At 40.7% G+C, this 576,716-nt stretch overlaps 2 protein-coding genes and 1 pseudogene across 3 annotated transcripts; 2 read left to right on the top strand and 1 right to left on the bottom strand.

The window, feature by feature from the left end:
• Positions 1 to 5,475: 5,475 nt before the first annotated feature.
• Positions 5,476 to 6,789, top strand: TSPYL5 (TSPY like 5; the record flags this gene model as incomplete). Its single annotated transcript, XM_079722194.1, has 1 exon — positions 5,476 to 6,789. Exon 1 carries the CDS (start codon positions 5,542 to 5,544, stop codon positions 6,787 to 6,789), a length of 1,248 nt encoding a protein of 415 aa, XP_079578320.1. The 5' UTR covers positions 5,476 to 5,541.
• A 127,571-nt stretch (positions 6,790 to 134,360) lies between these two features.
• On the bottom strand, positions 134,361 to 507,441 carry CPQ (carboxypeptidase Q; the record flags this gene model as incomplete). Its single annotated transcript, XM_079722376.1, has 7 exons — positions 506,984 to 507,441; positions 460,167 to 460,374; positions 406,889 to 407,096; positions 297,224 to 297,335; positions 247,198 to 247,289; positions 211,462 to 211,663; positions 134,361 to 134,524 (listed from the first exon to the last, which is right to left on the bottom strand). Exons 1-7 carry the CDS (start codon positions 507,414 to 507,416, stop codon positions 134,361 to 134,363), a joined length of 1,419 nt encoding a protein of 472 aa, XP_079578502.1. The 5' UTR covers positions 507,417 to 507,441.
• On the top strand, positions 194,931 to 197,497 carry LOC307065629 (large ribosomal subunit protein uL30-like; annotated as a pseudogene). Its single transcript has 2 exons — positions 194,931 to 195,043; positions 196,794 to 197,497. The product of its transcript is annotated as a large ribosomal subunit protein uL30-like (transcript).
• Positions 507,442 to 576,716: the final 69,275 nt, after the last annotated feature.

Here is a 576,716-nt window from a genome sequence, read left to right as displayed (position 1 = left end):
TTACATAGAAGGTAAGATCAGCCTTTGTAAATCATAAAGCTTCTGATCTGGTTGGAGACAGAGACTTGCATATGTAACCCAACTGGAAGTGGAATTCAAGTGTATGATAAATTACTAAGTTACATATTAAAAGTAATAATGGCAATAAATGGGGTGTACCCATGGTTCTAAGTTCAACACATGACCACTCAATGGAAGACTTTCTTGGACAGCACTTACTTTTGCTTTAGGGTCCCCCCTAAATTGTAGTGAAAGTGTTCATATTTGGTGCTTGGAGTTTCATAAATTTTTTGATTTTTGCAATCATAACCGTGTTTTATGAGGCTTCTTTTTAATACCCTCTGTTATTTTCTAAAATTATCAATGCCATTTATCTTCTAAAGAGTTTTGAAGTCACCCGTCCCTTAAGTTTCTTTGCCTTTGGTATTGCATGGCTTAAACCCATTAGATATTGGGTCTGGTCTAGGTAATGTTATTGTAATGAGTATGAATTTTCATAGTTGCAGCAATTTATAAAATTCAGATGAACTTAAACATGGCAATTCAAGTAACTAGGTAACTTAACACTTAAAACACTTAAAATTCAAAGAACTTCCTTTGGCAATACTTATCCTTGTGATGGAATGAAGCCCTCTAAGAGGATTTCTTGTCTGAGTCCCAGTTTTCAAGTTGGGAACTAGTCCTCCCTACTCTCAGATCTCTATCTTTCCAGGGAGGATGGTCTCTACTAGCTCTCTAAGAGTTCTGACCCCTGGAGGGGTAACTGAGAATTCCTTTCTATAGATCCTGCACCAACAATGTACTCTAAATTTTCCGCAAGCTCTTCAACCCCAGCTCAGGAAAGGTTTTAGTCTCCTCTTTGTGTGGTGGAGATTTGGCTTGTATATCATCACATGTTTTTCTTCCTTTATGGTTTATATGATAAACTCTATGCTCTTAATGCTCCCAGGTTTGCTCTTGCAGAGCTAAAATTTTTTTTTTCTCTTTCAATGCTATCGTATCTTCCCCTCTCAAGAACCTATTTTGAAATTCAAAGTGAAGAATCTGAGTTGCTAAATTCTGCTCTTGTTGGGTTCTTCGGTATTTTCCCTTCTCTAGAACAAAAGCCTTAGCCTAAAGATCTAATTTTTACGGTGAAAATGTTGTAGGGTAAAAAGAAAACGCCAGGAAGGAAGAATACACCTGTCAATATTTAAAAATATTTTACAGCTACTTATATGACATGAACTGAGTAACTTAGGCGGTGCTGTAAACTTTTGGTCTTTGGCGGTGAGTGGGAACTGGGAAGAAGCTAGGCACATTATTCGAGATGTTAAATTCAAATAGTTTTTGAAATTTACCATTAAGAGGCAGATTTTTCTCTCCCTCCTTGGCTTTGAAAAATATTCCCTATGTCACTCCTTTTCTATGATCCTCCAAATCTGGGAGGGTTAGTTGGCAAAATGTCTTAGAGTAAGCAATACTCACTGTTTGATCTAACAGACTCAAACTATCTCCTTGGGGGAAGAGAAAACCTTTGTGGCTAAAAAATGTCATCTGGGATCCTAAAGCCCTTTGGCAGGGAGATGGTGGGGAACATTGTTCTCTTGGCTGCGCAACAGGTTGGATGACTGGAATGTCTTTTCCCAGCCTGTTAATTTCTATGATTGGAGGAAATCAGACCTTAAAAGGAATGGAGGAAGTACAATTTTCAGGGAACAAAAGTGACTAGTTATTCTAATATTTTGAAAAGTGTTTTTATGAGTCTTTAATAAATATTTGCTAATGATCAACTATTTAAAAGAATCAATTAAATGCTTACATTGCCGTGGATTTAATGTCTCATTTTTGGGAAAAGGTCAAAATGCTTCCAGATTTCTGAGTTCATGAGAGTAAATTTGTATTTCCTTCATAATAGTCATAGAATGCTTATGACAAATGCAATGCAAATGAAGATGCTTTATTCTCAACCTGGACTGTTGAAATGAAACTCACTTCTGTTTAGTATCATCATGCCACATATACACCCCATAGAAAATGATTCATGACTAATTGATATATATAGGTATTAGTTTATCTATATATGAATGTGTATGTACATGTATGTGTATGTATAATTATATTAAATATATATATATATAATTTTTGAAAATTGAAAGGTATTTTTACCCACTAGAGAGAGTTTGATATTTCAATCTATCAAACCATAATTTTACATCATGGGGTAGTGGTTAAGAGCGTGGGTGCAGGAGTTCGATTGCCTGGCTAAAACCATTTATTAGCTGTGTGACCTTGGGCAAGGTACAGAACCTTTTTGTACAGCAGTAACCTCATCTCTAAGATGGGAGAAATAACTGCACCTGTCCCATGGCATGGTTGTAGGGATTCAGTGAATTAGAACATGGTACTGTATAAAGTACAAAATAAATGTGAACTTTTGTTATAATTACTAGTATGTACAAGGGCCACGCTAGGTGCTTTGAGGGATAAAAGAAAGAGACAGAGTCTCTACCCTTACACAGTTTACTATCTAACTGGGAACCCAAGATATAGTCTCATATAAATTAACTATCAATACCTTGGAAGAAAACCAACAGTTCAGTTCAGTAGCACAGGCCAGCTTCTCAAGAAGAGGAGTATCTTTATATAAGGTGTTAGTCCCACATTTGTTTCCCTTTACCTGATGCTTATCTCTTTGACATGATGAAAACAGGCTCAAGCAGATTGTACAATAAACACTGTTTGCAGCGGCCAGCCTACGTTAATCCTGCAGTGGTTTAGTCATGGGTGAGCATTACATGACGCAGATGCTGATGCTGGATTAAGGCTCTTGACAACAGAGGTTGGTCCAACTTGTTAGTGCTCTGAGAAGTGGGCCAGTCTATCAATTTCTGCAGTTTACAGAGGGATGGTGGCTGCTTCAGCTAATTTTTTTCCCCCTGAGATTACAGAGAATTCCAGACTGTGGTTATCTGGTTTAAGAGGTAATTCTGTACAAGGACTGGCACAAAAACCGCATGTCTGATTGCTAAATGAATATATTACAGTTAACAACTTCTCTGTAAGATCAAGGACAGGGCTGCTTACTGTGGTCTGGAGTGATCATGGAAGGCCTTGGGAAGAAGTGATTATGAAAGGGCCCTCAACAAGAGTTTAAGGTAACCCTTGGCTTAATCCCTTTTAAGTCAAATATGAATTCCCCTTATTTAATTTTTAAATGTGTCACTCTAGATTTTTTACCTAAGATTGTCCCTGAATGGTGCCCATATCAAAAGATGCTTTTTTAGCTAAATTATGAGTTTGATAGGTTTCCATGCATTGATTTGAGTATACAACCTTCGTCTATAAAATTGCTTCTGTGGGGAAAAGAGGGGTATTCTGATTTCAGACAATCAATTTACAAACTCATTTTTAAAAAATTCTCCTTTGATTGGTTCTTTCTCTTATTGAGTGCTTTTCATGTATCAGACACTGTTGTAGTCACAAGTGAACAAAACAAAGATCCCTGCCCTCATGGAGCTGACATTCTAGCGAGGAGCGACAGTTAAATAATAAACATAATAAATAATTGGTAGCGTGTTAGAAGGTGACAAGTGCTAAGGAATAAAAAAAGTTAGTGCAGAGTTAGAAGGATGGAGCTGGGTGGCAATTTTAAATAGGATGGTCATTGAGAAGGGTACATTTGAGCAAAGTGTGAAGGGAGCCAGCCAAGGTGGTAAACCATATCTGGGGGAAGAGCATTTAGGGCAGAAGGAAGAGCCAGTGCAAAGACACTGAGGCAGGAGCCTACCTAGAATTTGGAAGAACAGTTAAGTAGGCCAGTGTAGTTGGAAGGGGGTGGGAGAGACAAGAGGATGAGGTCAGAGAGGTAAGTTGGGTAGTGGCAGGGAGGGAACTTGGCAGATCACGGAGAGCCTTGCAAGCTATTGCAGAGTCTTTGGGAAAGTTAGCAGAGTCGTTTGTATCGGGCTGGTTTAAAGTAAGGCCCAACTGTATCAAACAATTCCTCTTTTTCCTTGTCTCCTATACTTCAATTTTAATGTGCATACAAACCAACTGAGATCTTGTTAAAAGTCAAATTCTGATTTAGCTGGTCTGGGGTAGGGCCTGAAATTCTGCATTTTTAACAAGCTTCCAGGTGATGCCAGGCTGCCAGGCCACAACCACAAGAGAGTACAAGAGAGTAATGAGTGTAAGAGGTATTGAGAACCCAGAGACGCTGGGGCTTACCTCTCCATTAGCTGGTTGCAAGGGCCTCCTTGTTCCCTTTGAACTTAAAGGGACAACCTGAAAACTTTCCTACTGGTCATAACCTCGTCACTGGCTTCACTATTTCATGGTCCTTTCACCTGGCTAGTAAAAGCATGGTCCAGGGCTCTCTTGTGAACACGAAATAGGTTGTCTGGCTGTTTCTTTGCAGTCTCTAAGAAGTTTCTAGGGCCTCCTCACTGCCACTATGGAGGGTCTGCTTCTGAACTTTAACCTGGGAAGCCCCGCTCCACTCCTTGAATGATAATTAAATAATTCTCTGACCACATTCCCATCTTACTCCAGTTATAGGAATTCTGACTTGTATCCTTCACTCCTGGCCCTATACCTTGAGTGACAGCCCAGCTCTGTAAATTAGGCCTGAGGCAGCTAGAGGACTCAGGTCATGGTCCCAGGATGAAGAGGTGCTCGGCTGATGCTGGTTTAACAGGCAAGGCTGGCCTTCCTAAGCACTAACGCAGTAATTTACAGCTGAGCAGGTCTGGAAGGATTAGACACTTGTGAATATAAAATAAAGGTTATGAGTCAGAACTGGGTTAGAATTGTGCTTCCATGCCTTATTGCGTTATCTCAGGAATGTTCCTCGGCATCCCTGAGCCACAGTTTTCTCATCTGGAAAATGAGAATGATAACAATACCTCCTTAACATATTGAGAAAATGCATATAAAGCACACAGTAAAGTGCCTGACACATAATGATACTCATAAAATAGTAGTTGCTTTTTTTTTTTTTTAAGTAGTTACTACTAACATCCCACCACGTATCACATCGCTTTGTGGCCTGGCATTACGGTACCTACCTTTAAAGTCCCTGGAGTTAAGGTACCCGGGCAAATCCCTCAGCAAAGGCTTTCAAAGATGAGACATAGAGACCAGGAGCAGTTTCATCATGATAGATGCCACAGAAGATAACTGAAGGAACTTTAGATATTTAGCTTAGAAAGTATATGATAGGGGAACTGACATGATGGCTGTCTTGAGGGTGTCCTGTATAAGAGGACCCCGAGGGCATAACTGAGACCAACGGTAAAAAACTAAACGAAAGCACAGCGCTCTCGAACAGTGAAAGCGAGTTAAGGTGCGATGGGGGTGGGGGCGTCTGTGAGGGTCGGCTGGTGCGCAGCTGCGGCAGTGGAGCCAATCACCGGGCGCATCCAGTCCTCGCGCTACGGTACAGTCGTGCAGTCGTGACGTCGGCGGTTGCCATGGAGAGGCCCTCTCGGTAGGGACAGAGAGCTGGCGCCAGGGGCCGCAGGGCCGGAGCGTGCCTTTGAAGTTGAGTCCGCTACCGTCATGAGCGGCCGAAGTAGGGGTAGAAAGTCCTCCCGCGCCAAAAACCATGGCAAAGGCCGCGCCAAAGGCCGAGTCCGCGCTACTCCTGACGACGCCCCTCGCGACCCGGACCCTCCACAGTACCAGAGGCTCGGGGAGGAGACCAAGGCGGCACAGGTGCAGGCTGGCGCGGGTTGGGGTAGACTGGAAACCGCTGCGCCCGCGCCGCCCCGCCAGCCCGGGGAAGAGGGTGCCTGCCGGCTCCCCCTGGACTGTGGCCTCGCGCTCCGGGCCCGGGCTGCGGGGGATCGCGGGCAGGCCGCAACCAGGCCCGGCCCGGGGAAGGCCAGAATCCTCTCGGAGCGCCTGGCGACAGACACTGTCTTCGTGGGAACCGTGGGGACCATGGGAAAGCCGAAAAATGTCCCCCGCGTTGGAATTCGGCGCTGCCCCACTGGGAAGAAGGCCCCAGCTACCTGTAGCGCAGTGGGGAGGGGGCCTTCGGCCGTAGCTGTTGGGAAACCGAAGAAAGGGGCCACTGGGGAGTCTGCCTCCGTTCCAGTGGTAGAGGAAAAGAAGGTGGAGAAGGATGCAGGGTCAGGGCCCCCGGCAACAGATGGCAGCATGGATACACTGGAGAACGTCCAGCTGAAGCTGGAGACCATGAACGCCCAGGCGGACAGGGCCTACCTGCGGCTCTCCCGCAAGTTTGGGCAGTTGCGACTGCACCACTTAGAGCGCAGGAACCTCCTCATCCAGAATATCCCGGGCTTCTGGGGGCAGGCTTTTCAGAACCACCCCCAGCTCTCATCCTTTCTAAACAACCAAGATAAAGAGGTGCTCAGCTACTTGAACAGCTTGGAGGTGGAAGAGCTTGGTCTCGCCAGATTGGGCTACAAGATCAAGTTCTACTTTGGCCGCAACCCCTATTTCCAAAATAAGGTGCTCATCAAGGAATATGGGTGTGGTCCTTCCGGTCAGGTGGTGTCTCGTTCTACTCCAATCCAGTGGCTCCCAGGGCACGATCTTCAGTCCCTAAGCCAGGGGAACCCAGACAACACCCGGAGCTTCTTTGGGTGGTTTTCAAACCACAGCTCCATTGAGTCTGACAAGATTGTGGAGATAATCAACGAGGAGTTGTGGCCCAATCCCCTGCAGTACTACCTTATGAGTGAAGGGGCCCGAGCAGAGAAAGGAAAGGAGGGCAGGCCGTGTCCAGCAAGGCAGCCAGTGGAGACCCCAGAGCCTGGGGTAAACAAGTCCAACTGATTCTGCACAGGTCTCCCTACTACCTCCTGCTGGACCTGTGTCTGGCTGACCACATGTGTTTGGCTGTCTGCCTTCTCTTCATGTTGACCTCTGTGCACTATATTCCCTTTGGACTTCAGTTACAAGAATATGGTGTTTATGATCGTGTTCTTTTGCCTCCCCATGGCATTCTTGCTTTTTTACGTTAGTGTCACATGTTACGTGATCTCACCCCTACTGTTTATATGTTACACACACATGATTCAGATGTGTGCACCCTTTATCTCCATTGCCTGGACCCTGTTCTTGGCTCTGGCCTTTCCCACCTGTCTTTAACGTGGACACTCACAAGTCATCCAACAAGAGGACCAGTGCATCCTTCAGCTTTGCTCCTTCAGGGCCCATGACTTGCTGGGCTGGTTCATGTGACCATGCATGCCATCTATGGCAAGCTTTTCTGTTGCCACTGCAAAATGAAGCTTGTGCACATGGTATTGGCCATCGGCCAAAACTGATTGTTCCGTGGCTCTGGGGTCACCAGCCAAGGTGCCATCTACAAGATCTCTGGCTTTGGCCAGGGGCCCACGCTGCCCTCCTGGACACAGGTTAAGGGTGAGAAGCAGTATGCCGTGCGTTCTGTACCATCATGCATCTCTTCCTGCCTCTGGGCCTTTCTCCTGGTGAACCTTCATCAGGGTCAGCACCATGCCCCATCATTATTAAGCCATTGAGTTTTGTCTAGGTTGCTATCGGCCCCAATTGGCTTCCTGGTCAACAAGGACCTCAAGAACTGCTTGTGGACCCAGGCCCCCTGCCGGTGCATGAGACACACACCTACCCTCCCCAGCCTTCCGGGAACCCTCTTGGCTGCCAGACTGATGGGCGGGCTGGTATGTATGGACATGTGCTCACTGTCATCAAGCTGTGGCTCCAGGTGAGGATGGGGACTGAGCTCACCTATAATCTAGGTATCTTGATGATCAACTCCCCTCATCCCTTCCTCACACATGACCAGAGTGCTCCAGTGGAGTTGCTGGGGAAGAGGTATTTCTGATCTGTGGGCCTGTGGCTACTTCATCTCACACCTCCACTTCATCTCACATCTCACACCTTCCTCTTCCTTCCCTCCCTCTCTTCCTCCTTTCCCTCTCTCCCTTCCCTCTCTCCCTGTCCTGTCTACCACTCCTCCTTCCCTTCCTTTTTTTTTTGTTTCAGTAGTACCACATCTCAGAAAGAGAAAACAAAACAATCGTAAAACCAGGGTTTTCTACATACAGGTAGCGAGATAGCTGGGGACTTGCTCTACACACGCACACACTGGGCTGGAAGAGGGTAGAGGAAGCCAGAAGGCCAACTGCAGGCCAACTGCTCCCAACTCCTGCGTTCATGCTATAATTCTGATGTTGAAAATTCTTTTCATGGCTGTGCATCTGCTAGAATGATAACCCCCCAGGCAGCAGTGTTGTGAACCAGGGTTGCTCCTGTTCTGACCTTTTCCTCTGTCCCTGAAGACCCAGTTGCCTCCCGCTGTTTCCTCCTCTGTGGTAGCCTCTCGCCCTCTGGAACCTCATTCCCCAGCTTCCCCACCCTTAGCAGTCCTTTGCTCTCTTGGCTTCTACCCTCAAATACCCGTAGAAGTAGGCTTTAGTTTCCAGTGTGGGGGATCCCAAGGCTCTCTCCTGGGGCATGGGGATGGGGGTGGGCAGAACCCGTTCTGAATCTCCAAGGCTCATTTCCTGTGGGTGTAAAAGCTGATCTGGGCCCTCCCTGCCCAGGGGCCCTCCCTGCCCAGGCTTACCTGTGCCCTCTTTCCCCCTTATCCCCAAGGGTGGGAAAGTAGGACTGTGTCTACACTTGCCCTCCACCCACTAACTTCCCTTTCCTTATGGAAGACCTTGTTCTGAGCTCCCCAAGGTCTAGGGAGGTCTTGACTCAGAGCTGTCGAGAGGGTGTTTTGGGCAGGGGAGTTGGGGCAAAAACACAGAGTGGGAATGAGTCTGGTGTGGAGCGGGCCTGGAAGAGCAGATAGAAATGGCTTGAGGAGCCTCAGGGAGAACACGCCTGCCTCTCAGTGTTGGAGCGGATGGGGAGGGACCTTCCCCAGGGTGCGGATGGGAGAATTAAAGGGCTGTGGGCAAATGCGATGCCTAGGTGAGGGTATGCCCAAAGTTTTGTCCAGTCTCTCCTCATCATTAGTGGATTTTATAAATCATAGAAACAAACAAAAACAGAATAATGTTACTTTGGATGCTTTCTCTTTTGTTCTAGGTGTGGCCTTGTGTATGTGGAAGATTAACGTATATGCTGCTTATTTTGTCTCTAAGTAAATCTAAACCACTTTCCTCATTTTTTGCTTAATGGGAAAATAGAGCTGTACAGGTCTGCTTTTTTTTTTTCCAGCTTTTTCTTCTTTTATTGTGGACATTTTCAGATATGCACAGAAGTGGAGAGGATGGTCTCTGGACCCCATGTGCCCATCACCTAGCTACATCAGTTATCAATTACGATCAACCTGGTTTCATCTGTGTCTCCCTCTCCCTGCCTGTGTTGTTTATCAAAAGTCCAAGATCCTGTGCCTGTTCAACCAGGACTGCTTTGGGAGATTGGGACTCTGTGTTGGTGGTGATAGTGGTGGGGTGCACTATCATGATCACATCAGGTCTGTTTTTTGCTTTTCGTGTTAACTAATGAAGTTCCAGAGGTGGGCCTTAGAATGAAAGTCTTCGGAATTAACAAGAAGTCTCAAAAAGAGATGAAGGGGATGCTGCCTTTTCCCTGCATCCACAAAAGGAAAGAGAGACTGTTTGTTGATAAAGACTTGTCAGTCTTTGATAAGGTGCTTACTTGAGATCTTTCACCAGAACATCAGTCTTTTTTCCTGTGTAAGATGGAGACTTGCGTGACTATTAGAATTATCAGCTTGTCCTGGTCTCATAATAACTCTGGGCTTGAAAGTATAATTTGGAAATTGTTGCTGTGTTCTGTGCTAATAACCTCCCAAAAGTAATCAGTAACTGGTTGTCTTACTGGGTAATTGACACCCTGGTAATAATGCATTATTTCTTTGTTCTGAAACAGTATAAATAGTTGTAAGCTTGCATGCATGATGGAAAAAATAAAAGCCTGTATCTCTGTTATATTTTTTTATCTTTAAAAAAGAATTGGAAGGTTAAGCAGAGGCCGGGTAGTTGAGGGGATGTATACTATGGCATACGTGAGTGATTCCTAAACCTCAGGCCCGCGTGTGACTAGCTACATAACAATATATAAAATTCTGATTCCCAAGCCCATACCAGAGATTGCGATTCTGTGGTTCTGGGAAGAAGCCAGGCAGTCTTGTTTTTAACAAGCTTTCCAGGTAGTTCTAGTGGAAATCCAGTGCTTCTCAAGTTTTAGAGTACCTCTGAATTTTGTGGGGAATCCTGTTAAAATATGAATTTTGATGCAGTAGTCCAGGGCGGAACCTGAGGTTCTGCAATTCTAACACACTTCCAGGTGATGCCGGTGCTGGCAGTTTGCGAACTGTACTTTGAGTAGCAAAGGAGGTGACCTTCAAGGACCTTTCAAACTAGAATAACAATGCTCAGTCTTGGTTGCATATCAGAATTATCTGGGAAGCTTAAAGAAATATACACGTACTGGCAGAGCTCCTCACAAACACCAACTAAATCAGAATGGAGGAAGGGATTGATCCAGGTGTAGGTATTTTAAAAACATCCCGGATGATTCTGATGTCTAGCCGGAGTTGAGAACTAGGATTTCTGATACTGTTCATAACAGATTCGTGACAAAGACCATTTTCCATTAATCAGGAGAATCAGCAGCAGACAACCAAATGCCACATAAAGCTTCCCAGCAGAAAATGGTTGGAAAAAATCAGAAGTGGGTTGTTAAATGACAAGAAAATAAAATTGGTCTATAAGATATTGAGCTTGAATCAATAAATGTGCAGTGTTCAGGGCTTAGTAGGTGCTCAAATGTTGAATGAAAGAATGAATTTAACACATAGTGTATTTTCAAATGCGTTAGGGCTAGGCTGGTAATTAAATTTGTGAAGTGGCCCATATTTGTTTCATAAGGATGTATGTATTAATTCATTAGGGCTTCCATAACAAGATACCACAGACTGGATGACTTAACAGAAATGTATTTCTGGTTCTGGAGGCTAGAAGTCTGAGATCAAGGTGTCGGCAGGGTTTGTTTCTTCTGAAGGCCTCTCTCCTGGGCTTATAGGTGCTTGTCTTCTCTGTGTTTTCACCGCCTTACCTGTGTGTGTGTCTGGGAGCAGTGGGAAGAGGTGGGTGCTGTGTGTACATCGGGGCAGCTGTTCTGCAGCGCCAGATCGTTTACCTGGGGGCCCGCAGGCGTAGTGTCACTCCATCTTCAAAAAGGAATGGGGGGAATCAGAATATGTAGAATCTCCCAATTTTGAATGTTTTCAACTAAAAAATTAAACACCCAGAGCCTCGCTATTAGTGATAGGTGGAGTGCAAAAGGGTATGGAGGGCAGCCTGTCCTTCAGGCGTGAGCGTCCCCTTGAGACCCGTGCAGAGTCCTCTGGGGCTACAAACTGGAGGGGCCTCTGTCCAGTTCCTCTCACACACTTGCTTCTTCACAGGTGTGGAGCCTCCACTTCCCAGGCCCCTTTCACACCCCTCCCTTCACTACCTTGCAGAGCCCATCCGATCTGGGGCTCCTTACCGCCCCAGGGGCCCATTCATTCATCATCTCTGTTGTAGACATTAGAGATAAAGTGATGGACGAATACAGCTTTGAACTCTGCCCCCCTTCTGGGTTTCAGCTTCCTCTCAGCTTTTGCTTGGAATTGTCAGTCCACCTTTTTTTTTTTTTTTCCCTTTTCCTGTGTGGGGCTGGCGGGTGTTTTAGATCCATATGGGGGATCATTCTCTGGCCTCTAGGTCAGACTTCACAAGGCAATTTAGACTTTTAATAACCTGGAGAGTAAGGGCTTCTTGGAGTAATTCTTGTTGAGAGTCCCTTACCCCTTTCTCACCTAGTTTTATTGCAAAAGGCCTTCTGATTTCTTAACTTGTTACTTGCTGGACTTTTTCGGAATGTCGTGAGTTTGTGCTATGCCATAGGGGAGTGGGGAGAGAAAAATAAGTGGTCTGGCTACCTGTAGCTTACCGAAAGTCTATCTACTTCTGACTGTCTCCTTACACTTTGGGCTTCCCCTTCTGGTCTTACTGCACTGATTTTCTACCAGGGAAGGAGGCACGCTGCCCTGGGGTGGCTTCACCTAGGGAGGGGACTTCACCCCCCTTTGCCCCTCTGAAGATTTTGGAAACTCCTTCTACCCTCTTACCCCTTGAGGTCCTCAGCCTTGGGGAGCCACTGTTAACCGCTGGGTGGGGACATATCCCTCCGGGGCAGAAGAAGTTAAAAAAAAATTAAAGCAGAGACCCCATCTCCAGTCTGTGGTTTCTATCTCTTTGTCCTTAGCATCTTCACTTCTGCTTTTGGCATCTTCTCCAACTATATTTCACCATTTAGGCTCACAACTCACTTCTGCTGATTCACCTTCACCTGAAACTCTGACCTTGTGTTAGTCCTGCTTCTTTACCCTGGATCAGCACCCTCTGGTGAGGTGTCCGAGGCTGGAAACTTGAATTCCTTCCTCCTCTCCCTACTTCCTATCAACCTGGTCCTCAGTTGAGGTTTGACAAATATGAGACGAAATAACTCCCACACATGGCACTTCATGGTTTACAAAGCACATTCACTTTCATTATCTCAGTGATAACAATTATCCCATAAGATGGCTCGAGGAGGTTAAGTGACTTGACCAAAATCACAAAGCCAGTAAGCAATAGAGCCAGGGCTCAAACTCGTCTTCTGCTTCCAAACTCCTTCCATACATGCGATGATAAAAATGAGGCCAGGGCAGGTATCTGGCACAGGAATCTAGGCACTTCTTTGCACAGAACCTGTATTTCACCCTTCACACGGCGCATCAGAACCCTCCGCATAGCACATCAGTCACTGCCAATCAATCAGAGTTGACATGTGAATGTGAACCTTCCTGACCATCCCACACTGCAGCTGCTGTTGGAGCTCAACTAGGGGCAGTGACTTGATGGCCTGGGTGACCTAGACTGTGGCTGAGGCTTCCTTTAACTGCTCTGTCCCAGGGTCAGGATTGGCTCTAGACACACATGGCTGCAGATGGAGGCTGAGTGAGGTTTGGGGCTATAAGTATCTATACTTAAATATGAGTGATTTGAAAAAAAGATAACAAGAAGTTCTCCCATAACAAGAAGTCAGGTGATAGGAAGTTGCAGGCTTGCTTCAGTAGCACAGGGATATTAGGGCTATGGGTCCCCCTCTCTGCTTCTCTTCTCTTGGGTTTCCCCTCATGGTTCCCTAGCTCCAACCACCACATCTTCATCCAGCTGCACTTAAAGGCAGGAAGGAGGGGAAGGGGGTCCTCTCTGCCTTTATCAGGGAAGAAAATCTTTGCTGGTAGTCCCTGGTGGATTTCAGGGGACCTGAGTCAGGTCCCTTGGGTCAGAAATGGGTCACACTCCCACACTCTGCTTCAAGGAAATCTAGCACTTTTCAGCATCTCTCATGGGAGTGGGGTTCTGCCATCAAAGAATAAGAGATCGGAAGTCTAGAATTGCTGGGAGATCTTAGTCACTTGTAGGTTCATCCTTTTTGGGGTGGTGTGGCTGTGCTGGTGACCTGGAACACCACTTAATACCTGGAGGCACAAGCATCTGCGCTTTCCCCAGCTCTCCCCATCACCTCTTCTGACAAGGAAGCTCTACCCGTGCTCCGTGTTTTGTGTCTCACCTCTGTTTATGGTAAATGCTTTTCTGGCCAGCAATGCCTTTTTAGTGCTCCTATCTCCCACAGCACCTAGCTCAGGGTTCACTCAACGCTTGGTGTAGGGGGTCAGTAAATGCTAGTGGAGTGAATGCATTAAGCCAATAATCTTTCTAAGGTGTAAATTTGATCCTGTCAATCACCTGTTCAAAGCCTTCAGGAGTAAGGTCCAGAACCCTAAGAAGCTCATGACTGGCCCTTCATTATCTACCCTACATTTTTTTTCTTTCAAACCTCTTTATTATGAAAATTCACATAAAAGTTGATAGAAAAGTACAGTGATCACGTATATACCTACCATTTAAGTTCAGTAATTTTTAACTTTTTTTTTACAACTTCATTGGAGTATAATTGCTTCACAATGGTGTATTAGTTTCTGATTTATAACAGAGTGAATCAGTTATACATATACATCTGTTCCCACATCCCTTCGCTCTTGCGTCTCCCTCTCTTCCACCCTCCCTACCCCACCCCTCTAGGTGGTCACAGAGCACCGAGCTGATCTCCCTGTGTTATGTGGCTGCTTCCCACTAGCTATCTACCTTACGTTTGGTAGTGCATATGGACATATATACAATTTTTAACTTTTTGCCATATTTGTTTACTCATGTGTCTGTATGTTTATATTTTGCTGAACCACTTGAAAATAATTTGATGTTTCACCACTTTTGAGCATGTATCTCAAAAAAAAAATAAGAATACTCTCCTACACAATCACAAAACCACGATCAGACTGCAGAAAGTTACAGTTCCCGAATAACGTCTAGTATCCAGTCTGTATTTAGAATTTTCCGTTGCTCCCAGGATTATCTTATAGTATTAGTTTTAAAAGCAAGATCTAATAATATTCAGGCATTTTGCTGTTTTTCATTCTTTTTAAAACAAGAATAATCCACTCAGTTTTTTTCCCCCATGACATTGAACTTCTGAACAAGTTAGGCCAGTTGTCTTATAGGCTGTTCCACATTCTGGATTTGTCTGATTGCTTCTTCTTGGTGTAATTTAATTTTTTTCTCTGTCTTCTGTACTTCTTGAAAACTGAGGATTTGGATGAAACACCTTTGGCAAGAATACTGTGTAAATGAGGTGTGTACTTAATAAGGCGTCACTTCAGAAGGTACATGACAGGTTGTCCTGCTATCATGCTGTTAGTTTGATCTCTTAGTTAAGATGGTGATCACTAGATCTTTCCTTTGTAAAGACAGGTTTTCCCCTTGCAATCAGCAGGTAATCTCTGAGATGGTACTTGATCACTGTGAGAATATCCTGTTCTCTTAAATTTTCATCCCAAGGTTTTAGCAGCCATTGATGATATTTGCCCATATCAGATATTCCTCTGTGGGTTACAAAATAGTGATTTTCTAAGTTTGGCATTTCCTTTACATATCTTAGCTGGCATTCTATAAGGAAGACCTTACCCTCATCATCTGGTGATGAACTATACTTCCTTCTGAAAAGGCAGTATAAATGCTTAACTTGCTCCCTTTAGTTATCAGTTTTCAGAATCAGAAGTTGGCATATAATAATCACCTCTAATGCTTTCAAATAAGGACATGTTTTTCTTTATTTTCTCTTTACTGTCACTGTGGACTTGTGGAATTTTACTTATTTAATGTCTTACAATTACAGTTATCTTTCATTTGGCTACATAATTGACCCGCATTTTGCTCCAAACTCAATTTCAGCACACTCCTCTCATCTTTGTCCCTGATTTTCTCCCATTGCCCCGTGTGCTGTGCACCAGCCAGCATGAACCACTGTGGGTTCTGTGGATGCCATGGTGCTGCTTCACGCCCTGCACATTTGCACACACCATTTGCTAGGGGGAACACCCTTGTGAACCCTCTCTGGTGCTTAGATACAGCTCAGATATTTTTGTCTGGGCTGTAGTTTTTAATCTTTCAAGGCTGAATTAGTCCCTCCCTTCTCTTTATTTCCACAATATTTTGGTCATACTTTGATTCATAGTACCTAATGGAGTGACTTGTTCTTGTCTGTTTCCCTGTCTGCTCCCACCAGAGACTATGAGATCCTTGAGACCACAGAATAGTAATTAACAGTGTGTCTTAATCATTTTTGCATTCCCATAGCTCAAGGGCTCACACATAGTAGGTGCTCATGAAGTACTGAACAAGTGAGCAAATGAACGTTCCTTAATGATTCACGAAGGCATTGGTGACAAATTACAGAGAGGTTGGAAGTGCCCAGGAGCAGAGACTGGGAATAATTTCAAGTGAAGGAGAAGCATGAACCTAATACAAATGGATTAAAGGATAATGGGGGAAGGAAGCTATTACCTGCACAAAGCCTCAGGCAAAAAGTGCACTAAATTACTCTCACAGCATACTGGAAATAAAGTAGGAAAATGGAAGTGAGCTGGAAAGCAAGTGAAGAGTGTTGGAAATGTACTAGGTATGCTCTGCTTTAGTGATATTCCACAGCACACAGGTCTATAATAGAAAACAAAAAGCCAAGCCAATGTTATTCTGGTAATGACTTTCCTGGGATCTTTCTCTCTCTTTATACATGAATGTGTATAATAGTCTGAGATCTGCTAAGAGGTCCCTTGAATTCAAATGACTTCAAAAAGTTGGGTTAGAACAAAGTCAGTCTCTAAAAGAATGATGTCACTGAAAAGAAGCTGGACAAGAGAGTGACCTGTAGAATGGAATCCAAGGAGCGGATCTAGGGGAGAGGTGCCTTGAGCTTCAGTATTAAGTAGCCTAAATTCTAAGATTCTAGGACACATATGATCATCAAAGCTCGGTGCTGCATCGCCTAGTGCTATGGCACCAGATACCTTATGAGAACATTCAGAAAACTTAGGGGGAGAGAGGTGCGAGACCGGGCTGACTGTCTCTCAGAAAGTGAGGTTGTAGGGCCTGAGTGTATCATCATGAGAGCTCTTCATCTTCTGCCCTGAGAACTCATCTTACTATCAGAGCCACCTCTGGGGTAGGGGGCATTTACTCATCCAACCAACATTGGAGGGTCACTGAGCTCCTCCATGGTCACGTGTCCTTCTCTCAGCAGGAGGTCTTATCTGACTTCCTGATAAAATGGTACTCCCACCCCCACTGCCCACTGTATTCCTTCTTTTCCCTCATAGCACTTATCACAATTCAAGGCTATGATTTTGTCGTTGAGTTTGTTTCTTCCTTTGGACTGTAAGCTTTCAAGGATCTTTGTTCACTGTTGAATCCCAAGTGCATACACATAGGAGGTGTTTGACAAGTAGTTTGGGCTGGTGGACGTGTTAGTCTTGTGAGCTCTGGCCTGTTAAGGTGGCAGGTTGGATGGGCTGTACCTTAGAGTGGTCCTCTGGTGGGAGGAGCTGTCTCTTCCTAAGTATGTTTGGGACTTAGTCTATTTTGCTGAGCACATACCATACGCCAGACACAGTGCTAGAACATGTAAACACATCATCACAATTCTATTATTATCTGCATTTTCCAGATGAGATAAAAGAGCCCAAGAAAGTTTGGATAACTGGTTCAACGTCATGTAAGTTGTCATTCCTGGAGCTGGGGGTAGAGCCCCTTAACCACTATTCTGCCCTGCCCCTCAGGCTGGGGTTTGCAGGTGAGTTGGTGAGTTAGACTAACATTGTCTCCTGACTTCAGGAGGGAGGGAAGAGGGTGTGTGGTCCCAGATAGGCTTCCAGCTCTCCAGAGGGTGGCTGTCACTGTCCCTACTCACCAGGGTTGGGAAGTGTGTGTGTGCTTGTGTGTACGTGTGTGGGGGGCCATATCTGGGTGTGTGTCCAGGGAGGGCATGTATCCTGGGTGTGTCCATGTGTGTGTCCAAAGTCAGGTTTGGAACATGGCCTGCAGACTGCCTGCTGCTTTTCTGCAGGCCCATGGCACCCCGAGGCTGCCAGGCACGCACGCTCACTCAGGATCACTGCCAACCGAGCACTGGAGTCCACACTTCAGAGGCTCCCAGCTGTGGGCAGTTTGGGGAACAGACTCTCCTGGCCTGAAGCAGCTCAGAAGAGGGGGCCTCTATTGAGGCCTTGAGCAGATGTTTTACAGGGAAGCTGAGTCGCAGAAGGCACCAGACTCAACAAAAGGGTGTTGAAGCTACGAAATTGGGGATTTGTTTGTGTGCAGGCAGCATAGATTAGCCTGCCCGTCATAAGCTGTTCTTCGCGCTGCAGCCTCTCTCCCACACAGACAGCCGTCCCTATCCCTGCTCTTCTCTTCAAATGAGAAAGACAGTGAGAAATCATTCCTTCTTGACATTTCCATAGGGGTGTGCTTCCCTATGTACAAAAAATTCACTGAATCTTCTCCTCCACATAGGGATCACATGGAGGGAAAGGAAGCAAGGCAGTTAGCGTTTATTGAGCACCTACTGTGTGCCAGACTGAGTAACATGTGCAAATTATTTTTTACTTTCTATAATAGTAAGCTTACGAAATCTGCATTGCTATCTACATTTTACAGTTAATGATGCAACTGAACCTCTGAAAGTTAAAAACTTGCTCAGGGTTACTCAGCTGGAATTCTGACTGATGAGAGTGTCTTTGGCTCCAAAACAGAGGTTCTCTCCATTATATCATACGGCCCTTCTTGGAAGAAGAGAGGAGACATAATTACTTTTAATTTTCGTGAGAGTAATATGAATCAGATAGAATGCTTTCAGGTGCAAGTAACAGCAACTCTGACCAAAGAGGTCCAAGAGTAAGGGCAGTTTCTGTTTTTATAATAAGGAATGTGGAGGCAAGTGATCCCACGCTTGGCTTAGCTGCTCAGTTATCAAGTTTATCAAGTCCCCAGACTCTTTCCATCCTCCTAACATCCTTGGCATAGACTCAGCAAGGACTTTTTGTCTTCAAACTTGTCTCATGGTCTCAAGATGGCTGCTTCAGTTCTAAACATCATATTCTTAAAGAGAGTGTCTAAATTAGAAAAGTAGCCAAGGGGGCAAACAGGGGCTTCTCCTGTAGAACTGTCTTACAGGGGAGGAAAATCTATCCTGAAATCTCTAGTGCACATTCCTTTAACACCTCATTCATCTCATTGGCCAGATGTAAGTCTCATGTACATATATATCCCCTCTTAGACCAATTCCTAGGCAAGAGGAATGCTACTGCCATGACTGGCTTAGACCAGCCAGGATTAGTTCCCAGGGACTAGGCACACAGCCTGCAGGGAGGAAGGGAGCATGGCTGTTGGGTGTGCACTTGCCACGTGATACCAAAGCCAAGGGCTCATCAGCCTCTGTGATTGGCATAGCCAGAATGGAATAACTGAGAGGACTGAGAACATTCACTATTTATTCATAGATTTGGACAGCGTGCTTGTTTAGTACCCTCTCTGATCTCAGGCATGAGCTAGGCACCCTGGTGTGTTGAAAGAACTGTAGGATATAGACCTGCAACATGCTTTATAATCTAAATGAGGGAGGAGTTAAGTATCAGTGAACAGTTAAATAAAAGCATGAAACAAATATTTAGCAAAAGCCAACATAGGATCAAACGGTCTCTGGGTCAGAGGGCAATTCAGCATATTCTTGAAAGTATTTTGTGATTTCTTTGCCTTACTCATTACTGGACGGAAGCACTTTATTTTAATTTAATTTTATTTTTAACATCTTTATTGGAGTATAATTGCTTTACAATGTTGTGTTAGTTTCTGCTGTATAATAAAGTGAATCAGCTATACGTATACATATATCCCCATATCCCCTCCCTCTTGCGTCTCCACCCACCCTCCCTATCCCACCCCTCTAGGTGGTCAAAAAGCACCAAGCTGGTCTCCCTGTGCTATGCGGCTACTTCCCACTAACTATCTATTTTACATTCGGTAAGGTATATATGTCAATGCCACACTAACACTTTGTCCCAGCTTACCCTTTCCCCTCCCCGTGTCCTCAAGTCCATTCTCTATGTCTGTGTCTTTATTCGTGTCCTGCCCATAGGTTCTTCAGAACCATGTTTTTTTTAGATTCCATATACATGTATTAGCATACAGTATTTGTTTTTTTTTTCTAGTTGTTTGTTTTTTTGGATTTTTTTACAACTTTATTGGAGTATAATTGCTTTACAATGGTGTATTAGTTTCTGATTTATAACAAAGTGAATCAGTTATGCATATACATATGTTCCCATATCCCTTCCCTCTTGCATCTCCCTCCCTCCCACCCTCCCTATCCCACCCCTCCAGGAGGTCACAAAGCACCGAGCCGATCTTCCTGTGCTATGCGGCTGCTTCCCACTAGCTATCTACCTTACGTTTGGTAGTGTATATATGTCCATGCCTCTCTCTCGCTTTGTCACAGCTTACCCTTCCCCCTCCCCATATCCTCAAGTCCATTCTCAAGTAGGTCTGTGTCTTTATTCCTGTTTTACCCCCAAGTTCTTCATGACATTTTTTTTCTTAAATTCCATATATATGTGTTAGCATACGGTATTTGTCTTTCTCTTTCTGACTTACTTCACTCTGTATGACAGTCTCTAGGTCTATCCACCTCATTACAAATAGCTCAATTTCTTTTCTTTTTATGGTTGAGTAATATTCCATTTTATTCCATTGTGGCACATTGTATATATGTGCCACATCTTCTTTATCCATTCATCTGTCGATGGACACTTAGGTTGCTTCCATGTCCTGGCTATTGTAAATGGAGCTGCAATGAACATTATGGTACATGACTCTTTTTGAATTATGGTTTTCTCAGGGTATATGCCCAGTAGTGGGATTGCTGGGTTGTATGGTAGTTCTATTTGTAGTTTTTTAAGGAACCTCCATACTGTTCTCCATAGTGGCTGTATCAACTTACATTCCCACCAACAGTGCAAGAGGGTTCCCTTTTCTCCACACCCTCTCCAGTATTTATTGTTTGTAGATTTTTGATGATGGCCATTCTGACCGGTGTGAGTTGATATCTCATTGTAGTTTTGATTTGCAGTTCTCTAATGATTAGTGATGTTGAGCATCCTTTCATGTGTTTGTTGGCAATCTGTATATCTTCTTTGCAGAAATGTCTATTTAGGTCTTCTGCCCATTTTTGGATTGGGTTGTTTGTTTTTCTGATATTGAGCTGCATGAGCTGCTTGTAAATTTTGGAGATTAATCCTTTGTCAGTTGCTTCATTTGCAAATATTTTCTCCCATCTGGGAGTTGTCTTTTCATCTTGTTTATGGTTTCCTTTGCTGTGCAAAAGCTTTTAAGTTTCATTAGGTACCATTTGTTTATTTTTGTTTTTATTTCCATTTCTCTAGGTGGTGGGTCAAAACGGATCTTGCTGTGATTTATGTCATAGAATGTTCTGCCTATGTTTTCCTCTGCGAGTTTGATAGTGTCTGGCCTTACATTTAGGTCTTTAATCCATTTTGAGTTATTTTTGTGTATGGTGTTACGGGGTGTTCTAATTTCATTCTTTTACATGTAGCTGTCCAGTTTTCCCAGCACCACTTATTGAAGAGGATGACTTGTCTCCATTGTATATTCTTACCTCTTTTATCAAAGATAAGGTGACCATATGTACGTGGGTTTATCTCTGGGCTTTCTATCCTGTTCCATTGATCTATATTTCTGCTATTGTGTTAGTACCATACCATCTTGATTACTGTAGCTTTGTCGTATAGTCTGAAGTCAGGGAGCCTGATTCCTCCAGCTCTGTTTTTCTTTCTCAAGATTGCTTTGGCTATTTGGGGTCTTTTGTGTTTCCATACAAATTGTGAAATTTTTTGTTCTAGTTCTGTGAAAAATACCATTGGTAGTTTGATAGGGATTGCATTGAATCTGTAGATTGCTTTGGGTAGTATAGTCATTTTCACAATGTTGATTCTTCTAATCCAAGAACATGGTATATCTCTCCATCTGTTTATATCATCTTTAATTTCTTTCATCAGTGTCTTATAGTTTTCTGCATACAGGTCTTTTGTCTCCTTAGGCAGGTTTATCCCTAGGTATTTTGTTGTTTTTGTTGCAGTGGTAAATGGGAGTGTTTCCTTAATTTCTCTTTCAGGTTTTTCATCATTAGTGTATAGAATGCCAGAGACTTCTGTGCATTAATTTTGTATCCTGCTACTTTACCAAGTCCATTGATTAACTCTAGTAGTTTTCTGGTAGTATCTTTAGGATTCTCTATGGATAGTATCATGTCATCTGCAAACAGTGACAGCTTTACTCCTTCTTTTCCGATTTGGATTCCTTTTATTTCCTTTTCTTCTCTGATTGCTGTAGCTAAAACTTCCAAAACTATGTTGAATAATAGTGGTGAGAGTAGACAACCTAGTCTTGTTCCTGATCTTAGCGGAAATGGTTTCAGTTTTTCACCATTGAGAATGATGTTGGCTGTGGGTTTGTCATATATGGCCTTTATTATAGGGTGTTAAAAACCCTCTATGCCTACTTTCTAGAGGGTTTTTTCATAAATGGGTGTTGAATTTTGTAGAAAGCTCTTTCTGCATCTACTGAGATTATCATATGGTTTTTATCCTTCAATTTGTTAATTTGCTGTATCACTGATTGATTTGCATATATTGAAGAATCCTTGCATTTCTGGGATAAACCCAACTTGATCATGGTGTATGATACTTTTAATGTGCTATTGGATTCTGTTTGCTAGTATTTTGTTGAGGATTTTTGCATCTATGTTCATCAGTGATATTGGTCTATAATTTTCTTTTTTTGTGATATCTTTTTCTGGTTTTGGTATCAGGGTGATGGTGGCTTTGTAGAATGAGTTTTTGAATGTTTCTCCTCTGCAAATTTTTGGAAGAGTTTGAGAAGGATAGGTGTTAGCTCTTCTCTAAATAGAGATAGATAGAATTTGATATCTGTCAAATATCTCCAAGCAAATACCGTTTGATAGAATTCACCTGTGAAGTCATCTTGTCCTGGACTTTTGTTTGTTCAAAGATTTTTATTTACAGTTTTAATTTCATTACTTGTGATAGGTCTGTTTATATTTTCTAATTCTTCCTGGTTAAGCCTTGGAAGGTTGTGCTTTTCTAAGAATTTGTCCATTTCTTCCAGGTTGTCCACTTTATTGGCTTATAGTTGCTTGCAGTAATCTCTCATGATTCTTTGTATTTCTGCAGTGTCCGCTGTTACTTCTCCTTTTTCATTACTAATTCTGTTGATTTGAGTCTTTTCCCTTTTTTTCTTGATGAGTCTGCCTAATGGTTTATCAATTTTGTTTATCCTCTCAAAGAACCAGTTTTTAGTTTTATTGATCTTTGCTATTGTTTCCTTCATTTATTTTTCATTTATTTCTGATCTGATCTTTATGATTTCTTGCCTTCTGCTAACTTTGGGGTTTTTTTGTTCTTCTTTCTCTAATTGCTTCAGGTGTAAGGTTAGGTTATTTATTTGAAGTATTTCTTGTTTCTTGAGGTAGGATTATACTGCTATAAACTTCCCTCTTAGAACTGCTTTTGCTGCATCCCATAGGTTTTGGGTCATCATGTTTTCATTGTCCTTTGTTTTAGGTATTTTTTGATTTTCTCTTTGATTTCTTCAGTGATCTCTTGGTTATTTAGTAGTGTATTGTTTAGCCTCCATGCATTTGTATTTTTTACAGTTTTTTTCCTGTAATTGATATGTAGTCTCGTTGCATTGTGGTCGGAAAAGATACTTGGTACGATTTCAATTTTCTTAAATTTACCAAGGCTTGATTTGTGACCCAAGATATGATCTGTCCTAGGGAATGTTCCATGAGGACTTGAGAAGAAAGTGTATTCTGTTGTTTTGGGGTGGAATGTTGTATAAATATCAATTAAGTCCATCTTGTTTAATGCGTCATTTAAAGCTTGTGTTTCCTTATTTATTTTCATGTTGGATGATCTGTCCATTGGTGAAAGTGGGGTGTTAAAATCCCTTACTATGATTGTGTTACTGTCAGTTTCCCCTTTTATGGCTGTTAGCATTTGCCTTATGTATTGAGGTGCTCCTATGTTGGGTGCATAAATATTTACAATTGTTATATCTTCCTCTTGGATTGATCCCTTGATCATTATGTAGTGTCCTTCTTTGTCTCTTGTAATAGTCTTCATTTTAGGGTCTATTTTTTCTGATATGAGAATTGCTACTTCAGCTTTCTTTTGATTTCCATTTTCATGGAATATCTTTTTCCATCCCCTCACTTTCAGTCTGTATGTGTCCCTGAAGTGGGTCTCTTGTAGACGGCATATATATGGGTCTTGTTTATGTATCCATTCAGCCAGTCTATGTCTTTTGGTTGGAGCATAATCCATTTACATTTAAGGTAATTATCGATATGTATATTCCTATTAACATTTTCTTAATTATTTTGGGTTTGTTTTTGTAGGTCTTTTCCTTCTCTTGTGTTTCCTGCCTAGAGAAGTTCCTTTAGCATTTGTTGTAAAGCTGGTTTGGTGGTGCTGAATTCTCTTAGCTTTTGCTTGCCTCTAAAGGTTTTAGTTTCTATGTCAAATCTGAATGAGATCCTCCTCTGCCATCTTGAAGGTCCTCCTGGAACCACTTTAAAAACTATTTTCAATCAGCAGGATTCATTTATATATCCTCTGCTGGGTTTTTGTTATTTCCTTCCAAAGAAAATGCATAAATTTTTCAATGATTTAATGATATTTGGGCCAAGGAAATTATTTTTAGGTGTTAAACACAATATTGCTGGCTTCCTAGAAAAAAATATTTGGTGCTTCAGCAGGAGGTCTGAACCAATCTTAAACTTAAGCATCAGCCCTGGTAGCTTTACTGCGTAAGGCTGACATTTTATGATTCTTTTTTCTTTTTGGGGGTTCCCTGTGTGTCTAAGCAGTATTCAAATTAAGCATGAACATTCACTTCAACAGTTACGTTAGAGGCATTTGAATAATGCTTTAAAAAATGCCATAGCAGCAGCCAAAATTTTAATTTGGCCTCCGATTAAAGGCAGTCTTCTCAATCTGGCCTCAGTTCCTAGAGTAATCCTTTGAACAGATAAACACAAACACATACTTTGCTGATAATTGTGTTGACCTATAATAAATTGGTTTAGGAGTTGTTATAATTTGAAACCCAAAAGGGTGATCCAGAATATGGGCTCTTATTTCTCTAGAGCTCCAGTCAGAGAACATTCCCTGTAGACCAGTCACTTTGGTAAGATCACCATCTGGGAGACCTCCCCGCCTTTTTATTTTAGGGCTTTTGTTATGTCACCCCCCCACACCCCTGCCCCCAGAGATGCTAACCTTATTTTTTCCAGCCTCTTCTTTCTTGGGGGTTGGAGAGAGCAGGCAGGGGCATACCAGCATGGCATTTCTCATCCCTCTTTTCAGGGACTGTTCTAATTAGAGTGGGGAGTAAGTGCTTTGCTACTTCACCCCACCCTGTTGGCTATTTTAACTGTTCCTCAGCCCTAGTTGAGCTAGAGCAATGGTGACCCATGCCAATCTAACAAGAAACGGTTCTGCCAAACAGTCACGGTAGTTCTGTGCCCTTGAGCACTCCAGTAGCAACTGGGGCCAATGAGTAATTGGAGAAAATGTGGTGGATCTTGTGCTAAAGACAAAGGGTAAGATGCAGGTTGCAGAACGTGCTCACCTTAGAGCTGGCTTCAGGTCTGCGTTTGAAAGCCACGACCTTCAAACCAGAGCTAGAATGCCAGTTGGAACCAGCAAAGAGCAGCGGGCATGGACTGTGGTCTAAGTAAAGCTGGCTGGAGCCACTACTCTGGGTATTTGGTAGTTCCAGAATGTTCCAGATTCTGGAACAACCAAATGTTCCAGAATGGTTGACTGCTAAATGTTTACTAGAGTTAGGTCAGGGACCTAGAGAGTCAGGGAAGGAATATAATGGGAGGCTGTAGAGTATGACAGCTAAGGCTTGGAATCAGGCATATCTGGGTTCATATCCAAACTCTGATAGTTACTAGTCAGTGTGTGCCACCTTAGTAGGTTATTTAGCATCTCTAAGCCCCAGTTTTCTTCTCCATAGAGACAAAATTCTGAGTTAGGTGAAAGTCATTAAAAACCAGGCTCAAATTAATGGAATAAAAAAAATTATTAGTATGTAGAACTGGAAAGTTCAGGGGCAGTCTGGGCTTCAGATAGGGCTTGATCCAGGGGATCAAACCATATCAGCTTTTCTTTGCTCTATATTAACTTCATTCTCAGGCAGGTTCCTCTCTTCTGGTGGCAAACTGGCTGCTTGATGTTTTAGACCCACAAATATTACTCTTTCAGCAACCCTAATGAAGACAAAAAATATTTCTTCCCTTGCAGTCCCCCCGAAAAAAAGCCCTGAGATTGACTCTCTTGGTTCATGAAGTCATTACATACACTCGAACCAGTTACTAAGAACTGGGTCACTGCCCAGTCCTGGAGCCCAGAATGGAGTCAGCCCCACCCAAGCTACAAGACTGACAATAGGGAAGGGATAATTTTTTCCAAATGAAAATAAATGATGGTGTCTGTACCAGAGCAAGCAGGGATGGATGCTGGGCCTGAAAAACAATAGATGCCCACTGAGCAGAAGTCCATGCCCGGGTCATCCTTGTTAATATGGAAGTGGGAAGGCAGGAACAAAAATACTGTTGTTATTTGTAAGGACCAGGGGCCAGCAACTCCCTACCTTTCTTCACAGCATGACAGCCTTTCTACTATGGAAATCTGGTTGCAGCTTGAATGTGGCGTACAACCCATGTTGCTTTAAGCTCTCAGGGCATCAAGCCTTGCTGTTGCTGCTGCAGCTCCGCCTCCCCACCTCCTTTCTTCTGCACTATTATTATTCTCTTCAGGTTTGGGTGCTTTTCCTCTGTGTTTTCTGGTGTAACTCTTGGCTACGGATAATCCAGACAGTGACTGCTGACTGTAGCCATGTGAGTCTGGGAAGGCGGTCGGCAGCTACTACTGGTAGGTGAGGAGGGCTCCTTCAGAGGGCAGGGGCACGGGGCTTGTCACCTGCGGCAGTTTGGAGCCAGTTGATACAGGCTGGGGCCTCAGAGAACCTGGCGAGGGGTTATGGGACTTCCTGGGAGCCATGGGACTTTCCACATACCTCAGAGAGGTTTAGGAGTGTTTCACTCCCCCTTTCCCAGGCCAGCGGCTTGCGCTTCATCCTTCCTCAAGGCTCCCACTCTTGTCTTCTCTACACGATGAGGGGTAAGCCGTCACAGGTCACCCCTCAGGAATGTGGGTGGTTCAGGGGACACACAGGCAGGTCAGCCTCTTCCACCACTGAGCGGGGCCAGTGAAGGGATGGACGGAAGACTAGCCACACGGGTGGAGTCCCTGAGGCCAGAGACGTGGCAGGATTCACCTTCGGCCCTAGGGCAGGCCAGAATTAGAATGAATGTATAATAACGTGAAAAAAAACTGCTCACAAGAAATGTTCCACACAAACTGATAACCAGAACCTCAGCTGGGGAGAGATGAACTCTCCCTGGTGGCAGTGGGCTCTGTGCACTTCCCTCCAGGCCGGGCTGCGAGGAGGGGGGAGGCGGGGGAGAGAACTGAGAGAGTTGCAGATGAGTTGCACAAAATGCGGGCCTAAGAGAAGAGAAGGCGGGACGTAGAAGGGGCGTGGCTAATTCGGTTCCGGTGGGTGAGTGGCTAGATAAATTCACCCTGGGAGCCAAGCAGGGAAGACATTTCCTCCTTCAGAGATAAAACAGTGCCCAGAGGAGATGCCCAGCCTTGGGCCAGAGTGAGAAATGGGAAGGAGGGAAGCTTTGCTCTGAGGAAGAGGGTTTAGAGTGAAGGGAGCAGGGGCCACCCAGAAGGGGGTCCTATGAGGAAGCAGGGAACCGGTCATTTCCTGCGTTTGAGGTTTGTCTCGAGTGCCCTCCTCCACCTTCTCTTCCTGAGCTCTTGCCCCCACCTGCACACATTGTGATGCTGGGCAGGCACCTCCCCCCACCCCCATAGTAGGCCCTGCTCCCCACATGTTCATTTCCTCCTGCCCCTCTCAAAACCCGCTCTCAAGGAAGGCTCTCCAGACCCGTTATTTTCATGGTGGTCAGAACTTCTGAGCAACATCGCGCTTCTGTGGGATATGGAGGTGGTCTGGGGTGACCGTCCTGCTGTGTGTAAACCATTCCCTATACAGCTGGTCACCCATACTCTCTGCAGTGAAATGGGCCTGCCTCTTGCCCAGAGGCACAATGATGACAGGGCAGTGAGACCTGGTGAAAGGAGCTCAGGCTTTGGCACCAGCAGTTCTGACTTCCAGGTTTTGGATGTTGGGTGTTGAGAGCCTTGAGTTCTTTGTAGCGGGTGGGATTTCTGGAAGCAGACGCGGAGATGGAATTTGGCCTCCAGGTTGTTCATAATGGATCAGCGTGTGTGCGAGGAGTAGAATTGCGCAGGGGGAGGAGTCCATCTGCAGCCCCCATGGGGAGCTCTGGAGCATACACACTGTGTCAGAGTGGTCCTATCGTGGGCTGGGATGCTGGGGCCTTTATGTCCCCACACTGTCAGTTGTGCGTGGGCTGCCCGGAAAGTAAAGGCCTGCCCCCGGATGAAGCAGCTCTCCACAGCTAGTCATGCCCAGAAGGAGCTGGCAGCTGCAAGCAACCAGTCCTTCCCCGGAGCAGGGTCTGGGCCTCCATCACGTTCTCCACCTGCAAAATGGGGATGGTAACAGTACCAGCCGCGTAGGGTTTAAGTTAGATAATGTGTGTGCATGTCCTTTGTAAACTCACATCAGTCACCTCTATGGGCACTAAGGGCACTCTCCCTGCCAGGCAGCCCTGGACGTGGGAGCCCTTCCTGGCAGAGCTGCTCTGGGAGAAAGGCCTGGGTAAGTCACCCAGCTGACCAGCCCTTCCTGATAGGATTAACCCCCTGAGAATGTCAGGAGTGGTAAATCCAGAGCCTGAAGAGTTGGACGCTGTGAAGATGAGCATTTTACTGAGTCTCTGCTGCTCCTTCATTCAGATGTTTCACACTGAATGGCAGTCCAGGTTCGGAGCAAGATGGTTTCTTATCAAAACCAGTGAAATTAAAATGTGGAGGAAGTCCAGAAAAGAGGAATGCTGAAGGAAGCTGAGTTTCATTCCATTCTGAGATCTCTGAATATATGTAAGGCTTGCATCTCCCTGTTCTAAAAGCATAAAGCATAAAGCTTTCTATTCTGCATCAGTCAGGTTCTAAGAGTCATTTCAGACCCAAGTCTGATTTCGAGTAGATGATTAGAAGGATGCCTGTAGAAGATGGTCACAGTGATGGCCCCCAGTGAATCATGCCTCCTGGTATTCACCCCCGTGTGGTTCTCTCCCACATTGGCTCTGGGCTTGGCCATGTGACTTGTTTTGGCCAATGGGACATGTTACCTAGCTGAGACTTGGTAGGTGCTGGGGCATTGGGATTTGCTGAGGTTGGGACTCGACTCCTTGAGGATGAAAGACCAGGTGGAAAGAGAGGCCCTGCCCTCCCAGGCAACCCTCCTGCTGAACGGAGCCTAGGTGAAGCCAGCAGAGTGCCCCAGCTGTCCCACAGAATCACAAGAAAGAATAAATTGCTGTTATTACATTATTTTTTAATTGAAGTGTAATTCACGTAGCCTACAGTTAACCATTTTAAAGTGTACAATCCAGTAGCATTTAGCACATTCACAATGTTGTGCAAGCACCGCCTCCTTCTAGTTCCAAAACATTTTCATCACCCCAGAAGCAAGCCCTGTGCCCTTTAAGTAGGCACTCCCCTGTCCCCTTCCCTCTAGCCCCTGGCAGCACCAATCTGCTTTCTGTCTCTATGGAGACAGACCTTTTGTGACTGGCTTCTTTTCATTTAGCATAATGTTTTCCATATTCATCCATGTTTTAGCAGGTGTCAGTACTTCATTCTTTTTTTTTTTTTTTTTTTTTTGCGGTACACGGGCCTCTCACTGTTGTGGCCTCTCCCGTTGCGGAGCACAGGCTCTGGACGTGCAGGCTCAGCAGCCATGGCTCACGATCCCAGCCCCTCCGCGGCATGTGGGATCTTCCCAGACCGGGGCCAGCAGGCCGGCCTCTGTGGAGAGGACAGTTAACTACTGCAACTTCACTTTTGGAGAGAACTTGAACGTTCTCCTGATTCACAGCCTCAGAGATGATTTCCCCGAAACAGGAACCTCTCCCCTTGATGCTTTAGAAGCCACAGAGATAATGGAAACACTTCCCTGGTGGATGCTGAAAACAGATCCTTCACAAACGCTACCCTTCCCAAGTTCAAGGAGAGCTTGGATGGAATGCACTTGGCCGGTGTGTTCTTACGGATATTCTTGCAGTGACTCGTAGGACATTGGTGGGAATTTGAATAAAAGGTCTTCATCCTCTTTATTCTTTTTTTTTTTTTTTAAGATGTTGGGGGTAGGGGTTTATTAATTAATTTATTTATTTTTACTGTGTTGGGTCTTCGTTTCTGTGCGAGGGCTTTCTCCAGTTGTGGTGAGCGGGGGCCACTCTTCATCATGGGGCGCGGGCCTCTCACTATCACGGCCTCTCTTGTTGCGGAGCACAGGCTCCAGACACGCAGGCTCAGTAGTTGTGGCTCACGGGCCTAGTTGCTCCGTGGCATGTGGGATCCTCCCAGACCAGGGCTCGAACCCGTGTCCCCTGCATTAGCAGGCAGATTCTCAACCACTGTGCCACCAGGGAAGCCCCATCCTCTTTATTCTTGAACCAGGTGACTGTTCCTGCCCATTCTAACCCAGCCCACCCCTCTGCCTCTGCTCCCCCAGATTTAGAATCCTAGAATCTCAGGTCTGGCAAAGCATGAGACTGCCGTATCTAACCCCTTATTTATTTCCCCTGAGGAAACAAAGCCCAGAAATATGAACAAAATAGCCAATAGTTATTCAGCTTAGTATCCCAGCTGTGGCTAAGTAGGGCCCATTGAAGGCAGGGCCATTCCCACCGGGGCTCAGGACTTGTGTCCCTTGTTTTTCACCCAAGGAATGGGGCTGAAGACCCTTTGATGACACCCGGTTAACCCCAGGTTCCTATTTAGAAATGTGTGGGAATAATCTGCATCCTAGCCTCATGGATACAGATTGACTAGGACAGAGCTCCATTGGACGCACAACTTTGCTTTGTGGACCAAACGTGGTGCTGAAAGTTGTATATACTTTTTTTTGTTAACAACTGCATATTACAAACACAAAGACAACTGGCATGCTTAAGGAAAAGTAAAGTTATCCTTTTGTGAAGCAAGTTAGCATTTTTTTTTTTTTTCTTTTTTTTGTGGTACGTGGGCCTCTCACTGTTGTGGCCTCTCCCGTTGCGGAGCACAGGCTCCGGACGCACAGGCTCAATGGCCATGGCTCACGGGCCCAGCAGCTCCATGGCATGTGGGATCTTCCCGGACCGGGGCACGAACCCGTGTCCCCTGCATCGGCAGGTGGACTCTCAACCACTGCACCACCAGGGAAGCCCAAGTTAGCATTTCTTAACTTGCCTTTTATGATAAATCTAGATCTTCACAATCCATGAGCCTCTCTATATTTGGACATCATATGAAACCTTGGATTAAGTAACTGCTCCATGTCTTTGTTTTCTCACCCATAACATAATACTGATACTCCTCGGCACCCCCTGACAGGACAATTGTGAGGTGTTAACTTGCTAGGCTGAACAGGAGCTGTTAGCCCCCCTGCCTACTACCGATATTGTCAGCAGTTTCCATTCTGTCTGTGGCCTTTCGCTGAGGCTGGCTGGAAGGCTCCTGTCCTGGAACAGTGGGGGTAGATTACAGTGCGTGTGAGAGCGCCCAGCAAGCAGTTCTCACGTAAGAGGAACTATTCACAGTGAAGAGAAGCCCAAACTGAGGGTGTGACAATCCAGTCCAGTTTAACTTGTGTACTGAGCACCTACTGTGTACCACGTGCTGTAATGTGCCCAGGGAATGGAGAACTCAGTGACCTGGCCCTGCCCTCACTCGGTCACTAAGGGAGGGCCCCTGTCAGAGCCCTGCTTGGATTCGATAAAGAGTGATTCTCCACCTTCTGACCTGGGCGTGGCCCATCAAGGACAGAGCCATCTTCCACCGATGTATTTTTGTTGTATTGAGGGGGTCCTAGCAGCTACTCAAACATATCCTGAGGAGCAGCAGAGGCAGGAGACCCACAGAAGAAAGTGTAAGAATTCGTAGTGACTTCAAGCTGGTATTTTGTCACGCTGAGGTCAAGACGCTTCTTTGGAATAGTTCTGATCAAGCTCTCGCTTTGCGAGGAAACTTCTCCCCAGCTGTCCTCCGGCACTTGAAGCTGCAAGCTCTGAAGGTGAGCTCAGGCTGTCGTATCCCTCCCCTTGGCTCCCTCAACTCCAGTAACCATGACGAGCTGCATCTGGCCATGGTGACGTCTAATTTTTTAGAAAAGCCTATCTGGAACACTCACCATACTTAAAAGGAGCACTGACAGATAAGCAGCCTGCACGATGCCATTTCCAAAAACCTATCTCTAATGAGGCATAGCTAACAAAGTGTGTACGGTGATTATTTATTCCACCAGCAAGTCCCAAGGTGATAGAATCAGCTGCATGTGAAATGTGCTTTGACAAACCATCGCCGATTATGTAAGGCTCCCTCTGTGCTCTGGACCACGGAGCTTCCACTATTGACTGGAGCTTCTGATCAACTCTTCCTGCAAATGGCAGAATATAGATGGACATCACGGTCAGGTCTTGAGTCAGGCACCATCTCCTCGAGCCTCACTCAGAGAAACAGGCTGCTGAATAGTGGGCAGGTTAGGGGGTTGCAAGATACAGGGCAAAATGCTGTTGCTTCCCTGGGGACATTCCAGTTGCTGCTTTTATGGGAGACCAAGAAAGGGTGATGTGGTCATTGTAGTGAGGCCAGGGTTTCAGGGACCCCTGTCAGATCCGGGCTTTATCTCTCAGCAGGTGCCCAGTTTCCACAGTTTCAAAAGGTAAGAACTTATACCTGCCCTGGAAATTCTGAAACCTCAGGCTGCTGGCAGTTTATCTGACATTTTCTGTTATGTTTAGACTTGATGGGTTCAATTTTATAGCATAGAGATGCGTCAGTATTTTTCAGGACAGAGGGCCTGGGACAAGTGGGTAGTTTACTTTGATTCAAGATAGTAAAGTCGTTCGTAAAAGAACTCATAAATATCATACAGTCTCTATCTGTTAGGATTAGGACCAGCTGCTAGAAACAGACAAAGGAAATAAAAGCAGCTTCAGTAACATAGACGTTTATTTTCTCTCGTATAAACTAAGTCCAAATACCTAGAATAAGTTCAAACCTTTAGCTTCCATGGCCCGTGATGGCTTCTGGAGCACCAGCCATCACATCTGTATTCTAAGCAGGAGAAGGAAGAGGGAAGGGCAAAAAGAATGCCTTCTGATGGAATCCATTTTTTAAAGGAGCTCCACTTTTATTGGCCATCCTTAGTTGCAGGGGAAGCTGAGCTATATATTATTTTAGCTGGGTACATGGCTGCTCAGAATAGATTGGGCAGGCAACAGGCAGGCTCTGTCATATCACCTTCCAAGGGCAGCCTCTGAAGTTTAGGTAAAAAGAATACTGCTTTAGAACCTAGACATAACTGTGTGATAAGGGGTAATTTATTCTGATTTTCTGGATCAGTTTTTTTTGGGTTTTTTTTGTTTGTTTGTTTTTTGTTTTTTTGCAGTACGCGGGCCTCTCACTGTTGTGGCCTCTCCCGCTGTGGAGCACAGGCTCCGGACGTGCAGGCTCAGCGGCCATGGCTCACGGGCCTAGCTGCTCCGCGGCATGTGGGATCCTCCCGGATCGGGGCATGAACCCGTGTCCCCTGCATCCGCAGGCGGATTCTCAACCACTTCACCACCAGGGAAGCCCTCTGGATCAGTTTCTTTAGCCATAAAAATGAAGATATTAATCCTACCTGGTGGGACTGCTGTAATGAGTAGATGAGATGGCATATGACAGCGCTCAGTACAGTGCCTGACACTTGAGTAGCAGGTGTTCAATAAATGTTGCTCCCCTTTTCTTTCCTGTGCATTAGAATGTACTATCTACCTGCGTGGAGGCTTTGACCACCTGCTCCTTGGCTGAGGCCCACGACACATTCCCTGGCGGAATGCCTAAGAGGATGACAATCACAATTTCATAATTACAACCACAGAGGCACCGGCAGCAATAAGAGGGGGCATGGATCCTGCGTCTCTTCTGCACAGGCACTGTGCGAGGTGTTTTTCACAAGTCCTCTCATTCAGCCCTAACGGTGTTAGGTGCCATTCATTCTTTGCCAGATCCTGGGGTCTCTTTTACCATGATGATGCTTCCAGGGCTTGCACCTGTGAATCTCATCAGAGGTCTGACTAAGGGCTCGTGAGGCCGGTTTGCCCACAGGGCAGAGTGCCCAAGCACCTGGAATATATCTCCTGCATGCTCTCAGCCCCTGAATGACCAGTGCAGGTACATGGAGCCCACACTTCCTTGTGAGTGGGACAGTCTGTCGTATAGCATCCTCCCAAGTGCCTGGGAGGATCAGGCTAGGAAACCATACCTTGCTTTGACTTTTCTCCATCCCTGCCTGCTTCCTCAAGTCCTGTGATGGGAGCATGTTCTAAACAAACCACTGCACGTGCATCCTCCTCTCGGGGTCTGCTTCTGGGGAGTCTGACCTAAGATATATCTCAAACCCCATGAGGCAGACCTATTTTTCAATGCTTTACTATTTTATAGAGGGAAAATCGAAGTTTAGACTGGTCAAGTAATTTGCCTGAGGTCATACAGCTAGTAAGGTGGTAGAATTGTGATGTGGACACAGGTCCGCCTAGCAGCACCTGAGATCTTACTTTCTGGCTGCACATCTCTGAATGCTGGCCCAGAACTGTAGGGGTCATGTACCAAGGACTCTGGCATGTTGAACTGCTCAATCAGCCTGCTTGTAAGGTGGAGGCTTACTGTTTCCAAGGGTACTGATGAGCGCATCTAAGTTAAGTCCTCAGTGAGGGGTCATCAGGGGTGTCCTGGAAACCTGACTCTTTTGACCGAGGTTTGAGGAGGGAGCAGTGGAGCCAGTGGAGAAGATGTAGGAGCACCTGCTTGGCCAGCTGGAGTAGCCAAGTCCAGTCTGGTGGTCCAAGGGGTACAGAGGCCATAGGCGTTCATGCCTCACAGCCGGTCCTGGCACATCCTCTCCCAGTGCACTCTGCACCCAGCCTGGCATGCCAGCGTCAATTCTGCCCAGAAAATCAGGCTCACTTCTCACTGTATTGGTTCCAAGACATTTTGGCTTTATGTCTGAAAGAGGGACACGCTGGGCCTTTCCACTTCCAAAGGGCTGGAAGCGTGTTCCTTTCCCTCCCTTGGGCTTCAGGAAACTGTCAACATCATTTCCATTGAGGGAGACTGGGAAATAATGAAATTAGCAAATTTCATTTCAATAATTATAAAATGTCCTCATTATCTGAGAATGATTGATATCAGTAAAAAAAAAAAAAGCTACTTGAAAGTGAATCCAAAAGATCATAGTAAAATAATAAAAAAAAAAATCAAAAACCAAAATCCTTGAATGTGATTTTTGCCTAGAAAATGAAACATTTTATAAAAACTTTTATAAAAATTCGTTTATTTTCTATCAAACAAACTTAGGGTCATAATACCAACTCTTAATTAATTCTTAAAGAATGAATAAAATAAACATTTTTTACATGTGAAAACTTTCCAGTAAAATTACATGCTTGTTTGATACTAAATTCTTCACATTTAAGTTTTGTAGCACAATCCAAAAAAGAGTAATTTTTACAAAATACTTGAGTTTTTATCATTTCCCCAAGAGCCCCTTAAAAACCTTTGCTACTCAAATGGTTTTCTCTGATGCATCACTAACCTTGCGCTTTTTCTCTCTTTGCTGGTAACTGCCTATACTCCTTGGTCAGTGGCTTAGCTAACTGAACTGAGCAGTCTCCAACATCACTTTCATTGACTTCATGAAATCCCTCCTCTATTGCAAGATCTGCAATTTCATTTTGCTATCTATTTGCATTGAATTTGCAAATCTGGTCAGCCTGTTGTGGGCATCAGACCCTCAGGCAGGGGCAGACCTTCCCCTTCTGGCAGGAAGGAGTGCTTATATTAATTGTAAGGTGGTTTGGAGTGGGGATGGATTTTTTAAGTCCTGTACCTCAGCAGTGGATAGTTTGGGGGTATGAAACATTTCACTTTCGGGTGCCACTCCCTGTTTCAGGCACTTGCATGATGAATATCATGCAAGGCCTCCTCTGTGTATGTGTAGAGCATTTCAAAGTTTATGAAGCACTTTGACATTTCATTTGAGCCTCACCACTGCCCAGAGAGGAACCATTATTTTCTGGATGACCTTTCTGAGAGCCATAAAAGTTACGTGACTTGCCCAAGGTCCCACAGGTGCTAGAGAAGCAGAGCCAGGGCTGGAACTCAGGGCTGTTGGTTGTCAGTCCTGGCTCTTTCTCTCACTCATTCACAGTGCTGGTTTACCCAAGAGGGGAACTTTAATATTTCTAAAAGAAGCATCGAAGTTATAGTAGAAAACAAATCAGAACATCTTTAAAATTCCTTGAATTAATTTTAAGGTTTATAATACATATATTTAAAATTACGTATTGTGGAGGGCTATATTTTTTTGGTGCTGACATTCTCTGGAAGTTCTTCATCTGGCCCTGCTCACTTGGGCACCCAGCAGAGCAACAGCAGATCCTGAAAGGCGGCCGAGAATGCACAGACCCCTGATTCTGTCCTGGTCCCTTCTGCTTAGCCAGGAGGCCTGTACAAGGCAGAATCTGACACCTAGCACTCTTCAGATCTAGCTCCATACCCAGGTTAAAAAGCCCCATTAACAAAGCTCATTTCTAAACTTTGCCAAAATCAAAGTTAGGTCCTCTGCTTGCAGAAGAGTCTACTGTGAGCAAGAAACTCTCTCTGGTTCAGAATTGCTATTTTGTTCACCTTGGCAACATCATTTAAATTAGGGTCAACAACCCTCTTAATGATGCAACAAGGTAATGCTTCATTCATCAGAATTTTATCTCCTAGTTATGACGCTAAGACACCCTTTGGTCTACTCCACTCAAATTATCAACAAGAATAAATCCGAGAGTTCAACATGACTGCAGAGCTGGCCATTCACTAGGGCTCATTTTATTAGCCTCCTGCAGTTTGGAGCTGCCAGGAAGTGGGCAGTGCACTGCCAGCCAAGGCTGAACTGTTACAACTAGCCACAGAGGCACAGTGGCCAGGTCGGCTTCAAGGCAGGCCAGGGATTGGGGGGTGGCCCTTGGGAGGGTCCTGGGGGAGTCAGAGGGGGAAGGAACCAGTCTCTCGTCCTCAAATCACTTCCAGAGGGTGAAGTATTCTTTTTCCCATTTCTTTCCAAGGATGTGACCAGAGAGGTCAAGGACTCCCGAGAATCATCTGGCTTATTCTTCTTCCTCTGAAACACTGGCTCCCGTGTGCTGGCCCTGGACTTAGGAGAACTGAGGGATCATTGTAGTAGGTCTGGGCAGCCATAAGTGCATCCAGCACTGTATCGCACTGTAATTTTTCCAATGTTTTCAGATGCCTCTGGGATGAATACAATAAATTATATCAGCAGCTTTATGAGAGGCATCTTTTCAGCCTCCAAAGACTCTTTTTCTCTGAGAACTAATTTCCTTCTCCCAACAGAAAATGGCCCCTGGCCCATGTTTGCATCACCCTTGCCCCCTTCCCAGTCACAGCTAACTGGACCGGGGCTGGTGCCTCGTCTATGTGTAGCTTGACCACAGTCTCCCTTCTAGAACTTGAACTTGAGATTTAATTAATTTTAGGTGCAGGTGTCTGGCACAGAGGTAACCCATAACTGGCAACTGTGGGACAGCATCATCTTCTTGTTTTAAGCATGGAAAAAGGGGGTGTTGGGCGAGAAGTGCTGCAAACACACAGAGAGAAGCAGAAATCGAGGCAGCCACAGCTGAATACCAAACACTCTCCAGATACTGCCTTTCTCTTCCCAGAGGCTTGGATGCTACTGGCTATCCCAGGAATCTTTCCAATACATTAAAAATTGATCAAGGTAACCTCAACCAAAGAAACACTGACAAAATAGTGATTTCTTGATATTATATATTTCCTCATACAGTAGATAATAAAACTGTTATTATGTGGTGATCCTGATTTTTATATATTATAAAGGTGCCTGAATTCTTTTTTCCAGTATATATATATATATTTAATTGAAGTATAGTTGATTTACAATGTTGTGTTAATTTCTGCTGTAAGGCAAAGTGATTCAGTTATACATATATATACATCCTTTTTTTTCATATTCTCTTCCATAGTGGTTTATCATAGGATACTGAATATAGTTCTTTGTGCTCTACAGTGGGACCTTGTTTATACATTTTATATATAAAATGTTACACCTGCTCACCCCAACCTCCCACTCCATCCCTCTCCCAATCCCCTCCCCCTTGGTAACCACCAGTCTGCTCTCTATGTCCATGATTCTGTTTCTCTTTCATAGATAGGTTCATGTGTGTCATTTCAGATTCCACATATAAGTGATAGCATACGTTATTTGTCTTTCTCTTTCTGACTTACTTCACTTAGTATGATAATCTCTAGTTGCATCGATGTTCCTCTGACTTCTTAATAAGAATGTTTTAGAAGAATGGTGGTCTCTGCTTTGCCTGAAAATTCTCTACAAAGGAGATGCATCACTTACAGAAAATTTATGTGAAGCACTCAGCATCCTTCACAGATTTCATGTTCAGCAAGGGTTATCAGTTATCTTCATAGACCCCTGACCAGTACTCACAATGACCAGGTTCAGAAATACCCTTCTGAAATCTGTTGTGCATCCGTGATTTGAGTATGTCTCCCTCACCTTGAAGACCTTTGCAGACACGATATACTCCCTCGCTTTCAGGAGTGGGAAGAACAGAAGCTGGGATTGGTTGTGGGCTGAGCTGGGCTCACAAGCATCACCTGGAGAATGTGTTGGATTAAAAATTCTCAGGCTCCATCCCAGACCCATTGAATAGAAGCTTCAGGGGAGGAACCTGAGGACTGCATCTTTAACAAGTGCCCAAGGTGATCCTCATCACCAGGGAGCATGAACCTGTCTGTAAGTGGACAAGCCACAGGTCTGAGCAGATGTCTTAAATGCAGAAAGTCATATCCTGCTTTTGAATCTTGGGAGGGGGAAGGTTGTTTTCACAATGACCCAACATCCAATTGCCCACCCTAACAGTACTCAGATTTTCAGTCCATTTTCTTCTTCTTCCCCACAAATCACAAGTGCTTCTAGGAAGCTGACACCACACCCACCCCACCCTTGCCACCCCCAGGTCCAGAAGTGGGCCCTGATTAAATCAAGCCAATCACTACATTCAACTTCCCGGTTTAAGTGTGGACTCATGATCCAGGCTGATATCATCTAAGGGCATTTCAGGCCTGTGGCTTTGAAGGGATGGTGTGCTGTAAGAATGTGAGGGCTGGAGCTGCTGCAGCTATTCTGCCACAATGAGGGAGAAAGTCTTTCAAATGACTGACCCTGTGGAAATCAGAGTAGAAAAGAGAAAAGAAAACAAACCCTCACTGACATTATTAAGGTGCCAAAGCTCAACTTACCTCTGTACTTACCATTTGTGGGGATCAAGAGCCTCAGCTCCATCTCCTTCACTCTCCCAGTGCTTTGCTCATGATTCTCATGTCCTAGTTAGCTGCTTATGGGACCCAATTTCTAGACAGTGCATCCTCAGCTTAAAGGACCTCTATTTAGCCACTGAGTTGGGTATTTGGAACTTGCTAATAGATATACTTCATGTCCTAAAAAAACATTAATTTTATTTCATGTATTGACACAAATTGATCAAGGCATTAAATTCTTGGCTGATCCCTAAGCAAAAGGGAATGAATTTGAATTTCAGCAAGAGGGATTTAGGTTAGAAAGAAGGAGAACTTTCTTCCCATGAAGGTTGTGAGGTATTTAAAGGGGTTTTCCAGAGAGGTTTCAAGAGTTTCCTGTTCTGCAGATTAAAGAAAAAACATAGAGAATTTGGTAGGATAATTTCGGTGTTGTCCTGCAGAGCAGTGGAGAGATAGATTAATTATTCTCACTTAGGATCTCTTCTGCTCCATGATTTCATAAAACCATCCAAACTTTATTCTGGACAAGATTTCTGATTTCAGTTATGAAATTCGTCATCCAAGCTCTCCTGGAGTTACTGGAGTGATACTTCGCAAACATTCTCAAAGTAGACCTGCCCAGATGCCTTCTCCCAGGCTGCCAAGGAATAAAAGAGCTTGTTCTCTCCCTCGTCACGACTGATCAGATGTGTCACTTGGCTGGACAGGAATATTTTTATAGAGAATGATGCTGTTTCCACTGACCACAGTTCCAAAGCCGTTAAGACAAAAACAGAATAAAAGATCATATTCTGGTTTGTTTGATTTTCTGATGTGGACTTGATAAGGCAGACTTTACTCCAGGGTCTTAAATCTTTCTCACCAAAACGTCCCATAGCGGCCAACACCTGCTCATTTATACATGAATATTGCAGTGGAGGTAACTTTGCCAGGAAAAAGATTTGGGTTTTTTTTCTGTACTGGGTGCAACACGGACCAGGGTGCTCTTAGTGTGTTGGGTGAGACAGCACCGAGGGCCATCCCCAAGTTCATTGGTTTGTTTATTAGTTATTATTCACTTATGACGTTAGGCAGAGGGTAGTCAGAGTTGAACCAGACACTGTCCCTGCCATTGACACTCTCACAGGCCAGGGACAGAGGACCCCAACCTGCTTATGAGGATGTGAGAAGTGTGAGCAAAGCATGGGGGAGGGAGGGATGGAGGGAGGTGAGGATCTGCCGAGTGAGGCTCCCGAGAGGTAGGAGGCCAGCCTGGCCAGCCTGCTCGGCTCCCAGAGGACAGTTAGCTAAAGAGAACTGAAAATAACTCTTATCTGGGAGTTAAGGCTCTGGCTGTTTAGTCCCAACTCTGTCGTTTTTTTACCTAAGCCAGTCACTAAATTTTCCTGAGCTGGTTTCCTCAACAGTCCAGCAGAGCTTATAAAACTATATACTTGCACTTGGCGTGCAAGTGCTTTAAAAACCACCACGTGTCACTGCGGGTGAGGTACCCTGTGAGGCTGGGAGGGGCTGGATCAGGATCCACCTTCTGTGAAGAGGGCAGTGAGCTCAGGGGAGGCCGTAGGAATATGGGCCATTGCTGGTTTCTCCTTTCAGCCTAAAATAGCAGAAAATACAGACTCTCCCAGATGATGGTGTCAACCCAGGGATGGGTGTCAAGACTCAAAATTCCAATCCCATTTCCCTGGCCTAGCACAAACCCAATTTGTCCACTTGGTGGGTTTTTGTTTTTTGTTTTTCTCCCGACTCTCTGAAAGCTCAGGAATATTTGACAAGCCAGGCTTCGTCACCATGGAGATGTGAACCTGCTGGTGCTTCCTGGAGCAGGACAACCCAGGCATCGAGGATGCCCGACTCCGTGGGCCGATTTCAGACACCAGGAAGGCCCCCATTTCTTACTTTCTTCAAGCCTTTTGGGGCTTGCTTTTCCCATTTTGGGGGTCTGTTCACTGGTGTGTACATTTCCTTTAATGAAGATAAAGGCTTCTGTCCCCTAATTTGCTGTAAGGGCTAAGATTCCATTGTCCCCAGGAAAAGAGGAGGGTGACTTTCCCGCAGAGACATAAACAATGCGTGAGCATCCTTTGAGAAGAACGTTGGGAGCTGGAGAAGGGTGAGAAGAAGGCCCAACTGTACTTACTATTTGGAAACCCAGGGAAGGGCCCCCTGGCAGAAGAGAAAGGGAGCAGAAAGGCTGCTGTTAAAATGCTACTCTTCCTATTTCCTCTAGGGCTGGTCCTATTAACGTTGCCTGAGATTCATGGGTGTCTTCTGTCAGAAGATTGGCTTGATGGGGAAAATATCTCCATTTTCCAAAACAGGAAGAAAAAAGTGACTTTGAGGAAATACTGGGTTTACTGTTGATCCTCACCTGAATTCTGGAATAGATAATTTCGTAGAGGTTTGTGAGCTCCTTTCAAAAGAAAGTAGTGCTCACGAGTTACAAGCAAAGGCTCAGCTAGGAATTTATAGCCTGTAGCATCTCCTTCTGTCAAGTGCTATGTGCAAGGGAATCAATAAAAACATTTGTTAAATAACTGAAGGCAGACTTGAGGTGACCCTATAATAACAAAAATGTATCCTAAAATGGGTAATTGGAGATATGAAAGAAAAAATTGTAGAGAAACAGAAAATATAGATTAAAAAATAGAAAGACAAAACAGAAATAAATATTTTAGTATCTGGGCTAATTGAAACACTACAAATAACCATAAGATTTAGCTCCAAGATTCCTGGAAACCAAAGCAAAAGAGTAACTGTTAGGTTCTCTTATTCTTTCGATGTTTGGCAAAAAAAAAAAAAAAAAAAGAAAGGAAACAGGATCGCACCTGAATAGATGTTTTTCAGTTTTTTTTTCTGGCACTAGATTGTATGTGAAATTTATTGCATGAAAATTGTATTTAACAAGGAACAGAAAGCAATACAATAATGCTTCTAAAGATCCAGAAACGTTCCTCAAATAGACATTTTAATACTGATTCTCTGTAAGTGCTGAGGACTTCATATTGAATCATAACTTAGTTAAGACATATCTGCAGGAAAATATTCAAATACAGGACAGATGAATTTCTTTAGATAAATAAATAAATAAATAAATAACATGTCCTTTGTTTCAGTCCTTTGTTTCAATATTAGATCTATGGCTGGACCTCTAGATCATAGAACACTAACAAATGCCAGAAATGTCCATACTCTGTACTTGTGATGAGGGAGAGAGCTAAATGCTTTAGATACCAGACATGCAGAAGCAAATTTGATACAATGTTATAAAAACCTTAAGAATTTGATAAAGATTCTCACCCAGACAAGCAGTGTAGTATACAAAAATAAGAGCCTGGATACTCTTCAGATGGACTGGGTCTCAAAACTTGACTCAATAATTGCTATATGACCATGTTGGCTAAGCTACTTAATGTCTCTCAGCCTTGGGATTCTCTTTGCCAAAATGTGGATAATATGCCTTACTTTAAAGGTTGAGTGAAAATTAGCTGACATAGTGTATTTGTTACCATTAGTTTTGTCTACAAGCAGCAAAAACAAACAAACAAACAAACAAAAACCCTAAATAACAGTGGCTCAAATAAGATAGAAATGAATTTCTTGTTTTTGTTCTAGACCAAGGACCTTCTTCTTGTTGCAGACAGGTCTCTTAGCTTTTTCTTCTACCATGAGTGGCTTCCGGTCCTCGGATTACCTCATAGTCCAAAATGGCTGCTGGAGCTCCAGCATTACCTTTACATTCCAGCAGGTGGGCAGGAAGGAGAAAGAGGGAGCACACCATTTCTTTCTGTTTTCTTTTTTATTGAGCATTTATTATGTGCTTAGCTATTGTTTTAAAATGCAGGAAAGAATTTTTAAAATCTAGGGTTCTTAGGAGACAAAAAATGAATATATAAAACATGAAACTCATAAAGTTTGTAGTACTAACCATAAATGAAATAGAATCCCTAGAAAAGAAATCTTCATGAAGTAAGATCTTGGCTAAATTTCCAAGGAGTGGTAGGATGACCAGAAGTGAAGACAATTATTCTTGATTCAGAACTGTCACAGTATGTGAGTGTATGCAAGGAAGAGAGCTTCTCGAAAGCAGACAACTTGGTCAAATTCCAGACCCTGCATCTGTTATCTGTGTGAATGGTGAGCTAGATGATGTACTAGGACTCTTACATACCTTCTTTCAATTGACCCTTACAAGAGCTTTAAAAGGCTGACGTTATTAGCCTCATTTTAAAGAAGGAGAAAATAAATGAAAGAAACCAAGATCAAATCCCTAATTATATGGTAGAGCTCTGATTTGAACCCTGATCCCTCTGGTTCTAAAATTATGTTTTTCCAACTGTATCGAGCTCTCTTCTTTGCACACTCATAGATTGTGACATTTATTTCTGCATATATAGCTGTAATCTTATTTGTAACCCTTTGGCCAGAATTTTGTCACATAATCTCACCTAACTTCAGAGAAATTGAGAAATGTCATCTTTATTCAGGGTAGCCTAGTGCCAGATTTAACAACAGCAACAAAAATACAGGACATCCAGTTAAATTAGAATTTTGGATAAATAATGAACTTTTTTTTTTTTAGCTAAGTATCTCCAATGCAGTATTTGAGACATACTTTTAATAAGAAAATTTCCATTGTTTATCTGGAATTCAAATTTAACTGAGAGTCCTGTATTTTATCTGGCAACTCTAGGCCAGTTAAAAATCAAGGGTCCCCGGACTTCCCTGGTGGCTCAGTGGTTAAGAATCCGCCTGCCAATGCGGGGGACACGGGTTCGAGCCCTGGTCCGGGAAGATCCCACATGCCATGGAGCAACAAAGCCCATGTGCCACAACTACTGAGCCTGCATGCCACAGCTACTGAGGCCCACGTGCCTCGAGCCTGTGCTCTGCAGCAAGAGAAGCCACTGCAGTGAGAAGCCCGCGCACCGTAACGAAGAGTTGCCCCTGCTTGCTGCAACTAGAGAAAGCCCGCGTGCAGCAACGAAGACCCAAAGCAGCCAAAATTAAATAAATAAATGAATAAATAAATAAATTTATTTAAAAAAATCAAGGGTCCCATTACTGAGGTGGGGGGGAAACAATGAATTTCGGTGGTCTCAGGCCACAGGAGCAAGTGTGAAAGTGTGTTTCACAGAGTGGGTCTCCAAAAAATGCTGGTCCTCCCTCCCTTTTCCCTATGAGGCAAAGCAAGGCCAGACGGCAGTCGCAAGGCCAGACGGCATTCACAAGGGTAGCTGCTAGTAGAGCCAAAATGTATTTCTGAAATAGAACTTTGAGGCCAGTTTAAAAACATGCAAGCATGCGGACCTGGTTAAGACCTGAGAGATCTGTGCATTATGCATGAAAGAGACAATTTTGGCCTGGAAGTTAACAAAGTTCTACCCTTTTTTATAAAAAACAAAACCAAGAATGCTCTCTCATCTTTGCATAAAGCCCATTTCTGAGCATGTCTGTAAGTTAGTGGACTCACCAACTGCGTTGGCTGCAAGGGATGAGGGAGAGGCCTGCGGGGAAGGGTGGTGGCAGGAGAGGAATTCCGTCTGTGGATTACCTTCTTGCCCTCCACGGCGAATATTTTCCCTTCTGCATAGCTGATGTGAGATTGTTCTTTCTGACCGTAGTTAACCAAATGTTTCTGCTTCTTCTCAAGGCCACTCTGAGTTCCAGGCCATAAAACCATGTCATCAGTATAATGGAGAAAGTCCCCAAATGCTGTGGCAGAGAGAGTATGGGTTCATTTCAGCTAATAGTGAAAGTCAATTATTTGGGTTTCAGGTAAAATAAGGTGGAGCTCGGACACAGTCTTATTTTGCAGCATTTAGAATTAGAATTTGCTTTGTCAAAAGACTGTTCTTACTAGCAATACTGTATTCCAGGCTTTGACAAAGAATCATTTGCCTATAATCCTTAGATTAGAGAGAATGACAGATTTGCCCCATACTTAAGTTCTCAGGTTGACAAGAGCCTCTGAACTGGTCTCCCTACCACCACTCTCCTGCCCTCCCCACAAATCCATTCTTCACAGAGCAGCAAGACTGATCACTATAAAGCGTATCTCGGTACACACCTTGGCACAACCTCGGAGGCCCGAGACCTCCTATGACTTCTTACTAAACCCCTTACCAGGCTGAAAAGGCCCTACCCAGTCTTTCTCTTTATTCTTTGACCACACTGTAGTGGTTTGAATGGTGGCCCCCAAAAGATACATCCGTATACTAATCTCTGGAATCTGTGATTTTTACCTTATATGGAAAAAAATTAAATGTTGCCGTGTATGGCAAAATAAGTGGTTAAGGATCTTGACAGGAGAAGCTTATCCTGGATTATCCAGGTGGGCCCTAAATGCAATCATTTGCATCCTTATAGGACGGACACACAGAGGAGAAGACACACAGAGAATAGGAGGAGGCGATGTGACCACGGAAGTAGAGATGGGAGTGATGCAGCCACAAGCCAAAGAATGCTTGGAGCCACCGGAAGCTGGAAGAGGCAAATGGAAGGATTCTCCCCTAAAGCCTTGGGAGGGAATATGGTCCTGCCACCTTGATTTTAGACTTCTGCTTCCAGAACTGTGAGAGATTCCATTTCTGTAGTTTCAAGCCACCTCGTTTATGGGAATTTGTTACAGAAGCCACAGGAAACGAATGCAACTGTCATGATTATTACAAGTCTGATGGTTCTTCCTGTCATTCAAGGCTCAGCTTAAATGCTACCTCCTCCAATGTGCCTCCCCTGATCGCCCAGTCTTCAGTTGGCTCCCCTTGATCCCTTAGTCATTCTTCAGGTGTTTACACGCTACTACTAGGAGAAGTAAGATAAATATTGAGAACTAAGGAAAGGAGGCACAAAAGGGTGAATAACCTGTCCGTTGTGGCATGTTTAGTGGAGGGGCCAGGCTGCCTGACTCCAGAGCTTGTGGCCTTTCTCACCCACCTGTACCACCTCTCAGCAGGGGGAGAGGATGCTGCCACATGGCTGTTTAGGCAGCATAGGATATCTACTTTTGTCCCCCAACATTTTTATAAAATTGCAGAGACCCAGGCTGCATTTTATCCCTCTCACCTTCCTCTCCTACAATCTCAACCCTCCTGCCATGCTTGTACCTGGAGGCAGAGGGAATCTAAGTGGGAAATGGTCACTCACTTTCAGCCACATAAAACAGCCATGCCGAGGGATGAAGATAGCAAAACGGGGCCGATGACTATTAACCATCGAACTGATGGTCCATAAGGTGTGTAATTGGGCATAGACTTATACCTCAGTCTGCCACTTAGCAGTGATTAAAGGAGGGTTATAAATGTGTTTGATCTGAGTCTTTCCCTCTTTGCTTCAGGCAGCTAAGCCTAATCATTCCTGGAGAAGAAACTGTCTGGAGAGAAGCAATATTCCTGATCCAGTTTTCCCATGGATGACTGTTTGACAGAGCCATTGCCAATTTTAGCATTCACGTGTCAGATTCAGCAGATGTTTTGCAGATGTCAGACCCAGAAGAACGGCGAATTGGGTCCACATATTTCTAGGATGTGTATATATTTTTGTAAGATAAGAGACAACAAGATGGCCTTGGAGCAGAATCAACATCAACATTTAGGGGAATGTGTTACCAGGTATGCAGGGCTGAAATGTAATTTTCATAGACCATTACTTTTGTGTGTGTGTGTGTGTGTGTGGTACATGGGCCTCTCACTGTTGTGGCCTCTCACGTTGAGGAGCACAGGCTCCGGACACGCAGGCTCAGCAGTCATGGCTCACGGTCCCAGCCGCTCGGCGGCATGTGGGATCCTCCCGGACCGGGGCATGAACCCATGTCCCCTGCATCGGCAGGCGGACTCTCAACCACTGCACCACCAGGGAAGCCCCCATAGACCATTACTTTTAATGAGAGGACACAGATCTTAGTGATTAGGAGCTTTGTAGAAAATTAAATATGACTAAACATTAAATAAAATCCTTTTACCCTCCTCCCATTGAGAGATGAGATCTAATTCCTCTCTCTCTTTGAATCTGGCCATAGTGTCTTACTTAACTAATAAAATACAATGAAAATGATGTTCTGGGATTTCTGAGGTTAGGGCATAAGAAGTGTTGCAGCTTCTGCCTGGGGCTCCTGGAACACTCACTCTCAGAATGGTCCGTCTTGGAGCCAGGTGCCAGGCTGTCAGAAGCCCAGGCCAGCATCAGCTGCCAGCTGCTTGAGTGAGCCCTCCTGAACATCTTCCACAGCCAAGCTTTTGGATAACCGCAGCCCCAGCCAACATCTGGCAGCAAGTGTATGAGAAAGCCCAAGTGAGAACACCCAGCTGAGCTCAGTCCACCCATAAAGCCATGAGAAACAATGCATTGTTGTTGTAAGCCATTAAGGTTTGGGTGGCTTGCTATGCAGTCACAGATAATTAGAATAGAATATAATTTGGTACCCGGAAGTGGAGTGCTACTATGATAAAAACTTAAATTGTGCAACATTGGCTTTGGGACCAAGCAGCAAGAAGCCAGGAAGTGCTTGAGGAAACTATGCCTGAAAATGGGAAGGAAAAGGAGGAAACTGTTACTGGAGGCTGGATAAAGGCATCCCTTATTTCGTAATGATGGATAATTTGGTACTCTGTTGTTTATGATAATGCAAACCACAGAAAATATACCTGTGACATAGCAGATTTGGCTAAGGAGACATCCAGATAGAATGTCAAAAGTGTCTACTGTTTTCTTTTAGGCAGGTATGGGCATAGAGAGATGAGCTGAAAACTGAACTATTCGGTTTCAAGTAAACTTAGATGAAATATAAAGAAGCAGACTAGCTGGGTTTAGAAATAAAGCTGATTCTTATTCCCAGCCTCTCCAGTTGGAAAAATGTTCTCAAAGTAAGACAGGATATGAGGGTATTGATCATCTCAAAGGCATGGCTCTAAGACACTTGTTAAGCTTTTAGAAAGTTTTAGGAGTATGTCTCATAGACCTTCTCAACTAGACAGAAAAGTTTCAAAGGAATCTGATGGGCATTGTTCCACCCATCTGACTCTCACCCCAAGGCAGAAAGGGGGCCTGTCTCAAAGAGATTTGCTGGTGTGTATTTTGACTAATGGTGTGAACTCAAAAGAGTCCTTAGGAAGCTCACAACAATTTAAGGGCATTATGAATGAGGAAGCACCATCAGCTGGGACGGAAAAAGACAGAGGTAGTTCAAAATGCAAAGAACTTTCTATGAGTGGGAAACAGGAGAAGAAGGCTACTAAGCTGCAAACATGGCCACCTCTTATGGAAAAGGAAGGATGATTCAGAGCCCAGAATCAATACCCCAGTGAATGGAGCCAAGAGTCTCAGAAAATCATTAGTGCTCAATTGGTAGTCCCAGAAGAGCTCCCGGCCCATAGCCAACAGTGACAGTCAGCTTATATGAGTTGTCATCTTGAACGTGCAGCCCAGTCGAGGCTTCAGATGACCGCAGCCATAGGAGAGAGCATCAGTGAAGACTTCCCACCTAAGCCCAGTCAGCCCACAGACCCATGAGAGGTAATGGTAAATTGTTTAAAGCCATTACATTTTAGAGGTGGTTTGCTATACAGCAATGGATAAACAGATAAGATTTCAACTCTCAAGTTCCTCGTTTATTAGATATGGGAATGTGGACAAATCACCTGAAATCTCTGAACTTCATTTCCATCTCTGTAAAGTGAGAATCACAACAGGACTTACCTAATGAATTTGTTGGGGATTAAGAGAGATGAAGTATGAAAAGCAACAAGCACAGTGAGAGGGTCTTAGTGAATGGGTCAGTGGGTAGCTACTGTAGTTAGTAAATCAGTGTAAATCATGTGCTCTTGTGCAAAAGGTAGATAAGAGCTTGGGGCATGTGGGAGGAATTCCTTTAAGAGTCTGGTCTCTTGCTAATGCCCTGAGAGTAAGATTAGGTCATTAACACCTTTGCATTGCTTTCTGTTTTTTCCCACAAGCCAAGAGGGCATTTTGAGTCACTGGAGAAATGTTCCAAAGAAAATCTGAGGTCAGAAGAAATAGTACCACTTGGCCTTTGAAAATGTGGCGGCTATGATCCCATAGATGGGTCTCACTACCAACATATGAGCTGAGCCGACCTGGGTCACAAAGGGCATAACGGGGGAGCTGAGCAGACCTGATCCTTGTCATAGTGAGATCTGTGGGCTTCCCGGCAGAGGAGGCCTCTAAAGTCCCCTGGGGCCTAGGATGGTGCTGTCGTCCAGTGTGTGTGCATGTATGTTGAGGGAAGGGTGGGAGTAGGGTGTGGCTGTTGGAATTCAGAGCGGGTGAGGGCAAGCGTAAAGAAGCTGGGCTCCAGCAGAGGGAGCTAAAGGAACATCGTACTGAGGTTCAGTGCATCACCATACTGATGTGCTCAGTCACATTTTGGTCATTCATTCATTCATATAGTCATTTATGCATTCAACACCTATTCATGGCATATCTCTATGCACCAGACTGGGCGGTATGCTCTGGAGACCCATGATGCATAAGAGACGGTCCTTCCCCAAGAGGTCATAATCTAGTGGGGGAGACAGATGAGTAAACAGGAAGTATAACCAGAGGGTCAGTACCACAGGAGAGGTGATGTGAGAGCACAGAAGAGGGGCCCCCCGGTCTTGGAATCAAATCTGTTGCACCAGTGACAAAGCTCTGAGAGGACCATCAAGTAGGGCATGAGCTGTGTCTGGAAAAAAGGACAGGCTCAGCACAGACAAAGAATGAATTTCAGGCAGAGGCTAAAGACAGGCCAGAGGCGCCAAAGGACAAGCCACCCCTGACCTCCTGGGGGTCGTAGCCTGGCCCCTCTGAGGCTCAGCTCCTGGAATCTGGTGGGTTTGTTCCAAGCCTCCTAGGGGACCAGCAGAGAGGGAACATCTCTCTCAGGCACAGACGGAAAGCAAAGCATCTCAAGTATGTCTTCGTTTTGGCTCCAAAGTCAACTTCTGTGTGGGCAAATCTTTTTCTTCGTGTGTTCTCTTACTATTTACTGTCCATGCTTTAAAACATTAAAAAAAACAAAAAGCTAAAATAAACTTCCACAGAGTTCAAAATGGCAGACTGTGGTTAGAGCCAACGTCCTTTCCCTTCCAACGTTGGCTTGTCCGCCAAGTGATGTCATACATACTTGGTGAGGCTGGGCTGCCCCACCCCCCTCTTCTCCTTCCTGTCGCCTCCCCCAGTTCCCACCCACGTGAGGTTCTCACGAGCATCAGCTGTGGTCAAAGACTACGACCTGGGGCGAAGTCTACCCTGAACTCTCTTCGGGGCTTGGCTGAGGGACTTTACTTGTATCTGTATTTGGAAGTTGAATTGCCCACATGGGATCGGGACCCAAGATGACATTTTTGTCAGTGACAGTGTAGAACTCTCTCCTTCTATATCCGATTGATTGTCAAGAATCGATTCCTCCCTGGAGTAATAACACAATGTGGGCAGCAGCCATGGCCAAGCACAATCCGAGTGTAATGTTCATGAGCCTCAGTTGGTAAGGGTCCCAGTCCTGGTCTCGGAGCTCCTGGAGGGCAGGAACCAGACCTTCCTTCCCCATTTTCCAGCACCCAACAGGCTCTCTGGCATCTGGAAGGGGTCAGGAGTGTTTGTGGAATTCAACCCGGATATCACCCAGGCAGACAATAGCTCTAAGATTCACCATATTATCAGGACTTTCCTACAATCAAAGAATAATAATGATAATGGTAATAATCATTTAAAAATGAATACCATTTAATGAGCCCTAACACCCTGTCAGCTACGAGGACAAGTACTTTTCATGCGTGACCTCATCTGAGACTCAGAAGCTCTAGTGTGTAAGTGTCATCACCCTCACTTGCTAGATGAAGAAATGGAATCTCAGAGTTGAAGCAACTTGCAATAGCCTGGTTGATGGGGCTTGAACTGGAATGTAGGAAGGTCAGTTTTGAAGACTGATTCTTATCCATGACATTTTGTTGTGGATCCTGGGCTAAGACTACTAGAGAGTGTGTCCAGTACCAGAGGACAAATCAATACTCCGGGGTGGGGGGTGGTTCCTGTCAGGTGTCACCTTTGTCTAGGGTATACCTCCAACTCTCTCCCTAGGGAAGCAGGAGCCAGGCATATGCAGTGGGAGGATGCGTTTTGGTGCCCAAGCAGCGAAGAGATAAACACCATCCTAATTCCCACTTAAAATAAGCAAACCAGCCCCGGAGCTCACATGGACAGAGCAGGGGACTGAGGGATTTGGTAGGTCTGTTTATTTCAGTTTGTATTAGACCTTGCGCTACATTTGCCAAGCAACTCCCAGTGAATGCAGAAACCTTTCCCCTGCCTCGGGAACATTTCCATACAAACAGAAACACCACACAGATGACAAAAAGTAAGATGTACTCTCTAACTCGCCTTGCTGTGTTATTTAAAACAATTACTGTATGATTTTGCTTTCACATAGCCATGGAAACCTTGCTGAAAGGATCTAATACAATTTATTGTGTGAAGCTTAAAAAGAAATCTGTTTCCCTAGTGCTGGAAAACAAAGCAAGCCAATTCCTCCCGCTTCCGTACAAGGTGTGATGGATGCAAGATTGTGGACCTGTGACCTCACACAGCAGGTAACCGAGCTTTCTGGGAAAGTGTTCTGGAGATAAGTGGACCTGCTTCCCTTAGATGTATGGGAAAACAAAGCCAGTGCCAAAGGAATGATAATCCCCTTTGATGTACCTGGAGCTGATTTACTTTTTCAGAAAGGGAGGCACAGCTCTGTGTGGCAGGAACACAAAGCTTTGTATTAAGCACAACAGAGAAAGTTTCCCTGCCAGGTCACCTGAGGATCCTCTCATTCACAGGCTCTTCTTACAGGCATCTCAGGCCACAGTGATGGGACCCATGAAGGAGGGTAGCTTGACACCTGGGTCTGACGAAAGGGTGGGTTCACTTCAGAGCCTCTTGATACCTATGGCGTAGTTTGACAGCTGTGGTTCTCAATACCGGCTGCTTAGACCCCCCCTGAGGGGCTTGCAGAAATACCGACTCTTAAGCCCCAGACTTTACTGATTAGATTAGAACCTGTTAGGCTGGGATAGGCACAGGTTTTTTTTTTTTTTTAAGATGTTGGGGGTAGGAGTTTATTAATTAATTAATTTATTTTTGGCTGTGTTGGGTCTTCGTTTCTGTGCGAGGGCTTTCTCTAGTTGCGGCAAGCGGGGGCCACTCTTCATCGCGGTGCGCGGGCCTCTCACTATCGCGGCCTCTCTTGTTGCGGAGCACAGGCTCCAGACGCGCAGGCTCAGTAGTTGTGGCTCACGGGCCTAGTTGCTCCGTGGCATGTGGGATCCTCCCAGACCAGGGCTCGAACCCGTGTTCCCTGCATTAGCAGGCAGATTCTCAACCACTGCGCCACCAGGGAAGCCCAAGCACAGCTACTTTTAAAAAGCCCACCAGGTGATTTGAATGTGCATCCAGGGTTGCAAACCACTGCCCCAGGCCTTGATCTTTTTTTAGGCTGAACTCTTTTATGCTTACTTTCCGGTTTCCAGAAAGAGATGCTGTGCCTGATGATCTGTAAACCTAAAAATCCTGTTTTCGCACAAATCTGCAGTCTCTGCAGTTCAGTTCTTTATCCCTAGTTTCAGTGGATGGTGGGAAGAACATAGACTGTGGCAGAAGTTGGGGAAGCTGGGCTTCTCTGAACTGTTTTGCAACTTCCTGGACATTTCAAAATAAAACATTAAGCAAAATTGCAGCTGAAGGCTTGGGTTCAAACTCTGGATTTATTACTTAGTAGGTATGGGACTCAGGGAAATGACTTATCCCCTCTGGCCTTTTCCTTTGGGAGATGAGGGTGATTATATCTGTTTATTGTGTGACCAAGGGAGATAATAAAAGTGTAAAACCTAGATGTTAGCTGGAGTCCCTTAAGGGCTAGATGAGATTGTTCAAACCCTCAACCTGCAGGTAGTGGAACATCTAATTATTTTCTCAAGAGTCATGGAGGGCTTCCCTGGTAGTGCAGTGGTTGAGAGTCTATCTGTCGATGCAGGGGACATGGGTTCGTGCCCCAGTCCCGGAAGATCCCACATGCCGCGGAGCAGCTGGGCCCGTGAGCCATGGCTGCTGAGCCTGCGCGTCCAGAGCCTGTGCTCCGCAACGGGAGAGGCCACAACAGTGAGAGGCCCGTGTACCAAAAAAAAAAAAAAAAAAAAAGAGTCGTGGAAATTTCTGAGCAGCTCACAGCCTTGTGGTCACCTTAAGCTGTGAGCTCCTGCTGCCACTAAACTAGTCATTTCAGCCACTGTCTCACCGCCCACTTGGTTTGTTCAACCCAAATGTACAACTCAGTCATTTCCCTTTCCTTCCCCCAAACAAATCTCTCACACAGAGTGCAGGTGACTTTACTGGAGGTTGGGGAGGATTAAGGGAATTCCACTGTGGCATCAGAAATGACGTGCAACACAGTGTCATGTAATCCTGTTTCTCAAGTTTCTGGCCACCTCCACACTGCTTAGTCCTCACCTCTTCTGCTCCCATCTTCCCTCCTGTCTTTCCCCTTTATTCCTAAGTTTCTGCACATTTTTAACGTGGAACATTTAGCCATCTCGTTTGTTTCCTTGGACATTCATCTTTCCTCCAGACGTCTTATTACCGGCCCCTCCAAAGTTCCACGGAGCTTCAGTAGGTCAACAGAGCCAGCCCCTGACTGTCCAGGCGTGATAATATCAGCAGGACCATGCTTTCAGCTCAGGGTCAAGATCATGGTCCGCAGCTCCCTCCCACCCTCCACAGTCTCACCACCAGCCCTGTGAAAGCCCAGGTGTCAGAAGTGGGAAGGGGTTTAACTCAAACTTTCTCTTCTTTTTAGGTTTAGATTTGAAGACCACACTCTGGGCATTGGGGATCCAAAAATCCAGCCTTTGGGGGGAATTTAAAAAAGGGTTTATAGAGGTTTCTTGTATCATGAATAAAGAATGACTTTTTTTTTTCTTTTTTTTTTTTTTGCGGTACGTGGGCCTCTCTCTGTTGTGGCCTCTCTGTTGCGGAGCACAGGCTCCGGACACGCGGGTTCAGCAGCCATGGCTCACGGGCCCAGCCGCTCCACGGCATGTGGGATCTTCCTGGACTGGGGCACGAATCCATGTCCCCTGCATCGGCAGGGGGACTCTCAACCACTGAGCCACCAGGGAAGCCCCAAGAATGACATTTTGAGGGATGTAAATGAGTCAGAAACCCAAGACTGATATTTCCTCTGAAATATACAAGTTTATAAAAACTGAAGTAAAATGCACCAGACAAAGCACCTCCTACCAAACCCCACATATTCAATGGGAATTTGGAGCTGGTTTGCTGCCCACAGACCTCCTACCAACAAGCCCACCTGGGAGGTCCTGGGCCCCGGAGACCAGGAGGGGCCGGTGCTCTGCAAACATTCCCCCATTTGTCTTCTTTCCGGGGCTGATGACAGGAAATTTAGAGTTTTTAAGCAGATAACTGAAAGACAGAAGGGATCCAGTTGGTTCCCACTGCCTAGGAATAGTTCCAGAAGCCTCCTGTTCCTCCCCTCCCTTGCGGATGTTTCTCTGCGACCTGCCAAACCCAGGGTGGCCTTACAAGAAGGCATCCCTGAGAATCATTTCCTCACCCAGGCAGGGTTGATCAGCCTCCTTGCGTGCTGCCCTGGGATGCTGTTGGTACCTCCATCAGAATAGACTTACCTCTAGTTGAACATTGGGTCTCCCACTTACCCCACCCCTTGTCCTATCTGGTGAGTTCCTCCAAGACGGGAAACACACGCTTTCTAACACATAACGCAGCCCTGGTGCACAGAAGGCATTTATAAATGCTTGCTCCAAGAATCAGTGAATGAGCAAGGGCTCACCACACAATAGTGCTGAGTTTGCTAGTGTTATTTATGTTAATATCATGCAAAATACAGAGCGGGCATTACCTTCTGCTCCTAATGCTCTTGTGATTGGCTAATCAACAAGTTATAGCTAAAGGTAGTTGCATCCTAAGGAGCAAGTGAGGGGGAAGCAATGGTGACCGCATTCTTGAAGAGGTTTATAATCAACTGCAAATAATAATGCTACATCACATCGTTAGAACCATTCTTTAGAGCTCAGCCATTCTTTTTTTTTTTTTTTTTTTTTTTTTTAATTAGTTTCTGCTTTATAACAAAGTGAATCAGTCATACATATACATCTGTTCCCACATCCCCTCCCTCATGCATCTCCCTCCCTCCCACCCTCCCCATCCCACCCCTCCAGGCGGTCACAAAGCACCGAGCTGATCTCCCTGTGCTCTGCGGCTGCTTCCCACTATCTATCTACCTTACGTTTGGTAGTGTATATATGTCCATGCCTCTCTTTCCCTTTGTCACAGCTTACCCTTCCCCTTCCCCATATCCTCAAGTCCATTCTCAAGTAGGTCTGTGTCTTTATTCCCGTTTTACCCCTAGGTTCTTCATGACATTTTTTTTTTTTTTTAAATTCCATATATATGTGTTAGCATACGGTATTTGTCTTTCTCTTTCTGACTTACTTCACTCTGTATGACAGACTCTAGGTCTATCCACCTCATTACAAATAGCTCAGTTTCGTTTCTTTTTATGGCTGAGTAATATTCCATTGTATATATGTGCCACATCTTCTTTATCCATTCATCCGATGATGGACACTTAGGTTGTTTCCAGCTCCGGGCTATTGTGAATAGAGCTGCAATGAACATTTTGGTACATGTCTCTTTTTGAATTATGGTTTTCTCAGGGTATATGCCTAGTAGTGGGATTGCTGGGTCATATGGTAGTTCTATTTTTAGTTTTTTAAGGAACCTCCATACTGTTCTCCATAGTGGCTGTACCAATTCACATTCCCACCAGCAGTGCAAGAGTGTTCCCTTTTCTCCACACCCTCTCCAGCATTTATTGTTTCTAGATTTCTTGATGATGGCCATTCTGACTGGTGTGAGATGATATCTCATTGTAGTTTTGATTTGCATTTCTCTAATGATTAATGATGTTGAGCATTCTTTCATGTGTTTGTTGGCAGTCTGTATATCTTCTTTGGAGAAATGCCTATTTAAGTCTTCTGCCCATTTTTGGATTGGGTTGTTTGTTTTTTTGCTATTGAGCTGCATGAGCTGTTTATAAATTTTGGAGATTAATCCTTTGTCAGTTGCTTCATTTGCAAATATTTTCTCCCATTCTGAGGGTTGTCTTTTGGTCTTGTTTATGGTTTCCTTTGCTGTGCAAAAGCTTTGAAGTTTCATTAGGTCCCATTTGTTTATCTTTGTTTTTAGTTCCATTTCTCTAGGAGGTGGGTCCAAAAGGATCTTGCTGTGATTTATGTCATAGAGTGTTCTGCCTATGTTTTCCTCTAAGAGTTTGATAGTTTCTGGCCTTACATTTAGGTCTTTAATCCATTTTGAGCTTATTTTTGTGTATGGTGTTAGGGAATGATCTAATCTCATACTTTTACATGTCCCTGTCCAGTTTTCCCAGCACCACTTATTGAAGAGGCTGTCCTTTCTCCACTGTACATTCCTGCCTCCTTTATCAAAGATAAGTTGGCCATATGTGCGTGGGTTTATCTCTGGGCTTTCTATCCTGATCCACTGATCTATCTTTCTGTTTTTATGCCAGTACCACACTGTCTTAATTACTGTAGCTTTGTAGTATAGTCTGAAGTCAGGCAGCCTGATTCCTCCAGCTCCGTTTTTCGTTCTCAAGATTGCTTTGGCTATTCGGGGTCTTTTGTTTTTCCAAACAAATTTTGAAATTTTTTGTTCTAGTTCTGTGAAAAATGCCAGTGGTAGTTTGATAGGGATTGCATTGAATCTGTAGATTGCTTTGGGTAGTAGAGTCATTTTCACAATATTGATTCTTCCAATCCAGGAGCATGGTATATCTCTCCATCTATTTATATCATCTTTAATTTCTTTCATCAGTGTCTTATAATTTTCTGCATACAGGTCTTTTGTCTCCTTAGGTAGGTTTATTCCTAGATATTTTATTCTTTTTGTTGCAATGGTAAATGGGAGTGTTTTCTTGATTTCATTTTCAGATTTTTCATCATTAGTGTACAGGAATGCCAGAGATTTCTGTGCATTAATTTTGTATCCTGCTACTTTACCAAATTCATTGATTAGCTCTAGTAGTTTTTCGGTAGCATCTTTAGGATTCTCTATGTATAGTATCATGTCATCTGCAAACAGTGACAGCTTTACTTCTTCTTTTCCAATTTGGATTCCTTTTATTTCCTTTTCTTCTCTGATTGCTGTGGCTAAAACTTCCAAAACTAAGTTGAATAAGAGTGGTGAGAGTGGGCAGCCTTGTCTTGTTCCTGATCTTAGTGGAAATGGTTTCAGTTTTTCACCATTGAGGACAATGTTGGCTGTGGGTTTGTCATATACGGCCTTTATTATGTTGAGGAAAGTTCCCTCTATGCCTACTTTCTGCAGGGTTTTTATCATAAATGGGTGTTGAATTTTGTCGAAAGCTTTCTCTGCATCTATTGAGATGATCATATGGTTTTTCTCCTTCAACTTGTTAATATGGTGTATCACATTGATTGATTTGCGTATATTGAAGAATCCTTGCATTCCTGGAATAAACCCCACTTGATCATGGTGTATGATCCTTTTAATGTGCTGTTGGATTCTGTTTGCTAGTATTTTGTTGAGGATTTTTGCATCTATGTTCATCAGTGATATTGGCCTGTAGTTTTCTTTCTTTGTGACATCCTTGCCTGGTTTTGGTATCAAGGTGATGGTGGCCTCGTAGAATGAGTTTGGGAGTGTTCCTTCCTCTGATATTGTTTGGAAGAGTTTGAGAAGGATGGGTGTTAGCTCTTCTCTAAATGTTTGATAGAATTCGCCTGTGAAGCCATCTGGTCCTGGGCTTTTGTTTGATGGAAGATTTTTAATCACAGTTTCAATTTCAGTGCTTGTGATTGGTCTATTCATATTTTCTATTTCTTCCTGAGTCAGTCTTGGTAGGTTGTGCATTTCTAAGAATTTGTCCATTTCTTCCAGGTTGTCCATTTTATTGGCATAGAGTTGCTTATAGTAATCTCTCATGATCTTTTGTATTTCTGCAGTGTCAGTTGTTACTTCTCCTTTTTCATTTCTAATTCTACTGATTTGAGTCTTCTCCCTTCTTTTCTTGATGAGTCTGGCTAATGGTTTGTCAATTTTGTTTATCTTCTCAAAGAACCAGCTTTTAGTTTGGTTGATCTTTGCTATTGTTTCCTTCATTTCTTTTTCATTTATTTCTGATCTGATCTTTATGATTTCTTTCCTTCTGCTAACTTTGGGGTTTTTTTGTTCTTCTTTCTCTAATTGCTTTAGGTGCAGGGTCAGGTTGTTTACTCGAAATGTTTCCTGTTTCTTAAGGTGGGATTGTATTGCTATAAACTTCCCCCTTAGAACTGCTTTTGCTGCGTCCCATAGGTTTTGGGTCGTCGTGTCTCCATTGTCATTTGTTTCTAGGTATTTCTTAATTTCCTCTTTGATTTCTTCAGTGATCACTTCGTTATTGAGTAGTGTATTGTTTAGCCTCCATGTGTTTGTATTTTTTACAGCTCTTTTCCTGTAATTGATGTCTAGTGTCATAGCGTTGTGGTCAGAAAAGATACTTGATACAATTTCAATTTTCTTAAATTTACCAAGGCTTGATTTGTGACCCAAGATATGATCTATCCTGGAGAATGTTCCATGAGCACTTGAGAAAAATGTGTATTCTGTTGTTTTTGGGTGGAATGTCCTATAAATATCAATTAAGTCCATCTTGTTTAATGTATCATTTAAAGCTTGTGTTTCCTTATTTATTTTCATTTTGGATGATCTGTCCATTGGTGAAAGTGGGGTGTTAAAGTCCCCTACTATGATTGTGTTACTGTCGATTTCCCCTTTTATGGCTGTTAGTATTTGCCTTATGTATTGAGGTGCTCCTATGTTGGGTGCATAAATATTTACAATTGTTATATCTTCTTCTTGGATCGATCCCTTTATCGTTATGTAGTGTCCTTCTTTGTCTCTTCTAATAGTCTTTATTTTAAAGTCTATTTTGTCTGATATAAGAATTGCTACTCCAGCTTTCTTTTGATTTCCATTTGCATGGAATATCTTTTTCCATCCCCTTACTTTCAATCTGTATGTGTCTCTAGGTCTGAAGTGGGTCTCTTGTAGACAGCATATATATGGGTCTTGTTTTTGTATCCATTCAGCCACTCTGTGTCTTTTGGTGGGAGCATTTAGTCCATTTACATTTAAGGTAATTATTGATATGTATGTTCCTATTCCCATTTCCTTAATGGCTTTGGGTTCGTTATTGTAGGTATAGTCCTTCTGTTGTGTTTCTTGCCTAGAGAAGTTCCTTTAGCATTTGTTGTAAAGCTGGTTTGGTGGTGCTGAACTCTCTCAACTTTTGCTTGTCTGTAAAGGTTTTAATTTCTCCATCAAATCTGAATGAGATCCTTGCTGGGTAGAGTAATCTTGGTTGCAGGTTTCTCTCCTTCATCACTTTAATTATGTCCTGCCACTCCCTTCTGGCTTGTAGAGTTTCTGCTGAGAGATCAGCTGTTAACCTGATGGGGATTCCCTTGTGTGTTATTTGTTGTTTTTCCCTTGCTGCTTTTAATATGATTTCTTTGTGTTTAATTTTTGACAGTTTGATTAATATGTGTCTTGGCGTATTTCTTCTTGGATTTATTCTGTATGGGACTCTCTGTGCCTCCTGGACTTGATTAACTATTTCCTTTCCCATATTAGGGAAGTTTTCAACTATAATCTCTTCAAATATTTTCTCAGTCCCTTTCTTTTTCTCTTCTTCTTCTGGAACCCCTATAATTCGAATGTTGGTGCGTTTAATGTTGTCCCAGAGGTCTCTGAGACTGTCCTCTGTTCTTTTCATTCTTTTTTCTTTATTTTTCTCTGCATCAGTTATTTCCACTATTTTATCTTCCACCTCACTTATCCGTTCTTCTGCCTCAGTTATTCTGCTATTGATCCCATCTAGAGTATTTTTCATTTCATTTATTGTGTTTTTAATCGATGCTTGATTCATCTTTAGTTCTTCTAGGTCCTTGTTAACTGTTTCTTGCATATTGTCTATTCTATTTCCAAGATTTTGGATCTGGGAAATAGAATCTTGGATCAGCTTTACTATCATTATTCTGAATTCTTTTTCAGGTAGACTGCCTATTACCTCTTCATTTGTTAGGTCTGGTAGGTTTTTATCTTGCTCCTTCACCTGCTGTGTGTTTTTCTGCTTTCTCATTTTGCTTATGTTACTGTGTTTGGGGTCTCCTTTTTGCAGGCTGCAGATTCGTAGTTCCCGTTGTTTTTGGTGTCTGTCCCCCGTGGCTAAGGTTGTTTCAGTAGGTTGTGTAGGCTTCCTGGTGGGGGGGACTAATGCCTGTGTTCTGGTGGTTGAAGCTCGATCTTGTCTTTCTGGTGGACAGGTCCACGTCTGGTGGTGTGTTTTGGGGTGCCTGTGGCCTTATTATGTTTTTAGGTATCCTCTCTGCTAATGGGTGGGGTTGTGTTCCTGCCTTGCTAGTTGCTTGGCATAGGGTGACCAGCACTGTAGCTTGCTGGTCGTTGACTGAAGCTGGGTGCTGGTGTTGAGATGGAGATCCCTGGGAGATTTTCGCTGCTTGATATTATGTGGAGCTGGGAGGTCTCTTGTGGACCCGTGTCCTGAAGTTGGCTCTCCCACTTCAGAGGCACAGCACTAACTCCTGGCTGCAGCACCAAGAGCCTTTCATCCACCCGGCTCAGAATAACAGTGAGAAAAAGTAGAAAGAAATAATTAGTAGAAGAAAGAAAGAGAGATTGAAAGAAAGGAAGAAGGGAAGTAAGGAAGGAAGGAAGGAAGGAAGAAAGAAAGGAGGGAGGGAGGGAGGAAGGATGGAAAGAAAGGAAAGAAAGGAGGGAGGGAGGAATGAAAGCAAAAGGAAGAGTGAATGGAAGAAGAGAGGGAGGGAGGGAGGAAGGAAAGAAAGAAAGAAAGACAGGAGGGAGGGAGGGAGGGAGGAAGGAAAGAAAAAGAAAGTGGAAAGAAGAAGGGTGGGAGGGAGGGAGGGATGGAGGAAAGAAAAAGAAAGAAGGAAAGGAGGAGCGGAGGGAGGGAGGGAGGAAGGGAAGGGAGGAAAAAAAGAAAGAGCAGGTAAAGTAAAATAGAATAAAGTATGAAATATAGTAGCGTTATTAAAATTAAAAAGTAATTATTGAAAAAAAAACACGGACCGAAAGAACCCTGGGACATATGGTGGAAGCAAAGCTATACAGAGAGAATCTTACACAGAAGATTACACATACACATTCACAAAAAGAGAGCAGGGGGAAAAATCAAAAATCTTGCTCTCCAAGTCCACCTCCTCGATTTGGGATAATTCGTTGTAAAAAGAGGAAAAGGGCGAAAAGTCTGAAATCTTGCTAAGTCCACCTCCTTAATTTGAGATAATTCGTTGTAAAAAGAGGGAAAAAAAGGGGGGGAAAGTCTTAAATCTTGTCCTCAAGGTCCACTTCCTCAATTTGGGATGATTCGCTGTCCATTCATGCACTCCACAGACGCAGGGCACATCAAATGGACCGTGGAGCTTTAATCCACTGCCTCGGAGGCTGCACAGAGAGATTTCCCTGTCTCTGCTCTCACAGCTCCCGGGTCTCAGCCTTGGACCTGGCCCCGCCTCTGCGCGTAGGTCGCCGGAGGGCGTCCGTTCTTCGCTCAGACAGGACGGGTTTAAAGGAGCCGCTGATTCGGGGTCTCTGGCTCACTCAGGCAGAGGGGAGGGAGGGGAATGCCCTCTCCTCGCGCACCAGGCAACAAAAGGGAAAAAAGTCTCTTGCCTCTCCGGTAGCTCCAGACCCTTTCCCCGGACTCCCTCCGGGCTAGCACTAACCCCTTCAGGGTCTCTTCCTGCCGCCAGCCCCAGACCTCTCCCTGCGCTCCGACTGAAAGCCGATACCCGAGCCTCAGCTCCCAGCCCCGCCCGCCCTGGCGGCCGAGCAGACAAGTCTCTCGGGCTGGTGTGTGCCTGAGGGCACCGATCCTCTGTGCCAAAATCTCTCTGCTTTGCCCTCCGCACCCCTGTTGCTGTGCTCTCCTCCGCTACTCCGAAGCTTTCCCCCTCCGCCACCTGCAGTCTCCGCCCGCGAAGGGGCTTGTAGTGTGTAGAAACCTTCCCTCCTTCACGGCTCCCTCCCACTGGTGCAGGTCCCGTCCATATCCTATTGTCTCTGTTTATTCTTTTTTTCTTTTGACCTACCCAGGTATGTGGGGAGTTTCTTGCCTTTTGGGGGGTCTGAGGTCTTCTGTCAGCGTTCAGTAGGTGTTCTGTTGGAGTTGTTCCACGTGTAGATGAATTTCTGATGTATCTGTGGGGAGGAAGGTGATCTCCGCGTCTTACTCTTCCGCCATCTTCCTCCGGCTCCTCAGCCATTCTTTAGAGCTTATAAAGTGCTTTGCTTAACTTAAAAATATTCTAGCAAGGATAAAGAACAGCACATTGTATAATCACTTGTGAGTAATTACCAGCTAGCCTGTGATAGGGAAGGATTAAAATTCAGATCTTTAGGACTTCAGGCTCTGCTGTCATATACTTTCCTTGCAATAATTCATTTATGGAGAAAGAAGCTAAATCCTTCTAGCAGGCAGAAATGCGTCTCTTAGCAGCAGAAGGTAGGGCTCGGTTCTCAGCTGCCCTGATGTCCTTCTTCCTCTGGGGTCCTCTGAACCTGGCTTGTGGCTTATCTGGACCTCTTAGCTTCCAGGTCCGTGCCAGCACTGGGGATGGAGGTGGACAACGGGCTGCTGTGGAGACACTTGTTGAGCCTCAATGCTCATGCTTACTCAGTGCCATTGGATTGAGACACAATGGTTTCATCATACTTCATAGAAAGTCAGTCCATACACCTTTATTGAGTACCTTCTGTGTGCCGGCAGTGTTCTAGGTGCTGAGGATTCTGAGGTGAACAGGCGAGTCATGGTCCCTATCTTGATGGTCTAGTGGAGAAGACGGTCATTTAACAAATAAATGTTTATAAATGTGCAAATTGTTGTGAAGGAGAAGCACAGTGCAAATCAAAGGTATCATGGAACTAGTGGAGGAGGTTGAGAACAAGGTCACCATGTGCTTTGTTGCTGTGCAAACTGTACTCTATGTGAATGGCGCCTGCTGGAGTTGTGTATTCTATAACCTGTCTGGTCAAAACAGTAGTCTTGGCTGATAGGGAAGCAATAACATGTCAACTGAAAGGGATGTAAAAGATTGACTTGGTGAAAAAAGGAGGAAGAGCCTCCCAGAAAGAGGGCTTGACATATGCAAAAGCCTTGAGACAGAAAGGAGCTGAGCATGACCAAAGGATGGAGGGAGACCCACGTGATTACAGCCAAGAGCACGAGGGACAGAGTGGTGGGCACTGTGCCTGGAGGAGGAGGATCAGGCCTGAGAGGCCATTGCAGGGAGTTTGCAGGCTATTCTCTTTTTTAAATTGAAGTGTAGTGGATTTACAACCCTGTGTTAATTTCAGGTGTACAGCAAAGTGATTCACTCATACATGTATATGTATATCTCTCTATTCTTTTTTTTGATTCTTTTCCATTATAGGTTATTACAAGATATTAAATATAGTTCCCTGGGCTACATAGTAAACCCTTGTTGTTTATCTGCATGCTCATTCTAATGGCAATGGGAAAACATTTAAAACTGAGAACGACATGATCTATGTCATTGTGGCTGCCACTGGGGGAAGGATAAGGGAGGGGGCAGCAAGATTGGAGGTGTAGCGTGCTCAGTGTCAGAGTCGATTTGCAAAGTGCCTGGTGCACATTGGGTGCACAATAAACCTTGGCTTCCTTTTCCTTCTCTCTTACAATTGTGACATGCTTTGCAATTCCCAAAGCACTTGCAATTCATTATCTGCTTTGATCTGCATAACAGCCCTAGGAGGTGATGTGGGTATTTTCACGCCACTTCACACCTGCAGTAACTGAGAATTAGAAGGGCAAAACGACTTTCCTAAGATCCAACAGCCAGTACCTCCTGGAGCTGGTTCTGACATCAAATCAGGGAACGTAACTAATGCTCAATTCTACCACATCATGCAAAGCCCAAACTAAATCATGTAATTACCTAATTTTCCAAACACGAGAAGTAATTTAAAATTTTCAGGAGTCATGATTTGCAAATAGAAAAAAAAAGAAAGAAAGAAGAATACCATTGAAAGAGACAGTATTTTTCCCTAAGAACAGTGTGGGCCATCCAAACTTCAGATTAACTAAGAAGAATGTATTTCATTGGAGTCACAATGGCTCTCTCTTCTTTTCATCTTTATTTACCCTAGAGTGGCCCACTAAAAACGATCCAGTGTGCTCTGAGTCTCAGAAGATATATTTTTCTCATTAATCACCAAACAGGGGTTAAGACATAAACAAACCAACATTATTTATACTGAATAAGGCAAACATTCCTTGCAAAGACTTTTGTTTCCTCTGGGAACACAGGCTACCTGAGCCATGGCCACCAAAATATGTATTTTCTTTCCCTTTTAAGGAAATGCCACCTCATTGCCAAGCCTCAAACACAACATCCCAAGTGGAAGGAGATGTTTCAAATAGAGCAAGAGGGGAACTCAGATTCAAAAGCCTTTCAGCCCTCTGGCACTAGGGACTCCATCTGAAACTGTCTGTGGATAGGGTTTAATGTTCTGAAAATCTCCTACTGAAAAGAGATTTTCGTCACAATTACATTATAATGTTTTCCCCCAAGATCCTTCCTTGTCTGGGAGCCAACAGCTGAAACCTTGAACCAGTGGTTCCCAGACCTCATTTCCAATGGCCTCATTAAAAAGGCGGCAGGCACGCAGGAGGATCAGGCTTATCTTTCCTTTGTTCCTGACTCTGGGGAACACCAGATAAGTGGGGAGTTTGGGGCTTGAAGACTATACTATGCGACTGGCCCTCTTCCTTTTTTTTGGCGAGAGTTTTTTCAGAATTAATTCACTTGGATTTGTTGTTTTGCTAGCATCTCTATGGAAATTACTGATCCAAAATATTATAAGCACAGTCCCCATGAAAGCAATAAAACTTAGACGTGGACCAATATGGCCCTGTGGGAAACAGAGAATGGTAAACATGAAGAACGGGGTTTTTCAGTGAGCTAGGGTTGAGGCGGAGGGATGGAAGGTGCCAGAACTCAAAGGGACCATGGCCCCAAGTCATGGTCAGTGGAAGGTTTGGGCTTGGGCACTCAGGAGAGACTGCCTGGGGAGATGCAAGGCTGCCAGTGTGCCCTCCTTGACCTGGCTCCGCTGCTACCACTAGGGACCCTGCTCCCTCTCCCAGGGGCCCCTGCCCAGACATGGAAGGAGGGGTGCTGCATCCGCTGGGTCAGACTTCAGTTCTGGGAGGAAACTCAGAGGGGCCACCTGGCTGTGGTTGTCACACAGAAGCAGCAGCAGAGGTGGCACCTGGGGCAGTTGCAGGGCCTGTTGCAGGCGTCCTGAGTCTCTCCCCATATGATCCCCATCTCCTCCTGTGTACTTTTCCCTCTCCTGGTGGCACTTGGTGATGCCGTTAGAATTTACCACACCTGCTGAGGATTATCTGTGCCTCTTTTTTTTTTTTTTTTTTAATCCTTTATGGTTCCTTGATTGCAAGCAACAGAAAATGACTCTGATTAATGGGGGCTGGGGGTGGGGATTACTGGGAGGTAGATCAGGCACTCAGAATGAACAGGACTGTTGGAGCACCAGGCTAGCAAAGACACGGGAGGCCAGGCGACCTTGAGAGGGGCGGGAGAGGGAAGCCAGGGAGTCACGTTTTATCAGGACTGTGTACTTGGGATGCCACTACAAGGGCAGAGGGACCATATCATGGATTCTTGGGACACTCACTCAAGACTCAGAAATGGGGGAAAGCATCCGTTTCCTGAGCTTAGTCCTGCCTGGCCCCTGTGGCATTGGGCACTGAGGAAGGAGCATCTGATTTCTCTATTTTCTCTATTCGGAGGGGAAGCAAGTGGATTTACCCTCCCACCTTTCCCCAAACCAGAAGGAAATCAGGGTGCTGTTAGGAAAGGTGCATGGATGCTGAGTGGGGGCGGAGGGTGGGAGAACAAGCTTCACTACACTTTCTCAGCCTCTCCCATGGGACGGCAAGCCATTCCAGGCAGAGGACAAGGTGTTGTTTTTCTTCTCCTTGCATCCCCAGGGCAGAGTTCCCTGTTTAATGCCAACGTTCCCAAGCAGGGGCCAGACCTCTGACAGGGGGCTCGGGTGGGCTTGCAGTTGCAGGGTCAATGTTGGGAAGGGCGAGGCTCTCAGAGAGGAGGGAGAGGTGTCCACGGCTTCCCCTCCAGAGTAACTGCTGGCTGTGAACCCTCTTCTCTGCAGGAGCTTCGGAAACTGGGGTCAGAAGCCTCTGGGAAGGGAGGATTCTCTCCCAAGTCCCGGGGTTGCCCATCCCAACTACGCAGCGAACCTCCAGGAGCCTGTGAAAGGCGGGAGTGTGGGCCGTTGAGAACTTGGGAAGAGAAAGCACACGTTCTCTGCTTCTCCCTGGGGACACCTTGCTGTCTCAGTGGCAGTGATGGCTGCCTTCGCCCCTTCCCCTCTTCCCCTCCCCGGAGCTAACACCCTGGACAGCATCTATGTATTTCTGAAGCAATTAGAAAAAAATGTAGCACCTTATAATGGTTGGTGATTGAGTTACAATTTTAACGCAGGAGGAGAATGATGAGAAAAGCATTGGCTAACTGGGAAGCAGTAAATGGGAGGGAAGGGGCTGCTGTTTAAGTAACAAACTTCTGAAATTATTAGACTCTTGACACTATGTTTATGTATATTTTATTTTAGAAAATAAATGTTAAAAAAAAAAGCTCATCAGCTCTGTTGCTGGGAAATCCACAGCATCTCCCTGGGCCCTGTTTCCTCTTCTCTAAAATGGCAGGGGCAGGGGGTGAGCTCCAAGTGTGTCCATGCTCCCCAGGCCATCATGCCAGGTGAGCGGTTCCACTGCTCGGCTAGGATGCACAGGCACCTCATTTATTTGGGGCTGCACTCAGAATGGAAAGGCACAGCTGGTCTCCTAGGTGACTGCCATGCACCACCATGATAATCTACTTCTTGTGCCTGTTCTCCCCTGTAAAGGGCTCTAGCCAGAGGTCCCAGAGGCGCTGCGGAGCAGAGAGAAGCCGGGAATTTTAATATGCATGTGGTGACATTTAAGGCCATGTCAGCATCTCCAAGCAGAGCTGGCACAGACTTATAGGTGACAAGAGGATGCCTTTGGCTCACGTTCTGCTTAAAAACAAAATGGAAATCCACTAGGAATCCAAAATATCCTTCAGCGGAGAAGGAGGGATACCTGGTACAAGTGAGGTGTTGGGTGGGTCTGAAGGAAGAGCAGTTTCTACTGGTACTCATCTTGGGGAGTCGAGTATTAGCCTATTAAAGACCCCTGGCAGTTCTGACAGAAAGAAAAAAGTTTATCTTTTTATAACCTAGCACCCTCGAAACTTATTTGATCATGAAATATTTTCTTTTCACAGAATACTCATTAATTGCTGGCAACTTTGCAATATCTATTTCCACATATACTTTTTTTTTTTTTTTGGCAGTACGTGGGCCTCTCACTATCGTGGCCTCTCCCGTTGCGGGGCACAGGCTCCGGACGCGCAGGCTCAGCGGCCGTGGCTCACGGGCCCAGCTGCTCTGCGGCATGTGGGATCTTCCCAGACCAGGGCACGAACCCGTGTCCCCTGCATCGGCAGGCAGACTCTCAATCACTGCGCCACCAGGGAAGCCCCATATATACTTTTGTATAGGATGGGAACTGACCATAGGCTTGAGATAGTTGGGCAGCTTGCAAAGAAATGACTCAATCAGGTCAGTGAATATTCTTTAAGTGCATACCCTGGACCAGGTATTACATTGGGTATAAAAAAGATAAATTAGTAAAAATCCATGGTTTCTTTCTTTAAGGAGCTTGTAGTCTTTTTATTTTTAAATTTTATTGAAGTATAGTTGATTTACATTGTTGTGTGTAATTTCTGCTGTACAGCAAAGTGACTCAGTTATACATATATATATATTCTTTTTCATATTCTTTTCCATTATGGTTTATCACAGGATATTGAATATAGTTCCCTGTGCTACACAGTAGGATCTTGTTGTTTATCCATCCTGTATATAATAGTTTGTATCTGCTAACCCCAATCTCCCAGTCCTTCCCTCTCTCAGCCTGCCCTCCCCCTTGGCAACTCCAAGTGTGTTCTCTATATTTATGTGTTTGTTTTCATTTTGTAGATATGTTCATTTATGTCGTGTTTTAGATTCCACATATAAGTGATATCATATGGCATTTTTCTTTCCCTTTCTGACTTATTTCACTTAGTATGATAATTCTAGGTCCATCCATGTCACTGAAAATGACATTATTTTGTTCTTTTTAATGTCTGAGTTATATACATATATATATATATATATATATATATATATATATATATATATATATACACATTGGCTATTGTAAATAGTGCTGCTGTGAATATGGGGTGCATGTATCTCTTCGAATTATAGTTTTCTCTGGGTATATGCATAGGAGTGGGATTGCTGGATCATACGGTAGCTCTATTTTTAGTTTTTTGAGGAACCTTCCTACTGTTCTCCACAGTGGCTGTATCAATTTACATTCCACCAACAGTGTAAGAGGGTTTCCTTTTAGGAGCTTGTGGTCTAATAGCAGGAAAGAGACACTTGAAGAATGACATAAACCTGCCTTAAGTTATGGAGAGAAGTGTGTCCCCATGTTATGGACAAAATATTTGTGTCCCCACCAATGCATACGTTGAAACCCTATCTCCCAATGTGATGGAATTAGGAGGTGGGGCTTTTGGAGATGAGGTCAGGAGAGAGGAGTCCTCCTGAAGGAGACTGGTGCCTTTGTAAGGGTCCCCAGACAGCCTGCTTTTCTCTGCTCTCTGCCATGTGAGGATACCATGAGAAGTTGGCAGTCTACCACCTGGAAGATGGCTCTCACCAGAACTCAACCTTGTTGGCACACCCATCTCAGGCTCCCAGCCTCCAGAACTGTGAGAAAATAAACGTCTGTTGTTTATAATCTACCCAGTCTACAGTACTTTGTTATAGCAGCTTGAAGTGACTGAGGCACCCCCAAAATTCATGTTGAAGCCCTAAATCCCAGTGTGACTGTATTTGGAGGAAATTAAAGATAAATGAGGAGGGGGCCCTAATCTGATAGGACTATGGTCTTATAAGAGGAGGAAGAGAGAGAGAGATCTCCCTCTCTGCACACACTGAGGAAAGGCCAGGTGAGGACAAAGTGAGAAGGCGGCCATCTACAAACCCAGAAGAGAGGCCTCACCAACAAACCCAACTCTGCTGGAACCCTGATCTCAGACTTTCCACCTCCAGAATTGTGAGATAGATAGTAAAATTTTATTTTTTAAGCCACCCAGTCTATGGCATTTTTGTTATAGTAGCCCCAGCTGACTAGTACAAGTATGGTATGAGTGTGGGCACGAGTAGAGGGGCTGAAGTCAAAAGTGGGCACAGCCAGGGTGGACTGTGCTGGCTCCTTCCAGTACACCGTCCTTGCCATGGACTCTCTGTGGACAGCCACAGAAGTGTCAGAAATGACAGCCAGGGTGGACTGTGCTGGCTCCTTCCAGTACACCGTCCTTGCCATGGACTCTCTGTGGACAGCCACAGAAGTGTCAGACATGACAGCCAGGGTGGACTGTGCTGGCTCCTTCCAGTACACCGTCCTTGCCATGGACCCTCTGTGGACAGCCACAGAAGTGTCAGAAATGACAGCCAGGGTGGACTGTGCTGGCTCCTTCCAGTACACCGTCCTTGCCATGGACTCTCTGTGGACAGCCACAGAAGTGTCAGAAATGACAGCCAGGGTGGACTGTGCTGGCTCCTTCCAGTACACCGTCCTTGCCATGGATTCTCTGTGGACAGCCACAGAAGTGTCAGAAATGACAGCCAGGGTGGACTGTGCTGGCTCCTTCCAGTACACCGTCCTTGCCATGGACTCTCTGTGGACAGCCACAGAAGTGTCAGACATGACAGCCAGGGTGGACTGTGCTGGCTCCTTCCAGTACACCGTCCTTGCCATGGACTCTCTGTGGACAGCCACAGAAGTGTCAGACATGACAGCCAGGGTGGACTGTGCTGGCTCCTTCCAGTGCACCGTCCTTGCCATGGACTCTCTGTGGACAGCCACAGAAGTGTCAGACATGACAGCCAGGGTGGACTGTGCTGGCTCCTTCCAGTACACCGTCCTTGCCATGGACTCTCTGTGGACAGCCACAGAAGTGTCAGAAATGACAGCCAGGGTGGACTGTGCTGGCTCCTTCCAGTACACCGTCCTTGCCATGGACTCTCTGTGGACAGCCACAGAAGTGTCAGAAATGACAGCCAGGGTGGACTGTGCTGGCTCCTTCCAGTACACTGTCCTTGCCATGGATTCTCTGTGGACAGTCACAGAAGTGTCAGAAATGACAACCTGGGTGGACTGTGCGGGCTCCTTCCAGTACACCGTCCTTGCCATGGACTCTGTGTGGACATTTGGAAGGCAAGTCAGGTCTCTGGACCTCAGCTTCCTCCTCTGATAGGTCTAGATGGCTTTCATGTTTTGTAATTATTTGGCCCTTGTATTTGTTTCCTAGGGATGCCACAAATGTGGTGGCTTAAAGCAATGGAAATTTATTTACTCGTAGTTCTAGAAATCAAGGTGTCGCCAGGGCCATGCTGTCTCTGAGACTGTGGGTAGAATCCTTCCTGGCCTTTCCTAGTGCCTAGTGGCTATCAATAGTCTTTGAAGTTCCTTGCCTTGTACCTCATCACTCCAATCCTGCCTCTGACTTCACATGGCCTTCTTTTCTGTGTGTGTATCTGTGTCTTCAATTCTCCTTGTCCTTATAAGGTCACCAGTCGTTAACTTTATTTAGGGCTCACCCTAATCTTAATGACATTGACTTGATCACATCTGCAAAGACCTTATCTCCAAATAAGGCCACATTCACAGGTACTGGCAGTTAGGATTCAACATATCTTTCTGGGGGACACATTCAGTCCACTACAGCCATCCATAGGTAGACGAGATCAATTTGCCCAAAGCTTGTTGAACAAGTTTTAGACCATGTCATAAAGCAAAAAAGATTGATCCAGATTGGCCATGCTTGGAAACAATTTTAAGCTGGAAAGCATGGCATTGGCTCCTTCCTAGTGTCCCTGCTGTTGGTCTCACACTCCTGTCCATTCTCTACTGTGCTCTGAGAATGACTATAATGAAATACAAATCTAATCATGCCATCTCCCCGCCCAGAATTCTCAGGGGCTCTCCCTTTCTTAAACCACAAACACTACTCCATTGTAGACCATGCTAGACCTCATGATGTGGCCACTGCCCAGCCCAGTGTGGGTTAGTGTCCTTGCTCCTCCAACTCAGTAGAGAACTGGGATGTCAGAAGACACAGTCAGGTGGAGAGGGGGTAGCAGTCACCCCCAAAACTCCGCAGTTGAGGCTGCAGAGGAGAGATGAGATGGGGGCTTCGGTTCAGTGGAGGCTTCCCCAGGAAGGGGCAAAGAGGAATGCAGTGGGGCTTCTGCCAGAAGAATCTCAAAAGTGACCAGTGGATGTCTAAGGAGTTGTGTGGGATGAGAGGTTTGTCAGCAGGGTTTGTATGGCACTCCATCCCTGCCAAGTCTAGAGGGAGCTGGATTGGAGCTGTGGCCATTAAAATAGACAACCGCCTTACCACGGGTGTCAGCTAAGAGGTGCCCTCCCCCTTCCTCCTCCCTGCCTGACACCAGGTGAGTGCCTGGAAGACACATCAAAGAGAGGGTGATGAGAAAGCAGATTCGGACCCACCCCTGCCCATGGCCCCAAACTATAGGAGCCACACATCAAGTCAGCCCTGGAGGGCCAGCTGGAGAAGAACTTGGAAATAGACATGAGCTGCCACTTTAAAAATAGATAGCCTCAATGAACATTTTGGTACATGACTCTTTTTGAATTATGGCTTTCTCAGGGTATATGCCCAGTAGTGGGATTGCTGGGTCATATGGTAGTTCTATTTGTAGTTTTTTAAGGAACCTCCATACTGTTCTCCATAGTGGCTGTACCAATTCACATTCCCACCATTATACTCCAATAAAGTTGTAAAAAAAAAAAAAAAAAAAAAAGAGGCAAGGAATAGAATCTCCCCTAAAGCATCTGTAGGGAGAGCAGCCTTGCTGACACCTTGATATCAGACTTCTGGCCTCTACAACTGTGAGATAGTAAATTTCTATTGTGTTAAGCCTCCAAAAAAAAAAAAAAACAAGATAGCCTCAAGTCCTGCTGGAGGGAATAAACAACGGAATGCCTAAAAGTAGCAGAGTGTAGTTGCCTGCAGTTACTGAAGAAAGAATATCATGTGATGTTTATGCCTGCTTAGCAAGTTAAGAACTCTTCAATAATCTTTTTTGATGAGGAAACTGAGGCAAAAAGATGTTAAGCAGCTATCACATTCAGTTCTGAGGAAAATTAAAGTGTGCACGGCTCTTGGCATATTACTAAGTGCCCTGCAGAGCTCAGCTTTTGTTATGTCAAACAGAGAGAAACATGGCATGGAACAGCAGATGCTCAGCTTGGTAATGCCTCCACGCTGGCAGTTGTCATCAGCATCGCAATTCTTGCTTCCCATGTCTGCCTGCCTGCTTGACCGTTTGTACTGTGCCTGGCACATAAATGATGAATGAGTGAATAAATAATCAATAAATGGAGTTAATATATTGAATGGTATTCCTTTTTCAAATTTCAGGAGTTAAGAGAAGGCACGGTGGGTAGGTAGGTTTAGCTAAAATTGTTGGAACACTGAATAAAGATGGTGATAGACTTGGGATTTGGAATACTGTCTTTGAGATGTGGGTGGTAATAAACTCGGGTTTGTGAGAGAATAGGTGAGAATGGGCTGACACCTTTAACCCATGCTTGACCAGTAATGTAGGGTTGGGGGGAGAGGGTTGTCTCTCTGATTTCTAGGGAGTCCTGGGCAGCCTGGATTCTATAGTGGCCAGTGACAATGTGAAGGAAAAGCTTGTCATTATGTTCATTATATCAAGTGGCTGTACATTAGACTCAGTCTTTAAGAGATCAATCTTACACGGAAGAAAGCATTCCCTGTGAGCCAGTTCTGCTGCAATAACTAAAAAATACAAAACAAAACAAAACTAGCGGGAACCCAGCTTAGGAAGGTAAAATCCTGACTAACAAAGCAGTGCTGGCCCCATTTACAGAAATTCAGCAAAGTGCTGTGCTTACTTAGAGTTTTAGAGAGACGTTCTCTCTAAATTCCAGAACAAGAAGTTATTCCCAGGCAATTACTCTTGGAAGAGAAGCAAGATCCTTCTGCTGGAAACTGAGTTTCCCAGGCTCCATGAGATGAAGGGTGAGGGATGTGAGCTGGTCTGTCCCCAGCACTTCAGAGTCTGGCACATGGTAGCTGCTAGATAAAGATGTGTGGATTCGAAAGGAATTGGATCTGGCATTCTAGGAAGAAAATAGCTGACCCATGTAGGGTGGAGCTCACTGGCTTATCTTCTTAAATGGCTAAATAAGCGGCAGTTCGAGACCGGGACCACACAGAGTTGAGAGGACCTAGCTCACACTGCAGGCGATGTGGCCACCAGCCTCAAGACTTGGTTTCAGAAGATTTTAATAATCAGCTCTTTCATAAGGTGAAGGGCTTACATCTGCTGATCTCCTCTCTGCCCCTTTGATTTAAAAAAGAAGCAACTACGTTTATGTAGCACCTCCAGTATACCAAGGTCTGCGGTAGGCTCTGGATTTGCTTTCTAGTCTGGGAGGCAGACATATAAACAAAAAAGCAGAGATAAAGGATGCTCAAAGAACTGTGGCGATTTTCCTCTTCAACATCCGGGGAAGCAATCCTTGGTCCCTCAGGACACAGTCTCACTGCCGAGATGCTTCCCTGCATCCCACCTCAATGACTTGCTCCCCTGGCCATACTGTTTGTATGGCGCCATAGAAAACAAGTGCACAATAGCTGAAATCTTGTTTTCAAGTATCTTATTCAGACCACTACCTCGTTTACTGCCTCAACAACCTTGACTCCACGGGGACTGCCAGCCCGTGGGCCCAGCCAACTTCTCAGTTACCACCAATCACTGTGTCCTCAGTTCCTTCCTATTCTAGCTTGGAGGCTGTGGGGATGCCCTGTCCTCCTGGCCTCCCTCTATGATACTTTTGTGGCAAAACCTCCGCCTTGATTAAGTCTAATTCTCCCCCTCCTCTGTGCCTGCACCGAACAGCTCAACCTCCCTGGACAGGATTCAAGGTTTTTTGTTGTTTTTTTTAAAATTAATGAATTAATTAATTTTGGCTGCGTTGGGTCTTCGTTGCTGTGCGTGGGTTTTCTCTAGTTGCGGCGAGTGGGGCCTACTCTTAGTTGCTGCTCGCGGGCTTCTCATTGCGGTGGCTTCTCTTGTCGTGGAGCACGGGCTCTAGGTGCGTGGGCTCAGTAGTTGAGGCTCGCGGGCTCTAGAGCACGGGCTCAGTAGTCGTGCTCCGCGGCATGTGACATCTTCCCAGACGAGGGCTCGAACCTGTGTCCCCTCCATTGGTAGGTGGATTCTTAACCACTGCGCCACCAGGGAAGTCCAGGATTCGAAGTTAATCCAAGGCTTTCGGTCTGAGAGCTGAAAGGATGGAGTTGCCATTTATGGAGATGGGAGAGAGACTTTGGAAGGAATAGGTTTTGGGGCGTGGGAGGAGAGGGTTATTTCTGAATACTGTGAGGTTTGAGACGGCTATTAATAGCCAAAGTTTGGATTTATGAGTCTGTAGTTAAGGGAAGAGAGGTCCAGGCAGGAGATATAAATCTGGAAATCAGCGGCAGATAGATGGTATTTAAAGCATTGAGACTGAAGATTTGACGACTGAATGTAGGGACTCTAACAGAATTGGGGGAGGTGAGGAGGAACCAGCAAAGGAGACTAAGAACCGGGAGCTCCTGAGGGAAGGAAGCCGGGGAGGGTGGTGTTCTGAAAGACAGGTAAAGAAAGTGTTTGGAAGAGGACCATGTGAGCTTCTGGGTGAAAAGCATTGAAAGGGGCAGGCAAGGTGAGGATGGATCAGGGACCGATTTAGGGACTCGGGCATCATCAGGACACTGTTTCAGGGGGAGGGCGGGAGCCATGTTATGACTGGAGTGAGTTCAGGAATGAATGAGAAGGGAAGAACTGGAGACCGGGAGGAGAGAAAACACTTTTGAAGAATTTTGCTGTAAAAGAGAGAGCAGAGAAATAGGGCAGTAGAAGGGGGGAGGATGATGTGAGGTAAAAGGAGTTTTTTAATGGGAGAAATAATATTTGTATGCTAACGGGAAAGTTCCAGTACAGAGAGAAAATGAACGAAGCACGAGAGAGGAAGACTGCTGCCGGGAGCAGGCGGTCTTGATGGGGCAGGAAGGGGGTCTCCAGGAAGTGGGGCTCGGGATGGGCGTGGCTCGAGAGCGGGGGGCGGGGCGCATCTCCAGTGCCAGGGGCGGTGGGAACAGAAAGTCCCGGCATCTGAGCGCCCACGTGGTGGGGCTGCGCGGGGTGACAGGGAAATGTGCAACTTCTTTTTGGATTGTTTCGATTTTCTCAGTGCATTAGGAAGCTGTGAGTGAGGATACGGAAGAGTCGTTTGAGGAGGAAAGAGTGTGAAAAATTCATCTATGAGAAGAATGGTGTGAGTGTCCAGGGATCCTGGACTGGTTCTGGGAAGCTTTCAACAAAATATCAATGCCTGAGCAGGAAGGAGGGGGCGGGGTTGGAGGAGGCGAAGCTGGCACCAACTCCAGGTCTGCTTGTACCACAAGGGGTGTGGGAGGGACAAGTGGCATCATGGGAGAGGGAGTCATGAGTCATGGTGCCCTTGGGGACAGTGGCATTTAGTGAGAGCAAGAGAAGAGGGTAAGTTTGCTGCCTGCACACGGATCAGCTGCTACCTCACCACCTGCCACCCTCCATTCATTACCGGCTCTATGTCCCCCAAACAGTCGTGGTTTCCTGAAATGTGTCAGTTTGTTGACCCATTTATCTCACTTGAGTAGGACAGCAGCCTTCTGAGGGCAGGGATGAAGACCTGTGCATTGCTTTCTTCCTAGAGCCCTGAACACTACCTCGTGTTTTATATGGGCTGGGTGTGTCAATATTTACCATATTGAAAATTAAAGCAGAAAATTTTAAAAAAAGGTAATTAAAAAATATTTATTAGTTCATTAAAAAAATAATAAACCCACTACATATTAACATAAATAAGTTGTTTTATGAAAAATGATTGTTTTCCCAAAGCGAGAAATTTAATAATGTCCTTGTTTTATTAAGTCAAATACAAATCTCTTTATGTCTGACTTAATTAAAAGGCCAAGAGATTCTCATACCTGCTCGTGCCTTGAATCTGTTGTGTTTTCCCTGGTCATGTAGCCTCTGGAAATCTCCATGGGACATTCGTAAGAGAATGAGGGTGATAAAGGTAAATAATGTTTTAGCAGTATTATGAAAATACATTTGACCACTCCCTGGGGTCCCCAGATCATACTTTGAGAACTACTCTATGGACAGTCTTTAAATATTTGCTGATTGACTGGCTGACTGACTGACTGAATGAACAAATGAATGTATGACCCTCTCACTGTGCTGTGTCCACGGTGTTCTAACTGGGCCTCCTGCTGCTGCTTAGGTCTCCCCCAGATCTACCTAGTGTATCATTGCCAAGTGACCTTTCTATTGCACTCTCCATCATCTTCAGGGTCAAGTGTGGCAAGTGGCAAGACATACATTGTCCCCAGATCTGGCCTCTGCCCACCTTTTGGGTCTCTTCTTTTTATTTTCCCCAACCCAGCCCTGGGCTCACCTCCAGCTGTCCGTAACTGCTTCCATCTTTACTCACGTTGTTCCCATGCTGCCTAGAATATCTGTGTCCTTCTCCCCTCTGTCCCCATAACACAGAGTCTGGCAAACTTGTCTAGCTCCTTCAAGATACTAGTAAAGGTCACCTCTCTGAAACCTTGCCTGACTGATTGTCACCTGACCCAAAGGTAGACAAAGAGGCACTTAGTCCAGACCCCATTATGTAGAGGCAAAGACCTTCACATTCAGGGCTGATGACTAAAGTGGGTGTAAACACCCCAGAGGCCTTAAATCTTTAATCCTCAGCAACCCTGTGAGTCAGAGGTTGCTCTATGGCTGCTTCTGGCCATGTCAGACTGGAACCCAGGCCCCTTTAGGTCACGGGTCTGGATCAAATCCTGAGAAGCTTGGTCTGAAATGCCTTGGTTGTATGATACAGGCAAGTGACTTCATATTGCTAAGATTCAATACCCTCATCCTTAAAATGGTATGCTAATTGGACCTAAGGGATTTATAAAGTTTAAACAGGGTAATACATGCCAGTGGTTTAGTCCAGACAGCGTCGGGCACACAGATGTGCTCAGCAACTGTGAGCTCATATTATATATTGCCATGTGTCCATTAGTTCTTATTTTCTGCACTCTTAAGTGGAGACAGATATTTTTGTCACTTTTCTCTACTTGACTTTGAAAAGCAGGAACTACATCCTGTATATCTATGTATGCACAGCATCCACTACAGCACATGGCACCTAGTAGGTGCTCAATAAATATCCCATGAACCAAAGAATGAGCAGCCAAGCTGCAGCCTGAGTCAAGGGACGCGTATTCCCTGTTCACTGTACTCCATTTTAGTTAACATTCAGTTTTCTCATCCTCTGCTGAGCTACACATTCAAGTCAGCATCTTGAGAAGGCCCTTTATGGTGCCTCCCTTTTCAGGGTGATGAGAGGCATTTCCCCACATTGTTTTGTCAGAGAGAACCTGCAAGGAAGTATAATTTGAGGAAGAGTGTCTGGTGAAGGCAGGCACCAAAACTTCTTTTGAGAAGTGCCCTTTGAAAGCACACACATTTTCAGAACAAGAGCAAACCCAGGGTGCCCAGTGGGTGCAGAGCCTTCTGGACGGCTGTATCTCTGCGTGTGGCTCCCCACAGCACCATCTGAGAGGAGGCCGCCTGGCCTGCTGTGAGGCCTTGGCTCTCATGTGGGCTGTCCCCTCCAGACTTTCTCTCTGCAGAACAGCTGGTGGGGCCTGACTTGAGGAAGGACCACTGGGCTCTGGTCCTTCCACACACTCACTGCCTGGCCTCACACACACCATTGTTTGTTGTTGCTGTCATTATTGTCATTTTTGTGAGAGTGTCTTTCCCAGTCCATCCTCCATCAGGAAGAAAACAGTCTCTAGTCCAGGACTGTGCTGCTCAGGCCTGAAGGTTATGATTCATGATGGCCAAGGGCACCAGTTTGGGCATCAGACAAAACTAAACACAAATCCCACCTCCGTGTCTTTCTGGCTGTGTGAGATTTCGTGTCATCTCTCCAAGCCTCAGCTTCCTCATCTGCAGAATGTGGATTGTGATAGTCCTTCAGAGAGCGATCATGAGATTTAAGTGATTTAGGTAAAGCTCTAGTCCTTGACACTTACTAAATGATCCAGAAATTCTAGCAGTTGTTAGGACAGAAAGCCACAGGGTAAACAAATTGGGTACTTTCCTTTTTCTGGAAAATCAGTTTTATTCAGAGAGTTGGGAAGAGGTTTTGAATTTTGATTATCTTAACAGAGCAAGCACACAATGTAAATATTTTATAAATTTAAAGATAAAACAGACCCTTTGGAGAAAATAAATTGTGTTTTCAATGTCTGTTTTGCCCTTTCTGAACTTGATTCCTGAGCTCCCAGGCACGGGACTGGAAGCTCACCCTCCTTTGGTGGGGTGGGGAGTAGGTGACTTCAGGCCTGAATATCTGTCCTCTCTCTGCATGGCTCTAACAATACAGAGTCCTGGACCCCTTATCTCACTCAGAGGAACTATACCCTTAGGACATGGCGGGCGGGGCAGGGTTTGCCCTCTCATTCATTTATTTATTTATTAAATTAATTTTTAAAAAATTTATTCTATTCAAGTATAGTTGATTTACAATGTTGTGTTAATTTCTGCTGTACAACAAAGTGATTCCGTTATATATATACATGTTCATTTTCATATTCTTTTCCATTATAGTTTATCACAGGATATTGAATATAGTTCCCTGTACTATATGGTAGGGCCTTATTTATCCATCCTATATAAGATAGTTTGCATCTGCTAATCCCAAACTCCCAATCCTTCCCTCCCTTACCTCCCCTCCCCCTTGGCAACCACAAGTCTGTTCTCTATGCCTGTGAGTCTGTTTCTGTTTTGTAAGTAAGTTCATTTGTGTCGTATTTTAGTTTCCACATATAAGTGACATCATATGGTATTTGTCTTTCTCTGTCTGACTTACTTCACTTAGTATGATAATCTCTAGTTCTATCCATGTTGCAGCAAATGACATTATTTCATTCTTTTTTATGGCTGAGTAATATTCTATTGTGTGTATATACCACATCTTCTTTATCCATTCCTCTGTCAATGGACATTTAGGCTACTTCCATGTCTTGGCTATGGTAAATAGTGCTGCTATGTACATGTGCACTTATCTTTTCAAATTATGGTTTTCTCTGGATATATGCCCAGGAGTGGGATTGCTGGATCATATGGTAGTTCTAGTTTTAGATTTTGAGGAACATCCATACTGTTCTCTATAATGGCTGCACCAATTTCCATTCCCACCAACAGTGTAGGATGTCCTCTCTTTTAGACTCCTAAACTATCACAAATGAAGCAGCAGTTAGTCTGCTGCTTGAGGCCTGACCAGAGCTGATCCAACGGGGAAGGGTAGGGGCAGTTTTATTCATTTTTCTACTCTGAAGTCCTTCAATACACTGAAATTTCTGTCTCCCCAGAATACATGCTCTTATTTCCCCTGCATTTGAACTCACTTCAGGGCTGCACTCTGGCCTCTGGAAAGGTGGACAGGACTGTTAAGAAATATGGCAGGGCAGAGTCAAGGTGGCGGTGTGGGAAGATGTGGAATTAACATCTCCCCACAACTAGGGCACCTGCCAGCCACTGGTGGGGGACTCTGATGCCCAAGGAGATGGGAGGAACACCAAAGTGAACTGGCAGCTTGTGGGATCTTGGTTCATGAGCCCGGGGTCGGGCCGAAGCTCCTGTGGTGGGAGCTTCCAGTCTGAACCACTGGACTAACAGAGAACCTCAGACCCCGGGGAATATTCATCGGAGTGAAGTCTCATGGAGTTCCTCATCTCAGCACCAAGACCCAGCTCTACCCAATAGCCTACAAACTCCAGTGTTGGAAGCCTCAGGTCAAACAACTAGTAAGACAGGAACACAATCCCACTCATTAAAAAAAAAAGAGAGACAGCAAAAAATATGTCACAGACGAAGGAGCAAGGTAAAAGCCTACAAGACCAAATAAATGAAGAGGAAATAGTCAATATATCTGAAAAAGAATTCAGAGTAATGATAGTAAAGATATTCCACAATCTCGGAAATAGAATGGAGGCACGGACTGAGAAAATACAAGAAATGTTTAACAAAGATCTAGAAGAACTAAAGAACAAACAAATAGAGGTGAACAACACAATAATTGAAATGAAAAATACACTAGAAGGAATCAATTACAGAATGACTGAGGCAGAAGAACGAATAAGTGAGCTGGAAGACAAAATGGTGGAAATAACTGCCAAGGAGTAGAATAATGAAAAAAGAATGAAAAGAATTGAAGAAAATCTCAGAGATCTCTGGGACAACACTAAACACACCAACATTTGAATTATAGGGGTCCCAGAAGAAGAAGAGAAAAAGAAAAGTTCTGAGAAAATACTTGAAGAGATTATAGTTTAAAACTTCCTTAACGTGGGAAAAGAAATAGTCACCTAAGTCTAGGAAACACAGAGAGTCCCACAGAGGATAAACCCTAGGAAAAACACACGAAGATGCATATTAATCAACCTAACAAAAATAAAATTCAAAGAAAAAATATTAAAAGAACAAGGGAAAAACAAAAAGTAACATACAAAGAATCCCCATAAGGTTATCAGCTGAATTTTCAGTGGAAACTCTGCAGGCCAGAAGGGAGTGGCAAGATATACTTAAAGTGATGAAAGAGAAAAACTTACAACCAAGATTACCCAGCAAGGGTCTCATTCAGATTTGATGGAAAAGTCAAAAGCTTTTCAGACAAGCAAAAGCTAAGAGAATTCAGCACCACCAAACCAGCTTTACAACAAATGCTAAAGGAATTCTCTAAGTGGGAAGCACAAGAGAAGAAAAAACCCACAAAGCAAATGCAAAACAATTAAGAAAATGGTAATAGGAACATACATATCAATAATAACCTTGAATGTAAATGGATAAAATGCCCCAACCAAAAGACACAGACTGGCTGAATGGATACAAAACAAGACCCATATATATGCTGTCTACAAGAGACCCACTTCAGACCTAGGAACACATACAGGCTGAAAGTGAAGGGATGGAAAAAAATATTCATAAGAAAGCTGGAGTAGCAATACTCATATCAGGCAAAATAGACTTTAAAATAAAGACTGTTGCAAGAGATAAGGAGGGACACTACACAGTGATCAAAGGATCAGTTCAAGAAGAAGATATAACAATTATAAATGTTTATGCACCCAACATAGGAGCACCTCAATACATAAGACAAATGCTAACAGCTATAAAAGGGGAAATCGGCAGTAACACAATAATAGTAGGGGACTTTAACACCCCCTATCACTAATGGACAGATAATCCAAACAGAAAATAAATTCAGAAACACAAGCTTTAAATGACACAATAGACCAGATAGATCTCATTGATATTTATAGAACATTCCACCCAAAAGTGGCAGAATATGCTTTCTTCTCAAGTGCACATGGAACATTCTCCAAGATAGATCACATCTTGGATCACAAATCAAGCCTTGTAAAATTTAAGAAAATTGAAATTCTATCAAGCATCCTTTCTGACCACAGTGCTATGAGACTGGAAATCAATTACAAGAAAAAAACTGTAAAAAACACAAATACATGGAGGCTAAACAGTGCACTACTAAATAACCAAGAGATAACTGAAGAAATCAAAGAAGAAATGAAAAAATACTTAGAAACAAATGACAATGAAAACACGATGACCCAAAACCTATGGGATGCAGCAAAAGCAGTTCTAAGAGGGAAGTTTATAGCAACAAAATCTCACCTCAAGAAAAAAGAAAAATCTCAAATAAACAATCTAACCTTACACTTAAAACAACTAGGGAAAGAAGAACAAAGAAAACCCAAAGTCAGTAGAAGGAAAGAAATCATAAAGATCAGAGCAGAGATAAATGAAATAGAAACAAAGAAAAGAATAGCAAAGATCAATAAAACTAAAAGTTGGTTCTTTGAGAAGATAAACAAAATTGATAAACACTTAGCTAGACTCATCAAGAAAAAAAGGGTGAGGACACAGATCAATAAAATTAGAAATGAAAAAGGAGAAATCACAACTGACACTGCAGAAATACAAAGGATTATAAGACTACTACAAACAACTATATGCCAATAAAGTGGACAACCACGAAGAAATGGACAAATTCTTGGACAGGTACAATTTTCCAAGACTGAACCAGGAAGAATTAGGAAGTATAAACAGGCCTATCACAAGTAATGAAATTTAAACTGTAATTAAAAATTTTCCAACAAACAAAAGTCCAGGACCAGATGGCTTCACAGCCTCTTCAGTAAGTGGTGCTGGGAAAACTGGACAGCCACATGTAAAAGAATGAAATTAGAACACTGCCTAACACAATACAAAAAAATAAACTCCAACTGGATTAAACACTTAAATGTAAGACCAGACACAATAAAACTCTTAGAGGAAAACATAGGAAATACACTCATAAACCACAGCAAGATCTTTTTTGACCCGCCTCCTAGAGTAATGGATATAAATCAGATATTTAGAGAAGAGCTAAAACTGATCCTTCTCAAACCCTTCCAAAAAATTACAGAGGGAGAAACACTCCCAAATTCACTCTACGAAGCCACCATCACCCTCATACCAAAACCAGAAAAAGATATCACAAAAAAAGAAAAGCATAGACCAATATCACTGATGAACATAGATGCAAAAATCCTCAACAAAATACTAGCAAACAGAATCCAACAGGACATTAAAAGGATCATACACCATGATCAAGTGAGATTTATCCCAGGGATGCAGGGATTCTTTAATATATACAAATCAATCAATGTGATACACCATATTAACAAATTAAGGAATAAAAACCATATGATCATCTCAATAGATGCAGAAAAAGGTTTTGACAAATTTCAACATCCATTTATGATGAAAACTCTCCAGAAAATTGGCATAGAGGGAACCTACCTCAACATAGTAAAGGCCATATATGAAAAACCCACAACAAGTATCATACTCAATGGTGAAAAACTGAAAGCATTTCCACTAAGATCAGGAACAAGACAATGATGTCCACTCTCATCACTCTTTTTTTTTATTTCCTTTTTTTTTTTGGTGGTTCGTGGGCCTCTCACTGTTGGGGCCTCTCCCGTTGTGGAGCACAGGCTCCAGACATACAGGCTCAGTGGCCATGGCTCACGGGCCCAGCTGCTCTGCAGCATGTGGGATCTTCCCGGACCGGGGCACAAACCCGTGTCCCCTGAATCAGCAGGCGGACTCTCAATCACTGCGCCACTAGGGAAGCCCCTCATCACTCTTATTCAACATAGTTTTGGAAGTCCTAGCCACAGCAATCAGAGAAGAAAAAGAAATAAATGGAGTACAAATTGGAAAAGAAGTAAAACTGTCAGTGTTTGCAGATGACATGATACTATACATAGAAAATCCTAAAGGTGCCACCAGAAAAATACTAGAACTAATCAATGAATTTGGTAAGGTTGCAGGATACAAAATTAATGCACAGAAATCTCTGGCATTCCTATACACCAACAGTGAAAAATCAGAAAGAGAAATTAAGGAAACACTCCTATTTACCATTGCAACAAAAAGAATAAAATACTTAGGAATAAACCTGCCTAAGGAGGCAAAAGACTTGTACTCAGAAAACTATAAAACACTGATGAAAGAAATTAAAGATGACATAAACAGATGGAGAAATGTACCATGTTCTTGGATTGGAAGACTCAATATTGTGAAAATGACTATACTACCTAAAGCAATCTACAGATTCAATGCAATCCCTATCAAACTACAAATGGCATTCTTCACAGAATTAGAACAAACAATTTTACAATTTGTATGGAAACACAAAAGACCCCGAATTATCAAAGCAATCTCAAGAAAGAAAAACAGAGTTGGAGGAATTAGGGTCCCTTACTTCAAACTATACCACAAAGCTACAATAATCAAGACAGTATGGTACTGGCACAAAAACAGAAATATAGATCAATGGTACAGGATAGAATGCTCAGAGATAAACCCACACACATATGGGCACCTAATACATGACAAAGGAGGCAAGAACGTACAATGGAGAAAAGACAGCCTCTTCAGTAAGTAGTGCTGGGAAAACTGGACAGCTACATGTAAAAGAATGAAATTAGAACACTACCTAACACAATACACAAAAATAAACTCAAAATGGATTAAAGACTTAAATGTAAGACCAGACACTATAAAACTCTTAGAGGAAAACATAGGAAATAATACAGTCTTTGACATAAACCACAGCAAGATCTTTTTTGACCCACCTCCTAAAGTAATGGACATAAAAACAAAAATAAAGTAATGGGACTTAATTAAACTTAAAAGTTTTTGCACAGCAATGGAAACCATAAACAAGACAAAAAGACAACCCTCAGAATGGGACAAAATATTTGCAAATGAAGCAACAGACAAAGGATTAATCTCCAAAATATACAAATAGCTCATGGAGCTCAATATCAAAAAAACCCCAATCCAGCTAAAAAATGGGTGGAAGACCTAAATAGACATTTCACCAAGGAAGACATACAGATGGCCAAGAGGCACATGAAAAGATGCTCAACATCACTAATTATTAGAGAAATGCAAATCAAAACTACAGTGAGGTATCACCTCACACCGGTCAGAATGGCCATTATCAAAAAATCTAGAGACAATAAATGCTGGAGAGGGTGTGGTGAAAAGGGAACCCTCTTGTATTGTTGGTGGGAATGTAAATTGATACAACCACTATGGAAAACAGTATGGAGTTTCCTTAAAATACTAAAAATAGAACTACCATATGACCCAGCAATCCCACTACTGGGCATATGAGCTTAGAAAACCATAATTCAAAAAGACACATACCACAATGTTCATTGCAGCACTATTTACAATAGCCAGGACATGGAACCAACCTAAATGTCCACCAACAGATGAATGGATAAAGAAGATGTGGCACATATATACAATGGAATATTATTCAGCCATAAAAAGAAATGAAACTGAGTTATTTGTAGTGAGGTGGATGGACCTAGAGTCTGTCATACAGAGTGAAGTAAGTCAGAAAGAGAAAAACAAATACCATATGCTAACGCATATATATGGAATCTAAAAAAAAAAGAAAATGGTACTGATGAACGTAGTTGCAGGGCGGGAATAAAGAGGTAGACATAGAAAATGGACTTGAGGACATGGGGTAGGAGGGCAAAGCTGGGGCAAAGTGAGAGTAGCATCGATATATATACACTACCGAATGTAAAATAGTTGGCTGGTGGGAAGAAGCAGCATAGCACAGGGAGATCAGCTCGGTGCTTTGCGATGACCTAGATGGGTGGGATAGGGAGGATGGGAGGGAGGCTCAAGAGGGAGGGGATATGGGGACATGTATATGCATATGGCTGATTTGCTTTGTTGTGCAACAGAAGCTAACACAGTATTGAGAAGCAATTATACTTCAATAAAGATCTATTAAAAAAAAAGAGAGAGAGAAATATGGCAATTATTTTATCTGCCCCTTGGCTTTCTGCTTGCATTGGTGGCAAGGCCTAAACCTATGGTTTTCAGTGGCTCCTTCAGGGTAATTAGATACCAAAAGACAAATAAAATATATGATGCAGGCTGGGTAGCTTCTCCATCACACATCTCTCCAGGTGGTGCTGGCAGCTTTTGGCTTTATATGTGGGGCAAGTGACAACTCGAGGCCTCTAGTCTGTGGGTCACTGTAGGTCTATTTAAGGTCAATTATGACAAGCTCTGAACAAAGGATTAATATAAATCTAACAAATCATGTTAGGAAATGTATTTATTGTGTCAGATTTCTTGAGTGGTAGTGTTTTTCTATGCAGGCTGAATGATGGCCGTCAACGTGCCTACTTACTCATCTCGACAGCTAAAGAGATAAGTATGTCAGCATGTGATTTGCCAAATAATGTTCCCATAAATCTCACATAGAAGTCGCCAATCATGCACGCTTTGGAAAAGGGATGAATGTCGCCTTCAAGGTAGTGGCTGTCAAACAAATTTGTTTCTTCCTGCTCTGCCTAGGTGCTTGCCTCTCATGACCAGGTCAGCCACACTTGTGCCTGATTGGTGAGCTTAGGATGAAGCATCATGGTATTAGAGGGCTGCTGGCAGAGAGCTGAGGGCTTGTGGGCACAGAAAAAGGAAGCAGCCGATTTGCAGCTCGGGGCACTTGCTCTGATCTGTGGCATTTCTGCAGCCACAGATGTACAGGAGCTGGGGAACAGAGGGAGCCTGGTACCATTAGACTGCCTGAAGAGAGCCAGATTGGGCCCTGGGGAGGACCTCCTGGTCTCAGAAGGATGGTTGGGGCCTGGCGACATAGCAGACGGGGGTCCCAATGTGGAGGACTCCCTGAGATCCCTTGCCTTGCCTGCCAGGTATTGATTTATCAGGGACCACTGTATCAACCTCTCCATTTCCCTGAGGGCTGCCCTGGCAAGACGGGGCACCTCTGGGTTAATTTGGTCCTTTTGCCTTGCCTCTGGTTCCTATCGATGGGTGCCCATGGACACAAGATGCCTCCAAGTTCAAGGCACAGTGGACCTGAATTTGGAGAACATGCTTTGACAAAGGGGCCATTCCAGTGCCACGGAAGACTCGTCCACTCTGCCCCGCCATCTCCTCTCCTCTGATAATTTCCCACCCTCGTGTCTGGTTTCCAGAGTTAGTGTGCAAACTCCTGGATGCAAGGGCCCTGGTTTCCTTTTCATGGCCACCACAATACCCAGTTAGGTTCTTAATACATTCTTGTAGGTTGACCAAGTTCTGAAGAGACTTCTCGTTTTGCCGGCCTAGAAGGCAGCCTCGAAGATAAGGCAAGCTTCCATCTGCTCAATGAGAAGATTTCCCCAGAAGTGTTTTGTTTTTTGCCAACCTGATTATACAAACCCTAGGATATAAGTTAACTCATTAGGGATACACATATATTTAAAATTACATAGCACATAAAGTATTTTATTTTCATTTCATTAAAATACTTTATTTTACTACGGATGTCTTTGGCACCAGCGTCTTTCTCTTACCAGAGCACATCCATTTTTTTTACTTGCCTCTCAGCTGTTGAGCTGCAGCCCTTCTGAATCCATATAAGATGGACAGGAAACAACCTGTTGCTTATCTGATGTTATTTCAAGGGGATCTCTTGTACTGTATCCTGAGGGCTCTTTGGCATGCTTGTTCAAAATATCTAACAAAACTGGGAGGCTACCATCCCAGGAATAATAACTAAAGCTGTGCCATATTCCTTTACCTTCTTTATTTTTAGCCAAATTTATATGGTCATCTCTATAAACATCCCCATAACTAGCATCTCTGTAAACTAGTATCGACAAGAGGTCATGTCAGCCTAATATGCTTTCTCTAAACAGGCCTTTGTTGGTCCAGATAAAGTCTTGGAGAAAAGGCTCTTTGCTATGAGAAATGAAACTTTCTAAAGGCTCAGATAAGAACATCTCTCCTCTCCCTTTTTTTTTTTTTTTTTTTTTGCGGTATGCGGGCCTCTCACTACTGTGACCTCTCCCGTTGCGGAGCATAGGCTCCGGACGTGCAGGCTCAGCGGCCATGGCTCACGGGCCCAGCCGCTCCGTGGCATGTGAGATCTTCCCGGACCGGGGCACGAACCCGTGTCCCCTGCATCGGCAGGCGGACTCTCAAACCACTGCGCCACCAGGGAAGCCCTCCCCCCTTTTTTTTTTTGAAAGGTAATTTTTGTAGGGAAAAAAAAAAGCTCAGCTTATTTGGGGGGCATATATAGTACCTCAAGTTTAAGAATAAGGGAGCATTATGACTACTCCCTTCTCATGGTTGAAGTGCCAGTTCTTCCAGGAAGCCATTCTGGCCAGCTGGATTGGCTAATCCTACTCTATCCCTGTGGCACCCACCCTGGTCCCATCGCAGCATTTGTCGTGCTCGTTTATTATAATTGCTCATTTAGTTGGGTCTCTCCTAATAGACTGTAAATTCCAAGAGGGCTTTGTTTTACCCTCAGTGTCCAGCAAAGAAGCTGGCATGGTAGGAATTTAGTAGTTTTTTAGAATCTACAGGTGAAGGCATGCATAAAAAAATTGGTGATTTTGTGGTGTGATGATTTCCAGCCCTCCCTCAGCAGACAGGTAACTAATTCCTCCAGACACATGATCGGGGCTGGGCAAAGGGCTCTAGGGTCCCCTGAGGTCGGGACAAGTAGCCCAGAGTTTCAGCTAAGGTGATGACACCTCCCCTAAAGGCGCGGTCAAGTTTACTTCCAGAGCCGACCTAACCCGACGTGGTCAAGACAGCCGAGCCTTAGCCCACCGGCAAGGCCTCTGGACTTGGTACCGAAGGCCCGGTGCTGAGGAATGAGGACCTATGAGTGGGCTGGGCCCCACGGGCCCTGTCACACACTGGTTTCCCTTTTTCCCTTCAGGGCTGAGGCCTGCCACCGATGTCAAAGGGCGGGGCCTGACTCACTAACTCTTCGCTATCCCCTCTGGGGTCAAAGGGAGGTGGGGACCGCTAGATCTTTCCCTGAACACGAGGGGAGTCGACTGATGGCCCAGAACACAGTGTGGAGCTTCCGAGGGTCACCGCTACTTGCATTTGTGCCATTTTGTTCCCTTGGCCCCTAATTCCGGGGCCAGATGCAGGTCCCCATACCTTAATAACAGCTTGTTAGTGAGGCCTTACCAGGTGCAGAGCAAGTAAGAACTCGGGCAGGCGGGCTCAGGTGCCCAGGGCTGAACCACTGTGTCTGAGCTTCCATTCTGCTGAGCCGAGGGGCTGGCTTTCAGCTGGCTCATTGGGACAGCCCCGGAGCCCCTAAGTGGTCATAACTCAGAGGCCTGATGCCAGGGGGCTGTGGTCTGCCACCCTGGATCCCTGGATATGGCTGGAGTTATTTGCAGAGTTCCATGTAGGTAAAGGGTGGGCGGCTCAGACACTCCCCTGGCCTGGATTATGTGGCCCCAGCACAGAGATCCTCCTCCCCTAGCCCACCCTGGCCGCTCTTCAGAAGCACCACAATTCATTATTTGTGATTAGTCATGAGGTGACCCCTCAACTGTGCCTCGACACATCGTCTGCTGGGAAGCAGGGCTGGCCTACCAGCCCTCGGAAATGGGTGTGTCCGTGACTCACTCCCAGCTGCAGAGGTGGGAAGGGGGTTGGCAGGCAGAAGGGCTGCTTCAGCAAAAGTGGGCAGTGACCACCCACTGGTACCGGCCCTGGCATCAATTCCCTGGGAAGTGGCTTCCCTTTGTCCTGGAGCAACACTGCATGGGTCAGATCAACTGGTAATCACCGCCCTTTACAAAATCTGGCCTGGCGCCTGTAGGGGAAGCTCCATCTCCAGCGGGCCCAGGCCCTGTGGGTTTCACCTGTGCCTTTCCCAGCGCAGAGAAGCGAGAGGGGCTTTTGTTTGAGGAGCTGCTTGGCAGCACCCCTGGTGGTACTCAATTACAGCCCAACTCAGATGAATGCTTAGGGGCTCAGGTTATGAAATGAATACCCACTGAGCCCCGACACCTGAGCTCTGAGGCCAAGCAGATTTCCCAACATCGCTCTTGAAAAATGAAGTGACACAGCTCCTGTCTTTTTCGGATCCTTATCCCTCCCTGTGCCGTTGCCTTCTTGCCTCCGGTTAGGGCTTTTGGAGACTTCCTCACCCTTCCCCCACCTCCCATCCTCTTGCATGTTCTCCCTGCAGAGGGAGCCACATACCTGGCTGGTAAAGACACAGACCTACTAGAGAATGGACTTGAGGATATGTGGACGGGGAAGGGTAAGCTGGGATGAAGTGAGAGAGTGGCACAGACATATATACACTACCAAACGTAAAACAGATAGCTAGTGGGAAGCAGCCGCATAGCACAGGGAGACCAGCTCGGTGCTTTGTGACCACCTAGAGGGGTGGGGTAGGGAGGGTGGGAGGGAGGGAGACGCAATAGGGAGGGGATATGGGAACATATGTATATGTATAACTGATTCACTTTGTTATAAAGCAGAAACTAACACACCATTGTAAAGCAATTATACTCCAATAAAGAAGTAAAAAAAAAAAAAAAAAAAAGCAAGGGCTGTGACTCAGGGTAATGCATGTCACGGGGTGGTTGGTTGCACCCAGGAATTTAGTGGCAGGACATTTCTGTCTTCTATCCCGTGCAAGAGCCCATTTGTCAACGATGTTTCTGGCACTTGCTAATACAGTTCTGAGATCTCGTTCATCTTCTGGGGCTCCACTGAGTTAGATGCAGCCATCCAGGGGTTCGGGCTAGCCCTCCCTCTGTCCTCAGATAGAGTAGAGGAAAGCCGTGCCCTCTGAGGATGTTGTCACCTGGTGGCTGTGCTCTCTGCTAACTGCAAACACATTATAAGTTCACTGCAAGGAGGAATCCTGTATCTCGGAAAAGATGCATTGATTTTGTGAAGTTGTGTTGGAGAATTGCTAGAATCACATACAAAGCGATTGACAAATGTTGTTTGCCAGGGTCAGGACAGTTAATGATGGACGAAGAGAAACTAAGCAAGAGGAGGTTAGGAAAGGTGGTTTAAAACAGAAGAACATTAAAGGATAAGAAAGGTCTTTGGGGAAAGTGATGATCTCAAATATCTGTGCGATGCTTCTGCAGAGGTCTTCATTATGACTGTGTTGCAAATCAAATCAGAATGCTTTCTTGTCATGTTATACGTGCTATTGTATCGGTCACCTCTGATGGCTAGACTCACGACCTTGCTCTTGGCCTCACCTTGACCACAGCTGGGGCTTTAGGACAGAAGAAGCTTCTCTGTGGACATCCACACTAATGGCTCCTACCCTTCACTTCCTTCCTGGGCTTCTCTGATGTGTCAGCACTGGTGCAGCTTCCAACACACACAAGTAGCCCAGAAGTGCTGGGAGCATCAGTGGCCCCAGGAACAGCCTACAAGCAATGTGGAACCAGGAGCTGGGGGAGAAGTAGTCTCATGGTCAGTGCCCAGGTGGACAAGTCTGCCCTCCTTGGAAGGTCACTGGTGAGATGACTCCCTTGTTTGCCCCCAGGAGTAACCTTGACAATGCACACGCTACGTTGCGTTCCTTCTTCTCTTCTACTCCGTGTCCCTCAGCCACAATTCTGGGATCTCCCTCTGACTCAAGGAGCAGCACACGAGTCCTTGACTCAGTTTGTCCGAAAGATTCTAAGCAACCCTCCTTTCAGTCTGGGTTCTAAGTATTAGCTCAAAGTTTTAATTATAACCTATATAGTATTAAATATACAATGAATGAACATTTTATAATTTTTAGTTTAATTTTTCAAGATACATCGCTCATCGATCCGTTTCTTTCTACTCATTATAACACTTGCTTATGTTTTAAGTGGATTTACTTTAAGTGGCCTTTTCCCATCAGATCATGAGAATCTTATATACACCCACCCCACCCCCCAAATTCCGTACTTAATTTTTCCCCACTTATATTGTATGTCTTTTTCCATTCATCAAATATTCTTCTAAAGTATACACTTCACCGTATGACTGTACCACCATTTATATACTCAGTCCTTACTGTATTTTGAAGTTATTTCCATTTAAAAAAACACAAAATTGAAGAAAATAATCTCAATGTATGAAGCTTGGGCAGGTTTTCAACTCTTGTGCCTCAGTTTCCTCATCTGTCATATGGGGACAGGTATTTAGCCCCTGCCTCATAGAGCTGCTGTGAGGATTAAATATATTATTACTTGTAAAGTACTCAGAATATGCCTTACTCATACTCAGTGATCCATAAAGGTTAGCGATGATGGTGATGGTGACGGTGACGACAGACTCTTATTTTAGTGAATGACATTGTCTATCTAGTTAGTCCAATCAATTTCCCAGACTTGTGAATCCTATCAATTTTGTTTACTTTCTCCATCCTGCTGCCACTACTCTATTCAGGCCACCCTCCCCTCTGCCTGCAGACCTGTCCACAAGTGGTCTCCTTGTCTTGAGTTTTGCCCCTTCCAATCCATCTGTCTCCTGTGCTCTCTTCAAGAAAAAACTCTGAATAGATGAACCAATTTACTTCCTACTAGCATTGTATGAGAGTACCTATTTCCAAAATTCACTAATATTGTCTATTATTATTTAAAAAACATTTTTGAAAAATGGTATCATTTTATATTTCATTTACTTGTAAAAGTTGAACTTTAAAAAACAAATGCTTGCCACTATTATTACTCCCTTTGTATAGTGTCTGTTCATACCCTTTGCTCTAAAAGGGCTTTAATACTATGTCACGGTAAATGCTATCTGTGTGGTAGAGCTTAATTTTGGAGCCGGACAACATTTGCCCCAGCTAGCCTTGGCTCTGGGCCTGGAGCCATAGAGAAAAGCCCCTCTTATGGTTGCTTCTGATGGTCATGCGCCCATCTGTTTTAATTTGGCTCAGCCCGTGAGGACTTGCGCATAGGACACCTTGCAGCACATAGCCATCCATTAGTTGGCCGATTCCTCATCCCTGGATCCCTTTCCGCATCCACCTCCTTCTGGATGGCCATTTTTAGCCCAGATCACCACACCATGTTGAAGCCTACTGCCTCAGGGGGCTAAATATAATTTCTCTGGGAAAGGGGCCAACCACAACAGTTTATTTCCATTTGGCCTTGTCTTGAGGCAAGACTGAATATGAGAGAAGTGTGGAGCCAGCGTGAAGATCCAGGATGGCCCCGCTGAGCGCCAACTACCACTATACACACACCTTCTGGTGACAAAGGGGAGCCAGAGGACAGGTGCCCCGCTCCTACTCTCCAGCCCCCAGAGGGGAGAGGCAACTTAGTCACAACCTGAGGCCAGATTCTTCGGGTCTGAAATGACAGGGGAGTTTGCATGTGTGCCTCCTCAAACCTTGCTGGAAGGTTCTGCCTGAACTCAGTTTCTCCTGCTGGTATCTCCTGCCGGGATAACACAGGAATTATACTCAATTCTCCAGCTGCGATGAACAACTCCAGATCCCTGAGTGCACAGTGCTGTTTTACAGGTCCATCCTTTTGCATGTGCTATTTTCTCTGCTTGGGTTACAACTGGAGAGCTTGCGCTCATCTTTCCAAATCCAGACCCAGTGCTCCTTGACCCACGAAAATAGAAGTCATGATAACTCCCATGTCTGAATAAGGTGCCCAGTTCATACTTTGGTTGTTGTAGCACTACATTTTCTATGCTTGTGTCTCCTCTATGGGAGTGTGAAAAACCTTGAGGGCAGAGATGTCTTCATTCATTCATTCAGTCAGTCATTCAGCAAACATTTGTAGGCACCCACCTTGTGCAGCGTGTGCTCTTACTTACCTTTGCATACGTTCTGCTGAGGCTGGTGCTGGAACATAACAAGTGCTCAAGGGTGGATGGTGGATGGGATTGAGTTATTGAGAATGGCTACCCAGCCCATTCCTGGCAGTGGAGGGTTGCCCTCAGGTGCAGCGCATTTAGTTAGCCTGGGTGTCCCTCACTCCTCACAGGTGAGGGTCCTTAATGTGGTCCCACCATGTGGGAGAGGTGTGCCATTGTCTCCCCACCTTAGAAAAGTTCACCACTTCCTGGCCACCCAGCCTCACTCTGTGTCCAGAGTTGCCAGGTGCAATCAGGAGAATCACCTGAATTCTCACCTGCTCTTCCTCCCCAGCTGACTTGCTTTCCCAGTGGAAATTACACATCATGTTGCACCTAGAAGGGCCAGAGTGTGCCCACTTCCCGGCACGACTCGGTCCCAAGTCCTGGGAGCTATTCCAGGGAAGCACGATACCAACGTGTAGCAGATAATAGGAAGTGGATGTTGGCAATAGTCACCATTTTTCACTGAAGAGGGAGGATTGTAATAACAAGGGTCACAAAGATGGGTTTTAGTGACTTGAGTCTTGATGGTGTTTGGAAAGGCCTGTAACTGGGGATGGAGCTGAGGGGAACGGAATGAATGTGAGTGTGGAACAGAGAAATGAGAGACCCCCCTCTGCCTGTGTACCACTTACAGGAGTGTGAGCCGTGCTTGTCTTTTGGAGGCGCCTGCCACTTGCAGACTCTTGTTTTCATTCTTGGTTTTCCATACTCTGGACCCACCTCCCAACCCTCCCTCTACTGAGTCCCTCTGTCAGCCTGGTCTGTTTCCCTGGCAGCTCCAAACAAGCATCCATGGAGGAAACTGTTTGTCCCCGAACTGATCTGTGATTGAATTCTACACTGGTCATTAAGCATAGATCAGCATTCTATAACCATTAATTTTAGTCAATTATTTGTTTTTTAGGTTTTTCCCATCTTTTTGTGTCTTTTTTGGTATTTGTGTTTGACATATTTTATGCTACTTCTTTCAAAAGAATAGATTAAGCTCTTCCCTAATATGTGGTTCTATACTTCATTTCCCCCCCCAAAGTAATATTTGTTATGTAAATTCCACAGTAACTATTTCATTTCTTTACTCTTATTTTAATGACTGATTTTGGAGTTAGTATGTTTTGAAATGAGATCTCAAAAACAGATCAAAATTTTTTTCCAGTTTTATTAAAAATAAAGTTTTATAACATTAAAATATGCTTTTCATTTTTTACATTTAATTTTAAAATATGTTTTTGGAACATCTGTACTAAAAGATGACTTTCAGTATTTTTAAACAGAATTCTTTTTAGGATGTCCTAAGGACCTCAAATTTTGCCTTAAGTTGCTTTCCAAAAAACAATAATTTTCTTTATAAAAGTGTCTCATTTCAGGTTCTTTGTAGGAATGTTGGGGTGATCCCTCTGTCCTCTCCTCTGGGTCCACCATCTCCTGCCACAGGCTGGCTTCCCAAGATCTCAGGGGAGCAGCCAGGGGTCTGCTTCAAGTGGACATCCGGGTCACCTCTGCTTCCCCGACAGTGTGATTGGTCCTTTGATATGTCCTCTCATCCAATCAGAAATCCCTACATGGTAATCAAGTCTTAGTGATGCTTTTCACTGTTGGGGGAAAAGTCACATCACAGCCTAATTTAGAGGATCACCGAGCCACTCGCTTTCAGCTTAAGTTCCTAAATCCCAGGTGTGTGAGAAGTTAGTCCCTGGACATCTCGGGAGATATAGTGCACACCGGTAGATGTGAAATAAAGGTCCATTCAGGCAATTTGCCCTTTCAAGTGTTATTACCCAACTGTACTGAAGATCGCACAGCAGGGGCAGTGCATCCCACTCTGTACCCCCGGTAAAGTGGAAAACAGACAAGAGCTCAGACTTTACCGTAAAATATATAAGTTTTACTTTCCATTTCTTAGAATGAAATTCATATGTGAATGGGTGGAACCAAGGGCTCTTGAAGTCAGAAAAACCCAATTTAAATCCTTAACTCTACACTTCTTAGCTGGGTGACCTCAGGCATTGTGTTTCACCTCCCTCAGCCTCAGATTATTTACCCATAAAATGAGATGATGACACTGATCTCCTAGGGCTGTTGAGGAGATTCAAGGAGACAAAAGTATTTATGTAGCACCAGATGGACAGTACCCAACAGACAGCAGAAGGTAAAGAAGTGAAAATGGGCCAGGCTTTTGAAAGACCTGGAGTATCGAAGACAGAGTTTCCAGTTTAATTTAGGCTTGGAGACTCCTGCTCTTACTTGGTGCCTCTTCTCATTGCCCTTAAGTTGATTGTGAGGGCAACCACAGCATTGTGGTCCATGTGCAGGGGGACATCAGGTCAAAGGTCACAGATGCCATGTGCCAGCACCTCACTTTACCATCACCCCAGCTTTTTTGTGGAAGGCTTTTGCTTTATAATAAGCTCCCATTACCTGAGGCAACTTGGAGGCATTCTTTAGAGTTAACACAGCTTAAATAATTCAGGATCAGAGATTAGGTGTTAGAAAACTTTTTCTGTAAAGGGGCAGATAGAAAATATTTTAGGATATGTGGCCCATGCGGTCTCCGCTGCAGTGACTCCATCTTTGTAGCATGAAAGCAATCACGCACTACATGTGAATGAATGGGTGTGGCTGAGTTCTAATAAAACTTTATTTGTAGACACTGAAACTTGAATTGCATGCAATTTTCATGGATCATAAAATATTCTCCCTTTTATTTTTTAAAATGACATTTTAAAATATAAAAAACGAGCCATACAAAAAGAGGTAGTGGGCTATTTGGCTCACAGGTTGTTTTGCTGACCCCTTGTCTAGAATGATGTCTTGTTAAAGATAAAACGAGGGAGTCTTCTGGCTTTAGCTTTCTTCCTATTAAACGTGTGTGTTTTTTGAATGTGGATGCTGGGCCTGCACGGGGTTAGGTTCACATCAAGGAGAAATCAACAAATCCACCATTATAATGAAAGGTTTCAACACTCTCCTTCCCATAAGTGACTAATAAATAAGATGTACACTATCGTTTTTCATCTTTACTCAACACTGCAAGGTAGATTTTATCACCCCAATTTTGCCACTGGGGAAACAGAGGTTCAGAGTGGCTGCTTAACTTGTCCAGTGTCACACGTGAGGAAAAGGTAGAACCGAGATTTAGCTCAGGACTGTGCGCTGTCAAAGCCCAGGCGCTTTGCACTGGCTTTCGTAGCCTCCCTTCACCACCAACCTCGTGATCACGTACAGACTCATGGGGGAGCAGAGAACTGCAACGGCAGGGCTGTGTTGACCCATGACCTCCCTTTTCAAAACCCAAATCAAGGGTTTTTCCAGAGACTTGTTGGGGTAACACTGAGGAAGTTTGATCAAATGACCAGCAACTGAAATAGCTATTCATGTTCGGTTTGGGTTTTTAATCACATGAGCAGGCATGACTATTAGCCAGGAATCAACGGCCACACACAGCGAGAGACACCCAGTAGTGGAGCAAAAATTACCGAGGCAAAAGATCCCTGTGGGACAAAGCTGACGCCGGGGTCTGGTCACGGACGGAGCAGGTCACGGAGGCTGAGCTGCCCTGGATGAAGTTCAAGGCTGTCTGTATCAAAGGATGCCAATTAAACTGAAGGAATTCAGAGACCAGAAGGATAAATATTAACAGCTCTGGAAGGGGCTGAGTCGGGAAGACCAGTTTCTGACCTGACAGAGTTGCAGTGGGGAGAGGTGATGGGAAGGTTCCTGAGAAGAGCCATTTGCTCTTATTCGGCTTGAGAGTAGAGGAAGGGGGTCAAACGACCAACTTGAATTGTTCTAGAAGCCGTTATCAGGTCTCTTCTGAGGAAACACACACACACACACACACACACACACACACACAGGAAAAAATGGGTAAAAACCGAGAAACAAGAAAAATAGCAAGAAAAGCTTGAGGTTTACCATGAACTGGCCTTGGAATAGCTTCTGAAAGGAAGACCGTGTGTTTGTTGTGGGAGAAGCTAAACTAGGGTGTAACACGAGATAATAAGCAAGCAGAAGGGGACAGTTTTGTCTGACCAAGAACAGTAAGAAAGTTTGGAGATGCCACATACGTTTTCTCCCACTATGACCAAAGGGACCAGATTTCAGGGTGTGAACCTGCCACAGCGGAGTGGAGAGTTGGCTCCTCTGGGGCATCCCGCCCAGGGGTGTGTGGGAAACACAGGCGGACCCAAAGTGATGACAAGAGGATGTCCTAGCTTGGGGGGCTCCCCAAGGCAGACTCTGAGACAAGTATTTGAGTGCAAATAGCTTTGGCGGAGGTGATGGTGGGAAGCAGTGAGGGGTTGGGGAAGAGAGACAGACGGGAAGGCAGCCAAACACATGTACATCCTCTAGCAAGTCCACCACGGTGGTCCATCCCCCACCGTGGACAAACAGAGCTTAATCCCACCAGAAAAGCTGGGGGCCAGTGTAGAACATGGGCTTTGGAATTATCCCGCCCGAGGAGAGAGGGAGCCGGGTGTTTCTCCATCACCGGTCAGCGCCTGGTCAAGGGACTTTTCCCACATGGTGTGTGACCCTTGACCCCTGGTGGGCTGCAGTGGGCACAGCAGGCACAGGGGGCTTTTGCAGCCACAGGCGGCCTTTGGGTGAGCATCACAGGTGCTTGCTGGTGGCAGGAGTTGGGCTGGCGGGTATGGCAGGGGTGAATGCTGAGGGGATATGGCCAGGGCACTGACAGCATCTCAACTGGGCACCTTCCAAAGATGCATCTTGGAAGTGAAGGTCTAAGGGTTATGGCTTTCCATGTACACATGTCCCTGGCTAAGCAAGCAGGGGGTGGGTGGGAGCGAGGAGAAAGAGAGACGAATGCTGTAGAGCGAGAGGATGACTACAGAGAAAAAAGCCAATTCAAGTAAGACCAGAGGTGTCAGACTGAGGACCAGGGATGAAAAACTGAGTGCTAGAATTTTCTTGCCAGTTGCCCACTCCTGTGACAAAGGAAAACTGGATATTGTCCATTGAGCCTGATAATTCAAGTCTTCCCTGTTCTCATGTTGAGTACTGTGCTGGATACGAAGATAGATGCTTCTCTTCTCTAGAGTGAAGCTGGACACGGGAGAAAAAGTTTGCCATGTCAAAAAAATTAAGCTGCTTTTGTTGGCATGAAAAGCGCCACAGATTAGGGCAAACAGAACCTCCTTTTAAGTGGTCTGGTAGTGAGAGCGTTTTCCCCAAATGAATTCCTGGGCCAGTATAAACCTCTGCTGCGGCCAACGCTGCTGTTCCTCTCTCCACCCATTTCCCCAGAAGCATGAGTCCAGCCAAGACCTCTTTCAATACCAGCTAAGCTCTTGGAAGGCATCTGAGAGTCGGTCTTGTGTAGTGAGAGGGTGTCTCCACCCAACAAACATGCCCCATTCATCCTTTCGGTCTGGGTGCCCAAGGTGCCCAAGGGACAACATCTCTTTCTATCAGTGGGGCTGTGGCTTTTGCTGACTTTTGCTCTTACCCAGGGGATGTTGTGAACTCCTCTGAGCTCAGGGCATGAGCCTCCCCTGGGAAGCCAGAGGTATCAGGTCCTGATTCCTGGAAACTGTAAATATTACTCTATTTGGAAAAAGTGTGTATGTGGATGTAAGTTAAGGATCTGGAGATGAGGGGATGATCCTGGATTATCCAGGCCCTAAACGCCATCACAAGTGTCCTTGCAAGAGAAAGGCAGAGGGAGATTTCACACTCATGGAGAAGAAGGCCATGTGCCAATGGTGGCAGAGACTGGAGTGATGCAACCACTGGCCAAGGAACACTGACAACCGCCAGTAGTTGGAAGAGGCACAGCATGGATTCTCCCCTAGACCTCTGCAGAGAGGGTGGTCCTGATGACAGCTTGATTCAGGACGTCTGGCCTCCAGAGCTGTGAAAATAAACTTATGTGTTTTAAACCAAGCTGTGGTTATTTGTTACAGCTGCCACAGCAAAGTAATACATGAAAGTATAAACTTGCTTTCCACTGGCGGCACCTATATGCATTAACAGACGATATTTGTTTTTCTCTTTCTGACTTACTTCACCCTGTATGACAGACTCTAGGTCCATCCACCTCACTACAAATAACTCAATTTCGTTTCTTTTTATGGCTGAGTAATATTCCATTGTATATATGTACCACATCTTCTTTATCCATTCATCTGTCGATGGACACTTAGGTTGCTTCCATGTCCTGGCTATTGTAAATAGAGCTGCAATGAACATTGTGGTACATGTCTCTTTTTGAATTATGGTTTTCTCAGGGTATATGCTCAGTAGTGGGATTGCTGGGTCATATGGTAGTTCTATTTTTAGTTTTTTAAGGAACCTCCATACTGTTCTCCATAGTGACTGTATCAATTTACATTCTCATCAACAGTGTAAGATGGCTCCCTTTTCTCCACACCCTCTCCAGCATTAACTGTTTGTAGATTTTTTGATGATGACTATTCTGACCAGTGTGAGGTGATACATCATTGTGGTTTTGATTTGCATTCTCTAATGATTAGTGATGTTGAGCATCCTTTCATGTGTTTGTTGGCAATCTGTATGTCTTCTTTGGAGAAATGTCTATTTAGGTCTTCTGCCCATTTTTGGATTGGGTTGTTTGTTTGTTTTTGCGGTACGCGGGCCTCTCACTGTTGTGACCTCTCCAGTTGCGGAGCACAGGCTCCAGACGCACAGGCCCAGCAACCATGGCTCACTGGCCCAGCCGCTCCGTGGCATGTGGGATCCTCCCGGACCGGGGCACGAACCCGCATCCCCTGCATCGGCAGGCAGACTCTCAACCACTGCGCCACCAGGGAAGCCCCCGGGTTGTTTGTTTTATTGATATTGAGCTGCATGAGCTGCTTGTATACTTTGGAGATTAATCCTTTGCTGTCTCATTTGCAAATATTTTCTCCCATTCTGAGGGCTGTCTTTTCATCTTGTTTATGGTTTCCTTTGCTGTGCAAAAGCTTTTAAGTTTCATTAGGTCCCATTTGTTTATTTTTATTTTTATTTCCATTTCTCTAGGAGGTTGTACCATATCTTCTTTATCCATTCATCTGTTGGTGGACACTTAGGTTGCTTCCATGTCCTGGCTATTGTAAATAGTGCTGCAATGAACACTGGGGTGCATGTGTCTTTTTGAATCATGGTTTTCTCTGGGTATATGCCCAGGAGTGGGATTGAGTGTTCTTGCTCTTGAAGGACAAGGGCTTGACCCCAGCCGACCTTGAAGGCAGGGCCGTCTCTTGGACACATTTGTGCCCTGAGTCAGTCAGTGTCCAATCTGCAAAGCTGAAACCTACCAGAGATTTGAAACAGAATTTGAAATCAATCAGGGAATTTATTGAAAAAGCCCTGAATAGTACAAGGAAAGGGTAAGGGAAACCAAAGATTAGTAGCTGCAGGAAACTGCTAGGGAGCAAAGCGCAGAGAGTGGAGTGGCCAGAGACACGGCTGTAGTCTTCACTGCCTTGACCCCCAGTATGACCACAGCCACTGCTGCTGCTGCTGCTGCTTCAGGAAGTTAGAAAGCATGACTTATCCTGGATTGGGGTGCTTTCTCAGGGAGATGCCTGAGAATGACGCAGAGGAGGAATGAAGCTGAGGGTGTAGCTATGGTGACAAGGCTCTGTGCATATGTGTACGTTCGTGGGAGCAGGTGCTCTTTACTGTTTAGTGCCCAGATTAGGTAATTAACCAGGCTCCCGTAGCCCACTGTCATCCTCATAGCACTTGATCCATGACAGTTACTCCAGCTATGATTTTAATTATGCATCTTACCAGCTTCCCATCTAGACTGTTGGCTCCATGAAGGAAGACCTCACTCTCTTGCTTTCTCTCATGTCCCCTTGTGCCCAGCACTCAGTGGCTACTCTGTGCATGGGTGCTGACTGACCACCAACCAGGATCTCTAGAGATACCTTTTCTTTTCTCATCAAAAACACACACAGCACATCAAAGGGTCTCATGGGACTGCCTGGTTTTTGAGAAGAAAGCTGGAGTTGCAGGCTGTGTTCTTCCTCGGCTATGGCTGTATCATTCAACTTTTCACAGAGAAAAGGCAGCCAGAATGGTTAGGCAAAGGGCAGTCAGAAATAGAAGCTGGGAGGACACACACTCCTTCCTGGGGGCATCTCTGAGTAGAGATGGGGTGGCCACCGAAGCAGGCAGAGCTGGGATGCAATAGCAGCAAGGCGCCAGCCTGTACTCTCTCATCATCCATCTCTCCCTCCGACCATTATTTACAGCCTGCTGCCCAGATCCCACGGGCTCGTCTTCCCTCCCAAAGGAAAAAGACGTGAAATAGATTGATATGAGAATCTGTGTGTTTTGTCCCTGAGCCCAGTGGGAGTCGGCATTCTGAGAGCAGTTCTCATTCTCCCAGAGAGAATCTGACGGTCTGGGTGTGGACTCTCTCTGAGAAGCTGCTCTTTCTCTCTCGTGGCTGAAAGTGAATGGACTGATTCCTATGCTCGGTGGTGTTAATGAAGCTCTAATACTGAGAGGCTATGAATGTGACTGTCAGGTCTGCTGGATGATCACAGCTTGGGCTCTCCCGGATGCATTTTAATCTTGTCCCTGCAAATGTGTTGAGCAGACTTGCACTTTTTCAAGAGGCTGCCGCCTATCCACCATTTGACCACAATATTACCTTGACACGTCTGTAAGATACATACTTTTTTTTTTAACCCAGATAACTCCTGCATGGGAGGGATATAAAATGCATTTTATCTTGCATGTCCACTTTGATCTTTTGTTGGTTGCCTGGGGCACTGTGTTGAGAAGGATTCTGAAGCACTGTGATTAGTAAATTATGGGCACCAGAGGACTTATAAGACTCTTTTATAAGAAATATGCTAAAAACCAAAGGCTCAATAAGATGCATTTCTAACCTTCCCTGGGAGGAATTCTGCTGCTCCTCTAGAATGCAGAGAGGCTATGGTTGTGGCTCTTTTTTCTTTATGTTAATAGCAAAATATCCCTTCCTGTCACACTTCCCTGTCAGCAGACGTGACATATTTCATGGTATCATTGAATGTTAATGCTGGGTGATTCTTCAGAGGGCATTTAGTCTAAGCAACTTGTTTTACAGAAGGTGAAAATGAGGCCGTAGGAGTCTGATTTTCAAGAGGTCAAACAGCTGGTGAATACAGGTCCTCTGTCTCCCCTTGTCTTCTTTTGGACCCTCCGCTTCCAAGGCAGGAAATCTGTCTTTACCTTGGCTCTCTGCTCGAAAAAATGTGGGCTTGTGCAGGACGGGGACCTTGGGATGTCACAGCAGCACCTTCCAGCCGCAGAGCCTGGCTCTCTCACTTGATAGTTGAGTAACCACGAGTAAGTGGCTCAATCTTGTTAAGCCTCAGTTTCCTCACAAATTAATTGAAGATGAAGATTGTGAGGTTTTAAGGAGATAACTAATGTAAAGTGTGTAGCACTGGACCTGGCTCCACACACACAGGCTACTGTTAACATCTGTAGGACAAGCTAGCTGGACTCAATGATTCCTTATCCTGAGAGCCTACAGTTTGGAACGTCAGCTGATAATACACAGGGCTGCCTCTGAAATACCTGTGAGGAGTCCCAGGTTTCCATTAAATGAGATAATACGTGGAGAGTGAGTTCTTTGCTAACTAAACAGCATTTTTCTTTATTTATTTCAGATAACATATTTATCATCATCATTTTTCCTACTACTACTAATCATTTCAAGGTATATTCTGTGAGTATTGCTCTAATTCCATGGCAAGTTTCAAACTCATGAAGGACTCTCTGGAATTCTTTTTTTTTTTTTTTTGCGGTACGAGGGCCTCTCACCACCGTGGCCCCTCCCGCCGCGGAGCACAGGCTCCGGATGTGCAGGCTCAGCGGCCATGGCTCACGGGCCCAGCCGCTCCGCGGCATGTGGGATCCTCCCAGACCAGGGCACGAACCCGTGTCCCCTGCATCGGCAGGCGGACTCTCAACCACTGCGCCACCAGGGAAGCCAGCCCTGGAATTTTTAACCTCCTTAAGGACAACCTCTTTTTGCCAACATTTATATTCTGACTTGTGTCTTTAAACTGATTCTTCTCAACAAGGTGGTGTTTTAGGCGGATCTTTATATCCTGCTACAGTTTTAATTAGTATCCCAGTTATATTTGCTTTTTTATTGATAGCTTATTCCTGGTTTGTATCCACAGTCATTTCCTAAAGGACACAGTTTTTAAAAGCCTAATAAATAAATGATAAGTGTGTGTGTGTCTAGGCTTAAGTGGGCACAGCTTCTGAACAGTGAGCGTAGGTATTTGTGAAGGGGACTGGTGTCTTGAGGCAGAATCATCTCTTGTGCCCTGGGATGTTGTCTGGGGACAAGTCCCAAAATATGCCATTCTCGGTGAAACACACTGAGAGCGCAGTTGGGACGGGCTGGGACCTGGGACCTGGGACCCTTTGCTGCAACGCTTGCACCTGCCCAGAAGTCTCCTTGAGTAACAAAATATGACGAAAGTATATAAGAGACTAAAAATAACTTCGTGTCTGTGCAGTTGGGGCAAATTATGGACAACAAGATACAAAAAGACCAAAAAGCCCAACTGCCATTTTGAAGAGCCGGGAGCAAAATCAGGGTGTTGGGAGCAAAAGCAGGATGCTGCACGTGTCCCCTGCACACATCACCACCAAAGGGGTGAGCAAACTACCTAAGCTACCCCTCCAGCCCGAGCCCTGGACACACCCATACCTTCATCCCATACAAGGAACCACTTGCCCCCATTCGGGGAGCAAGCAAGCAAGGGAACATGTTGTTTGTTCTTGTTCCCCGCTGCTGCAGCAGGGGCCGCAATAAAGCCTTGCCTAAATTTCTTGTCTGGGCTCTGATTAATTTCTATTGAATAAGGATGCCAAGAACCCTGGTCAGCAACACAATCATCGTGATCTTGTAGTCTTGATTCACACGGCGTGTACCAGGAAATTGACTGGGAAGACACTGTAGACATGAACTCAACTGATGTCCCATCATAAGGTATCTTGAAGCCCCAGCAAGTACCCTGCATCTGCCTTTCATCCTGCTGGAGATGTGCTCAGTGAACAAAGTCCAGTAGTGGGGCTTGGCAACATTCTGACAGGCCAGGGAATCTGAAGTGTCCTTTATGGCTGGGGTTCTTGGATCCACTAGGGAAAACTCACTGAACTTTAGGTCTATTATTTTTTCATGAAAAGGAAGCATAAAGACGATGAGGAAAAAGAAGGCTTTGTGATCGGAGCCCCGGGGTTTGAGTCCTGGTTGGCCCCTGCCATGTTATTAGCCATCTGATGCCAGGGCTGGTGCCTCCGTCTCCTCCAGGGTCAGTTTCCCCATCTATGAACTGGATGAGGATTGTACTTCCACAATCTTCCAGACTTATGATTTGTTGAGATAACAGCCACAGAAGGATTTGTAAGTTCTTAAGTCATTTTCAAAAATATTTCACGATAATCATAATAATTTTAGTGATGCAAAGGTAGTCCCACCCTGCATTCAAGTCCCAAGAGCAGAATGGAGGAACAGGAGAGATAGAGAAAGAATAAAAGACACAATCTCTGCTCTTAAAAGCTGCAGTCTAGACTGAGCATGTGATTCTGCTGGTGAAACACCAGTGAAGCCTGGACCTCAGGGCTTGTCAGGCAGGCCTCTTTCAGCCATGAGTGATAGAGCCCATGCCAGCATGGCCTCAGCAAAGAGCAACGTATTGTCTCTCATTGTGGACAAGATGACAGCTGGATCCAGAGGCTCAGTGTCATCGGGCCCTGGTCTCCTTCACTGAATCTCTTGGCTCCACTTTCCTCTTTGTTAGCTTTAGTCTTGGGCGAAACCACAGTTCTTGTGTTGATCCCAGCAGTAAAAGAACTTCTCATTCCCAAGTCCTAGAAATTAAATCCAGTCTTGAACGGAATGGCTTGGGTCATGTTGGTCATGTTTCCTAAACCAACCACCATTGCCAAGCTCTTTCATTCATTTATTCAACACATACTTATTAAGCATCTACTTTGTTCCTAAAACTTTTCTGGGAGCTGAGGATAGAGCGGTGAACAAAACAGACAAACAAGTAAGTGTACAAATAAACAGATAACTTCAGACACAGACTCAAATTTAGAGGTTCTGGGTGAGGCCTAAGGCTGCATTTTAACAAGCTCCCCAGTGAGTCGATGCCAATGGCGTGGTCTCCACTTTATTAGCTGGTATGAACACAGTAAAAGAATGTGCTCCAAAGAACTAGTGAGCAGTGTCCAGCTGCAAGCCCCCTTTTCTTAGGCTGGGGAAGTTCGTGTAGACATGAACAGAGTAGACAGTAACACATCAGTGACCATAACTTCTGGATGGACAGGGAACAGTCTGCTTGCTCAAAGGGCAGGGGCTAGAACTATAATTGTTCAAGGCATCATTTCTCACCCTGGAAGGCCCCAGCATCACCCAGGCCAAAACTCAGATATTTCCTGCAGATATAAAAATGAGGATTTTTTTGCTTCCTCCCTTTCCAGCTTAAATATTTGTAGATTCAGTCTGTGTGGGAATGCATCAGTTTGTGCTCCAGATGCGGGGTTACATGTTTAGGGTCCAATATTATGTATTATGGTTGACCGTTATTTCACTAGCTGTCACTCCTTCTTCCCTTCAGAACAGGCTCTAATATCTCATTTCTTTCCCATCCTCTGAAAGGCAGATCCTTGCCAAAGATGTGTCTGTATGTGGACACCAGAGGCTGGTTTCTGGAAGTGAAAAGTGAGTGATGCTTTGATATCTGGTTTCACAAGCCTCCCAGTTTTACCAGAGGTAAGAAACCAAAGCTGAGTCAGAGCAAAGCCAGATATCGCCTCTGGAACCTTCTCAGGTAAAGCTGTCCTGAGGCTATTTCTGTGAGTTTCTCCTTCTCCTTTCCCAGCTTCTCCTGTTTGCTTCCCTGGGGAAAAAATCTTTATACAGTGTGACCTCCTTTTCTTCTGAATTTTCTGTCTTGATATCTAGCCTTTGGTCACTATCTTTCCTTCTCTGAAGGTCAGAAATAGGGGCCTTGCCATGCCAGGTATGTAGACATGTCCATGGATGTTTATCAAGCGAATGAACTATTGCTGCAGTTGAATGTGGGGAGTGGAAGATAATTGTGATGGAAGGCACACGAGGAAGGCAGGGTGCAGACCTCAGCTGAGGAAATAGGCAAGAAGGCAAACCCTTAGTGGTTGCATGAAGTATTCTACCTCGGGAAGCAACTGATGTGATGCCACTTCTGGATAAGAAAGCAGGACATGGTTAGAACCACACTTTAGAACCTCCTTCTAGATCAGTCACTTAAACGGAAATGTAGATTAAAGGTGGAGACCCAGAATCAGAAGAGGCCAAAGTGGAAATATCCCAGCGCTCATCCTGTGGGGCTCATGTACCAGCGAGGGAAGTGAGTCCAACAAGGGGGGGGGGACTTGACCAAGGTCAGCTAGGACCTTTCAATGACAAAGAATTGCAAGGCATAGGCTGAAGCCAGGGCGGCCAAGGGCAGCTTAGATTCACCTGGGTGCACAATTCCTAAAGTCTATCAAGTTACATAATAAAGGAAAAAAATGATATTATTTAGTCATGTATGGATAAAAGAATGATATGAGTCAAATGTTGACTTTACTCAGAACGTCTCCCTCTATGGCAAGATGCTTGGTGGAAGGTGGACGGCTCCATCTGTAGAGGAAAATAGTGGTCAGTGAGATGGCACCTCCTGACTGCCCTCTGTAACTGACCAGCCTCCTGAATCACCATTCAAAAGGTCCAAAAGAATCACCATTCTTTTGGACCTGGCAATTTCCTCCCTTTTTAAAGAGCTTCTTGAGTAGAATTGGAATCCTAATTTTAAAAAGCAATGATAAAACAAAAAGATGAAGAATTAATTCAAATCACACATCACTTCCCGCCTCCAACCCTCCAATCCAAAGGTCTTAGCAAGGCCTTAGCCCCTAATCAGTCTGCCGTGCCACCTGACTTCTCACCTCTCGGAGCTACTGGCTCCATCCTCTCTAAGACTAAGTTATGCATTGAAATCATCAAGTCTGGGAAAGTGGGTTATCTGTTGCAGCGTGTGAGAAATTGTCTCCTTTTAGAAAATTTATTTTAAGCAGTCAGGTGAGTTGTCAGTATTAATGCCTGGACTGTGAGAGCTGGATTCAAACAAAATTGTAGTGGGGGGCGTGCGTTTGGGGAGCAGAACAGAAATACAGTCCAGCATTCACTTAAAAATATTAGTTCGACCTTAGGTATTAAGGTGAATGGGGGTAGACTTTCCTGAAGCCAAGTTCAGATGTGACCTTTCCTAAAGAGGCCCAATTAAGATCATAAATCAAATCACCTCCCAGATTTGCACGTGTAAAGGAGCAGTTATGGTTGTAGCAGCCTGTTTGTATGGTGAATTAGGTATAAGGAGCTGCTCCTTCCTTCTGGCATCAAGACACTATTTCAGCCATTTCCGTATTGATTTTGTAGACTGGAAAGCCCTTGTTGCCCTTAATTACATCTGTTCAAAACTGGTATGAGTGGCGACAGATTGGTAATAAAATAAGACAAGGCAGACAACCTTGCAGAAGACCTCCACCAGTGCTGGGAAAGGGCAGGCTTGGAATTATCTGTGCAAGGAATCCAGGCTGCCAGAGGTCAGGAGGACAAAACTGTCTCTCAGGACAGAAGACACTTTTCAGATAACTTGTCTGTGTGTCCTCTCCTCTCATTCCCCCAGGGGCAAGCTTGTCGGAGTCATTCCACAGCATCGGGCAGCATCCTTACTCTCCACCTATATGACACATCACTAGACACCCTCCCCGCCCCATCAGCAGCATGTTCTCTCAGCTCAGTTTGGCTGACAACACTCAGGTAGGTCCATCCCAGCCCAGATAAGTACTTTGGTTCTCAAGTTGTCCACGCATTAAAGTCGCCCAGGGAAATTAAAAAAAAAAAAAAAAAAAACACTGTAGATTTTCATTATTCTTATGGTTGTTTGATTTTTGTATTTGGCTTGTATTAGAAATCTATGACTATTCCCACTGCCACCCTTAAGTAAAATAAATCACCCTTAAATAAAACAAGACAAAACAAAACACTGATGTCCGGGACCCTGTCACCCCCTGAGAGCCTGATTTAATTGGTCTGGGTGGGCCCAGATGTTCAGTTTTCTGTTCTGTTTTTTTTAGCTTTTCCCATTGATTCTAATGGATGGCCAGGGTGGAAACAATGCATTTACGAAAAGCATGAATACTTCAGGGAAGCTGTTGCTTTTCCATAATTGTGTTTGGTTCAGGCAGGGAAGCGTGCTGTATGGGGAGGCCTGACTTCTGGGCTTCTTACCCCCACTAGCCAAATGCCTCAGCCTCGCTGGGCTCAGGTTCCTCTCAGATGAAATTCAGTCTTCATTTCCTCTGGTTCTTAAGGAGGTGATGTTGCCAGAGCTGCTCCAGGTCTTTGCTCAAAACCCGTCAACCCCCATCTGTAGCAGAGTTAACATAAATCTTTAAGTTAAAGCGTCCAGAGATAAGAAAGGAAGCTACAAACAAACACCCACATGGAACCAGCTGGGACCAAGGGGGTGATGAATCCGACCTCCAACAGAGCCTGAGTCTCATTATAACCTGATTTTACTACGGGAGCATATTAAATGGCACACCTATCAGTGACCATGAGAGGACATTAAGGACCAAAAAAGAATAAAAAGGGGGCGGCATCGCACACGTGGAAAAAGCCCTGCCCCTTCCCCGGTAGACTAGTGCTTATGCCTCCCCATCACTAGCCTCACTCCTCCTCCCTTTGCCTTTACTCTTTAAAATTAAATCCCTCTGGCCAGGTGAGATTTAATTGATCTGTGAACTTAGTTCCTGCTTCTCCGTTCTTTGGGCACTGAATAAAATTTATGCTGTGTCCATCTCAGCGTAGGTTTTCTTATTCGACAGCTGGAAAAAGAACCCTCCCCAGCGGAGGCAGAGAGCCTGGTCAGGCTAGGGCCCGAGCAGGGTCTATAGGGCTTAATTCTGTGACAGTGACTCTGGGACTCCTGCAGGACTTCTGATCCTTTGCCTGACCGAGGTGCAGTGGGTAAAACCAGCTTTCGTGCCTCATTTAGCCCAGTTTGTAAAAGGGACCCCACTTTGCTCTCTCTTCCCTCAGATTTCAGTTTTGGTATAACTCTAGGTTGGCGATTACATTCTCTAATCAAAACATCTTCTTACATTCAATTCTGATTCACTTGAGATTGGCATCCACGGCCTGACACTGGAGGAAAAAGGTCAGGATGTTAGGTTCCAGATGGCAGGCAAGCTCAGTCCCCTGTCAGAGCTAAAAGCATGCAACATCACACCTCAAAAGGCACCTTGGACTTAAGCTCTCTAGCCTGGCAGCCCAGATGCCCATGACACTTAGAAACTTCTAGATTGAAAAAGAAACTTCCATTTCTTGGAGGCATAAAACTTCCTCCAAATCCGTGATTTAAACACAAAAGATATGAATGTCTATTTAGCCCTAGAAGACAGGATGTCACACAAGAGCAGCTATATGAGTTAATACATTAAAAAAATGGGTTAATAAATCTTAAGGGCAAAATTGAAGTGCAGGCAAATTAGAAAGATGCACATTACGTTTTCCCTGAAATGGAGCACACAGTGAAAAATAAAATAACACAAGGATTTGGGACTGAAATATGCTGAGGTCTCCCTGATCTCATGCTGTGCACAAAAGCAGTCCTGGTGCTTATGTATGCGAGGGCGTGCATGACTCTTTTCCTCTTCCTGAACCTGCTGCTGGAATCTATCGTCCTGTCCTTTTTCATAACCTTCTCTGCAGGGTAGATGTACTCTCCCAACTGGGGCTCTATTTGCTCAGCCAAATCTCATTCTGAGAATCAACTTTCCAAATGGCAGCTTCACAGGGACACAAATGTGGCTGAAATCTAGGGATCAACCTACAGGAAAGCCCTGAGTTTGGAAGTTAAAGAGACTCTAAGCATCCCTGTGGAGCAAGCTCATATTTCCTGAGGACTCTGATGGCTTGTGCCAGTTAAGGTGACCGGTCTCTCCAGATGGGACATACCACTTTGTGCACTGGGCTGTAATTGCCCATGACAATTGCAGTCTTCTTACTACACCAAGAAGAAGAGATATGCCAACAAAAGCAGCAACCTGAAACCCACACTGTTTGAGGCAGATTTCCTATTAAAACTGTAATGTTCTCCATTAGAGAAATCCCTCCTCATGTTCTCATTCTTTGTTTCAAGTACCTATTTTTCAGTAGTCTTCACCCAACCACTTCCCTCAAATCTCCTGGTCTCTTTTTTGTGGAAGAGAACCAAAGGAATTGCTAATCTTGAGTGCTCTCACAGTTCAGATATGTAAGAAAGTATTTTGCTTGTAAGTTTCTCATCATACAGACCCTTGCCCTGGGCATTGCATTTTTGCATTCATTCACACATTCATCCATCCACCCACCCATCCATCCATCCATCTATCCGATATTCATGCATTTACTGAACTCATGAAAATATTGTTTTTGCCTGCCCAGAGATGTTCCCTCTTCTCTTGGCAACAACCCCATTTTCCTTTAGGAAAATGTTCTCATTCATTTTCAATCCATGTGGTTCAAATGGGACTGACTCTACAGCCAGCAGCAAGGGTGCATATATCACCCAGGCCTGGCCACTGCCCCTCCTCCGTGACTGGATTAGCTGGGCAAATCGGAGTCAGTCTAACTCATTGGTCTGTGGCTGGAACCCTTGGGAAGTAGAATCTCTCAGAGTTGATTGCCAAGCTATAGGAATGTCAGCTTAGAGTTGACAGTAGTGAAGTAGTGAAGAAACAGAACTGAGAGATGATAGATGGGCAGGCAAATCCTCCCTGCCTGGTTGAGCCCACAGATCCAGCTGTTTCGGTCCTATTCCCTAAAATTTTCAGGCTTCTGAGTGAATATATATCTCTTTTCACATTTTGCCTTGGGTTTCTGTTACTTGCAAATGAAAGAGTTCTGTCCACTCTGTGCTAGGCCCTGAGACCAAGACAAATGAGTTTCAGAAGGCAAGCAGCTTAGTAGAGTGGTTGAGTGTCAACTCCGTCACCTCATTTGAATTCTGGCTCCACCACTGACAGAGGGTGACCTCACACAAGTTCCTTTGTGCCCTCATTTACTCATCTACAAAATGGTGAAGGGATAAATAGTGCCTACCTCTGGCTTGTAAGGATAAGCTAATTCAGCTAGAGTGTTTAGCATGGCACCTGGTCTGCCATGAGCATTCAATAAATACAAGCTAGAGGCAAATTGTGGTCAGCGCTGTCTGGAGGCAGTGAATGAGATCATAGCCATACTGATATGCTCATGCATCTGCCTTCTTATCTTTCTTCTCCTCTTTATCCCACTTGTATAGATTGTATTATTGTTCCTAATCGATAACAAACCATGATTGTTGTAAGCATTTGCTCCCATGGCATATCTCTACAAAAGCTGACCAGTAGCTCACCTCTCTCCACCCACTGCAAATAAATGATGAAGGCAGGACATGTCGTGTGGGAAATTATCTCCAAGTACTGATACATGAAGTGGTAGCCTCTAAATACAATATCAGGCAGGCTATTCCAGAAAGACTCATAGAACAAATTAAAATACTGAAGTCACAATGACTTAAATATATTTAAAACATACAGCAAGAAGCAAGAGGAGAAAGATGCGGTGAGTTAATGCACTCAGGGTAGGGTGCAAGTGGGGTGCAAGGGCCACACTACCTGAACTCAGTGTGCACAATGTCTCCCTCCGCACTCAGCTCTACCCACTGGTAATGTGGTTACCAGGACCGGAGTTGAGGTTTGAGCAAGAGGACTGGGTGGTAAAGGGTTAACTTAGCAGGCTTGGGGTGTTCAAGCTCTGCTCATTCCAAAGAAAGGACTGGCCCTTGACTTGCTCCTGGGAGATAATTCTTGAGCCCCTGAAATATCCTGCCTGATAAGAATGTCTTTGTTTACCTGGGGTCTTGGGACCTGCCAGATAGTTTATGCTAGCAGTGTAATTTATGGTAGGGGATTTGGGCCACACACTATCAGGTGGACCTCTGGGGGCTGGGGGCTGGGGGCTGTGTAGTTAAGGTCAGTCTCATGGACATTCTATGCCTATGTGACTGAAACCCAGTAAAAACACTGGACACCAAGGTTCCATTGAATTTCCTGGTTGGCAACACTTTATATTTGGTGTCATACATTGTTGTTGGGAGAATGAAGTGTCGCCCATAGAGTTCACTGGGAGAGCCCAGCTAGAAGCTTGTACCTGTTCTGTGTACCTTTCTACTTTGCTGATTTTAGTCTGTATCCTTTTTTTTTTTTTTTTTTTTTTTTGCGGTACACGGGCCTCTTGCTGTTGTGGCCTCTCCTGTTGCGGAGCACAGGCTCTGGATGCTCAGGCTCAGCAGCCATGGCTCACAGGCCTAGCCGCTCCATGGCACGTGGGGTCTTCCCGTACCGGGGCATGAACCCATGTCCCCTGCATCGGCAGGCGGACTCTCAACCACTGCGCCACCAGGGAAGCCCAGTCTGTAACCTTTTGTTGTAATAAGCGTAACCAAGAGTTGAATTGCTATTCTGAGTTCTATGAGCCCTAGAAAATCATCAGATCTGAGGGTAGTGTTGGGGATCCCTGACACAGGGGCCCACAGATGGTGGGTACCCTGGGCCAGTGTCACATACTTGTCCTACTAGAGAGTTGTGGCGTGCCTGGCCTAAGCTGTTGCTCGCCAATTAGCCTGATGAACAGTTATGAGGTCTATTTGAGTTTCTTGGGTGGAGGACAAGTGACCTGAAGCATATAACCAGTATCTTTCCAGATAAGGAGATCATGAATATTAAATGCTCATATATATTTAATAACTCCTGATATTTAATCTCATGTGTATTTAGTACACTATGAATACTTAGCACTCAGGTGCATCATACAGATTAGGTATTTCTTGGTTCCTCCATCCTTCGTTACCTGTGTTTAACATGCACACGTTCTATGTGTTGACTACTTATCTTATACTTAACACGTCCCATGAATTCTGCTGATGACTATCACACTTTTTGCTTAATAGCTTATTTATGTTTAAACATCTTAAGATAGTTTGCCTATGTTTGTAAACTACAAGCTTCTTTATTTACTAGAACTGAATAGTCTCAAAAGTGTGCACATCACAGGGCACAGTCTGATCAGTGAATTAGGGGAGGAGAGGCAAATATATCACTAAATGCTTTTGTGCTCCAAGCACTTCAGTTCTGGAAACGAACACGCGCAATCCTGATTCCTGGCCTCATGGTGGCTGCCTCCCAAAGGGCTGAGCTCCTACTTGTGGTTCTTGTGGAATAATGATAATCATGATAATAACAGCAATCGCATACATAGAGCTACTATGTTCCAGGCATTTTTAAAAGCACTTCACATAAATTAATGCTTGACAGCAACTCTATGAGGTAGGGGCAATTTTTTTTTTTTTTTTTTTTTTTGCAGGTCTCTCACTGCTGTGGCCTCTCCCGTTGTGGAGCACAGGCTCTGGACACGCAGGCTCAGCAGCCATGGCTCATGGGCCCAGCCACTCCGCGGCACGTGGGATCTTCCTGGACCGGGGCACGAACCCGTGTCCCCTACATCAGCAGGCGGACTCTCAACCACTGAGCCACCAGGGAAGCCAGGGGCAATTTTAATCTCATTTCTATGGAGGAGAATATAAGATGCAGGTGAGGAAGGAACTTGCTCAATATCAACAGCAGCTGGAGCTCAAACTCAGGACAGCTGGCTCCACAAACCCTGCATTCACGGCATTCTGCTCACTTCCACAACAGTGTCAGCCCCTCATTTGCTCACTGCCTTGGCTGCACCCAAGTGGAAATGCCTCAGAAACACTGCTAAATATAAAATAACTGAAAATTAAAAATGCTTCGGCTGAATGTTGATAAGAAACTAGAGTGACGGTAGAATGCATTCATTCATATTAACCTGTAACGACACCATCCTTCAGGAGGAAGTTTTATCATTATTTTAATTGCAAAATGGACATGAAGCGTAGAAGTGCAGAATGGTAGAATTTCATCCAGTGTTAGCACAGTGAAGAAGACATTCTTAACAGATTATTTGATTTGGAAGTGTTAGGAGAAAATAATAGTTACTTATCCATAGCAATAGTGAAAACATACAGTAATATACATGGAGCATCGACACATGCAACCACTCCAGATTTGACAGGTATTTGTCACAAGGTTTGTCTGCCTACTCATGTACTCAAAAGTTGGAAATATTAAGGAAAAGAAAAAAGGTCCAGAAGCATAGATAGGGTGGGTGAGATCAGAGGGTGTCACCATCAGAGGGAGACATTTTCACATTCCTTCCCTTAAACTATGTACTTCTGAATGTTTATGGCAACGGTTTTAACTTCTATTGAAAGTCACTGTCTGGGTTATTCTGTTGAGACAGGGCCAAGGGGTGGCATAGGACCAACATCAGTCAAAGGACTTGGGTAAAGATGCCAGCTCTGCGCTCATCAGGTGGCCTTTTGTGGTCTGCGAGCCTGACGCTCAGTGTGTCATCTGCAGAACTGGTGACCATCCATGTGTGCTCGGGGGTCCGTGTGCTGTGGGCGTGGTGGAGAAAGGCCAAGAAAAGTACTTTGCACAGGGTCTGGCATACAGTAGGTTCTCAGTGCTGGCAGTGGAATCGGAAGTGTGTATACATTTTGTTGAAATATTCCTTTTGGAGGTGAGCTCCTAAATTTTGCCCATCCTGGCTTCCTATTTGTCCTCAGAATGTTGGAGGGGGATGGGTAGGGTGGGAACTGGGTTCCTAGCTCAAAATAAAATGTTCCTGACAAAACACAACATTTAGTTTTTCAAGGGCTTCTGAAAGAAAATATCTCACGCAGTTTCTTGGAAATAAGTGCTCCCCACCTGAGCGTGTTTTCAGGCACAGCTGAAGCACAGGACATGGAGGAGAGTGGGGAGGAAGATCTGGAAAAAGCTGTCTCCACCAACTTACTGATCAGAGGGGTCAGGGAGCCAGCCCCAGGCAAAGTCTGTTTGGAGTTTCACCAAGATCCTAATTTTAGAAAATGAGTAACTTTGCTGCGTCCCATCAGCTTGTCTTGCTCCTGGCCCCTTCCCCCCTGCTACTAGTTAATGATCCCTGTGGGCAACAGTCCCCGTAGCTAATGAACCCAAACAAGGTCAGGCTTCCTGGTCCCTACACAAGCCCAAACGTGGCACGTGGTGGCAGACTCCCCATTAAGCCTTTGCCGGGGAGAGGGCTGTGGTCACCAAACGTGGCCCCCTCACTGTGAGTCACTAAAACCCCTCAGTGTAGGCCAGGGAGTTTTCCTCATAATTAACCTCTCTTTTACAGCTAATGGTTCTTACAGCTAGGCCTCTAATGTAGGGCAGTAATTCACCCTGAGGGCTTCTTTCCATGTATAAACCAAAGCATTTTTAAAGAGTCTTTCTGTGGCCCAGCAGCACGTAAAAGTTGCTTAGAAAGCTCATGGCAAAGGCCTTCATTACTCTGAGGGCAATTCCACTGGACCTGCGTTGTTGTTGTTGTTTTTTTTTTGCGGTACACGGGCCTCTCACTGTTGTGGTCTCTCCCGTTGCGGAGCACAGGCTCTGGACGCACAGGCTCAGCGGCCATGGCTCACGGGCCCAGCCGCTCCGTGGCACGTGGGATCCTCCCGGACTGGGGCATGAACCCGCGTCCCCTGCATCGGCAGGTGGACTCTCAACCACTGTGCCACCAGGGAAGCCCTGGACCTGCGTTTGATTTCCTTGTTCTTCCCCCCTTCCCTCCCTTTTTTTTTGAACAACAGAAAGAATCAAGTTCATTCTCATTTAACTGTGTTCTGTGACTGCAAATGGTGTCCTCTTGTATTCCTGGGACTATCTGACTGGGGGTTGCTGGAAGCTGAGACTTCAGAGAACTTCCAGCCCGAGAGTGATATTGATCTTAAGAAACTTTCAAAGATAGGGAAGCTATACCATCCACCTGTGAGTTCAGGTTGAGGCTAAGGGAAAAAGGGCTAGAACCTTCCAACAGATAACCTGCTAAGAAATAATTCCCACCAGAATGCCAAATAAATAAATGGAAACAAAAACAAACATACAAATGAACAAACAAAAATTCCAAGATCTTGAAACAAGAAAGAAAATGAGTGTGGCATCTCCCAACTCTATTTGTGAGAGTAATTGACTTGGTGATAATCACACTAAGAAGTGCTAACATTTATTGCCAATTGAGGCCATGCCAGTCACTATTCTGAGCAGTTGATTATGGTTCCCTCATATAATCCTCAGGACAACCCTATGAAGTAAATGCTGTTAGTCCTATTTTACAGATGAGGACACTGAGGTGAATACACACAAAGCCAGAAAATGTTGGCATATGACCAAGAGCTGGCTTTTGGCCATGCTTGAGGCAAGTTTATACATCTGCCTGGGTAAGGATGTCCACTGGGGGCCAGTCTTGGGTGACCTGCTGAGCTTCCTGGCTGTATGTGGCAGTTGATGCTATATTTTCTATTGCACAGCATTATAGCTCCAGGAAAGTTTTCCTTTTTAAAGCCACCTCGCCAGTCTGTTCTATCTAGCCTCTCCTCAACCCAGTTGGTTTCTAGATACAAATCCTGCAGCTATGTCAAACCAGGGGGTGAGTAAGAGAGAGTATCATGCAATGAGCATGCCCTGGATTCATGCAATGTGTGGGCCTCTGGGCACAAAGATGGAAAAGCCAAGGTCCTGGGACTCAGGATTTCATAATCTGGTGGTGGCGACAGACAAGTGAACAGACCATTCCAATACATGCAACAAATGTTATTATAGTAACTACAAATAGCACTTAATTTGTACCAGGCACTCTTCATAGCAATTTTCATAGATTTCTCTCATTTAATCTTCACAACAATCCCATGAGTAGCTGTGGTTATCATTTTGCAGACATGGAAGTGGAGGCACCGAGGGGCTGTATAACTTAGCTGTAAGTGAAAGAGACAGTATTCTGAGTCCAGGCAGTTGGGTCCCAATCCTGCACTTTTAACCAAGCTGCTCTGTGGCCTCTGTCCTGATGGAGGCAAGCATGGAGGACTGTGGGAGCACAGAGGAGGGACTCTCCATCAGGCAGGGAGGGCCCTTTCCAGATGAGGGGGCTCCCAAGTTGGATGAATTGATCTGTAGAACCTAGTCCAAGACTAGTCCAGACATGGGTTGGGGGAAAAATATTATAAAAGGGTGCAGGCACATCATAGGGTATAGTTTGTGGTTGGAAGCAATGGTCTGGCAATGTGACAACATGGATGTACCTTATGAACACAAGATGGAATGGCAAAAGGAAGACAAAGAATGGGACCTGTAGCCCAATGTCATATATGTAAAGATGCATGCACAAAAACAATATATATACATTATATAAGAACGTATATAAATGAAATGATTCCTATCAAACAGAGTAGAACGGCTGCCTTCGGGGATGGGAGGAGAACAGGAGCAGAGAAGAGGGATAAGATGAAATAAAGCAAGAGAAGCATGATGATAATGTGCTGTGAACTGAAGAGAGTAACTATGTCAGTCTTGGGCTCCTGAGAGAGGAGGAGGGAGAGGAGGAAGATGATCCTTAGGAGAGTCTGTGAAGCGTTCCTTTGCTAAGTTTTGCCCCTTCCTCCCTTCTTTTTTTTTAAATTAATTTATTTATTTTTGGCTGTGTTGGGTCTTCATTGCTGCACGCGGGCTTTCTCTAGTTGCGCTGAGCGGGGGCTACTTTTCCTTGAGGTGCACGGGCTTCTCATTATGGTGGCTTCTCTTGTTGCGGAGCACGTGCTCTAGGTGCCAGGGCTCAGCAGTCGTGGCTCACGGGCTCCAGAGCACCGGCTCAGCAGTTGTGGCGCACGGTCTTAGTTGATCTGCGGCATGTGGAATCCTCCTGCACCAGGGATTGAACCCGGGTCCCCAGCATTGGCAGGCGAATTCCTAACCACTGCACCACCAGGGAAGCCCCCCTTCCTCCCTTCTTCCACGGGTGTAGCAGGAGCATCAAGTTGCTTCTTCCGGTGTAATCACACCCCTTTCTTGTCGTTGATTGGTGCAGGGATGGGCACCTGCCTCAAGCATGGCCAATCATTTCACTTCCTTTTATAGATGGATTTAGTGCCCAATAGAGGTGCTATAGCTGAGGGTTAAAGGCAAACTCGAGCCAAAGTAGATTCAAACCCTGTCTCCACCGACTTCCACGTGACCTTGGGTACGTGGCTTAGCCTCTAAGTCCTGGGTTTTCTTGTCTGTGAAGTGGGAAAATATAATATCCAACTTACACGATTGTGTGAAGATTTCATGAGTGAATGAAAGGCATGTACAGTGCTTAGAACAGTGCCTGCCATACAGGACTCAATAAATGTTGGCCATAATTGTTTCCTAAGAACTTGGGAATTGGGAGACTAGAAAAAGGGCTGTATGGGTAGCTGATCAGTATGCCAAGGAGTAAGTCACTTCCCGTTGTGTGGAACATCCTCATTATTTTATCCCCATGGGGCATAGAAATATCATCATTTTATCTAATACTGGCAGGTGGAAAAGGCTGGGAAGCATTGCTGAGCAGGAGTCAGTCTCTAATTCAATTCCTGGAGCCTCACTATACTGAGACCTTGAGCTCAGCTCAGTATTTTTCCATTCCATCTAATATCCCTCCCCACCTTTTTTGCTGAAGTTAGTTTAACTGTATTTCTGTCGGTAACCTATAGAATCCTGATAACGAGGGTCATAAGGACATTGAAGACTCCAAGGCTCAGCCTCTTAGCTCATCTCCACATGTGGTCACTTCCATGGTGTCATCCTTACAGTGAGAATCATCCTTATATGCTGATTACTGAGTTAAAAATTCTTGAAAAACAAGTACAAAATCATATATCCCTCTTGCTGCCATGATCAAGTCCCAGTTCACACAAATGGTGGCGTAACAACCTTAGCACACAGAATTTTGTAAAATCTGGATTCTACACAGAATTTTCTGGGGTAATAACACATTTGTGACTTCATGAGCTTTTAGTACGTTGATAAAAGAATCAGTTCCTGCCCTTACGCATTTACCCCCATTCTGGTAAAGTTCTATTTACCATTTCCCAATAGAATGTTTATACAACTGGTTTTGAAAAAATGTTTCAGTTTTTGGAAAAGATGGTCAAGGCTTTATTGGGAATTCAAACTTGTATATCAAACAGATAACTGATGGATTTAAATTTCCTAGAACAAAAGTACCGAGGAGAGATGTGAAAGTGTTTCAGGAAGGAGGAACAAACAGAAAACCTTCCCTGACTTTTGGAAGTCAGAGAATAATCAACACACTGATTTAGGCAATTTCACTGCTTTGAAGGCTTTCAAAGAAGACTGATTTCTGTTTGTTCAGCCACCATTTGGAAGTGCAAAGATCAGGAACATCAAAAGCTTTATCTGAGCTTCTAAATGTGTTTGTGAAATCGCTAATATGCCATGGAGGCACTTCTCAGAGATCTGCATTGTGGCGGTTTATATCTTTGTTGGTTTGACAGGTGCCATCTGATAGAGTGGGTGGCCCTTCCTGCATGCCAAACGCCTCCGAACGCCTTCCAAAGGAAAGCCAGAGAGAAAGGAAAACCAGCCATTTCCTGTGACTGGGAGTCAGAGGTAGCCGAAGGGGTCTGTAATGACTTCCTGAGGATGTTTAGTCAATCACTACTGTGGTTAAAAGGTTTTGCATGAAGTGCGTAGTCTATACTTCCCAAGTAGCAGTATTAAATCTTCAGAATCATAAAGAAGTTTAGTCACCCTTCAGTAGGAAGTACAACGTCGATAAAGGGCTGATAGCGTACACCATAGTCTCAGGGACCCATAGTCCCTCCTGTTTGCTTCTCTGCTTAGGATGTTTCCATCCCCAAGTTCACTTCATGGTCCAAGTCTGCTGCTGCTCCTTCAACCTTCCAACAAGAAAGGGGATGGGAGGAGAAGGGCATGCCCATCCCCCCAGCTCCCCTTAAGGAGACTTCCTGGAAGTTTCTCATGCTACTTCCGGTTATAACCCATTAGCCAGAATTTAATCACATGGCTACATCTAGTTATGAGGTGGGTTGCAGGCTATAATCTAGCTAAGATTTAGGGGGTCTGTTACCATAAAAAAAGGTAGAATGGATTTTGAAGGACAAGTAGCTAGCTCTGCCCCATCATCCTTCGGGACTCAGCTCAAATGTCCCTTCTTTAGAGAGACCATCTGAGCCCATCCTTTTGGTAACAGGCTATCCTCACTTACTCTCTATCACAGAACCTGTTCTGTTCCTCCACAGGAACGATCCTTTGTTTACTTCTTTACTTTTACTTTTTATGACCTCACTCCTCGACTAGAATAAAGAACCTTGAGTCCAGGAATCTTATCTGTCTTGCTGCTCACCACTCTACCCGCAGTGTCTCACAGTGCCCGGCACATGGCAGAAACCTCATAAACCTGTGGAATGAGTGAACAAATCATGAACGAGGGCCCTTACAGAGAAAACCACTGTGGCACTGAGATTAAATATATAAGCTCTGGGGTTGGACAGTCTTGATTAAAATCTTGTCTCACCTCTTATTAATAATGTGACTGTGGTCAAGTGACTTAACTTGTCTAAGCCTTGACTACTCTATTTGTAAAAATGGAGGGGAGGGCTTTTGGAAGAATAAAAGGAGTTCATACATGTGAAATGCTTACCTCTCTGCCTATTGGAGAGCAAACAGTCAATTTTATACATGACCATCAAAATCATTTTTATTTTTGATATTATTGGGATCTATCTAGTCCAAAGATTCAAAGGAGGCTCCTTGGAAGAAGGGATCTTAGAGATGAGTCCAGTGGACAGGCAGGAGTTAACTAGACCAGAAAGGGGTGAGGAGACCATCGTAGGGAGAAGGAAGCACACATGCAGAGGTCTTGGGGCAGGAGGGGATATGTTGGAAGTACTAGAATAAAAGCCAGTGTGGCCAGAGTGAAGAGAGGAAGAGTAGTACATACACAGAGATGGGGAAGGAAGACAGGGCTAGAACATGCAGGGCTTCCATATTGTGAACTTTATCCCAAGTGCAAAGAGAAGTTACCAAAGGGTTCCAAGCAGGGGAGTGCATAATCATATTTGTAATGTATAATATCATCCTGGCTGTGGTGTTATCAGGAGGGGGAGGGGGTTATCACATTAGAGTAACTTCTGTAGATGAGAAGTCTACTGTATTCGCACTTTCAAACTCAAGTCTGCCCCTATCAAACATTTGTGGGGCTCTGGGCAAAGAAAGTGTACAGCAGCAGACCAGCCTGGGCTGGCTATTCTTGGGCTTCTTGATTGTGAGAGAGAAACTTTTAGATATGCCTAAATATTTAAACAGTATAAATGAAAATTAACAAACTGTTAAACTAAATGTTTTCTAGCATCCTGTTTTGAAAAATATACATACATAATGACTAAAAGTCAGAAAAATATCAGAGATGGTTGAATTTAATTATTATTGTCCATGCTTGGGTGTTCTGTTATTGGATCAGACATACATAATTTGCAAATCATTACATATGTATTCCATAAACTTTATTTTTCTTGTCTCCAATTCAGCAAAATCATGAATTGTGTTCTTATAATCCAGGTTTTCACTTAATTTGTACTCCACTGAAAATAATGTTCTAAAGGACTAAAAAATAAAATGAATTTGTATTCAAAATCTAGAAAATTTGAATATATTTAATAAAGACATAAATTAAAGTGAATGTAAACAATTAAAAACATTTTGTATATGTTTTCAAAAAAGTTATTATTCTTCTACAATGTTCAAAGTTAACTACTGAAGCCAGGGCAACTAGCCAAGAAAAAGAAATAAAAGGCATTTAAATCAGAAGGGAAGAAGTAAAATTATCTCTGTTGACAGACGACATGATCTTATATGTAAAAAACTCTAAAGATTCCACAAACTGTTAGAACTAATAAATGAATTCAGTGAAGTTGCAGGTTACAAAATCAACATAGAAAAATCAGCTGCATTTCTATACACTAACAATGAACCATTCGAAAAGGGAATTAAGAAAACAATTCCATTTACAATAGCATCAAAAAGAATGAAATACTTAAGAATAAGTTTAATCAAAGAGGTAAAAGACTTGTACACTGAAAACAACAAATTGCTGCTGAAAGAAATTGAAGTCACAAATAGATAAAGACATTTGCTATGGACTGAATGTTTGTGTTCCTCCCAAATCCATCTTTGAAGCCTTAATCTCCAATGGATGGTATTTGGAGGTGACGCCTTTGGGAAGCAATTAGGGTTAGGTTAGGACATGAGGGTGAGGCTCTCATGATGAGATTGGTGCCCTTATAAAAAGAGGAAGAGACTTGAGATCTCTCCATGAGCACACACCAAGGAAAGACCATGTGAGCATGCATGGTGAAGGTGATTGTATACCAGCCAGGAAGAGGGCCTTCATCAAGAACTGAATCTGATGGCACCTTGATCCTGGACTTCCCAAAATCCAGAACTGTGAGAAATAAACGTCTGTTGTTTAAGTTACCCAGTCTATGGTATTAGTTATATTAGCCCAAGCTAAGTCAGCAGCCCTTATTTGTGGATACTGTTAAGATGGCAGTACTACTCAAAATGATCAACAGATTCAGTGCAATTCTTATCAAAATCCCAATAGTGGTTTTTTGCAGAAAAAAATACATCCTAAAATTCATATTTAATGAATTTTAAATATGGAACCTCAAAGGACCCCAAATAGTCAAAACAATGTTTAAAAAGAACAAAGTTGGAAGTCTTATACTTACTTATTTTAAAACTTATTATAAAGTTACAGTAAATCAAAACAGTGTGGTACTATAATAATGACAGACATATAGATGAATGGAATAGAATACAAAACTTAGAAATGAACACTTCATTTTATATGGTCAAATTATTTTTGAAAAGTGTGCCAAGACCATTCAATGGGGGAAAAGACAGTCCTTTTCAATAAATGTTGTTGAAAAAACTGGATATCCACACTGAAGAAAAAGAATGAAGTTGGACGCTTACCTTATACCATATATAAAAATTAACTCAAAATTGATCAAAGGTCTAAATGTAAGTGTTAAAACTATAAAACTCTCTGAAAAAAAAGTAGGGGAAAAGCTTCATGACATTGGATTTGGCAGTGGTTTCCTGGAAAAAACACCAAAGGAACAGGCAACAAAAGTGAAAATAGATAGGACTACCCCCAAATTAAAAAAATCTCTGCATCAAAGGATACAATCAACAGAGTGAAATGGTAACCCATGGAATGAGAGAAAATATTTGCAAATCATATCTCTGATAAGGGGCTAATATCCAGAATACATAAAGAACTCCTACAACTCAGTAACAAAAAACAACCTGATTAAAAAATGGGGAATAAATGTCTACTTGAGTACACATTTTCCCAAAAAAGATATACAACTGACCAATAAGTACATGAAAAAATGCTCAACATCACTAATCATTAGGGAAATGCAAGTCAAAACCACAAGGTACCACCTCACACCCATTAGGATGGCCACAAAACACAACACACCCCCAAAAAAATTACAGGGAGAAAAAGGAAAATAACAAGTGTTGGTAAGGACGTGGAGAAATCAGAACTCTTATGCACTCTTGGTGGGAGTGTAAAATGGTGTAGCCACTGTAGAAAACAGTATAGTGTTCCCTCAGAAAATGAAAAACAGAACTACCATATGATCCAGCAGTTCCACTTCTGAATTTAAGCAGGATCTGGAAGAGATATTTGTATACCCATGTTCATAACAGCATTATTCACAATAGCATTATTCACATTATTCATAACAGTGTTATTCGCATTATTTTCTCCTGGTTGATCCACCAAGAGTAGATCAACATCGATGGATGAATGGATAAACACAATGTGGTATAAAATACAATGAAACATTATTCAGCCTTAAAAAGGAAGGAAATTCTGACACATCCTACTACATGGATGAAACTTGAGGACAAGTGAAATGCCAGTCACAGGACAAATACTATATGATTTCACTTATATAGGGTACCTAGAGTAGTCAGATTCAGAGAGAGAGAAAGTGGAAAGGTGGTTGCCAGGGGCTGGAGGCAGAGAGTAATGGGGTGTTATTGGTTAATTGGTACAGAGTTTTAGTTTTACAAGATGAAAAGAGTTCTGAAGATGGATGGTGGTGATGGGTGCAAAAAATGTGGATGTACTTAATGCCACTGAATTGTACATTTCAAAATGATTAAGATGATGGATTTCATGTTCTGTATATTTTACCACAATTAAAAATAATAAGTGTTAAATAAAAGAGAAATATAAATTATAATGAATAAATATCACATTTTTAAATCAAAATATTTAAAGTGAACATTTTCTTTTTCTTAACATCTTTATTGGAGTATAATTGCTTTACAATGGTGTGTTAGTTTCTGCTTTATAAAAAAGTGAATCAGCTATACATATACATATATCCCCATATCCCCTCCCTTTGGCGTTTCCCTCCCACCCTTCTAGGTGGTCACAAAGCACCGAGCTGATCTCCCTGTGCTATACGGCTGCTTCCCACTAGCTATTTATTTTACATTTGGTGGTGTATACATGTCCATGCCACTCTCTAAAGTGAACATTTTCTACTTAGATTTTAAAATGTTTGTTGGATATTATTAATTTTACAAATATAAAACTATTTGCAATTCTAGCATGAAATGTCCATCTAGTTGCCAATTTAAGTTACGGATATTAGATATTAAATAATATTGAAAATATTAAATAATGCAATATGCCACCATGTACAACTGTTGCGAATACCATGTTTATTCATGAGTATGTTCAGAACCACAAATTGGAACAGGATGAGAATCAAGAAAGTGGATGCTCCACACTTCTGGGAAACAATACCTAATTATGCAATAACTATTGCCTTCTTGCTCTCTGAGAGGAAAGATTTGACAAGTTAATGAATTTGTATTTTCTTCTTGAGTACTTTTATTCCTCAAATCTTCTTCATGTTCTGAGGCAGTGTCTATGTTCACAACATTCGGATACAGTTGTCTCTCAAAGGCAGGACCCAAGGGCAGCATTTCTTTGGAGCCAACATGGCATTCGCCTGAAAGTGGATGCTTAGACTCATGAGTCTTGCTGTGCCTGCCCTGAGTGCCAGATAGCTGGTGACAGAAGCACCCATATAGCCCTCAATACATTTGTTGTTGGTGTGTGTTTGTGATATGTGGGGTCTTCTAAAAGCACAAAGCCCCTCTTTCTTGGGCCAAAGAATGGCACTGTTCAAGCCCCACTTTCTATTCCTTGAAATGAAAATGAACCAGTTAGACTGGATCTGTCCACACAGTGAAGGCTAGAGGGGTCACTATCCAGAGGATTTATGTTTGTCTGAGTGGGATATTTGGGTTTGAATTTTTTAGATTTCAGCCACATTTTATCAGCTCCGTGATCTTGGAAAAGTAACGTATGAGCTGCATATCCATGTTTTCTCATCTCTAAAACGGGGATTAAAATAGGACTGACCTCACTGTGTTGGGTGAGGATTAAATGAGAAAATGCAATAAAGTTCCCAGCAGCATAACTGGCCCAGGCTGGGTAATAGATAATGGTGATGATGATTTGGATGGCAAGGGAGAGCTTGGGGAAAATTCATGTTCCATTACAATCTCTGGGATAGACTGGCTGGTACTTAGAATTAAGAGAACTAATTGGATTAGGGTGTGACTTTATCATCAAGATCTAGGGCATAACTAAATGTTCTTTAAATCTGGAAAATAAAACAAGGCTTTCTGAGGCATCATCAAACTCATAGATAGTTGTACGGCTGCTTGAGCAGAACTGGAATGACCACCAATGATAATAAGACCAGATTCTCCAAAGGACTTGAGCATGCTTAGGATATGCTGCACATATATGAGTGTTTCTCTGTCAAGTTTCAGGGCCACAGAGAGGCTCTAACATCCAGGGAAAAGGCCTTTGCCTGAAATTGTGTAATTGATTGGTTGGAAGACCTGATTTGGTGAAAGCTGAGTTTTGCGTACAAAACTCCGCTAACCATTGCTTTCCACCATTCCTTTGCTGAACTGTGGATCATCTAAGGGAGAGGAAAGAAAAAAAAAAAAAACTTCAAAGGTAATTCCTTTCTGCTTCAAAAACAACCTTGGGTTTTCTGGTTTAACAGAGAATTGAGAAGTAAGCATGCATCATTAATTTCTATGCAAAAACATTCTTCACTTCAAATGGCAATTAGCTGATAACATTTCTATCTCGTGTTGTGCTGAGATTTTTACGCTAATCATCACATAGCAGTAAATTAATCATTTGGGCACAGTTAGAGAGGATGTATATTTCATGAGACAGATATAGATATCAAGATCTGTTTGATATTTACTCAAGGTAAGTGGGAAGCATCTCAAATTATTATGAGGGGAGCACACTGAGCAAATAGGACCGCGTGGCAATGAAATATATGCAGTGCAGACACATGAAGATTTTCAAAACACTCTTGGTGTCAGTAGCGTAATTATTGTGAGGAAGTTGGAACACTCTGGGAACTTCAACTCCAAATCATTCAGACACACCAGAACCCTCAAAACCACATCTTAACAATGTCAAGGGAAAAATCAGCAATTGACCTCTTTTCCCTCTAATCCCCTCCTTTTTCTGTTACAGAATTCACCTTTTTCACATTGTACAATATTTAAATGGGTTTCTCTTCTCGATCTGCACTTAAGTCTACTCAGCCAAATGAATCAGAAAAGCTGCTTGACCCTAAAGTCAAATTGGAAAGCTGCTGCGTGCACAGGAACTAGGCCACCACTCAAATGAGACATGGTTTCTTAGCAGAGGAACAGTGCCTTTTACAATTTATGGAAAAGAAGAGAATTGTACTTGAAAGTGCCTATAGGTGTAGTGATTCAAGGGTACGTTCCAGGCTCCACGGCTGCCTGGGAGACCTAAGCAATTATGATGTGCGAGCGGAGTTATCATGAGAAAAAACTCTACAGATCCCTCTCTTTCTTCATAATTCTTCCTCCCCCCTCTATTTTCCCACCTCCATGTGGTTCTCCGTAGCTCCTATGCTATCAATGCTACTGATCATCCACCAACCAACACACTCTCCAGCCTCACACATTCACACTGTCCCGCAACCCAGTCCCTCCATTCTCCTCCAGTAAGGCAGCAGTAGAGGGCCCTGGGAGGACATGCTTTCATCTGGCCATATGAAATTATTATTTTTTCAGGGAAATAATAATATTTTTTATTATTATTGTCCCTAATATTTTTCAGGGACAACGTTATGGGGAAAGGCAAAGAGATGGAATAAAATCACTTCCTCAGAGACAGTTCTAAGATACAGGCGAGGAAGGTACAAGGCCACATCCCATTCAGAAAGTGGAGGGGGAACAAAGGGCCCTGTTTCCTGGAGGGGCTGGGTGGGTACAGTGACACAGAAGGCAGTTGGTTGGGGGGCGGGAGGTAGAGTCTTGCCAGCTGGTGGGAACTAGAGGCTACAATATCACTTTGTGATGGTTTTTCTCTTTCAAAGTGGCTCTGAACTTTAAAATTCTGGAGTGAGTGGGGAGTATGGTGGTGAATGAGTGGAGAATACAAAACAGGACATATATCTGAGCTCTGCCACCTGTGAGGGTGATCTAAAGATGGTGCTCAGGGTGACAAGCCGAAGGCACAGCAGCTCCAAGTCAAAGGGAGGTGGACCATGAGTGTAGCTGTGCTGCTACTGAGAAGTCCCTCTCTGCTGATCTTGAAGGGAACGGAAGAAATTGGTCCAATAGGACATAAAGTGTTGCTCCATTTTAGGGAGCAACAAGAAGCCAACCAGCAGCCTATGAGTTTACAGAAATGATTTTATAGGTATTTATTTATATATATTTATACTTCATTTAAAATTTATGCAATATATATGATATTACATATAAATATATATACATCTGTATAGGACACATTCTTTCTAGAAAATAATCCTTGAAACTAAAGATGATTACCAGCTAAGCCATAGATTATCTTTGGACTCTGATAATTCATAGATGCCATGAATTTTAGCTCAGTCTTTGGACAGTTTATGAAATCCTTGAGAATCGACATTCCCGAACTGGAATCAAGGAGTGAGAAAAGAATGATTCAAAATGTACAAAATGTAAAAAGTATATGGGTGGGGCTTCCCTGGTGGTGCAGTGGTTGAGAGTCCGCCTGCCGATGCAGGGGACACAGGTTTGTGCCCCGGTCTGGGAAGATCCCACATGCCACGGAGCGGCTGGGCCCATAAGCCATGGCCGCTGAGCCTGCGCATCCAGAGCCTGTGCTCCGCAACAGGAGAGGCCACAACAGTGAGAGGCCCACATACTGCAAAAAAAAAAAAAAAAAAAAAAAGTATATGGGTATATACATTGGACAAAAAATAGTGACTTGACATTTATTTCTGACCAAGAGTAACAGGGATCAGCTTTGTTTTTAGGTATGAAATAATTAAAAACTCAAATAAATATATGAAACAAGAGTTTTTAAGACACTGAATATCAGGAGATGAAGGACCATGGTGCCCCAGAGACAGAAAATAATTGAAGTGAGTCCTACGATGGCACTAGGTTACCTTGAGTTTCCAGTCACAGTTGAGGAAAGGGAAACCCAAGCAGAGCCCGGGAATCACCATGAGTTGAGTGAGGATTCTGAATGTCCGGGGAGGCCAAGGCAGCGGGAGTTCATGGGACACAGTCTCAGAGAGGGGAGAGCCTCACAGAATGAGATGCCAGAGACCTGCAGGGGGTCCCCCACCCCTCCCCAGCTGAGCACCGATCGGTGCATGTGTTGGAGGGAACTCTCAGAGTCTGGGAAGAGCCAACTGAAAGGGATAGATGAAGCAGCACTAGGAGCCCAAACAAGGACAGAAATAGTTTGTTCTGCCCATCAGAGAGGAAAACCTCATAATTTATGGGGCATCAACAGAGCATTCAGAGGGTTTAGCCCTAGTAGTTAGGCAAAATTAGCCCTAGACTAAATGCTCCTATCATTCTGCCTCACAGAGCTTGGTTAAAGAATTAGGATGTGCTGTATTTCTCAATCCAGCATGAACCTGAGAGTGACTGGATTTTGGATTGAGGTGGAAGACATCACCTTGTAAACTGCATGACCAACATTACTCAGTCAGAAGATCTATCTTCCTGTGTCTCTGCATGGCCACTGTAGTAGGAACTGACAACCGTGTGGGTTACTTGCAGTCCAAGTCTCCATTTATGGCTTCTGTCTCCTTTTGTGAAGATGGAATACAAATGGGACCACCTAAAGCACAACTGTGAAAACCTCCCTCTTTGGCAGCTTCCCATGTTTCCTGCTTAAGCTTATTCCCTTGCTTGAGAGAATTCCAGGACTTTCCTGCTGGTATTCAGTTTAGCTCTCTCTTGATAGGGCTCCATGTTAGGAATTTTTATCCTGTTCCTATCATTACCTCAAAGAAGAGAAGGACTGAGGAATGGAAACTGAGAAATGGACTCGCCACAAGATTAAAGGAGCTGACATTCCCCAATCAGAGGACATTTATTGTGAAGTTACTATGTACTGTGCACTGTTCTCGGTGCTTTCAGATGTGTTTCAGGGGACTGTGCCCTTAAATTAGTCAAGTGATTCAATCACTTGTTTTCAATCTATTCTCAACAGGACGCTACATAGGAGATATGAAGTGAGAGTCGAATTTGTTTACTTAGAAACAATTGTTCACTTAGAGACTATTGTTCTACTATTTATTGAGAAGTCTATGTTTTATTTTTTGCTGATCTTCTGTACCAACCTGGCCATAAATCAAGTCTTCACGAATGTGTGATTCTGGATCTGGACTCTCTATTCTGTTTCATTGGTCTGTTAATCTACCCTTGTGCTAATGCCAGGCCATCTTAAATACTACAGCCTGATAAGAAGTCTTGATATCTGGCAAGGTAAGATAAAAAAAATCAGTTAGAGTAAGCTGTGGTAACAAAGTCCCACAGATTATCAGTGTCTTACTATGATAAAGATTCATTTCTTGTTCATGCTTCATGTTCATTACGGGTAGACCAGAAGCTGGGTTGTGCCTGGTCATCACTCTGGAGGGGGATTCCTGGAGCAGGCACTCTCTGCAACACTGTCTTTTGCTATGATGGGGAAGAGAGAACAGCAAAATCATGCACTGGGTCTTAAAATTGCCACCCAGAGGTAACCACTTCTGCTCCTATTTCTTTGTCAAAAGCACATGGTAATACCAAATTACAAGGGATCAGGAAAGTACAATCTTGCCTAGAAAGAAAATCAAAAATATTTGGCAATCACATTAATGGCTACTAGGATCCCCTACTTTGTCTTTTTCAGGAACGCTGGCTACTGTTAGTCCTTTGTCATCCAATTACCTTTTAAAATCAGCTTGGTACATTAAACCAAGCAACCAACCAATAAACTAAAATTAAGAACTCAAATTCAAAAAATCCCATTGGGAATTTTTCATTGAGATTGTATTGATTCTACAGAAAAATTTGGGGAGAATGGACATCTTTACTATTGAGTCTTCCAAAACTTAAACACGGCATATTTATCCAATTATTTAGTTCTACCTTAATATACTTCAGTGAAGTTTTATCATTTTCTCCCTAAAAGAATCTTACACATTTTTTTGGTAAAATTTATTGCTAGATATTTTATATTATTAGATGTTAATGTAAGTAACATATTTATGGTTGCATTTTCTAAGTATATGTATAGAAATGCTTTTCATTATATTTGTTGAGTTTTCTATCCAAACCTCCTAAACTTTGTTTTTAATTTTGATTTTTTTTGTAGGTTCTTTTGAATTTTCTACATAGGTGATTATATTTATCTACAAATAAAAAGTTTTCTTTCTTCATTTCCATTGCTTAGACTTTGTCCCCCCTGCCTTTCTGTAGTGGCCGGGACATCTAAGATACCATTGACTAGAGGTAGCTCCAGTGAGCACCCATATCTTATTCCTTATCTTAAAGGAAAAGTTTTTGATATTTCATTGTAATTGTGATATTTTAAACTTTTTGGGGGGTAGGAGGTTTTCATCAGGTTAAGGATGTCCTCTTTAGTTTTATCATAAATGGATTTGGGATTTTACATGACTCTTTTTCTACATCTTTTGTGGTCTGTAGTTTCTCTATAACATGTCAGTGCAGATTTCCTCTTGTTTATTCTGTTTGGGATTCATTGGGTTTCTTGATTCTGTGGATTGGTATATTTCATTATTTCTAGAAAATTTTTGTTTATTATTTATTCAGATAATTCTTTGTCTTATTTCTTCTTTTCTGGAACCCTGATTAAACATATATTAGGGCATATAACTCTATCTTTCATATTTTTTAACCTCATCCATATTTTCCATATCTTTTTCTTTTTGTGCTAAATTCTCATTAATTTCTTCAATTTTTTTTTAGTTCATGAATTCTCTTATCTGCAGTTAAGCTGGTCCTATAATGTTCAAATTCCATTTACATTTCTAGAAGTTCGATTGTTTTTTTAAACAATATGCTTTGTCACTTTTTATAGTCCTTTACTCTCTATTCTATTTTCAATCCCTTTTACTTCCTCAAAACATAATAGGCATAGATTAGAAAATTCTTGATTTAAAAATTGCAATATCAGAGGATATTGTGAATTAATTCTGCTGTTTTCTGTTTTGGACTGCTGTTGCTCAGAATTCTCTGATTCCTGTTTTTGTTTTTTATTTTCTTGACTGTGTAACTTTATCTGTGGGAATTTCTCTGGATCCTCCATTCAGCAATTACTTAATAACAGTAATTTTCCTTATGGTCCTCAGAGTTATTTTTAGTTCACCATTGTATTGAGGTATAATCCTTTGGGGTTCCAATTTCATTGGGGTTCTCTAGTGTCCCTAATATGAGATTTGTCTATAGTCCCCTGAGCCACTAAAAGCTGTGAAAATAGAAATTTAAGTTCACCACATTCTGCATATTTTCTCAAAAAGAAAAGCTGGTTTAATGTGCTATATATCATCTTGGTTCATGCCTCCACTTAGTTTCTTGTCTAATATTCTTTACCTTTTAATCAGTTAATTCATATATTTAAGAAAGTGTTTCTCAGATGTTATCCAACATCTTTAGTTTTCAGTGTAAGTGTCAGTCAGTGTACCAGTCGGGAACCTTGCCAGAAATGAAAGGCCTTTTTAATCATTACCATTAATAAAACTGATACTGTGTCTTCTCCTTCTAAGAATTCAGTTACATGTATATTAGGCCACATATATATTAGATCACAGTCTAATGATCCATTCTGGTGTTTGTTTTCCTTCACTTTTCTTTCTCAGTGCTTTAGTTTGGATAATTTTTATTGATCTGTTTTCAAGTTTGTTGATTCTTTCCTCAGTTTTATCCAGTCTGCTGATGAGCCCAGCAAGGAAATTCTCCATCTCTGATGTTGTATTTTTTATTTTAGTATTTGCATTTGATTCCATTTTATAGTTTTCATCTTTCTGTTGAAATTCTCCTGTTCATGTATATAGACCCATTTTCCCACTAGAATTTAACCTATTAATCACAGTTATGTTAAAGTTCCTCTCTGATATTGCAACATCTGAGTTATCTCTTTTGTCTGGTTTTCTTAATTGCTTTAACTCTTGACAATGAGTTTTTCTTGCATTTTTGGGTGTGTCTTGTAATTTTTTAAATTGAATACTGGACATTGTGTGTGGAAGAATAGTAGAGATTATTCCCAGAGTAGAAGGGGATCAGTGTTTTGCTCTGTGAATAGGATTTAGCTTCTCTGAGCCTCAAACTTCTTATCAGCAAAATGTGAATAAGCCCCAACTTCATAGATATATTATGTGAAATATATAAAACATAAATGTAAAATAGTATTATCATTTGTTTGGTGATAGATCTTTAATGAGGCAACTGGATTTTACATACTTGATTTTTTCCCCAAATGGTGAATTTTTTCTGTGAATTAAAAGCATTTTAACCTCATTAAAACATTCTAATGATATAAAAATGTACCCATTAGACAGCCAGATGCCTCCATACATCCAACTACGACTGTACTACAGTCGTGTACTGCTCTACTCCTTCAATGAGTAACTTAACAAAATACTGGTCACTGTACCTAATGTTCGTAAATACACGCATAAAAGCCAGAGGTCTTCCAAAGCTTTATCCAGTATTTACTTTCAAAGTAGAAACAGTATTTTTAATATGTGGTGTAAAGAAATTCCCCCACTGTGATCCCTTCCATTGGCTGATTCTTTGTGGGGATGGGGCTTATTCCTTACACTAGGAACAGAGAATGTGGAAAGTATCAAGAAAGATGATATCAGAAAGTATGAAAAAGTGCTGTGCTTTGTAAATGATCACATAAAATTGTTAGGTGAAGCGGGGCTTCTTGAAGCTGCAGACCCAGGATTCCTGGCCAGAAAGGACAAAAGTGCCTTCTCTCTTGCTCTTGCTAAGACCTGGGCAGCATTTCTTCCATGTCTGCAATGACATAAGAGACAACAGCCCAAACAGCAGCGGCAACATTCATCTGCTTTGGATCCATGACAGTCATGGTGTCTCCATGGGAGTGATGGAAGGAGAAATATTTATATAGGTCATCAAGTAGACTGGCTCCTGGGGAAAAAAGAGGAAGAATTCTTAGTGAAGTTTTTTTTTTTTTTTTGCGGTACACAGGCCTCTCACTATTGTGGCCTCTCCCATTGCAGAGCACAGGCTCCGGATGCGCAGGCTCAGCGGCCATGGCTCACGGGCCCAGCTGCTCCGCGGCATGTGGGATCTTCCCGGACCGGGGCACGAACCCATATCCCCTGCATCGGCAGGTGGACTCTCAACCACTGCGCCACCAGGGAAACCCTTAGTGAAGTATTTTGACAGGCATTGCTGAATAGCAGCTCAGAAACCACTGCCCCCTTCCCTGCTCCTATTATACAGGCTGCGATGGAAAAATAATGATGTTCCCAGCCTCTCTTGCAGCAAGAAATGGCCATGTGACACTTTTCTGACTACTAGGACATGAAGTGGCAGGTGGGGAGTGAGCTCTAGGAAAGGCTTTACTTGGCTGACAAGAGTCAGTAAAATGCCCTCATGCCGAATTAGATGAGAAGCTTGGAACTGCAGGGGGCAAAAAGCCCACACACTAAAAATGGCAGAGTGGAAAGACAGAAGGAGCCTGGATTTAGAAACTATTGCAAGCCCATTGAATAAGCTCTACACTGCCTTCTTCTGGACTTCCTGCTACCCAAAGGAAAATAAACTTTATTAGAAAAGCAAGTGATACAATACCCTCTTTATTTATAAAGAGACAGTATTTTTTCATATTAGCAGAGTGTAAATTTTTTACCTCCCTGGATACAAAAGAAAGTCAGTACTCTTCTGCTCAAGTTTTTCTTCTCAAATCATTCATTTGCTTCCAATAAAATTTCCCAGCAACCTCCAAGGGCACCAGGAGGAGTCTCCGCCCCACTTAAGAGCCTTCTTGTCACTCTAGTGAAGCTTTTCTCTAGTTTCAGCCGTGGATCAGAGCCTTGAGGTATCTTCATACCTCCTAGTCATCCTTTAGAACCTACTTGGCCCATTCTGTGGGTTCCAACTGCAGTTCCTTAGCCTCTGGACTAATTTATTTATTTACTTACCATTTCATTATGAAATATAGTATCATACATACATAAGATTGTAGGGAACATAATGTATATTATAAACGGTGACAAGATAAGAGTTCATGTATGTCCACGATTCAATGCAAGAATATCACCAGTACCTTTGAAGCCCATTTATGAGCTCCCTCCCACCCACCCCACCCCATCCCATGGATCCTTTCCTCCCTCCAGAGGAGGGAGGTGCCCACTATCCTGTTCTGCTTGGGTATTAACCACTCATTGCTTTTCTTTATAGTTTTACCAATAAATATAATCAACACTCTCTAGGGTCTAAATGTAGGAGTGGAATTGCTGGGCTATAGAGCCACATGTGTGTTTAATTTCATCATGCACTTCCAAGATGTTTTCCTTTTCAGTTTATCCTCCCATTATCAGTATATGAGTCTTTCTCTTGCTTCACATCCTCTCTAGCACTTGGTGTTGTCAGGCTAAGTTTTGCTCATCTGCTAGGTGTGAAATATTACCTCATAAGGTTTTAATTTTTTTAATTATTAATGAGACTGAGCATGTTTTCACATATGCATTTTTTGTCACTTATGTTTTCTCTTTTGGAAAATGCCTGCTCATGCCCCTTGCCTATTTTTGAATTGATTTCTTTGTCTTTTCTTATTGATTTGTAGGCGTTCTTGATATATTTTAGATACTAATCTTTTGTTGGTGGTTGGTTTCTATAAATCACTTCCCAGTTTGTGGCTCTTTTCACTCTGTTTATCATGCATTTAGATGAATAGATGTTCTTACTTTTAATATAGTTGAATTTATGAATCCTTTCCTTTATGATTTTTATTTTTTATATCTTGTTTAAGAAATTCTCCCTACCCTTATATCACAAAAATAGTCTCTGGGGTCTTATTTTAAAACTTTTAAAGTTTTGCTTTTCATTGTTAAGTTCTTTATTCATTTAGAATTGGAATTCATTTTGGTGTAGGGTAGGCTTCTATTTTTATTTTTAGTTGTTCCAGCAAAATTTGACTAATACATCCTCTTTCCCCACTGGTCTGCAGTATCAATTTTGGCATATATCACATTTCCTTGTTGCTTTGTTTGGGGGCTTTCTAATTCTGTTCCAGTGGTCTGTTTGTCTATTCCCAAAACAATATCACAGTATCTTAACTACCATTGCATTCTAATTCTTGTTATCTGGCAGGGCAAGTTCCCTCACTTTCTCTTTCTTCTCCTTCAGGAATATCTTACTATTCTTGACTGTTTGCTCTTTCAGATAAAGTTTAGGATCACTTTTAAATTGTACGAAAAATATTTTTGGATTTTGATGGGAATTGTGTTAATCTACGTATCAATTTGGGGAGAACTAGCATCTTTATATTAGGATACTGTGTTTTTATCCATGAAAATGGTGTGTTGATATGTTTCTATTTATTAAGTCTTCTGTAATGTCTTTGAAGTTTTGTAATACAGTTTGGCATGGCTTTTGTTAGTTTTCTTTCCTCCATGGCTTATACTTTTTGTTGCAACTGTAAATTATACATTTGTAAAAATTTGCATTTTATGTTTGTGGCTTTCCATTTTTAGTATCAAGGATATATATCTGATTCATAAAATGGGCAAGTGATCCTTCTTTTTCTATACTCTGGAATAGTTTGTGTAAGATTAGAATGATTCATTTCCTGGTCATTTTGTAGAACTCCTTACAAAACCATCTAGGTCTGATATTTCTTTATGGTAAGCATTTTAATTAATGACTCAATTCCTATCCTGGTTATTGGGTTATTCAGGTTTTATGTTTCTTCTTGAATTAACTTTGGAAATTACACTTTTCTAGGAATGTGTGAGTTTTTCCAAATATTCAAAATAATCAGCATAAAGTTGTCAGTAATATCCTGTTTTTACCTTCGTTTATGTCTGTAGCACCTATAGGGAGTACGCTTTTTCATTCCTGATACTGGTTATTAGAGTCATCTCTCTTTTTTGTTCATCAATCTTGCCAGCAGTTTGTCAGCTGTGTTACTCTTTCAAAAAAAAAAAAAAGAGAGACAATCTTGTTTTGGGGGGACATTCTCTAATGTAATGCAGTTTTCTTTCATTGATTTTTACTCATATTTATTATTTCCCTCCTTATTCTTAGGTTGATTCACTTTTGTTTTTATAACTTCTTGAGTTGAATGTTCAGTTTATTACTTTGCACACTTTCCTTGTCACTGACATAAGCAGTAAGACTACAATCTTTCCCCTATTACTGCTTTAGCTCTCTATATCCCACCAGTCCTGATGAGTATTTTCATGATCACTTAGTTCTAAATATTTAGTAAGTCCTACTTTGATTTTCTTCTTTGACGCATGAGTTAGAATGTGTTTTTTAATTTTCAAAGGTATGGGGTTTCCTTAGTTATTTTTTCATTTTTGACTTCCAATTTAACTGTTAGAGAATGTGGGCTATATGATACAAATTCTTTGAGTTTTGCTGAGATTTTCTCCATGGCCTATTGGATGATCCATTTTATAAATGTTACATGTGTTGAAAAGAATGTGCTTTCAGTGTATTGTGTCTGTGCATTAAAACAAGCTTGTTAATTGTATTCTTCAAATCTGTTAACTCCTTACTGATTTATTGTCTATTTGGTTTATCAATTTTGAGAGAGATGTGTGAAAATGACCTGTGATTTGGGATGTGTTTATTTTTCTTGTAGTTCCGGCAATTTCTTTTTTATATATTTCAAAGTTATGCTTTTCGGAGCACATAAACTTAGAATTACGTCTTCCTGGTAAATTGAACATCTTTATTTAGTTTAACATCTTCATTGGAGTATAACTGCTTTACAATGCTGTGTTAGTTTCTGCTGTATAACAGAGAAAATCAGCTATATGTATACATATGTCCCCATATCCCCACCCTCTTGCGTCTCCCTCCCACCCTCCCTATCCCACCCCTCTAGGTGGTCGCAAGGCACAGAGCTGATCTCCTTGAGCTACGTAGCTGCTTCCTACTAACTATCTATTTTACATTTGGTAGTGTATTTATGTCAATGCTACTCTCTCACTTTGTCCCAGATTGAACATCTTTATTAATACGTAGTCATCCTTGCCATTTGTAGTAGTGCTTTTGGTCTTGAAGTCTAGTTTTACCTAATATTTAATATAGCTATATCTCCTTTTTTTAACCTCATTCTTCGTATGTCTTTTCCCATTAATTTACTTGCAATCTGCCTCTGTCCTTATATTATAGGGGTTTCTCTTACGGATAGTTTAAAGTTGAATTCTTAAAATCTAGTCTAACAATCTTTGATTTTTAACTGGAAATTATAATTCATTTATGTAGCTTGTGATTATTGTTAAATTGGACTCATTTATATCATCTTAGTTTTTGCTTCCTATTTGTTCATTTGTTTTCTAAGTTTGTTTTTTTCCTTTTCTTTCTTGCTCTCCTTTGTGTTGATTTTTTTTCCCCTCCTATCATTCCTTCCCCCACCCCAACTCTACTCATTTGGAAGTTACACACTTTATTTCAGTTCTCTCAGTGGAGACCTCAGATGATTGATATGGCTTACATATTTATTTAAAGTTAATCAATACCTTATATAAGGACACTAGGGCCCCAAATTTTGTCTCCTGTCCCAGACACACTCACACTTCATTAAAACCCATGCTCTAGGAGAACAGGGATTGGCAGATACCCTTAGACAAAGGCTCTGGAGTTTTCTTACCTCTTACAGATTCTCACTTCATCATTTTTCACCCCTGATGAGTTCCCTTACTTTGCCTTACTAAGCCATGTATTATAGAAAGAGTTATTGTTTTATCCAACAATTATTTTTGGCAGGGGGAGCTAGGTGCCTGAGAACTTCTGGCCTACCACATTGCCAGAGTTCTCTTCTCCCAATCCTCTACTTCCTGCTCTTTGTTCCTGAGCCCTCTGTTGCCTCAGGATGCTGTCCAGATTTTCTCTACACCGACCCAAGTTTTAAAAACTTTGTACCAAGGTTTTCCCCTACTTATCTCCCCAAACTCCTTGCTCTGGAGTAGGACATGGATTTCCCTCCATTCATTCATATTTCACACTGAGTTCAGCCATGTTGCTATCAAACACAACACAAGCCAGTGATGCAAAACAAACATATAAAAGAAAGCTCAACTCTCAACCCTGACAATTAATGACTCCAATGCCTGTCAGCAAATATCCGAAACAGGGTGTATTAGGTTGATAACACCTATCAAACCCTTCACCTGTGTTGAGGCGGCTTCTTCCTCTTCAGTGATGTTTCTTTTTCAACTAGTAAAACATGTTTTCTGTTGTTCTGATAGCTCTGAAAGGGTGGGATCTCACCATTATCCAGCCTAATAATGTACAACCTTCAGTGGGTGGGCTGGAGCTGAGGTCCATAAGTGTTCAGAAAGTTCAGTCCAATTCAACTGGACAAATACTTGAGTTCCTACAACATTCTAGGCAGTGGGCTAAGACATAAAGGTGAAAAAGACAGTCTCTGCTCTCAAAAGCTTATTCTGCTCTAGAGGCAGAGAAAATGTGTCCACAAATAATAATAACACAATCAGAGTGCACTGAGTGCTATGGGCAAAGGACAAAAAATAGTGGATACCTTATGTAGTTGAATGACCCGATCTGATCCCTAGACTAGGTCCCCTTGTTGTGTGCTCTCCATACTTCCCCTATCATAATCTTCACCATTCTTTGTTATAACTGTTTGTTTCACATTTGTTTTCCCCACTATATTGTAATTTCCCTGAAGGCAAGGCCACTGTTTTTTGTTCTCCACTTTTGTCACCAATGCCTATAACGTAACACCAAACAGATGAGGAATGTGAATTTGTTGAATGAATGAATGAAATCAGAAAAGTGTATAAGTGAACTGAGCCTTGGGGGTGCTGTATCAGTCAGAGCCCTTGTAGGAAACAGATGGGACACTCCAAGAAGATAACTTGGAAAATTTAATGAAAGGATTATTTACAAAGAGTGGTCAGGGTTAAATAAAACCAATAAGGGATGCTAAAGGAGAAGCAAGGGAGGCCATTTCCACCCCTAAGCCTAAAAGAGCAGAGAAGAAAGCAGCTGTAGCTGCAGTTGTATCTGTTGGAGAGGGACACCAGAGGAGCTGTGGTTGTTTGAAGCCAGGGAATCAGTCCCCTGCTGGTGCCTCTCATATCCTACAGGTCTCCCTTGGCCAAACCCAATCATAAGCCAGAGGGCAGTCCATAACCGTTAGCCTCCAACGGCACAGTATAGGGTAGAGAAAGGTGAGGATTGATAAGGAGTGGTACAAGAGAATATCTAGCACAAGTACTTAGGTTGTCAACAGACAGAGATGGGGACATGGATATTCCAGGTGAATAGAACATCTGAGCATTCCAGTTTGGGCGATGTGTGGGTAACTTGGGTTAATTACAGGCAGAGAAAGTTGGCAACTAACGTTATCTTTGAAAGTTCCTAAATAAGGCTGAAAATAGACTGAACACAGTTCATAAGTGGGAAGCCTTTGGGGGCCAATGGGCAGGAGGGTGGGGAGACGGGAGCTGCACCTTAGGGAGACATTCCAGAAAAATGTGGAGGTAGAATTCTGTAAACAATCGTGGTGGTGAGGAGATGCCTAGGAAGGAAGTACAGTTTGGGGGACAGGTGACAAAGACCAGGGCCAGGTGATGATAACCCAGCCTCTGAGATTCTCTGGAAAGCATGTGGACAAAGATAACCAAACTTCCAGTGAAAAGCCCAGTGGTCCATTTTTAAACCAGAAGACACTTTACGCCATGAACTCACAGCACAACCCGAGAGAGACAAATCTGTGTGTTTATTTTGGTAGGAGCTAGAAGCATTTTAACAGAAACCATGACATTTTAGAACTAGTTGAAGCTGGTGAGGAACATGTGCTCTCTGGATCCCAGAGAGCATCAGCTGGATGTCAAATTCATCCACAAGTTAAGGACAAAGTCAAGGAGTTCAAAGAATGGAAGTCACTGAGGGCAGATAGGAGATGAATCAGAATTGTGGATTTCAAGAAACAGAAAAGGACATTTAATTCCAAGAGACAAAGTACAGCTTGTTAGGGGCTGATTTCCTCCCATTTAGAGTTTCCTAAAGACACAGCATGGTGGCTGACAGACAAGGCTCCAAATTCCATATTGAAAAAATAGAAGCGAGAAATATTTGTGCATGCCCTCTTCAAGGCCTCTGAAATTCCCTGTCTCAGACTGAAAGAAACTGACTGCCAGATGGCTGGGAATTTGGCTGCCTCCCTTTAAAACTAGTGACTTAAGGAAAGCATTTCCTTAGAGATCATCTAAGTTCCCATGAACACTTTACGAAACTGAAACAACTCCAGAAGAGCTGGTACCACCAATGAGAACAGATAACCACAGGAGATAGTAGAGCAGGCCTGCTGGCAGCCTTACAGCTTTGTCTCTGCAGTTCCAAGGAGATATTTTGTCAGTGACAGCCACTGATCGAAAAGACCAGCACTGAGGGAGAGCCTGCATTGCAATTTCTGAGAGCACCTGACATCACAAGGTGGGGGGCGGCGGAGGAAATGTTAACTGTCCTTAGGGATAAATTGCACAGTATCTTCTGACAGGTATTTGAGCTCTGAACAGGGAATCAAATCAAATGATTTTTAGAAGGTGAAAGCTGGTAGGAAGGAGCCTGCTCTGAAGGCCAATATTCACCCCTTGGAAACAAATTACAGCATGATTAGGACAGTTCACCTTCAGAAAATTAGTTCTAAGGGAGGTTTGGAATTTAAGGATGTGAAGACATATCCTTGAGCTTGTCAGTCAAGGAGAAATTGGTCCTAGACAGGTAGATACAGCTGAGAGAACATAGGGGTTAGAGTCAGATAGGACCGGGTTCCAATTCAAACTCCTCTGCTTAATATCTGGGTGAATTTGGGAGAATCACGTAAGGCCACTCAGCCTCAGTTTCCTCATGAATGAGTGAGGGCTAACGATACCCGAGTTCAAGATGCTGGTGAGGATGAGTAAGCACTCAGTTAATACTTTACTATAAGATATTATGAGTCCACAAGGTTAACTCAGTATATCCACAACAGCATGATCAATTAAATACAACTTGAAGGATTTAAAATTCTTATTTAATAAATCAAAGTTCTGATGATTGTTCTTAAAGATGGAAAAGTTGGACCATGAGGTCTACTCTATGTGACCCCGCCTTGACCCATGTTTGGATTATTTTTCTTCTCATCCTTCTCTTTCCCCTTCTTCTCTCTCCACTCTGAATCCTATTTTTTTCTTTTGTAAACATTCATCTCACAAAATATTTTCCAGCTGTGTGACTGGGTGAAGATGGTCCAATGACTATGGTAAGAAATACCTGACCTGCCCCATACTGTTCACAGAAGATTCCAATCTTCACAGAAAGATCCCCGTAATGACTGCAGTCTGTGCAGGATATCAGAACAAGATTAAATGAATACCTACTAATTCCTGAAGAGATGGGTGGATAAATACACAAAGATTCTCATAGCCCCCTCTTATTGTAGGTTGACTCTCATTCATATGTAATCAGTGGGTTTTCATGTACACAAATTAAGCAATTCACATTATGAGAAGATTTTGAAAGACATTTGAAAGCTTTGAGAATTTAAATTCAAGTCTCTTATTTCCGTGCATACATTGGCTGCCGCAGTGTTTCACGAAGGATGCACTCACAGGCAAGCAGCTGTGGAAAATCCATTTGCCCTTTATAAACAGATCTTGCACAGTCTGGGGTATGCAATTTAATTACAATGTAATGTATTACAGACATTTCCTGATCATAATAATTATGAGGTTAGAGAAGAAGGTTATGGTCTTAACTTATTCCCTGCGAGAAAACTTAGTCTCCCTAGGATATATAAAATAAAAAATTACATTTACAGTTTAATTAGAATGACTATTTCTTTCAGCAACATTATCAAGTGAAAAAGCATTATTACCAAAACAATTAGAAAATCAATTCAAGGAATTTGCAGACATTTAATCTCTCTTTTCAAAAGGGGCAGTTTTATCCCTACTATATTAAATCTCATTGAAAAGTAGAGTGAGATGCAGCTAATTAATAGCTTCCTAACCCATAGCTCTCCAGAAGAGAAAGCAACTTATAAGAGGGAAAGGAAAGAACAGTAAAACAAAGGAAAGGAAAGGACAGACAGGACATGGAAAAACCTCCCAGATCAAAGCTCCATGAAAAGTATTATAATTTTAGTTTCTAAATTCTCACCCAAGAATCTCCAAGCCTGTGCTGAAAAGTTTCAGGTATGCCACTAAGGCCTCGCACCTTCCATCTCTTTGGAAAACTTGGATTGTTGGCTGGGATAATTTTGACCACAGAACATGGGTCAACACCAACACATCTGGAGGACCTCCAGTTCACATGTACCTAAACTCTGTGATAATGATTCATCTTTCCATAAAGTTGAAGAACTGTACACCTGTAATAAGACTAATTAATTACTGCTACAGGAAGATGGTACTACAGACTCTCCAAATGTGGGAATAACAGGAACAATACTATTTGTTGACGGCCTCCTGTGTGCCTAGGGCTTCTTGGAGATGATTTCATTTAATTTTCCAAGTGACCCCATGAGGGAGTGATCATTATGTGTCATTAACAGATGGAAAATGGATTTGAGTAACTAAAGTCACACAGCCAAAGCAGTAGAGATAGGAGTCAACGCCAGCTGTGTCTGATCTAAAAACCATGTTCCTAACCAGTTTTCTGAGCCTTCTCTCCCTGCCTTAAAGCAGGACATCTGTAACAGCTTTTTCCCCAGTGGCAAACTGTGTGCGTTGTTTGCTCCACTCGCAGCTCTGGTCCCCCATCCTTACTTTGCTTCATGACAAGAAGATGGAAATTCAAACTGGAGGTATCCTGGGCCATGAACTAGAGTGAAGACATAATCATATTCAGACAGTGGGCTCAGGCAGCCTGGGACTACCTATCAGAAGATGGATAGCAGAGCCTCTCCTGACACCCCCCCTATTCTTGCTGGGCCACACACTGCAGGGCCTGCCAATCCTCCTAAGAGCTTGCAACCATCCCATCTAAAACCCACCCCTCCCCTCTAATCATCTGTTATCCTCTTACCCTGCTTCTTCCCCGCCCCTACCTTTCACAGCACTCTTCTACTACCTAAAATGATATTATTCTTGTAATGATTTCATTATTTGCTGCTTGTCTTTCCCACTAGAAGGGACTTTGTCTTTTTCACTCTACTTCCCAAAGCCTGGCAGGCAGTAAATGCTCAATAAATGTTTGTTGAATCACTGTATGGATAAATGAATGAATTGTTAAATATCTAATGGGGCAAAAGCAGGGCTAAATACTGGCTTCATTCTCCCTCCCTATAGCAATTTTGCTAAGTAAATCCTATTTTCTGGAGATTCTTCTCTCAGCTGCTGCCTTGGGGAATGATAAGAAGATTCTTGTTACCAAAAACATGGGATATTTCACATATAAGCTGAGATCTAAACACTCCATTATGTACTACTCAATATGTCCCTCTACTTTTCACCACTGTTATGGAAATTATCCACAACTTGAAAATAAGGCAGCACATCCTTTCAATGTCATTCAGGGCAAAGTCCATGCAAATATTCTCTAGGACAACGTACTTAGTTTGACTCACTGCTTACTACTGATTAAAGGTCCCAGACTTAGTGACGTTATATGTTAACTCATAGATATTTAGTCTATTTCATTTTTTCTAGATGAAAATTATTTCTGTCCCATAGAACAGTTGTTTCCAAAGGTTACAGTTTATTGGCCTCTGAGACATTAACCAGTTAAGCAGTTTTAATCTAACCTAGCAATCTTAGTTAATATTTATTAAATTACATAAACTCAGATTCTCAAATGCTCTTTGAATTGGTGTGAATATCTTACTGATTCCCATATAAATGAATGAATTGAATAAAATCTTTGACATGTGTTCACTTTTTATTTGCATGAGAATCATGATTTCAGCTTTTAGAAAACTATAATTTAATACCACCCATCTACAACCTTAAAGGAATAATCACATTCATGTTGCTTCTCAAAAGTTCAGCGACGGGCTTCCCTGGTGGCGCAGTGGTTGAGAGTCCGCCTGCCGATGCAGGGGACACGGGTTTGTGCCCCGGTCCGGGAAGATCCCACATGCCATGGAGCGGCTGGGCCCGTGAGCCATGGCCGCTGAGGCTGTGCATCCGGAGCCTGTGCTCTGCAACAGGAGAGGCCACAGCAATGAGAGGCCCACGTACCGCAAAAAAAAAAAAAAAAAATGTTCAGCGACTCACGGTCCCCATCCATGATATTACCCATGATTACCCTAAAAGCACTGAGCAAACTGGTCACCAACATAAGGGCTGGTCTTCTGCCTTCTCCCTTTAGGGTAGTGGATGGTCCCCAATTATGAGGAGGATTGGGGGGAAAATAAAAACAAATTTTATACACACACACACAAATATAAATGAATGTGTATAAGTCTATATGTATCTCTCTCTCTCTCTCTCTATATATATATATAAACATACATATGTGCATCTGTGTGTATATAAGCTTGGACTTGTCTTCAACACGTACCCACCCCTTAATACCCTAATTTCTACCCTGACCTGCCTCACACCTTCCCCATGAGAGTCATGATTTTGCCTTTCAGAAAATTATAATTTAATACCACCCACCTATAAACCTTAAAAGTACAATCACATTCATATATGATTGGTTCCTTATCTTTGAGTTTATAATTTTATGTGTGTGCATGTGTAGTCATAGCTTCCATATGTAGCTATAAAGAAACATCTATACCACTCTCTCCTTCTACCTTGTTTTGTAACTCAAACTAATATTGACACTTCTTCTGAGGGGGAATTTTGAATCTTACTCATGTTTATATGTCAGTCCCAATTCATAATTCTCCCTTTGTCCATACAGAAATTGTTGCCCACTCTTCTTTCATGGCCTGTTGTCAATAAAGCTCCCACCTATCTGAGACAGCCTGACTCCTTGTAAAGGCCTTTCAGCAGTTCTCTCCATACCTGGGGAATGATGCTCTTAAGAATACATCAGTAAAAACTATCTCTGACAGAGCACACTGTGAGAACATTCAATGCATATGGGTCTTCAGATTTGGAAAGACTCTAAAGATGTTTCCACAGTGAAGTTTATAATGAAAGCCTTAAAATCAACATGGTTTTCTATAATTGTGTTCAAATGGACAGATTTTGATTTATGGCTACAGATACATAAAGGTTACAAAGCTGCTGTGAGTGGAAGATGGATGTTAGTATTGATAGATATAAATCTTTGTGTCTGTTTGCCACCTCCCATTCTGTGGGCAAGCAGACACAAAGGAATGAGACAAGTTGGAAGTACTACATGGACATGCTGTTCGAAAGACCTACTTCCTCTACTGAATTATGAATAATTCTGGAAGGCTGGTTGGCAGGTGCATTGCAGGAATGCCTGAGGGTCATGGTGGAGCTGGAGAGAGCCACTGCAAATGACTACGGTATTGGAGGCCAACAGGTTGATAGGAAGATGTCCATCCATGAGAGAAGTTGCAAGGGAGACTCTATGAACCTCTGACTAGTGATTCTCACTGCCACATAGCCAAGCTGATGGATTTATAAAATTTATTTTAAAAAAGGTTTATTATTAAGCACTTAAGCTCATAGTCTATAGGGAAAAAAAGATCATAATTTTTTTTTATAAAGGAAGAGTTGGCTTGTTTTCACAATCTTTACAATCTTTAAAAAGGTTTAAAAAAGTTGTAAGCAAGGAGAAGGGGGTATTTTACCCATTCAAAGAAACACTGATAAAACTATACTGACAATCAAAAAGGTTGAGTTGCTATTGGATGGAAGGAAATGTTTTGCTGTGGATAGAGAACTAACTGTCTATGAGACAAAGAACAGAAGCAGTGGGTACTTCTATAGAAGGCAGTCCACCTGAGGATTAGTATCACTATTTGGAACTGAAATCAGTCTTGAGACCCTGCAATGGCCCTTCCAGTTACACTGTGGATCTCCATTACCCTCTCTCCATCCCCCCCCACTCCCCAGTAGGTAGGACAGGCTAAAATTGTCCTTTTAAAAGGATCTAGCTAAATTCACAGCTGATTAAGCCATACTAGGTTACAAAGAGAAATGGGATTGTTATAGACTGTGCACCTAAAATCTTAGGGATCATGTCAAGGTGGACAGCCAAGTCCTCCACAAAATGGCTTTGGGGGCCATTGACAGCAGTAGAATTATAGGCTAGATGGACCAAGAGTCTGCACCAAGATAGGCTTCTTCATTTCTGGATATGACAGCGTGAAGGTCACAGGAAGTTGTATCATAGAAAATAGTGAACATAAAGAAGAAAGTACAATTACTACAAAAAAAATCCCATCTGAAAAGATATAGCATTAAAAATATAATAAAAGTTAATAATAATGAATAACATGTAATCATGGCCAGAAAAATGAGGATGGTGCCATGTGAATCAATTTAGAGGCAGCTCAGGACATTGAAGAAAATTGATCTGGGAGTGATGAAGAAAATTGATCTGGGAGTGAGTGTCTCTAGACTCCTTTCAATTCTTTATTGTTTGTTTGTGTGTCAGATAGCATGGATTTATCCAAAATAAGTGTGTCCATGCTTTTGTGTAAGTCAGTGGGTTACAAGAAGATCACAAACTATTTGGTTAAAGCTGCAAAGTATTAGTCAAATTTCCTCCACCGCAGCTTCTGAGGAAAGAACTACAAGGAAAATAGAAACATGGTGAATAGTCCTGGCTTCAAACCATAATCCTGAAAATGAAGCAGGTAAAGTTAGAGGTTGACACTGGTGAAAAATTTGGTGAATGTTGGCTCAGTTATTCTAATATGCTTTCATTTTATTTATGCAAATAACCTCTTTCTTTCTTGGTCACCTGGCAGGTTCCCATTTGGCAGCTAAATGCAGCCCCATTAATTGACTATCTGCTAAAGGGATGCAATTTTTTTTTTTTAAACACAAAACCTTTTAAAATTTAACCTTCTAAAAGTCGTTATGCAGTGAGGGAAAAAAACTGAGCTAAACATGCAAAGCTTTGTGGATTCCAAAGCAAAGGAAACAAATGTATAAGAAGGAGACTGGGAAATGAATATGCTTTTAATGCAAACACACATTTCACTTAAAGTAAAACATCAGTTCAAGGAATATCCATTAAATGTCAATGCTCATGAAAAGATCCTGGCCCATAGCTATCAATTTATAGGGAATCTACAAGGCTGAGATGTAAATTTAACATTTAAACGTAGCTAAATTCCCAATGCTATTATGGTTCACCCTCATTAATGTAATTCTTAGGACAATCTTTATAATGAAGAAACAGTGAATATTCTCAGTAGCCACTCAAAGTATAATTACAGTACATTTGATTAAATGCTTCTGTGGTGAGATAAACTGCAGTTTATACGTTTCTGTGGGTTCTTTAAAAAAAAAAGGCTGATGATGATAAAGGAGGCTAATGCTACTTTGTGGGGCAACATGTCATTAGCTGTTCCATCATTTATACTCAAACTCCGGCATCCTGGGGCAAGGTAAATGGTGCTTGAGATTCGCTGCTACAGACCCTGAAGTAGTTTCCAGTGCAGAGTTTATAAGTGATACCAGGAGTCCTGCTGTTTCACCTCTTGAGTCATTTTTCTTAAAGTCTTTAGAATTCTTGACAAAAGGTGGAAAGAAAAGAATGCTGTCCTTTACTAACTAATTAAACTAGTAAGAAGACCTCAATATGAAGGACAGGGAACATGAAGCATGAATTATTTCTTTGTTAATTTCATACAGCTGAGAAACAATCTTCCAGTTGCTGTAAAGAGGCTCAGTAGGATCACAGTTACACTTCCAATGTACAAACCTTGACTTCATTGCTGCACAGCAAGGCAGCCACTTAGGGGTTCTGTCAAACGTGACCTGTATATAAGGTTTTTGGAAAGGAGATCATATTCATTCATCTGAAATCTACTGAGCTCCTACTAAGTGCCAAGTACCTTGATAGGCCCTGGGCAAAAAATAATGGGTATAACTTACAGATGTCTGCTGTCGTGGAATTTCATAGAACTTTCAATCTAGTAGAATACACCTCCGTAGAAATGAGGTTGACTGGAAAATAAAGTATTACATCCAAAACTTCTTGGGACTCTACAGATAAAACTTAAAAAGGAGAAAGACTCATTCTCCCCAAGTTTCTGATTTTAACGCAGTAAAGATTGTTCATGGGTGTGTTAGAAGGTGGCACAGGCTGTTTTGCTCTGGGCATGGTACAGAGACTGGAGATGGTACTCCTACTTATTGTCTCTGGATAACTGGCAATGTACAAGGACATATTGTTTAATGATGGCCATTTTCATAGCCAGGATTTACTAAGTACTTTCTGTGTATCATGGCCTTAACTAAACATGCATGATCTTATCAAATCCTCATGATGGTTCTCTAATTATTATTCTTCTCATTTTACAGATGAGTAAACTTAGACTTAAAGGTTATAATGACAATGGTAAGCAAAGGAGTCTGATGAGAGGATGTGCAGACCTTGTGCTGAATTCATTCCTTCATCTTAAGGATGAAGGTCCTCAGGAGTGGGTAGTCTTGTCCTCACAGAGTGGAGTGAAAGGGCAATTCTATGAATCTGCCATCCTCAGGTGATTCATGCCCACATCACCACCATCTTTTCTTTCCATGGAACTTCTCACATGAACCCGTGTTTTTGGAAACTCCTATTAGATTTCATAATAGAATATCTGGTTTGTACATTTCCAAAATTATATTCTTCCCTTGCTTATAATTCAACCTCACATTCTTGGTAACAGGCATTGAATCCCACTCTGTTGGTTTAGGGCGAACCCCACTCTATCTGTGGTCAGTGGATTGTCAGGATGGCTACTGTCCCTCTTAATTTTTATTTTTTATTATTTTTTTAAATTTTTTGCGGTATGCAGGCCTCTCACTGTTGTGGCCTCTCCCATTGTGGAGCACAGGCTCCGGACGCGCAGACTCAGCGGCCATGACTCACGAGCCCAGCCGCTCCTCAGCATGTGGGATCTTGCTGGACCAGGGAACGAACCCGTGTCCCCTGCATCAGAAGGCGGGCTCTCAACCACTGCTCCACCAGGGAAGCCCCCTCTTAATTTTTAGAATCTCTTTTCTCTATGGAGAAACACTGCATCCCCTTGGAAGCTTTCTTTTTACATAAAGCAGAGCTGGGAAAGAACTTCTCTAATCCAAACATCACCTGACGTTTGAATCACTTTACAACATTTCTAATATACAGTTGTTTAGTCTTCTCTTAAACACCTCTATTGACAGGAAACTCGGGACTTTCCAAAGTAGCCCATCCCAATTGCTCTCCAGTAATACGTTCATTCAACATTAACTACATTCACAAAATGAGCTGTGGGGAAAGTTTCAAGTAAAGAACTGTTATAGTTGTACCAAGCTCCTGCCCTTTATGAGGCCAACTAGGGGAGCTAAGAAATGCACACCAAGAGCTAAAACATGAGATCCAAAGTTCTGTAAAAGCTCAGGGGATGTAAAGGTCAATTCCAATTGTGATGTTCAATCAACCCATGCTAATCTCCTACTTGTCAGATTAACTAAAGGAATTCAAAGTACTGTATAATCTTGGGAAAGAGTTAGATAATAGTAAGTGCTAATATTGCTTACACGACAAATGATCACCTTCTTGCATACTATAAAATATACCCATTTTAAGTACACATTCTTCAAGTTTTGACAAATGTACACACCTGCGTGACTACCACAGCAATCAGGTTGTAGAACATTCCCATTGCTGCTAAAAGTTCCCCCGTGTTCCTTCTTCACTCATTCCTTCCCACCTTCAGCGTCAGGCAACCACTGATTTGCTTCTGGGCACTGTAGATTAGATCTGTCTTTCCTAGAATGCCACATGAATGGAATTACACAGTACACAGTCTTTTGTGTTTGGCCTCTTTCATTCAGCATGATGATTTTGGAATTCACCTATGTTGTTGCATAGTTTGTTTGTTTCTTTTTTTTTTTCTTGGTCATTGAGTGTGTAGGAATGTCTCATCTTGGTTTTTATTATTGGGCATTTATGTATCGTCTTTGTGAATGTAGTGTTTGTTAAAATTTATGTGACCATATATGTATGGATCTATTTTTGGATTCCCTACTCTGTTCTATTGATCTGTTTGTCTATTCTTATGCCAGTATACCACACTGCTTTAATTATTGTGGACAGGACAATTTAAAATCAGATAGAGTAAGGACAATTTAAAATCAGATAGAGGAAGTCCTCCAACTTTTTTCTTCTTTTTCAAAATTGTTCTGAATAGTCTAGGCCCATAGCATTTCCACATAGATTTTAGAATCAGCTATCTCTTTGTACAATAAAGCACTACTTTAGCTTCATCCCACACATTTCGATATGCTGTATTATTATTATCAAGAAGATTCAAAACAATCTCTAATTTTCCTTGTGATTTTTCTTTGACCCATGTGTGCTGTTTAATTTCATATATTTGGGCATTTTGCCTGCTTGTGACTTCTTATTTAATTCCACGGTGGTCAGCAAATATATTAGGTTGGCCAAAAAGTTCGTTCTGGTTTTGTATGTTATGGAAAAACCCTAATGAACTTTTTGGCCAACCCAATACTTCATATGATTTCAATCCCTTTAAATTCATTGAGATTGCTCTTATGACCCAGCATATACTCTATCATGGTGAATGCTCATGTGCATTTTAAAAAGAGAATGTGCATTCTGCTGTTGTTGAATTCATTATTCTATAATATCAATCTAATCATGTGGGTTGATAGTGTGTTTGAGTCTTCCATATCCATACCGACTTCCTGTTTACTTGTTCTAACATTAAAAACGATTAAAAAGTCAACATTAAAAAATCAATGATAACTATGGATTTTTCTATTCTTTCAGTTCTGTCGGTTTTTTCTTTATGTATTTTTGAAGCTCTGTTATTGAGAGCATTCACATTTAAGATTTACATGCCTTATTGATGAATAGACTATTTTATCTTTATAAAATGTCCCTTTTTCTCTAAAATAATATTCTTTATTTTGACACTTACTTTTATGGATAGTACAGTTATTATGGTCTTCACATGTTCAGAATTTGCTGTATATCTTTTATCCACCCACTTACTTCTAACCTACTTGTGTCTTTATATTTGAAGTCTGCTTTTTGCAAATAGCATATAATTAAGTCTAAATTTTTTTGTTCAGTTTGACCATCCCTGTCTTAATTAGAGGGTTTAGTCCATTTATGTTAATGTAATTACTGATATGCTTGTGTTTTAGTCTACCATCTTGTTATTTGTTTTGCAGTTGTTTCATTTATTCTTTGTTCTGTTGAATGTACTCCATATTCAACAAGTTTGATCCATTTTGGCTGATCAAAATTCAAAATTTTCCCAGCCCTGAGGCCCCTGGGGATTGTCCAGTCTCCAGCTCCCTGATGGCTGTTCTGTGCTGATTCTTGTGGAATTTTGCCCTACACATGCTCAGCTTAGTATGCAGCAAAGACTCAAGGAAGCCCTTATGCAGACTTCCGGAGTTCTTTTCCTATGTAGCTCCTTGCTCTGGTACTCTGTCCTACAAAACACAGCTGCCTCAGAATTCCTGAACTCTAATCTCCGTCCCTGTAACTTAGTGAGACTACTGTATTGTGCTTGGGTTTTCCCTCTCTGCTCCATGACCCCAAATATGCCTTTAGGCAGAAAACTAGGGCAATCACAGAGGTCATCTTTTGTTTTCTTTACCCCAGGGATCACAGTCCTCACCTTCCTGTTGTCCAATGGATGAATTAATTGCCTGACATGTTTTGTCTAGTTTTCTAGTCTTTTTTTTTTTTTTTTTTTATGGCAAGGGCAAGTCCAAGTTTCTCTCTTATGGCTGGAAGCAGATATACTTATTAGCTTCTTGAAGGTAGAAAATATGTCATATGCTCCTACATTTCAGCCTTTGACAGTTGCTTTACTTGTCAATATAGCACAGTGTTAAAAGCACAAATTATAAAGCCAGCCTCACTGAGTTTGAATCCTGACTACATGTATTAGCTTGTGACATGGGAAAGGGTATTTTACTTCTCTGTGCCTTAATTTTCCCATCTATAATATAGGAATGGTAATAACCTAGCTTCTGGGTTTGTTCGAGCTTCAATGAGTTAGAATACTGCTCAGCATATGATAATGCTTTATATTACTCTGTTGCTAATATTATAATGACTTGTCTTCAAAAGACCAGGTAGCTTATTCCTGTGAAAAAAGTAAAGATTCCTTCACCTTTTTGGAATCTCATGCAGATAATCAGATTAAGTTAGTCAATAAAACCACATGATATTGTTTCATTGTTGTTACATTAAAGAATCATGGACCTCCATTTCTCCTAGCCAATCATAAGTAACAAGTAACATCAAGCTCCTAGTCTGAGAACAAAGGACCTTGACAAAAGCCACATTAAGATCTAAGGGGACTATAAGTGCACCCTGCTCTTCATATTTCCATTTAGGTTAGCAATGAAAAAGCATATGTGTGCTGCATTTCTAACAATGAGATTTTATTAGAAATGCACTACTGGCAATAGATCAGTTAAAGGAACATGGCAGTGAATCTGCTTGTAAAGTGAAGACTCCTTTTATAGAGCAAATGATTGCCCACTAATTTATCTATGCCATAAATCCAGAGTTTTGTATGTAGGGTCTGTAATGGGCTGCAACTGAGCCAATTTTACTTTCAAAGACTAGGCTTGGCCTCCTTAGCTGGCTGCTTTGAGACATATTAAGAGTTTCTCCTTTAGGGAGATCCTCCCTGGGGCTTTGAGGGAGTGCTTGGGAAAGAGGAGGTTCTAATATTTACATGTGTTAGGCAAAGGTTTGTTACTCACTTGCGTATGTGCTTAAACAGCCTGGGTATCAGTCACGTGTCCAAGAATCAAATACGAATTAAAGTTTTAACGTAGACAAATATCTTTGGTATTTGCTCTGCAAACCAGCCCATGTGTTACCACCACCACTGCTCTTCTGTCTTGGGAGTAGTCCTTCCTCGTGGGCCTGAAGGCCCCTCTCTCTTGGTCCTGGATTAAAATGGCCAGCTCTAGGTGACCCCAGCAGAGATGTTGGCATGATCTGAAGTTCATGTCTTGTAAATGTTTAATGATAGTCTTCAGAGGATCAAGGGATAAAGAAGCAATTAAAACTCTCTTTCTTGACTGGATACTGTGATTAAATTAGGTTCTGGTGCATTACTGTAGCTTTTGATGTGGTACCACAATGCAGGGGTCTGTATGCTATCACTGACCTAAGTAATCCCCCACTGATGCACATGAGAGAACTAATATCACACAGTAATAACACACCATTCATCATCCCTGAATCATCTAACAGCATCCACCCTATGACTAATACTTTGAATTTAAATCATCTTTCCTTCAAAAAAAGAAAAAAAATCAATGCTTTTTTTTCTTATCTAACTTAACAACATTTCTATGAGGAAAGAAGGGGCTGGATTTGTATTCCCCTCTTTTTAAGAATTTGAGGAGCAGAGAATAAGAGAGTAAATCATTTGTGTGATATCATACAGTGACATAGGACCTATGAGAATCCTGGACCTTGGAACACCAATCTTGAAACCTTTCTGCTAGATCAGGGTTAGTAAAGTATTTTTGTAAGGGGCTAGAGGCTAAATGTTTTAGATTGGGTGGGCCATACAGCTTCTGTGGCAACACAACTATTTAACTCTGCTGTTGCATCATGAAAGCTATCACAGTGTATAAATGTAAATGAATGAGCATGGCTGGTTAGGATGACTGACTCTCTGACTCTCTCTTCTCTCTCTTCTCTCTCTCTCTCTATATATATATATGTATAAGCACACACACACACACACACAAAACAGGTGATGGGCCAGACTTGGCCCACATATAAAAGTTTAACAACACTTGCACTAAATTGTGACCCATGTTAGATGCTACCATAGGATCTAAGGGATACTACATGACAGTAGAATGTGACATTTGTCCTTGCTTCTTGCATTATCATTTGGTCTTCACAAGAACCCTGCTATGTAGGCTATTAATGACTTTCCGTGTTATATATGAGAAAACTAAGAGGCTAGCTCACTTGTCCAAGGCCACATGGTTGTAAATGTAGTGTGAAGACTGCAACATGAGTCTCCTGACTTCTAATATTTCTCCTCTGTTAGCTGTTCCATAAGAAGTTCTTATCTACACTTTCATTTTTAGATGTGAAAATGCTTGGACCTGGGTAGGCTGAATGACTTGTCTGCAGTCAATTATCTGTTAGTGACTGAACCAGGACCAGAACCATCATCTGTTGGCTTCCAGGCTGGTCTTCTAAGCCTTTACATTATTGTGAACATTTTCCAGAAAAAAAAATGTATAACTAGATAGAATGATAGTATGTTCATTGTATTTCATTCTTTAAACTTCCTGAAATGATACCATTTTAGAAGTGGTCTCTTTGAGGTACCAAACAGTATCCAGAGAGAAAATAATGATTTGTGATTCACTTTATGTCTTTGACTATCTAATTTTCAAATCCCAATCTGGATTATAATTTTTTTTTTGGCACACAGCAGTACCTTTTGTTTAATTTTGTTCTTTAATGCTGATGATTACATCTTCAATCATAGTACTTAATTATCTCCTCCGATCCAGGGAATGTGTGAATCAGAAGGAAAATACATTGATAAAGAGGCCTCGGTTTTAACCAGCATTTTAAAAGGAATCACTGTGATTTCTAGGGCCTCTTCTGGCTCTATCAGAAAGTGAAAGATGATCGGGTGACCAGTTGTCCTGGTTTGCCTGGGACTGAGGGGTTTCCTGGAATTCAGGGATTTCAGTGCTAAAACCAGAAAAGTCCCAGGCAAATGGTCACCCTGATTGCTAAATCATATGTGTTGAATGAATTGACCACTAATTGTACCTCTGCATGCCTGGAGGTAATGATCCTCCTCTGGAGGGGACCAGGGATAAGAACAGGAGGGCTGTCCAGTTTCTCAGCAACACTTGAACATGACAGGGCCTCACGATTTTGTAGAAAAATCTAACTATATTAAACCCAACTATATTAAAATATCAAAGGGTATGGATGAAAGAATAGCCCATTGACAAATACAAATCAGTCTGGATTATTACTGCTATATTTCCCATTCATTGATGAAAATTGTGTAATCTGTCACTTAACCTAAGAAACACATAAACAAAGAGGGCTTTTAGCGTCAACCATAACAGAAGGCATCTGCTCAATATGGAAAACTATCCACAAGCTACTGGTGAGCATCAGTTCTTAGACTCAACAGAATATCCATTTGCCAGTGCAGGATCCACAGCAAGCTCAGGGAGGTGATGCCAAGTTTCCAAACTCTGGATCTGAAGCCGTAGGCAAAAATGACATCTTCTGGAGATTTCTTTCAGGCCTACTGCCATTTCTACCTTCCTCTGACAGCTCTGGTTTGGCAGATTTGGGCTGGCTGAGAAGAACTGCTCTGGAATTCCCAACTTTGGGGAAAGGAGATTCTGATGGTGCCATTATAATCCAAGTCTCTCAAAGATCCCTTTGTTACTGGTAGAGTTCATGTTCCTGCCAAGGGGATTCACTCGCACCACAGATGTCAGCCACTCTCCCTGCCCTGGAGGATATTAAAAGTAAGTACTAGAAGGATCCACACAGTCCAGGATTGGAACATACTAGCCAGGGTTAAAAACCACAAATTACTAAAAACTCTGGAAAACGCAATGTGAAGGGTTGTCAGACTTTTCCTATAGAAACGCTCACCACTGAAAGCCTTATTCTAATTTTCAGCTACATCTGGTGACTGTTTATTTAAGAACTTGGTTAGAAAATTCAGTTAAAATATGCATCAGTGAATTCTGTTGCCATTACAGGCTGGCCAAACCCAGTAATGAGTCTGAGTTAGCATATGCAGGGGACAGTCCCCCTGACCATCAGGCTGTCCTAAAGCATTCAGACACCTAACTTCACTAGGGATTGATCTAGCCCCATCCATGTCCTCCCAGGCCACCAATAACCTGCAAATCTAGAGACCGGGCTGTCTCTGACTTTTTTCTCCTTAATCCTTACTGTGACCTTCACTTTTTCTATTTCCTTTGTCGAGTCCATTACTCAAGTCCACATCATTTCTTTTCCCGTCTCCTGTCATCCCTTCTGCTGCTTCCTTGACCCTTCTTCCTTTCTAACAACTTATCTCCTGTCAACATCTCCCACATTTCTTTGTTATTTGCCTCTCTCTTTTTAACTGTCCTTGTCTCTGTGATTTAATTTCTCTTCCTCTTTTGCAAACTGTTGTTTTCCACTTGGGATTCCTTTAAGCATTGAAAAAGCCAATTATTACCATGTTGCCTCATTTTTAGCAAACCTGATTTTGAAAGTGGAAACTCCATTTCCTTGGCATGCTATGGCAGAGAGGTAAAGACATAAATTAGAGCCGACTGAGACGGGGAAGTGAGAGCCAATTTGTAGCTCTGTGCCAGAATGTTTATGAAGCAGGTGGCGAGGGGTATGAATACACACCCCTATCCAGAGTAGCACACCCTGTACTCACCAAATTTCTACAGCCTGTCCAGGGCTGAAGAATAATCTATTTGTCCTGGTTGAATGCCAAATGAAGGCTGTTGAAGTCAGGTACTGATCCACTATTTAACGAGAACCAATTCAAAAACGGCACAGAGCTTTGTGAAATTGCTATGAAGTCCAGTTTCAGAAACATGAATACTTGAGTCAGCCGAGGATATTCCTACAGGGGGACTAATGTCTCTGTTGGTGGAAGCGCTCTGGTATATTCTCCAGATCCCTGAACATTCTGCTAACATAAAATCTGAGTAACACAGGCCCACTGGCTAGAATAAAATTGCTTCAGGTTGATAAGCATTCAATAGCTTCCCTGAATTTTCAGCAGGCTCAGACTCATACCTGCCAATATTGCTTTTGATTACAAAACACAACAGTTGGGCAGTCCAGGTAACCATAATTATCTCGGTAATTAGATTCTGTCATGCACGGTATACTCAGGCCTTGGGCTTTTGTGGAAACAGAAGAGGCACCTGGAGTATCTTTAGAGCACTTGGTCTCTTCTAGAGAGCAGGTCGCTAATAAGCTCTTCCTGAAATGATGAGAAGGCGGATTGCCTCTCCTTTCACACCTCCTTCCGCCCCTTTCTGGTTCAGCAAATTTCAGTTGTGTTGCAGAATGAAAAAGAAGGGAGAAAGCTGTAAATGAGGAGAAGGGATGGAAACTGTCCAGGAAGAAATCCAATTTCTGTCTTGGGTTCCGTGCATTTCAAAATGGAAGCACCACACTCATTAAAGTGCCCATTAAGCAAACAATACAGGGAAACAAGATGGGGTTTAGGAGAAGAGGCAGGTCAGGGGAAACACGAGGAAGGCAATGTTTTTAAAGGTAATTGAAAAATGTTCAACCAGGGGAAAGAAATGCCTGCACACATTTCACTGACGACTGAAGGAGAGCATCATTTCAGTACTGACAACTGGCAATGTCTCTATTGCAGCCACCCAAAGGTCTGTCTGTGTCTAACAACACAATGGCGGGTCTGGTGATGGTGTAACTTCCACACCCTGAGTTCCATGCATCAGGTGGAGGTGTGACTAAATACTTGATATATTGACTAGATGTGAAGAAATATATCAGATCTGTGAGAGAAAACATGGTTACCTAGCAGTCAAAACAGGCACACAAAGAAGGGAGAAGAAAAAATACAGAATACCTACTGTGTGCCGGGTACTTCCATCTACTCCGTCTCACTTAATCCCTAACACACGCTGGTGCAGTGAGTATTACGAGGCTTCATTCCCAGCTGAGGAAAAAACGCTCAAGAAGATGTAAATAACCCAAGTTCATACAGCTGTTCAACAGCAGAGCCAAAATTCGAGGGCAAACCCCACATGACTTATACCCAGTCATGCTGCCCCCCAAGAACACAGTCTCCGTACCTTCCAGAAAGGAAACCAATGCTTAAGGATCACCAACCATAGGCCAGCTACTTTGGAACACATTCTCACATTCTTCATCTCCTATAATTTCAGTTCCACCAACACGCAGACGATTTGACAGACAAACAGTATGCGGTCTCTTCAAAAAGACAATTCAAATCTCCGCCACTGCAATTACGCAAATCTGGTGCCTGGGGTTGGGGTACTATGAAATCCCCCGCTTTCGGCCCCCTCCTGAACAGAAAATCTCATTTGAAGACCAGAGGATAGGCGTTGGGAAGGGACCCACAAGAGATTTCTGGGCTGCGCTCGCACCACCTTCACGACGGGCGCTTCTGCTGCAGCTCTGGCTGGAGCCCAGCCACACAGTGTCAAGGGCTTCTATGGACACACGGGGCCCAACTCTTCAGGACGGGTCTGATTCTCAACAGCCTAGAGAACAAGGGCACAGGACGTGTTTTTCGAACTCATTCGCAGCCCAGGTGAGAAGCCACTGGGTGAGTTCTCTCCCTGGAACGTCAGGCTTCCTTAGATGCCTACAGCTAACATTATTGAGCACTTGCCTGTGTGTACCAGGCACTTCTGTGTCTTATCTCATTGAGGTGATGAGAATCTAGAGGTGGGTATGCTTACCCCGACTTTGGGCAGAGAGATTAGGTAGCTTGCCCAGCCCCCCTCAGCTGGGACTGCACCGCGTGGGTTTGCCCCGGACCAGCCCACTGTGCTGCTTCTACAGCATGCAACTGGATTCTCCAACCCTTTTGCAAATTGGGGACTCGATGCACTCTTACAGCCCTTTGCCTTTATCAAGTGAACACAGTGCCTATATTCTCCTGTTATTTGCTTTCTATCCTACAATTGCTTCTCACTACAGATTTCATGCCTTCATCTTCCTTCCTCACTCTAAAACATGTTACAGTCTGTTTATGTTTCTCCCATCTTAAAAAAAAAAAAATCCATTCTTTTTTTTTTTTTTTTTGCGGTACGCGGGCCTCTCACTGTTGTGGCCTCTCTCATTGCGGAGCACAGGCTCCGGACGCACAGGCTCAGTGGCCATGGCTCACGGGCCCAGCCGCTCCGCGGCATGTGGGATCTTCCCGGACCGGGGCACGAACCCGTGTCCCCTGCATCGGCAGGCAGACTCTCGACCACTGCGCCACCAGGGAAGCCCCAAAAATCCATTCTTTTACCCCATAACTCTCTCTAGCTACTGCTCTTTCTAGCTCCTCCCTTTACAGCCAGTCCTCTTTAGAGAGTTTCCTTTCTTGCCATCTTTATTTCCTCCTTTCCCACTCACTGTTCAATCCACTTTACACCCACTCTTCCCCTGAAATTGCACCTGCCAACCACACTTTTCTGGTTGTTAACTCCAATGGGTATAAGAGCGCCTTTCTGGGACATCAGACCTGCTTGACCATCTGTCCTTCACGAAAGACTCCTCCGTTACCTCCTGTCAGGGTGATCCTCTCTCCTGGTTTGCCCCACTGCCTGGCTGCCCTTTTTCTATATATTCCTCTTCCTCTGCCCCTCCTTAGTGTCCGCAGCCCTCCCTTCTCCTGGGCTGTCTAACCCATTCTGGCAGCACGAGCATCAAGTACTGATGACGTACAGCCCCACTAGCGCAGTCCTCTCCTGAGGCCCAGACCCATATCCAATTGACTCAGGGACAGCCCTAGCCTGAAGCTCCTGTGTTCCTTCTTCTATGACTGACAATGATAATCTAGGCCTGAACCCTAGACTCACCCTTTACCCTTTCCTCTCCCCCAACTCTCACGTCACACCACCAGGCCGTGACGTCAGCAGCCCACCCACCTTCTCCAGTGCCCCTGCCTCTCCTCTTGTTGAGTCCCCATCACCCTTGTCTGGCCCTCCTGCCTGTTCCGGCTTTGCCTCTCCAATCCACGCTATCAGAGCTTCTGCCAGAGCACCCTTTAAACACAAAAGGGGTGCTGTCTTCTACTTGAGACTTTGAATGGCTCCCCTTTGCTATGAGACATCCCTAGTCCTTATTAGAACTTACAGGAAAGGCCTGTTACGATCATGCCTGCAATTATATTTTCGGCCTCATTTTTCACCACCTCTCCTGCATTCTGCTTTCCAAACATATCAAACTTCTTTCAGTTCCTTGCAGTGTCATGCTCTCACCGTTTCTACGTGTTCCCACATATGGCCTTTATTACGTGAAGCACCCCACTCCCACACTCACGTCTCTCAGCTGACTTCTGGGTAAGCGTTACTGCCTTAAATGTCACCTCTTCTTTGAAGCCTCCCCAGACCTCCCGAGCCCGGACTCCTCCCACGTGTCCCTATGGTGCCCTGCACTTTTAATAAGATGGCAGTCAGGACACATTTTTGTAGTTGTCTCTTTGTGTATCTGTTTCTCCTAGTAAACATAAGCTCCAGAAGTAGGCACTGTTTCTATCTTGACTTTTGTTGGACTTTAACTCCTACCACAGTGTTTAGTAAAAACATTAAAAAACTTAAAATGGTGTTAAATATTTTTGAATGAATAAGTATACTTTGCAGGGACTAGGAGAAAGTGAAGCAGGTTAGCCAGGTGAAGAGATGACCCGAAGGGCCGAATAAGGAAGTATGGGAAGGTAATATTCCTGGGTGCTCCTGCTTGCATTTTCCAGTATTAAAAATGAAGGATTTTTTCTGGAGTCCAATAAAGTCAATGGGAACTGAAAGAGAAGAATCTTCTGTCCAGGCTGTCTTTCAGGAAGACGTCTGGGAGAACTGCCCAGAGTCTACGAGGGAACAGACAAGGTGCTGGTTTGTTTGAGTGAGAGAGAACAGGGCAAAGAAAACCTGGAGGCTTGTAAGGCCCCCTCTCTGGTCTTGGTCAAGATATTTGCCAGATTTAAGCCAACTGTTTCTGTGTCTCCCTTGGCAAATGAGCAGCCTGTATGGACAGTATGAGGCAGAGCCATAGAACTCAGTGCCTGTCCACATGCCCGGAGGACTGAATGCTTTAACATGCGCTCTTGACTGCAACTCAAGCTCTCAACGGACTGGTGAGTGATGAAACATGGTCTGAAGCAATTTATCATTTGAAGATGATGGCAGGAGGCAGACAGTGCTGGTTAGAAGTGGAGTGGCTCATTCTGAGCAAGGCATGTCCAAAAAGAGGTTCTGCATAGCCGCTGGCCCTCTGGAACACAACCACAGATATCTGGGGTACACTTGTCATGTGAGGTCCTGGGATGCCCCTATTAGTCTAGAAGCCCTGGAAGCCAGGATGGGGGCTATCACCCTCCCCTGGGGAGGTTATAATAATTCACAAGAGAGAATAGTTACTCAAGGATGAAGCAGTGGGGAAAGCTTCATAGAGATACCGGCATTTGTGCCCAGCCTTGAAGACTTAGCTTCTAGGAGGGGAAAAAGAGAGGGCATTCCAAGTAAGAATTTCCCCCCATACTGTGGGAAAAGGCATGGAGGAGGATATGAACAGGGTATGCCTAGGGAATAAGGATTAGACCAGCTTGGCTGGAGAGGCAGGCTCCCATCATAGAATATTGGAAGTTAAGACAGGACAAAAATACCCTGCAGTGTTCTACAGGTGAGATCAATGGCTCATTTACCCAGCTTCAAAAGGCTGCAAATAGCTATTTTTTATGTTGGAAAAGAAACCCAATAATTTGTATCACTTGCCGCTATGAATCTGATAAAAAGCCTTGCCTGAAGACCATAGCAAATGGCCACAGGAGCCCTGTATTCAAGCTGCAGTATTGTAATACACTGCTGGGAGAGTCAGATCATATTGATTTTGTTGGGCCACTCGGCTGTCTGTACAGAATTCCCAGAGTCCCTGCCTCTCTCACTGGGTTCCATTTTATCCTGTTTTGTACAGATTTAGAGAGAGCCAGCTCTAAGGAAGGCTGGACTGGGGCGTGCAAAGCCAACTGAGGCATAACTGAAGTCCTTAAGAAGCTCAAGTGGAGAGAGAGCTAAGATGCTCTAATAATGCAGGGCCACATGTCAAAGAAAAGCATGAACGAGAACACAAAAGGAAGAGACTGATGTGGAGCGACCGGAACTCTCCATCCGCTGCTGGCGGGGATGTAAAGAACAGGAAACAGTAACAGCACTTAGGAAAACGGTTTGGCAGTTTCTTCCAAAGTTAAACATACCTCTACCCTATGACCTACCAGTTCCACTCCTAGATATTTTCCCAAGGGGGTGGGAAATGTATATCTACGAAAAACATCTGTATAAGAATGTACATAGTAGCTTTATGCATAAATACCAAAAAACTGAAAAAAAAAAAGCTAAATGTGTATTTAACAGGAAAATGGATAAACAAATTGTGGTTGGAAAGTATTCAGCAATAAAAAAGAATGAACTATTGATAAATGCAACAAAATGGATGAACCTCAAAAACAGGATGTAGTGTTAGCTAAATATGGCACAACTCCCTGCATTTATTCCATTTATATGAAGTTCAAGCACAGGCAGAACTAACATCAGATGATAAAAATCAGAGTAGTGGTTGTCTCTGGAGATGGGGTGAGGTTGGGGGTTGCCTGGAAAGGAGAATGAGGACACTGTCTGGGGTGATGGAAATGTTATATCTTGATTTGGGCGTTGGTTACCCAGGTGTACATGATTATCAAACCAGGTGCATTTTACTGTATGTCAATTATACTTCAGTAAAAAAAATTAAACAAAATAGGAGTTGGGTAAAGGACAACACGGCTCCATGGAAATGCTGCCTTGAGCAAGCTTCAGAGGGTGACCCTCAAAAAGTGGCTGGGTCAAAGGCCATCCAGGGGGGTGTACTGTGGGTCTCAGGAAGGGCTATGTTGGCCATGGGAGGTAAGGCCAGAAATTGTGGGCTGAGGCCATAACAGTGGGTGGGGTGGTAGGAGCAGAAATCATGGACTAGATCTCATTAGATTCAGCAAGAAAGAGAAGGGAAATAGAATAATTAAAGGGATTCAAAAGCTTCGGAAATTATGTTGTTTGGATTTGTTTGTAGCGTGTTTGTAGGCCAACGGGCTGAATCACTGTGGAAGAGATACTGAAGAGAGATCACTCACAGAGCACGGTCTGATAGATGTGGGTGATTCACACTTAGAAAGGATGCGAACCTGCTACACCTCTGTCAGGAGAGGAGATGGAGGCCTGAGTAAAACTGTGAAGGGTGGGGAGCACGAGAGCTCATGGTAGATGTCCTCTAATGTCTCAGTAGAGCAGACTTTCAGTGAAAGTGACAAAGAGGTAGGGCTGAGGCTCGAGGACCATAGAAAAACTTCAAAACAGGGTGATATAGAGAATCTGAAAGAGAATCCTGAGACGAATGGACAAATTCTGGGAACTGCAGCATGGATTGCTAATAGGGACCACTGGCCAGGCTGGGGACTGGCAAGGCACGGAGAATGAAAGCAAAGGGTGGCTACTGAGAACATGCTTGACACGGGTCATGGCTAGAGGGCAGGGCCAGTGGAGATCACAGAAGGGTCAAGGTTCTGGCTGCCAGGAAGAAGAGGAGTAAGTCCGGAGGCATAAGAAATTCGGCAAGTATAAGGCAGTGTTGATCAGTGAAGGTGGTTTTGTGATTCATGGTGTTTGAAGGAAAGCAGTTCTGAAGGATGGATGGGTTGAATGGTGATGCCATTCAGCACTGGAAGTGGGGAGTCACCAAGGGTGATGGCAGAAGACATGGGGAAAGGGAAACTGAGCCAAAGCTGAAGCCCTTGAGCAAACGTGGTGGAGTGCTCCCACTTACAGGTTCTTCTCTCTGCAAAGGTGAGGCAGAAGTTGACCTGAACTTTGGTTACAAAGTACTGTATTTTTTGTTTTTTTTTTTTACAAAGTACTGTTTTAAGTAATATGTTACTGGGCTTCCCTGGTGGCGCAGTGGTTGAGAGTCCGCCTGCCGATGCAGGGGACACGGGTTCGTGCCCCGGTCCGGGAAGATCCCACATGCTGCGGAGCGGCTGGGCCCGTGAGCCATGGCCGCTGAGTCTGCGCGTCCGGAGCCTGTGCTCTGCAATGGGAGAGGCTGCAGCAGTGAGAGGCCTGCGTACCGCAAATAAATAAATAAATAATAAAAATAAATAAATAAATAATATGTTACCGATTATATTTAACTCTTTTTATTCTATGAAGTTGAAAATGCTTCAGGGTATGTTTTAAAGTTGATTTTAATCAAGTCTCTATGAGTAACACGAAAGTCGTTTTTATTCTCATTTTACAAACGAGGAGCCTCACCTCAGTGCCCCTCCCCACACTGAAGGGGTAGGACTTGGGTACACAAAAGAAATTGCTGAGATCACCTGACTACTCAGAAAGCGATTGCATTAGGTAAAGGGCACAAAACAGCATAGGTTTCAGTGTCTGAAAAGAAGTTGCATGTTTTGACACTTAAAAAATAAAATTTATGAGAAGAAAGAAGTTGTTTTGTTCTTATTCATCTTTTCAGTTCTTTACTGATTTTTTTTTATTGGAGTAATTCCTTCAAGCCCTTAAAAATCAAAATGATTATTTAGGGACTTCCAGACTCCTACATCAAGAAATATATTCCAAAGGCCAGTGGGAGCTTTTTGGTATATCATGAGTCAGAAGGAAATGGCAGCAGAATTGTTTCTACTGCTTATTAACTGTGTATCTCTTGACAAAATATTGCCACTCTGTGCCTTGAGCTCCTCACAGAGAAATTCTGCAAGTAAAAGAGCTATACAAGGTTGGAATTTTTAATTCACTAAGAAAACAGTGAATAGTTAGTGAGTCCTTAAATAGAAATTAAATTAACAACAACAAAAGTCAACTTTGACCTGAAACAGCACTCTGGCAAGGCATTCTTCATCAGGGATCTTCTAGAAACGAGTGCTGATTAATGAGATGAGAACTTCCACACCTCCCACCCCCATATCTACTTCCTCACCAGCATCAGCACTCACATGCTCTGTCTTCCTGCCTGTTACCATAGAAGGACCATTCAAGCTTATACCCAAAGCCAACTTCCACATTTTGCCATTAGATCCTCTTCCCTTTTGCCTACTCAGAGAATTGCTTTCGTCATTCTTTTCTTTTCCACATCATCTACTTCCCCCTCTCTATTAGATTGTTCTCATGAGCAAATACACATGATTTCTCTATCTTAAAAATCTTTTTCTCTACTCCTTTCCCTACCAGCTCAGAGAGCCAGTGAGAGGGTCCCTGCCCTTAGCTCTGTGCCTTAAAAGGCTATGTTCTGGTCCTTCCCAGCCATGGGTTTCCCTATGGGGTGAGAAGTCTGTTGGGCCAAGAAGTGCTAACCCAAAGCTGATGTTCCCCCTTTCTAAACCAGTCTCTGTGTACCCTCCCTGCACCACAGAATTCTCTGCCCACATAGACACCTTAGCCCCTCATAGAGTGTTCATAGTTCTCTTCTCTGAGTCCATCTTCCTTAGGGTAGACCATGTTGCTAATTTACACACGCCTAGACTCAGGTGATATTCAAGAGATGGTCTTTGTGGGAGTGTGGACAAAGCTTGGACATGCAGGCTGGGGTGTCCTCACCCAAGCACACAAAGCCCCTCATAGTATGGGATAAAGCTGGGGTCTGGAAGGGAAGGGGTGTGGGCCACAGGCCCTTTCCCTTTGCCACCAAGTTATCGTGTGGAACTCCAGAGTCCAAGAATTCCAAACCTGAACCTGGTTTTCCAGGTCCTTATGAAATACATATTTGTCAACATAATGGAAATAACATAGTTTATTTAATAGTTTGCTAGCTTGATATAGAAATTTTATATATTGAAAATATATGCTGATTCCTTCTTTTATCTTATCCCAAACTCTTAATGCTGGAATTGCCAGGGCTCAGTTTTAGTACCTCTTCTCTTCTCTATCCTCACTCCCTTATGATCCACCCAGCCCATGGCTAGATTGCTCATGATTCCCAACTGGTTTCTCCAACCCACACCTCCTTCTTAGTTTTATACTCTCTCCTTGACATTTCCACTTGGATGTCTAACAAGCATCTCAAACTTCACATGTACCAAAATAAACTCCTGTCTTCTTTCCCAAACCTGTTCTAGTCACAACCTTCTACATTCTACTTTATGCCAACTCCATCTTCCAACTGCGTAGGCCAAAAACCTTGGAGTCTTTTGGAATCACCTTTTACTCTTGCAGTCTATCAGGAAACCATATTGGCTCTACTTTTAAAATATATCCAAAGCATGACCATTTCTCACTACTTCTACTGCTGCCATAACCCTGGTCCAAGCTCCAATCACCTCTTGCCTGGACTACTGCAATCACTTTCTCACAGGTCTCTCTTTCAGTCTATTCAGTGTGATACCATCCCAAGATGACAGATCATGTCATTCTGCTCGAGATCCTGCAATGGTTTCCCCATTTCACACAAAGTAAAAGCCTTCCCCATTTCACTCACAGTAAAAGCCAGTCATTAATAGTCTTCAAAGCCCTATGTTCTCTAGACCCTCATATCCTCTGATCTCCTCTGACTGTTCCCTCCTTTGCTCACTCAGCTTCAGCTACTCTGGTCTCCTTGCAGGTCCTGGAATGTGTCACATGTGTTCCTGACTCAGTATGCTGCTCTGGCTGGTTAGTCTGCTGGAAAGCTTCCCTCTCAGTTATCTGCTTAACTAACATTCACACCTCTTTCAAGTCTGCTTGAATCTCACCTTCTTAGCAATACTGACCCTGACCACCCTGTTTAATACCACAACCTAACTCCCCTTATACTTCTCTACTTTTCTCTATTCCATACCACTTACTACCTTCTAACAGTCTATAGTTTATTTAATATTTCTCTTTCCTATATCATTATGGAAATGATGTACATCTGCACTGTCCAATGTAGTAGCCACCAGCCATATGTAGTTATTGAGCACTTCAAATGTACTTAGAATTGAATTTTAAATTTTACTTAATTTTAACTAATTTAAATTTATATTTTATTTAAGTAGCCACATGTGGCTAGTGGCTACCATCAGAACAGCTCCAGAATCTGAGTACCATGAAAGCAGGGAACTTTGTTTCATTCACCAAGGTCACCTAAACACCCAGCAGAGTGCCTGACACACAGTAGGTGGTCAATAAAAATGTGTTAATGAATGTACGATCAAAGTCCAAGGCCAACCTTTCCAAGACCTTGCAGTCTACCACTGGAAGAGAGATAGGGGTAGAACCAGGAACTCATTGATAGGAAGCCCACTTTCCCAGCATATCAAAGAAAGATCCAGAAGTCTGGGCAGGGGCTTTTGGCCAGACATGCCCTGTATGTAAGCACAGTGCCTCACACATATAAATTAAGGAAACAAATAATCCCTCCTGCACAGAATCCAAGTCTCCAATCTCTGCCAATATGTAACCAACTCGGCTCATTTGTGGCCATCATCAGAATTCAAGGCAGAGACTCTCCACAGGATTTTAGGATGGGAAAATGATCCTGGATTATCTGGGTGGATACAAGGTAATCACAAGAGTCCTTATAAGAGGGATCTAGAAGGAGTCAGAGGAGATGACAATGTAATGAGGAAAGCAGAGATCAGAGTGATACACTCTGAGGATGGAGGAAGGGGCCACAAGGTAGCAGGAGACAAAAAAGGTAAGGGAATGGGTTTTCCCTCACACCCTCCAGAAGGAACCATCCCTGCTACCACCTAACTTCAGCCCCATGGAACTGATTTCTTACTTGCAACACCCCAGATTGTAAGAGAACAAATTTGTGTCATTTTAAGCCAAGGTTGTGGCGATTTGTTACAGGGGCGACAGGAAACTGACACAGTCCGCTAAGCGTTACCAGTGATAATAATAATACAATAGTAGATAATACTTATTCCTAGTGCTAATAGTTATCTAATAATAGATAATGTTTATTCAGCTCTGACCATGTCTAGGCGGAGTTCTGGGCATCGTATTGGACCATCTAGCCTCACAGTCCTCATAAAAATAGTGAGGAACTATTTCTAATTTTCTCATTTTAGAGATGAGGAAGCTGAGGCTTAGAGAGGTTCAGCTTGTGCCTCAAGTCACAAGCTAATACCTGAACTCTGGCTTTTCTGACCCCCAAACCATGTGCCTAATAAAAACTCCAAAATCTGAATCTTTGACAGTGAGAGTGAAAGGAGGCAAGTGAAAGGACACTGATTGTCAGTGTTGCAAAGCAGCCGGCCTTGACCTTCCATTATACGCTGAACAGAATGAAACCAGCCACACACACAACCTTCCTTTTGAACGTAAATCGCTCTGGTCTTCACTCGATTCTCCCACCATAGAAGCTGTTTCCTGTTCCCCTCTATGTTTCTAGAAAAGGGCAGCTTAATCCAAACAGTACCGCTGGTTGGACGGGCATAATTTAGTAATTAGGTGTTTTGACTTCTAAGGTCTTCTTAGCTTCTATCAGAATTGAGCTAACCAGAAATTCCCCCAGCAGCTTTCCTGAAATCAGAAGTGCCTTTGAAAACTCAGAGTGATACACATCCTTTCTACTTTTTTTTTTCAGTTTGAGTGTGTTTTCATTTTAAAAACAAAAAAATTCAATTGGTCACATTTTATTTTATTTTTTATTTTTTATTTATTTATTTTTTTTAGGGGGTCACATTTTAAAAGGGAGCAGAATTTGACTGGTTCACATAGCTTGATCTGTCTCTCTAACTGTACAGTACTGTTTACTCTTCTAGAGCATGAAATGGTCTTATAACATTTTTTCTCTCTTAAGCACTCAGTATAAGGTGAGCTATCAGTAAACAGAGGGGGCTGGGTGGTGGGGATCATTAGTCAAATGAATAAATAAAGAAGAGCCAAAACGGGGACCTGGGGACCCGAGTCTGCCAGGACCCTAGTGAAGAATCATTAAAGGTTCGTGGAGGAAGGAAAGGAAGACACGACTATTTACAGAGGAATCCTTGGTTATTGGTTGGAAACACATAATAAAACAGAAAATATCAAAAAAAAAAAAAAAAAAAAAGAAGAGCCAAAGAAATGAAGAAAGCAACATGTGGGAAGGGAGGTTGAGAGATGACTTTCCTATCAGTCCTGCATCTATGTATTTTAATCATTTCCCCATTTCCCCACTGCATTGTGATAATTCCCTCTTCTACTACTTCTCTCTTCTCTTCTACTGGCTTGGTCTCCTCCACCTACTTGAAGTCTATAATTCTTCATGGCTCTGCTCAACTCTACCATCTTCATATATCTTTGCTATTCTTGCTGAACTCCTTCAGCTCTGTCAGTCTTAATACTTAATACTTGTTGATGTGTTCCTCCATGCTGTTTCATCTCCATTCATTTAACAAATAAACCTGGAGGATCCACTATTGCCAAGTACTATTTAGGCACTAGGGATTCAGCAGTGAATAAGGCTGCCTCTCATGGAGTTTACGTTCCAACTGGGGCTGCTGCTTCTAGGGTTCACATCTGGATTTTAAGCTCCTTTACGACAGTAACCGTGCTTGTGTTTTCTCTATGTCTATGAAAGAGCAATGTAACTTCACTGCTGTATAGCTTATCACTAATAAAGTGGTGTCCTGGTGGTGTAAGTATATAGCCAGCTAATGTCAGGGGACTAGACAAGCAAACTCACTTGAGATACCAGCTCACTACATTCTCCAATAATATTCTAACTCTGGGGAATCTATAATACTGTTGAGTAAGCAACTTTAGGAATTCTTGAGGAGGAAATTGCCTGGAGATGGTTTTCTGTCTATGCTAAAGCAAGACCCAAAATATCTATTTCTCAGAGATATGTCTGGGAATTTCCACCAAACTTGGGAACAACAGTTTAAGAGGTTTCACGTCTTTCACTTCTTTGATCTTTTCCTTGAGGACAACTAGAAGTATTCTTACAGCGTTTCAGGGGTGGTGAGAGCTTAGCACTAGGAGAAATCAGTTGCTCAGAAAAACATATTTTAAGACTTCTTATTATAACCAAAATGAACAAGGGTGGAGTTGAACCCACTAAACAAACAAACAACACCACTTTTCCCTCCCAAGTCTGATAGGAAGTGATCAGAGAGGGAGTTTTAGGACTTCTTCCAGAGAATTCATCTTGGAAAATTTGGCATCTTGAATGTTTTTAAAATGTGGTTTAAAAAGATCCTTGGTTGCTGTGTTAAATGAAACATATTTAAAAGCCTAAGGCAGTCTCCTCCACAAAATTTCTCTCTGAATTTTGTAGACACACACACACACACACACATACATATACACGTCTCCCTTGAGGAATCATGAGATACCAGTGGCTGTCTGTGGGACCTGATTTGCATAAATACCCCTTTTGCCCTATGGGAGGACATGAGAAGGGGAACTTGGGGCTACTGTCAACTCTTCTTTCTACCTTAGAGCAAGCTTCCTCCAGAGGCATGTGATGCCAGCCCTGGGACAGCCAGATCCACTCAGATAAGTGTGAGAGCTCACCTTGAACCCGGGAACACAGTGAATTTGTGTCATGCCTCAGGACATAATCGAAAGAAAATCTTAGCAATAAGTAGGCGTATGGCACTGGGTTATGCTATCTACCCTTACCTCTGAAAATTAATTCTAGGGATGTTTGTAGAAGGTTTCTGAACCTTTTGAAACAGAGAGTAACCCTGGAGGAACAAGTAGGCTTTCTGTAAAGAGCTGTTGTCTAGAGCTGATGTGGAGAGGGGACTATGCCTTCTCTCTGAAGGACCTAGAAGCAGTCTGAAAGGGAGAAAGGCACTGGAGAAAGACTTTTGGAGTTGATGTTAGAATACGACATGGTAAGGCTGGCCCCAATAGACTGAGCAACTGGAGAGCAGAGACTGTCTTGTTTGTGATGGACTCCCCAGGACCTAGGTCAGTGATTGGCTCATGGTAAGACCTTAACTAATGTTTTTGAACTGAACTAAATCAGAAGCAGCTGCAGAAAGCCATGATCAAGGAAAAAGTAGGTAGGGCAAATTTGGGAAAATGGTATTATTTGTGTATTCCCAGTGTTCTATTGATAGCTGAGAGTGGGGGAGGGAGACTTTGAAACTTTCAAAATATGCATAATAACTAGAATGATAAAGAGGATACAGACTGTGATAGAGACAATGCTATGTGTTCACCAAACCACTTTATTTTTCTCCTGAACACATAAGAAGGCTACATTTCTCAGCTTCCTTGTACCTAGACAGGGCTATGTAACTTGCTCTGGGCAATGGGATGTGGGCAGAGGTGAAATGTGTTGCTTCCAGGCCTGGCTCCAAACCCCTTTCTTGTAACTGTCAGTGTCCTCCCTCCCTCCCTCCCTCCCTCCCTTCCTTCCTTCCTTCCTCTCTTTCTCTCTCCCTTTCTCCCTTTTTCCCTCTCTCTCTCTCTCTCTCCCTCTCCCTCTCTCTCTCTCTATCCCTCTCTCCCTCTCTCCGAATAGATGCGGAGGTTTCAGTGGAGGACTTCAAGGGTCTGAGGCTTTGGGGCACAGCAAGGCCAGTAGATGGAAGGAGTCTGAGTCCCTGAATAACTATGTGGTACACAATGTCTCCTCCAAAAAACACTGATCTCCACTGGACTGTGACACGAGCAAGAATGACATGTTTATTTTTTAAATCACTGAGCTGGGGTTGTTTGTTGTAGCTGCCAGCATTACATCCCTGACTAATAAAAGGCCATTGAATTCTGTGTTAGTTATAGGGACCTGGAATCCTCTGATTCCTGACAGAGAGTAGGGCTACAAAACTAGACATTCCAATCATGTACGTTTTTGTATATGTGCACACGGAATCACAAATGCCATTTCTTAAACATTTTCCATATGCAAGGCATCAAATAAATAGCAAGCAAGGCATTTCAAAATGATTCTTTGTGTACTTAGACATTAGAAGAAGTGAGTCTAAGGTTGACATTCACCAATTAGTCGTGTCAGAGTTGGCCACTACCAACTTCAGGTTGCCTATGATCATTAACTATTTTCCCTATGAAAATGCATCCAAAAAATAGTTCTCTACTAAACAACAACAACAAAAAATCAGACTCAGTGAGTAAAAGTCCTTGCGACCTCCTGAGAAGCCCATGGAGTAGAAGAGCCCAGCCCACTGGGCTGCTTTCTGGGCAGAAGAGACATAACGTGATAGCTTGGAAAAAGGGCACCAACACCTTTCTCAAGACTAGAACCATAGGGTTCAAATTTGAGGCCTCGGGATAGCTCAAGTCTCTCCCGGGATGTTAAGATACCATTCGCAAGAGGGAAGAGATATGGGAACATATGTACATGTAAAACTGGTTCACTTTGTTATAAAGCAGAGACTAACACACCATTGTGAAGCAATTATACTCCAATAAAGATGTTAAAAAAAAAAAAAAACACCTCACCTCATTGTCCAGGACAGACCAGTTAACGTGCGAACGGACTGAGTTGGGGGAGGGAAGCAGATGTCAGTTTAAAGTTGCTGGGGCATATTTCCTTGCTTCCATAGATGCCTGCACGGCAGCAACCAAGAGGTCCTGAGCCATGAGTGACTACATTCTCTTCTTCCCCTCCATGGAGGGGGAAAGACTCTGCTGAAGCCTTTTGCCTTTGTTTTACTCCTCTGCCATAAAGCCAGGTAATATGAGGCTGTTGCTCTGGTCCCTATAACCACCCTCTAAATCTCATCCACTCTTCAGCCCTTGGACACCTTCACCCATGAGGACCTAACTTAGGCACATATCAAATGCCACCGCTTCCAAAAAGACTTTCCTGAGTTTTCCTCAACCACGCTTAAACTTCCTCAGGTTTCCATTTCCATATCACTTGTAAGTTTTACCATTTATAATATTTTTCCTAGCTATTGTGGTATCATATCTTATGTACCTTTCTAGGTGGCAAACTTGAGGGCAGAACTGTATTTTATTCAAAGACCCAGTTCAATCGCAAATTAGATACATAATAAACATGTGAATTGACCTTTCCAGTATCTCTCTCACAAAGTAATAGGAGGGAGTAAGGTTAGTACCAGGGCATGGAACATATTTTCCCTTTCTTTTTGTGCTCTGAACTACTATTCCGTCTGTTCAAATCCAAATTTCACTGCTTATAAGATGTATCACTTGGCTAAGGTATTTTCCTCTCTCATCTTTAGTTCCCTCACCCATTAAAAGAGATTAATAATATTACACATGTAAAACATTTAGAGAGTGCCTAGCATATAGTAAGAACTCAGTAAATGTAATTATTACCACCATAAGAAGAATTTCACTAGAAAATTGTTAATGGTCTTTGTTATTTATTTATTTATTTTTGCAGTACGTGGGCCTCTCACTGTTGTGGCCTCTCCCGTTGTGGAGCACAGGCTCCGGACATGCAGGCTTAGCGGCCATGGGTCACGGGCCCAGCCGCTCCGTGGCATGTGGGATCCTCCCGGACCGGGGCACGAACCCGTGTCCCCTGAATCGACAGGCCGACTCTCAACCACTGCACCACCAGGGAAGCCCGGTCTTTCTTATTTTAAACAGGGAGAGCAAACCCAAATGCCTTTAGGGTCCAGGTAGGTAATGTAAGTGAGTAAAGTAGAACAATGACTAAAGTGAGATGGTTGAAGTTCAGAACTAGGTGATGAGAAAAACAAGTAGCCGATTACAATGTACATATAATAACGCTGTGTTATAGGTTTACTATGAGAAGAATACAGAGGAGGGGTACCGAACAGCCTTACATACTAAATGGAGGTATAATAACAAAAACAGCAACTATAATAATTGCTAACGTTTCCTGAATGAGCATGTTAAGAAGATATCTGAGCTGAACCTTAAAAGATTAGAAATTAGCTGGGAGGATTAGAAAGGAAGAATGTTAGAAGCAAAGAAGGAGCAGTATATAAAAGGAGGAGGTGTGAAATAATTTAGTGTTTTTAAGGAACTTCTAGTAGGATGTTATGGTCAGAGTGAAGGTCCACATGGAAAGCTGGTAAGAGACCAGGCTAGAGAATTTGGCAGGTGTCAGGTCGTGAAGGACCTTATATGCCTTGCTCAAGGGTTTGCCTAGAAACCAATGAGAAGCCACATTTTAGAAACTAGGTAGAAACAATGTAGTAATGAGAAATTTGAATACCTTAACTTAAAGCACAATGAGCAGAGAAGAGGCTATATTTAGGTTGAATTGGCATATCTTGGGGATCGACTGAATGGAGAGGGATGAATGAGGAGGAGAGATCTACGTCAGTGCAAAGCTTGCAGGTCTGAGTGACTAGGATGATGCTCTGCTCTTCCTAGAGATGTGTTGCAGTGAGAGTGAGATAAAAGTTCAGTTTGGGGCATGTTGAGTTTAAGTACCTATAGGGCATCCAAGTGGTAATGTTGGCTACATGGATTTTAACACCTGGAGATATAGATTTGGGGATCTATAGAGTTATCTTCTAGGAACAGTGAACTGAATAAGAAGAGTCTAAGGATGATACCTTATACATACTAACACTGAAGAGACCAGCACAAGGAGAGGGACTTGAAAAGGAATGGGGAAAAGGAGGTACAAAAACTAGGAAAGAGAAGTGCATAGAAGCTAAGGAAGTAAACAGTTTCAAGATGTGGGTGGTACTCAACAGTGCCAATGCTTCAGAAAAATCAAGTAAGGAAAGGACTAGCGTGGGCCTGTTCAATTTGGGCAAAAGAAGGACCATTGAATCCTGGGAAGCACAGCCTTGGTGGACTGTCCCAGGTGGAATTCAGACTGTAGTGTGAAAAGGAATGAATGCGAGGAGACAAGCTTGGCTGCAAAGAACAGAGCTGGAAGGGCACGGAGTCACGTAAAGGTGTTTACATTTTTTTTTTTTAATGCTAAAGACCTGAGAATATTTTATATTTTGAAGGGAAACATTTTAAGGAAGAGAAAGGACTGAAGCTATAGAATAGAAACTATAATGGTCAGTTTGAGGTGCTTGAGGGTGTGGAAGGGTACAGGACCCAGAACATAGCCATGGATAAGAAGAGAGACACACACCCTGTTGTATCCAAAAGGGAGAGTGGGAAAGGATGGATGATGGACCGCCCTTCCTGAGTGAGGGAGAAAATGGAGAACGGGAGGATGTCGGTGGAGATGGTTTGGGAGAGGAAGTGACTGAGGACATATAGCAGAAGCAGGAGGCCTCACTGAAGGCCCAGCTATGTTTGGAGGCCATGAGTTTGCAGCGGCACCAAGTTGGTGTGTATGTGACTTTCTCAAGCAGTCCTTGAATGTCTAGAGGCAAAGAAGGCAGTGACAAAATTGATCCAAGATGTCCAGACATCTGGGGAAAAGCTCATGCTCATGAACTGTTTAGTGATTTCCTCAGCCTGGGATTTCATTATGAGTCTGAACAATTTGCAAACCTGCAGATCATCTGAGATTTTCCCAAAGCTCTGTTGAATACTAATTCATCTACATCAACAGGGTAACCTGCAAGGGAATTGGAGCCTTTAAACTCAATTCTCTCTTGACACTTGAGAAATGAATGGAGAATGATGTGTCCAATTCTTAATCTTTGGAGAGCCAAGCACAAAAGTGTTTTATAAGAGTTATCAGAGAAGAATTTTATTCTTTTCAGAATGCTCGATATGAAACAAGAAAAAAAGAAAAGAAAAGAAAAAAGGAGCAAGGAGGCTTTCACATACCCCAACGGTAGGAGGGGCTTACCAAGGTCACTCCCTACCTTTGTTTATGAAGCCTCATACCTTATCATGCCACAGGCTCTAGATATTGGCTGTGACAAGGCTTTAAAGTAGAAAGAAAAGAAATTGCAGGCAAATAGCTTCCCTTAAAGATTTCAAATTTTGATTGGTGGTTTAACCTCTCGGTAGGCTTAGCCCTTACAAAGAATCCAGCAAAGAAAAGGGATCACTGTCCTGTGTCCAGGGTACTAAATATTGAGTGACAGTTCAGCCTCTGTAGCTATTGATGCCACTCATGTGGCATCACTGGGCTCTTTCCCACACCTCTTGAGGAAGGATCCCTCTCTACTGAGTGTTTCTACAGAAGTGCCTGTTGGAAAAGGAATGCACTTTTTTTCTTTTTTAAAAAATATATCTTTATTGGAGTATAATTGCTTTACAATGTTGTGTTAGTTTCTGCTGTTCAACAAAGTGAATCAGCTATATGTATACATATATCCCCATATCCCCTCCCTCTTGAGCCTCCTTCCGAGCCTCCCTATCCCACCCCTCTAGGTTGTCACAAAGCACCGAGCTGATCTCCCTGTACGATGCAGCAGCTTCCCATTAGCCATCCATTTCACATTTGGTAGTGTATATATGCCAATGCTACTTTCTCACTTCGTCCCAGCTTCCCGTTCCCCTGCTGTGCCTTCAAGTCCGTTCTCTATATCTGCGTCTTTAAGGAATGAATCTTTAACACCCTGACTCTATTCTATGTTTCTATGAAAATGAACATTTCAGAGGTTTCAAACATTATGATTCTGAGGATAACAACAGTTGACAAGAGATTTCTGATAGATTTCAAAGGTAATGGGGATTAAAACCACATGTTGCAAACAGTTTTCTACTTACTTTCCCCTTAGTTAAGAAAATCTCCTGAAACATTAGCTGCTTTTTCTCATAATTTTAGCAGCCCAGGATTTCAGTATTATGTGTCAGTACCAGGTGGAATACATATGTATGTATGTACATACATAAACAAAGAAATCATAAAATGGGAGGAATCATGTACCTTGTTGATTATTGGTTTTAGGGGTATTCAGGATAATTACAGCTTATGTGGGTGGCAAGGAGTTCAGATGGGCCTGATATTTTATATCCATCCATCTGTCTGTCCACCCATCTATTCCATACTTTCTTTAAATTTAATTTAATTTTATTATTATTTTTTTCACATCTTTATTGGAGTATAATTGCTTTACAATGGTGTGTTAGTTTCTGCTTTATAACAAAGTGAATCAGCTATACACATACACACATTCCCATATCTCTTCCCTCTTGCGTGTCCCTCCCTCCCAGCCTCCCTATCCCACCCCTCTAGGTGGTCACAAAGCACCGAGCTGATCTCCCTGTGCCATGCGACTGCTTCCCGCTAGCTATCTATTTTACGTTTGGTAGTGTATATATGTCCATGCCACTCTCTCACTTTGTCCCAGCTTACCCTTCCCCCTCCCCGTATCCTCAAGTCCATTCTCTAGTAGGTCTGTGTCTTTATTCCCGTCTTGCCCCTAGGTTCTTCATGACATTTTTTTTCTTAGATTCCATATATATGTGTTAGCATACGGTATTTGTCTTTCTCTTTCTGACACTTCACTCTGTATGACAGATTCTAGGTTCATCCACCTCACTACAAATAACTCAATTTCGTTTCTTTTTTTTTTTTTTAAGATGTTAGGGGTAGGAGTTTATTAATTAATTAACTTATTTTTGCTGCGTTGGGTCTTTGTTTCTGTGTGAGGGCCTTCTCCAGTTGTGGCAAGCGGGGGCCACTCTTCATCGCGGTGCGCAGGCCTCTCACTATTGCGGCCTCTCTTGTTGCGGAGCACAAGCTCCAGACGCGCAGGCTTAGTAGTTGTGGCTCATGGGCCTAGTTGCTCCGCGGCATGTGGGATCCTCCCAGACCAGGGCTCGAACCCGTGTCCCCTGCATTAGCAGGCAGATTCTCAACCACTGCGCCACCAGGGAAGCCCCAATTTCGTTTCTTTTTATGGCTGAGTAATATTCCATTGTATATATGGGCCACATCTTCTTTATCTATTCATCTGTCGATGGACACTTAGGTTGCTTCCATGTCCTGGCTATTGTAAATAGAGCTGCAATGAACATTGTGGTACATGACTCTTTTTGAATTATGGTTTTCTCAGGGTATATGCCCAGTAGTGGGATTGCTGGGTCATATGGCAGTTCTATTATATCCCCTTGCTCCTCCTTATAATTTCCCTACTGATCTACTGCTTCATGGTGGGGGAACCTCTCCTCACTCTTCTTACTGTTTCTAAGTCCCTAAATATCCCAAGCGCATAAGTTCCTAAATGCTAGGGACAAACAACTTGAGAACAGATAAACTGATTATAAACAAACCATGGCAAAGCTGAAATTAACTTAAAAAAACAGCACCTATGAAGAGAACCTGAAATGTTCACGACAAAAAAAATCATACTGTTCAAAACTGATTTTATACCATCAGGACATCTGCTCTGAAAAAGAAGATAGCAGCCCCTGACATCCGGGAACTCGTGTGACACTTACAGGTAGATGGCAGGGCTGTTAAAGAAGCCAGGCTGCCTTGTTCTCCTGCTGGACACATGAAGAACCTCACAGAACACCAGCGTCAGACAAGGGCATTCTGGACTGACAAAGTGAGTCAAAACAAGCCACTTCATAGTTTTGTATAAGTAAGTCCAGACTAAAACAAAGTTCCTGTGCAACGAGTGACAGACCCGCCTTATTCCACCACAGGCATCTCCCTGGCCTTTGACAAAGCAGAGGTGACAGGCACTCTTGCTGCACATTGCTCTGAAGGGCACATAATGTCTGGAAAGGATGAAGTGGGTAAAGCAATGAGAGAGGTTCCTCTAGTGAGGAAGCAAGGATGCTACCTTTCAAAAAACTCCAATTCCAAAGAACCACTTGAGAGCTTTCCCTCACTCAGCTCCTTCTCTTTTGCATGAAGTCTTGTATAGAGGCACCCACACACTGACTCATGATAGGGAAGGGAAGGCCTTTGTGGTTTAACCTGACTTTTTATCCCATATATTATCTCAGGCTATCTCAGCAGCTGTTTTCTATTTTCAGTGAGTCAAATATGGTTGACCTCCTAGGTTCTGAGCATGGGAAATGTAAGATTTCCAAGGGTACCAGTTAGAGGCTGGTTTGGAAACATGACATGTAATCTGGCATCTCGATATCTTTATAGAGATGAATTGAGACAGGATGAAGGTAAAGTTGAAAGTTATGGGCAAAGTCTCTGAGGAAATAGTCTTACAAACCATCATCTAAAACTCAGGGAAATTATTGTAAAACATAAGGAAAATGCTGGGTTTTCTATGGGTGTTTGGTTTCTGGAAATCTGTTACTTATGTCACTACTGTACCATGTAGGAGTTAGTTGATTTTCACAAGTTGTGCCTCAACATTTGTCAGAGCATTGGTATTAGGTGGGTAGAAGGCAAAGATAATTATCGCCCTTCATATACTAGAAAACTGAGTCATGGTAATAAGTCACTCAACACTGCCAGAGCTTCATCAACAGGGCCCTGGAACTCACCCAGGTCTTCCCACCCCAGAGCCCTCTCAGTAGCTACCAAACTGCTTTCAGGCCAAGTAGTCTTTGGTTCTGAACCTGATAACATTAATAAACCTGGGAAAACACTGCCTAGATCATCTGATTCTTAGGTGGTTGCAGTAGGTAGTTGCTGTTTGAACGTGTAAGGACTCAACCCATCCTCTTCCTCAAAGGATGGTTCCCAGACACCCTACATCTTAATCATCAGGGGAGCTTAAGAAAAGTGAAGATTCGAGATCCCACCACAGACTTACTACAATAGTGTTTCCGGTATGGGACTCAGGAACCTGCACTTTTTTTTTTTTTTTTTTTTTGCGGTACGCGGGCCTCCCACTGCTGTGGCCTCTCCAGTTGTGGAGCACAGGGTCCAGACATGCAGGCCCAGCGGCCACGGCTCACGGGCCCAGCCACTCTGCGGCACGTGGGATCCTCCCAGACCGGGGCACGAACCCATGTCCCCTGCATCGGCAGGCGGACTCTCAACCACTGCGCCACCAGGGAAGCCCAGGAACCTGCACTTTTAATAAGTTTTACAAGAGCTTCTCAATTACATTGTTTGAATACTACTGGTCCAGGGTAAGCAAATGTTTGCAAAAAGCCACTCAAAGTTAAAGAAAAGATCAACACCCCCCGCAGACCCTATCCTAAGTTGAGCTCAATACACATTAGGAATAGTGTTGAAAAGGAAAAAGTGGCAGATGTTTAATTCAGGAGTCACCAAGCAAAAATTTCAGAAGGGCCCCTCTTAGTTTGTATTGACTACAAAATAAATAGATCTCCAGCATAAAGGGATCCAGAGGTTTTTCAGATCCTCTTATAACAAAACTGCTGTTCTTATGCTCATGGGGCAGGGGGATGACCCCTGTAGTAATAGCGGGAACTAGCAGCTATTTTGATGTTAGCAGAATCTGTGGCCTTAGGTCTGGTCTTAATTGAAGCAGGGACTTAGGATATATTCTGGATTATTAAAATTGCTTCTAGGCCTGTGCTTTTAGAAAAGAAACAAATCTACAGTAAGGGTAGATAGAAGCAATTCAATTTTCTTATTAGCAATGGCTACCTAGGAATCTTGGGAGTCTAATATTATATATTATTATTATTTTTAAATAGAAGGGTCACCTATAAAAGTTATTTCAAGCATAGCTTGGACTTTATATTTTATAGCTATGCTATACACAATCTATTGCTTTTCTTCCTGCATATGCAGTAGTTCTAATCAAGCTTTTAAAGCTATCAATGGCTAAAATTAACCAAGTGTGATGAAAATAATGCTACAAACCAGTCTGTTACCCTAAAGCAGCATTTTTTAAACCAAGCCCTAGGTTCTGAATGCAAAAATCTCTCATGAACTAATAAAGGAAACACAAGAGAGAGAAGGGCCTACAGTAACAGAGCTAAGAGCATCAACAGCCTGTCTAGTATTTAAATCTCAATTATTCTCACTTTCACTGATGAAACCGATAAGTTTCAATTCTTCAACAATTGTATAACATTTGAAAACTCATAGCAAAATCACTAAAATTACTAAATTTTAAAAAGCCATTCTAGGTTACACAATTTAAACTAAGGCAAGCAAGTTGTGTAAAATCTCTCTTTACAAAGGTCTCATTTGGGATCTGATGCAGTATAGAGAACCAGACAACTGGTATGAAGTGAAGTCAATGAACCTTTTAGCTTCCTTTTCGCAAATGGTCATCTTGAGCACAGATGTTTAAAATGTGCTACAGATGTTTAAATCAAGGTATTCAGCTATTTATAAAATTAAAATTCCATTGATCAAAGGTGAAATATTTACATTTTTACCCCACTCTCATCTTGGCAAATAATAAATTAACTCTACTTACCTGAAATTTATTACCACTGCTTTCATCACTAGCATTTCCTCTTTGCCATCAATATTTTTAGGGCAAACACGAAGTATGAAATACTGTTAAAGAAGTAAGTACTTTCTCTTTTGAAGTCATACTATGAAGAAAATAGGTGAAATTAAAAAACCCTCATTTTCTCCCTTTTTTTCTCTCTGTTTTTAACTTCTGTTTGGATGTAAAATGTTTAATAACTGGAAGTCAAATATCCATTGATGAGAAAAGAAGCTTCCAATATTATCTTATAAACTGTGCTTGCATATCACCAGAACAAAATGATAACTATAACTACTTCAATTTAAAATTTGATAACGTGCCCTAAATGTATAACCTCTTTTTAAATTGGGTACTGCAAATAGGAATTTTTTAAACCAGGTACAGACTATGAATATAAAATATCCCATGTTAGCAATAACCTTTTGTGTTTTTTAGTGACATCTTTTTGAATTAATCTTTCAACACTCATATTAAGAAATACCAGTTCTTGTCTGTTCTCAAATTTAATGACAGCCTTTTGCATTTGTGATACTGAGGATTAGAATGAAGTTATGAATGCACAAACTTGGCCAATTTAGCTTACCTCCAGTCCACAAAATTAATGCAACTGGTTTCCTAGTGGACAAGCTTTTAAAATTTTAAATTCTGTTTAGGATTTCTTAATTGACTATTCAAGATATAATGCTAATTACCAGCAAAACAAAGATTAAAATAAAGAGAAGAGCCTGCCACGTTGGGGGTGGTGAAGACTTGCTGAGGAAGGACTGCTCGTTAGGCAGGGGTGAAAGCCCTTGACCTCAGCAGCCAGCGCCGGGAGAGGTGTACTCCAGAGGCAGCTGCCTGCCCAATCCAGGAGCCATAGGCTGTCTTGATTCCCTCTCGTCCCATGTAATTTGCAGCCATTATCATAGATATTAGATGTGGAGAGACTTGCCAGGTTATCTAATTTCCCAGCCCTTCGCACAGAATGCCTGTTGAATATATGAGGCAGTTGTTTACAAGCACCTGTGAAAGCCAGCCTATTAGCAGTCATGGTCATTTACCACCACCTGGGGGGCAAACAACATCCAAAGAGCCTTAACACATAACCATAATTGGAAAAATAAATAATGAAGGAATGCCGTATTCAAGACATTTGACTAACTGTCAAATAATGAGGTTTATTAAAAACTTCCATAGAGCTTCAAGATGGCGGAGGTATAAGACGTGGAAATCCCCTTCCTCCCACAAATACATCAGAAATACATCTACACGTGGAACAACTCCTACAGAACACCTACTGAACGCTGGGAGAAGACCTCAGACCTCCCCAAAGGCAAGAAACTCCCCACGTACCTGGGTAGAGCAAAAGAAAAAAGAAAAAGCAGAGACAAAAGGATAGGGACGGGACCTGCACCTCTGGGAGGGAGCCGTGAAGGAGGAAAGGTTTCCACACACTAGGAAGCCCCTTCACTGGTGGGGACAGGGGATGGGCACCGGGGGGAAGCTTCAGAGCCACGGAGGAGAGTGCAGCAACAGGGGTGCGGAGGGCAAAGCGGAGAGATTCCTGCACAGAAGATCAGTGCCGACCAGCATTCACCAGCCCGAGAGGCTTGTCTGCTCACCTGCCGGGGCGGATCCCAGGTAGAGGACTGGGGTTCGCTGCCTGAACACAGCCTGAAGGGGGCGAGTGCACCACAGCTAGCTGGGAGGGAGTCCAGGAAAAAGTCTGGATCTGCCTAAGAGGCAAGAGACCATTGTTTTGGGGTGCGCGAGAAGAGGGGATTCAGAGCACCGTCGAAACAAGCTCCAGAGACTGACGTGAGCTGCGGCTATCAGCGCGGACCCCGGAGACAGGCATGAAATGCTAAGGCTGCTGCTGCCGCGACCAAAAAGCCTGTGTGCAGGCACAGGTCACTGTCCACACCTCCCCTCCCGGGAGCCTGTGCAGCCCGCCACTGCCAGGGTCCCGTGATCCAGGGACAAATTCCCGAGAGAACACACAGTGCCTCAGGCTGGTGCAACGTCATGCTGGCCTCTGCCGCCACAGGCTCGCCCTGCAACCATACCCCTCCCTCCCCCCGGCCTGAGTGAGCCAGAGCCCCCTAATCAGCTGCTCCTTTAACCCCGTCCTGTCTGAGTGAAGAACAGACACCCTCAGGTGACCTACACGCAAAGGTGGGGACAAATCCAAAGCTGAACCCCAGGGGCTGTGCGAACAAAGAAGAGAAAGGGAAATCTCTCCCAGCAGCCTCAGGAAAAGCAGATTAAATCTCCACAGACAACTTCATGTATCCTGCATCTGTGGAATACCTGAATAGACACGAATCATCCCAAAATTGAGGCAGTGGACATGGGAGCAACTGTAGACTTGGGGTTTGCTTTCTGCATCTAATTTGTTTCTGGTTTTATGTTTATCTTAGTTTAGTATTTAGAGTTTAGAGTTTATTATCACTGGTAGATTTATTGATTTGGTTGCTCTCTTCCTTTCTCTCTCTCTCTCTCTCTCTATTTTCCTTTTTCTCTTTTTGTGAGTGTGTATGTGTATGCTTCTTTGTGTGATTTTGTCTGTATAGCTTTGCTTTTACCATTTGTCATAGGGTTTGTCTGTCCGTTTTTTGTTTTTCTTTTTCAGTAGAGTTTTTAGTGCTTGTTATCATTGATGGATCTGTTTTTTGGTTTGGTTGCTCTCTTCTTTCTTTTTTTTAGTACTTTTAAATTTTTAAAATTTTTAATAATTTTTAAAATTGTAATAACTACTTTATTTTAATCTTTCTTTCTTTCTTTCTTTCTTTTTTTCTCCCTATTCTTCTGAGCCATGTGGCTGACAGGGTCTTGGTGCTCCGGCCAGGTGTCAGGTCTGTGCCTCTGAGGTGGGAGAGCCGAGTTCAGGACATTGGTCCGCCAGAGACGTCCCAGCTCCACATAATATCAAATGGCAAAAGCTCTCCCAGAGATCTCCATCTCAACGCTAAGATCAGCTCCACTCAACGACCAGCAAGCTACAGTGTTGGACATCCTATGCCAAAGAACTAGTAAGACAGGAAAACAACCCCACCCATTAACAGAGAGGCTGCCTAAAATCATAATAAGCTCACAGAAATCTCAAAACACACCACTGGATGTGGTCCTACCCACCAGAAAGACAAGATCTGGCCACATCCACCAGAACACAGGCACCATTCCTCTCCACCAGGAAGCCTACAAAACCCACTTAACCAACCTTACCCACTGTGGGCAGACACCAAAAACAACAGGAACTATGAATCTGCAGTGTGAGAAAAGGAGACCCCACACACAGTAAGTTAAGCAAAATAAGAAACCAGAGAAACACACAGCAGATGAAGGAGCAAGGCAAAAACCCACCAGACCAAACAAATGTAGAGGAAATAGGCAGTCTACCTGAAAAAGAATTCAGAGTAATGACAGTAATGTGATCCAAAATCTTGGAAATAGAATGGAGAAAATACAAGAAATGTTTAACAAGGATCTAGAAGGACTAAAGACCGAACAAACAATGATGAACAACACAATAAATGAAACTAAAAATTCTCCAGAAAGAATCAATAGCAGAATAACTGAGGCAGAAGAACGGATAAGTGACCTGGAAGATAAAATAGTGCAAATAACTACAGCAGAGCAGAATAAAGAAAAAAGAATGAAACGAATTGAGGACAGTCTCACAGACCACTGGGACAACATTAAACGCACCAACTTTCGAATTATAGGGGTCCCAGAAGAACAAGAGAAAAAGAAAGGGACTGAGAAAATATTTGAAGATATTATAGTTGAAAACTTTCCTAACATGGGAAAGAAAATAGTCAATCAAGTCCAGGAAGCACAGAGAGTCCCATACAGGATAAATCGAAGGAGAAACACACCAAGATACATATTAATCAAGCTAAAAAAATTAAATACAAGAAAAAATATTGGGCTTCCCTGGTGGCGCAGTGGTTGAGAGTCCGCCTGCCGATGCAGGGGACACGGGTTCGTGCCCTGGTCCGGGAAGATCCCACATGCCGCGGAGCGGCTGGGCCCGTGAGCCATGGCTGCTGGGCCTGCGCGTCCAGAGCCTGTGCTCCGCAACGGGAGAGGCCACAGCAGTGAGAAGCCCACGTAATGCAAAAAAAAAAAAAAAAAAAGAAAAAATATTAAAAGCAGCAAGGGAAAAACAACAACTAATATACAAGGGAATCCCCATAAGGTTAACAGCTGATCATTCAGCAGAAACTCTGCAAGCCAGATGGGAGTGGCAGGACATATTTAAAGTGATGAAAGGGAAAAAACTACAACCAAGATTACTCTACCCAGCAAGGATGTCATTCATATTCAGCAGAGAAATTAAAACCTTAACAGACAAGCAAAAGCTAATAGAATTCAGCACCACCAAACCAGCATTATAACAAATGCTAAAGGAACTTCTCTAGGCAGGAAACAAAAGAGAAGGAAAAGACCTAAAATAATAAACCCAAAACAATTAAGAAAATGGTAATAGGAACATACATATCGATAACAACCATATTTGTAAATGGATTAAATGCTCCAACCAAAAGACATAGACTAGCTGAATGGATACAAAAACAAGACCTGTATATATGCTGTCTACAGGAGACCCACTTCAGACCTAGGGACATATACAGACTGAAAGTAAGGGGATGGAAAAATATATTCCATGCAAATGGAAATCAAAAGAAAGCTGGAGTAGTGATAATCATATCAGACAAAATAGACCTTAAAATAAAGCCTATTAGAAGAGACAAAGAAGGATACTACATAATGATCAAGGGATCAATCCAAGAAGAAGATATAACAATTGTAAATATTTATGCACCCAACATAGGAGCACCTCAATACATAAGGCAAATACTAACAGCCGTAAAAGGGGAAATCGACAGTAACACAATCATAGTAGGGGAATTTAACACCCCACTTTCACTAATGGACAGATCATCCAAAATGAAACTAAAGAAGGAAACACAAGCTTTAAATGATACATTAAACAAGATGGACTTAATGATATTTATAGGACATTCCATCCAAAAACAACAGAATACACTTTCTTCTCAAGTGCTCATGGAACATTCTCCAGGATAGATCATATCTTGGGTCACAAATCAAGCCTTGGTAAATTTAAGAAAATTGAAATCATATCAAGTATCTTTTCTGACCAAAACTCTATGAGACTAGATATTAATTACAGGAAAAAAATCTGGAAAAAATATAAACACATGGAGGCTAAACAACACGATACTAAATAACCAAGAGATCACTGAAGAAATCAAAGAGGAAATAAAAAAATACCTAGAAACAAATGACAATGAAAACAAAATGACACAAAACCTATGAGTTGCAGCAAAGGAATTCTAAGAGGGAAGTTTATAGCAATACAATCCTACCTCAAGAAATAAGAAATATCTCAAATAAACAACCTAAACTTACACCTAAAGCAATTAGAGAAAGAAGAACAAAAAACCCCCAAAGTTAGCAGAAAGAAAGAAATCATAAAGATAGATCAGAAATAAATGAAAAAGAAATGAAGGAAACAATAGCAAAGATCAATAAAACTTAAAGCTGGTTCTTTGAGAAGATAAACAAAATTGATAAACCATTAGCCAGACTCATCAAGAAAAAAAGGGAGAAGACTCAAATCAATAGAATTAGAAATGAAAAAGGAGAAGTAACAACTGACACTGCAGAAATAAAAAGGATCATGACAGATTACAACAAGTAAATATATGCCAATAAAATGGAAAACCTGGAATAAATGGACACATTTTTAGAAAAGCACAACTTTCCAAGACTGAACCAGGAAGAAATAGAAAATATAAACAGACCAATCACAAGCACTGAAATTGGGACTGTGATTAAAAATCTTCCAACAAACAAAAGTCCAGGACCAAATCACTTCACAGAAGAATTCTATCAAACATTTAGAGAAGAGCTAATACCTATCTTTCTCAAACTCTTCCAAGATATAACAGAGAGAGGAACACTCCCAAACGCATTCTACGAGGCCACCATCACCCTGATACCAAAACCAGACAAAGATGTCACAAAGAAAGAAAACTACAGGCCAATATCACTGATGAACATAGATGCAAAAGCCCTCAACAAAATGCTAGCAAACAGAATCCAACAGCACATTAAAAGCATCATATACCATGATCAAGTGGGGTTTATCCCAGGAATGCAAGGATTCTTCAATATATGCAAATCAATCAATGTGATACACCATGTTAACACACTGAAGGAGAAAAACCATATGATCATCTCAATATATGCAGAAAAAGCTTTTGACAAAATTCAACACCCATTTATGATAAAAAATCATCCAGAAAGTAGGCATAGAGGGAACTTATCTCAACATAATAAAGGTCATATATGACAAACCCACAGCTAACATCATTCTCAATGGTGAAAAACTGAAACCATTTCCTCTAAGATCAGGAAACAAAACAAGGTTGCCCACTCTCACCACTCTTATTCAACATAGTTTTGGAAGTTTTAGCCACACAGCAATCAGAGAAGAAAGAGAAATAAAAGGAATCAAAATCGGAAAAGAGAAATAAAGCTGTCACTGTTTGCAGATGACATGATACTATACATAGAAAATCCTAAAGATGCTACCAGCAAACTATTAGAGCTAATCAATGAATTTGGTAAAGTAGCAGGATACAAAATTAATGCACAGAAATCTCTTGCATTCCTATACATTAATGATGAAAAATCTGAAAGTGAAATTAAGGAAACACTCCCATTTACCACTGCAACAAATAGAAGAAAATACCTAGGAATAAACCTACCTAAGGAGACAAAAGACCTGTATGCAGAAAACTATAAGACACTGATGAAAGAAATTAAAGGTGATACAAACAGATGGAGAGCTATATCATGTTCTTGGATTGGAAGAATCAACATTGTGAAAATGAATATACTATCCAAAGCAATCTACAGATTCAATGCAATCCCTATCAAACTACCAATGGCATTTTTCACAGAACTAGAACAAAAAATTTCACAATTTGTATGGAAACACAAAAGACCCCATATAGCCAAAACAATCTTGATAGAGAATAGGAGAGCTGGAGGAATCAGGCTTCTGGACTTCAGACTATATTACAAAGCTATAGTAATCAAGACAGTATGATACTGGCACAAAAAGAAGTATAGATCAATGGAACAGGATAGAAAGCCCAGAGATAAACCCACACACATATGGTCACCTTATCTTTGATAAAAGAGGCCAGAATATACAATGGAGAAAAGACAGCCTCTCCAATAAGTGGTGCTGGGAAAACTGGACAGCTACATGTAAAAGAATGAAATTAGAACACTCCCTAACACCATACACAAAAATACACTCAAAATGGATTAAAGACCTAAATGTAAGGCCAGATACCATCAAACTCTTAGAGGAAAACATAGGCAGAACACCCTATGACATAAATCACAGCAAGACTCTTTTTGACCCACCTCCTAGAGAAATGGAAATAAAAACAAAAATAAACAGATGGGACCTAATGAATCTTAAAAGCTTTTGCACAGCAAAGGAAACCATACACAAAGCGAAAAGACAACCCTTAGAATGGGAGAAAATATTTGCAAATGAAGCAACTAACAAAGATTAATCTCCAAAATTTACAAGCAGCTCATGCAGCTCAATATCAAAAAAACAAACAACCCAATCCAAAAATGGGCAGAAGACCTAAATAGACATTTCTCCAAAGAAGATATACAGCTGCCAACAAACACATCAAAGGATACTCAACATCACAAATCATTAGAGATATGCAAATCAAAACTACAATGAGGTATCACCTCACACCAGTCAGAATGGCTATCGTCAAAAAATCTACAAGCAATAAATGCTGGAGACGGTGTGGAGAAAAGGGAACCCTCTTGCACTGTTGGTGGGAATGTAAATTGATACAACCACTATGGAGAACAGTATGGAGGTTCCTTAAAAAACTGAAAATAGAACTACCATACAAACCAGCAATCCCACTACTGGGCATATACCCTGAGAAAACCATAATTCAAAAAGTGTCATGTACCACAATGTTCATTGCAGCTCTATTTACAATAGTCAAGACATGGAAGCAACCTAAGTGTCCATCGACAGATGAATGGATAAAGAAGATGTGGCCCATATATACAATGGAATATTACTCAGCTATAAAAAGAAATAAAATTGAGTTATTTGTAGCGAGGTTGATGAACCTAGAGTCTGTCATACAGAGTGAAGTAAGTCAGAAAGAGAAAAATAAATACCGTATGCTAACACATATATATGGAATCTAAAAAAAAAAAAGAAAAGAAATGGTTCTGAAGAAGCTAGGGGCAGGAGAGGAATAAAGATGCAGACCTACTAGAGAATGGACTTGAGGACACAGGGAGGTGGAAGGGTAAGCTGGGACGAAGTGAGAGAGTGGCATGGACATATATACACTACCAAATGTAAAATAGCTAGTGGGAAGCAGCCGCATAGCACAGGGAGATCAGCTTGGTGCTTTGTGACCACCTAGAGGGGTGGGATTGGGAGGGTGGGATGGAGACACAAGAGGGAGGGGATATGGGGATATATGTGTACGTATAGGTGATTCACTTTGTTATTCAGCAGAAACTAACACAGCATTGTAAAGCAATTACACTCCTTTAAAGATGTTAAACAAAAGAAAAAAAAACTTCCATAGAAACTAGATTCCTCTTATGTCTGGGGATATAGTTAAAAGGGCTCGAAACAATAAATGTTGGCTGCTTTCTTTCCTTTTGTGTAGAAACATCTCAAAATGGGCTCTTCCCACGCCAGAGATAGAGCACACTTCAAGAGCCAACCTGAAGGATTCTTAATTTAGGTGTCATGAATTTAATTAATATGAAACAGCAGAGCATATACTTAATTAACATAAGATGACAACATTTTTAGTATTCCCCTGGGACAATGTGAGTTTTGAGACATTTTAAGCTGGCTACAAAGCAGAAACTAGAGAGAGGATATAGCATTATTTGATATATGGTATAATTCAGGCTCAAATCCAGATCCATCAGTCCTCAAGTTGATTTGCAGGTGTGAGGCTGGGTGTGCGTCTTTGGCCAATTAGGCTGCACTGATCATAAAGCCTACATGAACTAAGAAGCTGTCACTGTTCACTGTTTTCAACAAAATCTCAGGGATGTGAAGGTAGCAGAGAAGGAAAACAGGTTTTGCAATCATACAGAGCTGGTTTCAGATTGTACTACACTTCATGTTAGTTAGGAAAATGCTCCTAGGCAGTCTTAGCTTGTTTCCTCATCTGTAAAACAGAAACAGCAATATCTACTCATGGATGTTAAGAGAAGATAAAACAATGAATGTAATATCTTGTAGATCCTCAATAAATATTAGCTTCCTTTCTCCTCTGAGAATTCTATAGTTGCATTTAAATGACAGATTTAGGCGTACAGCAAAAATTTATTCCAGGTAAATTTGCGGGACTCAAAATGCAATCAAATTTTCAAAATAATTCTAACAGAGCAAGTTTTTTAAGTGCCAAGCAATTAGAATTGCTTCCTTCACAAATCCTTGAGTTTAATATCAAACTGATGCAAAACTTAATGCTGGAGAAGAGGCACGCTCGTGCATCCTGTTTTCCCCATTTGAAGAAGGTGGTACCTTGGATCTAACAGCTTCCTCTCTTCTGTAGAATTCTCAAAACTCTTCAAGCTGCTCCTCTTCAACAAGCACTAAAGAATCTGTAGGTCACTTCCACTCTTCTCCAATATGGTGGTAATTCATTTAGATATTAAGGATAATTAAGCATTACAACACACTTGATATTTAAAGATTAAGAAACACCATTAACCACCATGGATGAAACTACCATTGGCTTTAAACTCAGTCTGAACTTCTTTATCTTCTAGCTCTCTTTCAGGTAGCTCTTCTACAATTCATTTAATTGTTCATAATATTAATGAGGTACTCACAATATCCAAAAAGCAGTACCTCTCCTTTAAATGAAAAAAAAATTAGTATTCCTATAGTCATGCATACCCAGTGCTAAATATCTGAATGAAAGCAGGAAAAAAGGTCAATACTTTGGACATTGCCAAATATTCTAGGTACTAAGCTTAGAGCAATAAAATACCTAGATAGATGACTTGTAAATTCAGCTCCACTTTTCTGGGTTCTAGATACTTCTTGAATAATATGGCTTATAGAATGAAAAAAGTTATATGCTCCCAGGTCAACTAGAGATCCAAAGGAAAGAAAGCATAACTCCAGAGGGCGTCCCAGTGACTTATAATTACATGGATTATATTTTTAAAAAATCTGATCCAAATCTTGACTAAATATGAAATCAGAATTCAGTAGTATTCAAAAAATAGATAAAATCCAAGAAAAGCCAAGAAATATGCTATTTGACAAAAGAATAAAAAAAATAAAAGCAGCGGTTTACAAGAAAGGTCGGTGGGTATGAGAAAAAGGTCTTTATGCTTATTATATGGCATGGTTCTTTTCTGGTGCAGGCACAGACACACACACACACCCCATAATAAGGGAAATCAAAAGGGAATGATTAGTTCCTTTACAAGATACATAAACACATTAGCAGGCAAAATTAAACTCTTTAGTTCCAGGACACACTTTGTAAATGTCCCTGAAGGCCTGTGACCTGAGGCACAGGAAGCACATGCCATGACAGGAATGGCATCATATGTGCCTCTGTAATTGTCAACAGATGTAGCATGCCAACAGAGTAGAAGCACAGCTTCCACTTAACACACGCTTTTTGGTGACTGACAGGCTGGAGTCTTAGAAAAATGAAGGTTTGATGAATGAGGCATCCTGCTTAATTGTGTTAAACTGTTTAGTTCCAGTTTTCATAAACAGATTCAAGAGTTGAGAAATAGGAAACCTCTTCCTGATTCTCTCAAGAAAAAAGAAGGGGAGGGACAGGAAGGAAATGAAAGAGAGAAGCACAAGATCATGTTGCCACGGGATACTTAAATGACTTAAATCAGGCATTTATGTGGTTGTATTAGCAGACATTGGAATAAAATTGTACCAAGACGGGATGTTAAAAAATATTAAGAAAATACATTCCTTCACTGCTGAGATATTCTCATCAATTTGCTCTCTATATTTTAGTCATGTCAAAGTAACAATCTTTGGAACAATTTAAAATCCATAGCTGACCTTTACTCATGTTTGTTTGATATAGGCAATTCTGTGCTATTTAATCTCTTGTTCCTAAAAGGCAGAGGTAATCTCATTCTCCTTCATTTGAATCATCTCTGCTTTATACCAAAAGCAATTTTCACTTCTGGAAAAATATGGGCTTTAGGATATGGAGTCTTAACACTAGTATAAGCTTAGAAAGGTAATTCCCCCATTTTTAGGTCAGAGAAGATGCCTACTATATATATTTTTGATGCGTACTATCTGAATATCACTGTCTGGGATGAGGCTCCTTGCCAACAGAGAATACCCAGTCAGTCCACAGCACAGAATCCAGAGCTTGATGTTGTCCAAGAGACTCAATGAGACTGCCATCTGTGTCCTTGGCCACGAGCCAGTTGGCTTTTTCACATTCACTTATATAATCCTCCCACCAACTCTTACCCACCCATAACCAATTTACTTTGGCTGAATAGAAACTGTAAAGAGGCCTCAAAATCCCAGAAGCATCATTTGACATAGAAGAGCTACTAATGGTATTAACATTTGACTTTTTTCTTCTTTGCTTTCTTCTCTGCAGTGCTCACCATGTCAGAATGAAGTGAGTCAGGTGCTTTCCTAAATAAGGCCGCTGAACCAGTAAAGTATCAGGGTCACTTGACGTGAATGCCAGCAGTTTCATCGCTCATTTATGTAACCACAAAGTAACATGCTAAGACCCAAAGGTCAGTGAGCAGCAATGATACTCATGCATCTTTTGCAGTATTTCCTAGAATACTCAACTATATGCCCAGTCACCCTCTCTACTGGGTCTAAATACATGAAAGCATGTTCATAGCAAGGCCTTTTCCATAAGTTTTTAAAATATAAAACTAAACCCCAAACACTGAAACCACTTATTGAAGATCAACTGTGTAGAGTGCAATTGACTTTCAAATACATTATCACTTATCAAATACATTCAATTCTCACAATAGTCCTGTGGAATATTATTGCCCTCATTTCACAGATCAGGAAACTGAAGCTCAGAGAAGTTGAATGACTTGTCAAAGCCACACTGCTATAAAACTATGAAGCCTGTTCCTCTTTTATGACACTTGCTGCCTCTCTAAGACAAATGTTAGATAAGTGGTCAGAACAATTCAAATGTTAAAGGATGTCTCTGAGTCTTTAGTGACGTTCTTTCTCATTGCCTTCTTCTTGGATAAATACACAGTGCATCTGTAGAGTGTGTTCTTATAAATAAGTCTCCTAAGTTTTCCCATCTGTAGAGGTAAGGAGAGACCATGGGGTGGAGGTGGCAGGAGAGAACACTTCAGGTGTTCAATCATGCGGATTGCTGGGAGTGTGGCATCAACTTATCCAGCTCCGCATCTGCCTGGTCACCTGAGTGTCTCAGGTAAACTGGGCCAGAAAAGTCTAACAAATGCTTTTCTTTGCCCTAAACTCATCTTAGGTCATGAAGAGCTGAGAGAATAGGTATTATAAATTCAGGGTACTTCTTTTTATTGCTTCTGGGACTTCACTGCTGTCCTTCCTTATCTGCTAATAGATCCTAGATGGCAGAGGTTTTATGTATTTTATATATTTTGAAACAGGTCTCAACAGTGAAAATAAAGGTAGTTACTGTGTTCATCTGCACATCACCACTTCTCCCCACTTTAAGGATTACACACCTTGACAACAGGGATGAACAAAGGAGCCAGGCTGGGCCACTGTGATTTTCCCAACTGAGTTGGATGTGATGAATTACTTGGCTCTTCTGTGCTTAACAGGCTGTAAAGACGTAAGTCTTGAGTTTTGAGCTGCATAAGGTCATAGTTCAGCCTCTAAGGGGACAGCTGGCTTGAGAGAATGAAGGCACCATGAAAGAAGGTGGAATAAGCACCAGAGAGAGAGAATACGTGTCCTAAGAGCATCCCATTGCTGGAGTCCATAAGACCAAATCCAGCCCTACCCTTCTTGTGGCTTGCTCAGATTCTCCATTTTGCTCCAGGTCGTCTGAGTTAGATTTCTGTCACTTAGTACTGAAGGAGTCTGGACTAATACAGAAATTATGCTTTAATAACAGTGGCTTCTTGAGAGTTAACTTTGTGCCAAGCATTTCACTCAGATTGTCTTTATCTTTTTCTTGAATATAATCACACAAGGTGGGTATCACCCTTTTATTTATGAAGAAATTGAAGTTCTGAGAAGTCAAATGACTTTCTTAAGGTCACACAGCTAGAGAGTAGTAAAGCAAGATTTTGAATCCATTTCTGCTTGACTCCTAAATCCATGCTCTTAACATTTAGGCTATGTTTTTCCTCAAAATGGTTTTCAAGTCTGGCTGTATATTGCAATCTCCTGGGGGGCTTCTAAAACCAGGTGTGCTCAAGCCCTCTCTCTGGCCCCAAGTTTGCACAAGTACAGCAGGCACCTTTCACATGGAACACAATGGACTTGTGCTCTGGGAGGTTGCGGGCCCTGAGGGATGAATATGTTCTATGGTAAATGTACTCCCTGAACTTGTGCAACTGTTGTGACCCTGCAGCCAGACCAGTTAAATCTGAATCTTTGGAGGTGGGGCATCAGTGCTGATATATTTTTAGAAGCCTCCAGGTGATTTTAAAGTTCAGTCAAGGGTGTGAACCACAACTGTAACCTGAACACATATCTGGGTCTACACCAATACAAGATGAGAAATTACAGCAATTGAAGCTAACATACCAAATGACTACAGTTATCTCAGATAAAATCTTCTGTCAGGAATAGTGAGTGTGGAATCACTGACCCCTCCATCTGTGCTTTGCACTGTAATGTTGACTAAAGATATTAAAATGATATCTATGAGTACCTTCATTCTTTAAATATGGCATCAATGATACTTAATAAACTATTTCTGCAAAAAATGTGGATTTTGTATAAATGTGTCCAGCAAACATTTCCACTTAGGTTTAAACTTTCCATAACTGGGTAGTTTTGGGTATTGATGAAAGCCATGCCTATCTCTACATAGGATTCTGTTCTCTCAATTGTCAGGAGACTATTTCAGCCATTACAACAAGAAAGAAGGAAGGAAGGAGGAAGGAAGGAAGGAAGGAAGGAAGGAAGGAAGGAAGGAAGGAAGGAAGGAAAGAGAGTTGGAAAGATGGCAAGGAAGAGCCAAGAAAAAAGATCCCTTTGGTTTCAGAAAAACCTCCTGAAAAAGAAGAAGTCTTATCAGGGCCTGAAAGCCACCCAGGCAAAGCAGGCACTTTTGCAAAGGAAGGAGCAGAGGAAAGGAAAAGAGATCAAGTTTAAGCGACTAGAATGGTTCCTAGAATGATTCCTGGCGGCAACTACGTGACAGGGTGCGACTCAGAAGACTAGAAGTGAAACCTCATGGCTTAGAAGTGCCAGATAAACATTCCTGGGCCTTTGTTGTATGCATCGAAAGGATTAATGGGGTGAGTTTACTGGTGCAGAGGACCATTGCAAGACTTCGCCTGAATAAGATGTTCAGTGGTGTCTTTATGCAAGTAACCCCTCAAACCATAAACACGCTTTGTATAGTGGAAACTTATGTGACCTGGGGATTTCCAAATCTGAAGTCTGTTCAGGAACTCATCTTGAAACGTGGACAAGCCAAGGTCAAGAATAAAATCATCCCTCTGACAGACAACACAGTGACTGAGGAGCACCTGGGGAAGACCTCATTCACGAAATTGCCTTCCCGGGGAAGAATTTTCAGGTAATCTCAGGGTTCTTGCACCCTTTCCAGCTCCCAGTGGCCCGTCACACTACCAAGAATAGAGTGGGCTTCCTCAAAGAAGTGGGCTCATCTGGCTGTCAAGGTGAATGCATCAATCAGCTCATCCGGCAGCTGAACTAAAACCAACATATCTGAAAGCACAGTGCATTTGGAAGCATGTGTTTTTGTTTTATGGAATTGTTATCCAGTATCTTCAAGGAAGATTATTTTCTGTTGTATGTTCAGAAACTGGAGGGGAAGGGTCAGGGAAAAGATGGTGATGTTCAGGGCAGGCACTTTTCATCCCACTTCAGTTCCAAGAAAACGTTCCTGTGTGTTTTCTGCAAAGACTGCAGTCCACCTCTGAAACCAGCAAAGGACTTGTGCCATGGAGGAGGGAGTCATGTTTTATCACACCTATCCTGGGATTTAATGTTGGTGAATGAATGAATACCCACACATAAATACAAGACAGCAGTGGACCAGGCCCAGGGGCATAGTGAACCTGGGGTATCCAAAGGCCTTGTTTTGGAAAGAACTTGAAATACAATTAGAAAGAAGTGCATTTAAAAAAAAATGAAAGAAAGAAAGAAAGGAGGAAAGGAAGGAAGGAAGGGAGAGAGAAAGGAAAGAAACAGAAAGGGGGAGGGAGGGTGGGAGGAAGGAAGGAAGGAAAGAAAGAAAGAAAGGAGGAAAGGAAGGAAGGAAGGGAGAGAGAAAGGAAAGAAACAGAAAGGGGGAGGGAGGGTGGGAGGAAGGAAGGAAGGAAAGAAAGAAAGAAAGAAAGAAAGCAGAAAGAAGAAGAAGAAGAAGGAGAAGGAGAGGGAGGGAGAGATAGAGGGAGAGAAGAAGGAAGGGGAAGGGAGGAAGGAGGGAGAAGGGAGGGAGTAGGGAGGAAGGAAGGAAGAAAGGAAAGAATACTGAGGACATACTTCATAACTAGTCCTATTATAGGCAACAGCTTGCCAGATTACAAATGATCCACAACTAATAGATTTCACAGATCTCAACCATATTTGATTTAGGCATTATGAACTGATAGGACAGTTAAGATAGCAAACGTCATACTGTAAAAGAAAGTTTAGTTACCACGAATTATGCAATCTCACACTCTCCTATAAAAATGAGATAATAGGGAGACAATTCACTGTGTTAGAAATTCCCATGAGGGGAATGTACAAGAATATCCGGTTAAGTAGTCATTTTTGAACTTTAATACTGAGCAAAGGAAGGATCTTAAGCCAATGAAAGTACCCAGACTAAGGAGTCTATTGTACACAATTGAGATATAACTCATTTCTATAGTAAAAAGTCCTTACCCAATCAGAACTCAATTTTACCAAAATCTCTTGAATTGTGATGCTTTTCCTGTTGTTTCCATAATCCTATGCTTATTAAAGTAATTAAATTGATAAGCATATTTTTAGTAGAGCTCTTGTAAGAAATTGATGAGTTGTCACAATACTTGAAGACTTCTTTGACTCAAAGAAGGTTTAACAAGCAGATTATGTCCAATTACAGTAAGACTTCATTGTTAATATCTGAGAACTCCAGCAACTCCTGCCAATCATAGTGCAATATCTTATGGGACTATTCCGAGCCTCTCCAACTGTACAGTTTAATTTGCCAAAACGTCAAGTAGCAAAATATCCAAAAAAGTGCAATTTTAGCATGAAATTGCTAGAAGACATGCAGACCAACCCATGAGATGTGCAGATCTATGAAGCTGGTTTTTGTTTTGAGTCTCTCAAAGGAGGTTGCTGTGGGTTAGATGGAGCCTACTCAGTGGCTGGGATTGAGCCCCATCATGTCTCACTCCTGTTCAGAACTTTCAAAAGTTTCTGGCTGTCCCAAATTCTTTGAATCGCATTCAGGGTCCAACTGAGGTCCCAAGGGACCTTTTCAGTTTTAGCTCTATTTCCCTATATTAAACTAAACTTTGGCCAAACCAGACTACTCATCATTTCAAGAAACTGTTGAACTTTCTTGCCTATGCAATTTTGTGTATCGCCATCTTTTCATATGCAAGGCAGTCCCTCTCCATCCAACAAAATTCTATTCTTTCTGGAAAATCAGGTGAAATGCCACCTCTCTTGTGATGCCCCATGATTTTAATTCCTCTCTTGCTTGAACTCCTATTGTGCTTTGTTCTTCCTGTGTCTAAACCCTCCATTAACTCCTTGAGGATAGAGAGTGAACTTTGTATATGACATTGGAATAAAACAGGCCTATATGTTAATTCTGGCTTTTCCACTTAATATCTTTGTGACTTTGGACAAAGGAAACTCCCTGAGCTCCAACTGACTCATCTGAAAATTGGTTACAGACGACTAATGTATGCTTTAAAAGGTTCTTATAAAATTATATAAGATAATGTATGTAAAGCAGCTAAAATAATACTTGACATACAAAAGACGCTCAACACATATTAAATTCCCTCTTTATTCCCCTTGTCTGAATGTCATGTAGTACTTACTAGATATATATTGAATGAATGAATGAATGAACGAATGAAATTGTCTGAGTCAGATCTAATAAGAAAGAACTGGCAATGTATGTGTTGAGGATTCAACTACGACACTCCAAAGTAATTATTTTAATAAGTCTTACAACTATTCTTATCTGTAACCTTTTTCTCGCTTTATAAAGAAAAATTATAAATAAGTATTTAAACCTTTTAGAAATCAGTAGTTTCAGATTTTAAGACAAAAATATGAAAGATGGAAATGATATTTCATTCAGGGTAACTTGCATTATAGGTTAACAGAAATGTGTACATCTCTAGTGGAGTATATAACATATCCTAAAGACATAAAAAGAACCTGCAATAAACAAACCATTTTCAATAATCACGCTGTTGTTGGTTGTGTGGTGTTGTTATTCTGAGACTACTGTGTGTGCTGTGGGAGAAAGCAAGTGAGTGGTTATGCTGTTGCACTAAGAACTAGGATTTCTGGCAAAGGAAGAAGGAGACACAGACATGACACCAGTGAGGTAAAGCGCAGCTTTGGAGTCCTCAACCTGAACTGGAAATATATAATTCACAATACCTTTTTTTAAAAATTAATTAATTAATTATTTTTTTTTTTTTTGGCTGTGTTGGGTCTTCGTTGTGGTGTGTGGGCTTCTCATTGCAGTGGCTTCTCTTGTTGCAGAACACGGGCTCTAGGCACGCGGGCTTCAGTAGTTGTGGCACGCGGGCTCTGGAGTGCAGGCTCAGTAGTTGTGGTACGTGGGCTCAGTAGTTGTGGCTCACGGGCTCTAGAGCGCAGGCTCAGTAGTTGTGATGCACGGGCTTAGTTGCTCCGTGGCATGTGGGATCTTCCCAGGCCAGGGCTCGAACCCATGTCCCCTGCATTGGCAGGTGGATTCTTAACCATTGTGTCACCAGGGAAGTCCCCACAATATCTTTTTCCTTAAGAGAAAAAGAAATTCTAGTTCTATCCGCTAAAAAGACTTAGAAACAATGACCAACCCAGTAGCAATAAGCATACTTAGTGTTCAGACTGTGGTCTCTAAATACAGTGACCTACTAGAAGAAAGTGGAGCTCTTTGGAGAAATAGATGATTCCATCTGGGGCAGGAAATACACAAGATAGCCTGGAACACTGTCACATCAGAAAGCTAGGACACTATCAGTGACTAGAGGGGCATTTCAAAAGAACTCAGGAACCAGTTTAAAGAGGCTCTCATTGGCCAAAAATAGGACAATTTTGAGCATTAATAAGCATAATTACTACAACAGAATGAAGCACATCTATATTTTTTAAATCCATTAGTAAATTATGATAGTAAAAATTAGCCCAATCAGTTATCTTTGGAGGGTACTAGGGAATCAACTAATAATTTTAAAAATAGGTAAATAAAGGGAAAGAATGAAACATATATCCTACTTTTCTTACACAAAAGTACCTCCGAGTAACCAGATAGTCAATGGGGGGAGAGTTCTTTTTATAGAATTATTTCAACTAATAATCAAAGTTATCATTTTGCAACTCCCAATGAAATAATAGATCTCGGCAATAATCCTCAATGACAGTTAATATCATAAAAAGAGAGAAAACTAGACATCACTCATAATGGAAATAAACATTGATACCTAAGAAGTATTCTTGCCCCTGAAAATTAAAAAAAAAAAACAATCAAACCTGAATCAGATCAAGCCTCTAGAGTTAACTACCAATTAACAGAAACATAAGAGAGTGGGAACATGTTAAATGATTCCATAGAAAAGGAATTACCTAAATCCAGACTATAGGAAATCCCATGGAACAAATTACTTGGTTTCTGTAACAAACCAAACAAGCAGCAGAAAGAAGAAAAATGAAGGTGGAACCTATGGATTAGGAGAGACTTAGGAGACATCGACCACATCCACCGATTGCATTGTTTGGCCCTTACTGGAATCCTGCTTTACACAAGAAAATTGTGGAGGAAAATGCAGCTTGAAGGAAACTGGAAACATTTGAAAACTGGCGATATATTGGATATGATATTAAGAGATTATTGTAAAATATTTTAGGAGGAATAATATATGACTATAATATTATTATTCCTCCTAATATATATACAATATGTATATCTCCTTACCTTTTAGAGATACACTAAAATATTTACAAAGGAGATGATATAAAATGATATGATGTTGGGCATTTGCTTCAAAATAATCTTGGCATAGAGGAGTGACTGGGGTGTAAATGAAGTAAGCCTGCCCAAGGATGAAAAATTCCTGAGTGATGAGCATATAGGAGAGTTCATTAGACTATTCTCTTCACTTTTATATATGTTTGAAATTTTCTGTAATAAAAATTTTATACCATATTTAAAAGCATCTAATATACCAGGCCATACTGAATTTTACAGGCTCTAATCACTTAAAGTAGGGATAGACAAAGTTCACATAGCTGACGAGGAGGAAATATATTCTGAAATCCTACTTCCTTGTACTCTACTGGTTTTCAAGTAATGTTAGATTTTTTTCTTAGAAAATTTCAGTGTAGCTTTATTTGGCTTTCCATGATGAAGTCTTCCTTCATGATTATTAAGTAAACCAAATCACAGTCAGTCCTCGATATTGAGCTCCTGGAGAAAAGGGGCCATATCTTACTTTTGTATCCTCCATAGTTTATATATAATACGGCTACCTGTTGAATGAAGTGTTACCTAAGGAGTCAATTAGAGCATCTGTAAAGTATTAAGTGAAACTGATGGAAAGTCAAATGCATAGGAAAGGGAACCCGGAAGAACCAACCCTGAGATCTTGAAAGGGGCAGTCAGGGAAGTGAAACTTTTCTAGGCTACGTTATTAGCAGGCATGGGAAATCGTAGATAGAGGAATTTAAGTCATAGTGTTTTTTGGTCACTACAGTGCAGAGAATAGTGCAGTAATTTAGCGCTATCCACTGATTTTCTAAAGTCATTGTTTCTAATCCTGTGCTACTTCCTCAAGCTCCCTTTTCACACCAGGTCTTCCCGCTTTGAGCCTCCTACTTGAGTGTGACAGTGTACCCCCTGGCAAGGGTTTTACGGATTCCCTTCTAAAACCCTGCTCTTATCTTCTCCTGAAGACATGTCCGGTGACTTTGCATCAACTACAAGAGTTTCCCCCAGAAATATTTGTCTCTTCTTCATCTGACCCAGAGGTACTCAACTGTACCTACCACCCACTGCTCTCCGAGCGGATTCCTCTGCCCTGTGAAGTCACTCTCCCCACTGTCCCCAATGGGGACAACTGCCTTTGTTCACATGACTTCTGTCACCAGAAATGCTCTTCTCGCCCCTTCTGTCTCTTCTGACACTACAAATCCTTCAGTTTCCAGCTCAGTTCACCTCTTCCAGGCCTTTCCTGTCTTCTACCCTATGAGTTCCTACAGCTTTCTGCATGTGTTACTTATCTTGGTGCTGTACCAAAACTTCCTTTTTCTGTGACTTAATTCTTTTGTATGTTCATCTTAAAATCAAATACATCTACTCAGTAAACATTTATTGGATACCTATTATGTTCCAGGTAATAATAGGTATTGGGTATTTAAGGGTGAATAAAATATTCTCTTGGTTTTCAATACAGTTAAGGAGATAAAATACAAAGTATATTAACTTTAAAGTGAAAGTGTGTGCTTTAAATAACAGATTGGGCAACAACAGAAGACACTTCAGAAGGCAGTGCATGACTAACTGCCCGATGGTAGAAACAATGCCCTCTCCTTCTAGGCCATTGTCAGTCATACTACAGGGTATGAGCCCAGCCTGCTTTGGTCAAGATACCTAATGGTTTCTCTGGAGCTGCAGCAGGTCTACTGCAAGAGGAAAGAACATGAGAAGCTTATTCTGTTAGCTGTTATTATTAGCTGTTCTGATGAGCAATTCCCAATAGTGTGGTATTGATGTGGATGTTATACACACCTATCTAGCATACAGCAGATGATGAGTATTAAAGCAAGAGCTCTGACTCACCTGAGTTAGAGGTGAGAGGCAGCCACCTGCTGTAATACTCTGCATTACTCTTATCACTCTCTAATATTTTTCTCCATTCTTGATTTCTTTGCTATAGTTTGTCTCCTCCTACTGTCCTCTCCCCACTCCCCACTACAATGTAAACCCTATAAGGGCAGAGAGCTGCTAAGTCTTTTTCATGCTCTATCTCCAGTGTGTAGAGTGCCTGGTTTACAGTAGGCACTCAAGACATGCTTGCTGGTTGAATGAAACTGCTAGGCTATTTAAATAAGGGCTATAGTCGCAAACCAGGAAGTGCCTTTTCATGTTCCCAGTGGGGTGAGGTCTACTCACCATGCAGCATCGATCTCTCCAACATCACTAGCACAGAGTTTTTTCACGGCATCTTTTAATTAGGGACAGCAGGGGACATAGAACTACTATATTGTACTATTCCATCAGGTGACTGGAAAACATATGAGTCCTGGGTCCAGAGGTTGAAACTTCAATTTACTTTACATTCCTGCTTGTGTCCTGACCTTCGCCCTTCTTGGAAAATCTTAAAAGAAAGGCCTTTGGAGATGTAGAAGTGAAAAGTTTTAATTTAGTTCTGCTTAATGCCATATAGGGTATCAGAAAGAAGCAAGAAGGAAATTCTGAGTAATCTGCATATTTGGTACTTCACTATGGAGTCTGAGCTATTACGAAAAGATGAAAGAAATTAACATGTGATTTTAAAAACAATTCAATATATAAGAAAAGAGGACAGCTCAATGAAGCAAAGTTATTACCAAAGTAATCACAACTTATGTTATGGCATTACAGTTTACAAACCTCTCTCACATCATCTAACTCTTCCTACAAATCTAGACATTACTGATTCAGCATTTGATTCAGGACATTTTGTCAAAGGCCAGGCACTTCTTCTTAGGTGCTGGAAACTATGAGAAGTTCACAATTAATCACAATTCTAAAAGGGTAAGTGCCATGAGGAGAGGTAAACAGAGGGTTATGGGAACATACTCAAGGTTCACTCACCCAGACCGCTGGGGATCAAAGAAGGCTTGTGAGAGGAGAAATAGGTGCTGAATCATGGATGAGTAGGAATTAGCTGGAGAAGAAGACAGAACAGGGCAGGTCCAATGGCTAGGAAGCTGAGAACACAGGGTGAACCGGAACCTCAATTAATGAAACTTGTATGAGTAAGAGATGGATAGAGACCAGTGGGGCAGCCACGAGAGGCAAGGCTGTACATCAGCCCAGGGTGGAACCAGAAGGACCTTGAATTCCATGCTAAACAGAGACCTGACACTCTGAAGACAATGGGGAGACACTGAAGGATTTCAAGTAACGAGGAGAGATGATCAGATATGCCGCTACTCTTAGTTGCTTATCAGTGGGAATCGTCATCTTCTTCCTAAAGAATCCCAGTTTTTCTCACACATCAGGAGGCTACATTTTCAGGGGAGACTGAGCTCTACCCTAGACCCAGGAAGTAAAATTTGATCAATATAATCCAATTTTGGTAATTCTACTCCATTGCCGCAAACATGGCCAATGAAATTGAGGAAAAATCTGCTTTGGAGCTTCTGGATGAGATTGTCTTACTGTTAAAAGGACTGGCCATTATAGACATTCTCTCTTCCACTACTGCACTATGTGTGAGAATTTGTTGCCTGGAACAGCTGCAGCCATCTAGGGACCATGGGGAGACAAGCCTGAAGGCAGAAGTCAACATGCTGAGGATGGCACGGTGGAAAGATGGAAAGAACCAAGGTCTTTGATGTGCTTGATGATTAAATTAAGCATTCTGTAACCATCCACTCGAGAGCTCTTTTTAAAGTATATTTAAAAATCCCCTTACTACTGTTCTAAGTTGCAGCTTCTGTGATATTTTGCAGCCAAAAGCATCCCAATTGATAGTCTCACTTTTATTCTTTGTTTCTTTTTTTTTAAATTTATTTTATTTATTTTTATTTATTTTTACATCTTTATTGGAGTATAATTGCTTTACAATGGTGTGTTAGTTTCTGTTTTATAACAAAGTGAATCAGTTATACATATACATATGTTCCCATATCTCTTCCCTCTTTCGTCTCCCTCCCTCCCACCCTCCCTATCCCACCCCTCTAGGTGGTCACAAAGCACCGAGCTGATAGTCTGAATTTTAATTTAGCAAGTTCACTTTGGAAGCAGTGAGCCAGTTAGATGGAAGGGAACTAAGAATGCAGGTTGATATGTTAGTAGGAGGCTGCTATAGGAAAATCAGTGAGTACTCCTGAGACAAGGTTTATGGGGTAGAGAGAAGGGAATGGACTTTAAAAATAGGAGGAATTTGGAGTAAACAGGACTTGAGAGTATTTGGTTCTATGTTCCGGATGATTGTGTGGTTTCTGGAAGGTGGTGCCAGTCAATGAGAGAGGGGACAGAGAAGGAGGAGGAATGCATGTGGGGCTTGGTGGTGACCATACCTATTTTGCATATGAGATAACCAAGTCTCACTCACTAGTCTGTATAGACTGTGAGAGTACAGATCTTGTCTATCTTCTCCACTATTGATTCCCAAGTGCCATACAGCAGACGAGTAATAAGAATGCTTAATAATCAATGTGTGAGGCTGAGAAAACTTACATCATTTGCCTTAGATGGCACATGAAGTTCAAAGTTGCGAAGCCAGAACACACACTCTAATTCTTCCCAACGCACTGTCTACCACTTGCCGAGATCATCAGCAAAAGATTGCCTCTCAGATTCTGAAGCAGAGGAAGGAACTCTTTGGTAGATATGGAATCATGGTGGGCTCACTGCCTCAGGTCACATTAAGAGAGCATCTCATTTTTTACATTAATGTATCTATCTATCTATCTATCTATATATATATATATATGTTTGTGTTTTTTTTGCGGTACGCGGGCCTCTCACTGTTGTGGCCTCTCCCGTCGCAGAGCACAGGCTCCGGACGCGCAGGCCCAGCGGCCATGGCTCACGGGCCCAGCCGCTCCGCGGCATGTGGGATCTTCCCAGACCAGGGCACGAACCCGTGTCTCCCACATTGGCAGGCAGACTCTCAACCACTGTGCCACCAGGGAAGCCCTATCAATATATTTTATAGAAGAGTTCCTAAAGAAAGGTGTTCAAGAAGGATGCATTAAGGACCTCTGAGAACCATGAATTATATCTTATTACTGACATGTTCAGAATGAAATAGATTCCTGTCATTCTAACCTGGAGCTTATAATTGGAGGATCAGGCAAAAGTTTAAGGTTGAAAGCCTCTCTGCTATCTGGGGCCAATAGAGACAAACCTAAATCCCTCTTGGACTCCTTTGAGTCATGCTCTTGTATTACCTTTGACAGAGTCAGGGAACAAGAATTTTGCCCCTTTACGTGGTAAATTATCTATGTGTATTATTGCACTAATGTACTAGAAAATATTACTCAGCATCTTCTCTCAGTCTTTACTCCTGTAAATAAATAATCCTAATTGCTCTAGCCTCCTTAATTTATGTCATTCTTCCATCTGTCATTTTTTCTATCTTTGTGTCTTTTTTCTCAGCATCCTTTCTTTTCTCCACAATCTTAAGCTGAAGGATCCAAAACTTGTCAGGAAAACAATTACTTCTATGTTTCTGGTTTTTCTCTTGTGAGATTTACAAGAATTTAAATGTTTCCCAAAATTAAACTAAGAGCTACAGGGGCTTCCCTGGTGGCGCAGTGGTTGAGAATCTGCCTGCCAATGCAGGGGACAGGGGTTCGAGCCCTGGTCCGGGAAGATCCCACATGCCGCGGAGCAACTAGGCCCGTGAGCCACAACTACTGAGCCTGCGTGTCTGGAACCTGTGCTCCGTAACAAGAGAGGTCGCGAGAGTGAGAGGCCTGCGCACCGCGCTGAAGAGCGGCCCCCGCTTGCCACAGCTAGAAAAAGCCCTCGCACAGAAACGAAGACCCAACACAGCCAAAAATAAATAAATAAACAAACAAATAAATAAATAAATTTATATTTAAAAATTTATATTAAAAAAAAAAACAAAACTAAGAGCTACAAAGGAGGCAAAGAAGTAGAAAACATTGACCTTGATCTCAAAGAATTGATCACTGAGTACAGGAGGCAGGATGCACGGAAATTCCTAGAAACCCAAGAATGTTTGTGTGTGATTCAAGTGAGAGACTGGGGGCTACAGAAGCGTTTTAGAAATTCAGAAAGGCAACACAGCACCAGGGTCCGTTAAAGATGGATTTGCGATCACCAATGAATATGGAGTGAGACTTAAAGAGCATTTAGGATTTGGAGGAGAAAATAGGAAGGCGTATGGAAGGGGGTAGAAATGGGAGAAGGCTGGAGTATAAAGGTATCTGGAACAGAGAGTTTATGTGGAAAATACATCTGTTATTTTTTTAACTTTTCCCCCCAAAGCCTTATACTTATGTTGACAGTTATCCTGTCCATCATGGACATCACCTAGATGGATGAAGGATATCCTATCTCCTCTCCAAAGATGATCCTTTCATAAATTTATCTATTTGGCTTCTATAATTTATGAAAATCATGTTGAATTTTAATTCTGTCTGTGCTCTTAATTAGTATTTTGATATTGAGTATACATGAAACATTAAAAAAATTGGGGCTCAGTCATCAGACTACAGAAATTTGATAGGCCAAGGACATGGTAAGGGCTCAATAAATATTTATTAGTTCAATGGATGATAGGAAAGAAAAAGAGAAAGAAGAAAGGAAGAATGGAGTGCGGAAGTATTTCTCATTAATTTTTCAACAGTTAGGTGAGCAGTTATTTAAATCATACTTCATTAGTATCTTGAATCCTATCTTCAGGTTTAACTCACTGTAACTTACCATATCTTCAAGAATTCAGAGTAGACAACTAGTATATTTTTATTTTCTTTTTCAGATTAACTATGGTTCTCCATCTTTTTTCTAAAGTCCCTGAAATTTTCAATGGGTAACAAGAGTTATAAACAGTTCCATTATTTCTTCCAGGAAGAGCCCAAACTTGAAATATCAAAAGATAGCTTCAATAATAATAGGGGAAAACAGCAATAATTTGGTTCCATCTTACAATACTCTAAACGAAATAAAAAAGAATTCCAGGAAACATTAGTTGCAGTCTAAATGAACTACCAAGTTTATATAAACCTTCCTGATCTACAGAGATAGAGAGGGGAGTGGAACAAAGAATGCGAGAAGAAATAAGTAATTATTTACAATAACAAACTCCTTTCCCCCGGGGTAAATTATTCTGGAGCAGGAATGAACTGAAATCCTTTGCATAAGCAAGAGCTGAGTAAGATAAACATTTCAGACACTGCCATAGATTTGGAAGACCATCTCAGCATTCCAGACGCCCCTGTGTTGTTGCATATTGTGGGAAAGGGGCCACCAGCCTTGAAACCAAAGTGGCCTGTTCTCAGGGTGACATCTACACTTAAGAGCCGGAGAGACTTGGGCAAGTCATTTGGTCCCTCTGAGTCCGTTTCTTCATCTGAAGAAGAGGAATAATTGCACTTACCTCTTAGGATTGTTGTACAGATCAAACAGACAGTGTCTTCAAAAAGCCTAACAGTGTGTCTGACAACTAGTTCAGTAAATTAGAACTCGCATTAATGCTGAAGCAACCACAAGGGGGCTCAAATTGCCCACAGCACTGTGGCAAGAAGGGAAGCCTTCTTTACCTCTGTGAAGACAATCAAATCAACTTGTTAATTCCAAATAGAACCATTCTTATGAAGTATCTACATGGAAGGAGTAAAGCTGGAGCTGATTCTCTTTTGTTGATCCAGTGCAACGGAAGCAAAACTAGCTGGGAGGAGGCAGCACACGTTTTGTTCTACTTCGGTCCAGGCTTCAGTTCCTCACCCCCCCTTTAAGCGCCCCCGGTCTTCACTCGAATTCACCCACAATCCGTCAGTCTTTTCCTCACCTCTATCCCCAGCAAACTTACTTAGCTTTTCTGAAATGTTAGGAAGATTCTTATTGAAAAAGTTAAGGGTCAGGAAAAATCTAAAATTCAAACAAAATCGTTCTATAGGACTTAAAGGGCAAACTCCCTTCCCCTAGACCTTGATCATGATTAGAAACGTATATGTAGAGAGTCTCGTGTCTGTCTAGATGACCCACGGCACTGAAAATGGAAATGTTGTTTTAAGATATTTCACAATATGGGCTTCCCTGGTGGCGCAGTGGTTGAGAATCTGCCTGCTAATGCAGGGGACACGGGTTCGAGCCCTGGTCTGGGAAGATCCCACGTGCCGCGGAGCAGCTGGGCCCGTGAGCCACAACTACTGAGCCTGCGCTTCTGGAGCCTGTGCTCTGCAACAAGAGAGGCCGTGACAGTGAGAGGCCCGTGCACCGCGATGAAGAGTGGCCCCAGTTTGCCACAACTAGAGAAAGCCTCGCACAGAAACGAAGACCCAACACAGCCAAAAATAAAAATAAATAAATTAAAAGAAGGCTCAACATTAAAAAAAAAAAGATATTTCACAATATGGTTAAAATATACACAAACCATTGGAGAGAATTTAGTTTCTTGTCTTAGAATAAAGAAGATCTCCTTCTCTTTTTAGTTATGAAAGATTATTAGCAACCTTAACATCTAAAATATGCTTTAATCTATAATATCTAAAGAATGAGCTTTTAAAAAAGTTTAAATCCATATAGTATGCTATTGGTAAAGTCTATTTTGCAGGCTAAAAAAAAAAAAAGCTGGAGTGGGGTGGATCTAGAGAGACTTTTTTTTTAAACCTGTGAAATGTTTTGTCGCCATAGAAATGGTTTTGGAAGCCATAATTTTAAAACTATTCAAAAGCTGGACTTCCTGTTTGCATAATACAAGTACAGAATAATTTGCAAATAGATTCTTTAACAGTGTTTTTGATTATGGAGATAATGGTGTTGAGGGAACAACCCCAGGTCATAGAGGTCTAATATCAACAATAACCCTTCCTCGTGGCCAGTCTAGGGCAAATTTGTGAAGTACTATAAGTTTGTCTTCTTTAGGACTGCTCTCCTTTCTAGTCCTGTAAGCGCCAGGCCTATTCCTATTACATAATTTCATCCCTGCCCAGGACTTGTCTTAAAAATATCAACCTGATGAATCACTGATCAGGGTAAATTAGTTTATGTCCAACCTCTTAAAGTAGTCTCTGCACTAGGAAAATATGATTAGCAAGAAGTACCCAACCTCAAAGAATAAATCAGTAATGGTAAAATTTCAGATACCATGGATTTGGGTAGGGAATTATTTGGGTCAGAGAACTTTCTGCAGCATAGGACTAGAACTAGAAGGATATTAGTAGTAATAATTGCATTCTACTCTATTACATAAATTTTGGTCAGGAGATCATTTGTGCTACAATTACCAGACCCCTGTTTAAAACAAAAAACAAAACAATTTCTAGGCACAATCCCAGAGTCATTAAATCAGAATCTCTTGGAGTGAGGAACTTATACCTCAGAAAGAGAAGACAGATGGGTAAATAAATAAAAGGAGTATTATTATCCCAATATTGGAAATCATCAGATTATACCTTGTGGACAAAGATAAGGGTTTCCATATTTTAAATGACCTACAAGTATCTACTGCGGCATGTTAGAACAGAAATTTTATTTTAAATTGGTAGCTGTATGTAAAGAACCCCAACTTCATCTATTGCTCTTACCAGGTACTCCAGCTTGGATCCAGAAGTTAATGTCTGTCCCTTCTCCAGCTCTAAAGACCTGTGTGATATTGATGGGCTGCAGCAGGCACATGACCTCCTCCACGATGGCCCTGGCCTTGTCACTGCCAGTGAACTGCAGCCCAGAGGGTAAGAGGGTCCCCAGGTCAGACTCCATCACGAGGCTGTAGTTGGAAATATTTGCCTGAACAAAAGAGAGAAGTGTTTGGTTCATATTTGTTGCTTCTCTGCTTTCTCTTTGGAAGTTATCAAAAAAAACAATAATCAAATACTTTATCTCCTCACCAGTTGTTGCCAAAGCACATGTTGCTCTGCTCGACTTAGGATCCAGTCTGCATATTACCTAACAGTTCTGAGATGCAAAATTACTCATCTTGGGATCTGCCAAATTTGAGTTGACTTGGAAGGTTTTTTTAAAATTCAATGAAAATAAATATAAAACTCCATACTAAAATTACTCAATTATTGCTACTAGCAATAATATTCTTTCAACCAATTTTCTTAAGCATCTACCTTGTACCAGGTACAATTCCTTTTATATGGTGGGGACCTCTGGATAGTATTAGCCATGCTTAGACAAAAAAAGGTGTAACCTGTGGGCCTATTTCTCTGCACCTCTTCCCCCTAAATGGATATTCTATCTTATTTTAATTATGAATTCTGTGAAGGCTTAAAGGCATCAAACTGACAGGTGTGTCTTGGGTTTCTGATTCCATTGTTGTTCCATCTGTTGAATCCCCAGGGAGGGAGGTAATAGAACAACACATGAAATGCTGTTCTCTCTGGGGTACAGCTGTAGCATCTAAACACTGGCAACTCTGCCAGGCCACTAGTGTGTAAACTTTTTCCAGATAAAGTCTGGTAAGAAAGCACACAGTGATTCCATGTAGCCAATATGGTCACAGCAAGAGCTTAGAATATAAGAGCCTCTCACCAGATTGCACAGCTAAATTGCCACACTGCCCTAAGACTTGCAAGTTTAAGGTCCTTCAAACTTGCCTGGCCATCTATTTCCCAGGACCCATTCACTTCTTCCAGACTGACCATATACTACCTCGGTTGAGTTATTCCCAAGCTGTCATCCTCATTATTCACCTAGTAAAAATCAATAATAATATTTTTACAGTGCTTTCAGAGAGCTTTCATATTTACAATCTCCTTTAATCTTCTTCCATAATCCATAAAGTAGACGGAGCAGTTTTATGGTTGATGCTGTTTTATAGAAAAGGAACTGAGGATCAGAGAAGTCAAGTGATTTGCTCAAAGTCACACAGTTGGCAAATGAGAGAGCTGGGTCTGAAATTCTGTGCTTTCCAAAACTCCACCCTGCCACCACTAGCACGGGAGGGAGTAAGTAGTAGGCCATGCTTGTTCTGAATTAGAATGATTTTTCACTTACAACAGAACAATTTCAGGGTTGCATACATTTTTTTTTCTGTAAAACAGATATGCTTTTACAATGACTTCCTAACTATTGCCATGGAAGGGTACTGTTGTTACAAGGGCAAGAACAGTACCCTTCGTTTCTAAAGGAGGACGTTGCCAACATTTATAGGACTGAACTTCATGGCCCTGGGATGTCATTTTCTTGTTGTTGACGATGATCAGACTTCTAAGGAATTTCTGTCTTCATGGTGATTATCAGAGAAAGACCCAAGGCATTAATGATAAAAAGGACCACCTCTGCTTTCAGCTGTGGCTACTGCATGGCGGTAGCATCATCAGAGTTAATAACATGCAAAATGTTTACATTAATGTCTTATATTCAGGGCTCGTTCAACTAGCACATTGGTGCTAGGTGAGCAAGTTGACATGAATTTGGCAGTCCTAACCCTGTCCCCTTATGTGCCCTGCTGCCTCCCGCCCCAAATTCTCTCCCTGCCCTGTAAAAATGAGAAAAGAAATAACATAATATATCTGCAAATAAAAACAGTTGGGTAATGTATGTGAGGATTCCCATATTTCTGGCAGATCCCATCCTTCCAACAAGAAAATTAGGCAATTTGCTCCTAACTATATAAAATTTAGTTAAAAGTAGAGCTAGTCAGTAGTTTGGCCATCAGCCTGGTGAGATGGACACAGCCCTGGACCCACTCGACTCCATTCCTGACTCAGCAACTGACATGCTAGGGCTGCTGAGGGGAGTGACTGGCCTCTCCCTCTGTCCCCAAGTCATGTCGCCTTGGCCTCTGGCTTCTCCATCTGTAGGCTGGGACAAATGCTCTTTTCCAGGCTTGAACAATGAGCCTGGACATATGGAGCTTTGAGGGTCTTCAAAGAAAAGACATTTGTAGACCAAAAGTGAAAGTGGCGTGCGAGTTGAACTTGTCAGGGCTCCTAACAAAATATGCATTAAAGCCTTCTTGACCCTCTTCAACGGCAAATGAACAGATGTTCCAGGGGCAGGGCACCCCACAGTTTGTGAATGGTACCGTGCAATGCCAGGATGTTAATGGGAATGTTGAGAATAATGTAAATAAAGGAGATTTCAAAGGTGCCAGATGCTGTCTATGTGGCAGCCTTTTTAGCAGAGTGATAACAAGTATGTGCTCTGGGATTATTCAGACTGGGTTTGACCAACAGATGAACCAATCATGGGCTCTGTGACTCTGGGCAGTCTGTGTAACCCCTCAGTTTCTTCTGCCATGAAATGGGGATAATACTGGTACCCAATTCATGGAGTTGTAAGAAAGAGTGCAATGTAGACCCCAACGTATAATGAGCACTTGATCAATAGTTGCTGTTACTGGTCTTACCACTAAACATCAGTACCTCTCAGATTTTCAAGGATGGTCTGCATATAAACCATTCTGTTAGCTGCTTACAATGATCATATGTAGCATTTTTGCAGGGCTTCCTACATGCCAGACACTGGATGAAAGGCTTTACAGCTTATCCCATGTAATGTTCCCAATCATTCTATAAGTGCCACATGTCTCATTTCACAGATGAAGCAACTGAGGTTTAGTCAGGTTAGCTAACTTTCCCAAGGTTACCTAGCTAGTGAGTGGAGCAGCCAGAATTCAAACCCGGAGGTCTGCCTCCCCAAGCCTGTGTTCTCAGTCCCTCCACTGCCCTGTCTGCTGATGCTTGTTTCCAGCTGTCGGGCCACAAGTCCTCACTTCTAATCCAAAAATACAAAGACTGTAGTGAAACAGATGTATAGAGTTTAAAATAGTTTTGCATGATCACAATACAAGGTCCGATTGGACAGAATTTATTGTCCCTGCTAACACAGTAATTTGATTAAGCAAAGAGAAGAACGAAACAAAAACAAAAACAAGAACAAAACCCTTGGTTCGCCATTTCCTTCCAACTAGGAATAAAAAGTAAAGCAATAAAACATCTTTTCAACCCAAATTAGACAGGATATGCAGATCTCAGTAAACCAGAATTCTGGCGTAGGCAGACACAAGTTTGATCTCTATTCATGTAGAATTTTAATAGCTGCTGCTAACAGGATGGCAGCAGTCTATTGTTGTCTATTTATATATAAACATCTCCATATGTTTTCAATAAAGAACTAAGAAAACAAACCACCCACCGTCCATGACACCGTTTTTCTCCTCATTTATGGAGTCATTGTCTAATCGTTAGCACATGGCCAAAGAGCTTGGAAAACAAAATGTCTCTGCACAAAGAAACAGGAATGAATAAGTCGGGTCACTGGGCTGTTAGAACTGCTGCTTCTCAGGAATGTGTGGTCACAAACACGTTCCTCACTATGTCATCTCAGTCATTGGGGACATACTCAGTGTAGATTTGAAAAGCTGATTATAGCTAGTGAAGGCAGAGCAGGGCCATGCTGGTTTCAATCAACCCACTTCAGCACACAAAACAAAATATCCATCCTCCTGGTTATAGGATGTAGGGAGAAACCTACTTCTAGAGATTGAATGCTTTATTGCTGAGATAACCTGCACTGATTGAGGCAAACATATAGATGAGGAGGCTGAGAAGCTCAGTGACAAGCTCAGATATTATCTGTAAACCCTTCACTCTGCTCTCTTCATAAAGAGAAACATCTCTTTACTAGGAGCCATGGAAACTGTCCTTCTTTGCCATGTAACGGACATAATGTGATGCAGAGAAATGCTCCTGGCTATAACCTCTAGGTTGGGATTGCCGGATTAGTTAGTATCTGCTCAGGGTTGAGGATTCATAACTTTGTCCTGTGCTAGAATCACATCCTATCACCTCTTTTCCTTTTTTTCTTTTTTTTAAGCGTCAGCTTACTCTGCCCAAGAACAATTTGGTAACCATTAGCCAGTTTTGGGAGCAACAGAAGATTAGAAAGTAGAACCATGTTTAAAATACATATTGCATGTTTTCAAATGCTTCCTTCCTAATATAAACACAGGGATGATGTTTGTGTTCTGTGCTTTTATAAAATTCCAGATAATTCTTCTTCGGAAATATAGACCCAAGTTCAACATTTCCTTTCCTCCCAAATGCAGCTTCTTGTTTCAAAGCTTTTATTTTCTCATAACCTAGGTAACCTGTCTTTGGTTTTGAACTAAAATTGCAATCCCCAAAATCAACTGACGAGGAAAAGAGACTCCTAATTATTTGAATTAATCACGTAGCCTCCTCAGTTCAATCTTCAAAGAAGTAAACGGTTCCCGCCCACTCCGCCCCCGACACAGGGCAATCAGTCTTGGTACCATTTTCCCGCTCCGGTAAATGCTAATATTTTACAGACGATGGTGGTGATGCTATTAGGTCAGGTGGTAGGCTCAAAAACGAGTTCTCAAAAGGAAACCATCCTATGAGACCATGTGCTGAGTTGCTATAATCATCTTCTCCAGTGCTGCCAGTGACCCTGGAATTCACATTTCAAAGGGTGTAACTGGAGCGGGGATGCTTCACGGAACTTTAGCTCAAATCCCTATCATGATGGGATATAGGGAAAGAGGTTTCTCCCTGCTGTGCAAAACCAAGAATAGGTTTTACTTTCTGGTCAGGTCTACCCCGAGGTTCAGACTTTTATTTCTGGCAGTCTCCAGCATTCAGTTTTGAACAGCCCTGGGGACCCAGGGGAGAGCCAGGAAAGGCATGATGACAAGGTGGAGTGCCATAAGTTATTTTTGTTTGACAGCTAAACTGGCTGTGGCTCGGGGGAATAGGCAGTCTTGGGTAAGTTACATTAGTACGAAAATCACAGACACCTATTGTGGTTTAGTCACCATGCTGCCGGGAGATGGGACAGAATAAATGGCTTCCGGAGATCCCTTTCCAGCCCTGTCATTCTCTGCGTGTGCACAGAAGGTTTCTCTTGGGAGACAAACCTGTGTTTTCAGGCAATCCAATTTTCACAGGGTTGTTCGAAGCACTCTAGGTCTCAGTGAATTCTCCTCTTGAGCTACTTAAGGTCCGTGGATAGCCCTTAAACTTATGGAAAACACACGATCCCTCTCTAAATGTCACTACGGTAACAACAGTGAGTCAGAAGGCTGAAAATATGGCATAAACCTAGGTTAAAAGAAATAAGAATTTTATTTATATTATACAGGAACTATGACTGTATTTACATTTCTTTCAGGAATAAAAACAATCCAATATCCAGGGTATTTGGTAGACAGACTTAAAAAATGGTTTACATGGCAGCTTGTTGTCAATCTCAGCTTTTAATTTTATTCCTGCATGTTGAAGCAACATAATCAATAGTTGGAATCAGTGGGACTCAAAGTCTCCACAATTAAATTTTGATTCCTTTAACATAATACATTGCCCCAGTGTTTCATGTTACTAGTTTCATATACATTTCAATAAGCAGTTGTAGAAGAGACATCTCCAACACAGCTGGCTTTGTGAAAGCAGCTGTCTCTGCCTTTTTCATTCTCTATCCCTCTCAACCTCCTCTGTCGCATGGTATCTCCCTGTCTCCTCTTGTACCCATCATGCTGCTATCAAAGTGTAAGAACTAAATTGTCTAAAAGAGGATCCCTTCCTTTGTTTGACCTTTCTTCTTTGACACTGTTGCATGCTTAATAAACATAAAGACATGTTTCTTGTTTTTGATGGTGGGGTCTTACCAGCCAGGACAGTGCTTTCTGGTTGACTTCTAATCAATCCCCTTCTCTTGACTGGGAAGACTACAGCAGCCTCTTTAAATTCCTAGCCAAGGTTATAACTGAAAGGAGTTCCTCTTCTTATGAGTAGATAGCTTATTTCTTTTAAAAATATAGTACTTATGGGGCTTCCCTGGTGGCGCAGTGGTTGAGAGTCCGCCTGCCGATGCAGGGGACAGGGGTTCGTGCCCCGGTCTGGGAAGATCCCACATGCCACTGAGTGGCTGGGCCCGTGAGCCATGGCCGCTGAGCCTGTGCGTCCGGAGCCTGTGCTCTGCAACGGGAGAGGCCACAACGGTGAGAGGCCCGCGTACCACAAAAAAAAAAAAAAAAAAATACAGTACTTATTTTCTTGTCCTGCAAAAATAGGCTACTTTATAATCTGGAACTGAAATATTCACTCAATCCTAGGGCATATCATATTACAACACAATTCATCATTAATTCTCTTTTCTCTATAGCCAGTAGACAAGCACTTAGAGCATTTTTGGATTATGACAATATCCTCAAATGCTTTACTTGATCAAGCACTCTTCATTACTATTAGTAAAGATGCTAAACACAGCTTTAGAAATCATTTTATTTCCTTAAACGTGCCTTCTTTTCTCTCAAAAGCACAATAGTGGGTCTGAAACCTCATGAAAAACATGAGGAGCTTCAAGGCTCTGGTTCTACTGAAGGTTTCATGCTCTACCTCTCCCCTCGCCTTCCATTCCTAACACGCCACACCCCTATCTAAATAATATACTGCAATGTTGCACTTTATTCTATGTGTCTTTTATACCTACTTTGCTCTTGAAAGAATTCAAGGCTTCCTATTAGATACTAACACCATATTTTAAAAGTATGTAAACTCTTGAGAACCAAGAAAATGCCATGAAGGCAGGGATCAAATCTGTGTGGATCTCTGCCATACCTGTAGCTTAAATAACAAAGCTCAGCACAGAGTGGGTACTCAAGAAATATTTGAGGAGAAAGAAAGTCACAGCTGGGAAAATTTGACATGGTACCCTAACTGCAACTTGAAGATATAACTGTTCTAGCTCGTGCTACCAAGGTAAGAGGGAAGAACCATGTACTATGAAGCTCTCATTATCTAGGAAAAGAAAGGATACCACCAGCTCCTTGAAAAAAGCAACAGTTTTCCCAGCATTCCATTCTAAGAGGAATTACCACATGGTTCTTTCTATGAGGAACATTGAACATAATAAAGAACAGAGTCTCCAATAACAGTTTTATAAAAGAGGCAGAAATATCTTTCCTAACACTATTTCCTAAATATTGATCCTCAATTAAAGCCAAAAGCAAAATATTAAGTGATATTTCAGTAAAGATGTTTCTTTAGGAAGTAAACTGTATTTATTTAACAGTTATTGAGACTGAAGCCAAATAGGAGGACCATACATTCCTGTTTGCCTTGGGCAGTCCCAATTTACATCCTTTGTCTTGGTATAATTATTAATGGTGCCTCCTTTTTCTATCCCACTCTCAAATATCAATTGTCTCTCGTAGAATTTTTGTAGAAGTTAGCGAAAAATTCAAGATTGAGATCACTTAGCACTACATTGTGAATATTTGATGGAGCTGAACTTGTCACTTGCTTACACCTGCCGATACTTTCTTCCCTTGGCTTCTGGGACCATAGACTCTCTGGTCTCCTCATGCATCACTGGAAATGGCTTCTCATTTGTTGGCTGGTTTTCTCACTCTCCTGATCTTTAGATGTTGGGGTGGTCAAAAACAGTCAAAGGTTTTTCATTTCTCTATCCTCACCCTGTTGGTGCTCTCATCCAGCTTTATGGTTTTAAATAAACCTATATTGTGATGAGCTCCAATTCACATTCTATGCCTCTCTCCTCAAGTTCAGACTCATAATGAACAGCTACTCAGCATCTCTATTTAAAGGTCTAATCATGTATTAGTTTCCTATTGCTGCTGTAACAAATTACCACAAATTTGGTGGCTTAAAACAACATAAATGTATTCTCTTACAGTTCTGGATGTCGTAAGTCTGAAATGAGTCTTATAGGGCTAAAATCAAGGTGTTGACAGGGCTGGTTCCTTCTGGAGGCTCTAAGGGGGAATCCATTTCCTTGACATTTCCAGCTTTCGAAGCTTCCTCTATTCTTTGGCTCATGGCTCCTCATCTCATTGCCTTTTCTCCTCCTGCTTCTGTCATCACGTTGCCTTCTTCTGCCTTTGCTGTTCTTGCCTCCCTCTTATAAGGAGGGTCCAACCCAATAAATAGCAAATCCATTCTTCTAGTTGCTGAGTCTAAAAATTTTGACTCCTCTCTAATTCTTGGCTTCTCTCTTGCTTTTACACCCCAAATGTAATCTATCAGCAAATCCTGTTGGCTTTATTTTCAAAATAGACCTATTGTTCAACAACAACTCACCAGCTCCACTATTCTCACCCAGTTCAAGCCACTATTACCCCTCACCTAGAGTATTGCAATAGCTTCCCAACCACTTCAGCCCTTGCCACTCTTTGGTGTATTTCCTACACAGAAGCCAGAGTAACCGTGTTAAAAAAAATCTAAGTCAAATGATGCTACTCCTCTTCTGGAACTCTGCATGTGGCTTCCAGCTCACACAAGGTAACAGGCAAAGCCCTTATATTTGCCTATAAGGCCATAGATGTAGATTGAGCCTGACCTTCCATAACTTCTCTGACCTCATCTCCTACTTCTCTCCACTTCACTTTCATTGTTTCGGCCAGCTTCAGTTCCTCAATAATGCTTGGGTTCTGAAGCTTATGAACTTGTTACTTCCTCTGACTGTTACCCCATTCCTCTGGATATTTCTCACTTCCTTTTGGGCTCTGCTGAATGTCCTCTTCTTAGGGAAGTCTTCCTGCCCACCTTATATAAAAGAAGACCTCCCCTAACACTCCTGATAACACGCTCTAACCCCCTGATTATGTTTCTTTTTCTCCTTTGTATCAACAATGAATGTTTATCTTTATTGTCTGTCTCTTCTTAGAATAGTGTTTGGCTCCTGATGGCAGAGACTTCTTTGCTGTGTTTACTACTTGTGATTGATTGTTTAATGGCTATAAATCCTTCCCTTCCCTGTGTATATTCCCTTTTCCAATGTGAATTTGCCACTCCTTTCATCAAGAGGTGCAATCTCTTTCCCCACCCTCTGAATGTAGGCCAGCCCTGTGCCTTTATTTGACCAACAGACTCTGGCAGAAGTGACCACTTGCAACTTCAGAGCATGAACCAAAAGAAGCCTTACAGCTGCCACCTTGACTTTTTGCTGCCCTAAGACTGACATGTAAAGAAGCCTGGGCTAGTTGAGGTACCACATGGGGAGAGCAGCCCAGATGACAGTCTGCCCCAGTTTCCACAAGTTGGGCCATCTTTGACCATCCATCCCAGCCAAGCTGTCACATGACCTCAGTGACCAGATAAAATGCAGGATACTCAGTTAAATTTGAAGTTTAGATAAAGAATAAACACGTTTTTAGTATAAGTATGGCCTATGTGATATTTGGAAGCATCTAGGCTCCCTAATGACAGGGAACTCCCTGAAACAACACCAGGAATATGTAACAGGGCTCAATAAATATTTGTTGAATGAGTGAATATTCTATATTATTGATTCAAAGAAGATTCATATGTTTATATATAATTTGGATATGTGGGAAAGTTGGAATTTTATAATTAAAAAAATTAAAGAGTCTGGTTGTAATCTTGCCCGTGTGTTAAATCATCCCTCCTCTGCTGACGTGGGTTTAGGAGAATATCTATGAGCAGAGCCAAAAACATTCTCCAGAAGCACCTTAGGATCTGATGAAATGCCCAAGTGCTTGCTCAGTTGAATTTCTAGAATTCTTCACCAAAAGAATGGAAGAAATGATCTTGGCCAGGAAGAACCTGGGGGCAAGAGTTACTAGTTATTTGGTGTTATGATGAAAGTGGCCTCAAGTTGCCTATAGAATATTGAATTGAACCTCAAAGAAGGCTGAACAAAACCATTCCAATCAAACAAAATCAACCGACTTATTGAATGGAATGGTGGTGCATCCAATCCCCTTAGAGGCTACAATGGCCATGGGGAAAGGAGAGGAGAGATGGAGACTGAATCAGGAGTAGGGAGAGAACAGCCCAGAGAGAGTGACTCCCAATGAGTCTCATGAGGATGGGATGGAGGACACCTGTGGAGAATGTTAACCCTGGGAACCAGAGGATCTTATATCCCCTGGAGAGCAAAAATAGCAATCCCAGTGTTGAAAGCACAGAAGCTGAGCTTCCACTGGACAGGAGGCAGAGGTGTAGAGAGAAGGAAAGTAGTATTGTCGATATAGATGGAACATTTATATGGAGAAAAATCCATGACCATGGTTATCTGTAGACCTCTCCCCTAAACTCTAGTCTTTTTTTTTTTTTTTACCAAGCTCTGTATTTGACCTCTCGACATGGATGCACAATATCTCAAACTTGACATGTCCAAAATTGAGCTCCTGACCCCCTCCTCACACCCCTCTACCCAACTCCTCCCATTCGACTTGCTCAGGCCTCAAACTGTGGGGTCACACTTGACTCTTTTCTTTCTCTCACACTCTATATACAATCCATCATCAGATCCTCTGGGCTCTTTCCTTAACATATACCTGGAGGCTTACAACTTTTCATCCACTGCTACCATCCTGGCACAAGTTACCATAATCTCTCACCTGGATTATTCAGCCTTGTTTGGTTCTGGTCCTCCTTCAGTCTATTCTCAAACCAGCTTCCAGAGCAATCCTTTTAGACTATTAATTCAGATCAGGTTAGTTCTCTGCTCAAAAGCCTCCAAGAGTTCTAATCTCACTCAGAGAAAATGGCCCATGAGACCTGACATGATCTGGGCTCCTCTGTCCTGCTATTATCCCTTCCCTGCACCAATTCAGGTATGCTAGCTTCCTCGCTGTTCCCAGAATGCCCCCTACACTCCATCAGCACCTTCCCTAGAATGTTCTCTTCCAGATACCCACAGAGCTACTTCTTTATCTTCTTCAGACCTTTACTCAAACCTTACTGCAGTGAAGTCTTTTTTGCCCCCCACCAACAAAAATTCGAACACTCCCTTCACATATACCTTACCTCTGTCCCGTCTTGTTTTTCTCTTCAGCTGTTCTCATATCATTTTACTCATTTATCCACATCATCAGCCTTGATGCACAAGAGGAGGGCAGAGTAAGAGGAGGGCAGAGTTTAAAACAGTGCCTGGAACTTAGAAGGCTCTCAACAAACATGTGCTGAGTGAATGAATAAATACGTGTATGTATGTGTTTAAACACATATGTGTGTATGTATGCATGTGTAAACCCTGTAAGCACACCTCTAGATGCTATTTTGGGTGACGGTGGTGGTGAAGATAACAATGATGAGATGGTTGCTAGTGCTGGTGGTAAAAGGCAACATCAGTTTTTCAGAATATGTTTTTTTTTTAAATCTTCTCAAGAAAGCATAAGTTTCAACAACGAAAGGTGAAAGCTGAATCTTTAGTGTATATTTTATAAAGCTCTTCAAATATACAAGTTTTTAAAACATCCGTTATATGTGCTAAAAATAAATCCTTCCTAGAAGGCTGTATAAAGTGATAGCAATCAAAAATGCCCTTCAGTTCCCTAAATACAAGCGAAACTTCTAAAATTCCTTCAATAATGAAATACTAAGATACTCTTATTCTCAAAGCTGTGTGGCAAAAGGAATCTCCTTTTCAGGTGAAAACAGTGCTGGAAGACATCCTTATGTAGAATCCCTATGTCATGGTCATTTCACTATCAGAGATGAGAAACCCTAATATGCAAGATTTGCCAAAATAAAATGGCCACCATTAACAGGAGGAGAAAGGATGAGCAATTAACAACTGAACTGCCCAGGGGTCATATACATAGATTTTTTAAAATATTAAATAATTTTCAAAAGAAACCTTAAGGTTGTTACGCTAGAGTTAGTACAACGTGAGGTTAATAATACGTGGTGTCATCACTAAGACTCAATTACAGAAACTAATACATGAATCCTGGGACTATTTAGAGCTTTAACAATTGCTTTGCATACTTTGTAAGCTTTAAAGTATTCAGACAAAATGAAGGAAAAATAATAAACAAATGAGGCAATTTAGCTTTGAGAAGAGTTAAGATAATTTAATAGGTATAGTTTAGATAAAAAGAGACTAAGGAATTATAGCAATTACAGAAAAAAATCCAAATAGGTACGTATATTGAGATAAGGGATGTGGAGAAAAACAATTTCCCTCATCTGAGAATAGTAATAAGCAACAGCAGTAATCACCTAAAGGTAGAAGAGGAAAATCGCTACAGTAGAAAACAGCATCAAACACGTTGGAAATAATGATCATTCTGAAAAGCCACCTGAGGACCACTTAGTGGAGACCAAACACTAGAAACGCTTGAGGCAAGTTGAACATAAACAGTTAGTCAGGCACACAGACCTCACCCCAGATTTCTCTTTGGTTATCTGCAGTCTTCATCAAGGATATCATTAGTGTTTGAAGGAGATACAAGTGATTAGGGTAATAATCCTTACGGGGTCATCTGTCTCAGAGTGGAGTGGATGCTACAATTCCCACTTCAATGGTGATTGACACTGGGAAGTTAGAGGAGGTGATGCACAGATGCTAATATCACTTGATACCCTTCTCGGCCATTAGGTGAAAAATACTAGGCAAGTTACTTAATACCCTGGGCCTCAGTTTATTCATTTGTAAGATGGGGATACTAATAGTTATTTTGCCAGTTTATTCAAAGCAGGAGTTCTTAACCAGGCACCCCTTGGTGGTTCATAAATTTGGAGTCAGTCAGTGAACTGGAGTGGGAAAAAATTACATCTTTACTTTCAATATCCTCTAACTGAAATTTAGAATTTCCTTCAATTATGGATGTAAGTAACAAACCACAGTAGTATTAGCAGAACCTGTCGCTTTGTCACCAATAGAAATCACAGATATTTTCATATCATATTAGACTTATTGTAGAAATCTCAATCCTTATGTTCATCACTACTTTGAAATTACAGTAATAGATAATACTGCAAGATCTTATTATTTTATGCATTTAGAAAACATACCAATATCATGTATTTATTTAAAAAATTTTGATAACTGCATTTTAATAGAATTCATATCCTTGTAATACTATGCATTTTATTTTATGCATTCAAAAATATTATTTGAGAAGATGTTCATAGGCTTTACCAGACTGCCAAAGTGGTGCATGGAACAAACAATGGTCATGAACCTCTGTTGGGTAAGTGGTAGCTTCACCATTAAGGTGATGATGGTGATGATGATGATGATGATGACGGTGATCATTCCTCCTGTTATTATTACTAAACTCACTAGAATTCATTTGCCCTGGATATCTGGATTGCAGTCTTGCTTCTGTAACATAACAGCTGAATGAATTTGGCAGGTCATTTAATCTCCCTGAGCTTCATATCCTCTTCAACAAAGACCAATTTAACAGGGCTTTTCAGAGGATCATATGAATTTATTACGTGTATTCAAAGGTATATTGTATACCAAATTATTCAGTTCTCTTGAGACTTTTTACTGTTAGTGTCACCAACAAGAGTGCCTAATAAGTAAAACAGCCATATAAATGATCATCCAAACCGATGAGAGCTTGGAGAGTGAAAGATCAATAATTATGGCAGGACAATGGGTGGAAAGTGGACTATCTAAGGTAAATCAGGAACCAAGGAGCTACTTAAATACTACTTTTCTGATTTTTTGTGTGTGTCTCCTATTTCTGCCACTATAAAATTCAACAGATAAACACCAAATTTCCTTGATTTTAAGAATCACATTTTCCTCCTATTTTAGCATTTTGGTAATTGGGATGCACCTTGTTATTGATACATTCCAGAAGACACTTGCCAAATTCCAGGCAATGAAACAAATCGTGCCATATATTAGTTGTCACTGTTTGTCTGTGTACAAACGTCTTCATACACAAATGGTCTCTGGGATTTCATTTTACACTTTGGTTAAGTTATTGGCATTAGTATCGATATAGATCACTAAATTTTAAATGTGAGCCCCTAATTTTGATTTAAATTCTTTATAAGTTTTTATGTACACAGAAGATTGATTTTCATGTGTGAGGCAAAGCAATGAAAGGCAGTAGAAATCGCTAGATGCTCAGACTAGACCCTAGAGTGTTCAGGGTTAGTGAAGACGGGTGTCACCAAACATGCGTCATGGAGGCCTCTACTCTGGTACTGAACAATTTGTCGAAAGCGTCCTTAGAATTTCAAAAGAAGCTGTATGACTTTTAGAAATATTAAAATTTTTTAAATGGAAAAAAACCCCAAAACGTAGCCCCACTGGAAATACAGAGGAAAGCCTATATTCAATACGCCTCATAATCATGCTGTCAACCCTGAAGGTGCATCCTTAGCGCCTCATCAAAATAAGGAGCACAGGTTACACAAAGCGGCCTCTCACCCCTACATGAGGCCTCACTGCTCAGGACCAAAAGGTATCCAGCGCCATCTTTAGACTCGGAGAGACTTTGATTCTGACTACAAAAGTGTGAGATATTGTACGTTATTGTCAGTTTTTTAAAACTGTACATTTAATGTAGTCTTATTTTTCCTGAAAAGCTTTATTATTCCTAACTGCACTCCTTAAAAGTGATAATCCTTAAATCAAAGAAATGGAGAATTGAATCTCTTCCAACCAATCCCACGAAGTCCCTCCTTAATTTTCTCTCCCCTCTCTCAGGCTCCACCATTATTTTATAGCTTAAATCTGAGAATACAATATTTGACGTTCTGTTGTTCTAGCTGAAGAGGTGTGAATGGCTGAGTTTTTGGTTTTTTTGGAAACGTAAAAGGACATTTCTTCCACCACTATTCGTACATCAACTGCTCGAGTCATGTTTAAGAAGAGAGAGGGGGCTTCCCTGGTGGTGCAGTGGTTGAGAGTCTGACTGCCGATGCAGGGGACGCAGGTTTGTGCCCCGGTCCGGGAGGATCTCACATGCTGCGGAGCGGCTGGGCCTGTGAGCCATGGCCGCTGAGCCTGCACGTCCGGAGCCTGTGCTCCGCAAGGGGAGAGACCACAACAGTGAGAGGCCCGTGTACGGCAAAAAAAAAAAAAGAAAAGAGAGGAATAGTCCAGACTCTCGCAGCTGCTGGTGGCCGTACCCCTAGACATTCCTTGGGTTTCGCTGTCAGTAATAATTTACTCACATAAGTCTCACTACCCTACTTCAATAATAAATATCAGCTAAAAGAAGGTAGTATTATACACGTAAATAAGGAAGGCACTTTTTATTTAGAGTAGTCATGAGAAAAGTGAATTTAATTCCACTTGAAAATTTTAAGTGAAAGTCCACAATTGCTGACTTTTATGAAGACCACATTAAACTATTACTTCACATGTGTCACTTCCATATAATGAACTAATTAGCTGGGAAATTATATTTGCATTCTCAATATTTTTGTACAATAGGAATGTCATAAATTAGGTATTAACACAGTTTTAGAGAACTGAAGGTAGAAGCTTTGTATACAAGTGATTATTTTTTCCATCTTCATTTGCTCCATTCTTATCTTGGTGACTCAGAAAAAAGATGTTTAAATAGAGCCTTTCAATGGAAGCCATCACTACTGTGTTCCATGTCAAGGTAATTGCCTTAAAGATGTGAAGATAAAAATCACATGGGCGGTCAGTATTTCTGCCAAGCTCTTGTGGAAGCCAATAGACTTAGTGCCTTAGGTTCCAATTATTTGTTACACTCTTGAATATATCCTTCATTTTCCTTTTCCTTTCCATTTCTGTTGCATTAGACTTTGGCAGGCTGAACTACCCGAGAGAGGCAGCTTTTGATCACAGCCACCTTTCACTGAAGAAGAGCAAACACTAATCCATTCTGGCAGGTACAATTTTCCACATATTCAGAAAACAGTTTGTCAAGAGTAGTAACAAACTGAGTTCCCAATATGAAGAAAAGAACATATTAAAGGTATAAATTTTTAAAATCTCCCCACCAAGGAAAGAATAAATTAGAGTCCACTTTCTTAAAAACAAATACAAACAAACAAAAAAAAGAAAAAGTGTTAAATCATTTGTTCTTTGAGTTTACTTTGCAAATAATGTTTAAACTTCTCTTTTGCAATTCACAATGCATCCCCCATCCCATAATTCACCTTTCCTTCCTTAGTGTTTTACACAGAAACTACTAAGGCAGGCAAGGTTAAGGTACACTAACTTTTGGAGACCTGATGGCTACCTTCTTTTATAACTGCTCCTCTGGCATTCTAAGTTGTATCCTTAAATTAAGACATTGCTAAGTGGACACGGCCTGCAATATGCTTGTTGTTTAATAATGTTAAAAAATATTGACACAATGAAATCTCTGTCCTTGGAAATCTTTAAAAATAACATAAGTAGCATCCTGGTGTATCCTCTGTACTTAGTGTATCAGGCACAACTATCCTGGAAGAAGGAAGCTGGACTCGATTTATGGAGGCTCTCGATATATTTTCCTAGGTGTCTAAGCTCAACACATGTAGAATAGATGTAAACAGATAAATACATATACTATATCTGTCTCTCAAGGATCTCAATTTTCCTTTCTTTTAAGATTAGAGGCAGTGGGAGATGTCCTAAGGTGGTACCCAGGAGAGCCTCTGATCTGAAGACTATCTTCTAAATAGTGGAATGATTTTAACATTTATTAGTGTGAAGAGTTTCACATCACTGAAAGTTCTGTTTGGATGTTTTTTTGATTTTATTGGGTTGGCAAAAAAGCTCGTTCATTTTTTTCCCGTACGATGGCTTTAGTAGAGCTTAGTTGTCTTTAACTTCATTCAAAACAATTTTGTTAGACTGTATTGTGACAGCTGTCATATCAGCGTGCATTAAAAAAAAAAACTTATCAAAACTGGTGAATTTTTGTGTAGCCATTTTAATATTGAAGATGGAAGAAAAAGAGCAATATTTTCGACACATTACACTTTGTTATTTCAAGAAAGGTAAAAACGCAACTGAAACGCAGAAAAATGATTTGCACAGTGTATGGAGAAGGTGCTGTGACTGATAGAACGTGTCAAAAGTGGTTTGCGAAGTTTCGTGCTGGAGATTTCTCGCTGGAGGATGCTCCACAGTCAGGCAGACCAGTTGAAGTTGATAGTGATCAAATCGAGACATGAATTGAGAACAATCAACATTATGCCATGCGGGAGATAGCTGACATACTCAAAATATCCAAATCAAGCACTGAAAATCATTTGCATCAGCTTGGTTATGTGACTTGCTCTGATGTTTGGGTTCCACATAAGTTAAGCGAAAAAAACTTTCTTGACCATATTTCCACATGCGATTCTCTACTTAAACGTAACAAAAACATTCTGTTTTTAAAACAAATTGTGATGGGAGATGAAAAGTGGATACTGTACAGTAAAGTGGAATGAAAGAGATTGTGGGGCAAGCGAAATGAACCACCACCAACCGCGCCAAAGGCCGGTCTTCATCCAAAGCAGGTGATGTTGTGTATATGGTGGGATTGGAAGGGAGTCCTCTATTATGAGCTCCTTCTGGAAAACCAAATGATTAATTCCAATAAGTACTGCTCCCAATTAGACCAACTGAAAGCAGCACTCGACGAAAAGCGTCCGCAATTAGTCATCAGAAAATACATAATCTTCCATCAGGATAATGCAAGACCACACGTTTCCTTGATGACCAGGCAAAAACTGTTACAGCTTGTCTGGGAAGTTCTGATTCATCCGCCATATTCATCAGACACTGCACCTTTGGATTTACATTTATTTTGGTCTTTACAAAATTCTCTCAATGGAAAAAACGTCAATTCCCTGAAGACTGTAAAAGGCACCTGGTACAGTTCTTTGCTCTAAAAGATAAAAAATTTTGGGAAGATGGAATTATGAAGTTGCCTGAAAAATGGCAGAAGGTAGTGGAACAAAAGGGTGAATATGTTGTTCAATAAAGTTCTTGGTGAAAATGAAAAATGTGTCTTTTATTTTTACTTAAAAACCGAAGGAACTTTTTTTTTTTTTTGCGGTACGCGGGCCTCTCACTGTTGTGGTCTCTCCCTTTGCAGAGCACAGGCTCCGGACGCGCAGGCTCAGTGGCCATGGCTCACGGGCCCAGCCGCTCCGCGGCATGTGAGATCTTCCCAGACTGGGGCACAAACCTGTGTCCCCTGCATCGGCAGGCGGACTCTCAACCACTGAGCCACCAGGGAAGCCCCCGAAGGAACATTTTGGCCAACCAAATATCTATTGTCTAGCTAAAACATTACTTAGAAAGTACCCCAAATTAGAAGAAAATTACAGGGAAGATTAAAAAAAAGTCATTGTAGCAGTATATAAAAAGTTAACTTCAGGGACAAATAAATATATTTTTATACTTTTCAGAGAAAGTGAGAATATAAAACATTGAGAATTATTGGTGACAGCTAATGTCTGCATGATTATACAAAATCCCTTGGCCTTAAACTCCAAAATGTGGTAGAATATGATTCTGTGTTATATGTGTTTTAAACTAAGCACTTGGAAGTGGCTTCTCCATTCATCCATTCATGTGTTACTGTAGCCACCATGCCTGAATAAATTGGTGTGTATGTGCTTCAGACTATGACAAGCGGATAAATGTACATATTAATATAAATGTAGGTAAATCCTACGTATAAGATAAGTATACAGAGAAGTGCATGGTCAGAGAAGTCCTTATGGCTGAAGTCTAGAGACAGAAAAGCTAGGTTCAAGTTCAGGCTCTGTACCTCATATCTGTGCTGTGCAACTTTGGGTACATCTTTTTATTAACCTCTCGAACCTCTTTTTTTTTTTCCAAATATGAAGTAAGTTAAGCAGTCCATGGCCTGGCAACTACCAGGGTCATGACTATTATCAATGTCTATGAAAAAGTATTCATATTTATAAATGATCATATAGATGCAAGAGATTACAATGACACCTTGTAAATAGTAAGAACATAGTACATAATGGTTTGGGAAACGGAAGCTTTCAAAATTCTTGATTGTTTCTTTTCTCTCTATAAGTCTATCTAAAGAAATCTCTAGTATTGAATTTCCAGATCTATGAAAAGGAACAAAGTATTTTCCCTTACATGAAAAAAAAATAGACAATTTTCACAAAGCACTCTTCCCTCTGTTTACTATCACATTCTCTTCCCTTTGACTTCCCTAATTCAAATGACAAAACAGCTTCATTGTCTCCCATTTGGATCTTTGGAGCATGATAAAGTATTCCAGAGCTTTGGAGGGGAAAATACTATCCAGTTATGCCAATGTCGGGGGAAGGATGCGTGCTATATATTCTCCTGGGCCTTAGTTAATACCTGGAGAGTTTCCTGAAACACATTTACAAGTATTTAACACAGCATCACCTCTGCTTTCACAGGGATGAGTTTTATTAAATGAAACCATAGAAATTTATAAAAGCAAATTACATTCCTGTTTTAACTAGTAATGAAAATTCTGTCTAATCTCAAAATAACTCATGTTACGAAACCAGTTTAAACCTTTGTTGAAAGGCCTTGTTAAGCTTTTAAAATTCGAATTGTTGTTTATATATGTTTTGCTGTGTGGGGTACAAAAGCTCTTGAGAAATTGATTCTGAGAACTCTCCCTTAAGAGAACTCTGAAACCAAAGCAGTTTAGACAAACTGCTGGTTGTTCGGGGTAACCTCAGCTTCTAGAATGAATAATTGTAAATGCAGGACAATCATTGGATAAGAGGATGCAAGAGGATGCAAGGATGCATCTTTCTTTCTTCTGAAAGAAAATAAGGAATCAGAGTTCTAATCTTTTGGTTAGGAAAAAATTATGCCTTTATGTTTTTAACACAAATAGATGAGTCAGAAGGAACTATAGATGTGCCCTAATAGATAAGGAAGTTAGAAAGCCAGAGCAAGACTTTCTCTATCAGGGGCCAAGTGGTATCTTTAAGACAACACAGGACTTGGGTTAATACTTCTAGGAATGACCTATTAGGATGAGTTCCAGAGAGAAAGACAAAGGCCTGTGGGCAATACTCAGGTTGCACTCTCAGCTGTGGCCCACAATTCTGCTTCTCAGTTCCCTGTTTGATCTCCAGCCCTAAAAGCAACATAGTTTTAGTACTACCTATTATGACTTCTGGACACTGCTCTCAGAGTACGAAGTAAACTCACCATCCAGTATCTGCTTTCTAGCATTGATCTTGCTGGCAGCCCTGCTAGTTTGATTCTGCCCGTTCATTCCTCAAGCCATCATCGACAGACCATTCTTCAATGATTATGTATTATTCTAGCACAAGTACACAAAAACCACAGCAGCCAGAGTAGGGGGCAAACTTCCAGAAGGGCTACTGATTACCAAAAGACATGAGTTTCTTGGGGTCTCTGGGAAGAGCCTCTCTCCCAGACAATAATTCAGATTTAAAAAAAGAAACATTGCAGGCAAAGCTACAGATAAAACTAGGATGTGGTTAAACAGTGAATGGCAATTGTTAAGGATTAGTGGAAAGTCGTCCAGATATATTAGAGTGTTCATTTCTTTAAAAGATGCTTCTATATGTGTACACTTTTTAAAAAAATGCCATTTAAAATATATTTTCAAATGTTATCACATTTAGTTATCTTAATAAAAGGTTCTGCTCGTGCTTTAGGAAATACTGAGGAAGTATGTTAACCCCTTCCTCCAATCAACTTACTATGACTGTTGTGTGGCTCACTGGGCTAGAACTAAGGCTACAGACTGACCTGGTAATGGTGTGTTCTCCTGGCCAAATATCTAAGGGACAAAAACTGCAACCTCTTGACTGCTGAGCATACAAATAACAGTCATATTAAAATCTAAGTGTTAGCGGCTTCCCTGGTGGCGCAGTGGTTGAGAGTCTGCCTGCCGATGCAGGGGACACGGGTTTGTGCCCCGGTCCGGGAAGATCCCACATGCCGCTGAGCGGCTGGGCCTGTGAGCCACAACTACTGAGCCTGCGCGTCTGGAGCCTGTGCTCCGCAAGGGGAGAGGCTGCAACAGTAAGAGGCCCGCGTACCGCAAAAAAAAAAAAAAAAAAAAAAAAAAATCTAACTGTTAGAGATAAGACACTTAAAATGTTAGAATACCATCATGTGCTACAAAGCTCTTCCACCAAAAGGTGTGATCATGAGATTGGAAAAGGCTTCAGAAGAAAGTTCTCTAAAAACTTCTTTCCAATAACAGGAATCATCATATTATGGCCAGCATGCCAATTCCCACCGCCTCTCCCTTCTCCACCTCTTCCTCCTCGTCCCCTCTCCCCCCTTCTCCTTCTCTGTCTTCTTCTCCTCCTTATATTTTACTGGGAAACAGCTCTGCTCATTTATTTAGTATTGTCTATGACAACTTTGGCACTACAATGACAACTGAGTAGAGAGATCGTATGGCCTGAAGGCCTAAAATATTTACTACTTGGACCGTAAAGAAAGCTGGCCAACCCCTGCTTTTAGAAGACAAAGGGAAGATGACATTCCCAGGCAAATTAAAATAGTGCTGCTGGTTAGAAAGTGGTTTGCTGACTCTGTAATGTACTACGGCCCAAGTGCATGGGGATGAGACAATTTAGTCCCAAAGGCTCTTGTGATCCATAGGTCACTTGTGATCCTAAGCATGACACCTCAGTTCAGATTTGTGTATCTTGGTGTGCCAATCTGATTTCCTTAGGAAGTTCATGCACTAAATACGCTATGGGTCCTTCTGGGTCAGATCACGACCTGGTTAGCAATAGGGAGGCACTGAGGCAGAAACTGTTTGTGCCTAGTAGGCAACCTCTAGTGAGCTGGTAAAATGGGCTGGATACAAACTGAAGTCCTTCATGGTTTCACAACTGGAGAACAAATGAGATAAGATGCCAGCCACAAGAACTCACAGTAAACCTGAGTGTTTTGGCACAATGTTCTCAGAAGCAACTTTGAAATGCAGTTGGCTTATTTGGCTTAGTGACGGTGGCAGAGAAGTCAGGATATGGTTCTTTACATGTATGGGCTAAAACTAATACCCAAGCCAACTTCACTGTGACCTGAAACCATAAGGCCTTATATGACAAATATTGTCCCACAACTCTAGTTGGCAAGGTCGAAGATTCCATTCTTGTTGTCACAGCCAGTCTTCTTACTTTATGTCTTTTCTCTTATGTGGAAAAAAATAATAAAAACTTAGCTAAGACGGATCCCTTCTAAAGAGATAAAGGAAAGAGGTGAGTGAAAGCCTACTCTTGTTCATTTGCAAGGTGGCATAATGTGATTGTCCTAATACCAAAGGGAATATTGTGACAACTCTTCCCAGGATGACATAACATCTACATATAAATACCATACAGAATATTCTGGAGTCCCATAGTCATAATGGAATTCTCAGGAGAAAGCAAATACAAAAGACAGCCCTTTCCTTTTTTTAAAAAATGAAATCCACAGATTCTAATAAGACCCCAAAGGGCCCCCAGGTGTGCTATAGAAACTATGTGAATGTTGGAACTACATGGGGCTCCAGACCAAGAACACGCTGAGATAAATCAAATTTAAACCAATTTTGTGATATGCTTGACAGACTAATGCAAATACCTAGGCACTGAAAGAAAAACATGGGATGCATAAAAGCCCAGCAGTAATGATTAAAACAATAACCTCTGATTAGCACATCTATACTGCATGGAACATTAACAATATAAGCAAGGCCGTTCTGGAGACACAGTCCAGACACAATTAGGCCGAATGAGTATATCAGGTCTATTATTTTTATAACCAGAGCTGCAGATGAGTACAAAACTGTGCTCACTCTAGCACTGTCAATCTAGCTAAATTAACATTATATAGAGGCAGTAGGGTTGGCAAAATAAAAATGTCAAAGTAAACCCATTTGCCCAGATAACATGAAGAATTCTCACAAGCATTTCTAAATATCCCTTTATTTTCGAGTGGAACATGAACCCAGTGTGGGCTGGGAAGTTGGCAAGAACTTTACTACTAAAAGAAGCTAGCATTTTTGTATATTTACTTAAGAGGAAGTTTTGTTCCTCAGCGTGGCAACATCAGAAATTCTGACAAAATATTATATGTATTCATTTTAACTTTTTCTGTTTTACAGTCGGCTAGAGTTAGGATAAAATAATGTATTTAGAATGATCATACATCCCATCCCTCATTTAATAAAGCCTGTTTAAAATATTGCCTATATTAATGACTACCAGAACACGGCAGTGTTCATAATCCCAGTAATTCAATTGCCAGTAGTTTGTGCAATAAATCAGGAAAAGGTTAAAATATTTTTCATGCCAGAAGAGAACATATCAATCTATTTTATTTGATTACTTTGTGTAATGAGGCTTTCTCAAGGCCAGATTACCTTACTCATTCTAATTATGCCAGATCATATTTTTGCTTAAAATGGAAAAGATTAAAAAATGCCAGCAATCCAGTTGAAACTATTTTAGGGTGGTTTTCCTCCTTTGTACGTTTCAGGACATGAGAAATGACATCCTGCTCTCCTTCCAAGAGTAGAGAAGAAAGTAACATTGTTCCCATGAAAAGCAGATTAGGCAAATGGCATCTGGACAATACTCATTTTCCTCATTGACTTGAAAATTCAATAAAATCATCTGTAACATTTTTTAATTACAAAGTTAAATTCCACTCCTATAAGTAAACTCTTAAAAATCACTAGAGCACAATAATATCCTTCCATATGTGGTGACATTTCCTTCTCAGTGAATGCAAGCTGAATTCAACCAAAAAGGCAGTTCATATTTTTTAAAAAATAATAATTTTATCAATAAAGAATAACACAAAGCATTTTCTGACATCTTTTTTCCTGCCTTCTAGAATAACCTCTTTTCTGGGCATAAGGGAGATCTCCCTCCCCAAATGCTTTTGGGGCTCCTTCTTGCCTCAGGCTCCCTTTGGCTCCAGTTGAGTTCCAGCAGCCCCAGCTCCCATGCGAAGTCTGCCTCCAGGGAGTCAGCTGTTGCTTATGAGAGGATGGCATTTCTATGTCCTGCTCTTCCGAGCTGTTCCTCCAAATTGAAATAAGGTCACTCCAACCATTAACAACAGCTGGGTAAAAAGCCCTTGACCTCACTAAGTCATAAGGCAGCATACAGAATGAAGGTGGTAGTCTTAAGGCAAGGAAGCAGGAAAGGGTGAAAGAATGATGACTATCATAAGTGGAGTCAGAACTTTTCTTGGGACTTTTAGAGTGGTACCTTGTAAAATATAAAAATATTACTCCCGCAAGAATGGTCAGAAATAAAAAGTCTAACAAATACTACTAAGTATTGGGAAGGATGGGGAGTAATTAAGACTCTCATGTGTTGCTGGTGGAACGTTGAATGGTACAGCCTCCTACCACTTGGGCAGTTTCTAACAAAGTTAGACATTCATCTACCATATGACCCAGCAATTCTACTCCTAGAAAAGAAAAGAAATGTACATGTTCATCAAAAGATTTGTTTGAAAATGGTCATATCAGCCTTATTTATAATAGCTAAAACTAGAAGCAACCCAAATGACCATCAATAGGAGAATGGATAAAGAAGTTGTGATATATACTATTCACACAATAAAAAACTACTCTTCAGCTTTTTCTTCTGGCAGCGGCGGGGGAAGCCGGATTCCACGAGAGCAGCAGCAGGGTTCCTGGCAAGAAGAATGATTGCTTGCAGGCCGCCTAGGGTGGTCTCGTCTTTCTGCAGCTTGTAGACCCTCAGGCTTAGGGCTGTTTCAAGCACACAGCCTTGAGAGAGTAAGGTGTTCTTGAGACAATCTGTACCGAATCTGTGACTGAACCCAGTGAAGGCCTCTATATAAACGTTTAAGATTCTGGCAGCACATGTGGAGACCTACTCTTTTAGCCACCAGCTGCTGGAGACAGCCTCGTAGACAAAGTGCTCCCAAGTCTGTTCTAGCTGAACAGCTATTGTAGACCCTCATAATCTGATTTCAGAATGGAGACCGCCACACTCACTGCTGTGCGGCTAACAGGGTCTTGGTGCTCTGGCGGGGTGTCAGGCCTGAGCCTCTGAGGTGGGTCAGCAGAGTTCAGGACACTGGACCACCAGAGACCTCCTGGCCCCATGTAATATCAATTGGCAAGAGCTCTCCCAGAGACTACCGTCTCAACACGAAGACCCAGCTCCACCCAATGGCCAGCAAGCTCCAGTGCTGGACACCCCATGCCAAACAATTAGCAAAACAGGAACACAACCCCACCCATTAGCAGAGAGGCTGCCTAAAAACATACTAAGTTCACAGACACCCCAAAACACACCACCAGACACAGCCCTGCCCACCAGAAAAACAAGATCCAGTCCCACCCACCAGAACACAGGCACCAGTCCCCTACACAAGGAAACCTACAAAGTCACTGAACCAATCTCACCCACTGGGGGCAGACACCAAAAACAATGGGAACTACGAACCTGCAGCCTGTGAAAAGGAGACACCAAACACAGTAGGTTAAACAAAATGAGAAGACAGAGAAATATGCAGCAGATGAAAAAGCAAGGTAAAAACTCACCAGACCAAACAAATGAAGAGGAAAGGCAGTCTACCTGAAAAAGAATTCAGAGTAACAATAGTAAAGGTGATCCAAAATCTTGGAAATAGAATGGAGAAAATATAAGAAATGTTTAACAAGGACCTAGAAGAATTAAAGAGCAAACAAACAATGATGAACAACAAAATAAATGAAATTAAAAATACTCTAGAAGGAATCAGTAGCAGAATAACTGAGGCAGGAGAATGGATACGTGACCTGGAAGATACAATAGTGGAAATAACTACTGCAGAGGAGAATAATGAAAAAAGAATGAAAAGAATTGAGTACAGTCTCAGAGACGCCTGGGACAACATTAAATGCATCAATGTTCGAATTATAGGGGTCCCAGAAGAAGAAGAGAAAAAGAAAGGGAATGAGAAAATATTGAAGAGATTATAACCAAAAACTTCCCTAACACGGGAAAGGAAATAGTCAATCAAGTCCAGGAAGCCCAGAGAGTCCAATACAGGAAAAATCCAAGGAGAAACATGCCAAGACACATATTAATCAAACTATCAAAAATTAAATACAAATAAAAAATATTAAAAACAGCAATAGAAAACCAACAAATAACATACAAGGGAATCCCCATAAGGTTAACAGCTGATCTTTCAGCAGAAACTCTGCAAGCCAGAAGGGAGTGGCAAGACATATCTAAAGTGATGAAAGGGAAAAACCTAGAACCAAAATTACCCTAGCCAGCAAGGACCTCATTCAGATTCAACAGAGAAATTAAAACCTTTACAGATAAGTAAAAGTTAAGAGAATTCAGCACCACCAAACCAGCTCTACAACAAATGCCAAAGGAACTTCTCTAGGCAGGAAACACAAGAGCAGGAAAAGACCCACAAAAACAAACCCAAAATAATTAAGATAATGGTAATAGGAACATATGTATTGATAATTACTCGAAATGTAAATGGATTAAATACACCAATCAAAAGACACAGACTGGCTGAATGGATACAAAAATAAGACCCATATATATGCTGTCTACAAGAGACCCACTTCAGACCTAGGGACACATACAAATTGAAAGTGAGGGGATGGAAAAAGATGTTCCATGCAAATGGAAATCAAAAGAAAGCTGGAGTAGCAATTTTCGTATCAGACAAAATAGACTTTAAAATAAAGACTATTACAAGAGACAAAGAGGGACATTACATAATGATCAAGGGATCAATCCAAGAAGAAGATATAAAAATTGTAAATATTTATGCACCCAATATAGGAGCACCTCAGTAGATAAGGCAAAAACTAACAGCCATAAAAGGGGAAATCAACAGTAACAAAATAATAGTAGGGGACTTTAATACCCCATTTTCATCAATGGACAGATCATCCAAAATGAAAATAAATAAGGAAACACAAGCTTTAAATGATACATTAAACAAGACGGACTTCATTGATATTTATAGGACATTCCATCCAAAACCAACAGAATACACTTTTCTCAAGTGTTCATGGAAGATTCTGCAAATAGATCATATATTGGGTCACAAATCAAGACTTGGTAAATTTAAGAGAATTGAAATCATATCAAGCATCTTTTCTGACCACAACATTATGAGACTAGATATCAATTACAGGAAAAAACTTAAAATATATGAACACATGGAGGCTAAACAATATGCTACTAAATAACCAAGAGATTACTGGAGAAATCAAAAGGGAAATAAAAAATATCTAGAAACAAATGACAATGAAAACGCAACGTTGCAAAAGCTATGGGATGCAGCAAAAGCAGTTCTCAGAGGGAAGTTTATAGTAATACAATCCTACCTTAAGAAACAAGAAACATCTCAAATAAACAACCTAACTGTACATCTAAAGCAATTAGAGAAAGATAAAAAAAACCCAAAGTTAGCAGAAGGAATGAAATCATAAAGATCAGATCAGAAATAAATGAAAAAGAAATGAAGGAAACAACAGCAAAGATCAATAAAACTAAAAGCTGGTTCTTTGAGAAGATAAAAAAAATTGATAAATCATTAGCCAGACTCATCAAGAAAAAAAGAGAGAAGATTCAAATCAACAGAATTAGAAATGGAAAAGGAGAAGTAACGACTGACACTGCAGAAATACAAAGGATCATGAGAGATTACTACAAGCAACTATATGCCAATAAAATGGACAACCTGGAAAACATGGACACATTTTTAGAAAAGCACAACCTTCTGATACTGAACCAGGAAGAAATAAAACATATAAACAGACCAATCACAAGAACTGATATTGAGACTGTGATTAAAAATCTTCCAAAAAACAAAGCCCAGGACCAGATGGCTTCACAGGAGAATTCTATCAAACATTTAGAGAAGAGCTAACACCCATCCTTCTCAAACTCTTCCAAAATATAGCAGAGGGAGTAACACTCCCAAACTCATTCTACGAGGCCACCATCATCCGGATACCAAAACCAGACAAAGACGTCAGAAGCAAAGAAAACTACAGGGCAATAACACTGATGAACATAGATGCAAAAATCCTCAACAAAATACTAGCAAACAGAATCCAACAGCACATTAAAAGGATTATGCACCAAGATAAAGTGGGGTTGATCCCAGGAATGCAAGGATACTTCAATATACGCAAATCAATCAATGTGATATACCATATTAACAAATTGAAGGAAAAAAACCCATATGATAATCTCAAAAGATGCAGAAAAAGCTTTCAACAAAATTCAACAGCCATTTATGATTAAAACCCTCCAGAAAGTAGGCCTAGAGGGAACTTACCTCAACATAATAAAGGCCATATATGACAAACCCACAGCAAACATCATTCTCAATGGTGAAAAACTGAAATAATTTCCACTAAGATCAGGAACAAGACAAGGTTGCCCACTCTCACCAGTATTATTCAACATAGTTTTGGAAGTTTCAGCCACAGCAATCAGAGAAGCAAAAGAAATAAAAGGAATCCAGATCAGAAAAGAAGTAAAGCTGTCAGTGTTTGCAGATGACATGATACTATACATTGAGAATCCTAAAGACTCTACCAGAAAACTACTAGAGCTAATCAATGAATCTGGTAAAGTAGCAGGATACAAAATTAACACACAGAAATCTCTTGCATTCCTGCCCACTAATGATGCAAAATCTGGAAGAGAAATTAAGGAACTACTCCCATTTACCATTGCAACAAGAAGAATAAAATACCTAGGAATAAACCTACCGAAGGAGAAAAAAGACCTATATGCAGAAAACTATAAGACACTGATGAAAGAAATTAGAGATGATACAAACAGAGGGAGGGATACACCACGTTCTTGGATTGGAAGAATCAACATTGTGAAAATGACTATATACCCAAAGCAATCTACAGGTTCAATGCAATCCGTATCAAACTACCACTGGCATTTTTCACAGAACTAGAACAAAAAATTTTACAATTTGTATGGAAACACGAAAGACCCTGAATGGCCAGAGCAATCTTCTTAATTAATTACTTAATTAATTAATTAATTATTCTTTGGCTATATTGGTTCTTTGTTGCTGCGCATGGGACTTCTCTAATTGCAGTGAGTGGGGCTACTCTTCGTTGCGGTGTGCGGGCTCCTCATTGTGGTGGCTTCTCTTGTTGTGGAGCACAGGCTCTAGGCGGGCGGCCTATAGTAACTGTGGCACTCAGGCTCAGTGGTTGTGGCTGGCAGGCTCTAGAGCACAGGCTCAGTAGTTGTGGCACCTGGGCTTAGCTGTTCTATGGCATGTGGGATCTTCCTGGACTAGGGCTCAAACACGTGCCCCCTGTATTGGCAGGTGGATTCTTAACCACTGCACCACCAGGGCAGCCCCAGCCAAAGCAACATTGAGGAAGAAAAACGGAGCTGGAGGAATCAGGCTCCTGGACTTCAGACTATACTACAAAGCTACAGTAATGAAGACAGTATGATACTGGCACAAAAACAGAAATATAGATCAATGGAACAGGATAGAAAGCCCAGAAGTAAACCCACGCACATATGGTCACCTTATTTTTGATAAAGGAGGCAAGAATATACAATGGAAAAAAGACAGCCTCTTCAATAAGTGGTGCTGGGATAAATGGACTGCTACATGTAAAAGAATGAAATCAGAACACTCCCTAACACCGTATACAACAGTATAGGGTGGACTAAAGACCTAAGTGTAAGGCCAGACACTATAAAACTCCTAGAGGAAAACACAGGCAGAACACTCTATGACATAAATCACAGCAAGATCCTTTTTGACCCAGCTCCTAGAGAAACGGAAATGAAAACAAAAATAAACACATGGGACCTATTGAAACTTAAAAGCTTTTGCACAGCAAAAGAAACCATAAACAAGACGAGAAGACAACCATCAGAATGGGAGAAATATTTGCAAACGAAGCAACTGACAAAGGATTAATCTCCAAAATATACAATCAGCTCATGCAGCTCAATATCAAAAAAAAAACCCCAATCCAATAATGGGCAGAAGAGCTAAGTAGACATTTCTCCAAAGAAGATATACAGATTGCCAACAAACACATGAAAGGATTCTCAACATCCTTAATCATTAGAGAAATGCAAATCAAAACTACAATGAGGTATCACCTCACACCCGTCAGAATGGCTATCATCAGAAAATCTACAAACAATAAATGCTGGAGAGGATGCTAAGAAAAGGGAACTCTCTTGCCCTGTTGGTGGCAATGTAAATTGATACAGCTACTATGGAGAACAGTATGGAGGTTCCTTAAAAACTAAAAATAGAACTACCCTATGACCCAGCAATCCCACTACTGGGCATATATTCTGAGAAAACCATAATTCAAAGAAACATGTACCATGATGTTCATTGCAGTTCTATTTACAATAGTCAGGACATGGAAGCAACCTAAGTGTCCATCGACAGATGAATGGATAAAGAAGATGTGGAACATATTTACAATGGAATATTACTCAGCCATAAAAAGAAATGAAACCAAACTATTTGTAGTGAGTTTGATGGACCTAGAGTCTGTCATACAGAGTGAAGTAAGTCCAAAAGAGAAAAACAAATATCGTATGCTAACACATATATAGGGAATCTAAAAAAAAAAGTTTCTCATGAACCTAGGGGCAGGACAGGAATAAAGACGCAGATGTAGGGAATAGAATTGAGGACACAGGGAGGGGGAAGGGTAAGCTGGAACGAAGTGAGAGAGCGGCATGGACACATATACACTACCAAATGTAAAATAGATAGCTAGTGGGAAGCAGTCGCATAGCACAGGGAGATGAGCTGGATGCTTTGTGACCACCTAGAGGGGTGGATAGGGAGGGTGGCAGGGAGACACAAGAGGGAGGGGATATGGGGATATATGTATACATATAGCTCATTCACTTTGTTATACAGCAGAAACTAACACAACATTGTAAAGCAATTATACTCCAATAAAGATGTTAAAATTTTTTTAAAAAAACTCCTCTGCAACAGAAAGAGACAAACTGCTATTACCGCAACAGCATGGAAGAATCACAAAACCATACTTGTTTACGTATTGCAGGAAGCCTAGGAGTATATACTGTATCATTGAAATTCAAGAACAGGCATAACCAATCTGTGGTTATAAAAAGCAGTATAATAGTTATCTTTAGTTATCTTTGGTGGAGTCAGAGGTTGATCTGAAAGGGAAATTTCCTAGGATAACAGGAACACTCTGTATCTTGATCTGGGCGATGGTTACACAGGGGTATACATTTGCCAAATATATTGCACTGTATACTTAAGATCTGTGCATTTTATCACTCTATGCTACTTATACCTCAATAAAACACTGTTAGCATGAAAAGTGTGTTACTTATAAACAAATCAATAAACATAAAGCACAAACAATATGCATATAAATAATTCTCAACTTCATGTGCTAATGTGAAGATACAGTGGAAAGAACTTGAACACTAGGAGAAAAGTTTACAGTTTATCAAAATATGCAAAGTAGCATTTTTTTAAAAATAAGAGAATAATATGTACACATCCTTTATAGGACTTTATGCTATGAATTGTTACGGGCACGCTGTATGGACACCAGGAATGATTGCTATTCTAGTTGACTCCAAAATATATTTCCATACAATAATTTATTTATAAATCTGTATGACCTAAATGATAAGTTTATAAATTTTTTTGGAGCCAATTATATAAGTATTTTGCAGGAAAATTCTATTGTTATCAATAATATAAATGTACATGTATATTACACATGTAAAGTGAAAAACTCAGTACTTCCTGTTAGAATTATTTTACTTAGTAATGCCTGCCAAAATGCACATAGACCTTTTTGAGCCGAAGTTTGTTTCCTTGGAAAGTGTGTTTTAGATATCACAATAAAGTTCTACTTTAGTTTCAAAATTTATACACAAACCACAAATAGTCTCACATATTTCACAACAATTTAGTAAGGCTAGCAATTATTAATAATTCAAGTAATACTTCATAAGCATAACTATGACATAAAGGCAGCTATTAATCTGATTACAATTTTGAAAACTAGCTAGGCAATAAGTTTTAGCATATGATTTTTTTACGTTTTATTTATTTACTTTTTCTTATTAGTCAAGCATTTTATACACATCAGTGTATATATGTCAATCCCAATCTCCCAATTCATCACCCCCCCACCCCCACCCCCCCTCCGCTTTCCCCCCTTGGTGTCCATACATTTGTTCTCTACATCTGTGTCTCAATTTCTGCTCTGCAAACTGGATCATCTGTACCATTTTCTAGATTCCACATATATGCATTAATATACGATATTTGTTTTTCTTTCTGACTTACTTCACTCTGTATGGCAGTCTCTAGATGCATCCACAGCTCTACAAATTACCCAATTTCGTTCCTTTTTATGGCTGAGTAATATTCCATTGTATATATGTACCACATCTTCTTCATTCATTCGTCTGTTGAGGGGCATTTAGGTTGCTTCCATGACCTGGCTATTGTAAATAGTGCTGCAATGAACATTGGGGTGCATGTGTCTTTTTGAATTATGGTTTTCTCTGGGTATATGCCTAGTAGTGGGACTGTTGGGTCATATGGTAATTCTAGTTTTAGTTATTTAAGGAACCTCCATAGTGTTCTCCATAGTAGCTGTATCAATTTACATTGCCACCAACAGTGCAAGAGGGTTCCCTTTTCTCCACATCCGCTCCAGCATTTGTTGTTTGTAGATTTTCTGATGATGCCCATTCTAACTGGTGTGAGGTGATACCTCATTGTAGTTTTGATTTGCATTTCTCTGATAATTAGTGGTGTAGAGTGGCTTTTCATGTGCTTGTTGGCCATCTGAATGTCTTCTTTGGAGAAATGTCTATTTAGGTCTTCTGCCAATTTTTGGATTGGGTTGTTTGTTTCTTTAATATTGAGCTGCATGAGCTGTTTATATATTTTGGAGATTAATCCTTTGTCCGTTGATTCATTTGCAAATATTTTCTCCCATTCTGAGGGTTGTCTTTTCATCTTGTTTATGGTTTCCTTTGCTATGCAAAAGTTTTTAAGTTTCAATAGGTCCCATGTGTTTATTTTTGTTTTCATTTCCATTACTCTAGGAGGTGGATAAAAAAATAACTTGCTGTGATTTATGTCAAAGAGTGTTATGTTTTCCTCTAAGAGTTTTATAGTGCCTGGTCTTACATTTAGGTGTCTAATCCATTTTGAGTTTAACTTTGTGTATGGTGTTAGGGAGTGTTCTAATGTCATTCTTTTACATGTAGCTGTCCAGTTTTCCCAGCACCACTTATTGAAGAGACTGTCTTTTCTCCATTGTATATCCTTGCCTCCTTTGTCATAGATTAGTTGACCATAGGTGCGTGGGTTTATCTCTGGGCTTTCTATCTTGTTCCATTGATCTATGTTTCTGTTTTTGTGCCAGTACCATACTGTCTTGATTACTGTAGCTTTGCAGTATAGTCTGAAGTCAGGGAGTCTGATTCCTCCAGCTTTTTTTTCCCTCAAGACTGCTTTGGCTATTTGGGGTCTTTTGTGTCTCCATACGAATTTTAAGATTTTTTGTTCTAGCTCTGTAAAGAAATGCCATTGGTAATTTGATAGGGATTGCATTGAATCTGCAGATTGCTTTTGGTAGTAGAGTCATTTTCACAATATTGATTCTTCCAATCCAAGAACATTGTATATTCTCCATCTGTTGGTATCATCTTTAATTTCTTTCATCAGTGTCTTATAGTTTTCTGCATACAGGTCTTTTGTCTCCCTAGGTAGGTTTATTCCTAGGTATTTTATTCTTTTTGTTGCAATGGTAAATGGGAGTGTTTCTTTAATATCTCTTTCAGATTATTCTTCATTAGTGTATAGGAATGCAAGAGATTTCTGTGCATTAATTTTGTATCCTGCAACTTCACCAAATTCATTGATTAGCTCTAGTAGTTTTCTGGTGGCATCTTTAGGATTCTCTATGTAGAGTATCATATCATCTGCAGACATTGACAGTTTTACTTCTTCTTTTGCAATTTGTATTCTTTTATTTCTTTTTCTTCTCTGATTGCTGTGGCTAGGACTTCCAAGACTATGTTGAATAATAGTGGTGAGAGTGCATATCCTTGTCTTGTTCCTGATCTTAGCGGAAATGCTTTCAGTTTTTCACCATTGAGAATGATGTTTGCTGTGGGTTTGTTGTATATGGCCTTTATTATGTTGAAGTAGGTTCCTCTACGTCCACTTTCTGGAGAGTTTTTATCATAAATGGCTGTTGAATTTTGTCAAAAGCTTTTTCTGCATCTACTGAGATGATCATATGGTTTTTATTCTTCAGTTTGTTAATATGGTGTATCACACTAATTGATTTGCATATATTGAACAATCCTTGCATCTCTGGGATAAATCCCAGTTGATCATGGGATTATATACATAACGTGCCTACTGTAAATAGTGTTGCTGTGAACATTGGGGTTCATGTATCTTTTCGAATTAGAGTTTTCATCTTTTCCGGATATATGCCTAGAAGTAGGATTGCTGAATCATATGGTAGCTCTATTTTTAGTTTTTTAAGGAACCTCCATACTGTTTTCCATAGTGGCTGCACCAATTTACATTCCCACTAACAGTGCACAAGGGTTCCCTTTTCTCCACACCATCTCCAGCATTTATTATCTGTAGACATTTTGATGATGGTCATTCTGACTAGTGTGAGGTGATACCTCATTGTGGTTTTGATTTGAATTTCTCTAATAATCAGAGATGTTGAGCATCTTTTCATGTGCCTGTTGGCCATCTGTATGTCTTCTTTGGAGAAATGTATTATTAGGTCTTCTGCCCATTTTTTGACATTGAGTTGTATGAGTTGTTTGTGTATTTTGGCTCTTAATCCTTTGTCGATTGTGTCATTTGCAAATATTTTCTCCCATTCCGTAGATTGCATTTTGTTTTGTTGGTGGTTTCCTTTGCTGTGCAAAAGCTTTCAAGTTTGATTGGATCTCACTTATTTATTTTTGCTTTTATTTCTTTTGCCTTGGGACTCCCTGTCCCTGTCTTAAACGTCGTCTTTTATTTCTATTTATGATCTTCCACTATCACCTTCTTGCTTCAAGCTTCACTTTTGCCTTATATTGGTCACTGTCAAACCACACTGTCCTCCACATTCCCAGGTCTGAGACCTCTCTTTGCTGCTATTCCCATGGCCATTATCAATGCTCCTGGCTGACTCAAGGTCTCAGGATGTGGCTTTCAAATACCAGCGCTCCCAGGAGGATTTGGGACATTGGGGTATGGGGGTGGACTCAGTAGCAACAGGGAATGTTAACCTATTACTATTTCTCTGGCATACATGAATATAGCAGAACTAGAGAGTTTAGGAAAATGGCCACATAGCAGGTGTAATTTTCCTAAGGCTACAGACTAATGTAGAAATAGAAAATCATTCAGCTCCATCCCAGCACCCTCAGCTCACCAGTGCATTCTCCTTTATGGAGCTGGATGAAGACTTCTGTAAGGGGTGTTTGCCAGGGCCAGCATACCGCAAAGTATTGCTGAGTCTTCAGGACAATAGAGGAAATTCTTAAACTAAAAGCATCAGTGCTTTTGCTGTATTTACACTGATATTACATGTGCAAATGCCCAGCAGTCCATGGCTGCTCTCTTACCTTGTGTAATTGGTAATACTGCAAGGCACCGATTCCACCTTGCTCCTCTGCAGTCCAGAGCACCAAACGCAGAGTCCTCTTTGGACGCAGCCCTGGGAAAAATAAGAAAATAAAACAAGTGATTCTTCAGTTGCCTTTGAATTTTTGAAAAATGGCAGGGCCTCTTATCTGCATTCTGGAGGCAGGAGGGAATCAGACGTGTGCACATTCATCTCTTGCTGGTGTGGCTGCCTGATTTAGGGTGTGGCTGACAAAACAAAGGAGTACCCTCAGGGCTGATCTCTAGGGCAGGTTAATGAAGAAAGGGGTTGTGATAAATACGGTCTGCCAGCCAGGAATTGAGAGCCTCTATTCATATCCTTAACTGGACAACCTGCCCAGTAGGACCCAATGGATGGCCAAGTTCATTGGGATATTAGATTGCATCCAGAAGATGCAGTTAGGCTCTAGACAGATCATGAGGCCTTCCAATGATTAACTGAAACCCAATCATTTGCCTCTACTTTAAGACAAGGTGTGTCGGGGGTTGCTTCTTAGTCTAAATCCACAAGTATAGCTAGCTGCCCATTCTGTCCTTAGTAATGTAATGATTGTGAAGCAGATGCAATGTTTATGTTTACCTAGGGTCATGTTCCCCTCCTTCTTGGAAATATAAGGTCATTCACTTAAGGTCAATGAAAATGAATTGAATGAGAATGATATTTTATTCATCTCATTACCACACAAACAGCTTGGTGGCAATTTCATTGACTTGGGAAATACAAACTTGTATCCTGCAGTTATTAAAGCTACTAGCAGATCTGGTGTATCTAGAACCATTTTTACTGAGTGACTGTATCCACTTTGAAAAGCTAACTACAATGGTCAAACAGTATGCTAAAAGTTCCACTTTTTGACCAAGAATTAAAACTCATTTCTGATTTGGACCTGATGATGTGGTTTCTGAGAAATAACAAAGGCAGAAACATGAGAAGCTGGGCTTAAATCTTATTAATAAGATCTGTCCTCTTGCCTCACTGCAGGGAAACCATAGGGAAGGGCTTTGAATGGCTCCGAGATGGACACACTACAGACGTCGAGTATAACCAACTGCTGCCACCCAGGCACGTGGCCTTCTTCAAGGGAGGGGGCTGGTCGACTTCAGCCTGGATGATAAATGCTCCTGGGAAATGGAGCTCTGTCCTGCCTCCTCTGGACACCAACCAGTATTCTGCCTTCACAAGCCTAGTGCCAAGGCATTGAAAAGGAGCTATGTTTCTCACTAAATTGAATATTGTGAAGCTACTTTACACTTGAGCATTTTAACATAATTAAAAGAGCGCAGGTTTAGGAGGCAGGCCAACCTGAGTTCCAGTTAAAGCCTAGACAAGCAATGTCCACATCCAATTGTTCAGCAAATCCCATTGGTGTTTTCTTCTAAGTCCATCTAGAATCCAACTTTTCACCTCTGCTACCACGCTGGTCCAAGCCCCACCTTCTTTTGCCTGGACTGTTGCAAAACAGTCCTCCTAACTGGTCTCTCTGCCTCAGCCTGTGCCCCTCTGCAGCTGATGGTGTGCACTGCAGTCAGCAAGACTCTTGTAAAACTTATACCAGAGCATGTCATTTCTCTGTTCAAAACCTTCAAGAGCCATACTGTAAGCTTCTCAAAGGCAGGTATTTAAGCTTTGTGATTCAATGTGATGCCCCCAGTGCCCAGACAGTTTGGCACATATTAGGTGCCCAATAAATAGGTCTTGAATGAATACATTAATCCAAAGTGTGGTGCCTCACTAGTAAAATTCAAAGCCCTCTACCACTGTCCCAACCTCATTTCCTAAAACTTTCCTGCTAGCTCATTTCCAGGCAAAATGTTGTAGTTGAAAAAGGCAGACAGATCTGGTGAGCCCTGCTACTAATATGCACTAGCTGTGTAACCACTGGGAAATAGATCTACCTGGACTTCAGCTTCCTTATCTAAAGAGTGGAGGGAATATTACATGCTCATAACGTAACAACTTCCCCGGGTGGTTGTGAGGATGAAATGAGGTGTGATGAAGACAATCTGTGTCTGCCATGCAACAGACATTCAATGAATGAATTATAAAACTACATAATGGAGAGCCAGGCACAGAGCACACACTTTTACCCATAGAGAGAAGGGGCATCTAAATACTCAGGACAATCTTCCAAAGTCATTTGAGCCCCTGCTAAAGAAGAATCGTGAAGTACCCACTGCCGGCTGCACAGAGTCAAACCACCAACTCACATTCATAGCACAAACTTAAACTGCTGTTGGATTAAGAAATATGATCAGTCTATGTCTAAAGACCATAGTCACTGGCTCCTCTAACAGAAATGTGCTTAGTGTCAATTTAAATCAAATGACATTTTGCTTGCAACATAGAAAAAAAAATAAAAAGAGATAAAGTTCTGCAAATGAAAATTCTGAACATGTTTTTAGATCCATAAAGAAGGGGAAAAAGCTTTCTGTTTACATATCTCCTCATTTACCAGCAAAACAGTACCAAGTTATTAAAATGATGGAATTCTCTAAATAAGGATCAAGGGACAGTTAGCACAAGTTAGAGAAAAATCAATTTTTAAAAGCAAATGCCCTGAATATCCCCATAGATTTGGTGTTCTACTTGCAAATCATTACCGTACAGGATTAGTCTCCTTCACATTTCAATCAGCCAGATAACCAATGATGTTATATTAAGATAACAAAAAAGTAATCGGCTTGAAGTGAAGAATGCTAAGTCCTCCAAACAACAACAGCATAGCTGGTGCATGGCTGGCCCTCAGGAGACAGAGCCACCTCCCAGCCCTGGAGAAGTTCAGTCCCCATCCTACTCCGCATTCAAGGTTAAGGCCCAAACAGAAGAGGTTAGGAAACCAGTGGTTAAGCAAATACCTGACTGAGCTGCAAAGTCTCTTTTCCACTCTGACATTCTGATTGTCCTTAGAACCTAAGAGAAATGCATGGGACTTCATTCAGTACTAGACCCTGACTTTAGTGTGGAGTTGGAGCTCCCAGGCCACCTGAGTCCACAGACAGGCAGCATGGGGCACAGAAAGGTGTTGGCTGTGGAATCTCAATAAACATTGTTTGATTTCCTGTTCTGCCACCTCTGGCTCTTTGACTTTAGATTAGTTTCCCAATCTCTCTGAGCCTCAGTTTCCACATCTACACAATAAGGAAAAGGGGAATGACCTCATGATTTTGTTAAGAAAATTAAATGAGACCAGGCAAATATATAGGAAGCACAGTTCCTGGCGCATAGTAGGCTTTCAAGAATTGTCTGTTAGCTTCACTCTACATCATTCCATGGACTTCAGTCTGTGCCAATGATTTCCCGGGAAATCCTGTGAGAGAACCAGGAAGGAGGCATCTTCCTCATTCTTCTTCCCTAGGAACCGTAGAACATCTTTGTTTATACGTAATGCATACCCAGCCAAGGGAGAAACACAAATTTCATCTAGCTCATAGAAAACCACATAACTTCTTTCAGCACGGAATAGGCCCTCATTCCAACATAGAGCATATCCAAATCCAAATAAATAGAAATTGTTTCCTCACTTTAAAAATCGAAGGCCAATCAGAATTTTTAGTTTCTGGATAAAGTAAAAAAGCTTTATAAATCTGAAAACTAAATAAAGTTGATACAAAGATGTCTGCATTTATCATTTTAAAATAATAGAATTTATTGTGTATCTCAAATCCAAACTGGTTTCAAAGCTAGGCATTTTAAGTATATAAAGTAACAAAAATAACAACAACAACAACAATAAAACAATAATAATGAGAGCAACGCAACAAAGTGATACAAGGTCAAATGCAGGGATCTCATCTTGTAGTGAAACTAGGGCAAATGAATAGCTCCACAGTAATCCTAGCTCACAGCTGTGGCCCTGGCTCAGTGGTTTACAGCACCAGCCTAAGGCAAGCACATGAAATAAACCTTAGAATTGGAGGTGGGAGGGAGGACTCCAGGCTGAGCTGGCTAGGAGTCAGGTCTCATTGAGGTTTTGTCAGAAGATAGGCAATTAGTTACCCCATAAAGGTAATGCAACTGCCCAGAAATCTCTTGACCTCCTGGAATTTTTATTAAGAGCTTCAGATAGCACAACAAAATTTTATGCATTACAGTTTTTCTCTAAAAGAACATAAACTACAGATAATATGTCAGAGTTTTGTCTTTGTTTATGAAATAAGACACATGCATTTCACTTTCATTTTACTGAGGAGAGTAATAATGCTATTGGGAAAATAGTGCCTATGAGAAAAGGTGAAAACAATCTGGCTGGAGTTTATTTTTTGTTATTATCAAATTTAAAGATAAGTAGTCTGAGAGTTAAAGCAATAAATTGAAAAGGTCAACTGACTGTCCTGCACTTGCACTAAGAGTGGGCCAAAATAAAATAAACTTAGATTAATCCAGCCTTGTAGATAGATTTCCCAAATCATGAATTCTAAAGAACACTATTTGTTAACAAAGTGTATTAACCCAAATGCCTGTTTACTATTCCATTTCAGTACTGTCAGAACTATGTATAAGTACTCTTCTCCGTTCTGACACCAGTTTTGTAGAGAAAACACAATTTTTTCTTACAGTAAATATACTCAGTTTCCACATATATGCTCTAGCTCATAAATACACTTGCTGTCCAGCTCTCCTTTATCAACAATTCAAAAGAGTGCTGCATTTAGAGATGGCTAATACTGCAATAAACTTGACTAGTATAAGTGCAGTATCTAAATTAAAGAATAAATCATGACATATTAGTATATAAACTGAATGAGACGAGGCAGTAAGCATAGTGGTTAAGCATACGGGTTTTGGGGTTGCGACCTATTTCCACCTCGGACAAGTTACATAGTTCATTATATAATACATAAGCACATTGTCACTGATTTTTTTAAAACAGGGGGCACAGTTACACAAAGATTCATTATTTTAGTGAAGTAAATTACAACTACTACTCTTTATAGGCAGGAACAGAAAATCACTTGGAGGAAGATCTTTTGTTCTTGGAAGAATCACTTGTATCCTTCTTAGCCATGTAAATATAAAGCAATTAGACAGTTTTGGGGGGCTTTGGGGCAGGGCAACGAGCTTTTTAAAACTCCACCTTGCTAGCCGCTTCCCCTTGAGCTATCTGGAGGAACAACCTGGACACTGGGCAGGAGATAAATCAGAGTGTAAGAGGAGCCAAGGGTCTTCTGGGAGGAAAGCCCAGTGTCCTCACCCCTGCTTCCTTGGACAGAGGACTGGGGATGAGAGAACTGTTGGGTCAGGGTGACAATGACTAAAGTCCCGGGGCAGGGAAGGTCCTGGAAACCACTAAAATAAAGTGATCTTGAAGAAAGGGGTCTGGGTTATTGACCTGGGCTCCACACAGTGGCCTAAGATTCGGGGGAAGGGCTAATTGTAGTCTAGCATGTGGCCAAGTCCAGAAGCTCCTTCAGATCCAGCAACCCTAAGAGAGGTTATGATTTAGAGAACTGAGGATGGGAATATCAACAAAGGGAGTTGTAACCTTGTTCCCCAAAATGGGCACCACTGTAACTTAAGGCTGCAAACAGTGCCATGCAGCAGCCAGAAGGAGTAGTAGTCACAGGTGGATCCAGCCACAGGTTTCTGGAGGACTGACCCACTTGCCCTGAGTCAAGTCCCAGAGACCTCAGGAGGAGATAACAGACTTCCTGCTAATAAGGCCTGTAGAGGCTTGGATGATTCACTCTAAAGGAGATTGAAGGATGTGATCATATTTATAACCTGTGTTTGTGGAGCAGGTCATAACAGTTATAATTTCCATAATTCAAAGCGAACAGTCCTACCTCATTATAATGATTAGGATTCTATTAGCCAGGAAAAGCACTATTAATCATTGCTGAAGTAGAAATGCTGTGACTACCATGGTGTGAAGGCCATTTCTGGCCCTAATCCAGTTTTCCACCCTTATCATCCTGCTTCTACCTCTCATCCTAAGCTCCGGCCACATCACATTTCCTACCAGTCCCTGACCTGAGATGCCATGATATCTCAGATTTCTGGTCCTTTGTAGATGCTCTTCTTCCTATTTAGAATGCCCCTTCAACTTTTCCATCTGGCAAACTCCTATTCATTCGACAAAGCCCATCACTAACATTACTTTATCTGGGAAGTCTCCCCTAACTCTAGGGAAAAGTTGGTTGTTCCTTTCTCAGTGTTCTTCTAGAACTTCACACAGATCTCTCTGTTCACTTTCAACCATACTTGATCTCCCTACTAGATCACTAATTTTCTGAGACACTCATTTCTCTTTTTCATAACCCTGGTCCAGTACCTGATGTGTAACAAGTGCTGAAAAACTGTTTATTGACTGACTGGATGAATGAATGAGTGAATAAATATATTTATATAAGTATAAATACAGCTACTACCTTTTCGGAGAGTGGCATTGAGATATATACACTACCAAATGTAAAATAGATAGCTAGTGGGAAGCAGCCACATAGCACAGGGAGATAAGCTTGGTGCTTTGTGACCACCTAGAGGGGTGGGATAAGGAGGGTGGGAGGGAGATGCAAGAGGGAGGGGATATGGGGATATATGTATACATATAGCTCATTCACTTTGTTATACAGCAGCAACTAACACAACAATGTAAAGCAATTATACTCGAATAAAGGTGTTATGAAAAATAAATAAATAAATAAAGCATACTAGTGACTCTTCAGTTCAGAAAGTTAAGATATGCTCTTTTTGTGAAACCAAAGCCCAGTAGCCTAGTTAATTAGATGTGCTTCAACTTCTACATTTGCTTCAGTCGTTAATACATTTACCTACTTTTGTAGCACAGACGGATCTAGTCAAAATTATTACATCAATAGCTCTTGTTGATCAAGTCATTAAATAAATATATTATGGTCACAGAAATCTTTCCAACAGCTAATTGTATTAAATTATAGGTATCTGCATTTTAAGCTCTGACATCTCTCTTTAATTTTTTACTTCAATATTGTTTCTGATTATAAAACAATATATCCTTTAAAAAATGGAAAACTATAAAAAAATTAGAAAACAAAAACAACATATAAGCATATTTTATTTCCTTATAATTTTTGTATGCATGCATTTGTATACAAATATAAAGAGTGATTTTTATATATAATTTTATACTACATTTTCCACTTAAAAATCATGGCATATGTGGCCTCTATCTATAATAATAATCAATAATCTTCAAGAAAGTGATTCTTAATTTTTTTAGCTATTCTCTTATTGTTGGATATTTAAGGTTTTTATCCTCAGGGCAAGTTCTTAAAAGTAGAAATAATAAGTCTAAATAGTATAAACATTTTTAAGGCTCTTGAAACATGTCACCAATGCCCTAAAAAAAGCTTACCAATATATATTCCCACCAGCAGTGTATGAGAATATTCACTTCTACTTAATGTGGAACTTTTAATCTTATCTCCTTAATTTTTATGTCTGTCAATACATCATATTTATTTTTCAATACTACATTCTACTCATTTTCAGCCAAAATAATTACACCACACACATGCACACTCAATCTGTAGTCTAGTTTAACTTGACTGAGACAAATGTTAAGTTTGTATCTGATGCTTGACTAGAGTTAAAATATGTGAATTTGTTTTTCTTATTTAAAATGCCTGATAGTAGGGCTCTTTCAGTAATATATTCCTAAGATAATGTTAGTATCATGTAGGGATCACAAGCTTGATCTAGCTGGAATTTTAAAACATACTATTTCTTTTTCCCTATCATTATTTAGAGTGTTTTTATCTGCAAGGGGGTAATAGAGAAACCTGCTTAATGATAGATTTGAACTCTGAATCACACTTCCGTTAAGAGTTCTACCTTGCAAAAACATCAAGTGGGGAAGTTAAACAAATAGTGCAATTGTTAAGAAATGATGATAAATCAAGTACAAGAATCAAGACCTCTCTTGCAAATTCACATTCACCTATATGATCCTCTAAATTTCATTTCTTGTGAAGGTGGTGCTGTCTGAGGGAGCACAGAAGTGTTTGTACTTGAATCAGAGATTATCAACAAGCAATGCATCTCCAACAAGCAACTGAGGTAAGAACATTTCTGGGATCCCTTTTCAATACCAAACAACAGATATGAAGCACAGATGTTTTATAATGAAGGCACCATGTTTAAGCTGCTCCTGTTAACCCTTCCAAGTGCCTTTTTTTTTTTTTTTTTTTTGCAGTACGCGGGCCTCTCACCGTTGTGGCCTCTCCCGTTGCGGAGCACAGGCTCCGGACGCGCAGGCTCAGCAGCCATGGCTCACGGGCCCAGCCGCTCCGCGGCATGTAGGATCTTCCCAGACCGGGGCACGAACCCGCGTCCCCTGCATCGGCAGGTGGACTCTCAACCACTGCACCACCAGGGAAGCCCCCAAGTGCTCTTTTGTAGGGTTATGGTGGAAAGGATGTTATCTACATTTTTAAAGATTTTCCTTGTGTATAAAATGATTTGCAAAGTTATCTAAGCTTGTTTTTGACCAATATATTAATCTTAATTTTTCTTCTTGGTTCCATTTACGTTTCAGTGTTCAGACCACGACACATTTGGTAGTATCAATACATTTTTGCAATTGGTTTTGAGCCAAAAAACTCATCTTCTTGAGCACTGCTCCATCCTTGGCTCCCAAAGTGATTGCTGACTGCTCTTGCTAAGGGAAAATCTCACCATGAAAGGAACAAGATCATCAAAATGTCTCTGGTACCCTCCCTCTTCCTTCCATTCCCACTGTGGTTACCATTATTTAAGCCCTTTGAATTGCTGCAGTTGCCAACTAACTGCTTCTTCCAATTCTGTACAACTGCTGCCAGATTTATCTTCCTAAAATACTGCTTTGAATATGTCACTGGCTAAGTGAAAATCTTTAATCAGTCATCATCTATAGAAGTAGTCTGCCTCTAAACGTTTTTGAATATGCATCTCTACCAGTAAAACATTTGAGCATGCATCACATGTACGTATATTTATGAATAAATGACACATATACAATATTGTCGATACATGCAAGAAATATTAGTAAGAAATTAACATTTCTTGTTTTAGATAGAGAATAAACATTTTCCTGTACCCAAATGATGGTCCTACATAGTGCCTGGCTTTTGAGGCCAGTAGTTTATAGCACAGAGTCTGTCCTGTTTAGTATGGCATTTGAGGACCTATGCAGACTGGTTCCAATCTGCTCCTCCAGACTTGCCTCTTCCACTCCCCTTCCCAAAGCCTCATTTCCAGGCAAATTGGCCTCTTCATTTTCTTCCTACCTCTGTGCTTTTCCTTCCACCATTTATTTCCCATCCTCTTTGCCTTTCCTTTTTTTTCTTGATTTACCCATATCCCAACCATCTTTCAAGATCCAGTTCCAATTCCTCCTGCTCCAAGTGGAAGAAGAAAGTCTTCTTCCTCTGAACCTCAAGTTGCTCTTTTCTGTACTAATCATTTGGCAATTAGTCATGACTAATGTACTTTCTGCTCTTGATTTCCACACACAGCCCCTGGTAAATCAGAGAACCCTATACATATCTGTTGATGAATGCATTAGCACATCCAATGGAAATTGTTTCAAATTGAAACAAGACAGATATAGATTAGATCTGTAAAAAGAACTTTTGGACAGAGGACATTTTAAAACATTAAATCAGTTATCAGTTACATTTGCCTAAGGGAGAGTAAAGCCTGGAAATAAAGCTGGGCTTGGACAGGTTTGGAACATGGAAATAGACTGGAATCTTTGAATCTCTGTTAAATCCAGAATATTATAATTGATGACTCTGCAAATACTGAACTCTACCCACAGGGACATGAGATTGACTTGTTCTCTAGAGAAGTTTTTGTCCTTACAGGAGATGTGCTGTTTATCTCAAACATTTTCATTCCTCAATTATGAAAAGTGTGAACATATTTGTATTCTCCAGATAAAAGAAAACTTAGAGAAGACTCAGGGTATTTACGTGAAATTAATGCTTTGTAATTTATGCACCTCACATTGCCAAGGTAATGGATTATATGACCCCATGGGCCTCTTTTTTTTTTTTTTTTTTTTTTTGCGGTACGTGGGCCTCTCACTGCTGTGGCCTCTCCGGTTGCGGAGCACAGGCTCAGCGGCCATGGCTCACAGGCCCAGCTGCTCCACGGCATGTGGGATCTTCCTGGACCAGGGCACAAACCCGTGTCCCCTGCATCGGCAGGCAGACTCTCAACCACTGCGCCACCAGGGAAGCCCCCCATGGTCCTCTTCCTTTTCCAGGTCATTATGTCACATCTTACATATAAAAGCCATTAGGGTAAGGGAGAAATTTTATATAGTCTGTTAAAGTATTTATAGGCACTTGTAAAAGTTTACTTTAGACTTCAGCAGACTGTCATCTTAAAAAGACTCTCCAAGTTTAACTGCTGCCCTCTGAGGGCCAAGCTTACAAGGCATGTTCAGAGTCTGTGAATACTTCACTTCTGAAATGAAACTAAACCCATGCAGAGTTATGTGCTAAGTGTGGGAAGGAATGTGATGCCTCCATTCTCAGAACTTTTCCCAGGACCCCGTGTCCTCAAACCTTAAAATCAACCTACTAGAGTTCTTTTTCCCTGTGTAGACCGTGACATTTCAACAACATTATTTTCTGTCATGTTCTAACTTATTGATATTTAATGTGCACATATGACGCTTATTAAAACACATCAGCGGGGCTTCCCTGGTGGCGCAGTGGTTGAGAATCTGCCTGCTAATGCAGGGGACACGGGTTCGAGCCCTGGTCTGGGAAGATCCCACATGCCACGGAGCAACTAGGCCCATGAGCCACAGCTACTGAGCCTGCGCGTCTGGAGCCTGTGCTCCGCAACAAGAGAGGCCACGATAGTGAGAGGCCCGCGCACCGCGATGAAGAGTGGCCCCCGCTTGCCACAACTAGAGAAAGCCCTCGCACAGAAACGAGGACCCAACACAGCAAAAATAAATAAATTACTGAACTCCTACCCCCAACATAAAAAAAAAAACAACAAAAAAAACACATCAGCATGGTCCATCTTTGGAGGTATCAACACAAGCATATGTTTAAGAATTCTATTCCATAAAGGAAGAACGTTCTGTAATAGGAGAAGCGAACATACAAATCAACAAATACTCATTTGGATTAACTGTGCAGAAATGGCATAGTCAAAGCTACTTGAAATATCAGACTCATTCATTCAACAACTATTCCTGGTCCAGGAGTGAGGGGTTTAGGACTGAAAAAGACAGTCATGTTCTTTGAAACTTACAATCTATAAGACAAAGTGAATAAGAAATTCCCACACTATTCTTATCATCATTGTCATCACCTTTAATCATAATCATTGTTGTAGGTACTTTGAATTTATCTAAAGAAAACCGGTTTTTTAGAAATTAAGTTATCATTGCTCTGGATGGAAAATGAGGTTACACCAGAGAGAGACTTAACTAGGTTCAAGGGTAAAATTGGGAGATAGGGCAGAAAGGTAATGAAGAAAAGAACTGGAGGAGAGCAGTGACGTAGCAGTGAAAGCAATCACAGCTTCACCAATGTGATTTTAGAGATGGCCAACATTCGGCACAGAATGGGGAGAGAGGGAACCAAGATTTACGGGCACTCAGTACCAGTACCATGCCAGCCACTGTGCTGAGATGTCTCCAGACACTGTATCGTATAATTTCAGAAACATGACTTCATTTAATCCTGCAAAGCAAGTAATAGTGCCTTCCTTTTTTACAAATAATGAAACTGAGAGATACAGAAATGAAGTCACTTGCCCAGTACTACACAGTTGGTAAATGGCAGAGCTGGGATTCTAATTTGGGACTGTCTGATGCCCAACCCATGCTCTTAACCACATCCGGCTACTGCCTTCTCAAGCAATAAGCTGCATGGAAAGATCTGACCCATCCTGTGCAACCTCTGCCTTCTTCTGTCTTTTTTTAGGTGAAATTCTCACATTAGAGAATATATTCTAACGAAGTTGATGTATCTGTCCCATTACTCAGAGGTCCACATTAGTGCCTTCAAATTCCATCTAAAACTGTCCAATTTCAAGAGACAGAGTGGCAGGAATATGGCTATAGACGGTTGGTTGGATAAATGTGTTTGGTCAGTAGAGGTGAGGACCAGGGGACCAATGCAAAGTAGGATACCTTCTAGGTTGACAGAGATAAGCAATCAGACACTAAGACATGCAGAAGCTGAACAACACTTGAGTATCCAGATTTATAGCAACAGGAATAACAAAAGTCTTGAACTGTTGGGTCCAAAAATCATCACCAACTCAAAGTAAGTAGGAGGCCGAGAAAGAGAATACCTCATCTTCTGTGTGGGTTGCTGAAGAGTCACCTGCATTTTGGGGACCTGAGCTCCAAAAATATTGAAATGAAATCTAAGATCTAAAAAAGCCTAGCATCCACTTGGAAAAATTAACAAAATACATTATCTGCAGACAAAAATCAAAGGGCTTTTCTAAAATTGGAAAATATTACTGTCAAGGTTATTGTGAAAAATAAAATCTGGAGGGAGGGCAAAAAGGTGATCAAGGAGTGGATTGGTGTAGAGTGATTCCATCATAGTGAAAGTATTTGCAGCTCCACTGCTCCTGTGTTAGAGACAGCTGGCCAGCTGGTGAGGAGGTGAGGCTGGGGGAGAGAGGAGAACGGGATTTACTGGGTATTAACCACTGTGCCAAACACCATGCTAAGTTCTTTCCAGACATTATCTCACTTAATTTTCCCAGCAATCCTATAGTACCTGGGAGTATTATAATACCCGGGGCTGTTATCCCCAAGCTACAGGTAAGAAACAAAGGCTAAAATAATATAAGTGACTTGCACTGTGTTGCAGAGTTGATAAGTGCTAGAGGCTGGATATGAACCCAGTGTCTGGGCCTACTCAACTAGACCACCCTGATCCAGGCTCCCTTACGTTGAGAACATTCTCTGACAAACGAAAGCCAAAAATCATTTAGGACAAATTACTAAAGGCATAGGGAGACCATAGTGGCCTGAACTTCAATACTATATATGGAGTCATCAGTGTTAGGTCACAGGCATCATCACGGTGGAGAACAAGGCCTGTTTTCAAGTTCTCTATTCACTTCCATTAGGTCCCCACCTTCTAACCCCTCAAGTTTCCAGTGCAACCTTCCTCAGAAAAACAAGGATTGAGATAAATGGAAAGTGTGGGGAAGGAAAGAAGCGGTACAAAAGGCAGACACAAAGCATAACAGCAAATCAAACGCCACCAGCCTGCTGCTTGCAGAAAGCACAGAAATTATACAGATCACATTGTGAGCTGCAGGCTTTAAGCCACCACCATCCCTATTCCCCCACTATACGCTGCACATGGCGCTCTGAGAAAAGTCGTCACCTTCCATTATAATTTAGCAGGGCCTGATCTCTCACCTGTTTTAATGGATGGATGAACAGATGAATGAATGAAGGAACAAAAGAATAAAAGAAGAGAAGAAAGAAAACGAATTGAGAATTAAGAAAATCCAGAAAGGAAATGACTAGGCTATAGTGATATAGATATGATATAGATATTCTCAAGTCCCATTTCAAAAGATGAAAACCAGATGGTAACCTCTGTTTCCTTTTATATAGAATAAAGAACATCTTTTTTTTCCCCCCAGTAGATAAATAATTCCTTAAATAAACACTGCTGACCATAAACAGCACTGCCACAGACTCAAGATGGGGACACACTACCCTGTCCCTCCCAGCCCCTTCTGCCAACACCACCCTGGTCGGAGCAGCTGTCAGCAAGCCACACTCACTCCTAAGACCCTGCATCCATCCTCTATGATAAGGAAAAATCAGATGTGACATGGAGGAGATGAGGAGGAAAGTGTCTGGACCAAGTAGAAAGAATGCTGGAATTTGTCAAACAGAGACTCCAAGAATCCAGAAATGCAGGTGCCCATCTGGCCTGGCTCTCTGAGGCCTTGGAAGGTGTGTGCTGTGGTCGTTAGAAGGCCAGTACAGAGCCTGTGCACACGGGGAGCAAGTGCCCAGGGGCTGATCTGCGGGGGCCCGAGCGGCTGGCTGTGTGAGGCTGCCAGTGTGCGGTGGCTAGGAGGCTTCCACCCTGGACTGTAAAGAGATGTTGTGCACAGGACTGACTGGGATCCAAAGCCAGGGCCACAGCCTAGACCTCAGAGCCGACCAGGTCAGTGTGTGAAGAAGTAAATAAGTTACGAGGCTGTAATGTACAGCACAGGGAATAGAGCCAATATTTTATAATAACTCTGTATGCAGTGTATTCTATACAAACATCAAATTACCACATTGTACACCTGAAATACAAACCAGGCAGACTTCCATGGTGTCATGCTCACCCTGATGTGGACAGGAGAACACTAACTAGAGAATAGAGATGTTTGCTAATGAGGTAAAGTAAAAAGTGAAAAGAAAGCTAGCATTTATTGAGTGCCTACGATGTGCTAAGGCAGTCTGATAAACACTTTATGTGCTTTAGTTCCTTTAAGTTTCCTCAACTGATCCTCACAGGAACACAAGGATGCAGGTATTATTTTTCCTATTTTACAGATCGGGAAACTGAGGCTCAGGGAGGTGAAGGAAGCAATTCACTTGTGGTCACATATACAATAATGGCAGAAGCAGGACTTGAACCCAGGCCATTCTGATCCCAAAGCCCATGGCTGAAGCCTGTATGGGGGCCCTTCAGTGAGCCTGGTGGGCTGGGGCTGACTCACATGGGGATTAGTATTGAGGGAAGCAGCACAGGCATCTGATGAAGACGATAACATGCTATCATCGATACACACTCACAAGACTCCAATAAGAAAAATATGTGCTCAGCCAGTCGGAAAACTGAAAAGTGAGGAACCCAGTCAAGGAGAGGAGCTATTCTGTTGGCACTAGGCCCACACTGGCTGCAAGTTGAAGGTACATTTGTACAAATTTGTATAAGCAGACAGTCTAAAATGTCCAAGCATAAATCAACAGTATTTCAGGATCTACTGGGCTATCGATCCAGCTTCACAGTTCTCCTTGGCCTGACTCACTACCATGTTGCTTAAATCTACTTTTGCATACTGGGGAACCAATGGTACAAAGTATCAAATCATTCTGGGCAAGTAATTTTGTCTTTAAATTCTTCAAATGACAACTGGTATTAAAGAGGTTTTAAAAAAAATAGAGATGTCAGGCCACTTCCTCAAGGTCTGGACTTCACAAGGACCTAAGCAGGGAGGATGGCTCACTACTCCAGCACACAGCCACACATATGTTCAAGTGCTTTGTGTGATAACCATGTCGATTCGTTCATTTTTGAGCCTTGAAGCTGGATTACTTTGAGTCAACTGCCTAATCTAAGTCAGACTATTTTACTGTTCCAGCATTAAATAACAGCACCAAAGTGAATCTCTCCAGCACCTAACAGACTACGGGCATTAAATGTTAAATAAACAAGACTTATCCCAGTATTTCGCAGCCCACTTCTTTATAGTATTAAAACTTGCTTCATCCCCCTGAGGTTCCCAAGGAAGAAAAACAGCCTGTTCTTTATTATAAGCAATAACAATTTCTCCTCCCATCTAGAAAATACATGCCATGGCCCAGAATGAAGTTTATTTCAAGAATTAGATCACCTTAGACTGTGAAGCATAACTCTGCTCTGGCTGCCTGAGAAATCACAATCCACTTTGAAAATTTATACACATTTGTCATTTAGAAATTGTTCTTTGCTGTGGCTTTTGAGCAAGTAAAGGATTTTTCTAAGGACAGTGTCAAATAGCCCCACGATGACTCCTATTTTGGTATGCTAATCATTATCTTCCATTATCAGGCTACAGACACTGTCAGTTTTGAAAACAGCCTCTTTATGGAAAATAAAATATGAGTCAGGAGGCAAGCAAGTTCTCAGAGGTATTCGTGTGTCATTTTATCCCAGGCAGTACCTGTGGCATTTCTGCAGGGTGGGCCTGCTTTCATCAGCTGCCAGGGGCATCGTGGGAAGACACTATCAAAGATCTGGCTGAAAAAACACTACACAGCTTCTGTCAAAACAGTTGGATGCCAAAAATTAAGCCACACAGAAAACTGTTGTGTAAAACTCCCAATGAAATAGAAGATTCTGTCTCTCTCAAGAGAAGCCCCTCTCATTCTAGAACCAGCTGTTACAGACTTCAGTACACTTGGGGCGTGTCTGGTGTTCTACAGAAGAAACTCTTTGCACAAACAAACTCTGGTGGGGGTAGGAGACAGGATTGGGAGCAGAAGTGTGCTTTTTAATGATCAAGGCTGAATAAGCTTTGCTCTGGTTTTCTTTTTTGCTTTTTCATAATGTATATTTCATGCTTTTTTGCTATTTTGTAGTGGCTTTTTTTTTTTTTCTAATATACTTAGGTTGCCGAAGGAAAAAAGCATCTCTGCCCCCATGTACTCTATTTAGTTGAAAGACAAGTTTCAACTATTCCATGCAGGAGAATGAGCCAGCAACCTGACACAGAGGTCAGGTAACAAAAGGCTCCCTTCAGAGCCTGTCAGCTTCCAGGCTGCACTGCCCTGCGACCAGATAAGTCGGACCCCTGGGCGCCTGGGTCCTCCCGGGCTGCCAGCGAGGTTGCTGGCATCACATGTCAGGGATCCAGCCATGCTATTTACATTTTAATAAATATTTTGTTTTTATTACTTTTTATTGTTTGTTCCTAGGGGTTCTAGGAAAGGGAGAGACATGGTCATAACCAACTCCTATAGGGTAGAAGCAGCTACATTTGGCTGAACTGCAATTTGGTCTAAGAAATCAGAGCTGGAATTTTTCAAATAGGACAAATATTTAGAAGGCAACAAATGTACTTTGCATAAGCATCAAAAAGCTGCTTAGCTTAGTTTAGGATCTAAGCTATGATGAAACTTTTCTCTCTCGCTATCTTCTTCACACTTCTAAGTGTAAACTTAGGAGAACTTGTCTTTGCTGGCTATTCAAAATGGATTTTAAATTAATCCCATGAAATGATCATAAATGCTCAGTTGCTAGAGAAAAAATTCACAAGCCTTCCCATTCAAACCACGTTTGCGGATATCCTTTCCCCAGCACCAAAGAAATTGTTTTGATTGTATTTTTTCTCTCCTAAAAAATAAGTTTCCTTTTTCTCTTAAAATAGAAGAAATTACATTAATCATGGAAAGTTTGGAAAATGTGGGAAAAAATAGTCGCAGCTCTATTAACAAGAGATAATCTTTGTTAACATTTTGGTATTTTCCTTCAATTCTTTCACAATGCTTTTAAATTGCTTTAGGTTGATCCATTACACATGTACATTTTTCATTTTACATTACAACCTGGATGTTTATCTGTGTTATTTCATAGTCTCTCTAAATTGCTATTTCTATTTCAAAATATTTCATTATAAGGATGAAGCATAAGTTAACTGTTCTTCACTTGTTATACTTTTCATTTATTTCCAACTTTAATATTATACATAATATTGTAATGACTATCTTTGAACATAAAGCTTTTTCAGGAATTTGAATTTTTTTGAGGATAGATTATGAGAAGTAGAATTAGTCAAAGGGTAATTTTACCTCTATGATATATACTGCTGAATTGCTGTCCAAACAGTTGGTATCAGGTTATATTCCTATAAACAGGGTATAAAAATGCCTTTTTGTTGTGCTCTTACCAGTATTCTTTTTGTAAAATCACTAATTTAAAAAGCAAAAAAATGTTATTTCATTATCTTGAATTACATGTATTTGATTGCTACTGAGATTTAACACTTTAACCTTTTTTGCAAATCATATATTGTGGTCCTTTGCTCATTTATTTATTGCAGTCCCAGGACTTCTTTCTTATTGATTTGTTTGAATGCTTTATGTATTAAGGATATTATTGGCTATAATTTCATTGGAATCCTTTCGTGTATTTTGAATTAAGTTCTGTGATTTCACTATCTGTCCTTCTTAATCCTCAATCCTCTTCCTGCTAACAGTTCAAAGGATGGCTTTGGATATCACAGAATAAAAATGAATTAGGAGAATTAAAGAAAAAGATGTCAGGATAGTTAAATCCAAAATGTAATTCTATCTCTAACATTATAAATTCAATATTGCATAAAACACATACCAAAATTCCTTCCGAAGTCTGAGTAATAAAGACAGGTGCATATATCCTAGATAACGGTGATAATGATCATCGACAAAATAACATAATAGTATCTCACAGAGTGATAAGATTTAAGGTAGATGCTCCATGAATGTCCCCTCTAACAATGAGAATTATTTTCCCCCCCACTTGGTTTGGCATAGTAAGGAACAGTGCAATTTTAAAGGCCCCTCCCAAGCAGAAGTTGTCAATATGTATCCAGGCTTATCTCAGGCCCTTACCAAATCCTTTAGTCATCACATTCACTTGGCAAAGCATGTAGGTGACTACAGATTGAGTTATGTAGCCCAGGCCACCAGGGATATGAAAGAGAGGTAACCCAACAGTGGGAATCTAGCGATGGGGCCTCAAAGTGCAGCAAAGCTGGTTACTGCTGAAGAAGAGGCCAAGGCTCTCAGGCTTCAAGAGGAGTATATAGGTGTGTATAAGTATATATAGTGGGTAGAGTCCTAGGAAGTAAAGTCAAAGAATTGCAGACCAATTATATTCATCTAAAACAAAAACTTCAGGTTAATAACAACTAAACCACATACAGTGCTCTGAGGTGGTTCCAAAGATTTTAACATTAGTTTTCTCAGTTGATCCTTCCCAAAACTTGGTGCCTATGATTATATTAATTTTACTGATACAATAGCTAAGATAAGAGAATTTCATTGAGGTGTCCACAATCATAGAGATTTTAGCTTGCAGAAAAGGGAATCAGAGTCAGACCTGTAAACTATAAGACCAGTCAATTTTTCGACTTATTAATGATTCCTAGTCTTGCGGGTCTTCTGTGGATGCCTCTCTTGCAACTTGAATAGAAAACTCAACTTGTCTTCTCATCCAAACCTTATAAAACTCAGAAGTAGAACCAGCATCTGCTTTCAAGAGAAAGATAAGAGAGTAAAGAGGAAACGCCTCTCTGTTAGAATCTACTGGGCAGCTTGGGAAGGCTTTCAAGTTCTGGCAACAGAAAATTCTTAGGGCTCAACAAAAGGAAAGTAATTTGTATGCCTCACGAGCCTAAAGGGTTCCCCAGAAATACATATCATAGGGGTAACTAGACCGGCTAGGACAGTACTTATGACTATGTAGCCTGGATGATCTTGGCCACATGTGGATCTGAAAAAATGAACTATTATAAAACAACCAATCACTTGTCTAGGGATCAGAATTCCATCAATGTCAACGATCTAGAATACAACCCCACAGGAGAAAGGCTGCTGAGAAAGACAGCCCGTAGTTTTCCTAAAGGCTCATATTTTCCATAAAAGAATCTGGGCTTAGAATTAGACTGACTTTGTTAAAATCTAGGTTGCACCACTGACCATACTAGCTAAAGCTGCATGACCATGGGCAAGTGACTCAGCTTCTCTAACTATGCCTCAGGGTCCTCATCTGGAAAATGAAGATGATACAGTAGTACTAGCCTCATGTGGATATTGTGAAGATTATATGAGAAAAGTCTTACAAAAGTGTCCCATAAATAGTAAACATTCTATAAATGTAAGCTATTGTTATTCTAGTATGATTATGTGATGCTTTAAAGACAATCCTTTATTCCATAGACTATTCTTATTTATTACCTATTGAAAGTTTCTTAATAAATATAGTTTTTGGGTTGTCCAATAAACAGCAAAGAACAGCAGCAAAGTAAAATGAGCTGGAGGACAGTATAATGAATACATGATGGCAAGCAAACAACTAAATATAGAAGAAAGCTTTATCGTAAGACGATGCAAGAATATACCTCTAGTAACAAGGAAAGCTTCAGAATTATCTCACATCTCACCATTCAAAAAAGCAAACATTTTGCCCTTGATGTTCTTTAGCTTCATTATAATGTAAACATAAGAAGTTTTTAAAATGTAATATTGCTTGGCATTCTTTGAACTTTTGTGAATATGAATACTCATGTCTTGCCTTATTTCTAGAAAATATTCAGTAATTTTCTCTCTGTTCTCTCTTACTTGGAGTATTTGTTATATTTCAAAATCTTTAATATTTTCAATTCTAATTTTCTTTCTTTTATGAAATTTGGTAATTTTCTAATTTACATGTTCCAATTCATAAAGTCTCTCTCTGACAGCATTCTCTCTTTGACTATTTATTCCTTCTGTTGAGATTTTTTAAAGAAAAAATCTGAATGACTATACATTTTTATTTCCAATAATTATAATTGGCTCTGTTTTGTGTCTGAACATTCTAGTTTCATTCTAGTTTCTACCATTTAGTTGTTACTTCATAAACTCTTATTCTTTTTTTTTAATGGATGATATTCATTCTTTTATTTTTTGAAGATTTTAGACATACTTGTTTCTTATCTTCAAGTCTTTCCACCATAATCATGCCACCCTATGATGGCTGGGGTAGCACACCATGCTGTAAATGGATATAAACCCAGGTTGCTAGACAATGTAAGGGAATGTAAGATTGAAGGAATGGCATAAGCAGACAAATGGAGGTGATGGAGATTATGTGAGAAAGCCACCATATAATTTCCATTTTTCTTAAGTTGGATTTTAAAATATTGAGAGAAAAGTGTTGAATACACTTTTAAGAAATACAATAGCTTAAGACATATGATAAATCACTTGATTTACAAATTCAAAAAGCTAACTTTCCCGAAGTAGTATTCATTGTCCATTGCCTAGCCAGAGCTTAAGACTTAACCACTGCTCTCAATAACTGTGGGTCAAATAGATGCATGAAGAATAGATGGATGAATAGTAAGTAATGATGAATCCCACAAATGAAAAGGCTCAGTCAAGTGAAATGATCATTAATACCATAACTCTTCAACTACAAGGGCATATTTTTTAACATTTAAGTTTTGGGAATTAGAATTATGATCAAGGTATACATTCACTGAGAAGGTTTTTTTTTCCTCACGAAAACCTCTTACAGCAAAAGATGCATCTTTCAACTAATGTTGTTTCGAGTTAAAGAAATGGAATATTTTAATACCATAATTATAAAAAGGCATTATACACCTGCATGAAAAGAAAATGACAGCAACAATTTGGAAATTTCTAATTAAATGGGAACAACAGAGACCAATCCCTAACTGAAATGGATAGGCTACATTATATATAAAGTCAGCAAAAATATAAGCTTGGTCAAAACCGGAGGAAAATTAAATTATATATCTTCAACTCTCTGGAGGAAAATAACCTTTTCCTAGCTCCCTAGGGTCTGTCCACATGAGCAACTTTGACTCTTCTAGCTAACGTGAGCTTTCTAGTAAAAGAGTGGAACCATGTTTATGAGTTTAAGAGGAACTTAATTGGTAGAGAAAAAACTAAAAGGGGATTTCTGAATGCTCTTGATCAAAACTGAGGTATCTCTGGGAGAAACTTTTCCCTTGAGGCTAAGAAAACATTTGAAGAGACTTTCCAAACAGAAGATCTCAGATAAAAGGTAGCAGTCCTGAATAATGACGCAGCCATAAATTCTGATTCTCTTATGCCCTAGCAAGACTGGAGGTGAGTGACGGGAGACCTGGGGCCTTTAAAAAACAAGGCCATTGGCTCCTCCTGGTAGAATATTTCCAGATGCTTAGTCTACCTTATTCCACTAGTAGCAAACTAACTGCTTTACTCTAGTCAATAAACCAACTAAGGCTCTGGGGGAAAATGTTAAAGTCTTTGAAAAGAATTATCATTCAGTAAACCTCATCCAATGCTATGACCTAATGATTTAATAATTATTCTTTGCAAAAAGCTGGAAACATGGGCATGAAAAATAATGGTCAAAAAGATAAACTGCCAAATAAGCATAAGCAACTGGTTGAAAAGAGGAAACAAAGAGTAGATTGTAAAGGAATTAAATAATATGATACTAAAAAATTGAGACCTCTATTCATAAATATACTAGGTCTGGATACTTGTTTGAACTCTAAAATATATATCCCAAAAGACTCATAAGATCAAATTAAATTCTAACTTAAATCTGCTAGGATAAGACAGATTTTATGCCTTGTCTACAGGTATCACCTTGTGAAAGTAAAAGCTGAACCTGGGAACTTATTAAGTAGAGAATCACGGAATAATAAACACTTTGAGATGGAAAGAACTTTGAAGGTCATGTAATTTAAAACATTTCCTGGTCTGCAAATCCTTTGTGTAGCTCTGGGGCCAAATGATCCCATAGGCCCTGTTTTTAAAGAGGCCCCAGCCACCAGCTGACCCTTTTTTTTCTTCAAAGTCAAGTGACCTGAAGCAAAGTTTAATGCATCATTACCTCCACATCCTCTTCTCATTCTCACCTCTACTCTTTGTGATCAGACTTCCACTTTCCCTACTCCATTGAATTTATTTTTTCTAAAATCACCAATAGCCCCCACTTTCTGGATTCATTGAACTCATTTCTCTTCTTATCTTCTTGAGTTGTTCTTGGCACTTAACACTGTCGGCCACGCTGCTCTTCCTTCACACCTCTTGCTGGTTCTCTTCCACATATCTGGCTGTATTCCTTCTTGTCTTTTTCAAGGGCCTGTATCCTCTGACCTTCAAATACAGGCCTACCCTAGATACCAAGTAATGGTCCTTTCTTTTCTTATTCTGAATACACTATTTGATCTCCCATATTTCCCTGGTTCCAACCACTATCTAAGATCCTAAAAACTCACAAATCTAGATTTCAACTCAGAACTCTATCTGAGCCCCAGATTTAGATATTCAGCTGCCTATTAGACACTGTTATTTGGATACCCCACAGGTCCCTCAAACTCAACATAATCAAACTGAATGTATTATTTTCCCCCACTTAAATTGGCTTTTCCTGTATTTATACTTTTAGTAATTTATCCAAACTGTATGCATTATTTCCCCCACATAAATCAGCTTCCCCTGCATTTACTATTTTTAAGAGCTTGTTCATTTATTTATTTATTTTTATCTTCCACATATAAGAGAGGTTATGGTATTTATCTTTCTTTGTCTGACTTATTTCACTTAGCATACTGCCCTCAAGGTCCATCCATGTTGCTGCAAATAGCAAGATTTCATTCTATTTTATGACTGGATAGTATTCCACTGTGTGTGTGTGTGTGTGTGTGTGTGTGTGTGTGTGTGTGTGTGTTGTGACAGTTTCTTTATTTATTCATACATCAGTGAACACTTAGGTTGTTTCCATATATTGGCAATTGTAAATAAAGCTGTGATGGACATGTGGGTGCATATATATTTTCAAGTTAATGTTTTCATTGTCTTTGGATAAATATCCAGAAGTGGTACTGCTGGATCATATGGCAGTTCTAGTTTTAATTTTTTGCAGAACCTCCATACCATTTCCATAGTGGCTTGTACCAATTTACATCCCCACAGCAGTGCATGAGGGTTTCCTTTTCTCCACATCCTTGCCAACACTTGTCATTTCTAGTCTTTTTGATAATAGCCATTCTAATAGGTGTGAGGTGGTATCTCATTGGAGTTTTGATTTGTATTTCCTTGATGATTAACAGTGTAGAGTATCTTTTCATGTACCTGTTGGCCATCTGTATGTCTTCTTCACAAAAAATGTCTATTTGGATCTTCTGCCCATTTTTTAATTGGAGTGTTTGCTTTTTTGCTATTGAGCTGTATGAGTGCTTTATATATTTTGGATATTAGCCCCCTATCAGATATACGATTTACAAATATTTTCACCCATTCAGTAGGCTGCCTTTTCATTTTATTGATGGTTTCCTTTGCTATGCAGAAGCTTTTTAGTTTGGTATAGTCCCACTTGTTTATTTTTGCTTTTGTTGTTTTTGCTTTTCGTGTCAGATTCCAAAAATCGTTGCCAAGACATATGTCAAGAAGCTTACCACTTATGTTTTCTTCTAGGAGTTTTATGGTTTCAGAGCTTATATTCGAGTCTTTAATCCAGTTCAAGCAATTTCTGTGTATGTAAGCATAAGATAGTGGTCCAGTTTTATTCTTTTCATTTGGCTGTCCAGTTTTCCTATTAAAGAAACTGTCCTTTCTCCATTGTATATTCTTGGCATTTTTGTCATAAATTAATTGACTCTATATGTGTGGGTTTATTTCTGAGCTCTCTATTCTGTTCCATTGACCTATGTGCCTGGTTTTATGCCAAAACCAAACTGTTTTGATTATTATAGCTTTGTAATATAGTTTGAAATCAGGGCTCATGATGCCGCCAACTTTGTTCTTTCTTAAGATTGCTTTGGCTATTTGGGGTCTTTTTGTGGTTTCATACAAATTTTAGAATTGTTTGTTCTATTTCTGTGAAAAATGCCATTGGAATTTTGATAGGGATTGCATTGAATCTGTAGATTGCTTTGGGTAGTATGGACATTTTAACAATATTAATTCCAATTCTTGAGCATGGAATATCTTTCCATTTACTTGTGTCTTATTCAATTTCTTTCATTAATGTCTTGTAATTTTTTTTTTTTTTTTGCGGTACGCGGGCCTCTCATTGTTGTGGCCTCTCCCATTGTGGAGCACAGGCTCAGGATGTGCAGGCTCAGTGGCCATGGCTCATGGGCCCAGCCGCTCCACGGCATGTGGGATCTTCCCAGACCGGGGCACGAACCCGTGTCCCCTGCATCGGCAGGCGGATTCTCAACCACTGCGCCACCAGGGAAGCCCCTGTCTTGTAATTTTTGATATACAGGTCTTTCATTTCATTGGTTAAATTTATTCCTAGGTACTCTGTTCTTCTTGATGCAATTGTAAATGGAACTATTTTCTTAACTTCTCTTTCTGATAGTTCATTATTAGTGTATAAAAATGCAACAGATTTTTGAGTATTGATTTTGTATTCCACAACTTTATTGAATTTGTTTATTAGTTCTAACAGGTTTTTTTTTGGATGGATTCTTTAGGGTTTCCACATATAATATCATGTCATCTGCAAATAGTGACAGTTTTACTTCTTCCTTTTCAATCTGGATATCGCTTTTGTTTGTTTGATTGTTTTTCTTGTCTGCTGTGGCTGGGTCTTCCAATAAAAATAAAATTTTCAATAAAAGTGATGAGAGTGAATATCCTTGTCTTGTACCTGATCTTTGGCCTTTATTATGTTGAAGTATGTTCCCTTTATATCCCCTTTGTTGAATTTTTTTTTTATTTTTGCGGTACGTGGGCCTCTCACTGTTGTGGCCTCTCCCGTTGTGGAGCACAGGCTCCGGAAGCGCAGGCTCAGCAGCCATGGCTCACGGGCCCAGCCACTCCACAGCATGTGGGATCTTCCCGGACTGGGGCACGAACCCGTGTCCCCTGCATCGGCAGGCAGACTCTAAACCACTGTGCCACCAGGGAAGCCCTGTTGAAATTTTTTTTATCACAAATAGACGTTAAATTTTGTTAAATGCTTTTATGCATCTATTGAGTTGCTCATGTGACTTCTATCTTTCAGTTTGTTAATGTAGTCTATCACCTGGAATGATTTCTGGATGTTGACCCATCCTTACATCCCTGAAATAAATCCACTTGATCATATTGTATGATCCTTTTAGCGTATTTTTTTTTTTAGATGTTGGGGGTAGGAGTTTATTAATTAATTAATTTATTTTTGCTGTGCTGGGTCTTCGTTTCTGTGCGAGGGCTTCCCCTAGTTGTGGCAAGCGGGGACCACTTTTCATCGCGGTGCACGGGCCTCTCACTGTCGCGGCCTCTCTTGTTGTGGAGCACAGGCTCCAGATGCGCAGGCTCAGTAGTTGTGGCTCACGGGCCTAGTTGCTCCGCGGCATGTGGGATCTTCCCAGACCAGGGCTTGAACCCGTGTCCCCTGCATTGGCAGGCAGATTCTCAACCACTGCGCCACCAGGGAAGCCCTAGCGTATTGTTGAATTTGGTTTGTCAATATTTCGTTGAGGATTTTTGCATCTGTGTTCATCAGGGATATATTTTTTTAAATTTATTTTTGCTGTGTTGGGTCTTCGTTTCTGTGCGAGGGCTTTCTCCAGTTGTGGCAAGCGGAGGCCACTCTTCATCGCGGTGCGCAGGCCTCTCACTGTCGCGGCCTCACTTGTTGTGGAGCACAGGCTCCAGATGCACAGGCTCAGTAGTTGTGGCTCACGGGCCTAATTGCTCCGCGGCATGTGGGATCTTCCCAGACCAGGGCTCGAACCCGTGTCCCCTGCATTAGCAGGCAGATTCTCAACCGCTGTGCCACCAGGGAAGCCCCAATTCATCAGGGATATTGAGCTGTAATTTTCTCGTGAAATCTTTGGTTTTGCTATCAGGGCAATGTTGGCCTCATAAAATGAATTTGGAAGAGTTCCCTCTTGTTTTATTTTTTGGAAAACTTTGAGAAGGATTGGTATTAATTCTTCTTTGGATGTTTGGTAGAATTCACCAGTGAGGCCATCTGATCCTGGACTTTTGTTTGTTGGGGGATTAGGTTGTTGCAGTTTGATTAGTGATTCAATCTCCTTACTAGTAATTGATCTGTTTAGATTTTCTCTTTCATCATGATTCAGTCTTGGTAGGTTGTACGTTTCTAGATTTTTATCCATTTTTTCTAGGTTTCCAATTTGTTGGTGTATAATTGTTCATATTAGTCTGTAATGATCCTTTGTATTTCTGTAGTATTAGTTGTAACATCTCCTCTTTCATTTCATTTATTTATTTGAGTCCTCTCTCTTTTTTTCTTGGTAAGTCTAGCTAAAGGTTTGTTAAATAAAAATGAAAATGCAACATACCAAAATTTATAGGATGCTACAAAAGCCATTCTAAGGGGGAAGTTCATAGCAATAAATGCTTACCTCAAGAAACAAGAAAAGTCTCAGATAAAGAACCTAACTTTATATCTTAAGGAACTATAAGAAGAAGAAAAAATGAATCCCAAAGTTAGTATAAGAAAGGAAATAACAAATGTTAGAGCAGAAAAAAATGAAATAGAGACTAAAAAGACATTAGAAAAGATTAGGAAACTAAGAACTGGTTCTTTGCATTTACTATGTTACACAACCATCCATCAAGACACCAAAGTCAGAAACCTGTGAGTTTCTTAGATACTTCTCTCATATTCAGTCATTACAAAAGAAAAGCTCCTCATTCTCTTCCTCCTCCTTCTTCTTCTTCATTATTGTGATCATAACAAATATTTATTAAGTGTTTACTGTATGATAAGCACTCTTATAAGCTTTAAAAGTTATCTCATTTAATTTTCATGACAATTATTATTAACCCCATTTTATAGATTAGTCAACTGAGGCAGAGATTAGTTGGCAACTTCCCAACATAGCAAATAAGTGGTGGACTTGGTTTTCAAATACAGATAGTCTGACTCAAGAGTCTAAGGCTTAACCACTATGCATATTAGTTATCAAGACTGTACAGTTTAATTCCTCAACCTCTTTCAAATATGTCTACTCTGCTCCATCCTTAGAGTTAGTGCCCTGTTTACACCCTTATCATTCACTAAACCAGATTCTAAATTCCATGAAGGTCAGGATCATGTGTGCCTTTGTTTATCAATGTTTCCATTGCTTAGCACGATGATTAGCACTTAATATATCTTTAGTGTCTGCAGAGGAAACAAGTGAAATATTTTTATCATGTTAATAATAGGAAGATGGCCATATACTTTAGTGTCCAAACTGGGTAAGTTTTGTGATTGAAACAGGGCACTATCAATAATTACTCTGGGTCAACAGGAATAGGTTGGTACTGTTCCAGATAAACTGAGACATATCATCACCCTAATAATTGGGCTACTTATGTATGCCAAATTGTTTTTTGCAACTCAACACCATTTTCTCCTTCTTCACTCTCCCTGGTATTATAGGGATTAGAAGTCTGGGAACTACATTTCCAGGAACGTATGCCACCAGGGTTATGAGATGAGATGAAAACAATGAGCTTCATTCGTGTGAGATTTCACAGACAAACGAAAAATAGAAACCACTATTACTCCTTTGAGGGGGATAGTCACTTGGGCCTTGATTGATAGCATATGTGAGCTTTTGCCAACAGCTTCCAAGCATCTTCCTACAAATCACTCATTTCAATGCAGGGGAGAACTGAAATCATTGGTGAAAGTTTCCTGTAGTTCCTGTGCTTCAAGATTTTCTGAATACGAGTAGCTGCATTTCTGATATTCCCTCTCCCAGGCCTTCCAATACTTTTATAAATCCCTTTATCTGTAAGGCAATCAACCGTAGCTGCCTCAACAGACAGCCAAAACTCTCAAATCTCTCTGTGTTAGTCCAGTAATGTTCACTTTTGCTCATGCAAAATCCAAATACAGGTTGATGAGAGCTCTTTTCTATCTGGTGATTCAGACAACCAGATTCTTCCACCTTTTTATTTCCATCTTCTTATATAGCTTCCAGGGTTGCTCCCAGAGGCAGTAAGGGTTAGAAGAGGCATACAAGCTCTTAACTATTTTAGCCCTGGGAAATTAATTCACTCTCCTCCACAGTCCTTTGGCCAGGACCATCATAAGTTCCCAACCTCATAGCAAGAGAGGATGAGAGAACAATACAATGGTAAGCATTAACTCTTCTTTCATTGGCTTGAATTCCCTAAATTAAATCCCTTCCTGCTTGAAATATCTGAGGTGGTTTCTGCTCTTCTTATTGATATACTATGAAATAATACATAAGTGTAGAACCTAAATATATTAATTTTATGAAGAGGCACTGATCATTAGTTTCCACACCTAAATGTGTAATTATTGGTTTTGCTGTGTATGTATACAAGCATATTATCTTACATAAAATTTTACATACATGCTTATGGCTTAGCTCATATACCTACTGATAGATATTATTTGAATTAATAGATTCAACAGTAAAGACTAAATTGGCACTAATGTCTTAAATAAAGAGAACAAAACGTTGTTGATATGTAACTTATTTATACATATATCTACCATTCCTTTGAATTAAAATGATCTATTTTAGTGAATAATAATGCTTTTGAAATTTAAAAAGGACTGCATCTGTTGTACCTGTAAGGATCAGGGCTTATATCATTATTTTCTTATACCAACATGCCTGATGATGCATAAGTTTGTACTAAAGTGAGCAAAAGTGGTTGTGAATCAGGACATTGACTCCTGAATTTCGTAATCATTATATTTTCCTAGAAAACTATTAGCTTCTGTTTGACTCTTATCAAGAAACAAATAATACATACACAAACTGACTCATGAAACACAATACCTTAAAACACTTGTGTTAGTGTGATTATAGGTGTAGATGCATATACTGTGCTAAACGTTCATTCTTTCCATTTGAAGGTGATGTTCAATGGACAGGCCCTTGTTTCCATCTCAGTGACTATGGTGAAGATGGGTTAATTTCCAGGGATGATGTATAGTCAATGCAGGTGGCAGAGCTAGCTTACCCCACAGGCAACATTCAATTCCTGCCTGAACTGAGAGATTCATCACTGTATTCTGCCTACTTGTGTCTCTGTCAACAAATGAAGGTCATGTTACTCCCTCTAATTTGTGTTAACAGGAAATGTGGGTACAACAAGCAATCTGAAAGATAAATATGAATTGAGAGTAAGCACTTCAGGTGAGCCGTTCCAGGACTGACGTTTAATTCTGCCACTTTTCATTCAGGTTAATTTATGGAAAAGAAAATGAAGGGAAAGACAGTGAGTGGAAACTCACCTTTACCAAATACTTACTCTGGGCCAGATTCTGTGCCCAATATTTTCAGACATATTTCCTTACTGATTCATCACAACATCCCTTGTAGAAGATACGACTGTTATCTTTATTTTATAATAAGGAGGCCTGACTGTGTCACTTACTGTCTCAAAAATTTTGAGCAAAGCTTCTTTGTCTCTCTCAGCCTCAGTTTTCTCATCTGCTAATACCTACCCTATATCTAGGCTTTCCTCACACTTGGAATTATTTCTTTAACATTTCCCTTCCTTACTAGGCAATCAGCTACATGAAGCTTTCAAATGCACACCTGTCTGATGCCAAAGGCCTGCTTTCTTCCAGGCCTCAGAGCCCACCTGTAGGAGGGGCTTTGAAATAAGAGCTCGCTTGGACAAGCTAGAGCCTCCCCAGGCACGTGTGCACCCTCAGGCAGAAGCTGCATTTAGTACAGCACTATGAGAAGCTTATCTCTGCCACTAAAAATAGTCAAACACCAAAGACCAAAGAAGAAAAACATCAGAAGAAAAGCAGCTACTGCTGATAAGCAGAGAGGGTCATCCCCCTGTTGATGATCGCTGGCACCCACGCATCAAGGGACCTACAACAAACCTGAGTGAAAGTCAAATGCCTCTAGTCTGTGTGCCAGGTACTGAGACTAGGGAAGAATCTACAAAGAAATATCATGAACTTTCGAAGGTCCTCACTTACGACCAAAGGTCAGTAGTTGTTCTGTTGATCTGCTGTGAGTCTTGTGCCTTCTCAGTCATTGAGAGTGGAAAATGAGAACCCAAACTAAAAACTACCACTCTCTACAGAGCCAGGACAAGAACATCAAAGATAACAAGAATCACAGTAACAGCCTATAATTGCTTTAAACTTTTCCCTGTCACTTCATCAACCAACCAATGACTATAGTACATACCCCACTATGGACCAAATTCTGGAGATAGAGCAGTAAACAAGATACATATAGACCTTGCCCATGTATAGCTGACAATCCGGCAGTGAAGGAAATGTCAAGAAATCATTATATGTGTGGACCATGCCTAGACCTAGGGCAGGATTCTTACTCATATTTAACAGACAAGAAGACTGAAGCTGGGACTTGTAAGAGGCGTTGAATATCGTTTTTAAACCAGTAAGTGGCACAGTCAGGCCTCAAACATGGGCCTTTATATTTGTCATCCAGGGCTCTTTCCATATTGCTATACTGCCTGGCTGTCTGCCTCTAAGGACCACTTTCTATCAAGACACACTGCTTTGAGTCTATTGAAAGCTGAATATGGTGAATACAAACTAGAACGAGAAAACAGTAAATAAATTACAGGTGATTCTGGAGCTGACCTCGAGTCCTCCCCTTTCTTGGCTTTAAACCACAGGACTCTTGTTTTAGGAGGGGTTTTAAAAAGGAGGTAGAAAGCATGTCTCTGAATTGCACTATGATTCACAGAACTTCTGCTTAGGCTAACTATGGTCTTTATTAATTTCCATAAAAAAATCTTTCTATCATCAGGACACCTATGACATTCCTAGGGCTCACCTGTCACCCAGTCAGTAGATGTCTATGTTGAGCATTTACCATAATACCCATCCTGCAGTTTCCATCCCTCCTAAAAGAGGAGCTTTAGGCAAAACTGTGAACCTCACAACTATACTATTGGCAAGGCCTTTGGGAGACATCCATCTCAACAATAAGAATTAGCTCTTTTTAGAACCATCTCTGGAGAAAAGGGACAAACAAAAATGGTTGTTGAGACAGGTGCTGGAAATGTCTGACCAGTGGAGACTGATTCTGAAGAGGACCTGAACATGAGTGCACTTGAGTTCTGTGTGGCTGTGCTTCTTTCTTCTACCTGCCCGACAGGAGACTGACTATTCAATACGCCAGCTTAGAGGCCGGGAGTCTGCCGTGTTCTCAGCCTGGCGGTAGGTGCTGGGGGGACTACTGTGCAGAAGACAAAAACTGAGACATTGGAGAATGTGGTCTGATTAGGAAATTGAGATCAAACATGAAACAGAGAATAAAAATGGGCCGAAGGAGTCCAGAGAGAGGAGAGGTTAATTTGGGTGGGAAGAACTGTGAAGCCTTCGCTTCAGAAGGGATTGACTCTGTGTTACGGGATGTGGTGTGTTTGACTAGATGAGCTGGAAGAGAAGGGCAGGCTGAGCAGGGCACATGGTGTCAGCAAAGGTGCAGGGGTGGGAGCGAGGGGGTTTTGTGGAGGACACAGTGGCCCATCTGCGAAGCAGAAGATGTGTCTTGGAGAGCAATGGGATTCAGCTGGTGGGTATACTACAGCCCACCCAGGGCCACAAGTCAGAAAACCTGGCTTGAGACACAAACCATGGTCTGTGTCCTGGCACAAGCCTCATTCTCCCTGGGCTTCCCATGAACAATCAGATTGTTCCACTGGATGAAGATCCCCTTCCAGCTCTAGCAACTCTGATCTTTTGATTTTCAAAGCTATGGGGGTCCTACTTCTGGCTAAAGGTCCAGTGGGAGACAGAAAACCAAGGTCACAAAGAACAAACAGGAACATGTCTTATTATTTTTTCTAGCACAGTTGAGACCCCCTGGAATTCCTTAAACCAGAAGGAGGAAGTCTGGGTGGTTCCACATGGAGATGCTGAGGCTCACTATTCTTTTCCTCCCAGGACGCACCGTCCAGGGGTGGTGGGGTTTGAGGAAATCCAGCTCACATGCTCATTTCTTTTCTCTTCTGCTGCACATGCTTTTGATAGTAAGACATGCTTCACCAGGCACATCCTATAAAACTGGTCACGCACATTTCTTTCTTCAGAGTCATTTCCTCTTGAAAGTGCTTCCTCACCAACAAATTATTCAATGGCCACTGTGGCAGTTTTCATTTAGTGCCTCAGAACTAGGGCCTGCCTTCTGTATGCAGGGTTCACAGTGACCAGTGACAGGAATCACCTCTGCCGCCTGGCCGCAGAGAGGAATCGTGCGGCGAGCATGGCGAGGGTCTGTCTCTCGCGGACGGAATTCACACAGCAGATAATCTTGTCTTCGTCTCAGCACAGCCAGGGAAAACATGACATCTTAAATAGGTTCCTATATAAACCAAGGATTGTGCAAACAAACTATTTTGATCTAGATGTATTTCCCTCAAAGAGAATAAATACATAAGCAAATCCATTTTTGAAGACCAAATAAAAATAAGCACATATACACACACTCATCAAAGGAAATCTTCTAAGACTTTGATTTTTATTACTACTATGCAGTATCCTCAGTTCATATTTAACTGAAGGAGGAGGCATGTCTGTTTGATCATTTTTATCTCCCCCCCTTAGCAAGTAACTGCTTTTTGAATTGCTAGCTGTTCTTAACAAGAAGCAGAATGACCAACGTTTCCCTTTCTTTGTGATGTCTTATAAGATTTCAACTGCTAATATTACTGCTTCCACCACTGAGTCACATGAGATAAATCTTCCCAAGTTTGTGAGGGCAACAACCAAGGTTTCATCAAAGCTGGAAAACAGCATCTGTACTTGGATGTTTCTCACGGTTTCAAGCAGTAAATCATGGGGAAAGAGAAATAAAAAGGCATTTATTGAAATTAAATCATCTGCTCACAAATAGTACATTTTTCCCAGTCTGAAAGATCTGAAAAGAAAACAAAAACCCTGGATGTGTATGAAGTAGAAAGGGGCAAATGCTGATCAGTCTTAAGTAATATATATAACAAAATTTTAGAAATAGGACTTACGTAGAGTAGGAGGTGTAAGATTTATTTTAAAAAGTGAATGTAATGAAGTTAATATCACTGAGGAAAGATAAAAGATTATTTCTCTTCTCTACCCATCTTTCAGTCAATGAAGGGGAAAATAAGAGTATGTAAAAATTGCATCTGAACATGAAACTTCAGGACAGCTAAACATAACAAAACTACCCCAAAACTGAACTAGTGAACAGCAACCAGAGCCAAAAACAACAACAAGAAAGGTCTGAATCTCTTGTATGTAGATCAACTCTTCTCACACATTTTTGAATCTAAAACAAACTCTACATAGTTGCTGACAGACAGTGTGCAAAGAAATATTACTTCAAAGATGATCACAGCAATTCACAATGACAGGACAACTCCCATCATGGGAATTCACTTCATGTCATTACTTTTTATAGCACTTGGAGAACTATGAAGAATTTGCCACTGTGACCACAACTAATCTCACCACTTGAAAAAATTATTCAATAAAATCTATCTTTTTCCATAAGAGGAAATAAAGGTCACTTTAAACATGTGTAGAGCAAAAAGGACTGAACATAGCCTACATTAAAAGAAGTTTTCTAAGTTAATATTAGGAAGGACCAAAGAAAAATGATTAAACAATTAAACAAAGACTAACTGATAAACAAAAGGCTAAAATCCAGAGACAGTGTAATGATGGCGCCCAGATCAAACAGACGTGGATGTGGTCTTCCTACCTAACTTCATGATATTTACCCCAAACTCATTCCTTCACGCTGCTGGGCCTCCCCAAGCCAGGCTACATTTTTACTAGGTTGCACCTCTGGCTTCTTTCTCTCTTCTTTCTTTCCCCTTTAGTCATAGTTGGCTTCCTTGCCAGTCTTGTGTTTCTGAAAGAGACCCAGGGCCTCTGTGGATTGACTCCCCAACTCCCCAAGCAACCTTTCCTCTGAACTTCTCACTTTCCTGGCCCAAAGTATTGGAGTGGGGTCAGTTCTGCGAAATCTGACAGACACTATTATTGATATTATCTTCTGTTGGGGGTGGAACATGCAAAGATGAAAAGTCATGCTTAAGGAGCTCAAGTCTGACAGTGGAAACAATGGGTACACATAACATATTGGAGATGGGGTGAAGGAGGAGAGGTGAAATAGTATGGCAGATTTAGGGACCTGCAGTAGATGTCGCATAAAATACCCTTGAAGATACACAGCAGGCAGCAGCCCCCATGGAGGGGCTTGGAGGACGCACATGTTCCCACTTCCCACATGACTTCTACCTGTGCCCGCTCAGGGACCTACACCCACTCCTTCCAGGCCACTGACCAACAGTGACCAACATCACTCTCCATTCCATTCTCTTTATCCATATTCCCCAGATTTAAATGTATACCCTTAAGTGTCCTCACTAATATACCTATCCCTCACTGAATGACCTTTCTTCACTATGAAAAACAGAACGGCACATAGAAGCAAATCAGGTAAATTACAAGGCCAGAAGTGTGATTCAAAAGTTTGGATAGGGCTTCCTTGGTGGCACAGTGGTTGAGAGTCCGCCTGCCAATGCAGGGGACACAGGTTCGAGCCCTGGTCTGGGAAGATCCCACATGCCGCAGAGCAACTAGGCCCGTGAGCCACAACTACTGAGCCTGCACGTCTGGAGCCTGTGCTCCGCAACAAGAGAGGCCGCGATAGTGAGAGGCCCGTGCACCGCGATGAAGAGTGGTCCCTGCTTGCCACAACTAGAGAAAGCCCTCGCACAGAAACGAAGACCCAACACAGCCATAAACAAATAAATAAATAAATAAATAAATAAAAAGTTTGGATAATAGAAGTGTATTGTTTATCCCTCTAGCAAGTCCATTTTAAAAATATGCTCTAAGTACAGAAAGCAACAGAGAAATGGCTGCTCCTCCTGGTGGCTTCCTGATTCACCTGCCCACTGTCTCCTCAGGCTCTCCAGTGACTAGTGTTTTGCCCACTGTCCTTCAGTGACAGGCCAGCTTCTGAGTAAGCTCAGCTGTGAATGTTATGAGTGGCTTAGATTTGGAATTAGGGATTTGTTTCTTCTTCAATGATGGTCGTTGGGGGTTGGGAGATGGGGGATGGAAGAGACCTGCTTAATAATTGCCAGGAAAAATCAGTACAGATTTTTCTAAGGCACTATTCTGAAAGAATAAATAGACAAAAACCCACATTGAAAATCCTTAAGTGAGGGCTGATTATGTAAGTTGCATTTACGAAAGCTGGCAGAATCACTGATAAGAACACACTTTCTTCAATGGCCCAGGACTTTATAATCTGATATGAAAGTTGGGGTCATTTTTTCAAGGGTGGCAACGAGATGATTTTGTGTGATAATCTTCCTGCTAGTCCAAATAACATCCTCTGAAAACTAACATACACCTGTGCTTAGACCACTTAGGAGCTGCATCTCCAACCTCTGTAGATGCTGTGAATTGGGTAAAGGAGGGGATTAGCAGTGACTGCAGAGGCAGTTTCAGGACCAGCCAACAGTAACTAAACCTTGAGAGAGAAGGGGGTAGGCAAGAATGACTTTTCTCTTTCTAGGGCTCTAACCAGTACCTTTATGCCAGTGTTTCCACAAATCTAGGATTGAGAGAGGGTCTATAAGCCAATCTCTAAAAAACACAGAGGAAAAATTATACCTTTATATGTGAAATGGTTCCCTCTGTAAGTTAAATTGACAATTTAATTTCTTTGCTCTTGGCTGGAAGAATATCAACTTGATAATAGTAACACTGGTCACCTCATGATAAAAGTATGGTTGTTATAAAGTTTCATGATTAACAAAGTTTGAAAATAAATCATTATTAGTTAACAGGTTTTGTTTTTTTTTCTTCAAAACCTTGCAAAGCATGCAAATAAAGATGAAAACACAAAGGAAGGTGGATGGTAAAATGATTGGGGACTATAGGCCTTGGCCGTCCATGCTTTCCTCCTCGCCCCTTTCTCATTATTCCATGACAATAAATGCCATAGACAGGTCACCATCCTGATTTTCCAGTTCTTCTTTTTTCCAAATGCCAAGCACCAGGCTGAATGAAAGGTGTTTTGCTTTCTTAGAAAAGGACTAAAAGACTTCTGGCTGCTCAAGGTGATGCCAAAGAGACCCTTTCTCATATAAATATGTATTAAGTGCTTAGAAGGTATGCATTTAAAAATCTATTGTTTAATGCATAGCATTAACTTACAAAAAGAGAAAGGGAGGGAGAGAGAAAGAGGGAGAGAAGGATGGGAGGAAAAAAAGGGAGGGAGGGAAAGAGGAAAAAAAAGAAAGAGAAAGACACAGAAATCCTCAGATCCCAGAAGCAATAAGGGAATTTAAGCTAGAACGGAATGTAAAAGCTGACACTGCAGTAACTTAGGGTTTTCAAAACCCTAAGCTGAGAAAGTAACTGGGAGGCTGGGGTAAGATCTCAGAGATGCAGAGAGATCAAACCCAAGTACAGCGGATTCGCTGTGCTGGCACCTCCATACCCAACTCTCGCAGGACAAAAAGGGACAAGCTATGACTTAACCCATATGTAGTTTAAGTTAAAAACTCAGTGGAAGAGACAGAAAGTAGAATGGTTGCCAGGAGTTGAGGGGAGTGGAGAAGGAAGAGTGAGTGTTTAATGGGTAGAGAAGTTCAGTTTCACTAGATGAAAAAAGGAAAAAGAACTACCATGGGGTCCCCTTTAGGAAGAAGGTAACTGAACCAGAAGAAAGGAATAATAGATAATAAAAAATGTCAGTAAACATGGTGGCAATCTAATATTACTTATACTGACTATAAATAATAATAACAGCTAAAATTCACTGAGAAGTTATTGTGTGCCAGAAACTGAACTAACTCATTTAATTATCATAATAAACCTATAGGTAGATGCTATTGTAACCCCATTATATATATGAAGAAACTGAGGCATAGCACACTTAAACAGGAATATAGCCAGTAAGTGACAAAACCAAAAAAATAATAATAACCAAGTAATAAATCTGGGGAGGGTTTGGAACAAGGCATAACTAAAACACTAGTCACAAAGAATATACATGATACATATGATGGGAGTGCATATACTGGAGCAATTTATGATTGCTGTATTATTTAATTAAAACAAATATACATGTGACACTTTAACAATAACCACTAAAAGAATAGGAAGAAAATGAATAAATTTCCAAATGGTGGAGGGAAAAATAGGAAGAGAGTGTAAGAAAAAACAATGAATCCAATAGAAAGCAAAAAAACTGAAAAGGAGAAAAAAGAAACAAAAAAGGCAGCTTTAATAGAAAAAAGTTAGAAAGTTACTAAAATATAGGTAACCACAATAAAGAGAAGCAGAACAAACATCTCCGTTAACTGATATTGTGTGATTGAATATTTAAAAATCTAACTATATGCTGTTTACAACAGAATCAACTAAAACACAATGACCTTGATTAGCTGGAAGTAAAGGAATAGAAAAAGAAAGAGTAACCAAAAGAGAGGTAGTCATGATACAGTACTAATATAAGATAAAATAGACTTACAGGGAAAAAACATTAAGGATAAAGAAGGTGTTTAGACTCAACCAGGTAAAGCAACAAAGCTTCAAATTATACAAAACTAATTAAGCTGATAGAAATTCAAGAAGAAATTTATAAAATCACAATCTTAGTGGGAGATTTTAATATACTGCTCTCAAAAACTGATAGAGCAACCAGATAAAAAACTAGTAATGATATAGTAGTTTTAAACAGCACAATTAATACATTTTCTCTAATGAAAGAATATGTAGAATGCTATTCCCAGAAAAGGAGGTTACATATTCTTTGCAAGCCATAAGAACACATTAAAAAAAAACTGACCAAGTAATAAACCAAAATTTTGTCTCAACAAATACCAAAGAATCAGTATTACATAAACCATGTTTAACAACTAATACGCAGCAAAACTGGAACCCAGTAACTAATATTTTTGGAAACTTAAAGAAAGCTATAACAATTAAAGAGTCAAAGAAGAATCATAATGAAAATCCTAACATGTTTAGATTGGATGGCCATTAAGACATATTCCAAAACTTGAGGAAAGTAGCTAAACCATTACTTAGTAAGAGATGTATGGCCTTAAATGTAAATGTTAGAAAATAAGAAAGACTGAACATTAGTGGACTAAACATTCACCTGAAGAAGACAGAAGAAATAAATGAAACACAATAAGCCCACACATGGAAGAGACTAATACCATCTCTGTAAATTCAAAATCACAAAAATGATATAATACTGTTTTTGGATAAATACCCTTACAGAACAATGTTACAACAATCAGAACATGGTTACAACTGCAAGGGGAGAAGGGGATAGATTGTGGAGAGGTACAAAACAGGTTTCAGCTGTATTGGTAATTTTTAACTTCTTTTAAACTAAGGACTGTTAACAAATATTTGACATTGTTAACATTTATGAGATTTGGGTGGAGGATTGTTAGTGTTTATTATTCTATGTCCGCTTCCAAATATTTGAATTATTTTTTTTAAAAAGGGGGGAGGGGCAAAGAAGAAAATTGAAGAGAAACATTAAGAAGAAGAAATAAAAGATTTTCTACTTTTGTAACTTGTAAGTAGCATCAGCCTTAGGCCCCTCATCTGTAAAAGGAATAATAGTAATTTCTACCTTCCAGACTCTGAGAACTGCATATCCAGCATGTAGCTCAAGAGCTTGGAACAGCATGCTCTAGAATGCTAAATGCTGTTATTATTTCATCCTAAAGTCAGGAAGCATCTCTTCTCATCTTCACATCATTCTAAGAAGACCTGGATGAGAAATCATTTTTTGTTTTTTTGTTTTTTTTTGATTCTCCTTCATTTAAGTCCTAAAGCAAGAGTATTTACTGCTACTGTTGATTTTTTTTTAAAAAAAGAAAGAAATATTACACATTTGTAATTAGTAAAATGATGCTACTGTTATAAAACGTTGTAGGACATTATTGAAGTTTTTTCTTACTATAGCCACTTTAAGGTTACCTTGTATCCCTACCTCCCAAATCACTTCTCCACCAAAGTGCTCCATTTGAATTCCAGGTCAGTGAGATGGTAACCATCAGTGGCAGCATTGCCACTACAGTTATCTTCAACATCTGTGTCATGGATTTTTCATCTTTGCATCTTTGTCTGATAGATATGCATTTGCTTACATTGTATTTGATTCATGTAACAGTCCTGCAAACATATTGTCATCTATTTTACTGGTGAGGAACTAAGGCTCAGATAGGTCCAGTGACCTGCCAGACATAACAAGATATACCTCAGAGGGCTCTTCTGAGGATGAAAAAAGCTCATGCGAAGTAACTGGTGCATAGGAGATATTCCATATATATTGGCTCTCTTCTCTTTTCTCCCAGATGTTCAGTTAATGTTTGCTGATATATTGTTTAATTAATGTCTTATTATATTAAGTGAAAACATATGGTGTTCTTTTGATATATGTTTTGCATTATTATCAAAAATCCCTACTTTATAAGTTTAATCACTGTTTTTTGTAACAACGTATAGTAAAGTTCCAGAAAGGTAATAATTTGAAAATTCCTCTAACTCCTCATTTGTGTCTAAAAATGACATTCAAATGATTTCATCTAAAACTATTCAACTATAAAAGATGAACTCACACTTATATCTTTCACAAAAGAGTAATTCCAGTATGAAGCACTTCATAACATCTTCCCTTGTTCTAACGTGCTGCCTGAAACAACTGACTATGGGATGGCTAAGTGGATAGATGGTCTATGGTGATGCGAACAGAAGTATAGCCTTTGAAACACTTCCTGACTTATATTTTCCTATACACATTAACCAAGGCAATAACTCGGAATACTTTAAATTACATTATAATGTATTTCTTTTAAAAGATGCCATTATTACAGAGAAAGAACAATAATACAAGCATCAGTGGTCATTGTCCTCAGTTTTCTATGCATGAGGATCCTCTGAGAATGCCTGGAAATTATGGGGTTTTGACTATATTAAAAAATAGAAAGACTTCTTGAGAGCTCAGTTACCAGTGTAAAATGTTAAGAGTAAGTACTAGATTTGATTCTTTGTTTTCTCTGCCTTGATTTTTTTCTATATTTCAAACAATTTACTTTGTAGTAAATTATGTTGCCCTCAACAGCTATTTCCTGTTTTTACTATTTTTTTCTTTGGGGATATTATAAGTCTTTGTAAATACAGCATTACTAGGTTAAGGACACTGGCAGAGAGAGAAAAGGGGACGAAAAACATGAAGATCTCTCCATCCCCAGATCTTGTCAGTGTTACTTTAATTCCACGTCACATTTTTGAAGCATCTATTAACTACCCTTCTCTACAGCAATGAGGAGAGAATCAGCCTTATATATACTCTTTTTTAGTATACAAATGTATTTATTTATTTACTTATTTTTGGCTGCCTTGGGTCTTTGTTGCTGTACGCGGGCTTTCTTTAGTTGCGGCAGGCGGGGGCTACCCTTCGTTGTGGTGCACGGGCTTCTCATTGTGGTGGTTTCTCTTGTTGTGGAGCACGGGCTCTAGGCGTGTGGGCTTCAGTAGTTGTGGCACGTGGGCTCAGTAGTTGTGGCTCATGGGCTTTGTTGCTCCATGGCATGTGGGATCTTCCCGGACCAGGAATCGAACCCATGTCCCCTGCATTGGCAGGTGGATTCTCAACCAATGCGCCACCAGGGAAGTCCCTATATATACTCTTGAATGGTGGCTATACTGGGGTGATGGTTCTTGAGTCTGGCTCATCAGAACCAGCTACTGTTCTTTTATTATGAAGGCTTCTCTGCTTTAGGGATGGCCTTGACCAAGCCCAACTGTGCAAAGAGATACGGACATCAAGCCTTGAGAGACAAGGTCGATCCTGAGATTATACCCTCTGCTGGAATATCCACCCTTGTTGTTTTGGCAATTAACAGGTGTTAATAATAAGAGTTATTATTACTGATGATCTAGTGGGGACCAGACAGTGTCTAAATTACTTCAAATCATCCTATAACAATTCAAGATAAATTGTTGCCATTATAAGGAAGAGGAAACTGAGATTTAAAAGGTTAAAAAATTTGTACAACATAATACTAAGTAGCATAGAAGGATTTGACCCCAAGATACTCTAACGTGGAGTGTATGCTATTCTACTATCCATGCTACCTTTCATTTGCCTACAGGTTTTGAGTTATTTAGGGGTTAAGGAAGTAGGAGTTCATGGGTTAAAAAGTCCATGAGATCTGGGTCACATGGTACAATCTGGAGATGCTGGTGTCAAGCAAGAACATGGGCTGAGTTCATCATTGATGATTTATCCAATGCGAGGATGGCATTAGCAGGATTACAAATAAGTAATGTGACAACAGTCAACTTCATTTAATACTTTATTTAGCTTATCATTTCTGTCACACATCCAGTAGAAACTCTCCATTTCTAGAGCTTGCTTTTGGGGATGTTCACAGGGCTGGTGGTGCCTAAGAATGAACTAAACTAAATCCTTATCTCTCAGGACCATTTAAAAAATCCAGTTAACCATAAAGTTCCAGTCAGATGTTCATAATATATTTTCTTTTTTTTTGTTTGTTTGCAGACCTTTGTTTTTAGGCACATTTACTGGAACAGAATTTATTCTAAGCTGAGCAGACCACAGCTTTTGCAAAAGGCAGCATTAGCATGATGCAGCGAAGTGTGTAGGCGAAGAACACAGAATCCTTGGAAACCCCGTCACTTCCTCTTTGGTATATTTAGCTGGTTTGTCAGCCACATGGCAAATAAAATTTGCTTAGTAACTCCAAAACTGTGGTTCTTCAGGCTCTGTATAGCTGGAATCTCCCCACTCCACTTTCCTGCGTCTCCATTCTATTCATCCCACTTCCTTACAAGTTAAACGGATAGCCTACCCAGTATCTTTAGAAGAAGTCAATCCCATGCTTAAAATCTTCAACGGCTCCTACTGCCTATAGCACCAGCTCCAAAGTTCAGCTTCGTGTCCAATGCCCTTTACAAACTGATGCTCATCTGCTAAATTCTCACCACTCCTCACTCACCTATGGCTCTAGATTTACGAAAACATCCTCCACTCCTCAAACTATGTACCTCCATGAGCTCTAATCGTGTCCTTTCTTCTCCTGCTTCCCACCCATGTGAAGCTATTGATGCCTGACTGTGAGCTCTTTGATGGAATGATCTGCGTCTTACCCATTTTATTTGCCAGACATGAAGCAGGCGTTCAATATTTATTGTTGAAATAGGAGATCTCCTTGTGAGCCAAGTTGCACAATACTGTGATGATACAGTTCTAATGAGGTAGCCTACATTTTCGAGGCAGCCCTGCTCTGGACTTATATGGATCCCATTCTTGACTGGAAAGAAATCCACTGGGGCCCTATGGATACCATTATTAAGTCTTTCTATAGCCATTCTTCTCCAGGATAAATAGTAGCAACTTTTAAGGCTTCCATTTCCTTTACCAACACCACATTTCTTAACTTTCTAAGGCATACAGGCCAAATCAAAGCAGATGTTGGGGAGGAAGCTGAACATGCTATGGACAGAGGGGCCCCTGAGACCCCTCCTCTTGCAGCATTCATCTGCCACCTCTCCAGATTCTGTCATACAGGAAGGAATGAATCGCAAGGCTGAATGCCACTGGGCCTGGGTCTTGTCTCCTTTTACACAGAAATGGTATGTTTTAGCTACATGATAAAATAATAACAGCAATATTCATGTAGTCTAAGGCTTTGAAAGGACTACAGAATCTCCCCTACCACGTCCAAACTAAAAGGTTAGAACACATTCTAAGTGATTCATTTGTAACAAATCTTACTTTATCTCATGACATACTTGGAAGAACAGTCTACACACAATTTGTCTTTTTACATACACCACTGGAAATGTCTATGTTAGCTGAATGAGATATAAAGATGCAAAGTGTTTTAGTGAGACTAACAATGTGTTCAAACCTCAAGAAAAGGTCTCAGGGGCTTCCCTGGTGGCGCAGTGGTTGAGAGTCCGCCTGCCGATGCAGGGGACACAGGTTCGTGCCCCGGTCCGGGAAGACCCCACATGCCGTGGAGCGGCTGGACCTGTGAGCCATGGCCGCTGAGTCTGTGCGTCTGGAGCCTGTGCTCCGCAACGGGAGAGGCCACAACAGTGGGAGGCTCGCGTACCGCAAAAAAAAAAAAAAAAAAAAGTCTCAGCAATTCCCAGCTGAAAAAATATGTATCTACCACAGGTCTTAAGGTAAAGCCAGACACTACATACCTTGCCACTAGAGGAAATAACATATTTAAATAAAAAATGAGAAGATCATCCTCTAAAGACCAAGAGAAGGAGCTAAAAATGCCCCCTGACTATAAACCTACTTTTAGGAGTTAGAAAAAAAGAGAAAAAGCAAGCAAATTCTTAGTTTCTAATTCTTCCATTGTTCTAGGTATTTGCATCACTAAATATAATTATAAAAAGTCAAGACCAAAATTTGTTCGGAAAAAAAAGGCAAACCAGCATCTACAAATTAAAATTCAAATTAATAAAAATAAAATTTAATGTTGGCGAAAACATTTTTTTCTAAGACTTGAAACCAGTTAATTTCTTGGACAGTTCCAGAAGCAGACATATTATTTCCTAAAGATATTGAGGTGATTTTAATAGGAAACCTTTCCCAGGGCTGTAAGACTCCCTTCTTATGTTCACAAAATAATTGTGGAGGAAGAGCATCCAAAATGGGAGCAGGGAAGAGTTTGTGGAATGTTTTAAGATCAAAAGTCCTTCTAGAAAAAATAAATCCTACAAAATTCTAGTGCATTGGGGGCCACAGAAAAACCTGGCAGAGAGAGCCTTTAGCATATGTCAAACATTCCCAATAATACTACATTTATCTTAATAAAATAGGCTCAGATAGTACAGAGATGAAGTTATTTGTTGGGTAAAGTTTGCACTTGCATGGGTACAGATGCTCTTCAGGAATATTCTTATAAGTAATATAAGAATAATCTCCACCATGCCAGTTAAGGAACCATTACATGGTTCTATCTTGTCAATATTCTGGCAACCGCAAGAGCCCAAAGACAGCCTAGAAAATCTAGAATGAAAATAAATCCAAGGCCATTTGTACTTAGTTCCATGAAGTATACCTCAGCAAGCATTCTTGGATTCTTCCTCAATTCTGCCAACACCAGTAATGCCCCAGAGCAATGTTTCCCAAAGCACACTTGAGTCATGGAATCACTTTCCCAACAAATGTTTTTTGATGAATAAAGGAATTACCAGGACATAGAAGCAACCTAAGTGTCCATCGACAGATGAACGGATAAAGAAGATGTGGCACATATATACAATGGAATATTACTCAGCCATAAAAAGAAACGAAATTGAGTTATTTGTAGTGAGGTGGATGGACCTAGAGTCTGTTGTACAGAGTGAAGTAAGTCAGAAAGAGAAAAACAAATACCGTATGCTAACACATATATATGGAATCTAAGAAAAAAAAAAAAAAGGTAATGAAGTACCTACGGATAAGATGGGAATAAAGACACAGACCTACTAGAAAATGGACTTGAGGATATGGGGAGGGGGAAGGGTAAGCTGGGACAAAGTGAGAGAGTGGCATGGACATATATACACTACCAAACGTAAAATAGATAGCTAGTGGGAAGCAGCCGCATAGCACAGGGAGATCAGCTAGGTGGTTTGTGACCACCTAGAGGGGTGGGATAGGGAGTGTGGGAGGGAGGGAGACGCAAGAGGGAAGAGGTATGGGAACATATGTATATGTATAACTGATTCACTTTGTTATAAAGCAGAAACTAACACACCATTGTAAAGCAATTATACTCCAATAAAGATGTTAAAAAAAAAAAAAAGGAATTACCAAGAGGGAGTTTCCCAAACTTATTTGACCATAAGAGGAGGTCCTTTCTAATGGGAATCTCCTTTCTAGATCTGGGCTAGTCCCAAGTTGGCTTCAGGCTCTGTCTCTAGCTCTATCCGTTAGGTTTCTATTTCTTAGAAGTTTTTCATTTCCCTCACTCAGTTATTCTGGATTGGACTTCCTGAGACTTTTCCAAGAGAGGCTTGACCAGGGCCTGGGAGAAGAAAACCCTCTTCCTGGATGGATCCCCACCTCTAACAGGGAACCCACTGCATTAGAAATGGCTACATAAAGCTCTAACTACACCAAAGCCTTAGCATGCATTTGGCTGTGTTGCCTGGTGTACTTCTGGGCCTTGGTGACTCCTGCATGACTCTTCCTACTTCCTACCTCTGGCTCTGTAGTTCCTGTTAACAGAGTGTTTATGGTGATGGCAAGACCAAGAAATTTTTTTTTTTTTTTGGCTTTTGAGAGTTTTTTCTTAATTACTAAAGTAACACATGCTTACTACACAAAAATCTAATATTATATATCAGGTAAAAAGAGTATCTCCTGCAATTCCACAAACCCTCTCTTCCCCCCCAATCCCATGACTGTTACTGTCAACAGTTTTCTCCTCATTTTTAATGATACACAGGACTGGAAGCTCTATAATCTGCTGGGAATTCTTCATTGTGCCCCTTTTGCTTCAGGAAATTCTATTTATCTTTATAAAAGAAAGCTCAAATATCACTTTTGTGAAGGCGCCCTGACCCAGCCAAGCCATGCTGGTCTCTCCCTTTATCAGGTGCCCGAAGTAATTTGCACATATTTCAATTACCTGAAGTAATTTGCACATATTTCAATTAAAGAGCTTACAACAATTTCATTGCAATTTTTGAATTAAATGTCCCTCCTACTTCAAAGACTTCAAGGACCAGTCTCATTCCTCTTTGTTACAAGGTATCTGGCAACTGACGTGCAATCAGTACACAGTAAATATGTGTTGAGTGAATGAGTGAAGAAATATATAAATAAAATATTTTTCTAACATACAGACTTAAAGCTGTATAAAAATCAGTCAAGATGCTCACATTTAAATTTCTCTTAAGAGATATTTCACACATATCCAACATTTCAACAACCAGGTAGTACTGTTAATTATTTTTCCCATTTGTTTAGGCCTGAAAACTTAAAATTCTAACTTCATGGAAAATGGTAAAGTTGGAAGAATTTGGGGATGGATGGTGGTTTATTATTCAAGTGCCAAATGAACATTTTGAAGCATAAGATCTTTGGCCATAGGCTTTGTCCACTGACACCAGAACATTCCAGGAAATGACATCTCAAATAAACACTTTCAAGTCCAGTAAACCACAAACACAAAAAAGTATTCAATGGCATTTCACAGCAAATAGCCTTCTGTTGACAGTTACTCAGGAATGACTGGTTATATTTGCAAAGCACAAATACCTCTTCTGTTAGATTAATTGAATATGGTTTTAGCTGATGGCTTGGGCAAAAGAGTGAATCTATAAAAGTAGTGAAAGAAGTGAATAAAGGAGAAGAGACATGAAGAATGAATCTTTGAACAATATTTCTAAATATCAGAAAGTCCCACTGGACCAACACTTCAAATTAACAAGCCCCATGAGGGACTTTGACATGCATTCTGCATGACATATTGTGCAAGGAATAGCAGCCAAAAGGAGTCTCACTTTTCTTGGAAAAAGAGATTGCCATAGAGCTTTCATATTTTACCAACTAAACAGTTTGGAGTCAATGTAAGTAAGTAATATAATTATGAACCCATTTCTTGGCCTCTAGCCCAAAGTGTTATTTCTTATTCAAGTATATAATTAATTTTCATCTAGAAGGCATATGTGACACGTTAGACCTAGTTCTTCATATTAAAACACATACACAATCTACAAACAGAAATCCACAATCTAATTTTAATTTTAAAATTAAAGAGTAAGACTCAGTGGGTGCAATCATAGGATATGAGGTATAGCACGGATTCTAGGCATTCAACTTAAGCAGGAAGTGGCCAGGAGAAATTTAGACTCTTGAAAATCTAGTATGAAAGTGGAAAATAGTGAGGGGGTCAGTGGATTTCCATCATACAAGAGATGGTGACTTAAATAGTAAAGGGAAAGGATATTTAGGGATACAATAGCAGCTGGCCCTAGAGTTACATCAGTACAATTAACATATTAAGTTAGGAGGCAAAGCAGGTGTGGGGTTTAAAAAACTATGGTACTGTCAGATCATGCTTATTAAATAATAAAAGTTAAAATTTATTGTGTATCTGGGTTGGGTTAGGCACTGTTTTAAGTACATTATGTGAATAGATTATTTAATTTTCAGAGCTACCTTATGAGATAGACCCAGGCAGTCTGGCTCCAGAGTGTTTTTTTAACAGTATGCCATGCTGCCTCTTAACACCTACTCAAAAGAAATATTAGTCTTTATTTTAGAGTTGAATTCATATGTTTACACAGGTTTTCAGAAACCTATAGGAGAGTTAAGTCCTGAATTGAAGGAGGCTGATTACTAGCTATCAAAGGCAACTGAAGTCAGTATACTTTCAGAGCTGGAGAAAGATACTCAATTCACCTTTGCATGGTGTTTGACATTTATTCATGCAATTGAATTCAACTCAATTAACAGTGATTTAGGGTCCCATGCTGAGTACTAAAGAAGTAAGATTCAAAGCGTAGAGGAGACACAATTTTTATGCCAATCTAGAGCAGATAAAAATACTCTGGAAGCTAACAGTTGAACAGAGGTGAAGAAAAAGAAGTCCAGAGAGTTCAAATGACCTGCCCGAGGCCAAAAAAGTAGCTTGTGGCACAGAGGGACCTAAAAATCTAATTGAGGTGGGTCCAGTTCTCTTTTTACACTACCACTCTGCCTCCTGTCAAGCTGGTTGGAACACCTGGGAATAAAATTAACTTCTAAAATAAATATCTTTGCCCTGTAAAGAGGAAACTGTTGGATATTTGCCTGCCTCATCTCTAGAACACACTTCATTCTGGAATGAAGTTAAGGACAGAGAGAACAGATAGCCAAGGGAATATTTTTTTTAGGGGAAGAGGAGGAGAGCATTCACATATGGAGCCTCCCAGATCTCCTCTGAAGGAATGACTGTTTTTCAGTTTTATTTGCTGGGCAATTTATCTCTCTCAAACCTTACCCAATTCTAAAAGCAGACTTGATATCATATCTTTATTGATAACTATGTGTGTAGGTGCATATGTATGTCTTCAACTATATTCTAAGGGTCTTAAGAACAGAGGACATACTTTAAACCTCTCTGTATGCCCAAGTTTTACAAAATGCTTTCACATAGTAGGTGCTCAGTATGGTAATGATGTTAAAAGTATAAGTATATACAATGTAAGGTTTCCAATTAGTTTGTTTCATTTTTTAAAAAACGACCCTGTATTCAGGTCTCCTAGAAAATTTTTAATAGCTTCTTTTAGTGGGTCAATTTTACATGCCACCCTTTCCGCCCACAACCTGCCAGGGACATTTGGCAATGTTTGGAGACATTTTTGTTTGTCACAGCTTAGGGGCTGGGGGAGAAAGGTGTTACTGGCATCTAGTAGGTAGAGGCCAGGGATGCAGCTAAACATTCTACAATGTACGGGACCCACCTCGCAACAAAGAATTATCTGGCCCCAAGTGCCAATAATGCCAAGGTTGAGAGACACTGGCCTCTTTAGAAGTTAAAAACATGCACAATCACCTTCCCATTTCTCCATTTTTAAAACACAAGTAAGACATAAAGCAAAATGATACACTAAATATTTGCCTCGACCAAGACAATGTCAGTAGTCTAGTTAAGATGAACAATTATTTAATGGGCTGATTTAGGATTAGAAGCGTTCATTAAAAGCCAGAGGAAAAGCATGAATTTAAACACATGTGTACTTAAGTAAGCAATGGAACACCTTCACCAGAAGGAATGTTCTGATCTTTACTACATCTGAAACCAAGGTTACTCCACAGTTACAATATAAAACGTTCTACTGATGAAGCATTTTCAAAACCACCACTGGTCTGATTCAGACACAGAAGTCTCATTTCAGACTGTTTCATTATTTCTAACCTCGCTCAAAATCCACCTTTTGACCAGCACACAAAGAGGAAATGTATGTTTTTTGTTTGTAAATAGGGTCATCAAAATAAACTGTTTTCACAATTAGTCTTTCCTTTTGATGCCTGTCCCATGTCTAGGTTAACCTGGAAGGTCCAATTTTTCATTCTAGATTCCTTATTGTGGCCAAAAGAATCATTCCTTCAGGCCTACTTTGGTTCCTTGACTTCTATCATGGAAAGACGACTGCAGTAAAGCTATCCTAACAGCTTGATGATGTCTTTAAAGACAAACAAGGAAAAGGAAGTGGGGGAGCTGCTGATTTTTCTTTCCACTTGGTTATGGTTTCCTTACATAAACTCTAGCTGATGTGGTTGCATTTGCTACAGTTTTATTTGATTGTTCATTTTCCCCAGTGGCTGATCATATTTGATACTTTGGCTGTCTGGTGGACACTTGAATAAAAATTTCTTTCTTTAAGGGGACAAATTAGTTTTTTTCTGGGAATCAACTGACAAAAAACATATAGACCTCAGGAGGATCTTTAAACATTGCATAATAACTAATCTGTTGAGCATTTTGTGTATTGAGTTAAACATGTCACCACTGACACTCTCACACATTAGTTAAAGACTTACTAAATATTTACCAAGATCTTTAATAAGCGAGAGTGCTTCCCATGATATAAAGGCTCCTCCACCATCATCCATCGCACCCTGCCCGACATCCCAGCTGTCCAGATGTCCACTGACCAGTACAACCTAGAAAAAATAATAAAAAGAGAAAAAAAATAAAACTAAGCAGAAATGACATCAAAGAAGAAGCAGTCATAGGCATTCCAAATACAGAAATGAAACTTTTATATTTTCTATTTTTACTTTTTAAAAGATGTGTCTCATTACTAGTGGAAAACTTGGTATAGAGGTGTAAGGTCATCTTAATAGTAATAAAACTTCTCACCTTGTACTTCTCTTTATTAATATAATTTTGAATACTAAAGAAAAATGGTTTATTACTGACAGATGTTTGACAACTTTCTTATATGGCTTAAAACCTAAATGACAAAAAAATGGAGCTCAAAACTTCAACCATATTCTCAACTGTCCCAAATTCTAGCAGACAAATAATAAACATGTGTTGAATTCAATTCAAATGAAAAAGTGAGAATAATTTATTTGTTTTTAATTAGTGTGCTTTGTGCATTATAAATCACTCTGGTGTTGAATAAATAAGTATGCTGGAGTTACAAACTAGAGTCTACTTAAACAGAAGAACCTTTAAGAAATATCTCAATTATGTGTTCAATAAATCTGTTGATTATATTATAAATTTTACATCACCATAGGTTTAAATTTTTTCAAGAGTCATTAGTAATTCTCTCCAGGAAAATATAAAAAATATTTCAGTGAAACTAAATTTTATGGACATATTTTATTTTATTTATTTATTGTTGTGTTTTGTTTTGTTCTAATTTTTATTTTTTTAACATCTTTATTGGAGTATAATTGCTTTACATTGTTGTGTTAGTTGCTGCTGTATAACAAAGTGAATCAGCTATACCTATACATATATCCCCATATCCCCTCCCTCTTGTGTCTCCCTCCCACCCTCCCTATCCCACCCATCTAGGTGATCACAAAGCATGGAGCTGGTCTCCCTGTGCTATGCAGCTGCTTCCCACTAGCCATCTATTTGACATTTGGTAGTGTATATATGTCAATGCCACTCTCTCACTTCATCTCAGCTTACCCTTTCCCCTTCCCCATGTATGGACATATTTTAAACAAGTTAAAAACCAAGTAAAATGATGCTGGGTTAATAGGATATCCACATGGCAAGTATGTGTCTTGATCTCTAGATCATGTAGTATACGAATATCAAGTCAGATGAATTACAAATTTAAATAAAGATGTTAGAGGAAAGCATAGAACAGCTTTGTCAACTTAGAGTAGGCAAAGATTTCTTAAACTGGACAAAAAAGTGCAAACCATAAAAGAAAAAATAATAAATTGGACTTTAAAAATATTAGGAATATTTGTTCATCAAAAGACTTCATTACAGGAATGAAAAGGCAACCCACAGAGGAGAAAATATTTACCATACATACTTTCAACAGAGGTCCCATATCCAGATTATATAAAGAACTCCTATGAAATGGTAACAAAAAGAGAGTCAAATGATAGAAAAATGGGCAAAAAACTTGAACAGACAATTCACAAAAAAAGGACATATCAATACAAATTACTAATAATCATATTAAAAGTTGCTCAGATTCAGGATTCAAGATGGCGGAAGAGTAAGACGCGGAGATCACCTTCCTCCCCACAGATACACCAGAAATACAGCTACACGTGGAACAACTCCTACAGAACACCTACTGAACGCTGGCAGAAGACCTCAGACCTCCCAAAAGGCAAGAAACTCCCCACGTACCTGGGTAGGGCAAAGCGGAGAGATTCCCGCACAGAGGATCGGTGCCGACCGGCACTCACCAGCCCGAGAGGCTTGTCTGCTCGCCTGCTGGGGCGGGCGGCGCTGGAAGCTGAGGCTCGGGCTTCGGTCAGAGCGCAGGGAGAGGACTGGGGCTGGCGGCGAGAACTCGGCCTGAAGGGGGCTAATGCGCCACAGCTAGCCGGGAGGGAGTCCGGGAAAACTCTGGAGCAGCCGAAGAGGCAAGAGACTTTTTCTTTCCTCTTGGTTTCCTGGTGCGCGAGGAGAGGAGATTAAGAGCGCTGCTTAAAGGAGCTCCAGAGACGGGCGCGAGACGGGCTAAAAGCGCGGACCCAAGAGATGGGCGTGGGACGCTGGGGCTGCTGCTGCCGCCGCCAAGAGGCTTGTGTGCGAGCGCAGGTCACTGTCCACGCCGCCCTTCCGGGAGCCTGTGCAGCCCGCCACTGCCAGGGTCCCGGGATCCAGGGAAGGCTTCCCTGGGAGAACGCACGGCGCGCCTCGGGCTGGTGCAATGTCATGCCAGCCTCTGCCGCTGCAGGCTCGCCCCGTACCCCGTGGCCCTCCCTCCCCCCCGGCCTGAGTGAGCCAGAGTCCCCGAAGCAGCTGCTCCTTTAACCCTGTCCTGTCTGAGCGAAGAACAGACGCCCTCCGGCGACCTACACGCAGAGGCGGGGACAAATCCAAAGCTGAGACCCAGGAGCTGTGAGAACAAAGAAGAGAAAGGGAAACCTCTCCCAGCAGCCTCAGAAGCAGCGGATTAAAGCTCCACAATCAACTTGATGTACCCTGCATCTGTGGAATACATGAATAGACAACAGATCATCCCAAATTGAGGAGCCAGGAGTCAGTGCTGTGCCTCTGAGGTGGGAGAGCCAACTTCAGGACACTGGTCCACAAGAGACCTCCCAGCTCCACATAATATCAAACGGCGAAAATCTTCCAGAGATCTCCATCTCAACACCAACACTCAGCTTCACTCAACGACCAACAAGCTACAGTGCTGGACACCCTATGCCAAACAACTAGCAAGACAGGAACACAACCTCACCCATTAGCAGAGGGGCTGCCTAAAATCATAAAAAGTCCGCAGGCACCCCAAAACACACCACCAGACGTGGACCTGCCCACCAGAAAGACAAGATCCAGCCTCATCCACCAGAACACAGGCACTAGTCCCCTCCACCAGGAAGCCTACACAACCCACTAAACCAACCTTAGCCACTGGGGACAGACACCAAAAACAACAGGAACTACGAACCTGCAGCCTGCAAAAAGGAGACCTCAAACACAGTAACATAAGCAAAATGAGAAGACAGAAAAACACACAGCAGGAGAAGGAGCAAGATAAAAACCCACCAGACCTAACAAATGAAGAGGTACTAGGCAGTCTATCTGAAAAAGAATTCAGAATAATGATAGTAAAGATGATCCAAGATTCTATTTCCAAGATCCAAAATCTTGGAAATAGAATAGACAAAATGCAAGAAACAGTTAACAAGGACCTAGAAGAACTAAAGATGAATCAAGCATCGATTAAAAACACAATAAATGAAATGAAAAATACTCTAGATGGGATCAATAGCAGAATAACTGAGGCAGAAGAACGGATAAGTGAGGTGGAAGATAAAATAGTGGAAATAACTGCTGCAGAGCAAAATAAAGAAAAAAGAATGAAAAGAACAGAGGACAGTCTCAGAGACCTCTGGGACAACATTAAACGCACCAACATTCGAATTATAGGGGTTCCAGAAGAAGAAGAGAAAAAGAAAGGGACTGAGAAAATATTTGAAGAGATTATAGTTGAAAACTTCCCTAATATGGGAAAGGAAATAGTTAATCAAGTCCAGGAGGCACAGAGAGTCCCATACAGAATAAATCCAAGGAGAAATACGCCAAGACACATATTAATCAAACTGTCAAAAATTAAACACAAAGAAATCATATTAAAAGCAGCAAAGGAAAAACAACAAATAACACACAAGGGAATCCCCATCAGGTTAACAGCTGATCTCTCAGCTGAAACTCTACAAGCCAGAAGGGAGTGGCAGGACATAATTAAAGTGATGAAGGAGAAAAACCTGCAACCAAGATTACTCTACCCAGCAAGGATCTCATTCAGATTTGATGGAGAAATTAAAACGTTTACAGACAAGCAAAAGCTGAGAGAGTTCAGCACCACCAAACCAGCTTTACAACAAATGCTAAAGGAACTTCTCTAGGCAAGAAACACAGCAGAAGGGAAATACCTACAATAATGAACCCAAAACAATTAAGGAAATGGGAATAGGAACATACATATCAATAATTACCTTAAATGTAAATGGACTAAATGCTCCCACCAAAAGACACAGATTGGCTGAATGGATACAAAAACAAGACCCATATATATGCTGTCTACAAGAGACCCACTTCAGACCTAGAGACACATAAAGACTGAAAGTAAGGGGATGGAAAAAGATATTCCATGCAAATGGAAACCAAAAGAAAGCTGGAGTAGCAATTCTCATATCAGACAAAATGGACTTTAAAATAAAGACTACTAGAAGAGACAAAGAAGGACACTACATAATGATCAAGGGATCGATCCAAGAAGAAGATATAACAATTGTAAATATTTATGCACCCAACATAGGAGCACCTCAATACATAAGGCAAACACTGACAGCCATAAAAGGAGAAATCGACAGTAACACAATCATAGTAGGGGACTTTAACACCCCAATTTCACCAATGGACAGATCATCCAAAATGAAAATAAAGAAGGAAACACAAGCTTTAAATGATACATTAAACAAGATGGACTTAATTGATATTTATAGGACATTCCATCCAAAAACAACAGAATACACATTTTTCTCAAGTGCTCATGGAACATTCTCCAGGATAGATCATATCTTGGGTCACAAATCAAGCCTTGGTAAATTTAAGAAAATTGAAATTGTATCAAGTATCTTTTCCGACCACAATGCTATGAGACTAGATATCAATTACAGGAAAAGGTCTGTAAAAAATACAAACACATGGAGGCTAAACAATACACTACTTAATAACGAAGTGATCACTGAAGAAATCAAAGAGGAAATTAAAAAATACCTAGAAACAAATGACAATGGAGAAACGATGACCCAAAACCTAAGGGATGCAGCAAAAGCAGTTCTAAGAGGGAAGTTTATAGCAATACAATCCTACCTTAAGAAACAGGAAACATCTCGAATAAACAACCTAACCTTGCACCTAAAGCAATTAGAGAGAGAAGAACAAAAACATCCCAAAGTTAGCAGAAGCAAAGAAATCATAAAAATCAGATCAGAAATAAATGAAAAAGAAATGAAAGAAACGATAGCAAAGATCAATAAAACTAAAAGCTGGTTCTTTGAGAAGATAAACAAAATTGATAAACCATTAGCCAGACTCATCAAGATAAAAAGGGAGAAGACTCAATAGAATTAGAAATGAAAAAGGAGAAGTAACAGCTGACACTGCAGAAATACAAAAGGTCATGAGAGATTACTACAAGCAACACTATGCCAATAAAATGGACAACCTGGAAGAAATGGACAAATTCTTAGAAATGCACAACCTGCCAGGACTGAATCAGGAAGAAATAGAAAATATGAACAGACCAATCACAAGCACTGAAATTGAAACAGTGATAAAAAATCTTCCAACAAACAAAAGCCCAGGACCAGATGGCTTCACAGGCGAATTCTATCAAGCATTTAGAGAAGAGCTAACACCTATCCTTCTCAAACTCTTCCAAAATATAGCAGAGGGAGGAACACCCCCAAACTCATTCTACGAGGCCACCATCACCTTGATACGAAAAGCAGACAAGGATGTCACAAAGAAAGAAAACTACAGGCCAATATCACTGATGAACATAGATGCAAAAATCCTCAACAAAATACTAGCAAACAGAATCCAACAGCACATTCAAAGGATCATACACCATGATCAAGTGGGGTTTATTCCAGGAATGCAAGGATTCTTCAATATACACAAATCAATCAACGTGATACACCATATTACCAAACTGAAGGAGAAAAACCATATGATCATCTCAATAGATGCAGAAAAAGCTTTCGACAAAATTCAACACCCATTTATGATAAAAACCCTGCAGAAAGTAGGCATAGAGGGAACTTTCCTCAACATAATAAAGGCCATATATGACAAACACACAGCCAACATTGTCCTCAATGGTGAAAAACTGAAACCATTTCCACCAAGATCAGGAACAAGACAAGGCTGCCCACTCTCACCACTCTTATTCAACATAGTTTTGGAAGTTTTAGCCACAGCAATCAGAGAAGAAAAGGAAATAAAAGGGATCCAAATCGGAAAAGAAGAAGTAAAGCTGTCACTGTTTGCAGATGACTTGATACTGTACATAGAGAATCCTAAGGATGCTACCAGAAAACTACTAGAGCTAATCAATGAATTTGGTAAAGTAGCAGGATACAAAATTAATGCACAGACATCTCTTGCATTCCTATACAATAATGATGAAATATCTGAAAGTGAAATCAAGGAAACACTCCCATTTACCATTGAAACAAAAAGAATAAAATATCTAGGAATAAACCTACCTAAGGAGACAAAAGACCTGTATGCAGAAAATTATAAGACACTGATGAAAGAAATTAAAGATGATACAAATAGATGGAGGGATGTACCATGTTCTTGGATTGGAAGAATCAACATTGTGAAAATGACTCTACTACCCAAAGCAATCTACAGATTCAATGCAATCCCTATCAAACTACCACTGGCATTTTTCGCAGAACTAGAACAAAAAATTTCACAATTTGTATGGAAACACAAAAGACCCCGAATAGCCAAAGCAATCTTGAGAACGAAAAATGGAGCTGGAGGAATCAGGCTCCCTGACTTCAGACTATACTACAAAGCTACAGTCATCAAGACAGTATGGTACTGGCACAAAAACAGAAAGACAGATCAATGGAACAGGATAGAAAGCTCAGAGATAAACCCACACACATATGGTCACATTATCTTTGATAAAGGAGGCAGGAATGTACAGTGGAGAAAGGACAGTCTCTTTCAAAGGTGGTGTTGGGAAAACTGGACAGGGATATGTAAAAGTATGAGATTAGATCACTCCCTAACACCATACACAAAAATAAGCTCAAAATGGATTAAAGACCTAAATGTAAGGCCAGATACTATCAAACTCTTAGAGGAAAACATAGGCAGAACACTCTATGACATAAATCACAGCAAGATCCTTTTTGACCCACCTCCTAGAGAAATGGAAATAAAGACAAAAATAAACACATGGGACCTAATGAATCTTAAAAGCTTTTGCACAGCAAAGGAAACCATGAACAAGACCAAAAGACAACCCTCAGAATGGGAGAAAATATTTGCAAATGAAGCAACTGACAAAGGATTAATCTCCAAAATTTATAAGCAGCTCATGCAGCTCAATGACAAAAAAACAAACAACCCAATCCAAAAATGGGCAGAAGACCTAAATAGACATTTCTCCACAGAAGATATACAGACTGCCAACAAACACATGAAAGAATGCTCAACATCATTAATCATTAGAGGAATGCAAATCAAAACTACAATGAGATATCACCTCACACCAGTCAGAATGGCCATCATCAAAAAATCTAGAAACAATAAATGCTGGAGAGGGTGTGGAAAAAAGGGAACACTCTTGCACTGCTGGTGGGAATGTGAATTGGTACAGCCACTATGGAGAACAGTATGGAGGTTCCTTAAAAAACTACAAATAGAACTACCATATGACCCAGCAATCCCACTACTGGGCATATACCCTGAGAAAACCATAATTCAAAAAGAGACATGTACCAAAATGTTCATAGCAGCCCTATTTACAATAGCCCGGAGATGGAAACAACCTAAGTGTCCGTCATCGGATGAATGGATAAAGAAGATGTGGCACATATATACAATGGAATATTACTCAGCCATAAAAAGAAACGAAATTGAGCTATTTGTAATGAGGTGGATGGACCTAGAGTCTGTCATAGAGAGTGAAATAAGTCAGAAAGAGAAAGACAAATACTGTATGCTGACACATATATACGGAATTTAAGAAAAAAAAATGTCATGAAGTACATAGGGGTAAGACAGGAATAAAAGACACAGACCTACTGGAGAATGGACTTGAGGATATGGGGAGGGGGAAGGGTAAGCTGTGACAAAGCGAAAGAGCGGCATGGACATATATACACTACCAAACGTAAGGTAGATAGCTAGTGGGAAGCAGCTGCATAGGACAGGGAGATCAGCTCGGTGCTTTGTGACCACCTGGAGGGGTGGGATAGGGAGGGTGGGAGGGAGACACAAAAGGGAGGGGATATGGGAACATATGTATATGTATAACTGATTAAATTTTTTATAAAGCAGAAAAAAAAAAGTTGCTCAGGTTCATTATCATCAAGGAAATATAAATTAAACCACATTCAGTACATATCCACTGGAATAGCTAAAATGAAAAAGATAGAAAGTATTGGTGAGGAGGTGGAGCAACTGGAACTCTCATACATCAAGTGTGAGTATAAATACTTACAACCACTCTGGAAAACTAGCTTATCTACTAAATCTGAACATACACACACCCTAGGACCCAGCAATTCCACTCCCAGCTATACTCCAACAGGAATGGATGCATATGAATGCTTTCACCAGAAGGGAAGTACCAGAACATTCAATGAGTATTCATAATAACTCCCATCTCCCCTGCAAAGAAAACTACTCAAATGCCTGTCAACAGCAGAATGAATAGTGTGTTGTATTGGTCAATGGGACGCTGCGTGGCAGTGTGAATGAACAAATACAATACACAATAAATACACAAATCTCATAAACATAATGAAGAATGAAAGAAATAATACATCGTGTATAATTCCATTTATGTAAGATAGAAAAACAAGCAAAACAGGAGAGTGGTTAGAGGGGTAGTGACAGGGCGAGGACATGAGTCAAGCTGCTGGGTGCTGGTCATGTTCTGTTTCCTGACCAGGTGCTGGTCACGTTCTTTTTTCTGGGTACTGGTTACACAGGTGCACTCTGTTGGTAAAAGTTCATCTTGTTATACACTTAGGATTTGTGCATGTTCTCTGAGAATATTACAGTTCAATAAAAAAGCTTAAAAAAACCAAGTTCAACAGATTGATTCTACATACAGCATACAGTAAATAAATAAACCGAAGTTGAACAAATCTTCTTGATGATTAACATGAAAATGCCCCAGGACTTTGGGAAAGCAGGATTTGGGGTTTAAAATATCAGGGTGACCCCTTGCACTGCCTCGTTCCCTGAGCAGCTGCAGGATCTCCCACTGACTCTATATACAGGCAGACCCAGCTTACTATGACTTCATTGTAGTCATAAACGAGTACAATGCCCCAGACTAACAAATAGCCATGTAATGAATCCAAATGGATTGTTTCTAAGGAAAAAAAAAAAAAAGAAAAGAAAAAAACGTGTTGCAATAGCAGGAAATTCTGATTCAAAAAGTGGTGTAATCCCATGTGGGATGAACAAGCCAATTAGTCAACATTCTCACCACCTTCAGAACCATTTTCCCAATGAAGTTAAAGTTCCAATGGATAAAAAGTGTCAAAATCTGTTTTAATCAACTTTTTCTCAGATAACACATGAGTAATTAAATCAAGGCAGCTATTGTTTTAACCTTCAGACTTCCTTCAGAATAACTGAGGTTGTTTTACAATTATATTTCTTTATGTTTTCTGAAATATCTCTGTTCTCTAATCCAGAATTATTACCTAAACTAACAGTTAAAAGATGGAAATGGTTTGATGATAGGAAACTAAATGATATCCCATAGGATGAGGTCTTTGGCACAGTGGTATGGAAGAGAGTTTGTTTTACTTTTTTTTTTTTTACAAAAACAGAATATATTGGGGGTTACCATGGGGTAGTAGTAATTTTAATATAAACTGATTTAAAGACTAGGTGATGACAAAAAGCTACTTCTAATTCAGTAGCCATGTTTAATGAACTTGAATTTTCCTAATCATAAAAGCTTCAATCTACACCTCGAAAATAGTAGTGCAGGAGGTCTCATTCAACAGGGTGTCTGGCTAGCATGCTTTAATGCCGCCTCACAAAGGATAACCCAGAAAAACAAAACAAAGGGTCGGGCAGAAATGAACATTACTTGTAACATATTTGGATCTGATTTAAGCAAACAAAACAAAAACAGACAACTCAGAGACACAGTAAACTCCAGACTTATGAAAAAGGATCACGTTATAAAAGATAAGGGAATGCACCAGTTCTGCTGCCAGATGTGCAGCCCCTAGAGCAATAACATGGCCTAGAACCAACAGAGAAGTGGGGTGCCCCCTCATCTACCCTCCTTATGTGCTGCTCCCCGAGGCAGGCAGAGCACTGACCAATCCCCTGCCCTCCAGCTTCCATCTCACCACCATCTCTTCCAAATGCAGTAAAGAGTAAAAATTATTCAAACAACAGCAAGAGCCAAGAGCAGCCACAACAAAACAAATAGGAAGGCAGAAAGGGAACCCTGATGCTCTGAAATACAGAGTTTGCTATTTGTGAGGCACACATTAGCCCTGACCACCAAAGGCTCAGGTCTTGGGGGTGGGGGGAACTTCTCCAGTAGGGCAGAGATGCACTGGATGACAGCCTGCGAGGATGCAGAATCAGACTGGCAGTGGCACAGAAACACCTGCAGGTCAGCTGTGGGTCTGAGAGCAAAGATACACTAAATGAAAGGTAGAGAGACAGCAGCCCAAGGACAAGCCCCCGCTTCGTTTGTTATTGGGACATATGGAGATACTGAAGGCAAACCGATTTGCTTGATTAAAAGATAAATAAGAACACAATCGAGGGGCTTCCCTGGTGGTGCAGTGGCTGGGAGTCCGCCTGCCGATGCGGGGGACGCGGGTTCGTGCCCCGGTCCGGGAAGATCCCACATGCCGCGGAGCGGCTGGGTCCGTGAGCCATGGCCGCTGAGCCTGCGCGTCCGGAGCCTGTGCTCCGCAGCGGGAGAGGCCATGGCAGTGAGGGGCCCAAGTACCAAAAAAAAAAAAAAAAAAAAAAAAGAACACAATTGAAATGGTACATATGAAAAATATGGCAGAACAAGGGAAAGAGAACGGTATCAGAAGAAGTAGATTCTTATGAAAACAAGCTAATGCAAGATCCTGGAGAAAATGTCATGGTCTTGGGCATTTATGCATGCATTTATTCAACAGCTTCTACTGAGTTTCTCTTATGTGTCAGAGATACAGAAATGGACAAAACAAGCAAATATTCTGCCTTAATGGAATTTATATTCTGGTGAGGGAGACAGGCAATAAATAAATATAATGTAATGGTAGTTTTAAGTATTATGAAGAAAAGCAAGGCAGAGGAATGGAATAGAGAGGACAGTGGCAGGGAGAGGAAAAATCAGTCAGCTTCCTCCTAAGGTGTAGATAGCCACAGGAGAATTCTGCCCCTACTCTAACAATAAGAGAAATCTGGATAATCTAGAAAATCATAACATTTTTGGGCCCATCAGAGATCTGAGATTGTAATTCAACCAGAGGAACTGAATTGCAGAGGATAACGCGCTCATCAGAGGAGAGGTGGGACACATGAACTGTCTGCCTTTAGCAGCGTCAGGAGGGAGAGGCCACAGTCATAAAAGCAAGAATGAAGACAACTGAAATGTTAACAAATTCTTAAAGGGTTGAGTGTGTGTTAACTTGAGAGTTTAGAATCCCTGGGAACCTCCCACATAGGGGCTCTGGGTACCTATTTTCTAGATCGTTTCCACAAGCTTCCATCAGGGGCTCACAGGAAATAAAGAGCAGGGCAGAAGCCCTGAGAGAGCCCACCTCGTGGTGCAGGGATACATGTGACCAGGTGCTGTCGGGAGCAGGCAGCAAATACACCTACTTCCAGGACCCTTCTCTCATACGAAGCCGAGGCCATCTCCCCCTGGGGGAGAGGAGAAAACTGTCCTGCAGGGCAGTACTAGGCAAAGGTGGCTACAGGAAAAAGGGTAGAAACTGCACTCCCACCCTGCACTGACACCTGTCTGCAGGCGAGGGCAGGAAACTTGCCCACGCCCAGAATTCTGCACTGATGTAAAGAGTTCCGTTGCCCCTGGGTAAGGGACGCGGTATGCATCCCCATGACTCATGGCAGAGTTTGGCTTTCACAGGGGGAGGGGCAGAAATGCTGAGAAAGCCCCACTCTTTTTTTTTTAATTAAAAAAAAATTTTTATAGGAGTCTAGTTGATTTACAATGTTGTGTTAGTTTCTACTGTACAGCAAAGTGAATCAGTTATATATATACATATATCCACTCTTTTCTGGATTCTTTTCCCATATAGGCCATTACAGAGCATTGAGTAGAGTTCCCTGTGCTAACAGTAGGTCCTTACTAGTTATCTATTTTATATACAGTAGTGTGTATATGTCAATCCCAATCTCCCAGTTTACCCTCCCCCCACCTCCTGGTAACCATAAGTTTCTTTTCTACATCTGTGACTCTATTTTTGTTTTGTAAATAAGTTCATTTGTACCATTTTTTTAGATTCCACATATAAGCAATATCATAGGATATTTGTCTTTCTCTGTCTGACTTACTTCATTTAGTATGATAATCTCTAGGTCCATCCATGTTGCTGCAAATGGTATTAATTCATTTTTTTTATGGCTGAGTAATATCCCATTGTATATATGTGCCACAGCTTCTTTATCCATTCCTCTGTCAGCGGACATTTAGGTTGCTTCCATGTCTTGGCTATCGTATACAGTGCTGCAGTGAACATCGGGGTGCATGTATTCTTTCATATTATGGTTTTCTCCAGATATATGCCCAGGAGTGGGAGTGCTGGGTCGTATGGTAGTTCTATTTTTAGTTTTTTAAGGAACCTCCATACTGTTCTCCATAATGGTTGTAACAATTTACATTCCCACCAACAGTGTAGGAGGGTTCCCTTTTCTCCACACTCTCTCCAGCATTTATTGTTTATAGACTTTTTGATGATGGTCATTCTGACCTCGTGAGGTAATACCTCATTGTAGTTTTGATTTGCATTTCTCTGATAATTAGTGATGTTGAGCATCTTTTTATGTGCTTTTTGGCCATGTCTTCTTTGGAGACATTTCTATTTAGGCCTTCTGCCCATTTTTTCATTGGGTTGTTTGATTTTTGACATAGAGCTGCATGAGCTGTTTGTATATTTTGGAGATTAATCCCTTGTCGGTCACTTCATTTGCAAATATTTTCTCCAATTCCGTGGGTTGTCTTTTCATTTTGTTTACGGTTTCCTTTGCTGTGCAGAAGCTTTTAAGTTTAATTAGGTCCTGTTTGTTTATTTTTGTTTTTATTTTCATTAAAGAATAGTCAAAGCAATCCTGAGAAAGAAAAACAGAGCTGGAGGAATCAGCCTCCCTGACTTCAGACTACACTACAAAGTACCGTAATCAAAACAGTATGGTACTGGCACAAAAACAGAAATATAGATCAATGGAACAGGATAGAAAGCCAAGAAATAAACTCACACACCTATGGTCAACTAATCTATGACAAAGGAGGTGAGAATATACAATGGAGAAAAGACAGTCTCTTCAATAAGTGGTGCTGGGAAAACTGGACAGCTACATGTAGAAAAATTAAACTAGAACAATCTCTAACACCATACACAAAAATAAACTCAAAATGGATCAAAGACCTAAATGTAAGGCTGGACACTATAAAACTCTTAGAGGAAAACATAGGCAGAACATTCTTTGACATAAATCGCAGTAATATCTTTTTTGATCCACCTCCTAGAGTAATGAAAATAAAAACAAAAAATAAACAAATGAGAAAGCCCCACTCCTGAGCTCAGGCACATAAAGCCTGGCTAAGACTGAGGGACAGAAGCACCAAGAAACCATCCTGTCCCTGCCAGGAGCCTCCAGTGTGTAACAAGCAGAGCAGTAACAGTTCACAGCCAAGGGAAGGGCAAGGGCACATAGAGACCCCATCTGTGGTGCAGGCATACAAAGACTGCTGAAAGCTGAGGGTGAAGCAAGGCACTGAGAAAACTGCTCTGACAACCCAACTCCTACACTAAAAACAGACTAGCAGCAGCAGCCTGAAGTATGTGAGCACCAAAAGCAAGAATAGAAATGATACAATCCGAACCTAGCTAAACTCCAAATAGATGGAATGTACCACCCTCACACTAATGGTTTGACAGAAGAGGCGTTCTCATTTTTGAACATGTACACTGTTCACCTCAGGCTCTACTGTTCTCTTACAGATGATATCCAGCTTCCAATAAAAAATTGTGAGTTATAAAATAAGCAAGAAATAAAAAGAATTTTTATCAGGAAATAGAGTACTCAATAGAACCAGACCCAGATATAGCCCAGATATTTAAACAATCAGAGAAAGACTTTTCTCAGAATTCACGTAAAAGGCATTTCACAGAAAAGAAATTATGAACGGCCATCAAGCATTTGAAATGACCAAACTCATTATTGATCAGGGAAATGTAAATTAAATCCTTGATAGCACTTTGCACCTATCTAATTGGTAAAAAGTTTTAAATCTGACAATATGAAGTCGTGGCAAGGATGCTAAGCAATAGGAATTCTCATCCACTGCTGGCAGGAGCAGGAAATTGTTAAAATCATTTAGGAAAACAATTGGGCATATCCTTTTAGGATGACTACATCTCACAGCCCAACAATTTCACTTTAGGTGCAATTTAGAAGAATTCTGGCAGTTGGGCTCTTGGAGACATGTACCAAAATGGTCATATAGAAACAAGCATAAGGCCTCAAACTACAACCAACCCAAACGTCTATCAACAATAACATGGGTAAATTATGGTACAGTCATACAATGGAATATGATAAAGTAGTTAAAATTACCTATAGCTACATATATAAATATGTATAAATGAATATAAAAACAGAAATATGAAAGAAAAAGCAAGAACAAATCACAAAAGAAATAGAAGAGTATGATTCCATAATATAAATTTCAAAATTCAGTGAGCTAAGTAATATAATCTTTAGCAATGCATACAGAGATGATAAAATCATGAAGAAAAAGCAAAGTAATGGTAAACCAAAATTAGGATATCATTTATATCAGATGGGGTTAGGGCAGAGAGGGGGAAATCATCATAGATGGGCACACAGCGGGCTTCTAAGGCACTGGTAGCATTCTATCTCTGAAACTGAGTGAGAACACATGTAAACTTTTCGTTCTTCTTCTTTAGATTGTACATACATGCTAAAGTCTTTTGAATGAATGCTATATTAAACAATAGCAAGAGTTATCAAAGATAGTTTTTTAAGTGAGTTCAAACAAACATTAAAGGTCAGATTTATCTCATTCTATTTCAACTGTTGCAAAGAAAAGAAAAATATGGAAAATGTCTACATTTACTTAAAATCATAATTTTCTTACTAAAACATGCAAAAGGTTGTATCCCTTCCTAAAAACCAACTAGAGAGAAAATATAATTGTAAAATCTAAAATAGTTGTATCTAGCAGCATATTGAAAGCTATTGCAATATAACAGCTCAATGGTCCCCAAAGGCCCAGGTTAACTAGAAGTTATAGATATGTAGCAGATAACACAGCCATCCCTCCCTCAATATATTCAGAGTGTTTGGTTCCAGGGTCCCCCAACAAATACCAAAATCCATGGATGTTCAAGTTCCTTACATAAAATGGTGTAGTGTATGCATTTAGCTTATGCACAAACTCTCATATACTTTAAATCATCTCTAGATTATTTATAATGCCTAGTACAATGTAAATGCTATGTAAATAGTTGCTGGCTTGCAATAAATTCAAGTGTGGCTTTTTGGAACTTTCTGGAATTTTTTTCCAAATGTTTTCAATCTGCAATTGGTTGATTCTGTGAAGGTGAAACCCACAGACTCAGAGGGCCAACTGTACTAATAAAGGGCTAGTATTGGCTCATCCTTACCTTCTCAGCATGCCTAGCTTTTCACAGTCTGCATTTTAAATTGTGAGTTGTATACATATTTATCTAAACCTGTCCAAGTTCTTGTTGATCAATCTTCAATAAATGAGATGCTCACTTCCTTTGAAGCATGCTTCATCTTATAAATGTCTTGCTCAATCATAAACCAGAAAGACAACTACCTGGTGGTTTTATTTTTTGCTTTTGTGATGTTTTGTTTCGTTTGCAGCTGCTTCATTCTTTTCGTCTCATTTTATTTGGTTTATTTTAAGAGCTAGCAGGAGAGACCTTCAAGATGGCGGAGGAGAGAGACGTGGAGATCTCCTTCCTCCCCAAAAATACATCAGAAATACATTTACATGTGGAACAACTCCTACAGAACAGCTACTGAATGCTGGCAGAAAACCTCAGACATCCCAAAAGGCAAGAAACTCCCCACGTACCTGGGTAGGGCAAAAGAAAAAAACGGACCAAAGAATAGGGATGGGACCTGCACCACTGGGAGGGAGCTGTGAAGGAGGAAAGGTTTCCACACACTAGGAAGCCCCTTCACTGGCAGGGACGGGGGTAGCGGGGGGAAGCTTCAGAGCCACGGAGGAGAGCACAGGAACAGGGGTGCAGAGGGCAAAGGCGAGAGATTCCCACACAGAGGATCGGTGCCGACCAGCACTCACCAGCCTGAGAGGCTTGTCTGCTCACCCGCCAGGGCGGGAGGGGGCTGGGAGCTGAGGCTCGGGCTTCCGAGGTCAGGTCCCAGGGAGAGGACTGGGGTTGGCGGCATGAACACAGCCTGAAGTGGTTAGTGCGCCACAGCTACCCGGGAGGGAGTCCAGGAAAAAGTCTGGATCTGCCTAAGAGGCAAGAGACCATTGTTTTGGGGTGCACGAGGAGAGGGGATTCAGAGCACTGCCTAAACGAGCTCTAGAGACAGGTGCGAGGCGCGGCTATCAGCACGTACCCCAGAGACAGGCATGAGATGCTAAGGCTGCTGCTGCAGCCACCAAGAAGTCTGTGTGCAAGCACAGGTCACTATCCACACCTCCCCTCCCGGGAGCCTGTGCAGCCCACCACTGCCAGGGTCCCATGATCCAGGGACAACTTCCCTGGGAGAACACACGGTGCACCTCAGGCTGGTGCAATGTCACACCGGCCTCTGTTGCCGCAGGCTCACCCTGCCTTCCGTAGCCCTCCCTCCCCTTGGCCTGAGTGAGCCAGAGCCCCCTAATCAGCTGATACTTTAACCCCGTCCTGTCTGAGTGAAGAACAGATGCCCTCAGGTGACCTACATGCAGAGGCAGGGACAAATCCAAAGCTGAACCCCAGGAGCTGTGCAAACAAAGAAGAGAAAGGGAAATCTCTCCCAGCAGCCTCAGGAGCAGCGGATAAAATCTCCACAATCAACTTGATGTACCCTGCATCTATGGAATACCTGATTAGACAACGAATCATCCCAAAATTGAGGCGGTGGACTTTGGGAGCAACAATATATATACATTTTTTTCCTTTTTCTCTTTTTGTGAGTGTGTATGTGTATGCTTCTCTGTGTGATTTGTCTGTATAGCTTTGCTTTTACCAATTGTCCTAGGGTTCAGTCTGTCCGTTTTTTTGTTTGTTTGTTTTAGTATAGTTTCTACCGCTTGTTATCATTGGTGGATTTGTTTTTTGGTTTGATTGCTCTCTTCTTTCTTTCTTTTTTCTTTTTTTTAATTACTTTTTAATTATGTTATTTTTTTTTTAATTATTTTTTATTTTAAAAACTTTCTTTTCTTTCCTTCCTTCCTTCCTTCCTTCCTTCCTTCCTTCCTTCCTTCCTTCCTTTCTTTGTTTCTCTCTCTCTCTCTCTGTCTCTCTCTCTCTCTTTCTTTCTTTCTTTTTCTTTTTCTCTCCCTTTTCTTCTGGGCCGTGTGGCTGACAGAGTCTTGATGCTCTAGTGGGGTGTCAGGCCTGTGCCTCTGAGGTGTGAGAGCCAAGTTCAGAATACTGGTCCAGTTACAGACCTCCCAGTTACACATAATATCAAACGGAATAAGCTCTCCCAGAGATCTCCATCTCAACGCTAGGACCCAGCTCCACTCAACGAGCAGCAAGCTACATTGCTGGACAGCCTATGCTAAACAATGAGCAAGACAGGAACACAACCCCACTCATTAGCAAAGACGCTGCCAAAATCATAAAAAGGTCACAGACACCCAAAAACACACCACTGGACACGGTACTGCCCACCAGAAAGACAAGATCCAGCCTCATCCTCCAGAACACAGGCACCAGTCCCCTACACCAGGAAGCCTACACAACCCAATGAACCAACTTTAGCCACTGGGGACAGACACCAAAAAAAACGGGAACTATGAACCTGCAACCTGCGAATGGAGACCCCAAACACAGTAAGTTAAGCAAAATGAGAAGACAGAGAAATACACAGCATATGAAGGAGCAAGGTAAAAACCCATCAGACCTAACAAATGAAGAGGAAATAGGCAGTCTACCTGAAAAAGAATATACAGTAATGATAGTAAAGATGATCCAAACTCTGGGAAATAGAATGGAAAAAATAAAAGAAACGTTTAACAAGGACCTAGAAGAATTAAAGAGCAAACAAACAATGATGAAAACCACAAATGAAATTAAAAATTCTCTAGAAGGAATCAATAACAGAAAACTGAGGCAGAAAAATGGATGAGTGACCTGGAAGATAAAGCAGTGGAAATAACTACTGCAGAGCAGAATAAAGAAAGAAGAATGAAAAGAATTGAGGACAGTCTCAGAGACCTCTGGGACAACATTAAATGCACCAACGTTCGAATTATAGGGGTCCCAGAAGAAGAAGAGAAAAAGAAAGGGAATGAGAAAATATTTGAAGAGATTACAGTTGAAAACTTCCCTAAGTGGGAAAGGAAAGAGTTAATCAAGTCCAGGAGGGGCAGAGAGTCCCATACAGGATAAAACCAAGGAGGAACACGCCAAGACACAGGTTAATCAACTATCAAAAATTAAATACAAAGAACAAATATTAAAAGCAGCAAGGGAAAAACAACAAATAACATACAAGGGAATCCCATAAGGTTAACAGCTGATCTTTCAGCAGAAACTCTGCAAGCCAGAAGGGACTGGCAGGACATATTTAAAGTGATGAAAGGGGAAACCTACAACCAAGATGACTCTACCCAGCAAGGATCTCACCCAGATTCGATGAAGAAATTAAAACCTTTATGGACAAGCAAAAGCTAAGAGATTTCAGCACCACCACACCACCTTCATAAGAAATGTGAAAGGAACTTCTCTAGCCAGCAAACACAAGAGAAGGAAAAGAGCTACAAAAACAAACCCAAAACAATTAAGAAAATGGTAATAGGAACATACATATTGATATTGCCTTAAATGAAAATGGATTAAATGCCCCAACCAAAAGACATACACTGGCTGACTGCATACAGAAAAACAGACCCGTATATATGCTGTCTACAAGAGACTCACTTCGGACCTATGGACAAGTACAGACTGAAAGTGAGGGGATGGAAAAAGATATTCCATGCAAATGGAAATCAAAAGAAAGCTGGAGTAGCAATTCTCATATCAGACAAAATAGAGGTTAAAATAAACACAATTACAAGAGACAAAAAAGGACATGACATAATGATCAAGGGATCAATCCAAGAAGATATAACAACTGTAAATATTAATGCACCCAATATAGGAGCACCTCAATACATAAGGCAAATGCTAACAGCCATAAAAGAGGAAATCAACACTAACACAATCATAGTAGGGGACTTTAACACCCCACTTTCACCAATGGACAGATCATCCAAAATGAAAATAAATTAGGAAATACAAGCTTTAAATGACACATTAAACAAGAGGGACTTCATTGATATTTATAGGACATTCCATCCAAAAACAACAGAATACACTTTCTTCTCAAGTGCTCATGGAACATTCTCCAGGATAGATCATATCTTGGGTCACAAATCAAGCCTTGGTAAATTTAAGAAATTTGAAATCGTATCATGTATGTTTTCTGACAACAACTCTATGAGACTAGATATCAATTATAGGAAAAAAATCTGTAAAAAATGCAAATACATGGAAGGTAAACAATACACTACTAAAAAACTAAGAGATCACTGAAGAAATCAAAGAGGAAATCAAAAATACCTAGAAACAAATGACAGTGAAAGCATGATGACCCAAAACCTATGGGATGCAGCAAAAGCAGTTCTAAGAGGGAAGTTTATAGTAATACAATCCTACCTTAAGAAACAAGAAACTTCTCAAATAAACAACCTAACCTTCTGCCTAAAGCAATTAGAGAAAGAACAAAAAAAAAAAAACCCCAAAGTTAGCAGAAGGAAAGAAATCATAAAGATCAGATCAGAAATAAATGAAAAAGAAATGAAGGAAACGATAGCAAAGATCAATAAAACTAAAAGCTGGTTCTTTGAGAAGATAAACAAAATTGATAAACCATTAGCCAGACTCATCAAGAAAAAAAGGGAGAAGACTCAAATCAATAGGATTAGAAATGAAAAAGGAGAAGTAACAACTGACACTGAAGAAATACAAAGGATCATGAGAGATTAATACAAGCAACTATATGCCAATAAAAGGGACAACCTGGAAAACATGGACACATTTTTAGAAGAGCACAACCTTCCGAGACTGAACCAGGAAGAAATAAAAAATATAAACAGACCAATCACGAGCACTGATATTGAGACTGTGATTAAGAATCTTCCAACAAACAAAGCCCAGGACCAGATGGCTTCACAGGAGAATTCTATCAAACATTTAGAGAAGAGCTAACACCCATCCTTCTCAAACTCTTCCAAAATATAGCAGAGGGAGGAACACTCCCAAATGCATTCTACGAGGCCACCATCACCCTGATACCAAAACCAGACAAAGAGGTCACAAAGAAAGAAAACTACAGGCCGATATCACTGATAAACATAGATGCCAAAATCCTCAACAAAATACTAGCAAACAGAATCCAACAGCACATTAAAAGGATCATACACCATGATCAAGTGGGGTTTATCCCAGGAATGCAAGGATTCTTCAATATACACAAATCAATCAATGTGATACACCATATTAACAAATTGAAGGATAAAAACTATATGATCATCACAATAGATGCAGAAAAAGCTTTCAACAAAATTCAACACCCATTTATGATAAAAATCCTCCAGAAAGTAATAATAGAGGGAACATAACTTAACATAATAAAGGCCATATATGACAAACCCACAGCCAACATCATCATCAATGGTGAAAAACTGAAACCATTTCCACCAAGATCAGGAACAAGACAAGGTTGCCCACTCTCACCACTATTATTCAACATAGTTTTGGAAGTTTTAGCCACAGCAATCGGAGAAGAAAAAGAAATAAAAGGAATCCAAATTGGAAAAGAAGAAGCAAAGCTGTCACTGTTTGCAGATGACATGATACTATATATAGAGAATCCTAAAGACTCTACCAGAAAACTACTAGAGCTAATCAATGAATCTGGTAAAGTAGCAGGATACAAAATTAATGCACAGACATCTCTTGCATTCCTATACACTAATGATGAAAAATCTGAGAGAGAAATTAAGGAAACATTCCCATTTACCACTGCAACAGAAAGAATAATATACCAGGAATAAACCTACCTAAGGAGACAAAAGACCTGTATGCAGAAAATTATAAGACACTGATGAAAGAAATTAAAGATGATACAAACAGATGGAGAGATATACCATGTTCTTGAATTGGAAGAATCAACATTGGGAAAATGATTCTACTACCCAAAGCACTCTACAGATTCAATGCAATCCCTATCAAGCTACCAATGGCATTTTTCACAGAACTAGAACAATAAATTTCATACTTTTTATGGAAAGACAAAAGACCCCAAATAGCCAAAGCAATCTTGAGAAAGAAAAATGCAGCTGGAGGAATCACGCTTCTGGACTTCAGACTATACTACAAATCTACAGTAATCAAGACAGTATGATACTGGCACAAAAACAGAAACATAGATCAATGGAACAGGACAGAAAGCCCAGAGATGAACCCACATAGATATGGTCACATTATCTTTGATAAAAGAGGCAGGAATACACAATGGAGAAAAGACAGCCTCTTCAATAAGTGGTGCTGGGAAAACTGGACAGCTACATGTAAAACAATGAAATTAGAACACTCCCTAACACCATACACAAAAATACACTCAAAATGGATTAAAGACCTAAATATAAGGCCAGACACTATCAAACTCTTAGAGGAAAACATAGGCAGAACACTCTATGACATAAATCAGAGCAAGATCCTTTTTGACCCATCTTCTAGAGAAATGGAAATAAAAACAAAAATAAACAAAGGAACCTAATGAAACTCAAAAGCTTTTGCACAGCAAAGGAAACCATAAACAAGATGAAAAGACAACCCTCAGAATTGGAGAAAATATTTGCAAATGAAGCAACTGACAAAGGATTAATCTCCAAAATTTACAAGCAGCTCATGCAGCTCAATATCAAAAAACAAACAACCCAATTCAAAAATGGGCAGAAGGCCTAAATAGACATTTCTCCAAAGAAGATATACAGATTGCCAACAAACACATGAAAGAATGCTCAACATTCCTAATTATTAGAGAAATGCAAATCAAAACTACAATGAGGTATCACCTCACACCAGTCAGAATGGCCAGCATCAAAAAATGTACAAACAATAAATGCTGGAGAGGGTGTGTAGAAAAGGGAACTCTCTTGCACTGTTGGTGGGAATGTAAGTTGATACAGCCACTATGGGGAACAGTACAGAGGTTCCTTAGAAAACTACAAATAGAACTACCATACGGCCCAGCAATCCCACTACTGGGCATATACCTTGAGAAAACCATAATTCAAAGTGAGTCATGTACCACAATGTTCATTGCAGCTCTATTTACAAAAGCCAGGACATGGAAGCAACCTAAGTGTCCATCGACACATGAATGGATAAAGAAGATGTGGTATATATATCCAATGGAATATTACTCAGCCATAAAAAGAAATGAAATTGAATTATTTGTAATGAGTTGGACGGACCTAGAGTCTGTCACAGAGAGTGAAGTAAGTTAAAGAAAAACAAATACCGTGTGCTAACACACACACATATATATATATGGAATCTAAAAAAAAAATGGTTATGAAGAACCTAGGGGCAGGACAGGAATAACGGCACAGATATAGAGAATGGACTTGAGGACATGGGGAGGGGGGAAGTGTAAGCAGGGACAAAGTGAGAGAGTGGCATGCACTAATGGACTAATATATACTACCAAATGTAAAAGAGCTAGTGGGAAGCAGCTGCATAGCACAGGGAGATAAGCTTGGTGCTTTGTGCCCACCTAGAGGGTTGGGATAGGGAGGGTGGGAGGGAGATGCGAGAGGGAGGAGATATGGGGATATATGTATACATATAGCTGATTCACTTTTTCATAAAGCAGAAACTAACACACTACTGTAAAGCAATTATACTCCAATAAAGATGTTTTTTTTAAAGAAAGAAAAGAGCTAGCAGGGAGGAGTATTAGGGCTAGAGTTCAAGACCCAATGCATTTCCAGACATAGGAAATCCCCGATCAAATTTTCAACAATAAAATTCATTAAATAGTTGAAACATATGACCTACAAAAAGAGGAGGGAAAATCTCTCATTATTTAGCCTAGAGAAGAAGTCAAGAAGTGATCTCATAATGGACTTCAGCTGTGACCGGTCCCTTCTCTGGCAGATATGTGCAGCAGAATATAAGGCATAGGAACCAGGTTTTGGCTGCAGCAGTGAGCATTAGGGGTCATATAAACGATCAAGAATTTTCTGATGGAAGGCTTTTGTAGGAGTTTAAAAAAATGGCTAACAGGGGAAAGGTTATGGAAAATTCCATTCCTTGGAGGATTTCTAAAATAGAACGCATTCTTAGGTCTTAGAAGGAAAGCTAACAGAGAAGGAATAAATAAAAACCTTTCAAGGTTCCATCTAGTCCAATATTCTATAACAGTTTTCAAGAATTCTTCTTTTATTCAAACCACTTTAAAGGGGGAAATTGTCCTTTGAAAAGTCTCCATAACCTCAACAGACATTTCCCTGAGCATCTCCTAGATCTTCCCACAATTTAGAATCTAAACACAGGTGGACAGGCACTTCTTAAGAAATCTGTTTCATGATTCCTGTCAGAGACAAAGCCTTGGCTTTCAGAGGGCAGTTGCCGAATGTATCATGCTATTGCCTAGAACAGACAAAAGGGGACATGTTTGAACAAATAGCATCCTCACCACGACCAGACTAGGTAGTCTAAAGAATAGAGCTGGGCTCCTGACACACAGGGTGTTCAGAGACAGAACAGCAAACATCTGAGCTCCTCTTGAATTGTTTTCTTATTATCAAACCTTATTTACTGAAGCTGTTGGGTGTTGACAGCTTGTGGGATACATGCTTCTTTCGCAAGAAAGTGGGCCATCTGTCCAAATGCTCACACATCACAAAGCTGCTCCTGAAAGGGGCTGTTTCCACTCCTAGAGGGCCCCCCCTACTGTGCAGGCCACTCAGATTGGCTTCATAAAGGGAAGATCATGCCTAATCCTGGTTGAATTCTCTGAGCACATTACTGCACTGATCTCAGAGAAAAAAACAAGAGGGGCCTAATTTATCTGTGACTCACAAAAACCAAGCCTCTGGTAGATTTAGAAAATGTGGTTGCGGTGTATTTGGAAGAAATGGCTGAAATTGATTAAACATTGATTTGTGGATGGGGCACAACAGAGAATATCTGTGGAAGGAATTCATTCTGATTAAACGGAGGCAACTGGGTTTTATCCAGAAGTCATCACTGGTTGCAACTGGAGATGACATTCTTTTAAGTGAAAGAACTATGCTCCTGCATGCCTTCTCCTTTGGTCTAAGCAACCACAGGATAAGTTGTCTGACTTAAGAGGATGAGAGGAGTAGAAAAGTTGACTTACAACATTGTATTTGAACTTCGTCAGGGGAGGAGAGGGAGACAGAGAGTTTAGGCAACTTCTACCTCAATAATGACCATCTTTCCCATGGTCGAATCCAACTATGGTACAGTGCCCAGCTAGAACTTCGTTTTTCTTACAACCATTCACTCACCACTATATTCCAGGATTCTGTTAGGCGTGGTGTATAGGATTAAAAAAAGAAAGAACAGAGGCATGTGGCACTCTGATATTCTACAGACTCTTTCATGGTTCAACTTAGACAAGCTCACAGAGGTAGCATCACTCTTTCATTATAGAAAATGGAGGCTAAGATGCTTCCTACTTAAAGGAACTTTTTAAACCTTTTGGGGGGGGGGCATTTAGATTTATAAGCTAAAAGATTCTTCTTGTCCCCTAATGGTTTCTAAAATCCCAGAAGCCTATGCAGCTTAGAGTACTGTTCTTGATGCTTGTTTGTCTATTGATTGTGGAAACTTTCTCAATTATTGAAACTTCTCTGATCGTCTGAACATTCTCTACAGAAGTCAGTCTGCAAGATCAGCTGAAAGCCTCAGTCTATAAAATACTCTGCAGGCTCCAGTTCTGAGTCATGAGAAAAAACTGAACAACAGGCCAGGATTTACCTATTCAAATGATTGTCATCATTCTGAAAAGCACAGTCTCTGGGAGGCTATACAATAATTCCTTCTCTACCACCAGTTCCCATAAAGCGAAAGCCAAATTAGCATGGATTAGTATATCGATTTACTTCTGTCTAGTTTTTCCTTAATAGAAAGAAATTTAGTCTGAGGATGGGGGATTTTTAGTTACTTTAATTGTGATGATTAGGGAAGGAAGTAAGGAAGGAAGGAAAGGAGGAAGGAATTAAAGAAGGAAGGAGAGGGGGAGAGGAAAGGACAGAGGAAGAGAAGGAAGCAAAATGGTGACTATCACAGAAGAGAAGGTGAAGTAGTGAACAGATCAGAAGGGAGGTGTATGGCAAAGAAGCTTTCAGAAAGGCAGAGGAAGAAAAGAGAAAGTCAACCCAGGTCAAGATGTGAACCCAGGCTTGTGTCAGGTTGCTGAGGTTCACATGACAAAGTTAAGAGGAAATGTGTTCCCATGTTCTGATGTTCATGGGGCTTGATGTCATCATGGAGCTTGATGTCATCATGGATGTGGCTAAGACCAGGTAAGCTCAGAAATGGGAAGGAGGCTTTGGAAGTACTACCCAGGCATGAGAGCCTGTGTAATTTAAAGAAAAGTTACCTGAAGTATTTCTACCTCAAACATTCAAGTTATTCGTTGGTTCCTGCCTAACATGTCCATGGACCACAGTGGTAAGGAGGAATCAGAATTAACCATCCCGTGCCCCAAGACTTGGCAGTGAACTCTGGGGTAGCTGCATGGCTTCCTATGATGTCAGCACTTGAAGACAACTTTAATTTTGATGCATAAATTATAGCTTAAACAAAAGGTAGTCAAATAATGTTATAGATACCCCAAATAGAGGACTTTCCTTTTCTTTCTTTCTTTTTCTTTTTTGGCCTCACCATGCTGCTTGTGGGATATTAACTCTCCAATCAGGGATCAAACCTGTGTCCCCTGCTGTAGAAGCACAGAGTCCTAACCACTGGACTGCCAGGGAATTCCCAATAGAGGGCTTTTCAACGATCTAGTTTTTAGCTTCAGGACAGAGTGTCAAGGAGCCAAGCTTACTTCGAAAGGCTCCATGTCTGCATGAGCCACAGCCTTGCTGTCCAAGCGTAGTACTTCCTGGTCTTTAGTCCTCTCATCATACTTGACCTCACATTCTATCAGCTAGATCATTGCAGTTAATAATCTCTGTATTAAGACTCTAGGGAGAAGCCAAATTTCCATTGGTATATTTTGTTTTAGGAGGAAGATGTTGCAAATATTGAACATTTTATATTCTCGCATCCTTGTGCAGAAGAATACTGTTTTGCCCATGAATCCTGATTTTGTCTTATTTTTTATTGGAATTTACATGCCCTAGGAAAAAAACCAGAATAGATATCTTAACTACCATTATAACTAATATAAATGTTATAAGATCCAGGGAAAAGTATATGTTATAGATATTTACACAAACTGAAAAACTCTCCCTTTCCATTTAAGATATAACAAATCACAGCTTAATTTCAATATTCATAGGCAAATAACACATCTACATGGAAAAGAGAAGTGACAATTTTAGTTTCACAAGAATCAAAAGCCATTAAAAGCTAAAGAGCGGGTTAACCTTATGATGTTTGTGCATCACAACTCAAAAGGAATTTTCGGGAAGTGATTTCTTCCAAGTCCAAAGCTAACTTGAAGTATGGCCACACTTTGCACAGCACAGAAACATTATCCTCTGCCCTCTTTAGAGTGAACTTCAGGGGTAAGGAGTAGGAGCCCCTTGAATGGCATAATGTTTGGTAAAGGCAGACCTGCTAAACAGAAAGGAATAAAACTGGGCCCTAGCGTCCGAGGGCTCATGAGGAGCGCCTATCGAAAAAAGAACATAATGAGAATACAAGGTAATTTTCAGAACTTAACAGAGGCCACAAAACGATAATGAATAGTTTAGCTTTTCTCTCTCCAAAATGCAATTAATTAAAAAAAAAAGAATATCATGTTAAAAGAACATTCACTTTCTCCATAAATGGATATTGTGATATTATTATAACATTGTGGGCCTAGATTTCTTAATGTCAACACTTATGAGGTTATCTATGGTCCCCTAAATATTTTGACTTCTCATGAGATTATATTCTCATCAGTTAAATGTTGGTTGTAGCCATGTGGTTTGAAGAGTTAATCATATACCTTGGGGAAAGAAAGGAAGAAAGGCAGGGAGGGAGGGAGGGAGGAAGGAAGGAAGGGAGGGAGGGGGGAAGATGGACTCTTTCTCCCGAATTGTCCTCTTTCTGAAGAAACAAAAATGCTAATAAAAACAAGTATTTGGACTTCCTTGGTGGCGCAGTGGTTAAGAATCTGCCTGCCAATGCAGGGGACATGGGTTCGAGCCCTGGTCTGGGAAGATCCCACGTGCTGTGGAGCAACTAAGCTCGTGTGCCACAACTACTGAAGCCTGCATGCCCTAGAGCCCGCAAGCCACAACTACTGAGCCCATGCACCTCAACTACTGAAGCCCGCATGCTTAGAGCCTGTGCTCCACAACAAAAGAAGCCACCGCAATGAAAAGCCAGCACATCGCAACGAAGAGTAGCCCCTGCCCGCGCAACTAGAGAAAGCCCACGTGCAGCAACAAAAACCCAATGCAGCCAAAAATAAATAAATAAATAAATGTTAAAAAAAGTATTTATTAATTTAACTTGTATTTATTAGCACAAACAGTATATTTAAATAGGTTATAAAATTAGAGCAAGATAAAGAGAAATACAAGCATCAATATAAGTCACATATTTCTCACTAAATTCTTAATGTTAGCACTTGCTTAACTGGTACAATCATGTTCAACATTTCCATCAATACCTTAAAAACATGTTTAGGAATTTTAAGATGACAAGAATATAAGATGAATCATTAATATGTTGGCTCAAATCATCAAGACCCAAAAATATCCTGAAGCAGAAATAATAGTTTATAGTCTATAAGATAATTCAGCAGGATAAATATGAAGGTCCACATTGCAATTTGAAGTGGTGGGTTGATTGTAATTCATTTGGGGACAACCAGAAAATTCAGGTGGGCCTATTCATACTGAGCCAATAGTGTGTCTCAGCTATGAAAAAAGTTAACAAAACTTTAGGGTTTGCTGATAAAAATATCGGATTCTGATTATGTGAAGTAAAATACTCACACTTTATTCTAGTTAATCAAACAATTTTCCTCCTTTTTTCCGCACGTAGATACCTAAGCAGATCTGCAAAAAGGACTGTGGTCAGAGAAGAGCTGTCAGGATTTTATATTTGAAGAGCAACTGAATATGCCACCCTGAGGAAGAGAAGGCTTCAAAGGGCTAAATGCTTCATCTACAAGAAGAGCAAACTTGCCCACAAGGTAAAACCAGGCCAGTGAGTGGAGGGCATAGGCAGATAGGTTTCAGCTCAGTAGAAGAAAAGATCTGAGTGTTCCAACAAGGGGATAGAATCCCCCAGAGGAGTAAGCTGCCAATACTGGCAGTGTTCCAGCAGAAGCAGAAGGGACATCTGTCAGGTAAAGAATGGATACCTGGCCTGAGGTGAGAGTGGGAGCGGGGTGCTGAGCTGGGTAGTCACCAAAAGGCAATGTAAACCCCAAGACTCTATGATTCTAAAAGGAAAAATGGGCTTATCTTGGCCATGATTCAGTGATATAATCCTATGATACTAATATAGTTTTGTACTATAAATTTCTATTATCATGTTTTTTCTTTGGATCGAAAACAAAAATTTTAAATTATATTACTAGTAATGTTTATTATTAAGGAAATATGCCATACTAAAAAGAACATTTTATGATTTTAAAATTTGCCTTCTTGGGCTTCCTTGGTGGCGTAGTGGTTGAGCGTCCGCCTGCTGATGCAGGGGACACGGGTTCGTGCCCCGGTCTGGGAAGATCCCACATGCCGCAGAGCAGCTGGGCCCTTGAGCCATGGTTGCTGAGCCTGCGCGTCCGGAGCCTGTGCTCCGCAACGGGAGAGGCCACAGCAGTGAGAGGCCCGCGTACCACAAAAAAAAAAAAAAAAAAATTGCCTTCTGGCTGCATCGACTTACACTGGAACCTAGGGGCATACAGTGGGAGGGCATAATAATATGATCACTCTCAATATCATCCTTTGGGGTGAGCTCCACCTCTTATGGTTTCCTTTAATAATCCATGATGGACCATCATCTCTTCATTCGATTAAATTTTCTCCAAGTTATTTTCATTTTTTGCATCCATGGGTAGAAAATTCCATAAGTCTATCAACCCCACATGGTATTTCCCTTTATCTGCCCTAAGATTACCTTCTCAAGTACATAATACATAAAAACTATGAGTTTGTAGACATTTCTAAATGAGCTATTTTTTTTTCTTTGCAGGGTATAAAGATTGCTACACTCATAACAGTCTCATCATACCATTTTGATAGTTCCTTCTGAACTTTCTCCAATTCCACTGGATTTTGGAGATGTGGCAATCAAACTTGTAACATACAGATGCCATAACTTTTTGTGTGTATTATAGAGAAACTACAACAACCTACCTGATAGTTCCCAGAATTTAGTCTCTTTAATTGCCTAGAATTACACAAATTAAGAAACCTACCTGACTCTGGATTTCTTTTCAGGCTCCTACATTCATACTCTACTAGAGCAAGATTATGGCCAACACTCTGTTTTTACACAGGGAAGTAAAGTGATCTGCCCAAGCAGCAGGGTCTGAAAATCAAACCCAGAGCTTCTGACCCAGAGCCAAGGGTTATTGCCATCATATCCCTCTGCCTGCTTCATAAGAAATAGTGCCTAGCCTAATTTTTTTTTTTTTTTTTGCATTACACGGGCCTCTCACTGTTGTGGCCTCTCCCATTGCAGAGCACAGGCTCAGCGGCCATGGCTCACGGGCCCAGCCACTCCGCGGCATGTGGGATCTTCCCAAACAGGGGCACAAACCCATGACCCCTGCATCGGCAGGCGGACTGTCAACCACTGTGCCACCAGGGAAGCCTCCTAGCCTACTTTTGAGTGCTTTTCTCTAATGCATTACCTGTTACTTGACTGTGCTAAAAATTAATCAGCTACTTTTTTCCTTAACACATAGTCTAATGAGTTTATTCAACAATTTATCCTGATCAGCTTGACATGGGTAAGTTCTTTAACCTCTCTAAACCTTGTTTCCCTAGCTGTAAAGTTGGAATAATAATACAAACCTTTAGAGAGTATTCTGAGAATTAAATGAGATGAAATAACATGTTCATCACTGTCATGGTCCCTGGCACAGAGCAGTGAACACCGTAAATGGTTGCCATTATTGATTATGCTGTAATTATTTTAAGATGACCTCGATCGCTGCAAACAATTCTCTCCAGGAAAGACTCAGCTGGGAAGCTGGAGTGCGTAAGTGGATTTCACACAGCCCACTGCAGCAGGCACAGGTTTAGGGTACCATGTGCTGCCAGTTTGAATTAGAGGGAGTATCAATCACAAGCACATGTTATTTAGAAATACGACAAATATTCTAAAAATGTTGTTTGGTGAGCCTAATTTAAAACAGCATGAACTTACTCAATTTGAAAACATCCATATACCATGAAATAGCTAACTTACATTTTCATTTCAATAATAGGTTGCAAAGGGGAAAAAAAAAGTTAGAGCTCAAGCAATCACAAACATGCAGCCCTCTCTAAATAACTCTGCAGTTACTAGGTAACCAGGTAGCACGGGGTGAAAATGAATTCAGGTGTTTGAACTGATGCTGCCCCACGTACCAGAGGTGAGTTTTGTCCTGGCAGTGGCTAATGGAATGAGTGATTCCACTGTCAATTGCATTTACAGAGCTGGCAAGATGGGCTGCACAATAGTTTTCTCCTCGGGGGGCCTAGAATATAGGGAGAGAGTCCAGAATACAGCCTTAGAGAAAGCATCAAAAGTCTGGCATGTTTCATGTAGAAATGGGAACAAAAAGCATATCCTGACATCACATTTGAGCATAATCTCTGTAGAGAAGGTATAAAAATCACCAAGAATGGGGAGTGGATGACAAAGGGCAGATATCAATTCTTCATGTTGTTGTAGACAAATTTAAGGGTAGCATTGTTTAAAGATCAAAGAAAGAACTAACTGGCTTGTCAAAGGAGCATTGTTTCATCTCTTTCAACTCCATACTCTTAACAATTTATGAATTTTAATCTCCATATGTTTCCTTCAGTAAACTGCGATGAGGTACAGCATATTTCAACGTTGTCTTTGTTCCTCGTCTTGCAATAGAGTAGTCAAGATAATTGGCTCTAGAGGTAGAAGGGCGGGATTTGAAGTCTACCTTTCTCACTCACCAGGAACTTTCAGCAAGCTGCTTGGGCTCTTTGATCTCCCATTTCCATGTATCTAAAAACCAACATTAACAACTGTCCACAGCATTGATGTAACAGCAAGCATGAGGAAAGGGCTTAATGCATTGCCAGGCACCAAGTGCAGGCTCCATCCATCTAGTTTCCTAATCATTCATCTTAGCATTTAATTACATGTTTAACTGTTATCAAAATGTCTTGTTGAAATGGTGTCTGTTCTTAGTAAAAATGGCTCTCTCTGATGGTATTCTCAAGCAGTTGGGGGGCAAAGAATAGTACCCTCCCCTGGTGGAAGGGGGCTGGGAAAGGGAAAGAGCGTGCAGAGTCTGAAAATAAAAAGGCTCCCATCCCTGATTTGATGCACTTCTACTGGGGAGAGGGAAGGAGTATGCCTTCCATCCCCATCCCTCAGCCAAGAGACACTAAGCTCTCTTAGTGGCAGTTTGCATCCTTCACATGTATTTCTCACAGGGCTTGAAATATGGTAGAGAATCAACAAATCAACAGTTGATTTGTTTCTATTTAGTAATAAAATGTGATTCAGAATCAAGCTAGTTCAGTCCCTTACAAAGAAAGATACTAGTTTTTGTGATCAATACACAATTAAAACAAATTTCCAATTAATTATTTTGACATTTACAATTTAGTCACATAAACTCATTAAAGAAGTTTACTCTCAACTACGTATAATGGATAACGTAACTCCCTTTCTCTCAATGATGAGTATAAACAATGAGCACATTAAAAAAAGATTAAGCTTTAATGTGTTCTTCAAAGGTCAGAACCATACAGAGCTATGGACAAGAAATTAGGACTAGAAATAAAGTCATGCTTAAAAGTTAACTATGAGGGGCTTCCCTGGTGGCGCAGTGGTTGAGAGTTCGCCTGCCGATGCAGGGGACACGGGTTCGTGCCCCGGTCCGGGAGGATCCCACATGCCGTGGAGCAGCTGGGCCCGTGAGCCATGGCCGCTGAGCCTGTGCATCCAGAGCCTGTGCTCCGCAACGGGAGAGCCCACAACAGTGAGAGGCCCGCGTACCGCAAAAAAAAAAAAAAAAAAGTTAACTATGAGACTTCTGGTCAACACGGTACAGCAAATTCACATGTTCATGAGCCTCCTCTGTTCCAAACATGTGGCAATTAGAGATGAAATACAAAAAGGGAAAACCAAAAGGTTGTAATTTGGCTCCAAAAACCAGATAAATATCTCTGTGGACTAGAAATGGATAAGAATCACAAGGCAGTGAGTGGGTCTGAAGCCAGGGGACCTGCAGGGCTCCAGATACAGAAGCCAGCCATGACTGCTTGGCATTCTGTCCCTGTAGGCAGACAGAACCTAAAATTGCTTCACTGGAAATAGGGAGACCTAAGCCAGGCTAACTGTGTGGAAGCAAGCAAGAGGGTTGAGCTCAGGAGAGGAGGCTGAAAACAAAAGAAAGATGCCAAGAGGTAAAGCTTTATAAAACATTTGAGCCTGTGGAGGAGAAATGGACAAAGACATGAATCAGAACCAGGCACTGAATCAAGCCACCTGTGCTGGCTTTGTAACAGACTATGTGATCCTCATTATCACCACTAGCAAGGGTGGCTGATACAACATAATAAAACCTGGTTCTCGACTGGCAGTGTTGCAGGCCAGGTGAAAGCAATCATAAAACCTCGAGAGAGAACTGAACCCAGAGGGAGAGAAAACAATACAAATAATAACACAAACTGAATTTTAAAACATCCTACACAAAATAAGTCAGCAAACCCAAATTCCAAAACACATGAAGGAATATAGTGCTAAAAATGTCACAAAACCAGAAACTGAAATAAAACCTCCACTCCAGATTAATTTGTGGAAAGACTGTATCACAATTTTTAAAAATTATAGATAGGGTGATCAAAGGATTAATTTTCTTGAAAAAGAAAAATCAACAAAAGTGACTCAAGAAGAGATAGAAAACCTGGAAATATCAATAAATATTAAGAAATTCAATCAAGACTCAGAAAGTACTCCCCTTCTCGCACACACACAAACTAATCCACCAGACTCAATGGGTTTTACAGGTGTTTCACCCAATTAAAAGGAATAGAGCATCCTCAGACTTAGCCGCCTCATTTATCAAGGTGTTATACTGATACCAAAAAAAAAAAGACAGGGGAGCTTCCCTGGTGGCGCAGTGGTTGGGAGTCCGCCTGCCAATGCAGGGGACGCGGGTTCGTGCCCTGGTCTGGGAGGATCCCACGTGCTGCGGAGCGGCTGGGCCCGTGAGCCATGGCTGCTGAGCCTGCACGTCCGGAGCCTGTGCTCCACGATGGGAGAGGCCACAGCAGTGAGAGGCCCGTATACTGCAAAAAATAATAATAATAAAAAAAAAAAGACAGGGACAGTACAATAAAGTAAATTATAGACCAATCTGATTCATGAATAGGATGCAAAATTATTAAACAAATTATTAAACATGATGCAAAACATCCTTCAATTTTAATAGATAAAATTAGAAAACAAACAGATAATAAAGCTTTGGTCCAAAATGTGAAATGTAAGTTAGTCATTCTCTATGAAAAAATAAAATCCATAATACTTCTGATTATACACATGGCGGGGTCTGTAGATTTGTTCACATAGACATGTCATCTGGAATGACCAACTCCAGGCTGTCGCCTGAAGATTAAAGAATTAAGTTGAGCAGAAAATGAGCACACTAATTCATTTACTCCTGCTTCGCTACCCACATCTAGAAAGCCTAACAGCACGGTACCCCGGCACCACAGTTTACGTATTTTTATTTCAAATACACACACTACTGTAGTATCCGTGAAACAGTCAACCATTGAAAATGAAAACAAAGCCAACAGTAAAACAGAAATGTAGGACTGTGTTGCATTCTGTCTTCTGTGCCAGACAGGAGCCCTGAAGCACTAAGTGCCTGCCCTGCCCACAGGCTTCTCCTTAGGAAAGCAGCCTCAGGAATAGAGTTGTTAGGGCTCATGCCATGTGTCATGAGAAACCAGCTCTGTTTCAATGGTTACAAATAATTATCTCAAAATCATCTCCTGGGCTTTCCTGGTGGTGCAGTGGTTGAGAGTCCGCCTGCCGATGCAGGGGACACGGGTTCGTGCCCCGGTCTGGGAGGATCCCACATGCCGCAGAGCGGCTGGGCCCATGAGCCATGGCCGCTGAGCCTGCGCGTCCGGAGCCTGTGCTCCACAACGGGAGAGGCCACAACAGTGAGAGGCCCGTGTACTGCAAAAAAAATAAAAATAAATTTTTAAAAATATATAAAAATATATATATATTAAAAAAATCATCTCCTAAGTCAAAGTAACATAGGTAATCAGACATGAGAGAAGCTTACCTTTGACCTGGATTGGCTCAAAAACCTACTCAAGAGGGGTGAGTTGCATTGGATGGCAATAAATGAGGGGGACACAAAGAGAGGGACAGGGGAGGGAGGGGTCTCCTGCACCCTCTGGTTAAGCCTATTCTATAATACAGTCTTAAAAGTATAGGGACCATTAATTACTGCAAAGCTAAAAAGGAAATTACATACCTACCATCCATATGTCCTTGTATATATGCAGTAAATCATTATACCCCAGGTTAATCTGGGCATATTCCATCCCTTCTGAGTTCCCCCAATTATCTATCAATCTATCTATCTAAATATATTTAGAAAATGCTATACAGTCTAGAGAAACCTGTTTAGCTTTACCCATTTCCAAAATGTTTTATCCATGCATTCAGCAAGCATTTATCAATCCACTGCTAGACAACATACTATGAACTTGACAGATAAGGCAATGAACTTGACAGATAACTTGACAGATAAGGCCTCTGTCCTTCTGAACTTACATTCTAGTTGAAGGACAGGTGATGACCAAGTGAACAAAGATAACTCCAGACAGTGACATATGCTGTGAAAAAATAAAATCGAATGATGTGTCAAAGAATGGTGAGAGGCTCATTGGCCAGAAAAATACCTCTCCAAGAAAGTAGAGTTTGAAATCTAAATGGTAAGAGCTGGCTCCGTGAAGATCTGGGAAAGAAAACTCCAGCCAAAGGGAACAGCTGATGCAAAGACCTGGGGGTTGGAATGAGTTTGAGTGGTTAAGTCTTTCTTCACAACAACCTGTGAGCATTCAGCAAAACAGTGAATCAGGGAACCACATTTAGGAAATACTTGAAGTACCAGAAATACTGGTTTAATCTGAATTTAGGAATTATGAATGGAAATGCTGATTTAGGAAACTAAAGAAATTACTTAAATGCTCATAAACAAATCCATCTGGAAATGATAACAATTCCCTTTCAAGTAAGGAAATGCAACATATTAGATCTAGAAGTCCCAGGAAAGATTTGATATAGCAAACTAAAATGAGATTTTCTAGAATTGTTTTTCTAATCATAGACAGTCATCAAATAATTTTGTTTTGGAGATGAAAGTAATGCAAATGTCTAATTGTCATAGAAGTCCTGTGGAAGGGAACAAAGAGGGAGGGATCATTTCTGGGAAAAAAAATCTATCTACCAGGGAAAACTGGGGAAGGAATGGACACTGAAGATGGAATCAAATGGAATAGGAGTTGGATAAACAGAAGATCTAAGCAGACATAGACCGTTTCACAGTCAATTGGAAAGCCAACATCATTGAAAGCAGCCCTAATGGGAACAGTCTGTGGTACTGGTGGCATCAACCGGGCAGCAGCAGCACATGAAATGAGCAGCCACTGCTCAAGGCAAGTCACCTGGAAGCCACTTGGGCTGACCGCAATTCACAGTGTCACAAGTGATGGACAGACAGCAAACTCAGGGGAATCTGAAAGCAAACTAATAGTGTGGAGAACCTTGTCAAGAAGAGGACACAGTTAAGAACACGTGGAAACCAGTTAAGGAAGAATTCACACAGTGTAAATAGGATGAAATGGGGACAAGTGAACAAGTTAAAGAGCAGGGCTGTGTTTTGTGTTTTATGGAACATTGTACCATTACAACAGCTTATCTTTCAGAAATGTAAGTTCCTCCAATTTCAAACCTAACTTGAAAAGGTGCTAAATTGGATTTACGTGCAAAAAATAACCATGCTGCTGGGGACTCTTTCATCTTGAGGAAAAAACATGCTCAATCAAATCATTTATGGAATGCAGTGTTCCGATTAAATCAATTTCCTGGTTAGATAGGATTAGATTTTTAAAATATAGTTGTCAATCTTTCTTAAAGATACCAGCTAAGATCAGTGGAACAGAACAGACAGTCCTGAAGCAGATCTGTGTATGTCTACAACATATGGGGAGGCCAAGTCTGTGGCTCAGAAGCCAGGTACCTGGGGGCGAGGCCTCCTCCCTCTCACCTGAGCGAGGTTGGGCTGGGCCTGGGTACTTGCGGGTCTCAGATTCCACACCAGGAACCGTTTTAGCCAGCCTGGGGCTGCCTTTGGAGTCGCAGCTGCTTCCGAATTCTCTCCCGAGAGCCATTGGCAAGAGATACCCTCAAGATGGCGGAAGACTGAGACATGGAGATCACCTTCCTCCCAACAGATACATCAGAAATACATCTACATGTGGAACAACTCCTACAGAACACCTACTGAACGCTGGCAGAAGACCTCACACTTCCCAAAAGGCAAGAAACTCCCCACGTACCTAGGTAGGGCAAACGAAAAAAGAAAAAACAGAGACAAAAGAATAAGGACAGGACCTGCCCCTCTGGGAGGGAGCTGTGAAGGAGGAAAGGTTTCCACACACTAGGAAGCCCCTTCACTGGTGGAGACAGGGGGTGGCAGGGGGGAAACTTCAGAGCCACAAAGGAGAGCACAGCAATAGGGGTGCAGAGGGCAAACAGGAGAGACGCCCACACAGAGGATCGGTGCTGAGCAGCACTCACCAGCCGGGGCAGGTGGGGGCTGGGAGCTGAGGCTCGGGCTTCAGATATCAGATCCCAGGGAGAGGACTGGGGTTGGCTGCATGAACACAGCCTGAAGGGGGCTAGTGCACCACAGCTAACCGGGAGGGAGTCTAGGAAAAAGTCTGGACCTGCCTAAGAGGCAAGAGACCATTGTTTGGGGGTGCGGGAGAAGAGGGGATTGGGATCACCACCTAAACGAGCTCCAGAGATGGGCACGAGCAACGGCTATCACCGTGGACACCAGAGACGGGCATGAAACACTAAGGCTGCTGCTGCAGCCACCAAGAAGCCTGTGTGCAAGCACAGGTCACTATCCACATCTCCCCTGACTGGAGCCTGTGCAGTCCGCCACAGCCAGAGTTCCGTGATCCAGGGACAACTTCCCCAAGAGAACACATGGCGCGCCTCAGGCTGGCGCAACGTCACACTGGCCTCTGCCACCGCAGGTAGCCCCGCATTCCATATCCCTCCCTCCCCCTGGCCTGAGTGAGCCAGAGCCCCCTAATAAGCTGCTCCTTTAACCCCGTCCTGTCTGAGCAAAGAACAGATACCCTCAGGCGACCTAAACGCAGAGGCGGGGACAAATTCAAAGCTGATCCCCAGGAGCTGTGCAAACAAAGAAGAGAAAGGGAAATCTCTCCCAGCAGCCTCAGAAGCAGCAGATTAATCTCCACAATCAAGTTGATGTACCCTGCATCTGTGGAATACCTGAATAGACAACGAATCATCTTAAAATTGAGGTGGTGGACTTTGGGAGCAATGATATATATATTTTTTTCCTTTTTCTCTTTTTGTGAGTCTGTATGTATATGCTTCTTTGTGTGATTTTTTTCTGTATAGCTTTGCTTTTACCATTTGTCCTAGAGTTCTGTGTGTCTGTTTCTTTTTTTTGTTTTTTTTAACTATAGTTTTTAGCCCATGTTATCATTGGTGGATTTGTTTTTAGGTGTGGTTCCTCTCTTCTTTTTTTTTCTTTTATTTTATTACTTATAATTTTTTAAAAAAATTATTATATATTTTTAATTTTAATAACTATTTTTTTCTTTCTTTCTTTCATTCTTTTTTTCTCCCTTTTCTCCTGAGTCATGTGGTTGACAGGGTCTTTGTGCTCTGGCCGGGTGTCAGACCTGTGCCTCTGATGGGGGAGAGCAGAGTTCAGGACAGTGGTCCACCAGAGACCTCCCAGCTCCATGTAATATCAAACGGCAAAAGCTCTCCCAGAGATCTCCATCTCAATGCTAAGACACAGCTCCACTAACAACCAGCAAGCTACAGTGCTGGACACTCTAGGCCAAACAACTAGCAAGACAGGAACACAACACCACCTACTAGCTGAGAGGCTGCCTAAAATCACAATAAGATCAAAGACACCCCAAAACACACCACTGGACACGGTCCTGCCCACCAGAAAGACAATATCCAGCCTCATCCTCCAGAACACAGGTACCAGTCCCCTCCACCATAAAGCCTACACAACCCATTGAACCAACCTCAGCCATTGGGGGTAGACACCAAAAACAACAGGAACTACAAACCTGAAACCTGCAAAAAGGAGACCCCAAAACACAGTAAGTTAAGCAAAATGAGAAGACAGAGAAAGACACAGCAGATGAAGGAGCAAGGTAAAAACCCATGAGACCAAACAAATGAAGAGGAAATAGGTAGTGTACCTGAAAAAGAATTCAGAGTAATGATAGTAAGGATGATCCAAAATCCTAGAAATAGAATGGAGAAAATAAAAGAAACGTTTAACAAGGACCTAGAAGAACTAAAGAGCAAACAAACAATGATGAAAAACACAATAAATGAAATTAAAAATTCTGTAGAAGGAATCAATAACAGAAAACTGAGGCAGAAGAACAGATAAGTGACCTGGAAGATAAAATAGTGGAAATAACTACTGCAGAGCAGAATAAAGAAAAAAGAATGAAAAGAATTGAGGACAGTCTCAGAGACCTCTGGGACAACATTAAATGCGCCAACATTCGAATTATAGGGGTCCCAGAAGAAGAAGAGAAAAAGAAAGGGAATGAGAAAATATTTGAAGAGATTATAGTAGAAACCTTCCTAAATTGGGAAAGGAAATAGTTAATCAATTGCAGGAAGCACAGAGAGTCCCTTACAGGATAAATCCAAGGAGAAACAAGCCAAGACACATATTAAGCAAACTATCAAAAATTAAATACAAAGAAAAAATATTAAAAGCAGCAAGGGAAAAACAACAAATAACATACAAGGGAATCCTCATAAGGTTAACAGCTGATCTTTCAGCAGAAACTCTGCCAGAAGGGAGTGGCAGGACCTACTTAAAGTGATGAAAGGGAAAGACCTACAATCAAGGTTAATCTACCCAGCAAGGATCTCATCCAGATTCAGCAGAGAAATTAAAATCTTTACAGACAAGCAAAAGCTAAGAGAACTCAGCACCACCAAACCAGCTTTACAACAAATGCTAAAGGAACTTCTCTAGCCAGGAAACACAACAGGAGGAAAAGAGCTAGAAAAAGAAACCCAAAACAATTAAGAAAATGGTAATAGGAAAATACATATTGATATTACGTTAAATGTAAATGGATTAAATACTCCAACCAAAAGACATAGAATGGCTGAATAGATATAGAAACAAGACCCATATATATGCTGTCTACAAGAGACCCACTTCAGACCTAGGAACATATACAGACTGAAAGTGAGGGGACTGAAAAAGATATTCCATGCAAATGGAAGTCAAAGAAAGCTTGAGTAGCAATTCTCATATCAGACAAAATAGACTTTAAAATAAAGACTATTACAACAGACAAAGAAGGACACTACACAATGATCAAGAGATCAATCCAAGAAGGAGATATAACAATTGTAAATATTAATGCACCCAACATAGGAGCACCTCAATACATAAAGCAAATGCTAAAAGCAATAAAAGGGGAAATCAACACTAACACAATCATAGTAGGGGACTTTAACACCCCACTTTCACCAATGGACAGATCATCCAAAATGAAAATAAATAAGGAAACACAAGCTTGAAATGACACATTAAACAAGATGGACTTCATTGATATTTATAGGACATTCCATTCAAAAACAACAGAATACACTTTCTTCGCAAGTGCTCATGGAACATTCTCCAGGATAGATCATATCTTGGGTCACAAATCAAGCCTTGGTAAATTTAAGAATTGAAATCATATCAAGTATCTTTTCTGACCACAACACTATGAGACTAGATATCAATTACAGGAAAAAATCTGTTAAAAATACAAAGACACAGAAGGTAAACAATACACTACTAAATAACCAAGACATCACTGGAGCAATCAAAGAAAAAATCAAAAAATAACTAGAAACAAATGACAGTGAAAACACAACGACTCAAAACCTATGGGATGCAGCAAAAGTAGTTCTAAGAGGGAAGTTTATAGCAATACAATCCTACCTCAGGAAACAAGAAACATCTCAAATAAACAACCTGACCTTACACCTAAAACAATTAGAGAAAAAAGAACAAAAAAACCCCAAAGTCCACAGAAGGAAATAAATCATAAAGATTAAGAAATAAATGAAAAGGAAATGAAGGAAACAATAGCAAAGATCAATAAAACTAAAAGCTGCTTCTATGAGAAGATAAACAAAATTGATAAACCATTAGCCAGACTCATCAAGAAAAAAACAGAGAAGACTCAAATCAATAGAATTAGAAATGAAAAAGGAGAAGTAACAGCTGACACTGCAGAAATACAAAGGATCATGGGAGATTACTACAAGCAACTATATGCCAATAAAATGGACAACCTATAAGAAATGGACACATTTGTAGAGATGCACAACCTTCCGAGACTGAACCAGGAAGAAATAGAAAACATAAACAGACCAATCACAAGCACTGATATTGAGACTGTGATAAAGAATCTTCCAACAAACAAAAGTCCAGGACCAAATGGCTTCACAGGAGAATTCTATCAGACATTTAGAGAAGAGCTAACACCTATCCTTCTCAAACTCTTCCAAAATATAGCAGAGGGAGGAACACTCCCAAACTCATTCTACGAGGCCACCATCACCCTGATACCAAAACCAGACAAAGATGTCACAAAGAAAGAAAAGTACAGGCCAATATCACTGATGAACATGGGTGCAAAAATCCTCAACAAAATACTAGCAAACAGAATCCAACAGCACATTAAAAGGATCATACACCATGATCAAGTGCAATTTACCCCAGGAATGCAAGGATTCTTCAATATATGCAAATCAATCAATGTGATATACCATATTAACAAACTGAAGGATAAAAACTATATGATCATCTCAATAGATGCAGAAAAAGCTTTCGACAAAATTTAACACCCATTTGTGATTAAAAAAACCCTCCAGAAAGTAGGCATGAGGGAACTTACCTCAACATGATAAGGGCCATATATGACAAACCCACAGCCAATATCGTTCTCAATGGTGTAAAACCGAAATCATTTCCACTAAGATCAGGAACAAGACAAGGTTGCCCACTCTCACCACTATTATTCAACATAGTTTTGGAAGTTTTAGCCACAGCAATCAGAGAAGAAAAAGAAATAAAAGGAATCCAAATCGGAAAAGAAAAAGTAAAGCTGTCACTGTTTGCACATGACATGATACTATACATAGAGAATCCTAAAGACTCTACCAGAAAACTACTAGAGCTAATCAATGAATCTGGTAAAGTAGCAGGATACAAAATTAATGCACAGACATCTCTTGCATTCCTATACAATAATGATGAAATATCTGAAAGAGAAATTAAGGAAACACTCCCATTTACCACTGCAACAAAAAGAATAATAAACCTAGGAATAAACCTAACTCAGGAGACAAAAGACCTGTATGTAGAAAACTGTAAGATACTGATGAAAGAAATTAAAGATGATATAAACAGATGGAGAGATATACCATGTTCTTGGATTGGAAGAATCAACACTGTGAAAAGGACTCTACTACCCAAAGCAATCTACAGATTCAATGCAATCCCTATCAAGCTACCACTGGCATTTTTCACAGAACTAGAACAAAAATTTTCACAATTTGTATGGAAACACAAAAGACCCCGAATAGCCAAAGCAATACTGAGAAAGAAAAACGGAGCTGGAGGAATCAGGCTCCCGGGCTTCAGACTATACTACAAAGCTACAGTAATCAAGACAGTATGGTACTTGTGTAAAAACAGAAATATAGATCAATGGAACAGGATAGAAAGCCCAGAGATAAACCCACGCACATATGGTCACCTTATTTTTGATAAAGGAGGCAAGAATATACAGTGGAGAAAAGACAGCCTCTTCAATAAGTGGTGCTGAAAAAACTGGACAGCTACATGTAAAACAATGAAGTTAGAACACTCCCTAACACTATACACAAAAATAAGCTCAAAATGGATTAAAGACCTAAATAAGTCCAGACACTATCAAACTCTTAGAGGAAAACACAGGCAGAACACTCTATGACATAAATCACAGCAAGATCCTTTTTGACCCAGCTCCTAGAGAAACGGAAATAAAAACAAAAATAAACAAATGGGACCTAATGAAACTTAAAAGCTTTTGCACAGCAAAGAAACCATAAACAAGATGAAAAGACAACCCTCAGAATGGGAGAAAATATTTGCAAATGAAGCAACTGACAAAGGATTAATCTCCAAAATTTATAAGCAGCTCATGCAGCTCAATATCAAAAAAACAAACCACCCAATCCAAAAATGGGCAGAAGACCTAAATAGACATTTCTCCAAAGAAGATATACAGATTGCCAACAAACACATGAAGGAATGCTCAACATCCCAAATTATTAGAGAATTACAAATCAAAACTACAAATCAAAACTACAATGAGTTTGATCACTATCAGCTCACACCAGTCAGAATGGCCATCATCAAAAAATGTACAAACAATAAATGCTGGAAAGGGTGTGGAAAAAAGGGAACCCTTTTGCACTGTTGGTGGGAATGTAAACTGATATAGCCACTATGGAGAACAGTATGGAGATTACTTTAAAAACTGAAAATAGAACTACTGTACGACCCAGCAATCCCACTACTGGGCATATACCCTGAGAAAACCATAATTCAAAAAGAGTCATGTACCACAATGTTCAATGCAGCACTATTTACAATAGCCAGGACATGGAAGCAACCTAAGTGTCCATCAACAGATGAATGGATAAAGAAGATATGGCACATATATACAATGGAATACCACTCAGCCATAAAAAGAAACGAAATTGAGTTATTTGTAGTGAGGTGGATGGACCTAGAGTAGGTCATACAGAGTGAAGTATGTCACAAAGAGAAAAACAAATACCCAAGTACTGTATGCTAATACATATATATGGAATCTAAAAGAAAAAAAAAAAGGTTATGAAGAACCTAGTGGCAGGACAGGAATAAAGATACAGACGTAGAGAATGGACTTGAGGACATGGGGAGGGGCAAGGGTATGCTGGGACGAAGTGAGAGAGTGGCATGGACATATATACACTACCAAATGTAAAATAGATAGCTAGTGGGAAGCAGCCGCATAGCACAGGGAGATCAGCTCCGTGCTTTGTGACCACCTAGAGGGGTGGGATCGGCAGGATGGGAGGGAGACGCAAGAGGTAGGAGATATGGGGATATATGTATATGTATAGTTGACTCACTTCGTTATAAAGTGGAAACTGACACACCATTGTAAAGCAATTATACTCCAATAAATATGTTAAAAAAAAATTAAGTATATTACAAAGAATGCTTCACAACACCAACATACTATGTGCGTTATGAAATATCCATAAGAATAGAAATTTGAAATGAGATAAACCTAAGTTTTATATTTTTTCCCAACATCCTCAAGGACCTCTTTGTACCCACTTTGGAGATTTCTTTGCTCTCTGCCCACAATGACCTTGGCTGAACTGCAACCATGACCTCCAGGATGGCAGGGCCCATGGATGCCTTGCTCATCCTATAATCTCCATTACCTTAGAGTACTCATTGAGTATTAGTTCTCCCTTGAGCTCTTTCCTTCCTGGGGGGCTGACACTAGACACAGGTGATACTAGTTTCTCTGTTATCTTTAAGCAGTCTAATTCTATAACTTCTGGGGGGCACTAAAGAGAACTTCTCCACCCAGTGACAGAATGACAAGCACTGGAATGTAAAGTGAGTCCCTTAGCCTAAGGCTACTGATGAAAGTGAAGGAGAATTTTTATACCCTCTAGGAAATGCAATCCATTAAACCATTAAAAAGAGGAATTTGAGGTATTTCCCCACTACCCAATGGCACTGGAAGAATTTTTAAAGTTGAAGAGTAAATACGGGAACACTGTAACCTTTCAGAAGTACAACTGTTTAAAAAGAGCATACTGGGAAGCTGCTCAAATATTCTAAAACAATGAGCAGCTTGACATTTTTCAAACAAATATTTTAAAACTCAGGTCCACACGTGCACTGGAAATTAATGCCATTTGTTCAACAATAATAGACTTGGTTCACATCCACTCTTGTACGTTGGATTATATTTGCTGATTTCATTAAACCTTCAAAAGGTTACAGCGGTTGACATATGAAAAACTCCACACCTCTTGAAGAAGGAATTTTGTCCCAGTCCTCTTTTTACAAAACCTCTCTTCAGAAAGAAATGATAAAGCATAGGACTCTGTTCCTCACTATCCCTGATTATATATTCAAACTTCTTTATCTACAGATATACTAACAAGGAAACAGAAACAGGTGGTCATGAACAAACTTGGGACTGAGAACAAGGCCGGTACCATGGGGAACTCCAAGAACTGCCTGAAGGGACGTTGTAGGGAGGCCCAGAGACCTGGCTCCTCAAGCAAGGGTCACAGGATGCAAAACTGGGCATGAATGAGCCCACATCAGCACTCAACTGGTGGGACCAGGGGACATTTTGATCATAGACAGGACTCCAGAATTCAGTACTTAGCAATGTCAATTGTCTTCCTATCTCTTCTTTCCAGAACACTAAACAAAAACACACAAACAAACAAACAAAAATCCTCCAAAGGGATTCCAGCAGGACCAACAGAAGGGCTGTATAACTACAGAGAGATTGGAGTCATCCCTTAAATATGCTTTATAAAGCTACTTGAATTGGAAAAAACTTCTTGACCATGCCAGAAACATATGATCAATGTGGGTTAAATTAGGGTTTCCATAATCATGGCAGTAATTTCTGCAATAAGATCTTTAACAGCTACTAATGTACAAAATTCTCCAGCCTAAAAGGCTTAGTGACACAAATAACTATTACACTGTCAAATCCTGAGTAACAATAAAAGTCCTGGAATTAACCCCAATATGCATTAAAGGCTGCAGTTACTACATCTGTGGCCTAGATACATTTCTGAAAAACTTCAAAAAAAAAAGTCTACAACACTTCTCACTAGTGGTTGGGCTGTAGCCCTATAATGTCCTTTATGTATTTATTTCCTTTCTCTTTTGAAAAAGAAGGCTTCTTCAGATTCCTAGTTTCCTTAACCGTTTCATTTTAACTTACACAAACCAAGAGGGCCAGACTGCTATTCTCCAGTTGTACAAGTTCCTTAACTTTCTTGTGCCTTGGTTTCTTTTCTATAAAAGCAGAATAATAATAACACAAAGTATTGGTTATTATGAGGATTATCTGAATATATGCAAATCATTTAGGACAAAGCCTGGTCCATGGTAGTCAATTGTCAATTATTTGTATTACTTTTATTACTTGAGTGGTTTATATAGATTTATGAAAATAGGTCCAACCATGATATGGGGCAAACTTTCAAATTTTTGATAATTTACTTCCAGGTCATTCAGCTCTCCTATTTAAAATTCCAGCCTATGAGTATCTCTTATTCTACACTGGAGTACTAGAGGGCTTTCCAAAGGAACAGACTTTGGGTAGGTCTGGAAGGCTAGCAGCTTTCAATTGAAGACTCCAGCTTTCAATCATTCAAACCACAGGACAGTACATGGGTCTGGTAGGAGAGTTCCAGAAAGCAGACCTCCCATAAGTAATATATTTAATGCCCTCTCAGGTAGAGTTCAACCATGTTAGATAAAAGTACATCTCAGGGATTCCTGGTCCCAGCTACAAGTGATGACATTAAAAGGGTCATATTCAAAGTTACTTCCTGAATCAGAGAAAGAGCAAAAGGGAAGAGATGATAAGATACACTAGGTTGGCATTTCTCTAAGTGTGGTCCTCAGAATACCAGCATCAGAATCATCTATGACATCTGTAAAAATGCAGATTCCTGGGTCCCATCCCGGACCTACTGATCTGAATCTGAGCATGGGTCCGAAGAGTCTGCATTTTTATTAATCACCCGGATGATTCCTGTGCATGCTAAATTTTGAGAACCAGTCCAAGAAATTTGACTCAGGTTGTGGGACTGAGTCATAAATCTGTGCTGTTGGTGAGGGATCTTCTGTGTCAACTAGAGGAACTGTGGATTGGTTGAGCTCTGGCTTACCGCTCTTATATCCCAAGGGTCCCTTTCATTTGCTTCATCCCTGCACTTATCCCAGCCTCAAACCGAGAACCCAACTCTACAAATCGTACTGGGACCAAAAGAGGCAAATGGGCAGAGCTTGCCATCCTGAGAACTTGGCTCCAACAATGACTTTGTAGTATTCCTTCCTTAATGTGGCTTCTGGCAAGATTATCAAATTTCCATTGAAAAAACAACCATATAAGTTCAGGGTAAGACAGTAAGGCTTGAAAAAAAGAAACAAAAAGAAAGAAAGAAAAAAAACACTCAGCTCCTCCCTAACAGGGATGAAAGAAGAAAATGGAATATAGAAAATGTACCAAATAAAAAAATAAAAGAAAAAGAGAGAGAGAGGAAAAAAAGAAAATGTACCAAATAATTGCTTTCTGTGGTTTACTTGTGAAATCAAGTTAGGCAGTCTTTCGAAAGACAATGCTGTATGAGGTTCTGCTAACAAGAGTAACCAAATTGTTTCTCTAAATTATAAATCAGTATATATATATACTCCTATGCTATTTAGACATTGCAAAATAAGTTATCTTCTCTGGAGAAAAGGAAAGGGGGAAAGGATAAGGATAATAAAGCATTCTAGCACATATATCAACATTAAAGAAATTCAATATTTCAATAGTAGCTTGAATGGCTAAACATCTTCCTCTTTAAGTGTTAGCTGCCTTATTCTCTCTTTTTATCAGTTCAGTTTTCTTGCATTTGTATTTTTTTAATTAAAATTGTTACATTTGATCCATAGGAATGAGAAGAGGACATCTGATGCACAATACACGTATACATGTGAAACTGTGCTTGCTCCACTACTGTGAGGGCACAGAAGGGTATTGTACACTTTCACTCCAGTCGTTTTAGAATCATGGATCTCAGTTATGCTCGTGACGTCCCTAGTAGGGCAAGGAAAATGTCACCTCCGGCAGGAGTGGAATGGGGGACCTGGAGTGGCTTGGCAAAATCTCCAGCGTCCCACAGCACGCTAGCCAGGAAACTCTCAGTTGCGAGCGTCTCAGTCACCCTGTCGACTCAACCCCGTGCTGATGCTCAATCCCAACTCATTACTACTAACAGCAGCCATATTGTCCAGTGTTAAGGTACACGGCCACACTGTGGACAGGAGCCTACAGAGAAAGAACTTGTTATGGAGTGTAAACTGGGGGAGTATTTAGGCAGCTGAAAGTCTGAAACTGATTTACATGCAAGACAGCCAGGCCAAAAGAGGAAAGAAACTAGGGACCGAGGCAAATTCAGCTGAGCTCTGGAATGCAAATAAAGTTTACAAATGAGAAAGGTATCAAGGTTATAATAGTAAGAGTGCAAGGCCAGCACGAGTTCAGCCAATCCCAGCAGCTTGTTAAAAGCAGTTCTGCCCTACCCCACTGCATGTGCTTCCTGATTTCAAAGTTACATAAGCCCATCTGCGGCAGGCAGCACCAGCACTGCACTCCATCCATTACCCACATTCCATCCAGCTAATTAGCAAGCGCCAGACATACTTCTATGGGAGAGGGCTGAGAGCAATTTTGTAAGTCCCTGTGTTTTCATTAATGTGAGTTTCTCAGCCTTTCTAGGTCAGAGAAATGCTGGGTGATTACAAGCTCTTACTTGTATGAAAAGGGGAAAAAGCATGCTGGTACATTATAAGGAGCTGATGCCAGTTCCCAAGATTTGGGGAAAGAAGATGGAGTGCTTGAAAGAATGCAAAGGTATTTTTTCTTAAGTAAAATAAATTGATAGACTGTTTCACATCTCCCAAAGGAATCAATCAAGAGATCATGTAAGGTGCTTTGAGTATTAAATTACAAAAGAAGATTAACTCCAGTAATTAAAGGTCGACTAGTTGATGGGAATTCAACTTCTTGTAGTTCTTCCTAAACTACGAGTGAACTGAAAACTCTTTGTAGTATTCATTCATTCATTCATTCATTCAACAAATGCTCAGTAAAGCCTACCTCATCCCAGGAACTGAGATGGACTCAAGGGACACAGAGGTCGAGTTTCCTCCTTTGTACTCCAGAAGCCACCTGTCCCCTCATCATCATCCCATTTGCAAGCTACTCAGGAATATTACTTTGTCTTTTCCACTAGATTTTTAGCCAGTCAGTTAATGAACACTTGAGGAAAGAAAGATAGAAGAGTGTGAGAGAGAGATGGAGGGAGACACAATTCCTTTCAAAAAGCACATAATCTAGTTTGCTGTGAAAGTCAAGGTGGTCTGGAGTCTCGTATAAAGGGACCACAGAGAACTGTTGGCTTTTTTTCCCTCTTTGTGAGCTAAGTCCTCCATATGGGACTAACCCTAACCTTTGGCTGATGAATCATAATTTTATGTGGAGCTCTATCAGTATCACATTCATTTTAGAGTTGGGAGGAATTAAAAAACCCATTTGGGATATTTGTTTTCAATGTATTAAACTGTGTAATTGTCAGGGAACAATGAGGGAAATCAAATAGGGCAGGAAAGGGAAAACAATTTTTCCAGAGAAAAGTAGAATTCATGTTTTAGAATACCCAGGTTAAAAATACTTATTATGATAACAGAGTCAGACTCTCATTACACTTTCACTCGGCATCCCTGAAAAAAGTATTAGTGGTAAAAATTAAGACACCTGAAATTACCAAGCATTGGGGAAGACAGGGAACAGCCAGAACTCTTACGTACTTCTGGTGGGAATGTAAATTGGCACAATCCCATTGAAAACAATTTGGCATCACCTAGCAAAGCTGAATATGTGTAAACCCCTTGACCCAGAAATTCCACTCCTAGGTATATGCCCTAGAGCAACTTTCGCACATATGTGCCAAGAGACATGGACAAAAATATGTTCATAAACTACACTGTTTGAAACAGCAAAAACTGGAATCAACCCAAAAGTCCATCAACAGTCAAATGGGGAGGTAAGCTATGGCATAGTCACACAATGAAGTATTATAAAATGTGAAAATAAATGAAGCACAGCTGCACATGTCAAAATGCATGCTATGCTTTTAAAAGAGCAAATTATGGAAGACTACATACAATTAAAATAGTTTTATAAAGCTTTTAAAAAAGCAAAACTATATAATATATTGTTTAGAGATACATATATGGAAAACCTATTTTAAAAAACATAAAAGGATTAACACAAAAAATCGAGACTAGCATTTTCAGCGTGAGGGGACACAGAGAGACTCTAGGAGTGGAGCCCAAGGTAGAGTCAATGGGACTAGTGATGTTAGGTTGAGACCGTTTCATTATACAGATGATCGTTTCATTATTAGGCTTCACAGTGTACACAGATGATACATATTCTGTTGTACAGATCAACTGTGACATATATAAAATATTTAAATTCTGGTATAGCATATGATGGAATACTACACAGCCATTAAAATAAGTTAATTAGATCCACATGTTCTGATCGGAAAAGATCAAGACACATTGTTTAGGTTAACAAAAGACCAAGACAGAACAATACCATAGCACACTCCCATTTCTGTAACAAGTTAGCCAAGATATTAAAAGCTCATATAACTATGTGATAAGTATATATTTGTACAAATACCTTCTGCTTGGCCCTCCAACCCACCCTCCACCCTGCACTCTGACTGAGGAGGTTGACCTAGATGGACCCCATCAATCAGTTTTCCTGCTCCCTGGCTTCCCATAGGGTTCAGTCAACAGGGAGCTTCAGCAGGAGAATGGAGGGAGGGAAAAGAGGGAGGTCAGTGTGCTTATTCCCAGCTACCTCTCTGTAGGTGTGGCTGCATCCCTCCATCAAAGGTCTCAGCACCATCAGAGGGTCCTTTCTGCAGCACGTTCCCTGTGTCCAGGTATCCATGAAACTCCCTCCCCGTGCCCTTTCAGGGCTAGGGATAGTAAACACTGTCTCCTGTGGCTTCCCTCCACCATCTCACACTTTGTAAATAGTCCCTTTATTAAACTCAAATTATCCTAATTTGATTCCACCATCTGTTTCCTGCTGGGACCCCAACTGATACAATTATACATGGATATACAAGCATAGAAAAAGGACTAGAAATATACACAAGAAAGGTAATCAGTGGTTAATGCTGGTGAAAGAAGCTAGAATTAGAGGAAGAAGGAAACACTACGGGCTTCCCTGGTGGCGCAGTGGTTGAGAATCCGCCTGCCGATGCAGGGGACACGGGTTCGTGCCCCAGTCCGGGAAGATCCCACGTGCCGCGGAGCGGCTGGGCCCATGAGTCATGGCCGCTGAACCTGCGCGTCCGGAGCCTGTGCTCCGCAACGGGAGAGGCCACAACAGTGAGAGTACAGCAAAAAACAAAAAAAAGAAGGAAACACTACAGTTTTGGCCTTTATATTTTTGTATCATATAACTTATTTCTAAGAGGCAAGTATTCATGTATTTGAGCAAAACAAATTTTACGAGTACCAGAAGAAATAATGTTTTAAATGCAAAGCTGGGCAGTTTAGTTAAAGGACCAAATCAGGTCCCTTCATCTCTATATCCCTGGTCCCCAGCACGGTGCCAGCCACACAGTAGGTGCTGATAAGAAATGCTGACACTGTAATCCAGTGAACCTTAGACTTAAAGGATTTCTCAGAAGCAAGGTTAGCTTCTATGGAGTTAAGTAATAAAAGGGAAAGAAAAAACACACGCTAGAGTAGCTCCACAGAGGCTTCCTAGAGGCATGGGTAATGGTGGACCCAAAGACTATAGGTGCAGGCAACAACTGGGCTATAAGCCTGGTTCCTGGCCTGCACGGTGTGCCCACGGCTGAGGCCCCAGGTCCTCTGAACTGAGCTGGGCATGAGAATTGCACATAACCATGCTTATGGCGGTGTCTCTCCAAGGCCAGACAGACTTCAGTACTACTATCTCCCCTCTTGGTACCCAGGGTTTGGATGCTTCTCTGGACTATGAACTCCGTGGTTAAAACCCTTTGGCTACCAGGCTATGACCACTAGACTGGATGCCATCTGGGCAGCTGAGGCTGCGGGTGGCCACCAACACCTGTCTGAGCCCAGGAAGGAGATTAAACCCAGGTCCAGGCTCCCCCCAGGCTGGCCCACTCAGCCATAGAAAACCAGGTCTGGTTAACTCAAATTGTCCTTCAAAACTCAGTTCCTCTGAGAAGGCTTTCCTGATTCCCTGAATTTGAGTTAAGTGCTTTCCTTCTTAAATGGTCCATAGATACTGTGTACTTCCTCTATCATAATATTTTTTATACTGTTGATATATTGAAATCATCCATTTAGCTGTGAGTCTCTCTCACTAAAGTACAACCTCTGAGGACAGGGGCTGAGTCTTAGTCACCTTTGTATCATAAGGGACACTGACATAGAGTAGGGATTCAGCAAATACTGGAGGGGAAAAAGAAAAGGAAGAAGGAAGAGATGGAGTGAGGAAACGAAGGAAGGAAGGAAGGGAGGGAGGGAGGGAGGAAAAAAAGAAACCACACGCTGTGGGATCCATAGATATGACAACACAAAATAGATCACCCTGTTTTGCCTACTCTGATGACTTAAAGCAACGGATATTCAAGAGTCCCTGCAAAGATGAAGCTGTTGATTTATCACATACTTACTGAGAACCTCCCTTCCACCAATTACTGTGCTAGGGGCCAGTGATATAATGGTGAGAAGAAAAACAGATCATAGTCCCTTACTCATCCCCTACCCCCACGCACATATGTGGGGATATTTTGTTTTTCAAACTTCTGATGTTTCTAAATGTTCTGAAATATTTTCCAAAGATCTCTTGAGATCTTTGGAGTATTTAGATATTTCTGCATATTTCTAATAATAGTTTTCAGGCAAGAGATTTTGTGAGTTAATCAGCATTAGGTACAGCTATCAGAGACCTGTACTGGTTCCTCTGTGCCGAATTATCTCAAGAATTCTTTGCCAAAGAAACAAAAATGAATGTTTAATTTTGGCCCCCCTCTGTCTTTGTGATAGCTTTACAGAATTCTGTGGTATTTGAAAAGCATCAGGAAAAATAAATAATGAAGGTTTGGTGTTCCTTTTTTAAACATAAATGAACCCATTAGGCAAAGGAGTCAGAAATCATATGGGAACATTAGGAATTAAAACAGACTTGAAAATGATTTCTAAAGGACCTAAGGCAAAATTCTATTCAATTCCATCCAGAAATACTTCATTAGTCCCACCACACTGATTGTTGCCACCTTCTGATTGCCCCTCACCACCCTTAACTCCTTCTAATATGTACCCATTGCCACATGCATCAGGCAAAGAGAATGCAAGAACTTCATTCTTAACAAACAGGTCCAGGGTTTTCTCCAAGCACATGAGAAGTGTACCAAAAGACCATAAAAAGGAGAGAAAGAATAAAACCAACACACAAAATTATAATTTTCTATTGGATGTTCACTACTTGACTTGGGTTCATAAGACATTGGCCATGCTCATTAGAGAGGTAAGCAGTACATGGTAAGAAAAGAGGTAGAACAAACTGGGATGCACAGTCGACTTTCAGTCATCCACATGTGGTTAACCAGTGGAGACCTTTCCATCTCAGGCTGATTTCCTGGGCCACTATCAGGATAAGACTTTTAAGTGGATGGAGTAGACTGTTACTTTGTGCTATGATTTGGGAGATCCTGCAAAATCCTAAAATCCAAACTCTCCATATTCTCCAACCCCCTCACAGGCCTTTCCATGGTACACAAAATTCCCATGTTATACACATCAGAACACTGACAGGCCTTCACAAGAAGGCAAACTCTACCAGGGATATAAAACCTTAAACCGTTATCAGCCTGTGGTTGGTTATGTGGCTGATGCATGGGTGGGTTCACACACGCTGGCTCAACATCCATTTCCCCTGCTTTTGAAAACAGAAACCTGGTTTTGTCCTGGGAACAATCTCTACCCCACTCTCAGTCCATGGTCTGGGGGAAACCGACCGTGACCCCTGGCTCTGGTACAGCACCCTAGTGAGTGCTGGACAACCGCAGGCCGACAACCCCCCATCACAGTGAAAGGAGGCAAATGACTCAAGTCAGACTAATGCAAGTTCTATCCAGGACTTCTGCCAGAAAAAAAAATTTCCCCATTTCTTTTAGGATGCTAAAATGGTAGAATATAAGCCTGGTGCTATTAAGGCCTATCGGACCCCATTTCTCAGTTTGCCTGAGAATGAAGCATACCAAAAAAAGTAGAGCCTTGTGAAGGAGAGGCAAACAACTGATATGTTCTAGAAACCTGGATTCAGCCCTACAAAAATTCTTTAGTTACACGAGCCATGACATTGCCCTCTTATTAAACCAGTCTCACTAAGTTTCTGAAACTTAAAACTCCAAGACTTCTGATTCATACATAGGTATTGATGCCCTAATCAGAATGCATGGTGGAGAAAAACTCAAGCTGCAGAGTGGAAGGAAAAGAACATAACTGGAGATCACAAAGATCTGGCTCTATCCCTAAATACTTAACATCGGACACGTCCCTTCATAAAAACAATGGGGGGGGGTGGATGATAATGAACTCTAAGCTCCCTTTAAGCTTTGACATACCATGATTACAGACATACTTCTGAGAGTGGGGAGAAGAACCACAGAAAGGCATACTTTGCATGCTTGCAAAGGGAGGTGGGAGTCGGGGGCTTGTTTAGCTAAGCTAATGGGAACCCACAGGCAAGGAAGATGGGTTGCTGACAGGAAAATGAATGATCGTGCAACAAACTTCAATAACTTGACAAATTTGCCTGAACCAGTCCTGACTATCAAAGAAAGACACTTCTGAGTCAAAGTCAAGGCCTGTGTATTAACCATTCCCTCCAGGAGTAAGGCTGCCCTAGAGGTTAGGAGATGAAGGATGTGGTTGCCACACTGATGTGTGATTGGGCCCTTTTTGCTCCACTGAGACCCTGCCAGGAACACCCTCTTCACCTAGCACTTCCTGTCTGAAGCCTACCCGACCTTCGACACCCAGCCCAAGGCTCTTCTCCTCCATGAAGCCTCCTGCAGCATCGCTTCACGCAGTGATCTCTCTGTGGTCCTTAATCCTAGGTCACTTGTTATGTGTTCCTCTCACTTAAAAATTACCTGACTTGTGGAGGGGCCTTGCTGCAATGATGGGAGACCCCAGAGGATGCCAGAGACGACATGCCCCCCAGTGACAGATGCTGGGTGAGAACTTAGGTCCCCAGCCTCCACACTCAGAGCTCTTCCCTCCACATCCACCAGTGACACCTACTGCTGCCTTCTCGTCCTCTTGTTGCCTTTTCACTGAAAGTTCACTTCAACCCTGTTGCCCCTGCAACTTCTTTCTGAATGCCTCCTGCGTATGAGGCACTGTGTTAGGTTGCTTGTGAACATTTTCTGTAATCATCACAACCATTCTGCAAGTACACATCACCAGTCCCATCTCAGACACGAGGTGCAGTAAGGCTCAGTGACGTGACCAAGATCACAGAGCTATGAACAGGAAGGGCTAGGATTTCAAATTAGGACTATCTAGTTGTGAGGCCATTTTTTTCCCTCTCTATCATCATCATCACCACCAACACCACATTAGCATCACTGGTACTTAGCAAAGAGCAGCTAAAGATATTACTTTATTTTTTTAAATTTTTTTTCTCTGAATTTTTTTTTACATCTTTATTGTAGTATAATTGCTTTACAATGGTGTGTTAGTTTCTGCTTTATAACAAAGTGAATCAGCTATACACATATACACGTTCCCATATCTCTTGCGTCTCCCTTCCTCCCACCCTCCCTATCCCACCCCTCTAGGTGGTCACAAAGCACCGAGCTGATCTCCCTGTGCTATGCGGCTGCTTCCCACTAGCTATCTATTTTATGTTTGGTAGTGTGTATATGTCCATAAAGTAATAAAGATATTACTTTAAATCCTCCCCGCCTTGCCATGTGGATATTAATCTTATTTTCCAGATGAAGTCACTTCCTCCAGGAAGCCACTGCTGACCACCACCTCTAGTTGAGCTTAGCGTCCCTCCTAAGTGCTTCTCTTCCATCCTATGCTTCCTCTCTGTTTTTAGCATTTAGCTACTGCCTTGAAAACCTCAGCTTTCTGTCTCCTCCACTGAATTAAAAGCAACTTGGAGGCAGGGACAATGTCTTGTCAGTTGCTTATTCAGTAAATAATTGTGGAATAAATAAGGTTGACAAAAGTTCACAAGAAGCCTCTGCTGATGGTACAGGACACTTTCCATGTCACCCTGGCCCCTCCCCCCACTCATTACAGGAGGGCACATTCACTTCCATGCAGAGCAAGAACAAACTGGCCCTGGGCTGCCAAGAACAGCAGCATCAGGGGAAAATTATCTCCCTGTGACTGGGGCTACACACTTGGCATTTTCTCACCAAATCTGGTGTTCATGACTTTGCTGAGGCCTAGTCAAAGACAAGTCAAAGCTACTTCCAAGAGACAGATGGCAGGGCTTCGCTGGTGGTGCAGTGGTTGAGAGTTTGCCTGCCGATGCAGGGGACACGGGTTCGTGCCCCCGTCCGGGAAGATCCCCATGTTGCGGAGCGGCTGGGCCCGTGAGCCATGGCCGCTGAGCCTGCGTGTCCAGAGCCTGTGCTCCGCAACGGGAGAGGCCACAACAGTGAGAGGCCCGCATACCTCAAAAAAAAAGAAAAAAAAAAAGAGACAGATGGTAAAAGAACATAACCTGAGCCAGACCTCTCAAACCACCAATTTCCCCTGGCAAGAGCTTTTGATGGCTCTTTGCAAACATCCAGTGGTCCTCACTGAGCCATGCAGAAGGACTCTACAATCTGAAAGAGTTGACAAAAATCATCTATTTAATCTATTGTGGCAATTTTTAAAGAATAAACCAATCAGTGAGAAATCAGTGGTTGCTGGAGGGTGGTGTGAACATTTTTAGAAAGGCCTTAATACCCTCTGACATGCATTCAGAATCACCCTATTCCACAGACACCTCCTTTCACCATAAGCAGTCATTCATCTAACCAGTAGTTACTGCATATCTGTTTAGAATCAAGCACTCTCCTAGATGCTGGAGAGATAATGGTGAACAGATGAAACCTGGTATCACAAATGAGCTCTTATCTGGAAGTGGCTGCTCATCAGACTGTTTGCATCTAACCACTGGGAAATGGGTGCATGCAAGTTATATCTCCATTAAAATAGATGGTTAAAACTAAAAATCTCCAAAGAATACCATTCTTCCTGCCAGAGATAGAACTTTTTGGTAATTGTGTTTGTGAGGGTTCAACTTACACTTTAGAAGCAGCTAGGCAAAGAATCAAACCTCTGAAACAGTCATTCTATGGACTTCAAATGCGGAGCCAGCAAGCGAGAGAGATTCTCTATTCCAAACAAACTCTGCACAAGTGAACAGGATTAACATTTCAATACGTCCAAAAAAAAATCACTCCCTCTATATATTTTAAAAATGTAACAGTTCTCTTAACTCCTCATCCAATGAAGATATAAGGAGTTCCAATTGCTAGCCATCTGCTGAGCTAAAAGAAATACGTGTCCCTCTTTGCTCTGTGACTTTCTATGTATTTGATTCCTTGATCTTGGGCTCATGTGAAGCTGAAGGCTCTTAAGGAGAGAAGATAACACTGTATTTTCCCTGTTCATTTCTGTTGTCATAGAAACCCCTATAGTTTCTGAATACGTTTCAGGAAACCTGTATCTCCCTCTTGATCTCGTAGCAGTGAAGTTTGGGAAGGAAAAGCTTTCTCCCCTCTTGGTTTTTGACGCTCCAACCGAGGGTGTTTCTTGATAACCCTCCTGACCTGAACACAGTGCCCCTTGAGTTCTCAGAACACAGAAAAGGCTGTTTTCAAAGCATAGCAATTTGTAAAGAAACTTTTGCCTCTGAGACACAGACCTAAGTGAATTCTCTACCCACATTTTTCAGTGGATGCTTTCAGTTGGAAGCAAGCACGAGTAACTGTACCTGAGTATAACTCATTTGTGTGTTTATACACACACTCCTGAAAATAAGAGAATAGAGTGAAAGTACATTTGCAACCCAAACTCTACAGTGTAAAGACACATGTCGGAAAAATTAAGCATGTTTCAGAGAGAGAGTCAGAATCGGTGAGAAGCCATGCTTTGAACCATGCTGAAGAAAACTGTAGGAATATCCACTTGGATTTCTGAAATTAAGCCAAAGAGGGGTAACCTGAGAGGGGACTGAATTCCGATTCTCTAGGATAGGACCTCAGAAACTGGCATTCGGGGAAGCATACAAGAAAGCCTAGAAAGACAAGCATTTTTGTTTACTCTCATAAAGCAGGTCAAAAGAGCCCCGAGCACAACTTCTTTACAGAATGACATGCCACGTTCAAGCAAAGCAAAACATCCTACCTGCTACATTCCTTCCAGTACAACAGGTCGCTTCAGTAAGGCCTTCCTCATGGGAACAAAATGGATGTTGTGCATTTTATTTCTTTGCCTTGGAAAGGTTCTCTCTAGGAAGTCTTAGTCCCCTGTCCCTCGCCAATAAACAGAAAGAAAGAGCACACTTGGGATTTTAAACTGTCACTCATTTAGGTCAGAGTGATCTTCTATCATTCAAAAGGCTGCCCAAGATCTAAGAGAAATGCTTGTTAAGAGTTCATTACAAAGTCATGCCCCAAAATGAGGCCGGAAGGGGAGAGCATCTTCTCACTGGGAATAAGGTATAAGAAAAATACAGGTTTTGAAATAATTCACAATTCCTTGAAAGCGACCTGGATTGAGGTTTGGTTTCTGTTTGTTTTCAGACTCAGCAGAAAGCCTTCAGGCCCTGGACTTCTCAAATTAAAATCAGACACCAATCCAAGCAAATGGTTTCTTCTGACTTGCCGCCCTCGGACTTGCAGCATCATTCCCCTTCATCAGGGCCTGAACTTCAGAAGCCCATCTTGCAAGCAGCTTTCAGCCCACAAACAAAGTGAAGAGACTTCTGCTTTTCAGCAGGAGAGTCAGTGATGTGGAGAGCCTGGGGGCTCTTCAGAGCACAGCCCGGGTGGGTGCAGTCTAAACGCAGGGGTGTTTGCTGTCTGCTCAGGAACTGCAGAGTACAGAGGTAAACTGCCTAACCATGTCTGCCCGTTCAGAATACCATAGTCAGGAAAACCTGATTAAGAGGCCTGTAGCCGGCCAAAAGATAAACATCTGATAAACATGCATCACCCACAAATCACAGGGCTGTGTATCTGAGGCAACACACCAGGCCAGCACCTCTCTCTCTCTCATGTAATCCTCTCTTATACCAAGACCTAACTTTTGGCTTATTCTTAATTCAAAGTAGGCAAGCACTAGACAGCTCATACGAAAGGAACGTTAACCCCTGAATATTGAATTTCCTGACAACTGATTTATGCCACCATGCCAATGTTAACTCCATTTAATTTAATTGCTTTGGTTTACGTTCATTTCAAAAGCACAAAAGAGGAAGGTTATTAGTGCATAAATGCTCCAGGGTTTGAAACTGAAAGAGCACTTTTCACTCACTTCCTGTCTTATGATATTAGAAAATGCTTCCTGAGAAAAAGAGATGGGTATGGTCAACCCACAAAATGAATTGAGTAATTAGTTGGTTGTAGAACACCATGATGACCTTGAGCTGTACAGGACTTGCTGATCCGGCCCTACATGTTTTCATTGCCTGTGTCTGTTTTAAGGTCAATGCGGTTGCAGAGGGCACAACTACCTCCTGGCATGATGTATATCATGGGATAAAGCAGAGTAGGTTGGAGGAATAAGCCAGAATTCATCACCAGAGTGCAAATTACATTGCACTGAGAAACAGAATTGGAAGGAATTCATATCATCTCGGGGCTGGGTTTATCTGAAGGAGAGGAGGACCTGGGGTCTAAGCAGGCAAGAGAGGATGATGGTGGGAACATCTTAGCTAGGTGGGTTTCTGGAGTATAAAAAGCCTCTCTGATGTGTGTCTAGGTTGGGGTTAAGTGGAACCATGTTCTGGTTCCCAGGAAAGAGTCCCTGGGACCCCTGACTTTTCCTCTGATGGGACAGCATAGAGTTTCAACACTTCTCCAGTACCAGTTCTCTCATGGATGCTCATCTCCACTGTGCCCTAGGGCCAGTGCAACCTCATGACACTCTCTGGGGACGCCATTCTCCTGACGTCTACGAATGCAACTCACTGGGGTCACAACAATGGGAATGGAGCCTCCAGAGCTTCACGGCTCAGCAGCCCTGCCTTCCTCTCCTTGAAAAAGCCTTGGAAACCCATGTAAGGCTAGTGTGACCCAGACCTGCCTTTAATGTGCTTCGTTTCCCAGCAAAACCTTCAATGTTAGGGAACTGGCGTGACCAAGCACTGCTGGACCAAGATTCTCCTGGGAGACCCCAGCTAGCTGCTGGCATCACGGGGAACAATGCAAGGGGAAGCAATCTTGTCCATCTTCCCCTCCCCCCAAATTATCAAAAGTCAAGTATCTTAATCATTCAGCCTGGCTTCATTTAGGGACGTAAAATGACTCAGAATGAACTCTGAGAAGTAACTTAGGACATTGCCCTCTGCCCTCAAGGCGGTATATAAATGGAGTCACATGAAATTATGTCATATCTAAAGTTTTGAGAAAAGATTCCACAGCCTTACTCAGTAAACTGTTCCCAAAGTTTCATAGTCATAACTCTGCTACATAAGTTTCTCATGTTTAAGCTTAAGCCCATTTGGTTTCTTACTGTTCTAGCCTAGATAACCTTTTATGTAAGAAATGTGGCATATTAAAACAAAACAGAATTTACTCATAGAAGTGAAGATTGACTTTCAAATCTTCCTAGGAATCTGTACGTTTACTTCCATTGAGGTAGCCCAGTGCCCAATACATAGTAGTCATTCCTTAAATTTATTTTTGAGTGAATGGATTGTTCAAATATTTTAAAAAAACTTATGGGGAAGGTTTATTTTCCCTAAAGCAGTATAAACAGGAAGAGTAGTTTGAATCTACAAAGAGATAGACCTGGATCTGAACTGTTCAGAGCTGCCCAAAGATGGATTAGCCTGCACTGGGGAATGACTTCCATGTCACTGGGGGCATTCAAGCTGGACAACCAGAATGTTGTCAGAAGTATCTAGGAATTGGAAGAGTGGTTGGGATAGTCCATCTTCAAAGTACTTTGATTCAGACTACAAGGGCAAGTACAACTGTCTTTAAGAGGTATAAACAAGGTTTCCTGGGTCTTCACAGAAGGGAGCAAACATATCCAGGTAGGATGGTGGTTCTCCATCTTGGCTGCACATTGTAACCACCTGAGCTTTTAAAAATGCAAAGGCCTGAATACCACCCCCAGCAGCTCTGATTTAAGTAATCTGGGGGGAAGCCTGGGAAAAAAAGATTTTTAACAGCTCCCCAACTGTATCTAAGTATAAGAAGCACTGAATTGGAAGAAATTGGAGAAGATTCATTAAAGGAGAATTTATGTCTGGGCCTTAAACACTGGGTAAGATTTGAATAAATGGAGAGGAAAAGAGAGGAATTCCTGGTATAACTTGGTATATGTGTTTGATAAACACATGTTATAACGTGTTATATATAACATGTTATATATAACATGTGTTTATGCTCTATAGAGCATCCACAAATGAAGGCCAAAAGAAGGTTAATTTACTAATTTTTGTTAGAGTTCATGGGCATTTGTTCTTAGATATAAATTCCAAATTAATTTCTTTCATGCATTCAATAATATTTCCCCTATATTAGTTACTCACAATTACTTCTGTCCTCAGCCCAGGGATGTGCAGTGTAGAAATGATTAAACAAAAGGGTGGGTGGCTGTGTTTAAAAAAAAAAAATGACAAGGCCAATTCAATTACAAAGGATTAGTAAACATCTTTTTAATGGACCCAAGGTAGATGACATTCAAACACTGACACTTGAAAGTATTAATAAACACAGAAGTTTCCTTATTATTTAATGAATTCAATGGTACGTGGTAAATTAAGCCCACCAAACAAGCATGCAAAAATAAGTCATTATATCTAGTCTGGTTTCATACCCATCTCTTTTTCTCTGAAAAGTGGGCTGAATCAAATATTTCTCTCCCAACTTTCCATGTATAGTGTCTGCTTACTAACACACCATAATTGGAGAGTGAATGGGTGATAAAATAAACTGCATTAACCATTAGAAGAGTTATGCTACATGGATGTAACCATCCTTTGTAAAAAAAAAAAATCATCGCACAAGAGTTGTGAAATATTCTTTTCAAATGATAGATAATAAACTGAATGGGCATGATTAATGTCAGCACAGGGAAATTTGCAGTGGTGCTTTCGGTTGTAATATTTTTCTTGTCTGCATAAATCTGCTGAAAAGAGGTTGTAGAGAAAAGGGAAGCTATATATATTCAGGAAATGAGTAAGTCCAATTCTAAACATAGTGCTGTGTTTCTGCACATGAAATTGAGTAAATGTCCACTCTGGTAAACTTTACTGGAAAATGGAAAACTCTCATGCATTTCTATTTAAGGCAGTTAGGATGGCCACAGAGGTTGATGCAGATGCTATGGATACCTCATCCCACAGTCTCTGGGCCCCCCTCTGGGCTCACTTGTAGCCTTGGTGAACAGAACCTGTTCATGCCTCTCTTCTCTGCTTTTATACCCAAGGGCTTTCTCAGGCATTAAAAGACTACAAGGAGGGAATCCTAAAAAAATGCCAGAGATTTAATGCCCCCAAGGTAACTTTCAACCAATAAGGACAAGAGTCAGTGGATAAACCTCTCAGCCTTCCCATTTTTCAGTAGGATAATTCTGAAGCGTGTTCTACAAAGTTTCTAAAAAAATCCCCAGCAGGACTGAGCCCAGTTGGCCATAGCAGTTACCCATGTCCTAATGCATCCTTTATTGTTTTTTTTCCCCCTTTCTTTCTCCCACTTTACTTCACTTCGGCTTCCTGGAATCACCTATCAAATAAACTACTTGCACTGAATTCTTTATTATAGGTTCTGCTTTTGAAGAATCGAACTACGATAAGAGCACCTAACATTTCATTGTCTTCTTAGGTTGGCCAGGGAAATAATGTTTTGAGAATATGCCTTGCATGCACACAGTTGTTATTCAATAAATGATGGATGGGTGGATGGTTAGATGCATGGACTAATGGAAAGATGGATGGATAGATGAATGGGTGGATGGACAGACAAACAAGAGTATGTTATTGGGGACAACAGAAAAAATAATAAGATTAATACTGGAGCCATGGGAAACAATAACATTTGAAGGAAAGAGAGAGAAATAGAAGTTGAAGAAGGAGACTGAATTGTTCCCCTTGGCCAGCTTCTAGGATCTAGTTGAATGATTCTGATGGAAGAGCTGTGCCAGTGTAAGGATAAGAAGGAGTATTTCATGGGGCACAGCTGACAGCTTTATCTGCTGACTCTTGTCCTCATTGGTTGATAGTTAACTTGGGGACATTAAAAAGGTACTCCCTCTTAATACCCAGACCATGTATTTAACTGGATAGCCACTGATGATTCAAGTTCATATTTTATACCGTTTCCTTATACTTCTTTGCATCATAATCTTAACAGCTTCAGTTTAATATTTAATACATTACTTTTAGCCTCCAGTTTAGAATTCTGATTTCCAAAGAGATGATACTTTAAAAAATCAAGTGAGGATAATATAGAAGCCAAGGGAATAAAGAATATTAGAAAGTCAACCTGGTTAAGTGTGCCCTGTGCCACTATGAGGGCTGGTATGATCTGGACTGAGAGGTCTTTATCCCTGTAGCTCAGTCTTGGCTAAGATGACTTCAGCATCCAGTGGCAATGGCTCACGGAGATATCATCGAAAAGTTTGCTGGCTACTACCTTCTACTTACTTCTGGACCAAGGAAAGATGGAGATGCTCTGGTAGAGGCAGATCTTCCAACTCCCCTATCCCTACAGGGAATTTATCCTCACTGAGACATATGGAAATGGACTGAGGGGAGGGGTCAGTGTTAAGGAGTGGTCTCAGCTGCATAGCCCTGCTACTACCTCAACTTTGCAGGTCAGCTAATCTTATAGGATTCATCACCCAGTCAAGCACCAGAGGACTGATCTGACCCTGCCTTGGGTGCTCTGAGCTCTCTGCACACCATGGGGTGGTCTAATCAACACCAACCACGTATGCATTCATCTAAAGAAATTGGCTTTTTGAGCATATTATGATCTGTGTTAAGTATTCACTTTTTAAGAGGCATTTCTGCATTGGATGTAACTGTAAGGAATTTGGTTAAAATTATGATACATAAGTAGCACTGTCCTATTTAATCAGAAAAGGATGAAATATCTAAAAGCCTTTTAGGTTCAGAGAGACATTGATTTGAAAGTTGTAATATATTTTTACTTCTTTTTAAACAAAACAAAACCCTATTGCATAGGGTCATGAAGAAGAGAAAAACAACGAATTATCCCTGCCTCATGTTTCGGCTACTAGTCAGTCTCCAATTCTGTTTGGCAGCTCAGGCTGAGTACATGGAATTCATAGCAGTCTATCCCTTTCCAAAAGGAAAAAGAGAAATAAATTAGGGGGTTAATCCTTGCTGTCTGATGAGCTCCCACTGTCCAAATCACATGCTGCTGAACAAACAGATTTAAAGCCTCTGTTTGCAAAAAGCATTTTGATTATCATCCAAAGTTGTTTTTTTTCTCCCCCAAACCCACTACTTATGTCATCTTGTAAAACAGACAGTTGGGAAAATATTAAGGGTTGATCCTGGTTAGGAAGAATGTGTTGTCATAGTTACTGTTTTATAAATATGGGCTCTGGACCAATTCCAATACTGATCATAGTTAGGAAACATCTTTCTAATTAGATGGCTAGAGAATTAAAGTTACATACTCTGTGTTGTCTCACAAGAATAACAAAGGTCTCTGAAATTTAAAATTTTAATTTAATTTAAAAATATGATTGAAAAAAATGATTGCTACTCTTAGGGAGGAAACAGAAGCATTCTCCAGTTCTTGAGGTAAAATTTTTAGTGAAAAAAATATAATGCACACAAACTTCTTTTAAATTGCAGCCTAAAAATAACAGGAAAGAAATCCCAAATCAAAGTTGTTACTTGAATGTCCCCTTCATCTCTTCACTTTCTCCCCCAAGATTCTTCCACATATGAGCAAACAGTTACAGCTTTAATGATGAATGACTATGATAATAAACTAAGACTGTATAAGGCCAATAATATCAGATGGTTTACTATATTATTTTGAGGCAAGTTTCTTCAAATTTCCATAGAAATCTTTCTGAGAATGAAGGAAAACGTTGAAAGTTTAATTTTGGGGCGGGGGAAGGTATACTTTCAACACAGCAAAGAACCAACAGTGTAATCTCACGAAAAGGAGAAACCTCCCTGACTCAAGAGCCAACAGTTTTATGTTCAACCACATCCCTCCACACCAAACATGTCAACTCCTACTTGAAAAGCAGGTATCCAGACTCGGGGCTCATAACAGGTGCTCAATACTTATTTGTGGAATGAATGAATGGCTAAAAGCTGATCTAACCACAGAATGGCTTCAAAGCAAAACAAAAACAAAAACAAAACAAAACAAAGTATGTCAGTATTCCATTCTTCACTTTCAGTGGAACAATGACAGAAAACTGAAAGGCATTAGATTCTGGAAGCTGAGTAATAAATAAAAATACTCTTTTCAGATTTGGCAAGTTTGCTGTTATCTTCATCCCAGCATTAGGCTGAAATCTACCGTCACCAGTGGATAACCCACCAGTGGTAACCCACCAGTGGTAACCTGTCAAAACTCTCTTATAACAAATCCAGTGCATAAACTACACTAGGAAGAAACAGGCGCACATTCTACACTCATGGTAATGGGGAGAGATAAAGAGAAGGAGATTTCAATTGAATAGCCTGCCTTCCAATTCTACCCGCGCCCTGAGCAGCTCTGTGTTTGTACAGACTCTGAACAAGCACTTCATCTGTAAAATGGAGTAAATAATAACACTTATTTTAAGGGCTGACTTAGATTCAAATGATGTGTGTGATAAGTGCTTTATAAACTACAAGGAATAAAAGAAAATCAGAAATTCCAGAGTGAATTTTGCTACTCAATGCCAAGTGTGTTAGTTGGCTAGGGCTGCCATAACACAATACCACAGGGTAGGTGGCTTAAACCACAGAAATTTATTTTCTCACACTTTCTCACAGGCTATGAGTGTAAATCAAAGTGCCAGCAGGTTTGGTTCCTCCTGAGGCCAGTCTCCTTGGCTTGCCGATGGTCTCCTTCTCTCTATCTCTTCACACGGTTGTTCCCCTGTGAACGTGCACCCCTGGTCTCTCTGTGTGCCCATTTCTTCTTAGAAGGACATCAATTATATTAGATGAGGGCTCACCCTAAAGGCCTCATTTTAACTTAATTACTCTTTAAAGGCCCTATCTCTAGATATGGTCACCTTCTGAGGTACTGGGGGTTAGGGCTTCCATGTCTTTGGGGAGAAGAGAATTTAGCCTATAACACCAACTAAATACGTTTTATTTTTATTTTTATTTTTTAAAGGGCTTCAAATGCTTGGTTATTTATTTATTTATTTATTTATTTATTTATTTATTTATTAGCTGTGTTGGGTCTTCATTTCTGTGCGAGGGCTTTCTCTAGTTGTGGCAAGCAGGGGCCACTCTTCATCGTGGTGCACAGGCCTCTCACTATCGCGGCCTCTCTTGTTGCAGAGCACAGGCTCTAGAGTGCAGGCTCCAGAGCGCAGGCTCAGTAGTTGTGGCTCACGGGCCTAGTTGCTCCACGGCATGTGGGATCCTCCCAGACCAGGGCTCAAACCTGTGTCCCCTGCATTGGCAGGCAGATTCTCAACCACTGCGCCACCAGGGAAGCCCTAAATACGTTTTAATATAAAAATGTGGTGAGAGGATGAGATACTGAAACAACCCTGAAGGCTGATCTACTGACTAATTAGCAGAATGCCAGAGGTAAATGATAGCGTTTGGAGAGAACAATATATTATAATTGTTAAGAAAACAAGTTCATTACCGAATAACACAATGACTTACACCAACGACTTCACAACATTAACAGCTAAATGGAGTAGCTAATGGACTTCAGATCATAAGAAATGATTCGTATAGCTGCTCTTTTTCTTGGCTGCTAGAACACAATCTTTCAACTTAACAGGATTCAGGGAAGAAAGTACCGCTGCCTGCTTAGACTGCAAAATCTCCAGTGCCCCATCCCCAAACCACACCCCCCAATTTTTTTCCCTAAACTTTTCCAAGTAATCTTAGACAACTACCCAACACGTGCTTGGCATTATATTAACTGTCATGATAGATAATAACAAATATAGGTAATACTTATTGAAAGCTTATGATGTCAGGTATTATGCTAAGTGTTTTATATGCATTATCTTGTTTTATCCTCATACAACCCTCATAAACCAACAATAGGTATTATTACCCCAACTTTAATGTGGAGAAACTGAGGCCCAGAGAAGTTAATGACTTACCCATTTGGGCAGGGAAGGAGCTAAGGTTCAAACTTAGGTGTGTCTAACTCCAGAGCCCATATTCTTAATTACCTCATGTGGCTTTCTTGTCTTAGCCCTAACTGGACTTTTGTTGCTGAAGGGATTCTTTCTAAAGGTTAGGTCATACGAACATCACAGCAAATCTACACAGAAATGATATTAAAGTATGAGAGATGTGTCTACCCAATCAGAAGAATCTAGTTCTTTTGGCAATCTCCCCAGTTATTGTGTCCTCAGTTTCCTACAATTCTTCCAGGTCACCCCAGAATACCTCCCAGAGGCAGTACAGTTTGGGGGCATAAAACTGAGTTAATACTTGGGAATGTAAGATTCTAGTACACCCCAACATTATCCCTTAACTTCTCAAATGATGCCCGAGCAACTATAATGTGTTTCAGAGCTTTTAGTGCCTGTTCACAGTTAATGCAGCAAACACAGTGCTGTTCACTTATTTTTATATTCAATAAGCAGGTATTGACTATACCTAGCAGAGTCAGGGCAGTGCAAGGCTCATGGTACACACCGAGTGAGATGTAGTCCCTGCCCTAGTGGGGAAAGTGAACAGATGTATTGCAACAGAGTGCTGTATGACATGTGCCCTGAGAGAGACAGTCAGAATGCCATGGAAGCCAAGAACAAGGTAATCTACTTTGCTTGGAGGAGTCAGGAGTATCTTTTCCAAAGAGAAAACATGAGCTGAGGCTAGAGGGGGTCATAGAAAATGTAGATCAAGTGTAAGACCTCTTGTTTAAGTTGGGGGTCCCTTTTCTATTCAAAATCACCCCCCACAAAACAACCCATAGCCCACGAAATACAAACACAAACCCCATCTTTGATGAAATTTAAAGACATCTATAACACTGAAACACATTAACCGAAGGTGTAAAGCAGATGTAGAATTCTTACTGACTTGTCAGAGTAAAGCAAGAGGAGCCCATGTGCCTGCAGACAGTATACCTAAGAGAACCAAGCTACATTACTGCAGAGAACCAACAGAAGGTTCAGGAATTAGAGGTATCAGGTACCTCTAAAGCAGGGGTGAGATGTCGTACTAAAAGCAAGAAGTTTGCTTCAAAGTATTTATGAAAAGCTGGTACACACCCAGGTTTCTACTCTTCATGCCCACTCAAGCAACTGCAACCTGCCTTCTCCAAATGTCAGCAAACAGGAGCATAAGTCTCACAGAGGGTGACTCAGAAAGTAAAACAATAAGGCCCCCACTTTCCTTTTCTATCCAGTTCCCAGATACCCATGACCTTATTCCTGGCTCTGCATACTTATTCTCAATGAAGTATTCCAGAAAACAGAGGGTCCTGGGAGGTGAGGATGAGTGCTAAGAAGAACTGAAAATTATTTAATAAGTTTGATCACGTGGGAAAAAATGTAGACTGCAAGACAGCTATAGGTACAAAAAATGAATTAACTACTAATTCTAGGATTTTTTTTAATTAACAAGAAAATAAATAATGTAAAAACTAAGTTGATTTAATTTAAAAAACTGTGTAATAACTATGTTATGAAGCAATTGGTCAGGGGAAGGAGGTGAAATAAAGTTAAATCCTCATCTACAATAATAGGAAATCAGTGGACATTGTTTAAAATTGATGTCTCAATAGATAGCTGTAAAGCACATTATTTAGAATTATGGATACAAATAGCTAACAGGTGAATGTGTTGCTCTTGGGAAACAGGCCAAGATGGAGTAAGAGGAGGGGCCTGCTATTTTTTAGCTATATATTTAGTCCTTGGATAAATATAAAACATAATTTTAAACAGATTATATTTTAAAATTGTGTGGCTGGGAAGGAATCAAGATGGCGGAGTAGGAAGACCCTGAATCACCTCCTTCCATGGGCACACCTAAACTACAACTACTCACAGAGCAACTTTCTATGAGAACAACCAGGACACTATCAGAAAAGATTTTCTACAACTAAAGATATAACAAAGGAACCACAATGAGATGGGTAGGAGGGGCAGCACTCCCCAAGGAGCAAAGGGGCTGAGTGAGCCCTGCATTGGGCTTCCCAACCCCGGGTCCTGTACCAGGAAGATGAGGCCCCAGAACATCCGGCTTTGAAAACCAGCAGGGCTTATGTTCAGGAGAGCTGGGGGGCTATAGGAAATAGAAACTGCTATTAAAGGGCATGTGAAAAACCTCACACACACCAAGTCCCAATGCAGAGGAAGCAGTCTGAAAGGCACCTGGGTTGCTGATCTTGGAGATTCTTCTGGAGAGGCAGGAGGCAGCTGAGACTCCCTTTGGGGACTGAGACACTGGCAGCAGACATTTTTTGGGATCTCATTCTACCGTGCTGACACTGGCACTGGCAAGTGCCATTTTGAAAAGCTCCTTCCAGAGTATTATTGAAGGGGCCTTCCCTGCTCACCAGCAAACTCATAGCAACCACACACAGCTAGGCCACACGGCCAGTCATGCTAGGAGCTGGTGCCGCCCACCAGCGGGTCCACAGCAGCTGCAGAGCCTCACAGCTGGCTGAACGAGGGCCCAGTCTCACTACCAGCATGCCTATAATAGTTGGCCCCACCACAAGAGAAGGGTCCGTGCAGCCCATATAGGAAACACTCCAGGAGAATCTACCTCTGATAACCAGAAGGAAGCATGATGCTGGGCCCCAGAGGATGTCTCCTACATAAGATCATTTCTCCAAGATCAGGAATAGAAATAAACACACAGAATTAGGCAAAACAAGAAGACAAAGGAATATGTTCCAAACAAAGGAACAAGAAAAAAAACTCAGAAAAAGAACTAAATGAAACAAAGATAGGCAATCTACCCAATAAAGAGTTCAAGGTAATGATCATAAAGATGCTCACTGATCTTGGAAGAAAAATGGATGAACACAGAGAGGACTACAACAAAGTTAGAAAATATAAAAAAGAACCAATCAGAGCTGAAAAATATAATAACTGAAATGAAGAATACACTAGAAGGAATCAACAGTTGATTAGATTATACAGAAAAACAGATGAGCAATCTGGAAGATAGGGTAGTGGAAATCACCCAAACGGAAAAGAAAAAAGAAAAAATAATTTTTTTGTATGAGGATAGTTTAAGGGACCTCTGGGACTACTATTCACATTATAGGGGTCTGAGAAGGAAAAGAGAGAGAGAAAGGTGCAGTCAATTTATTTGAAGAAATAAGAGCTGAAAACTTCCAGGTCCAGAAAGCACAGAGAGTCCCAAACAAGACAAATCCATAGAGGTCCACACCAAGACACACTGTAATTAAAATGTCAGAAATTAATGAGAAAGAGAGAATCTTAAAAGCACCAAGAGAAGAGTGACTAGTTACATATAAGGTAACTCCTATAAGACAATTGGTTGACTTTTCAGCAGAAACTTTGCACGCCAGAAGGTAGATACACAATATATTTAAAATAATGAAACAAAAAATCTATAACCAAGAATACTCTACTCGGCAAGGTTATCATTCAGAATTGAAGGAGATATAAAGAGTTTCACAGACTAGCAAAAGTTAAAAGAATTTATCACCACTAAACCAGCCTTAAAAAAAATGTTAAAGGGACTTCTCTAAGTGGAAAAGAACAGGCCACATTTAGAAATAAGAAAATTATGAAAGGGAAAATCTGAACAGACCAATTACTTAATGAAATTGAATCAGTAATAAAAAAACTCCCAACAAACTAAAGTTCAGGATCAGAAACCTTCACAGGACAATTCTACCAAACATTTAAGAATGAGCTAATACCTCTGCTTTTCAAATTACCCAAAAAATCTGAAGAGGAGGGAATGCTCTGAACTCATTCTAGAAGGCCAGCATCACCTTGATTCCAAAACCAGATAAACACACTCAAAAGAAAAAAGGAAACTTATAGACCAATATCACGGATAAACAGGGATGCAAAAATCCTCAACAAAATATTAGCAACCTGAATTCAACAATACATTAAAAGGATCATACACCATGATCAAGTGGGGTCTATCCCAGCGATGCAAGGATGATTGAATATCCTCAAATCAATCAATGTGATACACTACATTAACAAAATGAAGGGAAAAATCATATATTCATCCCAATAGATGCAGAAAAAGTTTTGACAGAATTCGACATCCATTTATAATAAAAACTCTTAACAAAGTGGGTAGAGAGGGAACATACCTCAACATAATAAAAGCTGTATATGACAAAGCTACAGCCAATTTCATAGTCAACGGTGTAAAGCTGAAAACAATTCCTCGAAGATCAGAAATAAGATAAGGATGCCCACTCTTGCTACTTTTATTCAACATGGTATTGGATATCCTAGCCATAGCAATCAGACCATAAAAGAAATAAAAGGAATCCAAATTGAAAAGAAAGAAATAAAACTGTCACTGTTTGCAGATGACATAATACTATATATAAAACACCCTAAAGACTTCAATAAAAAACTATTAGAACTTATAAATGAATTCAGTAAAGTTGCAGGATACAAAATTAATATACAGAAATTTGTTGTGTTTATATACTTTAACAACAAACTATCAGAAAGAGAAATTAAGAAAATAATCCCCTTTACAACTGCATCAAAGAGAATAAAATACCTAGGAATAAATCTAACCAAGGAGGTGAAAGACCTGTCCTCTGAAAAGTATAAGAATTGATGACAGAAACTGAAGATAACACAAGCAAATGGAAAGATATACCATGATTAGGGACTGGAAGAATTAATCTAAAACAGAGCAGATGAGAATATATAATGGGGAAAAGATAGCCTCTTTAATAAATGGTGTTTGGAAGACTGGACAGCTACATGCCAAAAAATGAAACTGAACCACTTTCTCACACCATATACAAAAATAAACTCAAAATGGATTAAAGACTTAAATATAAGACTGAAAATAATAAAAGCCCTAGAAGGGAACATAGGCAGTATATTCTTTGACATCGGTCTTAGCAATATTTTTTTGGATATGCCTCCTCTGGCAAGGGAAACAAAAGCAAAAGTAAACAAATGGGACTACATCAGTCTAAAAAGTTTTCGCACAGTGAAGGAAACTTTCAACAAAACAAAAAGGAAGCCTACTGAATGGGAGAAGATAGTTGCCAATGATATATCTAATAAGGGATTAATATCCAAAATATATAAAGAACTCATAGAATTCAAGATAAAAAAAACAAACAACCAATTAAAAACATGGGCAGAGGATCTGAACAGACATTTTTCCAAAGAAACATACAGATAGCCAGTAGGCACATGAAAAGACGCTCAGCATCACTAATCATCAGGGAAATCAGAACCACAGTGAGATACCACCTCACACCTGTCAGAATCATCAAAAAGCCAACAAATAACAAGTGTTGGCAAGGATGTGGAAAAATGGGAAACCTCATGCTCTGTCAGTGGAATTGTAAATTGGTGCTGCCACTATGGAACACAGTATGGTGGTTCCTCAAAAAATTAAAACTAGAACTACCATATAATCTAGCAATTTCACTTCTGGGTATTTACCTGAAGAAAACAACAAAAAAAACGAACTCAAAAAAATATATGCACCCCTATGTTCACTGCAGCATTACTTACAATAACCAAGATATGGAAGCAACCTAAGTGTCCATCAATAGGTGAGTGAAGAAAGAAGATGTGATACACACACACACACACACACACACACACACACACACACACACACTAGAATACTATTAAGCCATAAAAAAGAATGAAATCTTGCCATTTATGACAACATGAATGGACTTCAAGGGCATTATGCTAAGTGAAATGAGTCAGACAGAAAAAGACAAATACCATATGATCTTACTTTATATTTGAAATCTGAAAAACAAAACAAAAAATGTAAACAGACTCATAGGTACAGAAAATAAATAGGTGGTTGCCAGAGGGGAAGGGTGAAATTGGTGAAGGGAATTGAGAGGTACACACTTCCAGTTACAGAATAAATATGTCACTGGAACGTAATATACAGCATAAAGAGTATGTTCAATAATAATGTAATTACTTTGTATGAGGACAGATGGTTTCTAGACTGATTGTGGTGATATTTCATAATGTATTTAAATGTCAAATCACTATGTTGTATCCCTGAAGCTAACATGATATTGTAAGTCCACTATATTTCAATTAAATACATATATATATATAATAATGTGAAACAACCCCACTGCAGAAGGTGGAGGAATAGGTGTTCACCTAAGTAACTCTGGAAATGAGCAGAGTCCATACTGTAAAATGAACTGCACTATAAGCACTGTACTCTAGTTGATAAAGTTGTTTTCTACAGGGGTACTAGTTAACAATGTTGAAACAACAAAACATGTACACTGGAATTGAACAATTAATTCAATGGATGGTGGCTGGTGCCACCAATGAGCCAGTTTTCTCATTGTTGGGTGGGAGGTTACAGAAAAGCAAGTGGATAAGGCGGAAACACGGTAAAGGATTAGAGCTGGAGACATCAGTATGAATCACGTTTAGCGTAATATAGATACAGATGTTTATACACAGAAATATTTATGGATATGTATATACACATGGTTTGGTATATAAACACATAACTCCTTGCCCTGTCAGCTGAGAGGACCTAGAACCAATGACACCCCAATAGCAACAAGCAGACCTAGGGCCAGATCTTTGTTTTTAATGTCATTCTCCAATAAAAAGAACTAGGGTTCCTTGGAGAAATGGCTGATTCTTGAACTGGGGCAAGAAATATGCAAGATTAGCCTAGAGTATCTTGTAGTGTCAGAAAGCAAGGAGGTGACTGAAAACAAGAACAAGAACAACCCGCACTACAATAATGGGAGTCTGTCAAAGGGACACAGGAGCCAACTGAAAGAGTTCCCAATGGCCAAAGTTGTAACAATATGAGCAAAAAAATAAATAAAGTAGTTTTGAATTATAACCTAAAGTACAGAATAAATATCTATGCATCCATTCTAACACAAATAAATGATTGAATAAATACGTAAATAGATAAATAAAGAAAAATAGTCAAATCTCCTGTGCAGAAGAATTACAAGTAATTTACATAGATGTTCCACCCTTAAGAAGGTACAGCATAACTCTCCAAATCTTTAAGTGTGGGCTGCACATAGTGACTTCCTCCCAAAGAATACAATATGGAAGGGGAAAAAAAAATAACTTTAAAGTGGAGAAAACTGTCAAACAAGGTCAACATCAACAGTGATAAGTCATGCTGTTAATATGTACCCTTGATATGGTGTGATGAGAATGGCACTTTACCTCTGTGGTCTTCCTCCCCAAAACACATCACTCTAGTCTATTCATTAGCAAAATATTAGACAAGTTCCAGTTGAGGGGCATTCTATAAAATATCTGATCAGTACTCTTAAAAACTGTAAAGGACATCAAAAACAAGGAAAATCTGAGAAACAATCACACAAAGAGGAGTCTAAGAGGTGAGATGTCTAAATGTAGTGTGGATCCCTGGATAAGATCCTGGAACAGAAAAAGGACATCAGGGGATAACTGAAGAAATATGAATGATGTACAGATCAACATCAATATTGGTTCACAAATTATGACAAATGTACCATACTAATGTAAGATGTTAATAATAGGGGAAACTGGGTGTGGGCTATATGGGAACTCTGCACTATTTTCACAATAATTCTGTAAATTTAAAACTGTTCTGAAATAACAAGGTTATTTAAAAAAAGATAATAGTCACACATTTCCATAATTTCTGCTCTAATTCTCCATTTTAAACTCACAAGTTTCTAAAACTCTTGGGAGAAATGAAGCAGCATAAGGGAGAATATTATTTAAATTCATATCCAAGATCCCTTTGAATTCTGAAACTTTCTTAACCGTAGGCAACAACCTACACTATGCTTTCAGCATGCTGCATGCAATCATGACATAAATCGGCAGTGAAGATGCAGTATGTATCAGGATAGTTTGCCAGCAAACAACAGCCGATTTTGGCCAGTTGGGACAAAATAAAGGGATTTATTGGAAAGATATGGGGCAGCTCACAGAATCTTAGGTAAAGCTACCCAGCTAGGCTTCACAAAGGACAGGTAGCAGGAAGCTCGAAGGCAGGCAGCAGGATCTCCTGTCTTCTCTTCAGAGAACTCCCTTGAGAGAAATCAGCTCTAATGAGTTTTCATTCTAAAGGGAACTCTGCTCAAAGCTCAGATTCTTAGAACAGAGATAGAGAGTCTGGGTGACCTCATATGAATCACGTGACCACTTTCAGGCAGAGTAGATCAGAATATCTTAATTGGGATGCTACTTAGCCTGCATGCAAAGTGGGAGAGTAAGTTCCCCCAAGTAACTAAGGTATTTCCAGAAGAAGAGGAAGCAGATGCTCCGTAGGCCAAAATATCAGCTGTCCAACCACAGCTGTTTCTTCAGGGAACCTAAGATGCAAAGGGAAGGTTGAGGCAAACAGCGTATTTAGACCTAAGCATCCTGAAATAGAGGACAGAGCTGGCAAGTTACAAAGCAGAGAGGTGGGGCCCTCGAGAGAGGAATCTTCAAGATCCATCCTTAACACCGGCAGCACAGCGATGGAGGAGAAAGAGTCAAACAACTGTGAGGTCCTCTGGGAAGGGAGCATTCAGTGAGAAATAAGTATGGAAAACTCAAGTAGGTGACTTACAATTCATCAATGTAGAGAGTAGCCCATTTTGTCTACATGGGTGGGTGGTGTGTTTTCTCTTATTTCTTCTTTTGCAAACCTTATTTTTAGAGTGATTTTTTTTTTTTTTTAGAATATGCACAAATCCATGAATGAAAAAGAAAAAGTATATTCAGTCACTGGGACGCTTCCAGTGAACAGCTCTGGATATTTTTGTGTTTCACCCTTTAGCCGCAGACTTCTAGGTACACGATGCGCATGATTCTAGAGAAGGATGTTACCAACACTTCAGGGGGCTTGTCTCCACCTCCCGGGTGCGCAGAGAGGCTTGCACACAGGAGGGATACTGGAAAAGAACCCTCCTAGGCCCCGACTCTTAAAAATCATAGGTCCCTGCATTGGGCAGGATGGAAAGGGCACTTCAGGCATCACATATCATTGGGCAAGTCAGCGCTAAGGACCACTCAGCAGTTCCTGGCTCTTTAGTTCTTCTCCTCTTTTATGTTACGTGAGGCAGGTAAAGCAGATAACCCAGGAAACCAGCCTCCTGTGTCACAATCCATCTTTTCTGACAACTTAGAACATTTCCCTCTGATTACTCCATCAGTGATTTCAATGCCAAAGAGCCAGCTGCAGTAAGTAATCTTTCCCATTTTTGACTGCACAATGGACCATAATTGGCAGAAATGCATCCCACAAGTCAGTCTCTAACCCACAATTCAGGCTTACATCAACAAATTCCTCCAATCTGCCAAGTGTTATTCCATCTGAGCAATTGCCTTATTCCTGGCATCCTGGCATGCCACCTCCTGTTCTGTATGCTGGAGGTGGGGATCATTTATGGCTAGTTGGAGTCAGCAAAGTCGCTTTGAAACTAGCTTGGTGAAATTCTGACCAAAAATCCCTTACTATAATTTAAAAATAAACCATCCCAAAATGACAAAGCAGAACCAAGGGCTATGTTCCCCTCACTGAAAATGAAAAAGTTTAATGGAAAATAAAATGGCAAAGCTGCAGGGAAAATTACTATGGCAAAAACTGCATTTCAGATTTCTGAGCACAAGTCAATTATATTTCCTAAAGCTGTTCAAAGGATGGATAAAATGCCAGCTAACCTCGCAGTGTGTATATCTATTAATTTCCTACCAGCAATACCTGCTGAAAGTACCACAAGAGGATTCCAGAGCTCTCTCTGTACAGGGCCCTGCTCTAGTCCTTTCAAGATCTTACTACCCTTGCTATAAACCACTCTGTGAAGGGTGTATTCAAAGAATGAATCAAAACTATTTTTTCCTCATATCTAGGTTGTAGTGAGTAACTACAGCTGCCTTTTTATAGCTATAAAGTCCTAGGGATGGTGTCTCCTTTCACAAAACTAATTAAAACAAAAACCAAAACCTCAAACCCAACGAGAGGTGAAGTTTCCTTATGACACATTGAAGGTACTCAATAAATGTTTGTCAAATTTAAAAATGAAAGTATAAGTAGCACTAATACAATTTGTTTGTTGAAAAACAATTAAGTTTTGTCTTGGCTATGTCCCCCAACTTACCACCACGGTCCCCAAACACACACGTGGCACAATTATGTAGAGACGCTTGAACACAATGAAAGGAATAAAAGTACTTTTCTTTAAAAGCCATTTATAATCACTTTGTAAACCTAACATGTGTTTAGGAAGCATTATTTTGTGATTTCTTTTCAGTGGCATTCAAGGTAATCATGTGGGTGCGCACACAGCAAAGTAATGGCTGAGAAGTAAATGACCATAATACTGGGTTGTTATTTTTTCTTTCTTTTCTTTTTTTTTTTTTGGTAAAGTTTTCAGCAATCAGCAAGACTTTAGACTGAACAATAATAATTTATAAATAGCTGGACAACCAAAACAACGTCCCTTGAATTGCCTCTTTGAAATTTTAGGTGATGAGGAATTCTTCTCAGAGATGGGAAATAGGACATTCACAAAATACAGACAGTTTACTCTCCATCCTGAAATCACAATTCGGAGTCTTGACTAGAAAAGGAATTGGAAAGTATCATCCCATACAGCTTGAAAGCTTATAACGGGTGAGGGTCCAAAGCCCTGAGTTGAGGGAGGAGAGTCCAATCCACTTAATTTCCTCTTCTGACACCCCACACATGCCCCGTTTCCATGCACGAGTAGGGTTATGGCAAAGCCCACTGCCCCTCCCTCTCATCTGGAATTAACTTCTCCACCACTTTGTGCTAGAGAAGCACATGGAGTTCACGAGTTGAGAGCAGACAGATATTTGCTCTCCTGGAAACAACATAAGGATGCTGTGGTTGGATCAGCAAGACTTCGAAAGCCAGAGCAAAAAGCAATGGACAATATGTGTTATAACCATTCTTTAAAATGCTGCCAGCCCTGCCAGCAGCGTGGACAATGGCCCATATGTAAGGTACATCTGGAGCTACATGTGGTTGCCTGATTGCCTTGCTCAACGCTTCTGCATATTTAGTAGAATCAAAGGGTTTAATACAGAGTCCTCTTCATATGGGAAAGTAATGGTAGCTTGTGTATGTTATGGGAGGAGAGGAACAAGAGGAAAGAGGAGGAGGAGACAGCGGGCCCTGGCCTCGCAGGGTCGGGGATGTCATGATCAGAGGAGCCATCTGTGTGTGGCACAGCTTGCACGCTCTCCTCATCAGAGAGCTTCTGTCCCGCTGCTTCTACTCACATGGGCTCTAAAACAGCCTGTTTACAGATAGAGAGGAGGGTTCAGAGCAGAGCATATGGAATCATTCTATGTAGCTGAGGCAGATTTGATCTCTGAGACTATTTAAAGATTCTAAGCCTGCAGCAATACAACTGGGTTGTTTCTCTTAGTACTCCTTCGAGGTAGGTCAGATTCTGTCATTTCCTTCAAAGAACTGGCAGAGGAATTCACATTCCTTTACTTTAGCATTATTTCCGTAAAACCCTAAAGAAAACCCTACATAAAGTCACAAATTTGGCACATGCCTGATTTCATACATTTATGAAACAATAGTAACCAGTTTATATGTCCCCATGTCTTCAAAAATAGCCTTATCATTTAATGTACTTTTTAATAAGCATTTTGTAGTTATTATTGCTACACTGGAACTTAGAGATTTTTCTGACATTAAAAAACTAGATTAAAGCAAACAATATGCTCACAGAGATGTACTTGGCACATAAAGGATATTTTCACATTCATTTGCAAGATAACAGAAAGAATGCCTTTCTTGCTGTCTCCCTCAGAGTGAAAAGATAAGAAATGAAAGTAACCTGGAGTGAAAACTTACTGATGTTATAAGACTTGGCTTCTGAAGTAAGGTACAAAGCTTTAAAAATAATATTTTTTAATCTTTTCCATACAATGAATGCATTTCAAATGTTAAAAAGAATCCTGAATGACCTTTGTCTAGCTAAAGCTTCCTAATGAGGAAAAAACATCACAAGTGAATCATTCACCTGGTTCTGGGGAGCAAGGCCAGGCAAAATGCTGTTCTTGAATTAGAGCACTTTGCACGGGGCAGCTCCTTTGATCCTCACAGCACCAGCAGGTGGCGGAGACCATTACTGTCACTTTACAGATGGGGAAAGTGAGGCTCAGAGAACTCCCATGACATCGCAGTTAAGCTGCAGAGCCACGACTCGGCCCCAGGTGTGGCTGACTCTACAGCCCGTGCTGTTACCTTCTGAGTAATGCTGCCCCTGTGCTGCTTCATAAACCTAGATTCGGGAAAATGCCCACCGAAATAGCAGAAATAATGGTAAAATCAGACTAAATCAGGTTACTTAGGAAAACCGCAGGATGTCAATATTTACATTTTTTAAATGTGCGTGGTTTTCTACATATGGTCAATAGAAGGGTTTCTGAGATGAAAAGATTTCGTTTTATTGCCGGAAAGAGCTGCTTTTCAGTAAGTCTGCTTATTATATGGTGGGCCTGGATGGCTCAGTGACAGCAGGATGGGGGAGCACAGGCCTCACACAGAAGAGGCCAGATGTAAGTGAAACTCGCTGCCATGTCATTACCAACAAGTATCATTAGCCACAGTGTGAGGGACAGACAAAACACATGGCCCAGGGACTGGGAAAGTGCAAAGGGACTCCTCATTTGATAGGGCACGGGGACAAAAAGGTAAGTACAAGGCCCGCAGACTGTTCTCCTGCTGAGCTCTCAGGTGCCCTTTTGAGAACATGCACCAGCTTTACCCTTACTGGCCTGAACCTGAACTTGGCAGGAACAAATGACTCAGATGGTGTCCTCATTTATGAGCTGCATTTCTGAAGAAGCAAACTACTCATTCACATGTTGGAGCAAGGGCCTTTCCTGGTTGCTGTCCTGTACGTTTTTTTGGGGGGGGTTGTTTTTTGCCGTACGCGGGCCTCTCACTGTTGTGGCCTCTTCCATTGCGGAGCACAGGCTACGGACGCGCAGGCTCAGCGGTCATGGCTCACGGGCCCAGCCGCTCCGCGGCATGTGGGATCTTCCCGGACCAGGGCACGAACCTGTGTCCCCTGCATCAGCAGGCGGACTCTCAACCACTTCGCCACCAGGGAAGCCCCGTCTTGTACGTTTTGTTTTGTTTTGGTTTGGTTTTATAATTAATTCCTTCCAATGGAAGCCTACTGTCTCTTGCTTGACCTCTGTATTTACCCATGGGGTCTGGTGGCTCGAAAGCACATGGGTCACTAAAATATTAATATAACTCAAGAAAACTGTTTTGGTCTCCTTGCAGCATCCTCATCCTAAAAAGTCCTAACCGCAGCTACTAAACTATAGATAATAACATTGATTCCTGTTTGTTCCATCTCTCAGTCCTCTCCTCCACGTACTGGCACAACAGTGAGCGTCCACTTAGAACAGAGTGAAGCCCACACGGTGAAGGTGCACAGACCTGGGCTCAAGTCCTCACTCAGTCCTCAGGGACCCCCCAACAAGATGCCTGGCCTTTCAGAGTATCCATTTCCCCAACTGTAAAGTAAGAGCAATGATAGGATTATAACACTACTTCACCAACTGAAATTAAATGCGAACATTCATTTTAAAAAGTACTTTACAGATTAAAAAGTATCATACAAGTGATAACGATTAAGGTTATCATTGTATAAAATACAATGGGTGACAAGGAAGGGAAAGGCAGCAACAGGTCTAGATACGACCTAGTGAGAAAAAGTCTTAGAAAACATGACTCCCAGTTCCAGGTCGCTGTTCCCCAGATGTACAACACTGGACAAGGCATTTAACTTCTTTGAACCAATACTTCTTCATCTGTCATAAATGTGAATGGAAAAAAGGGAAGAAAACTATGGGCCACACAATGGGCTAGGATTTCCATGTTCTCTCTCATTTCATCCAAACAGTAGGCTTCACAAGAAGTGTCATGGTAGCCACTGTTACAGATGAAGAGACCGGTGACACCGAGAACTTAGTGAAAAGAACACAGAGCACACCTGGTGGCTCCCAATTCAAACCCTGCTCTGCTGACTCCAAAGCACATGCTCAACCTGGTCAAGTACCACACAGAAAAAGTAGAGTGACCAGGGCTTTGATCGAGGTGACTTCTAAGGATTTCTTTTAATTCTAAAATACCATGAGTCTGAAACTTGGTGATTTTCCATTTAATTCAAAATAAAAGCCTAAGTAATGCAAAGTTAAATATCTCTTCAGTTCCTACATGAACTCCCTCCACAAATATTCCCTTGTTTTTCAGGGACAGGAAAACTGTCTACAAGTGGGCTGATCAAAGCTCCTCAGATGTCCACTCCCAACTCTTCTCTGGGGGATGGATGTGACTCATGTCGTTGGGCTAGCTTCTCACAAAAACACAGGCTAATAACAGCAGAACAATCATACCACTGGCTTCCAATACTGTGAGAAAGATCTGCCCACACATCCCAGCTCCATGGACAGAAAAACAGCTCTTTCTCTCGCTCAGAGAAAATTGCTGAATTTATAGCATGATAAGCTCATGGTACGTATATTGAGAAGAAAACAGAGAAAAATCACTGAGGAATTCTCCTCTCTGACCAATGTCTGCAACAGAAGAAGGGTGTTACAGGAAGGCTGCCTTGTGTTAAGTACAAGGCCTCTAACTCCATTTTATTTCCACCATTACTGATGTAATTGTGAATTCCTGCTGCATTTATAATTAAGAAACAGATGGTAATGCTTAGTATTAAGCACTAAGGAGTGGCCATTAAAACAATCTAGAATGCCAGCACAGTTGTATATGATATCAGAGGTTCAGTTTACCATAACAAAGTTTCATATCCATGGGAAAAGAGGCCGAGAAATTAAGGCCCTTTTTTCCATCACAAATCCATTCACATCACAGCTGCCCCTTCATTGAAGGCACACTGCACATCACAGGCAGACTCCTGGACACATTCACTGCTGGACACAAAATAGGGCACATCTTGGTTTTATTATAAATTGCCATCACAAGTGGCAAAACACAAAATTCAAGATGGAACATTCACCGAGTTATGCAAATGCAGTTGGTGAGGCACTAGAGAATCACTAAAATCACTTGGGGGATAGGGAAGGCTGATGGTAGAGGGAAGAATTCCAGAATGCTGTGGGAACGTGGCCGGCAGCCTAGATCTGGAGAACATAAGAGGCTATTAAATTCTGCTGCAAAAATAAAACAAACCACCCCTCCCCCAAAATATATGTGTATATGTGGGGTGTGTGTGTGTGTGTGTGTGTGTGTGTAAAAACTGAAGGGAGAAATGGCTGTATAATTTTTCCAGTAAGACAAGCTTTAACGACCATGTCAGCTAGCTGTTAGGAAAGTAATCTATCTCCCATTCTCCATTTATACACGAGTGTTTTTGCCTTTAGTAATCGGAGCTTCCTGAACAATTTCTCAGCTCAACCTGCCTTCAGATTCTTCTCTGAACTAATTTCATCTCACTGGAGTCACACCTCAGTCTCACAGGGATCCAGTTCCCACAGTGGCGGCAGGTCATTCTCTGAACCAACATCCCTATCCCGGCAGCAGCTCTCACTCACATCAATCTGCTCCCATCCTCCTTAACAGTGTCTGTCACCTACCAGCCTCCAGTCTAAGTCACTAATCTTGCAAGGTGCATGGCAGCGGAGTGGTTTCACCTTTAGAATATCCCAAGGCAGCTAATTATAAGACCTTCCTACTATGAACAGTGCTATACATCACAAAATAATGAGGAACAAACTAAGAATTCTGAACTATATTGTCATGTTGGAACATTCTCTCCCCCAACTTCTTTGCCCCACCTCCAACAGAGAGGGGGAGAGAGAGAGAGTGAGAAATTCAATAAGGAGGTAGTATAGAACAAAGACAGTGCAGGGACAGGTGGAGTCTTGGGAACCATTGGTAAAAATGTTGAAAAACTGTGAACTCATTTTCTGCTTGGATGATCCTTAAGAAAACGTCCTTAATGTTCAGAGCCTCCGATTATGTGACAACAGTCACACTTGAGATTCATTATGTCACAGCTGTCAGAAAAGCAAATGGGGGCTTCCCTGGTGGCACAGTGGTTGAGAGTCCGCCTACCGATGCAGGGGACGCGGGTTCATGCCCCGGTCTGGGAAGATCCCACATGCCACGGAGTGGCTGGGCCCGTGAGCCATGGCCGCTGAGCCTGCGAGTCTGGAGCCTGTGCTCCGCAACGGGAGAAGCCACAACAGTGAGAGGCCCGCGTACCGCAAAAAAAAAAAAAAAAAAAAAGAAAAGCAAATGGAAGACAATTCAAACCAGTGCTTTTGCCAACATTTTCCAACCAACAGCACATTTACTAACTGTTCGACAGGACTCGACAAGTCTTTTCTCATGACCTGCATAGGATACAGGAGGAGAACCTAAAATTGAGAAAAAGGAATGCCAGCATCCACACTGCCCAGAATAGCACACAGGCATAGTTGGATGCTAGGAGTGATGTTTTAGACAGGATGGGAACAGCACATCAAAGGAAAGAGGATACTCCACAGCATAGCAGCCAACTAGTGAAGCCAGGAAGAGCAGTGATTGGCTCCACTTCTAAAGTTCCATATACCTTTCCTGTGGCAGATACTGCTAGATAGTCACCAACTCTGTTCTCCCCTCCTTCTATAGCATTCATAATAGAGGCATAGCTGGGTATGTTGCTATTCAGCAAGGCTACATCTCCCAGCCTCCCTTTCACTTAGGCATGGTCAGTGGCTTGTGAATGGAAGTGATATGGGCCACTTTCAGGTCTGAACCGTAAGATATTCCACATTCTCTTTCCCTTTTCCAGCTGACAAGCCAGCTGCTATAATACAGATGATGACACGGCCCTAGGTTATAAAAGAGCAACAAGATGGAAGGAAACTGTTCCCTGAATGACAACGGGGAGGAGAACTACTCAGCAGACATGGACCACTCATACTAGCCTGCGCCCTGAGCAACAAATAAGTCTCTTGGATATTTGAGCCACTACATTGTGGAGTTTCTTACAGCAGCTAGACTTTAACTAATACCTTCCCCAAATAGGATCAAAATATATTACACAGACAAAATATAGTATAAATATAATTCTTTGGTCAGTGTTTGTTTTCCTTATCTACTGCACTCCCTATCTCAATCTGCCTTGGCAAATTCTCCTTCTACATTAGTTTGGCAGATTCTATTTTCTAATAGCATACAGATATAACTATGAGCAGTTTTTTTCATTTTGATATTCTAGAAATCTTTCAAAGGCTTCTAAGCAACCTAGATCAGATTAGGGTACCTTCCATACACATATTCCTGTGCTCCATGCTGGCGGTGGGAGGTGGGTTTACAGAAGCCCATGAAATAGACTTTTACTCATGTAGACTTCTTTTCTAAGTAATTAGCCATCTCTTTTATTTACACAGTTTATTTTGAAATATTTTTCTAAGACCTGTGATTTTAGTAGGGGAAAGTATCTATTTCTATTACATGAAAGGAAACTAAGGCTCAGAGGAGCTAATATAATTCCCAAGAAGTACAAACCTCTATTCTGGGACAGACATCACCATCCTTCCTCTCATTGCCTAGGACAGCGTTCTCAAAATGTGGTCCCTGGATGCTCATGTGAAATGCAGAGCTCAGGTGTCCCCTCTAGACCCGCTGAATCAGAATTGGCTAGAGATTTGGCAGGAATCTGCACTGCTGACAAGTGCCTCAACTGATTGTCATGCAAATGAAGCAAAATACTGTCCTAGATAATGGACATACCTCAAGGCAGCTCAGAAACGTCTTCTTAGCTTGTGAGAAAAAATAATTCATTTATAACATTTAATGTAATCAAAACTGAATCCCAACTTTCTTCCGCCAGAATTTTAAACTTGCACTTGTGTCCCTGATTATTTACCAACATAACCTGGCTTCTGGCAGTTACTGTGATATCTCTACACAGGCTTAAGTGTAAACAAATCTTTTTTTTTTTTTCTAATTTGGTTAAGAAAAGGTTGGATTATTTTTTCAAAAGGAACTTCACGGGCTTCCCTGGTGGCGCAGTGGTTGAGAGTCCGCCTGCCGATGCAGGGGACACGGGTTCGTGCCCCGGTCTGGGAAGATCCCACATGCCGCGGAGCGGCTGGGCCCGTGAGCCATGGCCACTGAGCCTGTGCGTCCGGAGCCTGTGCTCCGCAACGGGAGAGGCCACAACAGTGAGAAGCCCGCGTACCACAGGAAAAAAAAAAAAAAAAAAAAAAAAAAGGAACTTCACAATACATAAAGGGAAAACTAAGCCAAAGAACCCCCAAAGAAGAGAACTTAATTGGCAACTAAAAGCTTCTCTAGGCTGGGAGAAAGCCTTACCTCTTTTCCTCCACTCAACCCTGTTTGGTGAACCCTGACCCAAGGCCCACCTTTTTTGGCCAAGCTGCCTTCGATACCCTGCTTTCTTCACAGATCTATTCCTCATCTCAGATGGGTGCCAGACGTAATGTGGGAGAGAATCTGATAACCAGTTTCCCGTGGGGCAATGTTCATCAGCTGTTCTTAAGCTGCCTTCCACTTGCCTATCCTATTGTCATAGCTACTGTGCCTCCATGGTTAACAATATGCTTCTGGGCCACCGTCCATTCAACACCTCACTCCTCTCTAATGCCATAAAATCAAAGAATACCCATGCTTGGAAATGACCATCTGCAGTAATCAGCTCCCACAGGGCTGCTGCGTCACACAACTCTAAGGGGCACCAGTCACATCCTGGTCCATGGGAACAGGGTACGTGGAGTTCATACAAGCAGACGGCACCCCTGGAGTTGTGCTACCCTCAGTACTGCATAAGGCTGTTCCTCAACTGTGCATCAGAATAACCTCGGGGGCTTGTTGCCATTATGGATTCTGGGCGTCTGCTCCTTCTCCTCTCCTTTCTCTTCCCTTCACTGGATTGTGAATAGGTCTAAGATGGGGCCCTTTTTTAAAAACATCAGTGGTGATTCTGATGATCAGCATGGTTTGGGAAAAAATAATCTCACCCAACTCTCCCGTTTTGGAGGTGAATGAACTGAGTCCCCCAAGGACTAGATGACAGATAAGTCACACACAGCTGGTAAGTCAGAGCTGCAGTCAGGTCCCAGATCTCAAGACTTTCAACAAGGGCCTTTGTCTCCATTATTTAAACAACAATAAATAACAAAAACAAAGGAAAGCTAAACAACAACAAAAACATTACTAGAAGGGTAAAAAGTGGTGAGACGTCTCAAAATAAAATATGAAATGCTATTTGTATTCTCCTCTGGGGGGATCTTCTGTACCACAACTTGCTTCCATGGCAAACATGGTCCTGTTTACGCATGAACACAAAACTCTGGGGATGTATTGAGAAGGGAAAGCTGAGAGGTAAGAGCTTTAGAGTCAAAGGAATAATTTTAAAGAAAACTTGGCTCCCCTAAGGACACCTATCAAGAAAGGTATTGAGGGGGGCTTCCCTGGTGGTGCAGTGGTTGAGAGTCTGCCTGCCGATGCAGGGGACACGGGTTTGTGCCCCGGTCCGGGAAGATCCCACATGCCGCGGAGCAGCTGGGCCCGTGAGCCGTGGCCGCTGAGCCTGCGCGTCCGGAGCCTGTGCTCCGCAACAGGAGAGGCCACAACAGTGAGAGGCCCGTGTACCGCAAAAAAAAAAAAAAAAAAAAAAAAAAAGAAAGGTATTGAGGAGGAAGTTTGCTGGCTGCTCTGGGCTGGGTGACCTCCAAAAGATCACCGCGTTCAGGGTTTGGCTCTGCCAGGCAGACTTAGAGGACAGATTCATGCCAATCCAATACTTAAAAGCATGATCAAGGAGCCATAGGGCCCACTTACTATTTTACAGTGGGATGTCTTCTTGGCTTGAGATGTATCAACAATCTGCTACCCAGGAATGGGCACTTCTTCCTGGGAGGCAAGGACATCCCAAACACTAGCAGCTGGCTCCACCAGAAGCTGCTTTTGGAGCAAATTAGAACAAAGGGAATAAGATGCTTTCATACCATATTTTCTCTCCGTGTGGCTTTTCCCTGCTTCAAATAACTTCCTTTGATAAGGAACTTTGTAGAAGACAGCAGAAGGTATCAGTTTTGAGTATAGGCTTCCGAGTTTGGCAGCCCTGGGCTTGAATTCTGATTCTAGCACTCATTAGCTGCTCCACAGTCACTTCTCTGAGTACCTTAAAGGAGTAAATGAAAAACTATGCACCATTTAGCATGGCGTCAGGCACATATTTAAGAGTTGAGAAAACGGTGGCTATTTCTGCTGTTGGTAACATGAAGAGGAGTGGGAGACAGGTGTAACAGACAGTAAAGCAAATGTGATCTCTGATCAGCCTATTCAGGGACAGAAGAGCTTCACTCCTAACATCCCCTCCTCCTTTGCAAGTGTTCACATTGTGGTAAAATGAACTCCCTAAGTACTGACACTTACTGTTAGTCATGATATCAACTTCCAGTTTATGCTAAACATGTTTTTCAAAGAGTCAATGTCCTCTTTGCCACTGAACGATGAAGTATTGCTGAGACTCCTCTATTTGTTCCCACTTTTGAGCCCAGGCCCACTTCCTTAGCTTGGCTTTAATAATTTGGGGGGTGGGAGGAGGCAGGAAACCCAGAAGAGCAAGAGTTATAAAGAAGGGAAGGGGGGCCAGAGTGCCAAGCAACGCCAAGTGAAGTATGACTATCACTTCAGCGTAAGCCACAGGGCGACACAGGTCCTCAGGCAGGTGAATCCACTTGACACAAGGGACTTGTCTAGATGTTCTAGAAAGAAAAACCTGTGCCTCAGAGTCATTGCTGGGGCACAAGCAGGTGATGGGAGCTCTCTGGCCACCTCCCGCCTGCCCCTTGCTTTCCTCTGGTCATATTTCACCCCACAGGGAGTTAACACTCCTGCATTTCTGGACTGTATCATCCAGGTTCTTCTGATGCTCCTGGGGCCTCATCCCAGGCCCCATGGTTTGGTATCTCATCCAGGTCCTGAAGTGGCAGCAAGAGCCAGAACCTCTGAGGAGGGGAGTGGCTGGCCAAGCAGCATAGTGACAAGCAAGGGCAAGGGCCCATTCCTCCCAGGGCAGTTGATCGGGTGATTCCCTGGGCTGTGAGTGCAAGATGCAGTTGGCCCAGGTGGATCTGCAAAGGCATAGAAAACGTGTGTCTGACATACCCATCTCCTCCCCTCCCACATATTCAGTCTTGGCTTTTCATCAAGGAGAGTTATAATATATAAGAAGCTTCTGCCTCAGAAGCAGGTATGTAAGCAATAAGCAATATTCAGAAGAGCATGAACTTTGGGAAAAGACTACCTGGGTTTGGAGCCAGGTTCAACCACTTAAGAGCTATGTGACACTGCACAAGTTTTCTGACCCCTTTGTGCCTCCATTATCTCATCTGCTAAAAAGGTGTGGATGATCAAGCCTACCTCATACCATAATAAGCACACCTACCTCAGAGACTTACTGTGAGAATGAAATTACTTATACACACAAAACGATTAGAACAGCACCGGACACGTAATAAGGGACACAGAAAAAACATTTGCTGTCACTAGACATCGGTTCCACAGTCGGATATCTGATTTCCTAGGCCCACTGGCTTGGGGCCCCATCTCTTTCTTTCCACCCAGTCTCCTGCTAGCTTCCTGGTTCTGAGATGAGCTTCATGAACTTAACCCGGTCTGTCTCCCTTTGCCTTAACTGACCTTCCCCTTCTTGGATATCTCCTGTTGTCGATGTACAGTTCTCATCAGCTTCTCCATTGTCACCAGGTTCTCAGTCCTGGCCTGCTCAGTTCTGTTACTGCCAAATTCCTGGGATGAAAAATATGAAATTTTTAACATGTTTTTTCAGACAGCGCAAGTACTACCAGGACAATATTATGCAGGTCTTGGGACTCACAGCTCTCCCAAAGTAAAGAAAAATGCTAATTGGCTGTCTGACTACACCTCTCAAATCTCATGAAGAAAGCCCATAGCTCTGCCACTTGACATCTCAAAGATGAGCTCATTAGGAAGCTGCCGATGAAGGATTACAGCTATGAAATGACGGAGATCGCTGTGACTAACCATTTCAGAGCTGAGTCACTAGTGGCTAATTCACTTATAAGAGACAGCAGTACCTATATAGGATATGATGCTAAAACAGTGCCTTAGTCCACACATGAAAGGTGATCTTCATTTGGATTCCAAGCTACCTCCCAATTCCCTTACTCCGCACCCTGATTTAATAGTAAACTGCTACATGGCTTAACACCATCAGAGTCAAAACTCTGTGACATTCAAAATGTAGTGGACACAGAGATGCTAAATCAAAGACATTAAAGGAACTCTTAGACAAACCATTGTCAAAATAACAAGCAATAAATGTCCACTATCGATAGACAAGCACGAGGAATATGTGGACCTTTATAAAGCGGTTTCTGTAATTTCTCTTTGTGATATTTTACTGTCAATACGTCTAACTAGCCAAGTTCAGTATTCTAATCATGAGTAGGCAACCACTTCACTACTTTCAATTCATGAGAAAGTTTCTCTACCTCTTATGATCAGAGAAGAAAAGCTTGAAAATTGTTCTAGAAACTTGTTAGGAGAAAATCCAGTCCCATGTACTCTGTCCTTCATAAAACCCACACACAAAGAAAATCACAGAACCACAAGGCAATTGCTTGTGGCTATCACCCTCTGTGGGTCCCCTCTTGTGCCCTGTCTCACATCTTCTTGGTCCAACTTTTAGACCCATGAGTGCTGCAGCAACCAGTTGTGTGCAGGTGTAACCTGACAGAAGCTCACCTCAGCTGCGCCTGGAATCTCTCGCTTTCTGCCCAGGGCCTTCAAGTGCTTGCCTCCTGGGAAGGTGACAGGCACTTTCTCAGCAATTCTGGGACATTCACAAACCTGGGCCTGAAAGGGAGTTAACACCTCATGGGGCAAGTCTTGACCAATGGGGATCAGGAGCTGGTGGATAAATGCTCTCCTCTTTCATCTTCTGGCAGACAACTCTACCTCGCTTCTCAGAGGGTCACAGGGAGAGTGTACCCCAGTTGCCCATAGTGGTGAGTAGCTCAATAATGAGCCCTTAGGTTGGCTTTCCCTCTTTTACTATTTCCAGTCTTCCACTTCTTTTCCTTGGGATAATTTCTCAAAATAAACTACTCACACGTAATCCCTGTCTCCAGCCCTACTTTTGAGGGGGTACCTAAGTTAAGACACCTCTACTGAAAAATTTTTCTCTCTACTATATCAGCTTATAGTAATGAAACTTAATTTAAAATATTCTTCAAAGCCAAAAGTATTATGATCATATAAAAGATTACACTAGGTACCCATACACTCCAGAAGCCCTACCAAAGTGTCTAGGTCCATAAACAAATTGGAATGGTTCATGAGAAGACTTGAAGCCACACATTATAGATTGGGTTCCCCAGAAGGCAGATTGCACCAGAGTTTGACATGCAGACTGTTTATGCCCTTGGGTTGAACACCTGAGAAAGGGAGGGGAAGGACACATGAAGGAACAGATGGAGAAGTCAAGTTGTAATGCAGCCCAGCAATGGCCTCACCTGACCCCACTGGCAGCCGTAAGACTAAAATGGCTTGCCAAAATTGTCACATATTGGACTGACATAACCAGGCTTTCATACCCTCATATGAATCGGTCACTGGATGTGGACCACTCCAGGACAGGGTGTGACCTTGGATGAATGGCTCTCTGCCAGTGAAACAATCCCTGAAGGGGATGACACTGGAGGCCATCTGCTGAGTGCATTCCCAGAACCTGGGCCAACACCTTCCCTGAAGGAAGAGGTCCCCCAGGGAAACGCTGAAGAGCTGGAGAAGAAACTCAGCCCAGCAAAGAGAAAATCAGGAGAGACATGGAGGCTGTTTCCAAATATGTGATGAGCTCTCATGTGGAAGAGATATTGGGATTTGTCTTCTACGGATAGAACTAGGAACAACTGGTGAATATCTGCTTACAAGTAGGAAGATTTCACCTCAGAAGTGAGATCTTTCATGTAGAGAGAGCTATCTAAAGGACTGGGATGTGTCAGTAAGGATTTCATGCAGATGTAAAGCAAAGTCTGCATATACAGCAAATCCAAGACAGAATATTAAGTTCCTTTCCAACCTTGAGATTTTCTGATTCCAAGAGTCAGAGCAATGCTCATAATACAAAATTGTCACTTATGCATCATTCACAGGCGGCATTATCAGCCCTTAGGCACAAAAAATAAATATGAAAGTTCTATCTGTCATAGCTACATGAGGAAATACAGTTGCTAAGCAATAGGAATACTGACTAGTGACTGCAGATACTTCCCAACTTCCAAACACCCAATTCGCCAATAAACATCTATGCATCTACCTACATACCTACCTAGGTAGCCAGCTGTCTCTGTCGATGTATTCACCTATTTATCCTCCACTCTTCTGCAGCAAATGAAACACTCCAAGTATAGCCATCTCCACCACTGGGCAACAAACCAAGATTTCTCTTGTGACCAGACAGCAGGACATAGCTATCCCAAGGCAGCTCAAAATCTTCATATCTAAAACCAAGCTCACCTCTCCTTTGTCCACACCCCACTCCATCCCATATTCCTTCTACAATCCTTTATTTTGTTAATGTTGGTCTATTAACTCAGACATTCCAAGCCAAAAATATTGGAGTTCATGAGTTTTAAAGACATACTTGATTATGAACCTGACTTTTCCCATTTACTTATTATATGGACATAAGCAAGTTACATAAACCCCTCCAAACCTCATTTTTCTCAGTTATATCATTGGGATAATACCTGTTTCATTGGGTTGTTTTGCAACAGGAGGATTCTGTTCGTGAGAAAGGTTACCAGGAACTGGAAGAAGAGGACAAAAAAGAGGGGCTATCAAAGATAACATCATTTCTTTTCTTTCATTTTTTTTTTTTTTTTTTTTTTGCCAAGAATTGGCCCAAAGTCCCTAGATGATAGAGGTAAGTCTCCTCCATCATCCTGCGCTCTCATACTGACTTTCTCTTACCCTTGTACCTTGTTCTGGTACAACTAATGCTAGAAGATGAATTAAACAATCATTTTCAGCCTCATTTCTATTGGAGATGCATTCGAAATTCCAAACGGCCTACTTTTTGTACAATGGCTGGTAAATTAGCAACTGTTCAAATCTGAAATAATACAACAAAAAGTCACTTTAAGTAGGTATGTAGCAGCACCTATGGCTTCTAATACTCTCTCCAAGCCCCTATGCTAAAGATCAAAGATACACATTTGATCAAAACTCCCCCATCACTTCACATCAGTGTTCCACCAGCCAGCAGGATCCTTTCTTTTCCCATCACAGCACCCTAAAATTGCCCACAACCTTTCATCGGCTGGAATATACAAAGTCTTGATCCTAGGTTTCCTTAACACAGATGCCTCCTGGACATCTCATTTATAATTCTCTATATTCTTATCAAATCCAATATGCACCATTTCCCTTTTGAAGTTCTCACCACCCATAGCTGAACGCTGATTAACATGCGGGAGTCTCACCATAACTCTATTCATTAAAAGAGGGTCTTGGCCACGGGATGGCTAGATGGCTACTCCTTTATAGACTACAATCCTTCTTACTCCCTCCATGTCCCCCTCCAAACCCTCACCCCCAAGAGACCATTGATTTTGTAAGAGTGAAGCACTGTGAGTTTTAATAGCAGTACTATAACAAAGCCGCAGTGCATCATCCCAGAGTTCACGGTCCCCCTGAGCATCTTTTGCTAACTCATCATGTGAATGGTTGGATGTTCTTTTCAAGCACCGTTAATAATTCTGTGTATGCTGTCTCCTCAGCAGTAAGAGTCTACTTCTGCTTTTCCTTCTTTAGAGGAAAAAAGAAGTGTTCCCAGGACTACTAATCTCAAAGTGTGGTAACCATAATTCATTGAATAACAACTCTGTGTTAAAGCTTTCAAGGACAATATCTCACTGAACCCTCAAACAACTCAGTGAGGCACATGAACCCCATTTTGCAGAAGGAAAACCTGAGGCCCAGAGATCCTGAACTGTGCAGGGCAACATCATGGATGACTCAGCCCCAACCTCCTCTGTCCCTGTGTGTCTCTGCTCAGGTTTGCAGTTCTTAGTAGTGGGAGCTGGCAGTCCACCGGAAGCAGAGCTGTTGGGAGAAGGACCATTCCCAAAAGAAGGAATCCTGGGCAGACACATCTTTCTCAAGCTCTAATTCCTTAACTAGAGTCCGCCACTTATTCTTAGCTCCTCTACCGACTCTGCTTCAGTATGGTGTACAGATTCCAGTGGAACCTCCAACCACTAGGAACAGCACAGTTGCTTGAGATTTCCCCTTTCTGTGATTTCAATAGTTTCCCGCAAAAAGAAAATCAAGCCCAGAGTCTTATTCATCAGTCATAGAGCTAAGGTTTAACCTGCCCACCCCTCACATTTACTAATCCAGTGGGCATGGACAAGTTGCCTAATCTCTTTAAAATTCCCAGTCCCTATCCATAAGATTAGGGGATAAAAAGTACCTGATTCATAGATTTCTTTGGGAAGAGATGAGAAACCAGACAGGAAAATCCCTGACACATGGTGAACACAAGCTGATGGTTATGATGATTGTTTTGATGGCTCACTTCTATTAGGAACTAATCAAGGTACCTAGCTCTTACTCATTGTTCAGAATAAATGGTTTTTCCAAGTTACTTAATCTTCTATGTTTTTCTCACCACTCAGGTTAATATATTTGCCTTTTTCAATGCTAAAATAGGTGATTGGTCCTCTGAAAGTAGAATCTTCCTATTTAGTGATGTTTTTAAAACACTATGTCTTATAATGAAAAGCAATGACAAAGTGTAAGACTGCCTTTGACAACAATATCTAAATAATGTAGAATGTGGTAGCATGATGGAAAAAAAAGCACTGATCTGGAAATCATAAGATGGGGATTCCATACATTCCCTTTTCTGTTGGGATGATCCAATATGGAAACCATATCGGGGTGTTTCATAGATTCGAAACACATAACAATCTTAAATTTCTATCCCAGTTTAACCATTTTATTTTAGTCATTAGCTTCTCCTAGTAGAGAAGGCAAAACTTTTCTTTCATTCATCTACCCATTCATTTTTTCTTTAATTCAAAAAGAATTTTTGAGTGCTTACTGTATACACATCAATGAGGTATAGACTTGTGACAAAAGAGAAGCATAAAAAAGACCAATGGAAGTTCTGAAGAGAGAAACATTGCATAGGGCTGAGATTAACTATCCTAACTGGAAAGACTTTTCTGGGGAGGTGGCATTTGTCATGCAACTGGTGCTCAGTAAATACTTATTAAATAAATTAATGTTACTGAATCATTCAATTAAACAGTGAATTAGAAAGAGTAGATAAGAGTTCAACGGGTGGATGCAGAAAAGGGGATCAGTATGGGGAAGGCAAAGAGACAGGGAAGTGATAAAAAACACATGGGACAGAGAATCTTCTGGGCTTCCAGAACACAGATTACCTGTGGGAAAAGGTATGACCAGTATAATAGCTTGTAGATGCAAGTCTTTAAGTGACAGATTTAAGGAATACTGTCTATTATCTTACAGGAAGTTGGGAGCCATTGACTTTTTAAAATAGATGGTAGACAGAGACATACTTAAGGAATAAGCATAAAGGCATACTTGAGGAATATTGGTTGGGTGGCAGTATACTGGACAGATGGAGAGGAGAAAGACCAGAACAGAGATATTAAGATGGCATCTCTATTGTCCACACAATATCCCCTGAAGGATTAAAAAAAAAAAAGAAAAAAGTCTGGACCCAGTACCCCGTTTTGCATTGTGTCTTGTGCTCTCATATCCAGGCCCACTTCTTAGAGGCTTATTATGAAAATACACAAATGGTGGTTTATAGTATAAACTCAAAAGTCTTCTGATATAAACACTGAGGAAAAATAGGAGAAAGTGCTACTTACTAACCTGGTCAGAATAAATTTGGAATGAAATATTGTAATTTTGCAAAGAGATGAGGCATGACTAAAGAAGAACATGCATTAACTGGCCATAATTGCTGCTAAAAATTCACATGACGTTAAATTAAGTTAGTTTAACCCTAAATTAAGAGTCAAGAATGTGCATAGAATAATAACGTTCTTCCTCCAATCATATAACTGTGATGGCACTTTCCACACATGGCCACACAGTCATCTTAGAACTTTCCAAAGGCAGCTCTTCTGGCAGAGAGAGAAGCCACGTTAATCCTTTCCTAAGCTTCCCATTGATTATTATTTAAAATTACCCCATGGTAGCAAAGCCCATAAACAGTTCAAAAGACAACTTCAAAATTCCTTAGCTGCATACTTATTTAGCTATAGCATCATTTTTACTGAAAGATTCATGTATAACCAAACATCTAATAACAGGTTAAGTAAATTATAAAATACCCATTTGTTAGAATAACTTAAATAACTTAAAAGATACTAAAATTTCTATTTCAAGGGATATTTTGCCTGATGTTAAACAAAAGTTTCATCTGACACCATCTATAAAATATAACTGTATAAAATATTCATAGAAGAAAATACAGGGAAGGACATGCAGCAAGATGTTGACAGCAATTTTCTGAGCTAGTGTGCTTCTGAGTCAAATTTTTTTCATTTTTCTCTTTTTTTTCAAATAAGTAGGTATTAATTTTTTTAAAACATCTTTATTGGAGTATAATTGCTTTACAGTGGTGTGTCAGTTTCTGCTTTATAACAAAGTGAATCTGTTATACATATACATGTATCCCCATATCTCTTCCCTCTTGCGTCTCCCTCCCTCCCACCCCTCTAGCTGGTCACAGAGCACAGAGCAGATCTCCCTGTGCTATTCGGCTGCTTCCCACTAGCTATCTATTTTACGTTTGGTAGTATATATTAGTCCATGCCACTCTCTCACTTCATCCCAGCTTACCCTTCCCCCTCCCCGTGGCCTCAAGTCCATTCTCTATGTCTGCATCTTCATTCCTATCCTGTCCCTAGGTTCTTCAGGACCACTTTTTTTTTTTTTAGATTCCATATATATGTGTTAGCATACAGTAAATAAGTAGGTATTAATTTTATATTAAAGTCCAACTTAAACAATAAATGGAGTCCTTCTACCAAGGGCTGCTATTAACTCTAGAAAACAGTGGAGCTGGAACTGGGATTCAAAGAGATTTCTGCAACACAAATATAAAGGTTTGGTTTATGAGACTGTCACAGTGGGTAACACATGGATAGCACTCAATAAATAGTCAGTGAATGAGATATAGCATAGAATAACAGGTTGACTTGAGCTATTCCCTTTTATAAAATTTCAGTTGGTTATCATGATGCCAAGCAAAACACATAGTTGGTTATAGAATGTTAATTTCTACCTGATTGTTGTAGCAGAACTGGAGGAGCAAAAGCCTGGGGAAAATCCAGGTGTTCTTCATTAGCTATTTCTTGGCCCTACATTTAAGCTTCAAGTTTTCAAAACACAGACCCAGATACTCTAGTGAAGTTACAACATAGGGAGGTACCTATTCTGGATAGCCTGAACTCCCCCTTTCACTAAGGATTTATACAGTACTTTTTTGTTTTAATTTTTGACATAAATACTTCAGTGTTTTAATTGCTTTCCTATCTTCTTAAATAGTACAAATGGAATTTTCTTGTAGACTCAACTCACTCTTAGGAACATTAGTTACTACATTATCACGTAATATAGTAAGTTCTTAAAGAGATTCTCATACCCCAAATGCTATGATTTTTGAGTTGTGAGATTTGTTTTGTCCTTTACTTGCAGTTTCTAAAATGTGCCTTGCAGTGTCACACTTTTATACTTTTTTACACACATTTTCTCTTTGCCTAGAACACCTCCCAATAAATTCTTGGTCCACCTATTAAATTCCTACTCATCTCTCTCAACTTTCAGTAGCCAGCTTTCCTGACAGCTCAGACTCAGTTATTCCTCTCTGTGTATCTTATACTCCTTGATTGCTATATTAGCTAACCCCAAAACCTAGTGGCTTAAAGCAATACATATTTATTATATCACACAGTTTTTGTGGGTCAAGAATTTGGGAGTGGCTTAGCCCGGTGGTTCTGGCTCAGAGCCTGATAACATTGTGATCAAGATGTTGGCCAGGGTTGCAGTCATCTGATGGCTTGACTAGAGCTGTTGGATCTATGTGCTGGCTAATTTGGGCTGGTTGATAGCAGAAAGCCTCAGTTCTTCACCAAGTGGACCTCTCCCCCGGGCTGCTTGAGTATCCTTACAACATGGCAGCTGGCTTCTCCCAGAGCGAGTGATCCAAGAGAAAGAACAGTAAGAAAGCCACATTGCTTTTATGTTCTAATCTCAAACATCACACACCATTTTTTCTGCCACATTCTATTCATTAGAAGTAAATCACTAAGTACAGCCTACACATAGGGGAAGAGAGGCCAGCTTGATCTTTTAGAGGGAGATTAAAGAATTTGCAGGCATATTTTAAAACCACCAAGATTGTTCTTATGGCATTATAATTATTTATTTGAACACTTTCATTTTTAGGTTGTTTTTTAGGACATCCTTAAAGCATTTATTTTACCCTAAATAAACTAGAGATCTGGGCAGTGACTATAGGAAGTTATAGAGTATTCAAACTTTGAATTTTATCTTCCACTTATTAGATGTGTGTCTGACTTTAGTCAAGTTATTTCCTCTGAATCTCAGCTCCCTTGTCTTCAAAATGGGAATCGTAATCATCAGCCCTGTTGTTAGGATGAGGTGGAATAATACAGGTGAGAGTCCACTGCAAACTGCAAGGTACTGTATGACCACATTAGTACTGATCCAGCCAGGATGCAGTCAGTACTGCAAGCCCTGTGTTTGCAGAGTCTGGCTTCCAGAATTTACCACCTAGTTTACTTATCAGCCACCATGCAAGGGCCCCTTTATCGTGCCTCCTCTCCTCTCTGCCTCAGAATATCTCCAAGCTTATAATACAGAGTTTTGCACATAGTAGCTAATCAATAAGCATTTGTTGTTGTTCACTATGATGCTGACAGTTCTCCTGGTTTTCTTTTCATTTAGGGTAAAACAGAGGAAACTTTTAAAATGCAGTATTTCACAAACTAGAATAGAAAGTTACTAAGACGTACGGGATAATGAATTGTTAAGAAAGAGTACACACTCTGGGAAGGGACAGTCTTGAGTTAAACTCTGCCACTCAGAAGCTTTGTGAATTCTGTGAACTCTTTAAGCCTGTTTGTTCATCTGTAACATGGGGATAACAGCACTGATTATATGACAAGGTCATAATGAAGATCAAAGGAGATAGGACATGAGAAGCATCCAGAATACTGCCTGTCACATAGTAAGTACTCCATTAAGTGTATTATTATTCATCACAGGATTATGATTATTATGAAATGGTTCCATCATTAATATGGGAAAGGTGTTCAAACCCATGAAGGATGGCATCCTCCTGCTTGCAAGTCCCATTTTACCCACTAAGATGACATTGAGTCCAGGAAAAAGTACTCTTTAAGGCTTGCCTTGCCTACCTGGGTGGCTATCTAAAACAGCCTGTCTGGCTTGAGCTATTTCCATCTGCTGTCTTTATGAGCCCGGAGGCATGCACAGCTATGAGCACATTCCAGAAATTTGAAAAATAAACAATGAAATGTCTCATGCTTGCCACACATGTATTTTTCCTACCATGATTTAGGTTGGCTGGTGCTAAACCATAAAAAGTTTATAATAAGAAAGAAAATGAAATTTGCCAGTTTAAAACTCTAACGCCAGCCCCCCAAAGTTTCCAACTCAAGGTTAAGATGTGAACCAATGTTCCAATATGTTCATGAAAGATTTAATAATTACTTTGCTTATGAAAGTTTAAACAGCTGCTTAAGTGAGAAAAAATGGTTCCCACCCAGGCAGAATAACTTGCTGTACCCATTAAGAAGGTTTTACAAATCATCAGACTACATATTCAGATGAAAGGAAAGCCGCATCTGCTGCACAGCCTCTAACTATTCAATTATGTATGGAATGAGTTTGTCCACCAGGTCAATCAGGTTTTGTTTATTCCTTCAACAGGGTGCTTGACAGCATCAGTGTTAAGGCAGTTTCCAAAGGGATTGCTGAGCTTTTCAATAATGTATTTTTAAGAACACATATACATGAACTAGGCCATGACTTTTTTTTTTTTTTTTTTGCTGTATGCGGGCCTCTCACTGTTGTGGCCTCTCCCGTTGCGGAGCACAGGCTCCGGACACGCAGGCTCAGCGGCCATGGCTCATGGGCCCAGCCGCTCCGCAGCATGGGGGATCCTCCCAGACCGGGGCACGAACCCATGTCCACTGCATCGGCAGGAGGACTCTCAACCACTGCGCCACTAGGGAAGCCCCAGGACTTTTTCTTTAGGTTATTTTACAGCTCAGTTCCATGAATACAGGGTTCATTATCAAATGGATTGGGAAATTATAGGAGGTCACATCACATTCCTTAAAAGAAGAGTAACACTACTTTTTGGGTTTCATATGCATTACTCTTTCTGCTTGGAATATTCCCCATCCCAACTCCATCCCTGTAACTTTTAGCAGGTTAACTCTTCATGGATAACTACTCGTGCTGTGGGAATAAGTTGGATCTCTCCAGAAAGCCTTCCTTGGCCTCCTTGACCAGGATGGTTATCCCCATCATACCACTTTGCTACCATATTATGGCATTTACCACCTGTTACGGCAGCTACTTGTTTAACTGCCTGTCTCTACCATGAAACCCCAAGTGCTGTGAGGGCAAATTAATATACCAGCATATGGTAGAAGCTCAGTAAATTCCTGTAGAATTAATGAATAAATTCTCCAAATCACCCAAACTGAACTTTTTCTTCTTTTTCTCCTTCTATCCAAACTTTAACAACTCTTGCCAATTTTATTTCCGAACTATTTCCTGGATCCTTCTCATCTTTTCCAACACTATTTCAGTTGTCTCAGTTCAAGTCCAGCTAATCTCCTGGCTGAATTGCAGTTTTGCCCTGTGAATATATACAGTGGGTAGAGTGAACCAAAACGAAAAATCCACTGCTAACCCAACCTTTCAGTGATTCCCTGCTGTCAAAGGACAAAGGACAAAGGATAAAGCCGGGCCCTTCAAGTGGCATGCCAGGCCTCTGTGGTCAGTACCTCCTGATGCGCCCCTCCTATTTCTCAATTCCTTACTTTTGCATAAGCTCTCCCCTCTCCAAAGAAGGCTAATGCTTATTGAGGGTCAGAGAGGCAAAATAAACTATCAACATAAGATAAGAAGCAGAATTTGAATTCTACAGGCTATGTTTCTAACCACAGTGCTGTGCTGTCCACCCAGTGCTATTGCTATAACCCTAGTGCTTGACACACACCCCATACTCCATAAATGTGTGTTGAATGAATGAATGAATAGTTGGGGGGAAAAAAGAATATAAAAAACACCAAAATATAAACTATCCAGTGGATCTTATGCCTCTTTTCTCCTGTTTCTCAGAAAGTTTGGGGAATATTGCAAAACGACCTCTTAAAAGATTTCCAGTGCACATTAGCACATTAAAGGCTAAGAAGTGCCTCAAAAAATGGCATTTGTTTAACTTTTTTCAATAGAAGAGTTTCTAACTATATTTGAACAGAGAATATTTTTTTAAAAAAAGAAAGGAAAGAAAGAAAAGAACACTAGCAACACCCCTACTCTGTGAAAGAGTGAAAGGGCTCCCATCCAAGAGTATACAGTCTGCACTGTCAGTCTCATAATAACCAAGTATTTTTTTTTACTAATGGAATTTTCAGGATGGAAATGACCTTTGAGCTTTTCCAGACAAAGTTCCCCATTCTATAGTTGAAGGATTAAGTGGCCCAAGGTCACTCAGCTTATTTGTGGCAGAAATAAAACCAGAACCAAGGCCTGTCAACACCCACCCAGTGGGTCCTTTCCATCGCTCCACACCAGTGATTCTCAATGTGCAGTGACCTCTGTCCCTCAGGGGACGTTTGGCAATGCTTGGAGACATCTTTGATGGTCACAGCTGTGGGGAATATGGGAGAGGCGGGGGATACTGATAAATATTCTACAGTGTACATGATAACCTCCTACAACAAAGAATTATCTGGCCCCAAATATCAATAGTGATGATGTGGAGAAACCCTGCCCCACACTAAACAAAAGAAAAAGCAAATTCTCCGGTGAACAGGCTAGAGCTTTCATTTCAATGTTTCCCACTAGCCTGCACAGTGCTGCATTATATTTGAAATAATACTGGCATATGAAACTGAAATTGTTCTTTGAATCCCTGAAAATAACTGCTGTTGGAAAAAGGCTTAGATTAAAAAAAAACAACAATTCCCCTCATCAAGGCTTTAGGAAAATGGCTTTGGATATTATCAACCAAAAAAAGAAAAAAAATCCAAAACACTCTTCTTTTCCATACAATTCCCTCAGAAGAATTCTTGAATATATTAACATTTTTAAAATATTGCATTTACTAAGCAAGACCTCAGAATAAGGCCTAGGAAATCACTGAGGAGCAATAGCAATGGGCCAGCCCTAAAGCCAGCATGAGAGACTCTGTTCTCAGTGAGTCTCTTTCCCACAGGTGCCCTGTACCCCTGGTCCCAGGTAATTTCCCCTCTCGTCAGGTCAATTTGAGCACAGCCCTCCTTCTGTGTTTGCTTGTTTGTTTGAGTGAGAGACCCTGGAAGCATCATAAGCTAAGCCTGGGAAAGGACTATCTAGTGTAACATCAGGATGGGGCCCCAGCTACACTGGGGGCTACACAGAGGATGCCCACAGGCAGCCCCTGCTTTCCAAGAAAGCAGCTCACTCTTGGGAGTGCCTTCTGAGAGTTTCCCCACTGGGTTCATGTGCCATAATTCTGTAAGATGTCATCACTGGGGAAGCTGGTCAAAGGATACACCCAAGCTTTCTGCTGTTTTTGCAACTTCTTGGGAGCCTAAAATTATTTCCAAATAAAAAGTGTTTTTTAAATGATGTGATTGGTAGTAGATCTATTTTGGCTTTGTTTGTGGTCCTTTGCTAAAACAGAAAACACCTGGTTACCTGACTGGTGAGGGTGAAGGTGTATGCAAAGGGGCACAGGGGAAGAGGGCATCATGAAGCGTCACTAACACCGAAGAAGTGCTGCATCCGTCAGACCCTCTTCCAAAGGGACAAGGAGCTAAGGAGGAATGAGACCCAAATCAGACTTGATGGAGAGAGGATGAGTAGGAGGAATGGACCAAGCACCGGTGGGTTTCCCTGGTAACGACCCTCATGGGTGCTCTAACGAAGCTGTGAGACAACAAGGGACAGTATATTTGAGAGTTCTTCGTGCCTAGGAAAGCGATATCAGAGGAAAAAAGCACAAGAGAAAGACACAAGTAATGACTTAGTAGGGTTAGCATGACTTGAATCCTGAATCAACAAAATCCCACAGATTTAAATGCTATCCATCCAGCTAAAGTGTGCCCAGGCATAATGGAGTATCTTTGAGGTAGAAAGAAATGGGAGTCAGGAAATCTGGAGTCACATTACAGATGTGTCCTATCAGGCATTTGTTGTGTCTCCTTGGTCAGCTCACTCAGATTCAGTTCCCTCATCTGAAAGTCAGGGAATTGGTACTAAATTGCTAAGATCCTTATCTGTCTGTCTCTGCCTGTCTAAGACTATTTATTCTAAGAGGTAGGATACCCTCTATTGATTTAATAAAAAATAAAACCTATTCATGGATGGCAACAAGTTTCCTATAAATTTTCCAGGGCAAATTAGCTGTTTAATAAATGGTAGTAGAATAACATGGCAATTTTAGTGCCAGGGAGGATCAGCTCAGAAGTCAAAGAACTCTCGTTTCCACCCTCTCAGACTCATTCTCAACCATGGATGGGCCTCACAGATACAATGATTTCCCAGGAAAAAAGCTGTCTTAGAGAAAGGAGTTGCAAAGCCTAATGTCAGGGCTTCCAGAGGCCTGCTTTCCCCCAGTGAAATGCACCCCCTCTAAGTGTTCAAGGTCTGCTGAATCCTGTACAACATGCCCAAATCACAGAGGAACAGTTTCAGAAGAGGTGGAGAGAGAATTCTGTGCCTGGAGGAGCCAGCTCATGGGGTTTTAGGAAGAGGGTAGGATTTATGTCTATAATACTCTTATTCTGTCTTTTTTTCTTTTTTTTTTTTTGCGGTAGGCGGGCCTCTCACTGTTGTGGCCTCTCCCTTTGCGGAGCACAGGCTCCGGACGTGCAGGCTCAGCGGCCACGGCTCACGGGCCCAGCTGCTCCATGGCATGTGGGATCTTCCCGGACCGGGGCACGACCCCGTGTCCCCTGCATCGGCAGGCGGACTCTCAACCACTGCACCACCAGGGAAGCCCTGCCTTTTCACATACTGAAACCCAATAAAGTATTTGTATGATTGGCATCTTTTAAAAGCCTGTGGATGGGCTTCCCTGGTGGCGCAGTGGTTGAGAGTCCGCCTGCCGATGCAGGGGACACGGGTTCGTGCCCTGGTCCGGGAAGATCCCACATGCCGCGGAGCGGCTGGGCCCGTGAGCCGTGGCCGCTGAGCCTGCGCGTCCGGAGCCCGTGCTCCGCAATGGGAGAGGCCACAACAGTGAGAGGCCCGTGTACCGCAAAAAAAAAAAAAAAAAAAAAAGCCTGTGGTTAATTCAGTCAAGGCTTATGTCTGGATTATGCAGTAGGGTTCTGAAATATGTTAATGCTTCGTTAATCACATATTCACTTTTCCAGAGCTGAAATTCACATGTTGTCCATGGATGTCAGGCCAAATCAGAAGGATTCTTTACGTGTTAACTGCTTCCCTTTCATCAAGGTGCTGTGCATGTAAGGGGTTGTGCTGGGCATCACCACCCAAGAGTATCAGCCACTGCCTGAGCATTAGCTCACTTTCAAGTCACCCAGGACGCTCGGCTGCAGGAAGAATAATGGTGATTTCAACATAACCTCTTCATTTTTATTTTTTTATCTAAAAAATTTTTTTTTATTAATTTTTATTGGAGTATAGTTGCTTTACAATGTTGTGTTAGTTTCTTGCCCTACAGCACAGTGAATCAGTCATACGTATACACATATGCACTTTTTTAGATTTCCTTCCCATTTAGGTTACCACAGAGCACCGAGTAGAGTTCCCTGTGCTATACAGTCTGTTCTCATTAGTTATCTATTTTATATATAGTAGTGTATATGTGTCAATCCCCATCTCTCAATTTATCCTATCCCCCTTTTCCCCTTTGGTAACCGTAAGTTTGTTCTCTACATCTGTGACTCTATTTCTGCTTTGCAAATAAGTTCATCTCTACCATTTTTCTAGATTCCACATATAAGTGATATTATATGATATTTGTTTTTCTCTTTCTGACTTACTTCACTCTGCATGACAATCTCTAGGCCCATCCACGTCTCTGCAAATGTCACTATATCGTTGTTTTTTATGGCTAATATTCCACTGTATATATGTACCACATCTTCTTTATCCACTCCTCTGTTGATGGACATTTAGGTGCTTCCATGTCCTGGCTATTGTAAATAGTGCTGCAATGAACATCGGGGTGCATGCATCCTTTTGAATTATGGTTTTCTCTGGATATATGCCCAGTAGTGGGATTGCTGGGTTCCTCTTCAATTTTAGAAATAATTTCCACTCCATCTAGTTTGCTCAGCATTATTTAGTGCTATTCTTTAGTATAAAAAGGAGCAAGGTAGCAAGGACATGTCAGGGATAAGTTAGTCAACCTAAACTATCAAGACCAACATTTATGTCATTCAGCATACTTATAATTTAAAATAAAGTTGAATGATTTTAGAAAAGTTTGTCAGAGTTTAGGAGAGCTGAACTCCTTCACTGGCCAATGAAAGAATGGGTCTTGGGCTTCCCTGGAGCAGTGGTTGAGAGTCTGCCTGCCGATGCAGGGGACATGGGTTCATGCCCCGGTCCGGGAAGATCCCACATGTCGCGGAGCAACTGGGCCCGTGAGCCATGGCTGCTAAGCCTGCGCGTCCGGAGCCTGTGCTCCGCAATGGGAGAGGCCACAACAGTGAGAGGCCTGCGTACCGCAAAAAAAAAAAAAAAAAAGAATGGGTCTTAGTTGGTACTGAATCTCCATCATAGACTTCCTTTCCCTCTTTCTTCATTCTAATTTTCTGCTCATTTATAAATAGTACTATATTATTTAACCATAACTTCCTCCTATTTAACCCCCCCAAACATCCCCCTTCATGGTCTCTTTTCTTCCGTCTTCTTCACCTCTGGTCACTTACCTCAGTATTTACCTAGATCATAACCTTTATCTTATAGGGAACAGGAGAGGGGACCTGAGAGCATGGAAACACCATTTTGAGATTGGTGTTTTAAAAGATAACTGAACTGCATTGCAAAAATGCAGAAGCAGAAAGAGAACAGAAGAAAAGAAAGTCAGGAGGGAAATAGCTAGGGCCTGAATTAGAACAGTAATGACAGTAAAGACAAGACAGGAACAGATTTTTTTTTTAATAGGCTGATAGTAGACTGAATAGGATATGGTTCCTGACTGTAGGACAGTAACAAAGAGGAGAGAATGAAAAACAACTTGAAGTTTCTGAACTGTGCTGATAGGTAAATATGGTTCCTTTAACAGAGACAAGGAACCAAGGTGAGGTGTTAGGTGTGAGGGAGTTGATGGACTCGAGTTTAGCCATACAGAGCTGCATTCACGGGTGATGTCCAGTGTGCCTATGGACAACCAATGTTCCAAATGGGCAGGAAAACTTCTGGATGTAAAGAGAATAGAGATTAAGAAAATCTTCTACTTGTTTTCTTCCTTTATTCTTCTCTTCATTTTACTGAATTAAAATATGCATTGAGAAGCTACTGCCTGCCAAATTCTGGGATAGGCATTAGGGACAAAAAGAAAAGAAAGTAAACAGAATGCTCAGGGCATCTGCAAGCTCTGGTGGGAGACGACAGCATAACAATGGCATAAAGTGGTGGGATGAGGGGAGGGTTCCCAGAGGAGGCTTTATCAGGGATGGACGGTGCTTACTAAGCTTCATTAACTCACCTCACACCTGGAGGGGAGAACACAAGCTTTCCACTTCCCTTCATGGTCTAGACATGCCCTATGGTTCCAGGCAGGCTATAAGGCAGATTCCCCCCCAAACACAGCCACATGGACTTCACTTCACTGCACTCACCCACATTCCTTCTGGGCAAGTGATGCCGTGACTTCTTTGTGGGAGACCTTTTGTTAATCTTCTATCTTTTACATGTAGGCAACAAGGTATTTATAACTAACCCCTGGAATGCTGTGCAACGTTATGATAGAGGTAAAAGTTTAATCCTGATTCCTGGGACAGCTCTGAAACTGTCCATCACTCTCCCGGAGAAGGCGCTTCCCCCATAGAATACAGAGGTTGAAGCATCTTGACAGAGATTAGGGTGCTTAAGATTCAGGCCAGCCCCACAATTCCACCCCTAGGCACCTACGCAAGGAGGAATGAAAACATACGGCCATACAAGACTTATACAAGAATGTTCACAGACACTTTATTCATAACAGTCAAAGACTAAAAACCACCCAAATGTCCATCATCAGCAGTGAATGGATAAACACACTGTGAAATGTGTCTTGGGCTGCAGCAGCTGGAGGGTTGAGGTGATGCTGTGAAATATTACCCAGCAGTATAAAGGCATGGACAGCAGATACAACAACACGGATGAATCTCAAAAGCATTATGCTGAGTGAAAGAAGCCAGCCTGGAAGACCCCACTTACATAATTCCCCCTATATGAAACTCTGGAGAAGAAAAAGCTATAGTTCCAGAAAGCAGATCAGTGGTGCCCAGGGCACAGGGGGGTAGAGGAGGAGATGGACTACACAAGGGAACATTTGGGCTGATGAAAATACTCTCTGCTATGACTGGGCTTACATTACTGGATTACATTTTTCAACACTCATCGAATTGTACACTTAAATTTGGTGAGTTTATTTTATGTAAATTATACCTCAATAAAACTGATTGGAAAAACAGTCACGCAGGGCTGAGGAGGAGGCCCGAGCACGCTCAGCTGGGAGATGCTGGCGGTTCCCGGGAAGCTCTGAGCCAGCACTACCTCAACCCTCCAGCAGCTGCAGCCTGAGAACGCCTCTGTTTTAATGCTTTGACCTCAGACCCCGACACCAACTGGCCATTTCAGATTAAGGTTCCAATAACTCGCTCTCACCTTGCCACCCACCCTTAGGCCAGAATCAGCCTGCTCATCCAGACTAATGATAATATATAATCCTAACCTCCTCCCACCCTGGACTGGGGATTACACTCTAAGGGTCCTGACTACTCAGTACCTGAAACGTGGACTCTTGGCTCTTCTGTTGTTCTCGGTTTCCTAAAGAGACAAGGGGCTGGGCTTATTTGTTTTCTCAACATTTAAAACTACAGTTTCTCTACACTGTGACTTTCATGGTCCTACTGAGATCTTGCTTTTCTGTTATCCCTGCAGCCGTAACCCCAGGGTTGACACATGCCCAGGTCCAGGGAGCAGGTCATTTAGGAAGGGAGAAAAGGGTCCCAAGACATAAAACGCATCTTTACTGCAGCACAACCCTTTAAGTGTGAGAGAGGCCCTGAGTCAGGATACATGCAGAAGGACTGTTTCTCCATTACTGTGTGCCTGTTCCTTCATCCCACTGACATTCTTTTTTTTTTTTTGCGGCACGCGGGCCTCTCACCGTTGTGGCCTCTCCCACCGCGGAGCACAGGCTCGGGACGCGCAGGCTCAGCGGCCATGGCTCACAGGCCCAGCCGCTCGGCGGCATGTGGGATCTTCCCGGACCGGGGCACGAACCCGCGTCCCCTGCATCGGCAGGTGGACTCCCAACCGATGCGCCACCAGGGAAGCCCCCACTGACATTCTTAAACAAAATAAAAGTCTCAACTGCCCAAACAGCTATATTTTTAAGTGCTATTTTCAGAATTTCAATAACTACTAATAAAGAAGGTTTGTACCAGAAACCTTATAAAAACCATCTTTTGTACACTTGATGTCATAGGAAGTAAACTGACATGACATTCAATGAGTGCATGTGATGTGACAAACACTATAGTAGGAGGCTATCAGATATGCATTATCTAGTCTAGCCCTCACAGTAATCCTGTTCCTTACATACACCATCCCCGTCTTTGTAGATAAATTCTCTAAGACTTAGAGAATAAGTAACTTGCTGAAGTCATTTAAGCTTCGGCTAGTATACAGTTTGAATACGCATCTAAGACTATTTGAAGTTTCAAAAAAAAAAAAAAAAACCCTCTAAAGATTTCACATAAACTGTGGTCTATAGCTTGGATTAATATTCACAAGGTCCTGGGTTTGAGTCCTTTCTCAGCCATTTACTAGCTGTATGGACCTTAGGCAAGTGAGTTTCCTTTAGGTTAATTTCCTCACCTGCAAAATGAAGAAAATAGACTTAGTTCACAGAGCTTTGAAAGGATGAAGGAAGATAAGTCACACAATAAGCATGTTATCAACTATTGGTATGATCTCAAATGCCAAGTGGTTCCAAATGGAAGAAATACAACACATATGGACAAATACTGCCCTCAACTATTCGGAGTTGAATTTCCACACAGTGGATCATACTCTGTCCTTCAGTTAGTCCTGCCCTTCTTCGGTCAAAGTAGTAAACTTTTGAAGGCAAAAAAAAAGTGTCTGCCTTTAAGGAGTCTATGAAGACCATCTCTGCAGACTCATTCTCTCTTTCCTAAACTGTCTCTAAAAACTAAAACTTGGGCTTCCCTGGTGGCGCAGTGGTTGAGAGTCCGCCTGCCGATGCAGGGGACACGGGTTCGTGCCCCGGTCCGGGAAGATCCCATGTGCCGCGGAGCAGCGGGGCCCGTGAGCCATGGCCGCTGAGCCTGCGCGTCCGGCGCCTGTGCTCTGCAACGGGAGGGGCCACAGCAGTGAGAGGCCCGCGTACCGCAAAAAAACAAACAAACAAAACAACAAAAAAAAACCCTAAAACTTGACCACAACACCTTATTCCCAGACAGCCCATCCCTTGCCTTCACTCACCTGCTCCGGATACTTGCTACCAATGATCTCTGCTACAGTGTTGAAGGAATCAGCATCTGGGTAGTTCTTTGCCCCCATCTTCAGCTGAATGACAATTCTGCTCCCACGAGAAGCCATTCTTGACATCATCTCTGCATCTTCCACCGTAATACAAGCTGTTGGGATCTTTGGCACACCATCCTGGTATTCCTGAATACCTGTGTGAGGGCTTGAGAAAAGAAGCCACCAGGTTACCTTGAAAGTGGAAATGGACCCAAAGTATTTTTTAAAAGACTTTCACTGATCTTTGTTTTCATGTGAGGAGGGGAAAGGGTGGGCAGTATTGGTTTACTTGCTTTTGATGTGAATGTAATTTTTCTTTTTGATAAAAATAACTTAGAAACTTCAATTTAATAATAATTTCATTGAAAACATTACATGAAGTTTATTACTTCATTACATAAAGTCTAGGCTGCAGACTAGAAGGCTCACGTGGCTGGAAGAGAACAGGCCCAGGTACAACCAGCTCTCTGGTCACTGACTGGCTCGAGAGCTACTCTCTTCCCACTAAAACACAGAGGTCTGCATAGGTGGCCCTGCATAGGGGTAGAGCACTGGGTACGAAAACCATAGAACAACATCTGGGGAAATGTTTGGATCCCCAGGAAGAAAAGTACCGGATAAACCCAGGTCTGTGATTTCACTGCCACAAGAAAAAGAAAACTATTATGATTTTGGCATGAAGGGGGAAATATCACCCCAAATGGTCAAGGTTTTTCTGCTAATTTCCAGATGCTTCTTACATCACTGGAAACACGTGTAATTGACGTTGATATTAATCTACCATTGATTCAACCTCTCCCCATGCTAACTGAGTTTATCAAATTCACTTTCTAGAACTGTTCTTTCAAACTGTCCCCTTTTACCTCTGAGGTAAAACTCCAAACCACACCACCACATCTCGCTCAGGACCACAGCTTCTGAGCGCTCACCACATCCCATCAGTCTGTTCCCGTCTTCTGTGGAAGCACAAGCTAACAGCCTCCCTTTCCAAATTAAGTTTTCTTTTTGTACTTCCATACTCGTTTCAGGTTGTCTCATATTCAGGGAAAAGCCTTTTTCCTCCTTTGAGCCATAACACATTTCTCTCCTGTACAAATGACTCCAATCTGCACATGCATAAACACGATGATCCAGTCTTATCACTGATTTCTCGGTGTGACGGTTATTGCTGTGACCATGTAACAGGTGACTATTTACTGACTTAGAGAAATTGCATGACAAAGTGATTAAGAATACAGGTTCTGGAGCAAGACTGTCTGGGTTCAAATCTGGGCTGTGCTACTTATTGCTAATTGGCCTTGGGCAAGTTACACGTCTTTGCTTCAGTGGCTTCAGCTATGATTGGCGATGGTAATTATAATACCTATTTCATAGTTATTTTGCAAATTTAGTTAACTTATACAAATAACTCACTTCCCCTGGAACATAGTAAGCCCTTAATAAATGTTAAATGTTTATTATACTAACTTATCTATTACATTAACCCTGCAGAGAGAGACTGTGTAATCTCAAGTCCTTAGACTCAGACCATCTAAATATATCCTTTATGGACATTTCTTAACTGCTGACTGAAAATTATATTCTTCATTAGAGAGAGACAAATGACTTAGAAATTCAAATCTTATAAAACAGAAACCCTGAATCTGAATCCCTGTTCTGGAATATGCCTAATCCACTCTCAGTTCCAGTTTAGGTCACATCCTGGCTCTACCATTCTCCACCTGCCTGACACCAAGCAACTTAGATTACCTCTCTGTTTCTGAGTTTCCACATCCGAAAAGTAGAGAATAATATTAGTATTGACCTCATAAGATTGCTATGAGGAATATAAGAGATAGTATATGTAAAGGATTTTAAAGTGCTTGGCATATAGGAATTATTTAGCAAACATTAGTTGTTATTATTATTTCTTCAGTGTTAATTTTCCCCACTGAGTTGGTAGAGTGGTTAAGGACCAAAAGTATTTTGAGACATGTAGGAAGACAATCTAAATATTTATTATTCATATTACCTTACGTGATGTCTAGGATTCAACAAACTCTCCTTGTTCTCAGGCTCTCTGACTCAAAAGGAGGTCAGTGTAACACCTCTTAATAGGCTCTTTTAAATAATGTTTCTAAACAAATTGGAACTATTAAGTTAAAGGTAAGACTTCTTAATTTGGGGACAGTGAATTGGGCATACACCAATGGCTCCACTGAGGAAAATGGCATTTTCCCACTGTGGTTCTGAATTCAAGATATAAAAAGCTTCTAATTTGTTTCTACAATTAAGCATGTTCTCCAGTGGTTGAGTATTCAGCATTGTTCAGTAGAAGTCGGCAGAGTGAAGACTCAACAGTTCTATTTAGAGTCCTGTATTTTTACTGTCAATTGTCCTACAGGAGGTGATCACCATAAACATCACCTTCCTGGCCCCACTTACAAGCTCCACTTGCATTTAACAATAGCAAATGGTAAACTACAAAGGAAGCCATAAAAAATCAAAACAAGAACATTTAAAGATTAATCCCAATCCTTCACAAAGTCTTTGAAAAAATACAAGAGGAAGGAACACTTTCCAACTCATTCTACGAGGCCACTGTTAATAAGAACAAAACTAGACATAGACCCTACAAGAAAAGAAAACTATAGACCAATATCTCTTATGAATATAAAATGCAAAAAACAAAATCAACAAAATACAAATTGATACAGCAACATATGAAAAGAATTTTACACCATCACCAAGTGGTATTTACTCCAGAAATGCAAGGTTGATTTAACATCAAAAAATCAATCAATGCAGTGTATTATAATAATATAATAAAGGATAAAAACCACGTGATCATCTCGATAGAGGCTGACAAAGTCTTTGACAAAGTCTAATGCTCCTTCATAATAAAAACACTCAACAAACTTTGAATGGAAGGGAACTTCCTCAACCTAATAAAAGGTACCTATGAAAAACCCACAGCTAACGTCATACATAGTGGTAGAAGACTGAATGTTTTTCCCCTGAGATCAGAAACAAGGCTAGGATGTCTGCTCTGCCCACTTCTATTCAATGTTGTACTGGAGGTTCTAGCCAGGAAAATCAGACAAGAAAAAGAAATAAAAGAAATCAAGGTTGGAAACAAAGAAGTAAAACTATCTCTGTCCACAGATGGTCACGTTTATAGAAAATCCTAAGGAATCCACATGCCCACACACAAAAAACTATTAGAACTAATTAACAAGCTCAACAAAGTTGCAGGATACAATATCAATATACAAAAATCAATTGCACAGTAGTAATAAACAATACAGTGTAGTAGCAATACAGTAGCAATGAACAATCTGAAAGTTAAGTAAACAATTGCATTTCCATTAGCAACAAAAAGAATAAAATACTACAAATAAATTTAACAAAAGAAGTGCAAGATTTGTATAATGAAAACTGCAAAATGTTGTTTAAATAAATTAAAGAAGATCCTAATATATTGAAAAGTGCCCCATATTTATGGATTAGAAGACTTTACATTCTTAAGATGGTAATACTCCCCAAATTGATTTACAGATTCCATGCAATTCTTCTCAAAATTCCACCTGCCTTTTTTGAAGAAATTTACAAGCTGATTCTAAAATTCATATGGAAAAGCAAGGGACTTAAAATAACCAACACAAGTTGAAAAAGTAGAACAAAATTGGTGGACTCACACTTCTAAATTTAAAAACATACTACAAATCGATAGTAATTAAAAAAGTGGTACTGGTATAAGGATAGACACATAGATCAATAAAATAGAATTGAGAATACAGAAATAAAGTTTATAAGATTGGTCAATTCATTTTCAACAAGGGGGCCAAGATAATTCAATGGGGATAAAACAGTGTTTCCACAAATGGTGCTGGGGCCAACCAGATACCCATATGAAAAAGAGTGAAGTCGCACCCCTACATCACACACAAAAACATTCAAAATGAATCACAGACCTAAATGTAAACTGGCACACATATGTTTATAGCACTACTCAGAATAATCCAAATGAGGATACAACCCTAATGTCGATCAACTGATGAATAGATAAACAAATCTGGTATATCTATACAATGGAATAGTATTCAGCAATAAAAAAATAATGTTCTGAAACATGCTACAACATGAACGAACCTTGAAAACCTTGAACCTTCTTTCACTTCTTTCCTAAGTGAAAGAAGCCAGTCACACAAGACCACATATTGTAAAATTCCACTTATAAGAAATGTTCAGAATAGGCAAATTCACAGAGGTAGAAAGTAAGTTTTAGGTTGCCTTGCACTGTTGGAAGGGACAGGGAAATGGGAAGTAAATGCTAACTGTTAGGGATTTCTTTTCAGGATGATGAAAATGTTCTAAACTAAAATTAGACAGTGATGGTGTTTGCACAACTCTTTGAATATACTAAAAAACACCAAACTGTGTGTTAAAATGGTAAATTGTATGGTTTGTGAATTTACCCCAATAAAACTTCTATTAGAAGTTTAAAGAATCAAAATAAAAATCTTAAGCTTCCAGATTCCTCTTTAAGAGGAAAATCCTGGTATCTTTTTCATTCAAAAATCATGTTTCTATGGCTCTGGTTTATGACATGTATGAAAACAAAGCCTGCTGGTCTCTGTGCTTGCAAGAGAGTATACCCAAAATATAAAATGAACATGGAAACTGTAAGTCTTAATAAGCTTTTCAAATTTTACTAAATTTCTTGTGTATGTTTTGTAAAGTGATATAACTTGAAGTCAGCTGAATATTGTCTTTTATCTACATAAAATAAGTGCAAGGTCTAAACAAATACCTTTTGACATTTCCCACCTGATTACCACACATCAGTCAAACTCCCTTAATGCTAGTCACTTTTCACTAGCTCTTTATAAAAGATACCAGGCACTTTGTTTCTGAGCACTTCAAAATTTGCAAAGCTCATATCAACCATTGGAACTGGGTGTCAGCTTGTGATGTTAAATATCCAACATGAGTAAAATTAGGTATCCTTACTGAGGAATATGTAGGTTTTCACAGGGGCATAGAAGACATTGATTGAAGTAAAAATTATTCACAACACAATGAAGTCTTGGAATGTTTCCTAAAGAAAGAGTCTAGAGGTGGGAATGATTATGAGGACTGGGAGCTTTTGAAGCTATAGTCTCTTGTTTCTATGAGAGGTTTTTTTTTAACTTCCTTATTAGGATGGTTAAAAGAGCACCTATTCTGTTTATCAGAAAGGCTTGTTTGCTTTAAAAATCAGTTTGATTGAAAATAACTCTCTTGGAAAAATTACAATTGACTTTATTAAATTTTTTTAGATGTAGCACTTTAAGAGTAAATTCATCTCAGACTTTTATACTGTCATTAACAACAAGAGTAAATTGATCTCAGGCATTTATACTGTCATTAAGAATACAAAAGCAAAATGATTCATTTACACCATAATTTCGCAAAAAAGGAAACCCTGAAATATTTCCAACTCCCACAGGTTAAAAATAAAAAACAAAAATAACCTGACCAAGAGAGAGGAGGTAGGACTAAATTTCATTCCTAATTTCTATAATTCAGTTGAAATGGCAGAAGAGAGAGAGAAGAAAAAGTCAAATTCTTGAATTCTATTCCATATTGATGACAGACTTCACATGAGCAAAACTCAACCAACATGTTTAATATCATATTCATGGGCAGATCTCAGTAAGGAGACTATTACAGACACAGCATCAGAGAGATGTACCTTCTTGCAAAACAGAGGAACCCAGCCAGCTCCACAAGACTGTGAGACAGAAGGAAGATGGTCAAAATGCTTAGAGGAATAAAACCGTGTGATTTTTTAACATCCACAGCATATAAGAAGGGCTTTCGCCTAATTTCTCTAAGACACAAAAATGTAAAGAGCTGCCTGTAAAATAAATAGAAAAGAGAATTCAATATACCTAAAAAAAAATTTATACTTAATATTTTGTTACCTAGAAAGTACTGCATAAATACTAGTTTCATTATTATTAGATATTTTGTAACCCAAAGTAATCATCAAAAATATATTTGTTCCCTTTTTTCCTTTCTGATCTTGTTCTTCTGTATAAGTTACAATTTTCTGCTAATGTACAGTTATTTCATCATCTTAATTTGTTTTTTTCTTATATGCTCCTCCAATCTTTACAATTTCTAAAAGGAATTATATATTAAGTAAGATGAAAATCTACCTTGGAATAACAAAAATGTTACAATAGATAATTTCTTTAATAAATATGATAATAATGATAAAGATATGGAGCAACATAAAAATCATTGATAAATGAAGATGGTAACTTTAACCAACAAAATGCTCTATCCATTTTACCAACTAAATATTGTTTTGAGTTTAAGCCTCAATGGGAAACATTTCTGATTAACTGGACTGGAAAGTATTTAAAGATCATCTGACCCAAGATCTCTGTCTTCTCAGTCAGAAATATCCTAAGTTTCTATTATTAACTCTGTTAAACTATGTTAATCTCTCATTACCCTCAGAGTCCAACATCCTCTTATTAGAACAGAACTGAAGATATAACTAATAGCACATGGTATAGACTGAATGTTTGTGTCCCTCCAAAATTTATATGTTGGAATTCTAACCCACCACTAGAATAGCTATCATCAAAAAGTTTACAAATAACAAATGTTGGAGAGGATGTGGAGAAAAGGGAATACACTGTTGGTGGGAATGTAAATTGGTGCAGCCACTATGGAAAACAGTATGGAGGTTCCTTAAAAAACTAAAAATAGAACTACCATATGATCCAGAAACTCCACTCTTGGGTATATATCCAGAAAAAACAAAGGCACTAATTTGAAAAGATACAGGCACCTCACAGAATGTTCACAGAAGCAGTATTTACAACAGCTAACACATGGAAGCAACCCAATATACACACACACACAATGATACATACACAATGGAATATTACTCAGCCATAAAATAGAATGAAATATTGCCATTTGCACCAACGCAGATGGACCTAGAGAACATTATACCTAGTGAAATAAGTCAGAGAAAGACAAACACTGTATGATATCACTCACATGTGGAATGTAAAAAGTAATACAAATGAATCTATATACAACACAGAAACAGACTCACAGACATAGAAAGCAAACATAAGGCTACCAAAGTAGAGGGAAGGAGAGACAAATTAGAGGTATGGGATTAAGTTACAAACTACTATATACAAAATAGATAAGCAACAAGGATTTACTGTATAGCATAGGGAATTATACCCAATATCTTGTAATAACATAGTAGAATATAATCTGGAAAAAAAACTGAATCACTATGCTGTACACCTGAAATTAACACAATATTGTAAGTCAACTATACTTCAATCAAAAAAATTAAAAATTTTAAAATTAAAAATAAAGCATCAGCTAAGTACTGAAGGAAACACTAGAGCCATGTTCTCAAGGTGTTTTCTGCAGAATACTAGGTCTAAGAAGCCTTGTAAGGGGCAAAAGATTCCCTGTTGAGATACAGTCATGAAACATTGAGCATTATTTCCTTGTTTTGAGGAGTCAAGAAGCACATTAGGCTATTTATAGGCTCTGAGAAGTAACATAGTTAAGAAAAATGTTTGACTAACTATGCATTCCCAAACTTAATTGACCATAGAAACATTTTTTTGTAACACTTTTATCATTGCATAGTCTTATCTAAGAAATACATTGATTCACTCTCCTTAAAGGAGGACCAAGAAAATGCCTGGGCATTTTCCTTCAGTGATCAGTTCAAATAGCCCTTTCTCTGTAAAGACTTTTGAATACCACTAAGGCAGAGTTGGAGACTCACTCCTCTGTGTACCCCTGCTTCTCCCTCTATACTTCTGTTTATAATCCTAATGATATTGTTATATTCATGTGTTTAAATACCCCGTACTACATATGAGCTCCTCAAGAATCTTGACCATGTCTAATTATTTTTTGTACAGCAAGAACATGTAGCTTCTACCACATTTTAAGTATTTATAGTTTCTACCATATTTTTAAGTGTTCAACAAATACATATATTCTGTATAAATATTTGTTGAACACATACACACACACACACACACACACACACACACACACACACATATATATATATATATATATAGCTCCTATTGGTTCTCTTTTTCTAAAGAAGCCTGACTAAAAGTTAAATTTACTTTTATTTGCAGCCAAATATATTCCCAACATTTGTAACAACCAAAGTAGAAAAATCAGTATATTGTATATTTAAAAATTATAAATATTAAAACTTTCCGTTTAAAAACATACAGCTCCATATCAAGTAAATAAATCCAAATTACTGAAAGAAGGCATTATAGAAGACACTAGCAAACAGAATTCAGCAGCATATTAAAAGGATTATACACGATGACCAAGTGGGATTTATTCCTAGAATGTAAGGATGGTTCAACATACAAATTTGATTGGTGTAATATACCACATTAATGGAATGAAAGAAAAAGCCCACATGATCACCTTATTTGATGAAGAAAAAAACATAACAAATGTTAAGACTCTTTCATGATAAAAACACTCAACAAACTAGTAATAGAAGGAAACTACTTCAACATAACTAAAGCCATATATGAAAAACCCACAGCAAACATCATACTCAACGGTGAAAGACTGAAAGTTTTTTCACTAAGATCAGGAACGAGGCAAAAGGACACTTGCAATTTCTGTTTAACATAATACTAGAAGTTCTTGGCAGAGCAACCAGGCGAGAAAATAAATAAATAAATAGATAGATAGATACATAGATAAAAGGCATCTAAATTAGAAAGAAAGAAGTAAAATTATATCTGTTCACAGATCATATTATATGTAGAAAACCCTAAAGATTCCACAAAAAAACTATTGGAAATGAATTCAGCAAAGTAGCAGGATACAAAACCAACCACAAAAATCAATTGCATCTCTAGACATAAACAATGAACAAGCTGAAAAAAACAATTCCATTTACAACAACGTCAAAAAGAATAGAATACTTGGGAATTAACTTAACCAAAGAGTTGAAGACTTGTAAAATAAAAACTACAAAATATTGCTGAATGCAATTAAAGAACACATAAATAAATGGAAACACATTCCATGTTCATGAATCAGAAGACTTAATATTGTTAAGATGTCAATACTACCAAAAGCCATTAGCAGATTCAATGCAATCTCTACCAAAATTCCAAGGATGTTTTGGGCAGGAATAGAAAAAATCATCCTAAAATTTATATGGCATCTCAGTGAGCCTGAATAGCCAAAACAATCTTGAAAAAGAAGATTAAAGCTGAAGAACTCATGCTTCCTGATTTTAATACTACAAAAGTACCACAATCAAAATAGTGTTATGCTTGCATAAAGACAGGTATGTAGACCAATGAAATAGAATAGAGAGCCCCGAAATAGACCTTTGCATATATGGGATTTTGGGCAAGTGTGCAAAGACCATTCAATGGGGAAAGGGCAGACTTTTCAATAAATGGTGCTGGGAAAACTGGATATCCACTTGCAAAAGAATGAAGTTAGACCCTTACCTAATATCATGTTCAAAAATTAACTCAAAATGGATCAAAGATTTAAATGTAATACCTAAAGCTATAAAATTCTTAGGAGAAAACATAGGGCAAAGGCTTCTTGACATTGGATTTGGCGATGATTTCTTGGATATAACACCAAAGGTAAAACGACAACAAAAACAGACAAATTAAACTTGATGAATATTAGAAAACTTTGTGCATCAACAGACAATATCAACAGGTAAAAAGACAATACACAGAATGGGAGAAAATGTTTACAAATCATATCTCTGATAAGAGATTAATATCCAGAATAAATAGAGACCTCTGAAAATTCAACAACAAAAAACCAAACAACACAATTCAAACATGGGAAAAGGACTTGAACACATATTTCAGCTAAGAAGATATACAAATGGTCAGAAAGCACAAGAAATGATGCTCAACTTCACTAATCATTAGGGGAATGCAAATCAAAACTTCAGTGAGATACTACCTCACACCCATTAGGATGTCTACTATCAAAAAGCAGAAAATAGCAAGTATTGGTAAGGACATGGAGAAACTGGAACCCTTGTGTCCTGTTGGTGGGAATGTGAAAGGGTACAGCCTCTTTGCTTGTTCCTCAAAAAATTAAAAATAGAAATACCATATTACTGACAATTCCACCTCTGGGCTTATTCCCAAAATAATTAAAAGCAGGGTCTCAAAGAGATATTTGTACACCCATGTTCATAGCAGCATTATCCACAGCAGCTAAAATGTGTTAGCAACTCAAGTGACTAGATAAACAAAATGTGGTGTATACATACAATGGAATATTTTTCAGCCTTAAAAAGTAAGGAAATATTGGGCTTCCCTGGTGGCACAGTGGTTGAGAGTCCACCTGCCGATGCAAGGGACATGGGTTCGTGCCCCGGTCCGGGAAGATCCCACATGCTGCGGAGAGGCTGTGCCCGTGAGCTATGGACGCTGGGCCTGCGTGTCCGGAGCCTGTGCTCTGCAACGGGAGAGGCCACAACAGTGAGAGGCCCACGTACCGCAAAAAAAAAAAAAAAAAAAAAAAAGTAAGGAAATTCTGACATATGCCACGACGTGGATGAATATTGAGGGCATTATGCTAAGTGAAGTAAGGCAGTCAAAAAAGACAAATATTGTATAATTCCACTTACGTGAGGTACTGAGAACAGTCAAAATCATAGAGGCAGAAAGTAGAATGGTGGTTTCCAGACGCTGGGGGAAGGGGACACTGAGGAGTTATTCTTTCATGGGTATAGAGTTTGAGATTTACAAGGTAAAAAGAGTTATGGAGATGGGTAATTTGATGGCTGCACAACATTATGAATGTATTTAATACCACTAAATTGTACACTTAAAAAATGGTTAGGTGTGGTTAATGGTTAAATTTTAAAGCCGTTACATACATAAATTATTAATAAAATAAAATCCAATATTGTGTAAATGGTGAGGGAAAGTATACATATATCCCATGCTGATGGTACTGTAAATTAGTTTGATATTTCTGTAGTGTGATATCCCAGTATGTAGCAAGAACTATAAAAATTCTTACTTTTTTTCAGTTATTCTGCTTTGGAGAACAAACTCCATGGCAATACCACAAAACAAAACAAAAATAATAATTTATACTAGGATGTTCCCCGCCTCTGTGTATAAATGTGAACATCTAGAAACAGTCCAGCAGAGGAACTTCAGGAGAGGTAACAGGAAAATGAAGGGGTAGCATGGCAAGTAAATGGCCAAAAGCTATACATGGAAACATGTAGATAAAAATAATGTTAAGTTAAATAAAACTATGTGCGTGATAAAGATTGATATATATTGAGTCAAGAGTCACTTGATTCATTGAGAAATTAGTCATCCTGTTAGACTGAAATCATGTGAACTGCAGCATTACCAATAAACAGAATTAAATCCTTGAAAGTCTGTGCCACAGTCTGTAAAATAACGTGGAAGCAAAGCCTGAAGCTATCATAGTAGCAATTTGAATACTTGAAATTCCAGGTCACGGGCATCTGAGCACTTGTGGCAAATTAATAGAAAAATATCTGTTGAAATTTTCTTTTCTTCCACCATCAATTACATGAAATCCTTTCAGCTGAATCCTGCTGCAGTGCCAGTCTATCGACGTGCCATCTAGGCAGAACTTCAAAGCTAATATTTTCTTGATGTCAATCACATTTGTGTTCAAGGGCTCTTCCTGTACATCTGGTAGTGTTTCAACGGTTTATTCACGTTTGTGTACATCTTCTCAGCCTCTGAGTCAATAGGTACATTTTTTAGTCTTCTAATATTTAGAAAAGTCATATATGAGATCTCCATGCCACAATGATGTAGAGGAGCACAGAATGGATTCTGAAAGGGCTGCTGGCACAGATAGGAAATCAGCACTCAGTCACTTCAAAGGAGGAAAATAATGTCTACAAACAACATCTATGCATCATTATCAGTAAGTCTGCTTAGATAACACATTTTGATGAAATAAAAATGGATGCTCTGCCATTGCATTTAAAGATTTCCTTCCCTTGGCCCTTTTTAAAGCTTTATTTTGGTATCAGCTTTTTTCCTCTTATTTTAGGCACCATGAAAAGACATTTACTCAAATAGGTAGTGGAGCTTTGAACCCTACAGTATTAAGGAAAGTGATCTTCTTGTTCCATGGATCCCTAAAACATAAACACTTCTATCAAAAATGACAAAATACCATGAAGAGAAGTTAAACTCTCTAACAGAGCAGTCCATGGAATGTTCCAAAGAATTTAATGATAATAATAGCTAGCACTTACTGAGAACTTGCTATGGGGCTGGCAGTGTGCTGAGTGTTTTACATGCATTAATTCATTTACCAGTCACTACTACCCTATGAACTAAGGACTTGTCCCCACTTTACAGATGAGGAAGTTGAAGCACAGAGAGGCAAAGCCCACAGTCTCACAGCTAGAAGCTGACAAAGCTAGAACTGAACCCTGGCAGTCTGTCTCAGGTCCATCCTCTTAAACGATATAGAATCTGTATTATTTTGTCACACATCACACTAGTAACAATGATGATGAAAGGCTGAAATTTTTTAAAATTTATCATTTTAATGATGATTACTGTTAATAGCAATAACTACTATCTATTGAATATGAAGACACATATTGAGCTAAGCAATTTCATACATTACCCTTATTTAATCTGCATCTCAATTCTGAGATAGGTGCCCATATACTCATTTCTGAAGTGAACTGACAAACACAGAGTTCGTGAATAGCTCAAGTGCTCTGGGTAAGAAATAGTGAACTTTGAGACCAAGATGGGTTAAGTTATACTATGAAAACAAAGAGCCCCTAAGATTCTATTCATTAAAATGATAATTTTTTTTAATTTCAGCCTTTTAGAAAGATATAATTGACATAGGAAATCATAAGATATTTAAATATTACGTCAAGATGATTGACATATGTATACATTGTGAAAGGATTCCCCCCTTAAGTTAATTAAAATATCCATCACCTCACATATTTATCCTTTTTTTTTTAATTTTTTGGTGAGAACGTTTAAATTCTGCTCTCTTAGCAAATTTCAAATATATAATACCGTTGACCCTTGAACAACATGGGTTTGAATGTTCAGGTCCACTTATATCACGGATTAGTTTTCAATAAATATGCACTACAGTACTACACAATCAGGAGTTGGCTGAATCCTCAGATGGGGAATCACATACATAGAGGACCAACTGTAAAGTTATATGCAGATTTTCAACTGCACAGAGTCAGTGCCCCTAACCCTGGAGTTCTTCAAGGGTCAACTGTACAGTGTTATCAGTTACAGTCACCGTGCTTTACATTAGATCCTCAGACCTTACTTATCTCACAGCTGAAGGTTTGAAGCCTTTTACCAACCTCTTCCTATTCCCCTTCACCCCCACACACATGGCCCCTCACAATCACTTTTCTACTCTCTGTTTCTATCAGTTAGACCTTTTATTAGATTCCATATATAAGTGATGCATGCAGTATTTGTCTTTCTTTGTCTACCTTATTTCACTTAGCATAGTGCCCTCAAGATTCATTCGTGTTGTCACAAATGGCATGACCTCCCTCTTTCTTATGGCCAAATAAGATCCCATTGTGTGTGTGTTTGTGTATACACATATATATATACACACAAACACATATACACATATACATATCAACATCTTTATCCATTTATCTGTTAACAGACACATATATTGTTTATATATTTTGTCTACTGTGAATATTATTGCAATGGACATGTGGTTTTGGATATCTCTTTGATATCCTGTTTTTATTTCCTCTGGATGTATACCTAGAAGTGGAATTGCTGGATCATATGGTAGTTTTAGTTTTAGTTTTATGAGGAACCTCCATACTGCTTTTCATAGTGGCTGCACCAATTTACATTCCCACCAACAGTGAAAAAGGGTTCCTTTTGTCCATATACTTACCAACACTCATCTCTTTTCTGTTTGATGATAGGTATTCTAACAATACCTCATTGTGGTTTTGGTTTGCATTTCCCTGTTGGCCATATGTATGTCTTCTTTAGAAAGAAATCTATTCAGTTCCTCTGCCCATTTTTGGATATTAACCCTGTAACAGATACACAATTTGCAAATATTTTCTCCCATTCAGTAAACTGCCTTTTCATTTGTTGATGGTATCCTTTACTGTGCAGAAGATTTTTAGTTTGATGTAGTCCAACTTGTTTATTTTTGCTTTTGTTGCTTTTGCTTTTGGTATCAAATCTAAAAAATCACTGGTAAGACCAATGTCAGGAGCTTACCACTTATATTTTCTACCAAGAATTTTATGGATTCAGGTCTTATGTTCAAGCCTTTAATCATTTTAGTTGACTTTTGTGTATGTGGTCTAAGACAGGGACCCAGTTTCATTCTTTTGCATGTGGCTGTCCAGTTTTCCCAACATTATTTATTGAAAAAAAACTACCCTTTCCCCATCATATATTCTTGGCACCATTGTGGTAAGTTAATTGACCTTACATGCATGGGTTGATTTCTGGGCTCTCTATTCTGTTCCAGTGATCAGTGTGTTTGTTTTCATACCAATACTGTACTGTTTTGATTACTACAGCTTTGTAATGTAGTTTGAAATCAAGCCATGTAATGCCTCAGGCTTTGTTCCTCTTTCTCAGGATTGCTTTGGCTATTAAAGGTCTTTAGTGGTTACATACAAATTTTAGGAATTTTTTTCTATTTATGTGAAAAGTGCCATTGAAATTTTGAGGGACTGCATTGAATCTGTAGATTGCTTTGCAAAGAATGAGCATTTTAACAATACTAATTCTTCTAATCCATGAGTAAAGAATATCTTTTCATTTGTGTCTTCTTCAATTTCTTTCATCAATGTCTTATAGTTTTCTGAGAACAGGTACTTACCTCCTTGGTTATACTTATTCCTAGGTATTCTGTCCTTTTTTATGCAATTGTAAATGGGATTGTTTCCTTATTTTCTTTTTCTGATAGTTCCTTATAGTTCCTTATTAGTGTGTAGAGATGCAACTGATTTTTGTATATTTATCTCTTATTACAGTCTTTGGCTTATTGTCTGATATCAGTCTGTATTGTCTGATGTCAGTATTGCTACTTCTGCTTTCTTCGGTTTACATTTACATGAGGTATATTTTTCTATCTCTTCACTTTCACTCTATTAAAGCTAAAGTGAATCTCTTTTAGGCAGAATATAGTTGGGTCTTGTTCTTTTTGTTTTGTTTTGTTTTTTATCCATTCAGCCACTGTATGTATTTTAATTGGAAAGTTTAGTCAATTTACATTTAAAGTAATTATTTATAGGTATACTTACGGCCGTTTTGTGAACTGTTTTCTGGCTATCTTGTAATTCTTTTGTTTCTTTCTTCTTTTGTTCTCTTCCTTTGTGATTTGATGATTCTCAGTAATGTTATGCTTAGAATCATTTTCTTTATCTTCTATGTATCTACTACAGCTTTTTGCCTTGTGGTTACAGTGAGGCTTACATAAAGCATCTTATATTTATAACAGTCTATTTTAAACTCATAACAGCTTAACTTCGAACACATACTAAAGCTTTACATTTTTACTCTCTCCCCCCACCCACATTTTATTTTTGATGTCACAATTTATATATTTTTACCTTGTGTACACATTAATCAATTTTTGTAGTTATAGTTATTTTACTACTTTTGTCTTTTAACCTTCATAATGGATTTATAAGTGATTTGCCCACCACCATTACAACACAGGAGTATTCTGAATTTAACTATATATTTACCTTTACCAGTGAGATTTATACTTTCTTAAGTTTTCCTGTCACTAATTAGCATCTTTTAATTTCATCTTGAAGAATTCCCTTCAACACTTCTAGTAAGGCTGGTCTAGTGATGATGAACCCTTTCAGCTTTTGCCTGTCTAGAAACTCTATCTTTCCTTCAATTATGAAGGACAACTTTACCAGGTAGTGTAGTCTTGGTTGACAGGTTTTTTTCTTCCCAAATTTTGAATATATCATGCTACTCCTTCTGGCTTGTAAAGTTTCTGCTGAAAACTCTGCCTTTAATCTTATTGGGGTTCCCTTGTACATAACAAACTGTTTTTTTCTTGCTGCTTTTAAGATTATCTATTTGGCTTTAACTTTTGACAGTGTGATTATAATGTGTCCCAGTGTGGGTCTCTTTAGATTCTTCTTCTACAGAGCAGCTCTCTGGGATTCCTGTATCTGGATGTCTGTTTCTTTCCCCCGGTTAGGGAAGTTTTCAGCCATTTTTTGTTTGAATAAGCTTTCTGCCCTTTTCTCTCTTCCTCCTCTTTCTGGAACTGCTATAATGCAAACATTGGTCCTCTTGATAGTGTCCCATAAGTCCTTTAAGTTGTCTTCACTCTTTTTCATTCTTTTTTCTTTTTGCTGCTCTGACTGGATAAATTCCAGTGCCCTGTCTTCAAGTTCACTGATCCCTTTTTCTGCTTGATCTTGTCTGCTATTGAACCCCTCATAGAAATTTTTAGTGGAGTTATTGTATTCTTCAGCTCTGTGATTTCTGTTTGGTATTTTCTTACATTTTCTATCTCTGTAGAAATTCTCACTTTATTCATGCATTGTTCTCCTGACCTCAGTGAGGGCTTTATGACCATTGTTTTCAACTCTGAATACCACAGAGAGCCAAGAGGGACTAAGGAAAGACAAAAGGTAGATGGGAATCATGAGGGGACTGAGACTGGGCACCATAAGAAGATAGGAAAAACAAAATAAAGGATGGTAAAATCACACAAATAACTATGCAGCCATTAAACACTGTATTTTGATGAATATTTAATGATACAAGAAAACAGTTAAAACATGTTTCAAAAGTGTGCATATACTCTAGCCCCAACAGTATATATGCAAACTTATGCAGCAAAAAATGATTCAAAAAATAGATGAAAAGGTAAAGGTTTTTTTATCCTCTGAACCTGAATATAAAGTGTAAGCTTTAATATTGCCTTATTCCCCTCTTTTTTCTACTTCTTTCTCCCAATATACCTTTCTAAATTGTCTTAAACTGATTAATAATGATGAGTTAAGCAGAGAGACTTTTCAAAGGATTAGATTATGCTGCTGAGTTTTGAGGAATTAATGGGTGTTCCTCCATTCATTTTACATAGTTTCAATTAATAATCTGGGTTAAGAAATTGGGAAATTAAACTTTTCTTTCAAAGAGAGAATATATTTTGAGTAAACTAGGAGAGCTAGTGCAGGTACAAGAAGTATTACCAAGGACTTAGCATTCACACAAAATTCCACAAAAACAGGCTGAATTCTTGTCAAATGTGGAGAAAATAGGTGATGATATGGAATAAGTCCCTTTAAGGCAGAAGGGTGGGGGTGAAGGGCTGAAGAACAGCTCAAGTATAATATTTAGTTGATGTAAAATACTTTCATCTGGTACTCTGAAGTACACAGATTTTTTTTTTTTTTTACCACAAAGTATAAACAGGACATTAGTAAAATGGCATTTTATAAACATCTGGATAATGTGTTCCTAAGGCCTAGGCCTGAAGATTCAGGAATCAGCTGGCAATAATTCCAAATCTAACACTGATTAAAACACTTTTCAAACATCAAATCTCTAGTACTTGCTATGGTTTCAGAGTGCACTGGAACATTCCATATATTTTAATCAATTTCATAAACACTACGTTGAGGTATTTAGCCTTAAATTTATCGTTTTAATTTTAAAGGTAAGGGTAACTAAAACCATCGAAAAGTAGATGGAAGTTACTCTAAAAAAATTAGTAATCAAACAGAAACTATTACTTCTACTTTTAGAACTATAATTAAACTTCTGTGAGAAATTAATATCTATTACTCTTTTAAATCATAAAAAGTCATCAAATAGCTAATAGATTTCCCATAATCTTCCCTCTTTTCATGTAATTCCTGCTGTTAAATAAAAAGATAGATGTAATTTTTAAAGTTATTTTCCTAGTTGTCTTACAAGAATCTTATATAACCTAATAGGTCTCATTTGCTGGGAACTTTTCCTAAGCAACCTGGTGTAATGTCTTAAAACAACCAACAGATTTGCAGAGCTTGCCACAGCCTTCTGCTTTTATTAAAAATAAATCATTCACCAAACCTGTGACTAAGCACAATCATTAATTACCAGAATTTAAACATTTGGCTACCAGGTTGACTTTGGCAACCAAAATTTTCTAGCTCACTAAAGGGAGTAAAAAGAGCTCATGGGTTAAATTAACTCATTCTGGCCACTTGATCATGTAATTAGAATTATTAATAATATAACATATTATAATAATACAATATGAGAAATATTATTAATAAGTCATTTCACAAAACATCTTGGGTACTCAGCTAAGCCAAATTCTGTGCTAAGTCAAAAGAGATAGGCTACAACTGTGAATAAAACAAATGTGATTCATGTCCTCTAAAGAAAAAAAAATTTCATATTTTTGCAAAAGATCATTGAGCATTTATTTCCCAGACTAACCCGAATGCCACCCTCAGGCTCTCTACTTCACCCTCTAGCACAGGCATTATTTATATATTTATCTCTATATGTCTAGCATTTAGTATGCACTGCAATGCACAGTAGGCTTTTAATAAATGTTTGATGGATAAATGAATGAAAAACTATACATTATTATATCCATGATTATGTCCCTTACTAGGGGATGATGAGTTTACTACTGACAACTTGAGTTTAGGAAAAACTTAACCTCTCCTCATCTGTACTCTAATTGTTCTCAAACCCCATGGGTCTATTTAAAATCAATATCATCTGAACTTCTAAGTCTGACAAAGAATCAGTCACACAGCAACTCTAGAGAAAGTGCAGCTTAGGAGGCAAGAGCATGTTGCAACCCCTCAAAAGTCAAATGAACTGAAGTTGAGTGGAATAGGAATTCAATAAATGGCCACCCTCCATAGGGCAGCATATCGACCACACACCTGCTGGGCTCCTCTCAGATGCACTTGTTAAGGAAAGGGATACCTGGGTATCTCAGCACATCATCCATGTGCTGCTCAAAGCTAAGTCGGATCTAGCAGAGCCTCCTTCTCTGCTCCTTTCCCCAAAGATAGACCTAGCTTGCCATGGTGACTTACTCTCAACACCTGCCTCTCTACTCTGGACAGACTCACAGCGTTTTGCTGAGCGAGACAGCTAGCATTTTGAAGCATTCAAACTGGATAGAGCTCAGCTGTCATTCAGGGAACCATTGATTCCATGTTGAATCCTGGAGAGGCAGGGTCAACATATGAGCCAGAGCAACCAGAGTCAAATCCAGCTTTGACACTAACTAACGGTATGACCTAGAGTAGCTTTCACAAGCAGGCTCAGCCTCAGATTTCTCATCTGTGAAATGGAGGTAATATCTAGCTCAGAGTGTTAGTGAGTCTTCAGAATAGCTATACAAAATTCCTGGCCCACTGTAATTTAAAATGGCAGCCATCATTATCATTCTACTTTTTGGAGCCACTTGCCTTTCTACAAATCCAGAGGCCCAAAGCCCATACATTCCACACAAGTTTTGCACTCATGCCTTGCTCCATGGATCCCACTCCTTGGCAGTGCTCCAATTGTTAGTATTTTATTACATTGCTGTTAGCATCAACAATAACATCTAACATTTGCACTGTCACTTAGAATTTACTAAGCAGGAAGCAGGTCCTCATAAATGTTTTTTATTTTTCACAACAATCATATAAGGTAGGTATTGTTACTCCAATTTTTTTTAAATGGAGAAACTATGGCTCAAAGTTAAGTAATTTGCTCAATATCACACAACTAGTAGTTAAAGGAAGTGAAATTTGAACCACGATTTTGCCAATACCTATGTTTATGGGGAAGACATGCTACCTCTCACTCCGCATTCTATGCCTCATTCCTCACTCTATCGCTCCAGTTAGCTATTGGTGCTCATTTCCTTATGTTTGAAAATACAGAGAGGACAGGTAGATCTAGGATGCAGTTTTAAATATTTCTGAAATAAGAATATTTACCCAAAATTCATTTAACAAATATTTATTGAGGCACTCCTCTGGGTTTAGATGATAAAACAGCAAATGTGATATTTTGTTATCAAAAAACCCTTTCGGGTTTCTTATGGTCCATAACTCTGCATTGTTTCATCTTTCAAATCATGGAACACTAGCTGTTTTGGATACTGCTGCTCAGACCAAAACTCTGTCCCACAATTCCTGTAACCTTTACACACACAGACCTGCACCTTTAGAGTCCTGATGAGTGCAGATAATCAAAATTTCTGAAGTTTCTGTGGTCTACAGCCTCCTTCTCTCCTGCTGAGAGGAAAAAAAAAAGCTTTCAGTGGGGTCATACATAAAGTCTCAAAGAACTTTCAGGAAATCAGGGAACCACAGATGGCAGTATCTTCCATCTTCTCCAACTGAGAGAATATGGTTGGCCCTGGAACATGGAGACTAGTGCAGGTAGACCCACTAGGTCCTTTAGTGGGCTTGACTGGGGGCAAGGCACTCTGGGCCTCCAGCTCTAGAACAAGCTGGTTAAGAAATAGGAGGGGAAAGGTACCCACCTCCTCCAACGCTTTCTCTTGGCACAAGCCATCCTTTCCCTGACATTTCTCAATATTATCCCTCTTGCAGCTATCCCCACAAAAGCCTGGTGTGTGTCCAGGCAAAAGTAATACTGGCTACTACCAGTTACAGCCAGTTACTGTATGACCTGTTATCCTGAAGACCGGTAACAATTATGCATACTATTACAATGTGTAAAATACAATTTGTTATTCATTTTATTTGATGCCAACACTAAAAACATTCATGAGTTCTCAGCATTCAAGGTTCATTGCTTAAGCAGCATGATCATCTGCTCACTACTTTAAAAGCCATTAAGTAACTTTCCAACCAAGACCATCCATCCTCCATGGAATTCCATGGCAATTATGTCAGTGAGACATTTTGGTACGTAGCTGCTCACCTGAGAAGAGCCTACCGAAGCTGTAAGCAAGCATTAAAAGCAGAAAACAACTCCATAGGCTGGAATGAAAGGCCTCCCTTAAACACTCAACAAAATAGCATTTTATTCATTAACAAATAAACACATATAATCAGTACCTCCTTGACTGTGAGTAACCAGGGAATTCCTTTTCCTCTCCCACATTTCCTGCCATGTACAAAAGAAATAAACCTCACCATCCAGTCTCAATTCTTCTTCCTTTAACCCTCAACCATCAATATGCACCTCCTTCTACCTAACTTTCCTATCTCTGTTGCCTCTGCCACCCCCTGCCCCGTGAACAGAGACCTCATCCAGTGTCAGCCTTCAGTTTTTTGCACTCATTTTACACTCTTTCTACATTCTTCTTCCTTGGAAATTTCATCCCCTCCCATATATTCAATTATCAGAGCTATTTAGAGGCCTGGTTCCCACTTCAAGTCTATATCTCCAACTCTGACCACTCTTCCAGGCTCCTAACATTGGTTTCTAATCATCTGACATCTCCGTCTGGATTGGACCCTAAACCAAAAGCATCATCCTTCCCCTGTTCCAAACATGTTTCCTTTACATTCCTATAACTGCCATTGGCTTGAACTCCTAGAAAGTAAACTCCTATTCATTTTCCCCTCCATCTCTGAGTTGGCTAGGATTAGATTCTACTGCAAGTAACAGAATCTCAAATTTTCAGTGGCTTCAATAAGATAGTTTAATCCTCTCTCATGTGGAAGTCTGGTGGAATTAGTCTAGGGCTGATATGACAGTTGTGGCCTGTGAATTCTTCTGGGACTCAGACTCCTTCTAGTTTACCTCTCCACTATTCCTAGGATCCAAATGAGCACCTAGACCTATCAAGAAGGCAGATTATCTAAGTAGCAGAATAGAAGAAGCAATGGAAAAAAAGGATGTGTGCCAGCCATCTTTTAGGCATACTACTGCATGATATTTCTGGCCAGAACATAGTCACACAGCCCCACCTAGCCACAAGGAAAGATGGGAAAGATAGTCCTTGTTTTAGATGGCCATGTTTACGCTAAAAATTGAAAGGGGAAAGAACAGATACTCAGGTGTGACTCGTAGGGTCTGACGCCATTCTCCATGACTAATTGTGCTAAGCTTTCACATCTCATCTCTACAATGAAGCTAGCATCAGCATGGCTATCAGAATAAAATTTCCAATTCTAAACTTTAATCATATCACCTAGACAAAACTTTTCAATGGCTCTCCAATGTTTGCTACCATTTATTGAGAGCCAAAGATTTACATAGATTAGGACCAATCTTCACCCAAAAAAAATCAAACACACAGAAAACCAAAAAACCAATATTACTGTCCTCATTTTAAAGATGAGGGAATTGATTCAGAAAGGTTAAGTAACAGGGGCATAGTCCAATATTTATGAGCAGAAGGGATCTGAAGACATATCTGTGTGACCCCAAAGTACATTGTTTCACTGCATCCTCCATCCCTACCCCCCACCCCATAACACACCAATAGTCATCATACAAGCTCTACTTCTAAAGCTTTGTTCTGCTGTTACTTCACACCTAATGTCCATATCCTCCAGCCCTGTTGAGATCTATCACATATTGACATTTAAAGCATCTTCCATGATAGGTTAAAATACTCTCTCCTTCATGAAAACTTCTCTGATTTTTTTGCCTTCCTCCCTCTACTCAATTTCCCAACAACCAGAAGTACTTTTCCCCTGAATGCCCACAATAGTTTGCTCGTATTTCCTTTAAAGTCTTAATCATATCCTATCTTATATCATGGTTGGCTATATCCCAGCCTGCCCTCCCTCGAGGCTTCTTAGTCTCAGAGTGCTGGACCAGAGTGTTTGTCATGTACATCCCCAGTGTGGGTAACACTGGGTGTCAGGCATTCTGGGTAATCATCTAATTTTTGTAAAGTAAATAAATCTGAATTTAAACATATCAAGTTTTCTTAAGAATAAGCACACCTGTTTAAGATGTATCTCCATACACTGTTGAGCACATTCTCTGCAACAACTCTGATGCTAGAATTAGCAAAGGGAAGTGACACTGTGAAGAATTTACCACACCCCAGTGATATCCTTGTCATGCCCTTATGTCTTCAGGGTCACAATGTACTAATTGGGAAATAGAAGATCTTGTAAGCTTAGTGACCTAAACAACCTTCCTCAATTCCTTATTTTTTTCTCCTTCTGTTCAAATTTTGTCCTCTCAGCTCTGTTCCCATTAACTTCTTGCCTCTTTCATTGTTCTTCTCATTTTTCTACTCAGTGTTAGTCATAAGATTCTGAATTACTGGTAAAAAGCAGTGCACTTTCTTAGACAACTGGCTGTGCAATTTTGATCCCAAATGGAGTATTTGTTTGGTTTCTATTTTCTACACTCTAAGATGTTCATGCTGGCTTAGAATTCAATCTAGGCAATTTTTATGACACAGCACCAACAAAAGTATCACAGCCTTATTCATTTGTCTATCACTAATGCAAAGCCCAACGTCTAATGGATATGAGGATTTTAATAACTGCTTAACCAAGAGTGAATAAATGAATGAGTCTAGAAAAGAGACTGCTTTATTTCTGACCCCTTCTCCAGTATATTTCAAAGAATTAAAATGACATCACTAAATCAAAATCCAAATTTTTTAAATTCAAAATAAACTAGCGTGTATTACCAGGAAAACTCACGTTGAAAACCCATTTGCTAGTTTTGAAAGTAAGCACTACAGCTTATTTCAGTACAATAGAGAGTCTATGAATGCTGCCTAAAGCTAAGCTACTGCAAAGGAAAAAAGGAATAAGGAATTTTCCTTTAGAATTTTAGCTTAAGTGTCCAGAGCCCTGAGACTTATCCCTACCTCCTATCTATTCAGCCAAGAGCTTAATTCTACCCTGGAGTGAAAGGAGATCCAAGATAACTATCCCAGCAGATCTATCCTATGAACTGGAGGAGCTCCTACAGGCTGAACACATTTGCGCACCCCATGTTTACTGGCTCCAACCCTTCCCACTGCTCAATACCAATAAATGCCTAGAAAAAGCTACTTTCACACCCTCTGTGCCCTGGCAAGAAAAGGAACTGCTACTGGGCCAAGGAGCGTTAGGGAATCTGAAAAGGTATTCAAATGCACTGAGTGAACCTGTAAAGGATTGATTTTACAGCAAGCACATGAAAAAAATCACTGATATGAATAAAGAGCAGTCCCCATAGCTTTGAAGCAGTGGCCAGTATCCTCTCAGTGCAGTAATAGCTAAGCCTTCCACCTGGGGAATTGCCTGCATCGGAAATATGCTATTCTTGGTGATGTTTTTTTTCTGCTGGCTGTCTCCTCAGTGTTGATATCACTCCCCTGGTGTCTTAGAGAATATGTTGAACTATTGTAATCCACTGCATGATCATCTAACACACTGTAAAAGTTCTGAAAGTGCCCTCAGGAGAGCATCAGGGTCAGAGTGGCAGCGGCAACATACGTAAGCCCTCAGTGTGCTCAGTGTCTCTGAAAGAGTTAATAGGCCTCTCCATGTTCCTAGTGGAACTATTTGGTACTAGATCAGATGCAGACCTAAAAAGTATTGATCTAGTTGACAGAAAGCCTCTGAGAATCTAATTTAAATTGTTTTGGAGAACAATTTGGTAATCTCTATCAAAATTAAAAATCCGTATTTTTCAATCCAGAATTTCCAGATATTAGTAATTGCCATACACAAGTAAGTACACAAAGATGCATGTACTTTAATTTTAATTGCAAGACTGTAACAATGAAAAACTAGAAAAAATAAGTATGTCCATAAACAGGGAGATGGTTAAATAAACTATAGAAGATAGTATATCATGCAATGAAATAATCTGTAGGAGTTAAAAACAAGGCGGGAGATATTCTACTTCTGGGTATAATGAATTATTCATAAGCAGGCCAACTTTCCCACTACAAACAATAAGAAAAATCAAATAAATTACAAAAATCATATATTTAAAGATATTAGAGCATTACTGAAGCAAAGAGAACTGAAAAAGTAAAATTCCAGAAAGAAAGAAAGGTTTCAGAGATGACCTCAGTTTAAGCAGCTTCCCATGGGGGTCACTTGCCACTCCTGAGCTGGCTCATTCTAGAGGGTCTAGAGGATAGACTCCGGGTAGGCCCAAGCAGAGGACAGCAACTAGGACAGAGAAACCATCAGATCCTCTGGCAGTCATTTGGAATTCAGTGACAAAACTGGAGATGTGAGGGGCCTTGACCACAGAGTTGGTCTCCCCATCAAGTTATTTGTCAAATTCTGAATTTGCACAGGGCATAAAAGTAGCCAGTTAAGCCAAAATATCTCAAATGCATACCAGAAGTTCTGCATTCTCTCAGAGCTAAGGAGTCAAAGGTCTACCAGTGTTTTGATTGAAAGCCCTAGGGGGCCATGCTTAAAAACAGGGAGAACCGGAAGTAGTCTGAGTCTTAACAAAATTGCAACCTATCCTGATGAAACTTAGTCTGTGGCTGGATTAAGGAGATCAGTCCCTCAACTTGATCTGTCTAGCAGAGGAAAGGTAAATCTATGAAGCCTCTATAGCTTTTTAAAAAAATGTCTGGCATTCATACAAAAATTATTAGGCATACAAAGAGAAAAACATAAATGACAAGAGAAAAGAAAGCAAAAATAAAAGCAATAAAGTAGTACTACATGTACTGATATAAAAATATTTCTAGGGACTTCCCTGGTGGTGTAGTGGTTAAGAATCCACCTGCCAATGCAGGGGACATGGCTTCAAGCCCTGGTCCAGGAAGATCCCACATGCCACAGAGCAACTAAGCCCGTGCGCCACAACTATTGAGCCTGTGCCCTAGAGCCCGTGAACCACAACTGCTGAGCCTGCGTGCCACAACTACTGAAGCCCATGCACCTAGAGCCTGTGTTCCACAACAAGAGAAGCCACCGCAATGAGAAGCCCATGCACCGCAACAGAGAGTAGCCCTCACTGGCCACAACTAGAGAAAGCCCATGTGCAGCAACGAAGACCCAACGTAGCCAAAAATTAATTAATTAATTAATTTTAAAAATATTTCTAAACAAAAAACTAAACAGTTACAACATCTGGAAAATTAGTGAGCCAGCAGCCTATTTGCCTTGACAGAATAAAAGGAAAGAAGCTGGTAGAAGGAGTAGAAAGAGTGGGAGATCTCTTCTTAACTAACTACCCTAGCAATGGTGATTTTTAACATTTCCTTTTAAATTTATTTATTTATTTATTTGTTTGTTTATTTATTTATTTATTTATTTATTTATGGCTGCATTGGGTCTTCATTGCTGCGAGCGGGCTTCCTCTAGCTGTGGTGAGCGGGGGCCACTCTTCATTGTAGTGTGCAGACTTCTCATTGTGGTGGCTTCTCTTGTTGCGGAGCATGGGCTCAAGGCATGTGGGCTTCAGTAGTTGTGGCATGCAGGCTCAGCAGTTGTGGTTTGCGGGCTGTGGAGCGCGGGCTCAATAGTTCTGGCACACGAGCTTAGTTGCTCTGCGGCATGTGGGATCTTCCCGGACCAGGGCTTGAACCCGTGTCGCCTGCATTGGCAGGCAGATTCTTAACCACTGCACCACCAGGAAAGTCTGCAATGGTGATTTTAGTTATACTCATTTGTTAATACAATTTTGCATTAGTGATTTTCATTTGGGTCGGAAAAAAAGAGTAACATTCAGGATGTTTGACCCTACTGTGCAAACAACTCAGAAGTTAAGTAATTGGAAACAAAGGGTAAACTCAAAGCAGGTAGAAGATTATCTGATAAAAGCAAACATAAGCACATGTACCAGTCTTGATGAGGTCTGCCACAAGCTAGAGAAAACTAATAATCCAAGAGGAATACTCAAAATTAAAATCTGGGGAAAGTGTACAGAAGGATATCATCTAGTAAGGCCTGGATTCCCCCAAAAGTATGAACATCTCCCTCCCTTGTGTTCTCACAAGACTGCATAGTTCCCTAAGTACATGCTTCCTTGAGATATAATGTTCATGTTCACATCTTTTCTGTACTCAAAACTGAGGCCCCAGAGGACAGATAGTGTGTCAGGTGGATCTCAGTATCCTGCCTCACTTCTAGCAGAGGGTCCATACATGGTCAGTTCTCTACACTCGTTTATGATCTAAACCAAAATGAAGAGACCTCTGACCGTAGTGCTTTGCAAGAAAACATTCACTCCACGGGGCACCATTCACCGAAACCATCAAACCATTCATTATGAATTGAGTATCTACTGTCTGCTTAGCACTTTGCTAAGTTCACACTTCCACAGCATAAGAATTGCCATGACTCACCTCTTCCCAGTCTGCTTTCTGACCAGCTTTGCTTTTCCTTTCCTCCTAAAGATACTAAATGGGTCAGTGATCTTGAGTTATGAAAAACACAGGCACAGGAAGAGTAACAAGGAGGCAAAGTGTGAGGAATGCTTCCCAGTGGAGGCCCAGTATACAGGAAGCATGAATAAATATTTAGCGACTACCTGACAAACAAAAAGTCTGTTCTGGCTAAAATGAATACAGTAGTTTGTAAATGGACAAGTGAAAAATGCTGTGCTACCAAAGTATTCCATGCTTACTCCAGTCAGGGAAGATTTTTCAGTTTTCGTTTTGATAGCTGACCAATAACCTAGTGAAAATTTTCCCCTGACTGTGCATCCTTATCTGAGGGAAATGATTGCTTAAGGGCAAACAAAGCTCATTTGAAAATCTTCTGTTCAAAGCAGATGCCACAGAGGAAATGATTTCATAAGAGGAGGTCTAAGTGTATTCCTTTAATAGAGGAAGAGGAGGCGTTTTCTTTGCTTTTTAATAAACATGCAGATGCTCCTCAGATCCCTTTGGGCACTATTTTCTGGCACTCCATGTTTATTGGCCTAAGTGTATTCCCCTTCCAGATTTAATTCTTCCCTACTGACCTTGAGGCACTACCTTCTGCTACATTTGCAGCAAGGCTGTGTGTGGCTGCACGAGTCCATAGGTGGACTGTCCATGCCTAGTAACAACCAAAGCCAGGGGAGCAGTTAATATAAATATACAGGTCTGTCCAGGAAGAGATCCACAGGCTTAAAGTATTGCTGACCTACAGGAGAAAGGAGAGGCTTGGCCACTTTCCTTAGCTGGTCACATTGCACAGATAACAAAACAGGTACCTAAGGCACACCAGGAACCAAGCATGGGTTCCAGGCATGACCTGTATTTCCTGGGGATATATTATCTGCTTAGCACTGTACAAAGAATATAAGACCTAGACCTCGCTTTCATGGAAGTTACGATCTAGTGAACATATGCAGAACAACAAAAAAACCAAAGAAGATGTGTTTCCTTAACCACCCTGTTTATCCTTTTTTCAACACAGCACTTATCAAAATCTGAAACAACTTGGTTTACATGTTTGTCATCTATCTCTTCCACCAGAATGCAGGCTACATGTCTGTAGAGGTCATTTCTTTCTTGTTCTCCTTTGTACTTCAGCCTTAAGACAGGCCTGGTCCATACAAAATATTCAATAAATATTTATACATGCACACATTCAAGGCATCAGGCAGTGTTGTAGATGCTGAGGGTAAGGCAATTCCTTAGTATCTAATAAGATAAGCGAGGTTCCTTCTCTCACTGTACCTATAGCCTGGTGGGAGGAGAAAAACAGCAAAGAAGTATACAAATAAATAAACAAGATAATTTCAAATTAAAATAAATGCCATTAAGAAACTAAAACCTAACATTCACCTGTGAATCTTTTATTTTCTTTACCTCCCACATCTAATCCATCAGCAAGCCCTGAAGACTCTGCCTACTTAACAGCCAAATCTGACCATGGCCCAACATCTCCACTGCTATTACCATAATCCAGGTATCATAATGTCTCACCTGGACACTTGCAACAGCTTCTTAAATGTCTGGTCTTCTTACTTCCATTCCTGCTCTCCACAATCCACGTCCCACCCAGAGGTCAGTGATTTGCTAAAGCATAATCAGATTATACTACTCTTCTAGTAAAAACCCATTTCCATTAGCGTAAAATGCAAGCTCCAAACCAAGGCCTCTATGACCTTTTATGAAGATGTGGCACTGCCAACCTCTCTGCTAGCCACTTCCTACCTCTCTCCCCCTTGCTCCCTCTGTTGCAGGCACATCAGCTTCTGTTCAGTGTCTAGAATAGGTCAAATGATTCTCCCTGTTGTGCTATCACACTAGTTGTTACCTCTGCCTAAGAGTCTCTTCCCCCAGGTTTCTGAATGGACAGTTTCTTCTCATCACTCAAATCCAAGCTGAATGTGATGTTCTAGAAAGGTCTTCCCTGGCCAGTATAGCTAATGTAACCACCACTGTGCCCAAGTCTACACTCTACTGCATTAACCTGTTTTATTTGTTACTGCATATAACACTATCAGAAATTACATTCTTTATCTGTTCATTTGTTTCTATCTGGGCCCATTATTGTATAAGATGCACCAGGGCAGGGTCCTTGTCTGTTACCCACAGTCACTGTTGAATCCCCAATGCCTTTCACAGTGTAGGCCCTCAATAAATATTTTTTAATGAATAAATGAGAGCAGCTGAAAGGACTACTTTAGACAGTGTCTAGGGACAGCCCCCCAAGGAAGTAATATATGAATTCAGGCTAGAATTTAAAAAAAAAGAATGAATGAATGAATGAATTACATAATTTAGAAGCTAATCTACCTATTTCCCAGAACCAAGCATTCTCCTATCAGGGCTGGATTTACTGTCTTTGCCCTGGACGAGTGGGCCCATGACATGATACCATCAGTCTCCGTTTCCTGGACCTTCTCAGCAGCCACCTGTTGTCCAGAGATAGGAAGACATCTCCCTATCTCTGTCTCATCAGACAGCCCTGATGATGAGAAAGAGGGCTGAGGTGGTTGACTTTATGTGTCAACTTGACTGGGCCATGAGGTGCCAGATATTTGGTCAAACATTATTCTGGGTATTTCTGTGAGGGTGTTTCTGGATAAGATTAATATAAGCGGGTCTCACCCAATCAGCTGAAGTTCTAAATAAAATAAAATGACAGACTCTCCCCAAGTGAGAGAATTTCTCCTACCTGATTGCCTTCAAACTGGGACATCAGTTTTCTCCTGCCTTAAAACTTAAACTGAAACATTGGCTCCTCCTGGGTCTTGAGCCTGCAGCCTTTGGGTTGGAACTATATCATTGGTTCTCCTGGTTCTTGGCCCTTCAGACGTAACTCTCCTGGGTCTCCAGCTTGCAGCTCTTGGGACTTAATCAGCCTCCATAATTGCATTAGCCAATTCCTTGTACTAAATAAGGTTAGACAGATGACGATAGATGATAGATAGACAGATAGATAGATGATAGATCCTATTAGTCCTGTTTCTTTGGAGATCCCTGATCCTCTTCTTTTCTTGCTACAACACTTTTACTGGGCCTTCAGTTCCCCTACTCCGTTTCTTAAAAAGAAGATACAATACAACTTTTCTGGGTGACTCAATGTTATCCTTATGAATTTCCACCGTTGTAGGTATGGCAATCCAGTTTTGTGGCTACACTTTAGTTTTCTTGTCTCTTCCCTCAATGTCAAAAATGTCCTCTATCATTACTACATCTGTTAATCTGGTATGTCCTTAAAATCAATAAATCTAAACTTCTCAAAAATAAAGTGTTAAGAATAACCAATATAATACTGAAGGAGAACAAAGCTGAAGGACTGACACTACTCAACTTTACGACTTACTACAAAGCTACAGTAATCAAACAGTGTGGCATTAGTGCAAGAACAGACAAACAGACCAATGGAACAAAATAGAGAGCCCAGAAATAGCCTCATAAGTATAGTCAACTGATCTTTGACAAAGAAGCAAAGGCAATACAATGGAGCAGATAGCCTCTTCAACAAAAGGAGCTAGAACAACTGGACATGCACATACCAAAAAACTGAATGTAGACACAGACCTTATACCCTTCACAAAAATTAACTCAATATGTATCATAGACTTAAATGTAAAATGCAAAACTCTAAAATTCCTAGAAGATAACATAGGAGAAAACCTACATAACTTTGGTTGTAGCTATGCTTTTTAGATGCAACATCAAAGACATGATCCATGAAAGAAATAATTGATAAACTTGACTTCATTAAAATTAAAAATTCTGCTCTGTGAAAGATAATACCAAGAGAATTATAAGACAAGACACAGATTGGGAAAAAAAGACACATATGATGAAGAATTGTTATCCAAAATATACAAAGAATTCCTAACACTCAACAATAAAAAAAAAAAAACTCAATATAAAAATGAGCCAAAGACCTTAACAAAAACCTCAGATATACAGGTGGCATATGAATATACAAAAAGATTCTACTCATCATCATATGTCATCAGGGAAATGCAAATTAAAACAACAATGAGATAACACTATAAACCTATTAGAATGGCCAAAATCTAAAATACTGACAACACCAAGTGCTGGCAAGGATATGGAGCAACAAGAACTTTCATTCACTGCTGGTGGAAATGCAAAATGATACAACCACTTCAGAAGGCACTTTGGCAGTTTCTCACAAAACTAAATATACTCTTACCACACAATCCAGTGATCATGCCCCAAGGTATGTACCCAAAAGAGTTGAAAACTTATATCCATATGAAAACCTGCACACAGATGTTTATAGCAGCTTTATTCATAACTGCTCAAACTAGGAAGCAACTAAGATCTCTTTCAATAAGTGAATGGATAAACAAACTATGGGACATACAGACAATGAAATATTATTTAGCACTAAAAAGGGATAAGCAACTGAGCCAGGAAAAGACATGGGGAAAACTTAAATGCATATTACTAAACGAAAGAAGACAATCTGAAAAGGCTAGATACTGTATGATTCCAACTATATGACATTCAGGAAAAGGCAAAACTATGGGGGTACTAGAAAGATCATGGTTGCCAGGGGTAGGGGCAAGGAGAGATGAATAGGGAGAGCACAGAGGATTTTTAGGGCGGTGAAAATATTCTGTATGATATTGTAATGATGGATATCTGCCACTATATATTTGTCCAAACTCACAGAATGTACAATATCAAGAGTGAACCCTAAGGTAAACTCTGGACTTTGTATGATAATGATGCGTCAATGTAGGCTAATCTTTGGAGAAATTTTTACCATTCTGGGGAGTGATGTTGCTCATGGGGTGGGTTATGCATGCATGCGGGCAGTGTGTATATGGGAAATCTCTGTGTATCTCCCTCTTTATGGTTGCTGTAAACCTAAAACTGCTCTTAAAAAATAAAGTCTTTAATAATAATAATAATCATGGGCTAAAGTCCCAAAAGCTCTTGGAGAGAAGAGCAGAAGTACAATGTACTATCTTGCAACATGGGGGTTGTGACAGCTAGATGGGGTTGCTCACAGGTCTTTTTCTCTGATTTCCATCTTAAGTTATTAATGAAACTTCAACCTCCAAATAAATATGACATTGCCATCAATTGCCTTTGCCCCAACTATGGGGTTCCTAATACCAAGCAGATATATCATTTAGTGCAAAAATAAATAATAAAGAAAAGTGTGGGTTGTCTACACTATTTGGTACTTTATTTCTTCACTCACAATAAGCCTTTTCTATGAATAAATTTCATCACTGAATTAGCAACAACATCAAACCTCCAAAACATGTAAATTCAGAGCCAAAGCTTACAGGCTGGAAAAAATAAAGGTTCTCATGTGAACCAAATATTGACCAAAAAAAAAACAAAAAAAAAAACACTGATGCCCACCATTAAAAACATCTGTTTTGTTTGTGTACTTAAAACATCAACTTGTGTTGCTCTCTCAGAAGGCCTAAGTGACCAGTAACAGCACAGTGCAAGGTTGAGGGAAAGAATTTCACTGCAAACATAAGCAAACAGCAAATGCCACATGAATTACCAGTGTTCAGAGGAGAAATTCCCCGTGTCTACAAAGGTTAATCTTTCTCTTCCTGTTCTCAAGGTATGTTAAGAATTTAATGATTCATAGATTACAGCCTGCCACAGTGCCCTGGCCTTGAATTTTACAATGTTTTACATGCACCAAAAAAACCTCACCTGCCACTAAATACCTTCCCATGACATTTATGTGTCCATAGGTTCCCTGTCTGGCAAGTGAGAGCCAAAAAAAATCAGTCTTACTGGGAGGCAAATGGGGAAGAATATTAAGAATATTGCTCATATCTTGGCAAGAAGTGCCAAAAGTAGCCAGGGTTGGGGATTGCCCAAAATGTCAAAATTTTTGCAGCTCAGATAATAGGCCTGTTTATTAAACAACTAGCAGAGCTCACAACAGAGGCTTCTTCAAATATGTGCCCAAACGGGTCTGGGAAGCATCAGTAATAAAAAGCATATATAATGGGGGGATATAGACTTGTTAGGCTGAGTCACTATCAAACTCTTTTTCTTGGCAACTTCCAAGAACAACTTCATTTGTATTTCAAGGTTTCCATTTTGGTCAACAGTGAACAAGTAAGAACAGGGGAGAGACAGACAGAAAGGCCACCTGGAACGTGAGCTGGGAGCCTGATAAGAGCCATCTTGTGTGTCCTGGCACTTGTCATCCAAATGGCTGTTCTCCTCAACAAGTTATTTTCCCCCAGACAGTTCAGCTTAAATGAGCTCATACTGTCTATCTGACACTTGTCAAAAGAAGAGTGAAAGATTTCTCTAAGCCCTGATTGAAGAAAGAGGGAGTCAGAGAGAGAGAGAAAGCTAGCAGGAGCAAGAAAAGGGCAACGAGAAGGGATACGTGCAGAGTGGGAGCCCTTTCTTGGAGGGCCAGTGCATTTTTATCTTCACCTATAAATCTCATGCCAGAAGGTGGGAAAAGAAGAAAAAGTACCACTTCCAATCATATTTGTTAAGACAAATATGATTGAACACATGAAATATGAAAACAGTACAAACTACTTTTGTGCTCACCTTGTGTCATTTTTTTTTTTTTTTTTTTTGGTCTGATCGTTGTGTGAGGTGTTTTGTTTTTAGCTAAGAAAGGAAGAAATAGCAGTGGAGAAATCTGATCTGCTTTTGACAGCATGGTCAATGCTCTTTTCCATCCCAGCTGGAATAGGATTCAGTAACAGGCAAGGGCAAGTGATTTCATTAACTAAGTCTTGATTTTGAGGTTTGCATATCTACAGATGTGTTTTTTCCTCCCTAGGTCTTGGGGAGCTGCCAATATTATGGACAAAAGGAGTGATGGTAATGGACTGAAGCGGCCACAGAGCAAATCTCTGGAAGGGGAGATATAATAAATAGTTGCCAGGAGGGTACTGCCTGTGCCTCTCTGCCCTCCAGGCTGGGAAGTAACAGGGAATCTAATTTAGGAACTATTATTTGCCAGCAGGTATTGAATAAAGAGAAGGAGAAAGGGGACAAGAGGAAGAGCAGGAAACAAATGAGCCTCACAGAAATATGACCAAAGATGTCTTTAAAAATCCACATTCCAAAGCAAAAGGGCCCAGGACAGCAGAGCCCTCTTCACTGTCATTAATGCTGGTGTTCGTACATTTGTGGGCCATTTTCCTCCTTTCATTCTCTCGACCTGATCTTCTCAACTGGAACACATGGCTTGGTCTCTTTTGCACCTGTACCAAAGTGACCTTACAAAAACCCTTATCTATATATTATTTTCTCTATTTCCAGTTTAGCTACATCAAGAGGGTCATTCTTAAGTTGGCAAACAGATGATCAAATAAACCTTTTTCAAAATGTCCTAGGACACAATCTTGATCAAGTTACTCAAATGTAAAATGAGTCTAAAGCTCCCTGCCTCCCAAGGCTCTCATAAGGGTTCTCAACTGATTTTATAGATAGATAGATACATAGATAGATAGACAGATAAAGCACTTAATATTTAAAAGCTGTTAAATACATGTTAGCTCTTTTCTCTTCCCCGCTTTGAATTAAGACATTCCTAGAACTTATAGCAGAAAAATCCACATCAGTGATGGGCATTATTTGGGCATACATCCATAAACTTAAGTTTTCTCAGGGGAATAAATCCAATTAAAGATAAAAATTGGTATACTTTCACAATGCCTATTTGGGGTATTTATGAGCATCAGAGTCCCTTTTAACAATTATTTCAATGGAGCAGTATTTTAAATTCACTATGGTGTTATGGATATAGCTGGTGCTAAGCAACATAAGGCACGTAAGCAATAAAGATCTATTTCACAGCTTCTTTCCTTAGCAAGAGAAGAGATGACATTTTGCTGGCCTCGCCTCCCTGGAGATTAAAAACCAAGCCCCAGAGGAAGGCCAGGCAACTGACATACAGACTCTTTCCCTGCTGAGGAAAGGAAAACACAAAGCTCGTGGAAAGCTTACCTCTTCACAAGGTGAGTTTCCATTTCCTGCAAGAGTATTCATGATACAGTGCACTTTGCTGAAGGTCCTGTCAAAATGAGCAAAGCAAACCTATTATGTGACATTTTAGAAGCAAAGGTCAGGAACAAGACAAGGAGGTCCACTCTCGCCACTCTTATTCAACAAACTTTTGGAAGTCCTAGGCATGGAAATCAGAGAAGAAAAAGAAATAAAAAGAATACAAATTGGAAAAGAAGAAGTAAAGCTGTCACTGTCTGCAGATGACATGATACGATACACAGAAAATTCTAAATATGCCACCAGAAAACTACTAGAACTAATCAATGAATTTGGTAAGGTTGCAGGATACAAAATTAATGCACAGAAATCTCTGGCATTCCTATACACTAAAAATGAAAAATCTGAAAGAGAAATTAAGGCAACAATCCCATTTACCACTGCAACAAAAAGAATAAAATACCGAGGAATAAACGTACCTAAGGAGGCGAAAGACTTGTACTCAGAAAACTATAAAATACTGAAGAAAGAAATCAAACATGACATAAACAGATGGAGAAATATTCCATGTTCTTGGGTTAAAAGAATCAATATTGTGAAAATGACTATATTACCCAAAGCCATCTACAGATTCAATGCAATCCCTATCAAACTACCAATGGCATTTTTCACAGAATGGGAACAAAAAATTTTACAATTTGTATGGAAACACAAAAGACCCCAAATAGCCAAAGCAATCTTGAGAAAGAGAAATGGAGCTGGAGGAATCAGGTTCCCAGACTTCAGACTATACTACAAAGCTACAGTAATCAAGGCAGTATGGTACTGGCACAAAAACAGAAATATAGATCAAAAGAACAGGATAGAAAGTCCAGAGATAAACCCACGCACATATGGTCACCTTATTTTTGATAAAGGAGGCAACAATATACAGTGGAGAAAAGAAAGCCTCTTCAATAAGTGATGCTGGAAAACTGGACAGCTACATGTAAAAGAATGAAATTAGACACTCCTTAACACCATACACAAAAATAAACTCAAAATGGATTAAAGACCTAAATGTAAGGCCAGACACTATCAAACTCGCAGAGGAAAACATAGGCAGAACACTCTATGACATAAATCACATCAAGATCCTTTTGGACCCACCTCCAAGAGAAATGGAAACAAGAACAAAAATAAACAAATGGGACCTAATGAAACTTAAAAACTTTTGCACAGCAAAGGAAACCATGAACCAGACAAAAGGACAACCCTCAGAATAGGAAAAAATATTTGCAATGAAGAAACTGACAAAGGATTAATCTCCAAAATTTACAAACAGCTCATGCAGCTCAATATCAAAAACACAAACAACCCAATCCAAAAATGGGCGGAAGACCTTAATAGACATTTCTCCAAAGAAGATATACAGATCTCCAAAGAACACATGAAAGGATGTTCAACATCACTAATCATTTGAGAAAAGCAAATCAAAACTACCATGAGGTATCACCTCACACCAGTCAGAATGACCATCATCAAAAAATCTACAAACAATAAATGCTGTAAAGGGTGTGGAGAAAGGAAACCCTCTTGCACTGTTGGTGGGAATGTAAATTGATACAGCCACTATGGAGAACAGTATGGAGGTTCTTTAAAAAACTAAAAATAGAACTACCATACAACCCAGCAATCCCAGTACTGGGCATATTCCCTAAGAAAACCATAATTCAAAAAGAGTCATGTATCACAATGTTCACTGCAGCACGATTTAGAATAGCCAGGACATGGAAGCAACCTAGGTGTCCCTCGACAGATGAATGGATAAAGAAGATGTGGCACATATATACAATGGAATATTACTCAGCTATAAAAAGAAATGAAACTGAGTTATTTGTAGGGAGGTGGATGGACCTAGAATCTGTCATACAGAGTGAGGTACGTCAGAAAGAGAAAGACAAATACCGTATGCTAACACATATATATGGAGTCTAACAACAACAAAAAAAACAGTTCTGATGAACTAGGGGCAGGACAGGAATAAAGACGCAGACATAGAGAATGGACTTGAGGACACAGGGAGGGGGAAGGGTAAGCTGGGACGAAGTGAGAGAGTGGCATGGACATATATACACTACCAAATGTAAAACAGATAGCTAGTGGGAAGCAGCAGCATTACAGGGAGATCAGCCCGGTGCTTTGTGATGACCTAGAGGGGTAGGATAGGGAAGGTAGGAAGGAGGCTCAAGAGGGAGAGGATATGGGGATATATGTATGCATATGGCTGATTCACTTTGTTGTACAACAGAAACTAACACAGTATTGTGAAGCAATTATACTCCAATAAAGATCTATTTTTAAGAAATAAATAAAGTACAATTTAAAAATAATTAAATTCTTCTCCTAGATGTCAAATATTCAATTTATAGAGCAGCAACAGGTGCAGAAACAGACATTCATTGAGCTATTACTATTACCCTTTGACTCACTAGCCAAGGTTGGTTAACCCTTCACTACCCCTGATGACGTGGGGAAGTTGGAGTGGGTAGATACTTTAGTTTTCTGTACTACACCACAGAAGCTAGGTAAACTCCTCCTGAATAAACATCCTTGTAGGCTTCTGCAAACCCACACTGAGACACTTACTTCTCCTGGAAAGGGCTCTTTGAGAACACACTCCTCAACATCACCACTACGTAGCAAAAAAGAGAAAAGAAAAGAAAAAGAGAAGAAACTCTGGAGAAACAGTTGCTGGATTTGAGATTTTTGCTCATTTATTTCAACAATTAACAGCAATTATGTATGGGGTGAAGGATCTTCATTCACATATGGTACACACTGTTAATGGTAGACTCTAAAAATAATTTCCAGAGTTATTAGTCTAGAGCTCACACTGTTACTGAGAAACTTCAGAGGAAATGGTATTGATTACACCCTGCTAATTAGCTGACTTACCTGGGATAGTTTGGGTTCCTTTGGATAAAAAAAAGTGAAATCATTTCAATGTTTCAAACATTCAAGGTCATCATAAAATATTATCTTTGACATTTAAGTGCTTTGAGATTGTTGATGCTTTATCAAAAAGAATGACAGTAGGGCTTCCCTGGTGGTGCAGTGGTGGAGAGTCCGCCTGCTGATGCAGGGGACACGGGTTTGTGCCCCGGTCTGGGAAGATCCCACATGCTGCGGAGCGGCTGGGCCCGTGAGCCATGGCCGCTGAGGCTGTGCGTCCAGAGCCTGTGCTCTGCAACGGGAGAGACCACAGCAGTGAGAGGCCTGCATACCACAAAAAAAAAAAAAAAAAAAAAAAAAGAATGACAGTAATTTTAATATATATGCTTTTAAAATTCCAGGAAGTGATACTCAGAAACAATAATAGAATAAAGGTGCAAGCTCTTACTCACAAAAACATGCCAGTTAATAAATGTACATAATATGAATAACTGAATTAGAAAACCTCTTGTAACTGGCAATGTAATGACTGATTCAGGCAAGGATCGTCAACACAAGCTAAATTTTCATTGGATGAAATTTTGTTGAGGAATATAAGATTCACAAAGTCTCAAAGCATCTCACCATAATTACAATGTATTTCCCCTACAAAGAGGAAAAGGTACCTCTCTAATGAAGAAATCCTGAGATACTGCCTTAGACAAGTGATCAAACTTAGCCTCACTCATAAGGAAAACTGGTATTATTCATTTCCTTACATAATGCAATAGGAGGGACACAACATCATCTATATAGAATTCTTGCCAAAAATATTTAACTTGAATCTAATAATGAGGAAATAACTCCAAACTGAGGGACACTGTGCAAAACAGCTGCCCTATACTCCTCAAAAATGTCAATGCAATAAAATATTAAAAAGACTAGGGAACAATTCCAGACTTAAGGAGACTAAAGATACATGAAAACTAAATGTAATATAATATCCTTGATTGGGTTCTGGATTTTTTTTTTAAAAAGCAGGGACATTAATTATTGAGAGTGGGGGATAATTGGGATCTGAATATGGATGGAATTTACATTATATAATATTTATATGACAATGTTAAATTTCCTAAGTATGACAATGATACTGCATTATGTTAGAGAAGATCCTTGTTCTTATGAAATACATGCACATATATTATGATTTAAATGTTTCATGGCTGTACCTACCTTATTTTAAATTGATTAAGAAAGTGAAAGAGGGCTTCCCTGGTGGCGCAGTGGTTGAGAGTCCGCCTGCCAATGCAGGGGACACGGGTTCGTGCCCCGGTCTGGGAAGATCCCACATGCCGCGGAGCGGCTAGGCCCGTGAGCCATGGCTGCTGGGCCTGCGCGTCCACAGCCTGTGCTCTGCAACGGGAGAGGCCACAGCAGTGAGAAGCCCGTGTAATGCAAAAAAAAAAAAAAAAAAAAAAAAAAAAAGAAAGTGAAAGAGAACAAATGTGGCAAAATGTTAAATAATGAATGTAGATGAAGGGTATATGAGTGGACACAGAAAGCAACTAAAAAAAATTGATGTTAAAATTCTTCAACGTTTAAAACTTCTCCTCATCAAAATTAAGCTAAAAACAATAAACAAAAAAGAACAGGTAAGACACCAACTGAGAGAAAATATTTGCAAAACATTTATCTGACAACGGACTTGCATCTAGAATATATAGACAACTCCTACTACTGAATAATTTAAAAACAACCCAATTATAAAACAGGGAAAAGATGTGAGCAGACTATTCACAAAGAAAGATTCAGAAATGACCGATCAGCATGTGAATGCATGTTCAACATCATCAGTCATCAGAGAAATGCAAAGCAACACTTCACCGAGATTCAATACATACGCACCAGAATGGCTAAAATTAAACGGACTGACAACACCAAATTTCAGTGAGAATATGGAGCACTCTGAACTCTCACACATGGCAGATGGCAATGTGAAATGGTACCACCTCTCAGGAAGAAGTTAGGCAATTTCTTACAAAGAGTATATGAGTCATCTAGTATTCTTTCAACTTTACCACGGATGGATATTTTACCCCCAAAAATGTTGTGGCTTCAGAAAACAGACATGAGTCAGTATATACCCATTTATAGTTGGTTCTCTATTCTTCTGATCTTAGATGAGTTTTTTTTTTTTTTGCGGTACGCGGGCCTCTCACTGTTGTGGCCTCTCCCATTGTGGAGCACAGGCTCCGGACACACAGGCTCAGCGGCCATGGCTCACGGGCCCAGCCGCTCCGCGGCATGTGGGATCTTCCCGGACTGGGGCACAAACCCATGTCCCCTGCATCGGCAGGCGGACTCTCAACCACTGCGCCACCAGGGAAGCCCTTAGATGATTTTTTTAATAGTAACTCATTCAACAAATATCTCTTGAGTACCTGCCATGGGCTGACAATCCCCTGTGTACTGAGAGTATAATGGTGTACAAGAAAGGCAGTCCAGTCGTCATGGAATTTATATTCTCATGGAGAGACACATATTGAACAAGTAGAGAGAGAGAGAGAGAAGTTACCAAATGTTATTAGGCCTCTGAGCGTACAGAGGAGGTGCGAGGTAACAGAATTTGAGGGAGAGTGTTACTCTACTCAGGAAAGTCAGGAAAGGCCTGCAGGGAGAAATTTTCACTTGCCATCTGAAGATTGAAAGGGAGTCAGCCATACAAAAAGCTGGGGGAAATACATTCCAGACAGAAGGGTTAGTGAGCACAAAGGCCCTGAGGTGGAAAATAGATTGGATGGTGTTTAAATAGAACACTGTCTGCATGTTGGTCAGCTGGCCATTGATCACAGATCTGAGTCACTATACCTTTGGCACTACATGCAAGAACAGTATGGAGCATTCAAAGTGAGGTCAAACATAAATCACAGCAAGATCCTTTTGGACCCACCTCCTAGAGAAATGGAAATAAAGACAAAAATAAACACATGGGACCTAATGAAACTTAAAAGCTTTTGCACAGCAAAGGAAACCATAAACAAGACCAAAAGACAACCCTCAGAATGGGAGAAAATATTTGCAAATGAAGAAACTGACAAAGGATTAATCTCCAAAATTTATAAGCAGCTCATGCAGCTCAATAACAAAAAAACAAACAACCCAATCCAAAAATGGGCAGAAGACCTAAATAGACATTTCTCCACAGAAGATATACAGACTGCCAACAAACACATGAAAGGATGCTCAACATCTTTACTCATTAGAGAAATGCAAATCAAAACTACAATGAGATATCACCTCACACCAGTCAGAATGGCCATCATCAAAAAATCTAGAAACAATAAATGCTGGAGAGGGTGTGGAAAAAAGGGAACACTCTTGCACTGCTGGTGGGAATGTGAATTGGTACAGCCACTATGGAGAACGGTATGGAGGTTCCTTAAAAAACTACAAATAGAACTACCATATGACCCAGCAATCCCACTACTGGGCATATACCCTGAGAAAACCATAATTCAAAAAGAGTCATGTACCAAAATGTTCATAGCAGCCCTATTTACAATAGCCCGGAGATGGAAACAACCTAAGTGTCCATCATCAGATGAATGGATAAAGAAGATGTGGCACATATATACAATGGAATATTACTCAGCCATAAAAAGAAACGAAATTGAGCTATTTGTAATGAGGTGGATGGACCTAGAGTCTGTCATACAGAGTGAAGTAAGTCAGAAAGAGAAAGACAAATACCGTATGCTGACACATATATATGGAATTTAAGAAAAAAAAATGTCATGAAGAACATAGGGGTAAGACAGGAATAAAGACACAGACCTACTAGAGAATGGACTTGAGGATATGGGGAGGGGGAAGGGTAAGCTGTGACAAAGCGAAAGAGCGGCATGGACATATATACACTACCAAACGTAAGGTAGACAGCTAGTGGGAAGCAGCCGCATAGCACAGGGAGATCAGCTCGGTGCTTTGTGACAGCCTGGAGGGGTGGGATATGGAGGGTGGGAGGGAGACGCAAAAGGGAGGGGATATGGGAACGTACGTATATGTATAACTGATTAAATTTGTTATAAAGCAAAAAAAAAAAAAAAAAGTGAGGTCAAAGAGGATAAAAAGAGCAGAACAGAGTTTTAAGCCAAAGACTGAGGGAGTCTACAAGTGTAGGTTCCTGAAATCGGGAGATAACCGGAAGCAAGGTCTCTGGAGCACACAGTGAGGAGAGTTCCGGAGCTACTGCTTTTTAAGATATTTCAGTTCATGTCCACCTACCTGCTTAGTCCTGTCATTATCCAATGATGATAATATCGATGGTAACAACCATGATTAAGATAAGATGTCAGTTATATAATTCACTGATTGCCTCCCACGTGTCAGGGTCTACTTCGAATGCTTGATCCTATATAATTCTCTCAACAACTCTATGAAGTAAACAGTATTCTCCCCATGTTACAGATGAGCAAACAGTTTCGGACATTAAACAATGTATGTAGACTCAAACAACCTCTAACTGGCTAAACCTGCATTTGAATCTAGGTCTGTCTGATTCCAAATCCCACTCTCTATATTGTTACCTTTGTTAATCTCCAGTCTTCCTGGCAGTACCTTCTGATTGGTACTTTCTCCACGGGGCTAAAGAAGCCAAAGGGACAGTTGGATACAAGAGGACCTTTGGAATGGTCTTCAGCTATGATGAGAGAGAGAGAACAAAAGCACATGCAATAGTAAAAGGCTGACTTGAGGCTACTGGGGATTCTTTTGGTTCATATGCTACACCAGACATTTTTCAAAGGGCACTGCATAAGCAGACAACATTGCCATAATCCTGAAACCTGAATTCAAAATGCATTAATTTATTTCTACCACTACAGATCTGGAAAAACATGATGTGGTTCTTAAGCTTGTGCTTTCGAAAATCAGAAAGCTGGAAAATAGAAGGTGAACATTTATAAATATTTTAAAATTATGAATGCAAAATATCAACCGAGAATAAATTTTTATATCAAGGTTATAAGCAAATGAAAAATGACAGTCCGTCCTAAAAAGCAAACAGAACATTAATTATAGCAGCCTTACAAAGCACCAAAGTAATAGCAGTTTGCAATTCTTTACCAAAATTTACATAACTATATAGTCTCCTTTCAGATTCCAGAGATTCTATTTTTGATAAGTAGCAATTCAAAAGGTTAGTCACCTCATCTATATTATTATCCAACTTTTATGAATGTGAAATGGTGACACCTTGAATTTACATGTTAGCCAAACCTGATAGGTTGCCTCTAACTCTTTTTATTCATTCATTCCAGCAATACTGTGTGCCAGGCATTGAGCACAGCCTGGAGACACTGAGATGAGTGAGACACACAGTATGTCCCCAGGAGAACTTCCAATCCAGAAAGAAAAACAGAGCAGTAAACACACAACCCCAACAGAGTTCGAATAGGCTAAACAGATGGAGATCAAAATGGCAATACGATGTTAAGGGTTGTCTCCCAACCAGACAGCAGCAATTACAATACTGATATTAAGTAAATTAAGTTCTTCTTTCTCTCTCTTCCCTCCCTCTTTCCTACCAGTCTTCCTTCCTTCCTTCTGTTCTTCTCTTTCTCCTTCCCTCCCTCCCTCGCTCCGTGTTTCCCTCCCTTTCTTCCTCTTTTATTCAATAAGCATATCCAGTCATTACTTAGCAAGACTACATAATAAGAGTACTTTACATGTATGCAAAACTTACTGTGTCAGGCAATAATATCTCATTTAATCCTCACAAATGCCCGGATTAATCCTCACATTTAATCCTCACCCCATTTTACAGGTGAAACTGAGGTTCAAAGAGTTTACATGATATGCCAAGGTCACACATCTGTCAAGAGTCTGAGCAAAGACCCAGGCACTGTGACTCCAGAACTGAGGCTCTGAGGTATACTGCCCGAGTGTGTCCATTACGAAGTTGTATACCTGTCACACTACCTGAAGCAATAATAATTCAGTGATTAAAGGACATTTTGGAATTTCTAACAGAGGCCTTCTAAACAAAGAATCTGCCTTTCAAAAATCAGAGAGAGATAGGGCTTCCCTGGTGGCACAGTGGTTAAGAATCTGCCTGCCAATGCAGGGGACACGGGTTTGAGCCCTGGTCCGGGAAGACCCCACATGCCGTGGAGCAACTAAGCCTGTGTGCCATAACTACTTAGCCTGTGAGCCACAACTACTGAAGCCCACGCGCCTAGAGCCCATGCTCCGCAACAAGGGATGCCACTGCAATGAGAAGCCCGCGCACCGCAACGAAGAGTAGCCTCCGCTCGCCACCAACTAGAGAAAGCCCGTGCACAGCAACGAAGACACAATGCAGCCAAAAATAAATTAATTTTAAAAAATCAGAGAGAGAGAGAGAAAAAAAAAGGATGATGAGAAGAAAAAAATGCAGTGTTCAATGTGGGTCTTCTCTGGTTTCCCCCCTTGGGAGCACAGTGGCCCTCCACCTGCATAAATGATGAGAATTGGCATTCTGCTTGATTACTGTGCATCTGTTATGAGCCTCAGAGTGAATTAAGCAAAAACAAAATAAGGAAAGAAAAGAACCTACTAATCAAGGCTAGCCCAGTTGTACCATTTTGAGTCACGGTGATATTTTCCTTATTTTGTAATCACCAGCAGGCACGTATGCCCCCAAATTGCAAAAATATTTCAAAACAACTTAAATCAAGCTTGATAGCTAATTATGCTAAGATCACACCGAAGAACCAAACCACCAGGACATCAAAGATCCAAGACAGTCTAAGTGTAAAGTAGCAGCGTTAATTTTTCTCCCATTAAAAAACAAGGGGAGGGGGACAAGTTTTTTTACTCTCTGAGAATAAACTGGCTTTAAAAAATCATCTAAAATAGACTTCTTAAGACATTTCACCTCTGCTCTGAACGTTTTAAACTGGTCCTCTGATTACAAAAATGTTCATGTTAAAATCTCACCAAGATGCTTTCTTAAGATGAAGAATGTGTTATAAATTGTAATGGTTTTAATCAGAACCCTCTTTGAAGCTCTTTAACTCTACGATGTAGCCCAACCATTGCTTCAATTATGCCACTTATCGACTCTGTATTAATTAAGTATCATTATAGGGACTGATTTATATACTTTCTCACCAGATGGTCTAACATTCTCCATAAACATCACCTGGATTCACTCATCTTTCTCTCCAGCTGAATGTTTAATCAGATCGTCAAACTGGATTGCTTCTCTATGCCTCCTCTTCACTGTATGTATCAATACAGTACACAAAGGCCAAGTGGCATAAGACATAAACTAGTAGTAGTTACAAAGACAAGTTCTATCCACAGCTCATTCCCACCTCAATGCATTCTTACCCAGTATGGTGATGCAATCATTCCCACCTCAATGCATTCTTACCCAGTACGGTGATGCAAATTTCACAGTAAAGTGAAAGGAGAGCCTTTTGCGTCCTTAGCTGATTACAACTTATAGTCTGTGTTCAATTATCTGGGGCAGTGGAGAAAATAACTAGGAAAAAAAATGTATATTTGGCAAGGGGAGTACAACAGGCAATTTGGCCTCAGTAGAGTTACTTTCTGAATTATATTTTGTTTGGTCTAATATAAAAATTACTTTGCATGCTTGAGCTCGCAGGTTGAGAAAGCAGGAGGCATAAGTCCCAAGGTGTACCTCACTGCAAGGAAGCCAACCTAGAATTTTAAATTGCCTTGGGTGATCCAAAAAGTAGATAATAGAGAAATGAAAATGCTCAACTGTTTTCCTTACAAAATACAAAAGCCAGATTAAGGGGACTATCTCACAGCCACCTCCAACTCCAAATGTCTAAAAACCAAACTGGTCATGTTGCCTCCATATGGGTTCCCTCTCCTGGCCCCTCTGTCTCTCATCATTCTCTAGTCCCCAAGCTGGGTACACGGAAACCTGGAAACTGCGGCAGACTGCAGAAGGCACATCCCATCAACAGAAAGGACTTGGTGGCTGATCCACTAGGCTGAAGTTCGCCTTACAGAAAATACAACACATCACCCCCAGCTATGGTTCTTTCTCTAAAAACCACAAACCACTATTTTTACATAAAACTCTTTTTTTTTTTTTTTTTTTTGCGGTACGCGGGCCTCTCTCACCGTTGTGGCCTCTCCCGCCGCGGAGCACAGGCTCCAGACGCGCAGGCCCAGCGGCCACGGCCCACGGGCCCAGCCGCTCCGCGGCACGTGGGATACTCCCGGACCGGGGCACGAACCCACGTTCCCTGCATCGGCAGGCAGACTCTCATCCACTGCGCCACCAGGGAAGCCCAAAACTCATGATTTTTAAATATTGGTCTGGACTGAATGCAGATTCAGCCTTTGGTGTTAAGTCCTTGCCTTACTGTAAACTTTGACTCCTCCTTCCTCCCTTCAAATGCAGCCAGTCCGCAAGTTTTGATAATTTTTGCAAGCTGTTCTCTTGCTCTCTGTACATCCCCTGCTCGACCAGTCCCTGCTTCACCAACACCTACTCACATGACTATCCAATTCACCTAATCATAAGGCTCAATCAGCAGCTGCCTAAGTGCTTGCCTCCCGCCCCAGCTTCTGGTTTCTCTGGTAACTGATGAGCCAACCTGACATCAGGTCCCCCTGTAACTGGTAGCCTCCTCTTCCCCCAAGTAGCAAAAACTGCTGCCCTGTCCTGCCTGCTGTCTGCCGTACACAGTGGGGTGTCACTCCAGCACTTTGCTTCAGACTTGTAAGACTTGCTATCCAATAAACTGTGGTGGTCTCTGTTGCTGTCTCTGGGCTTTTTCTTCAGCCTTGCAGCTGGGCAATTGCAAGGCCTGCTGGGTGCAGCCCCACACCCTCCTGCTGTCTCTTTCTCTCCATTCCCATTGCCATCATCTATGTCCTCATTACGTCACATCTGCATTATTAGATCAGTGTCCTGGCTTACCTTCTCAAAGCACATCATCTACAGTCAGCAGACTGATCTTTCTGAAACAGTTCCCAAACTTTTACATACATCAGAATCACCTGGAGGGCTGTTTAAACCACAAACGCCAACCCCAAGCATGTTTTAATTTAATGGGTCTCAAGTGGGGCCTGACAATTTGCAAATCAATAAGCTCCCAAGTGAGGTGGATGATGTTCCAGGGACCATACTTAGAGAAACAATGCACTAAAACATCCCCCTCCAACTCTAACACAATCAATGATTCCTCATTTCCTCCACATTAAACTTAATTAAACTTAAAACTCCCCAGTCTGGTACTTTGGATTCTTCATAAATCTGGTCTCTTCCTCTCACCTCAAAATTTCATTTCTCTTATCTCCTATGAAACCTTGCTCCAGTCAAACTGGTCTACTTGTATATTACCCAGTGCATGATGCACTCCCGCTTTCTTGTCTTGATCAGGTATAGAATGCCTTTCCACCTCCTGCCTCTTGTTCAAGTTCAGCCTTTTCATCGAGTACACCCAAGACCTACATTCTCAATGTAGCCAGCCCCCATCAGACTTCTGCTACCTCTTCTAGACTCCTGTAGCATTAGCTCTCCAGCTAAATCTAAAGTGCATGGCATTTAGAGCCAAAGGCTCTCTGGGTATGAATCCTGGTTCTTTCATTAGCTGTGCAACTTAACTAGCCATTTAACCATTCTGAACCTGTTGCTCCCTCAGTAAAAGAGCAATAACAATATCTACTTCTATTGGGTTGCATAAAGAATTAATTGAAACAAACGATTTAAGCCTTTGGAGAAGCATAAACAAAGTAGGTGTTTAATAAACGTCAATTTCCTTTCTTGGAACTTCCCTGGTGGTGCAGTAGTTAAGAATCCGCCTGCCAATGCAGGGGATGCGGGTTCGAGTCCTGGTCCGGGAAGATCCCACATGCAGCAGAGCAACCAAGCCCGTGCGCCACAACTACTGAGCCTGTGCTCTAGAGCCCGTGAGCCACAACTACTGAAGCCCGCGCGCCTAGAGCCCGTGCTCCGCAACAAGACACTGCAATGAGAAGCCCGCACACCACAATGAAGAGCAATGCCCACTCGCCGCAACTAGAGACGGCCCACATGCAGCAACGAAGACCCAACACGGCCAAAAATAAATAAATTAATTAAAATAAATAAATAAATAAATAAAATTTAAAAAAAATTTTTTCTTTCTTTGTCCCTTTCCTCAATCACGCATTTAGCACTAAATATAAAATATATTACACTAATCATGTACATTTTAAGCTTACTCTCCTCTCTTCTAGCCAGACAATATTTCTGAGGAACCAAAAACATGTCTAATTCATCTTAGCAACCCTACCTGGCAACTTCTGAGCAACTGGTAAGCTCTCAATAAATATTTACTAAAAAATATGATTAATTTGAGGAATAGTGTAAGGCAAGTGGTTCCATAGAGCAGCTTTCCTCTGCAGAAATTAAATCTCTTACAATTACATTTATCCTTAAAGTATTCTCCTATGACAAAGGTAAAATGTATTTTACAAACAGAAAAACTAAAAAAGATCTAATGGGAGTCCCCATTAGATAGTCCCCACTTGACACTTAATATTGAACAAGAGAAAAGTCATTATAAAAGCATCAATGAAGGAAAAATCTTCTCTTTGAAGTAAATTTGAGCCCAAAAACACTAATAATGGGAATACAGAGAAATAACGACAAAGAATCTGGAGATAATGCTGGCAACAAGTAATGGACTGCCTTTTGAGGACATGTCATGTAAGCATGTGACTGTTGTACTTCTAAAATGGCTGACAAATATTGATAAGTGCATTGACAGGTGTCAAGTCACATTGGTAAAACACATTTCCTGTCCTTTAGCAGAGTCTCTAATTTTGAAATCAAGCAGCGACACATTTCTATTCTGTTCTCCAGTGTTGCTGACTTCTACGCTTTTCCTAAACAGGATCCAGCATAACCCATTGCCATAGAGCTAAGGGTGACCCAAAAGATCATTGTGTGTGAATACTGTGGTAGAAAAAAAGGTATAATCTGGTCTATTGGCATCTGGATGTTTTCCTCCAAATACAGAGCAAAGTGCCCCAAAAGTTCAAGCTGATTTCAATTCACTATACAGAGGCTACACGGTCTGGTCAGAGAGCACTAGGAACTGGGTCACCTGCTTTGTTGTAAGAACCTTACCACGACTGATCACATAACCTCAGACAAGTGGATTCCTCCAACAGTCATTTCCAGAGTAACCACCATGTATCAAATATCATACAAGATGATGGGGACACAGAGGTAAAATGTGTAATCCATGTTTTCCTGGAACGTACAGTCTAGTGTTGAGGCAGGCAATTGGAGCAGACTGCACAGTTGTTCACCAAACTCATTTTCCTTTCACCACGAGCATGAAGATAGACCAAATTTCCTAGCATCCACGTAACTGCACTGTGGCTGGTGGAATGTAAGCAGTGAGGTATGCCATACCCAGGCCTGGCCACAGAAAAGGTCTCCCTTGATTATCGACTTTCTCTCTCCAGTTCCTTATTTGCCAGCTGGATGCAGGGCACCCTGCAGAGGACTCTGATTTCTTAGAGGTGATGGAGCCACAGATGGAAAGGGGCAAAAGTAGACCTGCTGAACACCCTCCTGGAACTATTATGTGAGCAAGAAAGAGATTCCTATTGCGTTAGGTGTCTAAGTTGTTTGCTACAACAGTTAGTCTACCCTACCAAAGCATGAACCCAAACTATCTCCAAGATACTATGATACAGAGTATGCACAGGATGACATGGGATACCCAAAAGAGGCAGCTCATCTGGGCTGGACTTGGATATCAGGCAGGGCTCCCCAGAAGAAGAAACACTTAAGATGAATCTTGAAGGACAGTGTGAGATAGTGAAGAAGGGAATAGAAGGTTGCAGAGGAGAAAGCATTTGCAAAGTCATGAAACTTGGAGGAAATGGGGTGCACTGGGGCAGCCTTAGTGATTCCTGACTAGTAGAGTGTGGAGTGATGTTGGGAGGTGGAGGTGCTCAACATGCATTGGCTGAAATGACTGATAAAGAGCAGAAGCTAGGAGATGTCATAGCTCCTAGAAATGATGGATAAGGGAAGAGGAAAAAAGTAATCAAGGACCATCTAACTTATAAGGCAGAACAGATGGCATTCTCTTCACTGAGATAGAAAATGCAGGAGAAAGAGGTGAAAGAATGAGTTCAATTTTGAAAAAAAGGAAGAGAAGAGAAAAGAAAGGAAAAGAAAAGAAAAGAAACTGAGGTAGCTATGGAACACCCAAAAGATAAATCGGCAGGTAGTTAGATGTATGGACCTAGAGCTCAGGCAGTGGACAGAAGAGGTGGGTTCGGAAAGGGTCACCATGCTTAGGGCTGAAGTCATAAGCATGATGGGATTGCTCAGGTAGAATATTAACAGTGAGAAGCCAGAGAAACAGGGAAGAAAAGGGAAAGTGGGAAAGAGGGAAAGTGCAGGAGCTAGAGAAAGAGAGATTATGAGAAAGTCATAGAAGCCAAGGAGAAGAGATTGAAAAAGCAATCAATAATAAGGAATACTTCAGAGTGGTGAAATAAGATGATGGCCTGAAAAATGTCCATTATATTCAACTAGGCAGCTATTTGTGACCTTAACAACTTCCATTTCAGTATTTGGAAGAGCCAGGTTAAAGTGATCTGGAGAGTGAATGAGGGATGAAAAATTACAGATAGGAATATAGAATACTCTTTAAGGAAAATTGGCTCTAAAAAACAAATTAGCCTGAAGTGGACAAAGAGACAGTTTGTTTCGTTTTGGTTTTCATTTTTCAAGATGCAAGACTTAAACATGTTAACATGCTGAATTCTCTGAACTCTTCTTTCTTTATCTTAAAATGGGGATAATAATGCCCCTTCTCCTTGGTCCATTGGATTGTTGTCAGAACAAATAAGATGACGTATGTGAAAGATTCTAAAGTACTGTGTAAAGAGCAATGTTATTTTCATAAATGTTGAAAATATGGAGTTATAAAAGTTAAGAGTCCACTGAAATATGTCTGGCTATCAAATCAATGAAAAAATTATAATCAGTCTGGATCTATAAATATTAAGAAAAATGTCTTGAATGCACACTACATGTTGGCAACCCTAAGTCTTAGAGGTTAACAACAGATTTCTAAGTCCTTTGCTGGACGAAATTCTTCTGGTGCTCCTAGGTTACAGCCTGGGCTTCCAGATGTCTTCATTATACCAGGAAAAAAATGTCAGTGAACCCTGGCAGATTACTGTGCATTAAGTCATCTGGGAGTTATTAGTCTTATGAGTAGTAGCTGTTAAATAAATATTTCTGGCATTCACCCAGTTTCACAAAGCAACAGAGTAGCTCCATAATTTAGAGCTCAGGACCAGTGAAATCCTGGTGAACGGCCACAGGTTGCTGACTGTGTTATTCTAAGGGGTGATTGAGGTATTCTGGGAAGTAAGCTAGCCATTTCAGGACTTCCCTCCTGGGAAAAGTAACCATCCAAAAGAATATGGTCCAATCATTATTTCACTAGTCACCAAAACTTTAAAGACTCTACAAAGAACATTATTTTTAGCACTGTGACATCAGTGTAACTAGGTTGCCTCTCATAAAACGTCTAACAAGTGATTTTAGCATGCCCCATCTTCCTCCCCTGGGATGATACCTTATCCCCATAAAAGAAAAATGTCCCTTTCCTTTTCTCTGACCTTTTGGACAACTCCGCTGACTGGGTTTCCTAGTTGCTGATGTGTCCTCAGTTATTTTTAAGGGTGTAGGGTGCTAATTATTTAAGGTCAAGCAGCTGTGACTCCAGCTCCAAAGAGCAATTGTGCAGAATAAAGAATGCTTCCTTTACAAAAGATATTAAAGATCTAGTCTTGAGACTCAAATAAACCCTATTTGCAATTATTTTTACTTTTTTTTTAATCTTAGAGAGACCAGGCCACAACACTAAAATGGTGCTTCTTTTATCCATGTTTCTCAAATATATTATCCTTGATATGTGACACTACGATATGTAGCTACTAAACTAGGTCCAATGTCTGCAGGTCAATTTTTGGACTTTTTATCCACTGCAATGCCGAATTTCCTCCCACAACTGAGGATCAATAAAGCATGTTGCAATTACCTCAATCAGAAATACAAAGAAAAAGACAAAACTTACGCTGCCCTCAAAATAGACCTTCATAAATATCAAGTATCTTTCATAAGTTTACCTCATTCAATCTTAAAATAATTTTGTAAATGTATTATTGTTAATTATCACCAATTAATAGAGAAGAATGCTGAGGCACAAAGAGTTTTAAGAACATTCCCAAGATGGTATGAGATTAACAGATACAAACTATTATGTATAAAATAAATATGGAACAAGAATATATTGTATAGCAAAAGGAATTACAGCCATTATCTTGAAATAATTTATAATGGAGTGTAATCTGCAAAAATACTGAATCATTTTGCTGTATACCTGAAACTAACATAATATTGTAAATCAACTATACTTCAATAAAAAAAAAAAGAACATTCCCAAGGCCTCACGGTTCTTCAGAAGCAGAAGCAGGTCTACATCCAAGGTCCTCTGCTGCCTCAACTCTTTCCACTACACCATAGATGGCCCCTATCATGTAACCTGCTTTATTTGTATTTCACTTCTCTAGCAACAATGGAAAAAAGCCTGGCTGCCTCTGAAGTCTTCAGGAATCTTTGATGAAATGCAGACGTGAATTCAGTTCTCCCTCCAATGAAAATATATAAAATACACTGGTTATATATAGAATGTTATGGGATCATCATGGATGTGGAAAGCTTTGTAAAGGAATGCACAAATGATGCTTGGAATCCTGAAAAGGCCAAAAAAGATATTACAAACAAATGAACAAATGTAGAATGGGGGAAAAGTTCCATGAACAATCAGTATTTTCTTTTGACTGGTTTGTTTTTATTTCAAAAGGGCTTCTCTTTGATGGAAAACCCTGGTTTTTGAAAGCATTTCAAATGAACATAATGACCAACCTGTAGATGGAGAAGGAAGCCACCGATCGAATGAGGGATGCCAAAGCCCCCACTTTGGCAGCTTCCACCGCCCCCTGAATGCGGTATTGTACTGCCCTCGAGTAGTTGGTATAAGGTTGATTGTAAACGACAATCTTCCCTCTTGCTTCTGGGGCCCTTCTCTGCAGTTCATCGAAAGAGGTCACCACCAGAACTTCTGCTGTAATGCCTACAAATAAAAGTCATACAAGGTTAACATATGGTTTCCGATCAGCCAGGGTGAATTGGCACACAGAAGGTCACACATGTTCTATCCACTACATCTGGCAAACTGGTTTGCAAAGATCAAAGTTTCAGAGCCATTTGCTATGGGAGAAAGATTCTGGGGGTTAGCCAGTTTCCCAAGAAAGAGAAAAGGCATTCAAAAAATATACGACTCATAAGGTTTTTCAACTCACTTGACCAGCTGCTATTAAATCACAAATTGCTTGAAAAGATGTCTTTTTTTGCCTCTTTCCCACAGAATGACAGTAATTATTTATTTTTAAAAATGCATTTTAGAAAGCTCCCCTTGGGATTAATGAAACACATATTTATCTTTTCATAAAACTATTTTGATATGTTGCTAAACAACCTTCATTGACATCATACAAAGGATGGCAGTTTATAAAGAATGTTCTTAGAAGCCAATGATCTTCATAAATCCAACTTTTAACAAATGGTTAATGTAACCCTTCTCAAGAGCCACAAAAAGTCAGCTTGTTTTCTTTTCTTCCTTGTACCAAACCCTTGTAAAGTATGTGGAAACTTCCCATGCCTCTCGCTTTGTAGTACTTGTTCATCACCAAACATATCTCTATTCTTCAGATAAAAATTCTGAAGATGTTGTATAATTGTCCTATAATCCTGTTGTCTCACTTAGAAAGATGTGGCATATTTCCTCATACCACAAGACTTGCCCAGATCTTCCTGATTAGAGAACAGGATTTCACAGCTTGCACGAAGTCATTCAAAAACTGCCAGACAACTGAAGATTCAATTTGATGGAGTAGTTAGTGTGACAAGAAAAAAATATTTAGCAACAAAGGCCAGATGCAGTAGCTAAATATAACGATCTAAAATAAAGTGTCAGGCACCTACTGTTTTATGGCTTTAGCCATGCAGTCGTGAAATATGTCAGTAAAACCCAAGTATCAACATAGATTTGGCATACTTCTTTAATTTTGCAAACTAGAGAACTGGGTTCTTCTGGAAGCTTAACACACGTCATTAAAATAGTAACTGTTACTTGGAAAATCCTTTTAAAATGCACTGCAGATATGAGACAATTCTTGCTTTCAATATGGACCCCATCACAATGGATTCTTTGGGCTGGCTCCTCTCCAACTTCCACCATCCGGACTGAATTTGTACTTTCACTTTAATGTGATTGACTACAGATCCATAAGCATGTCTCCACCAACATTCGGAACTCAGAATTTAATTTATAATCTAAAGAAAGCAATGTACAATCATGAAAAGTAAGGATGCCACTAGCTTTTTCACATGATAAATATGTGTAAAAATACAAATAAGGGTTCAGCTAGACAGATTTTGAGATTCATAACTTTCTGAAACCTGGAGTTACCTTGAAATTTGACTGGTGTTATTGTTGGCATAGCACAGGAATTTTGTTGATGGTTTTCAGCTGTTCCTAATGAATAACAGATTCAATGGTCCACCCAAGGGGTGTCCCAGCAATAGGGTAATTTTGGCATCTGGATTGGAGCCACTAGAAATGAAGCCAAATTTCTATAAATTTTCATAGGCCACTGCAAAATTAAAGTCATACAAGGGTAGAGCTTCACTATAGTTTGTGGTTCAAGTTCTTTTAACAAATGTGAGTGATGGAGTCCTAAAGAGCCAAAACCTAACCTAGACACCAGTTGCCAATGCAAAACACTGGTAGCAGCTATAGGTCAAAACTTATCACCATGAACTTGGAAGAAGTGTTCAAATTAATCTGTTTTCCTGAAAGCTTAGTATCATGTCTGATTCCTCTGTCTTCTTCATCCTCCAGATCTCATCGGTCCTCAAATACTGATAATCTTACCCCTTAAGTGTTGATTGAAAGCACGTCCTCTGCTCTACCACATTGACACCCTCTCACATCAGGCCCTGGTTATCTCCCTGTTGGACTGCTATGAATTCCTCCTCCTCTACCCACCACCACCAGTGTCCCAGCCTCCAGCCCAACTCCCTCAAATTTAACTGCCACAGAGCTGCCAGGGTGAACAACTTGAACTGCTGAAAAGTCAGATGAGCCGATGTCACCATCCCCCTGCCCCCTGCCCCCTCTGCTGATTACCCATCACTTCAACATACCAGTCAAAGCTTATCTATCTCTATAGACACAGGTTCCCTTTGATTTTAAATTCTATCAGTACTAAACTTAAAAGTTCCCACTTGCACCATGCCAGTCCACTTCTCAGCATCTTTGTTCATGCTATGGCACATCATGTCTTGTTGACCCCATTCCCCTAACTTTGTCATGTGACTAACACCTATTTATCCCTCAGCATGCCACTCCCTCAAACTCTACTCCATATTCTGTAATAACCTATATGGGAAAAGAATCTAAAAAAGAATGAATATATGCAGATGTATAACTGGTTCACTTTGCTGTACACCTGAAACTAACATAACATTGTAAATCAACTATACTCCAATGAAAAAATAAAAGAAATAGACGGGGGCTTCCCTGGTGGCGCAGTGGTTGAGAGTCCGCCTGCCGATTCAGGGGACACGGGTTCGTGCCCCGGTCCGGGAGGATCCCACGTGCTGCGGAGCAGCTGGGCCCGTGGTCCCGTGGGCCATGGCCGCTGGGCCTGCGCGTCTGGAGCCTGTGCTCCACAACGGGAGAGGCCATAGCAGTGAGAGGCCCACGTACCGCAAAAAAAAAAAAAAAGAAATAGACGGAAAAAAAAAAAGAATCACTAGGGAGCATTCCCAAGGCCTCTGGCCTCTTGTCTCATCCCCCTCCCTCCACCTGCAGGAAGGCTGGTTCATGCACCACTCTCCTCTGGACTTTCAGAGGCAAGTTCATACCTGGGCACTAGACAATGAAACGGTTTATTTATGACTCTCTCTACCACCTAAACTGTGAACTCCTCAGGGTTTGGGGCCATGTTCACTTTTGTTTGTATCTCCTGGGCCTAGCATAGTGCTTGGTATATGTGTAGGAAGTCAGTCAATAAACTTTCCTTAAATGGCACTGCTCCAAACAAGGGACCATTGACTGGGTCTAAAGCATTTCCATAAAAGTGCAATTTACCTTTAAAGTTTGATAGTGCTTCTCCCACAATAACTCAAGAGTCTGACTCTCTGGCCACCCAGAGCACAGCTGTACCAGAATAACCAAGCAAAAAAAGGTCCGGGGGCAGTCAGAATAGAAATATAAATTCCAAGTATGAAAACTCAGATACTTGAACATAAGAAAGCTCTTCTGCTCTTAGAGCCTAGTTACCCTTACTTTATATAAAATTCTACATCTAGTGCTTAAACCTATGAACTATAAGAGACAACAAATCAAAAAGAAGAGAGAGGTTTGGAAGCTGATAGCAGTACCACAAAAAACAATGTCAGAGACAGGAACATGAGAAATAACAAATACATACTTACAGACTTCTTTGCAATGTCAGAAATGTTCTGTATCTGGGCTAACACAGTAGCCATTAGACACATGTGGCTACTGAACACCTGAAATGTGACTAATGTGACTCAGAAACTGAATTTTTAAGGTCATTTATTTTGACTAATTTATATTCACATTTAAATAGCCATATGTACATAGTGGCTGCTATGTAGAACTCACAATCACTGCAGGTTCAGCCATTATGTAGGCAAGTAGGCAAAAGCATCTCTGTTGGCCCTGAGGGACTTGCTTCACAACAGTTCAGTAACAGAAGTGGTCACAGTCCAGGCGGACTATATGCAGTACCCATTGTTTGGGAAGGCAGGGTGTGTACAAAATACTTAAGGAAGATTTTGGCTCAAATTTGAATAAAATAAAACCAGGCCATCTGGAAAACTTCACTCTTCCATATTAGTTTGTGTTTCAACACATTTTACATAAAGGAAATGCTTCTGCTCTCCTACAAGTCAGCAGCCTCCTATTCTTTTCTGTCCTCTCATCTCCCTTTTTCCAATGCCCTCCTTCCAAAAGCTAGTATATGAAAAACTCAAAGAACACAAAACCAGTATCAGATGCCCCGATCTCCTTATTAATAATTATAACCCACTCCCAACCCCCATCCCTCTTTTCTGGTTTAATTTTTCCGTATCAATTATCAGCTTCCAGTTGCATCCACTACAGTAATGTAGGCTCCATGGGGGGTGAAAATTCTTGTCTGTTTTATTCATTAATGTTATCAAAGTGCCTGAAGCGGTGCCGACATGTAATATGTGAAATTCACTCACACACACTTATAGGCACAAATACACACATGTACACATGCATATACTGAATGAATAAAAAGAAACCCAAAATAAAAGTATAATAATACCCCATCCCTACTCACTTCTCAAAAATGTATACTTCCAAGGAACTTGGATATGTCTGTAGGTCAGCATAATTGATAATAATAATAATAGCCATATTTGAATATCTAATGTTTATACTTGTGTTCACAGCAACTCTGCAAAGTAGTTATTAGGAAGACACTGAAGTGCCTAGAAATAAGTTTACACAACTATGAGGTGCTGAAACTGAGAGTTGTTGGTGGTCTGAACCCAAGGATCACGTCCCTCCTATTAACTGCATTGCTATCTTCTTTCACAGATGTAAAATATATCTAAAGAAAAGCTCAGGGGGCTTCCTTGGTGGCGCAGTGGTTGAGAGTCCGCCTGCCGATGCAGGGGACACGGGTGCGTGCCCCAGTCCGGGAAGATCCCATATGCCGCGGAGCGGCTGGGCCTGTGAGCCGTGGCCGCTGAGCCTGCGGGTCTGGAGCCTGCGGGTCCGGAGCCTGTGCTCCACAACAGGAGAGGCCACAACAGTGAGAGGCCCGTGTACCGCAAAAAAAAAAAAAAAAAAAAAAAAAAAAAACAGAAAAGAAAAGCTCAGGATTTTCATTTTAAGAGGAATAAGAAGAAACATAAATAAGTATACAAAAGCCTGCCTAAGTTTTCAGTTATTTTTTCTCAGTCTACTCAGGGTCTTGCTCGTAAATCAGAGCGCTGTTATCACACTAGGTCCCAATCTACTCATAGGGGAGTTTGGAAGGGATGCTTCACTCTAAGACAAGAGTCATCAGACTTTTAGAGTAATGAAAAGGATTACAGCAGTTCATTCTGAAGAAAATGTAAGATTGAAGCTATAAATATTCATATTATGAAGTGACTCTCTTGGCTACAGCTGATTATATCACAAAAGTAGTATAAAAATTCTCAGGTTCCCTTCTATTCTCCACACCTAATTTTCAAAATTGACCAATTTATTTTTTTTTAAACGACTTACCCCATGCAACAGATACGGACTGCTGTGGTGTTGGCTCGGATATTTACTCTATGGAGAATCTGATACACAGACTCTAATCTCATTCTCTTCTGACCTGACTCCTCCCAAGAACCGTTACGAACAGGAAGATAGTGGAGTGAGAATTTTATAATGTTTTCTACTATTAAGAGACTACAGACAGAAAAACCTGTCTCTGGGGTTCAGTTCAATGTGGTTAAGTCTTAGGAAATTGATTCTGATTTCGGAAGACTTCACCCCAAGCAATAGTTACTCCAGCCCCACCCAGAAGGAAGCCTAGTGTCTTACTCTTACCACGTGTTCTTTTGCCAAATGCACCATACAAGATAACCAGGTCCAGTGCAATGGCTGGTTTCCCTGAATTCAGTTATGGAGAAAGGGTAAGAGTCATTCTCAGAAATTCAGTGTTTTGGCCTGAAGTGGTAAGGAAATTGCAAATTCATGGCAAGGCAGATAAAATAACCTCAGAACAGTACTTTCTGGGCATCCATTTGTTTATGGAATGTATTATGATTGTGCAACACCCTTTTCATGGCGGAACTAGCTTTAAAGATTCAAAGTCATTCAACAAATGTACAGCCCTCCTACGGGGTGGGCTTTGTGCTGAGCACTGGGGACGATATGAATCTGATCCGTTCCACTCCTATCCTCAAAAACTGTATAATCTGGGGAAGAAAAATAGGTAAGCAATAACTTTAAAAAGAGAACAGAATGTCACAAGTGCTAAATGAAAGTACAAAGTAAAATTTCACACACACACACAAAAATTAACATAAATCAGTATCAATTCTGACTGAGGGAAATCTAGAAAGTTTCCAAGAAGGTAAAACTTTAAGTGGGGCTTAGAAGATTTTAATAGCCTGATAATAAACAAAAGGGCATTCCCAAGTAAAGAACAAAGAAGGGAACACAAAAACAGATGAAACATCTATTCCTTTACAGTGAATAGGAGGCTTCCTGCCAGGGCCCAAAAGACAGTGGTACATTCTAAAATCTTCTAGTTTTAACCAAGACATTTATGGACCCCTATCATTCTTTGAATTCCAAGAAGGCAAGTGAAATAGTCTCCTTGAAATAATTTTCAGGAAAAGATGAATAAATTCAGCTATTAGTTGAGTCAAAGTTAGAAGAGCAAGAGGCAAAGCACAGCCGCAAACGACTGTGACCCACCCTCTCCAAACTGGATTCTGAGAGTGGGCTCAAATCAAACCTGGTCCATCCACCTTGCATGCGAGCCCAGACCAGACTTCATTACAATCCACGGACACAATAAATTATCATCATCTCTAGAAAGGCAGCCATGTGCCCAGCGAAGCAGCATGCCACAAAGCCGTCTTTCCATACTAACACTTGAGGACGAGCCACAAGCAAGGCAGCTTGTCTACCTTGACCTCTAAAATACAGAATTTACACACTTTGTCATTTGCTGGAGAGCTGCCTACCCTAGGACCATTATGTTTGAGTCAACATGTAATGTAGGCCACTCAAGTTGTCCAGAGATCCAGTTCAGCAACATCCAGCAGCCACAAGCACAGGGAACAGACCAATACTTAGCAATTTGATCAGTTAGAATCCAAACTGCTTCCACAGCAGGAAAGGCAGTCACACTATCAGGTACCTTGATTAATTTTAGCAATTATCAGAGGGAGCATTTCTAGTCTAAAAATGAGGTGTATTGTGTTTGAAACACAGTTGCTTTGAAACATGGTTTGTTTGAAACATGTTTGAAGTGGTTGCTTTCTCCCCAAACACTGGATATTTCTTTGTAACAGGGATGAGCGAGGGCTTTTGCAAAAACCACTATCATCTAATATATCTGGTAAAGTGAGCAGCCGTAAGGTACTGTGTACCTCGGTCAGCTTCCAGCAGTATTTAAGGAGTAAAATCCACAGACCTTAGTGGTAGTGGGGCTACAGAGGTGAGTTTCTGTAGACTGAAACAGGACTCGTTACCATGGCCCAGGAGGCCTCGCCAGCTTTGCTGAGAAGGTGAGATCCAGAAATGAGTGTTAACGGGCTAGGGGACATTGGCAGGGAGGCTGGGGGGAGGCGGGAGAGAGGAGAGCACTGAGATTACAGTAAGCAGAGAGGGAGGGAGAGAATGGCATGAGAGGAGGCTGGTGGTGTGTAGGCGATGTCACATGGGAGCCCTGTAGCTGAACTAAGGAATTTGGGTGGGGATAGAGAAGTCAGGCACATTCAGATTTACATTTAGAAAATATCACTAGGCTTAGTGTGATGGAAGGAGGCTTGGAAGAGGTAAAGGAAGGAGGTGGGCTTGGAGGAGGGCTATTTAGGGGACCACTGCCACATTCTGGCTGGGAGGTGACAGTGGCTTGGAGTAAGGCAGGGCAGTAGAGAAAAAGAACAGTGAACCACTTTGAGCGATAGTATGGAAGGGACACCATTTACTTTGACGGGGAAACTGATTTCGTGGAGTTTTGCATTCCACTAACCACACTGCCCAATCTATATAATGATTGTTTTCCTGGGGAAAGTTGTACGTAAACTGAAATTTAGTGACCAGATCATTCAAAATGAAGAGGACAATTTTTAAATTTGTTTTTGTTTTTTAATTCTTATTGGAGTATAAATTAAATAAATAAAAGCTGATCTACAACGTTGTGCTCATTTCAGGTGTGCAGCAAAGTGAATCAGTTATACATCCACTCCTTTTTAGATTCTTTTCCCACATAGGTCATTACAGAGTATTGAATAGAGTTCCCTGTGATATACAGTAGGTCCTTGTTTATATATAGTAGTTGTGTATTTGTCAAACCCAATCTCCCAATTTATCCCTCCCCCGCCATACCCCCTGGTAATGATAAGTTTGTCTTCTGCATCTGTAACTCTATTTCTGTTTTGTAGATAAGTTCATTTGTACCCTTTTTTTAGCTTCCACATATAAGCAGTATCATATGATATTTGTCTTTCTCTGTCTGAATAAGGTGAACCCTATTGGTAAAACAAGCATCTTATTCTCAAACATTTTTACAAACAGAAGTATTTATATATTACATTATGCATTCTTCAAGATATACTTAAAACGGGGTATTTTCTTTATCAGTAACAAAAAGTGTCCATCATTATGTCCTGGCTATAAAGCTCACTAGTCTTTGATCCTGAATAATTTGCTTAACTTTCCCCAGCCTATAACATGGGAATCACAATGACGTTGATACCACCAGGATTCATGGGAGCATTGTATGAGATGATAGAGGTAAAAATTGTTCTGTGTGTTATAAAGCATTATAAGACAAGAGTAGGTATGCAAGGGTTCTGGACACATAGAATAAGTATAAGCAATAAATACATGATTTATTTAAAATTCCATTTCAAGCAGTTACCAGGAATAAAACAAAAATAGTGGCTATGACTTCAGCAAATATGGAGCCTCCTGGCTCAGAGCAGAGCTAGTCTTCATCAGGTCAGACAGCTCCAGAGGCTGTGTGACTTCTTGTCAGTTTTGACTAAAGCAGTAACTTAGGCAGACCCCACATCAGGCTGTGCAGAGAAGCTGAGTAGGTTTCATGGGTCTACTTTGGCAGCAAAGGGTACAGAAGGTGAGAGGAGCAGGGAAGGGACTTTTTTGAGTAGCATCAGAAGAACAGGCCACTATAGAAAAAGATACCATGGGCCCTACCTAAACTTACATCTATGTTATATTCTACTATTTTCTCTACCCTTCTCTATAAAAGAAGGACACATGCCCATTAACTGCCTTGAAAACTGCAGGGTCTCTCTTGGAACACAGTGACACTGGGCTTGCCCATAAGACTCACTCTGGCCAATGGAATGTGAATGACCAGTGTGTGTGGTCACAGCTGAGCAGGAACTTTAAGAGCCACTGCAAGTTTTGACTGTCTCTAAGAGCCCTTTATGTTTCAGCCACAAGAATGGCATGTTCCAGATGGGGGTTTCTCCTTCAGCCTGGATCCTGGAGTGAAAGAGATAACTGAGTCAGAAGCAAAGGCACTACCAACTTTATATATATATATACACATACACACACACATATATGTCATATATATATATATATATATATATATATATATATACATGACATAAATCTTAGTGGTTGCAAGCCATAGAGATTGGGGGTTGTGTGTTACCCCTGCATTACTGAGGAAAAGCTGAGTAATGCAGGAGCCCTGAATTCAAAGTTTCTATCAGGGCATTTCACAATCTGCAGCTGATGACAGATAAGATATAGAATAAATATATTTAATAACTTAGGGAAGACTTTTCAGTGAAAATTACATAACTACTGTCTTCCTCCTATCACACGTCAAAGCGATCAAATGATTAACACCAAACAGTAGAAAACAAACAAATCTGAAGAAGAATTTAGCAAGACTCAGTGATTTAACACATGCAGACTAAATGACAAAGCATTTTAAATAGGAGATAAACCCTAGAGATCATTAAAATACAGTCTTGGCAGCTCAGTTGGCTAACCTACCTGATGTCACTTCTAAGGAAACAAGCAGCCCTGTTGTATGTTAAATAATTCTATATACTTTTGATAGATTTCAATATTTCATATCTAAGTGCATTTTCCCTCTAAATTCCACCTTCAAAAACCAAGGGCAAAAATGATAGAAACTGGTGTGCTTATGTTTGTATCAAGTACAAAATAATGTTATTGTAGTGTTATATCAGAGAGATAAAATAACTCTGTGACAGCTTGGCATTCCACAATGGGCTTTGTTTAAGCTATGTTTTGAAGTGTTAACTGTCCTATGCTCTTCTTAGAGAAGTAAAACTTGGGGGAAAAAATACTGGAACCAAACAGAATTTCTGCCCTCAATAATAAGAAACCTGGCTCAGTTTCATGATTCAGTTTGACACAGCAATTTGCCTCCAAAAGAAGTTTCTAGAGACACGAAGGAAATATCAGAACCATATGAATTACACAGGAAAACTTCCTGGATGCCATTTATTAAAGTCCATTGGCTGGAAGGACATAAACTCAACTATCAATGTCAATCCCATTACAATTACAATTCAAATCCATCACCATACAGTTTAAGCAGGAGAGATTTAAGCACAAGGGCAGTAACCACATTTAACAGGTGAGAAAATATGAAGTTTCAGGAAGGTACAGGAAAGTTCAAATATCTTATCAAACTAGAGAGTGGCAGTGCTTGAATATGAATCTAGGTCAGATGGACTCCAAATCCATGCTCTTCTCAACCCATCCCACATAGCTTCCCTCCTAATGAACTTAAGTCAGCATGTACTTGTATGTTTTCTTGGACTCTCTCCTCAGGCAGCCAATGATCTTCCAAGGAGCCCAACATCCTGTCCTATTCCACAAATCCCTGGATTTAGAAAGTGGAAAGGAAAGGCAAAGATGTTCTGAAGGCTCACAAATCAATGAGTATCATTAATTTTTCAAATATTCAGAGATCTTGTGTTGCCTTCAAGATACCCAAAGTCACATATTCCCTGCTTCCTCTCCCCTATCCCTACCTGTTTTACAAATAACCCATCTTTCTATTCTCAGCCAAATATCTATTTGATTCGGCAAATAGTTGAATCAAACTAGACTCAACTTAAATAACTGACATTAAGGTGGGAGAAGTGTATTTCCATTTTAAAAGAGATTCTCACCTACAATAATTTATTCATTCAAGAAATGTATTTGAGCCCTTCTGATATGCCAGGCCGTTCCAAAGTGCTAAAGATACAGTCAATGACATAGTGATTTCACTAATGAAGATTACATTCTAATGGGGAGGACTGGTACCCAGCAAACATATTAATATATAATTACAATTTAATAAGTGAAATACATGATGCTCTAAAATTGGAATCCTTGGGATTTGATCTAGTCTGACAGGATCTTGAAAATCTTCTAAGAAAAGGAAACACTGAGTTAAGAAACTGACGAATGAGTAGACGTTAACTAAATGGAGCAGGAGTGGAAAGGGAGAAATAAAATATTCCAAGCTGATTAAATAACATACGCAAAAGCTCTGAAGTGAGATGAAGTCCAAGCAACTGAAAGACACCAGGGTAGAGTGGTAGAGTGATACACGATGAAGATGGAGAGGTAGGGAGGAACCAGTTTAGGTAGGACCTTTAGGGCCTCTTTAAGGAATTTGGCTATTTATCAATGAGTAGTTGGAAATAATTGAAAGGTTTTAAGTGGGAGCAGTAATAATCCATCTTCTAATTTTCATCATATAGGACTCCATCCAAGGTGGCAATGGCCTTGTAAGTTTATGTATCAGGCATTAAATCAGAACAAAAAAAAAGGTTGCTCACTGTCACAACTTCTATTCAGCAATATACTGAAAATCTTAACTAATGAAGCAAGACAGGAAAAGATATCAAATGGCTAAGTTGGAAAGGAAGAAACAAGTTGTCCTTACTTGAGAATGACATAATCATCTGTAGATAATCTGAGAAAATCTAAGAAAAAAAATCTAAGAAAATATTAGAGAAATCAGCTATGCTGCTTACACAATATACACAAATCAAAACAACGTATATACCAGGCAAACCCCGATTTTTAAAATGTAACAGAGAAAATTATGTTATTATTAATGTCAGCAGAAGTTAACTTTAAAAAACTGTAAAAATATCAGAGAACAAAGAATCCATTTTTGTGTCCATATTGAGAATGGAGGCCAAAAATAGCCAGGAATATCTCAACATCAACAACAAAACACAGAGAGGGCATGACCAGACAGTAAGACTTATTACAGTGCTTAAATAATGAAAGAAATGTAATGTTACTACGTGAAAAGAAAAATAAATAAATAGAGTCCAGAAATAGACCCACTCAGCTATGAAAACTTGGTATATGATACAAGATGATATGGAATACAGCATTCCAAATCAGTGGGGAAATAATACCTTATTCAATGAACTATCCTAGAAAAATATAAAACTGCTCTCTACCTTCCAACATATAGAAAAATAAGTTATAAAGAGATCAAAGACATGACAAATGACAATCTTTAAAAGTTTTTCAAATTCAACATAATCTCTATCAAAATCCCAATAAAATGTTTTGCAGAAATAGAAAAATTCATTCTAAAATTCACATAGAACCTCAAGGGACTCCAAACAGCCTAAACAATATTTAAAAAGAAAAACAAAGCTGGAGAATTCATATATTCAGATTTCAAAACCATATTAGAAATCCACTGTAATCAAAACAGTGTGGTACTGGCATAAAACCAGATATATAGGCCAATGAAATAGAATAGAGAGCCCAGAAAAAAACCCTTGCATGTATGGTTAACTGATCTTTGACAAGTGTGCCAAGACAACTTCATCAACTGGTGTTGGGAAAACTAGATATCCACATGTAAAAGAGAAATTGGAGGTTTATATTACACCATACACAAAAATTAACTCAAAATGGATTAAAGACCTAAATGTAGACATAAAACCATTAAAACTCCTAGAAGAAAATATAGGGAGAAAGCTTGATTACATTGGACTTGGCAATGATTTCTAGGGTATGTTACTAAAAGGACAGGCAACAAAAGCAAAAATAGACAACTGGGACTACATCAAATTTATAAACTTCTGTGCATCAAAGGGCACAATCAACAAAGTGAAAAGGCAACCTACAGAATGGGAGAAAATATTTGCAAATCATAACGGGTTAATATCCAGAATATATAAAAAACTCCTACAACTCAACAACAATAACACCAAAACATAAAATAACCTGATTACAAAATGGGGGAAGACTTGAATACACAAAAACCACCATGAGGTATTACGTCACACCCATTAAGATGGGTACTATCACAAAAACAAAAGATAACAAGTGTTGGTGAGGATGTGGAGAAACTGGAACTCCCATTCACTGTTAGTGGGATTGTAAAATGGCACAACCAAAATAGAAAACATATCACCATTCCTCAAAAAATTAAAAACAGAACTACCATATGATCCATAAATCCCACGTGTAGGTATATATTCAAAAGAATTGAAAGCGGGATCTCAAAGAGATATTTGTACACTCATGTTCATAGCAGCACTATTCACAATAGTCAAGAGGTGGAAGCAACCCAAATATCCATTGATAGATGAATAGATAAACAAAGTATGGTATATACATACAATGGAATATTATTCAGCCTTAAAAAGGAAGAAAATCCTGTCTCATGCTACATGGATAAACCTTGGTATATTATGCTAAGTGAAATAAAACCATCCCCAAAAGTCAAATATCATAAGATTCCACTTATATAAGGTATATAAAATGATCGAATTCATAGAAACAGAAGGTATAATGGTAGTTATCAGGGGCTGGGGGGAGGAGAAAAAGAGGAGTTATTGTTTAATGGGTTAGTTTTTCAGATTTGCAAGATAAAAAAGTTCTGGATACCTGTTTCACAATAATGTGAATACACTTACCACTACTGAACTATACACTTAAAAATGGTTAAGGTAATAAATTGTACATTATATGTTTTTACCACAATAAAAAAAAGTTTTTGAAGAAACTATAGTAATATTTATGTCATCAGAGTAGGAAAGGAATTTTTTAAAAGACACAAAAAATGTAAACCACAATGAAAATTTTATTAAATTTGACTACAGTGAAATATAATAACATAAAAACTTCTGTTTGAAAAACACCTAGTAAACAAAGTAAAAGTGCCACAGACTTGGAGAATATATTTGCTCTTCATACAATTAATAGAGGATTAGTTTCCAAACTATATAAGGAACTCATGGAAATCTATAAGAAACAACAAACAATCCAACAGAAAAATGGTCAACAAATATAAATAAGCTGTGTGTGTAGAAGTAGAAACCCAAAAGACCAGTAAACAAAAAGGCATTAAACCTCTAATTATTCCACAGTGAAATAATATTTCACATCTATTAAATTGAGGAAAAATTGAAAAGTCTGGCAATACCAAGGGTTGGCAAGGATTTGAGGACAACAGAATCCTCATATATTGCTAATGGTAATGTAAATTGGTACAAACATGCTACAGCATGTTAGGAATTTCAAGTAAAGTTCAAGAAGTCCTAATATCCAACAATTCACACTGAAGTATTTAAATACTTTAGAGAAATTAGAGAAACTATCACACACGTGCACTGTGGAAATAAGGTACGAAGATATTTTATCATTATTTCTAATCGAATAAAAGTGTAAACAACAAAATAAAAGACGAACAAAAATGTCCATCAATAGGAAAAAAACATGTAAATTATTATATATTCATTCAGAAGAATACAGCTGTTGAAATAAATGAACTAGATCCCCATGTATCAATATGGATAAGTCATAAGAATAAAAGTTTTTTAAGAGAAGCATTTTTCAGAACAAGTTGTTCCATTAATGTGTCATTTAAAAACACACAGAATACAATCATATGTGTAGTCTGTGACACATACATAAAAAGCAAAGAATAAATACATGCAGGGAGAAATAAACATCAATTTCAGACTAGTTATTATCCTTGAGAAGAAACAAAGAAAAAGGAATTGGTGAGAAGTACAAAAGGAGCTCAACTGTATAAAAAATTATTTATTCGTTATTTTAAAAAGTATATATGAATGTGTTTGTGCCTGTGTGTATGAAGCAAATATGCCCCAAATTAACAATTATTAAATCTTAGTAGGGAATAGGTCTCTGCAAGTTTTGAAATATTTTAAAAATTCACTCCATTTGAGGGAATTGGGGAGTGGAGATGCTACACTTTCCATATATCCTCTATCTTGTCCTCCTATGAACAAGGCACAGAGGAATGCCACTATAATCACATACACTTATTTTTTGCAACTTAAAAAATATATAGGTTGTTCAACAACCCAATTAAAAAAATGGGCAATAGATCTGAACAGACATCTTACCAAAGAAGACATATATATGGCAAGTAAACATATGAAAAGATGTTCAACATCATATATCATTAGGGAATTGCAAATTAAAACAACAATGAGATACCACTGCACACCTATTAAAATGGACAAAATCCAAAACACTGACAACACCAAATGCTGGTGATGATATGGAAGAACAGAAGCTCTCATTCATTGCTGATGGGAATGAAAAATGGTTTAGCCACTTTGGAAAGCAGTTCCACAGTTAAGCAACTGATGCATGGATTTTTTTTTAAGTGTATAGTGATACAATAGAATATCATCTGGCAATAAAAAGTAATGAAATACTGATGCATGCTAAAATACAGATGAACCTCAAAAGCATTAGGATAAGTAGAAAAACCCAGTCACGAAAGATCTCATTTTGTATGATTCTGTCTATTTAAAATATCTAGAATAGACTAATCCATAGAGACAAAATAGATTACTGGTTGCTAGGGGTTGGGGATGGGGAGTGACTACTAATGGCACAGTGTCTGTCTTGAGGGTGATGAAATGTTCTAAAATTTATTGTGGTGATGGTTGCATAACTCTACGAATATAATAAAAATCACTGAATGGTATACTTTAAATTGTTTAATTGTATGTTAAGTGAATTTAGTCTTAATAAAGCTGTTTTTAAAAAGCAGAGAGAGGAGGAGGAGGAAGGAGAAAAGGGGAGGAGGAGAAAGAGGGAGAAGGGGAGAATATTAAAAGGAGAGGGTGCAAATGGATACAGGGGAAAGGAACAATGGCCCCACAGTTATACTTGTGGTAAAATGTACTCTTGACTATTATTATATCACATGGCATTTTCTTTATAATGGCCCACAAAATAACTTTCTTGTAGAAAATTTGTACTCCTGAGCAACTGGCTTGTTTTCCTATCGTGGGGACTGTGACTCTTGTGTCTGATTATGTTTCACTCTTCATTTTGTTTGCCAGGCACTTTGTAGCTGTACTTATGGTGATCCTTGGCAATACACAAACTTTATGATATGTACCTTTTTCTATAATATTAATCCTGGCATTACTTTATTTTATTGCACCTGTTTTCTCTACTTTCTTTCTTCATTTATTTTTAGTTTTTTCAGTGTATTTTTGTAAGTCTCTTCAAAGTCTTGGTAATAAAGTAGGGAACAAATAAGTAAAATACAATTAAAAATAAATAAATTAAATACCTTGTATTTAATGAGGGTATTAAAAGTACCTACATCATAGAGCTGTTGAGAGAATCAAGAGTTAATTAAAGTAAAACATTTAAAACAGTGTCTGGCACACTGTAAGAACTATATAAATGTTTATTCCGTTTTTTTTTTTTTTTTTTGGCGGTATGCGGGCCTCTCACCGCTGTGGCCTCTCCAGTTGTGGAGCACAGGCTCCGGACGTGCAGGCCCAGCGGCCATGGCTCACGGGCCCAGCCGCTCCACGGCATGTGGGATCTTCCCAGACCAGGGCACAAACCCGTGTCCCCTGCATCGGCAGGCAGACTCTCAACCACTGTGCCACCAAGGAAGCCCCAGTATTTTTATTATAATTGAATCCTTACTGAAGTGGCCATCAAGTAAACCTGCTTGAAGAGATAGTCTTATCCACACTCTCAAAATAGGTTAAATGAAGAGGTAAAAGATAAAGTTACAGATTTAACGGCCACTCATCAACAATTATTCTATCTGTAGATTATAATCTATATAGCAGCTAGTAAATGCATGTGCTACATAAGATAATATACTAAAAGTCTTGGAAGATATGGCTTCTAAGACATTTTCATATGTCCGGTAGTTAGGCATATTTTAGATACAAACGTATGGCTGATTAACTGGATGAGGATTCAATCACCAGAAAGACCGTTGCTCTCAATCTACCTTTTTCAATGTTAGAGACAGAAGGTATCCATCAGATAGGTCTGAATTTGAATCTGTATCTACAATATACCAAACTCTGTGACCTAGGTCAAGTCTCAGTTTTTACCTCAGTAAACAGGGACAGCAATACTTACCACATAGGGACATAAGGCTTTCCTGAAATAAAGCATGTTGAAGAGCTTTGTATGATACCTGGCCAGAGTATGCATATAACAGTTATTCCTGTTATCAGTTTCTTGCAAATCTTTTGAACTGAAGAATTATTGCCTTTCATCGCTAGGATTTTTATTGAATATAGACAATATCCGATTTTTTTTCTTTAAAACATCGGCCCTAAAATCTGATGGAAAGTCTTAAATTTTTACTTTTCATCATGAGATTGTATAGGATAGTAGCTTCTTAGAAATGATTCAAGGATTATAAACGGGCCACATGAATTCTTGGGAACCATGCAAGCTATGGGTTCCTGTTGCATTAATGTTTCTATTACCATAGCATTTCTGCTTAAGTTTCTGGTGTGGATTAATAAACTATTAATGGTGTTAAATGGATGCCTGGTTTTCATTAATTCGTAGCTCTTCAGAAGCTCATCAAAACCTTCCCATTCACTTTGTTGAATTCAATTGGTTGGGGATGAATGGCCTGAGAGGCTCTTTACTCTGCCAGAATGGATCCTGAAAACACGGTCAATTTAATTCAACTCAGCAAACACGTACTGAATTCAGAACATGGGAAAAGCACTGTGTACATATTGTGGCAATATCAAGAGATATCCTCTGTGGTGACCATCTGTTGTTTGCTACCCGTCATCCATCTCCCCTGTATCTGGGAGTGGGTGAAGGCCACCCATTCCCAGACATACGATTTCGGTGGGATTGGTCCCTCACCTAAGTCTAGAGGTGGGCCTTGCTTGGCTTAAGTTAGTCAGCACGTCCCATCCCCAAGACCATAGCACTGGATTCAGAGTGGGCACATAACCCGTGAATTGTAAACAGACTTGTTTCCTGGGGTTTCTCTTTCCCGTGGGAACTGTTGGAAGAGATAGGTTCTCTTTCCCTGGGCAGTATATACGTTGTGAGGTATGGGAGAACCTGCAGCTGTGAAGGAGCGGAGGACCACACAGATGCTGAAGATGGAGGAGGGCAGTGCCAGAAACCAGGAACTACGTGAGACCAGCCCTGCTACTGGTCACATGAGCCAACACACTTCCTTAAGCCAACTGGAAATTTCCTTAAGCCAACTGGGGCTTTCTATCACTTACAAGTATAAGAATCCACAGTTCTCTGACCTCAACGGTTAGAAAGAAGATTCATGGTAGGTGCAACTCAAATGTTACTATTATTCTAGAATACTGATTCATATCTGTAATAAAACTTGATCCAGGGATTAAATTACTATAGAAACAAAATTAACCAATGACATACATTTACTGAAATGCCTTGAGAGAAGGGACCATAAATTTTACTTACTGTTGGGTCTTCTAGAACCATTCCTCCATAGTTAAGCTCTCAGTATATGTTGATTGAATATGTGAGCTCAACCCTACGCTAGGCTCTGTGCTTCCCACATATAGGAGACCTTCCCCATTGGGACATTCCTGATTACAGACTTTAATGGCCACAGCCTCTTTCTTTTGAATCCATTTTTTTAATTAATAAATTTTATTTTTAGAGAAGTTTTAGGTTCACAGCAAAACTGAGGGTAAAATACAGAGAATTCCCATATACTCACTCCCCCTACACACGAATAACCTCCCCCACTATCAACATCCCCCACCACAGTGGTACATTTGCTACAACTGATGAATTTACATTGACGCATCATTATCATCCAAACCCACAGTTTACATTGGGGTTCACTCTTGGTGGTGTACATTCTATGGGTTTGGACAAATGTATGATGACATGTATCCACCATTGTAGTGTTGTACAGAGTAACTGCCCTAAATAGCCAGTGTGCTCTGCCTAGTCATCCAGAATGTCATACAGTTGGAATCATACAGTATTTAGTCTTTTTAGATTGGCTCCTTTCACTTAATAATATGCATTTAAATCTCCTCCATGTCTTTTCATGACTTGATAGCTTTTTTTTTTTCTTAGCACTGAATATTTGTAAGTAACACAGTTTATTTATCTACTTACATACTGAAGAAAATCTTGGTTGATTGAGAGTTTTGGCAATTTTGAATAAAGCTACTATAAACATCTCTGTGCAGGTTTTTATGTGGACATAAGTTTTCAAATCTTTTGGGTAAATATCAACAGGTACAATGGTGGATCATATAGTAAGAGTATGTTTTAAGCCAATGAGGACTGTAAGCCCCTGATGTCAGCAACTGTACATTACTCATTTCTATAGCAACAGCATCTGCACTGAACTGGCATATAGCAGGTGTTCAAAAAAAGTTTATTCAGTGAATAAAAGAATGATAGAGGTTCAAAAAATCACTTATTGAAATAAGTTATATATTGAGGGCAAAATTTAGATAAATGCAAATAACTAGATTCAGGTTAGTATATTTATTCATTAGCCCTTAGATAGCCCTAAAAACTAATCTTACCAAAGCGAATAGACTACTTCCTTCAATGGAGCCTGAATTTCTTAACTTGGAATGAAAACTCCCTGGGAGCATGTATCCATCCAGAGTCCCTTCACAGTTTTGTGCCAAAAGCCTTTGGCAGTGATCTAACCTCATACTTTTACATCTCCCTGTCCAGTTTTCCCAGCACTACTTATTGAAGAGGCTGTCCTTTCTCCACTGTACATTCCTGCCTCCTTTATCAAAGATAAGGTGACCGACCATATGTGCGTGGGTTTATCTCTGGGCTTTCTATCCTGTTCCATTGATCTATCTTTCTGTTTTTGTGCCAGTACCATACAGTATGCTAACACATATATATGGAATTTAAGAAAAAAAAATGTCATGAAGAACCTAGGGGTAAAACAGGAATAAAGACACAGACCTGCTTGAGAATGGACTTGAGGATATGGGGAGGGGGAAGGGTAAGCTGTGACAAAGCGAGAGAGAAGCATGGACATATATACACTACCAAGCGTATGGTAGATAGCTAGTGGGAAGCAGCCGCATAGCACAGGGAGATCAGATCGGTGCTTTGTGACCGCCTGGAGGGGTGGGATAGGGAGGGTGGGAGGGAGGGAGACGCAAGAGGGAAGGGATATGGGAACGGATGTATATGTTTAACTGATTCACTTTGTTATAAAGCAGAAACTAACACACCATTGTGAAGCAATTATACTCCAATAAAGATGTAAAAAAAACCCCAAAAAACCTTTGGCTTTCCAGCTTCTAGTCTTTCTAGTGAAAAATCTGTTGTTTCCAAAATAATCGGGGGTGGGGGGTGGGGAAAGGCACTTTGTTGCATTTGCAGCACTCACAATCCCTATTCTAAGTGATAATGAGTTCCTGTATTCCACGGAGGGTGGTCAGGGAGAGCTTAAGGAAAAAATAGATTGATTTGTTTAAAAACTCAAAGGCTGGGCTTCCCTGGTGGCGCAGTGGTTGGGAGTCCACCTGCCGATGCAGGGGGCGCGGGTTCGTGTCCCGGTCTGGGAGGATCCCACGTACCGCGGAGAGGCTGGGCCCGTGAGCCATGGCCGATGAGCCTGCGCGTCCGGAGCCTGTGCTCCACAACGGGAGAGGCCACAGCACTGGGAGGCCCGCGTACCGCAAAAAAAATAAAAATAAAAAAATAAAATAAATAGAAGACATTTCTGGTGACAGTCTGGTAGCCTGATTTCCTCACCTAATTCCTACTTGTCCTTTGGGATTGGCTCCTCCTTCTAGAAACGAATAAATCAGTTCACATTTGTCCTGATCTGTGAGTAAAATGACAGCCCGGCATTGAGAAATGTCACGTTATCTGAACACATTCACCTGGACAAGCACTGTTCTCTCACCTTGGAAAGATTCTCAGAGTGGGCAGCCCCCGAGTTCTCCATGCCCCTATGACTCAGTGATCAGAGTGCTAATCTCTGTTAGAGCTCCCAGGCCTCGCCCCCTTCCAGCCTTAGTTTATTCTCTCCTTCCCACCAGAGATGCCTTGAATATTTTGACTAGACAAAAGAATGGCTGAGCTACAATTGAGATTCAACTTGTAAAGCAGTAAAAGTTATGCTGAGGTTGGAGCCAAATTCTAGAAGGCCTCCACCTGCCACCAACACTGAAGTGTTTGTACTTTTTCTTGTCTTCCTTGTGGGGAAGGGGGCAACACCGGAGGTTTCTGAGTAGGGGATGAACAAAATGAAATCACTGTTTATTTTATAACCACATACTTCTTACCTAATCTACAGTACCAAACACAGCACCAAAATCACAGGAAGAAGTCTCTCAGTCTGAGTGAGGGCCCAAATCACTGTCAACTTAGACGACAAATATTTTAGCTTTCTTGAAAACTGGCGTGTTTTTTGTGTTTTTTTTTTAATAAAGAGAAGCAATAACATATGGCCAGAGAACCAGACATCTGCTCAGCTTGAGAGGACAATCTTGATGGGGGCTCAGCATTTTCTAAGAACAACCTCTTATTTGCCTCTTGGCTGGTCTAGTAGCAATGCCGTCCTTTCCTCTTATGTGACTGGTGCTGCACCAGCACTTAAGGATTTTACAAAAGATCAAGAAAACCCATTCCTGTCTCAAAGACTCCATTACCTAAGGGTCTCTTCTAACCATTCCTGTCATTCCTCGACCTCGACAATACTATTCCAGTTTTAGATTTGCACCTGAGATGTTCAAAACAGTCTGGCTATGAGCAAAGATATTACCTCCCAATCACTAACATTTCAATCCCTCCAGTAATATTTTACAGCAATTACTTTCAAACAGGGAAGTTCTTTATTATGCATGAGGTGAGAGACACAGACTAACCACATTTTGTTCAATAAACAGCTATAAATTAATACATGCTGTTCGGTGAATAGGCACATCATTTTTGAAGGTGCTTTCAATCCTTTTAAAAATTAATGTAAATTTAAACGTAATTAAAGATGAATGGCTAAGAAAACATATTTGCTATGGCACATAACCCAGTAAGGATTCCAAACCATCTTGAAAGCACGCAAAGTTCTGAGAAGTTATGGTGCAGCCTTTTTTTTCTGGAGGTAGGGGAGGGTGTGAACAGGAAAATACCTGTGCAAGAAAGCTATACTGGCATAAAGTATTGCTCCTAAATGCAAATACGGCCAGCTCTCCATATTCACGGGTTCTACATCTGCAGACTCAACCAACCGCAGATCAAAAATATTAAAAAAAAAAAAAGGCAGAAAGTTCCAAAAGGCAAAACATGAATTTGCCATGTGCTGGCAACTATTTACATGGCATTTACATTGTATTAGGTATAAGAAGTAATATAGAGACAATTTAAAGTATATGGGAGGATGTGTGTAGGTTATATGCAAACACCATGCCATTTTATTAAACGCACTTGACCACCCCAAATTTTTATATCTGCTGGGCGTCCCAGAACCAATCCTTCACAGATACCAAGGGACAACTGTATTGCTATATTAGAATACTGAAAATAACCCATTTAGTAAAAATGTAATATTTTTCTTTGAGTACTCCAAAGAGAATTGACTCATAAGAGTATATAATCATATATGAAAATAATAATCTACAAAAAAAAGGAATTATTGAGTTAATATCCTAACTATCAGAGTCACTAATGTGGATTTCAAAATAAAGCCCATAAACAAATATTTGGTTTCTATCCAAGTTCCTCTTTCTTTCCACTTCCCCCAATTTATATAGTCACTCATGGGAAACATCGATTTATGTAAAGCAAATAAGCACAAGTACTGGATTAATTCCCCCAATATTTTCACATCCTAACCAAAAACACATTTGGATAAATATCTATAAATGTCACAAGAAGTTAGTGGCCCTTGGCATATCTGGAAAGTTAAGCCAACAAGTCAGCAAATTATTTTAAATTACTTACCAAGATTAGAACATAGGTTTAAATCACCTTGAAATAGAAATTCACTTATTAAAAATGACAGGGGACCTTCAAGTTGGCAGAGGAGTAAGATGTAGATCACCTTCCTTTTGACAAATACATCAAGAATACATCTACATGTGGAACAACTCCTACAGAACACCTACTGAACGCTGGTAGAAGACCTCAGACCTCCCAAAAGGCAAGAAACTCCCCACGTACCTGGGTAGGGCAAAAGAAAAAAGAAAAAACAGAGACAAAAGAATAGGGACGGGACCTGCCCCTCTGGGATGGAGCTGTGAAGGAGGAAAAGTTTCCACACACTAGGAAGCCCCTTCACTGGCAGAGACGGGGGGTGGGGAGGGAAATCAGCTTCGGAGCCATGAAGGAGAGCACAGCAACAGGGGTGCAGAGGGCACCCTGTTTGGAGAGGGTGAGATTCCCACACACAGCATCAGTGCTGACCAGCACTCACTAGCCCGAGACACTGGTCTGCTCACCTGCCAGGGCGGGCGGGGGCTGGGAGCTGAGGCTCCGGCTTCAGAGGTCAGACCCCAGGGAGAGGACTGGGGTTGGCTGCGTGAACACAGCCTGAAGGGGGCTGGTGCGCCACACCTAGCCAGGAGGGAGTCCGGGAAAAAGTCTGGACCTGCCTAAGAGGCAAGAGACCATTGTTTTGGGGTGCATGAGGAGAGGGGATTCCTTCCCTGTGTGTCCACAGAAGGCAGAGCACTGTCTGAGCAAGCTCCAGAGACAGGCGTGAGCCACGGCTATCAGCTCAGACCCCAGAGATGGGCATGAAATGCTAACACTGCTGCTGCTGCCACCAAGAATCCTGTGTGCAAGCACAGGGCACGACCCACACACCACCCTCCCCCTGGGAGCCTGTGCAGCCCACCACTGCCAGGGTCCTGAGATCCAGGGACAAATTCCCCGGGAGAACACACAGCGCACCTCAGACTCTTTCAATGTCACTCCAGCCTCTGATGCTGCAGGCTCTCCCTGCATTCCAATTATGACTACCGTACCCCTCCATCCCCCGGGCCTGAGAGACCAACAGAGCCCTAATCAGCCACTGCTTTTATTTATTTATTTATTTATTTTATTATTTTTTATTTTTTAAATTTATTTATTTTTATTAGTTTCTGCTTTATAACAAAGTGAATCAGTCATACATATACATCTGTTCCCACATCCCTTCCCTCATGCATCTCCCTCCCTCCCACCCTCCCCATCCAACCCCTCCAGGCGGTCACAAAGCACCGAGCTGATCTCCCTGTGCTCTGCGGCTGCTTCCCACTATCTATCTACCTTACGTTTGGTAGCGTATATATGTCCATGCCTCTCTTTCGCTTTGTCACAGCTTACCCTTCCCCCTTCCCATATCCTCAGGTCCATTCTCAAGTAGGTCTGTGTCTTTATTCAGCCACTGCTTTAACCACCTCCTGTATGGGCGGGGAACAGACGCCTGAGGGCAACCTACAATGCAGAGGCAGGGCCAACCCAAAGCTGAGCCCCAGGAGCTGTGCGGACAAAGAAGAGAAAGGGAAATTTCTCTGTGCAGCCTCAGGAGCAGCAGATTGAATTCCCACAATCAACTTGATGAACCCCGCATCTGTGAATACCTGAACAGACAACGAACGTTCCCAAAATTGAGACAGTAGACTTTGGGAGCAACTGTAGACCTGTGGTTTGCTGTCTGTGACTGATCTGTTTCTTACTTTTATGTTTATCTTAGTTTAGTTTTTAGTGCTTGTTATCATTGGTGGATTTGTTTATTAATTTCATTGCTCTCTCTTTTTTTAAATTTGTTTTTACTTTATTATTTTTTCATTATTTATTTTATTTTATTTTATTTTTTCTTCCTTTTTCCCCTCACTTTTCTTCTCAGCTGTGTGGCTGACAGGGTTTTGGTGCTCCAGCCAGGTGTGAGGCCTGAGCATCTGATGTGGGACAGCTGACTTCAGGACGTTAGACCATGAGACCTCCTAGCCCCATGTAATATCAATCAGCGAGAGCTCTCCCAGAGATCTCCATCTCAATGCTAAGACCCAGCTCCACTCAACGACCAACAAGCTCCAATACTGGACACCCCATGCCAAACAACTAGCAAAACAGGAACACAACCCCACCCATTAGCAGAGAGGCTGCCTAAAATCATATTAAGTTCACAGACACCCCAAAACACACCACCAGATGTGGCCCTGCCCACCAGAAAGACAATATTCAGTCCCACACACCAGTATACAGGCACCAGTACCCTCCAACATGAAGCCTACACAAGCCACTGAAACAACCTCATCCACTGGGGGCAGACACCAAAAACAACAGGAACTACGAACCTGCACCCTATGAAAGGGAGACCCCAAACACGGTAAGTTAAGCAATGAGAAGACAGAGAAACACACAGCAGATGAAAGAGCAAGGTAAAAACCCACTAAAGCAAACAAATGAAGAGGAAATAGGCAGTCTACCTGAAAAAGAATTCAGAGTAATGATAATAAAGATGATCCAAAATCTTGGAAATAAAATGGAGAAAACACATGAAACATTTAACAAGGACCTAGAAGAACTAAAGAGCAAACAAACAATGAGGAACAGCACAATAAATGAAATGAAAAATTCTCTAGAAGGAATCAATAGCAGAAAAACTGAGGCAGAAGAATGGATAAGTGACCTGGAAGATAAAATACTGGAAATAACTGCCACAGGGCAGAATAAAGAAAAAAGAATAAAAGAATTGAGGACAGTCTCTGGGACAACATTAAGCGCACCAATGTTCAAAATATAGGGGTCTTGGAAGAAGAAGAGAAAAAGAAAGGGTCTGAGGAAATATTTGAAGTGATTATAGTTGAAAACTTCCCTAACATGGGAAAGGAAAGAGTCATCCAAGTCCAGGAAGTGTAAAGAACCCAATACAGGATAAATCCAAGGAGAAACACACCAGGACAAATATTAAGCAAACTATCAAAAATTAAACATAAAGAAAAAATATTAAAAGCAGCAAGGAAAAAGCAACAAATGACATACAAGGGAATCTCCATAAGTTTATCAGCTGATCTTTCAGCAGAAACTCTGCAAGCCAGAAGGGAGCAGCAGGGCATATTTAAAGTGATGAAAGGGTAAAATCTACAACCAAGATTAGTCTATGCAGCAAGGATCTCATTCAGGTTTGACAGAGAAATTAAAACCTTTACAAACAAAAGTTAAGACAATTCAGCACCACTAAATCAGCTTTACAACAAATGCTAAAGGAACTTCTCTAAGCAGGAAACACAAGAGAAGGAAAAGACCTACATTAACAAACCCAAAACAATTTTAAAAATCACAGTAGGAACATACATATCAATAATTACCTTAAATGTAAATGGATTAAATGCTCCAACCAAAACACCTAGACTGGATGAATGGATATCAAAGCAAGACCTGTATATATGCTGTCTACAAGAGACGCACTTCAGACCTAGGGACACATGCAGACTGAAAGTGAGGGCATGGAAATACATATACCATGCAAATGAAAATCAAAAGAAAGCTGCAGGAGCAATTTTCATATCAGACAAAATAGACTTTAAAATAAAGACTCTTACAAGACACAAAGAAGGACACTACATAATGATCAAGGGATGAATCCAAGAGGAAGATATAACAATTGTAAATATTTATGCACCCAAAATAGGAGCACCTCAATACATAAGGCAAATGCTAACAGACATGAAACAGGAAATCGACACTAACATTACTAAAGTAGGGGACTTTAACACCCCACTTTCACCAATGGACAGATCACCCAAAATGAAAATAAATAAGGAAACACAAGCTTTAAATGACACAATAGACATGATGGACTTAACTGATATTTATAGGACATTCCATCTGAAAACAACATAATTCACATTTTTCTCAAGTGCTCATGGAACATTCTCCAGGATAGATCATATCTTGGGTCACACATCAAGCCTTAGTAAATTTTAAAAAATTGAAATCATATCAAGTATCTTTTCCAACCACAACGCTATGAGACTAGATATAATTTGCAGGAAAAAAAACTGTAAAAAATACAAACACATGGAGGCTAAACAATACACTACTAAATAACCAAGAGATCAATGAAGAAATCAAGAGGAAATCAAAAAATAGAAACAAATGACAATGAAAACAGGATGACTCAAAACCTGTGGGATGCAGCAAAAGCAGTTCTAACAGGGAAGTTTTTAGCAATACAATCCTACCTCAGGAACAAGAAAATCTCAAAAAAACAACATAACCTTACACCTAAAGCAACTAGAGGAAGAAATCTCTGGCTACACTAAGACTGAAAAATCTGCAAGAGAAATTAAGGAAACAATCCCATTTACCAATGCAACAAAAAGAATAAAATACCTAGGAATAAAACTACCTAAGGAGACAAAAGACCTGTATGCAGAAAAGTGATGAAAGTGATTAAAGACAATACAAACAGATGGAGAGATATACCATGTTCTTGGATTGGAAGAATCAACATTGTGAAAATGACTATACTACCCAAAGCAATCCACAGATTCAATGCAATCCCTATCAAACTACCAATGGCATTTTTCACAGAACTAGAACAAAAAATTTCACAATTTGTATGGAAACACAAAAGACCCTGAATAGCCAAAGCAATCTTGAGAAAGAAAAACAGAGCTGGAGGAATCAGGCTCCTGGAATTCAGACTATACTACAAAGCTACAGTAATCAAGACAGTATGGTAATGGCACAAAAACAGAAATATAGATCATTGGAACAGGATAGAAAGCCCCGAGATAAGCCCACACACATATGGTCACCCTATCTTTGATAAAGGATGAAAGAATATACAATGGAGAAAAGACAGCCTCTTCAATAAGTGATGCTGGGAAAACTGGACAGCTACATGTAAAAGAATGAAATTAGAACACTTCCTAACACCATACACAAAAATAAACTCAAAATAGCTTAAACACCTAAATGTAATGCCAGACACTATAAAACTCTTAGGGGAAAGCATAGGCAGAACACTCTATGACATAAATCACAGCAAGACTCTTTTTGACCCACCTCATAGAGAAATGGAAATAAAAACAAAAATAAACAAATGGGAGCTAATGAAACTTAAAAGCTTTTGAACAGCAAAGGAAACCATAAGCAAGATGAAAAGACAGCCCTCAGAATGGGAGAAAATATTTGCAAATGAAGCAACTGACAAAGGATTAATCTCCAAAATACAAGCAGCTCATGCAGCTCAACATCAAAAACACAAACAACCGAACCCAAAAATGGGCAAAACCTAAACAGACATTTCTCCAAAGAAGATATACAGATTGCCAACAAACACATCAAAGGATGCTCAACATCACTAATCATTACAGAAATGCAAATCCAAACCACAATGAGGTATCACCTCACACTGGTCAGAATGGCCATCATCACAATATCTACAAACAATAAATGCTGAGTGTGGAGAAAAGGGAACCCTCTTGCACTGTTGGTGGGAACATAAATTAATACAGCCACTATGGAGAACAGTATGGAGGTTCCTTAAAAAACTAAGAATAGAACTACCATATAACCCAGCAATACCACTACTGGGCATATATACTGAGAAAACCATAATTCAAAATGAGACATGTACCACATTGTTCATTGCAGCACTGTTTACAATAGCCAGGACATGGAATCAACCTAAGTGTCCATCGATAGATGAATGGATAAGGAAGTTGTGGCACATATATACAATGGAATATTACTCAGCCATAAAAAGAAACAAAATTGAGTTACTTGTAGTGAGGTGGATGGACCTATAATCTGTTATACAGAGTGAAGTCAGAAAGAGAAAAAGAAATACCGTATGCTAACACATATATATGGAATCTTAAAAAAAAAAAATGGTTCTCATGAACCTAGTGGCAGGACAGGAATAAAAATGCAGATGTAGGGCTTCCCTGGTGGTGCAGTGGTTGAGAGTCCGCCTGCCGATGCAGGGGACAAGGGTTCGTGCCCGGTCCAGGAAGACCCCACATGCCACGGAGTGGCTGGGCCCGTGAGCCATGGCCACTGAACCTGCGCATCCGGAGCCTGTGCTCCGCAACGGGAGAGGCCACAACAGTGAGAGGCCCGCGTACCGAAAAAAAAAAAAAAAAATGCAGATGTAGAGAATGGACTTGAGGACACGGGGAGGGGGAAGGGTAAACTGGGATGAAGTGAGAAAGCATCACTAACATATATACACTACCAAATGTAAAATACATAGCTAGTGGGAAGCAGCATTGCACAGGGAGATCATCTCAGTGCTTTGTGACCACCCAGAAGTGTGGGGTAGGGAGGGTGGGAGGGAGACGCAAGAGGGAGGGGTTATGGGGATATATGTATATGTATAGCTGTTCACTTTGTTATGCAGCAGAAACTAACACAACATTTTAAAGCAATTATACTCCAATAAAGACGTTAAAAAAAATAAAGATTATCTTGCAGAACAAGATTCCTTTGGAAAATAAAATAAAATAAAAATGACAATAATACAGAGAATTTTTTGCTGTCTATTATAATTCTATCTCATAAATTTAAGTATCTGCATAACATACTTCACAGTAAAATATTTCAGCATCTCTCACATTTTCTTGTCAATTTCATTTATTTTTATTCTGTGTCTGTAAACAGTCATATTATCTAAAATATTATTTTGATGAATTCTTAATAAACCTCAAAATTTATACATCTATTTAGGTTTTCTCCCCTTTTGTTCCAGAGCAATATCAATAAGGTTAGTAAAAACTAAAAATGATGTATCTGTCCAATTAGAGTAGGTCAAGGGCCTAATGCTTGATCTATTATCTACAAATAAGGCATAGTCCCCATTCTTTCTATAATCAAGGTACAAATATTATTTTTTCAAATAAAAATGTCTATGAAATGCTAGAAAGAATGCCACACAGATAACATACTGTAGTTCAGATTTCAAAACTTTTTGGAAATGGATCTTAGACACAGTGAAATTCATTAGTGTTACAAAGTTCCAAATGAAGACATCAGTAGACATCCAAAGATCCAGGGGATTTTTATTAGCTTAAACCTGGATGGTTTTTGTGGTAACGCAAAAATATTTAAACAGACTAAAAATGAGATATAATTACAACTTTATTTTGAAATCTAGCATTCTTAAAGAAAACTGGATAATATTTCTCTAGACTTCTATGGTAAGCTCTACTTGGTTTGTCATTTTAACATTTCTGGGTGCACTGCTTTCTATTAAGCATTGTAGAGGACCCAAAGATAAATAAGACAAGAGCCCTGTCTTCAAAAATTTTACAGATTTTACAAGACTATAGATGTCTCTCACAAGCAGAGGAAGTTCTAACTAATGCCACAAGGAGTCAGGTAAACAAATCAATGTGATGCTGAGTGAGCCCAATCTTAAACCATTGAAGGTGAACAGACTTCACCTATTTGATTTGGTTTTGCATCACTATATCCCAGAGCCGAGATATGATGCCCTTCCAATGAAATAAAATAACTCATGTGTGCAAACTGTGTCACTCTGTAGAGTACTTTCACATACATCCTCTTATTCATGTCTCTCAGCAATCCTACTCAGGAGATAGGGCTATTTCCCTCATTTTCTGTACCAGAAAACTAAGGCTGATACATTAAACAACTTATCCAAAGTTCTTCTAACCACTAAGAGGTTGGGTTTGAACTAGATCTTTCTTCTTTTCCGATCTTTTCACAGTCTCACACTGCCTGACCACACTTCCCTGACATACTTCCATTCATTCATTCATTCTCGTTTACCAACCATCAGCAACATGCCGGGCCCTGGGGGTAAAAGCATCTAAGATATGATACCCAACCTCTAAAAGAGTACCATGTTTTGGGGAAGTCAAGTCCATAAAGAGCTAATTATAGTGTAATCTGGCAAGTGTTATGACAAAGTTAACGTTAGACAGCGATACCCCAAAGGTGTCCCAATATTTAGGGGTAAAGAAACATCAAGGAAAGCCTGCAGAAGAAGGTGAATTCCAAACTGAATCTTCAAGGGTAGACAGGAGTTAGCTGGGTGAGGGAGAGTGGAAGTAAGAGCCCCAGGGGAGAACACAAGAGGAAAGTCTTACAGAGTCTTAAAATAGTCTTACTATTCCAGCCAAGTGTCCAGCATAAGCAAATGATAGCAGAAGAGAGAAAAAATACCTTGTGTATGGAAGACTTCACAGCAAGTTTGGTATTACTAGAGACTAATGCTCAATGCAAGAGATGAGGCTAGAAAATGTATTACTGAAAGGCTGAAATTGAAATATATAAACTATAAAGGGGATATATTTTGATTTGTAATAGAATGTTCCTCCTTTCTCTTTCGACACTACATTTTCTATTTTTTCATGAGCAAACTTTTTAACTACTTCAATATATATTTTTTTAACTTTGCTTCCATCTCTGGATTGGGAATTTTTTTTTTTTGCTTTATAACAAATTTAATCAGTTATACATACACATATGTTCCCATATACCCTCCCTTTTGCGTCTCCCTCCCACCCTCCCTATCCCACCCCTCCAGGCGGTCACAAAGCACCGAGCTGATCTCCCTGTGCTATGCGGCTGCTTCCCACTAGCTATCTACCTTACGTTTGGTAGTGTATATATGTCCATGCCGCTCTTTCACTTTGTCACAGCTTACCCTTCCCCCTCCCCATATCCTCAAGTCTATTCTCTAGTAGGTCTGTGTCTTTATTCCTGTCTTACCCCTATGTTCTTCATGACATTTTTTTTTCTTAAATTCCATGTATATGTGTCAGCATACAGTATTTGTCTTTCTCTTTCTGACTTACTTCACTCTGTATGACAGGATCTAGGTCCATCCACCTCATTACAAATAGCTCAATTTCGTTTCTTTTTATGGCTCAGTAATATTCCATTGTATATATGTGCCACATCTTCTTTATCCATTCATCCGATGATGGACACTTAGGTTGTTTCCATCTCCAGGCTATTGTAAATAGGGCTGCTATGAACATTTTGGTACATGACTCTTTTTGAATTATGGTTTTCTCAGGGTATATGCCCAGTAGTGGGATTGCTGGGTCATATGGTAGTTCTATTTGTAGTTTTTTAAGGAACCTCCATACCGTTCTCCATAGTGGCTGTACCAATTCACATTCCCACCAGCAGTGCAAGAGTGTTCCCTTTTTTCCACACCCTCTCCAGCATTTATTGTTTCTAGATTTTTTGATGATGGCCATTCTGAATGGTGTGAGATGATATCTCATTGTAGTTTTGATTTGCATTTCTCTAATGAGTAAAGATGTTGAGCATCCTTTCATGTGTTTGTTGGCAGTCTGTATATCTTCTGTGGAGAAATGTCTATTTAGGTCTTCTGCCCATTTTTGGATTGGGTTGTTTGTTTTTTTGCTATTGAGCTGCATGAGCTGCTTATAAATTTTGGAGATTAATCCTTTGTCAGTTGCTTCATTGGCAAATATTTTCTCCCATTCTGAGGGTTGTCTTTTGGTCTTGTTCATGGTTTCCTTTGCTGTGCAAAAGCTTTTAAGTTTCATTAGGTCCCATGTGTTTATTTTTGTCTTTATTTCCATTTCTCTAGGAGGTGGGTCAAAAAGGATCTTGCTGTGATTTATGTCATAGAGTGTTCTGCCTCTGTTTTCCTCTAAGAGTTTGATAGTGTCTGGCCTTATATTTAGGTCTCTAATCCATTTTGAGCTTATTTTTGTGTATGGTGTTAGGGAGTGATCTAATCTCATACTTTTACATATCCCTATCCAGTTTTCCCAGCACCACTTATGGAAGAGACTGTCCTTTCTCCACTTTACATTCCTGCCTCCTTTATCAACGATAAGGTGACCATATGTCCGTGGGTTTATCTCTGGGCTTTCTATCCTGTTCCATTGATCTATCTTTCTGTTTTTGTGCCAGTACCATACTGTCTTGATTACTGTAGCTTTGTAGTATAGTCTGAAGTCAGGGAGCCTGATTCCTCCAGCTCCATTTTTCGTTCTCAAGATTGCTTTGGCTGTTCGGGGTCTTTTGTGTTTCCATACAAATTGTGAAATGTTTTGTTCTAGTTCCGTGAAAAATTCCACTGGTAGTTTGATAGGGATTGCATGGAATCTGTAGATTGCTTTGGGTAGTAGAGTCATTTTCACAATGTTGATTCTTCCAAGAACATGGTACATCTCTCCATCTATTTGTATCATCTTTCATTTCCTTCATCAGTGTCTTATAATTTTCTGCATACAGGTCTTTTGTCTCCTTAGGTAGGTTTATTCCTAGATATTTTATTCTTTTTGTTGCAATGGTAAATGGGAGTGTTTCCTTGATTTCACTTCCAGATTTTTCATCATTGGTATATAGGAATGCCAGAGATTTCTGGGCATTAATTTTGTATCTTGCAACTTTACCAAATTCATTGATTAGCTCTAGTCGTTTTCTGGTAGCATCTTTAGGATTCTCTATGTATAGTATCATGTCATCTGCAAACAGTGAGAGCTTTACTTCTTCTTTTCCGATTTGGATTCCTTTTATTTCCTTTTCTTCTCTGATTGCTGTGGCTAAAACTTCCAAAACTAGGTTGAATAAGAGTGGTGAGAGTGGGCAACCTTCTCTTGTTCCTGATCTTAGTGGAAATGGTTTCAGTTTTTCACCATTGAGGACGATGCTGGCTGTGGGTTTGTCATATATGGCCTTTATTATGTTGAGGAAAGTTCCCTCTATGCCTACTTTCTGGAGGGTTTTTATCATAAATGGGTGTTGAATTTTGTCGAAAGCTTTCTCTGCATCTATTGAGATGATCATATGGTTTTTCTCCTTCAATTTGTTAATATGGTGTATCACGTTGATTGATTTGCGTATATTGAAGAATCCTTGCATTCCTGGAATAAACCCCACTTGATCATGGTGTATGATCCTTTTAATGTGCTGTTGGATTCTGTTTGCTAGTATTTTGTTGAGGATTTTTGCATCTATGTTCATCAGTGATATTGGCCTGTAGTTTTCTTTCTTTGTGACATCCTTGTCTGGTTTTGGTATCAAGGTGATGGTGGCCTCGTAGAATGAGTTTGGGAGTGCTCCTCCCTCTGCTATACTTTGGAAGAGTTTGAGAAAGATAGGTATTAGCTCTTCTCTCAATGTTTAATAGAATTCGCCTGTGAAGCCATCTGGTCCTGGGCTTTTGTTTGTTGGAAGATTTTTAATCACAGTTTCAATTTCAGTGCTTGTGATTGGTCTATTCCTATTTTCTATTTCTTCCTGATTCAGTCTTGGCAGGTTGTGCATTTCTAAGAATTTGTCCATTTCTTCCAGGTTGTCCATTTTATTGGCATAGAGTTGCTTGTAGTAATCTCTCATGATCTTTTGTATTTCTGCAGTGTCAGGCGTTACTTCTCCTTTTTCATTTCTAATTCTATTGATTTGAGTCTTCTCCCTTTTTTTCTTGATGAGTCTGGCTAATGGTTTATCAATTTTGTTTATCTTCTCAAAGAACCAGCTTTTAGTTTTATTGATCTTTGCTATCGTTTCCTTCATTTCTTTTTCATTTATTTCTGATCTGATTTTTATGATTTCTTTCCTTCTGCTAACTTTGGGATGTTTTTGTTCTTCTTTCTCTAATTGCTTTAGGTGCAAGGTTAGGTTTTTTATTCGAGATGTTTCCTGTTTCTTAAGGTGGGATTGTATTGCTATAAACTTCCCCCTTAGAACTGCTTTTGCTGCATCCCATAGGTTTTGGGTCATCGTGTCTCCATTGTCATTTGTTTCTAGGTATTTTTTTATTTCCTCTTTGATTTCTTCAGTGATCACTTCATTATGAAGTAGTGAATTGTTTAGCCTCCATGTGTTTGTATTTTTTACAGCTCTTTTCCTGTAACTGATATCTAGTCTCATAGCATTGTGGTCAGAAAAGATACTTGATACAATTTCAATTTTCTTAAATTTACCAAGGCTTGATTTGTGACCCAAGATATGATCTATCCTGGAGAATGTTCCATGAGCACTTGAGAAAAATGTGTATTCTGTTGTTTTTGGATGGAATGTCCTATAAATATCAATTAAGTCCATCTTGTTTAATGTATCATTTAAAGCTTGTGTTTCCTTCTTTATTTTCATTTTGGATGATCTGTCCATTGGTGAAAGTGGGGTGTTGAAGTCCCGTACTATGAGTGTGTTACTGTCGATTTCTCCTTTTATGGCTGTTAGTATTTGCCTTATGTATTGAGGTGCTCCTATGTTTGGTGCATAAATATTTACAATTGTTATATCTTCTTCTTGGATCGATCCCTTTATCATTATGTAGTGTCCTTCTTTGTCTCTTCTAATAGTCTTTATTTTAAAGTCTATTTTGTCTGATATGAGAATTGCTACTCCAGCTTTCTTTTGGTTTCCATTTGCATGGAATATCTTTTTCCATCCCCTTACTTTCAGTCTGTATGTGTCTCTAGGTCTGAAGTGGGTCTCTTGTAGACAGCATATATATGGGTCTTGTTTTTGTATCCATTCAGCCAATCTGTGTCTTTTGGTGGGAGCATTTAGTCCATTTACATTTAAGGTAATTATTGATATGTATGTTCCTATTCCCATTTCCTTAATTGTTTTCGGTTCATTATTGTAGGTATTTCCCTTCTGCTGTGTTTCTTGCCTAGAGAAGTTCCTTTAGCATTTGTTGTAAAGCTGGTTTGGTGGTGCTGAACTCTCTCAGCTTTTGCTTGTCTGTAAACGTTTTAATTTCTCCATCAAATCTGAATGAGATCCTTGCTGGGTAGAGTAATCTTGGTTGCAGGTTTTTCTCCTTCATCACTTTAATTATGTCCTGCCACTCCCTTCTGGCTTGTAGAGTTTCAGCTGAGAGATCAGCTGTTAACCTGATGGGGATTCCCTTGTGTGTTATTTGTTGTTTTTCCCTTCCTGCTTTTAATATGATTTCTTTGTGTTTAATTTTTGACAGTTTGATTAATATGTGTCTTGGCGTATTTCTCCTTGGATTTATTCTGTATGGGACTCTCTGTGCCTCCTGGACTTGATTAACTATTTCCTTCCCTATATTAGGGAAATTTTCAACTATAATCTCTTCAAATATTTTCTCAGTCCCTTTCTTTTTCTCTTCTTCTTCTGGAACCCCTATAATTCGAATGTTGGTGCGTTTAATGTTGTCCCAGAGGTCTCTGAGACTGTCCTCTGTTCTTTTCATTCTTTTTTCTTTATTTTGCTCTGCAGCAGTTATTTCCACTATTTTATCTTCCACCTCACTTATCTGTTCTTCTGCCTCAGTTATTCTGCTATTGATCCCATCTAGAGTATTTTTCATTTCATTTATTGTGTTCTTAATCGATTCTTGATTCATCTTTTGTTCTTCTAGGTCCTTGTTAACTGTTTCTTGCATTTTGTCTATTCTATTTCCAAGATTTTGGATCATGGAAATAGAATCTTGGATCATCTTTACTATCATTATTCTGAATTCTTTTTCAGGTAGACTGCCTATTACCTCTTCATTTGTTAGGTCTAGTAGGTTTTTATCTTGCTTCTTCACCTGCTGTGTGTTTTTCTGTCTTCTCATTTTGCTTATGTTACTGTGTTTGGGGTCTCCTTTTTGCAGGCTGCAGATTCATAGTTCCCATTGTTTTTGGTGTCTGTCCCCAGTGGCTAAGGTTGTTTCAGTAGGTTGTGTAGGCTTCCTGGCGGAGGGGACTAGTGCCTGTGTTCTGGTGGTTGAGGCTCGATCTTGTCTTTCTGGTGGACAGGTCCACGTCTGGTGGTGTGTTTTGGTGTGCCTGTGGCCTTATTATGTTTTTAGGCAGCCTCTCTGCTAATGGGTGGGGTTGTGTTCCTGTCTTGCTAGTTGCTTGGCATAGGGTGACCAGCACTGTAGCTTGCTGGTCGTTGACTGAAGCTGGGTGCTGGTGTTGAGATGGAGATCTCTGGGAGGTTTTCGCTGCTTGATATTATGTGGAGCTGGGAGGTCTCTTGTGGACCCGTGTCCTGAAGTTCGCTCTCCCACTTCAGCGGCACAGCACTGACTCCTGGCTGCAGCACCAAGAGCCTTTTATCTACTCGGCTCAGAATAAAAGGGAGAAAAAGTAGAAAGAAGGAATTGGTAGAAGAAAGAAAGAGAGGGAGAAAAATGGAAGAAGGAAAGAAAGGAAGGAAGGAAGGAAGAAAGAAAGAAACAAAGGAGGGAGGGAGGAAGGACGGAAAGAAAGAAAGAAAGAAAGGAGGGAGGGAGGAAGGAAGGAAAGAAAGAAAGAAAGAAAGAAAGAAAGGGGCGGAGGGAGGGAGGAAGGGAAGGTAGGAAAAAAAGAAAGAGAGAAGATAAAGTAAAATAGAATAAAGTATAAAATATAGTAGCATTATTAAAAATAAAAAAGTAATTATTGAAAAAAAAACGGTCGGATAAAACCCTGGGACCTATGGTGGAAGCAAAGCTATACAGAGAAAATCTCACACATAATCATACACATACACATTCACAAAAAGAGAACGGGGGAAAAAAATCGAAAATCTTGCTCTCAAAGTCCACCTCCTTAATTTGGGATAATTCGTTGTAAAAAGAGGAAAAGGGGAAAAAAATCTTAAATCTTGTCCTCAAAGTCCACCTCCTCAATTTGGGATGATTCGCTGTCCATTCATGCACTCCACAGACGCAGGGCACATCAAGCAGACTGTGGAGCTTTAATCCGCTGCCTCCGAGGCTGCACAGAGAGATTTCCCTGTCTCCTCTCTGCTCTCACAGCTCCCGGGTCTCAGCCTTGGACCTGGCCCCACCTCTGCACGTAGGTCGCTGGAGGGCGTCCGTTCTTCGCTCAGACAGGACGTGTTTAAAGGAGCCGCTGATTCGGGGGCTCTGGCTCACTCAGGCAGAGGGGAGGGAGGGGCACGCAGTGCGGGGCGGGCCTGCGGCGGCAGAGGCCGGCGTGACGTTGCACAAGCCCGAGGCGCTCCGTGCGCTTTCCCGGGGAAGCCGTCCCTGGGTCCCGGGACCCCGGCAGTGGCGGGCTGCACAGGCTCCCCGGAAGGGGGGATGGACAGTGACCTGCGCTCGCACACAGGCCTTGTGGCGGCGGCAGCAGCAGCCCCAGCGTCCCACGCCTGTCTCCGGCGTCCGCGCCTTCAGCCGCGGCTCACGCCCGTCTCTGGAGCTTCTTTAAGCAGCGCTCTTAATGCCCTCTCCTCGCGCACCAGGAAACAAAAGGGAAGAAAAAGTCTCTTGCCTCTTCGGCAGCTCCAGACTTTTTCCCCGGACTCCCTCCGGGCTAGCCGCGGCGCACCAACCCCTTCAGGCTCTCTTCCTGCCACCAGCCCCAGTCCTCTCCCTGCGCTCAGACCGAAACCCGATACCCGAGCCTCAGCTCCCAGCCCCGCCCGCCCCGGCGGCCGAGCAGACAAGCCTCTCGGGCTGGTGTGTGCCTGAGGGCACCGATCCTCTGTGCGGGAATCTCTCCGCCTTGCCCTCCGCACCCCTGTTGCTGTGCTCTCCTCCGCTACTCCGAAGCTTTCCCCCTCCGCCACCCGCAGTCTCCGCCCGCGAAGGGGCTTCTAGTGTGTGGAAGCCTTTCCTCCTTCACGGCTCCCTCCCACTGGTGCAGGTCCCGTCCCTATCCTTTTGTCTCTGTTTTCTCTTTTTTCTTTTGTCCTACCCAGGTATGTGGGTAGTTTCTTGCCTTTTGGGGGGTCTGAGGTCTTCTGTCAGCGTTCAGTAGGTGTTCTGTAGGAGTTGCTCCACGTGTAGATGAATTTCTGATGTATCTGTGGGGAGGAGGGTGATCTCCGCATCTTACTCTTCCGCCATCTTCCTCCGGATCCCAATAGCTATTTAATATGCATTTGTATTACATTACTAGGTATAGCACTAAATGAGATACAAAGATAAATAAGATGTGGCTTTTACCCCAGAGGAGGTCACAGTTTTTCAGAAGAGATAACCATGTGAACAATCAACTATAGTAAATTGTGATCCTTGTATAATATAGGCAAACAAAGTGCTATGAGAATGGAAATGAAAGAACAATTACATTTATTTTGGTTCAGGTTCAAGAAAGACTTTAGAGAAAAGATCCACTTTAAATGAGTCTTTAAAAATGAGCAGGGGGCTTCCCTGCTGGCGCAGTGGTTGAGAATCTGCCTGCTAACGCAGGGGACACGGGTTCGAGCCCTGGTCTGGGAGGATCCCACATGCCGCGGAGCAACTAGGCCCGTGAGCCACAACTACTGAGCCTGCGCATCTGGAGCCTGTGCTCCGCAACAGGAGAGGCCACGACAGTGAGAGGCCCGCGTACTGCGATGAAGAGTGGCCCCCGCTTGCCACAAGTAGAGAAAGCCCTCGCACAGAAACGAAGACCCAACACAGCAAAAATAAATAAAAAAAAAAAAAAAAAAAATGAGCAGGGATTTTCCAAGCAGAGAAGGGTTAGGTTGGGCTGGGATTAGGGTTGGGTTAGCAGAGCTCCAGGAAGCAGTTTTTAAGTCAAGGAAGTATGAACATGTCCAGGCAAGAGCAGCTAGGACCATGGTGTGTGGCTAGGGAGGAACTAGACATAAGCCTAGAAGCACAGCCTGGAGTCACTTGTTTAAAGGTCATAAGAATTTGAACTATACCCTGAACAGTGAAAAGATTTTAAGTAAGGGAGTGACATAATGAGATCTATATTTTACAAAGACAATTGAAGCAGCAGTGTGGAAATTGATTAAAATGAGACTGGAGTCAGGAGGATCAGTTAGGAAGCCACTGTAACACTGTAGGCAGGAGATGTTAGGTCCTGAACTCTGATGTGAGAGTGAGAATAGAAAAATGGAGTCATTTGACATTTAAGTCTTGGTGACCAACAATGTTGGAGTGAGATAAATGGAAAGACTCAATCATTCAATGAATATTTCTCAAAACTTTTCTGTGTATGAAACATTATGTTAAGAGCTAGTGCAGAGTTTCGCAACTTCAGCACTACTGGCATTTCAGAATGGATAATTATTTGATGTGGGGGAAGGGGAGGGCTGTTCTGTACACCGTGGGATGTTTAGCAATATTCCTGACCTCCACCCACTAAAGGCAAGTAGCACCCCCTCTCAGTCATGACCATCAGAAATGTGTCCAGACATTGCCACATTTCCTCTAGGGAGCAAAATTATCGCCAGTTGAGAACCATTGAAACTGGGATCTCTGATTCTGAGAGGCTTATTATCTGTAGAGAAATGCTTATGACATAAGCAAGTATAGGGCACAAGAAAATCAGAAAGGAGGAAGTTGTCAATACTTCCTTGGGGATGAACAAGCATAGGAAAAGTCACCATAGAAGAGGAGACATTCAAGCTGAATCCTTACATAAGGGCATACCTGATGGGACAAAAACATGAAAGCAAGATACCATATCAGATACTAGCAGAATTTTGAGGCTCTGAGCCTGAGCTCTTGGCGGTTGGCAATGTCATTAATGAAGATGAGAAACACAGACAAGATGCTGAATTTGTGGGGCTTGCAGGACATCCAGTAGTTCTTGGAAATGCAAGGAGGAAGTCTTCTCCCAGCTCTCCACAGAGAGCTCACAGACACCTAACCCGGGCACACAAATAACCTAATACACACTGTAATACTCAAGTCTAGAATTGGAAAGTTTAAAAAACTTCGCTCTGGTTACATAAGGAATCTGCTCCATAGCACATGCCTAGGAGAATATTGCTCTTGTGATCTTGTGATCATCTCCACTGATCCCTTGTGGATTCTCAGAAAAACCACAGCCTTTCTAATCTAGAAATATGTTACAGATTCATTTGTCAGCCACCTCTCATTTTATAGATGACAAAATTAAGGCCCATAGAGATGAAATGACTGGGCCAGAGTCACACAACTAGTAGGTGGCTAAACCAAGGATATGACATGGGTTTCCTGGGAGATGAGATCTGCACCTGTACCTAGAGGTCCCTTTATGCAGACTTTACCCTATCTCCTGTGGGAATTTTTCCACACCTGGTCCAGCCTAACTCCCCAGTCTCCTTAGAGCTTAAAATAGCCCAGTTGCCAGACAATTGTTTATCTACCTTGAGCTCCATGGAATGAAGAATGGAGTGAAAGTGAGTCTTGGGACACCACAATAGATTCCAGTGAGTAAAATGCACTTCCCCTGGGTTTTTAAGGGCCCAGGAGCAATCAGTAACTTGGCTCAGCTTTCCCAGGCAGATAGCCAGGGAAGAGCAGGCCCAGTGACAGAAACAAGAAATGAGGATACGAAAGAAAGGAAGATGAGAAAAAAATGTCCAAAGGTACAGATACCAGTATCATCTGCAGTATAAGTACCAGCAACTTTTGAGACAGATCTGCTTCAGTCAAATGGATAAAAAAGGAAATCTTATAAATGAAAATAACAATAAAATATCTGTATGTGAGGCAATATAGTCTAATGACTAAAAGCACAAAGTCTGGAGTTTGACAGCTGTTCATACCTGAACTTGGTCTCTCACTAGTTGTGTAACCCTGGGCAAATTACCTAATCTCTTGTAGTCTGGTTTTCTCATTTGTTAAAATCAAAACAAAACAAAACAAACAAACAAAAACCCCTAGACCTTTAAAGATATTGATAGTTAGGAGGGCTAAAAAGGAAATAAATATGTATATATGCTGGTGTCTAACACAGATTAGTGACAACAGAAGGCAATTAAACAAACTCCTGGTTGACAATATAGAACCCAAGCTGAGGGGTTCCTAACACCTTAGAGGACTCTACCACCTATTCACACAGCCTCAGAGAGACCAAAACTAGCCATCCCAGTGGTACTTCCAGAATGGTACAGTGAGAAACTTGGCAGATCTTCCTCCCTACAAAACATTTAACTGGTAAAAAATATTTTTAAAAAATCACTTACAGTCTCTCAAAACTGTCCTAAGGGCATACAGCAAGTGGAGAAACATTCATTCAAGAAAATATACTAAATCTAAGTTAGAATAATGAGAGTCTGTAGCATTTGGCCATAACCTGCTTCCTTCTCCCGTCCCCAACTGCATGTTATAGAAACTCTATTATGGCCACTCCACTCCAAGAAGACTAGGTCCCCATTCCTCTACCCAGCCCCTACTTGTATGGTGGAAGCCCTACCCAAAGTACAGCCATGAGAAAACTGGGACCCTGATCACGGCTATCTTAGCTCATTCATAGGCAGAGGTCTCATGCTGAGAGAGGCAAGCTGAAAAGACCAGTAGCTACCACCATCCCCTTCTAGCACCTGCCAGGGATATCACTCTGGGGAAGCAGGCCACTATCACTAGGCCTAGCTCCTGGGGACTCCCAGGGAAGAGGCAACCCAGGAGGATGAAGAGCTTTGCAGTTCTTAACCAGGGTAGTGACTTTATTGGGAACAGAACATAGAGAATTCCATGCCTAAGGGTGTTGTTGGAAACGATGGAGAGCTTGGTAGAGAACAAGTTACGGGGTACTGGTAGCTTTATGATACTGCTAACAACAAGCAAAATGGCAGAACAATCAGAAGTTTAACAAAAACAACCAGGGAGGAAAAAGCGACCAAGAAAAACCCTCCCTAGATCACAATAAACCCTGGGGCTTGGGAAGGCTATCCACATGGTCCTACTTAGGAACAATCAAAAACAGGACATGGGTCAGATTGAAAACATTTTCCAAGCTGCACACAGATCCATCAATAAAGGGCAGAAGCCTTACTGGCACAAGAGGCTTAAGCACAACCTCTAACCAAATACTGGCTGAAAAATAAGCTATTCTGACACAAGGGAAAATATTATTAAGCTAGGCTTAATAGATAGATGGATACAGATTGTGCAATCTGAAGAACAGAGAGAAAAAAAGTGGAGAAAAATGAGCAGAGCCTCAGAGAAATGTGGGACACCTTTAAGTGCACCAACATACTCATAATGGAAGTACCAGAAGGAAAAGAGAACAAAAAAGGGATAGAAAATATATTCATAGTAAAAAAAAAAGCTGAAAACTTCCCTAATTGATGAAAAACATTAATCTATACATGAAACTCAACAACCTCTAAGCAAGATAAAAGCTAAGAAATTCCCATCTACATGTGTCAAAATTAAAATGTTGAAAATGAAAAATAAAGATAAAAATCTTGAAATCAGTAAGAGCAAAATGACTTGTCACAAGGAGCATACCTCATTTTACTGTGCTTTGCAGATACTGTGTTTTTTACAAATTGAAGGTTGTGGCAACCCTGTGTTGAGAAAGTCTATTGGTGCCATTTTCCCAACAGCATTATTTTTTAATTAAGGTATGTACATTGTTTTAGACATACTGCTATTACACACTTAGCAGACTATGGTATAGTGTAAACATAACTTCTATAAGTACTAGGAAACCAAAAAATTCATGTGACTCGCTTTACTGAAATATTCACTGTATTACAGTGGTCTGGAACCAAACCAAATATCTCCAAGGTATGCCTGTACAGGGGAATTCCAGTAATATTAACAGCTAGTTTCTCATCAGAAACAATGGAAGCCAGAGGACAACAGAATGACAAATTCAATGTGTTGGAAATAAAAAGCTGTGAATCAAGAATCTTATATCCAGTAAAACTGTGTTTCAAAAATGAAGATTAAATAAAGTACTAAATATGGATGAAAGCTTAGAGAATTCTCTGCTAGTGGACTGGCTTTGAAAAACAAACAAAGAAACTAAAGAGAGTTATTCAGGCAGAAAGCAAATGACACCAAACAATAATTTGAATCCTTATCCTCACAAAAATAAAAATAATTTTAAGTGAATACTATAAATAACTGTATGCCAAAAAAATTACATAATTTATATAAAATTAACAAATTCCTAGAAAGACACAAACTACTAAAACTGACTCAAAAAGAAACAGAAAATCTGAATAGATCTATACCAAGGAAAAATATTGAAGTAATAATTAACAATCTTCCCACAAAGAAAATCCCAGAACCAGATGGCTTCACTAGTGAATGCTACCAAAAACTTAAAGAATTAATACCAATCTTTCACAAACTCTTCTGAAAAACAGAAGACAACATAATACTTTTCAACTTATTCTTTGAGACCAGAATTACCCTGATACCAAACCAGACAAAGACATCACACAAAGAAAATAAAACTACAGGCCAATATCCCTTATGAATATACATGTAAAACTGTTCAACAAAATACTAGTAAACTGAATTCAGTAACATATAAAAAAAGATTATACACCATAACCAAATGGGATTTATCCCAGGAATGCACGGTTGGTTTAACATCTGAAAATCAATTAATGAAATACATCCAGTTCAATGGGGAAAGAATAGTCTTTGCAACAAATGATGCGGAGATAACTGAATGACCACAGCAAAAGAAAAAAGTTGGACTCCTACCTCACACCTAAAATTAACTCACAGACCTAAATGTAAGAGCTAAAATTATAAAACTCTTAGAAGAATAAATAAAACTCTTAGGAATAAATCCTTGTGACCTTGGTTTAGGCAATGATTTTCTTAGCTATAACACCAAAAGCATAAGCAACAGAAAAAAAATCAGATAAATTGTGCTAATTCAAAATTAAAGACGTTTCTGCAGCAAATACTACCATCGAGAAAGTTTAAAAAAAAATCCATAGAATGGGAAAGAACCTTAGTAAATCACACTGATAAGAGACTTGCAACCAGAATACATGAAGAGCTTTTACAATTCAAAAATAGCACAATTAAAAACTGGCCGAAGGATTTGAGTATACATTTCTCTGAAAAAGATACACAAATGGCAAATAAGAACATGGAAGGATGCTCAACATCATTAGTCATTAGAGAAGTGCAAATAAAAACCACAATGAATATCACATCATACCCACTAGGGCAGCTATAACCAAAAAGACAGATAACAATTGTTGACAAGTACGTGTAAAACTTAGAAAACATCAGTGAAAATGTACAATGGTGCAGTCACTTTGGAAAACACTTTGGCAGTTCCTCTGAAAGTTAAACATAGAGTTATTATATAACCAAGCAATTCCACTCCTTGGTACATACCCAAGAGAAATGAAAATATATGTACATACAAAGACTTATGCATGAATGTTTACAGCAGCATTATTCATAATAGCCAAAAGGTGGGAAAAAATGTTCATCAACTGATCAATGGATAAATAAAATATGGTATATCTGTAAAATGGGAAATTATTCAACAATAAAAATGAATTAAGCACTGATACATGCTACAACATGGATGAACCTGGAATACATGCTACATGAAAGAAGCCAGTCACAAAAGAAAATATAGTGTATTATTTCATTTGTGTGAAATATCCAGAATAGGCAAATCCATAAAGACAGAAAGCAAATTAGTGGCTACCTAGGGCTTAGGAGGGTGGTAGGAAAGGGATGGAGCATAACTGCTAATGAATATAAAGTTTCTTTTGGGGGTGATGAAATGTTCTCTAATTAGATAGTGATGGTGGCTGCACAATTCTGTGAATATATTAAAAACCACTGACGTGCACGTTTCAAATGGGTGAATATTATGGTATGTGAATTATATCTCAATAAAGTGGTTTGTTCTTTGTTTTTGGGGGGTTTTGGGCTGGGCCGTGAGGCATGAGGGATCTTAGTTCCCTGCCCAGGGATTGAACTCTTCCGTACCCACTGCAGTGGAAGTGCAGAGTCTTAACCACTGGACCCCCAGAGAAGTCCCGATATCTCAATAAAGATGTTTTTAAAAAGCTGACCATCTGCTTCTCTACTGGGTATTTCTCTTGGCATTAGAGAAGGCCAAAAGTTTCTATAAACTTTTTAAAGAAGCTCAACTAGCTTTTTTCTAGAAACTAAAGTTGACCCTTGAACAATGCAGGTTTTAACTGCACAGGTCCACTTACACGTGGATTTTTTTCAACAGTAAATACAACAGTAGTACATGATCTACGGCTAGTGAATATGCAGATGCAGAAACTCACGGATACAGAAGAAGCAAACAGTCTATATGGAGGCTGGCTGTAAGTTATACACGGATTTTCAACTGCGTGGAGGGTTGGTGTCCCAACTCTCGTGTTGTTCAAGGACCAACTGTAGTTCCTCTGCCATAGGAATATAGTCCGTGAATACATGCACAGTCCATGAATAGTCCAATACCAACTGATAGCTCACTGTTGACTGGTTTTATATCCCTGATCTAAGCATTTACATTGTCTGATGAGGCTGAGCCAGAGTGCTGATAAGTAAAGATAGCACGCCACCCTAGACAACCCCTTGCATTAGAGACCTCAGGTTCTGTAAAAATAATTACCTCAAATCAATTCAATGTGCAAGGCTCTGTCCCATATTTCATTAATTCTAAGAAATTCTGTACACTGAGGCCACTTGGAAGAAGTCATAGTTTTTATAACCTATTTACATATATCTCAATTCTCTACAGATTGATACTAATGTTATACTAGATAGAAATTATTAAGTGATACAGTTCATAAGTATCATGGACCAATAGCTGTAGAGGCTTCATTTTAAAAAGTGACACTTTCAGAAAAGAAAGAGAGGAAAAAAAGGAAGAAAAAAGGAGTATAAGAGTAAAGAACTGAAGCCAATGGAATGCAAAATGATTATATCTTCCTTTCTTTCACCCAATTATAATATGAATCATGCACACTATAATCAGTTATGTGACATGGCATTAGTTTTAATAAAGAACACAGCAAATTGACTTGAAAAGGCAAATAATACCTTCTGGGGGCGTCCCAATGCTGCTGCCAAGACCCAAAACTGCCATCTTGTGAATTCTCGGCTCCAGCATCACAGCAGATTCTTCTCCCCTTTCCCAGTGGGGTATTTTGACAGGCTCCAGGTGGACATTCTCCAGCCCATCTTCCTGCAGGTTTTGGTGCATGATTTGGATGGCTTTTTCTAGGCTCTTGGAACCACTGAGTCTGGGTCCAACAGTATCAACCAGAAGAGCCAATCGCTCATAGGATCTGTTCTGGGCTTTACCATAAACAGCAAGGTTGATGATTGCTTTAGCAACATCTCCATAGCAGGCTATTTCTTCTTTTATTTCTTGAAAAGTCCTCTGAGAGATGCCATTCCCATATACAGCTTTCCCAGAGTTCAGGGATAAAAGGTGAACAACACCAACAAATACGAAGACATGGAACTTCATTATTTTTCCCAGTCTGTTTTCTTCCTAAAATAATCTAGGTAAGTAAGAAATATGTGTTAGGGGAAAAGAATCTCACAGCTATCTGCCCATAACCCAGGGACTGCTTTTCAAACAGGATTCCCCTTCCCTTCTCAACGGTTGCCCAATTTCTACCATCAAATTCAGGCACCATGAATTTGATGAAGGAAGAAGGAATGAAGAAGAAATGAAGGAAGGAATGAAGGAATGAAGAAGAAAAGAGGCAATGATTGGCCTTATTGACAAGGTGGCATGTATTAAAACCACAAAATCACATGTTACCTAGCAATTAGTTTAAAATATGCTAAAAGATTAAAATAGGAAGATAACTAGGAAAGAGAGGAAGAAATAGAGGTAGCAGTGATAGGGCTAGGGCAGTGTTACCCCTTCTTCTAAACACAGTATGATCCAAAGGTGTTTCAGAGTTCCCTCTACCTGATATGCTCTCTCCTGTTTGCCTATTGAACTTATCCTTCGAGGCCCTTTCAGAGACGTCATCTCTTCTTGATGCTCTCCGTAACCCCAACCCTTCCACATTTAATCCTCACAACAGCTCTATGAAACAGTTTCTTATTATTGCCTTCATTTTAGAACTGAGGATCCTGGGGTAGCGAGAGATTAAGTAACTTGCCAACGACACACAAAGCCTTTCCAGCTCTAGAGACCACGCTGTAAACAGTGCTAAAAGTATGTTTGTGGACCCATGCCAGTCCACAATTGTTTTTCACAAGTCCATGAAAGACAAACACAAAGATTAAGAGTAAACATATTCAGTAATGTGCAACACGGTAGCCAATAGTCCAATGTGGTTATTACAATTTAAATTAAAGCATTGGCTTCTCAGCCATACTAGCTGCATTTCAAATGCTCAGTAGTCACATGGGCTAGTGGCTGTTGTATTGGGCAGCACAGAAAGAATATTTCTATCATCATAGAAAGTTCTGTTGAATAGCACTGGCTTAGACACCTTTGTAGATAACTGACAGAACAACTATACATTTGTCAAATCTAATGACTAAAAAATGATGCTTCATTTTACTTTTCTACTTCACTATTACATTTTTCAAAAGTATCAGTCTGCAACAAATTCTAAATTTAAAAATCTGGCCCTTCACCAAAGATAATCTGAGAAGCACGGTCATAAACTACTATATTATAAGTATAAACTCCAAATTCAGGCAGCATACAAGGCCTTTCAAAATATGGTTCCAACAACCACTTCAACCTCATCTCTCCACCTGCCCCTCTAGAGTGAACACATTTTCATTCTCATTCTCATTTCTGCTCTCTCTCCCTTTCTCTCTCTCTCACAGGCACACACACATAGCACTTGAAATGTGGCTAGTCTAAATTGAGATGTTTTGTACATGTAAAATATACACCCGATTTGATCTTTAAAATCAACTACTTCATACTTAAGTATAAAAAAATAAATATTTCAGATATATTGGATTAAATAAAATACATTATTAATCTCACCTATTTCTTTTTACTTTTTAATATAGCTATTAGAAATTTTTAACTTACATAATATTTATATTTGTATTGGACAGTACTGTTCTAGCTGCACTGAACTGGACCCTGTTCTTCAAATACCCAGGCCCTTTTATAACTCTGGCTCTCTACATATGTTCATTCCCTTTTATTGCAAGGCCCTTCTCTTCACCCTGGCAAACGCCTATAGTGAGAATGCATTAAAAATCACCTCTTCTGTGAAGCCTCACCAAACAATACCCCAGAGGTACGTGCACCATTTTCTGTGTTTCTACCATAATTAACTATATTATCAACAAATATATTAGTTTATAAATCTGTCTCTCCTGCTCTCAAAGTCAAATAGGGTAAATTATTCATCATTGTACTCATATATAGGCACTCTATACCTTTTTAAGAAGGAATGAATAAGCATTTAATCTCTCTAGGTCTCACCTCCCTAGAGTATAAGAGTACTTATCTTGCCTCCTTCACAAAGAAGCTGTAGGAATTAAAAACTTGCGATCATATTTAAAATATTTTGAAAAGTTATAAAAACTATATATTGCTGCTGCTTTCTTCTTTATTATAACTACAGTTGACCCTTGAGTGACACAGGTTTGAACTTCCCAGGTCCACTTCTACACAAGTTTTTTTCCCATAAATACTACAGTGCTACAAGATCTGAGGTTGGCTGAATCCGTGGATGCAGAACCGGATATGGAGTGCTGACTATGGGACTTCAGCATCCACAGAGGATCCTGCAACCAATACCCCTCCTTGTTCAAGGGTCAATGCATAGATTTTTCGTTTCTACAGTCACTATACTGATGCTTGTTTTAAAAGCTAAATTTTATTAAGCAATTAAAATATTTCACCAGATTGCAATTTATTCTTGAAAGTACATTTTTCCAATATATTTGGAAAAATGTTCTTGGGGCAAAAAAAGAAAAAAAGGTTAATAAGCCATCTATTAATTGACACTAAACACAAGTATCTACTTCTCATTAAAAGTTATCTAAGCCTTCTGCAAACATTAATTAACGATTTCATAATACATTTCTAGTGATGGATTAGAATCATATTATGACAACACTGTAGAGATACAGGAGAGCTTAGGGATCCCTAGTCCATATCCTTGTTTCGTAGAAAGTTAATCAAGGCCTGTGTTGTGATTCCCAGGCAGCAGACAAACCAGCAACTACAATTAACCAGGTAAGTGGACCAGCTAGCACATACTTTCTAAAGGATTAAGAATAGTTTTCTTCTAGGAAACTATATGCATTTACATATAATAGAAATTCAATGAAGGATACCCAAATGCAGTCTGAGAAGCAAATACCTATAATAAAATATATGTATACAGAGTAGCATCTGAACGAAGAGAAGAACAAAGGGGATCATGAAAAACTATAGAGAAGACATAACATCTCAGGACAGGCTCAAGAAATGGCTCTGCAGGCAGAAAAGAGTGAATGGTATCCCTCAGAGCTCCACTAGAACATCATCTGTATGTCACACCCTGGTTAAAAGATATGTCCAGAAAATAACAGTGCCTGAGTCTATCATCTTTACATCTTTTTGCGTATATGTCAATTGAATTAACAGATAACACATCATTTTGATAATAATATTTAATGCTTCTTAGCAAGGTCAGTTAAATTAATTTTGACACTAAAAAATGATATAATTACTTTAAAACAGAATTCTGGATCTGCGAGTGTTGTTCTGAGTACCTTAACTACACTGTTTCTTCAAATCCCACAAATGCAATAAGTGCTTATTTTTAAAAGTAGGTTAATTTAAAAGGTGATGGTTTATTACCTTTCAATGGATCAGTTTTTCCCTGAGTATAAAGTTTACTAAGATCAAAGGCACAAAACAATGCATTACATGAGATATCACCTAGAACACTTGACACAAGTAAACACTAAATACATGTTAGTTGACTCTAAACCTAGTTTTCTCTGGAATATAATCTCAAAATTACCTATGTAATTCTTGGCTAGAATGCATAATTATATATCTCTCCAATGGAGCACTACAAGAATCCTTTTTTATTATTATGACTTTTAGAAAGGTACATTAGTCCAACTAAGATGTGTTTTCAGTAATAAATAGTAGAAAATAATAATTATAACTAACAGTCTATATTTGAGGAGGTAATAAAAATGGGACAAGATATTGCTATATCAAATTCCACTCAAGAAAAAAAACAAAATATAATATGTAATTTAAAAACACAGGGACTATACGTAATTTGTACATAATTTGTACAAATCTGATACATAATTTGTACATTCCTAGCAAGAAATAGAAGATTATAATAAAAATTAAAATAGTGAAATATACAGACAGAATAAGATTAAATAAAAGCCAATAATCAAGGAAAACTTGAAGAAATTCTCTCCTAATTCACAGATTTAGGATCACCATACAACAAGAAATTCATTCTAGAGCTGGAGTCAATCCAAGTGAGAAGGATGATCAAAGACACCAGTATATTTGCATGAAAGGACTAAAACACTAGCCCTCCCCAGTGTGAAAAGACAGGCCAAAAGTAGAACTATTTTGTTGTATAAAATCAAGAAGGGTTTGGAAAACATGAATACAGATTTACTCACCATATCTTTTCATACTTGTACCAGGGGATAGCCCTAGTAGCTCAGAGCTAATTTTAGGAAAATCAAAATGTACAGTTTTACACAGTAAGTGATAAACATGTAAACAGTTTACCTAAGAAAAAAAGAGGGTTTGGATAAAATCATGAATGGAGCTGAACCCATTCAGCTGAGTCATTGGAGCTGAACCCTTTTAAATCTACCACACAACATTGGCACCACACTGAACTAAGTATAGTTTCCTACGGGATCACCAAGAGGGTTTGCTGATCTGAAAGACTGTTAGTCTGCCTTAGCTCAGAGATAGAAAATGTCCCTATACAGTCATTTCAGTCAAATAAAGTTAAGCAAGCTATAGTATTTTTCTACAGTCTGCAAAGGGAGCAAACAATTTTATGGTGATCAACAAAGACAAATAGTATTACTGATCTCAAACATTTCCCCTTTATAATTGTAAATGGTGCTTTGTTTTGGGTCATAACTTCATTTTTCCAGTCATTTAACAAAAATGTATTGAGCACCTTACCTACTAAGCACCAAAGACACAATTTATAAGATAATATCCATACCCTCAAAGAGCCGCCAAGTATAATAAAGAGACAGATAATGTGAAAACCCTACAACTGAGGTGGTTACAAGCTTCTGTGAAAACAAACTGGAGGAGGGGATTAGGAGGAGATTCCTGATGGCATGTGAAAAAGGCGAGAGTGGCACTGAAGGAAAGATAACCCAACAGAAAAAACAAACCGTGCAAAGACACAGAGGCTTTACAAAACTTGGGCTATGGAGAAAATGGCAAGGAGTTGGATGATAAGTAGGGGGAAATGGTGGAAGATACAGCAGTGATGGAAGGAATTATTCCCCAAGGTCTGACTAAAAAGGTCTACTGTGTGAAGCTTCAACATGGAACACAAACCCCCAGGGCACTGTAACAGGGGACTTAATGAACAGTTCCCACCCCTTATGCAGCCAGGAAAAGGAAAAAGGGAAGGGATTGAGGGAGAGAGGAAGGGAAGAAAGAAGGGAGAGAGGAAGGGAAGGAAGAAGGAAGCAAGGAAGGAAGGAAGGAAGGATAGTTTTCTTTCTGATCTTCACTATGACCTGCTCCTTAGCACAAAGAATCCACACAGATTGCACATCAGGACAAGGACAGCATGTGAAGTTCCTCAAAATCCCCAAACAAGCCACTACTTATAACCTATGTGGTTATTCCTTGGAATTTTCACAGAGGGAAAAGTGAACCATGGTTACAAAAGATGCATTAGTCAAATAATTCACTTACAAAGACACTCAAGATTTTATTTAAAATCCCTAAAATACTAAGAATAACCCAATTGACCAAAAAAAAAAAAAATCTAGTACACTCTTGAGCAAATTATAGGACACTTGAAATGTCTAAACTTAAACTGAAAACATTTTTTAAAAATACTCTTTATTTTTATACACAGAAGGTTTGAAGTCATTTTTCCTTTACTTGAATTCAAACTGGGGGAATATTAAATGTTATACTCTTCAAAATCTTAAACAACTATTTTTAAAACTCATGCTGTATCATGCCTTTGAATTCAGAAAGTTATATATTCAAAGGAAACTCTGGAGCACTATTTGAAAAAAAGACTTTCTATTCATATATTGTGTTCATGATCCACAGTTACAGATTATCTTTTTCACAAAAAGAGATAAAATTGAAATGTCATTTTCATTCTTTTCTACTTAAATTTGGAAAGAAACTTAAGCAAAACCAACTTTTCTTCTGCTGTGAATTACATTCTAATAATAGGTTTATATTTTGAGGAAACAAAACAAAACCCTTTGCTTCTATTTCTAAATCTTTTTCCTAAAATATTATTGTTTGAAAATGTCTCAGGCTATGATAGAAATGCCAGGATGAATAGACTAAGTGACGTGGAAAAGGACACAATGAAAAGAGAATGTGCTGAAAGACAGAAGGAGTAAGACTTAGGGACTGAAATTTTTATTGACGTTTTTCTTGTGTCACTTTTTTAAAGACTACATATACTACTTACATGAAGACTTAGATATTTCCCCTAAACCTACCATTGCTGAAAAGGATTCACCAATATAAACTTAACTCTTCGTCTTCAGCCTAGATTGTGCAACAGATATAACAGCCAGAAATGCCAAATCCTAGCTCAGACACTGGCACATCGAAGTTCACTTCCTGACTCCCACTAACGCTTCTAGATTTATAATAATTAGCCCTTTAACCATCTTAAGGAAGATTCTTTCCTTTATTAAATTCAAAGTTCAAACAAGAGTGGGCTTCTACTTTCCAAAGCTTATATCCCAATTATTCATTCAGTCCCTCAAGAAAGCTCACTGAGAACTTACTATCTGCCAGGAACTGTGCAAGAATTTGGAGAAGATATAAAATTAAGCAAGACTCAGTTCCTACTATCAGTAGGCACTGTTAATTATTTAATAACCATCCCTCCCTTTTCTTGCTAACCAAACCTGGATTTTACTTGGGGTCAAAGTTTCCAGCCCGATTAACCTAGGCCAGTTGTTCTTAATATGGATGGTAGTAGTCCTAGGAGATGTTCTGTATATGCCGTGGTGGGGGGGGGGTGGGCATTTTTGGTTGTCACAAAGGTGTGGAGATCCTATAGGAATTAGTTGGCAGAGGCCAGGGACACTAGACATACTGCTATGGGGGGGGGACCTGTCTACTAAGAACTCTCCTATATTCCATAAAGATTTTTTTTTAATGTGAAAAACTATTATTTGAGACTTGACCCTAACTCTGTTGTACATACAAATATGTACAAAAATAGTTCCTGTGCAGTTTTAATGTAAGTTGACTTTTTCAAAAAGCAACTACCATGTATATCAAGGGAGGACTATACGTGTTTTGCTCAGGAGTTTACCAAGAGCTGTTCATCATTTCAGTGAAACACCGATGACTACGCTGCTCCTGGTACTGGAAACACCGTCACCACGCCCCTGGACCCGTCTGCATTTGTTGCTGTCACATTCACCATGCAAGCATCTGACTACTTCATTATGTCATCTAGTGCAGTCATGCCTGGGAATGTATGTTTTGACGTATTTTATTATAAAGTACTTTCCTTTAATGGTTCCTTTACATGACAGGTAGGATAGCACACTGATTTACTTGAAAATATGTGGAAGCATATTATCTATGATGCTTAATTCAGGATAATAAAGCAAGCATTATAAACTATTTGTTTTGATTTTTTTTTAAAGAGGCACTGCATCTAATAGGATGGAGAACTAGTGATATAAGTGAATTCAACAATTCTCTTCCCTCACTCTTCCAGCCTACCTTTTAGCCAGAGGAGGCCCTGTGACCCAGTTCTACTCAAAGATACTCAAACAGAAGCAGCTGACAAGAAAATGGCCACAATTCTAGAGCTGCATCAGCTACTTTGTAACCATGAGGGCAAGTCCAAGAGTACTGGTCCTGACATCACTGAGCAGCTAAACCAACACCAGCACCACCAATTTATCTGTTACATGAGAAAAATAAACTCCATTTGTTATAGCCACTGTTAGCTGGATTTTCTATTCCTTATAGCTGTGATTATATTTCCAACTGCTATAGTACTTTCAGGCCTCTTGGGGATCCATAATTAAATATAGTGTTTATACTAATTAACACCATCAGTGTAATAGGGAAGAACAAATCTGACTCCATATTGGATCTGTTTCTTTTACTTTAACCTTTGTGTTCTATTGCTTTTTCTTCAAGTTAAGAATGTCGCCTATAGCCTGAAATATACAGGACAGCCCATTCTCAAGGTTCTGACCTTTAAAGGTTTAACACTTTTCCATTCACATAGAGATAAATGCAGAACAGAGAATAACACTTGTCTTGTTGGAGGTTTACAGGAACACTGTGACCTGATCTAAGAAGGCAGCTGCAAGAACAAAGGATTCCGACACCAAGAAGTCTGCAGCGACCAACAACACCCCCTCCCTTTTGAGTATAAAAGAAGCCTGAATTCTGACTCTGGTAAGACGGTTCTCTGGGACACTAATCCACCACCTTCTTGGTCTACTGGCTTTCCAAATAAGGTCACTAGTCCTTGCCCCAGCAACTCTTCTCGATTCATTGGCCTGTTGAGTGGCGAGCAGTACAAGCTTGTACTCAGTAACGTAAGCAAGGCCTAGGAGCCGGCATATGGTCTACCTAGATTTCCCATGTGCACCTAAACTCTAAATATCCAACACCAAACTCAGAATCTTCCCTTCCAAACCTGCTTTTGTTCCCCGCCTCTAGTCAGTAAGTTAGAAACTGCGGTGTGTCGTTGGATTCTTCCCTCTCCCTCAGGGAAACAGGTGAACAGTTGGCAAGTCCTGTAACTCCACCTTCAGATTCTTTCTTGACCCATTTCCCTCCTCTCCACACTTACTATCACTCCCCTAGCTCAGAACCTCATTATCCTTCATGTGAAACCCTTCCTCTTGCATCTCCCTGCCTTAAACTCAGGTCCCTTTCCAATCCGTGTTTCATACTGCCGCCAGCTTTATCTAGGGAGCCAACTCGAATGACTCTTTGGCCGAAAGCATCTGTTGCCCCGTTTACTGTTCAGTGTTCTGGATGTGGCTTTCCTCACAGTCCTTCCCTGTCATTCCCCTCCCCTCCGATGGTGCAGCCCTAATGGGTGTTTACCGTTCCTTGAAGTCACAGAACACTCTTTACACCTAATTTTGCTCTTGCTGTTCCCTCTGCCAAGAATGCCCTTTCATCTTTTCTCCACTTGGAGAAACCATGATCACGACCAAGGTCCTGCTCATCTGTCCCCAGCTCCAGACAGAATGATTTGCTGCCTTTTCAGTAGTGCACTGCATGCTACAAGTCTTTGTGTCTGTCACCCTGCTGGGCTATACGTCACTTAATAGCAATAATATTTTATTTTATAAAATTCACCAAGCACATTCTCTGAAAGGAATGTGTTTTGTATACTAAGCAAATAGCACAATACCTGTCAATAAATATTTATAGAATAAATGAATAAATTCATCAAACAAGTAGTTATATTTCACAACAGAAGTATACGGCTCTGATTCATCACTTTAATGATTACTTTTCCTGCATCAGACACTAGAGTTTGCCCCTTTAAACTACAGCATATTCACAACTTTCTTTCATAAAGGGAGTCAAGAGACCTGGGACTTGGTCCTGGCTGTCCCTCTCTAGACGCATGGATGGACCTTGAACAACTGATTCGAAGTCTCTCTTTATGTGTTAAATAAAGGGTTGCATTCCAGCTCTAACATTCTATTATGGATTTTCTTAAATATTTAGTATCAATCACACTTTTCTTTACACTCCATATTAGCACATGAATAATTCACCTTATCCCATTTTGTCTCCTCCCACCAGCCAACTGAAATTGAACTCACAAAGGTCATTAAGGATGCCCTTGTTCCTGAATCCAATAAAAACATTTCAGTTCCTATCGTACTTAACATCTGGAACATTTAACATTGTGGACCGCCTCTCCTTTTCCAAATACTCTTCTTTCTATATTTCTACTCTCCTTCCCAATCTTTTTTGTAGGGTCCCTTTTTTCCACCTATCCTTTAAACTTTATTATTTCCTAGGGCTTCCTCCCATGAGCCACGATAATAAGGCTTCATTAAGTGTCTCTGCCACTTAACATGTCATCCTGAATAAGGTGTGGGCATTGAGGAAACATGGGAGGAGGACTGAAGGAAGAGAGACAAATCCTAACAGCTGTGCAAAGAACCCAGTGTATGATATTCCTCTTTCTTCTGGCAGTTAGTACAGTAACAGTGGGTTAGTGAGTTAATTAGAGCAGGGCAAATGGTGCACTGACTGGCAATCCCGTTCACAGAGGGAATCCCAGGAGCTCTGGGATGGAAGGTGTGGGAGTAACAACCTGCTGAGAGAGGTCTACCAGTAGACCCTTCTCCTCCCACTGGCCACACTGAATACCCATGGTCCCACTGCACAGATGTCAAGTGACCCTCCCTCTCTTATCCTGTCTCATCCCACCAGGATAAGCCAGAGGGCTGACTCACTTTGTGTCCCTGACATTTTACTGCTTACCAGTGAGCAGTTTTGAGAAATTGTAAGAAAATTAATTGGGCTCACTTTGTTAATTCTTTTTCCGGACTTCTTTGTCCCTTTCTTGAATATATAAAACAATGAAGCCTAAATTCCTACTGTTCTCAAAAGTAGGCATCTTTGTCCCACAGCCGAATGTAACTGACTTTTGACCTACATCATGATGGGACTAAGAGGAATGAATACGAAGCTCCCTTACATGCTACTTAAGTGAAACCATATGATTAAAATTCCAATAACTGAAATCAACCATGAATCTAGGATAAACTTCGTATTCTTGGCTTGCAAAATCCTACTGAAACCCCAAATGTATATGAGACAGCTCTTGGTCCCTTTGTTAGCTGAGGATGCTGGGCTGACAGTGAGGGTGGAGGCCCTTGAGAACAGAGGTCCCTGATCTGTGACTGCCACATGTGCACACATCTGCAGTCAGCAGCCATACCAAGCACATACAGTCAACAAAAATACAGACAAATCACGAAGAATGCAGTTCATACCCTTTGGGGCCGAATACAAAGTAGGTAACCACAGACACAAGTAATTCTGAGGTCTTATGATCTGAGAGAACTGAAAAAAGGGACAAAAGGAAATGGGATTTTAGTCTCATAAAGTCACAGTTTTCTAGAACTTGGACCCCCAACGTAAGGGTAATAATAGGAAGTGCTTTATTTCTGTCAATAAAACCAGTGAAGCATTTGTCTTCTATCTGGTAATATTACAAAACTATTACAAGGCACAGCAGCCTCTTCCAGAGGCAAAGGAGAGAATATGGCCCTCCTTGAATCAGAAAAAATACAGAAGTCTTCTAGAGACTCAACCTCAGAAAACTATAAAGCTAGAGATATATAGATTTAATTACTATTTGCCAATATAGGTTTACAGTAAATTGACTGTATTAATGTGTTTTTATTGCTAAAGAGCATGTTTCCCCCATGTATCTTCCCCTGAACTAGTTAATAACAAGTTCCAAGGAACACTCTGGTAGAGATATTAGTAATTTCCTTCAGAACATGCCTTTTAGTTTCCCTCCCTTTAGCCAGGCTCCCCCATTCCATAAACACAAAAGCAGAAAGACCCTCATTGAATCTTGCTGCAAACACAGTTCTTATTACAGCCCAAGCCAGGGAGGCCTGTTCAGCAAGTCACTTACTGCAAAATTTGCTATTAAACCCGTCAAACAGACATGTATGAAAACGTGGCTTCGCTAAACAGCTGTTAAGTTTCACGAGCTTAAAAAGAAAATACCATCTAGCTATATACACTGTTAGCTCAACAGAGACTCACCATTCGGTTTTAAAATCTGATCTGCCGGTACACTTTTCCCTAAATCCTAACATTTGCTCTCTGCTATGAGATGGCTGCCACAAGGCACCATCAGCAAACATAGGCTGAGAGTGTGCGCGCGCGCGCGCACACACACACACACACACACACACACTTGACAACAGTGTGTGCTCCCTCCTCCTGCAACGGGAGCATGCAGCATGTTACTTCAGGCTCCTGCACAGGGAAAAGAGCACCTCTCAGTCATGTAGAGAGGAAATTAATGCACAGATCCCTCCCTGTCCCAATGGTCAGATATTAATCAAAGGTGGCAAAAGAAAAGAGGTAAGCCAAATAGATTCACAGTAATGGAGCTAAAACAATTAGTCAAAGTGCTTAATCGGTCAATGTAAAATAGAACTCTTGTAGCACTCCATCAGTGCACAGCCAGCCAAATTATCCTACGGAGAAAGAACATTCATAAAACAAGTTTTCTCCAAAGTGGAGAAAGCAAGGTGATACAGCAGATGTTTGACAGCAGGGAATTAAAAAGGTAGTTTTAAAAAATAAAAAAAGGAATTAGCGAAACACTTAGAGAGAGATGAGTTTGGAGTGTGGAACAAAGACAGTGGGGAAAATATATCCCAGTCCAGAGGTGAGAAGGGAGGAGAAAAGAACCATAAAGAGGCATGGGACAACAGCTGAGAGCGACTTTTCTTAACAGGCAATTTCTAAATCCAAAGAGTAATTTTTTAAAAGATAATCACACTTATCAGGATACTGTATGATTTAAAGGATCATGTAGACAGACTTAAAGAAAAGATTCTTGGATCCCAGATAGAAACCGCAGAAGAAAAAGGGAGAAGAGAACCAGTTACCTCTGGGGAGAGACGAAAACAGCTTGGGAGGAAGACAGAGAAATAAAAGGTACCACAGCTTGTCTCAATTTTGGTGATTTTTTTCCCGATATCTGACTCAAATGATGAAAAACCCACAGTCAGGTCACTCAAGTCATTGTTATGGGAAATGAGGTGAGGAAACACTAAGTTGGGAATAATCGCCCATAATTGCCTAGAGGTCTACTAAATCCGTGAAGGATCAGACTATTTCCTAAATGCAGTGCGTTTGATTTCCCTCCAGAGGATGCAGGAAATTGTACCCTTTGAAACAGATGAGAAGTTTTGGATAACATCAGATTCTATTGGAAAGCCCCGGGGGTAATGAGTCGGCAGCTCGCAGTCTGCACAATAGTGTCTGATACGTTTAGTAGCAGATGAGGGGAAGTTTGTTGTGACAGCTGTGCAGAAAAACAAGTCTGAAGGTTAGGTGGATTTGCAACATGAGAAGGTGGTTTGGGTTTGGAAAAAGCAAAGGCGTCTTCAGATGGGAAGAGCACACAGAAAAATGAACAAGAGAAAACGCAGAGCAGCAGAAGTAAAGGTGCCAGTGGTATGGAGTGCTTGGCACTGTTTCCGCATCAGAAAGGCCTGCTCACGGGTCAGAATGTCCCACAAACACAGTTAGTTGTACCATTCACTTTTATGGCAGTTAAGGCCTAGCCAAGAGTGGGAATAATGTACTACTTGCAAGATACCTAGAAACAGAGTAAACCTGAGTTATACTCGAAGATGATTCTCCTCTCTGCTTGTCCTCCCCTGAGTCCAGCCTCCAGGCCTCTGTTCTCTCCCCTGTCCCTAAGGCAATCTCCTCTCACGCTCCGCACAGATGATGGCTGCTGCCTGCCCTCCCCGGCTGGTGTTCTGTTCAGCACAGCCCTCACAGCCCTCGGTGCTACCTTTGTTTCCCATTTTCCCTCTGCCACCACCACTTGCTCAGAGGCCAGCCACTTCCCTAACGAAGTGTCACAGGCAGGACAAGAAAGACCTTGTGTTGTACATGAGTATGGTCCAGACGAGCATCAGAGGGAAAAGACCCTAATGAACTGGAAGCAGGAAGATAACAACAAGTGACAGAGATGATGGCTGAAAACCCTCCAGATATAACTTCTCTGTAGTCTGCTATGGAAGTCAAGTTCCTGACTTGATGCAGGCAGGAGGGAGGAAAAAAGGAAGGAAGAAAACCATACTGACCCTTGCCCTAGCAAAGGACTGGCTACGTGTTTTCATATATATCATCTGATTTAATCCTCAGAAGCAACCACTGAGGGAAATAATAATTACTTCCAAAACGGAGGTTCAGAGAACATAAGTGATTTGCTTATGGGATTTGAGTGATTTGCTCATTGTCATTTGGGTATTAAGAAGCAGAACTTTTCCTCGGCTTCTTTGAAGAGGTAACTCTGCCTCAACTTTTTTTTTTTTTTTTTTTTTTTTTTGTGCCGTACGCGGGCCTCTCACTGTTGTGGCCTCTCCTGTTGCGGAGCACAGGCTCCGGACGCGCAGGCTCACAGGCCATGGCTCACGGGCCCAGCTGCTCCACGGCATGTGGGATCTTCCCGGACCGGGGCACGAACCCGCATCCCCTGCATCGGCAGGCGGACTCTCAACCACTGCGCCACCAGGGAAGCCCTGCCTCAACTTTTGGAAAGCCTTTGCCTGACTTGAAAGTTTGGGTTGGGTGATCCTCCTACAGGTCCCAGTGCTACTCTGTCCCAAGTACTTTCTCCATGGTACATATCACTCTGCATTATAATTGCCTGTTTCTCCATCTCCACCTCTAGGCTGAAGGCTCACCGAAGGCAAAGGCTGTGGTTCAGTGTCCCTCAGTGCTGAATACAATGCCTGCTCTCTATATGCTTGAGGGATGCTGGCCAGAAATGAGAGTCCCCACCCCATTCTGTCTCTAAATAATAGTGCCTGGAATTTTAATTTAGCCAAGTGCTTAGCAAAATGAAAAAGAGAAGTTACAAAGACTAAATGTGTCCTACTTTCAAGCTCCACTGTATAGTCTCAACGGTACTAATGCTATTATGTGGAACATGGTTATGGACTTGTGAAAGAATAGGGTGTTTAAGTGCAAGTGACTATACAACACTGCAGTACTTGCTATTCCCTGGTTGACAATGAATGTTAGGTGGAAATGTTTGTCTGACAGTAGGTTGTTTCCAGGTTCTTTTCTGTAGAGTACTGAGAAACACTGGTAAGCCCTGCTTTCACTCTTGGAGTCACACAGACACCAATCATTCACACTCAATATCACAACTTCAAAATGTTTAATGTGCTCTGAACTTTGGTGGGTTCTTTCTTTTAGAGATGGAAACAAGAAGAGAGCCAAATTACCTTAGCCCATGTTTTTGGAAGACATTCTGGTTTCTGCACTGTAGAACCCGTGCAACTGTTCCAGCAATCCTATTCCAATGCCTGTTTCCAAAGTAGAAACTACATGACTTGACCACCAGGAATGTGTGTATGTACTAAGTCCAAGTCCAGAGCAGAGTGGCTCTGCCTGAGCTATCACCCCTGATGCCCCATCAATTGATAAAGTCTAATCAACCCAGAAAACCAGAGAAAAGAGGTCAGCCGAACAACTAAGTCCAGACTGAAGCAAATCTGCTTCTAGTTACTTTTCTCTCTTGTTCCAAACACATCTAGGTACAGACATTAATAAAGGCATGTGCAAAGGCTGGTTTTACTGAATTCCACACCCAGTGGGGATAGCAAATCGTGGACTTAAGAAAAGTAGCCTCTAGCAACTAGAACCAACGCTGAACATGCATTTAATTCAAAGGTACTGAGCTCTACGAAAAAAGCTCAACCTTTCTCAATTTGTCTTGGCATTTTGTGGTTCCATGCTGTATTCCAAGGCTACCAACACAATAAGGACTCTCTTCTCAGTCTCCTGACTGCCTGGATTGGGTATTTCCTAAAGTATACAAGAAAGAGTCACTCGAATGCTGTTGGGACAGTGGAAATTCTAACAGGCCTGAAAGCTGATTGCTATACTCTTGTATTTTTCACCTTATTCTCTGAGTCTTCATACCATTAGTCCAAGTGTTTTCAGCCACTGTCTAAAGCAGGTTTATTGAGGTATAATTAACATACAGTAAACTGCACATATTTAAAATATACAATTTGATAAGTTTTGACATATGTTTAAATTCATGGGACCATCACCCCAATTAAGATAATGAACATATTCATTCAAACTCCCCAAAGTGTCTTCATTTCCATTGATAATCCCTCCCGCCTACTCCACCTTGAACCCTTCTACCTTTGGCCCAAGGACACCACTGATCTGCTTTCTGTTCATATACATTAGTTTGCATTTCATAGAATTTTGTAGAAATGGAAGCATATAGTATGTATTCTTCTTATGTCTGGCTTCTATTACCCATCATAATTATTTTGAGATCCATCCATGTTGTAACATGTACAAATAGTTCATTCCTTTTTATTGCCGAGTAGAATTCCGTTGTAGGGGTATATCACAGTTAAGGTATCCAACCATCTGTTGATGGATATTTGGGTTGTCTCCAGTTTAGGGCTATGACAAATAAAACTGCCATAAACATTTGTGTAAATCTCTTTATATGAATATATTCCCTAGTAACAGAATGGCTGGACAATATATGTATGTTTCACTTTTTTAAAAACTGCCAAATTGTTTTCCAAAGTGGTTGTGCCATTTCACATTCCCACTAATGATATGTGAATGTTCTGGTTCTGCCATATCTCTGCCACACTTGATATGGTCAGTCTTTTTTTATTTTCCTAATGGTGGCATTGTGGTTTTATTTTATATTTCTCTAGTGACTGACGATATTGAGTATATTTTCACGTGCTTATTTGCCAACCACATACCTCTTTTGGTGAAGTATCTATTCACATCTTTTGCCTGTTTTTTATTGGGTTATTTTCTTATTAGTTAGATCTCAGAGCTCTTTATATATTCTGGATATAAGTTCTGTATCAGATCTATGACTTCCAAATATATACATATTCCCCATCTATGATTTGCCTTTTTATTTTCTTAGCAGTGTCTTTTGAAGAGCAGAAGTTTTCAGTTTCGAAAAAGTCCAATTTATCAATTTTTCCCTAAAACTTATTATAAAGCTAATGTAATCAAGACAGTATGGTATTAGAGTAAAGAAAGACTAATAGATCAATAGAGCAGAATAAAGACTACAGAAATGAACATTTATATGGATGGACAGTTGTTTTTCAACAAAGGTACAAAGGTATTTCCGTAGAGAAAGGAGGTTCTTTTCAGCAACCAATGCTAAAACAACTGAATACACATATACATACACACACACACACACACAAAAAAAAAAAAAAAAAAAAAAAAACAGGAAAAAAGAACCCACTTCAATCCATATATTACGGGCTCAATTATTTGCCCCCCAAAAATTCATATGTTGAAGTCCTAACTCCCAGTACTTCAGGATGTGACTGTTATTTAGAGAGAGGGTCTTTAGAGGGGTAATTAAGTTAAAATGAGGTCATATGGGTGGCCCTTAATCCAACATGACTGGTGTCCTTATTAGAAGAAGTTAGTTCACAGATATGCACAGGGTGAAGACCATGTAAAGACACAGGGAGAAGACAGCCACCCACAAGCAAAGGAGAAAGGCCTCAGAAAAAAACCAACCCTGCATACCCCACCCTTGGACTTCTGGCCTCCAAAATTGTGAGGAAAAAAATTTATTGTTTAAGCCACCCAGTCTGTGGTGCTTTCTTATGGCAGCCTTAACAAAACCATAACTCTCATCATATACAAAAATTGACTCAAAATGGGTCGTAGACCTAAATTTAAAACTTAAAACTATAAAAGCTTCTATAAGAAAATATTTGTGACCTCGGGTTATACAAAGATTTCTAAGATACAATACAAAAAGTAGGATTCATAAAGGAAATATTGATGTTAGGTTTCAACCACGTTTTAAGCATTTTTCCTTTAAAAAGTCTAATGCAGAGCCCCTATATATATAGAACAGGTATAAACGGAGCTGCTTTTGAAGGGGCAAGGATTCTGGGTGGTTTCCTTAGTCCTTCTATCACCTTCCTTTGTGGTCTCTAAGACGGCTCTGCAGAACACAGGGCCCAAAGAATAAAATGCGGAAACCACTGGATTTTATTAACAGGATGTTTGGATCTGCCCAAAATAATAACCACTAGCTTTTACTGAGAGGCTATTTATGTGTTATGTAATGTGATAGCTGCTTTTTTATATTTTTTCTCTTTTAATCCCATGAGGTAGGTGTTATTTACATTCATGCATGAGGAAAATTAAGGCTCTCAGAGCTGGTACATTTCACAGCTGGAATCTGAACCCAGTTCTGACCCCCAAGTCCATGATCTTTCAGGGGCACCTCACAGTATCTTGAAGTCAAACATAAAAGATAAGAACCTGGGCTTTGTGTGGACATAAACCAGTTGTACAAAATAACTGTCAATTCTAAAAAATGAAATTATTTCCCTAGAAAAGTAAACTCTAGCTAAAAATAATATATTATAAACATCCAGATATACTTCCTATAAAGCCACATCAGCACGTGATAGTGTGCTATAGGGCAAAGCTTTTTGTTAAGTCCCTCTCCCAGATACACACATGCCTTCCTTGCTATCAAGCAAGTGGCACATGGGGGGCTGCAGCTGATAAATTCCATTTGTTTAAAGGCCTAGGTAGTTTACTGTGCTCTGTTCAGAAGACGAGTAGGATAGCAGAATGGTTATGAATATATTAATATCACACAAAGAATAAAGAGACGGAGCCCTGATTAGGTTTGATGCTATTAGTAGAGGTAACAGTTAAAACAATATCTAATCCCTATCAAGTCCTAAGGACTTAATATCACATTATCTCATTTAATTCTCACAACTCTGTGAGCTAGGTATCAATAATGTAGTGTTATAGATAGTAAAGAGACTTAGGATAAATGATGAGGTCAAGGTCACACAGTAAATGAGGAACAGAGTCACAGTTTGCACCCAGATCTGTGACTGCAGAGCTGGTTCTTTGAACAACTGCTGTAATCTACCTCTGTCAGGTAGAGTAAGAGCAAAGAAAACAGAAAAGCTCTCCACCCTCTCCATTGTCCCTCCACTCCAGTTCCCTGGGGTAGGGTAATCACTCCCCTGGTCATCCTACAGACCCTACAGAGGGGGCTCCCCATTGGAGAAGTCAATCCAGGGCTGCTGGGAGAGGAAAATGAGGGGTGCTGGATGGATGGTGCAGACAGCCCTGACCCCTGGAGGTGGTGAAGTCACGTCTGTGGGCAATTTGTCTGTATGGCAGTTTATCTGCATATGATGGCATCACAGATTTCAGGCCGGCTTGTGCATATCAAGCAGACAGGCTGCCTTCTTCCCATGAGCCAAAAACCCAGCCTGGCCAGCCCTTCTTGCTCAAAATCACCTCACACCAAAAAGGCCTTAGAAGGAATGGGGAAATGCTGGTCACCCACGACTTCTGCACTTTGTCAACAGAGCGCTGGAGATTCAGAAGGGAGGTTTTTACCTGAGAGTCATTAACAGCTGCTTCTTCCCTATGAAGTTTTAGGCAAAATCCTCAGCCACACAACAGTTTAATCAACACACATCCTGAGACTTCTACAGCTTTAGTTTTTCTCGTTAGAAGATTTTGCCTCTCTCCAACATAATTACAAGTTCCATATTTTTGCCCTAAGGCTAAAATGTAAATCATTTCCTGGTATACCACAACTTCCCAGCACTGACTATGTAAGGCAAGGCTGCATAGCATTTAAAATTAAAAACATCATTTTCCTGAATGTGTGTGTCATTATGATGTTTACCAATGTGTTTTTGCTGGTTAAGTCCCAGTTCTTATGCATTTCATTTCAGGCAAAGGCCTGCTGGCATCAGGATATAAGCTAAGCAATTTACCCTAAAACTTGCCAGTTTTTCTTCTCTTTGGATTCTCTGAGTTCCCTCAGAGCATACTTTATGGGTCTCCAGAATATTGATTCTAACGCCTATAACCCTATAACCAGCAGGGGCTAAATTCATCTCTGTTGGTTAAAGTCCTCCTTTGGGCCCTGAGAAATACCGCTCCCACTCAATTAGCCCTGAGAGCAGCGCCATTGACAGGCCTGGGTAAAAATCCTGACCCCTCCACTTAGAAGCTTGCACAAACGTCTTTCGCCTCTCAGAACCTGTGTCTTCTCCTTCACAGTGTGGGAATGATAATATCAGACTCACAGAGTTCTCAAAAGTGACACAGGTTTCTAACAGACACTGGGCATAAAATCAGTGCTTAGTAAATGTTAGCTCCTTTCACCTTCTCTGTGATTCTTATTCACGCAGCTCCCAATTCTACCCCTGACAATAGACCCCAGATCTGCAGGAGTCGTAAGGAGGAGAATGAGGTTTGTAATCACAGCTCAGGAAATCATTAGAAATGGAACAGCCTTTTAAATGCTAGACTGTGTTGAACATCCTCACAGGCTCTGTCCAATAAAACTAAGAGGGAGCCAAGTGGCTAAGAGTTTGACTTATGAAATCAGAGAAACCTGGGTTCAAGCTGCAGCCCTATCAGTACTAGCTTTGTGACCTTGACCAAGTTACCTCACCTCTCTAAACTGCAGTTGCCTTGTGTGTAATTGGGGAGATAGTAGTAGTGGCCTGCTCTGCAGCGTTAGAAAGAGTATTAAATGACAACGTGAATATAAAGGGTCTAACACAGTAGCCAGCCTGCTGTAGATACTCAGTGTTAGTGAGCATTTCCTTTACTAACAGTGACAGGCAGCACACCCTTGTCATACTAGCCAAAGACATGGCTCCTTGTCAGCATGCTGCCACCTTACTCACGGCATGACTCTGGATGAGTCGTGTAACTGTTCTGCACCTCAGTCTCCTCATCCATAAAATAGGAATGAGATGGGCTTCCCTGGTGGCGCAGTGGTTGAGAGTCCGCCTGCCGATGCAGGGGACACGGGTTCGTGCCCCAGTCCGGGAAGATCCCACATGCCGCAGGGTGGCTGGGCCCGTGAGCCATGGCCGCTGAGCCTGCACGTCCGGAGCCTGTGCTCCGCAACGGGAGAGGCCACAACAGTGAGAGGCCCGCGTACCGCAAAAAATAAGAAATAAAAAATAATGGCCATAAAGCACCGTGAAAAATATGGTATAGAAATTTTAGAAGTTATGATTATTATCATACAAAATGCTATAGAAATGCTAATGGATGCTAATCATAAGGTTCTTAAGTTCATCCAAAAAGCAAGTTGGTCTGAATAGGGCTTAACTGAGTGCAAAAATCAATCAATCAATCAATCAATCAATTAACCCAGAAGCAACCATTAGTCAGGAAATCACACTTCAAAGAAGGGTTTTAATGCTTCATACATATTTATGTGGTCTATTTCTGACTTTGGAATTCAACAGCCCATTTTTCTAATACTAAAATCTCTTCTTCTCTTACTGGAGGCTTGGGGGAAAGAGAAGAAAGGAAACAAGAGAATAAGTTGAGCCCTGTGAAGGCAGATTAAAGGTAGGACAGGGATGGAGCAAGGTGAGCCAGCCCATCCCGCAGAGCCCTGGAGCAGCACACTTACTGGCTTCGTTCCAGGAGACAGGACAATGCAACACATTGTTCCCCCACCAGAAGACCAGGAAGCAAGGGGATGAGGCCTCCACAGTAGGTGCCTGGGTTCCAACTTCTCCTTAGGAAACATTACTCAAAGCTTTCCTTTTCCAGGGTTTAGCTTTGGTGGGAGAAAGAGGAGTAGGAGCTCATTTATATCCCCTTCAAGAAGCTTATCAGTAACTATGTATTGAACATCTACTGTATGGGAAATACGGAGAATTAAGACTTAGCTCTCACCTTCAAGGAAGTAGCTCACAGTCTAATTGGTGATTCAATACCTGAGACAATCATCAATGCAAGTGATAAGCCGGGATGTGGAAGCAATAAGAAGACTGGTAAAGGAGTTCTAATGTGAAAACGTTGGAAGATAACCCAAGATGAGTTAAGTGAGGGAGAATTCAGCCCCTGAGAATGAATTAAAAACACAAAAATAAATACAAAATATGAAAAGCTAATAATAATAGTAACAATAATAATAATAACTAAAGAGAAAGCCAAAAGCCACCTGAGATCCCTAACTCATCAAAATTTAGTAACAGGCTAATGACTGGTCTTCTTAGCATGGTAGTAGGCTAGATGTGCATGATAGGGCTTCTCCTCACTTCTCATTATAAAAACCACACACACACACATAATGACTGGCAAAGTACAGAAGCCAAAGATCAGAAGGAAGAGTCATTCACTGTGGATGTAAAAATTCCATTTAATACAGCCTCAGTGGGAGTGGGTTAGGAAGAACATCCTTAGACCGTACATCACAGGCTTCATCTTCACAAACAGACAGAAAGAATGGTCCCAAAGAACATAGGCAAAGACCTCAATCACCTCTAGAGTCAGCACCAAATTTCAAAATACAGGGGCTTCGGCAGTCAGAAATATGGTCAGCAACAGCATCCAGTTCTATGATAACTCTCTTTTCTGCAGTCATGGACTCCTACCCAAACCAGTCTTCCCATCCTATCAGCTCTGCCTGCACTACTTTGCTAAGAGACCTCGGCTCTCCTAACCTAGCAAGATTATAGATATAGGTGGAAGCACAGTTTTTTAGAAAAAGTATTACAAATAGGAGCAAAGACAGGAAGAGTTCACATTCTGGGAGAGCATGTTAAAGAGTATTTAACATTTTACACTATTTAAATAACTGCATATCGCATGTAAGCTTATCGTTAAAAAAAATGCAAGGGTTGTATTAAGAGGATATTAACTGTCCATCTAAATCCTTGATAGATGAATGCCTACTAGACATAAAAATAAGAAGTAAAGAAAACATGAATTAAATTTTTACATTAAATCTGAGCAGAACAATGTGAACAGTTAAGTGGAGTGAAAAATGATTCGTCTATTCTTTTTGTGAATAAAAACAAAGGCTGGCTAGATCTCACACAATTCAAGAAAAAAAGTAGAAAAAGAGGGCTTCCCTGGTGGCACAGTGGTTAGTAATCTGCCTGCCAATGCAGGGGACTTGGCTTTGAGCCCTGGTCCGGGAAGATCCCACATGCTGTGGAGCAACTGAGCCCGTGCACCACAGCTGCTGAGCCTGCACTCTAGAGCCCGCAAGCCACAACTACTGAAGCCCACGCGCCTAGAGCCCGTGCTACACAACAAGAGAAGCCACTGAAGTGAGAAGCCCGCACACCTCAACGAAGAGTGGACCCCACTCGCCACAACTGGAGAGGGCCCACGCACAGCAAAGAAGACCCAATGCAGCCAAAAATAAATAAATTAATTCAAAAAAAAAAGTAGAAAAAGAGCCAGTAATGGGCTTATGAAAAACAAAAAGCCTCCAGCAAAAGAAAAATGAATAATATCCTAAAACTGCAAAGAAAGAGAAACTAAAAACAGTTTTCTACAAGTGAAAACTTAAATCCTATTTTGTCATCTTCATAAAGACATAAAAGGTCACCATCTCTATGAAACAAGATCAGAACAAACTCGCAGATTAGAGAACAAACTGCCAAAAGACTTGGCTAAAATATGAAGATATAAGAAACCCAAAATGCAATCAGGGATTTTAAAACACACTAACAACAATGAAGAATAGAATGACATTGCAGAAAATAGAATTTGTGATAGAGTAGCACTTCTCAAATTTTCAAGTGCTCATGAATCACTTAAGGGCCTTGTTAAAATATAAATTCTGATTCAGGAGTTTTGGAGGGGGACCCAAATTCTGCATTCCTAACAAGCTCCTGATGATGTTGAAACTGCTGCTGTATAGACCATGTACATGGCAAAAATACAGAGAACAAGTCTGAAAAATTCTCCCAGAATACAGAGAAACAAAAAACTACACAAAGGAAGGTGGTAGATAGGATGAACACAGAATATATATCCAAGGTACTGTAGTTATGCTAGATTAAAAAAAAAAGATTAAAAGCAATAATCAAATAAAACTTGTATCAACTTTAGAATAGTCGATAAAATAAAAAGACAGTGTTCTGGTTTGACCCAAAATCATTGAGAAAAATCATACCTAAATAAATTACACACACACAGACATATACACACACATATACCAGATCCAGGCAACAAAACAACTGCTACAAAGGCAAACAGGAAGGAAAGAAGTAAAAGGCTGCTCTCAGACTTGCCCGCCCTAAATATAAGGAATAAAAAAGGTATCAATTTACACACAGATTTTAGAGAAAAAAACTGTGCTCAAAGAATATGACACCCAGACAAGCTACTGTGTGTGTCGCAAAGCAGTAGAACAATATTTTCAGATGTGAATATGCTTAGCAAAAACATGACATATCCACACTCCCTGAGAATGCTACTTAAAGACATTCTGAGGCTTCCCTGGTGGCACATTGGTTAAGAATCCACCTGCCAATGCAGGGGACATGGGTTCAAGCCCTGGTCCGGGAAGATCCCACATGCCAGGAGCAACTAAGCCCGTGCGCCACAACTACTGAGCCTGCACTCTAGAGCCTGCAAACCACAACTACTGAAGCCCGTGTACCTAGAGCCCACGGTCCGCAACAAGAGAAGCCACTGCAATGAGAAGCCCGGGCACTGCAATGAAGAGTGGCCCCCACTCACTGCAACTAGAGAAAGCCCACGCACAGCAACAAAGACCCAATGCAGCCAAAAATTAATTAATCAATTAATTAATTAATTAATTTTAAAAAAGACATTCTGCCTTAAGGGTCTAATCAAAATTAAGAACTAATTAATAGGAAAGTCACAGTATTAAAGGACTGTTAGAGAGCATTAATCCAACTCAAGGCTGCTTACAAATGACAAATCTAAAAGAAAATGAGGTATAAACTAATAGGCTGAATAAAGCTATACCAGGCAAAAGTAGAAAAAGAGAAGGGGAAGATAGTATTGTACATACAAAATATAAAGGAATTCAAGACAAAAATTATTAACTAGAAAGAGGGTTACTTTCTGAAGGTTTTCTTTTCTTTTTGTTTATGGTTTCCTTTGCTGTGCAAAAGCTTTTACGTTTAATTAGGTCCCATTTGTTTATTTTTCTTTTTATTTTCATTATTGTAGGAGATGGATCGAAAAGGGTCTTGTGATTTATGTCAGAGAGTGTTCTCCCTATGTTCTTCTCTAAAAGTTTTATAGTATCTGGCCTTACATTTAGGTCTTTAATCCTTTGTGTGTGTGTGTGTGTGTGTGTGTGTGTGTGTGTGGTACATGGGCCTCTCACCGTTGTGGCCTCTCCCGTTGTGGAGCACAGGCTCCAAACATGCAGGCTCAGCAGCCATGGCTCATGGGCCCAGCTGCTCCACGGCCTCTGGGATCCTCCCAGACCAGGGCACGAACCCGTGTCCTCTGCATTGGCAGGCAGACTCTCAAACACCGCGTCACCAGGGAAGCCCCCTTTAATCCATTTTGAGTTTATTTTTCTGCATGGTGTTAGGGTGTGCTCTGATTTCATTCTTTTACATGTAGCTGTCCAGTTTTCCCAGCACCACTTATTGAAGAGACTGTCTTTTCTCCAATGTATATCTTTGCCCCCTTTGTCATAGATTAGGTGACCACAGGTGCGTGGGTTTATCTCTGGACTTTCTATCCTGTTCCATTGAACTAAATTTCTGTTTTTGTGCCAGTACCGTGCCGTTTTGATTATTGTAGCTTTGTAGTATAATCTGAAGTCAGGGAGCCTGATTCTTCCAACTCTGTTTTTCTCTGTCAAAATTGCTTTGGCTATTCAGGGTCTTTTGTGTTTCCATACAAACTATAAATTTTTTTGTTCTAATTCTGTGAAAAATGCCATTGGTAGTTTGATAGGGATTGCATTGAATCTGTAGATTGCTTTGGGTAGCATAGTGATTTGCACAATATTGATTCTTCTAATCCAAGAACATGGTATATCTCTCCATCCGTTTGTGTCATCTTTTATTTCTTTCATTCATTATCTTATAGTTTTCTGAAAGAAAATATTTGCAAACAAAGCAACCAACAAAGGAATAATCTCCAAAATATACAAACAGCCCATGCAGCTCAATATCAAAAAAACAAACAACCCAATCAAAAAATGGGCAGAAGACCTAAATAGACATTTCTCCAAAGCAGACACACAGATGGTTTCAAAAGCACATGAATAGATGCTCAACATCACTAATTATCAGAGAAATGCAAATCAAAACTACGATGAGGTATCACCTCACACCGGTCAGAATGGCCATCATCAAAAACTCTACAAACAGTAAATGCTGGAGAGGGTGTGGAGAAAAAGGAACCCTCCTACACTGTTGGTGGGAATGCAAACTGGTACAGCCACTATGGATAACAGTATGGAGGTTCCTTTAAAAAAATGAAAATAGAGCTACCATATGATCCAGAAATCCCACTCCTGGGCATATATCTGCAGAAAACCATAATTCAAGAAGATACATGCACCCCAATGTTCATTTCAGCACTATTCACAATAGCCAGGACATGGAAGCAACCTAAATGTCCATCAACAGAGGAATGGATAAAAAAGATGTGGTACATATATACAGTGGAATATTACTCAGCCATAAAAAAGAACAAAATAATACCATTTGCAGCAACATGGATGGACCTAGAGATTCTCATACTGAGTGAAGTAAGTCAAACCGAGAAAGACAAAAATCATGTGATATTGCTTATATGTGGAATCTAAAAAAAGGGTACAAATGAACTTATCTACAAAACAGAAATAGAGTTACAGATGTAGAAAATAAATGTATGGTTACTGGTGGGTAGGAGGAGGGAAGGATAAATTGAAAGATCGGGATTGACATGTACACACTACTATATATAAAATAGATAACGAACAAGTACCTCCTGTATAGCACAGGAAACTCTACTCAATACTCTGTAATGGCCTATAGGGGAAAAGAATCTAAAAAAGAGTTGACATATGTATTTGTATAACAGGTTCACTTTGCTGTATACCTGAAACTAACACAACATTGTAAGTCAATTATACCCCAATAAAAATTTTTAAAAAAGAAAAAAGGTCACTTAATATTGAAAAAAATTACAATGCAGATTTATTTCCATATCAGAAAGCACACTAATTACTTACAAATAACACTTTTTCCTCCTGCAAGCCAACTAAAATGACAATTTCAAAAAGTACAAAAGAAAATAAAAGCAAAAAGTAATTGAAGAAATAATAGAATAAAAACTTTCAAACCTGAAGATATGTCTTTAGGTTAAAAAAATCCAGAAATGTTCACCAGGATAAATACAAAAAGCAATTCTTAGCCACATTTAAAAAAATTCACAATACTGAAGTTAAAAAGAAAGTATTAGAAACTTCCAGAAGGAATAATTCAGGTTACCTAGAAAATAAAGACAATCAGAGTGGCATCAGACTTTTTATCAGGAATGGTACATGCTAAAAGACAAATGAACAGATAAAGGACCAATACTTTCAAATTGCTAAGAAGAAATTATTTTAAATCTAGGATTCTATACCTAGCAGAATATCAGTCAAGCATTAGGTCGAAACAAAGACATTTTCAGAAAAGCAAGGACCTAGAAAGTTTATCTTTGATGTACCTTTCCTGGAAAAAGCAAATCACTTGAATATGAACTGCAGGGGGAAAAAATGAAATAAAAAGAGAGGAATATACAGGATGTAAGGAATAGTGGAACAAATCTAGAAGTGAAATTAAATAAAATTCCATGATGCTAGCTACAGACAGACCTAAAAAACATGTCAACACATACTAAAGCATTCAACAAATACTATGACTAACAGTTGCAAGATACTGTTACATGGTAGAGAGGCATGTGATTCTTTTGTTAAGAAAAAAGACAATTAGAAACTCCAAAAAGAAAAAGCAAAAACATTTTCCAAGAATGGTCCACATATGAAACAAGTTACGAGTCTGAGTAATAGATGAAATACTAAAAGAGAAAGAATCCATTTAGCCTTGACCTTTGGAACATTCCCCTTCAAGGGGTGTAGATGCTGAATTGCACTGTCTTCTCTACATATTCAATATTTCTACCAAATATGCAGTGAATATTTACATAACTATTATATTAAAATGCCATCTATCAACTTTTAACTTTCAAAGTCAACCTATAGACAAAGTATGGAAGGTTTACTATAACTAGAGAACAAAATGCTCTAAACCTTCCCCAAATAAAAATGATAAACATATTTGGATGGTAGAGAAAGAGAGGCACAAAGAATGTTAAATTGGGAAATTCATTTCTTCATCTTAAATAACAGAGTCAAAAAATGTTTAAAACTAATGAATCAAGAAGTTGCAGTTTATTTTTTTAATTATAAAGGTTGTTTAAAAATTAAAATTAGGAGGAATTTGAGGAGAGGTAAAGGTAGTATAAATAATTTAAACCTTAATCTTTTATATTGAAAAATCAATATATAGTATCAACAGTTAATAAATTAAGAATGAAAGATAAAAACATATTATTAAAGTTATGGAAGTAACCACTAGAAGAAATAAAAATAGTTTTAAAATATTCAAAAATAATTACCACTTAAGTGTGACAATGTGGGTGGGGAGTCTGGAAAAATATTTTACTTTTCATTTGATGTCCTTCTCTATTACTTGACTTCTTATTTCCAGGTAAAGGTATTATTTTTAGGATTTTTCTACAGAAGTAAAAGTTAGAATCTAGAATAAATATATAGGAATCATTAAGCTTTATGTGCCAATTATTATGGAATAAAATATAAAACAAAAATTATCAGGAATATAAATAAAAATTGACAAAAGTTCAATTTGAAAAAGAAAGTAATTTACTACTCTCTATAATAATATATCAAGTAAATCACAATAAACAAAAATTGTTTTGAATTAATAATTATATACTTTGGGCCTCTAAAGCCAATACAATTTAAAATATCTATGAAATATTTATAAAAATTGACCATGTAATTGATCACATGATGAATATCAGGACTTTCCAAACAGTATAAATTATAGATTACATTTTCTAATCACAATGCAATAAAAACAGAAATTAATAACAAAATAATTTAATATCTTGTGAAAAAAGAGTTTTAAAGCCATAGTCCAATTATTGTACCAAATGAAAAATTAAATTAAAAGTAGATCCTCTACGAAACAGAAATAGAGTTACAGATGTAGAAAACAAACTTATCGTTACCAGAGGGTAAGGAGAGGGGGTATAAATAGGGAGACTGGGATTGACGTATACGCACTACTATATACAAAATAGATAACTAATAAGGACCTACTGTATAGCACATGGAACTCTACTCAATACTCTGTAATGACCTATATGGGAAAAGAATCTAAAAAAGAATGTATATATGTACATTTATAACTGATTCACTTTGCTGTACACCTGAAACTAACACAACATTATAAATCAGCTATACTCCAATAAAAAAAAATTTTTAACATAGATCCTATTTAAACCTAATGATAATAAAAACTAATTATAATTGTATGCATTCCTGACAAAGCCACTTAGAGTAGCTCTGGAACAAAACATAAGGAATTGGGAACTGTAGTTGTTTCCTGATGAGTAGACGACTGGGGCAGGGGAAGGAAGGAGATTCAATTTTCTGTGCAAGTCTTTTTGTAAACTTTGAATATTGCACCATGTATATAAAGGAACACAAAATACATAACTATTTTAAAATCAAATTAATAGACTTAAATATTTTTATTACTAACCAAGAATTTTGTTTAAATGAACTATTCAATCAACTTAAGAAGCTAGAAAAGAAAAAAACAACTGCAAGAAACACAGGAAGAATAAAACAACAATCTAAGCAGAAAACTAATGAATTTTAAAAGAATAAAATAAATAGATGGATAGATAGGTGGGTAAATAGATAAGTAGAAGGGGTGTTTAGTTGGGAAAAATTGACAAAGTTCCGACAAACTTAAATAAAAAAGAAAGAAACAAAATTAGAAAGGAAGTAGAAAATAAAAGAATTCACCATTTACAAAGTGCCATACACTGTGTTTCAAATATTTGGCATAGATCATTTCTTTCTATTGTATTTACCAACACATAAGTAAACATGTCTTAAGAATTAAAGAGAATTCTACACATAATTACATTTTAACAAATTTAGAAATCTCAATAATGTGAACAATTTTCTAGAAATATGAATTAATAAAATGTATTCAATGGAGTAAGAAAGCTGAATATCCATGGAAGACATTGCAAATGTTATCAAGAGATAATTTGTAAAACTGGCTCTAGAACCAGACAGTGCTATGGGCAAGACCTTGAAAGTTTTCAAGAGACTGAATAACGTCCATATTGTATAATCTATTCCAGAACATATAAAATTATGAAAAGCTATCCCAATTCACTTTACGAGGTTAACTTAACTCGAATGCCAAAATATGAAAATGACTAGTATATTCCAAAGACAGTTCTGTGGACATTAGTGTCACTTTCTGAGAGGGAAGGTCTATTGTGGACTAGTTTGGAAAACACTCTCTCAGAAATTTACAACATGTATTAGCATATTAAAGTCTCTGAGAGGCCAGAAGCAAAGAAATTCATTTAAATGTTTTAATCTGTCTTTCTCAAATGTGTTTGACCATCGAACCCTTTTTTTTCCTCATAATATTGCTTTTTAGAAAACACTTCAATTAATGGTACTCCAGACATGATTCATTTATGGATACAGTTGTGAAAATCCTAAATGAGGAACCAGTGAAATTAAGTCCAGTATATTAAAACAATAAGCCAGCACAATCAAGTAGGGATTACCTCAGGAATACAAGGATTATTTAATATTAGAAAGTATATTAATATAACACATTAAACAACACTAGGTCAAATGAGAAAGAGCGCATAATTATCAAAAAGGACAAAAGATCATTTGATAAAATTCAACACTTTTTTTCTGATTTTTAAGCCTCCTAGTGATCTAGGAAGCAAAGTGTATTTCTTAATCTCTCAGACCAATTGCCAATCCCTTTTAGCAGCAAATTACTAAAATTGCTCTCATTAAAATCAGGAAGAAGGTAAGGATGTCCAGGATCACTACTAACATTCAAGAAAAGAAAAAAGATATATAAATATTTGAAAAGGGGATTGCACTCCCTTCGGCAGCACATATACTAAAACTGAAAATAGAATAGAAATTATAATTATTTGCACAACATGACTATTTTCCTAGAAAAATAAGAGAATCAAAAAACTATTAAAACTAATAATAACACTCAACAAATTGGCTAAGTATAAAATATATATTCAAGATTCAGTTTTCTATATACTAGCAATAACCAATTAGAAAATGTAACAAGGGGAAGGTCTAATTCACAATAACTACAAACTATAAATTACTTAAGTAAAACCCTGAGAGATGAAACAGAAGAGAAAATATAAAATGTTTTGGAGGGTAGACTAAATAATGGAAAATGTCAATTATTCCCAAATAAATTTATATTTCTGGAATAATGCCAAGCATTGAGTATGGCAAACATTGTGCATGAAGATAGTTATAGTAAAAAAAGAAAAAGTAAAATCAGTGGAAATGTACCCAAACCAGATATTAAATTGTATAATTATCTTTTAATAATTAAAACAGTATAATACCAATGTAAGAATCAATAGACAGATCAATGCAACAAAACAAACAGGCCTGAAATAGACTCATATATATTATAACTTAATATATGACAAAGTACACATCACAAGCCCATATGGAAAAAATGGATTACTCTATAAGTGATTTGTGTAAAACTAACTATTTCGGAATTAAAAAAATCAACTTATGGTCTCACTTCAAACCATACAAAAATGGATTTCCAATAAATTTTAGAATTAAATGAAAATATATTTTTGAACAGAATAGATAAATATTTGCCAAATTTTAGAGAAGAAGAATTTTCTAGACCTTATACCCACTGGAAGGGCTCAGAGAATGATGAAATGACATGGGATCATGAAACCTGACTCTCAAAACCTTTAATGAAATGAGCAAAAATAATTTAATGACCAGCCAGAAATCGCCAGCAACACCCAGAAAAAGGGGCACAACCTCACACTAAGGAAGGCATGGAACCTCATAAACTGGTGTCTGAGAAGTGAAAATCAGGGAAGGAGAAAAGATCTCAAGAAAAACTAAAAACAACTGTCCTGCAGAAGCAATTCCAGTGGAAGAAGATGAAGGAATAAATTCAGAGAAGTCTCCCTGATATTACCTAATAATGTCAAGTTGGGAGTAAAGTTGCTTGCCTACTCTTTCACTCATTTAATTTGCTAATACATATGATACACTTATTCTATTCCAAGTACTATTCATTCAATCCAGAGAATACCAATCTGAATGAATTATCCTTTCTATAGGTAACAATTTTGAAAAAAATTATCATCTCTTTATAAGTCAAGCATTATATGCTCTCTGTAGAAAATTTGTAACATTAAGATAAATCAAAAGAGGACTTCCCTGGCAGTCCAGTGGTTAAGACTCCGCGCTTCTACTGCAGGGGGCAAAAGTTCCATCCCTGGCCAGGAAACTAAGATCCCATATGCTGTGCCACAGGGCCAAAAAAAAAAAAAAAGAAAAGAAGATAAATCAAAAGAAAAAATTTCTCAGTGTACAACTCCCCATAATTGTTTGGTCCACATATATAGAAATATATATCTTTTACAAAGATTAATCATAATCCGGGCTTCCCTGGTGGCACAGTGGTTAAGAATCCATCTGCCAATGCAGGGGACATGGGTTCGAGCCCTTGTCTGGGAAGATCCCACATGCCACAGAGCTACTAAGCCTGTGCACCACAACTACTGAGCCTGTGCTCTAGAGCCCGCAAGACACAACTACTGAAGCCCACGAGCCACAACTACTAAAGCCCGCAAGACACAACTACTGAAGCCCGCACGCCCAGAGCCGGTGCTCCGCAACAAGAGATGCCACCGCAATGAGAAGCCCGCGCACCACAAGGAAGAGTAGCCCCCGCTCACCGCAACTAAAGAAAGCCCATGCACGGTGACGAAAACCCAACACAGCTAAAAATAAATTAATTAATTAAAAATAAATTAATCAAAACCTACCCATGGTTTCATGGACAGCTCTTTTTTTAAAATATTTATTTATTTTATTTATTTATTTGGCTGCACTGGGTCTTAGTTGCAGCATGCGGGATTTCGCTGTGGCATGTGGGATCTTCGTTGCGGCATGCAAACTCTTAGTTGTGGCATGCAAGATCTAGTTCCCTGACCAGGGATCAAATTGGGGCCCTCTGCATTGGGAGTGCAGATACTTAGCCACTGGACCACCAGGGAAGTCCCCATGGACAGCTCTTTTTAATATATCATGTACCTCTTTCCTTTTCAGTAAATATAACTCTACATTATTACTTAAATGCCTGTGTAACATTCCCCTGTATAGATAAATCCATTTATTTGATCAGTTCTCTATTTTTGGACCTTTAGATTGATTCCAAGTAAATATCTTTATACAAACATCTCAGATTATTCCATTAAGAAAAATACTTAAGGAAAAAAAAAGGAAAAAGGAAAAAAAAAAGGAAAATTCTTAGAAGTGGAATTGGTGAGAAAATTAAGTGTAAACACGCGTAAGATGTTTAACACACACTGCAAAACCGCACTCTAGAAAGGCTGTACCAATTTACACTTCTGTCCTCACCAACAGTGTAAGCTGCCTCTTCCCTCACACCCGACCCAACTCCCAGTACTAAGATACTTTCTTTTTTTTCTTTTTTTTTTTGCGGTACGTGGGCCTCTCACCGTTGTGGCCTCTCCCATTGCGAAGCACAGGCTCTGGACGCGCAGGCCCAGCAGCCATGGCTCACGGGCCCAGCCGCTCCGCGGCATGTGGGATCCTCCCGGACCGGGGCACGAACCCGTGTCCCCTGCATCGGCAGGCGGACTCTCAACCACTGCGCCACCAGGGAAGCCCTAAGTTACTTTTTTGACTACTGTGCCCTTACATTTCCGTCATTCTCAAGCTCTTTACCAGACCTGAAATAAGTCTCTTTCCTGAGTTCCACACTGGCAGCGAGCACCCCTTCCAAGCTGTAGGCTTCCTCCCTCTTCCTTCTAGTCCTAGAAGGTCTGTACTGTTTACTGACAAATCATCTCAGCAATTTTTCAGGTCAGAATGAAAGATTATGAATTCCTGAGTTCTGATACTTACTAATTGAGATACTCAAACACTGGCCCCAATCCAGACTTGAGACAGACCCAAGTCTATTAAATTAAGAAGGTAGTTCCAAGCTTTTCAAATAGCCATCATCACATCACACTCAATACGTGAATTTTTCTTGATTGCTCTTTGACAGAGTTAAACTATTTCCCAGAGCAAGGAGAGAAGTCAGATAACTTGGCCAGTCTATCATTGTTAAGTGGGTACCTATAAGATCCTGTGTTCCAGGTACTACAAAATAAGGTAAGAAGGATAAATTTCTTAAAGAACAAATATCTTAGTCAAAAGAAATTTTTCATTTTACATCATTTATTGAACATCACTTTATGCCAGACCCCATAGAGGCGCTTAGGTATAAAGCAGAATAAAAAGCATAACCTAGCAAGAGAGACAGAAACAGAATAATAATAATTATAGTTAGTGTTATTATGTTCAATATGAATTGTAAAAAAGTATAGACAAATATCCCAAGTAACATGGAAAATATATAGGAGAGAGTACTTCATCGGATCTGTAGGCATCAGAAAAGGCTTCACAGAGAAGGTGAAAAGTCCACTGAGTCTTGAACAATGAGTAGGAGTTCTTCAAGAAGAGAAGCTTCAGAAAGGCATTCCAGAAAGAAGAAAACCACAGGGACACAGACCCTGCTACTTCACAGAGAACCCTGGTGCTGCACAAACTGAATCAAGGTAGTTTATTGTTTAAGCCATGAATGGCAATCTGGTACAACAAATCTTTTTCCTAAGGTAATATACAGGATATTCTTAATTTTAAGTTATTCTTGCATTAAAATGTTTTGGTACTTTTTTCCTCCAGTTTTATTGAAATATAATTGACATAAAGCACTGTATAAGTTTAAGCATAATGATTTGACACTACACATACCATGAAATGATTACCACAATAAGTTTAGTGAAAATCCATCATCGAATATAGACACAAAAGAAAAAGAAAAACTACATTTCCTTGTGATGAGAACTCTTAGAATTTACTCTCTTACCACCTTCACATATAGCACACAGCAGTGTTCATTATATTGATCACGTACATTACATCCCTAGCACTTATTGATCTTATAACTGGACATTTGCACATTTTGTCTGCCTTCATCCAATTCCTTCTCCTCCTACCCTCTACCTCTGGTAATCACAGATATGATCTTTTTCAATGAGTTTGTTTATTTGTTGAAGTATAATTGACCTCAACACTATGTTAGTTCCTGGTGCACAACACAGTGATTCAATATTTCTGTACATTTCAGAATGATCCCCATGATAAGTCTAGTTACCATGTGTCATCATACAAAGATATTACATACTCTTTGTAATATCTTACTCTTTGAATATATTACTATACTCTCCACGCTGTACATGTTATCCCCATGACTCATTTATTTTGTAATTTGGAGGGTCTTTTTAAAGTTTTATTTTATATTGGAAAATAGTTGATTTACAATGTTGTGTTAGTTTCAGGTGTACAGCAAAGTGACTTAGTAATACACATACATATATCTACTCTTTTTCAGATTCTTTTGCCATAAGGATTATTACAGAGTATTGAATAGAATTCCCTCTGCTATACAGTAGGTCCTTGTTGATTATCTATTTTATATATAGTAGTATATATATGTTAATCCCAACCTCCTAATTTATCCCTCCCTCACCTTTCCCCTTTGGTAACCATAAATTTGTTTTTTAAGTCTGTGAGTCTTTCTGTTTTGTAAATAAGTTCATTTAGATCATTTTTTAGATTCCACATATAAGTGATATCATAGGATATTTGTCTTTCTCTTCCTGACTTACTTCACTCTGTATGACATTCTCCAGGTCCATCTATGTCTCTACAAATGACCCAATTTCATTCCTTTTTATGGAGGAGTAATATTCCATGGTACATATGTACCACATCTTCTTTATACATTCGTCTATTGATGGGCATTTACGTTGCTTCCATGACCTGGCTATTGTAAACAGTGCTGCAATGAACATTGGGGTGCATGCTTTTTTTTTTTGCGGTACGCGGGCCTCTCACTGTTGTGGCCTCTCCCATTGCGGAGCACAGGTTCCAGACGCGCAAGCTCAGCAGCCATGGCTCATGGGCCCAGCCACTCCGCGGCACATGGGATCTTCCCGGACCGGGGCATGAACCCGTGTCCCCTGCATCGGCAGGCGGACTCTCAACAACTGTGCCACAAGGGAAGCCCGCATGCGTCTTTTTGAGTTATGGTTTTCTCAAGGTATATGCCCAGTACTGGGATTGCTGGGTCGTATGGTAGTTCTATTTTTAGTTTTTAAGGGAAACTCCATACTGTTCTCCATAGTGGCTGTATCAATTTACTTTCCCACCAACAATGCAAAAGGGTTCCCTTTTCTCCACACCCTCTCCAGCAATTGTTGTTTGTAGATTTTCTGATGCCCATTCTAACCAGTGTAAGGTGATACCTGATTGTAGTTTTGATTTGCATTTCTCTAATAATTAGTGATGTTGAGCAGCTTTTCATGTGCCTCTTGGACATCTGCAGATCTTCTTTGGAGAAATGTCTGTTTAGGTCTTCTGCCCATTTTTTGATTGGGTTGTTTGTTTTTTTAATATTGAGCTGCATGAGCTGTTTATATATTTTGGAGATTAATCCTTTGTCCATTGATTTGTTTGCACATATTTTCTCCCATTCTGAGGGTTGTCTTTTCATCTTGTTTATAGTTTCCTTTGCTGTGCAAAAGCTTTTAAGTTTCATTACGTCCCATTTGTTTATTTTTCTTTTTATTTTCATTACTCTAGGAAATGGATCCAAAAAGATATTGCTGTGATTTATGTCAAAGAGTGTCCTGCCTGTTTTCCTCTAAGAGTTTTATAGTATTCAGTTTTACATTTAGGTCTTTAATCCATTTTGAGTTAATTTTTGTGTATGGTGTTAGAGAGTGTTCTAATTTCATTCTTTTACATGTTGCTATCCAGTTTTCCCAGCACCACTTATTGAAGAGACTGTCTTTTCTCCCTTGTATATTCTTGCCTCCTTTGTCATCAATTAATTGACCATAGGTTCATGCATTTATTTCTGGACTTTCTATCCTGTTCCATTCATCTATAAGTCTGTCTTAGTGCCAGTGCCATACTGTTTGATTTACTTTTCTGAAGTCAGGGAGCCTAATTCCTCCAGCTCCATTTTCCTTTCTCAAGATTGCTTTGCCTATTCAGGGTCCTTTGTGGAAGTTAATTTTCCTTGTCTATTCTTTTGTACTTGTTTCCAATTTTCTAATAGCAAGAAGTAGCAAACAGTAAAAATAAATACACAAAAATATTAAGTAAAAAAATTAAAAAGCCAAAGCAAGCACTAAGTCTAGTGCTTGCTTTCTTATAAATAAATCCTATGGTTTAATGTTTTAGCATATTTTCTATGAATAAGATTGTCTCTGGATCCAATGATGAAGTAAAATATAAAACTATTTCATATTAAAAAAAATTAGGAAAAGGGATGACTGACTCTAGGTAATCAGCTACTTGCACTAGTTTGAGAACCAAAGGATTCCTAGATGGATGAATGGTGAAAATTTGGGAGATAAAACTACAAAGGTAAGGTATGAGGCAGTACTTGAAAAGTTCTAGTAAGCCATGCTGAGAAATTGTGTTTTATAACACAAATAAATAACATATCAATCGTGTGAGGGACTTCTTTGCATTTGTTATTTTACAGACAACAAAACCCCTGCAGATAATAGAATAAAAGATGAATTTGCATGAGAAGAGATTGAAAGTTACTGTAGTTATGCAGGAAAAAAAACAGTGCCAAAGCAGATAAGTTGGGAGAGACAGACATAAATAATGAAAACTATATACTGTCGTCACATACTAATTAGATGATTTCTGGCAAATCTAAAACTAGAGTCCTTGACATTAAAGAAGAGCAATCAGTTGTGGCCGACAGGTATATGAAAAAGTGCTCAACATCACTAATCATCAGGGAAATGCAAATCAAAACCAAAATGAGATATCACCTCACACCTGTTAGGATGGGTATTATTGAAAAAGACAAAGATAAATGTTATCAAGGATGTGTAGAAAAGAGAAACTTCACACAGTGTTGTGGGAATGTAAATTGGTGCAGCCACCATGGAAAACAGTACGGAGTTTCCTCAAAAACTAAAAACAGAACTACCGTATGATCTAGGAATTCCACTTCTGGGTATGTATCTGAAGGAATTGAAATCAGGATCTCAAAGAGATATCTGCATTCCCATGCACTGAAGCATTTTTCACAATAGCCAAGATATGGAAACAACGTTAATGTCCATGGATAAAGAAAATGTAGTATTTACAGTCAATGTAATATTATTCAGCCTCACATGAAGGAAATCCTGCCATTTGCAACAATGGAAATAAACCTGGAGGACATTACACTAAGTGAAATAAGCCAGAGACAGAAGAATGAATACATGATTCTACTTATATGAAGAATCCAAAATAGTCAGCCTCATAGAAGCAAAGAATAGAATGGTGGTTACCAGGGGCTGGGAGAAGGGGGAAATGGGGCAATGTTGGTTCAAGAAGACAAAGTTTCGGTTATGCAAGATGAGTAAGTCCTAGAGATCTACTACTGTACAGCATAGTGCTTATAGCTAACAATACTGTATTATATACTTAAAAATTTGTTGAGAGTGTAATCTAACGTTGTGTTCTTAGGAGGGAGGGATGAAGGAAGAGAGGAAGGGAGGAAGGAAGGGAGGAAGAGGAAGCTTTTGGAGGTGATGGATACATTTATGGCACTAACTGCGGTGATGGTCTCAAAAGTGTATGCTTATCTCCAAACCCACCAAGTTGCATACATTAAATATATTCAGCTTTTGTATGTCAGAAAAAAAGTTTTATACACAAAAAAAGAGCAGTAAGGAAATCTTTGCCAAAGTTAAATCCATACTTGATATCTTTCTTTTTTGTCTTTCTCACTCAGAAAATCATAGGACGTCAAAGGTAGAAGGAACCTCATTCTGAGGTGCTCAAACTTCAGTGCACATGCCTGGTCAGCTTGTTCAAAGGAAGATACCTGAGTCCCATCCCCAGAGGTTCCAGTCCTGTAGGCCTGTGTGGAGTCCAGGAATCTCGACTTTTAACAAGCCCCCCCTAGGAATTCTGATACATATCCAAGGAACATATTCCGAGAATCATTGATCTGGTACAAGCCCCTCAACTGCCAGACGAGAAAGTTGAGGCCAGGACAATCAAAGTCATGAATCTAACCTCGGGAAGTTCCAGAATTGAAACCCTAGGTTCCCAATTCCCAGTAATCTTTACACTACACATCTCTTACTGCCCAAAACAACCCAAAGTCAGTGTGGGCCAACTAGATGAAACTGGAATAACCAATTTATAAGAGACACAGGGTCAAATTCCGAAAGCAAGAATTTTTGGGGGGTGGCTTTGGTCTCATGCATGCAGGTGACAGCACATTCACCTCAGCAGTAAACCCTTCTCAAAGTGTGTTCACATTCTGGTAGGCTGTTCATAGCCATTCTTCTTTCCATGCCTTGGGCAGCACTTGGGTGGCCCATTCCAACAATGAGCTCAGAAAATTGCAAATACCCCAAACCCCAGGTATCAGCCATGTCATATAACTTAAACTCTTAAGAGTCAGAAACTGGTGGGAAATATTTTGTAACACAGCATTTGACCGTTAGAGCTGTAGGGCGGAAAGATGCTAAAACTGCAGCTAACTACTTACAATTCACAACCCCCTTATGCCTCAGTTTCTTCACGTATCAAAAGGCCATAATGAGACCTTTCCTACATACCTCAGAGACATGCTGTAGGAAGCAGGTAGCTGTGAAACTGCTTGTACAAGTTTTAAAAGGACTATACGAAAAGGTAAAATCCTTTCTTGTCTACTTCAGCTGCCACTATTGGATACTTTGAGAGGTCCAGGCACAAGGAGAAGAATCTGGAAGAAATCTGCTTTTGGCTGGGCTTTAAAAGGAGAAGTGATTACTGATGGAGTGACAGTGAGGATAAAGAAAATAAGGTGGACAGAAGCAGAGACCACAGGGTGGGCAGTCTGATAAGACTGCTGACAGAAATTAACTTTTTTTTTTTTTAATTCCTATGGGCTCTTGGCCTTCATAGGGCAGAATGTACCAAGAAAGTAAGACACAGAGGAAAGACCTTTTTTCTCTAATTCTGGCTACTTACTAAAAGCTATCTATAAGATAATATTTCGTTTTTAAAACATTGTATTTAAAATTAGGTATGGCTTGATTGTTAAAGGTTTTAATGTGAGGCGGTATGTTGATATTAAAGGGAGATTCTCAGTGATTGCATCTCTTGACTCCAGCATTTCAAAATAACAAACCTCACGCTGCACTCATGTTTTCACTCTATAAAATACACATGACTTGTTTTTCTCCTATCTAAACAGGCCAAGTCAACTTTCATCAAGTCATCATCAAACAGCATTTTATTAAGCCACCACCTGTGCACATCATATAACACTGCAGTGAGTTAAGGAGACTGAGTGAAGAAAGGACAAGTTCACATCGCAGCTACTTCCAAAAAGTAGGGAGAGTTTTGAAAAGCATACACTTGTTAAGCTTTGGCACAGTTTCAATAAGATGATGGAAACTAAACTAGACCTTACTAGACCTTACATCTAATTCAAGCATCTGTTCTTTTATTTTAACATCTTTATTGGAGTATAATTACTTTACAATGGTGTGTTAGTTTCTGCTTTATAACAAAGTGAATCAGTTATACATATACATATATCTCCATGTCTCTTCCCTCTTGTGTCTCCCTCCCTCCCACCCTCTCTATCTCACCCCTCTAAATGGTCACAAAGCACCGAGCTGATCTACCTGTGCTATGTGGTTGCTTCCCACTAGCTATCTATTTGACATTTGGTAGTGTATATATGTCCATGCCACTCTCTCACTTTGTCCCAACTTACCCTTCCCCCTCCCCGTGTCCTCAAGTCCATTCTCTAGTAGGTCTGCATCTTTATTCCCGTCTTGCCCCTAGGTTCTTCATGACCATTTTTTTTTTAGATTCCATATATATGTGTTAGCATACGGTATTTGTTTTTCTCTTTCTGACTTACTTCAGTCTGTATGACAGATTCTACATCCATCCACCTCACTATAAACAATTCAGTTTCGTTTCTCTTTATGGCTGAGTAATATTCCATTGTATATATGGGCCACATCTTCTTTATCCATTCATCTGTCGATGGACACTTAGGTTGCTTCCATGTCCTGGCTATTGTAAATAGAGCTGCAATGAACATTGTGGTACATGACTCTTTTTGAATTATGGTTTTCTCAGGGTATAAGCCCAGCAATGGGATTGCTGGGTCATATGGTAGTTCTATTTTTAGTTTTTTAAGGAACCTCCATAATGTTCTCCATAGTGGCTGTATCAATTTACATTCCCACCAACAGTGCAGGAGGGTTCACTTTCCTCCACACCCTCTCCAGCATTTACTGTTTGTAGATTTTTTGATGATGGCCATTCTGACCAGCATGAGATATCTCATTGTAGTTTTGATTTGCATTTCTCTAATGATTAATGATGTTAAGCACTCTTTCATGTGTTTGTTGGCAATCTGTATATCTTCTTTGGAGAAATCTTTATTTACATCTTCTGCCCATTTTTGGATTGGGTTGTTTGTTTTTTTGATATTGAGCTGCATGAGCTGTTTGTAAATTTTGGAGATTAATCCTTGGTCAGTTGCTTCATTTGCAAATATTTTCTCCCATTCTGAGGGTTGTCTTTTCATCTTGTTTATGGTTTCCTTTGCTGTGCAAAAGCTTTTAAGTTTCATTAGGTCCCATTTGTTTATTTTTGCTTTTATTTCCATTTCTCTAGAAGGTGGCCAAAAAGGATCTTGCTGTGATTTATGTCATAGTGTGTTCTGCCTATGTTTTCCTCTAAGAGTTTGATAGTGTCTGGCTTTACATTTAGGTCTTTAGTCCATTTTGAGTTTATTTTTGTGTATAGTGTTAGAGAGTGTTCTAATTTCATTCTTTTATGTGTAGCTGTCCAGTTTTCCCAGCACCACTTACTGAAGAGGCTGTTTTTTCTCCATTGTATATTCTTGCCTCCTTTATCAAAGATAAGGTGACCATATGTGTGTGGGTTTACTTCTGGGATTCCTATCCTGTTCCATTCATCCATATTTCTGTTTTTGTGCCAGTACCATACTGTCTTGATTACTGTAGCTTTGTAGTATAGTCTGAAGTCAGGGAGCCTGATTCCTCCAGCTCCGTTTTTCGTTCTCAATATTGCTTTGGCTATTCGGAGTCTTTTGTGTTTCCATACAAATTGTGAAATGTTTTGTTCTAGTTCTGTGAAAAATGTCAGTGGTCATTTGATAGGGATAGCACTGAATCTGTAGATTGCTTTTGGTAGTAGAGTCCTTTTCACAGTGTTGATTCTTCCAATCCAAGAACATGGTATATCTCTCCATCTACTTGTATCATCTTTAATTTCTTTCATCAGTGTCATAATTGTCTGCATACATGTCTTTTGTCTCCTTAGGTCGGTTTATTCCTAGGTATTTTATTCTTTTTGTTGCAATGGTAAATGGGAGTGTTTTCTTAATTTCACTTTCAGATTTTGCATCATTAGTGTATAGGAATGCAAGAGATGTCTGTGCATTAAGTTTGTATCCTGCTACTTTACCAAATTCATTGATTAGATCTAGTAGTTTTCTGGCAGCTTCTTTAGGATTCTCTATGTATAGTATCATGTCATCTGCAGTGACAGCTTTATTTCTTCTTTTCTAATTTGGACTCCTTTTATTTCTTTTTCTTCTCTGATTGCTGTGGCTAAAACTTCCAAAACTATGTTGAATAATAGTGGTGAGAGTGGGCAACCTTGTCTTGTTCCTGATCTTAGTGGAAATGGTTTCAGTGTTTCACTATTGAGGACAATGTTGGCTGTGGGTCTGTCATATATGGCCTTTATTATGTTGAGGTAACCTCCCTCTATGCCTACTTTCTGGAGGGTTTTTATGATAAATGGGTGTTGAATTTTGTCGAAAGCTTTCTCTGCATCTATTGAGATGATCAAACGTTTTTTCTCCTTCAATTTGTTAATATGGTGTATGACGTTGATTGATTTGCGTATATTGAATAATCCTTGCATTCCTGGGATAAACCTCACTTGATCATGGTGTATGATTCTTTTAAAGTGCTGTTGGATTTTGTTTGCTAGTATTTTGTTGAGGATTTTTGCATCTATGTACATCAGTGATATTGGCATGTAGTTTTCTTTCCTTGTGACATCTTTGTCTGGTTTTGGTAACAGGGTGATGGTGGCCTTGTAGAATGAGTTTGGGAGTGTTCCTCCCTCTGCTATATTTTGGATGAGTTTGAGAAGGATAGGTGTTAGCTCTTCTCTAAATGTTTGATAGAATTCGCATGGAAGCCATCTGGTCCTGGGCTTTTGTTTGTTGGAAGATTTTTAATCATAGTTTCAATTTTAGTGCTTGTGATTGGTCTGTTCATATTTTCTATTTCTTCCTGGTTCAATCTTGGAAGGTTGTGCATTTCTAAGAATTTGTCCATTTCTTCCAGGTTGTCCATTTTATTGGCATAGAGTTGCTTGTAGTAATCTCTCATGATCCTTTGTATTTCTGCAGTGTCAGTCGTTACGTCTCCTTTTTCATTTCTAATTCTATTGATTTGAGTCTTCTCCCTTTTTTTCTTGATGAGTCTGGCTAATGGTTTATCAATTTTGTTTATCTTCTCAGCAAGCATCTGTTCTAAAGTACAACTTATCACTCCAAGTAAAACTCCCACTGCCATAGCCTTAATTTACGACTACCCTCTCTCTGCTTGGAAATGTCCAAAAATGGGATGCTTACCACCCCAAATGATAGGTCATTATACTTCTTATCAATTTTAATTAAAATAATGTTCTTTTATTTGCTGTTTACCCATTCACCTCCCTGCAATATAACTTAATGAAAAAAGCAAGAGTTTTAGAGTCATACAGGATTGAGTACAATCCCCAATTCTGCCATTTACCAGTTGTTTGACCTTGAGTATCTTCTTTAAGCTCTCTGATCCTCAATTTCCTCACCTATAAAATGAAAACAATAACCCCCTACCTTAGTGGTTTGTTGTGTGAAGTAAACTATGTAGGTGAAAAGTAAATTATATGTGAAAAGTGTTTAGCAGTGTACATGGCACTTAACAGCTGCTCAGTGAACAAAGTATTATTCCACTCATTTGTTCTAGCTCTGTCATTTGCTGCTAATGTTTTAATTCCTCTTTTATATGCACATAAGAGTTGTTTAAACATATGATGATGGTGAACGTCTTCTTTCCTAACACTGGTCTTTAACCATCTCCAGTTCCTGCCTTGTGTTCTGTTGCCATTTAATCCCAAGTCACTACCCTGTTGGGGTCATAGGGATAGTCCAACATTATGGGCTATAGGTAGGTGACTGGGTTATTCAGTGACTTGGAACATCTTTCAACCAAAGGATATGATACAATCCAGATCAACACTTCAAACCATGACAAGATGGAAGAAATAAATCCAAATACAGGCATAACTCATTTTATTTTACTTCGCTTTACTGCACCTCACAGATACTACATTTTTCAAAATTGAAGGTTACTCTGCATCAAGTAAGCTCTATCAGTGCCATTTTTCCAATAGCATTTACTCACGTCATGTCTCTGTGTCACATTTTGGTAATTCTGATAATATTTCAAACTTTTTGATTATTATTTGTTACGGTGATCTGTGATCAGTGACCTTTGATGCTACTGTTATAATTGTTTTGGGGCATGACAAACTGCACCCACTTAAGATGGCAAACTGACTTAATAAATGTTGTGTGTGTTCTCACCACTCCAGACTCTCTCCCTTTCCTTGGGCCTCCTTATTCCCTAAGACAAAACAATATTGAAATTAGGCAAATTAATAGTCCTACAATGGCCTCTAATCACTTGTTCAAGTAAAAGGAAGAGTTGCACATCTCTCACTGTAAATCACAAGCTAGAAACGATTATTATGCTTAATGAGGAAGACACATCAAAAGCAAAGAGAGGTCAAAAGCTAGGCCTTGGGGCTTCCCTGGTGGCGTAGTGGTTGAGAGTCTGCCTGCCGATGCAGGGGACACGGGTTCGTGCCCCGGTCCGGGAAGATCCCACATGCCACAGAGTGGCTAGGCCCGTGAGCCATGGCCGCTGAGCCTGCGCATCCGGAGCCTGTGCTCCGCAAAGGGAGAGGCCACAACAGTGAGAGGCCCGCGTACCGCAAAAAAAAAAAAGCTAGGCCTCTTGCACCAGTTAGCCAAGTTGTGAATGAATGCAAAGGAAAAGTTCTTGAAAGAAATTAAAAGTGCTACTCCAGTGAACATACCAATGATAAGAAAGTGAAATAGCCTTATTGCCGATATGAAGAAAGTTTGAGTGATCTAGATAGAAGATAGTATCAGCCACAACATTACCTTAAGCCAAAGCCTAATGCAAAGCAAGGCCCTAACTCTCTTCAATTCTGTGAAGGCTGAGGAAGGTGAGGAAGCTGCAGAAGAAAAGTTTGAAGCTAGCAGAAGTTGGTTCTTGAGCTTTATGGAAAGAAGCCATCTCCATAACATAAAAGTACAAGGTGAAGCAGCAAGTGCTGATGTAGAAGCCACAGAAGTTAGCTAGAAGATCTAACTAAGATCATTCGTGAAGGTGGCTACACTAAACAACAGATTTTTAATGCAGATGAAACAGCCTTCTATCGGAAGAAGATGCCATCTGGGACTTGCATAGCTAGAGAAGAGAAGTCAATGACTAATTTAAGAGCTTCAAAGGACAGGCTGACTCTCTTATTAGGAGCTAATGGAGCTAGTGACTTGAAGCTGAATGAAGTTTAAATGACCATTTCAAAAATCCTAAGGCCCTTAAGAATTATGCTAAATCTATACTGCCTGTGCTCCTTAAATGGAACAATAAAGCCTGGATGACAGCACATCTGTTCACAACATGGTTTACTGAATATTTTAAGCCCACTGTTGAGACCTACTGCTCAGAAAAAAGATTCCTTTCAAAATATTACTGTTCATTGACAATGCATCTGGTCACCCAAGAGCTCTTATGGAGATGTATCATAAATTAATGTTGTTTTCATGTCTGCTAGCACAACATCCATGCTGCAGCCCATGGATTGAGGAGTCATTTCCACTTCCAAGTCTTAACTATTTAAGAAATATATTGTAAAGTTATAGCTGCCATGGGTAGTAATTCCTCTGGTGGATCTAAGCAAAATAAATTGAAAACCTTCTGGAAAGGATTACCACTCTAGATGACATTAAGAACATTCGTGATTCATGGGAAGAGGTCAAAATACCAACATTCACAGGAATTTGGAAGAAGTTGATTCCAAACCTCATGGAATGACTTTGAGGGGCTCAAGACTTCAGTGGAGGAAGTAACTGCAGATGTGGTGGAAATAGCAAGAGAATTAGAATTAAAAGTGGAACCTGAGATGTGAATAAATTGTTGCAATCTCATGATAAAACTTTCACAAATGAGAAGTTGCTTCTTATGGATGAGCAAAGAAAGTGGTTTCTTGAGATGGAATCTATTCCTGGTGAAGATACTGTGAAGATTGTTGAAACGACAACAAAGAGTTTAGACTGTTACATCCACTAAGTTGATAAAGCAGCAGCAGGGTTGGACAGGATCAACTCCAGTTTTGAAAGAAGTTCTACTGTGGGTAAAATGCTATCAAACAGCATTGTATTTTACAGAGAAATCGTTCCTGAAAGGAAGTGTCAATCGATGCAGCAAACTTCACTGTTGTCATATTTTAAGCAATTCCCACAGCCTCCCCAGCCTTCAGTAACCACCACCCTGATCAGTCAGCAGCCACCAACACTGAAGCAAGACCCTACACCAGCAAAAACATTACAACCTGATGAAGGCTCAGATGATGGTTAGCATTATTTAGCAATAGAGTAATTTTTAATTAAGGTAGATACATTGTTTTTGGAGATATAATGCTATTATTGAACACTTAACAGACTGCAGTATACTGTAAACCTAACTTCTATATGTACTGGAAAGCCAAAAATTTCATGTGACTTGCTTTACTGTGATATTTGCTTTATTGCAGTGGTCTGGAACAGAACCTGAAATATCTCCAAGGTATGCCTGTATAACGTTAATCACAATCAATGTAAATGGACTTGACTGTCTGGTTAAAAGACAAATATTGTCAGACCGGAGTAAAAAATAAAATACAACTCTAAGTTATTTGTGAGGGACATACCTAAAGCTTAACACACATAAATTTAATGTAAAGTTTATGAAAAAGATATATCAAAAAACACTAATTAAAAAAAATTGGTAAAGCTGTATCAATATCAGACAAAACAGATTTAAAGGCAAAAGGATTATTGATATGAAGAGAATCATTACCAAAAATGCTCAGTTCACTAGGAATATATAACAATTTTACATGTATATGCACTTAATTACATGGATTCAAAAGTATATAGAGCAAAAAAAATGTCTGAACTACAGAGAAATGGTCAAAGCCACATAATAATGGAAGATTTTAACATACCTCCTCAGTAACTGACATATCGAGCAACAACAACAACAAAATCAGTAATGATATAAAAATCTGAACAACACAACAAACTTGATCTACTGTGTACCTATGAGACAATACATTCAACAACTTGAGAATATACATTCTCTTCAAGCACACATGGTTATAAAAATTAACCACATTCCAGGCCATAAAATAGATCTCAACAAATTTCAGATTCTCTTATCTCACATACTATGTTATCTGAAAGCAAATAGTTAAATTAAAAATCAGTAGCAAGAAGAACTATAAAAGGAAATTACATATTTGAAATCCAAAAACACACTTCTAAATTACCCAGTGGTTATAGAAGAATTAAAATTAGAAAATACATAGAACTGAACGAAAACAAAAATACTACTGATCAAAACACATGAAATGCAGCTACAGACATTCATAACTTTGGAATAGTGTAGAATGTACTTAAATGAGATTTTAGAAAGCAGAAACCATAAAGGAAAAGATCAGTTAATTTCCTATGTTAAAATTAATCATCTTGATTCATAGAAAGACCATAGAATCACTGAGGAGTAAAAAAGCCACAAACTGGGAGAAAATATTAGTAATACAAATACCATCAAAAGCACTAGGACCCAGGGGCTTCCCTGGTGGCGCAGTGGTTGGGAGTCCGCCTGCCGATGCAGGGCACACCGGTTCGTGCCTGGTCTGGGAGGATCCCACATGCCGCGGAGCGGCTGGGCCCGTGGGCCATGGCCGATGGGCCTGCGCGTCCGGAGCCTGTGCTCCGCAGCGGGAGAGGCCACAACGGTGAGAGGCCCGCGTACCGCAAAAAAAAAAAAAAAAAAAAAGGCATTAGGACCCAGAATACAGAAGAATCTCAAAGAACAAAAGAGGAAAAGATGAACAATCCAACAGAAAAATGGAAGAAGTCACTTCATAGAAAGGGAAACAGGAATGGTGAATTAAAAAATTAAAAGATGTTCACCTTCATTAGGAATCAGGAAATTGTAAATTTAAATCACAAGATACCATTCACACCATAATACTGGCAAAAACACAAAAGTCTGATAATAAGTATGGGAGATAACATGGAACAAGAGAAGAATTCCTACACTCTGGAAAACAATTTGGAATTATATGGTAAATTTGAACATGCACATACCTATAACTCCCTTTCTGGCATGGACAACTGAGCAGTGTTACTGAACCAGTACCACTGCATACAGCCGTGTGCCTTGTAATTAGTACCTGTTAGAGGTATACAGTATCCCTACATGTAAAAACATACAGAGCAAGCCTGTCAGTGGCAATTACTGAACTGGAGAACACCAGAGAAGACTTGGGGAGAAAAATCATCAGTTTATATTTCAACATTTTTCACAGAGAATACAGTCTAGTTAAAACTAAACCTAAGCTCAGAATTCTATACTCTTCTTACTCAGAAAATTTTTCTATGAATAATATAGTCACTAGCTACGTTTAGCTACTGAGCACTTGAAATGTGGCTACTGCAAACTGAGATGTGCTATAATTGCAAACTACCTCCTAGATTTCAAAGACTAAGTACAGAGAAAAAAAAAAGAGTATGAAATACCTCACTAATTATTTATATGGATTACATGTTGAAATAATATTTTTACATTGGCTTAAATAAAATATACTACTAAAAATGTATTTCACCTGTCTCTTTTTATTTTTTTTTTTAATGTGGCTACTACAAAATTTAAACTTAGGTATGGAGCTCACATGCTATTTCTATTGATCGGGGCTGTTCTCAGAACTATCTGAACCACGTATTCATTATTATCCATGTCTTCATTAAGTAATGATGGATTGAAAAAGTTCATTGTTAAAACTGGTGAAAGGGAAATAAAAATGTGCCTCACACTGAAAAGTCAGGACCATAATAAAGGAAGTCATTTGTTAATTGCATGCAAAGTGAGGAACTGAAATCCCTGTACTCCACAAATTTCACCTCTTCACCAACACAGAGAATAGTCACAAGTGCACAGAAATTGAGACGTCACCAATGTCTTATCTTTGGTAGGAATGGAAGGGACTTTTAAATGTCCTGGCAATGAGGAGGTATAACAAAAAGGGAGTTTAGTGATATTAAGCTAAAACTTAAGTCCTGTCTTTAAAATAGGTTTGAAACAGAAGTCTTGTGCTGAGATTCGAGGAAGTCTGTATAAAAGACTCTGTACACCACTCTGCCCCAGCCGTCAAATCTGTACCTGAAGTTCTGAAAATGCCTTTGTTAACAGATAGATGCATTAGTTGGGGTTTACAGGGGACTTCTTTTCAAATGTATATACTCATAGCACGATAAAACACTGAGTCCTACCACTGATCTCACATAGAACTTGATCTGAGCTATCTTCATCAAATTCTTTCCTCAGACAACTCACTAACACTGAGGCATTAAAAAAAATAATTTTCTCTGGAAGGAGAAATGCTAAAAAAAACATTGCCTTGCAGGGGGTGTTCTCACTGGGACACTATGGGCAAGTGAACTCTGACAGCAGAGCCACATGGGGTCCCTGCTCAGCACCTGGATGTGAGTGGAGGTGTGCCAGACAGCACGGGGATACAGGAGGATAACATGAGAAGAGGCCGCCATAGAGACAGCATCACATTTTGCCAGAAACTGCCTTGGTTTCAATTTCAAATTACCAAAAGATTTTATGGTCCCAAATAAGCATTTTCCACTTTTTACTTCTTGGAAGTGTTTTTTGTCATCTGTCTGTTAAGATCGGAAATAAAAAATACAACTACTATGTTAAAGTGAGTTAGCAACCAAACTTACATATTTTGCATAATAACATGTCAATAAGATAGTTCAAAAAAAAAATTTTAGGGGACTTTCCCTGGCAGTCCAGTGGTTAAGACTATGCGCTTCCACTGCAGCTAGCACGAGTTCGATCCCTGATCGGGGAACTAAGATCCCACGTGCCGCGTGGCACGGCCATAAATAAATAAATAAATAAATAAATAAATAAATAAATAAATAAAATTAACCATTCTAAAAAAAAAATTTTTTAACAGACTAAAGATAATCCACAGTGAGCCCACCAAACATCCTAATTGGCCCAAACACCTATTTTAATAGGGTGCTATTCCTCCATTTATCCAGACACCAGAAAGAAAAGGTTCTTCACTGTGAACGCTGAGGTAACTAAAAAGCATTTTTCATTCTGTAGAGGTCAGGGGTGTGCAAGGAACATGATGTGGAAATTGATGTCAGCTTGTGAACGATAAACAGGAAATACCACCTACGGCCATGTTGAGACTTGAGAAACACTAGTTCACTGTCATTGAGACAGGGCCAAACCCAAATGAGTTTTTCCTTTAACAGACTTTAGACACTTTTGATTTGTGTATTCTACTCAACATTATTCAATTACAGATCATCTAACTTTGTAATTCCCCAGGCCTCTGACTTCTTTGTCATCTCCCTGAACGCGTCCAGTCATTTCACTACTTGCCAAAGTCTGGGTGGGAAGAAGGAGGGCGAGGAGGAAGCTAAGTTCATATCAATTACACTTCTTAGCAACCCTGTAAAATATTCACAAAGGAAAAAGTGAGGTGTCTATGTTACCTGGGAGTTTTGTTTAACCACATTGGAATACCAAAATGGGAAAGAATATGTTCGTGTTTTTACATACCTGCTTCAAATTCCACTGTTCTTTAAAAAAATATTTTTTCATCAAAAAATGCTCCCTCAGGCTTCCCTGGTGGCGCAGTGGTTGGGAGTCTGCCTGCCGATGCAGGGGACACGGGTTCGTGCCCCGGTCCGGGAAGATCCCACATGCCGCAGAGCGGCTGGGCCCTTGAGTCATGGCCGCTGAGACTGCGCGTCCACAGCCTGTGCTCCACAACGGGAGACGCCACAGCAGTGGGAGGCCCGCGTACCGCAAAAAAAAAAAAAAAAAAAAAAAAAAATGCTCCCTCATCCATGAACCTGCACCTCTGTCTGGTCCACAGAGATCTCCTTCCCACATCAAACCTCCCAACCCCCAGCCCATCCACCACCATCATTTACAGACCCTCATACCACTTTCATTCTCATGAAAACAGGTTTGTGCCTGATTCCCTCTCCACTGATTATCTCAGTTCATTCAAGTTACAGAGTATTTTCTGAGATATTTCATGGAAGCTCCTGGCTTCTCCTTCGTCATTCAACAAGGAACAACTCCTCCCCCACCCCACCTGGTCCCGTGATGCTACAAGTCAATCAAGAATTTTGGACCTGTCATATGTAGAGGGAATCCGTGTTCATCCTACAGCACATGTACAATACAAAGGTAACTGAAAGTCGCCAGATTAAACCAAACCATCAATCCCATACCAGAACAGACCTGAAAGCTTATGGTGGATTCAAGGAAAGCCTGAACTATCCAAGGAGCCAACCTCTATTAAGAGTACACTAGCGGGCTTCCCTGGTGGCGCAGTGGTTGAGAGTCCACCTGCCGATGCAGGGGACACAGGTTCGTGCCCCAATCCGGGAGGATCCCACATGCTGCGGAGCGGCTGGGCCCGTGAGCCATGGCCGCTGAGCCTGCGCGTCTGGAGCCTGTGCTCCACAACGGGAGAGGCCACAACAGTGAGAGGCCCGCGTACCACAAAAAAAAAAAAAAAAAAAGAGTACACTAGCTTATATCCAACGTTCGTTTTCGTTAACAAGTTGTGAGACAGGTATTATCTCTAACTAAGAGGTAAAGGAACTGAAGGTCAGAGGGTTTAGCTATAGTTGTCCAAAGCCACAGAGTTAATAAGTGACAGAGACACAGTTCAAATCAAGGTCTAGATGGTTAAAATCCAGTAAACTCTAGATCGGTGATTTTTTTGAACAGTCTTCCTCTTTGGAGCTTAGTTCTAGGCAGATGCTGCTATAAGGAGGAAGTGAGAGTTTGGAAAAAATTAGTAATGCAGGTGGTAAATGGTGCCCAATGAGCAAGGTTTCAGAACTATCTTAGATGAAGAACCTCCACTTCTATCTTTTTTATGCATTGGAATTCCATAAAGTTTAATGGAGGTGGGGGAGACAACTGAATATGTCTTTTCTTTTTTTAAAGTTAATGTATATACAGTTTATTGCTCTAGGTCAGTAGGTCTCAAACGTAGATGCACATTAGAATCACTTGGGGAGCCTTTAAAAATCCTGTTGCCATGGCCACATCTGAGACAAATTACATCAGAATTTCTGAGGGTGGGACCCAGGCATCAGTTTTTTAAGCTTCCCGGGTGATACCATTCAAGTTTCAGATCCCCTGCTCCAGGTTAGGAATGCTAAAGATTGAGTAGTTTTCCAAAACCTTTAAGATTAGAAAGATTTTATAGGCCCTCTGACAACCACCAGTCTTTTGGGGGAAGGAGAAAAGAGATGAGCTGGACCCTCTCACTGTTTCCCTCCCTGTACTAAGCTTTCTTCTTTGGCTGTGTTCATCTTCCCAAGTCTAATCTCCTAATGTCTGTCATCTGCTTCTCCCAAGACACTTGGTCCTCTGCAGTTGTCTATTCCAAATGTGGTTTCTTGCTACCCCCAAGAGAGATGAGCTGACTTCAGGAGAGGAGAAGAAACTCAAGGTGTCAGGCCACTGGTAATTTTCTATGGCCTTCTCATAGCTTTAGTTTCCTTTCATCTTCCCGTCTCTTTGTTTTAACTTGTTCTATTCAGGATACCTTATTTAAAATATATGTTCAGTAGGATCATTATATCCTCAAGCTCTGTGCTATGGCCTAGCAAAGAGAAAAACTTAGCTGATTCTTTCTGAAAGAACTATGGTCCTGAGTGTTCACATGAGTCTGTCAGTTCTGACAGGGAGCAAGACACAGGAACATGCAACACTGCCACTGCCTTTGTGTATATCTTCCTCATTATCCAAGGCCCTCTGTGTACAGGGTCTCCCAACTGCTGCCAATCTCCAGACCCAAGGCCATTTTCAATATCAAATAAAGCATCAAAACTCATCCTGAAATATCAGACAAATTCAGGAGATGAGACATGGTATAAGCCAACTGGCTTGTCTCTTCAACAAGTCAATGTCCTGTGTTCACACAAACAAACACACACATACACACAAAAGCAAGGATGAAGAAAGACTGTTCTAAGCTCAAAGAGGCTTAAGAGACATAAGAATGAAGTGAAAGGCACTGGCCCTGATTAGATCCTGAACTGAACAAACCAACTACAAAAGATACTTTGGAGACAAATGGGAAATTTGAATATGGATTAAGTATTAGATGATATTAAGGAATTTCAGCTCATTTTAATAAGAGCAATAATAGTATATGGTACTGCAGGAAATAGTCATATTTTTAGAGAAATATGTAGAGATGATATAACTAGCAATAAAACAAAAATGATGAAGCAAATATGGCAAAATGTTGACAATTATCAAATCCAGATGATGTGTATATAGATATTTAGTATTATGTGCTAACTACTTTGTTTGAAATTTTTCATAATAAAAAATAATTTTAAAAATTCTCATCCCTGAAAAATAGGCACAGCTAGAAAATACTCTTTCCTGTAATGAAGATTTCCATAGGAAAATCTCAGGAAATGTGAAACCAGGATGTACAAATATACAAGGTGTGTAAGGCAGTCATAGGATGAGTGTCTACACTATGCCCAATACAACTCTCTCCACCCTTTGACTCACTCTGCATGGGAAAAGTGTTGTCTCAAGGTGCACACGCATGGCTTCACACCTAACAAGGAATCACACAGAGCTCTTTAGCATACTCAGAGTTCCATGGAGGTCCACCCCAGCTCCGTCAGCTATAAGACTCCCTGTCATTTCCCAGATTTCTTGGAAGTCATTGGTTTCCACTGGTTATTTAAATTTGTGTGACGGGTATTACACCTGTTGTGATGCAAACGTTCTCCCTATATGTAGGTAATCTAGGTGCTGATTCCATCCACAAATGACATAATACATCCAACAGGACACGTGCTTTGAGTTCCTTTTTCGCCTACTGATGAGGGATTTCTCACTCTCTAATCTGATTCTTCTTGAGCCTGAAACCATACATTTGCCAGACAGGCTGAGCCAGGAGTCCCTCCTTTGGCTTAGTTAACAGACCTGTATGGGGATCAAACACATGACCCTGTGCTCTAATGAACTCTACTAGCTCAATCTCAGGGACCACATCTATAATCCCACACCTGGAAGACCAGCACAGCTGGCTCAGAAAATATTTCTGATACTGACTCAAGAACAGAGAAAACTCTGTGATTTATAAAGTGCTTTCTTAGTTTTCCAAGATGATACTGACCACATCTACCCTCAGAATGTGTCAAATAATCCCAAGGAAAGCAAAGGTTTTCTGTTTCAAGAAGGCTATACCCAAAATGCTCAAAAGCCTAAAATCCACAAATCAAAAGGTAGAGAAAATTCTAAGAAGGTTAAACACCTTTTTTTATAAATAAAAAAAACTGACTGCTCTTTAGCCTTTCAATCTATTAGGATAAGAGGAGGAAAAATCCAACTTCTAATTACACTGGAGTCACCTGATTCACATTAGAGCACTAGGAAGCAGAGAAACCCTAAAGGGCAAAGAGGTTTAAGAGTCACTGAATAAAATGCTGGCCTCTTTTACTTTTCCAACAGTTAAAAAAATATATCCTTCCATATAACATTTCTCTTCTACCAAAAGTATCAAAACAAGTCAGGCCTCCCAAGCACCAGCATTTGGTAAAAGTACTTAAGACAAGCAGTAAGGCTAAGTGCTCAGACATTGTCCTGCCTGTTTTCAGTACCAGATGACTTGGAAGTCAAGGTTAACATGACAGCCATTTCAATGAAGTATCACCCCAAGAGGTAGGTGACACCTGGGTAGGAACAGCAGGATAGGGGCTGAGACCAGGCAGTAGCCAAAGCACAAGGCAGATAAGCCAAACTTTGAGGCAGAGGTGACAAATGAGTGATCTGTGGGCTGCATCCAGGTCAGATATATTTTGTTTGGTCTGCACAGTGTTTTTCCAAATATCAAAACAATTAGTGACATTAAAAGGTCAGGAGATTTCACATAAAAATCTGGATTTATATTTTTTTCTGGAAAAATCAGAAGACCTGGGAGCAGCCCCATGAGAAGTGGCTAACCGGTCATCAGGTCACCATAGTCCCGCTTCTCCTGATGGTGTCACACGAATCCTGGGTCACTCATTAGTGTTCCCATCCTGGACCAAATAAGCATTTGAATGTGTCATCCCTGGTTCAAGGAGCCCTCAGCTGCCAAAGGTGAGAAAAGACCAGGTATCTGAAGTCAGTGAGTCTGTGAGTTACCTTTTTACAACATTTAGCTGCAAGCTAAGGGTCTTTTGAAGCCAGAAAGCTAAGTGAGATGTAAAAGAACTGTCAGGACTCAAGGAGCTAGAAAAATCAAGACAGCAGCACCACAGAACACAGCAGTGAGACTAACTCTGAACAGGCACTAATGGTGTTTTTATACCAATGTCAGAAGCAGGACCTGCTAACCAGACCAATTCAAAATTCTCTCCTGGAGATGCCATAAACAGTGGTTTTCACTCTTCAAGGATACTACAAAGGTACCTAGATAGAGAGGGAGGGATGGGATAATAAAACAGGGACCAAGTAGATAGGGATCCAGTGCTAGCCCTCTTAAGCCACAGCAGCTCCCTTTATGTGTCTTATAAATTGAGCTTCCTCCTAAGATTTCATTTGTTGGAAAGACTTCATTGTTTATAACAAACAGAATGAGGGCAGGAGAACTTAAAAGCCACCAGTCTAAATAACACTCAACTAAGAGGATAAGTTTGCAGTCTACAGATCTTCGTCAACTTCCTCAGCTTGGGTTTAGGTCCTGATAAACCCATGGTAAACTGAAAATATCTTAAGTCAAAAATGCATTTAATATACCTAATATGCCAAACTCATAGCTTCGCCTAATCTACCTTAAATGTGCTCAGAACACTTACATTAGCCTAGAGTTGGGCAAAATCATCCAACACAAAGCCTACTTTATGCTAAAGTGTTGAATAACTCATGTAACTTATTGAATACTATACTGAAGGTGAAAAACAGAATGGTTGTCTGGGAACAGAACGACTGTAAGAATATCAATTGTCTATCCTCGTGGTTACATGGCTGACTGAAAGCTGCCCACGCTACCGCTGCCCAGCATCACCAGAAAATATTGTCCACATATCGCTAACCCGGGAAAAGATCAAAATTCAAAACTGAGTGTATGGCTTCTACTGAATACATATTGCTTTCACACTACTGTAAAGTCAAAAAATCATAAGTGGAACCACCATAAGCTGGGACGTACACATAAGGGTTTATAAAACAATCCCCTGTGTCAGGGAGATCATTCAGGTCATTTAAAACATTGCTGTATTTCATTTAATATGCATGATTGACATATTCTTGGACAATTGTGTCAATTGAATATTTTTAAATAAAATCAATTTTTAAAAAGCATTAGATCCTGATTTTAAAAGAAAGTGATTGAATTATTTACTTTAAAAAAGATATGGACTATCTGTAAAGAATGGGCATGGCTGTGTTTCAATAAAACTTTATTTACAAAATCAGACAGCCAGCCAAACCTGGCTGTAGTTTGTCAACCCCTGCTATAGACATTTAAACTTTTCTTTTATGATCTCTGGATACACAGCCTGAAGAAGTGAAGATTAAGGAACCACAATAGCTATTCTATATATCTGAAGAGCAGTCAAATGAAAAAGGAAATAAGTGTGATCTGTTTATCTATTCATTCAACAAATAAATATTAACAGAATGCCTATTCATGCACCAGGCATTTTATAAGCATTGTGGATACAACACCAGACAAGACAGATCAAATCCCCGCCTTTATACAGCATATTTCCTAAGGGAGTAAAGAGGAAAAATAGAACTGTTAAATAATTACACTAAACTAGTGTATGAAGCATAAAGAAGGGGTTCTCTCCTGGTACAAGTATCTCACGCTTCTCAAAAGTTCACTTTATACCACTTTGCTTTTACAAAAGACCTACATTAGTACCGGTTTTTGCTAACCAAAAGAAATTCAAAGAGGCATTTCACTTTTATGAGAAAAGGCTAAAAGCAAAGGTTCAGCGTTTGTTTTGCAGCAAACTGTTATAGAGGCAGCACGCACCCCAAGCAGCGCACGTGGAGCAGTGAGTGGCAGCACCAAGCTCCTTCCGTGGGAACTGCACTCAGCATCAAGCCGCCATAGCTTTGAACCGTGTCTGTGAGCATGTGTGCTTTATCTCAATTTACTTTGTGCATCTGTTAGCAAGATACGCTGTAACTGCCTTTTCGCTTTACGTCATTTCGGCTTCATAGGTTTCATAGGAATGCTCTACTTTCAGATAGCAGGAAACCTATATTGACCTTCCAGAAAAAGATAATTCTGTGCTACAACCTAAAGGAAGAGCAGGAGTTAGCCAAGTAAGGTGGGAAGTCAGGGATGTGGGGATTCCAGACACAGGAAAATAAACATGCGAGGGCAAGTGACACCAGTGCACAATTGACAACTGGAAAAGATCAGTGTGCCATATACAAGTGTTCAAGATAGGGCAATAAAACCCAAAGGTGGAGAGGAAGATAGGGGATGAATCAAAGAGGGAGGACCATGAGTCACTTTAGAGATTCTGAACTTTATCCTAAGGGTAATAGAATTCCTAAGAAGGGTTTCCAACAGTGAAATTACAGAAGAGACTGGTGTTTTAGAAAGCTCCCTCTAGGAGTTGTATGGGGGCTGAAAGTAAGGAGACCAGGAGACTAGTTATAACGCTATTGTTTTAATCCTAGGGCAATGATTATCACCTGTACTAGCTATGGATGGGGACTAAAAGAAGTAGAGGAAGGATTTCTACTTCCAACAGAAGTCAGAGAGACTGGAGTTACTGGTACAGGACTAACCCTCCCACCATTGCCATAGAACCATAAAACTGAATAAGGGCAACAATTTTCAGACACTGGAAAAGAAGCAGTGCAAGACTGCAACCTCTGAGAGAAGACAAATTTGCAAGGTGACCCCAATTGTCCAGCTCTTTGCCTAGGAACAACTTAACCAGAAACAGCAAAGTGAACTAGAATCCAAGCAGAGCACAGCAGGCTCACTGAATTGAGAAAACAGAGTTTTGAATTTGAAGAGTTGGAATCTGCAAGGCAGGGCACTACAGAGAAGGAAGCTGTATAACAAGGGGCCCTGGAAGTCCATGTGGTGTCCCTGCAAATCCTTAGCTGAGGGCTGGACTGTACAGCCCAGGTGAGACTACCTAAAGCTTCCCAGAGAGTGGCTGCCATAGGTTTGAAAAAGAAACTAGAGTTTGAGCCTTGGTGGAAGACACTGGCATTCTGGCACAGCCCGAGAGGAAAAATCTCATTATCACCTCATAAATCCCCTGGGCATCCAGCAGAAACACCAAAAAGGCTTCACCTTACAAATAGGGACCACACCCTCTGACATGTACGCTCAACAAGGATGGTATCACCAAAAGGGTGAAAATTAATTCTGGGAGGAGAGGGGGAGTGAAAAACATCTTAGATATTATACAGCTCATAAGCAGGTATATAGTTATATCTGTGGTATTAAAACTTCACAAGAGGAGTGGGGAAGTGGGGGCAGGGTCAATGATGGGGGGAAGGAGTGACAATGTCTAAAAAGTCTCCTTGACGGGTAATAATTTTAAAAAGATTGAGAAACACTGCCTTAGAGTACAGACTACTCTAGACCTTCCCAAGAAAAGCCTAAAACTAAACCTTAACAAGATCTTCAAAGGAAACAAGAGTTTATAAATTAAGTCCCAGTAAGTTAGAGAGGCTTAGGTAACACATAGAGCTTTCCAAAGAACCATTCTAGCAAAGCATAACCCAAGCTTATCCAAGTTCAAGGTGATCAAGTGACTTCTAAGAAAAACACTGCAACTGCCTTCGAAAAAGAAAAAATACTCCTCAGAGGAAGCTATTTTCAGAGGAAGATAACAGACCACATAATATCTAAAATGTATCACCTGCAATATCTAGCATACAATCAAAAATTGCTAGATCTGCATAGAAAAAGGAAAATGTGGTCCGTAGTTAAGAAAAGAGTAATCAATAGAAACTGACCCCAAGATGGCCCAGGTATTGGATTTATCAAAAACTTTTAAATAATTATTATAAACGTGTTCAAGAAATTAAAAGAAAATATATATGCTCAGAGAATTCAAGAAAAAAATATGGTTTTCATTATTAAACAAATGAGACTATAAGTAGAAGAATGGAAACTATTAAAAAATTTTACATTCTAGGACTGAAAAGTATAGTTACTAAAACGAAAAAAGTAGACAGACCTGAGAGGTATTTTAGGAGTTGTATATTTTAGGATATCTAATAGTGGTAAACAGAGAGACAGGACTCTGAAAAATTTTGCTCAGACAACTGTGTGGGTGGTAGCACCATTTCTTGAGATAGTAACACCATAGGAAAAGTATGTCTACATTGTTCCAAAAGTCAGAACCAGAGGACTACTGTGTAGAGATGATAAAGAACCAGATGATCAGATGACAAAACAATTAAAGCTATAAAACAGTGCAACTGATTTTGTTGCTAAGTAGGGAGTACCCTTCATAGGAAACTATTGACAGACACTAAATGAACTATAGATTCTATAGAATAAAATAATACTTTACGGGATAGAAGATTGGGCTAGGTATCATATAAGGTCCCTTTTAAAGTTAAATTTCTATTGTTCTCAAATCATTATGAGAACTGTACTGTGGTGAATGAAAAACAGGTATAGGCTCAACAAATAATGTGAAAAAGATGTATAGGGCTTAGCCTGCCCTTTCACTAGATGGCTCCATATTCACAAGACGTTGTGGTACGCAGAATAAAGCACTCCTAAAGATATCCAACTCTTAATCTCTAAACCTATGAATATGTTAGGTTACACAGAAAAGGGGAATTAGGGTTGCTAACCATCTGACTTTTAAACAGGGAGATTATCCTGGATTATCCAGGTGAACCCAGTGTAATCAGAAGGGTCCTTAAAAGAGGAAGAGAGAGACAGAAGAAGAGAGTCAGAGGGAGACAGAACTATGGAAGAAAGGGACAGAGAGATGTAACACTGCATTAAAATGGAGGGAAGGAGCCATGAACCAAGGAACGTGGGCTGCTTTTAAAAGCTAGAAAGAGCAAGGAAATGGATGCTCCCCAGAGCCTCCAGAAAAGCAAGCAGCCTTGCCAGCACTTTGATTTTAGCCCCGTGAGACCTATGCCAGACTTCTAGCCCACAGAACTGTAAGAAAATAAAATCATATTATTTAACCCACTAATTTTATAATAATTTTTTAAATGCAGCAATAGGAAACTAATACAATGATCTAGAACTGTGCCATCTAAGATAGTAGCCACTATGCACATGTGATTACTTAAGTTAATTAAAATGAAATAAAAATTAAAATTCAGTTTCTCAGTCACAACAGCCACATGGCCAGTGGCCACTGTACTGGACAGTGGAGACAAACACTTCTGTTATCACAGAAAGTTCTACTGAACAGCACTGATCTCCTCAGTGACTCTCTTCAATTATGCTTTCAGGCCTATAACTTTGTGCAGGGCTGTTTTTAAAGCCATAAGCCTCCTTTTCTTTCCTAGGTCAAAAGTAAAAACTATATGTTTCCAGGAGAAAATAAATAAAATGTCATAGATATAACTAAATCAAATAAGTTCTGGGCCTATTACAAAAAAGGAAATGCCATTCTGGTTTTACCAAGTCAAACCATGGGCTTTGTGGAAGATATTTTCATTGAGCTCAAAGGTTTTTATTTCAGTTTTCTCCTATATTTGTGGCTATTCCAGAAGGTTATAGTTGTAAGAAATAGGCAAATTGAGTAGCAAGATCACTACTGCAATTTAAAATTTGCAAAAATGTAAAAGGGATTTAAGTAATGACTATTGAATAAAAAAAATCAAAATCACATCCTCCTCTATAACTTTTCTGGGTTTTATTCACAGTACTAATATAATGAAACCTGAAGATGTAAAGTAAGCTAGTGTCAATGAATAAGGTCACGTTATTCAAAATTATACTACTGCTTATGAATCATAACTACCCATTTTAACATTAGGCTGTCATCTTAAATGTATGCCTTCAAATGTTTTAAGAATTGGTCTTCACTCATGTAGACAGAACTTCATATTCATCTTGATTTGAAATCAGTGAAATTTATTTTGTTGAAAGTCCCCCTCCAAAGTAGCCCCTAAGACTCTCTACCCCAATACCCTCCACACACTCACCCCCCAACCCTCAAAAGCTAAGCCCCACTCTTCTCCAGTCACATAGGTCATGCTGATGCTTTTCCCCAAAGCTAACAAAATGCCCAATCATCCAAGTCACTCTGGAGACGAGAAACATAACAGGCAGCACAAAAGATAGCAGGCAGAGGCTGAAAAATACATAGCTGGCTTAAAAGAACAGAGGCATTGGTTCAAAACCAGGGACTTAAGAAAAATTCCACAGGTCAAGAAAGCATAAAATTCCACAGGTTAAGAACAAAACAGTAAGTCTCGAGAAAAGAAAATTCAGGCAGCAAAGATCATGAATTAAAGCAGAGTCCAGGCAACAAGGACTGGATCACTAGCTGACAGCAAAGTTTCAATATTACAGCTGTTGCTTCAGCCCAGGAAAAAGAGCCGATCTCCAAAACTGGACATGGCAGGCTATGCCTGCACAGACAGCCCCGCGGGAATGAGGAATGATGGGAGGGCAGCATGGCCCACTCACCTTCGCACATCGATCATATTAGCATTATTAGAGCCATTATCACAGAGAATGCAGAAACCTCATTCATTACCAAAGGTAAAAATTGCATGAAATGAAGTAATACATTTCTGAATGAAACATGGAGAAGAGCATCACTAACCATACAAAAATATAATTTAGGGCTTCCCTGGTGGCGCAGTGGTTGAGAGTCCGCCTGCCAGTGCAGGGGACACGGGTTCGTGCCCCGGTCCGCGAAGGTCCCACATGCCGCGGAGCAGCTAGTCCTGTGAGCCGTGGCCGCTGAGCCTGCGCGTCCGGAGCCTGTGCTCCGCAACGGGAGAGGCCACAACAGTGAGAGGCCCACGTACCGCAAAAAAAAAAAATATATATATATATATATATAATTAAAACCTGAGTAAAATAATGCCTATAATTGTGAAACATACCCCTGGGATTCTTTGGGCAAAGGAAAAAGAAGGATCCATATAAAGTTAGGGAAAGTGGCAGTATACAATCAAGAAGGAGATGGAGGACTTCCCTTGGCAGTCCAGTGGTTAGGACTCTGCGCTTTCACTGCAGGGGGCATGGGTTCGATCCCTGGTCCGGGGAACTAAGACCCCTCAAGCCACGCAGCACAGCCAAAGAAAAAAGACAGATGGAAAAGAGAGAAAAGGCCTACTGGTAGACCTGAGCAGGCCAGCGTTCTGAGGTGGATACCAAACTCTGATGCAGCAGTTTCTGCAAATAACTTCTAGCAGCCATAGGTCTTAAGGTAGGAGCAAATCCATGCAAAGACACCACAGATGAAGAATTTGGATTCCTCTGCCCCCAGAAAGTTTCCCATATGCTTGCTGATACCTGAAAGTCACCGTTTCAGTTATAGACAAAATTCTTAAAATTAAGTGTCTATGGTTGCCATACAGAGAAGCTATGTGAGAAAAACTCTGCTTTCCGTTCTTACTCATCTTTCCTAAGGAGGATCTTTATTCCCACTCAAACACAAACATATTCCTTAGCTACTAAGCTGTCAGTGTGCTAGATGATAGGGTCTCAAGCATCTAGTTTTAAAAGACAAAGTCCCGGCTCTCAAGGACAATAGAAGGAATGGACAAGAAAATGAATCATTAAAATATGGTAAATTGGGCTTCCCTGGTGGCGCAGTGGTTGAGAGTCCACCTGCCAATGCAGGGAACACGGGTTCGTGCCCCGGTCCGGGAAGATCCCACATGCCGTGGAGTGGCTGGGCCTGTGAGCCGCGGCCACTGAGCCTGCACGTCCAGAGCCTGTGCTCCGCAGTGGGAGAGGCCAAAACAGTGAGAGGCCCACGTACCGCAAAAAAAAAAAAAAAAAGGTAAATTAAGTTGAATTCCAGTAGAGAGATTAGGCTCAAGGTAGATGCAACTATCTTTGGGCAACTGACGACAAAACTGTTTAGAGAGGCTATAGAAATTGGTGTAAATAACTCAGCCCCCCCTGCTTTTAAGATTCTTCCCTGTTCAACCTCTTTGTCAAGTCTTTAAAGTTGAAGTTCCCCAAGCCTGAGACTCTCTTTTTTAAGTCTATATGCTCTCCCTAACCAATTCATCAATACCCTTGACTTCAAATACCATCCACAGGGCTGTCACTCAAATGTGTATATTCACTTCAGACCTCTTCTCTGAACCCAATAATATGTATACACAATTGTCTATTTGACATCTCCAACTGGAGATGTTTTACAGGTACTTAGACTTCAAGATTTCCAAAACGGAATGCCTGATCTTCAGAACCATAAAAGGTCACACTTGTTTGTCTCCCTCCAATCTACAGAGCCACAAGATTGATTTCCTGTTTACAGTTCTTCAGTTGCTTCCCACTGCTCATAGGATAAAACTTTAAATCCGTACACACAGCCTCAAGTCCCTCAATGTCCTGCCCTGTCCTACCTTTATAGGCTCTTCTCATGTATTCTCCTACTCTTGAGCTCCAGATATGTTGACTTTATCTCACACACTCCAACGTGCCATGCTTTGTCCTGATTCCTCTGCCTGGATTATACCCTCCTTGCTGCCTTCCGTCAATTCTTACTTCTTCAGGGTTCAGTTCAATCAGCATTTTCTTAAAGACACATTCCTGATTCCCTGCACTAAGTCAAAATCTCTAGGAATACACTTCATAGCATCACCACAATTGTAATTAAATAAGAACAAACATTTATTAAGCACCCACTATTAGACCAAACACTATTCTAGGTGATGAAAATTCAGCAACAGGAAAACAAGGTCTCCACTCTCTTGGAGCTACATATCTATAGGAAAAGAGAGACAGACAATAAGCAAATAGACCCCTCGAAAAGGAAGATAATGTTATGTAATAATATGGGGACAATAAAACAGGTGATGTGAGAGAAACTGGCTGGGTTACAAGCAAGGCCAAAGGGGAGAGTACTTCTCTAATCAGATTGTTCAGGGTCTGCTTTTCCTGAAGGAATGCAAACTTCAAAGGGCAGAGGCTTTGTCTGTTGTTATATTCCAAATGCCTGGACATAACAGGTACTCAATGAATATTTAAGGAATAAATTAAGAAATGTATTGCTTTCTACACAGGACTATTTTCCAATATGCCACAGAACAGCTGCAATCTCAGGGAAGTCACATTTTTTATATTATAAGTTACATCACCAAAATACTTGTTCAACATACTTGTTGAATAGATGAATTAATGAAACAAAAATATCCACTTCCATAGGTCCCCGGGCATTTATAAGGTTCTTCATGGGCCAGAATCCCTTACATAATCTACCTCTCCAAGTCGCTGATTCTTGACCTCTGAACCCAACAACAGCCAAACAGACTACAGGGTATCCACACAAGTAGCTGATAACCTCTTTGTTTATCAAAGTGCTCTTGGTAAGTGAATAGTGCACTCTTATCCAAGCCAAATGGACCTTAATCTTATCAGACAGGACTAAGGGAAATAAACAATCTATACAGCAAACCACAAAATTCCATTCAGAAAGTCCCAATAGCCAGATTGGGAAACTGGATTATATACTATATACAAATAGTATATAATCAACTAGAAGGCAACTTAAAGGTTTTATGGCTTACCTCAAAAGAAAGAAAATATTGATTCCCAGATCAATTCATGTATTTCTCAAGATGTCAAATACTAGACTAGGTTATCTTGTAGATATGAAGCACTCACTTATTCATTTATGCACTCATTCATTCAATAAGCATTTACTGAGCACCAACCACTTGCTAGGGACCATGTAAGATATTGTGTATGGGATTTTATGAAGTGAGGAAACAAAACCTATATAGCATAGTGTCAGTGTTTAGCAAATTGACAACATGGCTTAGAATGATGGCTGTATGTCTAGCCAAACTTAGATGGCAAGGAGATATCTGTTATCCTCTTTGCCAGAAAGAGTTATATAATCGAGTCTCATTATTCATGGTAGTTACGGTCTATAAAGTCGCCACAAACACTGAACCATAGCACACTGAATCATGGCTCCTAGGGAGATACAGGGTTAGGTTCCTGTGACCCTCTGGTTACAATGCTTTTGTCAACTTATCAATACACAACTTTGTTTTATGTGTGTTTCTTTTAAAGGCACCACATATAACGCCTATTGATGCATTAACATTGAACTTACAGCCAATAGCACTATAACTCATGCCTGAACAAAGCTTATCTAACACATGTACTTTCCACGTAAGGCCTCCTTGCACTTAGGAACACTGGACAGGACTTCAGCACTACACTTGAGGGCCATTTTAAACAGTGTAATCACCCCCCAAGAGAGCACAAAAATGTGAAAAATATGGCAGGAAATAGACCACAAAAGACACTTGTTGACAGTATGAGTGAAGAGAGAAGGAAAGGGAAGGAAAGGGAGGGGAAGGGAAGGAACCGACCGTCCCCAGGCAGAAGGAGCCTTCCTGTGAACTCCGCAACTCTGCAACTGCCCCTTCCCATGCCAGCAAGGGACTAGAGCACTGCCATCTTGCCAGCACTTCAGTTTTCAGTGGGTCACCAAAGAATCCAGGCTCCAGACAAAGTAAAGGGAGAGACAAGGAGCCAGGTGAGAATGACAATGCCAAAGCGGGAGCCTTCTCAGGGCAAACCTCCCACGTGCATGGCTGAGCTAGAGGATGTGGAGAGGAAGTCTGGGCCAGGGCCAGTCAGTAGAAGGGAACAGATACAATGGTCATCACACAAACAAAAGTTCCTTGGGTTGGGGATAGGGAAACGGTCGGGAGCAAAGACACTCAAGCCAACCCCAAGTGGCAGGGCTTTAGCTGGCAACATGAAAAGCCCCTCCTGCCAAGGTTGCCAAGGAACACGCTTGCAAAGCTGAAAGCATGTCATTCAGAGCATCTTCCCAGTGAAACGTGTGTGGCACATTTGCAGGCTGGCAGAAGCCTGGCCTCAAATCTCCTCTTTGGAGCTTCCTCATCTTTCTGATCAGGACAAGAGGCCCTTTTTCACGGTCTTCATAGTATTAGATTCCAGTTAGATACATTTAAACTTCCAAATTCAGCAGAAAAATGCTTTGAAACTGTACTGCCTTCATTGAAAAACATAGTCTGGGATTTAGAAAACATCAAAAACTTAGCAGATTCGACACGTCTAACTAACTCCAAACGACATTTGACAGCTACATTGGCCATTAGTTCTTGACTTATCACATCTGTCTCGAGTTATAGTAATAACCACCTTTCAAGGATCTATGCTGTGGCCATCACGCTAGACACTTCCTAGAGCTTATTTCATTTCATCTTCCCCCAAATGTCTGGGAGGTTGACATTACAACCCATCCCCATTTCACAGTGAAGAAAACTGGGTGGAAAGTAATTTGCCAAAAATCATGTGGAAAGTAAGTGGTTGAGCAAGGTCCCAAACCCAAGTCAGCCTGACTTTAATATCTATATCCTTTCTATTATACTTTATATAACCAGGTAATTGTATGGTCTGCACTCAATGGAACACGGACTTGAGATGTGTTATTTTCCCCAGTCCCTCCTGCCAGTTGTGCTACAAAGCACCGTAACTTACTGTCTCTTAGTAACATCTGGGTGGATTCCACAACTTTCCAATCATTTTCAGTTATTAGAAGAGTCTCATTCCAGTTTTTAAGATTCAGACCTATTTATTTATTTATTTTTTGCGGTACGCGGGCCTCTCACTGCTGTGGCCTCTCCCGTTGCGGAGCACAGGCTCCGGACACGCAGGCTCACGGGCCCAGCCGCTCCGCGGCATGTGGGATCTTCCCGGACCGGGGCACGAACCTGTGTCCCCTGCACCGGCAGGCGGACTCTCAACCACTGCGCCACCAGGGAAGCCCCTATTTACTTTTTAGATTCCTGTTTCTCATCCAGTTTAAAGTGCTCCCTCTTCCATCTCCCCAGGGCCAGCCCCGCTTCAGGGCAGGTAGGGGCTTAGAGAGAGCAGAGGCCCTGGTCTGCTCTTCCCCCCTCTCCACGCTCCTGGGAGAGAGGAGACATGCTCAGCGCCCAGGGTACCTCCTCCCTTCCTCACCTCCCAGGCTTCCGTCGGCCAGTGCTTCAGAGCAGAGAGAGTGAGATCCATGAAGTGGCGGGGCTTGACTTCCCAGGCCAGCTGCCTGTGAGAGGCGGACAGCTTCAGGAGTCTATTCGAGTGTCCAGTCTAGTGACTCTGGTTCTGTCTGCTGCTGGTGGTCTTCGCTAATTTGGCAGTTTCTACCAAGAAGGTGCATGTGGTTTACTTGCAGAGATGCCTTGCTTCACTTCATCTCCGTCCGTGACTGAGAGTGCTCTCGGAGAGTGGGGCAACTGTGTTTCCATGTTGTCTTTGTCAGAGGTCCATGCCCCCAAGCATCTGCCCCATCCCCTAACTAGATGTCACCTGATCATCCCAAAACTCATGCCTCCCATTCTCCATTCTATGCTTCTTCTGTGAAGCCACAGGAACCATGAAAATCCTCTTCCAGGCCTTCCAGGTAGGGTGGGGGAGTTCCTCTGCCTTCTTAGACACCTTACCCTGCGGTGTCTCTATCAGCTCTGGCAGACAACCAGAGCCAGGCAAGAAGCAGCCATCAGTCTCCAAGTTCACATATGCCCCTACACTTCAGGGAGCCATGCCAGCCTCTCTCCTTCTTTCCCCACACTTAGCTCCACTCCATGCTAATGACAGCACCAAGGAGGGCCTCTGCTGCCCCATCTCATCCATCATCTAGCCAGGGTGAGAAGCCAGTCTCCTGGGACACCCCCAGGCTCTCATCAAGTAGTTCACATTTCACAGGGCTCTGAGGTCAGCAGGAAGCCACCATGGGGAAGGGAGGGAAACAACGTAACATTTGGATATTTGGTCAGCAACTCATAACTGTAACTTTCTCCTCTCTACCCCGTATCTTCTTTTATCATTTGGGAAGGGATGGGGGAGGTATGAGGTGATAGTTTAGAATGCGAACAGTTTGGCCACCTCTTACTGAGCTCTGGGGAAGTGTCTGACTCCACTTATTTGCATCTCACTTTAAAATAAGAGGTGTTTGGTACGTGGGCCCTAGTTACCGATTCCAAGGTAATAGGAAAAGTTCCACTCAATACATTGCAACATAAATTCTGACCAATTGCCCCATGCCTTTCAAATTTTTGTGGAATTTAGTGGAGTACAAATATGAAGCTGTGGTTATAGATTATTGCAAAAGATGTTGAAAGTCTAGTACCTCAGTGAAAACTGTATTTTAATGTTGTCAATTTGTCAGCAGAGTCAGAAGAATATCACGCAAATTGAAACTGACGAAGACAAATCTCCATCATAAGTGGTAGTCCCAAATAAAGCCAGCCGTCAAAAAGTCAAAATGGCCACACAAAAGGCATCCTCAGCCCTCATTTAACAGGGCTGACAGACTGGTGGCCAAGGGCCAAAAACTGCCAACAGGCATTTTTGTTTGAGTCACACAGCATTTTCAAAAATTGGAAACAACTGCCAATTCATCAGGAGGTTTCATGTAAACTCCGAATCTCCCAGGATGGGCAATACTGGCTGTGCCTCCCCACACAGTGACAGCTGCAGAAGCCAAGTCGTGGCTTTCCCCTTTAGCCTGGGCAGTAGCTCTCCAGTTCATGACCAGCCCTCTTCAGTCATTGGTGCTATCCTGGCCCCCAGAGATGTCTGCTTGTAGATCATGGCATTTCTCCTTTGCCTGTTCCCCCTGCACATGCTTTTTTTTATCTCAATTATTCTTGTATCAAAACTCTAGTAATCAGGGCTTCCCTGGTGGCGCAGTGGTTGAGAGTCTGCCTGCCGATGCAGGGGACACGGGTTCGTGCCCCGGTCCGGGAAGATCCCACATGTCGCGGAGCGGCCGGGCCCATGAGCCAAGGCCGCTGAGCCTGCGCATCTGGAGCCTGTGCTCCACAACGGGAGAGGCCACAGCAGTGAGAGGCCTGCGTACCACAAAAAAAAAAAAAAAAAAAAAAAAAAATCCTCTAGTAATCAAATAAACTCAACCCATA

Source organism: Hyperoodon ampullatus (genome assembly GCF_949752795.1).
Source record: "Hyperoodon ampullatus genome assembly, chromosome: 17".
Lineage (NCBI taxonomy): Eukaryota > Metazoa > Chordata > Mammalia > Artiodactyla > Ziphiidae > Hyperoodon > Hyperoodon ampullatus.
This window is presented reverse-complemented; position numbering and strand designations above follow the sequence as displayed.